The sequence below is a fragment of the Haliotis cracherodii genome, unplaced genomic scaffold (assembly GCF_022045235.1).
Source record: "Haliotis cracherodii isolate W230 unplaced genomic scaffold, xgHalCrac1.p SCAF_3, whole genome shotgun sequence".
In the NCBI taxonomy this organism is placed as follows: Eukaryota; Metazoa; Mollusca; class Gastropoda; order Lepetellida; family Haliotidae; genus Haliotis; species Haliotis cracherodii.
The window spans coordinates 50114124-50602883 of record NW_027266286.1 but is presented as its reverse complement, the minus strand read 5'-3'; the positions used below and the strand labels follow the sequence as shown (position 1 = coordinate 50602883).

Below are 488760 nucleotides of genomic sequence, written 5' to 3'. Positions count from 1 at the left end.
CTTGAATCTGTCCTTTAGTGCCAATAATATTACACGATATTCACTTAAACTGAAAATTTAAGTTTGTACTGAGAGATAGAACCTTCATTTTGTATTTTAATGATAATATTCCATTGTAATAGTCACTATTTTTATATGTCTTGCTAATCTTCTTTCATTTTTCTCTCTCCTCATTATCAATGATCACAGGAAACATATCATTGTACTTCAATTTAGTTATTATGACCAGTATCTAAGATCTTCAAGGTCACTGAGGAAGTATTTTCAGATACAGTATTCATACACCATGGTTGCAGTGGGTCCGCTTCTCAAAGTCAAACCTGGTGACGGCATGATGGCGGTGCTAGAGTTTTGTCTTGGTCTTAGTAGCTTTATACATCCCTTGCTTCCATCCAGGTACCCGGTACCAGTCAAACTCACAATACCACACAGATGCTTGTCTGACAGCATATAGAACAGGTGTATTGAGGTAATGGTAGCACGTACCTGCTGCTCCTCTGAGTTTGTTTTAGGAATCTTATTTCAGAAAACCCTGAAAATATGTGTGCTTCATTTTGGAATATTGGCCAAGATAATCTTAAGAAGGAATGTCAACTGGTCTGTTGTGATAAAATATGTTTTTGAGAGGATGATAATCAGTTAATTGAAATCAAGGTCAACTGAGTGTATGATCTGAATGTTTAATGGATGAATTGCTGCTATGACACACATATATATATATATATGTGCTGGATGTGTATGGAGTTTATGTAAATGAATAATGGATGTGACGTTGTCCCTGATTATTATTCCTCTTTGCTAATCAACAAGGCAAAGTTTGGATACTGTATTCGACATAATAAGCATTCAGGGCGCTCTCAAAATTAGAAATAGGGGGCTCTTTTTAGTATATTATTTTGGTGAAAAACAACAGTTGAAAGATCTTCGCTGACAGCTTGAAATGTCTACATACGACAGATATATTTTTCCAGTATTTAATTTTCCATAATAGAGAATGTATATAACACACGTATTATACACGAATAAATAAGTCTTGTGGACATTGATCAATCGGAAGGGGTGCTTATTGGGATTGTTCACTAGCCAATATATTGGCAAGTATCGCCGTGGGCACTTATTACCTCGAATACGGTAATAGGATCAGGTTGTTTGTGCCAACAGTAGTCTGCTGTATGCTAAGCTTAGGAAGTAGTAGTAGTGGTAGTATTTGTCATAGTTCTACCAGTAATGATTGTTTGATCATATGGTTTTGTCATATGGTTTTGCCATTTTTATTACAAAAACAGGATTTGCATGTACATTGTTTAGTTAGGTCATATCAATATTGATCTTTTTTGACTCATCATTAAGTTTGAACTGTTGCACAAAGTTTATTATATTCTATTTAGGATGACATTTTCTCTTAAGATACATTCAGTAAAAAGGAATGTCTCACATGACAATATTTAATTTACTTAATGCCATGTTCTGATAAGCTTATATTCTGTTGTCAGTTTGATGTGGCTTTAGCATGTCTCATGATATCTCATTTGTGCTGAGCAGCAGGACTAATTGGTACCTAACAACAAAACTTAAAGTGGTATTTTGAAATTGATCAAATAAACACACATTTGACATTTTGGAACAATCATGACAATGAGCTGCTAATGGGAACGTTTGTATGTCCGCTTTAGTCAAAACAAGTGACACCTGAATCGAGGGAACATTGCTTTGAACAGTAGTGTAACTATGCCTATTCCTCCATGTTACCATAGTGCTGTGACTTTTGTATGTCATTTTGACACAACCTTGGAATAGTCCTAGGACTTCAGGAAGGACCCGAGGGGCGGTCAGGTAGCCTAGTGGTTAAAGCGTTTGTTCGTCACGCCGAAGACCCGGGTTCGATTCCCAACATTGGTAAAGTGTGAAGCCCATTTCTGGTGTCCCCCACCGTGATATTGCTGGAATATTGCTAAAAGTGGCTTAACAAACCATACTCACTCAGGAAGGAAGGAAGGAAGGAAGGACCCCTATAGTGGCTCCGAAAGTGTCTAACATTAAATGTTTAGCATAAACTAACCGGAATTCAGGGTTATTATTTTCCAGAATAAGACTGCCATTTCTCCATTATCGTAACGCTAATATAATAATAATAATTGTTGTTTCTGTATTAGCAGGTTCTAATATGCTTTGACAAACATGTCAGTAGTTTAGTGTTAGTGTGTGATCTTCTACAGCACATAAGCGGCGCCATTGCCTGCATGTTGTGCCATGACTAAGTTAATGAAATGTCAGATCTAGCATGACTTGAAGTGTGTAGACTGGACAACCGATGGACATAGTGTCCAGATATAGGCCCAGTCCCTCAATGTGCGCAGACCCACGACTATTATAATGCCTATGCTTTAATATAGACCTGTGGTAGTTGTATCCATGCAACTGTTGAAACTTGTATATTTTAATATGAATTCCTTTTCTTAATATAGATTGTGATAGTCGTGTGGCTGACTTGGGTTGTGGAACAGGGCCCACATGTTTTCACCAGATTGTAGCAGTGACTGTAAGATAAAGCTTTATTTATTTACATTTTCACCTGTTGACTGTACCAAGTACATGTACATTATTGAAGTTATTAACAATAAATTGAATCGACATATTGACACTTCTCTGTTTTGCTGTTAGTTATTCCCCTGAATGGTCTGTGAAGTGGATTTTGAGACAGAACATGGCCACCTTGCCCTCATCATGTTGCAGCAATCTGCATAATCTATCTTCAAAAGATGCAGGGGCGGTCGGGTGGCCTAGTGGTTAAAGCGTTCGCTCGTCACGCCGAAGACCCGGGTTCGATTCCCTACATGGGTACAGTGTGTGAAGCCCATTTGTGGTGTACCCCGCCGTGATATTGCTGGGATATTGCTAAAAGCGGTGTAAAACTAAACTCACTCACTCACTCAAAAGATGCAACAAAACATTGATATAAAAATATGAAAGACGTCAACACATTTTCTTACATCTTCTAATATTTGAAATATATCTTTTGATGCCTTTGTTACAAGAACAGCATACACACAAATGGCTACCATTTCCTGGAAACGTTTTGTCGCAATATTTCTAAATACTATTTAAGATGAGAGATAGACACCACGTTTGCCGTAAATGAAAGCCGCTACCTCGCACAGTGATGTTATTCAAGGTAGCAGAAATTTAGAGGGATACAAATATTTAAACACATTCCCATTTCATACAAAATATGTTGCTTCAAGTTTTGGATTATTGCATATTCGTTCTGCACGTCATATGGATGGATCATCTGCCACATATCTGTGATCTAGAAAATATCTATGAATAAATACATTAATAATATTACTCTACAGTTAGCTGGTTATCATACAACACTTAAAGCTTCATTTCATTCCAATGTGTATGGTAGATGTTAATTGAAAGAACATATTATTAACACTTAACAGTGATGGACATCGTTTGGAAGGTACTAAAACATGGTGGAAAGATGTTACCGTTCACTCAGCTGTAGTATTTGAGATTGTTACGGTTCACTAGCCAGTGAATGCAACTAAATCATATTGAGCAGGTATAATTCTTATACTTCAGACATCATAGTAAGTTCATGCATAACACGACGCATCAAACTGAAGGCGTTATAATACTGTCATTTTTTATTCACGAACTACTTTTCTTCAGATATCCAAGAAATCCGTAGATATTATAGATAAAATATTTTTTTTCGATAAAAGGTTCTTTCAAAATTACCGCGTCAGGACTTGATACCAATGCTTTGAAAAAGTGATGCAGTTTACAGTATTTGGTAACCCTTTTACAAATGTCTCATGAGTCCTATAGAGCTGATGGTGTTTTCTTCCACAACAGAGTTTAGGATAGCCTAAGAATATCGTGTTGAAATTATACTGAAATAAATGTATCCCTTGAATGAATAGAATTATCGCAATATACTAATAAAATTCAGGTGTGATTGTCGTAGATTAAAGTATAATAAAGGTAATAAGTATACATTCTTGCAGGATGAAAAATAGACAGTATTTACGTGTATAAGTATATTCCATACATCTATTGACTAAGACAGGGAGCACCCTGATCTTGGGTATTGCCTATAGTTCTTGTTAAATTATTGTTAAATCCAATTTCGGGGTAATTTCGAATATCTACCGAAACAGATTCCATTGGGCAAAAGTTTTGACAAAAGGTTTACAAGGTTGGTTCGACATTGCCAAAGGTGATTGTCAGACGTAAAAACACAGACACGTCAATGCAAGAGAATAACCTGTCTTGATTATCAACCGAAACAGATTCCATTTGGCGTAAAAGGCAAAACAGCTGTGAAAATTACATAAGTGGACCACTGAAAATCAGTGACAACTGTGTTTGGAAAAAAGATGATCACGCGATCAATGGACCTGAAAATCCAGTGTTGTTACGACAGTGCATTTACTGACTTGTACCTTGTACTTTGTATAGATCACTGCACAGTTGACACTGATACGCACCTGCCCCAGCGACAGAACACTCGGGGATTGTATTCTATTTTTCTACTGTTTCACATAACGTTTTAGTTAGATTTAGTAATTTATTTCCCCCTGTTCCACTTCTGATCGTATGTTTAAGGTACGTGAGTGCATTACAGTTGAAGCAGTCTTAACCCTTGTATTGTCACTTGTCAAATACAGTATATGTGGGGTACGCTCTTCCATACTAACTTCAGTACACACGGGGCTGCATATCACCCAGTTGCAAGCTAAAAGACTACAACTACAACTACAACTACAACTAAAACTACAACTACAACTTGCAATCCAATGAAATCCACAATCGTCTTCCCCGTCGACACATGAATATATAACAAAAACATGCCAAGTTTATCAATACAGTATACTGACAGTGGATGTGAATTTCAAGAAACGTTTGCATACAAATATGTTAATAGTTTGCACATGCGATCATTTGAATCATGTGATAGACTCTCCTGTGCTATTTTCGCTTTGCTTTTCAAGAAGACCTAGTTTAATGACTTCCATGAAGAAGAAAAAAGAAATCTTGAAAATGAGTCATGGGTTTGGAGACACACTTGAAAGAATGAAATCTTCTTGACAAACCGCTTCAAATGGATACGTGCTGAGCAGCAACAGAAAGGAGCATACTATTTTGTGCCCTTCTCGTGGCCTCCAGATGTTACTTTGGGGCTTCTAGATATTGGTTCGTGTCATCCAGATATTACTTCATGACCTCCAGATATTACCTCTTGACCTCCAGATATTACCTCTTGGACTCCAGATATTACCCCCATGTGGCCTCTATATATTTCCCCTTGACCTCCAGATATTGCCTCGTGCGCGCTAAATATTTCCGTGTAACCGCCCAGACCTTTTCTTTTGGCCTCAGGATAGTACTCCATTGCCTCTAGATGTTACTGTATGGGATATAGATATTGCCAATGGCCTTCAGATATACCCGATGACCACCAGAAAGTATTGTTTGCTCTCCCGATTTTACCACTCGACCTCCAGATATTACCTTGAGGGCTGCACGAAATACCCAGTGGCTTCAAAACTGAGAAAAAGTCAGGTGAATTCTACAAACTTAATGAGTACCAGCGGACAGAAGGTTCGTAAACAGAGCTTTTACTATCCGGCCTCGAAGATTGCACGCGTCGAGACGGCAGTATTGCAGCAGGTGACCTATAACAATGTTCACTATTCAAAGCAATTAGACAACCCTGTGACGAGAAGAAGAAATCATGCAGGTAAACGTATTTATACTTTTCAGGGCTCTATATTTCCTATAATACTCAACAACAAAAGTTCTTATCACACCAATATTTTAGTGTATTTTTCAAACAAGTTTGGTTTTCAATAATGTAGTACATGTATGGAATCAAGTAAAAAAAATCAACTGCTACAGAAAAGTATGCATTCCATGCAAAAGTTGACTTTTATGCAAGCCCCATGCATTTCACTACCCAAGAATGGGTATAAAAACATGTACGTTAACGGGATTTCATATGCATTGTTTAGCATCGTGCTGACAACAACCACTCAGAAAAACAACATAATTACGCAATTATTCAACATTACGAAATGCCACACCTGTCCGAAAATGAGCGTCTGCGAGCCATTGGTATGCTTGAAGCAGGATCGAGTCAACGTGATGTTGCAAGATAATTTAACGTCCACAGAAACACCATTTGGTGTGTATGGCAACGTTGGCAACAGACGAATGCAGCCAGAGACCATCCTCGGAGTGGCAGGCCACGCGTAACCAATAATCGACAAGACAACTGGATTCGAACAACACACCTACGAAATCGATTCCAGCCAGCAACAGTGACTGCAAGAAGCATTCCTGGCCTTCGAAAGAATATCTTCACAAACCGTACGTCGCCGCCTCAGATGTGCAGGGATTGTCACCAGAAGACCTACCAGACGTCCCATTTTGACAGGAAACCAGCGTCAAGCACGTCTACGGTGGTTCAGACAGAGTCTACGCTGGACGGCCATGCAGTGGGAACAAGTTCTATTCACTGACGAGTCTCGTTTTCACCTCAGCCACAGCGATGGACGGATTCGAGTGTACCGACGTCGAGGTGAACGTTACGTCAATTATTGTGTCATGGAAGAAGATCGGTTCGGGGGCGGCAGCGTTATGGTATGGGATGGGATTACAGCAAGACAGAGGACCGATGTAATAGTGTTAGGGGGAAATCTCAATGGACAGCGCTACCGCGACGAGATCATCGGCCCTGTTGTTCCACCGTTTTTGCGTCGTCATGGCCCAGGCATTACCTTTCGACATGACAACGCCCGGCCTCATATTGCTCGACTTGTTCAGGATTCCCTACAACAAAAGAACGTGAATGTCATCCCCTGGCCGGCTCGCTCCCCTGATCTCTCACCAATCCAGCACATGTGGGATGAGATGGATCGGCGCCTTCGACGTCAACCACGTGTTCTACAGACACTCCAGGAACTTCGAAACATGCTCCAGCAGATATGGACAGATATCCCACAGGACTTTGTGCGACGCCTGGTCCATTCCATGAGACGAAGATGTGTTGCTTGCATCGCAACCAGAGGTGGACACACACGCTATTGATTTGTAAATTGACATTTTGGCATGTTCATGGATTTTTTTAATGAAATCACGCATTTTCTGAAGTCAGTATGGGAAATTAAACCATTTGAACACTTACAGGAGACTTTTATCTGTTGCAAACCGAAATTGTTTCAGATTTGGTAAAAAACATAAATTTGCATTAAATCTTATTCAATGTCACAGGAACTTTTGTTGTCAAGTATTTTAAAATCGAGACGGGCTACGCTACCGACGCTGTGACTGAGACTCAACCATGGACGATATCTGCGAGTAATCAACACCATGCGATACCACCATATCCTGACGGCGGTCTATAAATAATCGAGTCTGGACCAGACAATATAGTGATTGACATCATGAGCATCGTCAATCGACGCAAATGGGATCCGATGACATGCATCAACGAAGTCAGCGAGCCTCATCCCGTTTGTCGCCTCTAACGACAAGCATAGTCGCCTTTTACGGGAAGCAGGGGTTGCTGAAGGCCTATTCTTACCCGGATCTTCACGGGTGGGTGACTTGGTTGACGTCTTCCACGATTTGTTCGTCTTCCTAGATTTCTTGGAAGACGATGATAGCAGCAACATCTTCCAATGATGATCGTAGAATGATGAAAGAAATCTGAGACATCGCTGCATTCTGTGCGACGACATGTGATATTGCAGATCTCTGCTTGACAGAGAATGCACGAGAATGTGTCTTCAGAAATTTAGAAATTAACTTCTGTATTGATTGAAACAAAAAACAACAACGTATATTCAGGTGATGTAGCTTGCACACAGAGGACAAGAGTGACGAAGGCATTGCACGAGGTACGGTTTACCCAACAACTGGTTGGAATGGCTGACAGTGAAGTGGGCTTTGTTAGTGTGATATTGGCCATATTGCAGAAATTATGGTTCTGATGTAATAAAGTTGGGGTATTATTATTGGGGTATTAAGGAACTATGGACTTCACACTATGTAACCATGTTGCATTGTGCATGTAATTTGATAGATACTATAACTGCGACGAGAATCTGATGGCACACATGTTCAGTAGCGTGTATGGCCACCATGTGCGTTGACCACTGCCACACAACGCCTCCGCATGGACCTTGTGATGCTTGTGAACACATGATTGGGAAGGCGACGCCATTGTTGCTGCAAAATGGTGCCAAGATCTTGCAAATTCTGTGGTTTGTTCTGGAGAGTTCGCAGACTTCTGCCAAGAGCATCCCAGACGTGTTCGATGGGATTGAGGTCGGGAGACCTTGACGGCCAGTCCATGACGTTGACTCCCGCATTCTGAGGGAAATTCCTTGTCAAAATTGCTGTGTGGGGTCTTGCATTGTCGTGTTGGAAGATCAAACCGGGTCAATGTGCTGCCATAAAAGGTAGAAGTTCTGGTGCCAGTACCTGGTCGCGGTAAGCAGCAGCGTTGAGGTTGCCACGGATGACAAGAAGCCTGGAACGTGCATTGCCACAGAAAGCACCCCACACCATGACACTTCCGCCTCGAAATCTGTCAACTTCCTGTACACAACGCCGAAGACGACTTGATTCCAATTCCTCTGAGTCCATCGTAAGTGTCGCTGTGCCAAACATTGACGTTGACGTCTGTGTAATTGAGTCAGAATCGGCCCGCAGTATGGCCGTCGTGCTTGAAGGTGAGCAGTTCTCAGACGGTTTCGAACAGTTTGCGCACTCAATCTACCCCTAAACAGTTCATTTCTGGTTGATGTAGCCGTCACAAATCGGTTACGGATAGACTAGGAGGTGACGTAAGACAATCTGACGATCCTCTGCATGTGACGTCACACGTGGTCGATCTGGCCGAGGGCGATCAGCGGTGGTACCCGTTTGCTGTAGACGCGTCTGTAACTCATAAACAGTCCGTCGACTACAACCCATCGTCCTTGCGACTTCAGCTACGGACGTTCCCGTCTGCAACATGCCAATGGCATGTTTACGTTGCACATTTGAAAGGCGTGGCATGACAAATGGCCGTAAAGACTTTTGTTTTCTTGTGTTTTTCTTTTTTTGTTAATGACTGCTAACAAGTATGCCTGAAAACAAACGCGGTATTATGGCCACGTGACCAGTTGCACGTGAAAAAACACTTTTGCCACTATAGTGCTGTGCACATGATTTTGATCGATTCCCCTGCACAAAAACGGGTGTTATCTGAAGACAATACGTGGCCATTACTGTTTAAATACACAATAAGGGCCCACAATGATAACTGGTCAAAATGTTAAAATTTTAGGATTGTGAAGTTTTTAATTTGGTTCAGTATACTGTATACTGTGTTAGTTGATCATTGATGCTGTATTAGGGGTTGTATGTGAATTCGTAAATAAACCAATTCGTAGCCACTACATCCATCTGTACACAAAAAGTTCACTTTGAACTGTCATTTATTTGTCTAACACCTTTTTATTCCACCCATTGAAGATATATTATGTCAGTTTGTATTTATCATTCAACCACAGACCTGTGCTTTGAATAGCTTCTTTTTGTTGTCAGTAATTTCCCATAAATAGGGAGCACATGTTTGTATCACGGAGATATAACTAGGAAATGGTTTAATAACTTATTATGAAACTTTGCATTTGTATCAGGGACAAAGCTGGTGCCCCTCTGATGTTTTTTTTTCTCTAAAAACATATTTTGTGTGTTTTCTTGTTTTACTTAGTGCACAGCCTCTGCAATGGGGACAAGCTTTCTCAAAAACTATTTTAGCTACATGAATGGAACTTTGACAGATTGTCTAGGAGATACTTATCAAGACTAAGTTCTAAAGTTGATGCCATAAATATGCTTTTCAGCATTAACTTTATATTACTCACTACTATATGATCAAACAATATTCTAATGTGGCCTATGGCGGGGGATAGTGATAACGCGGTTTTCTTCAATAGCAGAGTGAGGGTGAATTCGTAACTAAACTAAACCAATTCGTAGCCACTACCAACTCGTAGACACAATTCACGATGAGTTCAGACAATAACAATACGGTAATCCATCCTACTCACAAATTGTCCTCGGTTTGGATATACTTACCTTATTATTTCTTTATAATTACAAAATTACAAAGAATCCTGCAAATCTTATTAAAACAAAATGATTAAATAGTAATCCACTCCACCCATCACTTTCCGAATGGATCTCTTTTCCATCTCAGCATGGATATACTTACCGAATTAGGTATTTATACTACACACAAAAATTATGGGAACACCCCTAAATCTCATAGCCAGGTATAAAACTTACCGTGGCTTGGTCATTTATGAACTTCAGTAAATGCAACTTTTTTGTGTGCACTGAGGGCACTTTAAATGACGTGTTGAGTTTTTGAAAGTGCTTCATTTTTTGAAGAATTTGGTCAAATTGATTAAATGCTAAAACAGGAAAAGACTCCCTTGCTATGTCAGATTCAAACGCCAAAACACAACAACCTAGTGCACGTGAAAGTCAAAATTCCCATGCAGTTGGTGGCAACTTTTCTTTATAAAGAAGCTTCAGACGCTGTGAAGTTACACATTTCCTTAAACTTGCCCCAGCGAAGACCGTTAAGCATTCACGACAAGAGTAGGGCCATAGCGTGGCTACAAGATGGTGCATCCATAAGGAATGTCGCCCGTCGTCTTCAAGTGTCACCGTCTGTCATTCACAGACTGAGGGAACGGTATCAGACAACAGGGAGGGTGCAGGACAGACCGCGTTCTGGTAGACCCAGAGTAACATCTTGGGCAGATGACCGATACGTTGTGCTGCTAGCCCTTCGGAACCGGTTCACAACAGCCAGTGCTTTGAGACTGCAACTCCGACAAGCAACACAGAGCAACGTAAGCGTACCGACCATCAGGAACCGCCTCAGAGCTGCTCATTTAAGGTCACGTCGTCCAGCTGTACGTCCTCATCTTCGTCCTCATCACCGAGCTGCAAGACTTGCCTGGGACAGGGAACATTTGAGATGGGATAATCAGCAATGGTTCAGAGTTCTCTTCAATGACGAGTCCCGTTTCTGTCTTGAGCATAATGATGGAAGGGTAAGGGTTATGAGACGTCCTGGAGAACGTTATTATGATGCCACTGTACGAGAAAGAAACAGGTTTGGTGGTGGATCTGTGATGGAGGGGGAGGCTTCAGTTTGCATCACCGAACACCTCTCTATCTTGTCCAAGGCAATTTGAATGGAGTGAGGTATCGTGACGAGATTGTGCGCCCACTTGCCCTACCACAGTTGAACAATATTGGTCCAGGAGCAATCCTTCAAGATGACAATGCCATACCACATCGGGCTAGAGTCGTTGGAGACTTCCTGCAACAGAACAATGTGACTGTGATGCAGTGGCCAGCATATTCTCCGGATTTGGCTCCAATTGAGCATCTTTGGGATGTTCTGGGACGACGTATCAGGCACAATCATAGAGTTGCACCAGCTCTTCAGGTTCTGGTTCAGTGGCTCCAAATGGAATGGCAGGCGATTCCACAGGCTTCCCTTCGCACCCTTGCAAGATCCATGAGGCGAAGATGCACCGAATGCATCAATCAACGTGGAGGACACACTCGCTATTGACATTGTGATTTCCATTTTTGACCCCCCAATTTCTTATTCGACTTGTTCGTGTGTGCTTTTCAATGACAGCTACCTGTAAATGTTGTTTTTTTGAAGCTTGATAATCTGCTAATGCACATTTGTAATGATACGATCACATGTCATTAAATGTTTCTTTTTATAACAGAATATTTTGGTGTTCCCATAATTTTGTGTGTAGTATATAATAATAGATGCTGCAAAAGAAATACTAATACTAACCTTATTTTTTATGTAATACCTTATTCACAAAAGTGCCTGCCAAAGAATTATCTTTCAATTTCAATATAAAAATGTGTCTACGAATTCACTTCAGGTCTTTCTACGACTTCACCGTAAATTGTGTCTACGAGTTGGGAGTTGCTACGAATTCACCGTTTCGCGTATTATGTACATGGAAGTCTGTAACAGGTTGTTGTGGCTGTCAAGACCATCAATCACCATACACAGCATTCTCAAGATTACTTCGATTAGGATTGTACATCAGCCCTGTACTTTGATTTCCGAGAAGTGCTCTAACAAGCCCTGTCCTTACTGATTTAGAAATGATGTTCTACTGTGCGTTTGGAACATATTTAACAACTGTCAGCTTGACGACAGAAAGAAAGTACTGCATTCCCAAATATGGTCGTTAGGACGTGACAATATAAGCAATTGAAAACAAATTGGACATCATGTTTCGTACCTGCAATTCTAAAAAAATACAACTATACATGTACATCATCTCCTAACTTACCCACCTTCACTGAAGGAACGCTTTTGTTTGTTGTTAAATAAGTGCGATACCCCTAGAAAATAACCATGTTTAAGGTTGTAACATTTACTAATTATAAACATAATACATGTTACGTTTTTTTCAGTGCATCTAATATGCTAAACACTTGGTGAATATGTAAAGAATAATAGACATGTGGTATGGTATGTTCAATGTGGTGGTCGTTGTGAATGGTCTGTTATTTGAGTCATCAGTTTTTACAAATTCACGTAATTTAATGTCAGTGTTAATTTTGTTGACTATTCAAAATGAAATCGGCTTTCAGCCGTTAGTAACAGAGAGAAGATTACACGTGTGGACAGTTACATCTATCTTTGGACCAAGTACAAAAGCTTCACATAAATGTATGTACATAATTTCTCAAATGACTGGTTAAAATGGAGAGTCTGATTTATGTATGTTTTGGCAGATTTTAGCTTAGATAAAAATTAATATTTAATATGATCATCACAATTACTGAATAGTCAATATGTTTGTTTTCTTTCATAAATACTTACAAGCTTTCTATTCATCTTAGACCTGTTATTATTTTGACACTGTAGACGATAGTGTGAATATTTTATCCTTTTTTTTGTTTGTGTAGACTTATATACATTCGGACTATATATATTCGGACATGTGTTTAATTCAAGAATGTCTGGGCGAGAAGAGCCTCTCATACTAATACAGAGGTGTATTCCATGATTATCCTTTCATTCAAGAAACATCAGAAACTTGGTGTACATACCAATACTGAATATTAAAATTCGGCCTATTTCTACAGAAGAAAATAGCGCTTAAACGTTGTTTTCAATGATTTCATTACAGTTTATGTTCCCTTACTCTATTTATAATCGAAAGATAAATGAAATGTAAGATGTTTTCATTGTTTAGACACATATAACACCAAGCATACTGAAAGCTTAAACAAGCTTCATCTGAGGTGAATCTGATTATATGAAAGGTTGAAGAGGGAGTCACTTTGAAAAACACTAACTCTCAATCTAGTTTGTCTAATTACTGTTTTATCAGTATCAATGAGAAAGAAATTTGTCTGTGTAGTTGTGACATGTTACAAGGAATCACAAAGTGTTCTGAAAAAATGTTCTGTAAAAAATAACTCACTGCAAACCTGATGAAAATTCTATGGTGTAAGATTTTAGTAAAAAATTGCTTGTCTATCACATATCTCAAATTTTATATCACTGAATTAAGGGGAGTTACTTTTTTTCACAGTCAGTACCTTTACAGTTTCAAATAATGCTTGGTACTCCACTACTTAGTATGTGAAAATGTTTCCTGCAGATGTACAAATGCAATTAGACACTTTTTTCATAACCATGTAAAGAAATAAAACAAGTGATGCCCTTTCATTGTTGTTTTGCTCACTTTGCTCGATTAAAGAACTAACCTCCTGCATCAAAAGCACACGAGTGATAAGCTAGAACTTTACATGGACAACCAATCAATGATCCATTAGTTCATTCAAGAGTGTTCTCTTCATCACCATTCCAAGTAACATCTGGTTCTCATGGAAACCATACTTAAATATCTCAATTCACATTGTTGCACCACGGACTTGTATATATAGGTCCGTGGTTGCACCATTAATGAAATCTTCTGTGCGACTTGCATGGTATTGGAATCTTGTCTATACCTTTTGATTTTTTAACTTCATTTTTACAATCTTTTGACATTTACTGTCTTTTACAAATTGAAGAATGAGTGGTAACTTGGATGAACTACTACTGGTGAGCTTCATATAGAAACCATGCTCATTCTCATAAGAGGCTTAGTTTTGACATACTTATTTGTTTGATCAGCTGCAAAAGGTTATAGATTGTTATCCTTCAGAATTTGTAAGAATGAAAAAGAATCACACTGTTGAAATCCTTGAAATCTTGTTGAAATCCTTGTCATCGTATTGACGAAAACCAAGTCAGAAGTAACATGGAAGAGTTTATTAACATTTGTTTCTTACATATGGCCACTAAGATAACAATCCTTCACAAGTTTATTGTTCAAGTATATAAATAATAGAAAAGACAATTATCGATCTGCTGTGAACAAACTGGAAAACATCAATGTGTTAAAACTCTTCTCTGTACAGGCTACAAGGTGAAGGTCATTACAGTGTTATATACATTGTGCTATGTTCAGGCACACTGCTCCCCTATATAACATCGGTGCATAGAGAAATGTAGTTTCAGTATACACATACAAGGAGACTGGGTAAATTACTGTCATTGTAAATCAGTATTAACTGCAATGATTAACAAGTGCATGCATCAAATTATTTGTCAAATTATCAATAAGTTATTGTGGTGAAGTTGGAATAATCAAATATACATAAAATGTATAAATGTGATCAACAGTCAAAGTCTTAAATGTTTAATTACACTATATTTACTTCAATGACCACAAATCAGTAACACAACCATGTTATGGTCAAATTCATTTAAGTGAGGAGCCTTTCAAAGCATATACAGCATGGATCAATTTGTACAATTTAAGTGAATACAAGAGTTATCCCCCTTTGTACATGGAGGAATTGTCATTATTTTCAAAAATATTCAGATAGATGTGAATTCTATCAAATATACAGATCTGGACTTTGATAAATATAGCATATGAAAGACTAGCATAGGTGCATACATTATCCCATATCAATGATTATCTACATCACAGCTAGATCTGTTTATATGTCATAGAATAGATAGGTGTTGATTCTGCTTTATTTTCAAGTAAAATACATCTATTTGAAATCAACATCATTGACCTTGTTATCTGGGTATTGTTTACCTGTTTTGATAATATGACAAAAACAATATCATATTAGTAATTACTAACATTAAGAAGTAATAATCTCATGTTTATGTGTAATCCATGATAAGATCACAAAGTGACAGTGTAAGAGCAAAGAGACTGGCAATTAAATACAATAAAATACACCCATTGGTATACACACAAAGATATTAGGAATATAGAAGTCACTACCAACTGATATCAATGTGCATATGTTAACTGTGTGAAGCATAAAGTAGAATTGACAGTTTGGATTCCACAGATTGAAACTGGCATGCATCTTAAATTGATGACAACGTGGCTATTAAGGATTAAGTGTAACAAGAAGTTATGCAGCAACAAGAAGTTGTGTTGGTCCTGTATTAGGTTACCATTTACTGTTGGGTTACTGGCACCTCTCTGACTACAAGCCTGTAGCTGCCAGTATCTAAATCTAAACTTCTTGGAACAAATTTATGTAGGCATGGATCCAGGATTGATCCAAAATTCCTATATCAAAAGTTAACTTGAATTCCCCACACACTTTTTTCCTATCATTATACTATCATCACAAAATTCACTGCTTTAGGTTTCTGCCAAAATCTTCACAACCAGCAATCAGAAATGGAGTTACCTTTAATGATATGGAAACTCTGGGGTCATGCTTCTTATTAGTTTTTTGTGCAAAACACACATTTCCCGAACAGTTATTATATAGATAGATATTAACAGATATTTTGCCTATGCTGGTCCTGACAACAGACACTTGAGAGACAATAACATTGGCCAGCTTCCTTTCAAAGACATCAAAGTGCCAGAAAATATTACAAGTCAAACCAGATTCTAAAGCATTTTCAACTTAGAACTTAGCCTGACAAACAAAACAACAAAAAAGTAAACGCAATGTTGATCCAAGTGAAGAACTGGGCAATGCTAGCTTGACAATCCCGACACCGTCTGGCAAAAGCAGGCAGGTGATAGACAGTCCACACAGACAGGAAGTTCACAGGCAGACAGACAATGAGTATATTGCATGAGAACATTGGGAGTATAAACAACGGTCGGGTTAGGTGTGTAAACACAATGTGACTAGGGCACTGATAATATCTTATGATATGTACACTGGATGCAGTTTTTCCATGGTATGCGGGTGATATCCTTTAACTGCATCAAAAGGGTCATCCAATCAATAGTTCCATGAATGTATAAGACATACCGCTCACATGAACAGTCACACCACACAGTATAAATGTACTATTAGCATGTAATGCCTGTTACACTTTCAGTATGAAAGACTTGAGCACTATCCACTTCACTGTTTCCATAACAACATGTCTGTATCATAGTTTCACAAAATTCACAAGTATTTCCATGTCTGAATAACAATATTTTCAGTCAAACACAATCACAGTGCTGTCTTCCTCATAGCTACTTTTTTGATTGATCGCTCCAGGTTCATTCTATGTCCAACCTGAACAACACCAAGTTCAATGTAGTCATTTCTACCCAGACCCAGTAGCTTGGGTCCATCAATGCAGTTCTTAGCAAAACTCGACCTATACTGGCTCATACTGACACTGTCAAGCCAATCCATGACATCAGTACACAGCCAGGATTCTACAGCCTTTGTCTGGAATGGTCGGATAGGTTTTGGCTTGCCACCTTCTGAGTTACCGAACTGTGGCGGAGGGGGGATACATTCATCCCCTTGTATTTCATCGTACATCTGTTCCCCTGAATCATCAAATCCTGGCGGTGGTGGAGGGATCATGTCATCATACTGCTGAGCATGCTTTGCTGGTGGAGACCCCGCTTCACCATGTTCACTGGATAAAGTGCTGAGAGTGGAGACTGATGACACCAGGCTTGCTGCATCATCATGACCAAATGCTGACCCAAACTGTTCATTGGCATGACCACTCTCGTCTGTACTACTCTCATTGGCGAAAATTGGAGGCGGTGGGATGATATCAATTTGAATGACACCATGGGCATTGGTTGGTGGTTTGTTCCCACCATCCTCAAATTCAGTTGGTGGGGCTACATAGCCGTAATTAGATCCATTCTGAAGACCTTTCTCCTTCTTATTCCGACTGAGAGTCAGACCAGCTTCAGTGTGAGAGTGATCTTCAGTGACTCCACCCAACTCAACATTTCCCCCAGATTTCACAGCTCCATTCAAATTGAGATTGGCTTTCTCAAGTTTAGCAATCCTATCACGGATGGACACTTTAGAATCTTTCTCAACAGATGAGCCTTTCAGCGGAATCACTTCAATTTTGTTTGTGTTAGAGTCTGTGGATGTAGGATTTTGTGTTGTGGTATTCTTTTTGAGGGTTCCTGTATCTGTGCCATTTGATTTCTTCTGCAGCCACTCCTGCCTACGTTTCTCAGCCAGGGCCAGGAAATCACTAGGCTGGGGTGATTCAGAGTCTGATTTAGTTAGAATAGGTACACTGACTGGAGTTTCCTTTGCTGCAACAGATTTGCTAGGCACCTCTTTTGGCTGCTGTGTGGCCTTAGCATTTACCTCTGCAGTTGGTTTCATAACTGGAGGAGGTGGTGCAGCAACTGTCTTTTTACTTTTCAATGTATTGGTGCTCCCAACTGGTACTTTAGATGGATTCACAGAATGTTTCTCCTCAGCAATTTCTGGTGATATTGCTTTCACATCTTTCCTATTAATGGTGTCACTAGAGAAGAAATACTTGGCTGACTGTAGTTTCTTTGTTTTCTGCAATCTGGACTCAATCGTATCCACCACAGCAGAATCATCAACTTTGGCCAACAAATTTTTACGCTTGGCTACTGCAGCCTTCAGTGCTTCATGATTCAGTTCAAGTTTTGACTTAGGAGCTGCAGCTGCAGGGGCTGGCCTATCTGGTGCCATCAGTGGTCCATCTGACTGCATCCTGGCTTGTCTCTTAGCAACAGCAGCCATGATGTCATCTGTTGGCACTAGAGGTGGACCTTGAGGAACAGGTTTTGGAGCTGTTGGTCGTAGCTGAGGAGGTGTGGAGGATGGAAGAGGGGGTGGGTTAGAAGCAGGAGGTGGCGGTGGGGGAGGTGGAGGAGGTGGTGTTGCAGCTACTGGTGGAGGAGGAGGAGGTGGTGGGGGAGCTGTTTGTGGGGGTGGAGTAGTGTGGGAAGTGATGGTTGTTACTGGCTGACTTGATTGGACCATAATAGAGGTTATTGGTGGTGGTGGTGGTGGCATAATATTGATTCTATCTGAGGAAGTATCCCGATCTCCACTCATATTAGATTGGACTGATGAGCGACGAGAACTACTGGTACTGGAAGGCACTGAGGGTGGCAAGGGCGCTGGCTGCTGAGGGCGAGGAGGAATCACGAGTTTGGTTGTTCCACTGGATGGATCATTTGAGAAAGGAGCAGTAGAAGATGGTATGTCTGAATGAATAGTGTAGCGTTTGTTCTGAGGAGAATTTTTCTGTGATCCCTCTCCTCCTACTGAAATCACAGTTTTATTCTCACCAGCATTTCTGGATCCTGTAGATTTATGAGAAGATGCACTAGACTGTCGACTGAATGTCCCATGAACTTTAGTGCTAGAGCTGGAGGACACTGACTCAGCTTTTTCCTCATCACTCTCAACATCATAGTCAGGTTCAGGTTCTGCCTCATAGATGTTCTTTTCCTTCTTCTGCCCTTTGTGCACATCTGCAGTCACAAGCAAAGTAGCATTAGGATGTTTTTCCATGAAACTTGCTGCACTTTCATACACCTTATCTTCAGCAAAAGACACACCAGGTTTGTCTGTCTCATTCTCTGCATCTGGTGGTACAGCAATATTCCCAGCACTGGCACTTCTCTGGTGAGCCTTCAGTTTGGCCTGTTCTAGGGAAGCTGTTGTTACCTGGGGATGTTTTGTCAGCCTTGCCAAAGTGCCAGGTCGAAAACTAGATTCATATGGAGAATCCCGATTCTTCTTTTTCTGGATGTCCTCTGAGACATTAGCATATGTAGTACTGATTGAGACAACTTCTGCCTTCACTGGAGGAGGAGGTGGAGCAGGGCGTTTTGGCGTTGGCTGACGACTTGGAATCTGAGGAACTGAGTATGGAGGCTCATCCTGACTAAGATGTAACTTGGATGCACTTCCGCTACTGACTGCAGCTTGGAGTACTTTTGGATCAATGTAGGTAACTGGCCTCTTTACAGATGGAGTCATGTATATTGGTCCCCTCAGACTTGAGGGTTCAGGGGTTTTCACTGCTACAGGAGACACATGAGACTTGCTCCAAGTTGCTCCTGGGCCAGGTCTTTCTTGCCCAACTGCTCCAGAGCCAACTGCAACACCTGACCTGGCATAGATGGCTTCTGGCTTAGTTAAGACCATCTCACCAGGAAGATCTGGTGTACTCTTGGATCTTTCCATGTTGCTGACGGTTCCATTCTGTTTCTTGTGATACTTCATGATCCGCAGTTCTGATGGACTTACATAGTCCTTGTTCTTTGTCTTGCCATGTTCTGTCTTCTCACTGACCAGAATGGTGTCCAAATCCACTACAGACATCCTCTTGGCTGAATGAGCTGCACGCACTGATGCTGTCTTAGGTTCAGATCCGCCATCATTGGGCATTGAAGACCGCCGAGCATACTGATTGCCATCATATTCTGCTAAAGTCTGGTCAAGTTTTTCTGAAAGAAAATTCACAGATATATATAATTAGTCAACAGAGTTCATAAACACATTATAATTAACTTGAAATGTACATGTGAAATCATTAACATTAGCATTTATTCACAACCAAATAAAAGCTTGAAAGGCTAAGCTTTGTACATCACATTTACTATGATTCATCAAAAAAGGACACCACTGAATCTAAAATAAAACCACATAAAGCATGATTTACCTATTTCTGCAAGTCCCTCTGCCATTGACTTAGATGTAGCTTTACTGTAAGACAAAGATGTTTGTGGATCTCGGCGAGGAGGAGCAGGAGCTGCAACAAAATAACACAGGTGCATATCTTGCAGGACAACAATAATACATAGAGAAGCAATGCTACATAAAACACATTAATTGTATCAAATTCATATACATTCCTTATGCAATTCCAACACTTCAGATTGTAATGTGACTACCTTGTCTCTTGCGATTTGGAAGCGTCATGACACCATCTTGGTGTACAAACCAATCACTGTTGTGGTCAAGAGGGCGGACTGTCACCACTGTCATAGCCAGGGTGGAGCGTGCTGTGCGAATCAACTGTACAACTCGTTCATGTGATGCCCGAACGACATTCTCTCCATTGATCTGTGGACAGGAGGAAGACAGTTTATAGGACAATAACAGGAAACCCTTGCCTTTCATTAAGTTATACACAGATTGTAATTTCATGTTCAAAACAGGCTGGGATGCTATCACAATAAACATGCAAAACAAGTTTCTTACAAAAGAGACATATGAACTACTTTTTTATTTCAATGAGTGGTAAACAAATGCATTTGAACTGAGTGTGAAAGATGACAATACAATATGAATAAAAGGTTCACTTCTCAATAAAACAAATCATATAAACACTTTCAAAGTATTTCAATTTTGACAGGTTTTATTTTTAATTGTATAAACTTTTCTATTACTTCTTTCAAAACTGATGTGGCAAACTCTCATCCAATGCATATTCTTATAAAATCCTACACATAGCATATTAAAGAGATGATTCACATCATACATTGTTAATAAGTGGCACCACAATTGCAGATAAGTCCAAATCAATCAAGCATGATCATACAATGTATATGTGCTAATCCACAGGCAACAAGGTCAGTATCATCCATTGTATCATACACAGTAAACTGCATTCAGTAAGATTTCATCTGGATTTAGCAACTGTTATCTAAATGTGCATTGATGAGCAGAAATGGGACTTCCCTACCACTCAAGTGAGATGAAAACAACTGTACCTCAATTATGTGTCTGTATTGAACACTCAGGCATAGCAATCAATTATCGAGTTAAGTGTACTCACTCAACTCAGCTTAATATTTAATGTGGGATGGGACTATGTTCACAGATGACAGAGCACAATAAATATGTGCAGCCAATATGCAATCAACCACCATAAATTGTAGTAATTAAAATAAACATTTCCGAAATGGGGATATAGACCAAGTCACAAGTCCTTCAATAATGTTTCCCAAGGGAATGGCATGACTGGTCACTTAGGATTGCATGAGTTATGGCATGGGGGCATACAGAGTGAGATGTGTTACCCAACATTGCACACATCCTGCGTTATGATGAAATCTGACAGTACGGATGTCAACAGACAAGCATAAGGCTGTTCTTGATGGTAGGGCTGCATATGGGTGATGACCACAGGCAATATTAGATCAAACATGGCGGTGGGCGTATAGAGTGTGACCTCAAATGGCCACTGGTATGGTCGGGGAATGTCAATCTCAATGCTGTAGCTGTGTGTATTGACTTTAGGCTTGAAAACAGGAAGGTCTGCTTAACACCGAGTGACCAAAACATGTCATCTTAAAACACTTCTTTATGCTTGGATGAATGCAAAGGAGTTCACAACTTAACATACCAACCCATGAATATCTGTATGATGAGGAGTCAGCAAAGACAGATGACTATGTAAGAACACAATCATTTTTATAGTGACATTCTGGTATGTGAGAGAACATTTCCATGAAATCAAAGCCAACACATTTGTTTTCTAGTTACATAGTGGATAACAAAACAAAAAGAAAAAGATCATGTTGATCTTTAACATTCAAGTTATCATAATCTGAAAGTAAGCTAGAAGCACTAAAATCCATGTAACACGCAACATTGCCATTGAGAGGTGAACATTCTTTTGGAAGAGTGCCATGACAAAGTCAATATTTGTCTGGCCAACCATCTTATCCCTGCTACCTCATGATAGATCAATGGTTGCCACCTTTGTATACCTCCTACATGGGAAGAGCTATACTTATCAAGGCTTAAGCAGGCATGCTACAAAAGTACAGGTTTATCTAAAACTAATACCCTGACTACTACCCCTAAAAGACTGCTGATATGGAAAGACTTGAACAACCAAATGATGTGATTGCACTCATGTTAAGTTTCCACATAGCCATTACAAATGTGTTTGTTCTAGGTGGTTTGTCAAGGGAATTGATATTGTTGGAGAGCAAACAGTAATAGCCAGTCTACATTAAAAATTTGAGACACCATTCAGCTGTGCCAAGTCACATGTTCCCAATCTGTTGAAGCAAATGACACAGTGTCTATTTAACAGCCAAATTCTTTAACAACAAGTCAGAAAGCTATAATGTGAGCGTAATGAGTCAGCTAGAAGATTTCACCTGTCCTGAAGTTTCATGTACCATAAAATTACAATGACTCACAGTTGAAAGAACAATCTATCACTCGGGTCACCTGGGGTAGACACCATTGGTCATATCTTACTTGTCCGCAGCTCATTTCGAACCAGTGGCTTATGTAAATTAACCAGATATGGGGAGAAACCAACTAGTCCCTCTGAACTTTTACAAGTCACAAACTAACAGACTACCCATTGGACGGGGCTATCCATGAGTTTCTTGAACCCTGAACACAAATGCAACCAAGAAACAGTTTTCTTAAGTGAAATAATACAAGACATAAAGTCAAAACAAATGCTTGCCTTTAAATTACTCAACAACTGCTAATTTTCATGATCAAACTATAATCTGACTTGTGTTTTGTAAGCAAAGATTTTTCAGTTGATGACAAAACAATAAATATTGAAATTTTACTTTTGTCAAAAATGGAATACATGTAATTGCATTTTCAGAAATCATTCCTTTTCATTCAAGTTTTACTTTATCTCTAATTCCATACTGCATCATTATTTGTTTCAGCATCCACATAAAGCTAGGCTAGCAGATCTTCTGTCTGTTCAGTGTTGATATCTCATCAACAAAGCCAACACAGTAAACCTATTCCAAGACGTTGCCAAAATCATGCTAAATTCTTCCTCCGAGTGTTACATGCAGCAGAGAGAGCCAATAGTCATTCAATCAAGGTTTTCACTCAGCCAAAAAGCTAGTTTCAAAACAGGATCACCTGACCTCCTCAAACCCTAAAAAACGCATCACAGTGGATGCAGAGATTGTGTGGAGTTTGACAGCCAGTATTCTAACGGGAGTAGTCAGACATCGTCTCTGTAACTGTCAGGAGTATTTCGTCATTTGCAGGGAACTATCATGAGGATATATATATTATGATACAATCAGTCATATGATAATACTATTAAGAAAGTCAATATTGCAGATGAATAATAGATATATCAAAATAATGATACATGCATGATTTGGTTTTGTTCTTAAGGAGTCATTATCAGTATCATTGTGTTCATTTTTCCCTAACCCAAAACAACCACGTAAGACTTATAGTCAAGCTGAATTTTTGCCCAAATAAAAAACATTTGAAACTAAACCCTATCTACCCTGAGTTACATAAGATATGAAATAAGTGTGTGTGTGAGATACTCAAGTCTCATTGATAGCTGATGAATAATGGTGTTGAAAATGACTTTGCCATGTCTTTTCTATCTGCCTTACAATCTCAGACAGCCCAAAATGTGCGTAGCTCTTAATTTGCTTGCATGCAGAACAGCATTATAAGTTGTTCCCAGCAAGAGAATAGAGACAGTACTAATTATTGACAGAAATCATGATACACAAGCAGGGGAAGCAAGTCAGTCATTGTCCATAAATCTTTGCCCCTTCATCCTGATTGATGACAATGTTGATGTTGAGGCAGATGTTGAAGTCAGGGTGACACAGAGCACCGGAACAGTTCATACAAAATAAGAGCAGCAACTTGGGATTGTTATGATTTGTGCCAGTTTACCTGGTGATTGATAACTTTATGATCGAACTTGATCCCCCATGAGGTCTTAACACAAAGGTCAAAAGTGTATTGAGATTGTGGTGGACAGTGACGCACTACAGTCTATCTCCTCACATCAAAGAGTAATGAGTGACAGAGCAAAACAGCTTACCCTCAGATCAATAACCATGTGACTATCACTTGTCATGTGGAAAATAGGGGTAGAGGTTCACGATGACATAGTCATAGAAGTGAATGGTCTGGAATGTTTCTAAGATTTGTTTGTGTCAAATGGTCAGTCTTCAACCCTGAATACTCTCGCTAACTGTCAGAATTAGGTGTAATCAGCTTATAAGTTTCTGCAGGTCGGGCAAACAGAGCTGCTCTCCACATGGCAACCCCGGATGAAACCAAGTGACAAGTAGGTGCAAGGATTGAGTGTTTCCATACAACTAGGGATGGCTAATAGTGAAGTATAGGGTTACACACTTTAGGCTTAACCTATGCAGTAACCAGCAGAAAGTCTACTAGTAAAATGCCTGAAACGGATTCCATGGGCAAAATTGGTTCCCAGTACTTTGTGTGACTAAAATAGGGATTTGGAAGTTGAGCTAGCCGATTGTTTGTCATTGTACAAAATCAGCAGGGGTCGTTGTTCCTGATATCAACCACTGGTTCACTTGACTCATTACTGACAACATTGATAGAACTGTATGATTGCATTCACTCACTCATTCTCCAAAATGGTTCTCCAGCATTGGAATAGTCATAAAACAGTGTACATTATAATTCAAGAACCCGCAAGAAACTAATTGATGACACTCACAGCATCTGATAACAGGAAAAGTAATATTATTCCAGGTAAACGAATAATGGCCTTTGGAAATTTTTTTTGTGCCCATAATGTGACAAGCAAAATGTCTTTGTATTGTGGAAGAAAGCTATGACAAGAAACCAATGGTAGCCATCAACTGTGAATGTGTGTCTGACATGATACCGCTGCACACTGGCTGTCAACCACCACAATAACCCTGACAGTCCACACCAACACACAGAAAACACCTGATATTTTCCAGGAAGTAATCACTTCCTAAAACCTGACAATCAGAACAATAGCATGCCTTTGTGTCATTACAGGATATTGGCAATAACAGAGAAATCATTAGTCAAAATGAAACTTTTCACCCTGACAACTCCGTCTGACATGAAAACTTGTTGACAGTGTTGAAATTCATTTGAAGTAAATATAATGTGGCAGAAATGAAGAAAGTTGTTGACAACACATGCTTTTCTAGGTTTTCCCTACTCTACAAATAGGTGAAAGCATATTTCATTTATGTACAAAGGAGCTGCTCCCAGGATTAAGGACAGCTTAAACAATGTCACTTGACAGCCTAAAGTAAATCTAAGTACAAAAAGATTGGGCTGTGGTTACAAAATTGTTGACTTTTGGTCACAGGTTTTTCATAATACCAGGCTTTAGACAAACTAAGCAGTATGTACACAGACTGCCAATGTTCCACTGGAAATGTAAGCTTTCCAAAGTTTCACAGTGGACCAGACATGCTGTTTGACAGTCAGGTTTATACAACAAATTATGTGACACCAAGTTCCTTTGAAACAGTCACATTCATATCTTAAACAAGCATCTTCTTACAGTTGACCTGGATTATATGTTCCATTCAGATCAGCAGTGAGGTATATTTCTAATATACAGACCTAATTAGTCTCTCCCCAAACTGTTTGAGTCTACTTGCCCAGACTTGTCACTTGACATCATTTCCAGTAGATTTTAGAGTTAATATATTGATTAATATAATAGTAAGCTCAGGTTACTAGACTAAAACAAAGAATTTGCTACAATATTTTGTGCTGAAACATTTCCTTCAAAAGAAATCATGGGATCCTAAGAATTCCATGGAACATGAATATTGCTGTACACTGGTTATGACAACAAAGGTTTGCGAATGTAAGGGATACACTGGAGTAACTACATAACTATCCATGCTATCTGCTGTTTGTGTCTTGGACATTTAAACTTGAGTGTCAGACAGACCTTACATGGCACTCCATTGTCAAATAGGATAGATGAAATATCAGCACATAAAGTCCCACAAAATATGCTTTGTAACAGGTCCTGGATCATTCCATAAATCAACAGAAGTTACAAGAGTTCAAAGCCACCCTAAAGACTGTCCACAACTGTTCAAATGTACATGTTGAGTGTGGCAGACAAAACAACTCAGGCACATGTACGACACAATTAAAACATGATGCCATAAAAACACATGGACCTTCTGTGTTTGATGACAATGTTTAAAGGAAAGACATGTTGACATATATGCATTAGAAGCTCAATAAAGCAAACAAATGCCAAATATTACACATGCCTTTAACAAACTTCTATTATTTAGGAAGCCCCAGAAAGGTGTGAAATAAACCTATGAATGGATGTCCTTCAGTCTGGGATTCTACATGACACACTTAAAGAAGGTGATGATCAAATTTTCTCCAGGTTAAGTAAATTGTGCAGCTTCAGTCAATATTTGGTGTATATTAAATGTAAAAGTCTCACCTCCAATAAGAAATCCGCAGCTTTGAGGCCCACTCTGTCTGCTTGGCTACCTTGATCCACACTGTCCAGGTACTGCAGAGCAGGAAATTCGGGAGTAGGCTGGAAGTCCAATGTCCCGGACTGGGTCTGGGCTGAAACAATAAACAACATTATTGATTACCTCATGGGAAATGTAAAGAAATGTATTTAAGTTGTCCTCTAAATGCTGGACATTTGTTTACTACCTATAAGAAGACAATTTGTGTTTACTGACAACACGGACATCACAGTATCTTAATTACTGTACGCAACTGTCAAATCACACAACATAACAGAGGCATCGGTTCAGTGATGTGCTTCAGAACTTCAGCAAACAGGACATAATTAAGAGATCATTTAAGTCTGGTACAACATGGTTCAGCAATAATGTGTGATACAAATGTATTTCTGTTTGGTCAGGTCAACCTGTTGACTAGTTGGATACAGCCACTGTATTTCAAAGCGACTTTTGATAGTGATGTTTTGTAATGAAATAAGTCCATTGTATACTGACATAGTAATGGGTGAGTCGGGTAAAGTGACCTATTAATTTATAGTAGCTAATACACAATGGGAGACACAAAACAACCTTAACCTATATGTACCTCTAGAAACCAGATTTCATACCTCCTTCACCAATTAAGCTATCATAATTGATAGAAAATAGAATGAAACATTTTGACCATTACACTATAGTAACTCTAAGTTCAGCATGCTGAGTGAACACACTAACTGCTAGACTCACCGATGCACAATCATGAGGCTGAAGCTTATGAACACTGTATATAAAATGCTTTGTTCATAAAAGCATGTGTATAGCATATGACAAATAACAAAAAGGCCTTCATTGGACATTGATTCTATGGAGACTATGGAGACAGACTGATATATTCCTGCAAAAAAATCCTTTCTGAACATGGCCTGGTGCCACACAATGATGTCCTTGGATTCCATATATACAATCAACACCATTTAAACAATTTTTTCACATCAGGATGCCAAATGTCTGGTAATAACAGCTTCCCGGCTCACTGGTACATGGTAATTCTACATTGAGCCTATTCTTAACCCTTCCACCGGATCAATGTTTGGCTTATTCACTTCTTGGTGGAAGCCTTTCTTTGAAAAACATGGAATACCTATGACTAATTAGGAGGATTTCCCAAACATGCCACCAGCACAGTTCTGATAATAGGACTTATGAAAGGAGGTATTTGTTTTAGTTTTCAACAATTTGTTTGCTTGTAATTAGCTCTTGATGTGAAATATGGCACTCAAACAATGAAAGTGGCTTGTCTAAAATATCTGAACTATCTTGGGGTTAACATTTGTTTGATAGACATTCATTGAAAATGAACTTAATGCAATGGGGTTTTTTTCAGTTCACTCTGTGAATCTGAACTGACAAGACAGTGACATTTTGTAGCTCAACTCAATTTCTGGATACTTACAACATTTTAGAACCAAATTATTGTCAAAATGTCCACAAAAACATATATTACAACACAATAAAAACAACGAACCCAGACAAAATTACAAAATAATCCCTGAACAATTAATGACAAAGAAGGAGACCAAAATGTAATGTTCAAATAGGTGATGACAGCTGGAAGCAAATCATAGAAACTATTGCTGGAATTCTACACTCAATGTTTCAGCCTAATAACTCCAGAAGTTTCAGAAGAGATATCAATAATGCAGTGAATATTGATGTATGGTCATACATGAAGGTAATCGTTACAGGAGTTGACAATAATCAGAAACAAAGCATTAAATACTTCATATCACATACACAAACCTACAGGGTATCACATATCAGAGTCTCATGCTGCTGGGCCATGTCGCTTATGTTAATAACTACCAGATATTTCATCTTGTGATAGTCTGAAGCAACAATCATCGGTATTTCTAAAGCAAGAAATAAACCAACAATATCTTGCAGGATTTCACATAAGGGTCGGGGCGGTCGGGTAGCCTAGTGGTTAAAGCGTTCGCTCGTCACGCCGAAGACCAGGGTTCGATTCCCGACATGGGTACAATGTGTGAAGCCCATTTCTGGTGTCCCCCGCCGTGATATTGCTGGAACATTGCTAAAAGTGGCGTAAAACCATACTCACTCACTCACTCACTCACTCACTCACATAAGGGTCAATAACATCTGTACAATATTAGTTTCAATAATTCATGCATACATGCTTGAAAATACTTATTATTTGAATAATATTAAATGAAAAAGACAAAATAAAACACTGGTGTATACATTGTCGGAGGAGCCTGCGTCCACTATTAGAAATAGCAGACCTACAAACCTCCCTTCAGACATCAGCTTTAACAACAAAGGAAGAACTTAGCTGGACTGAAAAATCCTTTATGTTGTGCTCATGTTATGGACAAATGTTCATCTGGGACTCCACAACGTCAACATGACAGAGAGGACAGCCAGATTCGCAAGTCCTTAATCTTCTCAAATATTCACAGCAGATGGAATTTGGAAGGCAAAATGTTTTGAATGATGTGGTCAATCTGACATGTTCTTTTATCATTCCAACAAATTACTAGCAACTTAAAAAATCATACTGCACAGTACTGCATGAACAGAAATAGATACTGCAGTACATTATACATAATAAAAATTGACATAAAACCAAAACAAATATTATATACAATGTCCAATTTTTGAATACTATATATATTGCAATATACAATGGAATCCTAAATGAAACAGTTTATGGGCCTTATGATTTTTCTACTTGAGTCTTTGTCAAGGCTAAGGCAGGTCTGAGAAGGAATGAGTGGTCTTCAAATTGATAAGGGTCTTACATACAATTTCATTTTATCAAATACACATATGGTCCAGGTTTTGTTCAACTGAAGAAAACACCCTCTTCCTGAGTCCACCATCATCCCTGTTAAATCTGAAGCATTTTCAAAATCTCCTTGTTTTTCTTTGTCTTCTTTCACTAGTCTACTGCTATCATAAGCCCAAAATTTCCCTTTTCAAGGTTCAAGCTTTAAAGTCTAACCACACTTGAGGCATAGCTACAGACTATGGTAAGTCACTTAAAAACACAAGTCCTATGAATTATGGTTATGCTTGATAGGGTCATCGAACTGCAATATTATAATATGGCTTAATTTTATGCCATTACCAGAAGCTAAAATTGCAATCGGAAAAAATATTTTCTAAAATGAACAGCTGAGACCTAAACAACCACAATTTAAAGGCCATATGCACAGATCTGTTGCACTGTAAAAGAATCTGCTGAATGCTGAGCCAGTCCTTTATGGGAATTATTGAAGGCATGAAATGGGATCATAAAGATTTTCAAATGTTTATAGAAAGTATCACTACTTCATGAGGTGCACTTTGCCTCTGGTTTGCATGGTCAATGAATCGTACAATTACTTCATGCCTCAGTGAACACTTTCACCTTGTTGAGTTCAAGGCCATTGGGGGTGGGGTGGGGTGGGGTGTGGGTGTGGGTGTGGGGGTGGTGGGGGTTGGGGGTGGGGTGTGTGTGTGTGTGTGTGTGTGTGTGTGTGTGTGTGTGTGTGTGTGTGTGTGTGTGTGTGTGGAGAAAAGATATGATACCTTAACTGTCTGGTCAAAGTCATTCATGTCCTGCTATGTTTATGTTGTGGGAAAGTTGGAGGAGCAAAGGGGTTTAGGTATTAATCTTTCATATATTCATTCATGTTCAACCTCTGTAAAGAAACAGGAAACTGGTACAGTCTTCAACCTTTAGAAACACAACCAATGTTTTAGAACGGACCCCTTTTCCACAAATAGCAGTGAAACTACCATTATTTTGTAGGAACGTGTAAGCTGTTCTTGTGGTGAAAAGAGTTTCAGTATTGATATACAATTCTTATGAATATGTACATAGCTTTCCAAAGTCAATAACAATATAGTCACAAAGCAATATCACATATCAATAATGTATTTTAATCAGAAACGGGTTAAAAAAGTGCTCATTTACTTGCTTTCAGTAAGGTTGAATGAAAATGATACCTCTTTGAATGTAAAATAATAGGCAAGACTGCAGACTAGTATGGGAAAAATTGGTCTACATTAGCAGTATTCATTTATTGATGATACCACGCAATAACGCCCACATACTTCTATTACTATGACGACCAATAAATCCTCTGGGAACCAGTGCTATCAAAGAATGAAAAGATGATAAAGGTTACTTAAACAGAGTAGTCTTAATTATCCCTATAATATATGCACCAAGATTTTTCATTTATATTGTCAAACTAATTATCAACCTCAGCATTTAGCATCCGAGACATAATGGGTTTTGTGCAAAAAATACAAAGTATCTGTAACTACCTCCACTGCTCTGATATCAAACCATTACAGTCTATGAATTTCATTATTACAGCTTGATACTAGGATACTCATGAAAACAAAACCATACGGAATACTTACTTCCCAGTAGTGAAAAAATAGGTTTGAAAGTTAACTTGGCTTTGATATTTTTTCCTCATTGTTTGACTTTCATCAAGGACATTTTGAAAGGAAATAACATCAAAAGTGCAATAAATTAATGATCCGCCTAGATTGATGTAAAAAGGAACAAATTTTGCTATGCAATGTAGGCCTTGGATGTTGCTCTATTCACAGGTTCCTGTGGAGTGTCCGTCCTGCTTTAAACTAAATGATGTAACAATGAGCTTTATTGTTGTTTGTTGTGTGACAACCTGTGTTGTTTGTGTGCAACACAGACGGTATTCCGCAGCCAACATTCCCTTGAACAGCCCCACAGTAGGAGCACCTCATGCTCCCTGTATCTCAATCTCGCCTCTGTCAACACAATTACAGCAGGTGCTTGCTTCCATCCAAAGTATTCAAATTATTTATACTAAAAAAGGATGTGATCAGATCAGATTCATACACTCAACATTATGAGCTATAAATACTAACCATATTAGCCTATTGTACAAAATCAAAACATTTTCCCATTCCGGTCCAAAAATGGTCATTTTAAGATTTATTGGATATCAGGTTTGCACAAACAAATTCTGCTCACAATTTATGCATGTCAATTTGCATTACAAACAAGTTTAGACCATTTTCATGTGGTCAACATTTGAAAATACAAACGATTTTGTTGATATGTTGGAACCATCATTTGAGATATTCATTAAAAACACAGAAAAAGAAATATTTATGAACAACGTTTCCAAGAAATGATTGCTGGCTATTTCTCTGTTTGCAGACCAATCACCAAAGACCTTGACAGACCCTTCATGTTCTAGGTTCTCTCTACAGGCAAATATTAACATAGAATCACCCCCAAATATCAAGTGTCAAATTTCTACCTTGTGGCCACATGACCAGCATGTTTTAACACTGTCACCAAGTACAAAGCCAACTTGGTTACTTCTCTCAACCCATATAAGTATGCTTGTCTACATTACTGTAGCAGTACTAAGAAGACACTACAGGTCAATAACATTCCTGCTGCATCCAGTTGGAGCAGTATGCGTGTGTAATAGGGCTGTGGTGAGTTAACAAAGGGAGGACAAATACGCTAAACTGATGGACAAATACAGCTAAACAAAACTTCAAACACTGCCAAGACCACATCTGTAACAGCATCCCGCTCCATACATGACACACACACACAGATGTGGACATCAGCGGGCCAGGAAAACATAGCCTGCATTATATATCATGAGCACACCAAGGCACCGATTCAATTTTCAATTGGTTTATTTGAAATTGGATGAACTGGGATGTTTTGAATGTTCATAGCTTTTGTTTTGCCTTGAAGAAGATCTGATAGACCTGTGTTCAGTTAACATTAAGTGGTGTATCAGAGAAAATGTCTCTTAGAATGTGTATTTGAAATAGTTTGAAATATTTTACAACATACATATCAGAAGAAATTTTAAACAAAATATTTTGGATGCTTAAAAATATCAATGAAAACAAGAAAACAAAAAATGTTTCAGCAACATCATAAGTCCTCATAGACCTCTAAGCAAAAGATATTTTAAACCTGTGGTTGACAGTACTAAGCAATGACCCTCAATTTCAGTTGGCTCTAAATACAAACAAGACAAAAAGTGAGCAGGGCTCACTAATCAGCCCTGGCTTTGACTCCAACATATTTCTAAGTTTAAAACATAAGAAAAGCAATATTTGCTCAGAAAACCCACGTATCCAAATAAAACTTTGCACTTCACTTCTCCTATTGGTAAAGTAACTTACCCCCAATTGGGAAAGAATGAATGAAGCAGTTTTTTAAAGTTCGTCCAAATGTTGATGTAAAAAATATTCTAAGTTCAAAACATAAAATAATATCATATTGTTTTTAGAAAATACACACATAAAACTAAAATTTTGCAGTGCATCTCTTCTATTAGTATGGAAACTGTTCCCTAAATTTGAAAAGTATTCATGAAGCAGTTTGACAACAAGTCACACAAATGTTTCAGTAAAATAATTCAAAGTTAAACAATGAAGAATAGCTGTATATTTTTCTTCAGAAAATCCAAATATTGAAATCAAACTTTGCACTGCACCTCTCCTGTAGGTATAAAGAGTGTTCACCAAGTTTGAAAAGAATCCATGAAGTACTTTTCAAGTTATAAGTCACACAATAAAATGTCCTCGGAAGGACGGACAGATGGAAGGAAGGTAGTCCTTGGTATAACTATGTACCCCCACCCTGATAGGTGGGGGTATAACAAGCAGTATATAACATAGTCTGCCCTACAATCACTATGGGGAAGTCAACGTTGGAAAAAGTTTATAAAAACAAGATAATTAATCCTATTAATTTCTTAAAATCAGCCAGGCACAAGAAATACTTCCAAAGTTTTTCAGATAATTGTGTGCCTCTCAACACAATTCCATCACAGTTCTAAACAGAAAACTATGGGTTCTGTGAGTTCGACAAACACTCACATTTACAAACATGACCCCAGCAACCTACTTGTTAGGTAATGCCACTATTACAAACAAAAAACATTATTCTTTTCCAGAAACAAACAATATTCAGCTAAGAAGTCGATACATCCTGTGTATACAATTCAAGTGAACCATTGCTGTAGTCCCATTATATACTTGTACAGCACAGCCTCAATAAAAGACAGGGGTAGGGATCAGCTCTCTTTTGGCACACTATCTGCATTCAGGTCTACCTTCACTGTAATTAATGGTCTGAACTCCATTGTGAAATATTTACTCATTAAGATTAAAATTAGATAGATACTTAGGGAAAGCTCTGACATGGATGTGTTAATAGTTTCAACTTAATTCCTTGGTCTGATTTACATTAAATTGGTATTTCCATTTTATAAGTTAAGCACTTTCAATATTGTGATATGGAAGTAATGCTTCTGTCTAATTACTAACAGTGCTATTGAATGGTCATGCTATCAGTGTTTTGATACCACATGTTTATGACACTGTGTGTTAGAGTACTAATATGTACATGGTTGTGATACTGCATGATGTGGTACTACATGGTGTGATACTGCATGATATAGTACCACATGGTGTGATACTGCATGATGTGGAACTACATGGTGTGATACTGCATGATATAGTACCACATGGTGTGATACTGCATGATGTGGTACTACATGGTGTGATACTGCATGATGTGGTACTACATGGTGTGATACTGCATGATGTGGTACTACATGATGTGATACTGCATGATATAGTACCACATGGTGTGATACTGCATGTGGTACTACATGGTGTTATACTGCATGATGTGGTACTACATGGTGTGATACTGCATGATGTGGTACCACATGGTGTGATACTGCATGATGTGGTACTACATGGTGTGATACTGCATGATATAGTACCACATGGTGTGATACTGCATGATATAGTACCACATTGTGTGATACTGCATGATGTGGTACCACGTGGTGTGATACTGCATGATGTGGTACATGGTTTGATACTGCATGATATAGTACCACATGGTGTGATATTGCATGATGTGGTACTACATGGTGTGATACTGCATGATATAGTACCACATGGTGTGATACTGCATGATGTGGTACTACATGGTGTGATACTACATGAAGTGATACTACATGGGGTGATACTGCATGATGTGGTACCACATGGTGTGATACTGCATGATATAGTACCACATGGTTGTGACACAGTGTAATATGGTACTACATGGTTGTGACACAGTGTAATATGGTACCACATGGTTGTGACACAGTGTAATATGGTACTACATGGTTGTGACACTGTATAATATGGTACTACATGGTTGTGACACTGTGTGATATGGTACTACATGGTTGTGACACTGGGATATGGTACTACATGGTTGTGACACTGGGATATGGTACTACATGGTTGTGACACAGTGTAATATGGTACTACATGGTTGTGACACTGTATAATATGGTACTACATGGTTGTGACACTGTGTGATATGGTACTACATGGTTGTGACACTGGGATATGGTACTACATGGTTGTGACACTGTGTTATGGTACTACATGGTTGTGACACTGTGTAATATGGTACTACATGGTTGTGACACTGTGTTATGGTACCACATGGTTGTGACACTGTGTTATGGTACTACATGGTTGTGACACTGTGTAATATGGTACTACATGGTTGTGACACTGGGATATGGTACTACATGGTTGTGACACTGTGTTATGGTACTACATGGTTGTGACACTGTGTAATATGGTACTACATGGTTGTGACACTGTGTGATATGGTACTACATGGTTGTGACACTGTGTAATGTGGTACTACATGGTTGTGACACTGGGATATGGTACTACATGGTTGTGACACTGTGTTATGGTACTACATGGTTGTGACACTGTGTAATATGGTACTACATGGTTGTGACACTGTGTTATGGTACTACATGGTTGTGACACTGTGTTATGGTACTACATGGTTGTGACACTGTGTTATGGTACTACATGGTTGTGACACTGTATAATATGGTACTACATGGTTGTGACACTGTGTGATATGGTACTACATGGTTGTGACACTGTGTAATATGGTACTACATGGTTGTGACACTGGGATATGGTACTACATGGTTGTGACACTGTGTTATGGTACTACATGGTTGTGACACTGTGTTATGGTACTACATGGTTGTGACACTGTGTAATATGGTACTACATGGTTGTGACACTGGGATATGGTACCACATGGTTGTGACACTGTGTTATGGTACTACATGGTTGTGACACTGTGTAATATGGTACTACATGGTTGTGACACTGTGTTATGGTACTACATGGTTGTGACACTGTGTTATGGTACTACATGGTTGTGACACTGTGTTATGGTACTACATGGTTGTGACACTGTATAATATGGTACTACATGGTTGTGACACTGTGTAATATGGTACTACATGGTTGTGACACTGTGTAATATGGTACTACATGGTTGTGACACTGGGATATGGTACTACATGGTTGTGACACTGTGTTATGGTACTACATGGTCGTGACACTGTGTAATATGGTACTACATGGTTGTGACACTGTGTTATGGTACTACATGGTTGTGACACTGTGTAATATGGTACTACATGGTTGTGACACTGGGATATGGTACTACATGGTTGTGACACTGTGTTATGGTACTACATGGTTGTGACACTGTGTAATATGGTACTACATGGTTGTGACACTGTGTTATGGTACTACATGGTTGTGACACTGTGTTATGGTACTACATGGTTGTGACACAGTGTAATATGGTACCACATGGTTGTGACACAGTGTAATATGGTACTACATGGTTGTGACACTGTATAATATGGTACTACATGGTTGTGACACTGTGTGATATGGTACTACATGGTTGTGACACTGTGTAATATGGTACTACATGGTTGTGACACTGGGATATGGTACTACATGGTTGTGACACTGTGTTATGGTACTACATGGTTGTGACACTGTATAATATGGTACTACATGGTTGTGACACTGTGTAATATGGTACTACATGGTTGTGACACTGTGTAATATGGTACTACATGGTTGTGACACTGGGATATGGTACTACATGGTTGTGACACTGTGTTATGGTACTACATGGTTGTGACACTGTGTAATATGGTACTACATGGTTGTGACACTGTGTTATGGTACTACATGGTTGTGACACTGTGTAATATGGTACTACATGGTTGTGACACTGGGATATGGTACTACATGGTTGTGACACTGTGTTATGGTACTACATGGTTGTGACACTGTGTAATATGGTACTACATGGTTGTGACACTGTGTTATGGTACTACATGGTTGTGACACTGTGTTATGGAACTACATAGTTGTGACACTGGGATATGGTACTACATGGTTGTGACACTGTGTTATGGTACTACATGGTTGTGACACTGTGTTATGGAACTACATGGTTGTGACACTGTGATATAGTACTACATGGTTGTGACACTGACATATGGTACTACATAGTTGTGACACTGTCATATGGTACTACATAGTTGTGACACTGTCATATGGTACTACATAGTTGTGACACTGTGTTATGGAACTACATAGTTGTGACACTGTCATATGGTACTACATGGTTGTGACACTGACATATGGTACTACATAGTTGTGACACTGTCATATGGTACTACATAGTTGTGACACTGTCATATGGTACTACATGGTTGTGACACTGACATATGGTACTACATGGTTGTGATACTGTCATATGGTACTACATGGTTGTGACACTGTAATATGGTACCACATGGGTGTGACACTGTGTTATGGAACTACATGGTTGTGATACTGTCATATGCTACTACATGGTTGTGACACTGTAATATGGTACCACATGGTTGCGACACTGTGATATGGTACTACATAGTTGTGACACTGTGAAATGGTACCACATGGGTGTGACACTGTGATATGGTACCACATGGGTGTGACACTGTGTTATGGAACTTTATGGTTGTGACACTGTGTTATGGTATTCATAATTGTGATACGGTGATATGGTCCTATATGGTTGTGAAACTGTAATATGGTACTACATGGTTGTGACACTGTGTTATGGAACTATATGGTTGTGACACTGTGTTATGGTACTACATGGTTGTGACACTGTGTTATGGTACTACATGGTTGTGACACTGTGTAATATGGTACCACATGGTTGTGACACTGTGTTATGGTACTACATGGTTGTGACACTGTGTTATGGAACTATATGGTTGTGACACTGTGTTATGGAACTATATGGTTGTGACACTGTGATATGGTACTACATGGTTGTGACACTGTGATATGGTACCACATGGGTGTGACACTGTGTTATGGAACTTTATGGTTGTGACACTGTGTGCTACTGCATGCACATGATACACTCAGATAGGACAAGATAACAGTGGAGTTAGAAAGAACAGGAAGCATATCATACTTACACCTCGCACCTCGCAGCACAAAGCCAAACCCTTCAGGGCCTTTGTGTAGCACCACTCTCCTGGGAGCATATTCACTGAAACAAAGAATATCATACATCACAGGCGTGTTCACCTTATCACATATCATCACTGAAACATCAGTCAGCTTGATTTTATCCTTGCATTTAATGCTTTGAAAAGGCTTGTAAACAAGAGGACGGCTTTCATCATACCATAGTTTCATTAATACACTTTGTATGGTCACATTAGAAGTGTATGTGAAGTTGTTATCAACAATCACAGGATGTAACAGATCTGGGAGTGAGAACTACAACAGTATCCATTTCTGCAAGAAGTTGTTCAACATATTTTGCCTTTACTCTCAGCCATAATCAGGCACAAAAATAGAGTGAATGAGTGAGTGAGTTTGGTTTTACATCGCTTTTTAGCAATATTCCAGCAATATCATGGCAGGGGACACCAGAAATGGGCTTCACACATTGTACCCATGTCGGGAATCGAACCCAGGTCTTCAGCGTGACTAACAAACGCTTTAACCACTAGGCTACCCGACCGCCCGTCACAAAAATAGATGACATCACAGTATTGGATAGCTTGTAATCATTAAATGATGTGTTCAGGTAAATGAACAATACTACATCACAAAGATTGTCTATCAAACAAGAACAATTTCACAAGGGTATTACACTGGGCGTTGTCTCAATTTGAAAACTGATCATATGTCACTTGATGATGATCATGTTACAGCAATAAGGATGTCTCATGGATGTTGAGATAAGATATGAATATATATTTGGTTGACAATTCTGTAAGACTGGCTAGGAGGTCAACACAAAACCAAACCACTACCAAACAGGTCTTAGTGGCTATAGGCGCTGTCAGATGATTTCATTACGTCTCATTAATATTTGAACATTTGTGTCATTTATGAAACCTGTGAACATGTGCGTAGGTTGACTGACATGAGAAAACTCTGCATCATTAGCCTAATCATTGTTTATAAGCACTCCCATCAAATGTCAGGTTATTCCCAGTACACATCTTGACCTACAAACAACAATCATCGAGTGACTCCTGAGACAGCATAATTAGTTTTATGTTTTGTCATGTATGTTGACCGAAGCAAACAAGAGGGGAGTGCTCCTTGGCATGTCTGGGTGATGATGCTTGTATCACCAAACTGCGTCATCCCATTATACTTATCTATCTACCACACTCAAAGTTCAAGTGTTCATTAATTAAACAATGGCGTTCTCCATACACAGTAAATCTGAAGATTGAATCAATCCTGTTGCTGATGTTGTGATTTAAATTGGGATAGGGACGGGTATTTGAATTAAGGTGGATGGCATGAGATTGCAGGTTATTTTTACATGTGCTTTTTCTGTCATTTTACTTGACTATTGAATTACCAAGCTGTGAATACGCTTTCACCACTGCCCCACACCTACACATATCTCTGCTTAATCTCCCCTTCTCACAGCTACCTATGACATGTCAGCAGATTCTTGTGTTGAGAGAAGATATAAGTGTTAGTAAATACTATTTATAGATATAGGACCATATAAAGCAATCCTTTGTTTAATCCCTACAGTTTAACTTAAGTGACCAGGTCTTGTGACATAAAGAATCAATATACTTCTGATATCCAAAACACTTTGATGATGCCCCCACTGGGTGCTAGATCTGAAGGTATGAAATGTGGCACTAACCTCCCACAGTAAGTATGAGGGCAGCACTACCTCCTGCTGGGGTTCAAGAAAACATTTGTCTGGGTATCTTACTGACAAACATAATCATGTGAGAGAAGAATTTTTTTGAATATTTATGAAATTGGACATAAGCATATTACAGATACATCTATTTCTTGATGGACTACTTTGTATGTGAATGAACATGCTTCAAAACCCTACACTCTAGCTGGCAATGAAAGAAGAAGCTCAACAGTCTACATTGTCACAGCCAAAGGACAGAGTGTGGGTAGAATTATTCATCACTGCAAAACAATTGTCATATCTAATCAAACAAGAAACAATTTACCATACTATCTAGCTAGGGAACTACAACGAACTTCACAGACTTAGTATACAGGACTAGATATGGGCACTACTCCAACAGCCTGAGACTGTAGAAAATTTGGAAGAACTAGTTGTTTTGCATAAAGTATGGTTATGTAGCAAAATCCACTACCTCAATATGTGAACTACATGTAGTATGATTTAATTCATGGTGTCTAGCCCTGGAATAAGTGTCAGTACACTGATTATTCTGATAATAATCTATCACTGATTGAACAGTGATAACTGTCTGTCACCCTTACATACACCTAATACAATTGTCATATTAACAAATAAATATGTACACATCCCATCTCTAGTCATGGATAATTCATTAGCTAAACAACAATGCACAAACAGCAATATCTGATCCGGCAAACAAGCAACCGGCCATTTGTAGGCCATGTACAAGTACACCAAGTTAGAAGCCTACTTTGAGGATGAAGACAGCGGCTTGTAGGTAGTGAGGGTTGTCTGCAAATTGAACCCATCTCTCCTTGGGGACCTCTGAAATACTGAGCCAGTGTTGCCCATAATGGCTAAGCGTGGTCACACATGGAGATCTTCTGGACTAGACTTATGCTTTTGTGATATATACCTGACTAGCTTATCTTTCATATCTGGTCAACTGGGACATATGACTATTGTAGGCGGTGGCACCGGGAAAAACAGTTTGTCTCAGATTACAGTCCAGAATGAGTAATGCTCTTATCTTTGAGTGAATAATATAATATTCTTAATAGAATACAAATAGATGTGTTAACTTTGTCTGAAATTAATATCATCACTGGTAAATTTGATTGTAGCAGAATGTAAATAACTAATGACATGTATTGCAAATATTTTTGAAATCATTCAGCCACCAACACAAGGTGGGTTATTTTTGTAAGATGCATATGCCATGATATATTTTATCTTATAAGTGATATGAAGCGAAAAACCACTGAAGGGTTCAACAAAGCTGCACTATTGCAATTGTGTTCCCATGTGCTCTATTTGCTGTTCCACATGAAGCAGATTTCCTTGATAAAAAGCATTTCCACAGAATGTTCAATTACCATGAACAAAGCATGGCATTTAAACAGTGATGACAACAAAAGAAAATTGAACCAACCAACAGACCGTGTTGGATCATCAGAAATATTAAAGAGTATATGATGGTCATAATGATTAGATTGGTCATTAACACAGACACAGTGTGAATTATTTAATCAATGCTCTCTGAAACTAGGATATTCATTTCTGGCTATTGGAAGTATATGTGTTTCCAACTGAAGGTGACTGATCATGTGACAAGACATGGATGTGTGATTGGTGGAGCTGCCAGAACAGACAGACAAGCTGAGAGATGTCTACGCAGTGTAAACACTGAAGTGGACAACAGGACAGAGGTCAACTGATCAAGGTAGCCCAAGCACCTGGACATTATACAGTTGGCAAGCAATCACTGACAAATGGTTCAACAGCTGTGCATATTATTTTGATTGAAGAATAATAATTCCAGATTTAAAAAGCAAACATTGATAAATACTTCAGTTCACATAAAAGCAACAACATATTATAGATACATTTTACCATACAAATCTACACAGCATATAAACATGTCATGCTATAATACTTTAGATCACTTTAAGCTATTTGACCATCTACAAACAAACCAAAAACTATCCATAAATATGAAGTACATGAATCACTATCAAATAGTGCAACATATATTTGACAATTCAGTACTATCAGAAACAGAAAATATTAGATTAGATACTACACTAATCATCAATCACTGTCAATAAAGCAACACAAATGTAGTCTAATTGAACATAACTGATGTGAGAAATGAAACACATACATGACCCCCAAACAGACATCTTGACTGGTGTCCATTTACAGAGAGACAATGTAGTGTATAAATCCTGCTCCAAGATATAAGTAATCAACACAACATCCCACAACTAGAAGCGAAATCCATATGACATCTACCTCGGGGCAAAACAAACTTTAAATGTTTCGAAAATGAAATTCTTTGGCCAGTAGCTACTAAAATGTCTGATCGATCATCCTGTCAGCCAAACTGGCCTGACTTGAGTACGGTATCCCCTCCCAGCTTAACTCACACCATGTACACCATGATATGAGACACATTCTAATATTAACAACAGACATATTTATTAAAAGATAACGCTTAAGGAATGTGTGCAGAAGAGTTCGATTCCATACATAGTAAAGAAATTTACAACAGCTGGTGTCAATAATTTAACTTAATATTCTTTAGTTGTGTGGGTGGCTTCATTTGTACTGTCAATTCTTAAAATGATTAAAGACTGAAAATCAAGTTCTTGGAGTTCTTGTGAAATGACTGTGTCCATACACAACTTGTCATGGGAGATGGGTTTGATGATACAGGGGAAGATAATCAGTGTTTTACAAGAGATAAGTCCTATCAGGTAGCATGCATGGACAGAGATGTTTTTACTACAGGGAATGGTTGCAGACTTCAGTGATTTGTCTTATCTACACTCTAGTTCTATGTACAGCCTGGACTATTCATTAGGCAATAATCTTGAGAACAGTTGTTCTTTTTTATTCTCATTCAATTTCAGCCATGTCTTGCCATGAGGGTAATCTTCTTCATTTTGCTATCTCTTAAGTTTGGGTCCATGATATATAAGTGTTTGTTTTTAAGTTAGTTAGTTAGTTATATATATAACTTGATTGTTCAGGTAGGATAGAATTGTGTTTGGTTTCATTTAAAAAGTTCATTAAATAATCACTGCATTATATCTAGTTTGACAATTTGGTTGGGGAATTTTCACTTCTTTTTTTTTCACCTGGACCTGATTAATTTTCCGATATATCCTGATAACTGATGATAGTGTCCCTTTAAGATTGCTGGTAAAAGTCTTATACATCATAATCTATATTCTGAACTGTCAACTGGGGTATCATTAATCAAATCTGATCACTCAGGCAAGCAAGTTGGCAAAGAAGGAAGGCTTCCTTGATATCCAGTGTAAATAGGGCCTCTTATAATTATATCCAGGTAAAGATTGATTTTCTCAAACAGTTGATATCAATACTTCCCAGAATGACAGAGTTCCTTTTCCTGTTTGTTGGTGACAAAACATTTGCTTGACTCCGGAAATTATTCAGATGACATTAATCAGAAAAATTGACAAAATTCATTTACGTCTGCCTTATCAAGTGTTTGGGGTCTTGTCAGAATATTGATGAAGCCAAATTACTTTTGGTTGATAAAAAACCCATTCAATTTCTTGTTTTACAGAAAGAAATGAGACAGCAATGAAACAACTAACAAATACTAATTTTTGGATGTAGGGTAACATGAAGGTAAAAGAGACAAAACTGTGATGACATATACACTGTATCTTTGTATTAGAAAATTGCTCAGGAAAATTGAATTATCCTGCTCACCTCAACAGTGCTGTAAACTTAGGCAAGCTGGCTTCAGGGCTTGCACAATAAGGTTATTTTATTCCTTGCTCAAGGGTACATGTATTTATCATCATTACATTAAAAGTTTCATAACAAATTTCAACAAATCTGCCACTTTGAGAAATTATAAGATTTACTATCAATTAAAACTCATCAAACTTATGTCAATAACATCCCTAACGATTTCTTACATCAGAACCAGCAAGGTAACTGACATACCATGTAATTTATGCAATTATGATGTCAATGTAAACCCCCTAACGTGACTACATTATATGCCCTCGCAGCATTTTCTATCAGATCACCTTGATTTACTGGCCAGTACGCTTAAATGCCACATTATACAAGTGATTTCCACATAATTTAACACCAGCTGACTTTAATCACAGTTTGCCCTGTCAGAATCATTCAGCCAGTTTATTCTCAATGACCCAGTCTGTTGTACTGTTTGCTTAAGGAACAGGTACCACATGGGTTTACAATCCACCTATATTATGCATGCCATCATAAAGTATTTATTGACCTATCCATCAAACACAGCTTTCTACTCAACATCTAAGTATGTAGTTTGGCCAAATTCCAACCTATTGACCCTTTAGACTTCCCATGTAGGTATACCCTTGGGCCCTCCAACTCAGTGCATGGGGAGACGTAGGTAGACTCTCAAATTGTCCTTGTAGTCCACACACCCTGCCTACAGCTATAAGGGTGGATTTACTTTAATAGACCCTACATGCTTACTTCCAGACACAGCCTGGAGGTTTAAACTGATCCTATGATTTTGTCAATGTTGAAGCACAGTACCCTGCATTAACCTTAGAAATATGATAATTGTAGGAGTTAAGTACATATTTTGTACATCTGTGGGTGTATCGCTACAGCCCCCCAAGTTGGGAGGACACCTGGTGTACAGAACATTTGTCCTTCAACTCTGTAGTTGGGGTAACACCAATATTGGTCAAGTGGGTGCATGGGGTGGCCAGGTCATCATCTGGACACTACTTTCTTGGCTTTTTTTTGTAAGGGGTAGTTCTGATATCCCAAGCTGTCCTGATAGTTATAATGTATTTAACTAATAACTTTCCTTTCCTATACACCTTCTTATGAAATAGATAAAATAATTTCAACCAGCATTCTTACATTGCAGAGATGTATGAATGAAACAACCATTTGACTTAAGTGTCCCCTTCCTATCATGCCAAGTCACATTGTCATATATCCCAGTAGATCCACTGGCCACATGTCACAGCACCAGGTAGGCTGCCCCACACAGCGGACCGGAGAGAAACAAAGGTCTGATCACGACTAACTCAAGCGTATTCACAGACTACACATTTCATGAGGGATCAGTGGGTGGAAATGCACTCAGTGACACTTCTGCTGCCTCATATATTACTTTGACTAATCACACCTAGATGCTATCATGGTGGCCACCTATAGGTTCTAGCTGACAGTTGGGTTTTGTTAAACCACTTCTGATTAAACTGATAGCTTTATACATATAAAAACATAAAGATTGCCATCTACATATCCAATCATATTGTTTGGAGCAGTTTAGTCAATGAGAATTAAATTTCAGTAACTCAGCATACAGTCTATCAATATTTCAATAGAAATATTTACATTTCATAACCATGAGTAGTACTTAGGGGAGCCTGCAAGGATGCAGAGACCACAATACAAGATGTGGTTGTCTTAAATATCTGTTTACAGAGCCTCTAATCATGGTGGCCAGAATCACATCCTTGTACAACGTATCATATACTCACACAATGTAAGACATAATGAAAATCTGGAAGAGTAACTTAACATAAGTTTAAGTACAATCAATATACTTTGTTAACACTGTGCATCAATTTCCTATCTAAAAAACTTCCTTAACATGCTAGTGTAACCAATTAATATTATAGGTGAATCCTTTGACCGGTTATAATGACATATCTTACTATGTTTACTTGTAATTACATACTTGTCCAACCCCATAAATCACATCTAAGGTTTTATTCATAATTTCACAACCATGTCTAATTAATTAAATATATTACATATGAAAAATTATTTGATTAATCTTCAATTTCACAACAAATTATTTTAAAAATCAGTACACTAAAACGATATAAATATATAAGATTATATAACTAAACAGAAATATTTTCAATACATCCAATAATAATCCAAAATATTAGAACTCAAACAATATCAATACTAAACTTATCAGACAGATAATATCAGCAAAACTTTCTTGACCTCACAGATGATATATCATATCAGCTTAACCCCATTGTGTTAGTTGTGCAATTATTCATAATAGTATCCAATACAACATCAGTCGACCTCAGTACTCACATTACACCTCACACAATAGATGCTTGTAATACCTACCAAGGAGCCTGTTAACACATACTAACAACTCTGTGATACGACTGAAACAATAGCTAAACTGATCACAACCATCATATATAAACTGTCACATATATTATTTATGATGATCTCATTAAACGTTAAAGAGACACTCAATCAAGCATTACTATATTTACAAACAAGAATGCAATCATTGTAGACAATAATATCAACTTCTTATGATGAGTACAGTGTAGGTGTCATTCAAAAAAATTACGTTAATGATATACAGAAAAAATGTCTTGAAATGTAAGTATTCTGGCATGATTCCCAAGAACTATATTTTTAACACATGTCCTTTTAGTAATATAACACTTACATTATTAATAAATTATGTATGTGGAATATGAAAATTTCAGTCATATTATAGAAAAGCACCAATGTACAATTCTGTGCTGGAGAATACATGAAATTAATCAAAAATGAAAACATACTCTTTAACATCCCAATATTCAACAATACTCTCAAATTATTATAACATTCATGATCAATTGTAGGTTCAGACATGAAAAAGAACAGATACCATACCTTCTTTTCAACATAAACATGTTGTCTACGTAATGATGATACAATCTCATGGTGGCAATATTGGTGATTAGAATATGATGTTTATCTTGGTTTCACAAAGAAGGAAGTAAACATGGTACACAGATGAACTTTTGACTTGATGACAACAAGGAAACACTTTAAAGATAACAGACTGACTTGAGATACCAAGTGCACTTCTTTATATCCTTAAAAATACATTTAACACAAGGTATAATAAAATAACTTTGAAAAAGTTGTTCATCATTTCACTTACCGGAAGTATTTTATTGAGAGAGAATTTTTAAAAATTCGCCTTCTGTAAAGTTTGTAAGTTATTTTCAGTCATAACACTTCATGTAGAGGTAAGTAATTCATTAAGAACCAAGTGAAGTGAAACATATGCCGTAACATGAAATCCTGGGGACCATCAGATATATGTTGAGTTATCAGTGTTTCAAGATTGAGTGTTGATACAGATTCCAAAAGGCCCCATAAAATTACATCATCTAAATGATAAGCGTTTGACATAATGAAAAGTAACTACTCGTCTAGAGGCTTTAGCTTGTGTGGAGATCTATGTAATTTATTCTTTAAAACAATACATACTACAGCCAACATAATTTGGACTTACTAATGGATTAGCATGACTGAATGAAAACAATTTCAGTTATTTACAACCAAATGAAATCATCTACATAATGAATCAAACCCAACCCTGGGGCAAGACTGTGACAAGAGACTGCTCTGTGCCCCTAGACAGTTGGGGTAGCTGGCTTAGAGCCTGGGGACCTTCACTCTACACAAGACACTTGACCATGCAGGCTTTGTTCTCTCAATTGCAGCTCAATCATATGAGGGATAACCAGCAGATGAAAGAGTCTGCTAACATTCATGAAATTATAGCCCTTATGTCAACTGCTGCTGAGTGTGTGGTTTGCCTCAGGCAATGCCAAATTTGATGGGTTTACATTAACACCATGTAAAACATTAAACTACAGTGCCGTCTGATTCTTAAAGGGGACAGATACAAATCTGCATTGTTTTCATATACTAACTTCTTTCTCGTATTTATCTTATTTCACTCAGGAAGCAATTCTCTATATGTCACCAGTGTAACTGGCTCAAATAACTCTGCATTTTACCCTATAGGACTAAGTTTGAAACTTAGTCATTTTGTGTTGTCTGGTTTCTAATTAGTACATTGACAAAAAGACACTGTTTTCAGAATCTCATTTATCTCATTTACCTAAACTAGGTATGATATTCTGAGTAATAAGTTGATTCAAACATTCCAATTCAATATCAATATTGAACAAATGTATTCTGTCAATAGAAAATATTCCAACAAAGGTTAATTGTTCCCACATATAAGTATACAGTTCAAACCCAGAGACCTGTAATTATTAGTCTCTCCAGATGAAAGGCCTCCTAGCAATATTAAACATAATGGTATGTGACATTTAAATTATTGTTATTGTCAATTGTTGATATTTGACCTACATCTGAAGTGCTATCACTTCTTATTCACATTAGGTGTATTTCATGAATGTCTTTCTGCTTCACTGAGCTTCATAGCATCTAGGCTACAACAATCTCAATCATTATTCCAATACAGACTTCACCCTCAAGCAAAATATTTGTGCCTTTGAAACATCAAGAACCACACTTCAGTAGAAGGCTTATTTTCAACCAGTATCAAGATCGAATAAACTCCTATAATGCACTTAAAGAATTTATGATTTCATTCAGGTGGAAATACCAAATAGCTCTTGTTTTTATGTCATACAATTTTAGTACACATAAGACAGGAGCTAAAAACCAATATCATATAAATGTATTTATTTCACTGACTGTATGTAATCCTGAACAATGATTGCTTTGGATAAAAGTAATACTTGCTCTCCAAACCAATCAAACGTATCTAAAACAACAGATATATATTTTTTGTAACATGGAGAGTCAGAAAAACAAGAATCTTAATGATATCCTACATCCAACAGCAGCAACACATTGAGAAAATGACTGAAGTTTTCATATAAATATTTGTCAAGCAGATTCCTACCCAAATCTGCCCAGTTTTGGAAGGTAACGAGGTCTGTTGTGTATGGGCTGTCTGGAGAATCTGTCTGGAAGCATGTTAAGTCTCCTCCACCACCAGCACTGTGATCAGCACCTGGGCACACACACCGAGCCTGCTAACCTTATCCGTCTCTACACTACAGTGTGGCATATACACAGAAGGTCTCGGGTATACCACATCTCCCGTACATACACTGCAGTGACATTTCAGACTAGACTTTTTGTTCTGAATAAAGCACTACCCCATACCTGCACACTCTTGTTGTCAAACTTTGAAGAACAGAAAAGTATTCACATAAACTCTAAACTTCAACCAAATTCAGAAAATGAAATACCTTTAACTAACTGTTTGAATTTTTCTTTCAGTCATTTATCAAAATGATAAAGTTAAAATATATTATATTGATGCAGCATATTTCAGACAGCTATATCTGTTAGCCGAAAATGATCAATGCCCCGTCATTCTTCAAGTAGTGGTTCATAATACATTGTAAACATGAATAGCAGATATAAAAAATTAGTTATTATATAGAAGTTATCATAACAGACACACAATTCTAAAACTGTATCATTTCGTTGATTTTGGCAAGACTCTGCATTATCCATCACTGAAGATACTATTTAGCTAACATAAATAAATCCAATTTCAAAAGAATCTTTGAATAAGTTTCCATCAATTGGAAGAAATCAATACAATATATACTTGCAGCATGTTTATGAATATGTAAGTAGGTATTTGTATATGACAAGCCAGTGAATGTGTGAAGGTGAGAACATATGTTATTGATGTATAGTACTGTTACTACACGCAGGGAATAAATCCCCATCTGTTGCCTCATAATATGTGATAGCTGCAGGCTGTTCCACGTACACTCTGTGGGCTGACAATACTCACATACTGACACAATAAAGTACAGGTCATACTGTCAATATAAAGTCAAAACAATATTGGATAAAGGTTTACTGACTTGACTTCAGTCAGTTTGTATCTGACAACATTCATCTCCCAATATCAAGGTGATGACCGGAGGTAAAAACAGTGAAACTGTTTATTGACAGCATAAAGAGTGCTAACAACTTATTGATTATGTGACCATGAATTATTAACTTCTGACAAAACCACAAGAAAAATACAATAGTACAATACTTTGGATGAGCTTGTAAATTCCAATTCAAGTCTTTGTTATTTCCATGGTGACCCATAATTCCCCAAACACAAAGATCAGTTGAGTATATCTATATTTCAAACTGATCAAACCCAATGATGTTAGAAGCCATCAACGACAATCAATACTACAAAGAGAAACACAATCTACTACGGTACTGACATATCAACAATCTACAAATCATGTTATGCCTCGCTGATCATGTGGCCAATTCATTTAGAATGCCAATCATGTATTATCTGTAAATTGAAAATCACTGTTATGGTGAAATATAGTGACATGGAACAGTTTATACCAACATACAACAATAATGTATAGCTGACAAATTATCCCTACAAAATATACCTCACACAATCTCTCCCTCCACACAATCCCCAATCCCTCCCTAACTGACTAGCTAATCTCCACACCAACAAGTCCACATAATCCACAGTTGTATAGTACCCTAATGTAGTGGGTATATTGAAATGGAATAAACAGAGTTTATCATGGAGTACTGAGCTAGCCTTCACTGACTAATCTCCTGAGATGGAGATATAGTGTATATAACTGTGACTCACTGAAGTAAACATCACAATACCCAGCCCATGTTATTGTCAGAAACCACAGGAATGTAGGTGGGTTACCAAAGAGTGAATCTGATGAATTGCTGAATAACATTCATGTCCAAAAATGACACACGTTTTGAGGTAAACAATCAAAGATTATGGAGAGTGAGCCATATCATGAATAATGTTTAGGGTTTTTTGGTGATGAAAAAAGGTTATGTTTGAGTGAAATAAACCTCTGTATATAATGTAAGCATGATTAAGTTTATATGAAAACATTATTGTAATTAATGACAATTAATATAAATGAAGAATGAATGTTCAGGGAAAATAGGTTGATAATTTTCTATCAATGCACCAGGACCCACCTTTGTTGATAAACTGGCTTAGCAGTTGCATATATCTTTTTTTCCCTTGATAAAGATCCATATACTTGTTCTAACCGCAGCAAATCAGGTGCACTGGAATGTAAATATTTCCTCCGTAGTCCAATGTTTGGGGGTGGGGGAGGCGGAACTGTTGGGGGTCGGCTCGAGGGACCATCCTCAAAATCTATAGGTACTGCCCTCAGTCGAAGCTTAGGTCTCATATACACATCCTCAATAGGTTTTTGCACATAATTCCAATTCCGAGGCATCATGTTTGGGTTCACAGTAGCATATTTCTTTTCCATTTTTCTCCGCCTTTTTTCTTCCTTTTTGAATCGTTTTTCTTCCTCTTTTATTCTTTTCTTTTCTCTTTTCATGGCCTTTTTATCCAAGTCCCTCGAACCGAACAATGATGGCATACTTGAGAATTTAGCTTTGGACTTCAACAGGTTTGAAGTCCGATTCTGTGTCCCATATAACTCCTGAGGGTCGTAGTAATTCCCCATCATGATAATATCACTGTTAGTTTCAGAAGTCACAAAAGTACCAGTATCCTTGGTATTCCGAATATGGGAATGTGAGTGTCCTGATCCACTGTTTAGTTTAGTCCTTACAGGGAGACTGTTATAAAGTGTGGCCGGAATGAGTGCGGCAGAGGCCACCTCACGACCTGTTTCACCTGCTGCTGGAATCCTCTCTATGCCAGAACTCCTTACAGGCCAAACCACTGCCCCTCTTGAGGTGATGTTTGTCTGTGTGGAGTCATAAACAGCGTGTGGAGATAGCCGGCCATGTACACTGTTGTGTATGACTGTGTGACTCTGGACTGGGGAGTGCTGACCAGGTACAACTCCGTTCACTGATTTATCAGTTCTTTGAAACACCTGAGGGGGCGTGGACTGTGCCCGCTTTTGATAAAGTCGACCGAGTGAGCCCCCTTCAGACCAGGCTTCTGTGGGCACACTAAGGCGGGTTGAGGATGCCCCAACCCTTGCTCCTGCTATAGATGCTGGTGTATTTACCCTGTGTCTGTGGCGACCTGGTCTGTGAAGGCTGTCAGCCTCTGTGTTGTCCCGTGGACTTGGCGTAATATACACTGCAGCCCTAGGGTTGGGATGCAGATCATTCACTGACTTGTGTGCCCCGTCCACCACACCATTCTCCAGTGAGTGTATAGCTTTAACTGGCTGGAGGCCGGTCTGGCTCTGATGCCTGTACCTGTGTCGTGGTAGAGTGGCCAGGTGAAATGAGGTGTCACCACTGCCTGGGGCTCCCACCTCGTGTTTCACTCCATCGGGCAAAGCCATATACTTGCTGACTGGAAACAGACCATTTGATTTGTTGCTGTCCTGAGACAAACTCACTTGTTTCTCCTCACCCATTGTGTGCAGCTTCTTAATTGCCCGTTGGGTCATAGTAGGTGATAAGCCTGTGCCATTAATCCCACAAAGCAGGTTGCTATAATCTCCACACAAAACAGAAGGTTTAAGCAGTACCTTAAACACAACTCTCTTTGTTCTTCGTCTCAGTAGTCCATCTAAATGTGACAATGTCTGTCTCCCACAACACAGTTTCTCCAGCAGCAGAATTCCTGATTAATCAATACACTAGTTTCCCTATGACACCAATAACTAGCAAGCAGTTGCCAGCAGATGTTACTTCTACCCAGGTAAATCCCGCTGTCCTCAACAAAACACACACGTATGGGTTAACGACTTGTATTATAATGAGAGATTCTCCCTGAATTTCCTGCATATATTTTATTTGGGGAATGCTGAAAAGCTTACATTGTGTGGGACGTTTGATCGTGATATTGACATTACTCATCAAGGGACACACATGGCTGGGACGGGCTTCCACAATGAGAGCGTTGCTAGTCGGTGACACAGTCGGATTCATTCTCAACAAAACACTTCATGATCACGCCTAAATCCAGGTCGCCTTCATTTCAGGATATTACACAAGACTCTTTATATATTTTTATGAACACCTGCTGACACAGCATTTAATCCTTTTTACTATTCATAATAGCTTGACATTCTGAAGGATAAATTAATACCTGTTCTTTCAAACGTAGAAAACTGTTAATTTAATTATTCCCAAATACATTCATCAGAATGGTTGATATGTGACATTTAGATGAATCAGAACAAAATGTACTTGATGTGCAAAGTTCAAAATGGGAAAATATTATATCATATGATAATAATTTACATACACCTGTGATCACCTTGAAAGGCAGTGCAAGGTATGTGTACTGGGTAATCTGCAGAAATTCACTCCTATTCATGGTCATGAAGGTAGAAACAGATTGTGGCATTTTTTTCATTCAAGGATTATAGACAAAGAGAAAACGTATTCCTGAACATGGTCAAGGTGTAAGAATTGTATCAATTTGCACTTTAATTGTCTGTGATGTTGAGTTGGACTGCCATGGTAAACACACAACACACCTCTTTCCAGCCAGTAAGTATGTCAAGCATGCTCACTGATAGCTTATGATCATGCACGGTGATTCACTCAACTATTTATAGTAACATATAAAGGTATTCCTTGGCTGGGGCTAGCCCAAATCAATATTAAGACACAAGAACGCCAACAACACAGACGTGAAGCAACATAGGGCCTGGGTTTGGTTGAATTTATCCCATGATACATCAGTTCACTATCATGATTCAAGTAAAATGTGACTCTTTTCAATTGTCACAAAGTTTAAAGAACGAAATGACCTCATGAAGGTGGATCAATGGGATCTCCACGTAAACATATACAATGTGAATCATTACCTTACCATGTTGTTTATTATTGATAAAATGGCTGTATCCATTGCAACAATTATCTCACAAACGATTGTGTAAGGCTAATATTTACTACTCTCCACATACATTATTTATCAATAACTTCAAACAGTATATGGTTACAAGAAAATACTGAATTATTTATAATATTTCTCACTATTCAATATTTCTAATCATTCAATAAAGCATCTGATAGTGCTTCCCCATACAGGATACAATAAAATCTGAACTTCAAAATAACCTATTTTTCCCAAGACAGAAACTGAATATGTAAATACAGCCAAATGATAGATGAGATGGGTAACTTATTCTGTCAGTTAATAGATTTACAAAACTGATATCTTCTGAAATATCATCTGTAATCTGTTTATCCAAATTGTTCAACTTTTTCCATAAGGTCAGCTCATGCCTGACTTTACTTGTGTACTTATGGTCTTTATTGTTTCAAACATGTTATTCCTCATAATCTTGATATGACATTTTCAGATATCATCACCAAGTAAATGATCATTGTAATCTACAACATATATAGTGAATGTAGAATTTAATGTCACTTTTAAAACCTTTGCTGTCATGCCAGGGAAGAAGGCACATGAACGAGTTGTGTGTAACATGAGTGAGTGAGTGAGTGACATTCCAGCAATATCAAGGCAAGGGACACCAGAAAATGGGCTTCACACATTGCACCCATGTGGGTAATTGAACCCGGCTCGCTTTAACCACTAGCCTACCCCAGAGCTGTGTACATGAGTGAAACCACCACCCATTAAACATGCTCACAACTACACTGTTACATCATACATGCGTCTTCAACATGGAAACAAGCCAATTCAAGAGGAAGAAGACATTGCAATACCTCATGCTTGTAAGAGGTGACTAAAATGGGATGGCTACAAAATGCATCCTGTAATACTGTATGATACACAACATCAACCACTTGGGCAAGTTCAGGTCAAGATTTGTTTATTAACAGGATTTAACTGTAATAAAGACTGTTGGCTAGGCACCGGCTTGCTCATGTACAGGATTTACCATCAATACTGACATAGTCTAAAACAACATATATTGCTTAAAAAAATGCTTAAGTTCTGACAATCTTGTCTCTGTGGATAAAGTCCAAAGCCTAAATCGAATGGACATGTCGTTCAATGCCTAACACACCATACTAAATAGACGTTCATTAGGGGATAAATGTAAGTAATCAATAGCACAGCCATGTCAGTAATGTATACGGATGAGTGACAACGTCGTGGACAGTGCATGGCACTGGTTGAGTAATACAAGAAAAAATTGCTTGCTTAGTGCTTACATTCCAACGCTGTACCATCAATATCAACACTCGGCTGATCACAGTCTGGACCAGCACCATACATGCTGTATTGACCAGTGTGGACAAATAATCAACACAATCATCGCAGAAGTATGACAGGAAATGAAGGGAAATTGAACTAATGTTGAGAGGGAAGGGAATGAATTTGTTAAACTGGGTGGATTAACTTGATGTTTGTATCATTTTTGTTAGTGACATGAGTTTGATAAAAAAAATGTTCAAAAAAGGTATTTTTATCATGAATTGTTATTATCATTATCATTTGTTGTTAATGTGACTGCTATTGTTATCCATATATACTTATCACTGTTCTTACAGTTTATGAGAATGGTAAGACTGACATTTGACATATCCCAACTGGTGGCAATGACCTACCACAAGTACCAAGTTTTCAACAGCCCAGTCCAGGGCAGCTTGTGTCAGCAGACTGGTCAAGAGGGTTACAGTGTGCTGCTGCAGTGTTTGGGACAACATCACTGTTTGGTGGTGGTATGGTCAGTTTGCTTACGGTCTGGGGGATCTACAAACCCTAACAACACTCACTCCCACCACCTGTTATAATGAGGTGATGGGCACTGATCAACAGAACAATTTCAGCATTGCACCTGATGTACCTCATGTCCATCAGTAAGGCATACGCTTTTGAGAAAATTATGAAAATACTGAAAATTGCCAAATCACAAAATACACTTTTTCCACACTTCACACCAGACAAGGCAAGGTTATTTATTTATATATTCATTCATGAGTAAGTGAGTCTGGGTTTCAGGCAGCTTTGATCAGTATTGTGATCATTGTGACATCACTTTTTATGAGTTTCATCACAAACACAGACAGATGCTGGCCAACAGCTTGGGACAGCACTCAACGGAAATTGGGTTGGAGATGGCCAAAGTCAGTTTTATTCAGGTGAGGTAAGGAGGTTGGGCCAAAAACAACTGGAAGACAAAGGGCATGGATGAAGCTGGATAAGAAACACTGTCTGGAAATTTGAACTGACCCTTTAAATGCTGCTGTGTTTCATTAGTTTGGAATTAACTAACATGTTTGATAATGTGTACAGATTTAACAATGCTGGATATGCAATGAGGAAGAACATATACGACTGAAAACATTGGGCGATTGGTCACAGAAGGTTATCAGAGTCACTTATGACACCATTTCAAACATTTAGAAATTTCTACTGCTGCTGTTGAATATTCATTTGGTTCAGACTTTCCAGCCAGGAAGACAATTAATTGATAGGACTCTATTACAGAAAGTATTGTACTTATTCAATTTATGTAAACAACAGGGTCAGCAACCACATGTAGGTGTTAAGTGTATAAAAAAAAACTGAATTAAGTTTGAACTTATCTTAAAATTTATTATATCTGGTACTGTTGATTTTTCTGACATTCTTGAATAAAAGACCACTGAACTAATATTTATTTAAAATTAATCAGGCTACAGCCAACAAACAGGTTTGATCTCTGACAGAAGTCCTGAACTCTACCACAATGTTTCCAGCTGACATTTATACTGTAAGGAGGTTGAGGAGGATGGCCCACCCAGCTACAAGGAGTAGATAGATACTGGACATAGCATGGCGCCAAATTAACGCAGATCCTCCACAAACACCAGAAATCAGGCAGCACAGAGAAGGCTCTTGTCAAATACACCTCGTCAACATGAAGTGACCTTCTTTTGATGTTACTCTCTGGTTGGTTGTCGGGGTTAGCATGATGCGTGACACCCACAATCTCCCACAAATTGGGCTGGTTCCACTCACTGTTTATTAAAAGTAGGTACTAACTCATTTAACAGCCCAATTAGGTGTGTTGCTACTGAAGCGGTGGTGTAGATAAACACTTGTTGTGCAGGGACTAGTGCTCAACTCAGGATAAAACATCTGTGATGACAGAACATTTTCACAGACACTCATGAGTCATATGTTTTAATGAACAGCTTGCCGAACATATGAGCTCATGCCTTTATGACATCAGGGGATATTGAATCTGAACCAAACTGGTCTTGTGAAATAATATCATAAGGCATGATTATAGAAGATGAAAGGACATTGTGAACAACTCATGCCTTGGGACTGCGATACAGACTGGGCAGACAATTTGTAGGGGTCTGAGTTTGTAGTGTCTGCAAAAATTACATTCAAATTTCATAAGTTTAAAAACAAAATTTATGAAATAGATAAGTGGACAAGAGACAGTAATTTGTTGAATGAAAAGTATATAGGTGTATACAGTGATACAGCAGCACTTTCCACACAGCCCACTAACCTAAGTCCAAGGTGTTTGTGTAAATCTCAACATACAAGCATCTTGAGTGGACTGTTGTATAAAATGTATTTGTTGGTATAGACTCTCAAGATATAATTGCACTGCATGTGACCCAAATGACAAACACCTATTGGATCAAAGCCTTTTAACTGTGCTCTAACTATGATGAAGAGTGAAGTGAGATAATGATGTGAGGTGAAGTTCCCAGGCAAGTGGAAATCACAAATCCTAACTCATATTCATCAACATTCACCTTAAGCATCTAAGAAACTTCATGAGAATCACAGGCTACAAAAGTCATAACTGGAAACTAATTCAGAGCTTTATAAATTTTTGAGATGAGAGTAAGTACCTGGTTATCACCAAGGAGATAAATGGTTTGTATAATATTGAGAACTAGGAACAACAGGTCCTCTTCATGTAGTCACAGCAGTCAGGTTCATCACAATGCTGGAGACATTTCTCACAATATTAGCATTGATATATTCTGGTCACAGCAGGGAGTTATGAGGTATATACGTGACCGACCTTCTCTCTTCCTGCCCTCACGCTTCAACTCTATATCAACAAAAACCTAATCGCAACTACACCCAAATCCAATCATTGTTACAAATATTGAATCTCCATTCTCCATACAGCATTCTTCAATAACATTATTTTATCATGTTTGACAAAGATCCCTTCTTTTCTCAGATTATCACTACAAGTTGCCATGGCAACAAGTCCTCAAATCAAAAGCATTCCAATCATAGTGACAGGTGAACAACTTGACTTGATTGCAGAGAGACCTGACCCCCCACGTCCCCCTCCCCCTATGCTTGGTACACACTACATGGACTATGCTATTTACCTGCTAGCACACCATCCTTCTCTAGACAAACACCAGTGCTACACAGGCGTGCTGCAGCATAAAGAAAGGATACTTTCACATTGTTTTCAAAATTAATTATTTTGGACAAAAGTTCAATTGGTATCATTTAATTTGTGATTTGATAGATACAAATTTGGTCATGATGCACTTAACAGCTGTCAAAAAGGATGCATTGCAACATTCATTTCATGGATATGAACCTGTTGATACCACTTGATATATCCTATTGTCATATATTCATTCTGTCATTCCTTATTGATCTCATTTCTCCATATATTTCATATGTTTCATTTTCCCATTTTATAAATTTCACTCTCCCATTTTATAAATTTCACTTCCCGATGTTAATAAGCTTCACATTCCCATTTTACATTTTTTATCCTCATACTCCATTCCATCCATCTCATGTCATCTTATCCATCCACCTCAATAAATTTTATCCATCTATGTAATTCACTAGTTCTATTCAAAACTTGTTCCAGCTTTCCCATTTACTCCATTCGACTACTTGAATCAAGCTACATAAAACACAATACTCAGTACATCCACATCAGCATGACAATCCATCCATACCATTCTCACTCCACTTACAAAACAATCTATGTCAATATGCAGGTACAATACACAACTGGTATATTTGTTTTCCTTTAGATGGTATGAGGTCATGTAAATGAATGCTAGTGTCCTGCAGTATGTAAACTAGACATCCATTACAGACAGCTGCGTCAGCCAAACAAGATGTTGTCTCTCTAGTAAACATACAGCAAACCCAGGACTCAAGAATGGAGCATAATCTGGTATTTATAACTGAACCCAAATATTCATATCCATACTTTCACAAATCTCTTTACATTTTCTTCCCAATCATAAGCAAATGTTTGACTACTTTCACCTGTCAGCCTAGCAAATTCAGTAGGTGTTATACTTTGCACAAGAACTTTCATAAACTTCCAATTATGAATAACTGTATTGTTAATCATTTACTGACAGGAATGTCATGTGGTGCAACAAACAATAAGGAGATTTATTGAAAGATGTAAAGTGTTCTTCTAATGTTTAGATGCTCAGAATGTATAATGCACATACCATGATCCAAACACAATATACAAGGTTATAGTTTTCCACACCTGTGTTCACATATCTCCAGGAGAAGATATAAACAGGGTTGGGAGGTGAAGTGAACACACAAAGTTCAACATCACATTTGACAGTCCTTCAGGAAACTGTTAAAGCTATCCAATTAAGTAGTGTACTGCCATTATATTATGAGGGATGGAAACAGCTTTTCCCCCAATAACCGGTATACGCATGAGAACTATTGAGCAGTATACAAGGACTCCCAGAGATGATTGCAACCTTTATGCTTCCCAAAGCCCTCATACCTGATAAAGAAAGCAATAGTGCTACAATGTTTGTGAGTCAGTATAGTCAGAATGGACTGGACTGTCTATGACCCAAATCATAAAATAAGACAAATGTATCAAGCATCAAGAAGCATAAAAAGCCTTTTAATGGTGCCTGAGTATGATGTTTTTAGGTAGAGATGGGACACCCAAGATGTTTCTCATCTATCACAGCCATGTACACAGAGCTGGCACAGTCTGTCCGCCTGTACTGGGCAGGTGTCCCTGTGTTGCAATCACTCTGTGTCAAGTGGACACTTGACCAACCTTATTTCTTTTACACAGTCCATAACCTACATATACAATGTACTAGTGAGGGTAATATTATTCTTTCATACTCAAGGGAGTTTCAACAATCTATAGTGTATAAGAAATGAGCACACGTCTTTCATTCCTTCTGTATAACTGAAAATCTTAAGTTTGACATATTTCTATAAAGCTGGCACTATTAACACATGTACAGCATGGAGATTTGTTGTCTTCTCAATGGTAACAGGGTAATATGACCAATGTATTTGGGGAACACAATGTCAGATTTTCACCTATTCTCATTAAAATGGTTTTGGATTTAAACGTTATATGTCCTTCCTCTCATCCCCCAATTTAATTGAAGTCTAACAGTTGAAGTATTGACTCCTGCTAAACAGGTTCAGAATTTCTGACCAAACTAAGATTGATAACTATCGCCTAGTCCCATATGCATCATCTGAGATCCCAAACATATGTACATGGTCCTCCCAAAGTTCCATGTGGTCTGACCAGTGGTGTGACCCTCTGACCAGGTGAAGTGTGACAGTTGATATATGAGTCTTCCATCTTGTGTCTACCTCCTGGACACAGCAGCACATGTAGCACTACATCACTTGAGTCTGTATCCAAGTGAATCAACTGAAATTTACACTGCTTCAGTCATTTTGAATTTCAATCATGCTAAAAGGCGTATCAATGAGTAAATAATGGTTTCATGCTACCTTTCAGTAGGGACACCAAGCATGGGTTTCAAACACTGTACTCATGTATCAAACCTTTGACAAGCAAACACAATTAGTCTAATCCACCACACCAAGATTAGGTTTCAAGAATTGTACCACTGTATAGACTGAATGCTATTTTCCTTTTAAAATTGCTTTGGTTAAGGTTAAGAGTACATTCATGGGCATGCATTAGCGTGTTAATGTGTCAGAAATGTGTCAAACAGTTACTACCCTATCATCCTACAATATTCATTAAAGGTGACAGCATAAAATACTAACCCAAACCATTTCTACATTATGTCTAATTGATAAATAAGGCCATGTTATTAGGCCAAAATCTTTCCATGTATGGCAGCATAGTAATTTAATCTAGCCTGTCTCCACCCTCCAGTGTTATCAGGTACAGCCCAGCATCTCCAGTCATCACCTCTATCCTCCTCTCAATGATACACACATACCTCCCTCCTTACACGAACCACAGAGGTAGCTGGCCACACACTTACTCATAGTGTTTGCAATACAGATACAGTAAATACATGTATTCAACATTTCTAGGGTGTCAGTCTGACAGTTGATCCCTCTACTTATCTAAATGCTGCTTCTTTCTGTAGCTATTAAACTCATACGCATATATTCCCACACCTTCCTTTCAGGTCTAGTATCTCAAATATCTGTTATTTATACAATGTATAAGACATAAATAACATGTTAAGAGTGTGTGTGTTTGTAGTTAAATTCCACACTCACCAATATTCCAACTAAATGATGGCTGCCTATTAATAATAAAGTCTGGGCCAGACAATCCAGTGACTGATATTAAAAGCACAGATCCAAACGGTCGGATTATGAAGAGATGGATCAACCAAGTCACTAAGCCTGATTATCGATCTACTTATTCACTTCTTCACCAACATAGGTTCACAGGAACTAATTCTCACCCAGAATGCCCACAGGGGCACAGAAAAAAACTAAATATATGGTGGTACATGTATTATTGCTCGAACAAAAGTTGGTAAGGTATCTATATATCTAGTAGATATTTAAACATTTTGAAGGTTTCCCGATATACATCGATATAATAAGGACAAATGATATCAATCAGTTTTTTAATGTTACTTATTACTTTGAACATTGTTGTGATTGTGTTATTACTAGACATGTCCAATTGATGAACATCAAGTAATTTATGATTTTAACACTTGTAGTTTTGGGGCTTACACCAGCAAGAGGTACATAGGTATGATAAAATTGTGTGAAAAAAGGCCAATGTTAGGTGTTTCAGGATGTAGTTCTTATTATTAAAATGAATTGGAGAAATAACTGACAAAAGTGTATTTGTCAGTAGCAGCATGTAAAGTACGTAGGTCATAAACTTGCACATATATATACTTGGCATTTCACAAGACTGAAAATGCCCTTTGCCCATCTTTCCAAAACTTAACATAACTTCCATAGCACTTTATCAAGTTGCTCCAAAAATGAAATTCTGCAATCCTAGTAAACCAATGAGCCACAACCTGCGTGGTCCTTCACCTTAAAATACCTGCTCTGCATGTCAACTTGTGCTTACATTATATAACCAATATGGCAGTTATCTAGGTGTGATAGATGTTACATAAGTTCTTCAGCACTCCTACTGAGAACAGGAAACAGGGAACCTACTAATCCTTCATATCAACATTACCATCACTGTTCATATCTGTTGTTTTCATGCATGCTAGTAATAATTATCAGAGAAGACTATAGCAACCAGAAGAGCATACCACAACTATAATACAAGCAGTGTTGATTACAGTGTTAATGATTAGAGGTCACAACACGTTGACCCACAAACAAATCTACACACACAAGTCAACTGAAGACAGATTATTACACATTCCACAAATTGTTGCCCAGTGGTGTGGCACTTCAACTTCAACAGGGAGTTGGGGTAGGGATTGATATCACTGTCAGGGAGATAAGAAGAGAAAGGATGGTAGGGTAGAACTGTCATCTTGAAGGTAAACCAAGTTGCACTAAGCAGCTGTTCTAAACCTTCAAAAATAAATATCATTTGCTTTCAATAGATCAGAGGTAAGGTGAGGTGAAATGGGGTTTAATGTCACGCTCAAGATTATTGCATTTGTACAGTGACTCAATAGATCAGAACCTCATAGTCAATTTCTTCAACAACTGTTTACAAAGTATCATGTTTCAATGCATGTAGAAGCAACAGAGTTCTTCTTGTATTATTCAACGTCCTGCAACCTGTTGCACCCCCAAGTTGTTTATTTCTAATGCAAAAAATTCTATTCAGTACTTCTGTAAATTCACATAAATAAAGAAACAAAAAAAATCCTCAAGATTAAATGACTATTGTGAGGTCCAAGAATCTGAAATCTTATCTTCACTGCTTCAGAGAGTGTACAGGACCCAGCATGTTAGTCACGACTGTGAACTACTGCAGGTTGACATGTACTGTCATATCTTGTTTGACAGTACACTGAAGTGTCTGCAGGCATGTAACTATGGCAACTGATCAGCCCCAATTTCAAAACAATTCAAAATAAACATTGCAGAAGTTCTGCATCAACAGGAATAAATGTACACCAGATTGAATATTCTAAACAACCATAACCTGCAGTGTTGTAATTAAATGAAACAATATACCTGATATACTCATGAGGTGTGTTATCAAACTGTTGGTTGGCAATCTTAAACAGTAGACAGTACATTAAGTATATGTTCTACCTGACTGTATTCTTATCAGTCTTTTGGGGACATGTAGATTGTTGAGACATTCACTGATTGATATCATTAATGTCTTCCATTGCCTTGACCTTGGCTCATATCTCATGATCTGGCATCAACGAGGCATTAACACAATTTCAAAACATCTCCAGAAGATCACATGAGGCTAAGCTTAACCCACTAAAAAGCAAAATCATCCATCAGCCTTCTGGCAAGTAACTGATAGAAAGAATAATCAGAATACTTGATGATCAGGAAAGTGTAAAAGCTTGAGTTGCTCACAGTGAGTTCTCACCCAAGGCGCACACAACATAGCCAGGTTAAGTGACCCTCAGAGCGACATACAGGTCAACCATGGTTATACTTCCCAGGGGACAAAATGAACACTTTTAATACAGCAGACACACTTTAAACACCAATTGTGTTATAAAGTTCATATCTGCACAAATGTGAGTACTGAAAAATTGCTGTTTTTCAATCTGTTGTTTTCAAACATAAGACATTAAAAAGACATTGTTTACTCAAGTACTTTCATAAATTCGACTCTGGACAGTACCCAAACTATAAGTGAAGGAAATGATAAGTATTACCATATTTTCTTACTAGATGCATAGTTTTATTGTTTGTCTTGAGATCTCATGAATTCATTCCTGCAATTCACAAATGAACATGTGTTTGTGTGCTTGAACAAGCCTGCCAAGATTTTGAATAAGGAAAAAGGCAATTCTGTGTTTGAATCATCAGCATTCAGAAAAAGGCATCATTGTTGAATGAGAACAATACAAAAAACATAAATACAACTAGTTTTAAACATGACTAGTCACTGAAAGATGATTCAAGAGAGATTACTATGTACTTACGGATCATCTGCGTTGATGAGGGCCGCCAGTGTGTTTCTGTTGAGAGTAACGGTATCACCACCAAGTAGGTCACCCATTGAACCAGCTGCAAGTTTATATATAAGTGGTTTTGACAAACATGTACCATGTACTTGAAAACATATTGAATCCAAACTTTGAAAATGATTTCTCATAAAAAATGTGAAACACTTCTACTCTTTCTTTTATTAATATTTTGTGAAACTAATGTCAGCTTCTTTACAATTTTAGCTCAGTTTAAATAGGCACTAATTGCAACATAGACCTAGATTGGAAATTATCACTGGACCATTGAGTATAATGAGAGTCAAAACATATTTTGCATCAATGAGATTTTACATTACTTCCTTCACCTGCATCTCATTCAAGCAGTTGGTCATAAAAATGTCACAAGTAATGTGATATAAGGCAAAACTAAAAGGTGGCATATTTAGATCATGAATGGAGTAAATGATACGATAAAGTGCACATTGTATAAGGTGTATAGCTTTACATGTAGATGTCTGAAGATGAACCTAGCTCTGTGTAATAAGCTATGTTGGTAATAACACACTCTACAACTGTACAGACATCTGACCTTGTTTCACAAAGTGATCGAAGGACTACACCTCATAAAGTCTGTGTTATGGCTAAAACAAATAATTGTCTTGGTTCTCAAGCACCCCCTGCATCATCATCAAGTTCACGTTTCATTGTTATTTCCATTTTATACCCCCCAAAAAGACACAAAAAAGTCCAACAGTAGTCCTATACTGTATTCCAGTATTTTACTCATACTAAAGGAATAGACTTATGTAGCGAGGCCCTTTCCCAGGTTGATTGTACACAATTGTTTATTTGTTACATACTAGTTTGAACATCCCCCACCCACCCAAAAAAAAATACATCGCCCGCACTATATTTTCAAAAACCATTGCCTGAGAACCAATTTTATTTTTTTAAGCCTAATGTATAGAAACTACGATAGCCAAAGTGCCATGATCGGTTTGTGGGAAACAGGGCCTTGATTTACAATTTGGCAATAACTGGCCACATCTCTAGACATTATTAATATGAAGCTTGAAATCTAGCATGTGAACTTAAGGTTATTATTCAAAAACATATTGTATCATACCTCTACGTAAAGTGATGTCCTTCACATTGGTCCCCGGGAACCATCCCTCTCTTCCCCCATCAGTTCGGCCTTCATAATATCCCTGATCCCCAACACTTAACACTGAAACATAAAGCTCATCATTATCAACCACATTCATGCTTAGCTACAGTACATTTACACTGATATGCATCAATGATATTATGCTAATATTAACTTGTAATGTATTATCTTAATTTTAGTTTGAATAGTGTTAGAAAATGAAACTAACTGCTGCATGTGGAATGTAATCAACGAAATATGATAAGTTGTATATTGTTGTGACCATGACATACCACATCTATTATAATGGCTTTAGTCATGAACTGCTTTCTCAATGGGTTCACTAAGTTCAGGATTTTTTACAAATTACCCAAAACAAAAGCATTAAATGGTAGGTGTTGTAACAATTAAGAAATAAAAGGCCCATAACAATGTTAATGACATCATGCCCACCAATTAAGAAACATAGGGGTAGAAAGAAAACCAAAAATATCAGCTGAAGTTTTATTTTCATTTTAATAAAGCTTGTGGTGTTAAAAATCTTGAAAAGTGAACCCAACTTTACAAACTTTAGTCCGAAGGGATATAATGTTTCCTGTCTTTCTCCTTTTCAACATACAAACCTTCAACAATGCCATGGATACGAAACTAAATAAACTCAAATAATCAAACTCAATATAACATAAAATACAAAGTGTAAACATGAGTTATATCATTTATCATGGTGATGTTAATCTCAGATTAGTTTAGGTCAGTCTACATGTAGATTACACTGCTGTCATGCAAGCAGGATGGAGAGGAAATGTTTACTGTAATCTCTCAGGCAGTAAGCAGCTTCAGAACAAAGATGATGATTCCAGTCCAAAACATCAAAAGGGAGGCAACTCCACTGTAAATGATCCTAAATTGGAATTCAATCAGTAGACTAGTTCTATATCTAACCAATAAGCCAGATTCCAGTTATTTTTTCGTTGGACGAGTAAACTAGTGATAGTCCATACATATACAAAGAATAAACTCTTTCACTAATGAAGTTTAAGATTATTTATTATAGGGTAAACTGAAAGATATTTGACAGAGCTGCTACATGACAGCCAAATGTAATTGATCCTACAGCATAATACTACTGCTTACAAGTATTGCTGTTCAATTTTTAAACAAACATCTTTTGATACCATATGGCTACTGCATGAGAGATTATAGCAAGTAAATATTATCAAAAGAGATCTGAAAAAGAGATAGATATTACAGACTACTAACATCTGAAAGGGAAGATCATATTCCTTATCATTGTAACATCATGATTAACACAGGCTCCTCATTGAATTAATCTTGCAAACATAGTACAGCCTCTGGTTGTTTAAGTAAGCATCTAAGGATACACAAAATGTCTGTCTTTATAACAAATGGTCTCTACAATAATCTGGCATATAAAACAAAAGATAAAGAACGACTTAAATGAGATAAATGAGGAGGAATGTGTGTATTGCAAGGAAGGTCCTTTTAACTGAACACATTGAACATGGACTTGGAACATGGAACAAACATCTCTGTTAGTTTTGATCAGGTCAGTGAGTTTCCAAAGAACACATGTAAGAGGATTATGAATTTTTTATAAATTCAAATTCAATTGCTCAATCTAAAAGTACCTCTTTAAATAAATAATAATAGCATAGGAAAAGAGATTACATTCAGCACTAATTCTAGGATGAGCTGTGGTGAAGTCAATTTGCCACACACACTATGAAAACTAATGACTGAATCTGATAGTACTTTTGAATGGCTTGCTAGAAGAGCAATTAGAACATGGCATTAGTTTCATTAGAAAGGCAATATTACTAAACAGTGCCACATCATGTTTTTCACATGGTGTTACACAGCCAGTGGGCCCATGAGAGTGCAGACCTAGAATTATTGCTTCAGTTTACAGTGACCTCAAAAAGGTCAGGAAGAGTTTGAACAGATGAAATCGAATAAGACCATAATCCTCTCTGAGTGAATATTTCTTTAACTGCAAATGTTAGTTATGTACATGCTCTAACTTGAAAAAGATTAGGGTAATGTGAATTAGAGAATCAAGAAAGTAAGAAGGTGCATAAAATGTTGATCATGCATAAAACAAAGCCCTGATAGACCTTGTATAATATCTCCCCTCCTAAGCTTCAGCTCTGCTGTGTGTATTGGTTGGTATTTTTTTACACAGACGACAAAGCGACTTGGGATAGCCGGATAGAGACGTGTTCTTTCGTATTCATACTGAGATGATGGTATGACACCTGCAGAAGGAGGTGGTTGAAGCTACATAAAATCTATAAAGCTGAATCAACAGAGCAAACTCCAAAACTATAGACAAGCTTAAAGCAATGAAAATGACTTGCTAGTTTTTCATCCATGCATTAGACTGACTGATTGAATTCATCACAATAAAACAAACAAAACAGACATTTCTTTAAACCTTTTTTGGTGCTTTACAGAACAAACTATTCATATTAAGAGATAAATGATAATATATTTGGAAACACACTTAATTCAGACAAATGCTGAATGAAATTTCAGCTGACTAGATTAATGGGCTCCACAAAGGCTCTGACGATAAGAGCCAGCTACATATCTTCTGAATTCTTTAATCATTTAGCAATATCACAAATTAGAAAATAAGGTTAATATTTATCAGTTGTGGTATTGACATCAATACTAAAAATGAGTCAGGATGAAAATCTGGCAGTATTATACATATGGTTATAATGAGTATTAGATTTCTAGTAACATGATTTGATATGAAGACATGACTGATTATCAATGAAGGATAATATCACGTAGGTGATCGTCACAAAACTACAGTTTTGAACAAGACATAATGGTTGAATGGTTGAATGGTTGTGCTCTTGTTATTTTCTAAGCACAACAATAACAGCTATCCTTTAATAACTCAAAGTCAACACATTCTAAGCTATGTGATCCTCTAATGTTGTTAACCTGTGAGACTGCCATGGAACAATAGATCCCCAGCACCCCATGGTTGTCATAACATACAACTAATGAGGATCAAACATATACAGTGTGTGACCTGGCTGATTGCTTTTCATTGTACCCATACATTATGCTTAGTTGCTCATGCTGTCAACCACTGGTTTGCCTTGCCCAGAATAAATTAATTACATTCTGCCATCTTATAGCTGGAATATTGCTGACAACACATTCACTTACTCTAGATAGATACTGACATATTGTCATTAGCGTTACAGCACAGACTTCTTAATCAAGCAGTAGATTCTGAAGTTGTGAGACGATCAGTAAGTATGACTGAGTATATAATTTTGTCAGTATGGTATAAATGCCTGTGGCAGTGTCTGGTACCTGTTAAAGCAGGAAAGGCTGACACATAGACTACCAAGGAGAGAAGAGGATAACTTCAAGACTTAACTTGAGATTAAACAAATATCATAAAGTTAACAAAGCTCTACCACTGCACAAAAATCTTTCAAAGGTCACAATAGTGCATAGAGAATTTTTCTAAAACTGTCTTATGCAAATTTGATAAGACCAAAACTAACCTTTTCCAAGATATGGCTAGCCTTCCAGTTTAACATTTAAGTTCAAAATTTTGACAAGATATCTTTATTATTTTGATCAAAGATATGCATTGGCATTGGACTGCCATTCTTAAATTTATGGCGTTTGCAGTTATTACAACCAGTGTAAAAGTCTGCGTAAAATATAATTTTCATTAGAATCCTCTGAAAGTGACAAGCAAGTAAAATACCTTCCACAAAACAGACACCAAACACATACCACCAACATCCCTACAAGCCCATGTAAACCTAGCCATGTTGCAGTACACAATACGAAAGAACTTCCTAATCATAACCTTAATCAAACTCCACCAGGGTATACACATCTCTAAGACTACATGAGTACATCTTACCAGAATACTTGTAAAATCTCAGCTGTTTCTTCCTATGCCAAGCTAGAGTGGGATAAGGCATATTTGTTCAAAGCTAGCACAAAGTAAGGCTTGGAAGCATGGTAACTGCACAACTAACAATATCAAATGTCATCAGTGGAGGCCACGGTATACCATAGCTAATATACAGAAAAGCTTAATGAAATTGGATTCCCTTCAGCTTGACTGTGGTACATAGTATTACTGGCTGACTGGGATACTGAGGGGCATTGATCTTTCACAGGGTTATTGTATAGAGGCTGAGACTGACATCAAGTGTTGTTTATTGTTGGTGGGTATATGGTATTGTTATTGCTTGAACTTTATCAGGTATGATTTGTGAATTTTTCTGTGGTACTTAGATATTTAATGATATGCACAAAACTCCTTACTTAGTTAACATGTTACATTCTGTATAATTAACAGTAAAGGATTGCTAGGATCATTTTAAGTGTTCTTAACCTATTTACCATAAGGTGAAGCCATTTTGGACAGAGTAATTCAATTAATACAAAAAGCACAGCCAACAGCTACATGATCAATTAGCATAGCTCTCACTATAGCCTAAACATGAACATGTATTTAGTTGTCATCTTCATCAATTGCATCTGATGTATTGGAATGAACTTATTATTTATGAATGTTTTGACCATTTTACTCATAATCTTCAGTTTACTTTGCAAGTTCATGCACAAACCAAAAAGAGCAAACTATTCTGCAGTGGCATGACACACAACACTCAACACAAAGAGACATCAAAGTGGAAGGACGAAGCTGGAGCAACACACTTCTAGAAAACTGTCTACTAAGAGGCTGGTACCCACCTGGCCCTGAACCAGTGCTGGAGACGCTGAGAGATCGTGGCGAGTCCGAGTTGTATTCCCGAGACGGAGGGTATGAGCCGTTGGAGTAGGTGTCTGTCATATGTGTCAAGCTGTGATTGGACATTCCCTGTCTCATCATTTGTTCTTCAATGACACTGATGTTGAGACGTGGGTCACTCCGACTTCGATGTATGGCTCGCATACTTGGGGTCATGGTGGAGCCTTTCCTCCTATCACTGTATTTGGGCACTTCACGAAATGGTACTGCAAACAGTAATGTTGATGAGGCAATTTTGAATGGCAGCAATAACATCAAGCTGTTACTAAGATTCATAGAAACTTCTGAATTGAAAGACAAACTATTCATGTTATAAGGATGTTTGATGGTCAGTACAAGGTGTATTTAACCATTTCTGAAAAAGGTATTCTTTTCTACAATATGATTTAATCTAACTTTCCAATAGAAAAAAGAAGTGGGTCAATGTGCATTTTATTACACCAGCTGCAATTGTAAACAACTACTGCTATAAATTCATACTTCCCTATGGAGGCACATAGGGAAAACACTCATCGTGTTAACACTTTTCCAAAAAGTAGGATCAATAGTATATATTTCATTATGATATTTTAACTACATATTGATAAAAATACATCCAAAGGAAAAAATGTTATAGGTTTAGGGGCTAATTTGCAGGGAAAGGGGTAAAAAGTTTTGAATCTATGTATTTTCCTCAATTTCTAACATGTAGTAACATTCCATTTTTTACATCACGCAATGAGGTCACAAAGCAGTGACACCATAGCTTAACAACCAATGTGGTGCTTCTCCCATTCACATTTGCAATATGCATTACACAACAATAATTTACTTTTTATTTGATATATCATGGCATATCTGTCCAAATTTGACTTTAGTCTATGATTCTCAGCTTCATTGGTTTATCTCAGAATAGATTGATGTCAAAATGTTATCAAGTATGTCATTAAAGGAACACATAACAGTTCAAGTTATGCAGTGAACACAAAATCATATCAGATGACAAAGCAGCCTTTAAAAAAAGACAAAAAATAAAGCCTTGCTTTCATGCATGTAGCATTGTCTTGAATAAAGATACATGATGCTGTAATACATATACATAGAGCGTAAGGGCAGTGTGATTAGTTATTTGGGCAATAAACAACATGATCTTAAGGGGGAGTCAAATAATGTTTGGTACAAAACACACCAGCATCCTCTGGTTTATTATTCTTGATGATCTCGGCAAGGTCAATGTTGTTGGCAATGATGGCAATCTGGAATGCTGTCTGGTTGTTGTAGTTGAGGATCTCCTTGCTGCAGCCCCGGAACAGCAACACCCGTGCACACGATTCCTGCAACAATGGAGGTTTATTATCAGACACTAGACAGTGTATTTGTCTGGGAAACCATCACCAACTGTGAGAAGTCACACAAGAAACACACAATAGTTACAACCTCATCTACACCTGATCACAGGTGGCCCAGCATGCTTGTCGTTAGAGACGGCTTGTGGGATCAGGTGGTCAGGCTCACTGACTTTGTGATGCATGTCATCGTATCCCAATTGTGTTTATTGATGCTCCTGATGTCAATACCTTGATTGTCTGGCCCAGACTTGACTACTTTTACAGACTGCCATCATATAGCTGGAATAAGTGTTGCGTTAAATAACAAAGAAACAAACAAACAGGTGTCCCCGGGGTTTAAGCGGTGCAGAGTTTTGGCAAATACCACTTGGCCAATACAACCTCCCTCTACCAAATTCTGCTGTTTGAGGCTTCATATGATCAGTAGGCACCATACTCATGCTCAGGGCTTTCACCAAGGTAGGAACTCTCAAAGTAAGTTGCACTGGGTGTTTCTTCCACATAAAGTCGACATACTGTGATTTACTGGAATATCGTTGAAAGTGGCATAAAATCCCAACCCACTCACTCACTGTAAATGAGCCTCCCATTATGACAGGCAGGACATGATGATTTGGAACACAAATAACTCATCAACATTTGTTCAGTTCCTTGATATTAAGAAATCATACAAATTCTATGTCTGAATAAATAATACTTCGATGTAGAAGTGTTTAAAAACATAACGCCACTGAATGTGAAGCACTCATAAAATCCACCTTCACTGCCACTGAGCAGCCTTCTGCATATCATACGCCAGCTGCAGCTGGCTAGTCCTCCCACATTCATTGGGGGGATAGAATGTCTGCATAACATCAGATTGATATATATCATTAGTTCTAATAAAGATGAGAATTCCTAGTATTTCTTACCTGGTTGAAGACTGCACACACATGTAAAGGAGTGTTCCCGCTGGCATTCTGAACATCCATGTCTGCCCCATAGTACAGCAGGTGTTCCAGGTGTTGCACATGGCCATACTTACAGGCCTGGAACATAGCAGCATGGCATACAGCATGGAATAACACATATCATACACTATAACAAATTCAATATTCAATTTTCAACCTTTTCCAACCCCACTATCATATATTATAGACTATAACAAATTCAATATTCAATTTTCAACCTTTTCCAACCCCACTATCATATATTATAGACTATAACAAATTCAATATTCAATTTTCAACCTTTTCCAACCCCACTATCATATATTATACACTATAACAAATTCAATATTCAATTTTCAACCTTTTCCAACCCCACTATCATATATTATACACTATAACAAATTCAATATTCAATTTTCAACCTTTTCCAACCCCACTATCATATATTATACACTATAACAAATTCAATATTCAATTTTCAACCTTTTCCAACCCCACTATCATATATTATACACTATAACAAATTCAATATTCAATTTTCAACCTTTTCCAACCCCACTATCATATATTATACACTATAACAAATTCAATATTCAATTTTCAACCTTTTCCAACCCCACTATCATATATTATACACTATAACAAATTCAATATTCAATTTTCAACCTTTTCCAACCCCACTATCATATATTATACACTATAACAAATTCAATATTCAATTTTCAACCTTTTCCAACCCTACTATCATATATTATACACTATAACAAATTCAATATTCAATTTTCAACCTTTTCCAACCCCACTATCATATATTTTACACTATAACAAATTCATTATTCAATTTTCAACCTTTTCCAACCCCACTATCATATATTATACACTATAACAAATTCATTATTCAACCTTTTCCAACCCCACTAACATATATTATACACTATAACAAATTCATCATTCAATTTTCAACCTTTTCCAACCCTACTATCATATATAATACACTATCACAAATTCATTATTAAATTTTCAACCTTTTCCGACCCTACTATCATATATTATACACTAAAACAAATTCAATATTCAATTTCTGACCGTTTCCATCCCACTATCATATATCATAGTAAAAGGAAGTTAATGCACTTATCAAAACATAAGCAGGAAGAAACAAAATATGTTTGTATTCATATCATTGCTTACATATTTATAGTTCTGGCTGACAAATGAAAACACTGACTTTTCAGAAATTAAGTACTGTAAGGTTCAATATGCAGCATCCTGTTATCTACAAGCATAACTATCAGAGTTGACTGAGGGGAATGACATATGGAAATTCTGACAGTACTCACAGTCAGAGAAACACTCTACGAAGAAGACTGATCCCTAATAACATACAAGAAGTCATCAACATTTCATCTGGAACTTTTATTATCCAGAGAGTTCATTTGAAAGGTTTCAAAACAATAGCACAATGTGTTCTATAATTAATCAGCTGTCCATGTAAATGAGAGGAAGGTAAAATCATGCAGTTCGTATGTGACATGGGGTCTGACAGTGCTGTACTTGTTGGGCTTAACACTGGAGTCCCACCTGATGTATCTCAAACCAGCCCTGCTCATCTTGCAGTCCAATGAAAGCTCTCTCATGCAGAAGCATCTCTGTACACAGAGGGTTGGTTTCATTACACACAGCATAGTAGAGAGGTGTGAGCCCCCGCAGATCCTTGTAGTTAGGTGAGGCCCCCAGGTCCAGGAGAGTCTGACAGTATTACAACAATGCACCATTACATTACCATGCATATCAGGTATGGTTTTTGTTACTTGATTTACACATCCGCAGACCAACCATTACACAAATTTAGCAAGGAATAAAATTTTAATCTTCCCATCATGTTTGCTCAATGTCAGTCACCAAAAATGTCAAAGTAGAAGGGAAGTAATTCTTGGATTTCTCTTTCAAAGGAATATTCAAAGCAGCACCTTTCTTTCATCTCCTTTTTTAAAACAATGAACCTCTTACATGATCACTGTAAAACAATTTTTGTTTACTTTGATGATCTACAACAGGTCATTCAAACTGCTTAGCAGCAAGTGATAGGTCTCAAATCATGTGATCTGGTAGCTTACGAAGCAACCATGCTACATCACATTGTAATCTTCAGTCCAGTACTGGTTTCTCTACATCTGTTCCAGAAGTGAATTAACAGAATTACAGTAACCTGTGCTTCATAAAGTCTCTAACTTCATCAAATGATTACCTAATTAACTGTCAAGCTGGATGTGATACATATATTTATATAAATAATAATCATTTGTAACAAATGAACTCTAGCAAGTACCTTAACATTCTCCAGGATACCCAGTCCAGCAGCCTTGTGTAGGGGAGTGAGACCCTGCTTGTTACGGAAGTCAAGATGTGCTCCACCCGACACCAGTATTATCATCATCTCACGGGACTTCTCCCTACTCAGAGCTATGGATAGGGTCAAGGGGGTTTCTGTAAAAACACAACATGCATCAGCACATGTAGTATAGCAGCAGCTTGAAAACTCTTAGTTTGCACAAAGCATAGGGCTATGAATACTGTACCTCCCATACTTTAACATAGGCCTACAATAGTCAGAACGCTAAGATCACTTTGTGCAAGTGGGCCCTGGTAATTACACCTGTCCAGACTATCCACACTGACCGGCCATTGTGGCCATCTGATGCTATAAGTCAGCGCGGGGTTGTTGTCAGGAACTTTCAGTGGCTATGTATCACAAATTGTTCGACAATAGTAACTGTTTACTTTGTCATAGTCATAGCACTAGGATTGCTATGTTGAATGAGTCTGGAAGAAGAGGTGTGAGCAGGTGATGCAACAGTATCAGAAATGGCAGGTGGCTTATTTGGTAGAGGAACAGGGTCAGATTTTGCATTTGTTTTCTATAGACTTACCACAAAGTAAGTTTAATTACAAATATCACAATCACATTCTCATTCTCATTTTCACATTGGCTGGAACCCAATTCTTACACAGGCATCAAGTTCAATATTAAATGGTCTATTCTGATGAATATATTATAAGCCAATGGCCATCACTTGTAAATGATCAGAACATAGATAGGGGTAGATAGAGGTTATCACGCGAGTGTGTTTGGGGATGGTAAATATCCTGCATTAGGAATAAACATTGTATTTAGCGAGCCTTGGCGAGCTAAATACATAGTGTTTATTCCTAATACAAACACACAAGCGTGATAACCTCTTTATCATATAATGTCATTCTTTAATTCTGTGCTTCAAAATCGCTTTCCCTCACTCACAAACATTACCGAAACATTGCGAGTTTTCCTGGAACGCAAAAAAAACAATTGTTTTTAATTGCCTTTCGCGGCAATCCATCTGTCTGTCCGCTAGAGTAACTGCCCTTTGTCAAAGGGAAGCTACTCTAACCCTAGTCTATGAGACATCACGGCAGTCGGTCTGTCCTGTCATAACGATAAGAAGTGTAGTCAGATGTACACACAGCGACAAAACGAAACAAGGTAACAATTCAAACATATTTCTGCCAAATCCAACTATTTTAATTTGTGGAGGAGGTTTCAAGCCGCAGAGGTCACAAGCACAGATATGGCTACTGATGCCCTCGCCAAATTGTTTCAAAATTTATATCTCCAAAGTTGCCAAAACTTATAAAATGCCTTAGCTACGTCACAGTTAGACACAGATTTTCAGTATATTCGACTGTTCTTTTGATAATGATAGCAATTATCCCTGTAGTTTATCCAGATTCCCGACTCGAATGTCGAATGACAAGGGCGACGCCATGTTTGTTTATAAACAGTGAAAGTAGTCCCTACTTGACCTTTGATATTTGCATCTCTATCCGCATATGACCCCAACGGATATCGTTTTTATCCGTTGGCTTTATCCTGTCGAGAAACCTACCCATAATATGATAAAAGATATGACCAGAAAAATAAATTGCATTGGCCTATTGGTATTTACCAAAACTTTTCAATACATCTGAGTTGCACAGAGAAATGTTGCAGTCAATTCCTGTTTAATGGGTTGTAAGAATGACAACCCACACTTGTGCAATCCCCAACTCACCTCCAGTCTCATGGTCGTGGAAGTTGGGGTCAAGGCCCTTACTGGTCAGTTTATTGATCTTATCCAAGTCTCCCTTCTTCACCAGCTCGATAAAATGCTTTAGATTACTCTGAAACACAGCAAGAGGAAATGAGTTTAACTTGTTGAAGTGCTAAGCATCTGTGTAACCATGTGAATCTTGAATCACCAGGGAAACTACTCTGACACCACATCATGAAACCATCCAGCCACAGATCCCTCCTGCACTCATGTCTCACTCCACATTCCTTCATAGACTTCATAAGGCTGTACAGGATCCTTGGAGTCTGTCATGCTGAATTTACTTTCACAAATAACCTTAATAAATATAACAATTAGGGTTGATTCAATGTTAATGTCTTTTCAATACAATGAACATTAAAAATGTAGAACTTATATCCTTTTGGAACCAAAAAAACTTTGAAAGGTTTGTCATAAAATTTGTATTCTGATTGTCCACAAGTAGTCAAATGCTGCATCACATAAGGTCCATCTTAAATACAACACCACATGGTAATGAAAAATATGAACAAATAACCTTCTGTACATAGTACTTTGTAGTTCTGATAATTTATCAAGTCTAAAGAAGAATCCATTGACATTAGAGAGATGAAGTCAATTTTCTATTTTCTAACCACAGCCTATTCTCAGAAGGCACTAACCCCAGCTAAACACCCTCAGAGCAACAGATAAGCAGCGTATTTGCGTAAAATACCCCCCCAAAATATTCAAAACCAAATTACTTTCAATTAACTTGCATACAGAAACGCATGCATTAAATGAAAAACTCAAATGTGTAAAAACAGCAATGAAGCTTTTTCAGCATGCGTACAAATGAGGTTATTCCCGAAACACAATTATGAGGTAATTTACTTTCCAAGTCAAACCCCGGTATATATTTAGAACAGTTATATAGATTTAAAACATTATTTCATTTTTTTAAATCTTGAAATGTTCACTTATTTTAAGAAAAACCCAATACAGTGATGAATAGATGAGTGAAAAAATATTGGTTACCCAATGAAAAATGTAATAACCCAATTAAAATTGAAACATTAGAGTAAAAACTCAATAGGTTATCTGGAGCTCTGCACCCTACACCCCTGTTTGCTTCTATTACTGTCAACCCACAAGAACTATTCAAAAGGCAAACTTGGCCATACTCACTAACCTGTCACAAAATGGACCCATATGGTGACTGCAAGGCCTGCATGGCCCCATCTCTTACAAAATATGTGTTACATTGACAGAACATTCCCATTTCAGGACATGCTAGAAAAATCCTTCCTCCAAGAGAAGCACTTAACAGATTTCATGGATCTTCCTACTTTTTATCACCCCCAAGTTAAACTGTGACGAGGTCGTATAGATCACAACTACACCTTGGACAACACCTGGAGTACACAGGTTAATATTAACACCAGTGACTCCTCATTGCAACACTATAGAACAACAATGGATTTATGATGGACATTTACCCTTGACTCTTACTTTTTAAGGAAAAGTAGTAAAATCTAAATAATTTTTTACATTTGTATACTTATCCTGCATTACTCATTAATGCATTTGCTGCTTACTTTCGATAGAAAATGAAGCTGCGGGGGTCCAGCTGAGAAAGAAGTTGTTTTAATGAAGTGAAACAGTAAAAGCGGTAAATGTTTTAAGGAGTAATGCAGGATGAGTAAAAAATAATGTATTTACTGATCCTTGTTCATCTGATCATGTAGGATAAAGATGGTTTTAAGAACCATGCATGCAGCCGTAAGAACTAAAATTCTGACTTTTCCAGATAAAAAAAACAGTACAATAGGTACAGATGCTCAACTTAATCACCATGATTTGACAAGTGGGTGAACGAGTGAATCCATGTTAATGTCAGAGTCAGCAGTATTCCAACATATTGCATTGTCCTGCCATTAATTGACTCAAGATTAGGAGCAGGCAACTAATGCCTGACAACATCAGTGACGATCAACACAATATGAATACAATGACATACAATCAGCCAGGTCACACACATAGAGTAACCACCAGATACTCATAGTTGTTGGCTGTTACATTAAGCATGTACTGGGTACTGGGGACGTTTTCTGCTTCAGGTATTGAACAACTGAGACATAAATCAATAACTGTTTAGCCTTACACCATTGTTCACATGTTTAGACACTGTAAATGCTGTTAAAGTAAAACAAGTGGGTTTTACACCATTCTGTTTCAGTGCATGTCAGCTTCATATGGAAGGAAAGCATGATAAGATGCAGGTAAAACGTTTACCCGTATCACCTTTGTTTGTGAAGCCCACAATCATTGGTACGGTGATGATAAACAAGAAACATCACAAGAGGAAGTTTAATGATTACTTAATGCAAAAACTTCAATGATATTCATGAAAGTTCTACAAGAATCTCCACTGATGGTACTTAGGAATTGTAAGTGATAATTCGTCATCAAAATTTACCAAATAATAAATGAAGTGAAACAAACAGTCCTAATAAGATTAACAGCAGATGTGATAAAGTGATCTCAAATGACCTTACTCTAGGCATAAGTCAGGTGCAATTTAATCACTTGTTTGTTTTCATTTTCAAGTTATTCCAATGAAATACATCAAAATCAAATCTATTTGTTGTGGCTTAAATTTGAATATTCAAAGCAATTGCAACCTTCAAATTGACATGTAAGAGAAATGAGATATTGTTTACACAATTAAATAAAGTGTATGATAAATTTAATCCAAATATAAAACTCAATCAGAAAAAGCTTTGTGATATGACAGAAAACATGAAAATGTGATCTCAAAATTACATTCGGCACTTCATATCAACAACTGATTATTTTACACATCAAAACAAAGCCAAAAGTGCACTGAAAACAGTGTTTATGACAGGTCATTACTTATATCCATGTGGCCATTGCCAGAATAATGTAAGTTTATGTCCTCTGCCCTACTCCACTCCAACCACATGCATGTAATCTGGGCAAAGTTGGGTAAACAAATGTCCCTCTTTCTGCAATATCTACATCGTATCAAAAACACTGCACTTGTACCTCAAGTGTTTGCAGTGCCAAGGTGTTATTATGATGGTTAATCCCTTCACCTGTTGCTCCCACTCAATCATTTGCTTGTAATCGCAGCAAAATAGGTACATATACATGTCAATTATCTTACAGGATCTACCGCCCCTCAATAACAGTACAGCTCTACACAGAGTGTTTACAGAACAAACACAGAGTGGGAAAAGCATGACCTACGTGCTCACTATGATACCTACACATCCCACACACAATAAGATCTCCGGCTCAGATCACTCACCCTTATTTACTCACCAAACATGTTCTAACTCTTTTTTGAGGTTATGAAAAAGAGCCTACAAACAACACCAACTATAACATGAAACAAATACATTATTGCTGCTACAAAACATGTAAGTCATGCTTTTCTCACTGTTCTTTTTCCCCTGATACATCCTATACATTATCACCTCATCTAGGTAACTTTACTATTGAGCTGCATAATTTGCATCTTAGATCAACCAATTTGTAAGAAGTAAAGTAAGTGAGTCAGTGAGTGAGTTTGGTTTTACGCCGCTTTTAGCAATATTCCTGCAATATCATGGCGGGGGACACAAGAAATGGGCTTCACACATCGTACCCATGTCGGGATTCGACTTTAACCACTAGGCTACCCGACCGCCCCAAGTAAAGTAAGTATCAAAACGTAAAATAAACATATACAGATAGGGCCTGAAAAATTAACACTGCTGATTTCTGTAAACAGATCTATATCAAGAGAACATTCATATTTATTGTATACTTTTTGTGCAGTAACCGGAAATGAAATACTTCATTACAAATGTTAAACCTTGAAACATAAATACCTCCTACCTAACACAAAGGGACGTTTCACCACTCCTTGTAATTACGACTTAAAAAGTAGTTCCGTGTTTGCAAATCTTAAAAAATATAAACTAATGTAAAATATTTGAGATCAATAAAATTCGTAAGGAAGAGAATTTGTGGATGTCAACTTCTTTATTATGAGGAACACAACGTTATGGAGTATATACTTACTCCTTCATGAGGAAAATATACTAACTCCTTCATTTCACCTGATGAAGGAGTAAGTACATACTCTGAAACTTTGTGTTCCTCATAGTAAAGAAGTTAACATCCACAAATTCTCTTCCTTATGTGTATCACTTCTAAATGCCTTTCAAAGAATAAATAGAGAATACTACACTAATTCTCGTTAGATACCATTTTTACGACACGAGTGGACTTTCTATGGTATCTGACCGAGCGAAAGCGAGGTCAGATACCATAGAAAGTTCACGAGTTTCGTAAAAATGGTATCTAACGAGAATGAGTGTGGTATTTTATTTATTACCCACGTTAAATATATATTTAAGTGTAAATACATAACAACTTTCGTTCGTTGACAGACCAAACTGAAACCGGTTGCAAAATCTGGTTGCGGTTGAATATTGATATATGACCAAATATGGGCATTGTTGACATGTTTATGGATACGCATTAACAACATGCGCCTGCTGTTCTGTTTGCAAACAAACCAGCACCGACGCGCAAGATCCTTTTGGAAGAAAGTCTTCAACTTATGGTAATTCAAGCGCCATGTTGTTAGTACGCAGGACACCAATAAGAAAATTTGAAATGTCACATTAGCGCCGCGCTTTGAATGTCGGACCAACAGTCACACGCATCACACTGCTGGGGTCCCGTCTGTGCAATCAAAATGGTTCGGTTTCCTTGATCTATCAGCTGAATTTATATCATGTCCGTACCATTTTGGAGGAGGGAAATCAGACTGTTCGCCAAAGACATTCATGTTAACTGTACCACTCTATACTGAAGACGTGAAAATCAACAAACTCAAATCTGCTTGCATGTCAGTGACAACTTCGAACGATCGAAGGGCAAGGTCGGAATAAGAAAAGACAACCGCGATCCACTCACAGCGTTTTACGCTAGAGATAGGGAATGTTACTGTTCACATTTGGGATGTTTGGGGCCACAAAATCAGAAGTCAAGCACACTTCCACGGAGTTTTCGAATGATTTGTATCGGAACTGTGAACTTCAAGTGATCTGGTCGTTCTGTCGTGTTCGTAAATTCATGAACAACACCTCCCGAAACAGCGCCATAAAATACGCTTCAAAGGGGACACCGATGGCACAACCGTATCATCCCAAGTAAGTTAAGATATCTGTCCAGATAGTTTAAACAGACTTCATTTCACCACGCTTATCCGTTTACGTTAAATCAAATTGAAAGTTGCGAAAATGGTCGGGTGCGTCACGCTCAAGGGACGCGCTCGATCGGCAGTCGTACATTGTAAATCGATTTATAGATCTAGCTCGATTATATGTCTGTAGGAGCTCAATGCATAACGTATATAGAATGCAAACCGAATTTGATGCGTGTGACTATCTTGTTTGGTTTAATAAAGTGTTTGTAAATATCTCTCGTTCTCATGAATTTCTTCAGTTCTGCCTTGTAATCGCAAAATGAATGACGTCTCGCGATTTTTTATGAATGAAAAAAGTAGTCCCGGTGTGACAGAGGTCACGGTTATCCAATCAAAAAGAATAAAACAAGGTCAACCTTGTACGACACACGTGTGACGTACGGATTTAGTATCTTACCACCTGTATCTTCACCACGTGGGTAATAAAATGCTTTATCATACATTTGGATATGATAATATGTAAAATCAACTTCAACAAAAAATATTCTTGAAATCTATGAGACCACTGATGGAAGCAAAAGAATACACCCTGGTCAAGTATCAAAAATGGCCCTTTGCAAAACTAACAGTCTCAATTGACAAGTTAAATGAGATATTTACAGTTTAAAACAAAACATTTTCAATAGAGTAACAAAAGGTTAGAAGTGATATTAACACCATAAATGACCATCTGTCATAATTTGGCCTTGTCAATGTGGAACTAAAGTAAATTGAAGTCAACAGTTTGTGTACAGGCTAGACACTTATGATATTAAGGGGAGACACTTTGCGGGGAGATAACTCTTGTACTACAATAGGTCAGTGAAAGTGCTATGTTCACTGCAATGAATATATCACTTTTCTCAACTTCAGCAAACTCAGTCTTTCACACTGAAGTAGATAATAATCTATATTATGCAACAGTTCAATCCCTAACTAAGTAGGTACATTATACACCTATGCCACAATCAAAGAAGAACATTCTGTATTTCAGTGTTCACAGGAAACAAAAGAATGCAGCATATTACCAGTGTTTTCTTAAAATGTCCTATCTTGAAATTGTTCAGGTCACCTGTTCTCAGATAATATTTCTGTGCTAAAAGACTGACCAAGTAATTATAGTGTACATCTTTATTCAATACTTTACATTATATAGAATTACACAATAGGGATATCTGTAGGTCAAGATGTTCAACTGATACTCAGTTGATACTATTGGACACTCAAGACAATGGCAGACATTAGATATGATGATTTTCTACAAAATGTTGGATTGTTCAATATGATTATGGGTATTAACAAATAAGGCAATAGCAGTAGCATGCCATTTCTTGTCTGTTAATGGCGCTGTCTCCACACAAGACACAGACAGCAAGAAGCAAGAGCTGGTAGTAACATATGTACTCTGCCCTGTTTACCTCCTGCTCTCCGCTACAGTTGAAGTCAGTGCCTGATCCCTGGAAATGCCTGTGATTAACTCCTTTGGCAACAGAATAATGTGAACAGTCACATGAGACAGCCAAGATAGATTCACTTACCTACAGATCAATCTGCAGATACAGTGCATGACATATGCACACCCTTGAGGAATTCCTATACACTGTCTGTGCCAAAAACATACTGACACAGTCTGATACATGGTCTGTTGCATGGTATGACAGCTCCCGCTAAATAATATTGTATTATCTGAAAACTTTTTGAAATTCTTAAAGCATAACAACTAACTCGACAAAATGAATGAATTAGTTGTCTTCTTTTTTGATACCTTCTCAGCTGAATGTTCCTATAAATACTTTAGAGAAGAAATAACCTGACTCTAAAATAGCACCAACAAGGAAGAACATGTTACAATGAATTATTCTTCAGATGTATACAGCAGCCAATGTTTACCTAGAAAACACCCCAGCTAAATCACATCTGTCATCAGTTTAATCAGAGAAAGACTTCTTGTTCTTTATTGGACCACAACCCATAGGGATTCCAGGGCAGAAGAGGAGCCCAGATACTACACCATGCTTATCATGTGTGACCTGGCTGACTGCATGTCATCGTACTCCATCAGCAGCGACTGTGACTAATATGCTAAACTGTTGGTTTGTTTGGTATGGAATTGAACATATACAAGCCACTTAATGTGAAATACATGCTATACAAATACCCAAAGAAGAAATGGTTCACTCAAAATTGGGATATGTCAACAGAAAGATTGTTTCATGAATAGAAGTTTCACATACAACCATCATCCATTCACTTCATGGTCAGTCTAGTATAATTCATAATTTTCACATTCTCTTATGATTTAACAAAAGAAGTTACCTTTGTATGCAGCTGCTTGAGCTTGCGAGGGTTAATCTGCATCACCTTGTAAACTCTCCGTTTGTACTTGAACTGAAAAGCAACAAAAACTGTCAGCATCTTCAAATACATATGCACAATAACAATTGTTGGAAAATTTGGGTTTTGGTAATGTTGTTTCGTGATGATTAAATTTCTTGAGGAGAAAATATTTCAACTCATTGAATTTATGTCCATAGCATTCACCAAAAGAATTTAATTGTTTGAATTATCAGTACCTATTGAAATACAAGGCTTGAACTGACACTGTTCAATGATTTGGGACAGATAATCTGTAATCCCTCAAAGCTGATTATCTAATTATTTTCATGTAAATACAAGTTGGTACCATCATATTGTATAGTTGTTCTGCTTGTCTAAACAAACAGAAGTAGACCAGTTTTGTTTTTTTCCCAGTGCTTTAAAGTTAACAACCTTTTTATATTTCATGCTGATCTATACCGGTTCTTCAATGATTTGTGTGGGACATGTACACTATGTTAAATATCTAACTTTGCCTCTTTTGTATTCTGTACAGTAATGGAATGGCATCTGCATATAATGACTGCACATTCTACATGATGTTAGTACTGACAGTCAGTAACATACCTCAACAAGCATGTGATGCACATGTTAACTCTTCATCTCCCAGAACATACAGTAACGGTACATTTAATAAAACAATCATCCCCATTCTGTTACCATCCCCCTCTCAGCTCTAGAAGCCTATACTCATCCCCTTTTCAGCTCTATAAAATCAATAAAGATACTTGAGGGTTCCTTTAAAAATACTCATGGTTCTGTTGTACCATGGTTTTTATTCAACTTTATAGTTAAATATATTTCAGAGACTATGCATTATAGACACACATAATTAAATGTCACTGATGACAACACCTGAAATCCTTTGGCCATTAATGAAAAATATTTTCCCACAATATGCCCTTTGTGGAGGACACTAATAGTGTTGGTTATTGTGTCTGTAATATCATGGTGCAAATGCTATATCTATATTGAAAATGAACAGAACTGTAGTAGTAGTAGTAGTAGTAGTAGTAGTAGTAGTAGTAGTAGTAGTAGTAGTAGTAGTAGTAGTAGTTTGTTTGTTGTTTTTATGCAGCACTCATAAAAAATAATCAAGTAAATCAGTCAATCTAATGACAATGTTCCACACCATCGGGGTACAATTACGTGCAATCAACTAAGTCACCGAGTCTGTCCATTGATCTATTTGGTCACTTCTGATGACCAGCATAGGTTGTTGGGGACCTATTCTAACCCAGAATCCACACAGCTGAATGTTAAACTTATTTCTGGCAGACTGCACTGCAGGGCACTGCACATGCGGAAAGAGTAGTTGACACCTCAGATCACAAAACATGTCACACTGCCAAAAACAAAACAACTAGCTTGCGGCAAATGCAATAGATCTTGTGTACACACAAACCTGTCTAAGTCATTTCGACACAAAAATGTTTCATTCAAAAGCTTTATGTAAGTCAGGTTTGACTTTACTTCAAGTGATTTGGAGGGCACAGCTCTGGCATTGTGTAACATTGTGATAAATATAACTCCACAAATATCCATCTCAGTTCAACAGGATATACCTCTGTCAGTGCATTCCGAAATACTCCAGTGTTTATACTGTTAAGGCAGAAACTCTACAGCAACATTTGCAGACCACATTCTGCTTACACTGTTCTGCCCTCCTCAGTACAACAGTATGTTATTCCTATACTGTAACTTCAAAACTGTTCCTTTTAATAATACTTTTCAATTTCTAAATCAGCAAAACAAAATAAACTATAAAAGGTACCGTCCATTTTTTGTATCAAATGTCATTGTTTGAAATAAAAAATATAAAATTACATAATAATTTGAAGTCATTTCATTGTGTTTCATTACCAGAGAAATAATTATTTCAGCAAAATCCAAAAATATTTAAAGTTTTAAAATATATATAAAAACAATAAACTAAACATCCAAATAATATCAGACCAATTTCTTGAATAACATTTAAACACATTTACCAATAACAAAACATCGCCAACTCCAAATCAAAATACATTTGAGAGAGAGCACGAATCAAAGTAAACACGAAGAATGTGGATAAGACAAGTAATTCCTGTCCAGGCCCAATCTCACACACAGCATCAAACAAGTTGTTTTGCCCTGTGATTCTTTCAGCCTGAAGGTTTGGGTAACCTTCACCACAAATCCATGGGTCAACACCTGCAGTCCTGCTTAGCACCAGTAATTTGGATCAATGGCCGCCATCTCCCCCAGCATTCATAGGTCCAATAAACATGGGCTACTGGTCCACTGCTCACACTTGTTCTCCAGTCAACAAGTCAAGATTGTTGCATCTAAGCCCTGCACAGGATGTAACTCAACATTTTCACTCTTTTTATGAAGCAGTTCTTAGGAAGGCTTTGTTGGTGCTGAGGATAACATGGGTGGCGATATTGTTGACAACTTGTGTAATCCGGATGTTATAGATTCAGATTATCTTTACCACATTTAGCAACAATGTGATGAAATTGAATAGTAAACATGTTTGGTATTACTGAAATTGTGCAAAACTGGCTAACTTGCTGGTGACTTGACAGCCATGTTTCCCCCCCTCTCCTCAACACCATCCTCAATGATTCTGACACGATAAGCTTGTAACAACCGATGCAAAATTGATACTGTCCATGACCAATTAAAAAAAAAACTACAGTGTGAAAATTGCAGCAAATATTGAAACTCAAAGGACATACCTTCGATATTTGTGTCAGTTTTGTAAGGTTGTGGCTGTGTGTAATTAACCAGGCAAAAGAAACTGATATAAATAAAACATGCATGTGCAGTATTTATGCATTGTTATAATCCATGCTGCTGTATCTCTGTAAGGAGTTCTCTTAAGAATTGACTTTCACTTTGTGTGAGTAGAGTGATGGCCAAACTGTATGAACGTCGGAGCTTGCAACAACGTTCATACAATGTTTGGCCCTTACTTTATGTAGGTTCATACTCCAATAAACTCACACAAAGATTTTTTTATCACGATTTCTTTCCTCAAAGGATGTAGATATAGGCCTGGATCTCTAATTTTATTTAGTATGTGTGACTTCATGTCTTGCTCTTCAGAAACATCTTACACAACACATGTCTTCAAATAACATCAACATTAGACGAAAAAAGGTCTGTTACGAACTACTTCTGTAAGTCAATCACAATGACAGCACGTCGTAATACATTTACATGAAGTACAAGACGTCAAAATGGCCGACACGATAAATGTGACGGGAGGGATTTTGGAAGTTGTTTTTGAACCTATGGCGGTTACATGTTTTAGTCATCATTGATCAACTGGCCGATCATTGAAAGGTGATTACAGATGTGCCATATAGACAATAAGGTAAAATCATAGATTGCTGTAGACTATCACTGTCAGCCTAGACACGGATCAAGTCGATACTACTACGATAGTTTGGTTGTGCATTTCTTCATTTTGTTCACTTGTATGGGTCGTAGTGAGGATATTCGTGAAAGATCATGCAGTCAAAACCTCTGACGTTTCTCAATGCATACATAAACGCTGAGTTCAACATTAAAGGGTATAAATGATCAGAAAGAACGCCTCTGTATGTATTCGTGCTAGGGAATTCCCAGGGGTTTCCCCAGGAATGTGGAAGTAGTCCGTCAGTGTTTACGTCATTTCAAGAACACGGCCTCATGAAAAACGTATGAACGTCAAATTGTGTCGTTCATACAGTTATGAACATCAATTTCGTATTTTTTAATAACTTTAAAACAAGCAAACTTAAACAGGGTTTTTCTAAATGTTGGTTTCCTGCAAAAGACAAGATGAAGTTATTCTTTCTATCTTTTATTCAAGACAATTTTAACATGGGAACAAAGAGTACACAGACTGTCCAATATCACCTTAGAGTATTAATATAGTTTGTGGACATGTGAAGTCTTGGGGGACCATATGAAAATGTAAGAAAACAAAAACAGTTAGTGTGTTGACAGATAATTAAACAATAATCATAAACGTGATCAGGTGAGCAAATAAACATAGATATTATGACTTCACACATTTGAAGACACATAGAAAGTTTGTCATCCTCATTAAAATCAGATCTCATTTCTCGCTACCACAAAACATAGATCTGAAGACATCCTATTATGGGTCATGTCAGAACGACCTTTCATCCAACAAATCAGAGCGTCACTTACCAGATCGAAAAGTGACAGTCGGAAAGTGTTTTCTCATCATTCAACCTCGAAAAAGTTAATACAGGGTATTCAGAACGACAGTTACGGGTTGTACGACTGATTCCGTCAAAATCATCATCTATCTCTTGCTTAAATGGGAAAACATTTGAATTGATGAGACTGAATAGCCAAAGGGAAGTACTGCCATACAATCCCTGCCATCTATTAGACAGTCTAGACTGTTCTTTTGTTCAGTTTCAATTTGGTCAAATAAATAGGATATGAACATAGTTGAATTGTTTTCATTTTGATATATTAGTCCAGTAGAAATTGCATTGGACCCGGACATTTCTGATAACAGGCCAAATTTGTGTTTAAACTCACCAGAAGGGTGTTATTGGTCACCATAAAAAACCCAAAGAAAATCAAGGTTGGGGAAATATGTTTTATTTGGATGGTTCTGGGGGTGGGGTCTGTTGTTTTTTTCACACAAATATCAGCAGGAATGCATTTGTCATGGTTACATAGACCATTTAAAAATATTGTTTGTGGTCTTCATTCTAGTCTGTATTGTCATTTCTTAGGAATCCTACTTGGATCAGATACAAAATATTTGTATTTATTTATCGTATAGTCAATGTCGGCCATCTTGAATTCAAGATGGCCACCATCTTGAATTCAAGATGGTTGCCTTAAATTGACTCTACTACATATAATGCTGTTATGAAACTCAAAAGTTTATGATTGCAGTTATTATCTTATGCATTTCATTAACTTACTCTTAACATTGCACAAGTTCAATGAATAATAGTTTTTAATACTTAACATTATCATCAGTTTCTTGTAATCTTTGAGAGAGTTTTTGTTTTATACTTTATTTGGATTCAGTTGCCTGAATTATGCTACTGGCAGTCTCATGTAACTCAAAAATAATTTTTGGACTTGAGGTGGAAAATATCCACAAAAGGCACTGCTCATTTAACCCCAAATAGATTGTTATAACATCACATAAGTTTTTTATTAAAAGGTGATGAAAACAAATAAAATTACTGACTATGTGGCTATTTTTTACACAATTCTTTTTACATTTTCTCAAAAATTAGGGTCGGCGGGTCTGTAATCAGAAAAATATAAAACGCCTGGCCTTACATTAGTGCAGTTCAAAGTACAACTCATGGGGATCTAATTCATAATATACATACCCTGTTAATGTCCCCAAATCATTCCACATACATAACAAACCACTTTTTCATAGCACTCAGTACTTCTTCAGCCGTCAATACACACATATTGCTATAAGTCACCAACAATTGAAGACAATCAGAGACGAAGAAATATATTGCAATGTTAAATTTAGGAAGTAGCAAAGCGTTCCTTAGTCCACATTAATCTTCATCAATAACCTCATCAGAAAACACAGGTGTTGGGTTTAAGCAGTAGCCCTTGCACTTGCAATGAATGCCACATGGGATTCTCTTCTTTGAACAACTGCAGTTGGAACATAGTCTTGAAGTTGCTGAGCAAGTACAATTAATTTCCTTGATAAGATTATCAGGGGCAGCACGTTTGTCTGTGATTGTAGGAATGATGGTCCCATCCACAGTTTGGAATCCATATTCATGCATGTCCAACACAGTTTTGAGGTGAATCCATGTGGAAACCTGGTGATGAACACGAAGAGAATGGAAGTAACATGCTCTGCTTGTCGGTGGCATTCTCTCTACAGGTACAAACTTAGTGGAGACAGCAAACAAATACCTCAGTTCATCAAGGCAGCGTCCTTCATCAACTGTGTTGTACAGAGCACTGACAAATCTTTCACCTGCTGAAGTGACCATGTCTTTCGAAGCTGACACGACTCCAAAAACTGATGCTGAATCATGAAGTGTGTCTGTTGACTGCAGCAGCTTGAAGTGCTTCACTTTTCCAAGGCTGAACAAGGCAGAAGTGGTATCGCAACCCGACATGGCATGCACAAAAGGCAGAAATTTACACATGTCTACCCAAGACCTTGTTTACACTGATTGATAGAAATGAGTTGTACCTTTGACTTCATGAAGAGATTGGTTCCAGGTTTGCTGTGATGGATCAGTAACACCAAAATATCTGTGTCATCTGCATAAACAACCACTTCATCTGTGCTCTCTACCATCATGATAGCTTGACTTACAACCACAACATCAGCATCGCCCTCTTCGGCTGCATGTTCAAAATGTATTCCTTCTGCTGCTAGATGTTTTGCAAGTAGGTAGATTAAAGCCTGCTTGTTCTGCTTGTTTGACATAAATCTTGCTTTATCCTGAGGGACTGGTGTTGAGTTCTTCACTATTATGTCTGGTGCAGATACTTTCATAATCTTTCTTCTCTTCTGTTCAAGCTCCTTGGTGGTCGTGGCTTCATAAGTGTCAAACACTACACAACATGGCTGATGTTGTGTTGTCCGATGGATTACACTTTCAACATAGATCTTGCAGATGTCTTCAATCGTACCGATCTTTGGCCAGGGTATCTGCTGAAGAAGTGCGCATCCATCAATGACTATGCCTGGCGTTGTGGTGTGTGCTTCTTCTTTGTGGTAATGTGTAAGCAGATATTTGGCCAGGACAGACTTTTGGCATTTTCTCATAGATCCGTCATCATGGAAGAGAGCTGGTGACACTGCTGCAAGTTCAAACGAGAACACATCATGAGATGGGGGACCATTCACTAGAGTCATTGCTAATAATCTTTGATAAAGCTCCATTGATGACATTCTCAGCTGTGCTCCATCTGATAGGCGGATAGACTTCTTCATGGTGGCAAACGTGACAACTTGCGATGATTTCTTCAAAACAACATCTCCAAACTTCATTCCTGTCATATTTAACTGAATCCTTGTTCCAATCTCAAATGCTTCATCAACATTCACTTTGTCAACTGCAACAACTTCACTGGCAATATTTCTCAGTTGATGTTCTGGAGCTGCCATGAAAGGGTTGTGACTCCTAAGAAATGAAAGGAACGTCTGCAAATCAGCATAATCTTGTTTTATCCGGCCTGGATTCATATCTCTGTGGTGATCAACAATCTCTGAGGAGGTGTTGGTCATCAGTCGTAGAGCATCTGTGTACTGAGCCACGATATGGGCAGAGAGCAGCCATTTTGTTCTTGCTGAATCCTTGTGAGTGATGTTGATCAAACCTCCTTGAGTTTTTCCTGCTCTCATAAGACATTGCTCTATGATCATGTCACTCCAAGTGCCACTCCAAAATTGCTTTGAGTTCCTTCGGATTGTAAACAGACCCGCTTCCATTGGTACTTTCAGACAAGAGCATAGACAAAGACAATCCTGAAGATACAATCTGCAAAACTTGGCATAGTTGTTGTGACCAGATGCTGCAAACAGGGGCAACATGCTTTCAGTTGCCTTCAGATGTAACTGCCAGTTACCTGTGCGCTCTGCCCTAACAAACATCCTTACAATGGAAACAAAGTCCATGAACATCAGCCACAGCTTACTTGTCCTTGATAGTGATCTTTTCTGTTCTTGCAGTTCAACCAGTTGCACATGGAGCTGATTCAGTGTTTCATCTGTGTCAAAGGTGTCATGATCTCCCTTAAACATTTCTTGCTGAAGCCTATTCAGTTGATCTGCTGTGTCCTTGGAAATAATAGACACTTCTTCAGGCACGGACACTTCATCATCGTCATCAAAGTCATTAGCACTTGTAAGTTTGTCAGATTCCAGTAGTGTTACATGGAGTGCTGCATCAGTCAAAAGGCATGCCCTCAGGATCTTTGAATAGGACTTGCCATCAAACATCTTTGGGAGACTCTTCCTTGCATACACAGTTGCCCAAAGTTCATCCAGGCCACTGTCTTCCATACATTTGCAACCAGCACCTAGGTAAGACATAAGTTGATGAAATCCTCCAAGCCTCAGCTGAACGTGAGAAAACTCATTGGGGTTGTCGGTCTTGATTTTGTACCCTTTGGCATAAAGGGGCTGGTCAAATGTCAGTTGAGCACAACATTGTCCAAGCTTTATTCTCTGAGAATCAACAAACCTCATGGTGCTGTACACTGCCTCATTTGTTTGAGGATTCAACGGTATCATTGGGTTGTAGGTGACTGATGTGCAGATGCACTGACCACTTGCAATCTCGGACATAAAGCCTTGCCAGTTAGGTGATGAACGGCTGTAAAGACTTGACAAGAGCCACATTGAATCCAGTTGAAGGAATTTACTGACTGAAATGTTTATTTGAGGTAATTCCAAAAAATTCACATCAAACATACCATTCTTTGCCGGTTGCTTGTATGGATGCACCATATTTCCAAAGTTTCCAGCCAAAAGTAAATCAGATGAAGACATCTTTCTTCTTTGTATCTGTACTGGACTTTGATGAGCTGGAGTTTGACATGTAACAATTCCCATAACATGAGTTGATTGATGCCCATTCAATGTGTCTTCATTATAGTCGAAATTGTCAGCAATCCACTGACAAAATCCTGATGAGACGTCTCCTTGTGAGGCTTGAGGCATATCATCACTTTGTTGAGAAAGTACTGCAGCTTTTTCAAAATCTAAGACCTGGTCATAGGAGACACTCATTCCAAGGGTAGACAGAAGATTCAAGGCAACACGGGATCGTGTTGTTTGATGAATGAATAGTCCAGTAGACAAGAGCAGTGGAGATACAAATGACTGGTGAGAAGCTTGCATGAGTATGTGACATACAGAAACTATAAAGATCCTTTGTCTGAGGCAGGCGGATGGACTTCGTGGTTTATCAAAAATATTCTGCATCAACATGAGAAGTAGTGGTGGAACTTGTTTTTCAAGAAGCTCAATATCAATTTCACCTGGTTGTGGATACACATCTGTGTTTGGTGCCATGTCCTTTAAGTGATTTTTGACTGTCTGTCCAATGGATTTTGCTGCTTTGAGGTCTTCATTGGCTGTATTATCAACTTGTGATTCATGATATGATTCATGAAGTATAGAGCATGCCTCATCTGTCACAACATTTGGTCTTCCATCTACTTCTGCAATGGTGATCCTTGATTCGAAATACTGAAGGAGGCGGCGTTTAAAATGCTTCAGGCTATAGGGTGGAATCCCAGAAGGCAGAACACCAGCATACTGATGCAACAGCTCTTGTACAGTGTACAACTTTCCATTCTGCATTCTCTCAGGCAGTAGGTCACACCAGGTAGTGAAAGCAGTGTTCTGAATATTTCTGGCTGAAGCGTCAGAGTTTTCACTGGTTGTCCTGTCATGCTCATACATAAAACACTGCATACAGTGTCTGTGGTATATTGCCTGAACTGCACGAATGTCACCAGCAACAATAATGCGAGCTTTAACATCTGCTGCCTTGTCATCAGATCTTCTCTCACAGAGGCCAAGGAGGGTTTCCTGCAGAATACTTCTTTTCCCACTGCTGACAATTTCGACACTGCTGATTGCTGAATTCCTATTCGGATGTTTTTGCAGATCTTCAAAATCAATCTCAGTTGCACATATGAGACAGTGAGTCCTATAGTTAAAAGAATTATCTCCCGATCTTACAACACATGGCTGGATATTTTCATGGTTTTCTGTTTTCTGAGCTTTCAGTATATTTGATGATGCTGTGTAGGACTTTCTGCATTTTTCATGAACAAAGTTAATTTCATTTGATTTTAGAGTTGATTGCAGTGAATCTTTGCGATGAACTGAAACTTTGAGTAAAGTGTTGACACCCTTGTCTCTTAGTTTGACTTCTCCAGAACCATTGTGACAAATAACACAAGTCATAATGGGGATCCAAACATATCTGTAAGAAAAGGATGAATAAATGAAATTTGTAATTTAAGCATATTTTAACATGGCAGATATTTAGTTTTATAAAAGTGAATATTAAGAGAAAAGTATGTATTTTTAATAACAGTTAAACTGACATAATCATTGTTTAGTTTAAAGTGTAAATATTGGATTATAAATTTTAAAATTTTAATGCTGGTTGTTATGTCTTGTATTAATCAAGTGTGTAAGATAGATAGAAACATCTACATCAATTCACCCGGCTAATTGACACTACCATTCTTATTTTCAAATCTGTTGCACTGCTTTGACAAATAGAACATGTAATATTTTTCTTATATATCTATAAAAAAATATGAATTAAATAAAACAAAAATAAAACAAAAAATATTTCATATTAAGCATATTTTGACATGGCAAAATAAAAGCCAATTTTCTGAGAAATGTATATATTAATTATCCATGAATTGAAGACAAATTTGTATTATTCACTTTAATTCAATTACAGTCACATTGAAATTATCATGTTTAATTTAAAATTTTGATATAAGATTAAATTAAAGATAGAGCAAGCTTACACATAAACTATCTCAAAGTATCCACATTGATATACCTGGTTCATGGAAAATTCCCAATTCTTACACGTCAAAGATATATATTAGGCCCTAAAGTAGAGAAATATCCCCTTATAATTATTACATTCAATAATTAGAAAGTTCCATTACCATTAATAATGAAATCAGTCACTTTGCAGTTAATATTTTACCTATAACAATATATTTTCATCCAAAAGTTTTTGACATACACATATTCATAATATGTTGTCAAGAAAACATTATCTGATTTGTATGACCTTGACCTGGCACTAATACAAGCCTTTTTTTAAAATTATTTTTATTTGATCACTAATGTTGTCCAAATTTGAATACATAATTGGTATCAAAATTTAAATAAGTGCTATACATCTTGGGGTTAGGTTCTAACCTCATACAAACAAATTATTATGAAAAATAAACATAGATGACTGGAGTCTATTTATAGTAACATCATGAAAAAGATCTAGATTTCTTCAGTATTGCTATATTGAGTGCAAAAACCGACCCAGTGTTGACTTGACAGTATGAATCTATCATTTATATTTGCATGCAACTGTAACTGTCATTTAAAATCTTATTTTGAGAAAAAGAACACTGGGAGTTTGATGCTGTCATCTTTTCTGCTTAGTGATTGCAAAGTCATGTTCTGCTTGTTTATTTAAAATATTTATATCACTTAATGTGTGGAAATGGTGTCTAAGGTATATTTAGCTGTATTTGGCAACTGACTATGTTCCAGTTTATTCATACATACCTAGTTTTGGTCCATTCTGACTGAAGCTTGACAGTTGACAGCTGTTTGTTTACTTGGCAACGGTACTATCTTCCCACAACTGCTTTCATATAGTTTGCTGAAAACAAAGCCTAGGGCCCTTTTTTGGAAACCCTCAAAAACTGATTTCCCCAAGCTTGATTTTTCTTGGGTTTTGTATACACAACCAGGACACATTGAAGATTGACTTTGTGCAATAATTGGGTTGTTATCACAAATGTCCGGGTTAATTAATTATGACGTCAATTTCTACTGGACTATATATGTTGTTGGTTTGACATCTCTAAATGTTATTTAGAACTGAGATGTAATATCTTGAGGTTTCAAATGAGAAAATGCCTACTGATCAGGACTGGGAAAGTAGTGTTCCTTATAGATATTTCTTTCCATTATCATTCAGCAGAGTTTGAGTTAGTGATTGGAAACCTCTGACAATTCAGACTTGATCATTTTCCAAAGTGATTGTAGAATGGTAAATAAGGAAGAATTCTGTCAGAACACGAAAGTTTAAACGGTTTCCTATTTGACTGATATGAACCTTCTGAATATCTATTGGGAAAGTCCCAATACAATACGAAGGAATGCGCGAATAATTCAGTGTTACATTTAAAGTAGTCAGCACCATGTATCCTCTATTCTAAGGGAGTGAAAGTTATGTGACACGTCTTTATGAATCAAGTTAAAGCAGCACTTATTTCATTATTCACCACACAAAAAGGCAGAGATAATATGATAAAACAAACAAAAGCATTAAACAATGCAACAACCAAAGGAAAACAATCCCAACAACGTGGCTGTAGCAATGAGTCTTCCTCTATTATCACTAACACGGCTTTTGGCTTACAGCCTGGGTAATGAAACCTAATGAAGAACAATGCCCTTCAAGCCCTTCATCAGACATTTAGTGCTAGCACAAGGTAACAGAGTACTCGCAGCTTTACTACAATCAGATGGACAGATTAAACCTACAACTGGTGAGCACAGATTGAGTTATTGGAGTGTTAGAATCAATGTGTAGTTGAAGTTGTGGGTGGGTGTTATGGCAAGTCTGATATGGGGGGTAGGGCCAGAATGTAGGACAATGCTGTGATGCTGACGACAACGCCACAGTGACAGAACTAAAGCTGGGATGATAAGGAGAGAGGTCGGGACAAATATGGCGCGCCTTCTGAGTACACATCCAGCCACGTTCCCTGACAAATACTTGTAGATGGAAGTGGTTGTACCGCTGATTGTGCATGGATGGCCTGCAGATTTATGTTTGATAATGCTTGTTCCTTGAGGCATTATAAGACATTTGTAATGTTGTGTCTGGATCTTTGTCCTGTGAGGTATCAAACTGTGTGTTTCTTCAGGTATGCAAAGACAATGAATTTAGATTTGAAACAACTGCAGGACTGGTGTTTGTGTTTGAGACACAGAACAGAGATCAGATTGTCTGAATGAAGGACAATCTAACACACATTAGCTGCTTCAAAACACTCACATGCTAACGAACTTTACAGTTCTCCTGAACAATCAAAACCTTTTTATACCAATCAAATATTTTATCTCAAGTTGTTAAAAATTCTGTCACAAGCAGGTGCCAATTTAGTCATAAGACAAAGAAAAAATTATCCATCACGTTGACATAAAAAAATGCAGTGTTACAAACCTTTAAAGCAACCAGAAATAGAAATGTTCTAGTTGTCCAGATTCTGAAACATTACATGTAACACAACTGCAAATACAGTGTGGTTATTTTGTGCAAGCTTCACATAATGTAAGAAAGAAAGGGCATCCCATTTTTTTAAAAAGTAATTCAAGTATGCCTGTGGATCAAGGTTTCGCTTAGTTTTTTGATGGTGTGAAGCAAGGTTTCTCATGAGTGTTTCGATAGATGCTGAAGAATCAAACAGTGAGTAACAACTGCTGACGACTCTCAGATTTCCCCTTGACATCAGGTTGACGATGCCCTTAGTGCATTTTCATTTTATTATTGTAAACTCAACTTATTTTGACAGTGTGTAATAATCAAATACTTGAATATTGCAGATTTTGCTTGTCCATGATTGAAACAATCCTAACTTTATTGAATGACAAAACAGCTCTATGGTGAAAAACTTGGACAACCAAATACAACAGAGCATACACATTAGATGTCCTTTAAAATGATTACAATATTGTGATATTACGCATATAGAAAGTCATGAACAAGCTACAACCAAATATTGGTATTATTGCCACTACAAACATTTCCATGTTTACACATTTGACAAATCTTAGTTTTTAAATTCTTCCTTGAACAAAACGATAACGCAAATGCCAATATATAAGATGACAGAAGTTAATTGACACAGGAATCAAACAAAGTAGCCTGGAATTGTTTTGGCTTTTGTTGAACAAAGGATGTTGCCGTCTGTGTTTTCATTCAGGTACACCCGACACCAAGTGCTATTTGGACATGTTACCTGATCTCTCACAAGTTAATTACTTTACTATTTACCTCCATTTGTCATGAATTATGTTCACCTGTGTAATACGAAAGAAAAGGATAAAGAGATTGGAGGAAATCGTTTCAATAGTTGCTCAAATTACCTTACTTACACAGTTATTTGAATTCTTCAGTGGACAACTCAAGACGTAATTGCTTTATGTTGACTCTGGACATTCCAAGGGGGTCAGACACAGAAGGCCATGTGCAGAGGTACAGGGCTTACAACAGGGGGTAAGGACAAAGGAGGTGGGTACAAGGGGAGTGTATGAAGAAGTGATGGAGAGAATGAAAGAAGAAATGAGAACCAGTAAAAAGTCTTAAACTTTATTAAAAGTGTGTCCATTGATGTGTTAATGAGTTTGGATGCAGGTAAAGCATTGTCCTAAGCATCAGATAAGTCAATCATGGAGTACAATGTGACAGTAACACAACCAGGTCAAATTGAGGGCATTGTGTCCTGATGTCACCTTTATACAAGCAGGAATTCAAACTGACTCCACCCACAATACCTAAAGGAACTAAAAGTGTGAGTACACTGAAAGGAGAATAGATACTGAAAACACATATAATGAGTCAGGGTTGGTGAATAGGATGGCACAGTTGTGACTGTGTTTGGAGAACAGTACTCCAAAGAACAGAATATAAAACAGGTCACTTTGGTGAAACCATGAGGGTGTGTGTAAAGTGGTGACTAAGATTCATTTTCAGGGACTGAAACCACAACCATATCCTTGCATGGCTAAGGGATGTAATTCTGCACAGAAAATTGGCATCTTGAGATCATTTGGCTGTCCTTGCCCCAAAGATATCCCTGGTTGCATATGTAATATAGGATAGCATGTTTTATGAATATGATCATGAAACCATGCATATTGGTATACATGGTATACAACATCAATGCTTGAAGGGAGAAGGAGTCTTATATTCTTCCTACAAGGGTTGATTGATAAGTTCTGACTGCCACATAGAAAGATTTAACCAATAGACATTAATAAAAAAAACATTTCAACATAATCCCCTTCTACAATGATACACTTTTGTTGTAGGGATTTTATCCCAGTTTCAGATAGGTACTGCTCTTGGCTGTCAAAAAAAGTCGCTTCAGATACTATGATGTCATCATTTGAGTCAAAAGCTAAAGCTTCCTTCATGTTTTGGAACAGATGGAATGATCAGAAGAATAAGGAGGGTGCTGAAGTTCAAAGCCACATTCCTGGAAAGTATCCATGGCAATGACTGATTTGTGTGCTGGTGCACTGTCCTAAAGGAAGTGCCCACTTTTTCTCAGCTTTCCACGTCTCTTAGTCTTAATTTCGTCCTTACGTCAGGTCAGGCCCATACTGACTCTACATCACTGCCAACAAGTCTGCAGTGGGCCCAACAGCATCTCCGTTGGTGACGTCAACAGTGGCAACAAGTTGTCTTCTCAGACAAATCAAAGTTCCACCTTTTTCACACGGATGGCCGCATCAGAGTGTGTAATGAGTGTTAAGCTTACTGCTGTGTCTTACAGGCTAACCGATGGGTCGGAAGAAGCATCATGGTATGGGGAGGCTTCAGTTATCATCACAGGACCCCTCTACACGTGTTCCACGAGCAATGCTCGTCCCCTTATAAACCTGTCAACATATTACCCTATATTTCATTAGGTTCTCTTCCAAACCTGGGTTTAGAAATAGATCACTTCAAAACCTGCTTTGAGGTTTTACATTTCAATTGTAATACCTAGGTTTTACAAAAAAATCGGTTTATAATCTTGCCTCTTGATGTGAACAGAATTCTGTTTGGTGATTAGTTAAAAGTCACAAAATTCAAGGACATGAATCAAGCCTGCAACCTCCCATATTGCATTAATTTTCGTTACCCACTGTTTTCCCCCAGAGCTACCGAGGCAGGTGATGAGCAGTTGTTAAATTTATGTTGTCGTGACTCCAGCTAGTCCATGCTGAACATGTTTTTTCTTTTGCACGCTTTGAGCGAATTCCTTTTATGCCATGATACACTGTATTGTTTCACTATGAGGTATTTTCTTATTATTTAGATAATAAGTTGGATAAAACACGCCTCCTTGGTTTGGGTTGAAAAGAGTAAAACATTGAGCTCTGGGAAAAGCCCTCGGGCCTTCGGACATTGAGATTAGGAGACGCCTTCAGGCTGCAATGCTGCCACATACACTTCAGGAACTGGAAGTCATTTTGGTGCAGGAATGGAACGGGATTCCTCAAACCTTCTTTCAAAGACTTGTCGACTCAATGAGACGGTGATGTGTGGAGGCCTGTATCACATGTAAGGGAGGCCCCACATGCTATTGATGGACACGACGGACACTTGTCATTTTTCTGTTTGGGGAGTACTCTGTTTTTGGAGGAATCAAATGTTTTCTCTGTTATCATTTCTTAATATTATCTACATATCTTTTATAGTCTGACTGTTATCCACATTTTATGTACAACTTGGGTTTCTTTTGCAGTTGAGTATATGACACAACCAAACTAATTACAATGATGGGCCTTAACAGGAAGAAATATTCACTGGACTCAGTCATGAACTGTGCAACATCATGTCAATTGACTATGACACTCCTGCACTGCAGCACACTGAACTACACCACACACTTATTGTTCCGTGAGGTTAAAGCCTTGCCCAAGCTCAGTTGTTTACATTTGACAATTCTCAATTATCACATCTGTGTTATACCATGGCTGGAAGCCTCTAACCAGGTGTGCAGGAGAGGAGTGGACATCAGCATTATATAACCATTAGTCACAAATGCAGGAAATTCAGACTGGTTTATTCCAGTATTTGCCAAGTAATGATAGCAGATAGACAAACTATCAACAACAAAAATAAGCCAAGGCATGCATAGTCCTCTGTGTGACTCCTATCAAGCACAGAATAAACTACATTGATGATTTTAACCCAAAAAGTCTAGTATAAAAAAAAGAAAAAAAAGTGAAAATATGGTTCCTAAGCATATATTCTTGCAAAAAACAGTACTATAAAGGAACTATTACCAAAATTTTTGTTTGTCCAAAATAATAATCCTGGTCTGCTAGCTTCTAGTATCTCAATAGTTTGTCCTTTTTTCTAATGTTTTAAAAATATCATTCCATCATAGGAGACTGTCAGAATTATGATTTTAAACCCAATGACAGAAGTCAACAATTGTGTTGAACGTTTGCTCCATTGATCCCTGCTAAGACTGTTGAACTAAAAAAAAAATGCAAATAGGTCAGGAAGTTAACTTAATTTGTCAAAGCCTTTATCAACAACAATGGGGGGGCAATATTGATTCTGGTTTTTGTCACCTCTCGTAGGTTTTTCTTCCCAAATTTTCAATTGATGAATATAGCTAAAATTACCATTTGTCTAATGTTCAGGTGAAATTATATAATCCATTCTATAGAACCAGGCAACAAGAGAAATTCTCCAAACCTACACTGATACACTGTAGTGATAAGAACTTACATGGTTGTTTCTTAATAGAATACCAAACAATCATGAACAATGTACACTGCCAAGGCTTAGCAGGCCAAAGATGGAGTAGTCAAATATTGCTGAGTGGGTCAAATGGAACAGATTTGTTCAGTTTTATTCTGCCATCAGCTATGTACAGCTGGAAAGATGATCACCTGATCATGCTCATCAAATATGTATATCCCAAATGTCATATTTCAATTTACCAGAGATATTACATAAGTATTCATACCTTTTTTAGTAGTCCTACACTTTTAGTGCAAGTAATGTCTTATACATTCAATATTCAAAATGTTTTACCGCGTTAATTTTTTTGGGTCAAGTTTGCATTTTTTGCCTCTTATTTAGACATGAATCTTAAAAATGATTATGAACATTTTATATACAATTCATATTCCTTTGCAAAAATGTAAATATTCTATACAGAAAGACTTTTAGGTTATGCCTAATAACTTAATAAGGCAGACCATTTGTGAACAAGAAGCTTCAAGTTGATAAATGGCACTTCAAAACATAATTGTCTGAAAATTTAGCATGCAATAAATCTGAGTATATATATACTATAAAAAAGTATATACATGTGAGAATGCAATTTTTAGTAATGACAAAACATGCCATACCTCAAGGAATCCAATGGGTCCCTGCAGTGGGTACTCCTGCAGTAGTCTCTCCTCATCCAGAAACTTCCCTGCACGGCCATTGGTGGGGGGCAGGTACAGCCCATAGTTGATGGAGTCTCGCAGATCCTGTATGCAGTCACCATGATAAATCAAAAGGTACATCACCATCTAACAATCCCCTCACAACCCTGCATGTAGTTGTCTCAACTTCACAAACCCGACTACAGTTCTCTCAGCTTAAACTATTCCCACTACAGTATGTTTTCTCAGCATAACAGTTCTCAGTTAAAATGATCTGAACCTCACATCCACTACTTCAGTACTGTTGTCTCAGCCTACACTGTCCCCACTACAATTGTCTTAGCTTAATATGCAACCACTAATTCTTTCTCAGATTCCTAATAGCCCCACTACAGCTGTCTCAGCTACTGTCCCCACTACAGTTGTCTCAGCCTCTGCCCCCACAACAGTTGTCTCAGCCTCTGCCCTCACAACAGTTGTCTAAGTCTCTGTCCCCAATTCAGTTGTCTCAGCTTCTGTCTTTAGAAGACATTCTGAAAATATCCCTCATACTGATATAACAGCTGTTTCTGTACTGATTAATCCTCAGTACTTGAGTGAGTGAGTGAGTGAGTATGGTTTTACGCCGCTAAATATATTACAGCAATATCACAGCGGGGGACATCAGAAATGGGCTTCACACATTGTACCAATGTCGGGAATCAATTCCAGGTCTTCCGCGTGACGAGCTAACACATTAACCACTAGGCTACCCGACCACCCCCTCAGTACTTGACCTGGATCTTGGCCTTATAGGTCCTCAGGTAGAAACAATGTGACTGACTGAATTATATCCTTCTTGACTTGAATAATTTGTCTGGTCATGATTTGATTACCTACATTTAACCATGAGACGTCATACAGCTGTCTACAGCATAAAACAACATTCACTCCTTTCGTCTCCTTATATGACCTTCACACTAACACACCTGACCTACTTGACCTTATTATCATCAGTCATTGAGGATGTTAATGTAGATGCATGATATCACTTTTCATGTCCTCTCAATACAACTTATCTTATCAGTTACACAGGCGTCAGCAGCCACCCTGATATGACTCCGTTTCTGGTGAAACCACAAGTTTCACCTCCTTTATCACAGTGCTATCTATACATATATCAATCTGCCTTCCTAGAAATACAGGCCTGCAGCCAATTAACTCTCTGCATGCATTATAATGGTTTCTATAACTCAATGGATAATCTGTGTAGTTGTTGAGATGATTATGTCAGAAACACATGATGCCAAATGATTTCATATTTTTGTCTCTGCTTTTACTAGTCCAGATTAATGCCAGTTTTATTGTGCTATACCATTGAGATACCATTCCACAGTTTAACATGGATACCTAACTCAGTCACAGTATACTGAATCCGAGCTGACCAGTCCTTGTTTTAGCCTCTTAATGCTGAGCGCCAGGCAGGGTAACAACAAGGACCATTTTTTAACAGCTATTTGTATGATGCAGCCAGAGGATCAAACCACCGACCTTCTGCTCTCAGTACAGAACTGTCTAATAATTGTGTGAATGCCAACCTTGGAAAAGGCTGCTAGAATCCTCTGTTTGGCTTGATACACAGAATCATCCAGCTGGAACTGTAGGCATTTCTGTAAAAGCAAACATGGATGTCAGTATTTTCTGTAAAAGCAAACATTGGTATCAGTACTGTCAAAGACCTGTAAAGATCCGGGTTAGAATAGGTCTTCAGCAACTCATGCTTGCCGTAAAAGGCGACTATGCTTGTCGTAAGAGGCGATTAATGGGATCGGGTGGTCTGGGTGTTCCATACTGAGTGAGTGCATGTTTAGGTTTTATATTACAATCAGTCTTATAACAACTATTCCACAGTGGCTTTGAAAAGCCCTCAATTATAACCCTTAATAGGCTGTCATGCACAATCCTACTTAAAAATATCCTGATTAATTAGTCTGAAACTCTGACAATTCATAAACTAAAAGAGTCTAGAGATCTACTTTGAAATTAGTTCACTGCAATGGCTATTGGTAAACCTACCTGAATTTTGAGTTCCGGTATGGCTATCCTGATGTAGACAGTACCCGTCTGACTCTCTGGGGTGAAGGAGTTGTCCTCACAGTGGGAGTATGTGGAGTAGTTGGAGTATTCTCCCATTATGCCGTCACTGTCACTGCTGTCAATGTTGTCACAGTCACCGCCACGTGTCGCTTCCGACTGGTATCCTCACATTCTGACATCTTCAGCACACACGGTAACACAGGTATCCAGTCTTTATTACATGTTTACATCTGAAACAAATAAAACCAACAATAAACAAACAAATTAAACCAAAGTCCAACTTGTGGTATGTATTGACACTTCTGAATCCGTTAAGTCCCACTAATAGTTTCAAGTCCCACTATTAATTTCAATGTAGAATGTTGAATGCTCCTGGAAATGCATGAAAAATAATTACTCAAAATAAAACAATGACTCACTTTTGTCATATCAATACATAAATACAATCTGGCAAATGTCCAACTCTGTGATGTTGAAGGCAATATTGTACATAGAAATACCAATAAAGTGATATGTTTGGTGACATCTGTCTATGAAATGATATACACAAACATTTTTCACAGGCAAATAGTTCTATCACAGAAATGCTCCAATATAGCAATACCCATGGAACATTATCATTTCATACAAAAATGTCTGTCATTAACAGCAGCATATCTGTCATTTACAGATAAGAGTCAACAGTACTCAGAATGAAGGGGGTCCTGGGGTCGTTGAAGTTTGTTCCTATAGTATTTTTGAATCGAGGGAACCAAACAATTTCTTCAACTTAGGGTTATAACAAGGACCCCTGAAAAGTTTTGGACAATGCTCAATGTATTTTGGTAACAGAGATGTATTAAGTGTTATTATACACCCTGCCAAAGCTTCTTCATTCAGACATCATATCTGACTCTGACATCCACTATGACACAGACACAAACCATGACACAACTAGCCATGTCACAATTCCCAACAAGAAGCACACACCAACTCCATTAAACAAGACTTCATCAAATGCAGGTAGATGACAGATTCAACTGTACCTGAAGGTAACAGTGTACGTGGATGGCTAATTGGCTGCAGTAAGTTGTGCTAACAGTGACATGGAAGTGTTGTTGATCACAAGTGAGCAAGGCCACAGAAACAGTCACCGTAACCTGCTCTCCTCACTGGCAGATGCCATACAGCATACATGTACTCCCAAAGGTCAGGCTGTCTCCTCTACTACTAGCTAGCCTGGATGAATTGATGCTAATCAATAAGTATAATAGGCATATCAAACTCACTTCTAAAATTTACTAAAATTAGTCAAAAATGATAAAAGTGATTATGTAGAGTTTACAAAACTGAGCTTCATGTACCCATGGTGTGAACAAGTCCAGCATGGGAGTGAAATGTAAACACACAACCTACTGAGCTACCCAAGTATCGTATACTTGGAAGAAAGGAGGAGTATTATAATACCTGGTCTCTAGCATGCTATTATATTCACTCACCCGCCCACTCATTTTCCCATTGGTTCAAATTCACAATGTTAGCAATAGTCATCATGAGTGACAGAATTTCTGCCAGAAGTTAATTTGGTAACCTGTGACATCACTTGCCATAAAGGTGAATGAATAAATCATTTCAATATCTACTAAACATATATAATGCACTGTGAAAAAAATATCAAAATCTGAACTTATTTCCTTGTGACTATTCTTTTTCAAGAAAACAAAAACATGGGCAGTGTCAATTATACTATTGTTAGTCAATATATTAGTTGTTTAAGATTCATGATGGCTTTAATTGATAATTTGTGATAATCTGATAACAGATAGTACTGGTGTAAGTGTAAGGTAAACCACAAAACTGAGAGAATAGGAAAAAATCACCATTTGTCTTGCATTAGAACAATACACTTATAAGCACCTTAAAGATAAAGAATATCCCCATATACTAAAATCTCACCTTTGATTAGACACACATGTAAATACTTATGCTTTTAACAGTATTCTTACCACATCTTAAATTTACAATTATATCATTAGATCAAGTAAAAAACAACATAGCAAAAACTAAATAATATCCAAAATAAACATTTAAAGTGTTACCTCTTCCAAGTGTTCTGACAACCTTCTGAATAGAAAGCACGACACATGGCCAGGGTGACCATTACCTAATTCTCAACTCTTCACACAAAGTGAATGAGTGATGTATGTATGATTGTCCCCTGTACATAACATGAACTAAGGCTGGGCAGTTTTCTGACACTGATGTGTGTGACCAGTGATCTGGAGGTACACACAAGCAACAGCCTGTTTGAACACACCACATACCTCCTACGTTATACCTACATCACAGGGCTGAGACTGCTGATGGAGGTCGGGACTGCGTGGTAAGAAGGCTTATGTCACAGGTATGCATGTACACAGGAGTGGTCAGCATACATGTCTCATTGTAACTGTATGACTAATATGTCATCTCAAAGGGGATATGGATGCTACCATATTGCTGCTGTGTAACCCATTACCAGATTCAATTTCCCCCTACTATATTTGCAAAATTTCAAATTTCCTTGTCTTTTAGTGACATTTTAGAAGCTGTAGTAGTACTGTACTAATGAAGAAAGGGCTGACTTATGGATTTAACTTCCTTTGCAGTTTCAATGTGTAGGGTTCTGTACAGATGCTATTACCTTTAACAAGCAAGAGATGAACCATGTTCTCCCTAGTTGTTGATCACTTGCCTAAAGTACTAGCATCTGTACCAAAACATCACACTAAAACAAAATGTCACTTCAGGATAACATTTCACATCTGGAAATAAAAAAGGGGAAATTTTGTCAACTCTTATTTTGCAGTGAAATGTTCATCACCTGAAAATGTATATTTGTTACCAAAGATTGAATGGAAAAGCAATTAAACATGGTTGGTAAGCCTGAGATAAACTAAGGTGTTCTTATTAACACAAACTAAAAATCTAAAACTTCCAGTGTATGGTAAACATTGTACAGGAAGCAAACTTGTTAAAGGACTACCAAAAGAGGCCTCCCTCTACCATATTGCTTCAGTACCTTTGCCAACTGCTAATTGTAAACATGTCAACATCATAAGACCATGTCAAAACACGTAATCTGTTTATCTGGGTTCATTACGGGAAAGAGAAAACTTGGCTGTTCAGCTTGTGTTGTTTTCCTTCATCTTTCTTGTAACAGCTCACTTGCTTTGAATGTTCATGATGTATGAGGACCATGTACCAGTGTCAATGTTGTCGGTGCAGACCAACATCATGTTGCCTGATTCCTACCTCTTACACAGGGATAATCCTCACTAAATGTGAGCTCAAATGGGTTTTAACAACATGTTCAAGATTATTTTACTGGCATAGCAACATATACGTATGTGTGTGTCAGTGTGCTTGTGCATGTGCATGCATGTGCATGTGTATGTGTGTGTATGTGTATGTGGTGCGTGCATGCTCATACGCATCTGTCTGTGTGGCTCTTTGTACTCGTCCACTCTTATGCAAGTTTTATAGTGTTGGCCAACTGAGATGCTGCACTTTATCAAAGATATCCCACTCAGACATATCATATTGACTCCAAGCCAGCTAAACCTTGTCTTATCTCCTTAATGCCAAGCACCAGACAGTGTAACAAAAAGTACCATCTTTTAACATGTTTGGTATGACACGGCCAGGGGATCAAACCACCGACCTTACGCTCTCTTGGCAGATGCTGTATCTACACCAAAGGGGGTGGTCTTAATCCTCACTTAAACAGGATGTCCTAATGAGTGAGTGAGAGAGTGAGTTGGGTTTAACACTGTTGTGAACAGCATTCCAGTTATTTCACACCAGGTCAGCTTAATATTGGAAGAAAAACTAAAGGTATGCAGGTCTCAGACATTTAGCGCTTTGGTGAAACCCATGAGCACAGGTATGGTGTTGACAAACCTAGAGGCATAATTGTGGCAAACCGGGATTCAAACCCTCATCCCAGCATTAGAAATTGGCACTAGTCCTGTAGTCCTTGCAACAAAAGTGCCCAATAGTTAAGGTATCATAAGGACGAGTAGAAATTTGCCATTTATAAGGGTTTTGCTATATGTTATCATTATAAGGACTAGTGGACTAAAAATATTTCTACCCCTGTCATCCATAGGTTTCTGGCCTGCTTAAGGGATGTAACTCTGCAAGGCGACTTGCAGCACCTTAGACGACTGGGCCACCCATGCCCCCAATGTCCTAATAAAGGACTTTCACATAAAGCATTAAGGAATCTTAATACAAATGAATTTATATCAACATATTGACAAAAATATCACATATGTGCATAAGATTCACATCACAAAGGTCACCCTACCTATAAATGGGATATATTATTTCACTTGAGTCTTCATAAATTTATGAATGCCACCTTAACCTACAACACAAAATAATAGCTGTTTGTCATATAACAGCATAGAAATACTAAAACACTGATTGCCCATAACAAAGTATTGTAAAACACACACTTCCAACAACATATTAAAGGCAGTGTTGAAGAAAACAACTTTCAAATTATTAATTGTAGACCCTAAATCAAGTTACAAGATTACAATCATGCTGTAATATTCCTTACAAAATACAAAAGACACTAGCTCAAATGTAGGACCACACAGAGGAGAAAATACTATCTCACCTCAATTAATTATTACATTTCAGATTCAAGCTATACAACTGTCAAAGATCGGGGCAATGAATCAGATCATGGTGAAACTCATGTTGTTACAGCTGATGTCTATATAACTGCTGTTGGCCTGTAGCAATCATACTAGTTACTTGTGTGGAAATATTCCACAAAGGCATAATTGGCTAGATAGAAAATTTATATTTTTCTAACCCATATAGTTAATAACCATTATCATGATCTTAATATTGCAACGTTCAAGAATAACATATTGGCATGAGTTTAAAGTCAATCATTTCCAAAACTTCATAAATATTGCACCAATAATGTGTGCTACATACTAAGCGAACAAAACCTAAATTGTCATAAAGACTCCTCTTGACTATTTAAAGTCAATTGTTCTTATTCAAACTTGTATGTATAACTGTTGTAAGTATTAAAGTCTACATGATTATTCCATGAGTTAAAGGAACTACCAAAATCATAGCAGCCAACAAAATCATTAAACCACTTGAAGCAAAAGACAGAAAAGGACATAGAATCATACATGGTTTAAACACAACTGACAAACTGGGATTCTACATCAGAAAGAGGCAGTTCCCCAACTTGAAGAAATCATTGGTCCACTTGAAACATGCAGCAATGGATGTCTTGACAAACAAAACAATAACATTACTTCTGCTCACAAGACCAGTCTACCTTCATGTTAACATAGTCGTATAGCCCATGAGAAGTGACTTAACTTTTGTAGCTGGTCAGTGATGGCAGGTCACCTGTAGCTTTCAGCATGGTCTCACACAAGCCTGATTAATGTCACATATCAAAGGTAATGGATTCACTAAGTTATTTAAGAGATGCACGCAACATGTAGCAGTGCTGAGGCAAGTCAGAACAACCTTTCCAACAAATGTGGAACAATAGTTGCTCCACATCCACAATAGACATTACCTTAGAGCAGGAAGAAACTACAATGGAGTTTCAGAAGTAAAAGGCAAGTCTGCTGATGGAAGAGTTTGCTCAGACAGAACTGAAAGAATATGTTTCCAATTTCTGTGGATCATAATTCACTAATGAGAGTGGCACATGGATTTTGACAGCAAATTACCTGTAGACCCATCTCATTTGCACTTGACAGCTGTCATCATACATCTTATACAGCAGGTACCAATATAATGACATGTGTACTATTGACACTAGAGGCGTAACAATACAGTGGGGTCGCGATATGATACATATCCTGATGCTATAATCTTCCCGAGGCAAATGACTATAAAAGACCAGTTTCCATCCTTGCCGAACTAGGCTGGAATTTCCAGGCTCAATAAAAAAAGTGCCACCAGTGGCTATAACGAGTTATGTCCCTTCTCTGTCCCTCCTATTAACCAATTGGATTCCATCTCTCATATCACTTGCATTGCTTTAAACAGGCACCCAGTTAAGACGATCTGATCACTAATCAAAATATATGTTGTAATAAAACGGATCTTACCCTGCAAACTGCAATCACTTGAGCACCTTGATTAAAAACAGGAAAAGATTTGCAAAATATCTGTCGACGCCCAGTTGGCTGTACACATGCTTTGCAAATCCTGTAGTTGACCGGAATCTGCACACTGAAATCCATGTTGTTTACTTGATTTTGATTGGACTATGCATAGACTAATTAGTCCAGTCGAAATGTAACTCCAGAATTGATTTATTGTATCATGGACCTCGTATGATGATACAATACTGTATTGCAATATCTTTACAACACTAATTAAAACTGTAATCTAACCCACGTCATATATGACACGTGTTAGAATCAGGGATGGTTGGGTCTGTCAGCACCAAACCCGTAGTCATGGCTTGAACCAAAGTGGTTTTCCCCTAATTAGGGCTTTCCAGTCACAGTAACCTGAAATGCTGTGACATAACTGAGTTACAGTACTGTTCAACATGTACATGTACTGTACATCATGGCCAAGCCAAACTCATCTACTGGAATCCAAAGTCGTTGTTCATGTTTTCAACCATTTGCTTGCTTAGCCCAGACTTATGGCTAATGTCATATAGCTGGAGTATTGCTGACTACACCGTAAAACAACAATAACTCACTCACCCACCCAAGTCAAGCCAAGCCAATACACAACACCACATGTCTTAAGCTCCAACAAGAAAACTTATTTTGAAAATACAAGTATGTAAACCATTACAACTCACCCCGCAGCCATATTTCTTGTTAATGGAAGAAACAAGGGACCTTCACAGAAAAGTATATTACTAGAGTCAATGACATTGTCAAAGAGATACCAGCATTTATGTTCTAAACAATTTAGGAAGTTGTTTTGTCATCTAATCAGAGGTGTGTTCTGCTATCATCTTAGATATGGCTATCACACGTCCTTACGTCTAGTTCCTGCACACTGGGTGTTGACTGAAATACATAAGCTGAACTTAACAATCAAAAGCTCTCAGATGTTAGTTACCTTTAATATGGTAACCATAACAACACCATGCTCTTTAGTTGTTTGTCAGTTATGTAATATTAATGTCATGCTCTTTATCTGTCTATGTCAGTTATATATTTTGTTGGCACTTAACAATATTAAGTACTTTCTCAACATGTCAGATATGATATTGTTACCATACCAATGTCCTGTTGTGATCTACTTTAAAACATATATTCTCAGAATCATAGTTATCTGTGACAAAATAGGGCAAATTAGATTGTTACTTTAACCAAGGACATAGAAACACATTACATACCAGGTATTCATATAGGATCAACATTGATCTCCCAATCTTCAGATAAAATTCTTCCCATAGTTCCAACGACCAACCGATTGTGAGTTCAAATAAAGGTCCAATTATGTACAATTGTTTATGGTATCTCCTCTCTCCTTCTTCACTGACAACACTGCTACAAGCACTCAGCTATGTCCTGAATAACTGTGCTACAGTATATATATGTACAGGGCTGTTATCTACCGTATCTACACATGAACAGGGCAGTCAGGTATATATGTTCACTTGTCATGGGTTTTACATCAGCAATAATTGTTTCAAATATAATACAGTTCATTCGGTATAAAGTATATTTCGAAACGTCAACAACCTGATATTACAACAGCTATGTGGCCAAGAAGTGGTTTTCATTAAATAATCGCCACCTCCCTTCAGGTTATGACTACACTGCAGAGTATGGCAATGACTGCAAAAATTCACAGCTGCCCAAGATAAGTCTGAGTAATATATGTGTCCTGATAAGATTCAGGTAAGCTTAGGTAAACATAATCATGATAATGTAAATTATGAGATAACTGAATAGAAATGTCAGTGCCTTAGGGTATTCATATCTGTCAAGATGGATTAAGGAATAGTAAATAAAAAAAAAAGAGAAAGAATTTCCAGAACTTATAATCACAAATTACTGTAACATTACAGTGGTGACACTAGGAGTTGGTAAAACATCTGAGCATGTGTCTAGTTGATATCCTAACAATCTATGATCATTTTCATTGACCAATTTTATTAAATAGTTTATGTTTTATTAGGTAACACTGCAACCATATCAGGGCAGAATTAGCTTCAAACATATGAGGCACTATTCCCATGTTTACATGCAACATGTGAGGGCACTAATGAGGAAGCTATAAATTCATATATATATATGCACACTCAAGAAAGCGTCATCAGTTTATCATCAGGAAACAGATGCTTTTCTCCAGAATATTAAAATTAGAGCTTTCACTTTTCAGAAACATGTCATGAACATGAAACTGTTTTCAAGAAGCATGTTCTATGAAAAGAGAGGCTGTATTGTTAGAACTCAGAATGCTAAAGATGAATCAGGTCTGAATCAAGCACACCACCAGGCATGTTTTTTCCAGTGTAACTCCTTAACCTTTGTGTACAGTCCTGCAGAAGTGGCAAATCTCTCACAACACATCCTCTACTTAAACAACAGTGTGAGGAAAAAAGAAAATCATTTTTACAACTTCGACCACATCAACTCCACATGATGCTTCAGTCAATGGTATGACAGTGCTTGCTCTCTGAGTTGACCTTGACCCTAATTGAGCTGACAAGGGGCTTAAGGTCGTCTGTGGCAAACAAAGGTGGGTATTTTGTCAGCTTAAACAAGGGGATGACACAACCAGTATCCTCAGGGGGAAAACGACAGTCTGTGGCAGTCTTTGTTAGCAGGTTTAAGAGATGTACACGTGACCTTTGCAGTCAAAACTTCCTCATATTTGTCAATATAATACATATGATAATATCCTGTGTCCCATCCATGTGTGATTCTGTGAGGGAAACAGTGATTGATGTACACCTCAGTGATGTCGCTTAGAAGTGACTGATTGGTACCAAATTAAACCTGATTTTAGTTTCATGGCAAAATGTTGGACTTCAATTGTTATACTTTCAGTATTACTAATCTTCTTCTTAAAGCTGATAACACTTGACAGTTATCTACTGCAGATAGTTTATTTCTTTTGCTGATTTTACATTCTGTTGAATTGAATAAGTGCAACCCATGTGAAACCTCCATCAAACATGCATCAAATGCTTATATATATATATATATATATAGATATATATACAGTCAAGTCCCGTTAATCCGACATTGTTGGTTGCATATGTTTATGTCTGATTAACGAAATTAGGTGGTATCAACGTTTGTGATCGAAAATTGGACAACTACACGACAGATAATGATACGAACACGTAATAAAAAAAGGAAAAATATTCATATTGTAGTGTTACATTGTTAGCAGAATATGTTTTCTAATCATGCAACCTCTAAAGTTTAACACAAAACTACTGTTACGGATTGTATGACTGATTCAAAATACTTTTTTTAAGGCATAGTCTGGAATGGAAGTCGTTAATTTGAAACTAGTGCCGCAATGCTTAAGAAAGCTGCTTTTTTAGTGGCTAATGTCAACTTTCTGTTAGTAAAGTCATTGGTCGGTCAAAGTTCACGAAAGGTTGTCCTCAGCGGTAGCGAGTACTTGTATCCGATTTTAATGAGATTGAGGCAATCTAGGCATGTGATTAATCCTGTTTTGTTTATTTAAAGCAGTAATTGTTTATTGTTAAGCAAGTTTATCTCTGCGCCGACTCATCTTGCATCAAAACACGGGACTGTGTAGTCGCGAGCAGATGACCACGGAGTACGCTGATCACCGTGTCGGATTAACGAGACTGATTAATGAGTGATTTCAGCAATTCGTTGCAAATTAGATATGTCGAAGTTGGAGTGCGAGACTTTCTGATTAACGGGTCTAAATAGCACTGATTAAATCGGTTCCCATCATTTGTGTCGGATAAAGCCGATTGTCGGATAAACGAGTGTTGGATTAACGAGACTTGACTGTATATCACCTGTACCAACAAAATGAAACTAAAGTACCGGTACTTTTACATTTGATACATTGAAAATCAAATAAAGATGTCTAACAACATGAATACATTGTCTATCACAGTTAGAAAATGGTAAGATATAATGATTGTTGTTTAAACTTCAATGATTCTTGGGATCCACGTTTTCCTGTTTTCTTTATAAATGTTAGGACATTATTGAATATGATCATATTTACAAGAAATATGCCTTGTTAAGATATCAGTGTCAAGATTATTTGGGCCAAAGATTCTGGTGATCAAATATTTTCTTGTTTTCTTGATAAATGCTACACAGTGTCATCAAGACAATACTGACTAGGACCATGGTTGCAAGTGTCAACTTCTTTCCAGTTTATTTGTCTCAGAAATATTGGCAAAATACTTGACATGCAAGATGCATAAATGTCATTTACTGATTAGCAAACATGTAAACTCAACTACAACTCATAAAGGATCTGATAACACAAGTGAAAAAAAAAGCCAACTGGTTCAAATTCTATGAATTATGCTTTCCATGAAAACACAAAAGAATAGAACTTGCTTCTCGTCATTGCCAATGGACACTATGCACTTCTACAATGACACATCTAATATTGCCATTAATCCTTTTGAAAATAACTTTTTCCTAATAACGCCTGAAAAAATATTTCCTATGAGATAGCAATGCGATTTGTCACATTTTTTTTCACAGGTGAATCCATCAGGACGTGATTATGCTATCAGTGCTATGTTTACCATGTTATAAATAGACTGTATTTCATGGGTTGATTCATAACTTGCATGTTATGAACTCAGAGACTTGAGCAGAAGCACTAAATACCTGTGAGAATACATCTGATGTCCCCACACCTGTGGCAAGAGTGAGAGCAAACACTGAATTGTACAGCAGTACTGAGCAATCATAACTGAAATATTGCCCAGGTAAAGGCCACAGCCAAACATTTGTCAATATTGTTCACTCACAAAATCAAGCATAATAATGGCACAAATTTCCACTGCATAAACACAAGTCAGCATGCACACTTGAGCAGGTTGAGCCAATGTTGTAACATTATGGGTGTCAATAGGATGATGTTTTCCTGTATCTTGAGACCATAACAACAGGGACAAATGTACAATAAGACACAGGAGCATGCTTTACATGGATGAACTGAGACCAACATGTCGGAGATGGCTACCACATGTTTGGGAAGTCAATCTATGGTCATCTTGCAATAAAACGTTGGGAATTTTTACTGACATTTGCTGCAGACTTGTGGCTGAAGATCATCCTCTGGGCAGATCTAGATAAATTCCTACATACACCATGCAATAACATGTCTTTCCATTACTGAAGAATATGTCTCCAAAGATCTTTGTTCTTGATGGTAGAGAGAATTTTATGCTTGTAGTGCAAACTAAGTATAATAACCTACTTAATTCCCTGGTCAATGACACAAGTTTTTCTCTCATGATTAACAAACATTCCAGACATACTGACAAGCTGTCTATTTCACAAAATATTATTTGGGAACAATTTCAAATATGGTCATGTTCAATCCCAATATTTTGACATTAGAGTCTTAGCGTCTGTTGTCAATCGGACATTGTTTTGTGTCTTTGGTTGACCAGCAAGCATGATAAAATGAAGAAAAAACTGGTACACACACACCACATTTAGCCTTAAAGCTTGGTATTTAGCTGTGCATGAACCGTGTGTTAGTAGTTGGTAGGGGTGGTCAGTCTCCGTCAGGGGCAGTGTCAAGATCTCACCAGAACAGAATTCTCTCACACCTGGTCAATGGTAAAATCCACTTGAGACACGTTACGCCAACATGTGACATTCTAAACAGGGATTTGTTTTACATACTGTGGATAACTTCTCGCTCCTTTCAGCAACATGACAATTAACTCGATCTTCGTTATGAAACACAGAACAAACTGTATGTACTAAAGGTTTTAAAACAAAAAACTATATGCTTGTTTTTGTGAAACATTGTGATGAACATGTAAATGACAAACAATGCCAAATAGGAACACAAAGCTGTGAAATGAAAGTTGTGTTTTTGCATATTTTATATTTACCTTTTGACAATGAAGACAAAGCAATATGACAAAGATGCTACTGTTAATTATTGGATCAAGGCTCACCTTGAAGTAGATAATGAAGTTCATATACATGGACAATCTATAAGCAGTCTTTTTTATACAATCATACACAATGTTAAACACTAAGCCTTACATACTCGTATGTTCCATGACATTGGACTATTGTTAAAGATAACAAAAGATCTAAAAGAAATTAGTAACTTTTTTCACGTCTTATGTCGAAGGTGACGGATGTCTGTCACTGGGTATAAACAAAATGTTTCAACTTCTGACACAAGAAACTATGTTTGTATTCCTCAGTGACAGTACTTGTGGATTCACAGCTTACAAAACACCATTTACCATTTGTGGATCGTAATGCTTACAAAGTGAAAACAAAGTACATGTATACACTGTACACACATTCCAGACTAAGCATATCCTACCTGGGACCTACACGGACTTACAGTAGCATTATATCTACCTACCTAAATCTCCCAGCAACTGCAGTCTCTAAAACTATTTTCACCCCAGATTCAACTTTCCTCCATAAATAATTGCACCTTGTTTCATCCCTTGAGGACCCTGATGTCTGTAAGTCATATATGATGAAGTACAAGGACACCAAAAGCTAAATGCACTATGTTTGTACTGGCCTTAGCTTAGACAATATCAAAAATCCTAAATCTTACAGCTAACTTATAGTGCTTATCTCCCAAACTAGCACACTAAAATTTCATTAAAGCCATGGTCTACCCAAAAGCTAATTTTTTAAGTTTACAATTTACATTGTGTAAAGGAATGCCGTAATCATTATATCCATGGTACAGACAAGAGCTTAATTCTGAAGGTTTGCAGTAGTGTCTATCTCTCAACCCTGTGTACTTCATTAACCAGACAATATCTAATTCATGACCTCTGGTTCCATAAATTGGATTGCAAGTGCCTGGGTTGTTGTGACACTGCCTTCATGTATGTTCACAATCTTTACATTTGTAAGCAAAGCTGGAAATGTTGTTTAAGAAACCAGCTCTAGAAAAGTCCAATGGAGCTTCAAAATCCAATGATGATGATGAAGTTTGTATGGTACTCTGGCAGTGTTCAACATGGCTCTGTCCATGCAGGCCATGCAGTCAGACTATTGTCTCAGCAAAGCTTACATGTATGTATATTATGACAAATACAACTACAGCTACTAGAATTCATACACTAGATTTATTAAAAGACCTAGCAAGCTCAGAGACAGCGCTATGATAGTCAACTTCCATTTTCATATACTGTACATTTTCATCAGGTATATATTATCTCACAAGATTTCCGATCAATTTCTATTCTAGGACATTGTCATTTCAGTTTGGTAGCAGCATGGTAGAATGTCCTGTCACTATTTGCCTAAATTATGAAAATGTCCGTATGACATCTGTCTTCTACAAAGCACTGAACTTTTACATGAAATTACAGAATAAAATTGCTTGTAACTACCAAGTAAACACTTACCTCTGAGGTCTATATCATAACATCCACCTTTGTCTATTCACCTAACACAGTCATATATGTGTAGGAGAAACCATGTCTCTGAGGGATTACTAGAGATTGTAAACCCTCACATGAGGGACGTTCCCGAATGTGAGGGTTTACAATCTCTAGTAATCTCGAGGAGACATGGTTTGTCCAACTTATAAACTGACTCATCTCTTTTAGACAACGTTTTTAATTAAATAACTGTAATAAAAACTCTCAAATGTTCAATTAAACCGGTGACCTCGCAACGGTGCGAAATCTGCATGTGCATCTCGCAATGGCACGAAATCTGCACGTGCGTCTCGTAGGCTGTTCGTAGTTTTTGTTCTACCAAGCTTTACAATGATTGTAAGCCCTCCTGCGAGGTGTTACAATCGTTGTAATACTTCCTACAAGGTGCTACCACAACTTCAAAAACTCCATATCGAGTTACACAAACAGCCAGTAGGTTTAAAAAGATCAAATAAATAAAAGAGTAACATATGCCTACCCTGGCACTCACGTTTATCCACGTCTGTATCTGACCACTCTCATAACAAGGGCCAAGCTTTACATCAAGGTTATCCTAACTGAACAGACCATGTTAATGGCAGGACATAATCATAATGTAATGAAAGTAAACAGTCTTCACACAACAACAGAGAAAGTCTGTGTATACAGACAAGTTAACTGCAGCTTTGTGTAGCAATAACTCTGTTCATGCCTTCATGGTATATCAAATTAAGATATCACTCACACTAAACACACGCAAACTGACATTCATGAATTCACCACCATAATCTTACACAGGTGTTGTCTCACGGTCAAACTTCACCAAGGTTTTTGTTTTTCAAACCAGATAATAATAACACAATAATGTCAGACTTGTAACAATACACAATACAATTTTAAGCCTTGTGATACGATGTGTAGCCAATTACACCATGATTCAAGATATTCTTTCTTTATAATGTCACCAAAGAACTTTTTATAACATACAACATAACTAAAAAAATATTAACTAGCTTGTTGGCCACAATGTTTTGTGAACCTTGGCACATAATCTGAGATTCACATTTTCATTTTCTTTACAAATTGATAGGATAGTGTAGACCAATACAGCCCATGCAATTGGATGTGTGACATCGACTGCCTTTACACCATGATGCAATCAAGTTTTGTTTGTTTGTTTGTTTGTTGTTAACGTCACACTTAGCAAATATTCCAGATATATGACGGCAGTCTGTATAAATAATCAAGTCTGGACCAGATGATCCAGTAATGAGCATCTATCCACATAATTGGGATACAATGACATGCATCAACCAAGTCAGCGAGCCTGACCACCTATATGACAAGCATAGTCACCTTTTACGGCAAGCATGGGTTGCTGAAGTCCTATTCTACTCCGGATCTTCATGGGTCTGATGCAGTAAAGTAGATCATATTGTTACACCACCAATGTTGGTACACTATGATGTCCATCAGTCTGTTCAAATGACTCCTTGTCTCTGATACTGATTTGTGGCATTATTAATCGATTATAATCTGAACAAATGAAATTTTCTCAGCTATGAAAGCTTACTTGACCTTAATAAGACTAAATAAGCTTGGGCTTCCAACTAGTGGCACAAAGGACAGACCGCTATAAGAAATGAGTAACTGCTACAAGCACAACCAATACAAATAATCTATGGATGATTTCCGTTCCTCCTCACGGCTATCATTTTCATTGAGGTGTTATGTGTCCAATATTCAATGAAATGTGTCATTATATTGGATTCCTCTCACCAAACAGCCAAGTGATACCACAGTAGGAAAGAAAACATTCGTTCATATCAACTATTGATGAACTTATAGAGCAAGAGGTACTAATGTTAAACTGGTACCTAATGCAACATACAGAAGGTACATATAGATAAACCACTTTGGACAACTGTTCGTCACATGGGTAAATTGTGACAGGATGGTAGCACTGATATTTACAAGACCATAGTGATCAGGGTGACTATCACATATCATATCATGAACGTATCAAATATCTGTGTTCACATCACAAAGAGGATGCGGCATAAACATTTAACAATAGCAACTGACATGCAACTAGAACTGTGTGTGGCTGCATGGCTGAGGTGGCACATTCCTAAACAGAGTTGAGGGTCAATGTAAGGGACGCATGTTATTATTGTCAAATCAGGGGAAGCCTGATGATCACATTATTTAAACCTCCACACAAGCCTGGTTCCATTGCTAACATGTGCACATTTGTGAAAGAACTTAAATTTAAGGGCCGACCATTTGATATTGGGATGGGGGAGGGGGCGCTCGGACACTGTATCAAGATAAGATAATTTTTCAGCTACAGCTTGAAAACCAGATATTTTGTTGATTTAAAACTATGCGCCTGAATTTATTTTTATTTTTTTTGACAGTCAGAAGCATAATTATTTGTTTCAAGAATTTTTCGGGAACTATTTATTTTTTTTGTTAAAATCACAATACTGTATATAGTGTAACATACAGATGTGAGTATTTTTCACTGATTTTGTACATGGTGTAACCCACCAAGATGAGTACTTTACAAAGATTTTGTAAACACAGTGTAACCCACAGAGTTCAGAATTTTACAATGATTTTGTACACGGTGTAACCACAGCGGTCAGAATTTTACTATGATTTTGTACACGGTGTAACCCACAAAAGCAAGACACATTTATTTTACACTTATTTTGTACACTGTGTAACACACAAGGGTGAGTATTTTACACTGATTTTGTACATGGTGTAACCTACAAAGGTGAGTATTTTACTCTTATATTGTACACAATGTAATGCACAGAGCTGAGCATTCGACACTTATTTGAACATGATGTAACCAACAGATATAGAGGTGAAGACACCATTATTTTATACTGATTTTGTACATGGTGTAACCCACAGGTTGGTATTTTATACTGATTTTGTACATAGTGTAACCCACAGGTTGGTATTTTACACTGATTTTGTACATAGTGTAACCCACAGGTTGGTATTTTACACTGATTTTGTACATAGTGTAACCCACAGGTTGGTATTTTACACTGATTTTGTACATAGTGTAACCCACAGAGGTGAAGACACCAATTTAATTGATTTTGTACACAGTGTAACCCACAGATTAGAGCCCACACAACACACAACATGAAACTGAACACAGCCTGTGTGTAGTACATGTATATAATACCCCTTGATAACGTTAACTGATCGACTGCACAAAAATGAACTCATGTCAAGGTCACATTGGGACATTTAACTCATGTCAGTGCACTATTGCAGATTAAGATCAAAACAAGACATTTTGTATTTTTTATGCATCAAAATAGGACATCTAAGATTAAATGACACACATTTGTCATTGAAAAGGTTAGTGTTACCACATAATTAAGCTAATTACATGTATCATGATAATTCATGGCGAATAAATTTATGACATGTTATCACCTGAGTTGTGACCTACTTTTAATAAGGAAAACATTTTACATCACTGCAGCATAATCAAACTCAAATTACAATTACAGGTTACCTTTCCTTATAAACATAGACCGCTTTTCATAAATCATATAACCTCTTAGTTATGTTAAATAAAAAAACACATAAGTTTTGGGGTTTTTTAGGCAAAAGATAGTAACAATAAATACATCATGAACTGAAGCCTAGGTCTCTAACCCATCTGAACTTGAAATTTCAAACAGTCAGCTCAATATTCATCAAATGCTAAATAAACAGCAAAAACTAGGCATGAAAAGTTGATACACTGTTATATATCCGAACTGTAGGCACAACATCTGTGAGCAGATACCATAACAAACTACAAAACAAAAGTAACATACCTTGAAACGGTAATATCCAAACATTCAGACATTTGTGGACCAAACAGCAGTAAATCCACCATCATGATCAAAGTTTGCGACAGCAAACCATCACATCCCTTACAAAGGCTAATTAATTAATGATGAGGCGATTACAGCCTAGGGCACCTGCCCAATCCAGGGAACAATTGATTGATAGAGACCTGCCAGTAAAGTACCTGCCTTGGCAATGTTGTGGTCCAACTGTAGTTTGCCACAGTCTAGTCGTCCCACTACGGTAAACATGCTGCTGTGCCTAGCCAGCTATGCATGGAATGAGTCTGCTGCCCAACACTATCTCTGTGTACAGGGTTAAACATTGAGGCAAATAAGGTCTGCAAGTCTGAGAAAATATACACATCAGATTAGTAGAGACTAGTTAATGCTGCATCCAACTATTAAACTACTTAATCAAACAAGGATACCAAAGAGTATCATGAAACTAAGTAACGCCCTCATCAGACTAGAAGACTTATAGAGACATCATCAATACTTCAGATTAGTATACTAGTAGATACTCAACATAGTAAATATTTCATCAGACAAGTATAGCTACTAGTATACTAATACAACCTTTGTCAAACTAGTATGTCTTCTGTATACATGATACACTCATGATATCTTCATGTCACCTTATCAGTGAAAACTATTACTGCGGTTACAGTCTGTGGCAAAACATTTTGACCCAAGAAGACAATCGGACTATTGAAAACATGGCCACTAGCCCGGACTTTGGTTTACAGTCCCAAAAAGGTACATTATTTAGGGACCTGTATGCATATATATATATATATCAATCATGAGTTATGCAAATGTTATATAAAACATTAATGCCAAAGAATAACCAGTCTTCATCATCCGACAAAACAGATTCCATTGGACGTAAAAGAAAAACACCTGAGTGGTCAAAATTATATGAATGGATCACTGAAAATCAGTGATGACACAATGTGTTCACGAAGAAGGCAAGCATGCCCCACCCCACCAGCAGCACCCACCACCCACACAGTTTGCATAAGAAAGTATGTGCCTGTTGCCCGACATCCCTGGGTCTAAAAATGACTCCTCAACATCAACCCTGATGAAGATGCACATGTAAACCTGTTCGCCTACCAAAGGCTTATCTTGTTGTCTACTACTTTACCATATTTCCAGTGAGCTTGTGTATGCATTAATGTAGCATAAAGTTGTAGGATTAAAGCTGATTCATCAATACTGGGTGTGTTCAAATAAGGAATTCACTGACAGAAATAGCATTATGAAAGGAGATTTATATTGAAGCTGATGGCTGTTAAACATAAACACAGAAAATAATAATAGATGTATTATTCTTGGCTTGCAGTTGTCCTGCTTATGAGGAAAAGTGTTGCTATGAATGTGAATAAAGGAAGATAAATCAATTTGTTTAACCATTCATTACTTAAGCAATGTTAAGGTGAATGATAGAAATTACTGGTTGAGAGGAAATAGAACTTCACACTTTGTGTCATGAAATACAATAAAAAATAATGTCTCTTATCCTGAGCAAATATCTGAAATGCTATGATGCCAGATTTCTATGAATTATGTCATTTAAGCACACATACTCCTTCTGACTGATGAGAGCTAATTAGAAACATTAACATTCCTAAATACATGGTGTAAGATAAGATATGTAAATATTTGCAATAACATGTTCTGATGGATTGAGATTATTTACCACAAATACTTTCCTTAGCAAAACAAACTATAAATGTTTGCAAATATCACTCCCCTTTGGAGAATCAAGCTACTAAGATAAGTGTTGATGATCATGTGATAACAAGAATAGATTTCTTAACACATGTTTCTATTACCCTACCTTGAATTCACCTTGGATAAATCAAATCATACTGACCTCACTCTGACTAGCTGAAATATCCATCTCAGGGATTGAGTCCGGAACTACAAAACTCCAACAAACCACAGTGTTTCCGACATAATCCGGTATCAAAGGGTCAATAATGTGCGCCTTAGAGCAGATAACATAAGCATGATTAATTAATTAAGGCTTGGTCACCCATGGCTAGCTGTGTAGCATGAGAGGCGTCAACAAACATTAACGCAATGTCTCGACTAGCCTTGGGATAGAGGGAAAGTTGGGTTCCAATTACCTGACTGTGTCTACGTTATCAAGCCAATGCTATCACTCTTCTTAGCCTCATCAAATACAAGTTACATACAAAAGTTGTCCTGTAGTTCTGTGGGGTTTTGTTTAAACTAATACATGTTATGAAAAAAGGTCTACCTACCAACAATGTGCTCAAAATCCATGCAATCATAGCTGTAATATTTAATTACCAAGTTATTATAATCAGTGACCTCTGGGAACACAGTATTACACTTCTGGTGTTAGTTGTTCACCTCTTCATCTTGACAAAGGAAATACAAAGAAGACAACAGCAAAAGGAGTCATAATGACAGTACCACAGTGGTATAGCCATACAACAGCTATAACACCTTGATAAGGACATGTTACAGAGTTTGAGGCAGGAAATGCATATGCATTCAATCCACACATTTTCTAACAGCTTAATAGCATAGGCAACCAAATTTTCAATAGACTCTGGCGTAAGAATTTCTATGCTATCTTAAAACATGTTCACATTTCTCTTTAGGTCACAGAAGTTGCATAAATAACTGTTCGTCTCAAATAAACATGTAACAAATATCAGTGTGGAGTTTGAACTGACTCCCTGTACATGGCAAGCGTCCAAATAGGCCTATCTTTTCTCTTTATGTCAGGTCAGGGAGAATGCCTCTGAATAATTGACACACACTGGATATTTTTCACAGTGTTTGTTCAAATACTCTTGTATGTTTGGAAAGTCCCAAAACAATATGTTATAACACACATTATACACTGCCCAAACTGTACATCTGACATGACCCTGAACACTAAATCGTCTGTACACATGATACAATTTGTACCTACCTAATTCAGATCTTTACATAAACTAACACCCATCTTAGGTTGTGATTTTCTAAAATAGTTTTTTTCTTCATCATGTTAAATATCAAATACTTGTACTTCATGAATGCTATTTTAGCACTGGATGCAATGCCAGAAGCTCAATATTAAAAAATTATATGCAACAATTTTATCAAACTATTTTTAAGAAACAAAAACCTTCCTAAAAATGTTAAATTCAAAATACAGCATTAATCGAAAGACCATAATTGACAAGTACAAGGATCAATGTATTGATGGGGGATTATATCCTGAAGTAGATACACAGACAAATTAAAGAGTTGCTAATTATCCTGACAATTGCAGGAAGAGTAGGCATAACACATGATATGTCGCAGTAAATCCATACTTGTCCTCCTGAGCAGACATGTAGATTAAATCGTTTGGTAAATAGTTCCAATTCAAAAGAGATAGCATTTCAAAGGAGCTCCATGTGTTTTCTTATTGTATTCAATAATTGCCACACATAGTGAGCATCTGCCTATACACCAGAAGGCCATTGGTTCAATCCCCTGGCTGCATCACACCAAAAGACATTTAAAGTTTGTACTTGTTGTTACCTTGCCTGGAATAAAACAAGGATGGTTGGCTGGCAGTCACTAAATTGTGTCTGAGTGGGGTGAAAATGTTAAAACTGAGATATGGTATATCAGTTGGCTAGGTAATAGTGCAATAACCTTGAATGTGATGATAAATCATACTTCAACAAAAAAATGAGTGAATGAATGGGTATGGTTTTATGCCACATACTTTTTCAATGTTCCAGCAAGCCATATCCCAGCTTGGGGAGGGGTGATGATGGACACACCAATAGGCTTCACTCATTGCTCCCAATCTATCTTTCTTTATGTGATAAGTCACAAGAATTATATGCCATGAGAACATACTGCCAAAAAACTTGACTTTCAGAGTGTGTGAGTGAGTTAGGTTTAACACCACTTTGAACAGTATTCTAGTTATATCATGGCGTGCCAGCTTAATGTGGGAGGAAAACCTGAAGTGATGTAGGTCTCAGACCTTTACCAATTTGGTGAAACCCACGAGCATGGGTATGGTACTGACAAACCTAGAAACATAATGGGGGTGAATTGGGATTCAAACCTATTGCTCAAGGGATGCAACTCTGCATAGCGAATAGAAGACTGGGGCCCCCCTTGAATTTTAGAAAACATCTTGTCATGTCAAGTGTATATAACTGTATACCATACCATAACACTGCTCTGAATTTACAAGACAACTTGTGCATGAAGTGAAATCATGCATTACAAAACAGATCACATATCAGAAAATTGGAACTGCAATTTCTTATTCCAGCTAAATAATTATGGCATAGAGCATGTTATGGGTGCAGTTTTGACATTCTGGCAACACAGAAGGAGGACAAACACCTCATGTGAGCACTCTGTTCAGCATTTTAAGTGTTCCAGAAAATACAAAAATAACATACAAACCATGTTCACTATAAATAAAACTTGAACTTGAAACACAGCAGATTAGTTTCTCATCTTGCTCTAGAGCTGGATAATTTGAACTTGACCATTCAAACAGCTGCCATCACTTCACCGTGTGAACTTGACGAAGATATCCAGGCCAACGACTTCACAAACACACAAGAAGATGTCTCAATACACAAAACTTCCTCACCACAGTTACCACCATACAATCCACTTCCCAACACAACTCCTACATTCAATGTATGGTACTACGTATCAGCACTTTTCTCCAGCAACGTCTACACACAGGGTGCTAGACACAGCATCAACACCGACAACTCTCAGCACAACACTCCCTCTGTGGTCAACTAAGTCCTCCGTACCTACACGTAATCCTTCTTCTCAGTAGCTGCACACAACCAGGAATGGAAGGCTGGCCTTAGCAAGCAAACAGTGTGTGGAGATGGGAGTCTGAAGAGCCCACAATGACCACACCGTCATCCTGTTGTCCAGCTGTGTCACTGACCCATCTACAGACATCAATCATTCATGTACATTCTTGTCTACATTATCTAATAAATCTCCAACCATACCCACCTAACAGCACTTTATTAATATGGCTCCAGTATTGCAACCGAGTGATATTCTCATCTTGCATTACTTAATTGATAAACCCATTACCTTGATAAATATTTCAATTCTCTAAGTCATAATGAAATATTTCAGGGGAGTATATCATTCATATCATCAGTCAACATTTTCATGGTAATCACATTGATTATGTACAATAAACTTCCACCACAATTGCACTTTGAAATCAATAATTCACTAAGAGTGCTTCAACACACAAAGGTAGCAGTTGATGAATGAGATGCCAATCTATTGACAAAAATTACAGATGAATCATCTCAGAGAATTAATTCAAAGTTGTAATCTACTTCACTTCAGCCCAGAAATTAAGTAATAAATATGCTGAGCGAATTCTACGAATGCAAATCTACCTTCTTCACTTCCAGTCCTGATTTACCTTCAGCACAGATAAGTTACGAGTGAGCAAATGGATATTGCTTAACAATGAATCAACCATTTCTCAGCTTTTCAAGAATCACTGATTTTATCTGGCAATATAATAAACAATGAAATTTTTACATTTTTCTAAGGATTTAACTAAGTGCACATAACAAAATTGTTCAATGCTTACATTATTGGTTAATTGGTGTATTGTTTTAACTATTATACCATGAAGTGGGCAGCAGTGCAAATGCCACAAATGGTATTTACCAGAAGGACATTTTGATATTTATAACCAAACTGTAAGCCAGAAGAAAATTACATTCAAAGCCTGCCATATTTTGTAAAATTAACCTTTGCATCATAAAGCAAACAGACATTTAAATCATCAGCTCTCAAGTGACGTTTCTTTCTGACTTGATACCATTTGACAAAATAGTAAGATAAGCAACACACTCAACATATCTGACCTCATGCTGTATCTTTCATACCATGACTCACATGACCTACCAGTACTTATAAACATTGCTACAATCACTGACAGAGCATTCATTCAACAACAACACATTCTTACTGAATGTGTGAATGCAGTTTTAGCCATGTACATCAAAGTTATATCATTGCAGCCTGCAAAACACACAACAAACAGTTGATAGAGTTTATCCACATCACATGGTTGCAATGACAACCTCCATAACCAAGTTCACACAGCTTGTCGTAAGAGGTGACTAACATGATCGGGTGGTCAGGCTCACTGAGTTGGCTGATGCATGTCATTGAATCCCAATGGCATGGATCGATACTCATGATGTCAATCACTGGATTGTCTAGACCAGACTTGATTATTGACAGACCGTCGTCATATAGCTGGAATATTGCTGAGTGCAGAGTTTAAAAACATGAAACAGTTGACACAGAAACAGGTTTACTTTCCATTTAAATGAATTATGAATTACCTATATTCATGCATGACAGTTACTATGTTCCCACCATATTTTTGTTCTTGAAATGGCTAAGAACTGTCAGAAAGAAAGTGGCTGTTCATTTCATGTGTTAATAGTGTCTTGGTTTATTATCTTTGTTTGATAGCCAAATGTTTCAATCAAGTAAAGGTCTAGATGAAGATAATTCATTTAAATGCAGAGTAAACCTGTTTCAGTGTCAACTGTTTCATGTTTCAGTTTCATGTTGTTTTACGCCGCACTCAGAAATATTCCAGCTACCGGTATATGACGGTGGTCTGTAAATAATCAAGTCTGCACCAGACAATCCAGTGATTGCCATCATGAGTATCGATGTACACAATTGGGGTACGATGATATGCATCAACCCCGTTAGTCACCTCTTACGACAAGCATGGGTTGCTGAAGACCTATTCTTACCCAGATCTTCACAGGTTTTACTCACTCTAGGATGGCAACTTTCATTAGGTACATCAAAGATGGGAAAATGTCAAAAAAGATCTGAAATGAATTCAATTTGTGAACAAGGTATTGGTTGAGCAGTGATATCTTCATGGTGGATACTATGCAATAGCCATCAAACCTATAAACCTAAATCCCCAGCATGACGAGAGGACACTTTAACCAGCAGACTACCCGAATGTACATCCACGATAAACACACCATATAGGTACGCAATATACTGTGACAAACTCTCAAACGCTTATCTATATACTTAACTTAACTGGGATTACCAAACATGCTTAACACACACCTGTAAAATCTGAAGTTTCTTCCTCCCTGATGTGAATCAAAATGGTTGTAGCTTGAGGTAGAGAGCAAAGTGTGGCCAGTAATCTATCAGAACATATCCTCTGCCAAATGGCCCTCAACTCACAATCATTTATTATCACCAACAGATAGCAGGGTGATCAAACACCAGCCTTTACTGATAAAGTCTGCTGAAAGATCTCAAATATCAATAAATCTCTGCACTAGAGAAATCACTTGTGATATTTACACAGTAGACATGAAGGGTCTAACATGTATCTGCAGACACAAAACTTCATAAACTATTTCAAAATTCATGGATAAGACGTTTGGATACAAATATTTATTTTAAATACAAGTGGTGCTGAGTGGAAATTCAACTGGTAAATATATTGATATAAAAAGTAATCAATTATTCAACAGATAATTATTTTGAGGGTCATTGAGACAAAATGTCATAATTTATTTATGTTTCAAAAATCAATTTAGAGTTGACAAGCTGTAGCCCATCGATTCGTGCCCCCGAACATTGACACCCTTCATCAATTAGGCTACCTACATGAAGTAATTACATGGCAAAGTATTCATTGTTAAAATCTTTTTACATACATTATGTAACATCTAGACTAGCTTTCATATTAACAAGCATCTCCTCTGACATAATAGTAAATAACTACATTAGGTATAGTATCTGATTATGCTTTTTTTCTGTTGTTGTCACAGCAACACTGAACTCTTCAGTAAATGTATATACATATGTAGTGGGGGAACCGAATATACTCATCTGAAATAAAAAAAACCTCTTCAAGTCAATGTCCAACACAAATAATAAACAAGTATTTGTCACAAAGTGACGAAATGTCCCCCGCCGCCGTATGCGATATGTGTTTTTTTCCAAATATTTTATTCCTTTTGAATGATATTATTTTCTGTATTAGATACCTCCATGGAACTATTTGTCGTACTCCAAAAGCCAGTATCATCAAACATGAAGGAATCAAGAAATTAGTTCTTGAGATATAGCAGCAACACTGTTTTCCATCTCGAATAACAGATTTCCCTGCTGTTATCTAGAAAATTAAGTTAAGGTCACCAAAATCGACTGCGGAGTCTGTATATACACCATAGTACCAAATATGAAGACAATCCAGCGATTAGTTCTTGAGATATCGCGGCAACACCGTTTTCCGACTCCAAAAGCAGATTTACCTGCTGTGACCTTGAAAAATGGGTCAAGGTCACCAAAACCGACTGGTGTCTGCGGAGTCTGTATATACACCATAGTTCCAAATATGAAGACAATCCAGTGTTTAGTTCTTGAGATATCGCGGCAACACCGTTTTCCAATACCAAAAGCAGATTTGCCTGCTGTGACCTTGAAAATGGGGTCAAGGTCACCAAAACCGATTGGTGTCTGCAGAGTCTGTTTATACACCATAGTTCCAAATATGAAGACAATCCAGTGTTTAGTTCTTGAGATATCGCGGCAACAAACAGGTGGGACGTACGGACGGTCGTGAATACTATGTCCCCCCGCTTCGCGCTTTCGCGCGGCGGGGGACAATAAGAAACACATATATCTTGATAATATTAATATCTGTTGAAATCAACCTATAAATAAAAGCGACAACAAACATTTCCATTATTGGAAGAAAAGTCCATTGTACAATTCCAACTGCATTATGAGCACATGTTAGTAAATCACTATGATATAGTGATGATACCAGGTGTTCACAAAGAGGTGAGCATATCCTGCACTACCCGTGGCACCCGTGGCACCCGTCACAGACTAATGCAAAGAGCAGAGAAGCCACTTGTTCCTGATTTTAAACTGCAATTCTTATTTTAAAAAGTCTGATGTAATCCCAGACACAAGAATTGCCAATATTCTAGCTGGAGATCATAAACCAAAAGGGGCCACTCTGATCATGTTACACTGAACAGACCATGCAGTGGCATAAAGTTATATTGGATCCAATACAGTAAACTAAGGTTATAGTGAACTTTAAGGGACCACTAATTTTAGTTTGTTATAAGCATGTCTACAGCATAAAAATAACAAATGATTGGGACCAAAAAATATGTTCATAATACCCGTCAGTTCTTTATAAGCATGTTCGTCATAACTATAATATACTGTACATCAAAAAATAAAACAAAGTGAAGATGACCCTCATGGGGTGTGTTGTCACATAAACCTAAATGTCACACTGCTAACTTCTCAGCATTCGACATTAAACGTGAAAGTCAAGGGTGGTTATGACAAGGTCCTTGTCAACACCACCATTTTGTTAGAAGCAGAATATTTAGTGAATAAAACCCATCTTGTGATAAAGGTGTTATCAAATCACATGTCCAAATCAGTGATGTCACAATTACATTGTCTGTTGGACGACTGATCACACCAATTATGATAATGCACAGCATACCGGACCCTTGTTACACATTGATTAAATATTTCTCATAAACATGAAACATATATTGAATAATAATAAAGTGACATGTTTATGAGTTTTAGATATATTTCTAAAGCTAACCTACATTGAAACAGATGAGAGTATCACTGACTAGGGCTGGCTAAAAAGATCGATAATTGTAATTATCCTAAAGGAATATCACCGATTATTGATATGAAAATTGTGTCATCAATAATATCTTACATGAACAATTGTGATGAAATAAAGTCTAAATTTACCCAAACAGACTTGTTATTGCCAAAAATGAAAAGAAGCTGTTTCGTTCTACAACTTAACTGTCCACAGTAATACCTGCATAAATGTGTCACCACTCACTAGTGACATGAAGCATGGTGATTTCTTTTTTGCATATCTGTTCAAAGTTACTTCTCTGATATTTATCGATAATTGATGGATATTTATTTGATGATTATCAATCTGTATGATCTGTATCGATAGCCAGCCCTATTACTGACTGTTATTGCATAGCCGGTAAACTCTGGAACAACAACAGCTAGAAAGATTACCAAAAGGGCCAAAGTGGCCAAAGCTGTGTGATTGTGTACTTTCAAAAACCTATATTTGATTGAAAAAACAAGTTCTAACCTAAGACTCTTTCAAACATTCATAAATCAAATACAGCGTATAAAATTAAGCGTGACAGTCAATGGTCCTTGTCATAACCCTATTGAAAGAAGTTAGATAGTTAGTATGTACCTCAAATAATATACAGGATCACACCTCCAAGATCCCAGGAGCCCACTAAACTTTCAACAATGCTTCCGTGCAGACAGTTCAGAATGTATGCCTTACATGGTTATGGTTGATGTAAGGGGTCAGGAGATTGAACACCTGAATGAACTGGGTCAGCACTATCTGACTGATGGCTGTGATGTAGCTGTGATGCAGCATCAAAGTAGAGCACAAGAAAGGCCTATAGTGTCAGTGTACCAGCATGGTAATCCACTTCACATGCCATGTGTCAGTTTACATCACCTACATGCTCCATCATGCTTGTAATGTGAACACATGCGATTGCTTCAACAGGATTAAGTCAAATATAGTTTCTTAAGTTATCCACAAAAGATATCTTAACATGAAAAGGAAAAAACATAATAGAAATAAGTTCTCTTCTCTGCTCAATTATATCAAAATCTCAAAAACCTGAAAATATATAAGGCGTCAATAGTTTATTTTACTACCTGTTTAGATATCATATCTAATAGAAGAAATCAACAATGCTTGCTGTGAATATTTCCTACAGAACATAACATAATTTATCTATATCACAGTGTAACATAATGCTCTAGTTTACTACCCATGCTAAACAGTATCAGCAGTATGTGAACATTGCACATTATTTTTGTGTGTTTGTTTGTTATTTAGCACCGCACTCAGCGATATTCCAGCTTTATGATGGCAATCTGTAAATAATAGAGTCTGGACCAGATTATCCAGTGATTGGCATCATAAGCATCGATGACATGGATTAACCAAGTAAGTGCGCTTGACCACCCGAAACCGTCAGTCACCTCTAACGACAAGCATAGTCACCTTTTACAGCAAGCAGGGGGTGCTGAAATGTCACTATATATGCAGACATATACCAGAAGTTGTTATCCATGAAGTTGTACATTTTATCACAGGTGGAACATTGCATGTGTAAAAAATATTGGGATTGTTGCACCCACTTTTTGCAAATGCATCTCTGTGCATCTTCACAGCAGTAGCATTAAACTTGCACAGTGGCATGATGTGTCATCATTAGCATTGTGACAGGGGCATGTCTCTGTGACAATGACATATAACCATGCTGGTAATTACTTCAACTAATTGCAATAAAGATATCAGTGACATGCATGAGGGGTCACAATCCAGGTTGAAGGAGTAATTAAGTTACATAATATTCAATGTTACCATTGTCAGCCATACCGACTAAAAAGATATTAAATGATTGATTACAAGCCAATGTAAAGTAGACTGCAACACACATCTCTCCATACAATGCCATATCAATTGTTCAATGCCCATTAAAAAATACCTCCATGTAATCTGACATGAACTATTTCATATCGACATAAACTTAATCAACATAAACAATTAATAATCAGTCCATATTTTAAATTGTGAAAAGTGAATCTTCAACAACATGCCAAAAACATGCCAAAAAATATACCAGGCTTGTTCTTCTCAAAACAAACACCACATTGTCATCTAAGGTTCCCTGAGAAATATGTTCTTCATCTGTAGCAATACATATCAATCTAGTAGGGTCAGAGGCAGTGACTGCATACCCTAATTAACAACAACAACAGTGAGTCAATTCCAAACATGACACAAATGAATCGGTCTTGACAAATCACCTGACCATATGATCATCTGGACTGGTGGGCAGAGTTTTCAATATGACGTCTCATTTTCTAACACTCAAAATCACTTTATCAATAAAAATGTTAGCAATGTTACAACTGAAATGATCTAGTTACCTATGAATGTATGATCCATCAGTCTGTCACCTTGGCAGCTACCAAATGAGACGGTCCTATCCCCATCAAGTGCCCTGTCACTAAGATGTTTCTGGGCAGGTGTCATGATCATTCAGTGTCAAACATAATTAGTCATCAATGATGTTCACTACCCTAGCTCTGTTCATCTCATCTCATCTTATTCTATCTGGTCAAATTGTAAGGATTTGTAAAAAGATTTTGACACAGTAAGTCTAGCCATATTGACAACAACCATTTATTCATAATCTTCAAAATATACTGTGAAACCTTGTGTTAAACACAATTTATGACACATAAACTCAGCAATGATAAGTATCTAAATCAAACATTATCCTTTCCAGTATGTCATCAGTCACAAAGAAGGGGCAAATGATGATGGATAAAGGAGAAATCAACCAGTAATTTGAAATGACATTGTCATGTTTTTCATAGATACATGTATCTCACAAACCTGGACTAGAATCAAACCCCCTTCTCAAAAATATCACCAGTCAATATGGCCAGCTTAGTATTAGATTAATATTATGAAGGACATCTGTTTGTCTTCATTCAAAGTATTTAACTTTTAATGTATGTATGTCAAAAATCCAAATACTTCATCTAACTTTCCAATTTGAAAAAGAAGGGGGTTAGAGTACATTCTATTGCACTAGGTGCTCTAAACGGCCAGATCAAATTCACTTTACTATACAGGCATATATGGTAATCACTCACCACTTTAACAGTTTCTCATGGAAGGTTTATAAACAGTATATAATGTTTTTAGATGATTTAACCATGATTTAACCATTGATGTTTCCTTTTATCACACAGCACAAGCACAGGACATGTAAAGTGATTATTACATTAGAATGTCTCATAATAATTTTGCAAAACAAATGTCAGTGAGGGAGATATACAAATCTGACAGAAGAGTTGTAAAACTAGCAGGTTGCTGTGAATGTAGAAAAATCAAAAATAATGAAATGTAGCTGTGGTGAAAAAGTTACATCTTTTATATTGAAAACCGTGTCCACAAGCTTGATCAACATCATGTCAACAAAGATGCACAGTGACTCCATATCTATCATGACATCATTTAACATTCCCAAAACAATGATGTCTGTTTTAAGTCAACAGTGATCTTTGCAATACATCAGCAATGCCATAGATCATGTGGTATCCTTATTACACAAATGCATTATGAGAATATATAATAAATTGTCTATATTGAACAATATAACTTGTTACCGTTTTGGGTCACTGTTATTTGTATCCATGTTATATGTAATCAATTAATTAATATATAATTATAAATATACAGTGCCAGTTTGTAACATGTAAGCTCCATCTGCAGCAATGTACCTATTTTTCTTAATGGTATACTTCTGGAAACTCTCATATCTTTTATGCTAGTAGTTTATGAATGTTATTCTAAGTGCAACATATTAAATGCTAAAAAAGGTATTAACTTTTGTAATAATTAAATTTCAAGACTAAATAGGAAGCAAAACATGACTTACTGATCTTACAGGTATCATTTATTTGTCTTGTTTAGTAAGATGTATGTTTGGAAACCAAGTTACTCACCTATAATGTGTTCAGTGATCCAGCAGAAAGTTTTGAACATCAAAACTCACACAAGATAGTTTTAGGTGTATCTTTTTTTAGTGTTAAAAATATTATCAAATGTGACATTAAATGAATAATAGCCTACCACTCAAAATTGCAAATAATGCCAGGCCTTGCACCAGTGGCAACATTAAGAGTTAAAGCACTTAGTAGCTGCATATACTCTTCATTTGTCACTACATATGAAATAGCATATTCGAAAAATGAAAGTCGATCAGTTCTAATAACTGTCACAAGTTATTACAGACATCATTGAGATACTGCGTTATTCATCACTATTAACCTGGTCATGACCTTTCAGTCACTGGAAGCTAACACTGTCTGACCATCTTCCCTTCAATTTCCATGGTACCAAATTATTAGCAATAGCTGGTAACAATGTACACCATGTTGCATTTTCTACACCACTGATTATATCATAGTCATAAACAGAGTTTGAAATTAGGGAGGTCCTGGTGTCCTTAAGGTCTCCTCCCATAGTACATGTACATGAATAAAGGGCCCCCCACCCCTCAATTACAAACTTTTAACTTTAGGGTTGAGGGTTATGATGAGGACACTGTATAGATCTTAAGTAAGAGAAAACTACCCAGAATGTTTCTAGGGCCACCTGTATGGTGACCTCGAACCTCCAGCACTTAGCATGTATCCAGCTCTGTTGGAATCACTCACCAGTTTCATGACCACCTGGTGCCAACAATGTTTCAAATGATTCATGAGACTTTGTTTTTTTCAATTATCACTTCCACCTTGTTTAGTTTTCCAATTCCTTTTTGCAAGTACTGATGTCCTTAATGTAGCACTATTGGTATTTGAATTGAGATGGTGTCATTAAGCCTGTAAAGTGATACAACTAACATATGATATGCTTGCATAGAAACTATATCATTCCCACAACTCATACATTCTGCATGCACGCAGCTCAATGCAGAAAATGCTCACATCAGGACCACCATCATTCAAGTTACATAACTGTACTCATTGACATCTTGTGTATATTTATATTGACACTTAATCATGACAGCAAGGCTGGCAAGAGACACTGTATAATAAATACACCATGCATAGAAAACAGTCATAGCATTCTATCATGAGGCAGTTGATACATGAATCTGCTCCAACATTATTCATTACAATTCACTGCATCATTCAACAATAAATTGAATATTTCCTGAGAGCAGAACCTGGACACAAAACCTTGTTGGTCTTTTCCTGTACATGCTACATATCAAATACACTCTAAATACAATGAATATGATGGATAACTCCACATCCCTTAGCTAAGACCACAACAACAATACTATTACCACAAAACACAACACACCTTTGAAGCTGGAAGTCCCAGCATGGTATCAGAATCTATCCCCACTGGTTAGCCTCCATGCCAAACAGTAACAGAGTAAAGCAGCATAGGCAATATCTAATAAATGCCTGGTACAGCCTGGCAGACTATTAAGTCCCTGCTATCTAGTGATCTCATCACATCTCTGTGTAGGTCACCTGCTATTGGTCACATCTGTCACTCTGTCATCAGTTATTCATGTTTGTTCCACTTGCAAACATCAGATCTGTTACACTTCATAAAACATATTCTATCATTATGTCCCAAATACATTAAATTTTCAGTATCAGTGTATCACAAAAGTATTACAATAAGCAAGTTAGTGTAATTGTATACAAACTCAAAACTAGACCATGGCAAAGTATAAGAAAATATTAAACATGTAAAATAAGATGATATATCACTTGAAAAGGGATATTTACACTGTCTTTCATCTATTGCAAAATGATTCTATCATTATCATGATTACTTTGGATCTACAGGTATAATTCCTGTAAACATAAAGAATGATAAATTATTTTATAAGCCCAACCCAATATTTTATTCAAGCAAAATATAAGATCATAAGAAGCTTTTGGTCTATTTTCAATCATGTTTTCATCTTGAAAAATTGCCCTAGAAAAACCTCGGTTAACTTAACTTGTCAAGCTGATCTGAGGTAAAATTCCTGTTGCCCTACTTGTTTCTTCTCCAAAGAAAACATAACATGCCCTATTGTCAGAAAACTACATAAAATAATCATCAAGAAGTCTGCAAAAGAATATAACGGAAATCAATCTTATCACTGAAAATTAGAACACAAGTGATAGACTGGGAGTGACCATGTTATCCATTTGATGTGTCAATCTTTAATGAGAAGTAATCTTACATTGGCAATAGTCCAGCATTCTTGTGTTGAGCTTGTTTGAGATTCTTAGTGTCTGAAAACACCATCATGTCTGTGAACCATCTGTCAAGACACATGATTATCCAACTTAGGCCACCATTCAATTCGCACAACACTTACCTGCTGCAAAGTATACTCCAGTATCTGTAATACAGATGGAGATTCTTCCTAATCCTGTGAAGTGTAAAATCTGTAAACACCTTATTTCATCATCATCAGTATCCTTTCTAAGCTGGAAAAGCAAAGTTTGCGCTAAGTTGTGCTCTGATTCTTAATAGCGAGATCCCAAGGGTATATATTTGTCTTGAGAACTGCACTTGAGACAGGTCTTCCTATCATCAGGCAAGGGCTCCCTCTGCTGGAACAACCACAAACTCAACAGGACGAGAGCTTAACACAAAACCAGCAGTTCAAACATTTGGAAATTCCTACCGTCTGCCAGGTACACGAAGATCCCTTCGATCACATGACCCTTGCGGCAACTCATCGCATCACGTCCATGGTGCATGGAGATCTTGACTCTGTGTTCGCGACAACTGCATCAGAACCCTGTGAAGCATGTGGCATGCTCCTCCACCATTGTGCAGGCCTCATGCCCATACTCAGGCTTGATGCAAGGTCAAGTTTGAGAAAGGATTTCACAACCTCAACCAACACTCTGTGTTCAGGTCGAAATAAACTTTGGGAGACAACACCCATACAGACAGCTGCATCATAGAATTTTGTTTTCTGTTCTGATTTTTTTCAGGCATCCCACACAAAGAGTTGTCCAGGCATTTTAACAGGAACCTTTCAAGTGACACAGAAACTCGAGGAAAATGTCTGCTACATGTCAGTCAGTGTTTGTACTTGCAGATGATACATAATAGAGAGGTATATCACATAGAAAACTTGTAAGGACAATGGAGATGGTATTGCTACAAAGGATAACTCTCAAAGTTCACTACACAACTTACAGAAATGCAATTCATCTCACAGGCTTACATTCTTTTTCCTAGATTCATAAATTGTGTTCAGGACACAATGCAAATTGTATTATGGCTGACAATTAAACATCAACTTCAACAAGTGCTTTAAAGACTGTGTAAATCAAGTAATATGCAGACTGATTGACACAGATGTTTGTGTAATCGATCAAACCGGATGCCAGGTTCTTGGTTACCTGTATATTGAGTAAAATATACCGGTATGAAAAGGTCAGTTTCTATATCTTTCCCTATTTGTGTGATTCAAAGCTCAAAGCATGTTGCCTCCCCAGTTAGCACCTTACCATCACTGGATCTATCTCAACTTCAGATGTGTAGATATTCAGTACAAATAGAGGAGATTGGTCTCAGCACATTCAGGAAAATTGGTCATAGTTCTCCTTCAGATCAACTATATCTGAAGCAGGGATGGTAAAAGACCAACATTTACAAAGGGTGAGCCCTGTTATCTTGCAGTTCAAATATAATAACATGACAATAATAACTTATTTACAGAATATTGACACATCTGCTCCAATTGCTGACCTTGATTAATAATTGTAAATACAATTATAAAGATGGATATTACCAAATTATTTGACTAAAGAAAGGAAGAACAAGCTATCTGACATTAACAAAACCTATCCGTTTTTTGAGCAATGCAAAATGTATTTTAATTTTTGCAAGAGCAATCATTTGTGTCCTCTAATCATCACTGAACCCGAACATTGTTTTCTGTGGCTATAATTAGTAAAATGTAATATGATGTAAGAATGAAATAGTTTATCCATATCATTCCAATAAAAAGATGTCAGTAAGAATTTAGTCACTATTGGGCACATCTATGAAAATGATAAAGGTCTTGCCTGATTCTTGTTGTGAGTAGCCAACAGTTTCAGCACTGTGTATCCTATTACTATTAGAACAATACCATCACTGATGACTGATAGCATGAGCATCTGTACACAGATGGGTCAGTTAAAATCAGCCATGTCACAGTTGGACATGGTCTTTCTTTGCGATCACCTGTCCAAATATTATCCTAACCAATAGCCACTAATTCAAATTTGCATCTTTTATCACATGAGTTCAATGAATAGATTTTAGATGGGTTTTCCAATATGTAACCTTACACAATGTGACCTTAAAAAAGTACTGATCCTTTCAATATGATCAGTCCAGTTTTATCAATGCTCATGTCACCTAGCTATGATATCTTCCTTAGAAATGAATTCAACCAAGTCAACTCAATCAAATTTAATCAAAATCTGCATTTCATGTTGTAGGCTCTCTATCTGTCATGTCAAAAAGTGTTATGACATATGATCCACTTTTTACAATTCACATATATACAACCAGATATGACTATGATTGATAAGGTGGCTATGTTTTAAACTGCAAGGGGTTTAGAAAAGCTGTTTTCAATGACATCAATAAACACCCTCACAATGTTTGTCAAGGGGCTATTTTAGAGTTCAATGGTCATTACATGGTCACATATTACATCTTGCATGGCCATGCCATATAGGTTTATGTTCATAAAGCAAATGTTCTTAATACATTTCAAATTACAAATCAATGCCTGCACAAACATTCCAGAAATGACTTCAGTGGCATGCACAATATGGCTTCCATTTAATAGAAAATCAGATCTGAATTCTGTCATCGGTATTTAATGACATTTCTTAGATCTATTTTTTTTAATCCTTTCTTGAAACTAATATATTTCCTTCAACCTGAACTGTCCCTCTTGACTAGTACACACAAGAGCAAATGGCACAATATATTGATCACACTTATAATGCCAATGCAATGTGATCACCCTATCTAACAAAATAACTTTATTGAAAGAAATATAAAACAAAAATCACAATTAGGAGGAAATACCAACATGAGAACCAAGCTACAACTAAGGAATGAAGTTCATCTCCTGATCTTGAAAAGATCAACATGTCATAGGTCTGAACTCAAATTGTTAAATTGTTCACAATGAGCAGCTACCCTTGATCTGATCTGATCTGTTTTTAACAAAAATCAAGAAAAAATAAAATATTAACATGCCTAACTCTGAAAATATTTAAAAAAAACGGTCTTCATATGTATGACCATTTTACTGACATACTATCCCCTTGTAAAGCAATTCAAGCTTACTGTCCAACACATACAGTTTGTCTTACATATACTAATGTAACTATTCCTTGTTAAACTTCTCAACTCAGATAAAATCAACAATATACAAGACACCTAGTCTACTGACAAAGTAATCTCCTCTTGGCAAATGGCACCATATCCATGGATTAACAGGTTCAAAATGATTATGTCTGTCAATAAATATGACCTACTTTTTGAGATTAACAAACTGAAGTTGTGGAAACAAGCATTAGCATGTTACAAGGTTTCATAAAAAAACTGCTAAGTTCGTTAACATGCCATAAATTTCATCGAGAGTCCACAACACACAATGGCTTGAGCTGAACGTGTGTTCCATGAGTTTAAGAAAAACTTGGAATTATGAACTACAGATGTAAATATTATATGTATCATAAAATAGCAGTCAAACCCTTATGGGTCTAGTAGAACTTGGCCATTGTCATTATTACCTTTAGACTGTCATACATGAGGCTTACCAGACCAAAAGATATTTTACTAGACTTTGGCTTCAAATTAGTGGCTAATATTGTAGCATGAAACAGTAAGAGAAAATCCACACAAGAAAAGTGTGCCCATAGAACACTGTCATCATGTTTGAGGATATCTCTCTTGTTACCCATGCAGGGACAGTATAACACGGATATAGCGGTGACGGATCAACCTTTTAAACTTAAATGAATGTTATGAAATGTTATCAATTGAATGCTATGAAGTGATCACTGCTGATACACGTCAATGCTGCAATTACGTGTATTGTGTTTTGTTTTACGCAAGATGGCGGACATTTCCCAGCAAAAACGTATATAACGAAGAACGGATATTACAAACTGATTTCTCTGGTCCCTTGTAGTTCATTATATCCATGTTCTACTGTACATCCAAAATCAGTCTGACAGCTGCCTCCAATTCCTTTGTATGTTCTCTGTTCAGAACAGTGAACTGTCTGTTTATAACAATATTTTATACAAACAGCATTAAGTCAATTATGAACTTGTGTTCATCTTTTTCTGACTATTGATCACAGCATGGAATTTGGTTCAAAGAATACTTGAGTTGACGAAGAAAAACATCAGAATGCAGCAAGTTATTTATAAATGTTCAGTCAAAAAGAAAAGTATCAATTTCTCTGCACTGAAAACATAAACACACAGTGATATCCTCATCGAATTCACCTGGTTAAAAAAAATTGATGACATAAAAGTTGAAATTCTCCTGATCTTGAATCTAGTGTTCATTGACACAAATATCCATGTTCCAGTCATGATGATGCCCTGGGCCCCGTTCTACAAAGCGATAGTGCTACGATCATCATAAGTCTGTGTAAAAGTATGGGAGTTAATATCATCTTAGCGCTAAGATCGCTTTGTGGAACGTGGCCCTGATGTGGATGAATACAAACATACAATCACATATAGAAAATAAATATGAGGAGGTTTGAGGACCAGTGTTTGTGATAAACATACTAAACCTGTGGTTATTTACACTCACTGAAAGGACAACAGCAAACCCCTGCCTCATTGATTTGTGAAGCATTCATACAACAAATGACCAACTGATCTTAGAGGTCACATCAATGATACCATATAAATCAAATATACCATAAGAACAGCTCATTAAACTGTCTCTAACCATTAACCATCTAACATGTTTTAAGGGCATATGGTTTTATATTAATAAATATAAGATCCTTGCAGAATGACCATTTGCATTTGGGTGTCCACACAGACTATCAGATTATGAAACTGGATCACTTTGATGGCAATTGGTGCAAGTTGATTGGCATCCAGTAATGTTCTGCCTTAATACTGAGTACTGGAAGGTTTGATTAAAATAGGTGACTATGTCTTTAGACTGTTTTGAGCAAAATTCCAGGAATGGCAACATCATACCATAATGGTCTTTTCATATTTTGCCAAGGGAGTCAAACCTGGTTCTTTGGTGATGGGAACAAACAGTTTAACTACTTGGCTACCTCAGAGCCCTGTTTGTTAAGACATGTTACAAGCATGGTTCTATCTAAGCCTTGGTAAAGTGACACATTTCTAAGTAACAAGAGGTTTATTCTTGTGGGACTCCTTGGCAACACATTCTTAAGGTATTTACAGCATTAAGATGCTAAGTACTTTCCACATAAAAGCAAGGAGAAAAGTAACTGAAGTTGTGTGTTTCAGATTCCTGATGCCATGTTTTGATTGTATAAATATATCACTTTTTGGCTTTGGGCTTAGGGAAAATGTAACATTACCCTCAATTTCTGAATCTTTCTTTCATAGCCATAAAACATTGAGGACCTATATTGCTGTAATTTTGTTATTTGGGAGCTTAAATAAAATATTGATGTGGTATATTACACTTACAGTTACCACAGAAAAAATGTTTGTTAGCACAGCTGTTTCTGATGCCCAAATAGATTACATGTTGTTTACAAACGATCACAGTTAATTGTTTTAAAAATTATATGTTCATTTTCTTTGCTAGTATACATGGTATTTAATGTATGAATGTATGGGACATCTTAGTATTATCATATTATTGACTTCCAGACACCAAGCTGCAAGCATTGATTGGGATAAACTCTACCATAATAAACTTCTGTGAGCAAACTTAAATCCCTGTCAACATCATCAAAGTTTCTTAACATCATATTGAACACTTTTAATATTACAGTATATCACCATTTACAAGATCTCCATAGCTACTGAACAAGTAATCTTAACATGTACTCTTGAACCACCATTTGTGGTTGTTCACGGAGAAATGAAGAGTAATAAATTACAATTAACATAAAATACAAATGGATATAAAACAAAAAAACATCAACTTGTACTAAAACTAGTATCTTGTAGAGGACAAAATTAACCTTCAAATGATCAAATCATTCATGTTCTTCTCACCTTAGCTGATTTTCTTCTAAAATTTCATATTCTGTAAAATGTAATAGTTCATATTCAACTGTATTCATTCTTCAACATTTTTCAAGTCATTTTGGAAAACAAATTATTTGGTCATAACTGAAGTTAACTTGCAAAAATATCGCCAAACATTCCTAAACAAGAACTGTCAAAAGAATAAAGCCTTAACTTCTTCCTTCCACAATCATTACAATCATCCTTATTGCTTTACTAAATCTCCAAAAATGATGACCATGCTAAGTATCTTGTGACAGGTACAAGTAAAAGCAAACAGAGTTTGATAAGATTAGTCTGAAGTTGTTTTCAATCCCTGTTACTTGTGTGTAAAGTGAGTCAGACAGGAACACTGGTCATTGTTCACGATAAGAATTGTAATGAGTCCCAGCACCTACGTCATTCCATCCTCCCTCCCTTCCTCCACCTCTGCTCATCCCTGTTGCAGCCTGGGACACCTCCTCACAACAGGTGCTCCAAGGAGTGGTGGCAGGATTGAGCCATCATCTTTCTTGGCCTCTTACTTATATACATTATATATTCTTGGACAAAAGTTTTCAAAAAGTTTTATTTTCTTTTGAAATTTGCTAGCAGAGGCATAAATAGCATTTAGGTAAGAAAATGGTTATATATAATAATTAAGATTACATTTCTTGTAAAATAATTCAAATAACAAATACATTTTTGAGCAGATATTGTTTCAAGAACACTTTGTTACAAATTCAACTACATTTATCTAAATTCATCTTTCACAGATGACTAAAACAACATCTGTCTTCTGATAAGTTTTCCCTGAAAGGTACAGCTCAGCATTTTTGCATGATCCCACCTACCTCATGGTCTTTGGTAACAACGTCCAGTATATAATGTTATAAGTTGGTGCTAAATCAGCCAAAAAGAGTCACAAATATCAAATCCAGGAACACAAATCTTCAAAAAAGTTAAAACATTCCAATTTTCGATGAAATTGAGGGTAAATCCAGCACAACTTGAAGAGCGTCTGCCCGATGTCTGGGTCAGACAGCTGTATGTCTGCTTCTAACCAGCAAACCCATGATGCACTTCTCTCAGTCTCCCAGCCTCCCAAGCACAATCAGGCTAACTTTGCAGTGGCTGTTGCGCACTAGTCAGGTCCACACAATATAGATTCCTCCTCATCCACACACACCACTGTTTACATCCAAGTTTCTACAGAGCCTTTCACTGATCAAAGCAGAAACTATGCTGTTGATACACTCTATTTGTTCATGACAAATTACTGCCAATCTTCTCATTTCTCAGCAAACAAACCTTCGACTGAAAATTCGGCTTAACTGCCATTTTGGGTGTGGGGCTTATATTTACTTTCTTGCAAGGAGCAGATAGTTTGAGATAGGGGAGACAACTGTGGGGGTCTGTAGGTCAGAGCCATAAAGGAACAGGGGTCTGAGGGGTCAGTTTATCCAACTGAAATGGGCAGAGAGTTACCATGTTCTGAACTGGTTAATACAGACACCAGTACTCCTTAGTAATTCTGATTCAAGAATTGTTACCTGAAAACATAATGCTGTATGTATGTTTCATGATCTTGAATATAAACTGAAATTAGCTCATCATTCCTATTTGAACATCAATAATCCTAAGTTCACATATATACTATTTATCATAATAGTTATTTTGCCAAATAAAAAATTTCAATGCCAGAGAATAATCAGTCTCAAATATATGCTGAAACATTCCATTGGGCGTAAAGGCAAAATAGAGGTGAAAAGTATATGAATGGATCACTGAACACTGCTGAAACAATCCAGGTAAAAAATCCTACCCAGTTGATTTCAGGATTTATAGGTGAGGTGAGGTGAAATGGGCTTTAACAATGCGTCCAAGATTATTGCACTTACATACAAATGTGCATGCACATGTGTGTGTGTGTGTGTGTTTGTGTGTGTGTTTGTGTGTGTGTGGCTGCTTGTACTAGTCCGGACTGATGCCGATTTATAGTGCTAGCTCACTGAGATACCATGCCACATGAATACCCCACTCAGACACAGTATACTGACTCCAAGACAACTAGTCCTTGTTTAAGCCCCTTAATGCCGAGCACCAGACAGGGTAACAACAAGTACTATCTTTTAACGTCTTTTGGTATGACTCAGCCGGGGATCGAACCCCGGACCTTCCGCTCTCCGGGTGGACTCTCTATCACCAGACCAACGAGGCTGTCTCAGGATTTATAACATAATGGATTCATGTAATCCTTGAACATGTAAAGCCTTTTAAAGTAATCAAACATGATACCTTCATAAAAGCACTAGTGATGGTCTTTACTGTAAACAGGACTTTAAGTCATACACAAGTATTCTTTTCAATCAGTCAGTGTGTCTTCACATAATTATCAGTTATTTCTAAAAGAACAGTAAATGTGGGCCAATGTAATCAGTTTGTTACATCTAACATTGACCAGTAGTGTTCCTAATTATAATTTGTGATGGCCGATATTCCACTATATATCAGACTCAAAATAAAAGGATCTCTTTCCACCATAAGGTTGTGCATGTCAACATGAATATGTATTATACTGTGGGACCTGAAAAAATAAATCTGATCGCAATCTTTAACTTCCATTTGAGATATTCCTTGAAATAACCAATAACCTGTTAAAAAATACTATTAATCAACTCTGAAGGCACAATTTCCACAAGACTTATATATTTTGTATCATAGGAAGACCAATGCAATCAGACCACAGTAAGCCAAAGATTCCAACTACAAAGTCCAGTGTAAGACTTGCCAGTTCAGTGTACTGGTATTCAGTCTGCATTCTGTGTGTCAACACACGATAACAATAGTGCATCTCTCCATCAATGGAGTTATTTCACAAGAGCCTGTGAGTGTTTGTCTTGGCTACAGTGAAGTACACCTTCTGAATAACAACAAGTTCAGAACTCAACAGCCTGACTACATTGCCTATGCAATCATTAAGATTCTTGTAGAATAAATAATACTGTCTACCAATAGAAATTACAGTATCAAATAGCACAAATATTCCTCATTTCTGCAGAAATCCTGCTGCCTGAACTTCCAAAACTTATATGGTATATTGTGAAATAAAACCACAATACCATAGTCATTATAAAGAATACCTTGTCTATGACTGCCTTCCCAGCCCTCTTCCAATTGATCATGTACCTCTTGGCTAAATATATGTCAATCTAATTTCTTGTCCTTCCTGAGAGGAGTGAAGGAATAAAAGCCCTAATCCTTCAATAATAAAAAATGTCTGATTCAGATGCAACAAGGGAGGTAACCTGAGAGGGTAGTAGTAAGTCAATTCTTCTGTTTAATGCCTCACCTTTCAATACAACAGTAAATTATTACCACAGCTTCCACCCCACATGAGAGCTATATATAACTCTCAAAGACTGTTCCAAACTAAACATCAAGAGAGTGACTTCCAAATATATATTCAACCTATGGACCCAATATATTCTTTTTGATCAATAGCAGTGTAAAAATAAAGGTGCGTCCTGGGGTCCTTGAGGCTTGTTTCTATAGTATTTGAATCTGGGGACAAAATCGATCTTGAACATTTAACATTTGGATTATGACAAGGACCCCTTGACTTTCATGCTTAATTTTGAACGCTGATTAGGATAATAAAATAACCCCTTCATTCTCATCCTTAATTTGGACCGTAATGACTCTAGACATAGGCTACATAATATGTACCTACATGCACAACATCATCCATGTGTTTGAAAAGGACAGAAAAAGATTCTCAACAAACATCGTCAGTTCCAGTCTACAAATATGCCAATGATTTGTGAAAACAAATTTGAATTTTTATACTTCACTACACATGTCAGCCTGTCAGTTTCACTAAGAGACCAAAGTTTTAAACTCAGTCCACAAAAATATTTCACATCTGAATTCAATTACTCAAAGCATCTACTTTTCAAAACAGGAATGTTTATTTTGTTCAACTTGTATTTATTTACACTGAACTTGCTTGATGATAAAAATACAGCTCAGTACATGTGGAAGGATTAATTATACAAGGAAATAAGGCAAGCTGTGGTAATTGTAATGCACAATGCATGGAGAATGTTAAGCTTTCCTCCCTGTAATACCCACACAGGAACAACCAGCACATACAAAGTGGTCTGTGTAGGAAATACAGCAGCTTCACAAAGCATAAGGTCAGACAGAAACCTGGAGGCAGGAAGACAAGCAGATGATAATACACTTGTGTGTTCTTACTGTAACACATCATAAGTGCACAGGCTCATGATCCAAAGTATTAAATGTTTAGAGTAACTTTTCAATATCTTTGAAATGTTAGTTGAACAAAATTAAAAGTTGTGGAAAATGATTGTGAACTATCTGATATAATGGCTTCTCCTTTCCACAAGCCACAATTACAGCTCTGTGGTAAATAAAATAATTAATCCATAACAATTATCATCAAAATGACCAATCGTTTCTTTCTGGGCATTAAGAATTCTATTATTTTGAATAGAAAAAGTTCATATCAGGATAACTAGTACTCGGACTAACCATCAGATACCAGGTCCTCACGCTCCAAACTTCACATATACTATATGAAAAATACAGCCAACTGAATGAAGGATGATAATGGTCACCTCCATAGAGAATACTACACTCCGTCTCTTCAGATACCCTTTTTATGAAACAAGTGGACTTTCTATGGTCCCACCATAAACTTGGCTCCTTCATTGGTTACAGACAGGGAAACTTCACCACGGCCATAAAGGACAAGTAACAGTTTGTTTTCAGGATATAAAAGGAACATGAATACACATACACACACACAAACATTGTTATAAAGGTACAGTTGGGTGAGGTGAATCCTAAGCCACATTGTTCTCGCAACTGTTCCTTAAATTATCTGTCTTATATAGCACAACTAAATACTCAACATCCATGACGAGCATATGCATATGGTGTATATAGTGAACACTTCACTCAGTTGGCACTTTCCACTCTGATCCACAGCCCAGCGACGGATATTTTTAGAAACATCACGCATCATCAAGGTATACTGACATGCAATCAAACAAGAGACCGTCCCTTACCACCCAATCCATTTAGTCGCTTCTTATTAGAAGCATAACTTGCTGGGGACCTTTTCTAACACGGAATCCCTATTGGGCTGTATACTGGCTTGCCTTGATCAGTTATAAGTAAACAGAACACCTTTGAATTTGTCTAGTATTCAATTACAGATTATAGACAAGATTCTACTTGAATTTATTTGTTCATGATAATTGTGATAATAAACTGTGACATAAAAGGATATAGTTTTTCACACGCAAAAAAAAGTCTCAGACGCTCTATTAGCATGAAGCTGAATTATATGAGATAGTGATAAAACATAAATCTTTCAAGCACCTTAAATTAAATCAACTTCACGTTACTTCACAAAATGAATGTCAGCTGTCACTTAATAAAAGTGTGGTGATAAAATGGGATGAGCTATAAAGTAAAAAGCTTTTAAAAATGTTAAACATTTATGATAATCAACATTACATAACTAAATAAAATGATTGTCAGCTGTCACTAAATAAACGTGTAATTAAAAAATTAATTTCACCTGTGTAACTAAATCTTACCAACTGGTATCTTGATTGGCACATACTTGATGAAATGTTGAATTATTGTATGTATTCATGGAATTTATCAATCATTCATAGAGGATGTGCCATAATGGCAGGACAGTTAATATTTTGTGTTCATGAACACAGTGGCACCCTATGGAGTCAATGATGCATGAGAACATACCATCAATGCACAATGTGCATAAAGCTTCATTACAATTACCTGGCATAGATTATTCATCAAGCTTGTCCATCTAAGCAGCAAACTAGCATTGTGTTAGTATTGCTGATGGAAGACATTAATTGACATATATTGTAACCCAAATGCAGTTTTCAAATAAATGACCTTACAGATATTATAGTCCTTTTTTTCCATTTAAACAGCAAATCGATAATGTAAAGTAGGTTTAAAAATATGCATCTATATGCCTTAAATGAGTCAGTTTCATTCTGTCACAAACACTGCACTGTTAAATAGATTCTAATGTCAATTTTCCATATAAACTACATCATAGAAAGCAATATATCACTTGGCTCTAAACCATTGTCAGATTTATGTAGCTCTAAAGACAAAGGCAGGTGAGATTGATGTGATATTTCAACTGTAACCTCAGGTAGTTATCAGGACTTTAAGCTTCACCCTACTGCACAGGTCACATCTTCACTGCCCTACACAAGTTCCTCTCTTGCTTGAAAGTAAGGAAAGGTAAAAGGTCACCCTGTTCCAATATGACAATAGGCGATGGACCATGGCGATAGGCTATCATCAACACAGCTCCCATTTACAACCTACCAGCATGCTGAATCCAGATATTGGCAGATTCATTAAGTCAGCAGTTATCATTGAAGTGGAAGCAACATCACTACTGAAAGCCATACCAACAGTGGTATTTACCAAACACTACAGGTTGATAAAGACATTCCAGCACTTACAATGTCAATATTGTCTTGGCATCATGTTCCAAATTTGATATCAAATTTTATTTTTCTTCTGCACTGATGGAAGATTACAGTCATTTAAATTTAAATTTATAATACAAAAACAACATACACTGTGTATATGTAAAGAGTGTGATCAAATTAGTAGCTAGTGAGAAAAAAACATCAAAGTAAATAGCAGCTGATTTAAAAAAACATTGATACAATATTCCAGAATGGCTATCTATGAAATATAGTTTCATAAAATTAATTTATTCAACACGTTCATACTGTCAAATATGCCCCAAAATGACATACATAACTGTCCCTTAACTGAACACTTATCAATGTTAACAAACAGATCCCATCTTAAGCATGATAGTATGAGGAGATATTAAGAAAAGACCCATGTTGTGATCAAGGTGCTACCAAATCACATGTCCATATCAGTGATGTCACAAGTACCATTGTCTGTTGCACGACTGATCACAACAATCATGATAATGCACAGCATACAGGACCCTTGTTACACATTGATTAAATATTTCTCATAAACATGAAACATATATTGAATACCAATAAAATGGCACGTTTATGAGTCCTCTATATATTTCTAAAGCTAACCTACATTGAAACAGATAAGAGTAACACTGACTGTAATTTCGAAGCAAGTAAACCCAGGAACAACAACAGCTGATTTAAAAGAAGTGATTACCGAAAGGGCCAAAGCAGCCAAAGCCGTGTGATTGTGTACTTTCAAAAACCTATATTTCATGTAAAACAAGGAGAATTAGGATGTCTTCAAATGCTACAAGAGCAAACCTCAAGGACCCCCAAAACCCTCTTAATTTGAACAAATTATAAACAAAAAATAACCAAACTACACTGCAGTGACAGTATCAGAGTTAATCAAACCTGTGCACTTCACTTCTGCATCCTCTGACCTGACAATATCAATAGTCCTTTCCTTATGCAGGAATAATGCTTGATTGAAATTCAATATTTGACACAACGCTCCTCCCTGCTATTGTCCCAGCATCCATGCAGTATATTGTACAGAGGAGGGATGAAACAGTGACCCTGTGACCTGCAGCAAGATATGCATGGGATAAATGACTTGTGACATCAGGTAATCTGGCATTACAGCCCCGACTGACTCCGGATCAGGTTGCAGGGGAGACAGACAGGTCATGAACCTCCATACTAATGTACTATCTTGGAGACAACTTTATAACATGGACAGGACGTCCCTTTCCCAGGCCTGTCAGGACAATTAATGAGTTACAGAGATTTACTAGAATGACAGGCACTGGAGAATTAGTGTCAGTATCATTTACTATTTTGGTAAACAAAGGTTGTACCTGAACAAGTTGATGGTTATATAATTAATATAGGTGAATTATTCACACAATATTTGTTGTTTGACTTCAGTTTTATTTTCAGTTTTTCATTCTTTAATATCATAAAATATATTATCAGTTATCAGTTTTGTGTTGATACATCAGTTTTACTGAATTTGTCTTTACATGTTTTACAAAGACTTGAAACAGTGTAAAACAATGCTAACTTGTAACCTGAACGTCGTTGTAGTCATCCCTTTTGTTAAATGACTTTCAACTCAAAATCAGTCTTCATCGCTGTGGTTCAACTATAAATATTTGGCAAAACATAAAATGAAATATGTATTACTATTATTTCACTTGGGTTACTGAAGGCAACTGTACCAGTCTAGCTAAACTCCCAACAATAAAAAGTAGTGACATGTTTCAGTAACAATCATCTTGTCAAGTATACAATATACAAATAATTACTTTTGACTGCAGCCTCAGTCCAATCAGACCTGGTCATGGGTCGGGTCCTCGGGTCCTTGTTTTCGCATATTGACCTCATCAAGAGTAATCTTTTGTTTTGGTTATACCGAAAGTCCCTTTAAAGTTTATATAGCCTTTAAACCATCCTCTGTTTCATTACAACAAAAACGTATATATCAATGTATGTCTTTGATAACAGTAACTTAGCTGCAAACCGTGAAATGTTAGTACCAAATGCCATTTTGTTTTCAATATTCATCATGTGACAGGTCAATACTGATCTTGAGAAGAGTCAATATTCGAGGTCAGTGTCAATCACCTGATCTGGGGGTCTATATTGAAATGTATAGTCTTGTCACATGGTAAGATTCTTAATAGAGGTATAACAATATACAAATAATTACTCTTGATGAGGTCAATATGCAAAAACAAGGACCCAACCCATGGTGGTCGGGTCCTAGGGTCCTTGTTTTGGCATTTTACCTTGTCAAGGGTAATTATTCGTTTATTATACCGAAATTCACTTGTGCTGTGGACGCCATCAGATCATTTACAGACAAACCAGTTGTCACGTATACAAGCACTGATCCATGTGTGTACTATGTCAGACCAATACATTTTCAATCTTCTTCCATTACTGACCACCATTTAAAAACCCCATTAAATACCATAATGTAATAAGGTCATGTGACATGGCACCATGTGGAGAGATCAGCTGGCAGCTGGCCAGTCTTCACACCTACTGTTCTGGCTTTTCAGTATGACAATAAAGTGACTAACACCTCCAACTCACATCCAACATTAACCTACACCATAGAAACAATAAGCTTCAGTTAGTGAACCATGAGACATATTGTCTTGTAATGTTTTGGGTGGAATGTCAACACACAAATCAACAACTGAAATCACCTGTCAAAGATAAAACTCTGGTGAGTGCCCGAGTCTTCTACTGTTGGTATTGTGGAACATTAGGTTTTTAATTACAGTACAAGATCACAATAATGACTCAACACCACACGAATCCTTTAGAAATAGTTTGAGTATTAAGATAACCAAGCATGTTCATCAAGGAATTTGTATGTTTGATGTTGTTTAATACTACGTACAGTATCAGCTTTATCAGTGTTCATGACCAGGAGCATGATTATGGATAACAACTTCTTTATTACACAGACACAATGTTTCAGGGCTACTTCTTGCTTCTTCATCAGGTGATGGAGAGTCAAGACGTAGCCCTGAGACATTGTGTATGTATAATAAAGAATTGTTATGCATATTAATACTCCTTGTCATGTTCACATCCAACTTCTATATTTAGAACATAAACAATGGGTGGCAGTTGTTTATCATACAATAAAACACTGCAGGGAGAATAAACCATGAAGGTATGAGATATCAACATTATGCACAGCCTCTGCATAGCCCAGCTACATCTATGGGGAAAAATTAACATTATCCCGCAGCTATCTTATATATGCATATGCCTATAGATATAAGATAGCTACGCAAAAAAATACAAAGAACAATGAAGAACGAAGTGTGGTATATTTCACGATAAAACACTGTTCTGTCATGCTGTCATTTCTGGAGATTCGAACATGCGCTCGCAACTTGATGACATCGGATATTGGACAACGTTATTTCTTAGAGGGGAGTGTCTTGTGAGTTCTTGCTCATATATGAAGCTTGGCAACACAGATAAACGGGATGGTCGAACAATCACATCCAAAGAGAGATATGACAATCAGTACTGGGAAAAAAGGTACAGGTAATCGACGTGAAGATTGTGAGAATAAGCAGAAAATACCCACCTGTTCGTAAAATGGACTCGTCCAACATTTCCTAGGTCAGATTCTATTCAGGGAGTCATCATTTTTAAATTTTGGGTAAATACTTTTAAAGCTCTTACATTTTATCATCATCCTTAAAGAGGCCATACATAATGTTGATATCTCATATAAGAAATAAATGACTCAAGGTTGTTGTTTATCAGTCAATAAACAACTCAAACTCGAAGTCTATTTCTTAAATATAGACTTTTATCAGTGTTCCTAATCTTGTTCTAAGGGGGGGGGGGGGGGGGGGATATTTGGAAATATGACATGTGAGGAACAGAAGCAGAAGGTTATAGACAGGTATGAACATGACTGAATTTGCCATTATTTGAAAACTATCTCTATCTACCTAAATCCATTTATTACCCGCTCTTAAAATTGCTCACTAACAACCACAATTTACCAGTGGATGTACATATATTATATTATATTTATTTCTGTACTGTACAGTCGGTGGTCTATGGAGAAATAAAGAATCTGAATCTGAATCTGAAAAAGCTCATGCCCAGATATGAAGAAAGCTGTAGAGGTCTCTCATGAGTATACACACCAAAGGTTTACTCAGAAATATGGTTTAAAACATAAAAATTCTCATGATAAACATTTTCATACACACATACTTCCTACACAAAACAAGTGACAAAATGTGCATTGATTACTTTTTCTGACCCACATATCCTACATCTGTTCCAAACTTTCCATGATATTTAAAAATACTCCTGCTGAGTGCAGTTTGTAAACATAAAACTAACCTCTTAGCAGCAAGGCCAGTGAATATCCTGTGTGCAGAGACCATGCTTAGCATTCAATTCCTAATACAAAAGCACTCATTATTACGCACACTCAAATCTGCAAACACAACAGCAAACAAAACCAAAGAGGTAAACAAGTCGCAATCTCTACATCTGCAAATGAGAAATCCTATTGCATGAAAAGTCTGTAACACAGAGATAACATATATTTTCTTTAACAACACTACCGACATTTTACTTTAAGAATTTACTTCAGTAACCCTCTGAAACTACACTCATCTTTACCTTATACTAATACACAGCTGAAAACAATATTATCAGTTTGTTAGGGTAAAGAGACATCCATGACACAAGCTAGACATGATCAATCCTATTATGTTGTGCCGGAAACAATCTAACACTGACCACTTGAAGAACTCACCACTAGAGCTGACAAATGCCATACGCGAGATCCAAAGATTTGTGTTAGTCCTTCCAATAGAAGGTCCACCAAGCTCTCAGTCGCTACACATCAAGATAATAATCCAACAATCAACTCCATCACTGGACTTCCATGTTTTTCTCTGATACTCCACATCTCTGTTACCTAAGTGGCCCAAACAGCTGGTTACCATGGCAACACAAATAATACACCTGAGACAATAATGAGGTAAATCAGCATTTCAACTTTCATAAAGATGAGCAGCAACAACAACAGGCATGACTAAGCCTGCAACACTGAAACTGTAACAGATGTTGCAGTAGGTAATACACGCTGTATTTAATGTATTACATTTTTATATGAGCCTAGAGTATGTCATAACATTGGCTGTGCAGGGGTCCTCCCTCCCTCTTCTCAATAGGGTGTGACCTTGTAGGGGATACAGTATGTAAGAAGGTTTTAATGATGCAGCAATTATCTAATCAGTTGATCAATTGGAACCAGCTACCGCCAAGACAAGGACACTGCTGGGTAAATCGTGGTATCATGTCATTGTAAGAATATCAATCAGTACTAGAACACGAGGACAGATCTAGGTTTTGTTTAGTGGACCCACCTACAGTTTGCAAGAGTGGTTATTTTTTTAAAATGCGGTTTGATTTAACATACAATTCGATTAATATATTTCTGTTAATATTATTTTGTTAAAGAAATGCTTCAATCATAAGTGTGTTTTTTTATTAAATTATTAATTTTATTTTCCCTCCTGCCTCTATTAAACAAATCAGAAAGTCTATAAAAACAAGAAAACAAATTTGGTTTCGCCTAATTAGTTACATTTTCTCTAGGAATCAGTGTTTGAAACTGAGGTGTGGGTCCTTGGGTCCTTGTGTTCTTTTCCTATGGTAGTTTATAATCAAGAAGCTGAATCCCCAACTAAGCAACATGGCCCATGCTGACTGCATGCAAGATTTGCTATAGATTACATTTACAGATTTCCTTCACTCATTACTATGGTTCAAGCCTTACAGAAATTGTACAAATTTCTTCAAATGTCACTTATTTTTTGGACCTCCTGTCTGGCATCATTCTTGAGAACAAAACAAGTTTGAGAATGATTGCAATATCTTCCACTCAAGTAATTTGTTATATAATTTGTAATGTTATGACAGTTAATATATTACTTATTATCCATACAATTGTTTGTACAGTTTCTAAAATGTTCTTAAATTCAGAAAAAGTCTTGCTCTCCTTATGTAGGTCATGAATCAAACCACACAGCTACAGATAAAAAACAGTGGAAACACTCATTTTTTATTGTAATATTTCATTGTGTTTAGTCATGGTTTGGTGGACAGCAATAACTTCAGACAGCTTCACAATGTCAGTATTTGATTAAATTTATAAATAATGGCAAGAATATGTAGAAATATATTTCAGATCAATAAAACAGTATATTTATTATTCAAGAAAATTTATTCAACTGAATACATGTAGCATAATAACAGAATAACTTATGTTAATGGATGCTTTCCAGTAGAAGACATTTGCATAAGACATGATTCTAATCCAAAATTCTCACCTTTTTTTATATGAAATTAAAAGAAGATATGGATCACCACTAGTCATTAACACAATACATAAAAGTGAAGACACTTACTTTGTTTATACATGTAATAGGAAACTAATAGTATTATCACCATATCTAAGCTTGCAAACACAACCTACATGAAAAAAGACAAATTTGTCACAGTTAAAAACAGAAGTAACATGGCAGTACATAAACAGTTTTTATTTGCAGAGGTCAGACATTGTATTTGTCTACAAGCAAACTGAACATCAACATGTCTATTAATCAATGAATGGCCTTACATATCCCCCATGCCACTAATTACCTTGATCTACTCCTGGCTCACCTGTCACTAGTTGCCATGCCCACCTGTATTTCACGGAGTCAAGTCACACCTACCTCTGCAGTCTCACAATCAATATCAGTAATCGGCTGATGAGTCGCCTGCCACAAGGAATCACTCAATCACAGGCACACACTCATTGAGCTTACCACTTGGGAATTAATAATATACTCACTATACATTATATATTGTTTTGGTCTGAAAAAATACCTGTTGCTACTGTCATTTTCAGAAAATAGAAACCAGAAGCACTATTAGCTTTGAAAAATCTATTTCCTGTTTATTTATGTTTCAGTCTTAATCATTGTTACTGATTAACATATTCCAATATATATCATATTTTATGCAAATACATTCTTGTAACACTTGTACATATTCAATCAATTTCCAACACCAGAGACTGTGACTGTTCAATGTATAGTGTTCAAAATATGTGCATATAAATGACAGCAGTGAGCTTAACATGCATCTGTGTACTCGCCATTTACATGGCTAAAAGGTGAGTGTATCCTGCCCCACCAGTGGTGCCCATCACAAAAAAGGCAAGTCAATTGTTCACATTGCATCAGACATCATTTTTGTCACTGATGCTCTAAACTTCGAAATGTCCTCCACATGACTACAATAAAACTTCTTGAAAGCACTATTGAGGCATTGAATGTTATAAACTTGATCCAATAACTGCTGAGCAAGAGTTGCATGATACTATTTGAAATCTTGGAACAAAGAGCATGCTCGATTGTACCTCATAAGTTATGAAATGTAGACACCAAGAGCTGTAGTGGAGCTGCAGGAATATTGCTCTACATAAAGGGGAAGTTGACTATTGGAAATTTGAAGTCATCCCTCTTGTCATACAGTCTTGTGGAGTGTGTTTTGTCACTCTGAATCTTTATGCACAGATCTAAATATTATGCAGATGAAGCAGTCTCACTGGTCTCCTTTATTTCTAGTTCAGGGAAGTAAACGGTGGAAGGGAATTGCCTATTTGATGGTTATTGAAGAATATCCGAAGCAGAAGTTCTGATTCATATGTATAAAATAACAGATCAGCAAGAAGGGGAGCACAATTGGTGCCCATGGGGATGCCTGCTTCTAGCCTAAATGCCTTACCCACAAATCTTACATAGAGGTTGTCAATGAGGAAGTCAAGCATTTCAAAAATTGTATTCTCTGTAAACTTCAGATGGCATTTGCTTTCATTTTTGACAAATTGTCCTGAACCTCTGAAGATAGATATATAACTATACTACTAGTATATCTATCATCACCACATTTTGTAACAAAAGCACCACAGATCAAGGTATGAAGTGTTTTCTGAAGTTTGTCATGTGGGATGGTGGAGTACAAAGTTGAAAAAACAAATGTTTTGACATAATTTAACTTTGTTCTTTTCTGAGATTGTAAAAAGTCAAGCAAATCCTTTGAACTTTTGAGAATCCACATGGTATCAATTCCACTTTTCTCAAATACATTCTGTGTATATAATGAACGTCTTTCCTTGATTGTATTAAGGAATATAAGATAGCTACACGATAAATCGCAAAGAACAATGAAGAACAAGGCGTGGTTTCTTTCGTGATAAAAGACTGTTCTATCATGAGGTCATTTTTGGAGATTCGAACATGTGCTGACGTCATAAATTGGACTTGATTTTTTTTAGAAGTGTCTAGTGAGTTGTTTCCCATAGATGTAGCTGGACATGGCAGATAAACACAATGGCCGAACGATCGCCACCAAAAGTGGGAGAGATATGACAACCAGTATTGGGAGAAAAGATAATTGACGTGAAAATTGTGAGAATACCAAACTTAACCCCACTTTATCTAAAATGGAGTTGTCTGACATAACCGATTTTGGATTGTAGTCAGGGAATCATCATTATTTAAATACAGGGAAATATTTTTTTAAGATTGTACAATTTATTGACATTCTAAAAAGGCTATACAAAATGTTGATTTCTCATATAAGAAATAAACAACTTGTGGTCATTGTTTATCATGCAGTAGACACGTGAAGATCCGGGGTAGAATAGGTCTTCAGTAACCCATGCTTGCAGTAAAAGGCAACAATGCTTGTCGTAAAAGGCGACTAACAGGATCGGGTGGTCGGGCTCGCTGACTTGGTTGATGCATGTCATCGATCCCTATTGTGTGGATCGATGCTCATGATATTAATCACTGGACTGTCTGGTCCAGACTAGATTATTTACAGACCGCCGTCCTATAGCTGGAATATTGCTGGGTGCGGCGTTAAACAACAAACCAACCAACCAAATCATACAATAAAACACTGCAGGGAGAATAAACAACTCAGGACTGCAACCCTCATGGTTTATTCTCCCTGCAATGGTTTATTGTATGATAAACAGCTTCCACTCGTCGTTTATTTCCTAATTATGATTTATCTTTGAGACAAGGATTTGGTGGTAATTTGCTGGACCCAGATATATATCTCTCTTTGTATGGATTTTTATGGAGCTTTGGAATACAGTACAAAAGAGGAATAGACATGTCTTCAGATTTTAGAGTTAACAGATAACATACTGGCCTTATATGTGGCATTATTTTATATGTCACTTATACCAAGTTCTTTCATCAAACAATTAATGAAGAGATGTTTACATATATATTGGTTTAGTCATTTGAGGCCTTGTCAGTTGGAACAACTACAAACTATCTTTGCAGGGCAGCCAGACTTTGGGTGACAGCTGGTGGGGACAGAATGGGTTTGTTCCATTTCTGTTTCCTCTTTTTCAATCTGTGCATTCTACCAATGACAACATCACGCACTGACGTAACACACTCTGAAAGATACTAAACATGTTCATCTTCTCTTTTGGCCCATTTATTGATATATGCTTTGACAGCATCCATAATGATTTTAAAGTAGTGATTCCAATTGGTAGGAGGCTGCTCACGGTATTTTGGTCCATATTTGAATAACTGACGAAGATTGTTCTTGTCAATAATAGAGAAGTCACCTGTGATTATATGACCTACAGGTTGGTAGCAATATGAAGAGTCTTGGCAGCCACAAGCTGTCATGAGCTGCCAAGTCCATGTTCTGCAACACGTTCCTATAATTGAACAACCTGGATGAAATGGTGATCGTAAAGGAAAATGAACTCATGGCACATAAATTAGCCCAACCACATATAGTTTGACCAGAAATTATGGAGAATGTTTCATACCATTTTGGCCATCAATATTTACCATATCAAAGGTGAATGTTGAATGTATTCCGACTTTGATTCAAGGGAGACAACTCCATGTAATGTGTCATATTTGTAGTGTATAGTTGGCTTCCTTAGAAAACAAGCTAGCAGACAACAAACCTGGCCACTGTGGAAATGGTATTTCTGAATTATACAATCAAGTAAAGATCAGCAGAGGTCATTAAAGAGAGAACAGACATTCCACTATCAATGTTTTGAAAAATATTGAGAGTGTAGATGAAATTGAGCACAAAAAGGGAGCATATAGGCCAAAGAAATTGACTGTCAGTGACAGAAGGCGACTTGGTATATTGGAGTCCAAAAACAGATGAAGGACATTGGAACAATGTTATGTTCTCAGATGATAGTTCAGTATGGCGATATTTCAACTGCATAAAAATGTGAACCAATTTAGGTACAGAAACAAACATTTACCAGCGCCCGGGCGCTGATTTGTGTGCCAGACCATTACCGTATTCGACGTAATAAGCGCTCAGGCGCTCTCAAAATTAGAAATAGGGGGCTCTTAATAGAATATAATTATGGTGAGACAAAAAACAGAGTGGAAAGATTGTAAATTTTGTAGTTTATGCTGACAGCCTGAAAGGACAAAAAAGAAAAGTATGTGCGTATTATACACGACAGATATATTTTCCAGAATTTAATTGCCCATAATTAAGGGTGCATATAACACATGAGTGCATTTTAAACACGAACAAATTAGTCTTTTGTACATTGATCAATCGGAAGGGGTGCTAATTGGGATTGTTCATTAGCCAATATTAGAAAATATTGCCGTGGGCAGGGAGCTTATTACGTCGATTACGGTATGTGTATTTGAAGGTAGCATGACCAGTGCAGTGTATACTGATATTCTACTGGGACAAGTCCTTCCAGCAGCACAAGAGTTGTGTGGTTACGGGCAGGTATTCCAGCAAGAAAATAATCCAAAACATAGAGCAAAGTATCCTCTGAAATGATTTAACAAGCACACTCCTGGAATGACTTAGTAACAGCCCGGACCTAAACCCAATTGAAAATATTTGGGGAATCATCAAGGACAATATCAATAAAATAAATCTCAAAAAAAGATGTGATATGAAAGCAGAGGTGGTGAGATATTGGGACAGTAAGACTCATGATTTTCTTGATAGGCAGAATGCATCGCGGCTTTGAAGCATGTATTAGGAAGAGGTAGTCTGTCAAAATATTGAACAGTTTGCTGTTTTGTAGCTTTAGGTAAGCAGTGTTTGTTGGACAAACGTATCTGTTGGTCTATGACTTAATAAAATATATCTACAATTTACAATGTTCTCATTATAATAATTTCTGGTCAAACTATAATAGGACTAATAGAATTTTTTTTACTGAAGTACACATTTCTCAAATTCTTATCCCGCCTATCTCTCAAGACTGTAAGATCCCTTGTGCAAAAACCCTTTTCGTGAATGTTCAACAGCCTGATATTGAACCAAATCATAGAGCATATGGTCACAAGGCAAGAAGAATATAGATATTTCTAAATAAAGTAATGGAAAAGATTGGAAACAAGGGATTTTCCTTGGTTGGTATTACTGCTACCTTTTGTCCTTTTGTCAAATAACTATTTCAATATATAAGATTTATACTCATCATTCTATATCAGCACACATGCAGCTATCTTCATTAATCATGGCGATATTTTGTGATTCTATTTCAAGTGGCAAGGACTACAGGCTGAAGGTTGCATGACTAAAATTGACCTGGAACTCATATCATGCAATGATTTCAACATATATTGATGAATCTAATCCAAATTCAACTTGTAAACATGTCTGGTTCAAGTTCCACATGTTCCATAATGGCCAAATTGCTCTGTTATAATGAAACCATGTCACATATAAGTTAATGACAAAAGATGGATGGGGACTGATTTCTGATGGATGCAAAACATGAGTAGTCTAGATAGCACAGAGACAGGTCAAATGTGATAGCTAGATACATTGATCAGCATTATCTTCATCGGCACCCAAGCACAAACACACAGTAAACGAATTGACCAGTGTTAAGATTTCTGAATATTTACGAGTATCTACATGAGAAGTATTTTCAAATACACAAATATAGGGGTCTCCTGGCTAGTTAACTTTGGGCACAATACTCACTTGACTATGTTGTGTGTCAATGTCATCAGTGCCAGAGAAGTCTTACATCACTGTCATTAGTCAAAACAGAGACCATATAATCTATCTATTATATGGTCTCTGGTCAAAAGCCTTTCTCTTTTCTACAGTTTTCTTCTTGGTTTGGGAGAGAGATAAAGTGTTATGTAGTGAACACATTCAATCATTCAAATTACGACACAGCACCGCTGTATTGCCTGTTGCATAATCAAAAGCACTTTTGTGACAGCGTTCCTCTCAAACTTCTTGCAATGTTGACATTATGTCGTCACTTCCGGAGAGTCCGTGCCGCTTCCCATTGGCCCCGACCCAGTTGCGTTTTGAGGCTACAACCACAGGAATGTTCCCTTTCCGTCACTGCACAATGGACAATGTTATAGTGTACGTAATCTGATACTGGTTCAATATTACAACATGGACAATTTTCGGTGCATCTCCCTGTACTGTAACTAATAACATCGTAACACACAATCTGAGACGTTTAGACCAAGGGGCTTATAACACCGTAGCATTGTAAGAATATATTCACAACTAAGGTCCATATATTCGTCGGATCACACGTTTTCGGACGTCATACGTTTTCGGACGACCATGCTTATCGCGATTACTCGCGCACGGGTTGTGTAGCATCACACAGACATTGTATATCCTCAGATGATGGCTTGTTTTTAAGAGAACGTTGTCTTTTAAAAGTGAACGAGATGTTTTACAGTTGTTGATGTGAATAGAGTGAAAACTACGAATTATATTTTTAAATCGCCCGAAAACCCATAACACTGGTATATATATATATATATATATATATATATATATATATATATATATATATATATATATATATATGCTTGTCGTAAGAGGGAGGCGTCTAAATGGATCGGTTATTCAGGCTCGGTGACTTGGTTGACTGGTTAACTTCATGTCATCGCATCCCAATTGCGACAGATCGATGCTTGTGATTTCAATCAAAGCGTAGTCTGACCCAATCTCGACCATTTACAGACCGCCGTAGTATATAGCAGGAATATACTGCTGAGTGTGGCGTTTCAATAAACAAACGGAACCTTATATCCACTTGGGGCGGTCGGGTAGCCTAGTGGTTAAAGCGTTCGCTTGTCACGGCGAAGACCCAGGTTTGATTCCCGACATGGGTACATTGTGTGAAGACCATTTCTGGTGTCCTCCGCCGTGATATTGCTGGATTATTGCTAAAAGCGGCGAAGAAACCATACTTACACGATCACTCACTATAACCACTGACCCGTGAAGATCCGGGATAGAATAAGGTCCTCAGCAACCCATGCTTGCCGTAAAAGGCGACTATGCTTGATCGGGTGGTCGGGTTCGCTGACTTTGCTGATGCATGACATTGTATCCCAATTGCGTAGATTGATGCTCATGATATCAATTACTGGATTGTCTGGTCCAGACTCGATTATTTACAGACCGCCGTCATATACCTGGAATATTGCTAAGTGTGGCGTTAAACAACAAACCAACAAACAAACAAACAGTACATACTTACACTACTCGTCGCTACTCATGCCCTCGGATCCCAAATAAAGATTTGTTGCATGCAGCCCTCCTTGTACGTACACAGAAGAACATCAGTCTTCATGGAGTCATATAGAACCTGAAGTATATATTCATTTACCTGAGCATCATTCTGGAAACTTTCAAATGGTCTTGTGCAAATTGGATTGGGATTTCATATCACAATTTGCAAATAATACATGTGTAACATGCAATGACCGAATATGTCGTCTGCTATGCGTTTCGCATGGGCCAGGTTTGACTTCGTATGCGATATCATATGATTGTATCACCGAAATATTACACAACGTTAGGTTAGGATTAACAAAAGTGTTCCTAGGTTGATACTTACCACAGATACCCCTTAGATGATAATAAATAAAGAGGCAAAACCCTTACCATAACCAATAGAAATCTCTGCATAAAGAGTCGATTGTACGATTCCGACTATATCATAAGAATGTGTTTATGAATCGCTATCAAATAGTAATGACACCAGGTGTTCACGAAAAGGTGAGCGTGCCCTGCCCCACCTGTGGCACCCGTCACAAACACATCCATAGTCAAGTCAATTGTTCACCTGAAAAAACACGGGGACACATGGTACAAGTCAAAATAGGGAATTGCATCGGACATCATGTTTGTCACTGATGCGTCAAGTTTGGAAATGTCCTCCACATTTTTACAATAAAACATTTTGAAAGCTTTACTGAGGCCTTGAATGTTGTAACCTTGATCAAACAATTTCTGATCAGGAGGCGTATGACGCTCTTTGAAATCTTGGTAGAAAGAGCATGCTCAATTGTATCTCATAAGTTGTGAAATGTAAACACCAAAGGCTGGAGCTGCTGGAATATTGCTCGACATGAAGGGAAACTAGACTAATGAAAAGTTGAAGTCATCCCTCTTGTCATACAGTCTTGTGGAGAGTGTTTTGTTACTCTGAATCTTTGTGCATATATCTAAATATGAAACAGATGAGACTTTCTCACTGGTCTCCTTTATTTCTAGTTCAGGTGGATAAATCAGTGGAAGGGAATTGGCTGGTTGATGGTTATTGAACGATATCAGATCAGCGATATACCTGAAGCTTAAATAATAGTATCGTAATTGTAATTGTAGCGCCAAATATATGCGACGTCATGCCAGTTTTCTCACATAACAGATGTGGTTCACAGGGCACCGGCATCTTTGAACGCTAGTTAGAAAAACGAAACGCCAATGTTCTGCATCCCCCCGAGGCAAGAGAGTTTACTGGCTATAAAAGTCCAGTTTCCACCCTTGCCGAACTGGGCCGGAATTCCTGGGGTCGATCGAAGTGCCACCAGTGGCTGTTACGAGATATGTCCCTTCTATGCCTCTCATATGGACCAATCAGATTCCACCTCTCGTATCACTTGCATTTGCTTCATAATAAATGGCGGCGCCCAGTCAAGACGATCTTATCGACAATATTGTGATAAAACGGGTCTTACATCGCGAAGTGCATCAAATCACATGAGCACCTTGATTAAAAACTTGAAAAGATTTTGAAAATATCTGTTGACAAGGAGCTGGCGGCGCAGACGCTGTGCATATCCTGCAATCGACCGAACTCTGCATGACTGTTTATGAACCGGATTTCGATTTCGGTGCGCGATTTTGATTGGACTATGCATAGACTCGTTAGTCCAGCCAAAATCTAACTTCTTAATACCAGCCTAGTTCGGCAAGGGTGGAAACTTAGTCAGTTAACTCTCTCGACTCGGGAAGATGATGTTCTGTTAATGGGACTGCTTATCATGTTATATCCATTGTAGAACACAGCAGAACACATGCGTTCTGGGAGAGAACGCATGTGTTCAGCAAGTAGTCCATCTATGTTCCATAGCATGATTAAATACCCAAGGTAAAATTAGCCAACAAGAATGCCAGTTTTCTGATGCATGTAATTGTCCCGTAATGCAGGCAAGTTATTTCCATGTATTACAAATGAGCTGTATTTCAGGAATGATTATTTATATTATTTAAGCAGGCTACATGTGAGTTATTAAAACAAAGTATGCCGGGTTTATAAACTATTTATTATTCGTCAAACTCAATATATCACTCTTCTTATACACATTTTCTGTTTGATTTACCAAACTATCAGCCTCGAGATCTTTTCTTTAAAAAATGAATATTCCGAAAACACAAATATATTGTCGAATTTAAATTTATCTATCAGTATTCATTAAATTATCTCTGCTAATGTGCATGGACTCCCAGGAAAGAACACGCGGGTTCTACAACAGATCACAGACGTTCAGCAATAGAACACGTGCTGCCCGAATTAGAACATTCGTATTCTGTGGCAGAACGTGTGGATGCGTCCAATGTTCAGTATTAGAACACATGGATTTAGATTGTTTGAAGAAATAACACAGCGGTGTGATATAAAATATGTGTATTGTGGGGCTTTATATATCTAATACATGTTGTCATCATCTGAAAGTCATTATCAGATCGTATCTTCTGATTTTCTATTCGTTGTGGCGTCAGATGTCCACCATGTTCTGTAATATGCCACCGCCACCACTTCTGAACCCAATTTAAACGCTGCATGCCTGTGTATGGCATGAATGTCCCTGGCATATATGCATCCTTGCAACCAAAATGGACCATATGGTGACAAAAAGCTGACAAATTCGCCATCAACTGTGACGACTGTCGACAACGATTCCATGTTCTTTACGTCTATTGGTATAAAAAGCCTCAGATTAAGTCGTGTGGAGGTAATAATGTCAATGTCTGGGCGTTCACGATGTGGTGTAAACGTATCATGATTTTAATCTGAACATCTTATATCTACAGATATGACGTGGACTACATACATCCATATACGGGAAATGTTGTTCGTTGCATATTCATATTCACATTGAAGTGGGAGGTGCTTTCTTCCATTTTTTTGGTAGTGTTTGCATTGGATATGCATCTTGGTAAGATGCGAGGGTTGATTCATAATTTTTGAGCCTCACACAGAAGGAATTGCGTAAACGTGAAATCCTTTGTTGTGGACACTACATGGTGTCATAGAGGTATATCTACAAAAAAATAATTAATTGAGCAAATTGTTTCGCTGTTTTAAATCAGCAAATAAACAGGTGTCTGTGGCCTTTGGAAAATGGACACACTTGAGGAATGTGCAGTGATTAAGTTGTTTCGATTCAGGTTCGAAGTGAGTCCAGGCTTCACCTATAGTCACAAATCGTTGCAAGGACATTTTGGGGTCAGCTCCAAACAGCACTAGATATCACGAGACAGGTTGTGCCTGTGCGTTTTTGATCAGATCTCAGGAGCTTTGGAACCCAATGATGAGATACTTTCTTCATTGCCAACGTTTTTGTGATACTGGAATGTTGTCATACTGGGAAGTGCCTACTGAACGAGCAATATGACGCAATCATTCGCCAACCGGTCATCGCCATATCTTGGATTCACAGGATCATTTCCGGTGTGGCTGACGTGACAGGCCTTCCAGATCGTCTTCAAGGTTCCGCCTTCCCCGCCTTAAACTCGACCTCGTTATGATGGCATATTCAAAGTGGCATCCCTCCCTAGTGTTGTACTCATATCTTGATGGATTGCTTTTGGTGTTCAGCCCTTGATCAGCTTGATCACTGCACGTTCCTCAAGTTTGTCCGTTTTCCAAAGGTCACTGCTTATTTTACTGACTTGTCACAGCAACATAATTTGTTCAATGGATTCAAGGCTGTGTGGATATACCTGCATGACATGTTATATCCACAACAAAAGATTTCACTATTACGCAATTCCTTCTATATGTGTGAGGCTCAGAACTTATCAATCGACCGTCGTTTCATACTCATTATTATGTATAGTAAGTATATTAAAGAATCCGGTGTTCTTTAACCTATTTTGCGCAGTATATATATATATATATATATATATATATATATATATATATATATATATATAGGATCAATTGGACATACCTGCATTTATGCCTGTCAATTAGCCGTTGTAACTCAGAAAGAACTTATTTGAAAGGAAGATGAAGTTTCCAATGGGAACCAGAGGTTAGATATTATACAAACATGAGTGTCTTAATCGTCAGCGTTTTACAAAACACACATAACTTGGGGTAATAGATAAACTCGTTCTTTAGTAGGCATATCACCACTAACAAGTAGTTGATCCATGATAGCGCCTTCCTGTAGTTCTTGTCGAAAAGCCAAACGTCGATAGTGTATAGTAGTATGTGTGTGTGATACATCGTCTCATGTACAAACAAAACAGGTTATTGCAGTTTCCCAGATGGTGATAGAGCACTTGAAGATGGGCGTCTCAGTTTTATCCATGCAACTTGGTAGATCAGAGAACCGCCATGTATTGGTTCTTGCACATATATTCTATATGCCTCTAGTTCTAAAATGGCTAATTTGAATGACAGATCGAAGTCGTGTCGTTTCGATGACAATTTCTCTGCAACAGCTTGGTGGGGACATCACTAGAACGTTCATCGTCGGTTTAACGAACTGTGGGCAATCGGTTTTCGGTTCAGCGATGGAGACTATAATTGTGATGTTACGGCAATGTAAAGGCCAACAAAGATAGCTTACTGGTTGGACGACCACAAACACCAAGTGCGCATATCAGTATAATGAATTTTTACGGTATGGGCCAAAGTATTTTCTCGACATATAATCATATTCAGTAATGGTTCATGTCACTCATACACGATTGTCGCCTACGTTCTCTAACATCTGCCATTGGAACGACAGCTTCACTCGTCACGAAGTCTCGGGATCGATTCAGCAAGTATATTGGTACATGATTTGTCAAATGTATTTTGTTTCGGTAATTTTATCAAAGCCCAGGGCATTCATGTCTGGCGCCCAACTGAGATCAGTGATTGGTCTGGGTTTTTTATTTTATTGCAGGCCATAATTGCATGATGCTAATTACGATTTGTTTCAAACGACACACAGCTTTATCATATATCATAATTATAAGATTAAATTGAGAACACGAAATTAATCTTAATAAAAGAAAATAATCTTGGGAGTTACACTGTCAAACTGTGTCACATGAAACGTATGTAAACACACCGGAAGTGCCATCATCTACATGTTCTCTAAGGAGGCTTACTGAGACGTGTTCCATGTTCATTCGGTCGTATCTGGAATGTGTGAAGCTTGGTGTGCCATCAAATGGAGCGAACAAGCAGAACGGTTACAAGCAGACGCGTGAAGACCCGGGGTAGAACAGGTCTTCAGCAACCTATGCTTGCCCTAAAAGCCGACTATGCTTGTAGTAAGAGGCGACTGACGGGATCGGGTGGTCAGGCTCGCTGACTTGGTTGATGCATGTCATCGATCCCAATTGCGTGGATCGATGCTCATGGTGCCAATTACTGGGTTGTTTGGTCCAGACTCTATTATTTACAGACCGCCGTCATATAGTTGGAATATTCCTGAGTGCAGCGTTAAACCACAAACAAAGTTACAAGCAGCAAGACTAGTTGCTGGCCTTCCATAGCACTTCACTTGAACTTTTATATCATGAGAAAGGATGGAGACTGTAAGAAAGCAAGACAACAAGGAAACGTTGCTTAAATTGAAATAACTGAAAATCAAAATCCAATTCGTGCCATATTATTAATGGTTTCTCATACTATAATAAATAATGGGTTTGCACCACCTCCATCCGGTTACAGGCCGCTGCAATATACCTGGAATAATGCTGACTGTGGTACTCATTCACACCAATAACCATGAACTAATTGATCTCTTTGCTGATATTTCTGATAAACGTACCCTGGACAAGAGAGGGTTATATATGGGGAAAGACAACATGATGGAGGTAGACTGCATGAATGTCTTTATTATTATCAACACTATAGTGCATACCAGTGTTTACAACTGCAACAGGCAACCAAAAACCACTGGCTGCATTTAAAACAATAATGATATTGCACTTACAACACATATTAACAGACAGGTATGCATATGGCAAGTAGCAACTGAAAGATACTGGCCACCACACAACAGTACCAGATATACATGTGATACACACACTTGTGGATATGGATATACATGTAATATAGAGAGAGCTGTGGGTATTGATACATGTGTGATATATTGAGGTTTGTGTTTGGTAGAATGCAAATTCTTTACAGTTGAAATCCAATACATTTAGCGATAAAGAATAGTCTTGTTTCCAAATAACTACACAGAAAACCATTAAACAATGCAATCAGAATACCACAGCACACATACTGCACTGTTTTGTCACTGGGATAACGTAATATTTTATTTAATCCGAAAGAACAATGAACTTCCTCGTAAATCAACACAAACAAAATATTGTAGTTTTTATTGAGGCTGATCATGTGCTTAACACAGTCACCTGGTTGTGAAAAATCAAAGTGTCTCATTAATCTTGGACATGTTTCGTATCCTTGCCACCTCTGTTATACTGGTATGTCATGGTGTAAACTCAACGTCACAATTCCATGATGAAAGCAGGGAAATGAACTTTAACTTGGTAAAAATGTTTCTCTATTTTTTATTTGTCACATTAAGCTCAGGTGTCGCTGCTTCCTGGGACAGCAACAGATTTTCATTTCTTCAATAAGCTGCACCAATATAGAAATAATGTCACAAATAATATTGTTATACAAGTTATTCAGGTGAGGTTTGGAAAAAAAAATGTAGTCACAAAACACTAGATTTGTGGGGTGGGGTGGGGTGGGGTGGGGTGTGGTGTGGTGAGGTGGGGTGGGGTGGGGTGTGGTGAGGTGGGGTGTCATGCTTCACTGTCTGGTGTCCTTCAGTCCAGATCTAAACATAATTAGTGCAGTGTAAGAGATCGAAACATTGTCTCTGTGTAATTAGTGACATTAACTGCTAGATTGATCTTCATCATGAAGTTCAAGGACAAAATGGTGTGTGAGAGAACTGTGTGAAATCTGAGACACTGTCAGTGGGAAAATCATTAACTACCTGGTTGACATATATCATATGCTTAAATTTGCAGACAAAGGGGGCTTAGAATGAATTGAGGCAATCTTGCAAGGATTGTCTCTTGACCCTAGTTCTTCCTTAAGTAAATTACTCACTGAATTGACCGAGTTTTGAAGGACAATTTCAAATCAATAATGTAAATAAAAAACAAAACAATAAATCATCAAAAACTAATAAAACCATTGTACTGCAAGAACTGAGTATCATTCAACAAAGATCTTCTAGCCATAGCACAAGTCATTTTCACTGGCATCTACATTTGATTGTTTTAGGTGATTAACCAATCAAACTATTCTACAAGAAGCATCCCAAACTAAGGTAGAAACACCTATTGTCTTCTTGCCTCCGATATGTCAACTTGTTCAAAGCTCCACAAAGAAGTGTTGTTGTTCAATAAAAGTAAAATGGTAAAACTCAACAACATTAAGCTCTGCTAAAATGCATCCATCAGCCATACATGTACATAAATGTACAATAAAAATGGAAATATTAACCTTCACCAGGAATCTGGTCTAAATACATCCAAGTACTTATTTGAAGATATGAAATTATTTTGATTTAACAAAATAACAAAATCCTTGAAACAAGAGGTACAATCCATAACCACTTAGACATGTAATTAATATTAATGTTCACCTATATATGTTACAATACCTACATATGTAATCGATATTAGTGTTCATCTTTACAATACATACATATGCAATCAGTATTAGTGTTCACCTTTACAATACATACATATGCAATTGATATTAGTGTTCACCTTTGCAATACATACATATGCAATCGATATTAGTGTTCACCTTTACAATGCATACATATGTAATCGATATTAGTGTTCACCTTCACAATACATACATATGCAATTGATATTAGTGTTCACCTTTACAATACATATATATGTAATTGATATTAGTGTTCACCTTTAAAATACATACATATGCAGTCAATATTAGTGTTCACCTTTACAATACATACATATGCATCTGATATTAGTGTTCACCTTTACAATACATACATATGCAATAGATATTAGTGTTCACCTTTACAATACATACATATGCAATAGATATTAGTGTCCACCTTTGCAATACATACATATTCAGACAAGCCAGGAGATAACAAAACGCCAATGCCATGGAATTTAACTATACTATGCTTTGGTCATAAAGAATTTATACAACAAAAGCAACAACATATCAACATCTGAAAATCATATATACAGAATGATAATTGATGTCATGGTGCATGTATTTAATCCAATAATTTGTTTCAGCTATTATAATAAATATATATCTTTTAACAATTGATGTTAATACATTATTCCATATTTCCAAACACTGGGAAAAAATGTTGTTTTAGTTCATAATCTTAAATTGGTTATCATGGTTACTAAATATTTGCTCAACATTTTCACAGCTAGGTGAAACATGGCAAGTGTGTGATACGTGAAACATAAATGAGTGATTCACATAATATGCTGAACTTGGTTCTAATGATATAATCTGCAAGATATCAGTCAAAACCGATATGTAACTTATCGACCCTGATTCATTAACATCATACATGATTATTATCATGTCATATATAATAGAGGTGAAATGCTTCATTAATTCATTGCCATTAAGTTCGTGATTCAATCTACAATATCAATGTGATTCTACCAATTCATAATAAAATCAGACTGCAGTATACAGGATACCATCCGCCATTTTGGAAACAAAGGGGCCATTCTTTTCGGCTGCCACTTTCACTTGACTCATAATTATTCAAGGAGGGTGGGGGGGTGTATTTAATAAATTCCTTATTTGTACTGTTTTTCAGCTTTGTCCCTCTGTTGTGTGTAAATATTAAACAAATATGTCAGACAAGTATCTTGCAGTGTACCAAGGAATCACAATCCAACCTCGCAGTAACAGCACTGTAGCATAATAAAATACAGATATCGTATACATTCATCAAAACGCAAACTTTGAAATTTGATTTATGAAATTGAATGCAAATATGTAATTACACCTAACTAACCAGAGACTTGCAATGAAGTAGCAATGAAGTAGCACTCAAATTTACATGTATCCTTTACTAAAGTGTCCATGCAGAACGATCACATTGTTTATTGGACATTGTGCAACACTGGAATATTGTGAGCCTCATCACACTATGACAGCATCACACCACTACAATCATGCCCACTTAGATATGGTACAGAAAACATACAAATCTGTCAAATCATACAAAATGTTGAATAGACATACACCGTATCAAATTACGTGCCTACCAACACTCAGCCTGCACATACCACAACAAGCATCATATACACGCACAGTAATTTTGGCATGTGAAATATTTGGTTACATATATGTAGTGATAGTGAAAACCAATCAACATAAAGGCGCTGATTTCCATTCCTCTTCACCAGTGTTTTACTACATGTAATTTCACCCAACGGTTTGTTTACCATTGGCAGGCCACACTACACGTCACACACAGATATCATCAACACACCGCCTAACACACTCCAGCAATCATGTCTGAGTACAACTCTGGGGTATTGTTTGAGTCAGACAGTACAGCCAACTGTAACAGTTACAACACCTAATATAATAATTAGCCACATCTACACATTGTTGCAATATGTCAACAGTCTTTCTCACATGTTGAATACTTGAAGCATTTTTAATCTGGCAGGCTTGGTTATGTTATTTCTTGAAGCATAAATCATTCTTGTTTCCAAAGATTGCAAAGAAGCATAAGTACACTTATGCTAATGTATACAAAAAAACATGCACCGATTTACTAAATTTGCATAAGACATTGTCACACATTGTCCTTCCATAGTTAAAGAAACTCTTTCAGCTGTATTTGCCTACATTTACATGCTTAAGCCGTTTCTTGATATTCAGATGAGGAAAAGCCTAAAGTGTAAATCATGACGTACTGACCTGATCTTAGAGTGAGTGAGTATGGTTTTACGCCGCTTTTAGCATTATTCCAGCAATATCACGGTGGGGAACACCAGAAATGGGCTTCACACGGGAATCGAACCCGGGTCGTCGGCATGACGAGCGAATGCTTTAACCACTAGGCTATCTGACCGCCCCCTGATCTTAGAACCGCCATAACCCTCAGTGATTTTTTCTGTTAACCCTTACAAAAAAGAAAGCTTACAGCAACATGTGTACACTGAAAAAGTGAAAGATAATGAAAGCAAATCCAATCAAACATTTGCTCAATATGAAACAAAATCAACTCGCATGCTCCTGAAACAAGCTTACTGAAGTAATACTGACACAAGCATCCATGTCTTGCACCTCTTACTGCATGCACAAAAAAAAAATGAGTTACAGCCGGGACTGTAGAGGGAGCTGTTCCGAGACAACATACATGTAATACATTGTGAACATGTAACTCACCTAAAAACCTCCATTGAACACTACGAGCTGTGTAAATGTTTGATTGGCATTTAGAAGTTCTAGAACACGACCAAAACATTTTCATGGATAAGAACTTATAGTCCTTCATTGCCCTGCCCTGCATACTTGGACAGGATAAACTTAATGCCAATTTGTTCAAAGCAGGAGAATGTGTGTTGAAATAATATTTCAGGTAGTAAAGTAATAAATGATGCAAACTGCTAAAATCTAGATGATTGCATTTCTGGGACTCTCGTTTCCATCCTGTCATCCCTATGTGAGGGAGTATGGTCTTACGCCGCTTTGAGCAATATCCCAGCAATATCCAGGTGGAGCTTCACACATTGTAACCAGTGGGGAATTGAACCTGGGTCTTCGGCGTGAAGAGCAAACACTTTAACCACAAGGCTACCCCCACAACTTCATCAGACTGTCTTCACTAGGAAACGTCATTTTATTTGAAGTAAATGCAAGTGATATGAGAGATGATCGGATCGATCAATAGGAAGGATATAGAAGAGATATAATTGCATAATAGCCACTGGTGGGGCTACGACCAAGCCCAGAAACTTAAGCCTAGTTTGGAAAGGGGGGAAACTTGACTCTTACAGTCAGTTAACTCCCTTGCCTCGGGAAGAGATTATGTGACCTATCTATCTAAAAATATTTTGGATATGGTACCTTTCAGGAATTAGCTTTATCAGTTTTTAATTAACATACAGCAACCTAGAAAACAACAATCAAGAACAATTAAATGAGTTATTACTCAGACCTTGAAATTTGTAGAAATAAAGATGTCATTTAGATCTTTGATGAACACAGTGGAAGACAATGCATCATGTGGGATCAAGATTTCAAGTTTGTTCTATTAAAGAAGTCATGCTAGGTGAGCTACAGATCCACAGTAACCATGGTAACAGACAACACATATGAAGTGATAATATACAGCCCATACACAAGACTTGCACATACTCCTTATCTGCCATCATCACAAGCTATTCATCGTCATCATCATCATCATCATCATCATCATCATCATCATCACACATACACCCTCCATCAAACACTGCAAAGCCTGGTCACTATCAAACTCTGCATCAAATTGTATCCTTGCAGTCATACCAAGCTCCACCGCTGCAACCAGCTACAAAAATCTTGGAGAAAATGGCGAATAGCACACACATTCATAAAGAACAAAAGTCTTACATGATACAAGGCTGAGAAGAAAGATGAAGGTAGTGTTCCTGTAAATATTCTTGTCTATATTGTGGAGTCAGAGGCCCAACATGAAGGGGAGTTCAGATACATGGAAATGAACAGTTTTTGTGAGTTCATATCAACACAATAAATATATATATCCAGTACCTGCAGTCAAGAAGGAGGACACATTTGTCATGGGTCCATCTCAAGAAACTGTTATATCCTTCTGTCAAATTTAATTGACTAATGTCTTTTTGAAAACTGGTCAATAATGATGGAGAATGTTGGTTCTGTTTTGTAATTTGAAGCCATGAACAGTTCGTGATTGACAATAGGAAATAGTCTGAAGCTACAAAACCCACAAGATCATACCAGTTTTGAGAACAAGCATGGAGTATGCGGGATAAAAATGCACACAGATGACCCACAAATGTAATATGGCAATTAGAGGAGAGCTAAGAGTAGCTGTGTTGTAATGTGAACCCACAAGCAAGGGTCTGGTGCGGACAGACCAAGGATCATAATCAGGGCAAATCTGGGATTCAAACCCACTATCAGCTGATCCTGGCATCTGCAGCACATAAACTGCATTGCATTGCCCACTGGCCCGCCCCTGCTGCCAGTCACAGCATGCTGAAACGAAGCAACGTGATTGAGATCATGTCAGAATCATGTTCTTGTCTGTTCATACCTAAAACAATAGGCCTACCTCATCAACCAACTGAACAAACAGGTACATAGGATTGTGCTATCTAATTACAATGGGGTGGGTTTATACACGTGACAATATAGCAATCAAGTTTTAGAATATCCGACTTCGAAACTGTAAAGTAGCAAACATCATTAACTGAAAATCTATTCATGTTCTCCATAATGTGCATTTTATCATCTTGCTTGGAAATTTGATGGTGCCTCTCTTCAAAGAAGCTATCTAGTATTTTAATGTCAGCAGTAGCTTACCAACTGGATGTCTAAAGCTAATCATGCTACTACACATAGCAATGATCAGGTCATTAGCTACTTCAAAAATAAAGATATTATCTTTGGTAAGAAACTTGGGAAAACTTTCACCAAAATAAAACTGTTAGGATAGGAAACCAACTTCTGTACGGTTCTCAAGAAGAGTGTGTGAACCACAGCAGTCAGCAGGTTAGGATACAAAAATAATGAATTCTTAAAATTTGAAATCTCTTTTGTTTTGTTTTGATTATGAAAAAATAATATTAACCACGTTGCATTTATGAGTCTAAAACCAACATGTCCTGTTCTAACATACCATGTAAAATTAAGCGGTGGGTTAAAACTGTCCATACGTTTCTTAAAATGAAAAAGGAATTTGAAAAGCAAACATGAACTAACCAGCAAAACCTAAACATCATTCCTGTGAATTGATCAAAACAAGAAGTTGATCTACATTCCACCGGCCAACTATATGATTGTCATTTTCTACTGCAACCTTCAGATTACTGCATTTCCAAAACACTGTGTCACTCTTTTTGTCTTATATTGCAAACTGACTTTCAAAGTTGTAGATTCGTTGCTGTTGAATTCTTCAATCTTAAATACAAAATACTAAAAATATAAGATTGTGGAGACATTACAGAATCCTGTTCTCTAGGGTGCTATACGTGATTACATGTTTCACAAGCTTGTTAGACACCTTGAAATTCAATAGAGCAGATCAAAAACGCTCAAAGTATTAAGCAAAACAAAAAATAATAAAGATTCTACAATTATTAGCTTGAAATGCGTTAATGCCAATTTTCTAACAAGTTCCAATATTTCAAATGAGCATGTTAAAATCATCATGATCCATGGTTAATGTTCTAATCAGGCCATTTCAACAGGAAGTTTCATCTAAACAAAGTTTAAAAAGCAGGGCCAGATACCATTGGTCATATTCAACTAGTCCAACCCTTATTTCAGACTAGTGCTTTATGTGAAGTAACATTATTTTGTGAGAAAACAACTAGATTCTTTTCTAGCCTCAGACTAAGTCTCTTGGCCATGTCTATCCCAAAAAGTTGCTATGGAAACCTCTCCACATTAGCTAGTTGACTAGATAATAAAGAGTGAAGCTGAAACACCAGGTGAATTGTTAGTGTGATTGAACACAACCAGACACATGGAACAGCTGGACGTAATTAACGTCAACAAACCAGTCAGGCATGGTAAATAAGTGTTTCAAAATTCTGAATGACACACATTTTCTGATTATATTGATAGAACACTTTTGTAACACAGACAGTAATATAGTCCAAGTGGTACTATAGGTGGGATAGCATGGTGATGAGAAAGACATATAGGTCTCCCATTTCGTCATCATTTGTCTCCATATCATCACCACGTACACGTGCAAGGCTTCATAACAATTACCATATAACACATTATACCTATCAGTGTCTATGACATTTCATATTTTAACTTTATTTCCTCAGGGATCTGAAAGATTCTACTGATCATATACATTTGGATCTTTGGGTTCATTGGTCAGTGTGAAAGGGAGGTAACTCTAAACCACTGTATCACACCTGTGTTGCCCCACCTGATTCTGAGAGATCTAACATCTGTGATGTACAGATTGGAAGACAATGCATACTAAATTGAATTACTTAAAACACCAAATAATCCTTTTCCAATAAGGCTAAAAAATTAATAGCCTTGGTTCTCAGACACCACCCGCTTCATCCGTCTGTAGCATGTTTTCTTTTTATTTCCATTTTCAAACAAAATCAAATAAAAAAAATCCTAATACTTAAAAAGCAATGCGATCTCGTGTTATCGTCATGGTGGCAATAGGAGTGTGCATGCTTGTTTATGTAGGGAGGCCCTTTCCCAGGTTGATTGTACACAAATGGTTTGGTTACATACGAGTTTGAACAAGCAAAAAAAAACAACCACCACCCGTCTGCAATATATTTTCTGAATTCATTGCCTGAGAACCAATTCTTTTATTTTTTTAACAACAAATTTGAGCAGATAGAAGGCGAGACTTGTACTTCTATGCTTCATATGATGAGAACACATTCATAAATGTAGAAACCCACCGACAACCACACCAACTTTTTTCTTCATCACAAAATGCCAAACTCGATTAAAATTAGAATCCTTAACAGTCTTAAATAATATATGTATCCTTATGTCATGTCAGGAGTTTGATGATGATAAGGATTTGCATGTTATACAGAGACAGTTACAGATCTATAGCATAAGGTCCTTACAAATCCAATAGTAAGTACATCAAATACAATGAAGACTATTTTACATTACTTAAATCCCTTTGGTGCCTTTAGAAGAAACATGAGTCACATATCATATAAGTAACAACACCTATAGTTGAAACACCAAGGTACAATTGACTGGATAGCAATATGTAGCACTTCTGCTGATGGTAGTGTACTATTACAATATCTATAGTGGGTCCAAGTCTAAACAAGCCATTGCACATAAATTGATGGAAAGACTTAAGGGAGGTAACTCCATCAACAACATCCACCACCCTCAGGATCGCCTTCAAGAAGATGCAGATTATCTTTCGGCCGAGAAAATCCAGGCTTCACCCCATCCCACCCTTCCTCCAGTTTAATATGGCCATCCTCCAATTGCTGATATATGTCCCGTGCAAGCAACGCAAAGGATTCTTCAATATTTTTGCCAGATTTTGCTGAGGTTTCCAAAAACTTGTGTCCATGAATTTCAGCAAAACGTCTCCCTTCCCGTGCTGTGACCTGGCGTTGTTCTTCCATGTCGGACTTGTGGCCCAGCACAAGGTAAACAGCCTTCTGTGGCTCTATGTGCATCTTAGATTCCTCATACCAGTCCTTTATGTTCTCAAACGTGCTACGTTTCGTTATATCATAGATGATCATCACGCCAACTGAATTGCGGTAGTAGGACCGTGTGATGGACCTGAAGAAACAAATGCATCCATTTTAAAAGAGAAACATATTTTGGAGCAAGTGAATGAGCATGTTTTAACCCATGGACATCAACAATGAGCTTCAAAACCAAATATGGCATTCATGTTTGGAATTAAAGAACGAATGCCAATTGACAGTCCAAGGTTTGATTCAGGTCTTTCAACATCATCAACACCACTTATAACTAACATTTTATTATGTATATTAGTCAAGCAATGAATTATTGCACTAATTACACAGAGACAATGTATCAGTTTCACACATGCCTCTACACAACTCATGACTAGACTGCAAACACATCTTCAAACTGTAACATCTGTCATGTCTGTTCTGGTGTTACAATCAATCACTTTACTTACCCTTGAATCTATTCTGTTTCTCAACATTGATCAATGGATCTTCTATTAATAGTAATATCAGTCATGGATATCACTGTCAGTGTCTATAAGATTATACATGTATTTAGGCATGACACATGACATGACACTTCTCAAGTGTACCTAACTTATGTCCTATCAAGATCATGTGCACTAAACCATTGCCTAACCAGTGATATCATTTATCGCGTTCTAGTCCTGAACTACTACTAACACCCGTGAAGATCTGGGGTAGAACAGCTCTTCATGCTTGCTGTAAAAGGCGACAATGCTTGTCGTAAGAGGTGACTAACAAGGTCGGATGGTCAGGCTCGCTGACAGGGTTGATGCATGTTATTGTATCCCAATTGCGTGGATCGATGCTCATGATGTAAATGACTTGATTGTCTGGTCCAGACTCAATTATTTACAGACCGCTGTCATAGAGCTGGAATATTGCAGATGCGGCTTTAAAAAAACGAACAAACATGTATCTTGTTTCACAGGAATTGCACAAAAGGGGCATGACATGTAGTACAAACAACTTGATCAAAGCATTGCAATGATCTAAAACTGAACATGCTTGTATGGCTGTGATAACATAGTGTATTGATTGGGCCATTGGTACCAGGTTTTTACTGTATATATACATATGAAGACTTTGTGATAGCCTCTCTAAAATTGACTTCAGGTGAATTTGTCCCATGCAAAGTCTGGTGTTCAGAATCAAAGAACAGGACCTTTTTCCAATTCGCTTTTCTACCCTATGCCCCACCCACTGCCATATGTCCCCTAAATCTGTGTTAACACTCCTGTCATTGCTTTTTTCCCATACTTTACAAACATACAGAACTGTTATCTGTCAACCTATTCAGGGAGTTCCTAGTTCTATTTATTATACACTTGCATAGATCCATAATAGTTAATCTGACCTTGCATCTTCCCAATGCAAGTGAGTTAACTGACTATGAAAGTCCAGTTTCAACCCTTGCCGAACTAGGCAATCACTATAGCGCAACGAAATCGAAATCCGGTTCGTAAACTGTCATGCAGATGTCGGTCGATTGCAGGATTTGCTAATCATTTGCACCTCGAAATCATTGTCAACAGATATTTTCCAAATATTTTCATGTTCTTAATCAAGGTGCTCAAGTGATTTGATGCACTTCGCGATGTAAGACCCATTTTATCACAATATAGATCATGACCATTGACCAGATCGTCTTGACTGGGCGCCGCCATTTTTTTTTGAAGCAAATACAAGTGATACTAGAGGTGGAATCTGATTGGTCCGTAGGAGAGGCATAGATGGGCAATAACTCGTAACAGCCACTGGTGGCGCTATGATCGAGCCCAGGAATTCCAGCCTAGTTTGGCAAAGGTGAAAACTGGTCTTTTGAAGTCAGTTAACTCCCTTGCCTCTGGGAGAAGATGACCTTGCTGACTGGCTTACTTATTGTGGCATGTTTGTTTGCTGCTCAGATTCACAGAAATCATGCTGCAAACAGTATGTGCATTAACTACTTGGTGTTGAAAATCTATACTCAGCATATAACAGTGAAAACAATTATTACTTAAATATATGGACATTATAAAAACCAAGCTACTAGGGCTCAGACGAGTCCAAATTTACTACATGGATACCAAACCCACAATTACCAGACCCAACCTGGGTACCCGCTACAGCTCTCAAGAGTTTGGTACAAAATGTCCAGTTGGAAATAGTTTGAGCGTAGCCCTGGTAAAATGTAATTAAATATATGTATAAAACGATCTTGTCATGCATACACTGAACATGCTGAAGTTGACCTAAGTGTTATTCTTATTTAAACCAATAAAGGTCAAAGCAATGGTGCTTAGTCAGAAAGAAATGCGAACATTAGTGACTTGTACTGTAACCATAGAGTTCTAGATATTTTTAATCATTAAACAATATATCACATGACTAACCACTGGTCTGGGTAGTCCTGTGGGTACCCGGGTCCTACTCAGTACACACCCGAAGCTACAAATACAATAAAACGACCAGTTATCTTTTTTTTAACTTGCTTTAAAAACTCTATGTGTACAAAATTTGAAATACACTGAACAGCATGACAGTTTTAATAGTATAGGGGGTGTAAAGAACACCATGCATACGCTAACCAACATTGGATAACCATTATCTTGGTGTATGACTATCAAAAATCAGTTTCAGTGAAAGTTTGGTACAACTAGAATGCTGTAAGTGTAGACAGGTTCAGCTATCTGACTCTATTTTTTACTAAATGCCATAAGTTTACAATAAACTTAAAGAGAGTCTCTGCTCCACAGTCTTGTACCCATTGAAACATTGAAATTACTGTGAGGTATAAAACTTGGGACATTGTCTCTGTGTACTAACTTGTCTGACTCATCTACATCATTAAACTGAACTAGCGGACAAACAAAGGTGTTTGATGCTTTGAGCATGTTGATCTCAGTGAGGGTCCATTTGCACATTAAAACCCACTAAAACATGCTAAAAATACTTGAACTGAAGGAACTTGCTGACTGAGATATCAAGAGACTGACTGTCCAATCCCATTTGAAACACCAAACAAATCATCAGTTGCCATGATTATCAGGGCAAACTGGGGAGCAGTGCACTTTACTGGTGCACTTATTCAGATTTCAATTGGCGCTGCTTGGAGGACTGATCTCACATTGCTAGCTTGAAGCTAAGCAAAGCTAATGAGTATATCTAATTTGCCAACAACACTTTATAAAAGGGAACATGGGCGCTACAAAAAAACCTAGTGTTCATTTACCAAATGATCAGCACCTTATTGTTTACCTTTAACAGTTTGTGTGCATGTGCAGTAGTCATTTTCTTCGTGAAACTTGATAAAAAATTACGATTTTCGTCAAATTATTTTGGATTAAACTGTTATATAAGATAGAAAACCCATACCCTACTTCATATCTACCCGGTAACCATGCTAACCCTAAGGATCGTACATGTGTGTTTGGTTGGCAAGTGGTCCCCAGCCCTGAAAATCAGACCCGTGAAGATCCGGATCAAGATTAATTTCTACCACTGCCAGTTCACAACTATGCTGGTGACCCGTGAAGATCCGGGGTAGAATAGGTTTTCAGCAACCCATGCTTGTCGTAAAAGGCGACTATGCTTGTCGTAAAAGGCGACTATGCTTGTCGTAAAAGGCGACTAACGGGATCTGGTAGTCAGGCTCGCTGACTTGGTTGATGCATGTCATCAATCCCAATTGCGTGGATCGATGTTCATGATGTAAATCACTGGATTGTCTGGTCCAGACGATTATTTACAGACCGCCGTCATACAGCTGGAATATTGCTGAGTGCGTCATAAAACAACAAACCAAACCCTTAGGATCATAAAGGGGTGTCTGACCAGAAGAGGATACCTTGCCCTAATGATCGTAAATGGGGTGCTTGATCTGAAAGGGGATCCAAGGGCTAAGGATAAGAGTTTGAGGTAACCTACCCTAACCCTACTAATCCCAAGGATCAAAGAGGCATGACACATGTGAAGCGAGAGCCACAGTTGGCAGTCTGAGCCAATTAATGCTATGTAAGCTGTGCCTGGTAAACTGCATTGTTGCCCTGTATAGTAGAACTACACTAACATCTAGTCTCTGAAATGAATATATTTTACAGAAAAAAAACAGTTGTTAAATTATAGATATGAAATGGAATAAAAAGGAGCCCAGAGACTTTCTTCATTATCTGACACTGCAGTAATGCAAAACATTATTAAATTGCATGGGGGGTATTGGATATATGTCTCAGGGTCTGTATGACACACTATAGTAGTACACCTGAGAGACGTTTTGCAGTGTAATTTACTAGCTACACTTTCAATTTTTAAACCCTTTACTGTACAAAGCATATAATGGATTATTGACAGCCTTTTCTTCATATAATCAGTAGTGTTTCGCAGGGTTTTTGTTACCACTGTCTCAGTGGGAACTTGGTAGGAAATTGGCAGCCCATCAGTGGTAGAAACTAACATGTTTAGCCCACTAGTCCTCATAATAGCCAACATATTGCAAAACCCTTAAACATGGCAAATGTATAGATACCTTAACTATTGGGCAGTTTGGCAAGGACTACAGAATCAGTGCCAATTTCTAATGCAGCCCATGCTGCATAGGTACTAAGACACATTCATTGTCCATTCTCAAATATTAAGCAATTTCTGTGTAATAATTATGTTTCAGCTCATATTTGACAGTGGCAGTTCACATACATCAAAGGCAACACTCTTTTATAGATAAAGATATCAAATAATCCCATGTTCAAATTCGATACTGGTGCCAACAATTATCTACCTCCTTGTTCATGAGAGATGCTTGATGCAACATCACGCCACTGTATTATCAATGAAGAAGCCATATTGAATAAATTATTTTGGTTCCACATGGAAGTTAATCTTTATAAAAGACAATTCACCTAAATCGTTCCTGACCCGCTGTGTCCCACAGTTGGAGTTTCACCCGAATTCCAGGTTTCACCTCGATAAGACGAGCATAGAAGTCTACCCCAACCGTGGGATCGCACTGCTCTTCAAACTTTCCGTCCGTGAAATACCTCAGGATAGACGACTTGCCTACAGTGCTGTCTCCGATCAAAATCAGTCTGAACTGATATTGGAAGATTGGTTCAACCATTATATATGAGATAATTTGTAACCACTGTCACTTTAGTTCATTACGGGTATGAAAAACGTCACACGAATCTGAAAGGGGTTTCCCAACCTTTGAGATTCACCAACTTCCTGTCTCGTTTGTTTGATCACGTGGGTGGAATAAGTGCCAGAACTGTAAGCGGTTCACCGATTGGATTGTCTTGTACCTCCCTTGAATATCTTGTCCAATGAACCAACGTTTAAGGAAATCGGAAAACAATAATTGCACGTGACTGGACGGAGAGGGCACTTGTAAACACGTCTTTAGTGACTTGGCTTTATCTCAAATATGTCATAACAGTCTGTGGGAAGAAAGGAGGTCAGTAAATAAGCTTTGAAATGTCGTTTTACGGCGTTTATTTTCAAAATCCAAGTTACGCGGAAGCTGTAATATAAGTTGCAACAAGAACTGATCAAGTGCTGGCACCAACAGTTAGTATCGGATCTGACAGTTCACGCATGACATTTAACAGCTGATTTGGCGATGCCTATATTGGTTTATCCTACACTAGTTTATACTGTACTGGAAATCGATCGACAATGTTTATTATCAATATTGAAAGCCTGGAAATTGATATCATGTAATTGTCGTATTCAAGATATATTTATCCGTTGATTTAGGAACAACGCTTTAAACATGGCTTAAATGGGGCACTGATCTAAAGCAATTCCCCGGGACTGGTTGTTGCCTTTGTTATTGTTTTTTCCCCGTGAGTACCCGGATGATACGCAACGCCACTGAGCGTGACAAGAGACTGGGCTACCGTCTGCAAGGACAGCTAAATGAATTTAGAGGCAAAATTTATTTTACTCATTTTTGAACACTGATTGGTTAACCGTGATCTATATAGATTTCGACAAAGGGTGCAATTTAATTAATTTCTTTAGCCTAAGTGGAAATACCCCTGATTGTTATAGTATAATAATAAAAAAAAGGAACCACGCAGTAAAAGCATTTTCAGATGTCGGATTGCGTCGACAATACGATTACTACTCCCTTGTTGTCATCCACGTTTTCTGGTATAATCCTACACTTGTGTATTTGTCGTCATTCACTTGATGCTCACTTAATGATTTTATTACAGGTATAATTAGTGGTAGCACCACTCAGAATACCTGACAAAGGTTCCCATTTGGCATTTATTGTGTCTGGGGTAATTATTCAATCTAAATCCAGATTTGAAGTGAGGTAAAATGTGTGCTATGTAATATGCATGTGGCAGCCCAGCAAGAGATGAATGATCAGTTGATTTACTTTTTTGTAAATCAACAGATCGTTCCTAGTCATCAAGGGATTAACAGGAAATACATTGATTGATTAATCACTGTTATCTTGCACAGTGGATATGTCAAAAGTGAGTGTTCACATGTCTAGGTTTACTAAAACAAAGGGAATACGCTCATATCATGGCGTGAAGTGCCAATGTAAAAACAACATACTTTGTTCAAAGGGTTAACCGATAATACGTTGATTGATTGCTCATTGTTATCTAACTCAATGGAGTTTTTTAGGAACCGTGGATGTATGAAAATAGTTGTCACGTGGGCTTTCTCAACCGACCTTTGAGACTTGACACCTATGTGAAACACCTGAAACAATCTAAGCGATCAGTTGAGAAACGAACATGGGTTATAATATCCCGAAACGATATATATATATATTTTATAATAGTTGATTGTAACAGAGACACGTGACATTGAATATGTTTATTTGTACAGCTGCAGACGTGTGGGATATTGTTCCTTTGTGTGGATATTTACGGATACATTCCTCGAACAAGGAAGCTGCTTAAAATTATACACATAAATTTGGTAGGTTGTTATTATGATATTGCATTTTGTTTTCCTTCATTTGCTGTGGCATTGGACAGATTCATTCTTGTTCCTTTATGTCTTGGTCGGGAAATTCTTCGATGCGCGATAGACGTTATTTTCACAAGTCTTTTCCTTTGTAAGCGTGTGTATATTACAGACAATTTGTAAAATGTGATTCTCTTAGGCAATTTATAAAATGTGTGTATATTTCCTTCATTTTGACTGCAAAATCTGTCCATTTCTTTAACAGATGGACTATAAATTGATTAAGACGATGAAAAGGGTCTAAAAACATCATAATAGATTTTTATGTAGGATAAGAAGCCAAACAATATAGAAATGTACTTTTCATCATAACATTTTCAGTCTTGGTGATGATATTAAACATAAACATGTTTTGTTGAATGAATTCGTTGTCATAATAATACAGATGGACATATTTTTTTCAGTCAATTTGTAAAATAACTGACTATTCAGGCGTTTAATAATTTCCTAAGTGAAAATTTTGCACATTTTGACTGTAAAAATATAAACACGATAAAATAAGCAATGCTCAGGAGAAATATTTACTTTGTGTTGCAAGTCAAAATAGTGTAAACGAAAATCGCACAATAACCAACGCCAGTAAGGTTTGACGGACACTCTTAGGCCACTGACGATTGGGACACAAGATGGAGAGGCTTTTCGGTTGCAAGCAAGTGACTTATCAAAACTTCATCACCATTACTGATGCTACTCACAAAGATACCAACATTTCCTTATTATTTCAAAAACTGTATTTTATTTTGTTGATCAATGTGACCATACGCCTTTATACTATCAATAAAAGTGACAAATGCGCTTACGAATTGCGCAGCACAGGTCGCGATCTAGTCTAGGTTTCTGCTAGATCATCCGGGTACTCACAGGAAAAAACAATAACAAAGGCAACAACCAGTCCCGGGGAATTGCTTTAGATCAGTGCCCCTTTAAATTATTTCGTATTTATGAGAAGGCCACAGGCATATGGCACCGTAGAGAGCGGTACATAGTACCACAAGGCAAGAAACAACCTTTACTAGTGTTTTCTCTCTTGTAAATATACAGTGTAGATATGGATGAGGAGAAGCGTGAGCTGGTGTCCAGTGTTGAAGGCACTGAGGAATACCAGTACCACCAGTTGCCTGGCACTCACACACCAGACATGTCCATCAACCTGGACGAGCACATGACTGTCAAACAGAGGTGTCGGGACCTACTCACAAAGCTCTGTTCCAGGTAGGTGTGACTGAGTGAGTGTGTGTATGGTTATACCATTAAATATTCCAGCCATATCACAACGGAGGACACAAAGAATAGATGGTACACATTGGACAAGGGTCTTGTGTTATTGGTAAAAATTAGTTAAAAACTATTCAAGTGCAAAGTGACTAGTAGAGGTGACTAGTATGATGATAAGTGTCAGTAACACGTACCAGTGATGTGGACAAGAGTACCCCTTTTAAATGCTTATCTAATGGTGAAAAGTAGTATTCCATCAGTAAGATAGTATCTTTTTTGGTACTTGCGATCACTGATGACAAAAACTTCCTGACATGTTAGATTTATTTGGACACTGATTTTGCAGACATGTGTTGAAGCTGATCGCCCTGGGGCAGCTGCTGTCTCTGTTGATCTGTGGGACGGGCGTGACCAGTGGACTTCTCCAGGAGCAGGGGGTACAGACACCAACCGGTATGGAACTAGGACAGCCACATTTACGTCCAGATTGATGTAGCACTGACTGAATACCCAAATGTCTCAATTTTACACAGGTCACTTATTACAATTCTAAACCTGCAATACTAATTGGCACCAGTGCATTTTGTCCTTAATGGCTACTTTAGTGTGAATTTGAACCCAGAAAGAGTTGGTGATGTGACTGAAATGGTGAAGAAAAATAGCTTTGTGTTTAACTTTGCAGGAAACATCCAAATGTACCAATATGTTAAGTGATGTTATTTCTGTCCAATAGATAATGAACCAGTATTTGGTTGTGTTCCAAAACATGTTTAAAAACTTTATCAACATAGGGGTTTGACAAGTGAAAAAATTATTAATTTGTTTACCACTGTGATATTTCTGCAATATTGCCACAAATTAGTCATTAGTCAAGTATGTCTTCTATCCATCTGTCTGTTTCATTAAACATGTTAGATATAATTAGTAAGCTAATGCCGGAACATCTGTTTTTATTATCTGTGAAAAGTGATCTGTCTGCACATTTGTTTTCTGCTACAAAACCCTGTCCATTTGTCTGTCTTCAGCTCAGTCGTTCCTCAACTATGTGCTGCTGTGTTTGGTGTTCACGGTCGTCCTCGCTTGTCGACAAGAGGAGCGCAATCTGGTGTTCCTGCTCAAGTCCTACTGGTGGAAGTACCTCATCCTAGCCATCATTGACGTGGAGGCCAACTATCTGGTGGTAAAGGCCTTCAAGTTCACCACTGTAACCAGTGTTCAGGTCGGTCAATGTGCAGGTCACACATCTATCCCCACTGTAATCAGAGTACAGTTCAAACATGTATCCCAACTGTAACCAGAGTACAGGTCAAACATGTATCCCAACTGTAACCAGAGTACAGGTCAAACATGTATCCCAACTGTAACCAGAGTACAGGTCAAATATCTATCCCCACTGTAACCAGAGTGCAGATCACACATATATCCCAAATGTAACCAGTGTGCAGGTCACACATCTATCCCCACTGTAATCAGAGTACAGGTCAAACATGTATCCCAACTGTAACCAGAGTACAGGTCAAACATATATCCCAAATGTAACCAGTGTGCAGGTCACACATCTATCCCCACTGTAACCAGAGTGCTGGTCACACATGTATCCCCGCTGTAACCAGAGTGCAGGCCACACATATATCCCCACTGTAACCAGAGTGCTGGTCACACATGTATCCCCACTGTAACCAGAGTGCAGGTCACACATCTATCCCCACTGTAACCAGAGTGCAGGTCACACATCTATCCCCACTGTAAACAGTGTGCTGGTCACACATGTATCCCCACTGTAACCAGAGTGCAGGTCATACATCTATCCCCACTGTAACCAGAGTGCTGGTCAAACATGTATCCCCACTGTAACCAGTGTGCTGATCAAACATGTATGACCACTGTAACCAGTGTGCTGGTCAAACATGTATCCCCACTGTAACCAGAGTGCTGGTCAAACATGTATCCCCACTGTAACCAGTGTGCTGGTCACACATGTATCCCCACTGTAACCAGAGTGCAGGTCATACATCTATCCCCACTGTAACCAGAGTGCTGGTCAAACATGTATCCCCACTGTAACCAGTGTGCTGATCAAACATGTATGACCACTGTAACCAGTGTGCTGGTCAAACATGTATCCCCACTGTAACCAGAGTGCTGATCAAACATGTATCCCCACTGTAACCAGAGTGCTGGTCAAACATGTATCCCCACTGTAACCAGTCTGCTGGACAAACATATATCCCCACTGTAACCAGTGTGCTGGTCAAACATGTATGACCACTGTAACCAGTGTGCTGGTCAAACATGTATGACCACTGTAACCAGAGTGCAGGTCACACATGTATCCCTGCTGTAACCGGAGTGCTGGTCAAACATGTATGACCACTGTAACCAGTGTGCTGGTCAAACATGTATGACCACGGTAACCAATGTGCTGGTCAAACATGTATCCCCACGGTAACCAGTGTGCTGGTCAAACATGCATAACCATGGTAACCAGTGTGCTGGTCAAACATGTATCCCCACTGTAACCAGTGTGCTGGTCAAACATGTATGGCCACTGTAACCAAAGTGCTGGTGAAACATGTATCTCCACAAAAACCAGTGTGCTGGTCAAACATGTATGACCACTGTCATCAGTGTGCTGGTCAGGCTAAATGCCTGTCTACAATCAGGGCCTGAAAATAATATTTTTCATGTTGATGCAGTTGTCATCTCAGCTGTTGGTTATAGTTGAAAGAATCCTCGTATTAACCAGTCAGAATCGAGTATTTTTTCAAATTCATTGCAGAAACTCTGTTTATCTCTTATTTCAAATCTGACTGGCTAAGAATATCTGTTTGTCACTTCATTCAAACTATACCCCTGAATAATGACAAACAGTTGTCCATACTTGACAGAGAAGACATGTATGAATAAAAAATTACCTCAGGGCCATTTCTGAGGCAAACACGTTTATTAACAGTAATCCTTCAACAATATCACACAGTATTCAAATGTAAGGCTCAAAGAAATAAAAGAATTTGTTCTCAGGCAATGACCTTTGAAAATATAGTGGGGGCCGGTGGTGTTTTTTTGTTGAAGATGTTATGTTTTTGAAAATGGAAATAAAAACAAAATGTGTAGCAGACTTTATGATCATGCGGGCTTTGCCTGAGACTATTATCTTTTTTAGCCTTACCATGTGTAGGATACAGTAAATGTGCAGTGGTTGAGAGACACCATGGCAAGCTGTAGGCATTTTGAGTTACAATGCGCTATTCTCCATAGCACCTGTGGATCTTCCCACCTTACAAAAGGGAGTATTGTGTAGGGGGGAAATAATGATTACTTTTATTTGTCCAAATGCAGACATCATAGTCCAAGATGATGGTATCCATTGATGATTATGTGACCCCCATTATACAGCGATCAGCATGTTTAGGAGCAGAACTAGTGGTGAAATGGTGGTGAAATGGTGCCATTTTATGATTTGGGATATTGATAAATACTGGAGGTATCCAATGACAATGAACCAATAGTGGGGTATAAGTAGTCAAACTCCTTTTCCGAATTGCACCAGATTGGTTTTTTTTGTCATCTCCTGATGACTTGTTACTTTGTTTAATAGATTGATAATCGAATGGCACTTGCTTTATATTGGTGTCTGTCGGCAGCTGCTGGACTGCTTCAGTATCCCCACTGTGATGATTCTGTCCTACTTTGTGCTGAGAGTCCGGTATCATCTGCTACATCTGGTGGGTGTCGTCTGCTGTCTTGTAGGACTCGGTGGGCTGGTGGCGGCCGACGTCATTGCTGGCAGGAACGATGAAGGAGGAACCACAGGAGGTAAACACTGCTTTATGTAGATTTATGTGTTATCAGTAAAACTTTATTTGTTGACATTTGTTTAAGATATTAGTGTTTGTGTTGTTCTTGATAACATGGAGTCAGCAATGATTCCATTGCTTTAATTGGAACGATGTGTGTCCTATATTTGAATCATTAATATGACCCTTGTATCATGCAAAGTTTGTGCATGTGAAAGGCTTGCACTGAGTGAGTTACAACTACTTTATTACATATCTTGTTTACATAATTAGTTTTACAGTAAACTACGTTTATAACGAACACGCTTATATCAAACTGACCAATATAACAAACTTATTCTTTAGTCCCGACCATATGTTGTATAAATCCTGTATATATGCTTATAACGAACTACAGTTATTACAAACTATAATTGGTGGTCCCTTCAAGGTTGTTATAACTGTAGTTTACTGTATTTCAATGAAACAACAATCCTGTGTACATTCTATCTCTCATATTAAATACCTTCTTCTGAATGACAGCCAGTAACAAGCCTCTGGGAGACTTCCTGGTGATTGCCGGCGCTGCCCTGTACGGAGTGTCCAATGTAGGAGAGGAATATGTTGTCAAACATTTTGCCCGCACAGAGTTCCTAGGCATGCTGGGATTGTTTGGCAGTTTCATCAGTGGGATACAATTGTGAGTAAAGCTCTGACTATGGCTGGGGTTGATTTTCTTGTGTGTTTTCAAGTCTGGAAATCTGCCAACAGTTTTTGTGTGTATTGGTTTCATAGCTTAGTCTAGTCTGTTGAAGGATTGAACATCTTTAACATCTTTCATTGAGACCAGAATGGGTGGCCCAGTTGTCTAAGGTCTTAATATTTGCTGTGCATAGCGCTGTCTGTTGCTTACTCTCCATTCAGATTTATGGTAAGCTGTAACAGTCAAGTGGAAGTAACATTGTGATGATTTACTCAAGGTCATGGAATCAAATTTCAGAGTTACTGTTTCAAGTTAAAGAACCATAGTCAATAATGAAAGGAAATGATTAGAGACCCAAACATGAAATGTTATAAATTTGACCCAAGTAAGCTAACAAGTGATAACTTCAGAAATCATGTACACAAATGTTATTCTGGAAATAAATCATGGTGCACTAACACTTTGTTGAATCATAATAGCCCAAGATTTGAAAATTAATTATTTTCCTGTTGTTTGTATCACATATGGGCAATCTCATGATCATATCTTTTACTCCAATATAATACCTTTACCTGAATAAATGGTCTGATCTTAATGAGGTTGATATATTGACAATTGAACTTTGCCTTTAAGCGTCATCCTGGAGAGACACGAAGTTGCTAACCTTGACTTTACCAGATATGAAATAGGTATGGTACTGTTTACACATATAACTTTTGGTTAGTGGTGCCCTGCATGTGGCCATTTCCTACATTCCATAGCATTAAAGGTATTGTAATTATTATATCCCTCATTATTTCTAAATAAACATCACCAGGTTCCATTGCCTGTATGTTGTGAAACACATCATGATGGTGCCTGCTGTGTGTGTAGTCTGTGTATGTTTCAACAGCATTTAAAGTTCATGTCAAAGGAACAGTAGATAATCTTTTATGAAGAAGTGACTAAACTGTGTTCTTATTTCCATCCAATCCAATCAGAACAGGCATGACTTGAGTGTACGTAGTACACATGGATATAGTTCAGGGACTGCACCTTACACCTTGATACTGGATGTTGTCCTCTTCAATCCATTGTGATTGGTTGGTTGGTTTGTTGTTTTATGCCGCACTCAGCAATATTCCAGCTATATGATGGCAGTCTGTAAATAATCAAGTCTGGACCAAACAATCCAGTAATTGGCACCATGAGCATCGATCCACGCAATTGGGATTGATGACATGCATCAACCAAGTCAGCGAGCCTGACCACCCGATCCTGTTAGTCACCTTTTACGACAAGCATAGTCGCCTTTTACGGCAAGCATGGGTTGCTGAAGACCTATTCTACCCCGGATCTTCACGCGTCTGCTTGTAACCGTGGGTCTCATCCATTGTGAAACACCAGGGTTAATATCAATCATCTGTGCAGGATGACAATCTCTTTGCTGTTCTTGGGCTACCTGATCAGTCTGTTGTCTGTAGGTGGCTATGAGGGTTGATTTACTAAGCCTCACATAGAAGGAATTGCGTAACAGTGAAATCTTTTGTTGTGGGTATTATGTGATGTCATAGAGGTATATCCACAAACACATTGGTCAGTTGAACAAATTGTTTCATTGTGATAAGTCAGTAAAATAAGCAGGTATCTATGACCTTTGTAAATTGGACCAACTTGAGGAAGACTTTAGTTAGACATGCGAGGGAAGTTTTTTATGTCCTGCAATGTAAGAAGTAGTGTTGTTTCCACAGCAGCATATGTTTCAATGTATTAATGACATGGATTACCTCCCTTCTTTGTTTCAGTGTTTCCATGGCTGGGCTTTGTGTTGTGCCAGTTTCTGATATATACTTGTATGACAATCGTCATCCAGTACACCAGTGCCACCTCAGTCAACCTCTCCATCCTGTCAGCAGACTTCTACTCCCTGCTGTTTGGATTGTTCCTGTTTCATTATGAAGTAAGTTTGTAAATCCTGTCACTCCATCCTGTCAGGAGACTTCTACTCCTGCTGTTCGGATTGTTCCTGTTTCATTATGAAGTAAGTTTGTAAATCCTGTCACTCCATCCTGTCAGCAGACATCTACTCCCTGCTGTTTGGATTGTTCCTGTTTCATTATGAAGTAAGTGTGTAAATCCTGTCACTCCATCCTGTCAGCAGACTTCTACTCCTGCTTTTCGGATTGTTCTTGTTTCATTATGAAGTAAGTGTGTAAATCCTGTCACTCCATCCTGTCAGCAAACATCTACTCCCTGCTGTTTGGATTGTTCCTGTTTCATTATGAAGTAAGTGTGTAAATCCTGTCACTCCATCCTGTCAGCAGACATCTACTCCCTGCTGTTTGGATTGTTCCTGTTTCATTATGAAGTAAGTTTGTAAATCCTGTCACTCCATCCTGTCAGGAGACTTCTACTCCCTGCTGTTCGGATTGTACTTGTTTCATTATGAAGTAAGTGTGTAAATCCTGTCACTCCATCCTGTCAGCAAACATCTACTCCCTGCTGTTTGGATTGTTCCTGTTTCATTATGAAGTAAGTGTGTAAATCCTGTCACTCCATCCTGTCAGCAGACTTCTACTCCTGCTGTTCGGATTGTTCCTGTTTCATTATGAAGTTTGTAAATCCTGTCACAGTGAGTGAATGGATCTTTACAGGACACTTTGATCAAGCGGGAATATTGCTCGCCCAACATCCCCCACTCAACACTATCTCCAACTACTGACCACTGATTTGTCTGGTCCAGAGTTGATTATTTACACTCTGATGTGATATAGCTGGAATATTGCTGACTGTGGCATTATTAAACAACACCCCCAACTCAACACTATCTCCAACTACTGACCACTGATTTGTCTGGTCCAGAGTTGATTATTTACACTCTGATGTGATATAGCTGGAATATTGCTGACTGTGGCATTATTAAACAACACCCCCACTCAACACTATCTCCAACTACTGACCACTGATTTGTCTGGTCCAGAGTTGATTATTTACACTCTGATGTGATATAGCTGGAATATTGCTGACTGTGGCATTATTAAACAACACCCCCACTCAACACTATCTCCAACTACTGACCACTGATTTGTCTGGTCCAGAGTTGATTATTTACACTCTGATGTGATATACATGTAGCTGGAATACTGCTGACTGTGGCATTAAACAAAATAAATAATAATATTTTCAATAAAATGTCTTAATGTATTTAAAGATAAAGAATGGTTTGGGAAGAAGTGAGTATTAAAATGTTCATGATATTATGTCATTTGCACTAGCTATGTATTAGCGACCAGTGGATGTCGGATAGTAAAAGGCAGCGGAGCAGAGCACAGACATGATTTCACTGCTGTGGTGGTGGTAGTATATTCACCCTTGTTTTTCATCAGTTCCATGTGCTGTACTTCCTGGCGTTCGTGCTGATCATTGCGGGGATCTCCGTCTACTCCGTCAAGGAAACAGACACCAGATAGACGAAGTACAATATTGTCATCATTTTTAGCTTAAGCCACACTTTATTGACTTTGTGATATATACTTTCTGTTACCAATCAAGTGTGGTTGGTTGAAATAAAAATACATCATGTAGGTCAATATTTCTATATTTGACCAGTTTAAAATGGTGTAGCTCAATATTTCTTTATTTGAATGGCTAGAAATCAATTAGATCAATATTTATTTATTTGTCTGGCTTAAAATGTGTTTGGGTTGGTTGGTTTTATGGGAAATATAAAAGCTAATTTCGTTAATAATTGTTTTAGGTGAGGGATGTTTAGTATTTTACATTAAAGTGAACCTGTATTGACTTTGATCTTGATTATATATCGGGTGATTGTTATGACCAGAGACTCCACACAAAGCATTTGCTCAACTATTATTTAAAAGGTTAACAGTTACTTTGTTTGTAGTTAATCTTTTTGTATTTTTTATTATCCACCTAAGCAACTTGTCGGGCAAAAGAAATAAATCCAAACTTTTTAGTTTCTGATTGTTTTTGGGTCATGGTTGACCAAGGTCAAATTATCTGAGTAGAAACTTTTGATGTTTTTACACACTCCCGTATTTCAGACATACCATGATGGATATTCTCCTACTGTATTTTGAGGTATGAACATGTGTTAAGAGTGACTGATGACGTGGCTGTATGTAGAATGTTTTGACCATATGTGTATGACATGTTGCAAGGAATGTATTTCTTCATACTGTATGTCACATGCATATTTTGTAGAAAAATGTTTACACATTTCTACAGGAATTTGGGTAAACTTGCAAGGTGTTTCTTATGGGAGACGCAGAAACAAGACTGAAAAATTGTTGTTCAAGCTTTTAAGACAGAGGAAATATATGAAGAAAATACTATGTTAGTAATATAGCTAACTGTATCCAGCTCCATCATTGTACATACTATATATTTGTAGACAGAAGTTTTTTGCAGGGTTATCATGGTTAAGCTGCGAGGTATTGGTGGTGGGGCAGACACCTAAGGTAGTGAGTGAGTGAGTGAGTGAGTGAGTGAGTGAGTGAGTATGGTTTTACGAAGCTTTTAGCAATATTCCAACAATATCACGGCGGGGGAGACCAGAAATGGGCTTCACACATTGTACCCATTTCGGGAATCTAACCTGGGTCTTTGGCGTGACGAGTGAACGCTTTAACCACTAGGCTACCCGACCGCCCCCACTTAGGGTAGACATGCTTATACTGTTCTTGTCTTTCTTATTCTTCCCATGACATACTCAGTTACTTACGTTCCAGGTAGGAAAGGATGAAATGAAATAAAAATTGGAAATACTCTGAAATGGATTTCCAACAATTTGAGACAATCATCCTGAAATATCTTTTGGAGATATTGCAAGATTTAGGACAGTTTGGTATCAGATAATGTATATAGAACTTGCGTTATCTAAGGTGAAGGTCACTTGCAACAAAGAGGTCAGGAGGTACAGAGGGATCCTCATGATCATGTGTTCAGGTGGCCTTGAACTTATGTAGAACTTTTTTTTAGAACAGATGATAATCTCAGATCACAGCTTTTAAGACATATATCTTCCATAACATTGTATTGTAGTTTTTATATGATTTTATGTAAATGTACATCATTTTTAAATTATTTCTTATATAATTTCATGTTTGTTTGTTGTTTAATGCAGCACTAGGCAATATTCCAGCTGTGTGATGGTGGTTATCTGTGTATCATGGTGTATACCATGGTTTACTCTTCATAGAAATGTGTGTAGTACTTCCTGTTTTATGGCATAATGTGTATTTTTAACAAGGAAGAATGATTGTTTGTGATTCTATCTGTTTTGGTGTTGAATATTATTTAGGTTGTACTGTTTATTTTATTGAAATCGTGAATTTTATACTTTACATTTCTCAACATTTGCTTACAATTTTGACTGAAAAACAGTATCTCTGCTTATCAGCACTGAACAGTGTTCATGTGTTTGGTAAAGGTGAACTTCACAGACAGACTTCCTTGTTGTTCATGTACTTTATCATAATCAATATGGTTCTGATGTATGAATCACGACATACACATGAATGTCTACAAATGACTCAGTGTATAAACCAGTACATGGATAACATAAGTTGTAAGTGAAGAGAACTTTATTTATGTCACAACATATTATTTATTTTTTCTTTAATGGTTGTTATTACTGTCTTTAGTTCAAACTTTAATAATTGTTAATTTGAGTGAACTAAACAAGAGAAAGGTATCAAAATGTCAAATCATACTGTACATTGGCTTGAACCGTAATGAGACAAAAACAGAATAGTGGCAAGGAATATTGCTGCAGGCAGACATATTTAACTTTTAACATATTCATATATGCAAATTAACAAGTCTCAAGGCTTTAGATGATTTAAATGAACACTCAAATATAATTATGATGCAGACTTTGTTTGGTTTTCCAGAAAGATCAGTCTTCAATCTGTTCACACAACATACTACTTCTCAAAACCAGAGTAGCGTAATGTAGCATCAGGGTTAAAGAGTCGCCCCCCGATTTTTCTTTCCCTTTGAAAGATATCTTATGTGGGTAATGAAATAGTTAGATATTTCACCGTAACCTGTGTAAATAGCACAATTTTTTATTTTGAAATATAAGTTGTTGAAATATTAATTTGTAATACTTTCAACTCATTAGAAGCTCATGGAGGTTCATCAAAGATCCAGCCCAATTTAACACCCGTACACTATACATTTTCAAAGCATGAGAAAGGAGTGGGTCATGTATTTATTAAAAATTCCAGTATGAAAAAAGGTAAGCACCGCTTATGCTATATTTCTAAATCATATACAGCGTTAATATTCAGACAAAACATTTGTTTTGGTACATAAAGTGACGTTTATATTGAAATATAGAAGCTGAATGTGATTATCTAATACATCTTGTAACTGTTTCATGGCATTGATTTCTCTGCTCCTATGCATCGTATGATGTGACCAGTACTTGAGATAAGGTGAAATTAGGTTTAATGGTGTTCAAATTCTTGCACTTGCATTGCAACATGCATGCACATGTGGTTGGACTACTGCCAGTTTTAAAGTGCCATCCCACTGAAGTATTGTGCAGCAGTTTAATGTGGATACCCCTCTGAGACACAGTATGACTTCGAGGCAATCAGTGCTTATGTTATCCACTTGATACCATCTTTTAACGTTATTTGGTATGACAGGGTAGACACTCTCACTATCCAAAAGACCACAGAGGCAGTCATTTGGAGAAAAAAACTGTTCTTATACCATATTTTCAGCAGGCATGGGGGATTATGTTAAATATTTATCAAATGAGTGAGTGAGTGAGATTGGTTTTAACAGTATTCCAGTTATATCACAGCTTGTCAGCTTAATGTGGGAGGAAAGTGATGCAGGTCTCACATTTACCACTTTGGGGAAACACACGAGCATGGGTATGGTCCGACAAACCTAGAAACATAATTGGGGTGAACCGGGATTCAAACCCACAATCATGGTTTTCTGTCGTGAATTGTGGCGCCTTACACGACTGGGCCACCCATGTCCCTTTTTTCAAATGAAATGTCATATACAGATACGTATAAAAGATTCACAGGAATAAGAAATATATGAAACTAAAAAAGCGGTGGTGCTTGGCCTTCTTGATGTATGTTAGAATATGATCTCAATTATTTTCCAATTTGAGTATGTCATGTCTTCACCATTTTGTCTGGCGATTTTGTCCAAGGCTCTCGAAGATTTTTCTCTTACATTTGAAGATTACAGGGTCATGATAGCAATTGCATACCGGGTAATACTTTGTATATTGTTACTACAGGTCTATTAAGTGCCAATAAACATGACAAGGCAGTTTCAAAAGTACTCATAGAAGATTTATAATTTTGGAGCAATAAGTATGTATGTCAGATGAGTTGATTTTCAACATGTTCCTGAAAACATCACCTGAGGAGCATAGCCTGGGTGAGATTTTTAACCAGGCGTCTCCACCTGCAGCCTAAGCATTGGGGGACAGTGGACATGTTTGTTGAGATCGTTATTGATATTTATCTTCACAGACTAGGATAATTTTGTAATAAAACACTCTTGCAGCCTTTTGCCTTCAACAATTTACGTGTCATTTTTTAGCTTACATTGACATCAACAATTTGGGCTGATGTTTGTTGGTTTGGTAAAACTGATCATATACTGATCATATTCACATAGAATATGTTCCTGGCTACAACAAAGAGTGAGTGAGTATGGTTTTACGCCGCTATTAGCAATATTCCATCAGGGGACACCAGAAACGGGCTTCACACATTGTCCCCGTGTCGGAAATCGAACCTGGGTCTTCGGCTCTATGAGTGAACGCTTTAACCATTAGGCTACCCGACCGCCCCACAACAAAGATGATTCAGTATTCCAAATACACCACACCAGCATATTGTAGAAAACACAAAACCAATGGACAGGTTTTCAGATGTTGATGTCTTATCAAGAAAGAAAATGGCTTCTGTTGCTGTCATATAGTGTGTGTGAAGTTGACACTCCAATAACAAAGCTGTGAGTTCCCTTTGGTACATGATTTGCTCTCACAACTTGAGTAATATGGATACATTCCTATAGAACCATTCATCACCACACGCCTCTTTCCGTAACCTGCAAGAAGACTCGTACCCCTATCAATGAATGTCATGTGCGAAAATACGACAAACCAATCAGAATGCACGTATGATTACAAGTTCTTCGTCAAAGAATCCCTCGGAAATAATATTTGATTTTACATGTCTTGCATCTACAAATATACCCAAGGCACGGTTAAATGTGTTCAGTCATACTGTATAATTCCGCATGTCCAGATGTGCTTTAAATTGCATCTGAAATATGTATAATATATGGGGAAATATATGTTAACCATAACGTGACGAGGTGACAATTATTTTAGGTATGCCTGTTTGCGCTAAGACTGAACCCGGTCACAAAAATGGCCATGAGAGGGGCATGAGTCGCTATTCGGCTTGTCCTGGAATAACACGAGTTGGTCACGAATGGAACTTAGCATATTTTGAGCAAATATTTAGCAAACTAGGCATACATGGAACTCTCAGACAAGTTGAGTGTATAGAGCATTGGGCTTGTGAAAGGTTAAGGTTACCAGACCATATACAAACGATAGAAAACTCAAGTGTTGTAATCTTGTTTTGGTGGATGAGGCATTCTGCGTGTGCAATGGAAGAACCCATTGAACAGTGGACTCCGGTGGAGTGTGAAGCAGTGCACATGGAGTTCATGCTCTTCACGTATACATTAATGCACGTCAACTGGCTAAAGAGCAAACGTTAAACCTTTTTTTTCAACTGCCCAGTTTTTGTCAGGTCATGTGTTTAGATGAAAATAATAATTAATGAGGTGTGGTGTGAGTGTGTGTGTGTGAGAGAAAGAGAGATAGAGCGAGAGATGCTGTTTGTCTGCATAAGCACAAGGAATACCGGTAGGTGTCAACTGTCAAGCCAATATTTGAGTACCATGATCATAATTTACTGGACCATGCAACCAGTGGTTGATAGCATGAGCATCACTATGTTGTAAGGTCATACATTGTAACCATCTGATCCTCACTTTAGTGACAACCTATTCTGTCACACAATTCCTAAAGGTTCCCTAGGATATGGTTTCCCTACTTTTGTCACTCAACACTAGGAAATGTTTCAAAGAGATCATTGTAATCCTATTGTCAAACTTTTCAAATGGTGGGGGTACACTAAAAATGTAATTCACACATCATACCCTTGTGGGAATCAAAGCCAGGTCATCAGTGTGAAGCGTGAACATGTTAATTAAATCAACACACCCGCAACTATAGGGTTTTATTTTTGCAATATGGTGGCCTCTTTTAAGTTGGTTGGTTGGTTGGTTTGTTGTTTAACGCCGCACTCAGCAATATTCCAGCTATATGATGGCAGTCTGTAAATAATCCAGTCTGGACCAGACAATCCAGTGATTGATATCATGAGCATCAATCCACGCAATTGGGATACGATGACATGCATCAACCAAGTCAACGAGCCTGACCACCCGATCCCTTTAGTCGCCTATTAAGAATACAATGTCTATCCCTCCACCTCTGACTCACCTCAAATATGATGAAACTGTGAACAAAAAACATGAAACCCCAACATCCTTTTAATGACTTTATTGTACCAGTGATACAAGGCATCACTGAACAAATAATCAGCCTTGCAATAGAAACGTTACAACTATTCCAAGACCTTTCAACCAAGAAGAGTGTGAAATGTTGATTAAAAACGAAAGTAAACCTCTAAAATACTTCAAAAAGCACAGTATTGCAGAACACAATACATTAAAACCCTTGCAGACATTCCATCCCACACAAGAAAACAAAGGAATAATTTTGCATTTCAACTTAAAATAATGGTGCACTCACATGAGTTCTGTTGCTTTTCCACGAAGTTACTATTTACAGAATAATACCCTTCCTGACAAACATCTTAGCACCTTGCAGATGAGAATCACAGGGGACAATTTCTTCCGTTTCATTTGTTTGTCAAAAGCACACGATACATTCTGACAAAGTGGGAATAAAGTGGGCAGGACTACAATATACACTTTAAGTTAACCTTCAAAAATGACAATTAGTTACTTCTCGCAATTTCTACCCTGTATCTCAAAGAGTAACATCCAAATGTTAAAGACAGTGTTAGACAAAAACCCATCATCATAATGATAATTCAGTATTGAGGTGTAAATGTACACAACTAATAATTTATTCATTTTTTAAGTACAGGTAAGTGTCAAACGTAATTCTAGAAAAGATAATTTACAATCTGATTTACTTAAGTGGTAATATTGTTGTAAATGGCCAGTCACAAAAAAGACATATTTCCCACAATTTCACACACAATTCCTCTAGCCACACCAACTGCAGCACATGATTTGTGAAAATGTAAGAAAATAATCTCAAGACATAAGCTAGTAGATGAACAAGAAATGTTTCCTGTGATGTGTTCTCAGCAGCATGGCTACAGTCATTATTGCTCCATAATTGTGTATAAACGTGTCTCTACCCCGTAGGACTCCACAGAACACAGTCATGCTATCACAAACCTTGATTTCTCTAACAGGATGCAAGTCAATATGCATCCTGGACATAACTTTCAAGGAATGGAATCATGATCATTAGAGCTTTGATAAATATACTGAGATTGTACACAACCAAAAATACTCTGATACAGAGGGATTTCTCGTGTCAGTGATCTACAAATAGGTTTGGGCACGGATGCAAAAAGTTTTTCTTAAGAGTTTAAGGAATGGATTCATAAATCACTGATACAAGAAAATCAGGAATTTACAGTTAAGATATTTAAAACAAGCCATAACAGTTTCAATCAGCAAATAACCCCCATCATCTCCAAACATGACACCATCATTCATAGCTAGACAAATGGAATTTTGGCAATGCACTGGGAAAATAATGGCAATCAATTGGACTGTATTTAAAGCTAGTCTGCACAGTTACATCTATATTATGACTGAGTCCCAAGGAGTAACCACAGAATGTCCACTGTGTGGGATGTGAACATGGAACAACAGCTAACTGGATTCAGGGTGATGGTGATGGTGATGTTAGACATCCTTCCCCTCCATCACAGCGCCAACTTTCATCTTCATGGACATGAGAGCCTTCTCTCGCAGCTTCTTCTCTAGCTCCTCCAGCGACTCTCCCTCGCCGCTTTCTGAACCCTGCGCACAAAAAACAATGTCAAAGCGACATGTTCAGCCAAAGTGTTCTCAGGTTTGATATGTGTATAGTAGTTGTTTTTTCTCCATCTGAAAGATCAGTTAGTATCAGTTAGTATCAGTTGTAATTGAATGTTGGAAAATGCATAAAATAACCACTCTGAGACGTATTTAAATAACAAAAGACACCACCTCACTACTGCACTGATGTTTAAGGTGAGGTGAAATGGGGTTTAAGGTCATGTTCTTTCAATGTTTACATCGGAACTTGGACAAGCACATGGAACAGAGACAGGATGTCTGTGTGAAATAGCATGTTCAGTGGTCTAGTTCTCACCTCGGCAGCATCTTTGGCCTCCTTCTTATGCTTGTGTTTCTTATGTTTCTTGTGCTTTTTGTGCTTCTTGTCCTTCTTCTTTTTCTTCTTCTTGGCTGCCTGGTCACCCTCCGAGCTCTGCAACATAGCCATTGCTCTCTTTTGATATAGCTAAGATATCGCAACTCAAAACTGAAGTTAGGCAAGAACATAAAATAATAATCCATACACCATCCATATATTCCCTTTCTCATGGACAAAAAGCCTGATATTCTCTGATTCATGTGCCATGTATCACCCCTGGTTAAACCATACACATAATCACTTAAACTGCCATTAAATATGAGAGAGAGAGAGAGAGAGAGAGAGAGAGAGAGAGAGAGAGAGAGAGAGAGAGAGAGAGAGAGAGAGAGAGAGAGAGAGAGAGAGAGAGAGAGAGAGAGAGAGAGAGAGATATATGAGTGTGGCATAACAACAAACAAACAAACTATATTCTACATACATGGAACATGTTACCCTAACACCTTAAATCGCCTACAAAATGGGTATGGAATATTTCCATTACAATGTTAGCAGGACTCTGAATAGTATTTTCCAACTATCAAACAATAAATCTGTGAATGCTGCTCAATTCCATGCCCTATTCTCTCAATTCCGACAGGAAAAAATAACAGTGAGAACAATAAATACTGAATAATTGCAAATCTTTAGACGGGGATTTACACACACATAAACATGTCGGTTCAACACACCTCTGAACCACTCTGTGATGCTGCTGCTTTCTCCATCTTAGCCTTCTTCTTGGGCGTTTCCCCATTGGCCCGAGCTGGACTTGAACTAGGTTCCCTCCTCCGAGGAGCATCACCAGCCTCAGGCTTGTCCTTCTTGATAGTGATCACCCTCCTGAATGTGTCCTCACCTGCTGGGGCCTCCTCATCCGAGTCCACCCGTGGGGGTGTCTGTCCTGGAACTGGTGGTTCTGGGGAAAATGACGGAGGTCTCTTTGCCTTCCTTGCTCTTGGCTCTGGGCTACCAGACTTTCTCCTCGGAGGCCGATCATCCAACACTTTGTCTCCTCGTACCTTGGCTGGCTGTTTACGACTCTCTTTGGCTACTCTCTGTGGTGAAGGTGATGCTGAGGAGTTGCTGTCACGCCTTGTCCTTTTCTGTGATACCATAATCTGTCTTCGTGGTGGTGGACTGTCTGAGGTGTCCCTCTGTCTTCTCCGCGGAGATGATGTTGAATTTTGTCGGCGTCTGGGTGGAGGTGGTGGAGGTGATGGTGATGACTGTGATATCTGTCGTCTTCTCACCGGTGATTCCCTCGTATTGCGTCTCTGAACAGGAGATTTAGAAACAGGGGCTTTAATCTTTCTCTTGGGTGACGGGTCGGTCGATTCATCTCTATGTCTAGGTGCTGGTGATGAGGAACCCGATGATGAAGAAGATGGTGCCCTCTTTTTCGGTGCGGGTGAGGGTTTGCGCCTGCGTGCTGGAGGTGATGACTGTCTCTTCACAGGATGAGGTGACGAATCAGAGTCTGATGACGATGATGATGGTGGTCTTCTTCTTTGCATAACTCTCTGTCTGGCAGGTGAGGGAGACCGGGATATAGGGCGTCGTCTTGGAGATCCTCTCCTCATCTGTGGAGGGGGTGATGGGCTAGGTCGGCCTCGACGTAGGACGGGGGAAGATGAGCTACGTCTTCGTCTCATTGGAGGGGGTGATCGAGACCGTGAACGTGACTTAAACCTACTGTCATACCCTCCTGCTCTGCCCCTGGGACTGATCCTGTGTCTGGGTGGGCTTCTGAAAGAGACAACAATGTTGAGTTCAACTGTTCCTGTTCTTTCATAAAATAATATGCATGTTTCAGAGAGATGATACACAAGATGAAGCAGAAGTCATTATTTGTAGATCATGTGCACAATTCACTGTCATAATAATTGTGATCCAATCGACAGAGACAAATCACATTCAAGTGATGTCAATATTTCAATTTTCAATGACTGGATATGTTCCTTCTTTAAAAGCAAACTGAATTTTTAATCATCCAATGACATTCAAGCAGCTACCTCCTACAGTTTACAACATGTTTTACAAATCTTCATTCTAAAAATGTTTGGAGGGAGTCCCAGAACTGTTATAAAACCTTATTTAACAAAACATAGAGGCGCTCTTATCCGACATATTTTGGCTTGATCACATTGACCTACTTATTACTGATTCATTACATTCACATAGAAACTGTTCTCATGTATTCTTCAGTCATATGTACATTCTTATGAAGCATCTTGTCTGCTTATCCCTATTGTAGTGTACTGTGAATGGCATACTGTCTTGCAATGAATATGTTGTTTAGCCTAGCAAACTACATATGTAACTACAACCTACCTCCTTGGTGGTGAGCGGTATCTGGGAGGCGATGGTCTGTAATAGAAAACAATACAGTCAGAGTAACTATACATGTTATACAATACATACATATAAGATACAACATAAAACATATACAATACAAAAAACATACACTGTGAACACAGACACACGCACACAGACACACGCACGCATACACACGAACGCACGCACAGACAGACACTCAATTCTTATTAATTAGCAAATTAAAGGAGACTAATGCAAAGTGTCTACTAGGAAACAAGGAAACATGTTAAGGCAGAATGTGGAATCACATTGACACACATGTACTGTACATACGCCATACACATGTACTGTACATACACCATACACATGTACTGTACATACGCCATACACATGTACTGTACATACACCATACACATGTACTGTACATACACCATACACATGTACTGTACATACGCCATACACATGTACTGTACATACACCATACACATGTACTGTACATACACCATACACATGTACTGTACATACACCATGCCTAGCTGATACTCAGTATTTGTAGAGACGAAAGACCCAGTCTAACAACCAGCTACCTACCTCTATCAGATTCAGTCGCTATCACTTCCAGTAACTAGAGTTCTCGCCCTTAGACTGTAAACACCTGCCGCTAACATTCCTCCCCTCTCAAACCATCAGTATATCAGTTTAGGACAAAGTCTATATGAACAGCAACTGTTTGCAAATCTATTTGAACTGCTCAACTTCTATATAACCCCGATACAGGTAAATCAAATTAATGTTCCTAATCATGTTGCCTAGCTCGAGTCTGTCTGCATCTCACTGTTTACATTTGTTCCGGATACTAGAGTTGTCTCATTTAGACCTGCTGCCAAAGCAGTCACAACTTCCTACCAACACTACAGAAACACTGGTAACACACACATACTAGGACATAGAAACACACATCCGTGACATAGAAACACACACATACAATGACATAGGACCACACACATACTATTACATAGGAGTGAGGGAGTTGGGTTTAACGCCGCTTTTAACAGTATTCCAGTTATATCACGGCGTGTCAGCTTGATGTGGGAGGAAAGCCCGAAGTGATGCAGGTCTCAGACGTTTACCACTTAGGTGAAACCCACGCGCATAGGAACACACACATACGACATAGGAACACACACATACTATGACATAGGCACACACACATACAATGACATAGGAACACACACATACTATGACAGGAACACACAGATTGAGGAATTAATACATATTTGCAAGTACATGTACAAATAAAAAATAACATCAAAATATAAAGGCAATTCTAAATGGGAAATTCAAGTGACAGAAAGGCTGCCAAAACAAGAAGCAGTGCAAGATCAAGTGCTTCTACGCATACTTTGGGGGACACCTACTCCATGAAGCCCTCAACAGTTCGATAAGGGTTTGTGGGCTTGTTATTTTCAAAGCCATTCAGTCAGAACAGACAAAATCAAGGAAACGAAAACTCCAAAAGCACAAACTAGTTAAATATTTGTAGAAAGCATTCCCATCCTCTCACACCTACACTACAGAGGCACTACTCCATCTCTCTGGCCTAAACATGTTCAGTTCTCAGCTCCATGTTCTCACAAGGTGGGGCGCCAGGTTTCCAGTGAGTACATCAGACAGATGAGGTGTGTGTAGCATCAGGGATGCAACTTGCCCTTTGTCTGAGTCAGCATGGTCAGTTCATCTAATGTTAAAGGATCAGCAGAATTTCAAGCATTCTAGGGGGTGTCCTTACGGTATCATTTTTCAAGCTAGTACAGGCTTCAGGGAAAGTTGCATCCACGGTATGATGGTGAGTGAGTGAATGAGGGAGATACAGCGTAGATGCCTTAATGTGTGTAGCAATAGTGCAATAATATCATGGCAGGGGGAACCAAGAATGGGTGTGACAGATGTCAAGGACACCAGTGACGCTCATATACACACCCTGTAGGATTAATGCACAGTGCATGCACTTCAACATCACACATTGTCATCAGTCACAACCATCCATTCAAATGGTATGAAAAGTAAATAAAAGAAAACTGTAATTCTTCTACTGGTACTGAATATTAGCTATATACAACCACTGTGCCAAGATTGCTATATATTGTAAGCTCAATGTGGATCAAGTTTTCTGAGACAATATGTAGCCAACATTAGCACAGCTTGATATCAAATATCACCTTCTGAAGTGAGGAGGTGGAGGTCTGAAATATAAAGGGTGCCATAATTAGAGATGGCTGATCAGGTCTCAGTAATAGTGTCATCTCATTATTAGTGCTGGAGTGACTGATCAAATAATTTGTCAGTAATTCCCTCCCAGTCATCCAAACAAAATAAGTAGAATTGGAACATACAGGATGTAATCATATAATGACAATAATTTGACAGCAACAGCTGCTACTAATATTTTCTTTGATGCATATATCATTTCCGGGGAGAACTAAAACGACTACCATCAATTAATGATCAATGTGACAGCTACTAATATTCACTATGATAACCAACACTACTAAGGGACCAATCAATTCATCTTTGGGACACTCTTTTCATGACAAGGATCAACATAACTAACTGTTCTCATCAACAAATCATTAAGAATCCCCAACTTTATCTGCCAATTTGCTGACATTATCAAAATGTGGAGCAAATGATTATATTACAAGCAGATTCTCTACTTATTATGTTGTTTTGTGTGATAGACATATAACAATTTCAATGTGAGGAGGCCAAATCAACTGCTTTCCAGTTTCAAAATGGTGGTATGTCCAAATCAGCAGAAAACAATTACTCACATACATCCAAGACAAAAATGGGGTGTGTGATACTGGCTGATGATTAATCTGATTTGGTCCACACACACTTACAATAAGGTTTTACCTATTTATCAATATTCAGCAGAGGTCAAACCTGACATTGGCTCCACACATTATGTCCACGTGGGGAATTGAACAAGGGCTTATTGGCCTGAAGACCTAACACTTTAACCACTCTGCCACCTCAGTAGGACGGAAAGTCTACAAGGCTGAACAATGTGACTTCAAAAACTGATATTTCACTTGAACACAAATAAATAGATGTGTATTCTAAAACACATTCAAATCTTGCAGATTAATGAAAAAGAAATCTTTTTATGATCCCATGTAACATACTCCCTATCAACATTAGAAGAAACTTCTTTTTACCTTCGTCTCAATACAGGCGACATCCTGTTTCTGCCTCCAAATCTCCGTGGTGATGGTGATCGTCTGAAGGGAGGGGAACGCCGCCGAGCTCTTGGGGAGTTGGATCTTCTCACATTCCGCTTCTGTCTCCCTTTATCTGAGAATATGGATTGGCCAGGGTTAGAACAAGTACACCTTAGATATTTAACTTCCGATACATAACACATTTGACATCAAAGACCTAAGGAGAAAATCAATCTTAGCCTTGGAAGATTGCTATTTCACAACAGGGCAGGGTATCTTGTAAATAAATGCATGAACACCTTTGATTCATACCACCTAGACACAACCAATCAGGTCACACCTGGGAACCAACTGATCATTATCTAAGTCAGCCTTTATGACAAGCTTCATTTTCCCGATTACAAACGTTGATACTACTTATTTCCTTTAAATGACATACTCATTAATCCGACTAATCAATTGCAACCAACCATGTCGGATAAGGGAACTTGACTGTAAAGTATTTGGGCGAGTTCCTTGAAAAGTTTGACCCACTTTGAAACATTTGTCTTAGTTAAAAAAAATTGATTTCAGCACATGTTCAACAGGTGATGGCAGTGGCCAAAGCATTTTATCATGTTTTCAGAACACAGACATTGATTTTGTAAAACATTCTCTATTTCAACTATCGATATGTGCTGTAGTCCATATATATTTTAGCACAGAAAAGTAGTCATGAATGGCAGGTGTGGAAACTAGACTTTGATATGGGCTGGTGGACAAGCTTGCCTCAGGAATATGAACAACTGTGCATAATCTAATGTGAATTTCCCACGGTGAGATAATCAATACAAGTACATAATTCTACACACACTTTCTGAGAAACTTTCTAATTTGAAATGTTATTACAGACTAGATGAAAAAAGTGGTTACCTCTTTCATCCTCTGATGATGAAGATGAAGAGTCGGAGTCAGAGTTCTCTTCTGTGTCATGTTTGCGGTAGTGGCGGCGCTGTTGTACGCCCACCTTCCCACCAGAATCATTGCCATCGTCGTCACTGCCCTGAACAAGAGATTCAACTTGTGCACATGCAATGCAAAGCATACCATGAGACCGCATCATGCAATTTAATCAATCTTCTCAATTTCTAAACATATCAGTGTCCAATACTAGCGATTACATTCGTTATTGGCTTTGATTCACGATGTCACTTGTTGACAGCTTCCAGACATTATCATGAAAGTTTCATTTCATTACCACACTGTTAAATACCCTGAACATAAACTAGCTCCTGCTGTATCTTTTAGGTTTACGACTTTACCCGAGACAATTACTCATTACCAGCTGCTTGAAAAACAAAACAAATCAGTCCAGGAATTCTTTAAAGTATTCAAAAGTCTTCTTCAGAGACAGCTTCTTCGACTAGCCATCATGGCTTGTGGCCACCTAGATACTCATTAGTCCTTTGAAACCTTTGGTAGCCTTGGAATAAAAGGCTAGCTTTATTGGGATCTACATGGTCTAAAGACAATTTGTAAATGTTGGCCAAAAAATTACAAAGTTGACATATCAAGGTGTATTTGAGGAATGCAGTATCACCTTTCCTGCCTTAGACTTCTGCTTGGACCTGGTTCGTGAGTCTGAGCTTCCTGAGCTGTCAGAGTCTGAGCTGTCAGAGGGGCTGCGCCTAGTTCATGGAATACATGCAGTTTTAATATCAAGTTTACATCATTTCTCAAAAGAACTACATGTCTAAATGAGCCAATATTCACTTCAATATAGTTGAGTGGGAGGAAGTTAATGTTGTTCAATGACCTTGTCAAACTGAGCCATACAATGATGGCTTGTGAAGTGAGTAGGCCTGGACAAGATTAACAAGTAGTAATCCAAAGGTAAACCAAAATTAGAGGCTTTTTCAACAAACCAGTTTTTAGGCTGAACAATGTTTAAAGAGTAGCTTAATATGAATCAAATAACTGTTTACAAAGGACATAAGATATTATCATATCCTATGAAAACAGATTGCAAAGCCACCAGTTTCTTAAGAGATTGCAAATAGTTCAATCTTTGTGACCTGTTCCAGAAATATTCAGGGCATTCCTTCTATTTGAGATGCTTTTGTTAAATCAAATGCAAAATTCATTTCAAGGCATTTTCACATTTAAAGCATGATAAAGACAAGATCCCAACCCGAGTCTGTCTTTGTATTTACATTTGCATAAGGACGGACACAAAATTAACAAGGTCACAGGTGAAACCTGATTTTTCCTTGACAACAAACTAAGAACCAGCCTTACTGGTTACTTAAGCTATCGGACTGTCAGCTTATTGTCCGTTTTTAAAAAAAAGCAATCAGGTACTAGAGAGATAGTCTCTTCATTGAGTTGGGCTTAACATGGTTTTGAACAGTATTATAGTTATATCACGGCTTGTCGGAGGAAAGCCTGAAGTGATAGACGTCTCAGACATGAAGCACTTTCAGGAAACCAACAAGCAGAGGCATGAGGCTGACAAACCTAGAAAAATAATCTGGGCCAACCGGGATTCAAACCCATGATCATAGATTTTTTATGTGCCCAAGGGATGCAACTGTGAATAGTGAACTTGTGGCACCTCAAACAACTGGGCCATCTGTGCTCCCTGCTACTTTCTTTAATCTCCACAGGAATACATGCTTGAGACACAGCTAATGACCACAAACAGTTTGTTGTATACCTTCTCCTTGGGGCCTGCCTCTTGGTGACGGGACTCTTGGACCTCCGATGACGAGGAGAGCGATCCCTTCTCCGGGGAGAACCGTGTCTATGTCGAGATCGGGACCTAGATCTGGATCGCCTTCGACGAGGGGAGCGCCTGGGGGAACGTCGGGGAGATCGTCGAGGTGAATAGCGCCGAGGTGAGCGCCTTCTACGAGGAGAACGCGATCTATCACAAGAAAAAGGAAACATAAGGCAAGAGGACTAACCAAAGGTCCAAAGGCTTGCATAATCATCATAAACACAAATGACACATCACAAATCCGCAAACAATGAACCTATACCTGGATCTACTCCTCTTCCTTTTCCTTTCTGGTGTTCTACTGCGATGTCTCTTCTTTCTATCAGGGCTGCGAGATTTTGACCGAGATTTGTCACGACTCTTTTTGTCCGTCTTAGTGCTAGGTGATGCTGCCTTTTCAGGTTGATTTTCTTTGTTGTCATCCCTAAAGAAACCATTTCAATACACACAGACAGTAATAAACTGGAAACCTAAGTATCATGCTGAGGTTTGGTGACTTATGGACAGAATGTAAACACAGGACATAGCTTTTAGATTCTAAGAATAGTGTAGCAAAGTTTTTCAACACTGCTTTGAAAAAGGCGCATGTATTTCAATCATATTGCAGTGTGCAGGGGGAAAGTCTCAAGTTTTGCACTTAACTGATGCCAACTAACATGGTCTAGTGCTGAAAGATCAAGGGTCATAAAAAGGGCGAGTATTTACAAACCCGTGATCCTCAGATCCTAGCAGGTAAGGGACATAACTCCACATACCAAACTGCAAAGACCACTCAGCCACCAATGCACAATCCACTTATCCTGTTTGAGATGACAGAACAGTAGTGTTTCACAAAAGAGTTTGAGAGTGAAAGTTCAGTTTAGTGCCTCCTTGTAAACTACATCCCAGTATGACAGCTTATACATAGTCAAAGGAAACCTCAAACATTTGTATGTATAAATATGTGTATCACAAGACAGATCAATGATTATAACCACGGACACTTTAGACCAATGACAAACAGATCCTGGTACAGGTCAGGGATGCAGTGAATTGCAGTGAAATAAAGGAAGTACAGAATGGATTCTCTGTTTAATCTTTTTTTTCATCATTCCTTATGGGCAGCATAATACACTCACTTCTTCTCTTCATCTTTCTTTACAGTGGTTCCATTTTCAGTTTTGACATCAGTTTTACTGCTGTCAGGATCCTCTTTCTTTGGTGATGGAGATCGTTTTGAGGAGGGAGATTCTTTTCTTGGTGTCTCTGACCTTGATTTATGTTTCCTGTCTGAAGGTGACCGTGACCTCCGCTTCTTTTCAGGTGATCTAGATTTACGTTTCCTGTCACTGGGCGTTCTGGACTTGGATCGTGTTCGTCTGGAAGAAAAAAAACAAAAAAACATAATACATCTATGGCGGTAACCTTCACCACATTCATGAACTCATGATTACCTATTCAGTCCTAACTAATGAAACTTACATTGAATGCATCATTGCATAAATCTTCTGACAGTCCTGTCTTCAAAGTCAATTACCCCAATCTTGTCAATGTATATTATTTCCAGTAGATCTTAGTGTTAAGTTATGGACTTTTATTTTTATTTTATAATTTTACAAAATTGAAAGACATTTACTGGACCCAGGATTCAGACTAGTGGCTGAAGCCTCATTCTGCTACGTCAGACATATCACAATTCCACATACTCTCTTTGGCAACAACATTCTTCCTATTCCCCTGAATAACACTCAAACAATAGGACAATGCCAATCCCTATATTTGGACATGCTCCCATCAAAGAGTTTTTTGTTTAGTGTTACTAAGGTCCCCAATAATCAAGCCACATCATGGTGGCCTGTATCTTGCCCCGATAAACCAGTGGTTCTTATTATCAGCAATGTCCCATGCCATATGGAGCACACGCAATCAACCAAGTAGCTGAGTCAATCCACCTGCTCCAAGAAACTGGGACATATTTTAACCTGGGTCTCCACACAGCCTACCAAGTGCATGAACCCTGTAGTCACAAGTATTTCAGATGTTTCAAACCTTGAATAATGGACAGACGCTGTGATTAACCAGTGGTTGATAACATGAGAAACAATCCACATTTTCAGGGTTACAATAACAGCATTATCACTATCCTCTGCCATGGGTCACATTAAAATTAAGTTTGTTCATACAGTACTGAATCCAAACTCGTTTCCAGAGACACCTGTCTCCGTTACAGATAAGTCCAACTTGTTTCCATGGAAAGAGGGGAAAATCAAATTTTGAAAAATTCCTTAATAGCAAAAGGTACCACTTCAGCCCTTGGTGAATACATGTACCAGGTTTGGATGTAAAGTATCACAGTTTTCATGTTGTTCTCCAGAACCCAACCGCTTAAGACTAAGACTGAATTGCTTCCATGGAAATCGAGAAAAATAAAAATGCCAAACATGCTCAAATAGCAAAAGGCACCACTTTAGGATCTGTTTGATATATCTGCCAATTCTTGTTGAAAAATATTGAATGTTTTTATAGTTATGCTCCAGAAGTGAAGTGAAATGACTGACTGACTGACTGACTGACTGACTGACTGACTGACTGACTGACTGACTGACTGACTGACTGACTGACTGACTGACTGACTGACTGACTGACTGACTGACAGACAGACAGCCGAGACATCGACTATATCCCCTCGCATTATATGCCATTATATGAATTTAAGATACCAATTTTCAAACTCAATTAAAATCATGACCAGTAATATCAGTGTGTAAATTTCATTTCTCTAACTTCCAATAGTTTTTGAGAAAATGTGTCCCCTTTGGGAAGTGGACAGATAAACTGTGTTCCAATATCCCCACTGCCCCACAGCATGGCAGAGGATAATAATGGTGGTCATGCATCCTCCTTTGGTAGACTATCATGCATCATGACAGATCCTCACTGGCCTGAATGCCCATGGGGAATCTTCTTGCTTTCAGACTAGCCTTGCTTGACCTACCTGCTGTCTCTGTCCTTCTTTTCACTCTTCTCTCTCTCCTTGGCCAGGGCCTCCTTGATCTGCTCCTCATGCTTCTTCAGACTTGTCTGGATTCGCTCCTGCTCAGCCTGAGGTAACAACACAATAACCATCAACAGTAAAGTCTATATTTGGTTAGTCACTTAACAGTGACAGAAGGAACTTTGAACAGTAAGTTGATACACACTGCTCTAAGCTCCTATCAGTCAATGGGAACAAAAGATGTCATTGCTTTGTGTCTTAATAATATGTTGCCATATGCATATCCAACAAGTGGAATAAAGTAAAGGACAAATTGACAAAATGTTATATCCACTTTGTAAAAACATTCACCCTGGTTTTGAGAGCCAGTGAGTTGGCCTAACTGTATTACAGTTTTATCATGGCTTGTTAGTATGGGAGGAAAGCAAGAGTTTAGCACCTTTGTACTGACAGACCAAAGATCAGAAGGGATTCAAGACCATGAACTGAACACCATAGCAGCTCGGGCTCTTACTTTCCACAGCTATCTGTGGCAAAGACAACTGAGCCTTCATTCACAATCCAATGAGACACGAGACAACTTACACACAGGGACAGCATTAATATGTCAACGTGAGACACAATGTAATATACACACAGAGGCAGCATTAATATGTCAACATGAGACACAAGGCAACTTACACACAGAGGCAGCATTAACATGTCAACATGAGACACAAGACATCTGATACACAAGGACAGCATTAACATGTCAACATGAGACACAAGGCAACTTACACACAGAGACAGCATTAACATGTCAACATGAGACACAAGGCAACTTACACACAGAGTCAGCATTAACATGTCAACATGAGACACAAGGCAACTGATACACAAGGACAGCATTAACATGTCAACATGAGACACAAGGCAACTGATACACAAGGACAGCATTAACATGTCAACATGAGACACAAGGCAACTGATACACAAGGACAGCATTAACATGTCAACATGAGACACAAGGCAACTTACACACAGAGGCAGCACTAACATGTCAACATGAGAACATACACACAGAGGCAGCATTAACATGTCAACTTGAGAAACAAGACAACTGATACACAAGGACAGCATTAACATGTCAACATGAGACACAAGGCAACTTACACACAGAGGCAGCACTACCATGTCAACATGAGACATGAGAACATACACACAGAGGCAGCATTAACATGTCAACATGAGACATGAGAACATACACACAGAGGCAGCATTAACATGTCAACATGAGACATGAGAACATACACACAAGAGGCAGCATTAACATGTCAACATGAGACACAAGGCAACTTACACACAGAGGCAGCATTAACATGTCAACATGAGACACAAGGCAACTTACACACAGAGGCAGCACTAACATGTCAACATGAGACATGAGAACATACACACAGAGGCAGCATTAACATGTCAACTTGAGAAACAAGACAACTGATACACAAGGACAGCATTAACATGTCAACATGAGACACAAGGCAACTTACACACAGAGGCAGCACTAACATGTCAATATGAGACATGAGAACATACACACAGAGGCAGCATTAACATGTCAATATGAGACATGAGAACATACACACAGAGGCAGCATTAACATGTCAATATGAGACATGAGAACATACACACAGAGGCAGCATTAACATGTCAACATGAGACATGAGAACATACACACAAGAGGCAGCATTAACATGTCAACATGAGACATGAGAACATACACACAAGAGGCAGCATTAACATGTCAACATGAGACATGAGAACATACACACAAGAGGCAGCATTAACATGTCAACATGAGAACATACACACAGAGGCAGCATTAACATGTCAACATGAGACATGAGAACATACACACAAGAGGCAGCATTAACATGTCAACATGAGACATAAGAACATACACACAGAGGCAGCATTAACATGTCAACATGAGACATGAGAACATACACACAGAGGCAGCATTAACATGTCAACATGAGACATGAGAACATACACACAAGAGGCAGCATTAACATGTCAACATGAGACATGAGAACATACACACAGAGGCAGCATTAACATGTCAACATCAGACACAAGACAACTGATACACAAGGACAGCATTAACATGTCAACATGAGACACAAGGCAACTTACACACAGAGGCAGCATTAACATGTCAACATGAGACATGAGAACATACACACAGAGGCAGCATTACCTGTCTTCTCTTGATTTCTTCTTTCTTTTGTTCAAGGAATGCAGTGGGAATGCCACCAACATTCTCTTGTGCGCTACAGAGCAGGTCCCAAAGTTCTGACATGAAGATGCGAGCATTCTTGGGGTTGAGGAAGCCAGTGAGGTTAATCTGCATCTCCCTAGGGTCTGGCATCTGCAGATACATGGTGGGAAGAACACTTGCATAAATAACTGTCCAGCCATTACCCTACCTCCAGCATACAGGGATGTGTTGTGTACTGACACTACGTAAGCAATAGGTATTGTGTATGCCAGAGTTAAATGCTTATATCTAAAACCCATACTCATTCCTGGGAAGAATGTGGCTACATGGTTTCTTTTATAAACCTTCTGAAAAACTTTACCTCTGTATATCATGCAAATAAAACACATTAAACGATTACATAGTGAAGGTTATATTCCAGTATTTTGTACATCCCAACTACCACTACAATCAAACATGTTGAAATAACAGTACTCCTACTTGCATGACCACTCAGTCATCATGGAAACAGTTCATTATCTGAGGAAATATTTGAAGTTAAAGACCACAATGGAACTTTATGCTAATTATTTTGCCAACATCATCTGTTCTACCAGAACCTTATTTAACCAAAACTATGTCAAACATCTTGACAGTCGCAGTAGATGAATAAGGTTCTAGTATTTTACATCCTTAAGACAACAAATTTCTTATTCTACTATCAGATTTCAAAAAATTTTGGTCCTAAATGAGATGGGTTTGAGATACTGTCCACCTTGCTAAGAGAGATTTCTTTGCTTCCTAGATCATATAGATTATAAATTTATTGTCATGCATTACTAACAAGCAACCACACAACATCTTCCACTTTCCAAACGATGGTATTGTGACACTATTGGCTTTCCCAGTACAATACTTGACAATGTTAAATTTTAAGTTGGCTGTCAACAGTAGCAGATCCGAATGTGCTGATCCGCGCTCCAAGATGGCTGCCTAGAAGAAATCAACATGAAAACAGTTCTTACATGCCTGAATAAATACTCATGGAATACAATTTATTTTGAAATTGGATTTACTGAGGACATGTTACATGATATTTACGATAAGCTGAGATTTGAACATATTTGTCAAACTTCCATGAATTCAGATGACTTTGTAAACTTGACTACCTTCCAATGTGTATAGGGAAGCTCAAAGGCAAGGGATTACAGAGACAAACATGTGTACATGTAGAAAGACTTTTGAAAACTTTGACAGAAATAAAATACAAACCCTGTTGTGCAAGAGCCACCTTTGCGATGGAGCATCATCGCGAGGATCAAGGGTATTTTGGTTGGTCCTGATAACTATGTAAAGCTATGGAATAACTGTACCCTGCAAGATCATCTCTTGGCTTGTCACTGATAGCTCGCAGACGAGAAATTATGATCTTCTCTAATAGCGGAAGGAAACAGTCAAGAGTAAGTAAATCGCACAACTCTTTCGTCTACACAACTAAGCACAACAACACATACATTTTGTACAACTGTTTTTTTGTTTAGCTTGGATAAAATAATAAAATACAATCTATTCACAAGTTCAAAACTGTTGGAAATTTGACAAAGAAATGTGGAAAGCGTCACTAGGCATTGTGTGCCCTGATTATGATAACTATATGGGTTGTGGTTAGATATGAATTATCACTGATTTAAGTCTGATCACATATATTCATGTTCAAAGTATTCCTAGACAAAGAAGAAAATGCTCATGCAGTAAATAGCATGTTGGATGGGATGAAAATTACCATAACAAAAACACCTCTCACCCTTTCTTCTAACTGATTATATACAAATTCAACGATAACGTCATCTTCTAGGCCTAGAAGCTCGGTGATTCGTTTAGCTATCCATGGCTTCAGTGTGTCCACATTCACCTTCGTCATGTCCACCTATAGAATGAAAGTTGAACCAAATGTTAGTAATGTTAGTAGTTATACATTTACAAACACAAGGAACATGTAAATACCAACATGGCCGTAAAGACAAAAGGAGACATTAATTGTTAAATGCAATGACACAATGAATCAAAATGGAAAAAGAGATTTGCCTCATTTTCCAATTGCAGTAACAAGCCTCATATCAACTGATATAATTCGTCATTTTTCTTTATGATCCAAGAAGCTGTATGTAATCATGAAACTTAATCATATGTTCAACATTAATCTCCTTTCTTTATTTCGTTACTCACCTTTTTCTCCAAAGATTCTGCAAATTTCATGGATTTCATCAATTTTTTCTTTTTGTCTGCAAAACGGTTGTCCTGCTCGGCACTGGTGCCCTGAAATATATTAAAACAAATGATTAAATAGAAAACTAGGTCATGTAATTCTCAACCAGTCAGCCAACTTACTAAATACAAAGAAATGTTACCAGTGTTGGGTTTCAGACTTGAGGCTGGAGTAGATGTTTCAAGATTAGTATCTAGTATGTAATAACCAAGAAAATTATGGGTAACTTAACAAAATATTTTCAGCATTAGATAAGTGGTTTTTTTAAATCAACCATGTTATTGTTAAGCACTCAATATGTATCAGCAATATCTGTGTGTGAGTATCAGCAAGCCAAATGAAGATTTCATCATGGGTATAAGTAAGCAAATGAATAAATATACTTGATTACAGTTGTCTACAGTTCAGCCAATATTTTTTTTAATCAATCAAGAAAATGATGTAAATGGGAAAATGAATTTATTTTGTAAAAGAGCCTGTTTGTACGGGTTGACTATAACCTATAGAAAATTAAGCTCTAAATGGTCCTTGTGATATTTGACAGTGTGGCCTTTAACGACCTTCATCGCTATATAATTTCCAACAATATCCAACGGTGCTTGAAAGCAGAAGACATATGGACATACTGCAGAGAGTTAATCCAATTAACCAAAACTTATCACAGGTCCAATCACAAATAGTTAGTGCTTGTTTACTTAGTGATCACCACCCTATTGATTATGTTCATGTGCATGCACATGCAAGGTTGTAACTGTTCCAGCAAAATTTAATAAAAATGAATTTAGAGGAGGTTAGAAAGATACCCCTAACTCACAACTGACCATATGGTCGTAAATGGTACTTAACCCTAAGGAATGTTTGATTGGCATGGGCCAGGTACCATACAAGGACCATGAAGGAGTGTTTAATGATCATTCTACCATGAATTTGGAATTTACCCGATTCTGAATGGTCAATCAGAGGCTATTAAATCACAATAAACCCCCTCTGATTGAAACAGCTGGTTTGACGGCCACATCACCGCGTAAGCTAATAATCATAGAATAGTGCTATTTTCAGTCATTGTCGGTAGGCATATTTAAATAACTATATCTACAATTACAGGTTACAAAATGCACAGATGCGGTTACTACAATATTCAAAGGATGTGTGGCAATACATTTCGTGCAGAAAAACACGACAAACCAACAAAGGGAATGTATTTACGTTTTAGAGACAACAGAGAGCTTGAAATGTTGGTGCTTTTCCATATACGACTGTGACGCCATATCTATTGCGTCACAATGAGCGATATGACGTCATAATGGTGACGTGCGATGTAGAGCGAAAGCCTTGCAAAGCTTGCTTTGTTTTCTTTAGGAATGCCCACCTCATGTTAGCTAACCAAGTTGCCTTGCTTATATGCTTTCAACGCCTGTCATATGTTCGAGTGAAGTATTACGGTGTAAACAAACTGCATTAGTATATTCAGCACCATATTTAGTTCGTTGATTCCGTAATTCAGATCGATAACCCACTCAAAACACTGAACTCAACCCATGCCGCTTCACTCAGTATATTTGCTGACACCGAAGAGTTCGCGTTTTATTTAGTCATGGTAGAATGGAGATAAACATACTGTGTTTTCAATGTAGAGCTAGGTTACCTGTAGATTTAACCACGCTAAATTTAACATTTGAAAGCTTACGCTGCCTTTTCGGTTCCAAATTCAATTTAGCAGGGTTAAGTCTACAGGTAACCTAGCTTTACATTGAAAACACAGTATGTTTATCTCCCAATTAACAGGTCTACCAAAGAAAAAAACTAATGTGTGTTCAAACACAAAAATGTGTATGCTCTAAATGTGTATGCTATTTGTCTATTTTGCAAACTAAAATATAGACTATTCAGAAAACAATGAGTAAGCAGCAGCGGGATTGCACTCGTCATAATCTGAACCAATTGTTGTTGAATCGTCCTCAACCCAGCGAACGGTTTTACCTAGTGTGCAAAATCTACTCATATTTCTGCCAGTTGATATTTTAGTGTGTAAAATAGACATATAGCATCCACATTTCTATGTTTTTCTGTATTCAGGTGTCTGTATTGCTATACCTATCAGGATATATTGGGGAGTTATAATATTTGACAATGATTTACACTGAAATTCCATGCAGACCCTATTTTCCACATCCTATTTTAAAAGTAAATATTACGATGTCAAGTCTGCATGGTCAGTCGCTATATCCGTGAAAAAAAAAATCACTCCTGCAAATGCACCAAATGTCAATCATTTGTGAGTTAATTTCTGTGGAGTATTGAGGTTAAACGATACAAATAAAGAAATTAGTCATATATCTTTTACCCAACATACTAGAGCGCAGAAAACAAATTGCAATGTACATCATTTTAGAAGTTAATTGCAGCATGTCTATAACACTGTGCAGTCCTAGTTATCGTATGGCATTTTGCAGCTGGTTTTAGTGGTCCAAATAGAATTATAATGGATTCGGGCTTTGGACTTGTGGCTTATGTCGCAGTGACATTAGTTCTTTAGGAGGCTTGATAAAGGGGATTCAGGGAATAAGGGTAGCGATGGGATAATCTACTCTAAAACAACTAATCCTATCTTTAGGATCAAAGAGGTACATGAGATCAGTTATCGAGAGCTACATCCGCAAAAGGAGACAATTAGCTCTTTCAGCAGCACCCAGCCAACTGTGGACCTGCTTAGTCTTTTACACCAATGTGTGATTGCATTTGTATTTGAAAATTGTTTTTAGTTTTTACATTCTTCAGCAATTACAGAACCTGTGAATGATACAAAATTGCTACATTAACCTACATATCAAATGTGCAAATGACCTTAATAAGCAAGCAAGCATACAGTTCCCGTGAAACTCTTTGGTAACATCAAGTATCTGCAATTCTCCAACGAGATTGGTCAAATCACAGCAATTACTGAATACTCTTGGCTAAAGGGAGATGGAGGTCGTCATCATTACGTGTTCACCCCGAACAGAAAGCTAAAACTGCAACATTCCGGAATCCTCGCCTGCATATGGGACACATTTACTGTTCCAAATGCGCAAATCAACAAAAATGGACCCAACTTGTCCCAAATATTTACTCTATGATGATAAAAAGGACACGATTGAAGTAATTTTATTGTGATTTACTCAGCTGCATTCTAAATAACGCTTATTTTCTACCTTGAAAAACCCTGCATCCGACATGGTGGCTTCTACTTCTCGCAAGTTATCGGACAGCACGTGAGCGGAAAAGGAAATAGGTGTCCGGAAACGGAAGCGGGAAATTCAAAATGGCGAAGAGCGTCTGCACCATTTTCGAGATTAGCACCTGTCTTGTTCTCATGGCTTATTTCATGTGGCCATTGTACTCTGCTTGGACAAATGGCTTACTCACGACCAGTTTTGTGCTTTGGAATCATTGTTCTTTTATGTCAAACTCTTGCGGCGTCGGATAACATACCAGATGACAAAAAGCTAGCAGACGACACTTTTGTTGAGGATGAGCTTGAGGTGATACATCTTGCAACACAACAAAAACAGCCATATGTTTTAATCAAATTTTAGTGTGGTAAACCTGATTTAAGTTCATCTGCATATCACGCCAATCCAAATCTTGTGATTTGCTCAAAAGATTTAGACTAAATGATAATGGCATGGGGCAGAAGTTTAATTTTTAAAAAGTGCCTTTCTCGGGAAATAAATATTACCACAGGCAGTTCAGTGGGCACGAAACACGTTGTCCACTTCTTTATCAGTCAGACTTGTGGTGGATAGGTTCCGTGCATTGGTCTTCAATGTACTTGTTGAGAATAATGCTTTATTCTGACAACAATCAGCTGATTCCAGCCTCATTTTGTTTGCTACTCTATTTCTTTTTGGAGTGAGTGAGTGAGTTTGATTTTACGCTGCTTTTAGCAGTATTCCAGCAATATCACGGCAGGGGACACCAGAAATGGGCTTCACACATTGTACCCATGTCGGGAATCGAACCAGGGTCTTCTGCGTGACAAGCGAACGCTTTAACCACTAGGCTACCCGACAGCCCTTAGAGCCTGTAGTGAATCAATGATCATGTGGACAGCGGTTATGATTGATGGATGAAATAACAGACACCCATAATTGCTCTTCGACGCTATAGGTACAATTTTATAAGCTATAGGTACAAAGAATATTAAATATTGTGCGTCCCTCATGATGCAGTATATTCTTTTTCTGCGTCCTTTCTCTACATTTGTGCATACCGGACACAAATTTGTGCGTCTCGTATGATCCTGGGGTAGTATGCCTTTTGGAGCACATTGTCTTTGGATTTGTTAAACACAAAGATTATGAGATAAGTCAAACTTTTACTCAGGTCTCTGTGAGCTTGACACATCAGTTTTCAATGATATTCCCTGTCTTTTAAGTGTTACAATCTATAAGAAAGTAACTTTGAGTTTGTTGAATGAATCAGTAGCTGTCCCTGGGTAGATAAGGAGAGTAAGATAAGTCCTATTTTAAGTGATAGGAACTCTCTAGTAGATTACAGAGTATATGTGCACGTATTTGTGTCTCATATTAATTTGGATATTTTTCTTTAGGAAATATTCTCCATATATGAAATGATTGTGTAGGTATATGAAGAATAAATTTGCCATATTTGTCCAGTCAAATGATTCCGATTGATGTGAATACTTATTAGTCAAGTGAACCGCTACCTGCAAAAATGATAGGTATAAGGTACCCATATCAATGTTGAAATAAAAGGGTTTGGGGGTTCCTTGAGTTTGTCTGGTGTAGTATGTAATTTTCGGGACCTCCTAATTTATTAACCTTCATTAGGATTATGACAAGGACCTCTTGGCTTTTGTACTTAATTTTGAACACTGCATATTGCTTAGAAATAGAGGATCATTTGATTTTGCAGGGGTAAATGACATAGAACCCCTATCAGTCTGAATCACAGTATTCACATACATGATAATATTTGAAAATAGTTCAGCAATGATTGGAACATGACGGTACACAACTTTATCCTCTAGTTTGAAGAGTAAGTCAAGTAACAACTAATAATTCTTTAGGTCTCAAATGTACACCTCATCAGGGTTAGAAACTAACAGTTTTTGTCCACTAGTCCTTATAATGATAACATAGCAAAACCCTTAAAAAGGGCTAATTTGTGACAATTTCTAATGCTGCTCATAATAATCCATATGTTGAGACTATATCTTGTGTAAAAGTTTTCGGACTTAATCAGACCGAACTGTTTGAAATAAATAGGTAAGAGGCAGTGCACTGAACCATTAGTTTGTTGTTTTAAGCTCTAGAAGGTTTGGTAAGTAGATGTTTTGAGAGGATACCACTACAAAAAGAAGATAGAATTAGGATGTTAGCCTCAGTCTATTTTGGCATAGACTGACATGAATACATACTTCACAAACTTATACTTGGTAGGGACAAGTATTGCCAGTGCAAAATGTAATAAACTATGATACATAGTGACTTTTATATTGTTATATACTTCATACTGAAACACAAGCATGTGTCAACTGTCAAGTCAGTTTCTTTCCGCCAAACCAGCAGGGTAGGATTGTATCATGGATAATATCTTAATGGACACAATTTTTCAAGTAGCTGATGGCTAAATATGTTGGTGTGTCACTAACACATGATTCTGCAATTACACAGGCACCAAGTGGAGAGGATGACGAAATATTGCCAGACTTGGATGAAATTGAAGGGGACAATGATTGGAATCCTAATGGAGTGCTTCTGACAGACAACCCAGCTGATTGGCCAGGTCATCTGAAAAGCTTTGGTTCTGAGGGCAGATATCGCAATGTTGGCATCTACAAGAACTTTCCCAAGCCAGAACTGTTTTTCAGTGACAATGTTGCTCCATACATACCTTTAGTTATGCGCAATGCTTCAATTACAAATGATGCTTTTGGACTTTGGAAAAATGACAGCTACTTTCTTGGTCTGCCTCAAGCGATCACATACAAAATGCCTCTTACCCCTACAGCTAACATAAGTTTTAAGGAGTTCATCCAGAGGTACAGAAAAGAGAAGCTGGTATTTAATGATGAAGTGCCTTTTTTCCTTGGGTTAGTATTATTATCGTATCACTGCCTAATTTTGATGTATTCAATCATATATACTTCATTTCATTAAAATTGCAATTTGATAATAAATATCCCATTTAGAGAAGAATTGTGAAAACATTATTTTATGTTTTAGGGACAACGTTCTAATGCCATTACCTTTGTTGTGTGAATCTGTGATCAGCAACCTTTCAAATCATGTGAGTAAAACCATATACGTATTTAAACTTACAAAGGCCATATTTATCAATAACAAACATTACCATGATTACAGTACCCAAAACCTTTCTTTTGTATTGTTTTTCATGTTAATGAAGAAAATATTACATAATCTAATATTAATGAAACAGAAATTAGTTCTCTGAACAGGTTTTCAACATTTTTGTACACCTAATGAGGACAAGGCTGTATTTTTGTTCATTTAACACCAAACAGAAAAAAACCAATGCTAAGTACAGGTATATGCCATTGTCTTGTACACAGGTTTTGTTCATTGCTGGTGAAGATCAGCAGACCCCTATTGTACAGAGAAGTGTGGACACTATGCGTTGTGTGTATGATGGAAAACAGGACATCACTTTAGTCAGTCAGCTGGACTTTGGTAACAAGGTTAGTTGAAGTTATCATTTCTTTCTAGCCTGGGTTCATGATTGTCTGTTTTCTACATACCTGGAAATAGGAAATTAGCCTGATTTGTAAAAGAGATTACATCACTGTTGTACAGATGCCCACTGAGTATGGATCAGTAGACGTGAGTGAGGTAGACTATGTCAAGTACCCAACCCTCAGAGAGCTGGAGTATCACAAGGCATCCCTCACTGCTGGAGACTGTATCTTCATCCCAACCAAGTGGTGAGAATGCTGTTCATGATATCTGACTTAATCAAAGCAACTTTCATAAGAATTGTCTCTGGGGTGGCTGATATTACCCATGCCCAGAATATAAACAGGGTGGACCCCATTACTGTGTATGTTGCACCATGGAAGGACCTTCATGGCATAGAAATAGACATAATTATGCAATAAACTCTGGTTGTAGATTGATTCTGTGTATTATGCCACTCATGTGTTTTGGTTTTTGTATTCCCTGAAAAGGCTAGATAAGGGAAGGGGCCCTGTTTGACAAAGCAGCCTTAGGGCTACAACTATTGTAATTCTTAACAAACAATTGCACAATAAAAGAAAAGTTTGGACAAACAAGTTATATGTGATCATTCATATAATTACCATATCATATGCAAATAATAATTACACAGCCATTGAAGAAATTTATTTTCTGTTTCAAGATAAAAAGGAAATTCAAAAGCATCAATAATTTACCAGTTTGTGTGTAGCATGGTGCTTACACTATTCTGGTGTTGATGACTGATTTTGGTCCCCATAACACTCTCACTGCTATTCATGTGATGGTGAACAGTTGTTGTAGCACAGCGCTAAAGCTAGGGATTGTATTGGATGTTTAAAGTCTATCACAATATTTTACAATGCACAAGGCTGTATTGCAATACATATCACGATATATTGTATAATTCTAAGTGTTGAATTCAGAAGCAATTTGAAACATCAATGCATGAATTGTTTTTCATTAATGGAAAAAACAAGATGCTGCTACAACATTATGTTTATTCATTCAATAAATACACATGGATGCACGCTCTGGGACAGTGATGACTTGGCATTACACCACTGCCATAGACAAACTCTAGAATGCGAACTTGCATTACGGATACATTTCAAAGGTACTGTATTTGGCAAGTGTATAACATTAAACAGATTAATGATAAAAATCACTATTTCAAATCACCCCATGTACCGAGCATTAAAAAATGATATCGTGATACGTATTGTGGAAAGAATGAACCTCAATTTACCGATATACCAGTAACACCCTACACACTTTGCTTTCACTATTATAGTGTAGTGTTGGCACCCTCCCTGCTATTCATGTAATGGTGAAGTGTTTTTGTATTCTTGTGTAGTTTTGTGAAGGTGTTGTTTGTGTGCAGGTACTGGCAGGTGAACTCGCAGGATAGCAGCAAGTCTGTGGACATCCTTTGGTACCACAAGGTGAAGCACGTGGAGACAACAGAGTGTATGGCTCTTGCACTGGAACCCAGCATAGCCAAAGTTCACTTTGCAGATCAGACATCATGGACTGCTGCTAGAAAGGATATAGCACTGTAAGATTAAATTCTGAAACGTTAAAAAAATCAGTGCTGCATATTATCAGGACCATGACCATTGACCCCGGAAAACTACATGGGAACCTTCATTATTAAGCACTGTAGGTTCCATAAAATTTTTTTGGAAACCTGTGTCTGTGTGGACCTGGTTTAGAGTAAGTTCGCAACACCACATTGGCGATCACAAAACATGATGACTAAATTGGATTGCTTTTTCAGGCTCTGTGAAATATTAAGTTTTGTACCCAGATAGAATGGGTCTTTGTTCTTAATTTCAGTCATGAGTGTGACTGGTCAAGATTCCATTTTTGACAGGCCACATTGCAGAATGTCAAATACCATTCACATCATTTCAACCCAATGACACTACTACTCACAAGTATTCAAATGTATCTGAAGATCTGCAGTTGGACGTTTTATTCACTGGTGAAGAAGGTGACATTAGAGATAAGAGTTACATATGTACACAAAGGGAAATAATGTTGTGATGTTTATATGTCTTTAAATCTTATTTTCTCAGAGTAGCATATAGCATGTGTCTAGAGATGTTTTTAAGGAAATACATCCTGCAGGTTTTAGAGCAATGTTCATGTCAAGGTGAACAGTGCCTTGTAAACAGCTTATGTCTGTTGCAGTCACTATTTCTCCTCCTATCTGGTGATCAACAGCAGCCTCACATATGGGTCATTTGCAGCAGCAGTAATCAAAGATAGGAAACTTTTCAAGGACATGACAAATTGGACTGATGAATATGATGAAATAACACATCAGGTGAGCCAACTGCAAATGTATATTGACCAACTTGATCAGCACATTTGATTTACAGTTGAACTTGTAATGATCTTGGATGTGTCGAATTCCTGCTTGTCTCAAACTAATTTTGGAGTCCCAAGTTTCCAAATTAGCTTAAATTACCCTAATGTCTTGAACCCCGGATAAGTCGAACTTTTTTCCAGGTCCCCATGAGTTCAACACAACTAGCTTCGACTGTATATTCAACAAATCAATGCAGCACTTCTGAGTTTTATATATTTTGAGACCAGTAAGAACGGGTGCTGATTTGGGGGAATTTTTTCATCTTCTCAATAATATTCCTTCATAGTTATTTGAGTCTTCTTTGCTGGTTTGTATATGCCAGTTTGTGTCATAGAGCCTGTACACACCATTACCAAGTGTTTTTACCTGCTGATATCATATAAAGGCTTAACAGTTTTGTCCTAAGTTACCTTTGCTTTGTCAAGTTGTATGTCTCATTTGTAAGTCACCCCTTTCATGTGTTAATTCTTGTGTCCAGGGATGGTTGTGGTTTTAAGCATCACAATACACTGCAGAATTGCCTGCATCCCTTAGTAGTGCCAATAGTTACTGTGTAAATGTCAGATTCCCGTGATTAAGATCCTTGGCCCCATGCTCATGGTTGTCATCAAAGTGAAAAACCTCTTTGACTTGCTTTTCTTTGGGATTTCCTCTCACATTAAGGTCACACTAACATAGATATGCTGTTCGATGTGGTGTCACACAGTGTTCTGCTACTATGGTTAGGGCAGTAGTGCATGTTATTGTCATACCCTTTCATCATTTTATACCTGCTAGTTTTAAAAAAATATGTGATTTTGTACCATGGTCATGTTAACTTTTTGCAGCTGTTTCATCTGCTGGACATCAACAAGGACAAGAAATTTAGTCTCGATGATTTGGAGACATTAACACCTAAGGTTAGCAATTGTTCATTTTAATCGTGTGATGATTAGATTCTTGAAAGATGATGTATTGCTTTAAAGGGAAACAACACTCCAAGTTTGAAGTCTTGAAATATGGATGGGTATTTTCTTTGCCGGAAATAGCAATCACCTGTACACACATTTTCTACCAATCTATCAGTGATTCGTTTAAAAAATACACTATGAATATACCTTCAAAGAATTTTGATTTAATGATTGGATGAATAGTATCTGAGACTATTATTTTATCAGATATCAAATATTCCGACATCAAGCATATATGTGTGAAATAATAATAATGATAAACGCAGCACTTTGGAACAACACATTGCTATTATGGGATGACACCATTTGATGAGTCTGTAGAGGCCTCCTGTGTTCTTGCTTCAGCAAATGAATGAAAACAAAATGCCAATATTGTAATTACAACCAACAAAAGATATATGTATAATATGACGCAGTTACTTTGTTCAAGGAATGTATCTGCAGATAGCCACATGAAGGAACAAATACCCATATATCTGAAGCTGTACAAAGAATTTGTCTGATGTCATGTGTCTATGTAACAATCTAATATTTTAAAATATATTTAGCGTTTCGTGATATTTTGACCCATGTTTATTAATCAACTGACCATGTAAGTTTGTTTCAGGTGTTTCACATAGGTGTCAAGTCTCATTGGTCAGCTGAGATAGCACACATGACAACTATGTTCATGAAGTCCATGGTTATTTAAAAAAATCCATAGTTTGATAACAATGAACAATCAACATATTATCGCCTAATCCTTTGAACAAAGTATGATGTTTCTACATCGACACTTTACTCCCAGATATGGGGGTATTCCGTCTGCTTTAGTAAACCTACATATTTAAACACTTACTTTTGACAAATCCACTGTGCAAGATAACAGCGATTAATGAATCAACATATTATAGGTAAATCCTTTGATCAATGTTTTTTGCAACTCTACTGTCCACTCCTCTCTTGCTGTGCTGCATATTACATAACATGTAGTACATCACCACATCAGATCTGGATACATGTATATAACCCAATCGTAGGTTAAAAAATTACCCCAGACACTATGTGAACCACTGAGTGCTTTATTACCTTGACACCTTCAGAGGCAGCGTTGAATGTTATGGCGATATTTTGCAGTCTTTGTCAGGTAATCTGAGTGCTTTTATCACTATTTATACCTGTAATAAAGTCATTAACTGAGCATCAAGTGAATGACAACAAATACACAGGTGGAGTGTTATACCATGAAACATGGATGACAAGAAGGGGGTAGTAATTATTGTATTTGATGCAATTTGCCTGAAAAATATCAGTCGTTGCTGTTGAGCATATGAACTGAATTTCATTGTAAGGAAAATAACTCATACACATATTTTCTGAATACCAAACTACATAATAATTGTACATACACGTTTACACACACAGATGCATTTGCAAAGTGAAAGGTTAAAGTTAGCATCATCCACTCAAATGCCAGGATTCAAGAGGATTAACCCTTGCTGTCAACGAGGTTTTCAGTTGGCAACTTGCTGGTCAGAAGCCCAGTTTGTTGGGTTGCTGGTATAATGGCTTCTGGCTAATTAAAATGGTGCCTGCTAGAGGACTGAAAGTTGGAGTGTTGTTTCCCTGTAAACATTGGCAATTGATAACAAAACATTTTGATGTATTGATCTTTCAAATATCAATTTGTTTGGGTTTGGTCTAAAAGTTTTCAAAACATTGCAGATTTACATGTTGTTTTACATTTGACATTGCTTTATTTAGAAATTCAGATTATTCCAAAATGTGAATAAAAAGCAAGGTATCTGGATCGGCCAATAGTAACCATGCACCAAAGTTATGTATTTTCAGTAATGAGGAATAGAATAACTGCCAGTACTTGTTATTTGACAATATACAACATTCTTGTCATGAAACGTGTGAATGATGTGGGTTTTCAGCATATGGATGATTTGCGTGGTCACCTGGAGGATCAGATAGCAGACTACGAGGATGTAATGAAGGACCAGCAGCTGGAGCTTCAGGAAGACCAGGCTGCAGCAACACAGGCTGCCAAAGACCAAATCACAGCACCACTGTCCCCAGATAGTGTACCAATTGTGAGTTCTATGTGTTCAGGGACTGTTGAATAATAATGTAACAGTACAGAGACTGTTGACTGCAGTGTACCCTATGGGGATAGTGTGTCAACACTGGCATTGTGGATTGTTGCTTATAATATCAATCTGTAGATTGTCTGGCCTAGACTCAATTATTTACAGGCCGCAATGATATAGCTGGAATATTGCTGAGGCAGCGTAAGACAAGAAACAATGAATTATAATGTAGATGTGATTACATGGTATTTTTTATGATAATTCATTTGCTTAGGTTAATTTGTATCATTGGTTTGGGGCTTTATTGCAAGGGGATAAAGCTCATGACATTGCATGCACTGAAAGGCTTTACGGATGTTTGCATGGTTTCATAATCATTGTGGGACTCAAACTGTATGGGAGTGTTAGAGTGACATAATGTAATCCATCACTGATATGAAGAGTAAAGCCAAGAGTCACAGATACCTTGTTATCTATCAAACAAGGAGCAGCTAATTCCCATTTTACCTGATTGATGATCGCAAATGTGAATGGGAGAAATTCTGCAAAGTTCTTTAAACTATGATGTCACTTTAATATAAGTGAGATGTTTGAAAATCTTAGAAACATTTATTAAGGAAGGAGCTAGTACACATCTGGTAGCTGGTAAAATGACATGGATCGATAACATGGATTATTGCTCATAATTTCAGTCACTAGTTTCCCTGTGCCTGGTATTAACTGGGACGTAGCTGGAATATTGCTGACTGTGACATTAAAACACTCACTCATTTCTGTGGGCAGGTCCATAAATAGGCTACATGTCTGATTTGTTTCGAAGATAAAGCCCGGGCAGGACCCAAAAGAGGCAGTGGAGAACTACATCAACAACTACCTGAAGGTGCTGGAGGAAGTCATCCAGGAAAGTATGTCCGAGCTGTCTGTCACAGGCAAAGTCCCCGACTTCAAGAAGAAGTTAGAGACTCGACAGGCAGAAATAGGTATGCAAGGCTCGTTAGGCCTTCAGCTGTTCTGGCCGCAGTGTTGAAGTATAACTTTAGATATGTGAAGTCCACAATGTTGGGACAAGGAGTGCGACCTCCACAGGGAGTTATCTTGGACTCCAAATTATTTGCCCTTGGCCGGCAAACTGGGAAAATATTTAAAGGTTATTTTAGGTTCTTATTTTCTCATTTGCAGAGCATTTTAACATTGTATTTTAGAATTTCATTCAATGTAATAATGAAAAATTAAGCATTAAAGTGTTGTCCTCTTTACATGCCATCACATTAGTTGTAACTATATGAACATGAATTAGGAATTTTTTTATTCCCGTTTGAGAGTTTTAACTAATATTTGTCACAGACTTGGGACCAAATATCTGCCGCTGAACAGGTCTAGATAAATCCCTTAGGATCATTAAAATGTAATATTTTGGGACTTTGATTAAACATATCTGAATCTGATTTTAAGCATCCAGTGACATTTGGATTCAGAATGTGTGATTCATTTTCAGATGGATCTCAACCATTTGTCCCCAAAGAGAGCATGCCCACCCAAGATGATCACAAGACAGCTCGAGAAGAAGCTAAGGCAAAAATAAAAGCACAACAGGAAAAGAGTGAGGGATTTTAAGACAAAAGATCTTTGTTGAATGACTATCTCAAACCACGTAATAATCTCACATGCTATTGTTGACGAAAAGCAGTGGCCAGGTTCTTCTTGAGTTCAATGACAATTCATGTAGTTCTTGTTTTAATTAATTTTTAGTAGCTTGCAATTCTTACTGACATAGACACATGTATACATGCTTTCTAAATACCAGGTTGTGTTGATGAATATGATGTTATGTGGTTACAGAAAAATCTTCTGATGGAGAAGATGGAGCTTCTGAATTTTCTGACACAGAGACCTACCCTGTGGTGGATGACTCAGTTGTTGAGGAGATACAGGCAGATGATGATGAGGAAGTCCAGGAGAAACCCAAGCCTGATTCTAAACCAAAGCCAGGAAAACCAAGTGCAGAAAGACAATCTAAATCTCAGGATGGTAAATCGGAAAAGGACAAGAAGAGCACTGATTCAAAAAAGACCAAGACTAAAGAAGGAAAGAAGGATAAGGCTAGAAAGAAGGAAAAGAAAGATGAGCTTTAAAGGAATGTCAAACTTTTAGGTAGAGAAGGGTATCATTTACATCTCGTAGATGGGTAGTACCATGTATGGTTTGACTGATTTTCATGGTTTGATTATGAAGCAAAAACTAAAAAGCTAATCATCTTCACACATATAATATTTAACTTCAGTATCTTCCTTCTCCTTTAGATGCATGTCTTTCTTTGTTTGAAGTTGTATGATATGTGAGAGGAAATAATTACAATGTTATGATTGTTTTTTTAGTAGTATTTTGTTCCTGCAAGAGGGAAATGAAATTCTGAAAAAGAAACTGAACCTTATAAAAGCTAACAGTTCATTGTTGTGTTGGAACTGCTCTTTTTCACTGCATATATATGATTTTGACAAAACATATTACTGCTGTGTTAATTTAAATGAGTCTAGGCTCTGGAAATTGGCAGTCACAGCAGCCTTGATTCAAGTCGTTCCAACGCCACTTTGGTTATCTGCTAACACCAGTGTCATAATGTATGTCAAACAAGCAGTTAATTAGTATCTCTTTTACACAGAGATAACATCTAAGATTCACACAAGACACTTGTTACAATGTCTAGGCCTAGATGGGGCTACTAAGCTTGGGATAGTTGTTAGTCCTAGCAAGTTTGATTGAAGTGTTTCTGACAACTGCTATGTATGCCGTGTTAGTTTTGTATATAGATCAATATGACTGTAAACTTTACTGTAATTGCACTAAGACATGTCTGATGTAGCACAAACTACTTCAAAACCTAGAAAGGAAATAGGCACCAGAGTACGGAGCATAGTCTACCATTGAAGTCGTCATTATTGGTGCATTGTAATTTCCCAAGTTCCAATAGTCTCATTTATCTAATGTGCATATAATCAAGAACTTCATGCAGGATTATCCTGCACTATCGCTCATCATACACTTGTTTAATCATACACCAGGAATCAGTGCAATGAAGTTATATTTGGTCCTAAATAAAAAGTTTCAAATATATTCTTGTGAGTCATTAAGAAGCATTTGCTGTATTCATTAGGAATGTAGATTGTAAATGTTATGTCACTGTTATTTCTAAATGCCTTGTTTATAAGTTCTTTGGATTTTGGCAGTTCCTTTTAAACAAAACACTAAAACCATCTTGTGTTTCATGCATGCAGAAGTGTGTAATCCTCATACGTTTCACCATAATGAATACTAAACACTTAATAACTATCAATCATTGTAATGGATCCATCACTGAGTTGAGTATATTAAGTGATGAAAACTACTGTAGGTGACTTGACCTGTGTCCATATGTAAATAGTACGGTATGCTAAATACAGAATACAACAAGCAGAGACAATTACAGATTTATTTCCGATGCATGAAGAACATGGAGAAAGTAGCATTTAATTGTTAATGGAAAGTCTTATCCATGACAATGTTGAGATGTCAAGGTAGCACATAATACAGATATCATTGTGAAACTTACCAAACATTCAGCAACACAGAAGGTCCCTTCAACAAGAATATTGAAGCATACACCAAACTTACATTCATATACTCATGTATTTATATAGATTAACCCACATGGAAGTTTGCATTTTAATCCACTGGTCCAAAGCCAGAGTTTTGTAATTTTTTGTTATCTAGTGGACTCAGCTAATAATAGTCCATTTTATCCATATGGATCCAGTAAAGTCCACTGAAATTGATGCAAAGAGCCAAATTAGGGCAAAGTCACAAATGTCTTTGGCATAGAATGGTTGCAAACTATAGATACCTTATTAATCTACTGTAAAACATGTTTGAATACCTACATCTCTAAGAAGTCAATTTTCACACCATGCCTCAATACTACATATTTCAAATTAAATAAAAATTGTCTTGTCCTTATTTACAAATATTCATGGAACATTGCTGTGGGTGGTATCACCTACAACACTATAACAATGTTTAAGCAAAGAATTGGAAAAGATTGCTCTTAAATGCTAGATTCATAAGAGGTGTTAATGTTCAATGTTTCCACAAACACACAACAGACACTATTCATCTACACCTCCTACCTGCACCAATCAGAAATACACTTATGAAGGTTAATAAGAAGGGTTGTGTTTCTCTTTATATTAGTGGCATAGATTAACCTGAAACTATCACTTGCCTGAATGGCAGAACCTATAATGACACCCCAAACATACATGATGCACTACTGTCCCACAGGATACCTTCCTGAAGAAAGAAGGTAGGGATGTGCCAAATAAATAAAACACATATGTAAATGAATGAAATACACTGTGTCTCATTAATACTACATTAGACTTCTTTTTTACATTTTTTATACATATGAAATGATAAACAATATCAGCATTAGAAATTGACACTGTAGTCCTTACCAAAATGCCCAATAGTAAAGGTATCCTAAGGAGTAAGGACTAGTAGAAATTGGCCCGTTTTAAGGGTTTTGCTATATGTTATCATTATAAGGACTAGTGGACAAAAACTGTTAGTTTCTAACCCTGCAATATGTTCTTTATTGTTGTAATGACCTTATTTGTGATTAAGTTAAATCTTTTCAGTCAGAAACAAATGATGGCAGTTGTGATTAAGTCAGAGTGGTGCATATTCATGGCAGTGAAATGTGGAGAGGGGATTGTTGAATCGATGTATAGTCATTGTTACACTGGACATGTAGTAACAGTCACTAGCATAAGAAATCTACTAAGTCAATCTTGCTTTCACCAAAAGAAAAATAACATGAATTATGAAGAAATCTTCTGAAGGCCCTTGGACATAAATGAAAAACTGCTGCAACATTAGACAGATGATGATATATTGCAAAGTGGGCAACAGAGGTATAACATTGTAAGACCACTGTCTCAACTCTATCACAAACAGAATGAATAATGCAGGGATGACAAAGTTTAGAAACAAGTATTTTAACTCCATACTAATGTGCACAACAATCATGAAGGACATATGACACTCGGAAGACAAAGATCACTCACACCAAGCAGGAAGTAGTCACACAAGATATAACCTAGTCCTGAACCAATAACCCCAGAATAAAAATAAATTACATTTGCTCAAGCAAACATCTTTAATATCAATTCAACAGCATTAGAACATGTACAATGATTGTCATATTAAACCGGCTCTAGATTATGCCTAAAAAGTCATGAAATGTGTAAGAAAAAACATCTTTCACCTCATGTTGCAGAGACTTGCAAAAAGGCAATACATCCAAGACAGATACATGCAGTGGACTGAGACTGCAGTAAGCACTGCAAGAACCCTTGTACACCAGGGCTGCAATGGTACAAAGTTACAATATGCTTTCACAACATCTTACCACACAGCACTGGTCTTGGTAGCCTTAGAAGCATCCCTGGTAATTAATGAAAGCTTACAATGAGCCTGGCCGCAAGAAGTCACATGGAGTGTTAACTAAGGGGACCCTTTAGGTCGTTTCGTATTATATAGTATATGAATCTTGGGACCCCCTAATCTTTGAAATGTTATCATAAGAGAAATGACATCCTATGCTTAATTTTCATTCTGCATGCAGCTGTTTTATAGGTCAAGTTTTACGTCAATATGTGACTGAGTCAAATAGAAGGTAAGGAATGTGACAGTAATGTTAAAATATCAATATATCAGCCATATCTATATCTTTCAAATAACAACAACCAACACCTACATGTACTTCAAAACCAACTGGCAATGAACCATATCAATGAGTGGATATTGCTTTGTGCCACATCAACAATTTGAAAGCTAAATACATAATAGTATTATAATATTATGATCATGATAATTTATAAATTTTATCAACATCTCATTACAGAAATTCTGCAGCCTGATGACATAATAATTGAAAACGTACTCATATTAAATATAGATTAGCTGTAATGAAGTACTATGATTGCAAACATGACATAACAAGGAAAAAGGTAACAAATATACACAGCGTATGAATCTCTGAAATCATACATTTGTCTTATATGTACATAACCAATAATAACTTTTCTGTAATCAATATATCACAATCTCAGTAAATAATTAAACAGTAAAATTAAACAGTAAAATCAAACATGGATGGAACCAGGAGAATCACAGATAATAGCCAACAAGTACAGCTGAGGACACATTTCTCTCCTGGAAATAGCATTACCAATGCCTCTTTCCAAACTAAGCATATTGCATCAGCTGATCGTTGTTAAGATTGACCTTGACCTGCACTATACTTGCATGCTTAAAATGGGTCATCTAATTCACTCGAAACACATGAGCTGTATATGTGATCACATTGTGACCGTTTACAGACTTTTGACCATGTAGACAGAAATAACTCTCATTAATCTGACACCTTGGACATGTATTATGATTATATGTACATCACTGTTAAAAAAGTCAAGGTCCCTATGGGTGTAAGAAACTATTATGCATAAGAAGATAAGTCATTTCAAAAGTCACAATCATAGATATAACATGTCTGAGATGACACTTCAATTTGCAACGAAGGGTTAAACAGTTATTTTCATGATTTGCATAAAATCAACATTTACAAAATTGGTAATCAAATTTGATAACATGCACAACAATGTTCAATGGGTAAAAATTGTAACTTGCATTCAACTCAAGGCAACTTCCTAATGGCTGAATGTATCACATGATTGGTTGTCAAGCAGGCCATCACACAGAAAGCAGTTATTCTATCTGTCATTTACAGGAGTCAATGTAACAAATGGCATTGTGTGTTCAGAAGGAGACAATTTCAATGAAATATCCATAGTCATACGTAACAAAAATATTCAAAATATGAAAGTAAAGCTCTAAGTGCGGGGAATGTAATTGCAATGTATATTTAGTTTAACACAGCATCAAGAGTTATATAGGAAGATGTACAATATTTAACTTGTAAATGAGATATTTTATGAAATATTTTCCAATCAAACCAAGACACTATTGCACTCGTAGAACGGATCAAAACTACAATTTACTGAAGATCTATGCTGGTACAAGAGGCATCTATGGTACTGAATATATAATGCTCCATTATTTTACTGGCGATAAATGTTGCTCTGACTACATGATGTATGTTTTTCTAATAATAAGTATATTCAATTCTGACATAATTGCATTATTCTGTCAAATATACACCTGGGTAATAAGTATCTGCCTAAAATTATGGTTGCAAAAACATAACATATTTAAAGATTGTCAAAATATAACACCTATATAAATGGTTTACAGCATTTGTTAATATACATGTATATGCACATCTTCCCGAGGCAAGAGGTTAACTGACTATAAAAGTCCAGTTTCCACCCTTGCTGAACTAGACTGGTATTATGGAGTTACATTTTGGCTGTGCTAATAAGTCTATGCATAGTCAAATCAAAATCGCGCAACAAAATCGAAATCCGGTTCGTAAACTGTCGTGCTGATTTCGGTCGATTGCAGAATCTGCAAAGCATGTGCACTGCCAACTCGTTGTCAACAGATATTTTCCAAATATTTTCATGATTTTAATCAAAGTGCTCACGTGATTTGATGCATTTTGCGACGTAAGACCCGTTTTATCACAATATAGATCTTGATTTTTTATCAGATCGCCTTGTCTCGGCACTGCCATTTTGTTTGAATCAAATGCAAGTGATACCAGAGGTGGAATCTGATTGGTCCATAGGAGAGGTTTAGAAAGGACATAACTCGTAATAACCAATGGTGGCGCTACGATCCAGCCAAGGAATTCCAGCCTAGTTCGGCAAGGGTGGAAACTGGACTTTTAAAGACAGTTAACTCTCTTGCCTCGGGAAGATGATATATTCAAAATCAGGAATAAACTTGCTGGATCCACTAAAATATATATGTTACGGGAGTATTTCTCCTTCTTTCTTAATGTATCCAGTGAGTAACAACCATAATCATAATTATAATAATGTGTTTGCATTATTACACCGAGGAATACATCTGTGTGCATCAAATGCATTCTCAGCTCCCTGGGCCTAATACAACCCAAACTGTGTGTTACACAAACAGATGAAGAGAAATGTTCATTGACATATGAGATGAGTAGCACATAAGTTCTATTTCCCAATCAAACAAGGCCAGAGACTGCAATCTGGGTCCACTTGCACAAAGTGATCTTAGCTACAATCATTGCAAATCCTTAAGATCGCAATCTTAGGCTTCGGGTACAATCGCCATCCACTTGCTCTAGGAGATTGTAGGCTAAGATCATTGTAAGCTACAATCGAAACTTACAATTGGTCCGGACCAATATTAAGTCTTTACAATCGTCTAAGATGGCGTCTACGGTGCTATTTTGCGAAGAATATGACAGTTTTAATAGGAGAGAACAGGTTTTAAGGGATAGAACCATGCAACACGAAATTCTAAGTGACGACGAGCTGTATGTGCGATACAGAATGCCTCGTTCGTCCCTGCTCCAGTCATGAAAACTACTGCACAAAGAACTGTAGAAATACGATCTAGCTATTTAATGTTATACATAAATGTTTCAGTTTCCATTAGTATATATAGGGTATTTCAAATTGGTACAATGTTCTTACTCTGCGGCGATGTTTTCCCATAGGTACGCCTTTCGTTTATTCGTCACGATCGGGGAAAATCGGGCGAACAAGACATCATTATTGGCTGACACTTCGTCTGTGAGCACAGTTAGCTCTTGCTCGAAAAAAAAGGGTTCTTCTTGTTCTCTTTTCTGTTGACATTCTGACTGACAGGTTTACAATATGCAACAATATATCGTCTGCCTGCTGCTGCAAGGGAGATAACTCTACACCGTAGCCAATGATGCGTGACTAAGTTTTTTTTACCTCCATCGCTGAAGAGTTCGATCTTAGTTAAGCTCGCGATCTTAAATCCAAGCCCTCTTACAATCGCGCTAAGATCGGTTTGTGCAAGTGGAATAGGACAATTGCATGGTGATTGTAAAGTTGATTGTAGCCGCCTAAGATCGATTGTAACTAAGATTGTATGTGCAAGTGGGCCCTGGTCTTCAATGTTCAGTAGTGTAACCAGGTATATATATAATTATATCAACCATATTGGTCTTGTCAAACACTACATTCTCAGCTATCAAACCAACAGGCTTTGAATACCATCCTGAAGATAACAAAACAAAAATAAATTGCAAAATTTTTCAAGTCTGTAAATACATTTACCAGATGATCACAGTTGATAACAAGCAAGGAGGGAAATCCACTGAAAGAAGTGGCCATTATAGGTGTACATGATTACATATCACAGAGAGAAGAGAGTGCAAACAAAATAAATTGTATATAACAACATTAACAAATGATGTATTCAGTTGCAAACACATTTCCATAAAATATATATCAACAGTAACAATGTTAATAATCAACAATTTCAGAATATACATACGATGAAGGCTGTATGCTTGTCTATTAACCCTTATGCTGCTGTGCATATTCAAGCCTCAATACCCTCTTCTGCTGACTTAATTTGAAGAGCATCATGAAGTGCAGTACAACAATTACTTTTAATGAGTTTTATGTTAAGTTTTATAGTTCTGAAATTCCTCATTTGTGAGATGCTCCTGTGTACACCTGTATAATTGTAATGTTTGTAAAACCTATCTCAACTTTACAAATTTGTAAGAGGCGACTAACGGGATTGGGTGATCATCCTCGCTGACTTGGTTGATGCATGTCATCGATCCCAAAAGCGTGGATCAATCCTCATGATATCAATCACTGGATTGTCTGGTCCAGACTCGATTATTTACAGACTGACGTCATGTAGCTGGAATATTGCCAAGTACGAGTTAAACAACAAACCAAACCTAAAACTTTTAAAACAAATTACAGAATGTCCATGGTTAGTTTTCTTAAAAAGTACACATTTTTAATATGCATTTATCTATTCCATAAACAAATATAAGTACGACTGGAATTATAAATCCAAAAATATTGTGTTTATCGGGCTTTGTCTTTTGCACAAGAGATCTTCAAAAATACCAGAAAACTGACAAAACGATGTGTCAATTAAAAACAAAAATATGCATCAAATGAACCTTATTGTATCTATAACAAAAATGTATCAAAATATACTGGATTAACTTTTTCTAAGATAGATTAAATAACATAGATTTTAGAAACCCTAACTCTCCAAATATAGAAATGAGGCACCCTTGTTATCTTCCATACTAAGTCCACACTGTACTATAGAGATATGTAGGGACACTCAAAGCCTTAACAGTTTTTGATAAAAGTATAATTATTAGTAGTCAACTGTTAATTTTAACCGCACATTGACAAAACATTAATACACATTTACATATTTCCCTCAATTTCTAACATGCAGCAACATTCCATTGATGACATCATGCAACAAGGTTACAATGCTGTTACACTTGCCGATGCAACTTAATTCCTCTTTTGCTATGGCATATTACTCAGTTTCATTGCTTCACATAGGCAATAGAATGAATGATATGTTTTAAAGGACTCCCGATACATAACAGTTTATTTTGCGCAGTGAACACAAAACAGTAGACAACCGACCTGGGGAGGTTGGTGGTCAGAGTTGACTATGCAATATCCACACTATGATTGTAATTACTTTCAGACACAGTCTTACACTGTCATATGTAGTAATGAAGTATCGCATCACATCACATCCGCAATAATATGGTATGAAAATGAACTGTAATATTCTACTATTTACTGTTGCATCATTGTTAGTCAACAGAGTCAAAATACTGAATATGTTTTGATTCAGCTTGTACAGTCATTCCTTTTTATGGTAGCTAGTATATGACAAGTGTTGTCATGAAACAGACTAGACGTACAGCTTCCTTGTATCTAAACATAAGCAAAATATCATGACAGATCATTTGTTTCCTAACAGACTCCAGAAGGAATTATGAGTATGTGTATAAAAATATTTCATAAACCAAACAGACAGGTATGTTATTATGCATCTATGAGATCATATTTCTAGTAATCAATCTTTTTGTCTTTCACATAACCTGCAATACATTTTTATATCTTTCATATTACCTGCAATCCATTTTATATCTTTCATATTACCTGCAATCCATTTTTGTATCTTTCATATTACCTGCAATACATCTAATATCTTTCATATTACCTGCAATACATCTTATATCTTTCATATTACCTGCAATCCATTTTTGTATCTTTCATATTACCTGCAATACATCTAATATCTTTCATATTACCTGCAATACATTTTTGTAACTTTCATATTACCTGCAATACATCTAATATCTTTCATATTACCTGCAATACATCTTATATTGTTCATATTACCTGGAATACATCTAATATCTATCAAGATAACCCTTGTGTATAATGTTCTGCACCAATGGAGATCACTGTGAACGAGGCAGCTGTTAATATGAACCAATATTCGGTGGGATCAGATTTGACTTAATGCTGTGGAGATTGTATGTGTACCATCATCATGATATGGTTCCAAATTTGGCAAACCATTTCAGGAAATATAAATCTCCTCCAAAATCAGACATCAATATAAATGTGGTTTGTAAATGTTCTGTAAACAAAATGAATTATAAAGGGCAGTTTGCCCACATACTCAACTAATACTTCAGATCAAAGATTATATAATTCAGATCTTCAGTAGGACAGTCATGAAACAATCATGTTTCACATATACATTGCATATAAAATATATCATTATCAAATCAAGAGATATGCAAAGATTCCCCAATAGAGAAAGTTAAACATACATGTATATCTATGAAATCGTAACACAGAGAGAGGTTTCATATCAGAGTAAAAGGTCTGATTTTAATGAGATAGATTGTAAAGTATTTGGCCTAAAATTAATTACAGACATCAAAAGTCTGTTACAGTATGTGGTGAAGATAAGATTTGTGGCCTCAATTGGAAATCATCAACTTGATGAGAAGACCCAATCAGGATCTGCAGACACAACACAACATAGAGGACCAAGTCGAAGTTGAAAGATCAGTTCAGGTCTCAAAAAAGTGACCAGTATCTTGAATCAACAAGGTCCAAATATACAGCCAGGTATTACAGTAAGTTGAAACAACAGTCACACATTATAACAACAGTCCCTGAAGAGGTCAGATAAAGCTTTGACACAGATCGACTAAGGAATATAACATCCACGAGAACAATGTGAGCCATTTTGTATTGCATATAAATAACATTGCAAGAAATGTGTCTCTATTTCATAATGCTTAATGGCCAGTCAGAAACGACTGCCATTTACTTTTCAGTGTATCATGGGAAAATTATTTCTAATACATTAAACATAATAAAGATTCTTTGTTTTCATAGCTGTTTAGCTGCTCAAAAACATTTTTATTTTGTACATGTAAATAATTTGCACAGCTGTCTTTGTAAACTTTGGAAGATACTATCTCCTTCAACTGTATTCAGCAATCCTCTGACAGTTGTGATCTATTGAAGAACTTCGAGCCGTGGCTTTACACTGCATTGTAAATTAACTGGCAATTAATTCCTCAATTATAGAAGCATGAACAAGACAAGGGACTTCCTTGGTATTCACACTGGAATGTTTTCTGAAGACAGGAATGAATGTATGACCATTAAATATTGCGTCTAAGATACATAGACATGATCATACACCTTCCAACAAGAGGCAGCAGTAGAATCACATTACAGAAGCCATAGTTACCTGAAAATACCACACTCTTCAACACCTACAGAAACATACAGTTGGCACAACTTAGAACAGACATGACAAACCTGATCACAAGATTGTACAACTCTTGGATTTTGCCTCATCCCCATTTCGTGACCGTTTTGAATTTCTTCGTTTGACCTTTTCCCTCACGTTTCCCTGTGTGATGATAGGATCAAAGCCTCTTTCTTGTGGTGCCGGGAGAAAATTGGGGGGAGGCGGAGCTTGATTTGAAACTGAAGCAGGCTGAACGACTGGAGTTTTCTCCTCCTTCCCTGGCTCTACATACTTCTCAGTGGGCATGTCCTCTGGGATGTCGGGGAGAGGTTTGAACAGTTGGTCTTTGATGTCAAGGTCATCCAGGTCCCCACCGTCTGCTTGGACTGAGTTTTCAAGGTCAATCAGTTGCTTGGCCTCCTTGACAAGAATGTCAACTGCCTGCTTTGTGAAAGGGTGTGACTGGATGATGGAGGCGGAAAAGTCAAGCTGAACATGATTTACTGAAATGAAAGTCAAGACATAGTCAATCTTAAATCTCACAGCAGGCGTCTGAGGATTGACGCTTGAAAGCCAGACCAATTAAACTATGGTACTCATGTGATGAATTTTGGGCATGTTTCATGATTATTTCGTGTCTAGATACTGGGGGATAAAATGCACATGGCAACTGATTCACTGCATCTCAGTAATCCCTGACATGCTAGCTAGTTCCATTACTCTTTTCAAAATGTTCCCCAGTATTCTTTTTGAGATGTCATTTCAAGGTGAGGTGAGGTGAAATTGGGTTTAACGTCGCGTCCAAGAATTATTGCTGCTTGCTGCTTGCACTAGTCCGGACTGATGCCGATTTATAGTGCTAGCACACTGAGATACCATACCACAGTTTAACATGAATACCCCACTCAGACACAGTATACTGACTCTGAGCCAACCAGTCCTTGTTTTAGCACCTTAAAGGGGCACTGATCTAACGCAATTCCCCGGGACTGGTTGTTGCCTTTGTTATTGTTTTTTCCCAGTGAGTACCCGGATGTATAGCAGAAATCTAGACTAGTTCGCGACCTCTGCTGCGCCTTTCGTAAGCGCATTAGTCACGTTTATGGATACCGGTAGTAATAAGGGCGTATGGTCACATTGATCAACAAAATGAAATACAGTTTTCGAGATAATAAGGAAATGTAGGTATCTTTGGGGGTAGCATCGGTAATGGTGACGAAGTTTTGATAAGTCACTTGCTTGGTAATTTTGCGATTTTCGTTTACACTATTTTTACTTGCAACACGAAGTAAATATTTCACCTAAGCATTGCTTTTTTATAGTGTGTATATTTTTTTACTGTCAAAATGTGTAACATATTTATTAAACGTCTAAATATTTTACAAAGTGACTGAAAAACATTTCGTTGAAAAGTACATGTCTATGTTGTTTGGCTTCTAATCCTACATAATAATCTGTTGTGATTTTTGTAGGCCCTTTTGTTCGTCTTAATCAATCTGGACAGATTTCTTAGTCAAAACGGCTGAAATTTTTACACATTTCATAAATTGCCTGAGAGAATCAAATTTTACAAATTGACGGTAATATATACACGCTTACAAAGGAAAAGACCGGAGAAAACAACGTCTATCGCGCATTGAAGAATTTCCCAACCAAGACATAGAGAAACAAGAACGAATCGGTTCAAATGAAGGAAAACAAAATGCAAATACCATAATTACAACCCACCAAATTTATGTGTATAAATTTTAGGCAGCTTCCTTGTTCGAGGAATGTATCCGTGAATATCCACACAAAGGAACAATATCCCACTCGTCTGCAGCTGTACAAAGAAACTTATTCGATGTCACGTGTCTCTGTAACAATCAACTATTTTAAAAAATATATATTGTTTCGGGATATTATAACCCGTGTTCGTTTCTCAACTGATCACTTGGATTGTTTCAGGTGTTTCACATAGGTGTCAAGTCTTCAAGGGTCGGCTGAGAAAGCCCACGTGACAACTATTTTCATAACGTCCACGGTTCCATTGAGTGACAGATAACAATGATCAATCAATCAACGTATTATCAGTTATCCCTTTGAACAAAGTATGTTGTCTTAACATCGGCACTTCACGCCATGATATGAGTGTATTCCCTTTGTTTTACTAAACCTAGACATGTAAACACTCACTTTTGACATATCCACTGTGCAAGATAACAGTGATTAATCAATCAACATATTTTCTGTTAATCCTTTGATGGCCAGGAACGATCCGTTGATATACAAAAAAAGTAAATGAACTGATCATTCATCTCTTGCTTGGCTGCCACGTGCATATTACATAACACACATTTCACCTCACTTCCAACCTGGATTTAGATTGAATAATTACCCCAGACACAATAAATGCCAAATGGGAACCTTTGTCAGGTAATCTAAGTGGTGCTACCACTAATTGTACCTGTAATAAATTCATTAACTGAGCATCAAGGGAATGACCACAAATACACAAGTGTAGGGTTAGACGAGAAAACGTGGATGACAAGGGGGTAGTAATCGTATGATCGACGCAATCCAAAACCCGAAAATTCTTTCACTGCATGGATACTCTTTTTAGTATTAAACTAAATGCGTAAAACAAATATTGCCTCCAGCCTTCAAGTTCATTTAGCTGTCCTTGCAGACGGTAGCCCAGTCTCTGGTCACGCTCAGTTGCGTTGCGTATCATCCGGGTACTCACGGGGAAAAAAACAATAACAAAGGCAGCAACCAGTCCGGGGAATTGCGTTAGATCAGTGCCCCTTTAACGCCGAGCCCCAGACAGGGTAACAACAAGTACCATCTTTTAACGTCTTTTTGTATGACGCGGCTGGAGACTGAACCTCGACCCTTCCTCTCTCCGGGTGGACGCTCTACCATTAGAGGCGGAGGCGGTCTGTCATTTCAAGAAATCACAATGCAAACACATAGTTCCTGTACATGTTCTATTCATAGTCTGTAGGACATGAATTGACTTCCCTTTACGTGTGCATCACTTTACAGCATAACTCATGTTCATGGCAGCAATAGAAATTTGTGTTCTTGTTTGGCCGTTTGTAAATTTGGTCAATGAAAACAATAAATTTATGATAAAGCATCACTAGACATGATGATTTACAAATTCAATGGTATTTGTGTACTGTATGCCGGAGTTTCATACGTAGAGATTAAGATTACATGTGTATTTGTCTCATAAAACAAGCTGGAAATAGGAATCAGTTCTTCACACATTTTCTCCCCAATCTATGGGTGATTTAGTTAAAGAAATACTTTATGTCATAGCCGTTATCATAACTGAAGAGAAATTTCAATACAGTGATAGGAAGACAGTATCTCTAACGACTAATATTTGTTTCCAGGTGAGTTGATGTTATTTGCCAATCAGTTCAAACATGATTTCGCCATAATTATTGTAAACAAAATTGAATTAAATCTTGGATAAAAGTGGATTACAAACATAAGTCCAGGTACACAATGAACACTTTTATAGTCAGATAGTGTAATAACAGGACTAACTTGCATACTTCAGTACAGATTTGTTGACATCCTTCTTCCAGTGTTGTGTGCTCACGATAACGTCTTCACATTGTGAAATATAATCAAACCTCATTGTATGTGTGTATTATGCACACACTGGTTGTCCAACGGTAGTCAAATGCTGTATTCCAGTATTTTACTGAAGAAATACATTTATGTAGGGAGGCCCTTATCCAGGCTGATTGACCACAACTGTTTCTATGGTTATGTACTAGTTTGAACTACCCCCCTTCCCGAAAAAGGCTGCACCCCTGCACCACATTTCCAAAAGCCATTGCCTGAGAACCAATTATTATATTTCTATAAGCTTGAAAATTACTGACCACCAGGGGGCAGGATGACCAGGGGATAGAAGCCCCCTGGGGGCTGGTAGATGACACGGGTCAGGACCATGTTCCTGTTGACGGTCAAGTAGCAGATGACCAGTTGCTCCTCATGATCCTCCAGAGTATTGTCCAGATACAACAGTCCCCAGCCCACCAAGTCCCCCTTCTGTACCACGTCCCTGGCTGGAATGCAACATGATACTGCATTAATACAACAGTCCCAAGCCCATCAGGTTCCCCTTCTGTACCATGTCCCTGGCTGGAATACAACATGATACTGCATTAATACAACAGTCCCCAGCCCACTAAGTCCCCCTTCTGTACCACATCCCTGGCTGGAATACAACATGATACTGCATCAATACCTCAGTCCACACCAAGTCCCCCTTCTGTACCACGTCCCTGGCTGGAATACAACATGATACTGTATCAATACCTCAGTCCACACCAAGTCCCCCTTCTGTACCACGTCCCTGGCTGGAATACAACATGATACTGCATCAATACAACATGATACTGCATCAATACCACAGTCCCCAGCCCACCAGGTCCCCCTTCTGTACCACGTCCCTGGCTGGAATACAACATGATACTGCATCAATACAACATGATACTGCATAAATAGAACAGTCCCGAGCCCACCAGGTCCCCCTTCTGTACCACATCCCTGGCTGGAATACAACATGATACTGCATCAATACAACATGATACTGCATAAATAGAACAGTCCCGAGCCCACCAGGTGCCTCTTCTGTACCACATCCCTGGCTGGAATACAACATGATACTGCATTAATACAACAGTTCCCAGCCCACTAAGTCCCCCTTCTGTACCACATCCCTGGCTGGAATACAACATGATACTGCATCAATACCTCAGTCCACACCAAGTCCCCCTTCTGTACCACGTCCCTGGCTGGAATACAACATGATACTGTATCAATACCTCAGTCCACACCAAGTCCCCCTTCTGTACCACGTCCCTGGCTGGAATACAACATGATACTGCATCAATACAACATGATACTGCATCAATACCACAGTCCCCAGCCCACCAGGTCCCCCTTCTGTACCACGTCCCTGGCTGGAATACAACATGATACTGTATCAATACAACAGTCCCCACCAAGTCCCCCTTCTGTACCACGTCCCTGGCTGGAATACAACATGATACTGTATCAATACAACATGATACTGTATTAATACAACAGTCCCCAGCCAACCAGGTCCCCCTTCTGTACCACGTCCCTGGCTGGAATACAACATGAAACTGTATTAATACAACAGTCCCCAGCCAACCAGGTCCCCCTTCTGTACCACGTCCCTGGCTAGAATACAACATGATACTGTATTAATACAACAGTCCCCAGCCAAACCAGGTCCCCCTTCTGTACCACGTCCCTGGCTGGAATACAACATGATACTGCATCAATACAACATGATACTGCATTAATTCAACAGTCCCAAGTCCACCAGGTCCCCCTTCTGTACCACTTCCCTGGCTGGAATACAACATGATACTGTATTAATACCACAGTCCCCAGCCCACCAGGTCCCCCTTCTGTACCACGTCCCTGGCTGGAATACAACATGATACTGCATCAATACAACATGATACTGCATTAATACAACATGATACTGCATTAATACAACAGTCCAAGCCCACCAGGTCCCCCTTCTGTACCACGTCCCTGGCTGGAATACAACATGATACTGCATTAATACAACAGTCCCCAGCCCACCAGGTCCCCCTTCTGTACCACGTCCCTGGCTGGAATACAACATGATACTGCATCAATACCTCAGTCCACACCAGGTCCCCCTTCTGTACCACGTCCCTGGCTGGAATACAACATGATACTGTATCAATACAACAGTCCCCATCCAACAAAGGTCGCCTTCTGTACCCTTTCTGTCTGGAATACAACATGATATTATATTAACACATCCTTGTCTGGAATACAACATCATACTGTATCAATACATCCTTGGCTGGAATACAACATCATACTGTATCAATACATCCTTGGCTGGAATACAACATCATACTGTATCAATACAAGAGCCATACCTTCTCCTGTGGCCCAGAAGCGGAGGAAGTCCTGCTTGAAGTTGGACTGTGGCGGGGGATCGAAGGGACTCGCTGTCGACAAGGCCAGAGCTGGAGGAGGGGAGTCGTCGTCAAATTTGTCAATAATCTTGATTTCAAAATGATTGTACCCTGCAATAAATGGATAGTAGAGCTGTGTGATCATCTACACATAGGTCTGTTGTCATGCATATCATAATTGATGCATCATTGATTTCTCTTTTAAGAATATTGTAACAAAACAGCTTGTGTTCCATCTCACACTTGTAAACAAACTTGTGCAAACAGATCCATCAAAGGCTTACACATTTCCACGTTTCACAAATCTACCTCACAACGACAACTGTCGGAACTCCTAGTCCATAGTGTTGTTGCTAAACATGACAAAACTGTTTTGTAAAACTTGGCTCACATCCATTCTACAAGCAAACAATATCTGTATGTCACTTCTCCACCCTACCTCTATTGAGACTGTATGGAGCTTGGAGCGCAACCGGAGATATGTGATCCCGGACGTTCACCCGACAGGTAGCCTGGTCCACTTTGGAGCCGCTCGGCAAACACCAGTGGTCAGCATTGGTCTGGAACAAAATGAGACGGATGATGGTCTTCAACACCAGGACAACTGCATGGCCTATTGTCTAACAAATCAGCTGAAAACACTAAAAACACTGACATGCAGATTCATGTATGCTCACACTGAGAGAGTTACGTCACTTGACTGCCACCTTACACATTAGAGGAAGACTAAGCAACAAGTCTCTGTAGCCTACCTCTGAAATACTCAGAGAGCTCTCATAATACTAACAAGTATATGCCACAAACAGGTTAAGGAGTGCATCTGCATCATTCAGCTTCAGCCACTGGTCCAAAGCCAGAGTCTTAGTAAAACTATGTTTGGTTTAGTAAGCTCAGTTAACAATAGTCCATTTGACAACACTAACTCTACTGAAAAAGATGCTTAGAACTAGGGCTAGGACGGGTAACTTGGGTACTCGGGTCGGATGGGTACTGAGTAGGACCCGGGTACCCACAGGACTACCCAAACCCGTGGTTAGTCACATGATATATTGTTTAATGACAAAAATTATCTAATACTCTATGGTTACACTACAAGTCACTAATGTTCCCATTTCTCTCTGTCTATGCACCCATTCCTTCTGACTTGTATATGTTTGAATTAAGATAAAACTTCATGCAGTAAACGTCAGTGTATGCATGACCAGATCGTTTTATACATGCATCTAAATACATTTTGCGAGAGCAAACTTTTCCCAATCGGACCGTTTGTTCCCATCTCTTGAGACCTCCAGCGGGTACCCGGGTAGGGTCAGGTAATAGTGGGGTGGGTACCCGGGTAGGGTTGGGTAATAGTGGGGTGGGAACCCGGGTAGGGTCGGGTAATAGTGGGGTGGGTACCCGGGTAGGGTTGGGTAATAGTGGGGTGGGAACCCGGGTAGGGTCGGGTAATAGTGGGGTGGGTACCCGGGTAGGGTTGGGTAATAGTGGGGTGGGAACCCGGGTAGGGTCGGGTAATAGTGGGGTGGGTACCCGGGTAGGGTTGGGTAATAGTGGGGTGGGTACCTGGTGGGGTCAGGTAATAGTGGGGTGGGAACCCGGGTAGGGTCGGGTAATAGTGGGGTGGGTACCCGGGTAGGGTTGGGTAAATGTGGGGTGGGTACCCGGGTAGGGTTGGGTAAATGTGGGGTGGGTACCCGGGTAGGGTCGGGTAATAGTGGGGTGTGTACCCGGGTAGGGTTGGGTAAATGTGGGGTGGGAACCCGGGTAGGGTCGGGTAATAGTGGGGTGGGTACCCGGGTAGGGTTGGGTAAATGTGGGGTGGGTACCCGGGTAGGGTCGGGTAATAGTGGGGTGTGTACCCGGGTAGGGTCGGGTAATAGTGGGGTGGGACCCAGGTAGGGTCGGGTAATAGTGGGGTCGGTACCCGGGTAGGGTCGGGTAATAGTGGGGTGGGTACCTGGTGGGGTCGGGTAATAGTGGGGTGGGTACCCGGGTAGGGTCGGGTAATAGTGGGGTGTGTACCCGGGTAGGGTCGGGTAATAGTGGGGTGGGAACCCAGGTAGGGTCGGGTAATAGTGGGGTGGGTACCAGTGTAGGGTCGGGTAATAGTGGGGTGGGTACCCGGGTAGGGTCGGGTAATAGTGGGGTGGGTACCCGGGTAGGGTCAGGTAATAGGGGTGTGGGTACCCGGGTAAGGTCGTGTTACAGTGGGGTGGGAACCCGGGTAGGGTCGGGTAATAGTGGGGTCGGTACCCGGGTAGGGTCGGGTAATAGTGGGGTAGGTACCCGGGTAGGGTCGGGTAATAGGGGGGTGGGTACCTGGGTAGTAAATTTTTACAAACCTGTAGAGGTTATGAATTCTCTGATGAAATCCTCCTTGGGGCACTTATTGCATTTTCCTTGCTCAAGAAAATCTACATGACATAGTTGTAACCATTTTCCTTAATAAAAAATGTTACCACACAAAAAACTTCGTTTTTGTATGATATACGACCACCCTTACGGGGCCTCACCCCCAACGGCGCCTCACGCCAGGGGGAGCAACTCTCACCCAAATCACTTTCCATATGTCAAATGCTGACGGAATGTGGGGAGGTGGGTGGCCGTGCCCCAAGGAGGATTTCATCAGAGAATTCATAACCTCTACAGGTTTGTAAAATTCTCTTTCTGATTAAATCCTCCTTGGGGCACTTATTGCATCAAGACAGACTCCCAAAGATAATCTAGGAAGTGGCATCCGTCAGCAACAGGCGTAAATAAATGCATCGTATTTGATTATTCAACAGAATAAAATATTGAGTTCAATAAATGGAACCAACCTTATCGTGAGGCACCACCGTCGAAAGGCGGGGGCTAGAGACAGGGCGTGGTCGACCATATATTATGATAAAGCCTGTTTTTGCGGCTTGTCATAAGTTGAGAACTCGAAACACCTCCCACCCCCCCAACCCACTTTTTTTGAACAAGTGATATAGGGGCGTAGATCACGAGAGACCATAACCAGCGCTGAGCTAGGCCAGAGGGTACCTGAGGATCGAAGGAGCGCATGCGCAAAATACGAGTATTATCGAGTAGTAAGGACTGATATTTATCGACCGCAGAAGATAAAATCCGGACCATTACTGAGCAGTATAACCGGAGGACTGTCTAAAATCTCGAATGCTCAATCGGCTAGAGATTAGAACTTTGCCCCGTTCGGAGAACTGACTGACCAAACCGAGTACGCTCGCTAGAGTGTTTGTCGAGTTGGTAAGGTTTGATGAATCGTGCTCGGCTGGCTCCAAATAGCCGCAGAGCAGATCTGCTCAATGTGCAGAGCCGCAGCGTACGCTTTTGACGCAGCCACTGCTCTAACCTAATGAGCCTTCAACCTGGTAGGGGGGTCCCTGCCTGTAAGCGTATACGCTGTACAAATGGTTGAAACTACCGGGTATCCACCTCGAGATAAATTGTTTACTCGTAGGTGAGCCAACCTTCCTACCGCCGTAACAGCAAAATAGTTGGTTATCCTTACGGACACCAATATTTCTGCTGATATAGGCCTTGAGAGTCGTGTGGACATCCAAGACATGAGCATGTCTTGCAGTGGTCCCCGACGAGGAAGGCTGTGAAAGAGCAGGTAGCTCAATAGGAGCCGTTCACGTGGGAGCGTGTGCGACCCTTTGACGGTAAGAGTCCGGTAGTCGAAAACTGACTCTGTCCCGGTGATATTTATCGACCGCATGGAAGACAGTTATTTCGGGATCGGCTGACATAACACGAATGTCACCTACCCGTCTGCCGGACGTTACCACCACAAAGAACGCCGTCTCCCAGCTCAACAGCTGAAGAGAGAGAGACAACAGATCCCGAAAGGAAGGACCGGACAGCCAATCGAGAATGATTGACAAGTCCCAAGGGGGACTGATCCGCCGGACTGGCGGTCGGATCCTGTCCACACCTGCTAAAAAGCGCTGCACTAATGGGTGTGCACCCAGAAGTGCCCCGTCGACAGTGACGTGAAAAGCTGCGATAGCTGTAGAGTACCCCCGGACTGTTGATGCTGCCAGGCCGTCATCTAGTCGCGACTGGAGAAACTCAAGCACGGATACGAGATCTGCAGAAAAAAAGATCTGCAATCCCTCTATCGACACACCAGGGCGCATAGCAGGCCTATCTATCGTACTGAACGTTTGTCGAATCCCTCCGCGAAGCCAGTATTGTGTCTGCAACTCGTGCAGGAATACCGCTCTTCTGGAGGCGATTCCTGACAGTGGCCAAGCCACCCATTGAATCCTGGGATTCGGGTGGAGGGCCCCGTTCTGGGATAGGAGGTCCGGTCATAAAGGTAATATAACAGGAGGCTGAGCCAGAAACTTGAAACCCACTCTGCGCCGACTAAAGAGGTGCCCGCAGGCTGAGTGCTTAGCTGAGACAGGACCTCGGAAATCAGAGGTACTGGGGGGAATGCCCACAGAATTCTGTCCGTCCAATCTAGCTGGAAGGCGTCCGGTGCCACCGACCTCGGGTCGTGGACTCGGGAGCAGAACGTTGGTGTCTGGTGATTCATCCCAGACGCAAACAGATCCACCTGTAACGGCCTGTATAACAGGGAGAAAATCCCGAATATCCCCGGGTCGAGCCTCCACTCGTGAGGAGCGAGGATCTGGCGAGACAGAGCGTCCGTACGGACGTTGTCCACCCCCGGGAGATAAACAGGTAGCACCCTGATATCGTGAGAGTCGCACTATGGTAGGAATTGCCACGTCTTTCGTCGAAGCGACGGAGACGCCGTTCCCCCCTGCTTCCGGATGTAAGTCATCGCCGTTTGGTTGTCCATCTCTAGACGAACCACTTGGCCACGAAGCAGACCCGGGAAGCGTTGGAACACCAACCTGACCGCTCTCAGTTCTAGCACATTGATATGCAGTTTGATCTCCTGCTGGGACCATAGTCCCGAGGCAGTGTGATCATTCAGAACGCCTCCCCAGCCGGAGAGTGACGCGTCTGTTTGAACTGTGAGAGACGGAACGGGAGTGTCGAGGGGGATAGATTCCCGACCTCGGTCCACCACTGGAGGTGATCTTCCACCACTGGAGCACAGTCTCGAGATCTTCCGAGTTCGCCCAAAGTCGACAGAGTGCTTGTTGAATGGGACTCATTCTCAAGCGCCCCGCCAGACCAAATCCACTGTCGCCGCCATGTTGTCCAGTAACTGGAGCTATGTACGAGCAGTGTGACTTGCGCTTAAGGGATTTGATATCTTGTGACAGAGCTACACGTCCTCTCACCGTGTTGAAATTAGCCACTAGGAAGACTAGATTCTGAGTGGGGCTCAGATCTGACTTCTTGAGATTGACCATCCACCCTAGAGTGATCAGAATATCTATCACTTGTTGTGTAGCTATCTGACTCAGGGATTGCGATAGAGCTCTTAGTAACCAGTCGTCGAGGTACGGATGGCAGAACCGACCTTTTGACCTGGCCACTTGGGCGGGAATCAACATCAGCTTAATGAACACCCTCGGGGCCGTGGAGATTCCCGAATGGTAGAACCCTGAACTGATAACACCTCACGTCGAAAGAAAACCTCAGGTATTTCTTGAACTCGGGGTGTATTGGTATGTGGAGATAGGCGTATTTAAGTCTATTGACGTTAGCCATTCTCCTGTCTCGACAGGTGAGATCACTGTTTGGTGACTAGGAAACAAGTCGAGTAGAAGCCCTCGCTTTCCTGTCCCTCATAAGAAGTGCGTCGACCTCGGCACGGAGGAATTCCGCCTTCTCTCGGGTAGCAGGCACCGGAGTGTGCTTTATCCCGGAGAAGGGGAGGGGCGGATGATGTTTCCACCGAGGCAAATGGCCATCCCTTGAAATGGAAGGGGTCCGGGGATTGTGATGTAACTGTCTCCGATTCCTTCAGGAATAGAGCCAGTCGGCCGCCTACGGGGACATCCGGCTGTCGGCAGTGGACCCCGGCTGTCGGCAGTTCGATAACTTGCGACTGTGGGTTCACCCGGGGCTCTTCGGGCGCTAATGGGAACCCATTGTTCCGCGAAAAAGCTGTTGGCCTCGACCAGCTGCCTTGCCCCGGCCCGTGCCTCTCTTGCTCCTCCCGGCGCCCTTATACCTGAAGGAAGCGGCGGCTTCCAAGCAGGTGTGGACGTCTGACCCGTGCATTAGCGTAGGAGGGGACATTTGGAGAGGCCCGCTTACGAGGTTTTAACGCTTGGTACCTCCAACAAGGCCTTATGAGTCTTTGATGGAAGTATACAATTGAGCGGCCTCTCGGACCACCTGCTGAGCCCCAGGGAAGAGGGTGGCACCCTCTTATACGGCAAAGCAAGTAGGTCTTGGCGTGTGTAAGTCGAGTATTTAGATACCGACATCCACCGCCTGCGCATGCCCATAACAGCGCATATCATCTGCGAGGCACAGCTACGAATAGCGTCCCGCGTAAGATAACTGAACTTCCGTTAGTTGCGCCGCCAACTCCGAAGAGTCGGCCGGCCCCTCTCCCGCTAACTCCCTCTGTACAGCCGACAGATACGCGGAGTGTACGGACACACGGAGCTGTTGGCATGCATTATGATATTGCTCCTCGAAGCATATGTAAGCAGCCTTCAACTCTGCACCGCACGCGGGAAAGGGGGGGCAACCACCTGCCCTGCTTGACCTTAGTCAAGTTGGGTGTCTCCGACTCTGACATGGGCGCAGCCACCTGAGGCAGTACCTGGACAATCTTGTCCCGCACGTGCCTCTGCACCCGGCCCGAGGCCGAGTGCCAGTGCCGAGGTGCCGGAAGTTCAAGGGAACCCACCTGGCACCGGGCTAGGTATCCACTAGTGGAAGCCTTGGCCTCGGAAGAGGCGTCTGGCTCCGCTAGGGAAAATTGTGAGTCGGTAGTGCACGGGCCGGCGCCCGCCATCACTACGCTGGGGAGCGACCTCGAGCCAGAGCCGAAGCTCGGTCTCGGATCGTCCCTGAGACAAAGGGAACCAACCTGGCTCCGGGGTAGGTATCCACTAGTGGAAGCCTCGGCCTCGGAAGAGGCGTCTGGCTCCGCTAGGGAAAATTGTGCATCGGTTGTGCACGGGCCGGCGCCCGCCACCACTACGCTGGGGAGCGACCTCGAGCCGGAGCCGAAGCTTGGTCTCGGATCGTCCCCGAGACCAAGGGAACCCCCCTGGCTCCGGGCTACGAATCCACTAGTGAAAGCCTCGATCTCGGAAGAGGCGTCTGGCTCCGCTAGGGAAAATTGTGCGTCGGTAGTGCACGGGCCGGCGCCCGCCACCCCTCTGCTGGGGAGCGACCTCGAGCCAGAGCCGAAGCCCGGTCTAGGATCGTCCCCGAGATCAAGTGGCCTGCCTCGGCCAACGCCGGGCATAACACAGATCTCGAAGCCGCGTCCGGCGCCGACAACGGGGAAGGCTCAGCCCGTAGCTCCTGCCGGAGCCGAGACTTCACCTCCTCCATCATCGACGCCATCGGCGACTTAAGTAACGCAGAACAGTCTGCCAAAGACAGTGCAGGAGAGGGTGCAGTGCTTACTACGGGGACCCTCGAGCCTTCTCCCCCGGCCCCCGGAGAGGGAGCGGGGGAGACAATCTCGGCAGCTTTTTTACCCTTTTTAGATGCGGAGGGGGGATGTCTTAGTAGATCTGATATCTACCCCCGCCTTTAATAGACCTTTTTAAAGTGGAACAAGTCAACTTGTCTCTTTTTGGGGGTAAAGGCAATGTCCTCCGCCAGACATATTAGGTCTTAGAACAACCCGTACACAGTTTGAAGATCTTTGTAAACAAGACCGTAATTTCTGAAGTGGGCGGGAAGGGTATTAACGTGTATCAGTGCGATATAAAGATCGGAAAGATACGTGCATAAATTGTGAAACTAGAAGCAAAGGCGTAATGTAGAATGCGATTTGTAACGCGATACTAATGGCCAATGTCGTAGTATAATTATAACACCAAAGGGGCGTGTTACGCGCTAGGGTGTAAAACCCGTAAAAAAGGTAAGTGTAGTTTATAAATTAACACACCACCTTGGGTTTTGTAAAGGAAAAAATTGTAGACCAATGCTGTATGATATAACAAAACCCCAAGCCGTTTCTTAATGGCCTTGGTGTTACATGTATCAGCCCGTGGAACTACAATATGGACGCCATTACGGCCATTTGAATTCAAAGGTACCGTGCACGTGGCGTTAATTACAACTCTATAACTTCACAATGCGAGGTATTACGCCTTTGCAATGAAAGAAATGTACCATACATACAGTTTGGTCAGCCATGGTTCTTGTCGAACGATAGATTTCTCTTATTTTGTCTGGTGTGAAAAATCAACACGTCTGTCTCTTACAGATGACATAAGGAAAGTGATTTGGGTGAGAGTTGCTCCCCCTGGTGTGAGGCGCCGTTGGGGGTGAGGCCCCGTAAGGGTGGTCGTATATCATACAAAAACGAAGTTTTTTGTGTGGTAACATTTTTTATTAAGGAAAATGGTTACAACTATGTCATGTAGATTTTCTTGAGCAAGGAAAATGCAATAAGTGCCCCAAGGAGGATTTAATCAGAAAGAGAATTGGGGTCGTCCCAGCCCTACTTAGAACCATGTTTGGGCTAGTGCACTCAAACATGTTTGGCACAGACTGTATATACTTACTCACAGTCATAAGATAGCTATACATCTTCTGAGTAATTCACAATATTAAAAACAATTGATTAGAGACCTCACAGAAAGGATTAGAATTGACACATACAATTAGAATGATTACATACCACACCGAAGCTGGTGTTGGACAGGATCTGTGTCTGCCAGTAGACATGTATCTCCACGTCATAGCCGTTGCCGCACACAGCGATGGTGGGAAGGTGCTCCGACATCTCCCCCTCCGTGTAGTAGCGGGTGCCGATGGCACGTGAATTCTTACTGAACAGACACACAGACATCTCCTTGGCAAAAGATGATATTTCCATTGAAACAGTGTCTCCTGAAATAAAACAGTGTGAATCACATGCTAAAACTTGGCTGCAAATGTCTAAAAAAGCAACACATAATTTTTTCTGAAACTGAAATTTATCAGCAGAACATTGCAATTATTATGATGGGAGCCAACATGGCAGACTATCAAACATAAGATAATGTTAACACATAAACAAAATTGGGCTTCCAACATTACGGAAGACTTTATCTTGGGGAATGTTTAACAGATCAGCCTTACCACCTACCTTCACAGAACCTCTCCCCCGGCATGTTGCCCTGGTTCTTCTCATTTGCATACAGTCGTCCATCCCGCGACACCCAGCCCACAGATTCCGCACACTTCCCAGGCAGTTTCTTCAGAGGGAAACTAGACCCCGCCACACCGAAGGATACAACTGAGTCCTCATCTGAAAACAGTCAGCTCACCCTCAAACTAAAGAATAAGTGTCCTCTTTCTCAATATCTCATTCTCAATCCATCCACAAAAATAGTTGCTGATAAAATCAGACACAGACAAGACTTACTGAGTCTACTGTTAATATACAACTATATGGCAGAGATATGTTGGCGTCTCCTAATTTCCAACTCCTGTTGACTGTATTGAGACAGATGTACATTTATATATATCAGACTAGACTTATTGAGTCTCCATGTTGACCATGTTGAGACAGGCATACATCTAGATATGAGAGACTAGACTTACTGAGTCTCCTAATCTCCAGCACGAAGCTCCTGTTGACAGTGTTGAGATAGACATACATCTAGATATAAGAGACTAGACTAACTGAGTCTCCTAATCTCCAGCACGAAGCTCCTGTTGACAGTGTTGAGATAGACATACATCTAGATATAAGAGACTAGACTAACTGAGTCTCCTAATCACCAGCACGTAGCTCCTGTTGACGGTGTTGAGACAGACATACATCTAGAAATAAGAGACTAGACTTACTGAGTCTCCTAATCTCCAGCACGTAGCTCCTGTTGACGGTGTTGAGACAGACATACATCTAGAAATAAGAGACTAGACTTACTGAGTCTCCTAATCTCCAGAACATAGCTCCTGTTGACGGTGTTGAAGGGTTTCTGCAGCTGTATGACGTGGATGCCCTTCTCCTCAGCTGGCAGACGCAGCTGACTGTACTTCTCCATGTTCAAAACCTGGAGAGCATCCGACTTACGAAACATGGACAAGATGATCTCTGAAAACATATTTAAGATAACAACTTATGTGCTGAAAGTGAGTTGGTTTGGTTTATTGTCATTTCAACAGCATGTTAGCAATTTCACGGCAGCTTAGTGTGGTAAAAGAGCCCAAACTGACATCAGGCCATAGGTCACACACACAACCTACTTTGTGAAATCCACGAGCAAGGCTATTAATCATGGAGATTATGGAATTCAAGCAATGGATCTGGAAAGAGGAATTCAAAACCCTAAGATGGAATATTTATCAGTGCCCGTATGGACAAAGAGAACTTAGTGCTAACAACTGATTGTAAGTCTATGCTCACGTTCAATCACTTTGTGTAAATGGGCCACATCAGTATATGCCTTTGATCACAGGTTCATGGTCTGTGAAGGATCTTAAAGACATCCATGTATTGTGACTACTATTTTGTGAAATAGTTGGTGTGTAGACCAGAGATGCAGAGTCACGGTCACCTGATAACCCATACCCTTTCAGGTGTCACTATAGGTTGTGTCATAACTGACTCACCTGAACTGATTGCAGCGGATGCCAGGGTCCGCTTGGCTTCTTCCATGAGTCGGAGAAATGCTTCATCCAACTTGTCATTTACAGACGGCATGGGGTTGGACTCCACATCCACTGTAACTTTAGATGCTGGAACACGGAAGATACTGTAAATCTTGAAATCAATGTGTCTCCATATTAGTATGACTGCTGACCCCTTGCCAGAAATGTGACTCAGAATCAATGAGACTCCCCCACCCCATCCCCAGTGGAATGATACGTATCCTTACCTTATCAAACAGAAAATAGTGCCGCTTATTAGCACTGAGTAGACCACTTCCGTAATAACAATAAACAGTGTTTTCTAAAAAACAACTCACAGTTTATATGTTTATTCTGTTGACTGGCATTAAGGAAGTTCAAAGGCAATAAAATAATTGAACCAACAACAGTTCACTGATTGGAGTGGTGAATGATGCTTTGTTTGACACAAGTGGGTAAAACTCTTGACCCCAGCAGTGATAAGTCACTGGATGTCTATAGTGTAACTCCTTTTCTTTAAATGACATTGTTATGTACTTGTTACAACTGCTGCTCAATAAACTGTATTTGTGTATATATTCAAGTTGGTATTTCCGCTATCCAAAGTGTGCAGTGAAGCCGTCTTATTGTTGATAGTTATTTTGGAGACATAAGCGGAAGTTTCATTAATGCGAACAAAGACTACTTGCAGTTTTTGCATTTAATTCAGACTCGCGATAATTTCAAGATTTACTGTATGTTATCACACAACTTGTAGTATCAAGTAACTGGAGGTGTCTCTAAGTTTCAAAGCTACAGATTTTCTTGGCGGAAATAAATCAACAGAAGAATAAAAGGGGAGGGATTTGAAGGGTGTTACAATTCACGAATCATGTGCTTACAAACTAGGAAATTAGACCCGTGAAGATCTGGGTTAGAACAGGTCTTCAGCAACCCATGCTTGCCCTAAAAGGTGATTACCGGTATGCTTGTCGAAAGAGGCAACTAACTGAATCGGGTCGTCAGGGTCGCTGACATGGTATCCTACCCCAATTGTGTGAATCGATGCTCATGATATTAATCACTGGATTGTCTGGTCCAGACTCGATTATTTACAGACCGTCATATAGCTGGAATATTGCTAAGTGCGGCGTTAAATAAAAAACAAACAAACAAGGACATCAAGTCAGTGATGGGAACCATATGGATTGGATGTAAAATAGTTTGTTTTGGATTGATACTGTGGCTGATTAGCTATGTGTCTCGCAGTAATAGATCAAAGCTTAAAAAAAAATGTGTTCAGCAAGTAGGCGGCTGTTGTCTATAAAATTACTGCTGGCATTCCTAAAGTTCAAATGACACCCCAGAATATGAGTTTGTAAGGGTCTGAACATGATAGTAGCGACTGAGGTCAGGGACTGGTTCAGTATACATAATTTACATATATATATCTATTGTGTTAGTAAGGGCATATATCTATGTGTGATGTTCAGGCAACTACCGTTGTGAGGCTCAAATGTCAGTATTTGATGAGGCATTTGATGGATGGTTGAGTATGGTAATAAATCACATCAACTGTCTATTCTACATGAAAGTAACAATTGTTTAGGTCATACATAATGAAACCAGATTCATTCCCAAAAAATACAAACTGTCAGAAGTCTTTGCTTGTATAGAATACCCATGTTGAAGCAAGTTACCTTCTCTATACAGGACAACAACAGGGTAGAACCCGCCCGCAGGCTGCAACATCATCTGGTAATGACCGATCCTGGTATCCATGGAGACATAGCACAACACTAGCTGTTCTGCCCTGCAGTCAAAGCCAGGCAGGTCTCGTGTGAGGGGGTTGTAGTGAACGCCCCATCCGATGTGCTGTCCCACCATCACCTTACAGTCTGGGGTGGATACAGGGAAAACAACATTCATCAGGTTCTGTAGCTTACCGAACTTCAGCATACTTAAAAAAGATAATGAAAAATCAAACGATGGACAAAAGTTTAAAGTTTCCAATATCGTCATCACTTTAGGTGATCTCAACTGTTGACATCTATGAAGTGAATTAAATACAGTAGTCGTTGCCAAATTTAAGGCTTTTCAAGAGATTTTATTGAATAATTTTCAAGCCTATGCATATTTGGAATCTCTAAGGTCTTGGTGAGAGTTGGCATTCCCTGGTGGTCCCCCATCCAAGTGCTCTCCATTTCAGGTGAAATGGTGTTAAAGTCGCGTTCAAGATTATTGTACTAATACAGCGACATGCATTTGCATGTGCATGTATGCGCGTGTTCGTGTGTGAGAGTGGCTGCTTGTACTAGTCCAGACTGATGCCGATTTTATAGTGCTAGCCTACCCAGATACCATGCTGCAGTTTAACATGAATACTGCACTCAGACACAGTATACTGACTCCAAGCCGATAAGTCCTTGTTTTAGCCCCTTTAAGCCGAGCGCCAGGCAAGGTAACAACAAGATCCATCTTTTAACGTCTAACGGTATGTAAGGATAAGAATTTATGGATGAACAACTTCTTTATTACAATTAAGAGCGACGTTTCGGTGTAGGTTCTAACACCGTTATCAAGCAAGTAACGGTGATAACGGTGTTAGAACCTACACCGAAATGTCGCTCTTAATTGTAATAAAGAAGTTGTTCATCCATAAATTCTTATCCTTACTTAGTACTCCAACTTCTAAATGCCTATCAAAGAAGTCTAATGGTATGACACAGCGTGGGATCAAATCCCTTACCTCCTGCTCAACCACAGAGGTGGGTCTATTCTGCATATCGGCAGCTATTGGGACTACAAAGTAATCAAACCTAGTTTCCCAAGAGAACAACCTATGACCTGTGGTAACTCTTCACCTGAACAGACAGCCACATGTACTCACTTTTGCCGTTAGCCTGCCACATGAGGAAGTCAGACGAGAGGGAGCAGATGGGGGTGGGTTTCAGGGGGCTACACGTGGCCAGCGTGATCCCCGGCCCCCGCCCCTCACGGGTCGTCTCCTGGACAATCACCTCAAAATGCTGTTGACCTGACAACAAATGATATCATTGACAAATTACCAAATTGTTACATTTTTCAAATGCAATCTAACAACGATAACTAATCTCTCATCAGACACCTTTTCATTCATGATTGCCACTGCAATGTTAGCCACCAATATCAGCCTGACAGTACTTTTATCATGCCTTTATCTACTAGTCTCTCAAATATTGACATGACAATAACAAGGATACTGAGAGTTCACTGACAGATAATAAGACATACAGGGATGTCTTCCAGTACAGGATGTAACAAGGGTCATGGAGCTCATGTTTGGCAAAAGAGTTACCGGTACTGCAGACACTGATAGATCGTCATTCATTTCCAGCGTGGACTTCGTAGTATTTTATTAATTTTTGTTGTTGTTTAATGCCGCACTCAGCAATATTCCAGCTATATGACGGCGGTCTGTAAAATAATCGTGTCTGGACCAGACAATCCAGTGATTGACATCATGAGCATCGATCCACGCAATTTAGATCGATGACATGTATCAACCAAGTCAGCGAGCCTGACCCCCTGATCCCGTTAGTCGCCTTTTACGACAAGCATAGTCGCCTTTTACGGCAAGTATGGGCTGCTGAAGACCTATTCTACCCCGGAATCTTCATGGGTCGGACATCGTAGTAAGAACAGTAACGCAGGGTAAGTTAAACATAAACATGTTATTGGACAAGAAATATCCTCCATATCATTATGTGACACCAAACCCCCAGCCTACCTGTTCTTAGTGGTCGTGGACTCTGGATGATGTTTGGCTCTCCAGCATCCTTGCCAACAACAAACATGTTGTTTACAATGCTGTACTGAACAATGCTCGGTCGGATCCAGTGAAGCATGTTGGTCTGAAAACATTGTTAACATTTTGTACCCATGAGACATGTACCATCTCACACTAGTGAAGGAATTCATCTCAGTATATAAAGTGCACAAAGTGATCTTAGAGCTACGACTATTGTAAGCCTATGCTAAAATATGGCAGTTACAATCATCTTAGCGCTAAGATCGCTTTGTGCAAGTGGGCCCTGTAATATCACATTGGTCATAACAAGGTTATTTCAAGCACGATGTCTATGGGAATAACTAGCTTCTGAGATAGCATATATCTTGGGTCCATTAATTTTTTTTTTTATATGAACTGTATAACTGAATTACCAGCACAATAATTATTTGCATTGAAAAATAGAGACTGAATTGTAAATTTTCAGTCATTAGAGGGGCGCTTGTAAAGATTACGTACAGATTGTTCTAGAAGTTGGTTTGGGGCACTTACTAGGGGCGCTTAATATGTACGGTAATACAACAAAAGGTGTTTCCATTGTTACACGATGTTAACTGTGAATACAAAACACCTGCACTTTCTAGGGTTCAAGTTTACAGCATGGAGCACAGGTAAGTTGAGAACAGCTGTATCACCTCCGTGAACTCTGGAACACCCACAACAGTCTCCGGCCACATGAGACCCAGGTCTATTGGTCCGTTCTCTAGTGCAATGGTGGGCAAGAAGTGACTGTGATTAGTCTCAAACAAATACCTGTTGAATGTAAAAGTTGATGAAAAAACCCACATTAACTAAAACATTTTAAATTTTACATCACATTGAATATTTATAAACTTATCCTAACACTATGCATTCTTCCTTCTTTTTTCGATCCCATGTTTGGAAACGTGCCTGAACAAGGTTTCCAGCTTCTAAAAAGTAATCACCCGAAACACATCCTAGTATCACCATGGTCACCATCCAGGCAAATGAGTCATGCACTGTAATCCCTGCCACATCACTCTCTTCGTCAGAGCAAACAGGCTAGAGGAGCTGTGATGTGGTGATGGTCATAAAGCAAGTTAGATAGGATAAGTATATAAATATACAATTTAATGTAAAATTTACAATTTCTTAAACTTATCCTATATCATGCATTTATCCCATGGTTGGATGGTGGGGTGCAGATGGCCGAGTGTAGAAAACTACAACTGTGAGACAGACATGAGGAAGCTGATACTAAACAGGAAGATACAGGTAAATACAATAATCTATAACACTGGCTAGTGTCATATAGACAAGAATACGTGAGCAGGAACACGCCATGAAGGGTTATATGACCCCAATACATTAGTCTGACGTACCAGCATGAAATCAGGTATAACATGAGGTACATGTTTTACATCATTACATGCATGACCTCATAGCTGTAAAGAACATGCAATCATGCAGCATACAACTCAAAATTGATCACGAAGGGGTCTCCAGCGAAACGATTCTACAAGACAGACCACACCACTTTCTCCCACAGACAAAAGTGTTAGCCAGCTTGGCTTCTTTTTAAACACTTCATCAAAACTATCAATTACTCCCGCGGCAATGAAGCATGCAGAGACGAGAAGAGGAACAATCGACAATATCCACAAGAGGATCCAAATATCATAATACAATAAGATGGACGTCGACTTGGTGGAGCCTACTTGTCGTGGGTAGCGTCCATGCGAGACCGATTTGTAAAACTTTCTTGAGAAGGTTGATACCGTCAGAAGCAAGTGTCGTTGATGCTTGTTAGCGGTAGATGACAAACTTGTACGATCGATCAGGGGCGAGGTTTGAGTAATAACTGTCGATTTGGGAGCGACTGTGTCCTAGGATGAAGTGGTGGGTTTGATGATGACTGTAACAACATGTGAAAGTGCAGAGGACAAGGAATCATTGGCAGTTGACAATCAGGAGGCTCTAGGAATGTCAACGGCAGGTGGGAATGTCGTCAGTGAGGAAGCTGTCGGATACCCAGTTTTTGGAGCTGAGTGCCGTCAAGTTCTTGTCTTGCACTTGGCAAATAAATCCACACACCTCCTTCACTTGACAAAACAGAGAGAACTGTATAGCAGACGAACAAAATGGCATCCCAAGTTCCAAAGAGATAAGTTGTCAAAAGGCGAGAAACAGATCATGCTCCCTCCTTCATCGATAGCGAGTGACGTCAATGACATCACCTTGAAAAAAGATGAGGGAGGTACAGTAACAATGGTGAGCCTGTCGCTATGGTTTCTAGTTCGATGATAGTGGAGAATTCATCAATGAAGCCTTGAAATGCTGATCCACCGAACGACAATAGCGAAGACTGGTTAGAAATCCAGGTGGAGAAATGTACTGTTTACTGACGAGTCCCGTTTCCTACTCACACGTGCTGATGGGTGCGCACGTGTCTACAGACGTCGGGGTGAACGTTACGCCCCCAACTGTGTGCAGCAGGTTGTCCGATTTGGCATCTGTGGGACGAGTTGGATCGACGCGTTCGCAGAAGGAATCCACTGCCCCAAACACTTCTGGCGCTTCTTGATGCACTTCAGCATGAATGGCAGCACATCCAACTGCGTGTTACTGACAACTTGATTGCATCTATGGGTCGTTGGTGTCAAGCGGTGATTGATGCACGTGGTGGGCTCAACTGATACGGACATTTTCTGTACCCCTGTGACATCAACTGTATCATGTACTTGTGTCTGTCTAGGTGACACGATTAATGTTTTGAACATTGTGTACATTGATCTTCAAACAGTGTTTCAATTATGGTTTCTGTGTCCTATTTTGAAACAATCACATTATATTACATTTTGAAAGTCAGTGTCAAGTTTCTTTTTTTGAAGAATATATTTATTAAAAAAACATGTCTACACAGCATGGCAATGAAAAAGAGAATGTTGTGGCAGGGGTAGTCATGTGATCTCGTCGTGTAGGTCGGTATGCACAGGACTACTGTGCATGACCCATTTGCTTGGGTGGTGACCATGGTGATGCTGGTATGTGTTAAGAAGATAGAAAACTTGTACAAGCACGATGCCATCTAGGATCAAAAGAAGAAGGGAGATATGCAAAGTGTGAGATAGGATAAGTTTAAAATTGTACATTTATCACATTATACGTATCAATAAACTACTAAAATGACATATACATTCTCAGATTATATACTACAGGTTCAACAACACAGGGTTCAATGTATTAAGACATCATATCATATGAGCTAGAAAATTATATGTATCATGATACACAATGTATCATGAAACCTTTTTTGACACTACAGTCGTGCCTCATTTATACGGACACTTGCGTCATTTCACAATTCGTCCGTATAAACGAATTTCCGTATAACTTAAACCAGCTTCTTACTGGAAGAGTTACTTCCTTTCAACTCATGACAGATGACAGAACAAACAGATACATCCACTCAACCTTTATTCATTCACGTTTCAAAAAGTCTGTCATGGAAGTTTGAACTTGACCACATTTTGAGGTTTGAATTTTAAACAATAATTCCAAATTGTCCAGATCGCCTGTGTTCTCGTAATAGGTAGTCAAGGTCTCTATACAAGCACGAACTTCCTTGTGGTGTTTTGCTACACGGGATCGTGATAAGTCATTTGAATTTTCCGGGAGATTTAGCCACTTCTGTTTGTCTTTTAAAATGTCACCAATTGTCAATTTTCCTATGGTATGCCCAAATTCAGTGCCATAATGCTTACTGATGGTTTCTTAACTTGCTGACGGGTGTTTTTCCTTAAACAGACAAATTTCCCTTTTTTCGCGTGCTGTAACTGCGTGTCGCTTACGTTTCGCAGGTTGACAGGCCATACTTACACAACTTTGACCTCTGACCTCCACAGACGCCATATTTATCGAAGGGGATTACATGTACAATAAACAAGCTCGTCTCAAACGTAACTCAGTGTCACTTGGTTAATTGACTTCTCACGAATCAAAGGATTACCATCAGCGGAAGGATTACCACCAGCGGAAGTGTATTGTCCGGATAAGTGAGACAATTTTGTGTGCATTTCAGTGTTTTGTGTATGAAAATGACCGTCCGGTTCTGGAAACTGAATTTCCGTATATACGAGTAAATTTATATAGTAATTATTTCGTTTTGAATGAAATTGTCTGGGAACCGAGGTTTCCGGATATCTGAAGTCCGTATAAGCGGGGCAAGACTGTATTTACAAAACAACATCCTGCTCGTTCTTAGTCTTATATGGAAACATTATAAATGCGGTAAGAGCTTCTGCGAACCATCATATATATATAAATTTTCTTGACTTTGATGCTGAACATTGCTTACCGTGTGGCAACTGGTTGTCCATTCTTTAGAAACGTTACTGTTGACATGGTTGAGCCAAAGTACGTCACCAGCACTCCAAACTCATCACCTAGACACAGAACATACATCATATACACTGTAAACATTGCTTTCATTTTTCTTTAATGTATCATTTTATACCAACCTTACGAGGACATGTACTGCAAAATGAATATAACTTTTTTCTCAATGTTTTTCTTTGGATTTAATGAAACTGTTTTAGAATTTGTTTCTCACCAATGCCAAACTTTTCTCCATCTGTGTTAGCCGTGCCATTATGGGATGTATAGCACTTTCCTGTGTCGCTATGGTAACCCACAGAGTTGTTCCAGTTGCCCGGATGAGCATCATCCTCGATGTCTGGACCAGCAATGCCCAGGGTGATCTTGCTGTTCTGAGCTGAAATATGAGTTGGGGAAGATTAGAAATGTAGAAAGTCTACCAGTGTACGATGTGTCAAGATCCTGTACAAGACTCAAGCTTCAGACTAGTGGCTAAAGTCATTGACTGAAGATCAATTGCACAAAATGGATGATAACTTCATCTCTATTAGAAATGTAACTAAAAATGATCAATTCAACACATCCATGAAACATATCAGTTGTTTCTGTCATTTTGATAATTTTTTTATGGTTTCTATCATGTAGATCCCCAGCGAGGCGAACTTACCGATGCCTCTGATTTGTGCAAAGAAGCATGGCTGCTGTGGTGTGAGGGGTTTCAGGTACTGAAGAAAGTTGCATGTCTCCGAGTACTGCTTCAACTGCACGCTACTGATGCTGCCTGGCCTGGGTGCAGTGTGGTCAAACACAACATCACCCGCGCAGCGGAACAACGACGTCATTGAGGACACTTATCCTGGAAAAGATCATCATCACACTCTCACATATTCAGTCTATAAATTTATATAAAAATGAATAATAAAACACTTTTTTCTTCCTTAACCTACTGGCTAGCGACCAGTTATCACCGAGAACCAACCCCTTCTCATAGCATGCACACAATAACATCTCACAAAATACACAAAAGTGACACATATAAAAAAACACACTATGTAAGCTCAAATACAACTTCAGAAAAGACATGTGAATAGTGTCACGTGATTTCTCAGAATAAACAGAATTTCAACGACACGAAGATGCACATTTAGTTCTGTCATTGCTTACCATCTGTCGGTCATTTCTTCCCCAAAACACAATTCTAAAACCTAATTTTGCTATATATATATCACGAAATCCATAGTATATAGTGTATGGATAAGCACGTGTAGATCGAATATGGGGGATATTGGTTTACGTCAGTGCCAGACAACAAATTAATTATAATAAATAAAATAATTTGAGTGTGACACCAGAGATAACAATAAATACATAACTAAATATACAATGTTTAACTGAAGTGGTGCGTGTGATCACGTGGCACATGCTGTTTAAACGATTGCGATAACTGGTACAGTTAGTCAACGGTAAAGTTCTATTTCAACTGTTTTGATTCCCTCTCGTCGCATTATAACAGAAATCTCCTCAAACAATTTTCCCTGACAAAAAGAAGGGTATTTGCTCATACATAACTAAATATACAATGTTTAACTGAAGTGGTGCGTGTGATCACGTGGCACATGCTGTTTAAACGATTGCGATAACTGGTACAGTTAGTCAACGGTAAAGTTCTATTTCAACTGTTTTGATTCCCTCTCGTCGCATTATAACAGAAATCTCCTCAAACAATTTTCCCTGACAAAAAGAAGGGTATTTGCTCATACATAACTAAATATACAATGTTTAACTGAAGTGGTGCGTGTGATCACGTGGCACATGCTGTTTAAACGATTGCGATAACTGGTACAGTTAGTCAACGGTAAAGTTCTATTTCAACTGTTTTGATTCCCTCTCGTCGCATTATAACAGAAATCTCCTCAAACAATTTTCCCTGACAAAAAGAAGGGTATTTGCTCATACATAACTAAATATACAATGTTTAACTGAAGTGGTGCGTGTGATCACGTGGCACATGCTGTTTAAACGATTGCGATAACTGGTACAGTTAGTCAACGGTAAAGTTCTATTTCAACTGTTTTGATTCCCTCTCGTCGCATTATAACAGAAATCTCCTCAAACAATTTTCCCTGACAAAAAGAAGGGTATTTGCTCATACATAACTAAATATACAATGTATACCTGAAGTGGTGCGTGTGATCACGTGGCACATGCTGTTTAAACGATTGCGATAACTGGTACAGTTAGTCAACGGTAAAGTTCTATTTCAACTGTTTTGATTCCCTCTCGTCGCATTATAACAGAAATCTCCTCAAACAATTTTCCCTGACAAAAAGAAGGGTATTTGCTCATACATAACTAAATATACAATGTTTAACTGAAGTGGTGCGTGTGATCACGTGGCACATGCTGTTTAAACGATTGCGATAACTGGTACAGTTAGTCAACGGTAAAGTTCTATTTCAACTGTTTTGATTCCCTCTCGTCGCATTATAACAGAAATCTCCTCAAACAATTTTCCCTGACAAAAAGAAGGGTATTTGCTCATACATAACTAAATATACAATGTTTAACTGAAGTGGTGCGTGTGATCACGTGGCACATGCTGTTTAAACGATTGCGATAACTGGTACAGTTAGTCAACGGTAAAGTTCTATTTCAACTGTTTTGATTCCCTCTCGTCGCATTATAACAGAAATCTCCTCAAACAATTTTCCCTGACAAAAAGAAGGGTATTTGCTCATACATAACTAAATATACAATGTTTAACTGAAGTGGTGCGTGTGATCACGTGGCACATGCTGTTTAAACGATTGCGATAACTGGTACAGTTAGTCAACGGTAAAGTTCTATTTCAACTGTTTTGATTCCCTCTCGTCGCATTATAACAGAAATCTCCTCAAACAATTTTCCCTGACAAAAAGAAGGGTATTTGCTCATAGTTTCACAAAAATCAAAGTTCTTGGTACAGTGCACTTTATACATGGAATATATGTCAGAAATAACACGAAATCAATGGCGATAACTGGTCACTAGCCAGTATAATTAGTGCCCACACATAATACCACAAGTATATAGTACCCCAAATTACACAGACATTATATATTCTAGTTGCAATTGCATTCACTAGCAGACACGTATTGACATATCCCTCTATACATTCTATCATACAGATACCTACCGCTGTATATAAATATTTATACCGACAATACTGGCAGTATGATCCCAAACAAGGTTTAACTCTGAAGACGGTTTTCCAGTGTTTGATTTTTTTTCACACTGGGACCATTATTCACCAACAAATGATTCGATGACAAATGTCCCAACATATTGAAATTGTGCACATTTCTCCTTCCATGTAGTCTTGTAATGTCACTGTCAGTAAACATAAACGAACACGATACTTACCTCCCCTGCTCCAGCCTCCTTATCAGTAAATAATATACTGCTTCATTTTTTATCATTTCTTAAAACTAGCTACTCACAATTCTACTAACACTGGCAATCCCCTGTCATCGCTAAACCTTGTTTTGTGTGTAATATGTATGTTTGAAGAGCAACACAACGTAGAATTTATTCGTCATAGGGGGTTGTTTCGTTGCTACAACAAGTGCACGCGAGAGCTGTTCAAAGGGAAGTAATCCTGGGTTTAGGCGTTCGTTATCAATTTTCATATGAAGTCATCGGATGCGGTTCAAGTCGCGATATAATATCTCCATTTTATTTGTCAATTTACCTTTGAAACGCACATTCCAGCGACATGTACTGTGATTTTTAAACATATCTATATTAAAAATTTCACTTCCTTTCTTAAATGCACCACACATACACAACCATTACCTAAATTCGTGGATCGCAGTAATTATCGTGCTATCTCGTAAATTAAGTCTCGTATGACGTCACTAGCGGTACTTTTGATGAACACACACTGCCACGCCTTTCTGACAAAAATGTATCGAATCGCTGCATTACACGTGAGTACAGAAAAATCAAATGTCCAACACTGAGATAAATGGCCCCAGACAACTAATACCAACTTTTATATTTACAAAACATCAAATAAAGTATACACCGTGAGCACCGCCCTTCTCACATCTCGTCGTCTGCTTGTCTTGATGTCAATAAAGATCACGTGACTAATGGTTCCTTAGAAGTAAAAAACAATGAAGTTGCAGTTCATAAATCCGCATTAAACTTCTCAGAGAAACACTAAAAGGCAAGATCGATGTTGACACTGTCAAGACAGGTGCGACTCCATTTTTTTAATGCGGAGCAAGAAACTAGACTTGTTGACCATGTGACATACATGACATCCATCAGATACGGATATATACCAGGAAAGAGGTTATCCAATTAGGGTCCAACTTTGCTTGTCAGTTGGGAAAACGTGACCTGGCCCATCCATTATCTGTGAAGTGGGTATATGGTCTGTTGGAGCGCCGGCCATAGTTGAAAGTTAGGAGCAGCGAATGATAGTTTTCAATCGAACTTTCATCAGCCAAAACTACATCATAGAAATTAAGTTCTACAGGATTGGTGTTTTCGTTTGCTGAATGGCTTTTACAGTTCAAATGCAGGGCTAGTCGCATTAATTTCATGATCTATTTTATAGGCAATCGGTCTACAGTTACCTTAATTTGGTGACTAATTTCATGATTTACAGTATTCATGAAGAACATTTAATGAAGGATCAACCACATGCTGGAGTGGAGGGAATTGGGAGCAGAGAGATGCTAAATACCTTATAATATAATTTATCAATTAAGAGGACATAAAACTGAATAATATTTGCTGTTTACATATCAAAGTTTGCTAAATTGTTAAAAAATATTTCAAGCCACAGCAAGGCTACTCATGCTCAAACATGCTAGGCAAAATAGTGTTGAGGCAGAAGACGACATCTTCAACATTTAAAGCAGCAGCAGCAGCAGCATACTCGTCGAGAGAGTCCCGAACATAGTTCGTATGCCGCGTTGGTTCCCCACGCAAGGTCAAAGACCTCAGTCACTGTCGAGGGTAACCCTGTTTTTTTTTTAAATAGTGAGACTCGGGTCGTGGCAATTTATACCTAAGATATATTTAATACCCGTTGTGTATTTAGATCGGATCTGTTGTATGTTAAAACTAATTAGTTTATTAATCATTGTAGCTAACTTGCTTGTATTTGCCTGCTAGACGTATGTCACGCTATGGGAGTTCAATGTGTAATACTTACCTAAAGCCATAAAGTTTTTGCTGGGTTATTTCCGTCTAGTGTAATAAATATAAATCCTTAAACTTGAATGCAACCGGCCTGTCTATTAATTCATACCAGAGACCATATAATAATTTTATTATATGGTCTCTGTTCATATATCGACTTTCACTTGTGTATTTATGTTCGCTTGTAACCCTTTGGACAATAACGCGCCTCGAGGGGTGAGGCGTACTCTAGCATAGGCGACGTAATCTTAGCTAACCACCACGACACCATCTGCTATGATGACTTCTGAATTTTGTCATCAAAGTCAAGTGGACAGTCTCCCAAATCTGGACATTTTCCAAAACTACTAAATTTTATCTTGAAATTAAAAAAAAACATCTGAAAATCAGACGGGGAATTGTTTACATCTTAAATGTGCCTATATTACGTATACACAGTTTCTTCCTTGAGTGACACTCTAACGTTGAACTCCATATACTAACTTTGAATTAGGCTAACTATAATCATATGCAGTATATGTAGTATATTTCACAGTACACAATAAATGTTACATGTGAATCGCCTCTCCTCGTAACTAGTGCGTACATGCCCAACGTAGAAGAAACCTACGAAGGTCAGATTGTGACAACACAAATGCAAGCTATCACCTCCTTGTTCACAAGATAACACTACATTCAAACTGTTTCGATCTAAACAACTGTGTTCAATGTGTCGTGCAAGGTAATTTTCTTTTTTAAAAATCAGGCCCACAGGTTTTTAAAATAAAAAGCTGGTCTCTGCTCCATGTCACTGACGGTTTGGAGGCACAGGAATACGGTCTACACACGTCCTGGAACATCAGGTCAAGTCCTTAATGGGGAAGGCTCGATGATTATTTTGGGGTGTATCTCCCACAATTGCAACCTGAACCAAGTCACCACACAAGGCAACATCACAGGTAATCAGTTCATCCAAGATGTCTTGGAACCAGTTGTTGTACCCCATTTCGACAACCACCCACTTGAGGCAAGACCAATGTTATGGATTATAACGCCAGACCCATCGTTCCCGGGAAGTGACAGCCGACCTTCATAACAATAATGTGACGGCTTTGCCTTGGCCCGCCATGAGTCCAGATCTGAACCCGCTGGAGCATATTTGGGACATATACTACTCAAAAGAAGTTAAGGATCACCTGATTCTTTCATATTACAATAGTTAATCTATTATGCCATGACAGATTAACATTACCAATATGAAAGAATCGGGTGATCCTTAACTTCTTTTGAGTAGTATATTTGGGCGTCGTATACAGGCACTGGATCCTTCTGTACAGAATCTGTGTGACTTGGAGTCAGTTTGGCATCAGCACTGGCTGCAGTTGACCCTTGTGACGTGTGACTGGAGGGGTGAGATGCAGGATGTAGGTCGTCATACGGTCACGTGGTGGTGGTTGTGCTACAATATCGAAATTGAAATGTAACCTCTGCTGACAATGTCGGTGTTTTTGTATTGTCATATGTTTGTTCTTACAGATCGCATTCGTTTTTCCGAGCCTATGTTGTCAGTAATTAAACGCCAGTACTTGTTTCATTAGTCATTGAAAGATTTCTTTGGAGGCTTATCAGTGTCTTTCCCAGTTCTACCTTGGTGGAACATAGGAAGATAATTCTCTATTAATGACAACAGTCTTGTATGTTTTCCATCACTGAAGCTGCAATGATTGACAAGAGTCCTTTCTCTGTGACACTGACCTCACCACCAGGTTGTCAGGATGAAGCAGTTGACAGGGATACCTGGGACTACACATTATTATATCAATTACATATACTCAACCGCAAAAGAAACGCAAGTTGTACATAAAATGCGGATAACGTTAATGCCATCAAATATATTTAGATACTATTAACAAATGATGATAGAGAAAACATTTGATAACAAATGGGCGTTGATTGTTTGATGACAACCATAGGTGTTTTTTTAAACATCCTTCCAGTTCCTAAGGTGTATATGGCTGCCTTGCTCCCGAAGACGTCTCCCAATCTCGTCCAAGACATGCTAGGTTGGCGCTATGTTCGGTGACAAAGACGACAAGACATTACAGGAATGTTATTCACTCTGAGGAAGTCCATAGAGGCACGTGCTGTATGGGGACGAGCGTTGTCCTGATGAAAGACCTGGAGTTGAGGTTACAAGAACAAAGAAAATCATCCCTGTACACGACATTAGTCACACGCTGACGGAACACGTATGGAGGGGTCCTGTGATGGTAACTGAAGCCTCCCCACACCATGATGCCTCCTCCCCACCGGTTGGCCTGAAAAAGACACAGCAGTTAGTGTAACGATCATTACGTCATTTCCACACTCCGATGCGGCCATCGGCGTGAGAAAGGTTTAACCTTGATTCGTCTGAGAAGACAACTGTTTTGCTGGTTGACGCCGCCCGACGTAAGGACGACGACATCTGATTCCCGCCGCTCTCAGACGACGAACTGTGCCAAGGCCGGTCTCGGTCCTGGACACTTCCTGTCTGTTTATGCCTTCGACCAATCTTGTGATGGTATAGACCCATGACATCCAAAGTGCCTCGCCACTGCAGTTGACGTTGATCCGGCCTGTAGCATCCCAATGGCAACGCCTCTCTGGGGTTCATTTAATTGAACCATGATTCCTGTCCACCTCCAGTGTCGAGTGTGAAATGCTTGGTGGTTTCTTTTGTATATGGTGGCTTATAAAGGATGGACAAGGGGGGAAATGCACGCATTTATCATGTGATTTGTACTGCACGTGCCAAAAGAACGTCAAACGAGACGAAACGACTGCGTCTCTTTACGTTTGTATATAGTTCTTTACACAAATTATTATTTTGTTCATTTCACAAACAAAAAACTTTCTTTTGCGGTTGAGTATGTATTATAACAGTAACTGTTTTCACTTAATGGAGAAAATATGGGGGAAAACACTAAACCAGAAATATATAATAATTAAAGCGGCCACGTTATAAGGTTAAGGAGATTATGACGCACAAAAAGACCTGTTACTTAGTAAAACATTGGAAGAAGATATTTGTACTATCTTAATGTTGTATGAAAACAGATGAACAGGCATATCAACTTTACTTTCTTTTATGAAAAGACTAACTTTGCACAATGAACACTTTACAGACAACATCTGTTATTCAACAGACGCCTTCGCCTTTGAAATTAACAGTAGGTGAATAGTATCTCTCGTATTCGGCTCGAAATGGAATTTCTTCCGATTTTTCACCGAGATTACTGCATTCTTCAACTATAGGTAAACGCTTACAGTATCTCGAGTCAACCAATCATTAGTATACTGAGTCAAATTAAAACTTCACATTTTTAAAAGTAATCCCATATATGATATACAACGGACAAATGTATCAGAGAAGGTAATTTTTAATCATTAATGTCAAAAGAAGGATTGTAATTAACGGTGGTAACCATAATTTGTTCCAAGTACCTACGGTATTCGGTAATAACATCAACAGTTGAAATCATAAGTCCCAAGCACGAGAATCTGATGGCACACAAGTTCAGTAGCGTGTATGGCCACCATGTGCGTTGACAACTGCCACACAACGCCTCCGCATGGACCCTGTGATGCTTGTGAACACATGATTGGGAAGACGACGCCATTGTTGCTGCAAAATGGTGCCAAGATCTTGCAAATTCTGTGGTTGGTTCTGTAGAGTGCGCAGACTTCTGCCAAGAGCATCCCAGACGTGTTCGATGGGATTGAGGTCGTGAGACCTTGACGGCCAGTCCATGACGTTGACTCCCGCATTCTGAAGGAAATTCATTGTTAAAATTGCTGTGTGGGGTCTGGCATTGTCGTGTTGGAAGATCAAACCGGGTCCATGTGCTGCCATAAAAGGCAGAAGTTCTGGTGCCAGTACCTGGTCGCGGTAAGCAGCAGCGTTGAGGTTGCCACGGATGACAAGAAGCCTGGAACGTGTATTGCCACAGAAAGCACCCCACACCATGACACTTCCGCCTCGAAACACTGGGCGTAACGTTCATGACGGCGCCTCCACACCCTCTCCCTACAGAGAGCAAATCGAAGATTAAATCGGGATTCATCACTGAAGACGTCTGTGTAATTGAGTCAGAATCGTGCTTGAAGGTGAGCAGTTCTCAGACGGTTTCGAACAGTTTGCGCACTCAGTCTACCCCTAAACAGTTCATTTCTGGTTGATGTAGCCGTCAAAAATCGGTTACGGAGGTGACGTAAGACAATCTGACGATCCTCTGCATGTGACGTCACACGTGGTCGACCTGGCCGAGGGCGATCAGCGGTGGTACCCGTTTGCTGCATGTAGACGCGTCTGTAAATCATAAACAGTCCGTCGACTTCAACCCATCGTCCTTGCGACTTCAGCTACGGACTTTTTTTTTCTTGTGTTTTTCTTTTTTAGTTAATGATTGCTAACAAGTATTGCTGAAAACACGTGCGGTATTATGGCCACGTGACCAGTTGCACGCGAAAAACCACTTTTGCCACTATAGTGCTGTGCACATGATTTTGATCGATTCACCTGCACAAAAAGGGGTGTTATCTGAAGACAATACGTGGCCATTACTGTTTGAATACACAATAAGGGCCCACAATGATAACTGGTCAAAATGTTAAAATTTTAGGATTGTGAAGTTTTTAATTTGGTTGGCCGCAAGGAACTTTTGGAAGAGTTGATGTGGGCGCTGCCACATTGGTACAATGAACTGGTTCCACTTTTCAGCGACGATATGGTACTGTCCGAACATGTCGTCATGAAAGAACTTTAACAGACAAGACTTCGGACGAAATTTACATTATTTCTCCGTGACTGATTTTGTCTGCTTATTTTCCCTCGGTACTCTTTGGGACGAATAGTTAGATTGAGACATTAATATGGTTGTTAGTGTAAATGTCTGGTTGAATATATTTTCCCGTTTTTTTCTACTGACTTATCAATATAATGGTGTCTGCATTAATATTAATGTCAATAATGCCGTAGAGCACATGGAATTATTACGTATTACATGTGCTTCGTATGTAATCAGCTGGTATAATGTGCAACATCCCACCCTCACTTAGTGCTATTGGATGGGCGGACGGTGTAAACATAACTTATGTATCTTCATATGGTGTATATAAAAGTATTATTGCCAACAACTGTACGTTTTTCATATGTGACTCCCTTTCCTGTAACAGAAAATAGAAACCGAAAATAGGCTTTCCTGAGATTGCTCGGCCATACACACGTCACATTCGCGGAACTGTAAAACGAAACCGAAAATAGGGTTATCCAGGAAAGAACGTTTAGGGAGCATACGTCAAAGTATTGTACTTGCTATCAATAGGTGGCAGGTGAACTACAGATAGGATTGTCAAGCGATGGTATGATGACTGGACATCGTGAACCAACATAGACGTTTGACTTTGAGGTGAGGGCATTTTATCAATATATACTGAACGAGAAAAAGCAGTCTTTCATGGCGATATCCGGAGATTTATAAATAGGCCCCAATCTGGAAGAACATGGGCGTAATGGCGGATCCATCATGGAAACGCAACAACCCCAGGTCCGAGTCTATGATTATGTCCTTTCCTGTCAATGGGTTCCTGTGTGTGTATGTTTGTCTGTCCGTGTGTGGTTGAAAGGGCAGAAAGAGATATCAACACCAGTAATTAGTTGTGGAGAAAATGTCCCCTTGAAGAAATGGCCACAGACAATTTAGAAAAAATGGTCACATATCTTAGTGATAAAAAATAAACACAAATCCGCAATTAATATAATTAATACATGGTACCCTTTTTTTCCCATCAGACATTATTGATTGTTATTTTGTTTGTTTTTCATATATAGTAGTAACCATTGTCACATAAAACGCCAGAGAGGCCAAAGACTATGGCACATACTGGGGAAGTGAGGACTGCTTTGTTTGAGGTTTTCTTGCAATTTCACCACCATGCCATTTAATTGGCACACAGGTCAAATGTCAAATTATAGAAAGAGAAAGACCTGGCTAAAATGTTTGTGGTTTCACTTTCTTCAGAAAGTATTAATGGTTATAATGCCCTGGATGGGACCCTTATTAAACATGGTCAGATCATTGTTTGTAGAGGCAGACTTGAAACTTGATATCTACATGTATCTTAACTCATTCTACAAAACCCAAAGTCACAAGTTTTCCCCAGTGTGTGACACTTTCGTTACACTTTGGTAACATCACTGCCATTGATTTCTGTGGAGGAGTTTGCCAAAGTCAGTGGCAAAAGGTCAAGGTCATCTTTGTGATCATTATGAGAAAATGGTTGCTGTTCATTGCCAGTTAGGGGCGGTCGGGTAGCCCAGTGGTTAAAGCGTTCGCTCGACACGCCCCCCGAAGACCCAGGTTCGATTCCCGACGTGGGTACAATGTGTGAAGCCCATTTCTGGTGTCCCCCGCTGTGATATTGCTGGAATATTGCTAAAAGCGGCATAAAACCATACTCACTCATTCATTGCCAGTTACTGTTTTTTGCCTTCCTTTATGGTCATCCCAGTATTGGTTCGTTCTATTTGTCTCATAGAAGTTGTACCATGCTTGCCGTAAAAGGCAACTATGCTTGTCGTAAGAGGCGACTAACAGGATCGGGTGGTCAGGCTCGCTGACTCCGTTGATGCATGCATCTATCCCAATTGCGTGGATCGATGCTCATGATATTAATCACTGGATTGACTGGTCCAGTCTCAATTATTTACAGACCGCCGTCATATAGCTAGAATATTGCTGAGTGCGGCTTTAAACAACAAACCAACCAACCATAGAAGTTGTGATTTAAGTCCGCTTGGAAGTGGATGGTTGTGATTTTGTTGTGGTTTTGGCATCTTTGAGGGAATGGCAGTGAAGACCTTACAATTTACAGTAGTTGTAAAACATCTCAAGTTTTCAGAATGAATGCTGCAATGTTCAGCGACATCTTGTTCAAATTAGCACAAATGCAGCACAGCAAAACTTAAGGTACTGGCATTGGTGGCACAAATATCAGTGTATTATACTGTAAGTAGTAAAGATTTTATTGTTCTAACTACTACTGTTGAATATTTGTTGCCTCCAATTTCATGAACATTAACACATGACCACCTAGTGGATAGAGAGCCTGCCCAGAGAGAGGAAGGTTTGTTGCTCTGGCCATGGGAAACCAAAAAGAGGTTAAAAGGTGGTACTTGTTACTCTGGCTGGTGAATAGCATAAGCATGTTACAGGGCTTAAACAAGGACTGGTCAGATTGGTATCATGTGTCTTATTAGGGTATTCATGTCATGCTGCGGCTAGGTATCTCAGTGGGCTAGACATTTAGTCCCAGAAATAAAGTTATCTTTCATCTACAAAATCAAAATTAAATCCAAATGGAGCCCAGAACAATCTTTTATTTCAGTCTGAGGCAATATGGTCTTGCCAAATCATTTGACAGTTTAACATCTTTTAATTTTTTTCTCTAGGGTATGTAAACAAAACACAAACAATTAAATTCATTTTAGTGATCTTAAGCCAAAGAAAGGAAATATTTAAGTAGGGCTTGGACGAGTTCAAATTTACTACCCAGTTACCCACCCTCCTATAACTCGACCCTACCTGGGTACCCCTGTAGGTCTCAAGAGTTGGGTTTGACCGGAGCCCTGGTAAAAACTATTTACATACACATATAAAAAGATTTTGTTTATTTGTTTGTTGTTTAATGCTGCACTCAGCAATATTCCAGCTATATGACGGCGGTGTGTAAATAATCAAGTCTGGAACAGACAATCCACTGATTGACTTCATGAGCATCAATAAACGCAATTGGGATATGATGACATGCAGTGTGCCTGACCATCCGATCCCGTTAGTTGACTCTTACAACAAGCATTGTCGCCTTTTACAGCAAGCTTGGGTTGCTGAAGACCTATTCTACCCCATACATACACTGAAGTTTACTGAAGTTATATCTTTATTCAAACATATAAATGTCAGAAGGAATGGGTGCATAGTCCAAAAGAAATGCAAACATCAGTGACTTGTAGTGTATTGAATTCTTTTCGAATTCTTTATTCAGTACAGTACAGGCCACAGGCCCTTTGTACAAAATGTATGGCATATTTATGGCAACAGTCACAATGATAAAATATGTGTTCTCTCTTCTTTACTGTGATACAGATATTAAGCGATATTTATAATCAGCTTTGTGTTGGTTGTAGATAAAAGAATATTAAACTTATGGACATTTGGGTGTAAATAATATTTTGAAGGAATATAGAGATGGCGTAGGTGAGTATATGCAGGGCACACTAGCAGGAAATGAAACTCTTTTTCTATTAGGCCAACTTGACATAGTTTGCAAAATCTTTATTCGCGAGGGATATTTAGTTTTCTACCAGTTTCTATTTCCAGCCAGTGTGCACTGCATCTAAACCTTGACATACATGACTGGAATTTACTCACGGTTACACAATACAAATATTCTTCACACTTCAACGTTAATTTAAAATGGAGCTATAACATAAACTTCTATGCCATATTTGTTGAAAATTATCTTTCAAACGTTGAAATAACATGGAAGTAAATACCTGTACGTTACCAGGTGATTGTGATAACCAAACATGACCGAATCCGAGTGAAAATAACGTTGTTCTAATATCAGTAACCCAATTCTTCTTTCCTTGACTATCGTATAAATAATTTCATAACACTTTTTAGGTAAGTGGGTACCCGGCATACACATTAAACGTAGCCAATATTTAAAAGCTCTCATCATTGCATTGATATGTAAAGGGAATCTGCCACATTCACCCAATACAGCGCTACTTGATGTACATTGTTTAACATTCAATAACCATTTACACTCATATAAATGAACTTTCTCAACTTCTTCCATTTTATGGAATGCCCATATTTCTGACCCATACAGTAACATAGGTGATATCTTGGAGTCAAACAATCTGAAAAGAAATTTTGGAGAAAAAGGTTGTAAACAATTAATGCAATTTAATAGGTTGATTAGTACCATTTTAGCTTGAACTGCTATGTTGCTTAAAGCTTGTGTCCATGAAAGCCTGCTGCTAAAAAACAAACCTAAATATTTATACCCTTGTGTGACTTCCACAAGTTGTTCATTCAGATACCATTTTTCACTTTTTTTCAGCCGCCCACCTTTCTGAGAAACTACAATTTTAGTTTTTTCAATGTTAACTGACATACTCCAGTCCACACAATATTTATCTAAGATAGATAGTTCCTTCTGTAGTCCCCCAATAGTGTCTGAAATTAAAATCAAATCATCTGCAAAGAGCAATAATAAAACTTGTATAATATCAGGATGTAACTGTACTCCATATAACTGCCCCGTTCGATGGTGTGTACAATTTCATTTATGAATAATTGAAATAAGAAGGGGCTTAAAACGCAACCTTGTCTTACACCAAAATTACATTGAAATTGGTTTGACAACAGGTTGTTACTTTTGACACATGACTTGACATTACCATAAAGTGACTTTAACATTTTTGACATCTTCGTGCTGACACCGTGCTTTCCAAATACTTTCCACAAATATGAACGACGAACAGAGTCAAACGCCTTTGAGAAGTCTATAAAGGCTACATATAACTTAAGACCAGACATACCGATATCTTTGAATAGTAGCATTTAAAATAAATAGATTGTCAATTGTTGAGTGTCCTCGTCTAAAGCCAGATTGACATTCTGATATTTTGTCATACATATCTGCCCAAAAAACTAACCTATTATTTAATATACTTGTGAACACTTTAGACAAAATACTCAATAAACTAATAGCTCTATAGTTATCTTTGATTAATCTTGAGCCTTTTTTATGTAATGGGATAATAACACCTGTATCCCAATCTTTTGGAAAAATACCACTATCAAAGATACAATTGAAAATTATCTCAACATGAGGGACAATATTAGGTAGTGCAAACTTCAGGTATTCTTCGAGAATATTGTCCATACCCGGTGATTTAGAGTTTTTGAGAGAATTAATACAGTCAATAATTTCATCTATGGTGAATGGTCCATCCAGGATGTCGCGGGAGATTTCCTCGCTTTCTATTATTGGTGGTTCGGCTTCATTGTTTAAGAAATCACTATCTTCTTCAATGGTAGATTGATTAAATAAATGTTCAAAGTATTCCATCCATTCTTTTGAATCTATGGAATTATAGTTAATTTTTGTATTCTGCAAGTACTTGATATTCTTCCAGAATGTCTTTGAATCAGTAGTTTGCTCCAGTGTGGTACGTTCACTGTTCATGTAATCCCCTTGGTTTTTTTCTACAAATAGTCTTATATTCATTCCTAATTTGATGGTAGTTCAGCAAATCTTCATTGTCTTTAGTTTTTCTAAATTTGTTAAGTGCAAGACAGCATTTGTGTTTCATTAACAGACAGTCATCATCATGCCACGGGTTTCTTGTTTTACAAATATGTTGATGATTGTTATTATTTTTTTTTAACATACATGCTGCTGAATTGCCCCTGTAAACGTTGATACACTTTTGTCTATGTCAGTAAGAGCTTCTAAACTCGCTTTTTCCTGATTTGTTGCAATTTCGGGCGATTCCATATTATGTATGAACTGTTCCTGCTTGTTATCCACCCAGGTGTATCGAACACGACGGTCTGTTGATTGCGTTTCCGAGACTGAAGTACCCGAGTTACCAGTCCCAGCCCTTATTTAAAGTAGTGGGGCTGGGGTGAGAAGCGAGAAAAACCTTTATATCCGGTGTAGTCTGTTGCCCCCAATACAGATCATGCCCACTGTCAGACTGCTTTTTCCTGACTGGCTGATAATAGAGTGGGCAGGGGTTTGTGTTGGATTTACGCTGAATGAAGTCACTGATTTTGTATGATACACAGTTATGTATTGTTGTTTATTTTATTTTTTTCAGGCTTAGATGTGTAAAAATGAAGTGTTCTGGAAAGAAGAAAGATGGTTCTCAGTGCACATATGAATCGGACCAAAATTTTTACTTTTGTCCGGAATGTGGTTCAGGTTGCCCTGGAGACCCTTCAACAGCAAAGATATTCATCAAGTGTCCAGGCAAGAAGGGGCCTTGTGGCACAGATCTTGCTTCAGATTCTGATGCCAGTTTTTGCACTAAATGTGGCTGGGAGATTGACAAGTCCCTCTTCGTGACACCCAAAACGTGCCCAGGTAAACTGAAGGGTGCCCCATGTGGAGCTGAGGTGATCGAAGGAATCAACTTCTGTTCCAAATGTGGCTTTGAATTTCTCCTGGGAGATACAGCAGAAGGTAGGTCAAGTAGCCCATGAACTGTATTTTCCATGTCAAGGAAAACTTACTTGTCCATAAGAAAAGTCTTTGTTTAAAACTGTTTTGCAAATGATCAACATAAACAAGTATCACAACAAGTATTTCTGCATGTATTGTTTTAAAATTTGATATAAACTAAGATTGTGGGAAGCAAGATTTTAGTGTACAACCAAGGCAGCATGTGCCATTCAAGCAGATGACAAACACAGTTTCGATCTCGGCAGAAAGGCCAGTGTTTTTACTCAGCAAGCACCTGCGCGCATGAAATGCGTTGCATAAAAGGAGCAGTCGTTACTTCAAATTATGATTATGCATATAACATGCATTACATCAATACACTACAAAGTTTGTTGTAGTCGGAATAACATGTATTACTGTTTTGGCATATTTTGATGAGCCTGTGCAGCAATAACCTTTGACGTTCATATACCGTCTCTTATTTATTTAAAAGATAGAGGACGAATGATGGCATATAAACATATATTTGTGAGAACAAAGGGCGAGACAAAGCCAATTCATTGTTCTCATAACTGTTACTTTTTATCCCATGAATTGATACCCATGAATAACACACACAAATAGCAGCATACATGTGTATACAGTGAACAGTTAGTGTGAATAGAATTTTCACTTTCAACTTGACTGTAAATCTTGAAGTTAATGCAGCTTGAGCACAAAATTTTCTCAGTGTTTTTTCATGATAGCTTCTCTCGGGCTACATAGGTCTGCAGTGTAGTGACCTCACTGCAGATAGTCAGTCATGATTGACCCCTCACTGTCCCAGACAAGCAAAGTCATGATCAATGGGATATCAATGGTCATCCTGTGTTGCAATTTTGCATGAAAACTTTGTCAGGATTCTGCTGATAACTGTCCAGTGGTTTGTGAATACGTTCTCAACACTCTAGGTACCCATCCTGCAGTCAGTTAAGATGGACTGTACTGACCCAAAACTGATCCCAATAGTATCAGCAACATGCTGAATTGTAACACGCCAGTCAGCCAACACCATTTCAGATGTGGCGTCTTTAGGGTGACCAGACCTAGAGACAATTTCTGTGCTACTGATCACTTCCAGTATAGTGTCGAGTGAGGACTGACGTCAATAATTTGCCTCCCAGCTCAATATATAAGAATGTAAGCCATCATGTCAACAAACCCCAGAAAAAACAAAATACAAAGAGCAAATACTTCCAAAGGATCAGACTCTTCGACTATTGAACATTACATGGAGGATAAAGGGACTACTGGGTCAGGTTTAAAAGATCAGCAGTCAAGCAAATAAACAATGGCCATCGTCAACCATGAGGTCAACGCTCATGGACCATGTGACCAGGAAAACAGACACAAGCAATGAACGTGCTCCTTACATCTCGGCTCTCCCAATCATGGCTTCCGCCTAGCCGAGCATGCAAGGATCATGCCATTGTCACATCTTCCCAGTCACTACACCTGAGCCAACCACATAAGAATTTTAAAAAATCCCACTTCATGTTAATGTAGTCCAACTAATGTTATTGCTTTGTAGAGATATCACTAATAACAGGACCAATAAAGAAGAGGCTTAAATTACCCGAGAACTTAAAACAAAAAATATTTTCAAACCAAATTATGATTTTTTCCCCTAATTTGCCTGCCAAGGGCACTTAGCTCTAGCTTAGCTTAGAATCCTGGATAAATCTAAATAACTTTCTTACAACTCCCTCCAACGATACAGACCCTTTCAACCTGGTTTCATCTATCGATTGCGATTTACGCCTACCGTTTTTCAACATAACGCTGACTCAAGGCCCAGTGGGAGGGCGCCTTCTGTCATACACCAAGAATTGGAAGCAGGTTACGCCCGACCTCTGGATTCTAGAGGTTGTGGCTCATGGCTACAAGCTACACTTCAGGAAACATCCGAGCCTGAACATACACGCCATGGGTCGAAGATTTCACCTGACCGGTGCCAAGTTAGGAGCTGCTAAATTGTCCATCATGAAGCTAAAAGAAGCAAGCCATTCGGGAACTAAAGGAGTCCAACAACACCAAAGGTTTTCACTCCTCAGTCTTTATAGTCCCGAAGAAGAACACAACCGAGATGAAGATGATAATAGATCTAAAGACCCTCAACAAGAGATATCTGGGGCCGCCTCCAAAATTCAAGATGGAGTCCATACGGAAGTTGCGGTCGATGTTGAAGAAGGGAGACTGGCTTATCAGCCCAGATCTTACATATGCATATTTTCATGTCCCAATACACCCATCTCGGAAATATCTACACTTCTCAATCAATGGCCGACGCTACGAATTCCAAGTCCTACCACTTGGGATAGCAATAACACCTTGGCTATTGACCAGGATTACAGCGCCAGTCATCAAGTTCGCCCATCTCCAGCTAGTTCGAATCCATGGTTATCTGGATGACTTCTTAGCGGCAGACCAAGGGCAAAATCAGCTACATCAGATACATGATATTATTGGTCCAGCTTATGACTTACCTACGTTTCATTGTCAACCCAGCCAAGTCAGAGATCACTCTGGTCCAAGACAATATATACATCAGAGCAAGATTCCAGCTAGACAGGGGATATCTATGTCCAAAAGAGGATCGATTAGACAAGACTATAAAGATGATACAATCAATCTCAAGTCACGTCCCTGAGGTGGTGGATGTCTCTGCTAGACAACTTGACATCTCTACAGGATATGACCTTCAGAGGAAGGCTGAGGCTACGTCCTCTACAGACATGGGTCAACTCTGGACAATCGAAGGGCGTAGAATTCCAGTCTCAGTTACCTCCCACTTTGATACAAGACCTCCATTGGTGACCTCCATCCCCCTGACTTATCCAACGCCAGAACATCATCTATTCACAGACAAGTCAGATTTGGGATGGACGATCTCACAGTACAGGGATCATGGAGCGCAGGGAAATGTAGGCCGGGAAACTGAACATACTGGCCGACAGCCTCTCACGTCGGGGGCGAATAGTGGCAACAGAATGGACATTACATCCACACATCTTCAGCTGGATAACCAAGATATGGGACATACCACACATAGATCTATTCACCACCTACCAGAACAACCAACTTCCAGTTTATGTCAGTCCAGTTCCCAACCCAAGAGCTCATCAGATCGATGCACTTTCCATGGGTTGGACGAATCTATTTGGCTACACTTTCGCACCTTGTTCTCTCCTAGACAAAGTCATCCACAAGGTGGAGGAGACGAATTGTGTAATAATACTGATAGCTCCAATATGGAGATCTGCTACGACAGCCCAGGTCCAGCATATTCCACGAAAATCTACTCAGCCTACATCTAACCACCTTGAAGTTATCGCACAGAAGATACTCTGAGCTTGCCTCGGAAGCTGTGGCAAGATCATGGAGACCTTCATCCTCCCTTTTATATGACAACAGATGGGACAAGTATGTCCAGTGGAAAAGACGACTAGGCATTATTGATTGTGCTGTATCAATCCCTATGATAGCAGACTTCCTTCTTCATCTACGTCAAGACAATAAATTCAGACACGGGGCGATAGAAGGTTACAGCCCTTCATTCTGTACTTCAACATGATGGATTATCTATCGGAAACCATCCCATCCTCAACAGATTAATGAAATCCTTTCTACAACAAGTGGAATCTATCGGGGTTTTATCGGCACTGTTAACGGAACCTTATGAACCCATGGCGAAGGCTACCCTTCTTCAAAAAGCCAGGAAAACATTGGACTTCTATAACTTTAAGATCGCTGCCAGACTTTGTAGCCTAGAACCAAACTACCACAATGGGACCGTTGGGTCATAGACACTATACAATCCCGGCATTGGGACCAACAGTGGATCAACCAGACAGACTCTTATGTCCCATCAGAGCTCTTAAGTTGTATCGCTCGGCTACAGACCCACATAGACGCCATTGAAGGAGACACTTTCTATCCTGTGAAACCAACTCGAACAAGGATATCACAAAGGCTACTTTAGCAGGATGGATAATGGCAACAGTTGCACAAAGCTATACACAGGCTCAGATCATCTCACAAAATAAGAGCCCTCGCCACGAATCTCGCGTCATGGACTACAGTCTCAGTAGAACAAGTAGTTTCCAGCTGTCAGTTGGCCTCACAAAACATCTTCACCAGCTTTACGTAACGTGCAGCCAGACCTACAGGGCATGTATTCCCTTGGTCCGGTGGTCACGGCGCAAACTATCGTCTGACAATAGTTTCACCCTTTTTTTAGAAAAATACCGGAAAATAGCTGAACAAAGCCCTTCTCACCAGGAAATGACATCTTTGGGGTAGATATAGACCTAAAGAGACGTCATTACCAAAAAGAGGAAGTGACATACCGGAAGTGACGTCAGAACCAGAAGTGACGTATTCGCCGGTATTATAGGTCCCTAATCCAAGTTTATTATGGTCAAAATTGGCAAATAGAATGGCAAATCTAGTGATAATATTACATATTTGATGGATTATTGACACAGTTTTTTTATTTGTATGTCCTCAAGGAGAATTCAATAGGAAATTATCTCATTATAATGAGAATCAGTACATTATGGTTTCCAGATAAGGATTGCTGTCATTTACACAGCAAGTTACTAGAGGCAGATCCCACCGGGTCCCTCTGGTATATTCTGGCAGATATATAATAGAGGGAGAAGTTTCGTAAGAATTATCGAACAATAGTTATCATTGTTAATAATTCTAAAAATACTACCTCTATTGCATCTGAAGTATTCCCTCCCGCCTCCCCAATTCATCTACCTCTACAGTCCGTTTGACTCCAGAAAAGTGTATGAAACATCAATACGGTACTTGACCATGAATACCATGTACCCAACAAAATCTGAATTTTGTTTATTTTAAGACCCATGACGGATGAAGTTCTTTAAGAAACTATCATGTAATTTTGTTTAGAAATGTGTACATGACACGTAGGGGGGACAAACCGTGGAAGGCACAGCGCAAGCACGCATGCACTGCACGTTCTGTGGTAGGGGAAATGACAGAGCATTAGAGGGGCCGTCTCATGATAATTTCAGTTGCAATCTGACTCGCTCATGCCATAGATCTCGTCGTCGGAACTGCTAGTGCCTGAACCGACTGCCACTATTATAGGTTGGACTGTTGCTGGCCGTGACCAATAACGTGGCTCTATCTTGTCAACGACTGTGGCCACACAACGCCTCCATGTTTCTACTGTTACCCGACCAAGGGATTCCTTTACGAGTTGTTCAACGTCTCGTAATTTGAACGTTGTGTTCGATCATCCAACGTCACCCTTGACGATGCCCCATACCAACTCGATTGGATTCAGGTCGCAGTGATAAGGTGGCAGTCGTAAGACAACGTGACCCTGACCCTTGATGTAACTGTCAACTTTATACACGGGTCAGGTTTCATAGTTTTGATGATTTCATAGATCTGTGGTTTCGTCGCCTTTTGGTATTGTTCCTCCGTTGCAGCCAAGTAACCATGCCCCCTTACGGTTATTAGGGGTTGGAGTCTTGCTTCCTGGATCCTGCACACTATGATACGGTGCATTGTCCATGACAATGAGAGACTTGGTAGGCAAAGCAGGGACTAATTTATCTTTCACCCACTCCAGAAATACATTGCCGTTCCTCTCTGTGTGGTAGTCCCTGTTGTCTTTGGCCTTGGCTCTAAAGACGAGGTCACAGTCTGGGAGAAAACCCTGACTAGCAGAACCAGCATGGAGAAATATGAGTCTTTCACCCTTTCCCATTGGTAACTTTCTACCAGACTCCTTACAGTCACCACTGGGTACCCACTGACTGCTGGCTGTGTGTGACGCATTTACCCATGTCTCATCTAAGAAGACGGGTTCATATCCTTCTTCACGTTTCTGCTTGATGGTACGAAGGTAATGATTTCGGAGACGAACAATGTCAGACCGTTCACACAACACAGCCCTATTTTCTCCAGTTATCTTTTTGTATTTGTAACCAAATGTATCCAACAGCTCCATAGTTTGTACTTTGTAACACGTAAATCATGGTCAGTTTCAAGGTGTTTCTTCAAAATTCTTAGGGACAGGTACTTTTATGAGTGCAGTTTAACAATTGCACATCTGACTTGATCCCTCTGAAAACTGTCTAATTTATCAACCTTGCGTGGTTTTAATTTGACATGTTCCCTACCTCCTTGGCCTGACTATTTGTATCTCGTTGACTAACAACATTTTTAAGTTTCTGAGGGGACATACCAAGAGCTTTTGAAGCTCGTTTCAAGAATTTATTAATTGCATAAAAAGGCTTTGCTCTTTCTGCTTCACTTCTAAAGAAAGCATACAACATCAACTGTTTAACATCTGCTGAGTAGCGCATCTTGTCATTGAATGAACACGGTCACTGTGTAGCACGTGCAGACCGTGCTTGCGCTGTTCCTTCCACGGTTTGTCCCCCCTACGTGTTATGTACACATTTCTAAACAAAATTACATGATAGTAAAGAACTTCATCCGTCATGGGTCTTAAAATAAACAAAATTCAGACTTTGTTGGGTACATAGTATTCATGGTCAAGTACCGTATTGATGTTTCATACACTTTTCTGGATTTCGAGTTATTTTGCAATTCATCGTTCTCATTTGGAGTCAAACGGACTGTAGTAGGAGATGAAGGAAAAAAGTGATAGGGATATGGCCGCCATTGTGACGTCACGGTGAGGGTAGTTACGAGACTACTTGGCGGCAACTAAGTGTGTGTAATTGACAGTGATGAGGACGTCTGTTGAAAACCTGAACATTTTAATTAGTGTGATTGAAGCCAAAATAGAGATTTATGGCAGATATGTAATAGAGGTATTCTTAGAATTATTAACAATGATAATTATTGTTCAATATCATTATATAAATTATATCTACTATCTTGAGGCATTTGGATGGAAGGGTTTCTTTCTTAGCAGCACACGTTCAGCACTGTTTACATTAGCATACCATATTGATCAGTTTTGAGTTGTCATTTGTTCAACACGATCATTTAAGGATTAAACCACTCTATAGTCATGAAGTGTTAAAGTTTCACCATTTGAACAGTACAAATATATACAACTAAGACTTTTTGGGCCCCAATACGTAACATATTGCTCTTTGTATGGCGATATATTGCAATATGATTTACATGTAAAACCCAACACTGGATCAGTAAGTAGAATAAAAATTTGATTGTACTGCAGATCAGTCTGTGTTGATGTTATTTAAACAAAATTTGATTTGTATGTTTTATGTGTTGGAAAAAAACAACTCCAAGGTCTTTTATGAGATTTAAGATTTGGGGATGAGGGTTTTAAATTTCATAAAGACCCGAGGGGAAGTGTTTTATCTTTGCCATTTCATTGATTTCGTTTCTGTTTTCGTTTTGTCACAGATCGCTTTTTTTTGGTAAAAACCCTTCCTTCCGGTTTGGGCATTGTAGTTTGTTGTGCATTAAACTTGTGTCACGAGAGACTGGATTTGTCCACATTTGCGTGGTGGCATCGCTTTGAACCTACGCTAATACCGATTTTAGCACACAGAAACCATAATACGAATCCAGTTACCCTCAGACATTCAACATAAGTGTGTAAACTACGAGCTGAAACTTCCGAAACACACGTCGGACATTTGCACGGGGGGCGCGTAAATTGGGAAGCAGACGTAAAATATGGCCAACGCAAGAGCTCCGAAGCAGTGGCAGTTGACGATGAAGGAGACAATTAATTCTTTCGATAACTGGAGGCACAAATTTAGTATACATTCAATGCCTAGACAATAATTTCGCCCCGTTCCTGGCAGATGGTAGCACCTGGTTAAAGAAGACTGCTGTAAATCCACTCAGAGGGTTACAGAATGATGGTGAGGATGTTCGTGAAAATCAGCAGAAAACAGCTGAGCAGAAAAACATACATCTTATGCCAGATCGCCAACTACTGTACTGTCATCAGCAGGAATTCAATTATCCGTAATTCTACTTCTGTTCAAGATATTTGGCAAAAGATCCTGCTCCATTATGGATTCCAATCTACAGGTGCGTATTACCTTTGTCTCGTTGATATTAAGATGCAGCCAAATGAGCGTTATGAGGACCTCTACCAACGTTTGATGGCTTTCATCGAGGACAATTTGCTTACTACTTGTGCTGGCATCACCCATCATGGTATTGATATTGATCATGATGAAGATCTCACACCAACACTTGAGAACATTGTCGTGTTATTATGGCTTCAACTTATTCATCCTTAGCTCCCTCAGCTTGTTAAACAAAAATACGGAGCCGAGTTGAGAAATCAGACATTAGCATCTTTAAAACCAGAGATCTCACAAGCTCTCTCCTCACTGATGGATGAATTACACACGATTGAAAACACAAAGGCTTTAAGAAAGCTTCCTTTTCAAAAGACAAACCACGACAAAATTACATCAAACCAGCTAGACAAATGAAAATGTGTGTTCTGTGTAAATCAGCAGGAAGACCTGCGTGCAATACTCACTATCTGAAAGACTGTATATATATTCCTGAATCTGGTAGGCGACAGGCCGTTCCCGTCTTGTTGGTGGAGTTGATGATACTGTACGAGAAGATAATCCGTATGTAGAAGAGTCAGCTTAGATTGTGACAATGATCAGGATCCTAACCCTCTCCTTGACCAGCCAGTGATCAGTCGTGGTGAACACTTTTTACCAGCAACACCCAGTAACTTTTGACACTGGTGCGATGACAAATATGGTTAGGTCTTCCTTTGCTCAGGCAAAAAGGCTTACGATAACCGCTGCCTCTCAAATGGCACGACAAGCTGATGGGATAACCCCATTGGATGTGATTGGGGAAGTGCTTTGTCAGTTGACCAGAGATGATGACACATTCCAATAAGATGCGTTAGTTGTTCAACTTGATGTTGATGTGCTAGCAGGGAACCCTTTCCTGGTTTGCAATGATGTAGCAACTCGCCCTGCTGAGAAGCAGATTGTGATCAGAGGTAGAAATGTAATCTATGCTCAACAACAAAAGTTCCTGTGACACCAATATTTTTGTGTATTTTTCAATATTGTAGTACATGTATGGAATCAAGTCACAAAAACGCAACTGCTACAGAAAAGCATGCATTCCATGCAAAAGTTGACTTTTATGCAAGCCCGAAACATTTCACTACCCAAAAATGGGTATAAAAACATGTGCGTTAACGGAATTCGATCCATATGCATTGTTTAGCATCGTGCTGACAACCACTCAGACAAACGACAAAATTACGCAATTATTCAACATGACGAAATGCCACGCCTGTCCGAAAATGAGTGTCTGCGAGCCATTGGTATGCTTGAAGCAGGATCGAGTCAAAGTGATGTTGCAAGACAATTTAATGCCACAGAAACAACATTTGGTGTTTATGGCAACGTTGGCAACAGACAAATGCAGTCGGAGACCATCCTCGGAGTGGCAGGTCGCGCGTAACCAATAATCGACAAGACAACTGGATTCGAATAACACACCTACAAAATCGATTCCAGCCAGCAACAGTGACTTCAAGAGGCACCCCTGGCCTTTGACGAATATCTTCACAAACTGTACGTCGTCACCTCAGATGTGCAGGGATTGTCGCCAAAAGACCCGCCAGACGTCCTATATTGACAGGAAACCACTGTCAAGCACATCTACAGTGGTGCAGACGGCGTCTACGCTGGACGGCCATGCAGTGGAGACAAGTTCTATTCACTGACGAGTCTTGTTTTCACCTCAGCCACAGCGATGGACAGATTCGAGTGTACCGACGTCGAGGTGAACGTTCAACAATCATTGTTGAAGAACAATGTCATGGAAGAAGATCAGTTCGGGGGCGGCAGAGTTATGGTATGGGATGGGATTACAGGAAGACAGAGGACCCGTTTGATAGTGGTAGAGGGAAATCTCAATGGACAGCGCTACAGTGACAAGATCATCGGCCCAGTTGTTCTACCGTTTTTGTGTCGTCATGGCCCAGGCATTACCTTTGACTTGTTCAGGATTATCTTCAACAAAACAACGTAAATGTCATCCCCTGTCATCCCTCGCTCCCCTGATCTCTCACCAATCGAGCACATGTGGGATGAGATGGATCTGCGTCTTTGACATCAACCACGTGTTCCACAGACACTCCAGGAACTTCAAAACATGCTCCAGCAGATATGGACAGATATCCCACAGGGCTTTGTGCGACGCCTGGTCCATTCTATGAGATGAAGATGTGTTGCTTGCATCGCAACCAGAGGTGGACACACACACTATTGATTTGTAAATTGACATTTTGGCATGTGTCATGTTTTTTTTAAATCACGCCTTTTCTGAAGTCAGCAGGCAAATTAAACAATTTGAACACTTACAGGAGTCTTTTATCTGTTGCAAACTGAACTTGTTTCAGATTTGGTAAAAAACATAACTTTGCATTAAATCTTATTCAATGTCACAGGAACTTTTGTTGTTCAGTATATTATGGACAACAGCCATGCAGAGGTGCTACAGTGAGACGTGCTCAAGCATTCGTTCTACGCAGTCCATCACAACAGACAGTAGTTTTGCCAGGGAGCTTTGTTGAATTTTTAACACAAGCCTCCCTTCCACTTGACTCATCTTCAGTGGGAAATATTATCAGGGTTGCAATGCCACTGATGAACCTATATTGCTGAAGTGAAATGAGCATATCTGCCAGATCAGAAACATATCATCCATGGAGCAACCTGCTGCAAGTGCAGAGCTAATTTGAATCGGGCGAAGGGAACCCCAAGCAAATCAGCTAAACCTCTCAACTCTGCTACAGTTGTGATCGATCCTGACAACATATTGACGCCTGGTTTCAATGATAATCTCCGAGCACTCAATAAGGAATTTGATAAGGTTTTCAGCCCAATTGTGTCCAAATACAATGGATTCAGTGGCCCATAAAAAGCTGTTGTCAACATGGGTCCTACATCACCCCCCCAGAGAAAAGGCTGCTTACCCCTGTACAATAAGGAGATGCTTACTGAACTTCAAACCAAGTTTGATGAACTCGACGAAATGGGTGTATTTGCTACCCCAGAACAAATGAATGTTACTGTTGAATATCTGAACCTCTCATTCTTTGTTCGCAAACGAGGTTATCGTTTGATGACATCATTTGGAGAAGTAGGTCAATATAGCAAGCCTCAACCGTCTCTTATGCCAAATGTAGACAATGTACTGAGAAGAAAAAGAAGTCTTTATTTGTACCAAGGCCACTGGCCCATATACAATACATACATTTGAAATAGTGTGGTACATGAAAAAAGGTAATGTCAGGTACAAATTTACAGGTTTACAGGCTTTTCATAATTACGTCTTCTTTCATAGCTGTAATACAGGTATTTACATAGTTTTCCAAGTAATTGTTTACACGAAGATGACAGTAGCGTTTTAAATTTATGCATATTTGGATTATTGCAAAATGTTGTTGGTAAATACAGATGTCTAATATCGTTGTAATATTCACATTCTAAAGTAAAATGATATTCATTCTCTATACTTGTTTCACATATGGGGCAGAGTCGTAAACGTAAGTCAATATCAGCCCATCTACCTTCGTTTACCTTAAGTCTTAGTAGCCCGGCTCTAAGCCTTATCAAAACATTTGGATATTTTATTTCAGTAATAATGGAAAGGTATTTTTCTGGTTCCAGGAGACTTTTAAATTCTTTATACAGAATGTACCTAGAACTAGCCTTGATAGTACTATTCCATGATTGGTAGAACATATTTATCAAAACGTTTTTAAAACTATTCATGAACAGCTTGAATGAGCCAAACTACTCCGAATCCGTGAGAAAATAATATGGAACGAATAGAAGAAGCATAGTTATGACGACCACACTTGTCGTTATATACAAGCATATTATAAGATTTTCTTGGTATCCTATCTTCGTCCATTTCAATCAGTTTTAGCCAATACTTTACAGAACGACACATAGCATTTACATGTAGTGGGTACCGACCGCATTCCCCATACACAATAGCATTTGGGGTTTGCAAACCAACGTTAAGAAACTTCTTACAAGCCATAATATGCACTTGTTCTATTTTTTCAAATCTGTCTACACCCCATATTTCCGCACCATATAAAAGAATAGGTTGAATCTGAGTATCAAATATTTTAAAGAAAACTGAAGTGTCAACAAAACCAATCTTCCGTAGATTGCGAAATATTTCCATTAAAGCTCGTTTAGCCCTTGATGCTAGATCTGAAACACATTGGTTCATCTTTGATGTATATGAGAATACAAACCCTTTATAGAACCATTTCTCATGAACAGATAACCGCCCTCCTCGTCTAAATACAACAACACTCGTTTTATCTAAATTAACCGTTAATCCATGTGAATCTGCAAAGTTATCAAGAATATTAAGTTGGTTTCCTTAAACCAGTTACTGTGTCAGAGACAAGAATAACATCGTCGGCAAACAATAATAATAATATTTCAAACAAGTCAGGAAATAATTGTACGCCGTGTTTCCCATGTGATGAAACATCATTTGACAGTTCATTGATGAAAAAGGAAAATAATAGAGGGCAATCAAAATATTCTGTATAAATGTTATCATTACATCTCACACACGCTTTCACGGAGGCATAGATTCCCTTAAGTGCTCTCATCATCTTTCCACCCAAGCCTGCATCGTGCAGACACTCCCATAGTTTAAGATGATTTACTGAATCAAAGTTTTTTTTAAAATCCACAAAAGCAACGTATAATTTCCCTTTTCTTTTCGATAAACATTTGTTAACAATTGCATTCAACGTGAATATGTGGTCAGCAGGAGAATATCCCTGTCTAAAGCCTGCTTGTGTCTCGGGTAATTTACTTCTTATATTAGCCCAGTTTGTAAGTCTAGAGTTTAAGACACTTGTGTAAACCTTACTAATTGTACACAATAGAGATATCCCTCTAAAGTTATCTGGATTATTTTTTTACCTTTCTTATGTAGTGGAAGGATAATAGCTTTCGTCCAGTTCTGAGGGAATAATCCAGAATCAAATAACTTATTGAACAAATTTCGTAGGAAAGGAGTTATTACATTTTCACAACATTTTAACATTTCAATGACCACGTCATCAACACCAGGGGATTTGCCATTCTTTAAACGATTTATAGCCTTGTGGATTTCTGAGTTGGTAATCGGCGACTCCAAAATACACTGGTCAATCTCATCAAGTATAAAATCTTCATCACATTGACATTCGACTTCAGCATGTAATACATCTGTACACTGAAAAACGTTTGTAAAATGATCAAACCCGCACTCTTTACTTATGTTATTCTTTGTTTCCCTATGACCTGATATACTCCGTAACTCTTTCCTAAATGTGGTTGAATCAGATAGAGTTAGCTTTAGTTTTGTTCGTGTCATAAATTGATAGTTTGATTTTGCTGTTCTGCAAACATGTTTATACTTGTTTCTCATTTTACAAAAGATTAACTTATTTTCGTTAGATTTCTTCTCTTTGAATTTCCTCATGTATCGCCTCGCTTCCCGTTTTGCTCGTCTGCATTCACTATTATAAAAACCCGTATTTTGGGGTGAACTTTTAACACAAGGTACCTTCATACAGTCAGCGGCACAAAGAACAACATTAACAAATTTTTCGAGGGACAAGATTGAAATCAAAAGTTAAAAGATCGATGAGCTCGTTGAAGGATGGACATAGATTTGTTATACTTCCTATAAACACATCACGCTTACGAGGGTTCCATTTATATTTGTGTGTTTTGGTGGAAAGATAATCATCACATGTAGATACTTTAGGGAGAAATATGTCCAAATGTAGACATACAGGCATATGTTTTGACTCAACTCTTGTATCCACAAACATGGATTGACAACAATTGTGAACATTAACTGAACCTATAAAATAATCAATTACGCTACATCTTTGATCTGCTATGTAAGTGAAACTGCCGTTGAAGATATATAGATCATGAGTGAAACACAGTTCCAGTAGCTTACGACCAAAAGCGTTTACAAAACTATCACATGACTGTCTCTTTTCTACTGGAACGGGTGGTTCATCGGGGAATGCTGCATTGTTGAGGCCAGGTGTAATTAGTGTCTCTGGTGGGTTGTTTCCCCCGCCTACACGGGCATTCAGGTCCCCACAGATGATGACCTCACAGTCCAAGTCACTATGCTCAATCAACCACTGGTCAACCAATTCAATGGCGGTTGCCTTTTCAGCTGCAACGTAGAATGTTGAGCCAGTGGGTGGAACATACATTCCAAATAATAACAGGTTTTTGCCAAGAGTTGAGAAATTATCAAATTTAATGCATACGACATTGTGTATATCTAATTCAATCTGTTGGCAGTGCAGGTCTATACGGGTCTTAACCAACAACGTTACACCGCCTGACAGTCTACCAGCCTTAGCTAGCCTATGAGCTTTTGCAATATATGTGTCATAAGCTGACAGCTGAGGTATGGATAATACATAGTCAATAAATGTTTCAACTAGACATATAATTTTGAAGCCTTTTATATAATCTAAAAAGTCTAGATCGTCTATTTTGGAAAGAAAACCTTCAATATTCCATGTAACTATTTTGAGGTTTGATATGGAAATGGAATGTTCTGCACCTGATAATTCAGAAGTGATGGTAGGGGCCGGGCCGTATCCCTAGCTACTGTCCACGGTAGCACTGTGCTCGGAATTGCTGTTCGGGGCGGAGTGGACAGCTCTTAGAGGTTGGGCATTCCGGGAAACAGGAACAGTAGTGGTTGGTTTAGCATGTACATATCTCCGTGTCGATTCGTGTCTGGATGTGTTGTCATGGGTACCAGGTTTTGTGACCAATCTACCATTTTTGTAGTACGCATCTAGGCCTTTGTCCCTCAGATCAGCTAGAGTCTGTCTCTGGTGCTTGGTTAGGTAGTTAGTAACGCCTATAGCAACACTCCTCAAGGTATGTCTGTGCTTCAGTACTATAATCTTCTCCTCTGTCAGAGAAACATGGCCGACATGCATGACTTGTCACAGGGATAAACATAGTGACGTCACATACACTTTCGTATTCATGTGGTAAATAACGATGAAGATTCTCAACGGCGTAAGAGAGAACTTGTTTGTTAGTTTGAGAGATATTGGCAACTGGAAGTACATTATCAAAACAGATTTATTAAAATCCTTCTACCAAATTCCGTTATCCCAGGATTGTATGAAGTATTGTGGGGTGGTGACACCTTACAAAGGATCAGAGTTTACACTCGATGTGCCATGGGGATGCCTGGTTCGGAGACCTACCTTGAGGAACTCATGTGTAGAGTTTGTGACACTCTCTTACAGGAAGGATGTGTTGCTAAGTTGGCTGATGATCTTTTTTGTGGTGGAAACACTCATGATGAGGTCATGTCCAGTTGGCTTCGTGTCTTGTGTGCCCTGAAAGCAAACAATCTGAGGCTCTCAGACCCTAAAACGGTGATATGCTCAAAGTCTACAACCATACTCAGTTGGATTTGGTCAAGTGGCACATTATCAGCTAGCCCACATCGAATAGCAGCACTGTCTGCTGTGTCACCGCCTGTGACTGTACAGGGTCTGCGATTTGTAGGTGCGTTCTTCAGCCGTGTTCTTCATGGGTATGCCAATCTCCTCCAACCATTGGATAAGGCCACTGCAGGAAGACAATCTAAAGAAAAGATCTCCTGGACTGATGACCTGACAAATGCATTCAATGAGGCCAAGTCTGCCTTATCAGATAACAAGACAATCACTATTTCAAGACGTAGCGAGTGTTTGTGCATTGTCAAAAGCTCATGGCTTGGCTGGTACAATGTATAAATGCCGCAAAGGAAAATCCTTATTAGCTGGCTTTTTTAATGCGAAATTGAAGACACACCAGATTACCTGGCTTCCTTGTGAGTTGGAGGTGCTTGCAATCAGATCTGCGGTAAAATATTTTGCTCCATTTATTACAGCATCAACTCAGAAAACCCAAATACTCACTGACAGTCGTCCTTGTGTGCTAGCTTACAATAAGGGAGAATTTTCTGCAAGTTCAAGGGTCACTACTTTCTTATCGACTGTCAGTCGCTACCACGTTACTCTGAGCCACATATTTGGTGTAGCAAATGTTCCAACTGACTATTGTAGTCGACACCCAAGCCAGTGAATTTGTTCAAGACGATGCAGAATCTGCTGTCCGAAACTTGTGTGTCAAAGACGTTGTGGATGGTACTGCTCGAGTGCCTTTCACCAGCCGTGCAGCTTGGCAGGCTACACAACTTGATTGTTCAGATCTTAGAAGGACTCATTCTCACCTCTCTCAAGGAACCCCTCCATCCAAGAAACACACAGATATCTCAGATGTCAAGAGATACCTGAAGGAAGTCTCTATTGTGTCGGATGGTTTGCTCATTGTACGTGTCAGTCAACCATTTCATCCTGTACGTGAATGTATTGTTGTTCCAAGGACTGTTCTAAATGGTCTCCTTTCTGCCTTACACATCAGGTTCAATCACCCTCCCATTTATCAGACTAAAAAACTGTTCAACAGGTACTTTTTTGCCTTGGATTTAGACAAATCTCTTCAAGCTGTGGATTCATCATGTCACCACTGTGTGTCTTTGAAATCCTTGCCTGCTCAATTCTATCCACAGTCAAGCAGTTCTCCGCCTGCATCTATTGGTGTCAACTATCACGAAACGCTATGGTCAACTTGTGTTTGTTCTTCGGGAAACTGTGTCTTCCTTCACAATGACATGCCTGATTGAGAGTGAGAAATGTGACGATCTACGCAACGCCATCCTATTGCTTTGTGTCAACATGAGACATCTTGGTGATAGTGGCACCACTATCAGGGTTGACCCTGCACTAGGGTTTATGTCCCTCAACAAGGACCCACTACTGAAGTATGGTATTGAACTTGAGATTGGTTTGCCAAAGAATGTTAACAAAAACCCAGTGGCAGAACAAGCCATTGAAGAACTTGGCACAGAATGCTTACATCTATTCCCTGAGGGTGGCCTGTTGTCTCGGGTTAACCTGGCAATTGCCACAGCCAATACGAATTCAAGACTCTGTAAAGGTGGTCTGTCTGCCCATGAAGTATTTACCCAACATGATCAATTAACTGGAGAACAACTACCTATCACAGACAGGCAACTCATTCTTGGACAAAATATCTTCAGAACATTCAACCATCAACATAGCAGCAAATCTAAAGCTCATGGTAATACTAGGTGATCTTGTATTTCTCAAAAGAGAGAAAGAAAAGACACGTGTAAGGGACAAGTATATGGTTACTGGAGGATCAGTGTCAGCTTAGAAAATTCCCCAAATCACAGTTTTGTTCCAAGTTATACATTGTTCGAACTTCAGATTGTTACCATGTAAAACCTACCATGCTTACCATGTCATCCTCAGGACCAATTAGAGGTATTGATACAAATATCCCAGTCGTGAAGATATTCAGCCTTTACCTAGCCAAGCTGGTGAATCTATGATAGAACCCGGTAGTAACTCAACTGACAATAACCAGCAATTTCAAAATGATGGACATGGAACTGTGGTTGATGATAATGGACCACAACATGTTGAACATGAACCTACAGTGCAATGTGATGATACCTCGCCTGTCACTGAAGTTCCTCTGAGGATGTCATCCTGACCTCACAGAACACCTACTTGGCAGACATCTGGATATTGGATTTTGGACTGACTGGGTTCACAAGACTCACCCATACCATTGGTGCCTTTAATGTCTAATGTGCATCTTTAACAAAACTCATAAGTCATTATTTGTATCTCCTCAAAATATGAGAAGATGGTTGCGCCATTTCATTGATTTTGTTTCTGTTTTCATTATGTCACAGATCGCTTTTTTTGTAAAAACCCTTCCTTCCAGTTCAGGCATTGTAGTTTGTTGTGCATTAAACTTGTGTCACGAGAGACTGGATTTGTCCACATTGGCACACCATACCTGTGCTCGTGGGTTTCACTGAAGTGGTAAACATCTGAGACCTGCATCACTTCGGGCTTTCCTCCCACACTAAGCTAACACGCCATAATATAACTGGAATACTGTTAAAAGCGGCGTAAAATCCAACTCACTCACTCATTCTAGTGAGAGACATTCACATGTTACAATATCAACAGAAGTTGTATAAGTAAAATTACAGGGATATTATATAAAATCCCTGTATTTGAGATTTAACACGATTGGAGAACAATAAGATGACATCACTGGAGGTTAAGAAGTATCAACACATGTAGAGATCATGGTTTACCTTTACTATGGGGCAGTATATCGCCACATACATAAGTTTTTGATAACTAGAATCAAGAGGTTCAGATGTGTGGTCATATTAATGACAAATTCAAGTTGTCATAATTTTTTCTGGCTGTCCAGGTCCTAAAATATTGACAGCCTGTGACAGCAACTACTAATACTAATTAGATCAAAGCAAAAGATCGTTTTTTCCATTTGATATCCATGATCAAAATAATTTACAGTTCAATTTAATATTTGCCGCACCTCAATCTCTGAGTGATATTTAACTAGAGATCAGCTTATGACAAGGTTAAAAGATCTATGTTGTCAGTAGTGCAATAGCAATAGCAATAATTTATTGTTGATCTTCATAGTTCAGAGCATAGAAAGATACATTTTACTTCAATAATATGCAATAAGTTTCTTTGAAAAGATTTGTCTGACCCAAATCAAAGGCAGTTATCCAAGGAGAGCAACGGAACAGATTTAAAGCTATTTGTTAGATTATTTTAACTTCGAACAATTTTCATGTATGTTCATTAAGTAAGACTTTACTGTAATAAGAAGCTAAATCAACATATTTTGTATCAAACTGAACTTTTCTGTATTTTCTACATTGAAACAAAATGAAATGAAAGTTACCAAACATGACTTCTAACACCAACCACCCCACTTCTCACTCTTATACCCATCCATGTGATCTAACTGGTGACAGTCAATTGCCTTTGTTTTTACAGCCATTAGCATGTGTTTGCTTGTTGGATAAGCATGTTTAGATTTGAGCAGAGTAAATTAAACAGTTAATATTGAAAGTAATTTCCAGAAACTGAATGGTATTGACTGGAGGTTATTAGGGGTCATAGTGTATTTGTTGTTTTATATATGGAAATATTTGGTATGTCTTAATGATAGCTTCTAAGTGTATCTCTATTCTTTCAGGCCTGGAAACTGAACAGGCACGGCTTGATACAAATGCACCATGCCAAGATGCAAATGATAATGCAAAGACTACAAATGTTAAGGAGGATGACGTGAAGAAAAAGCATAAGAAAAAGAAAAAGAAAAAAAAGAGTAGAGGTAAAACTGGAACTCACAAAAAAGCTAACACAGTATTTGAAAGTAGTGACAGTACAGATGAAAGTGATAAAGGAACTACTGATCCTGAAAACTTGCCTAGAATGTTGGATTCATCTAATGCATCAACCATTAAAGAAAGTAGTCCACTTTTGAACACAGGTATGGAAACTGGCCCAATCCAAACTGATCCCCTTGCAATCCCATTACCTGAACATGAAAATGAACGACCAAGAGATCATTTGCAAAATAAAACGACAGCTGATGACCAAGCTACTAAGACAAATAACCTTTCCACCAATCAAGATGGTCAAGCCATACAACAAAGAATGGAGGGTGGCAACCTTCCTTCAGGGGCAGCAGGCAAGTCTTGTGTGGGAGACTCCCAAAGTTTTCCACCAGGTGACACCACCTCACAGATGACACCACCTCCAAGAGAAGAAACTAATCCTGGGGTTACCACTCGTCAGATGGCCCGAACCAAAGAAGACAGTAATCATGGCAATCCAGATGGAAACAAAATATCCTATTCTGATGCTACTAAACAAAAAGGGGTTTGTATACAATGTATTTGCATTTTATTGATCCCTGAATAATTTTTAAAACAGTCCATATGCCCCATGTTCAGAACCACTAGGCCAATGTATGGTCCCAGGTTACAACAGGTCCTGATCTTGATGGATCAGCCATGGAGACTTGGTTAATTGCATGTAAAATGCATGACATTCATCGCTGGAATATAGCTGGAATATTGCTGACTGTGGTGTTTAACATTTAGTCAGTCATGTGTAGTTTGATCTAGAATTGTTTCTGTACACTCCAGCATACAGCATATTACATTTCCAGAACTTCCTACTTTCAATGTGAGAAAAATTAGTATGATTTCAAACATTGATATCAATTAATTCTAAAATTCTGTTTTGTTTCATATCAGAAAAATGTGATTTTTGTGTGTACACTTCCCCTTTACATGTTTTAGCCTAAGTTATTTTTAGTTAAACTGACTTAAAGTCAGGTGAGCTGGTGTCTCTGGTCCCAATTTGTTCAAAATATGTTATTTTTTTCTTTATGGCAGCCATGACAGATTTATGTGATAAACCTATTTCTAGCCATAACTCAGCCTTTTTGTTCAAACTGTAATGAAATTTGGTATATGTTCATGTAGTAGTAGGATTCCACTCATTGTCATTAGTTCCATATTTTCATGATAGCTTAAAGTTTGACCTTGTTTTGACTTTGCCTCGCAAATGCATATTTGCCTGACTGAAAAAGTTGAACATTGGCATGTATATTTCTCCTTAAGATGACATCATATTTTCTTCAAATTATTTGAGTTTGATATTTATGCAAAACCCATAGTATTTTATTACCAGGGTATCATTGCTGACAGGCACTTGTGTGAAGTTACTGTCTTTGTTGACATTTTAAGTGTTGACTACATATCCAGGTGAGCTGCAGTGGCACTATTCTTAAAATTTATTTTTCATCCATTTACTGTAGTATTGAAGGTGAATGACCTCTGGGCAAGTCAGACAACCTTATCTTTACAAGCACCCTTTTTCTTTGATCATATAACAAATTTGCTTGACATTCCATTTCAGTCCCTAAATTATTCATAAATTGTATGGTCCCCAGAAAACAGATGTGGCCATGCTGTGTTATGTTACCCCGTTTAAGCACTGCTCAACATGAAAAACCAGTCTGTAAAATGCATGAAATTATGTAAATATTCTTCAAGATACTAATATATAAACATTGAAAAATGAAAATGAAATTGAAACTAATTGACTTTCACGTTATGTGAGTTCATTGGACTATGAGGGTCAAACATTGCATGAATGTCTATGAACATGAAGATGGTTCATACTCCAATAAACACAAAGTACCGGTACAAGTTAATTCTTCAATGAAATTCAGATTTTATTAATTTATTTCAGAAAGCAGACCAAGGTGGTAAAGAAAACACAAGGCAAGTGCATTTTTCAAGATGTATGACTTCATTCACTTTGGTTTAAGGTACTAATTGATTCAAAAAGCATTTTTAGCTTAAGGTAACTTATGTCATGGCCTGTTTGGTCAGCGTCCAGAGTACCATATACATCTTCTAAGAAACCACTGGATGAATGAAGGTGAAACTTCATCATGGTTGTTTAGGTAGTAGTGGACATAAAAACATGTTCCTTTGTTTTGGAGATATTTTAGAGCCTGCCATAAATTTGACCTTTGCATTTTCACTATGCTCTTAATTGTCTTTCAAAATGCACTTTAGCTCCTGAAAACATTGTCTCCTCAGAGACCATTGGACAAATGAAGCTGAAGCTTCACATACTTGTTGAATTTGTTCACATGCAGCTATATTGAAAATCCTGTCCACTTCTCAGAATGCAGAATATCAAAATGCACATTTGGCTCTGTCAACATCTTTTCTGCAATTGCCAGACTCAGGAAGCTGATAATTGCCATGTATGTTTCTCCTTATGAAGACGTCATATCTTTGGTAATTTTAATGGGTTAATGAGACAATTGGAAAATTTGTGTGGCATTAAACATATTCTTCTTCTTAGAAGTTCCGTATATAAGCCTAAGGGTTGAAACTAAGAGTGTAAAGTAAATTTAACTTTGAGTATTGCAATACTGTTATACATTCATCCTTGCAGAGTTAGATATACAGTAAACTGACAGCACAGTGCATTGCTAAATGCTTCCCTAAAGGTGTTTTCAGTCCTCAATCGGGGAAGTATTATCTGACAAAAACATCGTGCCCTTGCCTAAATTGTGTGACATGTGGTCTGAAGGTGAAACAGCGACTGATATCCCACACAATGTGATAGGTGACAGCAATAGACAACCCTCATGAACTCTGATCCCAGACCCAAAACTGCACCATCGCCCATCAGCAACACCATACCTGACCAAGGCCCTGGCACTTATCAGATTTCCCACCTCATCCAGAACAAAGCAAACATAGATGTCACCATTTCTAGCGGCAAGTCCATCAAGACCCATCTACAAGCCAATGGCAGAGGCACCAGTCAGGCCACAACCCAGGAGGATGTATATACCAGATCCCCTGCAGCTGTGGCCACCAATACTTTGGAGAAACCCTCAGACCCCTCGATCAACACCAGACTCAAAGAACATGAGACATCTGTCAAAAAACTAGACCTGAAATCTGCTATATCCAAACACATCCTCAAGGACCAAGACCATAACATCATGTTGTAAGACCTTTCTATCAACAACAACTGGCGACAAAGAAAAATACAAGGGCCATTGACATCAGGGAGACCAGCCAGCCATGAAATGTGACTAGGGAACCTATCTGCCCAGTTCTTTGGATTTATTGCTTTGATTATTGTTTATTATGCAGCTGGCTTCCATTTGTCCTTTGCTATTATATCCCTATCAGTGCTAATTACCCCCTTGCATTCTGTTTGCCCATTGTCCAATGCCAATTACCAATTAGTGATTATTTAAGTCCTCCAGTTGTTGCTATCACCTATCAGCACCAATTAACTATTTCCTGGTTAAGTTTCAACCTTTTGCTATCTTATTACTTTTGTTGTTCTTACAGGTACATACATATATATATACATGTTCTCTGCTTCATAGCATTTATTCACCTGAACATCATGCAATAAACGTGAACCACAAGCTGAGCTCATGTTCTTAATTAGTACTAATTAAATTTGAGGCGACACTGTCAACTCACATGTTGAAAATGTACACACACAGTGTGTTGGCTGGCATTCCCTTTTGATTCGGATCAAATAGCCGTACCAAACCAATAATTAATTTGGCTTCACATAAATTCCTGTATTTTAGGGCAATTTATCATGTCGTGTTCATTCCAATTTCAACATGAGGAAAGCATACACTGTGGTAGAAAAGTTAGATGTAGTAAAGAAAGAGTTGTAGACCGGCAGCCCAGAGCACTTTGGTCAAACGAACAAGGTACCAATATCTGAACACAGGAACATTTACTGTGTAACCCAACATATTCATATATGGATGTCTGCCAGGGAGCCCCTGCTGCGTGTGGCCCCTGGCCCCCCAAAAGAAGGGGCTAATCAAGGGCTGGATCAAACATTGGAGGTACCACACGAAAGTAAGTGTCAATGAACTGGTACGTCTCACAGAGTACAGAATGAGCCACGCCAGACAAATCTTCCTCTGCAAAAGGCCTGCCATACACCCCCAAAGAGGGTTCCAAAATTTGAGCTGGGTTAAACATTGGAGGTACCACATGAAATCAACATAAAATGAACTATTTCACTCTACTAAGAATAAAAAACCCATTGCCAGACAAATCGTCTGCTGCATAAGGCCCGCCAGACACCCCCAAATGTTGACCCTTAATGCACTCAGTGAACACTCTGGTAAAATTTGACTAGAGTATACATTCAAAGTACCAGATGAAAGTAAGTTTAGATGAACAGGTACATGTTACTGAGTACAACACGGCCCATACCTGACAAATTGTCCTCTGCATAAGGTCCGCCAGACCCCCCACAGAGGGTCCCAAAATTTTGGCTGGGTTAAACATTGGCGGTACCACATGAAACCAACATAAAATGAACAATTGCACTCTACTTATTGCACAATACCCATTGCCAGACAAATCATCCTCTGCATAAGGCCCGCCAGACATCCACAAAAAGTTGACCCTTCAGGTATACACGGGTAAAATTGGTCTGAAATATATATCGATTGTACCACATTAAGGTATGTTTGAATGAACAGGTTCATATCACGGAGTACAGAATGGGCCACACCAGACAAATCTTCCTCTGCATAAGGCTTAAACATTGGAGGTATCACATGGAACCAACATAAAATGAACTAATACACTCTACTTATTATAAAATACCCATTGCCAGACAAATCCTCTTGTGCATAAGGCCCGCTAGACAGACCCTCACCCCACCCAAAACAGTTGACCCTCTGTAATCCCAGTGTGCATAATGAAACATTGGACATCAGCTCTGAGAGTCAACAGATGGTCAAATTTATGTTTTGTTCTTAAAGATGGAAGGATTTTATTGAGATTAAAATCACGTTTTTATAAAATCAGGTCTCTGAATACTAGTATTGATATCATTGATTAGGCCTTTCGTTGAAATGTAATAAAAAAGGCATAAATCTGATTCTTGTGAATATATATATGATCAGCTATGAAGTCCTCAAAGCCTGCTATAGCCTGATAGCTTGGCTATGGATTCCTACAAACCCAAACATGCTTAGGTAGTCCTCAAAGCCTGCTATAAGAATGGTAAATGACAGTCCCTAATACCATTTGGAAATCTTTTGGTGATAATTGTGTTTAAAAACCTATGATCTCCGTTTATTTAGCAAGTTTTATCATCTAAAAAGCTGAATGTAAAATTGATAAATATGGAGATATATTTGGCCTGAATTCAGATTTTTAGATGATAAAACTTGCCAAATACATGGAGATCATAGGTTATTAAACACAATCATCACCCCGAATTCCCAGATTATCATCCTAAAACATTTCCAAGTGGCATTAGGGGCTATCATTATCCATTCAGCAACACTCAACAACAAAAGTGTATAGTGTATTTTTCAAACAAGTAAAGTTTGGTTTTCATTATTGTAGTACATGTATGGAATCCAGTCACAAAAACGCAAATGCTACAGAAAAGCATGCATTCCGTGCAAAAGTTTACTTTTATGCAAGCCCCATGCATTTCGTGTGCGTTAACGGGATTCCATATGCATTGTTTAGCATCGTGCTGACAACAACCATTCAGAAAAACAACAAAATTACGCAATTATTCAACATTATGAAATGCCACGCTTGTCCGAAAACGAGCGTCTGCGAGCCATTGGTGTGCTTGAAGAAGGTAGAGTCAACGTGATGTTGCAAGACAATTTAACGTCCACAGAAACACCATTTGGTGTTTATGGCAACGTTGGCAACAGACGAATGCAGTCAGAGACCATCCTCGGAGTGGCAAGCCACGCGTAACCAATAATCGACAAGACAACTGGATTCGAACAACACACCTACGAAATCGATTCTATCCAGCAACTGTGACTGCAAGAAGCATCCCTGCCCTTCGACGATTATCATCACAAACCGTACGTCTCCGCCTCAGATGTGCAGGGATTGTCTTCATTGTGTCATGGAAGAAGATCGGTTCTGGGGCGGCAGCGTTTTGGTATAGGGTGGGATTACAGCAAGACAGAGGACCCGTTTGATAGTGGTAGAGGTAAATCTCAATGGACAGCGCTACTGCGAGGTGATCATCGGACCTGTTGTTCTACCGTTTTTGAGTCGTCATGGCCCAGGCATTACCTTTCAACATGACAACGCCCGGCCTCATATTGCTCGACTTGTTCAGGATCTCTTCAACAAAAACAACGTGAATGTCATCCCCTGGCCGGCTCACTCCCCTGATCTCTCACCAATCGAGCACATGTGGAATGAGATGGATCGGCGCCTTCGACGTCAACCTCGTGTTCCACAGACACTCCAGAAAACTTCGAAACATGCTCCAGCAGATATGGACAGATATCCCACAGAACTTTGTGCGACGCCTGGTCCATTCCATGAGACGAAGATGTGTTTTTGCATCGCAACCAGAGGCGGACACACACGCTATTGATTTGTAAATTGATATTTCATTTTTTTAAAATGAAATCACGCATTTTTCGAAGTCAGTATGACAAATTAAAACCATTTGAACACTTACAGGAGTCTTTTATCTGTTGCAAGCTGAAATTGTTTCAGATTTGGTTAAAACATAACTTTGCGTTAAGTCTTATTTAATGTCACAGGAACTTTTGTTGTTCAGTATATAAAAATCATGGCACATAGCATCATATGCCTATCTGGCTTGTAGAAATCCATAGCCAAGCTATCAGGCTGTAGCAGGCTTTGAGGACTTCATAGCTGATCATATACATATTCACCATATGAATAGTATTCAGAGACCTGATTTTATAAATACGTGATTTTAATCTCAATAAAATCCTTCCATCTTTAAGAACAAAACATAAATTTGACTATCTGTTGACTCTCAGAGCTGATGTCCAATGTTTTGTTATGCACACTGGGGTTACAGAGGGTCAACTGTGTGGGGTGGGGTGAGGGTGTGTCTGGCGGGCCTTATGCACAAGAGGATTTGTCTGGCAATGGGTATTGTGCAATAAGTAGAGTGCAATTGTTCATTTTATGTTGGTTTCATGTGGTACCTCCAATGTTTAACCCAGCGAAAAATTTGGGACCTTCTCTGGGGGGTCTGGCGGACCTTATGCAGAGGACAATTTGTCAGGTATGGGCCGTGTTGTACTCAGTAACATGTACCTGTTCATCTAAACTTACTTTCATCTGGTACTTTGAATGTATACTCTAGTCAAATTTTACCAGAGTGTTCACTGAGTGCATTAAGGGTCAACATTTGGGGGTGTCTGGCGGGCCTTATGCAGCAGACGATTTGTCTGGCAATGGGTTTTTTATTCTTAGTAGAGTGAAATAGTTCATTTTATGTTGATTTCATGTGGTACCTCCAATGTTTAACCCAGCTCAAATTTTGGAACCCTCTTTGGGGGTGTATGGCAGGCCTTTTGCAGAGGAAGATTTGTCTGGCGTGGCTCATTCTGTACTCTGTGAGACGTACCAGTTCATTTACACTTACTTTCGTGTGGTACCTCCAATGTTTGATCCAGCCCTTGATTAGCCCCTTCTTTTGGGGGGCCAGGGGCCACACGCAGCAGGGGCTCCCTGGCAGACATCCATATATGAATATGTTGGGTTACACAGTAAATGTTCCTGTGTTCGGATATTGGTACCTTGTTCGTTTGACCAAAGTGCTCTGGGCTGCCGCTCTGTTGGTGCTTCACAGGACAGTGTGAGCCACGAGTATGGCATTCCAGCAGGGACCATAAGGGCCTATATATCTATTCATAAAAATGGCTGACGATCGATCACCCCCATATGTATTGTAAAACGTATCTATATTTCCTCTATTACTCGCTGGGTCTCAAATACAAGCCAGGTCTCTAATACACGCCAAGTCAAGGGCTCTCGCAAAATGAATTGATGGCCAAGCTTCTAATAGAAGAAATTTGATATCGGATGTTTTTGGTGTTCAAGGTGACAACCCTGACTGCTACGTTGATGACATTGCAAGAGATTTAACAAAAGCATATCTTTTCCATACAAATGAGATGTTTATGTTACTGTTAGGGACATTTAATGATGGCAAGAATGGGAAGAGGCTATTTACTCATTGAAACAACCGATAATGACAGTAAAATAAAACATTATTAAACTTGTTTGAAGACACTTTATTCATGACAACATATTGTTTACAAACCTTTTTGTGATATTCATTGCCATCTCTGTCCACCACTATGGTAAGGATTTGGCAGGAGAGGATTTAAAAGGCCATCAGAAAACACTCCTATATTCTCTAGCTCCCTTCGAAAGGCAAAACATTGTCCCGACATCACTGAAGTCAAAGCTAACTTGATCATAGCAACTTATCAAACTTGATGAGATTCATTTCAGAATACACAAAATTAAGAAAACATATTTCTGAGCACAATAATTTTCTTTCACACGCTTGCGTTGATTTGGTGAAAACTTCAAATTGACAGGTCAAATCATGCAGATTCCTCTTTGTCAAAATAGCTGGCTTGCCTGCAGCCTAAAAATCGGCTGTTCAGTCATACTCCAGTTCCATTGGTAATCACATTGTACCAGTATGCTCATTCCCAGTGAATCTACAGGTTAATGTTGAACCACATCATAGATGGGGGTTGTCATCTTGCTTCGTAACCTGTCTACTGAAGCATAGAAAATGTAAAGATTTGGACAGTTTTGAAGTGTGAGTAACTGTGATGTAGGTCAAGTTCAGGGTGGAGAGGCGTTTTCTTTAATTTGTATTATTTACTGTGGGTAATTGCAAACTAACTAATAAAACTTGCACATGCAAAATATATAGTAGAAAAACGCTTGGTTCCAAATTAAAATAAGAGGTATCTACTCTACAGTAGGACTACATCCAATTTCAAAACACAGTAGGTTTATCTCCTAATTATCCAACTTCTGCAATCTGCTAGACTCTGCCATGTCTCCAACCGTTATGTGTGACGACGTCATCAAGTTGCAAGCGCATGTTCAAATTTTAAAAAATGATGTCATGATAAAACAATTTTTTATTGTGAAATAAACAACACTTTGTTGGTTGCGATTTATCAGTTAGATATCTTATTTTGTACAATAAATAACGACCATGAGTCGTATATTTCTTATATGAGATATCAACATTTTGTACAGCATCTTTAAGGATGTTAAAATATAATTTACAAGCTTTACAAATATTTACCCATATCCAAATAATGATGACTGCCTGAATACAATCTGACCACGGCAATGTTGGACAAGTGTGTTTTATGAACAGGGGTGTTAAGTTTGGTACTTCCCGGATATTCTCACAATTTTCATGTCCGTTATCTATACCTTTTCTTCCCAAACCAATTGTCTTATCTCTCCCACGCTTCATTCTTCATTGTTCTTTGCGATTTATCATGTAGCTATCTTATATAGAATACTAAGCGAGCTCCAGTGTAATACCAATGTTGTGAAACAAGTGAATAGTTCTTGTATCTGACGAGCGAAAGTGAGTCAGATACCAGAGCTATTCACTTGTTTCACAACATTGGTATTACACAGGAGCTCGCTTAGTATTCTATATTCATTATTTGTAAAATTTTGTTGCAAGACACAATGCCATGTGCCGAAACAAACAATGCCATGAAACTTCACATACTTGTTCCCAGCAATGATGAATTTGTTCAAATGGTTTGAATACGATTTGCAAAATGGATGCCATGGCAGCCTTATTGAAAAACCCATTGATATTCTAAAACTCATCAATGGCCATTTCGTTTTTCAAAATGTAATGGTTTTTTGTGTGTGTATTTGGCAGTGGGGCTTATCATGTACTTAAAAGAAGTTTCAAAAGTCCTTCTCGCTTCTGTAAACATCTTATCCAGTGACTCTGCTGTGCTAATGAAGCTGAAATTTTAATATCATTTATAATGATGACATTATATAATTTGTTCGTATAATTTACACCCCTCTACTGGTTGTATTTTTAAAAAATAAAGTGCATATAATACACAAGAAAATAAATCACACTGTGATTGTATGGTTTGGTTATGTTGCAAGTTTTGGTGCATTTTTTGGCTGCCCCCTTTTTAGTTCACCACGACCAAGTGAGCTTGAATATATGGCATGGAGCGTTGTCCATACACTCTCAATCTGTCATCCTGAAGAATGTTCTCTTCAGTATAAGCCTATACAGGAAGCTGAAATTTAGGATGGTATTTAGTGTTGGACCATAGTGTTATTTGGACAAATTCAAAGCATTAATCAACTAATCTGTTTCATATTTTGATCTATGCATAACGATTCTGAATGAAAAAGATCTATCCACAAGGCTGTATGACAAGGGGATGACTTCAACTTTCCAATAGTCAAATTTCCCTTCATGTTGAGCAATATTCCAGCAGCTACAGCCTTTGGTGTCTACATTTCACAACTTTGAGTACAATCGAGCATGCTCTTTCACTAAAGATTTCAAAGAGCATCGTGCGAGTCTTGCTCAAAAGTTGTTTGATTAGGGTTCCAACATTCAATTTTATAGTTAATCTTTCAAGAGGTTTTTTGATAGAAACGTGGAGGACATTTCCAAATTTGACAAATCAGTGATGAAAATGATGTCCGATGCAATTCCCTATTTTGATTTGTATCATATGTTCCCGTTTTTATTAAATAAATATATGTGTCAAGGGGGTCTTGTCATAAACTTGATGTTTCATAGAACCCTACATTTAAATATTGTGGCAGAAAAAAACTCATAAACCATTGTTAGGTTTTTTTTCAAAGGTCTGAAGCATACAGGTAATTACTGGTATCTCATCATTGACATTGATTGAATTCAGAGATTGACCTCACTTAATGATGATCAAGTATGATGTCCCTTGAAGATTGGCTTTTTGTTTGTATTTTCAATGCTGTATCATTTCTGTTTTGTAGGTTAGGCCAGGGTGAACCCAAAGTGGATGTTGTATTCCATGTTCTTGTATCTGGAGAAATGAACAAGCAACTTGACGCTGACACTGTTACTATCAGATTTGGATCAGATCCTCTTGGAGGATGGCAAAGTGACAAATGGAAAATGACACATGCGAGGTAAGGTATGATGTGACTTTCATAATTAAGGTTTCCAGTGGTAAGGAGCTTCAGACGCATAATAATGAGAAGAAAGCATAAAACACTTGCTTCATATTGAAGAAAACCTAAGCAAAGAAAGACAAATTTGTCTTCTTTTTGTTTCAAGCCACAGCTAAATGCAGTGATATCGCTGGTTTTGCCCTTGCATATGGCTTTGTCCTGACTGCATAGATACAAGGGTAAATTAAAAATAGTTCATGGCCTCATGGATATTCCTTTGTGTAATGAGGAATATCATCTCTTGGAAGACTCATTACACTGAGCTACAGACTGACAACTTCAATTTGACAGGTGTGAGAGAAAATGCAAAAATTGAGAAAACTGAGAAACAGGCTGTATTGAAGTATCTGCTTTAAAAGGGTATATCACCAAAGTAAATACACAAAGATATAAAAAGCATGCTTGGTGATGCATTATGCATGGTTATGGCTGACTGATGTGTTCCAATTCAGCATATCACGGACATTATTGGGATTAGTTTTGGGTCAGTAAAGTCCTTCTGAACTGACACAAGATGGGTGCCCAGAATGTTGCCATCAGATCAGGAGCTGACTCAACTGAACATATTGAGGGACCTTTTCGACCAGTTACCAGCAGAATCCTGATAAATTTTGGATGCAATTTGTAACCCAGGAAGAGACTTGGATCCATCAATTTGATCCAGAGTAAAATAACTGCAAACAGTGGAAACATTTGGCCCCAGTTGGCAAAGTCATGGCTTTGATTTTTTTGACAGTCATTTGATCTCTTATTTCCAAGAAATTAACAGCATGAAATGCCAAATAACTCATATTCAAATAGACAAGACATGTCAACTGACAATGACTCTGTAGGTTCCAGGGCTGCTGGAAATATTGCTTGACACAAAGGGAAGAGTGTTTTGTCACTCTGAATCTTAATGAGTCCGTTGAGTAGAGCACACCTTGACACAATTCAAATTGACTCTGAATATCCAGGTCATGAAAGATGATTTTCCCACCACTGACAAAAAGGGGTGATTTTTGTCATTACATTTAATGTGTATGGAGAAAAGTGCATTGTCTTTAACTGGTAACTGCCTGCAAAGAAGATCTCTTCCTTTGTGAGATGTGCAGCTGCTTAGGCCTTGCTTCCTGCAGTTCTGATTCCAGGCACCTTGATTGAAACTATGGAGAGTACTCCTGAGGTACCTGGATGTGCTCAATAAGTGACTACATTGCGATCAAATTGGGTTGATTATGATGTGTGTTTCCCAGTTAGCATTTGTCATTGTGAAGAGAGCCTTGGACCAAAATCATCTAGATGGATGGCTCCATCACCTGAACCAGCATGTCCTGCAATGTCATCCCAACGGCGGGTTCCCATTTTGCTGGACGCTATTGTTGTGGGGCGTGATAATCCCTTAACAATGGGGGATTAAATAGTCTGTTTCCTAGTATGTTCACTTTTGATCTAACATAGAAACAAAATGGGTAAATTGCATTGTATGCTTTATTGCATAAATTATAGCTAAATTATTGCATCAATAAGGAATCATACATATCAATCATTATAGTACATTGTACATTAATTGTTACTTTTTTATTTGTATGACTGTATCAGTTACCTGGGTCACCAACCAGGTCAGTAACTTTATCATGGTACTGTTCAGGGAAAGAATTGTTCACCCATTCTCACAAAGAATGTACAATTGCAGTTTGGAAACTTAAAAAATAAAAGTCCAAGCTTTCACAATGAAATGATGTTTTATTCATAAAACAAACATTGAAAAAAAGGTATATGATGTTTTGGCACTCAAGCTTTACACATAACAAAATTATGAACTATTTATGCCACTAACCCATAAAGCGGGATCGAATCCACGTGACGGCCATATATCTATAAAATAATGTAAATGTGAAGTTATTGCAATTCTGTTGTCCTGTTTATCATTATGTCTTTGTAGTTGACCTTCATGTAATTAATTGTTCACAATTAAAGTATGCCAGTCTTGTTTAACAATAATGTAGCTGACCTTTAAACATAAAAGTGATTTTTAGATGTGTTTTTTTCAACAAAACCTGTTAATGTTTTCTACATGCCTAAATATTCAGGAAAACAAAGACAATATATAATTGTATCTATCTATATTTTCATCAACAAAGAATAACATGTTAGAAAATCTAGATGACAAATACTTATTCAGTCACGTAGATTACATAATATTTTTCAAACAAATTTACGATGGAGCTTCCAGACTTGTAGCAATGACTCAATTATGTAATCATTTCTAATTGTTACTGTCTTCATAAGAAAAATACTGAAGTTTCAAAGTGAAAACCTTTTAAAAATAACAAAATCTAACAATATCAAGGAAACTCTTCCTGATTTTTAACTTGAATTAAGAATATTCAATAAAATCAAACTACATCGTGGTGTTTAAATGACATGGATGAAATAATTTGTTCATACATTCAGCAAATATTTTGTACCTCGATAGTTAAACTAACACTAACAGTTGAAATGATAAATTGTAATCTACGTTACCTTCATGAATCTTGTGATTTCAGCAAGACTTACAAGGATAGACTAAGTATTACTCTTCAAAGTAAACTGTCATCATTACATTTGCCACCTAGGATTTGTAAATGTCCACCAACAAACACATAATTACACAGATTACGTCAAAAATCTGATTTTCACAGAAAATATGTAAGCTATATTACCACTAGTAACAAGCATCAAACATTCTGAAAACTGTATATACTGAATAACTATTGGGAAATTATTTATCTGGAGAGAAAACTTGATCAACAAATCCATTGATTCCTTTTAAATCATGTGAATTTTGGTGTCAATGGCCTTCAAAACATTAGTATTGTTTATTCAAACATATCATCACTGCCATGCATGCACCATGACACTAAAATCCTTAAAAAAGCAAGTGATTTATATTTCAGAAATGCTAGATTTTGTGTAAATTCTACCTATTAAATCTTCCAAAAGAAAAATATAAACATATTTTCACCTTTTTCATACAGAAATTCAGTAAAAACGTGCACTGTTTTGTCCTGTCTGGAATAAAACCTGTTTTGACTGGAAACAAGTGGTAAACAAGGGGAACAACTGCTTATTGGTAGAAATTATCCAGCTGATGCCTTCTCTTGTGTTGGCATGAGCTGTAACTTAATTTTCCTCCCTTTTTGATTTCAAGATGTCACATAGCTTACATCACGTAGCTTACATCACGATCTATAAAACACCCTCAACACATGCGCGATACACTTACAATCTTGTTTCCCACTTTGACAAGCAGACAGCCCTTAGGCAACATGAACATAATCCCTGTACCATCATCAGGAGACCAGTTTTTATGTATCGGCAGTAACGTAGCTTACAAGCTTAACTCAACTCTTAAAAATGGTACTATTTTCATGATATTAAGTGCTCATACATATTACAAGATGCCTGTTACCAACCACCACTTTTGCTCACCAAAGTGTGTATTCGTGATGTCTTATGAACAATTATTTTGTTTTTACATCTCAAAATGATAGTTGCTGTTTAAAACAGAAATCAAGTAACATACATTACCTGAAAACTGGCGACACGTTATTATCAAGCATAAATTTGTTATTAAATAAGATAGCTCTGTGAAATTTGGCACTATAGTGCATGATATATCAGATATACTGAAAAACCAAGAATAATGATTGATATTAAAGGCAACAATCACATTATACTAAAATGTTGCTATTATGACCAATGCTACAAAAATATGGTTTGGAAAGCAGCCAAAATGTCAGTGTAATATCTTGCCCAATACCATTCCTAACATTTACCTTCTCTGTCACGTTTATTCAATGCAAAATATACGGCGAGCGGCTAAGCAATAGGTTAAATGTGAAATTGTACATTCTTCGTGAGAACGGGTGGTTACTGAGAGGGTTGGCTTTAAGCACAGCTAGTCGATCTTCAAGGGCTCTGTACCTCCTCTTTCTGGGTCACTTGGCACTACCTGCCTGGAGTTTGGAAATGGTTATTTCTATGGTTCATTGTTCTTTCTTGATGATGTCTATGAAGGTAAAAATGTTCGGATGGCTTGCTGAATAAGAGCCTCTCATCAACTGAAATTCATTGGAGCCCTCTTTGACACCGATCTGGGAAGTTTAAGCATGTTTTAATTTTCCAGAACTCACCAAGATAATATAAACGAGTATACATGTTGCATTCCTATGACGAAAAGTCAACGGAACGGGGGATTTATGTACAAATATGTTGTACAAGGACGTTCCAAAAAGGATGGTTCACCTTTTGAGTATTGGGAAACTGTACACTACCTGAAGAGACTTCACTTGGCACACACGGACCCAAATCGTGCATTCCATTATCCAATGGAACTGGGGATTTATGTACGTTCCAAAATGGATGGTTCACCTTTTGAGTATTGTGAAACGGTACACTACTTGAAGAGACTTCACTTGGCAAAAACGGACATTCTTATCCAATCTTACCATGATCCGAAGAAAATCCAATTTTGGATTCATATGTTTACAAAACAAATGAATAAACAAACTTCATTAAAGATGAAAACGAATACATCTTGGGCGCAGGACCCACTCGATCTTGTCGTGACCTGCAGTCCGTTTGACTCCAAATGAGAACGATGAAATACAATATTAATCGAAATCCAGAAAAGTGTATGAAACATCAATACGGTACTTGACCATTAATACCCTGTACCCAACAAAATCTGAATTTTGTTTATTTTAAGACCCATGACGGATGAAGTTCTTTAAGAAACTATCATGTAATTTTGTATAGAAATGTGTACATGACACGTAGGGGGGGACAAACCATGGAAGGCACAGTGCAAGCACGCATGCACTGCACGTTCTGTGGTAGGGGAAATGACAGAGCGTTAGAGGGGCCGTCTCATGATAATTTCAGTCGCAATCTGACTCGCTCATGCCATAGATCTCGTCGTCGGAACTGATGGTGCCTGAACCGACTGCAACTATTATAAGTTGGACTGTTGCTGGCCGTAGTCCATCTCGTGACCAATAACGTGGCTCTATCTCGTCAACGACTGTGGCTCCTTACAGTCACCAACGACTGTGACTCCTTACAGTCACCACTGGGTACCCACTGACTGCTGGCTGTGTGTGACGCATTTACCCATGTCTCATTTAAGAAGACGGGCTCATATCCTTCTTCACGTTTCTGCTTGATGGTACGAAGGTAATGATTTCGGAGACGAACAACAACACAGCCCTATTTTCTCCAGTTATCTTTTTGTATTTATAACCAAATGTATGCAACAGCTGCCAAAATTTGTACTTTGTAACATGTAAATCATGGTCAGTTTCAAGGTGTTTCTTCAAAATTCTTAGGGACACATACTTATTTTCTGAGTGCAGTTTAACAATTGCACGTCTGACTTGATCCCTCTGAAAACTGTCTAATTTATCAACCTTGCGTGGTTTTGACATGTTCCCTACCTCCTTGGCCTGACTATTTGTATCTCGTCGACTAACAACATTTTTAAGTTTCTGAATGGACATACCAAGAGCTTTTGAAGCTCATTTCAAGAATTTATTAATTGCATAAAAAGGCTTTGCTCTTTCTGCTTCACTTCTAAAGAAATCATACACATTCAACATCAACTGTTTAACATCTGCTGAGTAGCACAACTTGTCAATGAATGAACACGGTCACTGTGTCCCACAGGCAGACCGTGCTTGCGCTGTTCCTTCCACGGTTTGTCCCCCTACGTGTCATGTACACATTTCTATACAAAATTACATGATAGTTTCTTAAAGAACTTCATCCGTCATGGGTCTTAGAATAAACAAAATTCAGATTTTGTCGGGTACAGGGTATTAATGGTCAAGTACCGTATTGATGTTTCATACACTTTTCTGGATTTCGAGTTATTTTGCAATTCATCGTTCTCATTTGGAGTCAAACGGACTGTACTTAGTCTGAAACTATGAGTTTCAGCTGATCATACATATCATGCTCATGTCACAGACAGATATTTATCATCAATCCCAAGGGCTTTCCACGGAGAGTTAATGTTCTTTCTTTACTCAAGGATCACATTGATGCCGTTCTCAAAGATTCTGGTCTGCACTTTACATTCTGTGCGGAGAGTGTACACCTTTGCCACCAACCTGCCTCTGTATTTTTTCAGAACAACAGGGAGATCTCGTTACTTTTCTATCCCTCAACATTGCCGAGTTTGAGTAACTAGCTTGCCACACATCCTGTCTGTTTGCCATATGTACAAATTTCACAACTATAGGTTTAGGACAGTTTTTTGTACGGCCATTTGTAGTGTAGCGTGATAGCTGGTGATTGTTTACAACATCCAAGGCGGAAGTAAACCCCATGTTCGAGAAAAGTTTCTGACATGCTACATCTTGCTGTTCACTGACATAGACATGCAAGTTTTGTTTTCGGGAATACATTTCTGGTATAAGTAGTTTATTTTCCATTTCTTTTCTGACATCAGCGAACTCCTGTCTCATATTTTCAATTTCATTTCTGTTACATGCGATATGCTCAGTGTTCATCTCGACATTTTGTACTAAGTTATCAGCCACATCATGAAGTTTCACTATTTCCTCATTTATTTCTTCGGTTTTCAGTATGAAGAGTTCTTATGTTTGCATTCTTAAAGCTTCTTTTATGAAAGTTTTCATGTCATTTTTTTTTCGCATACCCAGTATCTTGTTTTCTGTGTTGTCGTTTTCTGCTACATATATCGTATTTTCATTTGTTTTTTGTAGGTATTCCTCCATTCTGCCTGCTGATGCTGTTTCAGATGTATCTGTTTTACTTTTTCCGGTTACTTTTCGTGTTGCTGGCATTGTATTTTGTTAGGATTGTGGCAGATTGAGGGAGCTGGTAAAATGTAGCTTCCTGTTGCACTACCAGTTCAAATGGAAGTCTTTTTTCTTTTTTTCTTTTTTAGTGTCCTCATAGCAAATAATAGGTGAAGTAATGAAGCTTAAGCATGTTTTTACTTTCCAGAACTCACCAAGATGATATCAACGAGTATACATGTTGCATTCCTATGACGAAAGGTCAACGGAACGGGGGATTTATGTACAAATATGTTGTACAAGGACGTTCCAAAAAGGATGGTTCACCTTTTGAGTATTGGGAAACTGTACACTACCTGAAGAGACTTCACTTGGCACACACGGACCCAAATCGTGCATTCCATTATCCAACACTGAAAAGAAAAGATCTGTGTAAGTAAATAATTATTATTTTGCTGTGGTAATGATATATTGTTTTGCAACTTAGGCAAACTGTTATGATTTTGAACTTGAATTATTAATTATTTATCCTTTGTCCACCAATGTTTCTGAAAATCACACAGCAAATGTTTTCACTGTTTCCTTTAGAGATGTTTACATTGTTACAAAAGAATGTAAATGTGCATTTTTTATGAATGGAAGTATTTGCCAGACAAAATATTCATGTCAGAACTGCTGTCATTCGTGTAAAATTGTAACCCTTGTAAATGAAACCAAGTTAGGTGTATGATGAAAATAATATACAAAACATTGTTGAAATGTCTGTTATGAAATAGGAATATTTCTACAGAAATAAGTCAAATAAAAGCTGGAGATTACATATAATTTAATCCATTTCTACTATGACATTAAAGAATGCTTGATTCTGATTGGTAAAAATGAGGTATCAGATTTCCATTTGATACCTCTAAATGAATTAAGCCCTTACACACACAAAATGTGCATATGAATACATCTATAGCCTTCCTATCCATCCATAAGAAAATGATTTCTGATAATCCATAAGATGTTTATATGTTCAATATTGAAACATTGGTGGATGTTTTTGGCCATGATAACTTCTTAGACCCTGACTGGATTGATGTTGAGATGACAACATGTAATGAAGCCATATGTTTCAACACAAGCGATTATGTTTATAAAACTTTTAGGGATATATTCCATAATTTTCTCATTGAAACAAATGATAATACAATATCATTAGAAAAGTGTGTAAAAAATACTGTATTCATGACATTCATCCAAAATTTGAGCATACATTCAACAAGTGGCAGGACCAAGAGTTTGTTCGTGCAAACAATATCTTTCTGGGGATGTTTAGAAAATAAAATTAAAATGGGGTTGGACGCAGTGACTAAATCAAACAGTTGAAAGTTAATGTGACCTCACCCGCAATTCTTTCTGTCTCAAGGTCATGACTCAAACGAAAATGGACCCGTGAAGATCCGGGGTAGAATAGGTCTTCAGCAACCCATTCTTGTTGTAAAGGGCGACTATGCTTGTCATAAGAGGCGACAAGCGGGATCGGGTGGTCAGGCTGGCTGATTTGATTGATGCATGTCATCGTATCCCAATTGTGTGGATTGATGCTCATGATGTCTATCACGGGATTGATTCTCTGGTTTTTTATTCAGGGTTCAGGATACATTGTACACGATATAATGCATATTAATACATTAACTGTTTGCACATCCTTTGTAATGTGAGATTGATATTACTAGTGATAATAAATGATTTAATACATAATATATATGTATCACATGATGGAATCCCCTTTTTTTATCATAAAAACAACAGCCATTCACACTTCTCATACAAACACCATTTACATGCTTTCACACAGGGACGCCACAAGCACTGTCATACACACACACACATCATATTCTCAAAGAGAGATCTCAAATCTCAAATCAGGGGTTTCAATTGAATGATACGGAAATGTAGACACTAACACATGGGCATACCATAATATAGGCATGAACACATACATATATATACACACACATACATACACATGAACACATACATATACATATCCTAAAATTCAAAAAGGTTATGGTACATCATCCAGTCTTTGTTAAATTCCAAACCTCTGTTTGTGGACAAACAAAATCTTTTCTCTATCTTATAGCGATGTTTGAGTTCATTCTTTAAGAACTGTATATTCAGTAGTATATTTTGAACTCTACATCTGTAGATAAAGTATTTTGTGAACAGGATGATAAAATCAAACACTTTATCAGTAATAAGATTTTTTTAAAGCCAAAAATAACAATTCTGCTGAAAGATTTAGATTATGAATGTGTCCACATTTGTCATTTATCCAGCTCATAAACTGTTTCCAAAAATTCTGTACAATATCACACTCCCACAAGAGATGGACGATCGTCTCTCTATCATCACTGCAAAAAGTACATCGATCACTGTCCACATTCTTGATATAAAATAGAAATGAGTTGGTTGTAAGTATCCTATGAGTTATCCTGAACTGAAACCACCGAAGCTTTGTATCTTTGGTTATTTTGAAAGGTTTTATAAAAATGGATTTCCAGTTTAATTCACCAAAAATGGCTTCATGCAATTTATCAATAGCATAGAGACTGTCAACAACTAAATTAAGGAAGAGATTTTATGGATGTCAACATCTTTATTTTGACGAAACACAACGTTTTGGAGTATATGCTTACTCCTTCATCAGGTGAATGAATGCTATGAGGCAGAGAGCATATATATGTACAGCTATTGTAATTTGACTATTGTGTGTCAATATGTTGTTTTCTGAAAAGTATATATGCCTTCATGATGCAAGTTGAACAAAATATTCTGACACAAACTGAGCATGAAGGAACCTGACCAAAAACCAAAATTCATAGTTATAAGTGGTAATGCATTATCATGTCACTGCTTGACCTAGCCTTGACATAAAATTTAGAACCATAGTCACAGTCATTGTGTTACCGGTAGTTACTCACTCACAGTGATGCCATTATTGAGATGGCAGTGGAAGTACATGTGACTGCCCTAAAGTGTAGCATACCATAGCACATCTTAAAAATTCATCCCCGAAAAAAATAGATATATATATAAAATGTGTAGTACACCTTAGAAATTGCCAGAAACTTTGAGTTTTTTCAGAAAAGGTTACACGCCTACAAGGTTTTGGTTGAAAATGTCAACATGAGGGTTGAGGGAAGAGACCGTTGGCCAACCCAACCCATAAAATGACTCATCGTAGCAGGGGAAGTTATATGAGAAAGTTTTCCTAACAAAATCAAGGATTGAGGTTGAGGGGATCAAGATCTTTTTGTGGAACATTAATGGGAAAACTGCAGACAGCTACCTTTGTAATATTATAAACAAACATGATATGATTCTAATATCTGAAACATGGTCAAATGAACATACAGATATTGATATTGATGATTATGTAGCGGCCATAAAATTTCTGAGTTCCCAGATTCAAACCACAGACTTTCTGATCTGAGGTCGGACGCCTTGTCCTTGATCAAAGAGGTTAACCCCATCAGCAAGCTGACAAGGTAAAGATGTCATCTGTGTAATGACTCCATGCCCTGCTACAGTTACGTAACATTTCCTGTTCATTGGAAATATAAAAGTGGAAGCGAAAAGGGATTCCAGGAGTTTACTTGCAGACTTTGCAGAATCTGTGTCACACGGTGTGACCTGCATTGCATATGATCTTTCCTTTAGATAAGTTAGCATTTAATTTGAAAAGAGATTTCTTATTGATTGTTTATATTGTGCCATCTAATGTGAATAGATGTTCTGAGATGTGAATACTGGACTATTGTTTGATTATACCGCTCAATACAAAGAACTTTATTTTTGCTATTGTGACTAAAACTATTGAAATTCCAAGAAATCAGATTACATTCAAAATGAGACCTACACAGATGATGAACAGTTGCCTGTTCCTGATAATTATCTGTTTGACGACATTGACTCTGTAAATGAGTCCATGGCCTATCATTGACATTCCTTTAAGAGGACATCAAAAGACACTGTTGTTATTGAAAATGTAAGATTTTCCAGGTGAGAATAATAAATGGACAGGTTGGTTTAGTTGAGGGGATTGATGAATTCACATTTTGTGGTAGGAATGGTCAGCATCAAATTGACTATGCCATTACAACTGTTGATGTTGATATATAAACTGTGTTGTGATTGGGGACTACGCTTTCTGGTACAAGTTAGATATGTCAGGGATCAGTTCAACATTTCTCAGTTTATTCTGTAATATGTATTCAGATGTAAAGTCATGTATCTGACTTGCTGATAATAGTTTTACAGACTTTTTAACTAACAGGGTTGGTTAAGGCAAAAATTTGTCCCCACTTCTTTCTGCTTAATTTTTATATCCCAGTTTACGAAGTAAATCAGGGGTATATAGCGTTCCGTCCGTCCGAGCTTTTGTATGGCTCATAACTTTGTAACCATGTACCCTAGCTTCACCAAACTTGCTACACACATTTACCACAATGAGTACTTGTGCCTTTTGCTAGTTTGAAGATTCTGAACTTTTTAATTTTTGTCGTTTCCATGGAAAAGTTAAGAAACTTAGACTTTTAGGGTAGGTGTTTTGTACGGCCTATATCTTTTTAACTATGCACCCTAGCTTCACCAAACTTTCTAGACACATTAACCACTATAAGTACTTGTGCCTTTTGCTAGTTTGAAGATTCTGAATTTTTAAAATTTTTGCCGTTTCCATGGTAACATTAGAAATTTAAACTTTCTTTGTATGGCCCATATCTTTTTAACTATGCACCCTAGCTTCTCCAAACGTGCTACACCCATTTACCACAATGAGTACTTGTGCCTTTTGCTAGTTTAAACATTCTGAATTTTTTCATTTTTGCTGTTTCCATGGACACGTTAAGAAACATCAAGAATGTATGTTGTGCTAAGCATTGATTATCCTACACTACATTGAAATATATTTGCAAAAACATGTGTTCATTTCATACAGAATGAATGCATCCTCATGGGGTTACAAAATGCAGTTAATATACAAAATATATAAATATTCAAACAACTCAATTAGTACTAATTGGGCCTTGGCACAAATACAGCGTATCAAAGGTTTTTATGTCTTTTTACACGTAAAAGTGTGTAAAAATATGAACAAAACAGACTATTGTGAAACTGAGCATAACCAGGTGTTAGTAGATCAAGGTGAATGTCCAAGACCTATGACACCTTGACGACAGGTGAAAACAGGTGCTTGAAACCCACGTGCATGTAATTTGTCAGTGGTTAGTGATTTGTGAGTGGCATTGTGGGATAGTGAATCATCGTCAAAAATATCAGAACGTAAAAGTAACATATTCCCTTCTCAAACAACAACTTACATGTCATTATTATTATGTACATAAACATAGCCGTTATTTTTATTGTTGTTTTGATAACTATTTTCCAGGCTAATTTGCATAATGCCTATAGCCTGTTTCTGCCATGTCAATTTGGACTTAGTTTTATTTTTGAATGTTGAAAGTGCCTTCCAATTATCTCCTGTAAAGCACATGTTGTATTGAGCACTGAGATAAAACAAGCAAATCCAGACTAGTACTTTTCCAGTTGTTTTGTTATTTCGTATTTACATCTACGTAATGCTTTGTGTCGATTATTAAATCCAGCAAAACAGTGTTTTTTTCATTTCCATGAGTACTTTAGGGAGATGATGGCAGGGTTAGAGAATGGACTTGATCTGCTGTACTGCTATTTTTTCAACTAGACATAATCAAGCATGTGATTGGTTGAAATTGAAGGTCAGGGTAATTAAACAAGTGCATATAATTATTTTCTTATCAAGTTAGCATGAGACTTTGTTTTAGAGATGACTTGCATTATACAGGAGAAGTGATGTCACTGCAAGCGGACGTGCTTATAACTTTGTTATAATGGTAGCTATTACCACAGGTCTTTCTGTTTAAAAGATCTTTTGCATTGGGCATATTGTTATGTGTCGATTACCAAATTGAAACAACAAATTAACCCCAAAATCTGTACGTGAAAGAATGTAGTGTGAAACCAACACACTCAGTAAATTGTATACAATTAACAATTGTATAACAAAATGACTAGGTTTACCAATCAATACAATCTACTGCACAGTAATTACAATAACAGTACACAATGGAATGGCAATACAAGTACAATGAAGATACAATATATATAAGGACAGTGGTGATAGCAAGAGTGAGCGATGAAATGTTAACCTAGCAGCAAATTAGCAGTGGTCAAGTTCTGAGGGAGGCCTGGACTGAATTCAGGGTGAAAAGTGATCTTCACACAAAGTTGGTCTTGATGTAATGTCAGATGAAATGTGTTTGTCATGTGTTTGCCTCCTTGCATAGTCCAAACTCTGATGTTCCATTGGCTACAGGAAGTTTTGTTTCAAAGTTGTACTGCAATGGGCATGTGTTTTCTCTTTATAAAATGGAAGTGCATATAACTTTGTTATAAAAGTAGCTAGAGGCATCTAAGCACCATCTGTTTCGAAGTGGCATTGCATTGGACATACACTACTACCCAGAATTTTTTTCCTGTTACATGCGTTGCAAACACATTGTACATGCATGTGATATTGGTGCTCCACTACTTGCACACTGGTTGAGCACGGTTTGAGCATTTGTATGCAACTTGTGGCAAATGACTGTGTCATGTGTGTTACATGGCTCCAGGTGGTTTAAAGCAACCATTCCTATCTGGCCCAGCAAAACCTATTTTGTACCCAAACTAAGAAAATCCACTAGCCTTCTTTCAACCTGTGTACCTCAGCATCAAACAAGTCTAAAGATAATGCCCTTAAATAGTTTCAGACCTACTCCCCTAAATCACCTTGTTATACCCCCGACAAAATGGCGGAGGGTATATTGTTATACCAAGGTTCCGTCCGTCGGAAAACTTTGTCCGCGCGATTTCTCTTAAACTATTCGGGGGATTCATCTCAAACTTAGTAATATAATCTGTGTCATATGGAGGGGTGCAGTCAAAAGAAAAAAAATGGGTTTTTTTTATTTTCCATTTTTTTATGAATTTTTCAAACTCTAATGTCTGTCTGAAAACTTTGTCCGCTTGATTTCTCTTAACTATTCAGTGGATTCATCTCAAACTTAGTACATATAATCTGTGTCATATGGAGGGGTGCAGTCAAAAGAACAAAGTTGTTTTAATTAATTTTCCATTTTTTTATGAGTTTTCAAACCCTAACCCTATCCTAGCTTTTTAATTTGTAACTACTGACACACTAGGCGGGTCGGGGGTATTAGTGAGCCATGCTCACTTTTGCACATGTTGTTAAACTATATTGCGTTTGCACATTTGTCTTGACTGAAAAGTTCTGCTTCTTTGTGTACCAACTGCCTATATTTTCACATATTGTTATCAAGTTATTGATCAGCCCAACCTACGGTGTCACCTCTACGAAGACGACATGCAGCTCATGAATATCTGTGAGCCAAAACTTTCTCATGCAGAGACAGCTACCATAAATACCAGTATGTGCTGCATAGAGATAAATAGCTGGATGTTGCACAACAAACTACAGCTAAATGAGTGAATTCCCTGCAAGATGGTCGCAGCCTGGACTTCATTCTCTACAAATTTGAAATTCTCTGATTGGCTTATTGTCTTCTGGAAAGGATTTAGGTGTGGTATGTCCTCTGATGACAGCAACACAGAACCTGTTAATGTCCCCCCTGTATGTTGTAAGTGAACTGAACTCGCCAAGGAATTGAATTTTCACCCCAATACCACTCAACTTTGTTGTTGCTTTTTCCAACTTTGGAACAATGTTCAGTTCTTGTACTTTACTCATTGATCACTGTAATATGGGCACCATTGTCAATCTTCAGAAAAACAGGGATGTCTTGAATCTTTGCTTTTGCCTACCATGGTTCCTCTGAATCATCAGTCCTCAGCTCCAAGGAACAAATAAGTATCAGTCTGTGCTTGCTCTGGGACAGTGCCAACCTCATATACAAACTTACTATTGCAAGTGGTCTCAAATGTCCTATTTTCTTACTCTTATTGCATTTTCCCCCTGACAAATCAACATCTGCTACCAGTGTGGTGACGAGCACAACATCCACATTGTTTGCCATTGGTAGGTTGCATCAATGAATAGCCGTTAAAATGGTAACCACTCTTGCCACCAAATCCAGGATTGCTGTGGAAATCCGAATTATTCCTTCCATGAGTGGCCAATAATGTTGGCTTAGAGCAACTTCTTTGTTCCTCCAAATCTTTCCCACTGATTTTCTGGTCCTTAATCTATAATTCGATCAATTCAAGCTGTCTAGCTGTTTGTTTTGCATCTTCAAGTGTGAGTTTAGGTTTAAGCTGCATTTTCTCTGACACTTCCTTATCGAGAATGACAATAACTAGTTCATATAGCTTTCTTATAAAATACTCCACAGATTCACATTGTTTCTGCAAGAAACAGGAATGTTCGTGATTGATATTCCGCTTTGAATGGAATGTGCATCAAACTTTTTGCCAAGAATATCATCTGGTTAAGTCTGGTTCTCATCAGCTTCCCATGTAAAAAGGTCAGAACAGTGTCTGCTTCCTTATCCATGGTATATATTCATGATGAGGTCTGTTCATCCTAGGACTCTTTGTTGAGTTTAGTGGCGATATGAAATTGCGAAAACCGCTGTTAGCTTTCAGGCCATTCTGGCAGCTTTGTGAAATAAACATACTCTGTTGGGTGAAATACTTATTGTTGACAGTCCACTTCTGACACCATGTCATATAACGAGGCCGTTCTCTCCATTCAACCAACTTTATTCTTGAAAAAATTGCATGGCTTGACATTCATTTAGTGGTCATGCCCACATGCTAAACCCCCACATCCCATTATTGTAGGCAGGGAGTGTAATGTTAGTTGTTTGTCTCACAATTCATGTTTCATGATTGATAACAACAGAATTGAAGTAATTTTAATATTCAATGATACCACATGCATCATAGTATTCATACATGTAGGGCACCATGTTATTATAACCAAAATGAGGCTCCTTGCTATTTGTCATGTGATGAGCTAAATATGGGATGGATTAAAATCATTACCGGTGGCATAACTCCTGAATGGAAATAAATTTGCCAATACACGACACATCCTTCCCTAAATGACTGGTCCCTCAGCATATCTTTATCCCTGACATAAATTAATGCTATTTAATATCTAATATTTAAGTGATCAAGTAAGTTGACACTGGAAATGCTTTGTGGTATGTATTTAATTTCTTGAGACTCCTAGAAAAAGTAGTGAGGACACTGCTTATGTTATTTCAAGTACTTACTATCACTTTTCTAGTTGTCATCCAAAGTGTTCTCACAAAGAATGTCCCATGAAATGTTCCTAAAATCATGACACTATACAATGCCATTTTGTCACTAGGATAGTCATCATATAGCTGGAAGGTGTCTAGCCGGGAGAGCCACATTTCAGAAATGGCTATTGCCGGTAAAGCCACATTTTCAGCTGAGTGCATTTCGCCTATTCTAGCGGGTAATTAATTAATCCGACTACCGATACCTTTATATGAGTGTCCCACATTTAAATTACTAAGCGCGGTACTCCCAGACTGAGGGAGGCGACCAGTTCCTACACCGTGTTAGTGACGACATCATCATCTTCACTACAGACAAGAACATTGAACATTTGTGTACTGCAGACATTGTATTTTGTGATGGTACATTTTATGCCTGTCCCAAGTTGTTTGATCAGATTTATTGTTTACATGCTGAGGTGTTTGGCCATATGTTTCCATTAGTTTACTGTTTGTTGTCCATTCGAACAAAAGTTATGTCAACATGTTTCAGTACCTATGCGATTTTGCTAGTAGGGGAGGTCTAGAGTTTGCCCCACTTACAATTCAGTTGGACTTTGAACGTGCAGCTCACAATGCCGTGACTGAGGTATTTCCTGGGACATTAGTTAGAGGGTGTTTCTTTCACTTCACCCAGTGTATCTGGAGGAGGGTGCAGAAAGAAGGTCTGGCGTTGGACTATAAGGAAGATGAGGAGGTGAAGAAGCTGGTGACAAGAGTTGCTGCCCTCCCTCTAGTACCTCGTGACAAAGTGGATGATGTGTGGCTTGATGCCATTGCTGACTCTCCTGTTGGCCCTAAAGTGACTGCCTTCATGGACTACGTGACAACCTGTTGGGTTCAAGGACGGGCCTTCATGCCAGAGATTTGGAACCATTTCGAAAACCAAGGCCACCGTACCAACAATCACCTGGAAGGGTTGCACAACAAGATAAAGAAACTTGCCAAGAAGTGCCACCCAAACATCTACGAAGTAGTGAAGCTATTTCAGCGAGAGCAGTCACTCAAAGAGGTTGCAGTCCTGAGACTCTCACACCACTGATCAGAACCTTCACGAAGAAAGAAGTACAAGGCAATCGATGCACGTATTGCGTCCCTCAAGATCCAGCTCCTGAACCCACACCTGAGTGAGATGGAATATGCTGACCACGTGGGCGACCTCCTTCATCTGCATTATGATATTCATATGCTATTGATATTCATCAATGTTAAGTCTTGATGAATATGTTATCCTTGTTGAATAGAAAATGAGAAAAAAAGATTTGTTTTGTTATATACGGTAACCTGTTAGAATCACAAAGCATGTTTTGACAGCATAGCCGCAAGAGCCACATTATACAATCACGCAACCATAACCATTGCCGCGAGAGCCACATCAATTTGGGCTATCTATTTTCGAAATGTGGCTTTGCCGGCCTGTAACCAGCTGGAAGATTGGTGAGTGGAGCGTTAAACAACAAACAAACAAACAAAACAGAAGCTTCTGTGTCTCTGGTATTCAGGATCAAGTAAAGGGCCCTGATCCCATGTACAGGAAATTAATTTCACTGAAGAACTCTTCATATAGACATCTGTATCTGATCCTAGAAACAAGCAAATACAAATAACTTTCATAGTTGTTTCTTCTTTATAGCACCATGGCATCAGTATGATGGATTTGTATATCCAAAGATGTCAGAAGGTTTCTGGAAGCGGTGGGTGTCAAAAGCAATTGGTGGCGGTTTACAAGACAGAATACGTCAAGATGTTGTCAAAGCAGGAGAGTTATTTCTGCCTTCAGCTGGAGAAATTATATCACAATTGAGACAGATGAAGCCAGGAGAGTCCAGTTTTGTTGAAACATACTTAGATAGGATCAGCATGGTGTTATCAGGACTATCCATTCAAATGGTAGACAAGGACATGCAGCTATTAGACAGAGGTCTACCCATGCAGGTAGGTCTGTCACATTTACAGTTTTATTTAAGATATTATCAATGGACTGAAATAATCTGCTTCGCAATAACTTAAATCATCACGAGGGCCGAAGGTTTCCAGGCAACAGGAATGCCATGGTGTCTGTTGTCTGTTCCAGGTGTATGTTTAGCACCATAATGACTCCCATTTCTTCATAGCATTATTATGAAATGTGTTTTTAGATTATTTTTTTTATATCATTAAGTACACTGAGTTGATACTTGGGGAGGATATGCATCCCTACAAAAAGGTTAAAATTTAATCTTGACATTTAAATTAAGAATTTAGTTGCTATACCATATTTTTGAAAAAAATGGGGGTATATAGTTATCAGCATGTCTGTCGGTCCTCCATCTGTTTTCCATTTCTAGAGCAGAACTCCAAAACCGTTGAATATTTCTTGTTGAAACTTGCTATACAGATCAGTCTAGTGATGAACTGGTGCCTTTTGATGATTTGGGTTATTGAAAAATACTGAACAGCATTATTGTTTTTTTTTCACTGAACTGAAGGTACACAATGAAAAAGAATAAAACGTGGGGTATAAGTAGCCCAATTCAATTTGCGAATTGCACCAATTTGGGGGATATGCCATCTCCTGATGACTCTTGTTTGTGTTAAATATGCACTTATATATAATATGAGGGTAAAAATGTATATGTATCTTCATGCTGGGGCACAGAAAATAATGTGGATAATGTCAAAAATCACTTTGTTTTGATTAAGGATTTGGAAACATATGAGAACTGATTGTATGATATGAATGTCTTCTCTACACAGTTGTAAAAAAAATTAAAAGCCAATTGTACTTTATACACAAGAAAGTATGGTAAAAACACTAAGAATGAAATGCAATCAGAAAATAGTATTTAACTATTTTAATTAGAACTTCTGATTCCTGTTATAGAACAGATTATACAGACCCATGTAAATGAGGATGCTTAAAAATATCAGAATTTGTTTTGAAACCATAATTTTTAAATTTAAAATAGCAACGGTCCAACCTGCTACCTCCTTTTATGTTCCTGACTCAATGTGAGCTGTGACAACTTGTGACAAGTTGAGAAGGATCGAGCTGTTTACAACTGAACACCCGAAACTAGCACATGATTGTAGTGATTGTTAGTTTAGAATATCAACATTTGTTCAGTCTGCAACACAAATGTGAATTGACACGATGGAATGTTATGGTTTAACACTATAAAAAACGTTTTCATTCCTTCATGTCAGAATGATGAGATCTAATTGGTCCATGTGATCTTGATAAAATACTGTGTTTCTCATCTTTGATGGGAATTATTTTCTCAGCGTGGAAATAAATCTCTCATACCCTGCAAGACAGGCTGCATGTGGATTTCTGAGAGGTAGAATAAATCCCTTATACCCGCTTCAGAGCAAAGAGCTGCATGCTTTTCCGAGTCAATGGAAGTCATGTGACATAGCGCAAGCTAAACTCAACTCAGTCAAACAGCAGTTTTCTGTCAATTTTGAATTTGTTTGAATTATTTTACAATGTCATTTTAAAACATGTCGGTAAGATACATTCATTGTAGCAGGATCACTCAAGGTACATGGGGTTTTATGTGTCCCTCGTAGATTATATACTATGAGCCAAATGCATAAAACCCATGTAACCCCCGTGATCCTGCTACAACTTAAAGTATATTGTTTGGGCCTTTCTACATGAAAAACCAATTGGAATCTTTCTGTCTGGGGTAACATCCTACCAATGAAATAGTGCAAACTCATTTATTTATTAGCCTTTGTGTTATTCCCCACAAGTCCTTAACTATTGCAGCATTCAGATGTTATAGTTTTCATACTGCCATGGACGTCAACATGTCGTCTGTGTAGTAATTAATTTGGGAGATATGTCTGCAGCACATTGACATCCTTTGACAGGTCTTACCAGGGATATATAATTATTATACATTCGTTCATACAAATAAATGAAGAAATAACATACAGAAAGAATAGACTATCATAATTGTTCCTTTCATATCCTTAATTGAAATATACATACATGTCATAGTTTGAAATAAGAGATCTATCCTCATTATTCTATCCCTAATAAAATGTGTCCATCATTTAGAAGTATGTGTTATCACAAGTATCAATTTATTGAATTTTCTTAACAACATTCTGATACTCATGCCCTGAAAATTGTAGTAAATTACCAAGATTTGTCCCAGCAAATAAGAAATCATTCTGGCTTCCCCAGAAGATGTGTTTGATGGATAAATAGATATGTTTGATATTTGTATCTTCTTGTTTGTAACATGTTGACTTGTTAGTTCCTCACAACCCATGCAGTATCCTGCTACACTGATTTTCACTTCACAATACTTTAAGGCAATTATTGTATTAATTGTTGTTCATTGATGATTGAGCAAATTTGATTTTCAGAAGTGTATATATTTTCTGTCATGACAAACATGCAAATGCATGACAATAGGATTACATGTACATGTTGCAAAATGCTATAATTTTTACGATTACAGAACCTTGAGTGTGTGCCTAATACTGATTTGATACGATATTGATTTATCTTATAGTATATTGATCAAATCATATATTGATTTTTTGGTGAATATTAGAACATGCTTTCATCAGTGACAAAACATTTCCCTTTTTTTCTGTTGTTACTTTGATGGAACATGTGATTACATTTTAAACACATATCTCATAATCAATAATATGTTTTTATTTTTTATTGTTCTCCATTTAAGATGTTCCAGAATATCATGGAATCCTTGATACACCATCTACAGAAGATTAAAGAGACACATGATGTTTCGCTTGTCCTGGGAATGTTTATTCTGTGTGCATTCAGTGAAAACAACATTCCTATCAAACCTGAAGGTTTGAACAAAACCTTTTTCGGCACACTGATGGTGAGGTCAGATAAACAAAGTTTGGAATCTTTGAAGACACACTTCCCAAAGAGATTTTCTCAGTATGTATTTATACTTATTCAAGTTGTATTTTAGGTGACTTTTGTGTTAATTTTTAGCTCAGCTTGTCTTCAAAGTGTGATAATGTCATGTTGGCCTTTATTTGTCAAGGAAGCTAGGATCTTCAACAGTCTCTAGCTCATACAGACCCTACAATATTCAAAATTCCCATGCAAGTTTGTCCAGTGTTGAATACTTTTTTGAAAATAAGTCAATTTGACACCCCATTTTTTTTATTTTAGAGACTATAAATGTTACACTAAGTCTCCACTCAATTAGAATTGGTTGAATAAAATCATCAGACATAAATGTATACAATAGAATTTGGACTAGTCAGTTCCTGGTTAAAGGGGGATAGCTGGGGACATCAAGCACACAACATCCGCATAAGATAATTTTGTTTAAAACACTGAAAATATTGATAACCGGTGGTTATGAAAATTAGATACAGCTTTCCAGAATAGTTTTCATAGTATTGTAGTGTATTTTGGAAATAATTATGCTTAAGTGAGCACTGTGATATCAGGGTAAAATGATGAATTCCTTAAGTTTGAAACGGATATACAGTTGTCCAAAAAAGGGAGCAAGATGATTTGATAAATTGGCAATGCCAACAAATTTCATTTGAATCAAACACTGTTTTCTTTGTCTGTTGTCTGAAGCACATGTAGCACATTATTGCCTAAGATTCTATGATGTACATCAATCTAACATATAGCACTGAACCTGTCTGTTTCAATGTCAGGTCCTAAACTGAAAATATTAAACAAACTGAAGCATAGCACCTCTTAAATGGGAATTGTGCTCCATGATATGGTGACCATTTTCAATCTAAGTCTAGACAATGTAATCTTAACATGTTTGCTCAAATTTGAGCTCTGTTGCCGCCGAAATTGATTTTCTCAACCACAGTTGTTAAAGATATCATACCTGATAAACCTCCTTTCATTGACTGGATGACATTGAAGTTCAAAGTCACTCCGTATGAACAAGGCCTAAAAAAAGTATCTTGTGTACACAATAACTTTAGTATTTATGTAGTTATGATTGGAATGATGTCCTACATTTCTTACATTTCCATGGAAATGGCCATACCTAGATAAGTATTGAAATATTCAGATAAGCAGTTGTGAGCTTCAATACTAATGTCTATTTTCTTTTTATAGGATACTTGCTGCAGCCGTTCTTAAACTAATTGGAGAAAACAGCTTAGTGAGGAGTGTTCAGAGTTCTACATATAGTGGATATACATATAGCAAGTCTTTGGCAGATTCATCATGGCTGTATTTTGTTTCTTTGTTGCATTTTCTGAGAGAAGATTCAAAACTTATCAGAAAATATTCAATAGAACACAACAATGATTTGTGGTGGGGTCTAAAAGACATTACAGAAGCCAAAGACAGACTGAAATTGAGTGATGAATGGACTGTGTAAGTATAATGTATAATTATTTGCACAATTCATGAGAAAAACATTTTATCAGGGAATAAAGTGACTATAAACATCTTCAGCAATAGCTATCATATATGGAGGTTGCCAGGGTCACTGTCAAAGATGTGTTCATTGTGTTTGTTCTTTGATTCAGAAAGTATCAACAGTGCATATACAGAGATTTCATATTTGTCTGTGACTAGAAATATATGTTTTCATATTATTTGCGAACATTGAAGGTCAAAGCAAATTGCTGTTTAGAATTAAGCACCTAGAAGGCTTTTTGACCCAGACAACTTAAGTATTAAAGCAGACTCATGTCAATAGAATGAGTTTGACTGTCCCTGCACTTCATTTTTATCCCCCGCAACATATTTTGCAGGGGATGTTAAAATGGACATTGTTCTCAGCAATCTCCTCAGAAATCACTGGACCAAAGAAGCTGAAACTCCCATGTCCTTGTTCCCCTCCACAACTGCAATGTTGGAAAATCTATTTATTGCCATTACTCAGTTGTTTACACTCCAAATGAAAAATATATTTTGTATGTGTGTAGCTGGTGATGGGGCTCAAGATATACAGTCAAACCCTGTTATCTTGAACCTAGTAGGACCATGTTATAACTTTGATATATCCAGACATTCAAGATAGCAAGGCATGGAAATCCAGATCAATAGCAATACAAATGTCATTAAATGTACATTTAGAATTCACAAAAAGTGTATGTGTAACTTTTTTGACATATCAGCACATCTGACATATTGCAAAAGTGTGATAATGCCATGTCCAAAGTTCATTTTAATTTAGTCTATCAACTTGAGTGTCTCTCTCATCTCAGGCTGATCTCAGAGATGCAAATTCGCACTTCTCAAATCTGTTAATCTGGCAAGTGCCAACATCGATATAGAGGTACAAAATTCTATAGTAAAGTTGCAGTTAGGACTGAGTCTGAGATAGCGCAATGTCTCCTTATCTCTGGTTTAAGATAGTGGGACAAATTCATATACATTTATATACTGAGGCGATTTGGACTGGAGATTAGGTTCGATATATATTGGCACATTCAAGATAACAGTATTCGTTTGATGTTCTGTTTTGGGGAAATTTAAAAATTTGACCTTGATTTCACCTTTGCACTTTGACCATACTGAAAGCAGAAACTTTTAATGCCCATTGCTCAGGTGATTTTTTTCGAAATGTAATGAAATTTGGTATATGCGTAGTTAGAAAGAGGGGTCAACACATATGTTCTGTCTTTGGTGATATTATCTTTAAATTTGACCATGCTCTACAAATTCATTTGCTCAGAAACCACTTGACCAATTGAAGTTGAAACTTGACATGATTGTTCCCACCAATGCTGACGCCTGAAATTGTTTAAGATGTTCAAATCCTATTTTCAATATGGCCACCACAACAGCTATATTGAAAAACATATTTATTGCCGCAGTGCAGCCATTTCTGCTAAAAATGTGGTGTAATGCTCTTTAATGCTCTAAAGTCATTTTTGGCTCTGTAAAGATCTTTTTCTCCAAAGTTGCTAGACTGAGGAAGCCAAACTGTTGACTACATTTCCAGTTGCCATGGGACTATTTTCTTAAGGTCTTATGCATGTAGAGGTTATATATTATTGAATATCTGTGGTTGACAAATGATGTCAGTCTCAGGATATCAGTGGAAGGTCCATGTGACCTACATTCAATGGGTAGCATTTTATACATTGAACTTCCCAAAGACATCATATTTCAGTAATATGCTTGATAGTGCTTGCAAACATTCTTGAAATACTTGCCACTGATATTAAAGGTCAAATTTATATTTATATAAATAGGATGAATTATTTGGTTCATTTTTAGGGTGTAGCTTTGAAGTGTAAAGGTTTTGAGTGATCTAGTACCCTTGTATACCATTAACTAGAAATAATAAAGCATGTGATAGACTGAATTTCAAGTTAAAGGACACCGAAATAGGGGCATGGGACCTTCTTGTTTATTGTTGCACTACATATGATATATGAGGTTGGTAGAACTTTCTTATCAATGTAACAAGAGGAATAAGACTTTCTGGTTCAAAATTGTATAGCATAGGGCATGTGCATTCCTATCCAGAATTGATGTCATTAGGCTTGATGGGATGGCTTTACAGTAGAAATGCATTTGGGTTCATTGTTATGTTAGCGTGGGACAAGGTTCTTTAATCAGGTATGAGGTTGTAGTAGACATGTATTTCACCAAACTGAAGGTAATGGTACCTCATAGGAAATGTGTGGTGGTATGTAATGAGTTTGGCGGTGAAGGGTCGACTAGGTTTTTGTGATAAGTTGCTAACACTTTCCTAGATTTTGATCAAACTTCACACAAACTCTTATTGCATGGGGCCTCCATTTGAGTATTATTTGGTTGACATCCATTCAAGGTCACAAACATCTTTCATTTATAAAGATACAGTTTTGTTATTAAATTATATATTAAATGTTGTACACTGATCAATCACATTAAAATCAGACCTTTATACAATGTAGTTCTTGCTACCGCTAAACAAAGATCTCAAGACATCCCATGACAGGTCATTTCAGAACAACCTTTTGTGAACTTCGACCAACCAATGAAATGATTAACAGTAGGTCTACATTAGCCAGTCAAAAAGCAGCCTTCATGAGAAATGTGACATGAGGTTCAAACTGACTTCCATTCCAGACAACACTTTGGAAAATATTTTGCCATGGTGGGATTATTTGAGGTCACAATGGGAAATGTTCAGGGGAAATGTAAGATGTTTCCGTAAAATACATTATTTTATGTCAATGTTAATTCCTGTTGTTAAGACTGGTATTCAATATATATATTTTAATTAGAATCGTTAAACCAAATGTGTTTATGTTTAAAATATGATGTAAATGTATAAATCAATATTGTTTGGTCTAGTGTCCATAAATATAGATTCCAACTGACAACAATATATATTTCTTAAAATATCACTGAATTTCTGTATTTGTGAAATGTTGAATTTTAGATTACTTTTCAGTGTTGAAACAGTATCAGTTTTAAACATTTTTCCAATACCGAAAGGCCAATTTTGAATCAATGTTGAAAACAATGTCTGATTTCAACATATTTTCAAATATCGAAAGGTAAATGTTGGAAACAATGTCACATTTCAACATTTAATCAAATATTGAAACGCCAATGTTGAAACAATGTCACATTTCAACATTTCTTCAAATATTGAAAGGCCAATGTTTAAACAATGTTGATACAATCTTTTTCAACAAAGCAACCTCAGATCAAGCAATTTCAACATTTAAACAATGCCATGTGCCTGCTGGGTTGTTAACAACAGTCAGTGTCTCTTTCTGGAATTCTTTGTCCTTTTGTCATGGTGTAATGTGTATGAAATGCAATGGGTTTTTTTTACAAAAACACCTTGAATTAAAGAAACTACAGGGTTAAATTCAAACTCTTTCTGTTATGGTTGCCTGATTTCTCTGTTGGAAATTCCAGGTGTTGACTGAAGTTTATATCAGCTTTTTCTCTATGGAGCTCTGCCCACCAGTTTGTACAAGGATGTTTGATGTCACTTTTCCAGGAACTGGAACAGGGAAATAGGGCTAATTTTTAAACTTGTACTATCTCACACTATGCATGTCTTCCTTCTTCTTTCAATCCTTGTGTGGAAACATTCTAAAACAAAGTTTCCAGCCTCCAAAACCCATTTCACCCGAACACTCCTTGCATGTCTATGTTCCTCCGTCAAGTCTAACGTCAAGCCGCTGTTGACACCTACCATCACGCCCCTGACAGTTGAGGATGATGTTGTCTCGGACAGTTTTCTTTACTTTACTGTCAACTGGTTCAAGTGCAGAACTTTCTAAGTCAAAGTCCCTGGCACTTACATCGGGCAGGCCCACTGTTTTGGCAGTAAACAACACAGACCTGTCCACAGTACCAGCTGAATGTCTTCCATCATCTCCTTCATGCCAATATCAACTCTATGAACCCTGAGTCACCTACAGGAGACAGGAAGAGTAGAGAATGGCAGATGAAGATCAGCCTCGACGTCCAGCAGATCGATGGGAAGAATCGCCGGTCCCAGGAGCAACGTTACATTCTATGGATCGTCAGATTGAAGTGACACAAGGGTCGAATTTGCAGGATCCACATTCCATGAGTTGACATTCTACATGTCAACCATTGCGGGGTTGACCTGAGGATCAACTATCTGCAGATCGCATTCATACCAAAAAGAAGTTATAAGGGGATCGACGTCGCACCGATGATGACCATTCTGGCTCTTTTGAATATTATCACTCTATGGATCGATCCTATGCCTACGAGTATGGTCGCTCAAGCTCTACCTCTACCCTCTCCCTCACTGCCATATCAACGCATGCGCTACTAACCTTTTGCTTCACCTGGTCATTACTGGGATCATCGATACCAGCCTTACCTGGACTAAAGATCAACATCATGATCGCCATTGACATTGGGATCGAAGTAAACCTGCGGCTCGTACTATGTTTCTGTGTCTCCTGTGGACCTGAGTTGGATCATCAATCACTTAGTAGATTGCCTTCCCCGTCACCTGCTCAGCGCTGTGACCTCCCACCATGGAAGCTGATGATAGTTAGACCTACAAGATGTCTACCTGCATATACCCATCCGTCAGGAGCACTGCCATTACCTCTGGTTTATTTCCCGAGGTCTGCATTACTAATGGAGGGTGCTCCAGTTTGGAATTTCTTTGGCCCCATGGCTTTTTACCTGTATTCCCAAGCCAATCGCGAAGGTTCCTGCATGTTTGAGGGACTGTCTTTGAGTTGTAGAGCATCACAACTTCTTGCAGAGATTACTTCATCAACCTGGATGACTTGTCTACACAGAGAAATTACCTACCTATCTACAGGACGACAAGCCGGACCCCCATTTGTCCAATGTCACTGCACCATCATCTGGAGTGGTGGCTGTTCAACAAGGGGTCTCTTTGAAGCCATTCATCCTGATGCTTGTCGTAAGAGACGACTAACGGGATCAGGTGGTCAGACTTGCTGACTTGGTTGATGCATGTCATCAATCCAAATTGAGTGGATCGATGCTCATGATATCAATCACTGGATTGTCTGGTCCATACTCGATTATTTACAGACCGCCGGCTGGAATATTGCTGAGTGCAGCGTTAAACAACAAACCAACCAACCAACCATTCATCCCAACGCAACATCTGTTCGTGGATGCATCACTGATGGGTTAGGGAGCTCACCTAAAGAATCTTCAAGTGGCAGTGTGCTTGTCCACAGTCGAAATGACCCTCCATATCAACAACCTCTAGTTCAACGTGGTCATTCTGGCAGCTTTTTATTGGACAGAAGTTGTCTGGACATCACATCTCATGATCCAGTAAGACATTTCAGTCGTTTGGTATGTCAACATATTGACTCCACCAAGTCAGCATCCTTCTGTCTATGGCAGTGGAATTCTTCCAGTTGGTCTACTCTCTGGGAATTCAAATCTGAGTAAGACACATTCTGGGGATCAACAACGTTATACAGACTCCACATCTCGTTAGGATCAACCATCCCTGGCAGAAGATGTCAACCTCTTCGGTTTGTCTCCCCCATCCCAGATCTAAAGGCTTGGGAGCATAACACTTGGGCCACATCGTAGGAGAATCGCCTATGCATTTCCCTCGACAATCCTTCTTTCTCAGCTACTTCAAAAGATTGTAGCCAGGACACATCTGCTTTTGGTCTCACCAAAGTCCAGCTTGCAGCTGGTTCACCACTCCGGTAAACCTCACAAGCTGAAGACACCATCTGCTTCCAATGTGAAGGAACCTTCTACTTCAGCCTTACTCCATCCTGCTGCACCCGTTTGCGGAAACCCTCCATCTATGCGTCTGGTTCATTTCCAGAAGTCCCTAGTGACCACTCGACGTTAAACCCAATTTCACCTCAATTTGGTCTAGGAATATTTGAGAAGGGTGGCTAAGACCATCACTGAAGCTCATCGTACCTCAACTGTGGCTCTGTTCGGTCATAAATGGAAGGCCTTTGAAGGATATTGTAGCGGCCAGGACATTACCTCACTTACCAGTGCTTCACTGCAACAAGTTGCTGAATACCTTCATCATCTCTGATCTACCAGGAAGGTGAAGGTATCTAGTGGCTAAAAACTCAGTCATTGCTACCATGACTTGGTAGTCCCTAATGGCTCTTACAAGCTTGCTGACCAATTGTCCAGATTTCACCCACCTACCTAGGACCTGAATGTCTTTCTCAGCCACTTCACGTCAGCAGACTTTGAGCCTTTGGTTGAAAAGGATTTAGAACACATCACCCTGGAGACAGTCTTCCTCCTGGCTCTAGCAACAGCTGCTTCAGCTTCCAAGTCAACCAGATTGATTGTTCAATATCCCATCACTCTCTTCGATCCTAAACCCAGGGCACTCCGCATCTACTTTCAGGCTTCATCTACTCTCCACTGAGGCTCTTCTTTCCTTTGTCTTCATCGGTCAACTCTGGGATCTCCTGTACCATGGTCTCCTTCTAGTTATGTTCGACGATCCTCTGTGCCTACTCCTTTGCCAGCTTGCCTCCTCTCAGACATCTGACCTTCATGAGACGAGAGCTGTAGCCTCAACGATGGCACTGCACAGTAACTGCACCCTCAACACCATCATGGAGAGATGTTTTGGAAGACAGATACAGTCTTCGATTCCCATTATCTACGTGACATTTCCATTACCAATGTCCAAGGCATCCACCTCTGGGCCTGGCACAACAACTAACGATGCCTCATCAAAGCAGTTAGTAGATACCACAGATTCATACTTTGTATCTTTTACATCCTAAATAAATGGTTGAAAGCCACTCTTTCATTTATTATTAGTACACTTTGGGTTCCCAGATTGAGTACTCGTTGGAGAGTGTCTACACTCGTCTGTAGAGACTTTGGTCTTCAACATTGATGTCACCATAAGGCGCAGCCATTTTGGCGGTGTCCCAAACCCTTCGCTGCTAACCTCTGCCTTGTAATTCAGGATTAGTTTGATGATCCTCTTATTGATGTTGTCAATTGTTCCCTCTTCTCATCTTAGTATGCCCGTGGGCATGATTGATAGCTTCAACGAAGCATGAAAAGAGATGCCAAGCGGATCACCCTTATGTCTTAGAGTGTTGGTCTGGTTGGACTCCTTCTGATTTGGCAATGCCGTAGTGAAAAAAGGTTCCCTAATTAAAGCCAAGCTGTCATTCTTGAAACAATGTCCTATGCAAAAGCACACAATGAAAGTTATACCCGATTCCTGATGTTGTGTCCTAGTAGTGTAAAGGGGTCTTCACACTTATAAAGTGTTCAACCTACTCACAAGTCCATGTCTTTCCAACACTATAGGGCGTCTATAATTTTATTTAAGCATGCTTAGCACCAGTTTCCTTATGTATATCTCACGGATGTTGGGGGCACATATTTCTTGAATTCACTTCCACATGTTGTCAAATAAGCTAGTACATCATTAAACAAATAATCCCTCACATCCATCTTTCTTAATTTCATATTGTCTCTCAGTGCCACATCTCATCAAGTTGCTTACAATAAACTGAGCAATCCAGACATATGCTTGTCAGTCTATACTGTTAGATAAACATGTTACTCCAACCTCCTTTATCAACAACAACAACACATGCATCTGTAGTTTACAAAAGCACTGAGTATCATTTCATCATGCCGCTTCCTACTGGCATAGGGTGTCAGACGATCAAATCTCCTGGGTCACGGTACACTGATTTAGTGGGTGACCTATTTGTTGTGGTGATGACGATCGGTGTTACAAGGAGTGTTCGGGCAAAATGGATTTTAGAGGCTGGAAACTTTGTTTGAAACATTTCCACTCAAGGATGGAAGAGAGAAGGAAGAAATGCATAGTGTGACATAGGATAAGTATATAAAAATAAAATTTAATGGAAAATTCCATATATAATTGTATAACATCTGCTTGTTGATATGTTCATCACATCATGTCTCCAGTATGGAATGTTGTAAGGGACAAGCTTGCGATCTTGGCCTTTGAAAATGAGCTAAATATGCCAAAAGTGCAAGGTCCCTAGATTTGCCCAAAATCTTCTGTACACGCATTCTTGCGTGTTTTGTACATTGCACATTTTCTCAAAAGTTGACAACACAAGAATGCAACATTTGAACATGACGACAATCCTGCAATAGTGCCATCTTGACTTGTCAAATCAGGCCACAAAAACTTAGATGCTGTCCTTGCACATGCATAATATCATAAGGTCAAGGCACATGCTGACCTTACTAGTCATATGGTCATGCTGCTTTCATGCTCTTCATTTTCCAAGTAACATTTAGCAAGATTATGTCTTAGCTTGAAAATGCTATGTGTAATTTACACCCAAAGTCTAATTTAATGTAAACAAGTCCTCTCCCATTGTTACAGTTTTGTACACATTTTAAATTAAAACCCAAATAAGAAGTCTATGAATAATGGTGTATAGCCACGAAAAGCTCCAATACTGCTGATGCGGCTTTAAGCAATATTTACTCATTCACTGATGGTGATGGTGATATTTTTTTTTCAAACTTCCAGACACTTTGATGTTTTCATTATCTTTGGACATTTATGTACACAATATCTTTTGCCAAAGTATGTTGAGCCTGTTGAGGGTTTTAGTTTAAAGTACATGTGTACATAGAAAACTTAACAATGGGAGAGGACTTACATACACTACATAGGACTTTGTGAATGTAAGTTACATAGCATTTTCAAACCAGAGACCATAAAATAAATATTATCATAATTTTATGGTCTGTGGTCAAGCTAAGTCATAATTTTGCTAAATGCTACTTGAAAGAAGCATGACTACAGGACTAATAAGGTGTGCATGCACCTTGACCTTATGATTTTACTCATGTCTCCAGACAGCGTCTTATACACAAGAAAATGAAATGTTGCATTGTCACATTGTCACATTCTCACGATTTTGTGTATTTGTGGCCTGATTTGACATGTTGAGATAGCGATATTGCAAGATTTTACAGTATCCCATAATTCACTGTATATTCTAGACTGGAGTAACGTCTATTTCAATTATAATGCAAGAAATTTCACCTATGTGTGGCAGTAGTGCGTATGATTTCCAATTAAAGAATTCTCATATTGTATGTAACATGCTCTTTTCTCATTAACATTCACTATATCAACATATCAACATGCTATAACTTTGTTGAGTAACAGTCAATCAGGATTCTGATTGTTAATGAACTGAACAGCAAGTTGATGAACAAACTAATACATTGCCTCTGACTGACATTTGTTCTTGGAAAAGTGGTTATTTTTTATTCCTTGGCATCTTTTGAAAATGAAAAAACTTTTTTGTCTTGGGCAGGAGAAAAGAATCCTATTTTTATGTGACAAGAATGAACACTGTGGTAACGTATTGTAACACTTCAGGCTACTAATATGTTGTGACGTGCAAATGCCATACTTAAAGTGAACTATCTGAGCTGCAATACAGTACATAATTCTTGTTTGATGAAAAGATATATTTTTACCATTTAGATTGTGCCATACTTTTGATAAGGTAAATTTAATCCTAAAATTTGCCACAGACTGGATAAGATCAAACTAAACAGGTGTTTGATTGCAGCATTTTCAGTTTGATTCACTGATGAAGACATATGACACTATATTTATGTCTTAAAAAGTCTTACAAAAACTTACAAAATACATACAACTTTGAATTTTAAATTTAGTTGTATGTGTTCATGCTTGCAGAGTATAATTAGAAGACCATTTGTTTTTCAGACCTGTTGAAGAGGTATTCCGTGCTTTGTCTCCCTGCTTTGATGCAGACTTCCTCCTCCCAAGGACACTCATGGCTTGTGTATCTCAATGGAATCTGAGAAAGGTTTTAGACCTGCAAATAGTTGCACCTGAGATATGCACTGCAACTCTTTACTTCTACATTCAATCTAGTGGCCGTTTTTTGAGTCATGAAGCAAAGCAGGTAATTTTTTCACTTCATATCTATTGTAAGCTCAGTTTTATGTTGTCATTGTCTTGCAGATAAATAATTTCTTGGACATGCACTTTGAAAAAGTGTCCCAGATTTTCCCATATGACCGTGTATGTTTATATGCTAGAAATCACAAATATGTACAAAAAAATTCTCCAGTGATCTTCAGTTAAAAAATGTCCAGTAAAACATATAAGAGAAGAACTTGAATGCAGAGATCGAACAAAATTATATCTGAAACTATTATTGTACAAGGAATGATACATTGAATATCTTATTATATAATTTCTGCTTTTATTATATATATTTAAAATATAAATAATCATATAAGTAATGGTTAATTTTTAAACTTATCCTATCTCACAACATCCATTTCTTCTTTCTTCTTTGATCGTATGTGGAAATGTGCTTGAACAGAGTTTTCAGATTCTAAAGAACATTTCCCCCCAAAATATCCCAGCATCACCATGGTCAACACCCAAGCAAATGAGTCATGCAACAAATCCTGTGCATAGGAACCTACTCGACCTGATCACTTGCCTCCTGTATCTGTCATTTCATTCCCTTTCTTATACCACACAGTTGTGACATGTTTGTCAATAGTGAATATATATTTTTTTCAATGGATTTCCTATCTTAGTGTAACCGTTTTTATACCATTCTAAGGGGAATAGGAAAGAAGAAGGAAAAAGCAACAGATATTCTGCACCAAGCACGTTTGAAATGTAGACATACCTATAGTCTGGAAGGTAATTTAAGGTACCGATGTTTACTACAATATCTGAAAAACTATTGGACCTACTCCAGTCAAAGTTGGTATGAGATTATCAAACAGTCATACATAACATGAAGTAAGACGAGTTCTATGGATGAACAACTTCTTTATTACTATTAGTGCGACGTTTCGGTGTAGATCCTAACACCTATCAAGCAAAGGTGTTAGGATCTACACCGAAACGTCGCACTAATTGTAATAAAGAAGTTGTTCATCCATAGAACTCGTCTTACTTCATCACACCAACTTCTAAATGCCACTCAAAGAAGTTATGCATAACATGATATTAGATTTAAAGACAATCGGGGCATGAATAAAAAATCTGTCTATTTAGCTATCACTATATTTCATCAACAACCAGACCTGTTTGTCACGGATGGAACGAGCATTCATTGAAACAGCCATCTTCATAATGCTACCCCTGCGTCACAGGGCCATATGACACAGTTGAACCAATCAACTCAACTCAAAAGGGTGCACGGGAATCACGCACGTATAGACGCCAAACGCTAACACCGTATTCGTGCGTGCATGATTCCCGTGCACCCTGATGTTTTTTTAAACAGAAAATATTGCAGATCAGCGTGGGTCATTGTCTATCACAATGGTGCTGGTAACCTCACATACCCGGATGGTCCTTGCCACCGCTCCCTCTGATGCCAGTTTATCTATGACGTTTTTGGCATGACATTTGGACGATCGCTGTAACTCCTCTACAGCCATTCGTGATCCTCCCCCGATGACGTTGACCATTGGCTCCACTCCTTCCATACCCCAAGGCTTACTGTCTCCCTCCTCACCTATGGCTTACAGTCCTCAAGCAGGGCAATCAACTACTTTCCACTCTCCTTGGGATCGTGGTTCCAAGGTTCAACAAATGGACTCCTCCACCTACGAGGGGTGTTCATTAAAGATTTCCCCTAAACCACTTAGGGTTATCATATTTGGTTGAAATTGTAATGATACATATATCTATGGGTTATGTCTGAATTTGCAGCACCGAACTATTAGTCTTACCACTTTTTCAGGTGTTATGATCGAGTAGGGTGTGACAATGGAGCCAGTAGAATACCCAGCAGTGATTAGGTTTAAATATTTGAAAGGTCGCACACCAAAAGAAACTTTTGATGAAATGAAAGCAACTTATGGGGAAGAGGCCCCATCATATGAAGTTGTTAAACACTGGCATTGCCAGTTCAAGTGTGGTCGGACATCTTTGGAAACAGCTGCCATTCCTGGTCACCCCCATTCAGCCATTGATGAGGACACTATCCATCAAGTGGAATTCGCCATTTTGGCAGACCGACGTATAACTGTTCGCCAGTTAGCACAAAATGTCAAGATCAGTGTAGGGTCTGTGGAAAAAATCATCCATGACAATTTGAACATACATAAGGTGTCTGCACGATGGATTCCCAGGTTGCTCACACATTTCCAAAAGCAGGAACGAGTCAATTGCTCAAAGGATCTTTTGGACATGTGCCCCAAAAAACAGGCAAACGTTTTTGACAGACTTATCACACAGGATGAAACATGGGTCCATCACTATGATCCTGAGACTGAAGTTCAGTCGATGCAATGGAAGCATGTGGAGTCACCCCCCCCCCCAAAGAAGGCACGTGTCCAACCCTCTGCAGGCAAGGTCATGCTCACGGTGTTTTGGGACCAGCCCGGAGTAGTGATGATGGATTTCTTGGCAGAGGGTACCACAATTACAGGAGCTTATTATGCTTCACTGCTGCGGAAATTGCGGGACGCTATCATGCTTAAGAGGCGTGGCATGCTGACCAAGGGTGTCCGTCTCCTGCAAGACAATGCTCCAGTACACAACTCTCATGTTGCCCAGACAGAAGCGCAGTCCTGTGGCTATGAAATCCTTCCACATCCTCTTTACTCTCCTGACCTTGCACTATCTGACTTCCACCTCTTTCCAACCATGAAGTCATTTTTGAAGGGAAAACGTTTCACAGATGATGAAACACTGATTTCTGAAGTCAAGTCCTGGTTTGAGACGCAAAATGAGGACTTTAACAAGCGAGGTCTCCATAGTTGCATAAAACAATGGGAGAAGTGTGTAACTCTTGGTGGTTCCTATGTGGAGAAAGACTAATACCTATGCCAAGTTTCATTCCACTAGGTCCATCGGAAGTGGGTCAAGGAAAATCTTTAATCAACACCCCTCGTATTTTCAAGATCGACACTCTTCCGGTCACCGCTCTAAGGCTCTGTACTCCCATGATTGACATTCAGGTTTGAATGGCTGGGATCGACGCTCTCACTCTGACGGTCGATATTCAGGATGGGTTGACTGCTCCCGGGTTAAGCGCTCCCAAAATCAACTTTCCAAGGATCGGTGATCCCACATTGATGTTACCCAGTCGTCTTGTTCTGCCTCTACTCATCATGGAGATAGCTATTCAGACTGGGTTGACCGCTCCTCTGGTACCTTCTTTTAGCTACACAGAATCCTACCATAACATCATTCGTCATGACTCTTAGGGGCCCTTATTCAGACCACCCCTGGGGATGGGAAGGTTTTCACACTCACATTGACCCTTATCCTTCCTGGCAAGGATATCCATACGCATCGTCTTATCCAGACTTCCACACTTATACTGGATACAGTTGCTCACTGGCTCGTGATCCCCAGCTCATGATCCCCAGATTACTTGACTTCGCCGAGAATGCCGCTGCCAATCTTCTATCAAAAATGGGGATTAACAATTAGGATTAGCATCTTATAAATAACAGCAATTAAATGTTTCAAGGCATATAGATGTCATGGCTCCAGGGTAATGAGCCTTTGCAATTAAATGTTCTTCAGACAATGGGTGTCGTAAATCAGTCGCCATGACACTTCCCCAGCTGATCATCATTCGTCTCCGACTCTACCTAGGCGGGATTGTTGTTCACATAGTTGATCCTGTACTCCTTCCAAGTCCAAAGGACACCGGTGAATCGGCCCGAGGGGACGACTCAAACAGCAAGTTACTTGCCTCTACTCAAGGACGACTGGGAACTTCTGCCTCCAATAAAGACCCTAATCGACATAGGTGGAAGGCTTGGTCAGTTTGCAGACAATTGGGCTCTTCTAGACGACCCCTTCATCACACAGCTGCTCTAGACCGGATATCAATTACCCCTTACCACCACACCACTGACGACAACTTCCATGGGTGTATGCTCCTGATCCTCTGAGACAGTATAGATATGTTACTGGGGAAACATGCTATAGAATGCTGGTTTGGCTCATTTTCAACATGAAGACCTTGATAATCATTAGTGTGTATTTCGCAGGAATCTTGTGATGACACTATGAAATCGGCTGTGTGTATTACATTGTTGAAATAATTGACCAGGAAGATTGTTGAGGCATTGACATTATGACAGATGCTGATCATGGATTGAGAAAACATGCATCAGAGAGCGACATTGTTGCTTTGAGTGTGAGACCAAAAAATGTGTTCATGCAGAGGATGATCCCTGTTGCCAGCAACCTGAATAATCTTGATGAAAATAATGTTGAAATACATGCACATGACAGACTTAGTTTGAACAAATATATTTATCTGAACAAAGTCTGTGAGGGTGTCCATGTTTTATCTTCATTCCAATGTGAAATAATACAAGGTTTTCGTGTCTCAATTTTTCCTGCCGCTCAGGAAAATTATCCGCTGATGTACAAATTCTACTAGATCTAGATCTACCAAATTGCCCTGTCCTAAAAAAAACAGGTCAACTTTATTTTTCTTAAGTTGTTTATTGAAAATTAGTTTCAGAAGCAAAACGACTGGATCTACTTCATAAATTAATTTATAGTCTAGATTCCAGTACCAAGTGTTATAAACCTTTTTTTTAGAATGTCACAAACTAGCTTACACAATTATTTTTATTTTGTCTACCTGCTCTGTAGTTAGTTGAGGTTTGAGGTTGGAAACACACACAAAACATATGGATGGTCTTATGCAACTGACACTTGGTGTGCCATATCAACAGGAAATCTGGGTCACTGGGTCACCAGGACCCTCAAAGTTTCACAGATCAAGTGACTTCAGCTTGAGGAACTTTAGGACAAGTGTGACTTTGCCAAAACACGTTCCTACTGGGCAGTGAAAACATGTGACAGAAATGACAAAAAACTACTTTCATCACTTGAAAATATCTTTGACCACTACCATGGTTTTTACGATCGTTTTAGATTCCAGAATCCAGATGAACGGAAGATGAACAAAAACAAAAACTGTTGAAATCCCCGATTGCCATGTGTATTGTGAGAAATGTTATGCATTAACTTCAACTATACCATACCCCAAAGGATTACGTTTGGTGCCTTATTACATATTGTGGTGTTTTATTCATAAACACTGCTCTTTTTCATCAAGACAAACATATTTGGTTCTCGTCCAGAGAATAGTGCAGAACTAATTTGTGTGTTGGACTGGAATATAAACATAAATCATGGACATTCCACAGTAATACATTTTAAGAAGATGTAGAGACAACATGGCAGGTGGGATTTGAAACCAAAAACTAAAAATGTTTGTTGAAAAGTCTTGGAATCGTTTAATAGATATTTATTACCATGAAAACTTATATCCTTGTTGTCAAACGGCCAATGTGGGTAGGTGTTTTCTTGTCATCACCCATTTATGCATTAACCAGTGAAATTTGTGTGTTTTTAATTTGAAGTTTTCACAATATATTGCTTTTCCACTTGTCAAGGGAGACACATGATGTTCACAGGGAAAGGGAAAGTCAGTTCTTAAGTACACACATTTTCTCTCGGATCTACAAGTGACTGTTAAAAAATACCAATAATATAACTTGAAGGTGTTTCGATGCAATGATAGGAAGAAATTGTATCTGAAACTATTATTTTTCCAGCAATGATATACAATGTATTCCAATATCGGGTTACTTTAGTTGCAGCCTTGTAAATTTATGATATGAATTATTAATAATAACCATAAGCGTAGTACTTTGATATACAGCCAGAATTGTTTTACGTATGTAACAGTTTGGCGGGTCACTGTTAGATCCTACCTGCGATTCGCATAATTCTCTGTCAACTAATATTAGTTTCTAAATGCCAATAGCTGTAATCTGACCATCGTTGCTGTAAATAACAGCGAGTTATAACGATCTGCCGATCAGTTAACGCACAACTTCGCCAAAATTAATGTAAACAGTAATGAATGAAGTTTTAAATAAAATTAATAAAATAGATAACAAATGTAAGTCCAGGTAGACAATGAACACTCTTTATAACAAGATAGTGTAATAACAGTATTAACATGCATACTAGTCAAATGCCTCCTGCCTCACTTTTTCACAATAGTTCGATGAGTGAGTGAGTTAAGCAATATTCCAGCAATATCACGGCTGGGCCTTCACACATTGTACCCATGTGGAAAGTTGGATGAGAATCTGGTTATGAATTAATTGTGGCCTCATGTAGGACAACAAAGAAGTAATAGAAACAGGGGAAAAAAATCATCATTATTTAACGACAAATATATTTTGGTCAAGTTGTTAAAAAATTATTTTTGCATTTAAACCAAAAATTAATTTTGTTATTTGATATCTGAATAAGTTCTTATTAAAAAATTGTTTTGATTATTTTGAAAATGAGTAAATTATTTCATCAAATTTATCTGTCGTTCAGCAGAGAAAGTAGTCCAAACATTACATCTTTAAAATGTAAATTTCAGCAATCACCATCTCAAGACAATTATCACTTGAAATATTCAATGTGTTTTCTAATATTCGCAAAAAAATCAGAAAGAAAACTTTAAAAACATTTCTTTTATATCAAGGCTGCATGCACAAAATATTGTTGAAATGTTAAAATCTATTTTTAGTTACTTATAACGATGTTTAACCGAGATACATGTACTGTTAGATGTAGAATAATGAAGTGTGGTCAACAAAAAGTAACAAGGTTATAATTTTTGCGATACTTTCTGATGAATGTCCTACACAAAACACCCAAATAAATAATGAAAACAATTATGCCACTACAAAGAAATGTAATATATCTTCTGATGGACTCCAGAAACTATGTTTCATATTAAATGGAATAATTGATACTGGAAAATGGATAAATTGTGAATTTCTGGAGGCTGCCCTTTTCTTTTTGTACGATAGAACAATGTGATGTGGTATGATGTTTCTTTTCGTTGATTCGCAAGAATGTCAACATATACATATAGTTACTTATATGTTATAAATGCTCTTTGACAAATCAAGAGAATCAACATACATCCACATTTATGAATAGGTTAATAACTGATTAGTCAATTCACGAAAACCTCGAATCTTGCAGTCTCGCGTGAAAATGCTGCTTGGTCTTGCGCAGAAGTGACCGGTCTCCAACTAGGCCCAAGGCTCGTCCATCGATGTATGGTTTCTTTAACCTTTATGTCAATGAATGATTGGTTGGTAAAGTGTTAATAAAAATCAAAAGGCAGGTAATTTGTGATCGCAAGAACCATGTGATTGGATCCAGGAGTAAGTGTAGGTTTACTGAAATGTTGATGATGTCACAAAGTAGGGTTTTGGATGCCATATATACTAGCCACATAAAGAAACTGTGCACGGAGAAAATATATTCTGGATTGAAATACAACACAGCAAGAACAAAATGATGCAGACGCTGTAGCAGCTAAATGATCGGACCATAAGAAAATGTCAACGGGACCTGAACAACATCTGTTACGATGACGTCAGAAGATCAAAATGGAGTAGGGGGTTAAACGACAAAGTCACAAAGTCAATAATGGGTATGACCACCCTGTGCGTGAATCACAGCAGTGCATCGGCGACGCATGGAGTCCACCAAATGGGCATGGCCTGGGGGATGGCCTGCCATATCCCTCCTCAAATCCTGTGCCAAGTCACGGACGTCGTCTGGAGGATGTGGAAGACGACGCAGATGGCGCTCCATTTCATCCAACACATGCTCTATTGGGGAGAGATCTGGAGAAATTGCAGGCCATGGCAGTAACATGACATTGTTATGGTGAAGGAAATCCATTGCTACCCTAGCCGTGTGAGGATGAGCGTTGTCCTGTTGAAATGTCAATCCCGGGCCATGACGCATTGCAGGAAAGGAATGACCACAGGCCTCAGAATCTGATCTCTGTAGCCAACACCGGTGAGATTGCCCTGAACAACCACCAAAGGGGTTCGGTGCCGTGCTGTTATCCCAACCCCAAGTCATCACAGAGCCACCTCCAAAACGATTCCTCTCCACAATACAGTTGCATGCATAACGATCTCCCAAACGCCGGTAGACACGTTGGCGCCCGTCACTGTGGGAAATGTTGAACCTCGATTCATCTGTAACGACAACATTTCTCCACCATATTCGAGGTTGGTGAACATGATTTCGACACCATCTTAGACGGTTGACTCAATGACGGTGTGTCAGGATGGGACGTATGGCAGGGCGTCGTGGTCGAATCCCGTACTGACGTAAACGATTCCTGACAGTGTTGGGATGGATACGGCGCAGTCCAGGAATTGTCTGGGACGTCGTTACTAAAGTTTGGAACCTGTGTCGGAGAATCCATCTTTCCTGTCTTGGCGTAGTTACTCGGGGACGTCCTGAACGTGGGTGGTGGGTGTTCTGATAATGCCTCACCAATGCCGATATCGTGTTACGATGGCATTGGAAATGTGTTGCCTCCTGTTTTTGCCTCATTCCCGCTCGGATCATTCCAATGGCTTCATGATGCTGTGCAGCTGTCAATCTTGGCGTGATTTGCTTGTGATATGCTTGTGTCTGCGCCTGAGAAGTTTTGAATTTTTGAATGACCACAGATCATGCTTTCCAAAGTGACAGCAAAATTTTGAGTTGCACATGCTGTGTACAGCTGCACAGGATGCACGTGCAGTAACACATTGCACGTCCATAGGCCCCCATCAATGACGTCATATCGCATGGCACGTGCATGAGCGTTTGAATGTCTCCAATAATTGCTATGTTCAAACCTATATTTCATATATGGACAGTGTGCCCTTATATCTATATTTTCTCCGTGCACAGTTTCTTTAAGTGGCTAGTATATATAACGGTAGTTCTATTGAATATTAACACATATTTGCAAATGTCCTTTTAAATATTCTGAAAATCAGGTCTTTTAAGGAGATTTCAGAATGATGTACACCTAATATTGGTCAAAACAACTAGAATGGTGTTGTTTGGAACCTTTAGGTACCCCAAAAGTTCTGAGTCAGAAGAAAAAGATGTAACCACAGAGGTTTAGGTCATGTTTTCTCTTTAAATTCAGTAGACTACCTCCGTGGTTGAGTAAATAGAGTGTCTGCCCAGAAAGTGTAAGGTCGTGGGTTCAGTCCCTGGCCACGTCATACGAAAAGATGTTAAAAGATAGTACTTGTCACCACCTATTGCTCAACATTAAGGGGCTAAAACAAGGACTGGTCGGCTCAGAGTCAGTATACTGTGTCTTAGTGAAGTAATCATGTTAAACTGCTGCATGGTATCTCTGTGGGCTGGCACTATATAATCGACATCAGTCCCAACTAGTACTTACAGCCACACATACATGTGCAATAATCTTGAACGCAACGTTAATCCCCATTTCACCTCACCTTAAATTCAGTAAACTGTTAACTATCCAGGGTATTAATAGATCTCAGAACCCCCAATCAGGTATCTTCTGGCAGTAATGTAATAATGGTTTTGTATTTGTAGGAATTATAAAAAAATAGCTGTCTTTGTTAATAATTTTAAGGATGACCATGAAGAGGATTTCTGTTGAAAATCTTGAGATATTTACAGTGTGATGACAACCATAATACAGGATTATCGCAATGATGTAATGGAGAAAGTATTCTTAGAATTATTAACAATGATACTTGTTTTCGTTCTGTTTAATAACTTTAACTAATAATGATCCATACTAAAATCTATGATGCAAAGAGTGAATGAAATGTGTATCATCATAAGGTTTGCTTACATCGATGCATTTCTGATTTCAGTACCTGGCTGATTGCTTGATGGAAGTGTCAACAAAATTCAAAGAAGTATTTGGAGGAAGGTGCAAGAAGAATTTCACCCACAGGTTAAATAATATTATTTATTTATTTAATGGTATTTAGGCAAGAGAAACCCTGTGCAAGTATTCCTTCAGCTTTTGACCTGCTTTTACGAATGATCCTAGCTGTACATTATGATATAAACTCATAGGTTAAATCAGTTATGATAAGTTTAAGCTCTGTACATAAAGACAGGCCAGGTTTGATATCCATGCAGCCAGATTAGTCAGCTGTCAAAGTCATTTTGGCTTGAGTTAACAGAGTTGCAAATCAAAACACCTTCAAATTGAGCTCATCATCATGAGGTTATATACTTCTCTCCCTTGACCCCACCACCACCACACAATCTCTGGTGAATATATAATGCCACTTTGTGATGATGTTTCTATTTTTAAGCAGCTGACTACACTATAGCCTGGTTCCAGTGAGAGTGAAACCAGCAAGTGCACAGACCAATTACATTGGCTTAAGCCTTGTGGCCTCTTCACTACACATTGTTTCAATATCAGGTTGTGAAAGGTTTTGGACAAAATTCATGCACGGTTCATTTATACATGGCCTCATTTCATTAACTGACTAATAATATAGATGCATCACTATTACACCATAAAGTGTCTGTATGTGTTCCCATGTGATCCATGACACAATACAACAATCGTGATGCATACAATACTTTACATAACAAGTTAGACTGGTGTAAAAACATGTGAATAATAACAGATTTTAAAATGCTAAACCAAACTGTTCCACAACCAGCTTACACAGATTCTCTTGTGTTTCCTGGTTGGCTATAAATTGCATAACATCCACAGTGCCCTCTAGCCTATATGTTTCTGTCTGAGGACATCTTCTATCACTGAGATTAATTAACCTATGATTCAGGTTTGTAATTCACCTGCAAAAATAAGAAATATCAACTATAAAATAAGAGTACTGTATTGGGATTTGAATCGTGTGGCACCCATATTTTTGGGATATGCATTGTATCGCAACCTTACTGTATCATTACACCTCTACCTGTGAAGTATTGATGACAGGAGCCTTGATTTCATTGACTGTCAGTTCACAATCACAATCTAAAACTCCAATCCAAGGTTCCTTGTTTTCTATTTTTGGTTCCTTTTTTACAGAGAAGCACTTCTGGACTGCACAGAACACAGATATATGTGTATGAAAATAGCAGCAGACCTTCTCAATGTTTGTTTGGCCGATAACTATCAGTCAACCCGATTACTCGTTGCAGCTGTTGATGTATTTGCATCAAGTATCTGTGTCTGTGAGGGTCACAATGACGAACAGAACAGTAGCCAAAGATCTCAGGTGGAAGAAAAGAAAAATAGCATGAATATTTTGCTTGAAGATATGCTGAAAGAGATTATTGCATGGATGAAAAACTATTCAAGGATGCTTACCTCAAATGTCAGCTACTATGTTAAGGTGAGTAATGTGTTTGTTTGGTGTTTAGTATGTTAAATTTTTATTGAGGAACAAATGACTGTGACACATGTAAATGGGGATGCTGTAAGATTTTGTCAGAAATGACAACCACTACCCACATACTTTCTTTTTTAGATATGTTGTAGTGGAATTCTATTTCTGGACATAGCACCAGGTTTATAATTACTAGTTAGGACTAATGTGTATAAAAGCCTAAAAATAGCCTTCCTGCGAATCCTCTACCTCTATTACATCATAGCCATAAATCCTGTATTTTGGCTGCAGACACACTATAACAAAATCTTCAAATTTTCAACAGAGGTCCTCTTCACTGTCAACTACACACAACTAGTTGTTCCCCTAATAGCACATCTAGCTCACCAGCTCTTCTGTACGTAAAGGTGGGAAAAACGTCACTTCTTTCCTGTGTGTGCTAGAGACAACACCTGTTTTTTGTTTTTGCTCTAGCACTTGGTATATGTAGTAACAATGATAAGCTAATTTCTTCAGAAATACCATATCATATGGTATGATCTGGGTGGATACGTAAATATACTGGGGTTGTTTTTTATGGGTGTTTTCACCAGGGGTCCGGAAAATTTATGATCCCAATCGGTCATTTGCATTTAGGCATATTTTTGAACGACTTTTCACCAACATTATAAGTTGTTACATACAGTGTTCCGTCGTTATTGTGTAAGAGGAGTGGCAGATTCTTCAAGTTACCAGGCCAGTTAGTGCTTCAGCTAATCCTACCAGAATCATGAACCCCATTTGACGATGAGACTCTCTGATATAAACCCATGGACCCATCGGCACTGGTGTCTGATGACGGAGAGGTCCCTGATCAACCGGCCACATCACCTCCACGGGAATATGGGCCAGCGCTATCATTCATGGACATGATAGACGCCATCTACCATTTCATGCCGACTACACAGCCACGAATGGAAAAGCCACCTCCTCCGGAAATGCCTGAATATGCTGGATGCCATGCTCATATTCACTATACTCTACCGTGGCCAAGTTATACCACCAGGATCCTTGACCAGATGAACGAGACGATGCAGATGCTCAGTCATGATGACCGCCTCCCCCTCCCGACTATGAGGAAGAAGCTATACCAGACTGATTCGTCATCTGGAAACACAACCATTGGATGATGAGTTTATCAAATTGGTGAAGATGCCTAACGACAAACTCTCTCTCCTGGCTCGCCGAGTCAAAGACCTATCTACCGTCAACAAGTACTCTATGGACATTGGCACTTACCTGAATTGGTTCATCACCGGAATTCGTCACGTAATCCCACCTCTACCAACGTTTATTGATGATGTCCCAGGAGAAACCCAGACGTCCATCCGAACGGACCAAGTGGGACTTATCTACAGCTTGCTGGATGCGATTGTCTGCATGCAAGAGGACATGTTATTCACACAAGTCTGGACTGCATCCCAGCTTCTATGACTTCAGCGACAACAACTCCTGTCTCAAGTCAGATCTCGGGCCGTCTCCAAGCATGTTAAACAGACAGTTATGTCACAGTGAGTTACTTCATCGACGCTGTTTAACAACAAATTGGACACGATCTTGGATGAAGTCCGACAAGACATGACAGAGAGATTCCAGGTCTCTACAATCAACTACTAAACGATCACGGGATCTGGCCAGGGATTCCTCCTTCCATGAACTGCCTCGTAAGAAGTACATCCCATCAAGAAAGGAATCCTACCAAGCATCCTGCCATCGACAGACTCTTTTCAGAACTCAGACCCCAAATGCAAAGTCCAGAGGTCGCAGGGATAGAAGATGACTTGTTTCTTCCCTCTCCAAGCATTGCACATCCTATTGACTGGCTTTGTCTATGGATTACAATACACAACTTCCGCCATTAAACATAATGCTGTCTTTCGTTATATGCCAAAAACTGGATGCACATTACGACCGACCACTGGATGGAAGCGAGACATATTCCAGGCAAACTGAACATACTAGTGGACAGCTTATCCCAGCGAGCGAGGATCATACCCACGGAGTTGACTCTTCAACCAGATGTCTTTACCCGGATAATCTCTGTTGGGGACCCCCCATCTGGACCTCTTTGAGACCTGTCTCAACCATCAACTTCCGGTCTACGTCAGTCCGGTTTCAGATCCGAGAGCTCTCCAGGTAGATGCACTATCCATGGATTGGACAGGCCTGTTCGCCTACTCGTTCCCGCCATGATCTGTCCTAGTGAAGGTCATACAGAAGTTGGAAGGGACCAATTGCATGGTCATCTTCATTGCTCCCAAACTGGCCAAGCAGGACATAGTTTCCCAGACTACTATTGCTCCTGACGGATGAGCCGCTTCCTATTCCACATTGAAAAGATCTCCTGCGTCAGCCAAGGTTGAGGCTATTTTACACCGATCTTCCCAGCCTCCATCTCACCGCCTGGAAAGTATCTTGCAGAGAATGCAGGTCTCCGGGTTCTCCCAAGTTGCCTCTTCTGCTGTTGCAAGATCATGTAGATCATCATCCGCTCACCTTTACGACAACAGATGGGAAAAATTCATCCAGTGGAGAGACAGATGTGGTCTAACAAATGTCACAGTTGACATTGCCATGGTAGCGGATTTCCTTTTACACCTACGACAGCCTAGAGGAAACGCTACTCTCCTCCAAAAATCCTGTAAAAGCAGTATATTTACTCGCCATGGCTACCACAGCTAGAGTATCTGAACTCCACACTCACGACTATCAACTATATATGTCTTTAGATTTATTTATAATTATGAATGTTTTGGCTGGAAGTATATAATATCTTAGATCTTATGTAAGATTTAAACTCACTGTGTCATATCCAGGTTTGTCATCTGGTTGTTGTACTTGCAAATGCTTTGCTTGTTATTACTTGATTTTATTCATGAAAGATGCAAAATAAATTTGTTTCCATTATTGCATGCAAACATATTAATATTTAAAGGATGGCCAGAGCTCCAGATAATTTTTTGAGCAAGTGAGTTTTTACTCTAGGGCTTCTATTTTAATTGGTTTATTACATTACATTTGTGTAACCAATTTTTTTTTCATATATAGGCTTGACTCCGAAAGTAAATTAGCTTGTTGTTGTATTTTGGAAATTAGCTCCTTTGTATGCATGCTCATAAATCCTTATTGGTTATATGCACGTGCTGTTTTTATACATTTGAGTTTTTCATTTAGTGCATGCGTTTCTGTATGCAAGTTAACTGAAAGTAATTGGGTTTTGAAATTTTTTGGGGTATTTTACGCAAATATGCTGCTTATTATTAAGCTCACCTGACATAATATGTTGTTGGCATCATCTGTAATCATCAGAAGCCACCAGACTAATAAAGGGAAAATTTCCATGCATGTTCCCACCAATGATGTTTTTTCATAGCCATTAATTAATTGGCCATTTGTTATCAAAATTGTAAACATAATTAACTACATATCCAGGTGAGCTTGATCACTGTTGCACTATTCTTATGATCTGTAAAGTAACCCTTGATCATGCTGAAATTAAACAAACCATCTGTATATGTTTTAGCTGTGGGATAAGCTGATTCAATTGCAAGTTCACTCACCAGCGCTGTCTGAGGAATGGAAATCGACACTCCTTGATGCTTTTGAGAAAGTGTTATCTGAGGTATACAGAAAGTAATAAGTGTTAAAATTAACAACATTCATTACAGTCATGAAGATGCCAGACTTCAGGACCCACTTGCACAAAGTGATCTTAGCGCTAAGATCACAAAGTGATCTTGGCGTTAAGATGATTGTAACTCCCATACTTTAACATAGGCTTAAAATAGAGCAGAAGTGCTCGCAGAAGAGGCCCTAGTGAAAGTTTCTATTCACAACTGTTTCTTATTCCCCTTCCCTGAAGAGCTTGGGACGCTGAAGAAATTAAATAGGGACTTTGGGGACCCCTTGAAACATTACCATTTTCCTTAAGGTTTATGCCTTGATTTTCATGCTTCATTTGGAACACTGTATTTCATACTGATTCATATGTGTTTGTTCCCAGTTAAAGCCAGAGCAGTGTCTACAACTTCATCGGGAGCAAATCCATGACCCAGTTAACAGCCTTCTTCAAGAAAGGATGACAACTGCTGCATTCAAATCATTTGATATGCTAATGAAGGTAAGGATTTATTTGAATAGAAATCAAGTGTTAATCAAGTTCTTTATGCACATGGATACCTATCACTCAGATATCACTAAAATATATGTTTATGCTTTTGATTTTTAATTTCACCATTGGACCTTATACCCCAAGAAACTTGAGATTCAATGATGGGATATTCACCTGAATTACATCCTAAACATGGCCTGTGTTTGACTTTATGAAAGGTCAAGAGTTATATCAAAGCAAGCTACTAAATGATATGATACTAAAATAGAAGAACATCTCTGAATAACTTCCTTTATGAAAGTATTGTATAGAAACTCAAATCATGATGATTTTGAATGATTGATGTAGTTTGCTTGACTAAATGGGTTTTTTTTATCAACAATTAGATGGTCCTTCCTTAAAAACAAATCAAGCTTGTTAACCAGTTACAAATTGGTCTATGATAAGTATGTTGGAGGTCATGCAACTATGATGAAAACTGGTCATGGATTCGTCTCCAGATGATTAATGGGAGAGTTTGAGATCATATTTGATAATTATATAGTACCTTATCCAAGAGAAGTCACATTTGATAACCGGCTCAATAATCACATAACTTTTAAGTCAGTCAGTGATAAATGAAAATTTGTATTTTAGTTTGTGCTCAATAACAATGCCATGTTTCCTATTCCTTCATGTTTATCTTGTACATGCCGTATGTAAACACAGTTGTGCTTCTGCGCATGCATAGCCTTCTACGTTACAACACACATATAAACCATGTCATGAACTGCATCTGCCTCCTTTGTCTTCGTCCAGTCAGCAATTAAATTCTGAAGCAGTCATACTCGTAATCCTGCAACATCGGTTAAATCCTATTATTGTCCATTCACATTTTGTGAATGAGTTTTTCGATGACTCCACCATGTCTTCGAGACAATCCTCCAGACAAGGCTCCAAACGGTGTACAACCTGCATCACTAGGGTGACCATTCCACTTCCACAAGTTCCGGAGACAAATCAATTCAACCATTCTGGACGAAACAAGTTCAACAAACCAGACCAACTGCGACAACGATGCCTACCTTACGTTCGCCGAGTTGCGCAAACGACTAACTGATGGGTTTTTGTGTTCCTGTAGCATAGACAAGGAAGACTTTGCTGCAGTTGTATACTGTAAACTGTGCTATAGAGAGCCATCGTCTGAGAAGTGCAAGATCAACATGGTGAGTGTCATCGAGTTGCGATTTCAATACAGAAGAGGGCAACAATGTTGCTCCAGCATTTAGAAGTTCATCAGACACTCAAAGCAAACCACTCGCATCTCTAACACTTATCACGACACATCATCATCTACCATGCTATGCATGCGAACCCTCTTCCAGTATACAGGACTACACTGCGGTGATACGGAGAGAGCTCCAAGAATTGAAAGACCTTGTCTACTCCATGGCTAGGGATTGCACAGTAACAGCGCAGGGCACACAAGGTCTACAACTGCCTTCCAATGCATGGTCAGATACTTTCCCTCACGGTGTGCCCCTGGTGTACCTCATATCGACACTGTATCGCCAGTACTTACTAAGAAGATACAAGAAGGTAAATACATTAACCTAGCCGTGTTATTAGACCACGCCCCTGGGATAGATTCTAGTGAAATACAGACAGCTGAGTCTAATGGACAGACTCTTCGAATCGAAGATGATACAAAATTGAACCGCTCCTTATCACTTCATGAATTCCTAGATGTCTGCGATATCTACATGAGAGTTTACTCCCAATGCGACCCACACAAAATGATGCTACTGGTACCCCACCAAACATGCTTCCAACTAGCAAGGGAGTATGGAGGCACCAGCCACTGCGATTACCAAAACTGTTTGCTGCTAGAGTGGCGGCTTACGCCCACTCATCTACTCCTATTAACTGGGGTCATAGAGACACGAACTTATACAGTTTGTGACCGCTGTCAAGAAAGCCAAATCTTGCCATTTCTGCGGCAGTGTGACGCACATGACAGACATATGCCCTTACCCAATCACAGACTATTTCAGGAAACGAAAGGCAGACACGAAAGGCAGAAACAGGGTTATGTACAGCAACAAAGAAATTTGTAATGATTTCAATGACCGGAGATGCCATTGAGCATATTGTAACTACGCACATGTCTGCATCACTGGCAAAGATCAGGGACATGGACAATCACAGTGTATGGCAAATTAACAGAAAGGTTACAAGCCCAGGAAGGAGACCTTTTCATACATTCACAGTTAGCCCACTCGGGTTAGCTATCAGGAAATACAGCAAGAAAAAACGCTCTTATCCTTGATTTGTCAGTTCCACAAAACTCAGCCAGCGTGCCCAATATCAACAACTTGATTGACAAAAATTCCTGTACTTTATCCTATGTGACAATTGACAATGCCATATCCAAATTGAAAGCATTGTGCAAGGGGGCTTTGATGTGCAAAGCAGATATCACAACAAGCGCCCCTTCATCCAGTCATATGGCCCTTCTTTGGTTTCAAGTCAAAGGATAAGTATTATTTCTACACTAGACTTGCTTTTGGTTGTTGTTCAAGTCCAGGGATATTCGATGCTCTTCCTCAAGCCTTGTGCTGGATTCTGGAGAACAATTACCAACTTAACTTTGTCTTACACCTACTAGATGATTTCCTGACTCTAGACAGGCACGACTGTAATGCGCAAGAGACCATGTACACCATTCAGGAAGTGTTCCACAAACTAAACATCCCCCTAGCACAGCACAAGACCATTGGTCCAGCCACTGAACTGCAGTACCTGGGGATCATACTTGACTCTAATACCATGACAACTTACCTCCCCCCAGACAGGTGTTGCATTCCTTCCTGGGCAGGAAAAAATGTATGAAGACAAAGCTACTCTCCTTACTGGGACATTTAAACTTTGCTGATCATACCAGATAGATCGTTCATATCCTACCTCATTCAAATGTCCAGGACCATGAAAGAATTGCATCATTGAGTGACGATTTCAAAAGCATGCAGAACTGACATCACCATGTGGGATATGTTTCTATAACAATGGAATGGTATCTCATTCTTCCACAAAGATAGCCTCACCGCACCTCCAGACATTCAACTTTTCACCGATGCTGCAGCAAGTGTGGGCATGGGTGCATGCAATGATGCTTGGTTTTCACAGCGCTGGTCGGAAGTTGAAAAACTGCCTTAGAAACCCACGGTAGCATTCCTGGAGTTGTACCCAAATGTTGTAGCAGCCATTCTGTGGGGGAGACATTGGTCTACTAAACGTGTTATGTTCCTTTGTGATAATCAGTCAACCGTGCATGCTATTAACAGGGGTCGTTCTAAATGTCCTTCAATCATGTTTTTCATGCGCACTGTCACATGGAACGCAGCAAAATGGAATGGGAAACTAAATAGCATTGCTGATTCACTCTTCCGTTTACAGATGACACGGTTCAGAGCCTTGAATACCCGTGAAGATCCGGGGTAGAATAGGTCTTCAGCAACCCATGCTTGCTGTAAAAGGCGACTAACGGGATTGGGTGGTCAGACTCGCTGACGTGGTTTATGCATGTCATCAATCCCAACTGCATGGATCGATGTTCATTATGTCAATCACTGGATTGTCTGGTCCAGACTCGATTATATACAGACCGCCGTCATATAGCTGGAATATTGCTGAGTGCGGCGTAAAACTACAAACCAACCAGAGCCTTGGCCCCATTAGCAGACCCTTTACCAACCCAGTGCCCAGTCAGCTCAGAAGTAATGTGGCTCTAAACATCCACATACACAAGTTATGGAGTGCTGCCATCAGTCCCCGGACATGCACAACATATGCTACAGGTTTTCAATGCTACCTGAATTTCCTAAAAACATTCAACGTCTTCAATACCGTCACATACTGTCAAAAATTGCCTCCGGTCAACAACAGCATCTTACAATTTTTCATAGCATCCTGTTATGGCAACCTACGAGTCAGGGGCAAACAAAAGTGTTACACCAAGTAGATTCGTACCCCAGAGGCTGTGATCAAGCAGGCCCAGACATCTCTGTGTGCCGTAGGTAGCAGAATTTTAGCCCATAGATATTTGTGACTACCACTTACATGCAGTTACGGGATCCATAAACTATTATGACATCAAGTGTTAGATGTATTATATACTACTCAAAATTTGATAAGGATCGTAGATATTTTTCTTAATAAAAAAACAAAATAACTGCATAACTGGCAATATTGTGTTCAAGTGAAATCAAAAACGTCTCCAACACACTTGCATGTGCATTTCATGCCATGGGAAATGCGTTTCACATCACAGTTCATGCTTTTACTACCATTGCACGATTTCCAATCAGGCAACGGTGTCTGATTCATTCTGAAACTTAAAACTCAATTGAGTGTTTACACTACGTTTATCTACGCAATGCCCCCTCAACGTGTAAGGCGTCGCCTGACGACAGAACAACTGGGCAGATGTATTGGAATGCTTGATGCTGGCTATTCACAACGTGACGTTGCCAATGCACTAAACGTCAGCCAGAGCGTTGTAAGCAGGGCCTGGTCCCGACAGCAAAATTTTGGTACAGCAGCACACCGACATGGGGGTGGTCGTCAGAGGTCGACAACCCAACGCCAAGATCATTTTGTGGCTCTTCAGGCACGACATCATCCCTTCTGGACAGCAACCAGCCTATGTAACGAACGCCTCGGGGGTGAATGTGTCCACTCGGACGATACGGAATCGTCTTCACAATGCAGGTCTCTACTCGAGAAGGGCATGTGTCCGAATCCCCCTGACTGTTCGACACCGGCGGGAGCGATTGGAATGGGCTGAAGATCATGTCACTTGGACACGGAACGATTGGGTTCCAGTTCTGTTCACCGATGAGTCCAGGTATTGTTTGGACTTTACAGACAGGAGGCAGCGGGTGTGGCGACGACAACGTGAACGTTTCCAAGATGCCAACATCAGTGAACATGACCGTTATGGTGGTGGTTCCAACATGGTCTGGGGTGGAATCAACAGAGATGGAAGGACAGATCTTCATGTCCTGGAGAGAGGAACAATGACGGGGGTGAGGTACCGGGATGAGATCCTCGATGTGTACGTCAGATCCTACGCTGGTGCTGTTGGCCCTGAGTTCATCCTGATGGATGATAACGCCCGTCCTCATCGCGCCAGGGTGGTTGAGCAGTACCTTGAGCAGGAGACAATTGTCCGCATGGATTGGCCAGCGCGCTCGCCGGACTTGAACCCGATTGAGCATGTCTGGAACATGCTGCAGGTTGCCCTTTCACGCCGTAGAGCACAACCCACGACTTTGGCAGAGCTCGGACATGCCCTCGTGGAAGAGTGGAACAACCTTCCCATTGGGAACATCCGGGTGCTCATTGACAGCATATCTCGACGTTGTCAGGCCGTCATTGATGCAAGGGGAGGTCATACTCGATATTGACACTTCATCGACTAAGTGTAATGATGGACTATCCCTCATAACTGTGTAATTCTTTCTCTTGTTTGCTGTTAACATTTTTTAATGAAATGCCTTTTGGTGTTTGCAGATTTCAAACATTCCATATTGATACAAGTTCATGCCGTTCATGAATTTTCATTCATAACATGATTAAACACGTTTCTGAGTCAGAGTCATGTCTTTTGTTATGTTTGTGGTAACTTACACACATATCACCTAGTGATCCTTATCAAATTTTGAGTAGTATAGCTAGACCAGGGTACTTCCAGATATATCGTGACATACACTGAGGAATATCTTTGCCTGTTTAACTTTATTTCCATGCCCATGCCAAAAAGCCAGGCGGTACACCTTTCCCAGAGCTGTGTACTCCAGTTCCAGGTGTCTACCTTAGTACTATTCACATCCTTAATTTACTCATCTTTACTTTACTTATTTCATGTATTTACGCCACTTTCTTACCACAACATTACCTTTCATTGGGGGGCTCTTGGTTGCACCTCATTTTGGGTTTTTTTACCCCCCAATTCATTAAGTCCACACATCAACCCCAGGGCAATACCGGCAGCATGGTCCGGGTCATCACGACCCCAGGACAGTACATCCCATCTCATCCGGGTCATACAACCCCACGACAGTACATCTCATCTCGTCCGGGTCATACGACCCCAGGACAGTACATCCCATCACGTCCTGTCATATGACCCCAGGACAATACATCCCATCTCGTCTGGGTCATACGACCCCAAGACAGTACATCACATCTCGTCCGGGTCATACGACCCCAGGACAGTACATCCAATCTCGTCCGGTCATACGACCCCAGGACAGTACATCCCATCTCGTCCGGGTCATACGACACCCAGGACAGTACATCCCATCTCGTCTGGGTCATCACGACCCCAGGACAGTACATCCCATCTTGTCCGGGTCATACGACCCCAGGACATAACTTTCATCTACATCTGGGTCTACAACCCCAGGATATTGCAGATACCTCATCCGAGTCATGGACTACCCCAAGACATAAATATTCCTCCCGGTTCGCATTGGCCCCAGGGTTTTTATGTAATAAATGATCAATTTCATATTTCTAGGTTATGTTGTTGATGCGCAAACAAGGGACTGGTGATTTTATTATATGGGAAGGGTGACATCAGTGAGATTGGTCACATTTTGCAGACCCCCCCCCTCATTTCATGTAACATTTTTTTTTTGCCTCCCCTCCGAATACATTTAACACTTTTTCGTGACCCCCTCCCCCTATAATAAATGACAAGTTCCAAAATGATGTTAAAATTTATATTTTTTTTATTTGAAAAAATAGAACTGTGTCATTTATTAATGCCTTTCCTTTCAAATCTGTCTTTCAAATTTCAGAGGGATGACAAATTTGCATGGGATACCAAGATGGACAAAGCATTCTGTGAAATGGTGTCAAAACATCTCAAGATGTACTGGCCAAAAGAAGAAAATGAAGAAAAGTTGATCTGTCACATCATTACTTGGAAGCCTCTGATCAGTTACTTTGTTCGCTTTGGTAAGTCATTAAACCTTTTCGTTCTCACTAATTTAAGGATTCTACATTTTACAATGTCCGAGTTGTACTCATTACAAGAAATCACCCTGGCTGTCTTCTTGCCTTATTGAAAAACATATATTTTTTACTTATCCTGCAATACATATTGCACATTGCTCTTACTGATGAAGTCCTAACTGGAAATGAAATGATCTAATAGCGTCTTCAGTAACTGTTTTGCCCAACATTTCCTCCCTGACATCTGATGTTGAAAGACATCCCCCTATATGTTATTATTGTCTTCTTCACTGAGATGATATCTTATCTGAGTTTTTGAAGAATCTATCCTTTTGTGATCGTGTTGGCAACCATTTTTCTTTGTTGGGGGAGGCACATATTTATTTCTTTACAGTGTGATCCAGTTAGTCTAAGTGTGTTTCTTGCATTTGTATTCATATTTTTGAGTCATGAAACTTATTTGCTGTATGATTGTAGATTTTTCAAGTGATATCACATCACAGTACAAATAACTAGTCTTGTACAGGTTTTTATGTTGTAATGGGGTTACCTTGTACTCCCATGTTGCAGATGTTTGCTGCCAAGTGCACTTTTTGTAGAGGCAAGATGTTTTGCTTCTTCTTAAGATGACATCATATTAAGTTCAAATCATTAGACTTTGGCACTAGTTATTTGTATTTATGCAGAATGTAAATGTTGAGGGCAACTCTTGTGACTACATATCCAAGTGAGCTACACTGATGCAATGGCAATATTATTTGTAAGTTCTTGCAAAAACATGTTTGCATCACTACTTAGAAAATAATTGATAATAGTCATGTTTCATTTGATTCAGATATTTTATTATTTTATCTGGAGTTAAACTACATTACTTTTCTTACCCTTTTTTGTTGTCCATTTGGGGATGTAGCTGGTAATCCCAAGGCTTATGAGTTATTGGATGAGGACTGCTCACAGCATCTCATGGAAGCTGCTTCTCTATTGGACAAAATAGCTGCATTTTTGTCAAAGGGAGATATCTCAGTGTGGCTGTTGAAACTGCTTCTTTCCAATAAGAAAAATTTCAAAGAGCTTTGGGCAGCATCAAGGCATGAAAATGAAGACCACAAAAGGGTAGAAGAGATCCTTCAAGTCCGTGAGATAGAACTCCAAGCATGCCGAGTTTATCTGAGTAGAGCTCAAGTACTCCTAAATAAATGTGTTGACATTAAAGGAGGTGAGTAACATCATTTACTACACATAGAAATAACTGAGTTCATAAAAATTGTATGTGCACTGTTTCAAATATCGCTTCATATGTCCCATGTCACACTACACACAACACCATAGCTGAAGATTGTCGACATCATTCGACAATAGAGGGCTGTCAATATCAGTGCATTTTTCTAAAAGGGAGCTCAAAATGTTTAAGAAATAATAGTAATAAAGAAATTATTACACTTGCATATGTGTCAGACTGATTTTACAAATCTTGTGTAAGAATTCCTGTATCTCGCTCTTGCTCTGGAAACTCATTTTGTAAAATCAGTATGACACACATGCTTGTGTAATAATCTTTATATTTTTTTATGTTATATGTTTGTAAGTGTGTCCTTGGTACTGTTATCCTCTCTGAACACATTAATCCTCTTTCCAACTCACCAAAGTGACATATTAGATTTTGTCAAGTATGAGTTTATGTTAGTGGTTTGTTTGTTTGATGTTTTATGTCGCACTCAGCAATATTCCAGCTATAAGAGGCGGTCTGTCCATAATCCAGTCTGGACCAGACAATCCAGTGATTGACTTCACAAGCAACGATCTATGCAACTGGGAAACGATGACATGCATCAACCAAGTCAGCGAGACTGACCACCCATAGTTCTGTACTACTGACTAAAAATAAGGGAACTAATGATTTGAATGTAGCAGTTATTGAGGTGTACATTTACAGTACCATGGTGTTGCATCTGAATGCAACATCTAATCACAATGAAGTTTCACATCATGCATTAACAGCACATTATGCATGCAATGCATTTTCACACAGAAGCCAAAGTGTGTGCATGTATAGATGAACTCACACTCACTAATGCAATAGACCAATCCAGCCTTGTAGTCAGTAGAAAGGTGTTTGAGGTGGTACAAGGCGTGTGGATCAGTTAAATGTTGCCATCCTCCTCCTCGAGACCTTTGTCTTCTCTAAGGTAATATTCAATACGAGTAAATGACAACAAGTATCAAGTTAAGATTTTGCAATTGTTACAAACAAGGATGATGCTTGTAACTACAAAATCATTTTGGATTTGTTTTTTGCAACTATCGGGCATTTGCTGAAATGAGACATGCGAGATAGCCATGACATACTGTAAACAACTACGACAGTTGGCCAATGCAGATCAAAATCATACCATTATGTACATCAGAGAACAATCTGGTAGACTTTGCTGTCCGCTTTCTAACATATTATTAATTTTGTCACAGATTTTAAGATATGTTTTTATTTTCAAAAACAAACAAACAACACATTCAGCCTAAAATATTGTCAATTACTCGAGCGGCAATGATTTTTTAAGCATAGAAATATGTTTTTTTGTCAGTGGTTTACGTTCATGCAAAATCTTTTCAAAATTGAATATTTCAGCATTTCTATGAATTCCCTGGTCCTATTCCTGTGAATGGAAGCACCCCCTGGTGCTCACAGTTTGAAAGATGAGGACAATTACTTGAAAAGAATAGTGAATGGCTGGAATATTTTGACAGATTGAAATATAAGTGTATTTCTCAGTTATGAGAAAATTATTTCTTGTGAATTGTTTACAACATAAGTTATTCACTGGTTGTGGAGGCTTATTCATATATATTTTAGTGAAATAATATAACTGTTAAAATAAATATTGGTGAATTTAATTCATTTACTGGAAATGATAGCAAGTTGTAAATTTACATTTCTACTAAAAGTTTGCTAAGTTTTGGTGATATAAAAAAATCATCCAACAAATATAGATTGAAATTACCCGGGACAATATGATTGGGTAACCCAAATCAATTTTGTGATGAACGAACAGAGGCATGCAGTCATATGCACGATGTACACCATGTGCTTGAAAACCTGTATTTGGATGTATCGTGATAGTAATGTTTCACACCATCAGAGAGCACGACAACATTTGCTTAGAAGGATTGCAACAACTGAATGCCCTCAACATCATAGATATCATTTGACGACCGAAAATTTAAGGAGATGCACAGGCATGCTTGAAACTGGGTCAACACAATGTCATGTTGCAAATGTCTTTGGTGTCAGCCACAGTGTGATCAACAGGGCATGGAATCTACACCAGACGTTTGGATCATCTACCCAGCGACATGCAGGTGGTTGACAGCATTCCAACACACAGAGGGAATACAGGTTTCTCCTGATTGCAAGATGTCATCCCTTGGTGACTGCCACCACACTCAGAAATGGCGTGCATGATGTCAGTGTCATAAAGAGATTTCTACTCAGACATGCGTAACCGTCTCCATGAGGCTGGTCTCTGGTCACTGAGGGCATGCATTCGCCTCCCACTGACCTGACATCACAGGCAGGAACATTTGGATTTGGTTGAAGACGTCAATTGGACAGATCAGGACTCGGCTCCCATATTTTTCACTGATGAATCGAGATACAGCTTAGACTTCACAGATTGTCGTGCTCGAGTGTGGCGTATATAAGGAGAAAGATTCCAGGATTCCAACATATCCGAACATGACCACTATGTAGGGGGCTCAATCATGATTTGGGGTGGGATCAGTTGAACTGGAAAAACTGATCTCCATGTCTTACAGTGGGGCATGATGACAGGTGTGCACAACAGGGATGACATTCTGGATGTGTACATGAGATCGTATTCTGGTGCAATCGGACCTAACTTCATCATCATGGATGATAACGCACGACCTCATCATGCAAGGGTCATTGATGAGTACATACAGCAGGAAACCTTGGTATACATGGAGTGGCTAGCTCAGTCCCCAGACCTCAACACTATCAAACATGTGTGGAATGACCTGCAGATCACATTGTCAAGTTGCCTTCTCCTTCTGGCAACTCTGCAGGAACTCGGCAATGCGCTTAGTGAAGAGTGGAAAAATCTTGCCTTGGCAACCATCCAGACACTTATTGGGAGCATGAGGTGATGGTGGCAGGCTGTGATCACATCAAATGGATCACATATGCACTCCTGATAGTTTTCTTTTCAGACTATGAATTTGTTTTCGTGACTTTTCAACGTTTAAGTTTTGGTGAGATGACTGATAATTGGTGACATGTTGTTTGCTGGCATTGTGTGGCACATGACAACAGACTTTTGTTCATTACACATGTCTTCACGCAATAATGTCTTTGGCTATTTCAACAGATGCACCCAATTTCAAGTTGGTCATCCTTAACAAACTTTGAGTAGCATACTTCTCCTATCTCAAATTATGCATTTCTTTTTTGTTCTTTCGCCCCTTGTGTGGAAACGTCATTAAACAAAGTTTCCAGCTTCTAAAACCATATCTCCCGAACACCCTTCGCATCACAATAGTCACCACTAAAACAAATGGGTCACACACTACAATCACCGTGACTTAAGCGGTTTGATCACCTGATACACTCATCATTTTCTTTCTTGGAGCTGAAACTGTGATGTGGGGCTGGTTGGGTGGGCATATAACGTGTGAGATAGGATCTGTATAAATATAAATATACACTTTAATGTAAAATTTTCAGGTTTTTAAACCTATCACACACTATGCATTTTATCCCACGGTTGGACAGTGGGTCACAGATATACTCTTGCCTGTAGTGGACTACAACCGTGAGATATACACGAGGAAGCTGGTGCTGAACATGCTTCAACCATAAGATTGTTGCACATTAGTGTCTGAAAGAAATGGGCTCTTGAGTTGATAGAACAGTGTAATAAATGAGATACCCCCTTTATGTTACTAGGACACAACATAACGAAATTGAGTATAACATACATTATGTGTCCACACGTAGTACATTCTTTCCAGAACGATTGCATAGCTTTGAAGCAGGAAACCTATTCAACCATGACTTATAATGGTTTTGGAAGGGGTCTCCAGTCAATTAGTTCTACAAGACAAACAACCACATACACTCTAAGACTTAGGGCTGATCAGCTTGGCATCTCTTTTAGCGCTTCATAGAAGCTATCCTTCCTACCACAGGATTGGAGCATGCAAAGACAAGGAGAGGTAATGATCAGCAACATCCATAAGAGGATCTTCAAACCAATACTGAGACATCACAAGACAGAGGTGAGCAAGTGAGTTTTTGGGACACTACCGAAACAGCCACGCCTTGCTGCAACTTCATCGTTGAAGACCAATGTCTCTACAGATGAATGTCGACATTCTCCGACATGAGTACTTGATCTGGGAACCCGAACTTACAAATAATAAACAAAGGAGTGGCCCTCAATCACTTATTCACTGTGTACAATATACGAAATATGAGTCCATGGTAGCAGGTATGTGTATCAGGTATGTGGACCAGCGGACCAAATTGGTGGAGGCCTTGTACATCAGTATTGGCAATATCATGTAGTAGAAGTTAAGACCGTATTTGACTTCCAAAAATATCCCTCCATGATGGCGTTGAGGGTGCAGTTACTGTGCAGTGCCCACTCTCTTCTCATGAGTGTTTGACGTCTGAGGCGGAGGCAAGTCGGCAAAGGTGTAGGCGTGGAGGATCGTTGAACACAATAGAAAGGAGACTGTTGTACGGGAGACCTCTGAATTGGCCACTGAGGAAAGAGGGATAAAGAGACTCTTTGGAGATCGGCGAAGTGTAGACGAAGCCTGATGGTAGATGCGTAAAGCTCTGTCTGGACATAACGAGATGTCCTCATGATCCTTGGGGTGTAAGACTGAGGCCAGGGACTGGATTGTGAATAATCCGCTGGGCTGACCTGGATGCTTTTTTTTTTGTGATGAAGTCTCAGCAGAAACCAAGATGCACCTTGCCATGACTGCGCCTCTCAAAACAAATTCTGTTCACATCCAAGGCATGTGTATCTCGCTGACTGTAGCAGTAGTAGCCAGGGCCAGGAGGTAGACTGTCTTCAGAATGACATGTTCGAAGCTCTTTCATCCAAAGGCTCATAATCTGCCGATGTCAAGTGTCTCAAGAAGGTGGACAAAATCTTCATGACTGGTCAGCAAGTTTGTTGGAATGGATGAAAGCCTTGAGTTCAGCTACCATAGACATTTTTTGCCCATTGTGGTAGCGAGTTTAGGGTTTGCCAACATTGATCACTTGAGCAAACTTTCAGTATTCCGCAACTTGTTGTGGTGAAGCAGTAGTTGGTGAGGTGAAGACCGAAGTCGAAAGGTCGAAATGATTCCACAAAGTCGGCAAGCTCTCTGTTGCATCTACAGCTCTGAGAAGAGAGTCAATGTGAGCAGCGTTGAGTGTCAAAGTCAGATAATTGCGATCAGTCAGGATGACGATGATGGTCGGTAGAACTGGAGCAACCATGTACGGGTAGGATCAATCTGTAGATCCTCAGATGGTCAAACCCTTGGCGATCAATCAGTAGAAAGTCGGTTCTCAGAATATCAATCCTTGGAATGTTGATCCTTGAAACAAATTCTTCAGGTGGAACTGTGCTATCCCATGAAGTCAATGATAAACGACTTTCTGCTGAACCAACTGCATCTGTTTTCAGAGGTAGTACTGTAGATGGGTTGGTAGAATTCACTACAATCCGAAGTAGTTGACAGAGAATCAGTCGGAAAATGGTGGAGTGCTGGAATTAGCCGATGAGGATGTTTGGGCGGGAATCTCGTCATGAAGTAAGCTGTCCGAGACCGCATCTTCCTTAACTGATAGGGAATGATGGTAGGAGTCGGTGGATTTGACAGTTGAATGGGTAATAGCTTTAGTAGTGACAAACTTTGTGGCTTCTTGGTAGCAGATGGCCCATGTTCAACATCCCGCGATTTGGATATCTGATTAATGTTATGCTTCTCGCAGGTAACTAATAAAGGCCTCGTCTGATAGGTGAGAACATTCAGAACATCGGATACCAGGTTGACAAACACCACAACAGTCACAGCATAACTCATGTGGATCTCAGGGTGAAAATATGAGAACACTTCTTGCAAGCCGGATGTTTTATCTGGTCTTTCCCCATAAATTTAGAGAGAAGTATAAGTGAACTGACTATCAGAAGTAATAATTAAGAAACAATTTTGTATTCTCGACATAATAACACGTCTCCACACGGATGAGGCATAGGGTGTCAGGGGATCAAACTGGTTACATCACGATGTACGGGATTGTAGTGCGTGACCCTTTTGTTTAAGTGGTGACAATGGTGATGTGAGGGGTGTTCGGGATATGGTTTTAGAAGCTGGAAATTTTGTTTTGGGACGTTTCCACTCAAGGATTGAAAGAAGTAGGAAGAAATGCATAGTGTCAGATAGGATATGTATACTACTCAAAGTTTGTTAAGGATCACCACCTTGAAATTGGGTACATCTGTTGAAATAGCCAAAGACGTTATTGCGTGTTTGTTTTGGGACGTTTCCACTCAAGGATTGAAAGAAGAAGGAAGAAAAGCATAGTATGAGATAGGATACGTTTTAAAATGTAATTTTTAAGAACTCAGATTCCTCAAATAAACATGGTAAAGTAATGATATATATTATCTAACCTAGTGTTTAATAATTATTCCAATTAATTATTATTGGTCATATCAGATTAATATGATTCAATACAGAACTAGGCAAATAAACACTAAATGATACATGGTACAATATCCTTACACTGGGTTTAAAACTTAGCTTGTTGGCTCTTGCTATGATACATATATTTTTTTTTAAATGATATATTTATTTAAGATCATGTTGAAAGTGATTTTCAGTATCGTTAACAAATAAAATGTATTTCAAGACACAAAGAATTTGTAAAAACAAAGGCAGTGTCTCATTGTCACACCGGCCTGGTCAGGCATTATCTAGAGTGCCTGATCAATTCTGTAACAGAATAAATTATTTGTTTCTCAAGTAATATGATATGTAACTGTAATAAATATTGAAACTTCACATTCAAATTTTTTTTCTTTGATTTGTAAAATAAAACATTATTTTGTGTTATGGTTATTGTACTACAGAACCTATGTTCAGATAATTTTGCGATCACAAGTTTCCTTTTTCTGGATGATGGATCTGATTGTTTAGCCACAGGTGCTGACTTTGTCTTGGTTCTTTCAGTGTTTTCCAATGTTGTCACATACATATACCAATATTTGGCAGTTCATTAAGTTCAATATTCCGGAAGTGTGACCAGGGATTTGTATCTAATTTGAGGATTTCAAACTAAAGTGCCCTTTGCAAACAAATTTGAAAAAATGATTTGTCCAAAATTTGGGGAAAGTTTTAACTTGAAATTCCTTAAATTCTGAGTTATTCTGGATGGCATACAAATGTAAGAAGTTTTGAAGAAATAGCAGGAAATACTAAGGGGAACCATATTTGAGTTAATCAACAGTATGCTATCAAGGTGTCATGCATGTATTGCCCAACACGGTGGACACATCAGCTATAGATTTACACGCCTGAAATTTACAGACATGTGTCATCATTACACCTTCACTATTATTTCATCAGTTCCTTATTTTTTGTCGGTAGTATACATGTCACCAGCTACAATAAAGTAAACATTTCATTTTGTATCATTCAAAATGGCCACCACAGCTACTTATTTAATTTAAAATACAGACCTTGGACCATCACCATTCTTTACAATTAAGTAAGATTTAAAGTTTTATGATTACAAAATGTTGCCTTAGCTCTTTTTAGAAAAAAGGGTATTTGTAAAAGTTGGATATCTAATTTAATATTTATTGCATTTAGCGGTGTATCAATGTTTATTCTTACAGTTTGATTACGGGGTAAGACTATGCATCAAAATGTTGCTAAATGAAATAAACCAGAAGTTATCATCCATATAAAGTTGTATGTTTTCTTATAGCTTATGCTTTATTTACTATTTGTACCACAATCTGATGATAACACCTTGGATAAACTCTGATCATGTGAAAGGCTGATGAGGCAGTTACGTTGAAAACAGAATCTCTTTATCCAGTTTGTCAAATTACTATCAGTGTCTAGTATCTGCATCAGTGATAAGAGAAAGTATTATTTATTGGGTATTATATCTTTCATCACATCCTCACCCATAAAGGTGACATCACAGAATACAGATGAGCTTTTTGAACTCTAGTACTCTTTATGAAGTCATTTGACAGTCATCAGTAAGCGTTCATATTTGTTAGACTGCTGGATCCCGTTCCACAAAGCGATCTTAGTGCTAAGTTGGTCGTAACTCCTATACTTTATCATAGGCTTACGATCAACATAGCACTAAGATCCCTTTGTGGAACAGGACCCTGGTATGGTGTTGTGATTAGAGCATCTGCCCAGTGAGAGGAAGGTCAGTGGTTTGATGCTCTGGCATTCAACATTAAGAGTATTAAACCAGGACTGGTCAACTCAGAGTCAGTATAATGTGTCAAAGTTGAGTGTCCATGTTTAAAACTGCTGCATGGTACCTCATTGCACTAGTACTATAATACTTGCCTAAGTCTGGACTAGTACAAGCAGCCACACACATGTGCATGCACCTTACTATGTAAGTGAAATCTTACATATGATGTTAAGCAACATTTATGGCATCAGTCTATCAAATGCTCACTGTACTTCCAGCAGTTTCAATATTTGAAAAAGAAATTTCTTTTAGTGATCTTTCTACCATATATCTTTTTAAATTTTGATGGTCAGTATCAACTGAACTGTGATATAACTCTTCCTTAAATATATGAAAGTTTTACTCGTTTGCAGTGAATACAGTTGAATTATCAAACAGAGTAAGAGAAATGGAAGAAAAGATTGATACTGAGGTGTTGTGTGCTCTATGCCATCCTCTGCCAGAAGGTGAAGCTGTGCATGGCATCCTAGATTCCTATCAACCAAGGATATTTATCTCAGAAATTCCAGAGCAAATCATGGAAATTGTTCCTCAGCTGGAGAAGTGGAATGGAAGCTTGATCTTTAGGGAAATATGGAGATATGAAGGGGCAGCTATTGCCCCTGGAACAAAGTTTGAGGAAGCTGTCTTGAAGGTGTGGCAGAAGTCCAGGCAGAGATGGCGTAGTCTCAGCAAGAAGGTGCAGGATGGAACAGAGACATTCTGCAACATACAGGAACTTGTGAGAATATTTCAGGGTGATGCAGATCAAATCACAGCAGAGTTTCAGCTTATGAGTGATGGCTCTTCTGACTGGATTTCCAGGAGAATTGAGCAACTCCAGAGCTATGAGACTCTGCAGGGTTGTCAGAGGGCTGCTGAAATCATCATGAATATCAAGGAAATATACTCTATTGAAGGAAACTTCGCCCCAGTTGAAGCTGTTAAACAAATGGTAAGTTATGGAGTTGTGAAATCTAAAGATAAAGGGAAAGACACTTATAATGTTGATTAGGGTATTCATTTGAATTTAATCCTTTACAGTTTTATTACTTGACTATATCTTACTGGTACACATGTTAGACCTAGTTTTGTAACTTGTGGTCAAACTTATTACTTTTCCTAGTGAGATTTCCATTTAGCTCTTAGTGTCTTACTGCAGACATCACTACCCTTTTTCTCTCTTTAGGAATACTAATTTGGTGTACAACTTATACCAATAAGATAATGATATCATTGAAACCATTATCATCAGATCATTTGCTTCAGAGACTTACTTTTATTTTTTACCTGTATTAACTTCTTTTGCAAAACAATTATTCATAAATTGTTATGGTATTTTCTCAGAATTGATATACTGTGAGTTGAAAACAGTTGTTCTGTAGTTTTTTTTGTAGTTAATGCTATTTTAAAAAAGAAAGAAAAAAGATCTGCATTAATCAAATTGTTCGTTTTATTTTTAAGGGAAGCAACAAAGACCATCCGATCAACACAATGGATGACTCTGTGTTAGGGACATGTTCCATTCTCCATGATATGAATGATCCAAAAAAGCAAAAGTGCATCGAAGCCTTTGAGAATAGCATTCGCCTGGTGGAATGGCTCAGAGTTTCCATGAAAGGTAAAACTTATTTTGTTATTTAATATATTTTTGACAATATGACAAACAGGGTATGTAAATGGGTATGCTTTAAGGTTTTGTCCGTACTGTCGTCATACCTGAACTTTGTTTTGCTTGGACATCACAGCAATATCATATCATGTATGTTATAGTTAAAACACTCCTCAATTTTGGTTGAGAATGTAAACAAATGACAAATTTTAGAGACTTTTTACCCGATTATACCTCCTCTATACCTCTGTATGTCTTTTTCTGACATATGATTGATGGCACTAAAGTACAATTAGAAATGTCCTCACTTGTGATTGGCAAAGATTGCTGGTGAAGGTCACACAATGTGAAGTAGACATGGAAGAAAACTTGTGTACACAACATCATGAGCATGAAGGATTTGAACTCAAGGAACTCTAACAGACAAGTTGTTTTAGAGCAGATTCTCTGACTAATGAAGTTCAAGGTCATTGTTAGAACTGAATACTTGATGTTACAAATTTGTGATGATACAAAACATTTTTATATGATTAATAATACATAAGCACTGACCTCTGCATTGAATAACTGTATTTACGGTTTGCTACAGCGACTTTACATTGTAACACCAGATATGCTTTCAGTATGAAATTTGCTGGCAGCTAAGGCAGCGGTTGAAGGTCAATGATTAGAAAGGCATATCACTTTGTTATTGGTTCTAAGAAATTGCTGGAGGCATGTTCCCATGGTGTTGTCACAATAGGCAACAAAATGAATTGGTGGTCAGGATCAGTGACTTCATTGATCTACCCAGCTAAGTCATTAAGGTGGAAGTGCCTATTGCATCCTTATTGTGGTAGATAGATTTCTGGTTTAAGCATATACTGAAATGGGCATGTGCTTTCACAAACAATGTCATAATATTAGAAGTGATGTTATTTGACCGGAACTGCAAAACAAAGGGAGAGAGACTTTCAGGGTTTATATGTGTTTTGTTTTGTCATACCACAAAATGTATTTAGGATCCTATGCTAGCTGGAGGTATGGTATTTCAATCTAGTGTTGTGTTTCCATACACAGGTGTGGTGTTTTTACCAGGATTTGGATGATGGCTATGTGATGTTTTATGGGGGCCTTCTTTGCATTGCTGAGAATTAAGGCTCCAATTCTGTTTTTGCCATTGAATGCATCCCTCTTTTCTAGTTTAATTCATTGTTTGCATAAAGTATGAATAGGAATAATTCAAAGGAATAGTAAAATTGTGATGGAGATGCTAATGACTTCTGACAATGTATTCAGCATAGTATGTTAGGTACATGTTTCACATGAAATGGTGAGCCTCTCCATTATTGTGGTGTACCTTGTGCAGGAACAAGTTCCAAACATATTCTGGAGTAATCACTAGGGTGCCATGGATGTGTTTTGAAAGTGATTTTACATTTTGGTGTTTGCATGTCAGATGGCGTGAAGGAACTGAAGGTGTTTGTGGACCTGGCTTTCATCTCAGCTGGAGAGGAAGCGATGGAGATACACAAAGTCAACTGTTTTCACTCAGCAACCACTGGATATGCTCCACTGATCTTCAACACACCACAGAATACAGACTATGCCACATTCCTCAAGAACTGTGAACTTGTCTGGCAGGAGCTTAAGTCTGATGAGAATCTTCCAGACAAACTGGTAACTCTTAATAATGCTGTTATTTTTAGTTTTTAGTTTCAACTATTTGGACAAAAAGTTGATGAAAAGTGTGAATGGTAGTTGCTGTAAGTAAATTGATAATGATAAAAAGTGTTTAAAATTAAGCGGGGTTTAGCAAGTGCTTCAGGGTTTTGTTGGAAGTGGATTGTTAACATTAGAGTTAGTATTCCATGGACTCCTTCCGATTGGTCCTGGGGAAATCTCACCCAAACGTTTGTGCTTACACTTTCTCAAAAAATATTAATGATGTATCATTAAACTTTTGGTATATACCTTCTCTAGGATAGAGCCCTCCCTGAAAAAGTTTTGGTAAAAGTCCAAGGTCTACATTCAGGTTTTTGTAAAACATGGTCACATCATTGTAAGCAATAGTTACTTCTGCAACCATGAAACTTAATATTTGAATGTATCCTTACAAATCCTACTACAGTTAATGTAAGTAGCATATCTATCAAATGTCAAGGTAACTGTTATTGTGAAGGATGGTTATATCCTTACAAAATCACTTTTACTTTCCTGAGACATGTAATTGTATGATCTTAAAAATGTTGCCTTGATCAAGGCCAAGGACTGGAATTATCGGTAATTCCTTTCGTATTTGGAAGTACATGTTGGTATTTTATGACTTCAGCTGGTTCTTTAAAAAGATTGATTGAGTTAGAATCCAATGTGCAAGATTTCTGTTATTAATCAATCAATGTTTAATCGGTTAATCCTTGATCAATGTTTTTTGGAAACTCAACTGACAGTTCCTCTCTTGCTGTGCTGACAGGTGCATATATAGAGGTTATCACGCGAGTGTGTTTGGGGATGGTAAATATCCTGCATTAGGAATAAACATTGTATTTAGCGAGCCTTGGTGAGCTAAATACATAGTGTTTATTCCTAATACAGGATATTTACCATCCCTAAACACACAAGCGTGATAACCTCTTTATCATATAATGTCATTCTTCAATTCTGTGCTTGAAAATCGCTTCCCCTCTCTCACAAACATTACCTAAACATTGCGAGTTTTCCTGGAATGCGCGCATTAATATTTATTACGTCACAGGGTAGGTGATGTGTCAGTCGGACAGTGACAGTAGCCAATATAGTTCAAACTGAAATCTGTTTCTTATACAATGGCGAAGCAACATATACGCAAAACAACAAATGTTTTTAATTACCTTTCGCGACAATCCATCGGTCTGTCCGCTAGAGTAACTGCCCTTTGTCAAAGGGAAGCTACTCTAACCCTAGTCTATGAGACATCATGGCCAGTGATTGTTCACAGTCGGCCTGTTCTGTCATAACGTTAAGAAGTGTAGTCAGATGTATACCCAGCGCCAAAACGAAACAAGGTAACAATTCATACTTATTTCGCCTAAACCCAACTATTTTTATTTGTGGAAAAGGTTTCAAGCCGCAGAGGTCTACAAGCACAGATATGGCTTCTGATCCCGCTTGGCTAGGCCTAGTGCTCTCGCAAAATTGTTTCGAAATTTATATCTCCAAAGTTGCCCAAACTACTAAAAAGCCTTAGTTACGTCGCATTTCGACACTGACTTTCAGTATATAAGACTGTTTTTTAATAATTGTATCAATTATCCCTGTAGTTTATCCAGATTCACGATGGTTAATTCTGACTCGATAGCCGAATGACAAGTGCGACGCCATGTTTGTTTATATACACTGAAAGTAGTCCCTACTTGACCTTTGATATTTGCATCTCTATCCGCATATGACCCCAACGGATATCGTTTTTATCCGTTGGCTTTATCCTGCCGAGAAACCTACCCATTATATGATAATACATAATATTCACCACATCGGACTTGGATTTAGCCCTATCTGAGATTGAATAATTACCTCAGACATGAGAAATACCAACTGCGAACCACTGATTGCTATATGTCCTTGACACCCTCAGAGGCAGGGGTGAACGTTATTGTGTTATTTTCCATAGTCTTTGTTGGGTGATCTGAGTGGTTCCAGCACTCATTGTCCCCCGCCGCACGAAAGCGCGAAGCGGGGGATATAGTATTCACGACCGTACGTCCGTACGTCCGACCTGTTTGTTGCCGCGATATCTCAAGAACTAAACACTGGATTGTCTTCATATTTGGAACTATGGTGTATATACAGACTCCGCAGACACCAGTCGGTTTTGGTGACCTTGACCCCATTTTCAAGGTCACAGCAGGCAAATCTGCTTTTGGAGTTGGAAAACGGTGTTGCTGCGATATTTCAAGAACTAATCTCTGGATTGTCTTCATATTTGGAATTATGGTGTATATACACACTCCGCAGACACCAGTGGGTTTTGGTGACCTTGACTTCATTTTCAAGGTCACAACAGGCAAATCTGCTTTTGGAGTTAGAAAACGGTGTTGCTGCGATATCTCAAGAACTAATGTCTGGATTGTCTTCATATTTGGAACCATAGTGTATATACAGACACCGCATACACCAGTCGGTTTTGGTGACCTTGACCCCATTTTCAAGGTCACAGCAGGCAAATCTGCTTTTGGAGTTGGAAAACGGTGTTGCCGCGATATTTCAAGAACTAATCTCTGGATTGTCTTCATATTTGGAATTATGGTGTATATACACACTCCGCAGACACCAGTGGGTTTTGGTGACCTTGACTTCATTTTCAAGGTCACAACAGGCAAATCTGCTTTTGGAGTTGGAAAAGGGTGTTGCTGCGATATCTCAAGAACTAATCTCTGGATTGTCTTCATATTTGGAACCATAGTGTATATACAGACACCGCATACACCAGTCGGTTTTGGTGACCTTGACCCCATTTTCAAGGTCACAGCAGGCAAATCTGCTTTTGGAGTTGGAAAACGGTGTTGCCGCGATATCTCAAGAACTAATCTCTGGATTGACTTCATATTTGGAATTATAGTGCATATACAGACTCCGCATACACCAGTCGGTTTTGGTGACCTTGACCTCATTTTCAAGGTCACAGCAGTCAAATCTGCTTTTGGAGTTGGGAAACGGTGTTGCCGCGATATCTCAAGAACTAAACACTGGATTGTTTTCATATTTGGAACTATGGTGTATATACAGACACCGCAGACACCGGTCGGTTTTGTAGACCTTGACCCCATATTCAAGGTCACAGCAGGCAAATCTGCTTTTGGAGTTAGAAAACGGTGTTGCTGCGATATCTCAAGAACTAATCTCTGGATTGTCTTCATATTTGGAACCATAGTGTATATACAGACGCCGCATACACCAGTCAGTTTTGGTGACCTTGACCCCATTTTCAAGGTCACAGCAGGTAAATCTGCTTTTGGAGTTGGAAAACGGTGTTGCCGCGATATCTCAAGAACTAATCTCTGGATTGTCTTCATATTTGGTACTATGGTGTATATACAGGCGGGGGACATTTCGTCACTTTGTGACAAATACTTGCTATACTTGTGATGAAGTCATTAACTGAGCATCAAATGAATGACGACAAATTTCACAGGTGTAGGGTTTATGCCATGAAACATGCATGACAAGAAAGGAGTAGTTATTGATGTATAATGTGCAGTTTTGCCTGAAAAATAAGGGTTGTTGTTGTTGTTTTGAGTATATGACCTGAACTTTGTTGTTGCAAGAATAATACATACACATATTTGCTCTTTACTAAACTACATAAAACCTGATTAACACTTTATGAATGGCATTCAGCTATTGTAGACAATGGGGCAAAAGCCTTTTGTATTTAATATTGCTCAGAAACCACTGACCAAAATTTGAGGATTTGTTTGTCACCACAATGGGATTACATGTTATTGAATAGATGAAACTTATAAATTTAGCTTTTGAATTTGAACATTTTGTAGGATATCCTGATCAAATACTGAAGTCACAAACATTTGAACTCCTTACGAAGGGCCCATTACAGATACCATGACCTATTATGCAAAGTAGCGGGACGAAAAGCACAACCTTTTTATCATGCCCACTTTTGCCAGATTGCAGAGTCCATTTTGATAATAATCTTAAGAATAGAAATCAAACTGAAATCAGATCAAATTCAGAAGGTTTGACACGGTATTGCCTTTGATATTGTTTGTGACATTAATATAACTTTTAACAATATTTGCAAATATTGTGAACTTTCTTTGCTGTACAGCCAATACTTAGCAAATATGATATGATCTGAAAACAGTTTGCAATTTATTTCCTGATTTTGATCATTAGGATCCATTTGCTGTATTTTAATGCAGATTATACTGAAGAATGGTAGTGTGTGATGTGAACTAAATTTCACTTCCTGTCTTTTGGTAAGTAGTCAAATAACAGCAACAAATCTGCACCACAACCCTTAAGTTTATTATTAACACATTTCCCACGAAGCAACATGTCTCTATTCATGAAACATCCGATGACTCTAAATGAATTCAGGGTTCATCAAATGTAATTGTCAGGTAGGTCACTGCAAAACGTCCATTTTGAATAATATTAAGTTTTCACAACTGTATGTCATCACTATTCTGCCAGGTTCTGTCCTTGACAGTAAATAACATGCTTTTATATTTGATAAAGCAGGTCCTAATTGATGTTTGCTCGTATTTGTCTTGTGGATTAGCATATATGATTAACTATGAATATAGATCTGATGGCTTGCAATATTTATTTATGTTTGTGGTAGACTGAATCCAGTCGACTTTTGAACTGGCTGAAGGAAGTTAAGAAGTCACATGGATCTGTTGAAGTAACCTCCTTGACACAGGCAGGTCAGATAAACAACAGGGGCCTGTACAGAATTGGAAACTTTGATGACATAGAGAACTGTTCACTTCTGGTAAGATATCACTCCCTTCTAGGTCAGGGCTACATTTATGTTTTTGTGGTGTTTGCAATGCTTTATCCATAAACATTTTAACTGCTTCTTTGACATGGAAATTAACAATTGAGTTGAAGCTTTTTTGATCATCCTGTCATTGCTACCATTTTTATTTGCTGATAGAATTAATCATATTAGTTTATAATGTTATTTTGGACCATGTTTTGTGTTTGAAGCTGAAAGGTGTTGACCTATCTGTGGGATATCATGTTAAGAATATTGCCTTATTTGGACCAAGTTAATGTTTATGATGCAGTAAGGGAGCATCCATTTCATTTCTAAAGAGGGGGTGAGTGGGAGGATTTCTTAAATGAATTGTTTGTTTCGGAAATATGCACAAAATGAATAGTTTGTTGGCAGTGTTGAAGAAAATTTATAGTTTATTTTGTTGAAAATACCCAAATGTAAAAAATGTGTTAATAGTTAAGAGTAATAAATTTTATAATGGTGCTCAGTAGTTTGTTGGATACAACTGGGGAAAAAATTAGATTGTTCTCAACCACCACCTTGCTCACAATTGTCTTGAGACTAGAGAACGAGCAGCAAAAGTCGAACGCTGAAAGTAGGTGTGCAAGTTTGTGTATCATACCTTTCTCTGCTAGTGGCTTTTTTATGGGGTGTGAGCAGTGGTGATATATCACATTTGATATTGTTTTATGACACCAAAATCACAGTCTTATTTAACTGTACATGCCTTTGCTCTTAGAAGAACTTAGCTTTGGAACAAGTCATATGAGCTTCTACCATGATACCGCGAAACCAATGAAACTGAAACTGCACATGCTTGTTCAAAATGTAATGAAATTTGGTATATGTTTATTAGAGGTGGGATTTAACACATACTGTATGTTCCATTTATCATTATGTTAAAGATTCTCTAGATATGTATTTCGTCCAACTGAAATCCTCAGAAATGCCTCTATCCACCAATGATGTCACCTGAATTTGTAGAAAGAGTTTTGAATCAAATTTTTAACATGGCAGCTCAGGCACCATTCAGATTTGTAATTATGACCTCTCTTTGGCTTATAGGCCTTGAAGAATGTAATCAGCCTGCATGTTACACAAGACAAAGAGGAAAATGGATCCCGGAAATACAGCTACAGCCAGTTGGTGGATCTTCAGAGCAGGCTAATGCTGGTAGCAGGACAGGCAGAAAAGGGAAAAGATGATGTTGACCACTTTATTATGGTGAGATTATTTAAGAATTATTTTTGTGAAAGTTATTGCAAGTGTCAATACAGCTGAGAACTGGGGTTTGTCAATTAGGTTTTGCCAAGTGGTCCAGATAAGCTTGAACACCTGATCGTTGTTGATGATATCGTCAGTGAATTTTGGATGTTTTTACCACACATTTTCAATAATATTTAGGTTTGTGCTGGTCATTCCATGAATACTAGTTTCTGTTTGGTTAAGGAGCGGTTTATTATTTTCCATGATGCCCGCTCACGTAGCTAGCCCAGAAATCAATCAGAACACACCTTTGGTAACTTGCTTATCTTGCAGAAGTATCGTTGAGCTGAAATGAACTGATGTTTATGGGAAGAAACTCTGTTCATTTGCATTGCCTACTAGCTGTCAAAATGGCTGAATCAAAGTGTTTTACTCTGTGAAACTTCAGACATATAATCTTGGTCCATGTGAATGAATATTGGTGATATTATGTACCACTCGCCTGATGGCTTGGGGAACATAGGCTCACACACAGGGTACATCAGACCATATACCCCTCAAGATCAGTTGGCAACTTATAGTATCCTGTACATAGGTTTTCAATGCATTTTCATAGTGAACAGATTGCGTTTTCATTTGTCTGGTCGAAAGTTCTCATTGCCTTTCCTACAAATATAACTGTTATTTATTTCAATTATGACATGAGACTCTCAAGAAATTTTCAGCCTTCTTATGAATCTTTCAACACCACTGCACACAGTATCAGTAAGTTATGATAAGTGGCTGTCTTTGTTTACATTTTTAATTGATGATGATGCACTTAATATCAAGGTGAGCTACATTGCCATGGCACTCTTTTTATGAGTATAGATAGCAAAATAAAAAGTCATCCAAAGAAATGTTCACAGAATTGCAATATAAACTCATTGCAGCCATGTTGTTTTGTATGATTGAAAACATTCTATTTTAGCTTGATTCTCATGACCTCTCAAGTATAACATCACTAAATAATGGTGAACATCTTTACACTGGTTATAAAATATGTTTAAATATCATTGTCAGTTTCTAAGACAGGGTTACCTTTAAAGGTATAAGTTTTGATATTTACATCAGTGTGTCAAATGTCCAACAAATAAACTGTCAGTAATATGTCAGAGATCAGGTTGTCAGTTAGTTAATAGGAGATGTATTTGTATTAATCATTGCCAGTTACTGATGAGTTTGTGTAATTGAACTTACGTAAGTTACCCTCATGGGGGATTCGAGGTTAGAATAAGTGCCCAGCAAATTATCCTGGTCAAAAGAGGTGACTAATGAAATGAATCGGGCAGCAGACTCGGTGATTTGGTTGATTGTGGATCCACGATCGTAAACCAAAGGAGTGGATCATTGCTCACCAATATCGATCAATGGATTGTCTGAATCAGACTTTTTTATTGACAGGCTGCCCTAATATAGCTGAAAAATTGCTGAGTGCATTGTACAGCAAAAAACCCAAGAAAAATCATGTGTGGATATGTTATGAGTTCTGGTTAATGCTATACAAGGCAGTGATACGTTTTTGTGTCTGTGTAAGGCATACACTTTCTTGTTTCTAAAATGTTTTTTTCAGAAACAGCTAATTGCTTTTTCTGATGTTATGTAGTTGTTTTTCACCATTATTGGGTTTAGTGTTGTGAAACAGTTAGAATTAATTCAAGTGAATTGATTTGAGCTCAGTGTGAAGGAAACTTATGCAATGTAGCAATGTTTAACCAGTGTTATAACAATATATCTTACATTCATTGTTTCAAATTCATTAACATACTTGATTCATATGTGATTTAGGTAAAACAATACAATGATATTGTTCAAAATGTATTGTGGATTACAGACTAAACAGAGTGAGATTGGCTAAAACCGAAAATGAAATTTTAAAATTTGCTATTTCTAGTGGGAAAAAAGATGAAGCCCTTATCTTAACTTTGATGCTTTATGGATCAACGAGGTATTTACCTCTTTTCAGGTATTTATCACCATAAGAGGATTCAAGATTGTTTATGTTTTGTATTACAGGTTTTAGATGGCATAGTGCGTCTGGCCAAAACATACATCAGACTGTGTACAGATGGATGCGTCTTGTTCAATTGTTGGAAGGGGAAGTTTTTTTGTGGAGATGAGAGAAAAGCATGCACAATTTTGGAATTTGGTGAAGGAGATAATCTTGAAACTTTGAAGGGACATCGAGGGAAGGAAGGTGTTGAGGTCTTCATCCATGCTCTTGCCAATGAGTTTGAAGACTTCCATGATGAATGGATGAACTATGTCAGTAACAGAAGAGATGAGTACTTGGAGCTGAACTTCTACACCATTGACCAGCTGGTCTTCCTTCAGAGAGAACTTATCAAACTAGGCACAGAGGAGGAACCTTCTGTTCGTGTGTACTCAATGTTGTCTCTGATCAAGCCTGACTGTACAGAGTCTGATCTCAGCCTTGCAATGAAGAGTGCCAGAGAAGTTGTATTTGCAAAGAAAGACAGAACTGAGACAGAGACCGAAGAAACTGAACAAGAGACGACAAATCAAGATATTGACACTAAACAAGCTTTCATTGATGCTATGAAAAACAGTGACTTCTCAGAAAAACTTGCTAGACATGCCTTGGTAGAAGTGAACCCTGAAAATATTGATTTGGGTAGGTAATATATATTACATGTGTATGAGTTGTATTGCATGAAAAGTTATGCTAGTTAGCTAGTGTAAGATGTATGAGGGAGTGATAGAGATTACTGTGTATGCTAGGGCTGAATGTTCATGAAGATCAGTCTGAGATTTTTTTTAATATTGAAAAAAATGTTGCATCATTATACTCTCAGAAACATAAGAAATATCTATCACTAAAGTGGAATTTGGATGCAGTCATGGCATTTATCTTAACATCTTAAAATTTACAGGACTGCTTCATTTTGATTTTTATAAAAGATACTACACAAATATCATTCACATTAGAGATTTTTCTTCCAGGGCCCTGGAAAATTCTTTCAGCACATGTTATGAAAATACTCACAAAAAGTTTCTGGTTACAGTTTCCCAAAACCTATCAATGGAATCATCATTAATCTTAGTATATACCTGCTTAGAGGAGTTTAGTCAAGACTAGCAGAAGGTCAACATTATCATTCAGCTTTTTGTAGAACATGGTTATAGTATTACCAGTTTCTGAGGCATGGAACTCTATGTTTACATACTTTAAAAGTTATTTGAAGGTCAAGGTAACCTTTGGGGACATTTTTAAACGCTAGTTGAATAATATTTTTGTGTGAATATTGGGCAAAGATTACTTCCTTTGAGGATATCTAACAACTGTCTCATTCCACATGGAGTTTGAGAAATATTTTATATGCAGTGCAGAGGTCAAGGTCACAAAATTAAAAAATAGCACTCAATAGTTTCTAGAGGGTAAATCAGTGGAAGGGATTTGGCCATTTGATGGTTATTGAATGATATCTGATCATTGATGTACCTGATGCTTACGTTGACTTTGCCAATCCAAGGAGAAACTCCCACTCATATGTATAAAGAAACAGATCAAAAGAAGGGGAGCACAATTGGTGCCCATGGGGATACCTACTTCTTGCCTTAGTGGCTTTCCCCAAAATTTTACATCAGTGTTATCAATTAGGATGTCCAGTATTTCATATATATTGTTTCCTCAGTAAGCTTCAGATGGCATTAACTTTCATTTTTGACAAATTGCCCTGAACCTCTGAATATAGATGTGTACCTCTGTCTATGGTCACCTTGTTTTTTAGCATAAGCCCTGTGGATCAAGGAATGAAGTTTTTTATGGGATAATGGTGAACAAAGTTGAAAAACCATATTTTGATGGAATGGAACTTTGTTCTTTTCTGAGATTGTAAAAAGTCAAGCAAATCCTTTTGGGTTGAGTGTGAGAGAATTCACATGGTATTAATTCTATTTGTCTCAAATACTTTCTGTGAATATAAAGTAAGTCCTTCCTTGATTGTATTAAGGATTATGGTAAATCTTTGAAACACGGATTTGGTGGTAATTTGCTGGACCCAGATATATATCTCTCTCTCTATGGATTTTTATGGAGCTTTGGAATTCAGTACAAAAGAGGAATGGACATGTCTTCAGGTTTTACATGGGGATATAGTAATCAGTGTGTCTGTTTGTCCTTAATATTTTTTTATACCATACTCGCTCACTCTTTCATGAAACTTTGCACACACAGAGATCAGATGGTCAGCTGGTGCCTTTTGCTATTTAGGGAATTTGTGAATTTTTATGTTTTCCGTTTCCATGGGAAAAAGATTGACTGCATTCCATATGATGTGTTTTTTTTCAGAGTATATCACCCAAACTACCAGTTTTCTTCAGTACTCATACACAATGAAAACATTTTAACTGGTGCTATTAATTCTTGATAGAAATTACATTATTTATGTTGTCATAATTTTGTATCACATTATCATGATTACTGCATTCATGTTTATATTCATGCAACTGTAACAGATAACAGCATATTGTACCAACTGTGTGACATCCACTGACTCATATCCCTGCAAAAAAAGTCCTGACATACAAATACAAAGTTCTGTTGCACTATTACATGTGCAATTCAGAGTCTTTGTAATTGTTGGATCTTATGTAGTTGTCTTGATTGAGATCAATCTGGACGTAATGTTTTGTGACTGATAGTACATGGTGGTACATAAGGCTGGACTTTTAAATGTTGAGTAAATTGCGTGGACAGGTACTTGCAAACACCTCTAGTCGACAATGATGTGACAGTAAAATATCTCAGAAACTGCTTTACCAAATGCAATAATACTTTTCATGAATGTTTGTTAGCAAATCAATGAAATGACATTACATTGCTATCAAACAGTCCTCTCACATCAAACAGACCACATTACACAGCCACCTGGTGCACCTGGTGGGCATCAGTGCTTTAAACAAAATAATTATACCAGAAGAAAGGAGACAGCCAATTATGTCTTTTATGCCATTGATTATCTTCAGGTATTGTTTGGTGTATGGAACATCAAGATGACTTCCCAGATGAGGAGGAAGACGTGGAGTCTTCGGTTGATCCATTGTTCATGGGCTGGCAGGTGGGAGGAGAGTCGGTGTCATCCATTGCAAGGTCCTGGGTCAAAAACATCTCAGGTCATAACAAGTGAGTCCAAATGCATGGGCTGAGAAAGTCTGAAAAAATGTACCAGACCTTTCACTTGCCCACCATTACAATTGACTAGTCAAGCGACCATAAGGTACAGATTTTGCTGGGTTGTGCGTAGTCTAGCTATTGGAAGTTATCATCTGCTTACATGATGTAAATTAACATATACCATAGACATTTTACAAAATCCATTAAGTTCATATTAAAATGAACTTTATGAATTAGGCACATATTTTACTTTTATAAAATTATAAGGATTGTCCCCTACTTTCTTTGAAAACCATACATTGGCATGATTTAGAATTCATAGATTATTGGACCAAGTAACAGTAACTCACCTGACCTGTACATATCAACATGAACATGGGGCAATGATGATTTTAAATCTCTGAATTGGCTTTGTAGATAGTTTGAAGAAATGACAAGGACAGAATTCCAGTGTAGTTGTTGTCTTTCATATTTTCACTTTATTTTGCAGCTCGCATGTGTTCAACAGTTTGCCTTTGATTTTCCATGTATGTGTTTTATTTGTTAAACAGGAATATTACAACTGTACAGGCTTTGACCTCCAACTTGAGGTCAGTGTGGAACACATTCCTGGAAGCTGTGTCATCCAGTGTAGCAGATTATCTCAGTCTGGAACATCTGGGCATCATCCTCAGACAGCTGGCACAAACAGGTACCTTGAGCTTGATGTAGATTTACACAAGTAATGGGCAGGATAGGCACTTGCTGACTTTAGTAACCCAACTGTAGAGACTTGACTTCGTAGGCTTAAACATCTGGGCATCATCCTCAGACAGCAGGCTCAATCAGGTACCTTTAGCTTGAGCTTACAGCACATATATGGATATGGATTTACACAGGAAACAGCTATTGTATGTCTTAGTGTCTGTAAGATAGATTGCAACTGCAAAAAATGAGTGAAAAGAGAAATGGGAGAGAATATGGAGGTATGAAAAAATGTCTTCCAAAATTATCAGTGCAGTTTCCATGGCCAGTTAAATTTGGCATGATCCACAGACTAGTGGCTCTACAAGTTGTGTATTGTACACAAACATGATACATATAAACATACATATCCTAACCATGACACTTTAGTTTCTGATAACCCCCAGACTGTGCATAATAGCTTGATTGTCCACCGGACATTTCTCTTCATATTCCAAGCTATGAGACTTAATATGCTCTGTTCCAATCACCATGCAGGCACTGAGATTACAAAACAAAAGTCAATATGATTTAGTCAAAATTTAAATAGTTCTCTTGGCAAAAACGTCAACTAGAAGCATAAAAAATGTATCTTTGCCCATTTGCCTCATCATGCCAGTAGATGGAATATGCTAGAAATAAATCATACAGGTAGTTTCTAAGCATGAAACTCAAGCTACCAACATCAGAATTATTTTTCAAGCAGTGAAATTTACTTTATACAACTAATTAGCACCTGTCTTGTATTGTCGTCATGGCAAATGGCAAAGTTACATTAAAAAGGCATTTCTCCTTATATTACTAGTCAAAATATACTGGCAGTATGGTGAAGATTAAGGGTCAAATTGGGTGATCAATAACTTTGAATGAATAAATATTCTGCCTTAATATATTTTTTCCAGACGAGCGGCCATTTAACAGGACTATACCACCGCCACTGAAACCAGGAATTTCTAACTTGGTTGTCTGCCCTCAAGGTGAGATATATGAGGATGAGAAGACAAATTACATTGTCAAATCATGAAGTGTTGCAGTGCCACAGAAGGTTGAGAATATATATTCTTTAAATATATGTAAATATGCTTGGTGCTGCCATCCAAGTCACGAAGAATAGACAAATTGAAAGTCTTTGCTGATTTTGCCATATTTTTTGTTTTGTAGCTGACATGTTGAACACTGTTCTGTACATGTACAAACATTCAGAAGATGAGCCCCTTCCTCAACCAGATGAGGTCCTTTTGTGCACTCCACAAACTACCTTTGACCAGGTAAATCTATACTTTTTACTAAAATTCAATGGGGATTATTAATTATGTTGTGCTCTCTTTGTCTTGCATCATCCTTTGTGTGTCGTCCATCATAAACATCTTCTACTGCCATCTACCAAAACTGCCAAAGCAACAGATTTTCAAAAAGGGAACTAATAGTATAAAAAGTGTATTCAGCAACAGATTTCCATGTATATTGTCATGGTTTTCTCCAGACAAAACAGTAAATGTCAGAAAAGGCAGTGCAGGCCAAAAAAAAGGGGCAGTGCGCAAAATAAAAGGGCAGGGGAAACACTACATGCTCGTTCCCACCAATGATGACACCTTGTGCAAGTGGTTCCTCTTTGTTCTTACTCTCAACACATCTTCTCTGAAATTGCCAAACTGAAGAAGCTGAACTTTGGCATGCATGTTTCCTTCTCCTGACAACATATTGTTTTCAAATAATTATGGCTTCACTGGGTTTCTTGTATGAAACAATTTGAAAAAAATGTATGGCATCAGATAAATTATCTCCTTAGAAGGTTCTGTGTTGAAACTTTAAGTAAAGTTTATTTAACACTATTCCTCAGTATGTATGTAAAAATAAATGAGTAGCAATTCTGACAGCAAATTTGTTTAAGTGGCTGTCTCTGTTGACACGTTGCACTGTTGACTACATATCCAGGTGAGCAACAGTAACATGACGCTCTTTCCTATTTCTGTGTTTCTTGAATTAAGTCCTTATCACTGACAATAATGTCGGGTCAGAATATTTAATAGGTATGTATTTATCCATTTATGAATAGATGTTAAGAGTTCCGAGACTACATAAAAGTTTACATTTTTTAGGTTTCATTTGTGAAACATTAACTGTTAATTTAACTCATAACTTTTGTGTAAAGACATATATATGTGTAAAATAGATAAATCTGAAATAATATGTTCTTAATAAATAGAAATACCAGATCTTGAGCAATGTTTTTAGGTTGACATCTTCCTGCGACGAGCCTTCTTCAGCAACCCTGGCAAGTTGTATACAATGGCCAATGCTGATCTGCTGCAGTATGAGATAGAGGAGAGGGCAGAGAAGAAGCTAAAGGAGTATTCAAGCAGGGACAAAGGTATACAAGTGTGAAGTATAGTTATGTAAATACATGTATCAACAAAGTCTTCCCATTCTCATGAAATACCTCTTTCTATTTTAGCTGCTTAATATGTTGGCTTAAATTGGACTGCTGCAATTGATTTACTCATCTACACATTTTACAGTGAAATCTGGTTGAACTGGATTTGTCTGGAAAAGTTTAATCAGGTTTAGATGGTAGATTAGTGAGATTCTAGTAGGAGCTTCATCCCTTGCTGTCACAATATGAACGCTCAAGACATTCATGAACAAATTATACAAGAGTAAGTTTGCTGCATCTATGATGTTATCAAATTAATCGAAAGAAGTATCCTTACAACCCTTTAAGAAAATACATTTTTTAAACACATTTTTTGTGTAAGATATAGCTTAATTTTGAGAAAGTGTCTTCGGTGTAAACACAATGAAATCTGGATTATACATTGCATTACTTGCATGATAAATTGGTCCCTTGTCACACAATTCAACACAGTATCGATAAACCAGGTTGTAAATTCTCACCATGAATGAAGGTCTTGTATTGAGATAGATCTGGATAAGGCACAGTCTTTTTTTTCACAGATTCCATTGTAAAATGTTCAAGACTTCTTAGCTGATATATACAGATACAGCTAGGGAGTTCTAGGTGACATTGGAAGTCAAGGTTACCTGTTGTATAGGCATCATGAAAGGTTTTATTTACACTATCGTTTGAGTATTTATCATTGGAATTTGATGAAACTTAATTATGTGTCATATGTGTTCTAGATCTCAATTGATATTTCTTAATCTTTGTCGAAGGTCAAGGTCACCAGAGGTCACATGAAACAGCTCTCAAAACTTCACTCATGAAATGACTTGTCAACAGTATGGAATAGAGAACTTCATACATGTATTAGCACAACTAGAAATGTTCTCACATGTAATTGGTCATCAGAATCTATGAGTCTTTTAATAAGTATTTGACTATGCTTGTCATTCATGTGTGGTCACAAGGGAGAGAGTTGATAAGGTTTTTGTGAATACCTGGTTGAATTCATGAGAAAACAAAAACATATTTTCAATTGTTCATAATATGTTATACAAACTTTTTGAATACCTTCCATGTATGCAGGTGAAGTATATAATTAAACCTTAAGTACATATAACTTTCTTATTACCCAAGTAAACATCAGATTTCATATAGCCCTAGACAAACTCATGAACAGGAAATGACATGGCATTAACCCAGAAGTACATTGCATATTCTATTGGGCACGTTTATTCACAAACCTGGAATTGATCTCTCTCGTTCAGAAGGGCATATAAAATTCTTAGAAGTGAAAGGCATCAGAATTTCTTGTTTTTATGTTTTTTTACTGAATTAGAGTACATTAGGGACCAATGTTGAATGAAGATACTTGTATACTTACATATACATAGTAGATGTGTCTAATGATAAATTGTGGGGATGTTCAGAGCAATGTTTTGCTTAGTATTCCTTTATATACTTTCCATAAAACAATAACAGTCAGCAACTTCAGCTAGTAGTCCTAAGGTTGAGTCTTGCACAATTCCTTTCATCCCTTTTGGTAATTTCAGATAATAAGTATCTATATGTCAATACTACAATCAACTGAAATGTTTGTATAATTGTCATTTCTATCAGAATTCACATATTTGTATACGAGTATGTGAATTTTCAGATTTTGACTGTCAACTTGTGGTACTTTGTTCCACGGAAAATGAATTCAAGGCAAGAATTGTGGCAGCTCTAGAAAGACAAAGATGTCCACCTCCTGCACTGCAAAACTTGCATGAAGTGAAAAAATATCTGCTATTAAAATTTTCTCAGAAATTGGAATGTCAGCAAGACTACAATACTGCTTCAGATTTGGATTTCAGCAGGTAAGAGTATCGATACTTATTTTTCAGATTTCTTCTATCAAAACACAAAGATCATGCAGTGGCCTGACAGTAAAAAAACAATGTCACTGCTCCAGAGAATGTTAAGGCACTTGAAACCCTGTTTTCATTTCAAAGTTTCGCTGAATGTCCATATGTCATGGTGCTTTGTCAGTTGTCTGACCATTTAGCATCTTCTTCTTTGAACTTCCTGAGGGATCAGCCTATGAGTGAGTGAGTGAGCGAGTGAGTGTGTTTGGTTAAACGCTACTTTGTGCAACCGTATCTCCAGCTCCACCTACTCTCCAACCAACAGTTAGGAGGATATATAGCTCCATAGAAGTAAAGGTGAGGTGAAATGTGGTTGAACATTGTGTTATTTCCAAATCTACACGAATCTTCATGAACCAAAAAAGTGTGTCCTTAGTAATATGCTTCTGAGAAATAGGTTTGTTAGGATTATGGATAAAGATGACTTAATTTAATTTTTTAGTGGAGTGCTGTCATCAGAGTATAAATTTTTGTCTGAAGTTCCACAGTGCGAGTGATCAAGTCCAAGAGAGCTGGTGTGGGGAAGACCTTGTACAAGAAGCGCCAGGTGGAGGCACTGCAGCGTCTGAACCCTAGAGTCCCTGCTACATCAGTGTCCATACATCTGTATGAGAAAAGTGTGTCCACAATGGCTGTGGCAGAGAAACTGCTGGATCATACACCGCAGCCTGGACAAGTCCTACCAAGAATATTCCACCTGGACATCTCATATGAGGTGAGCTACACTCACCTTTTCAGTGTCTCGTATCCTTGAATAAGTTCTAAACTAGAAGGCCTAAGTATATCTGCATTGAATGAAATGAGCAGGTAAAGATCACCAGTTAAACAATGTCACCATGGTTGTTGCAGGTTCAGGAAGGTGTTGACTATCTACTCTTCAACCTGCTGGTTCTGGGCTGTATCAGCAACAACATGGGACATGTCTGGCTCAAGTCGCCCCTGGACTTGTATCTGGTGGAGACCATCCCCATCACAGATGTCAGACAGGACAAGGTATGTATCTGTCCATATCTGGAGAGTGAAAGGCTGTATGTAATACTGTGTATCTGGTGGAGACTATTCCCATCACAGGTGTCAGACAGGACAGGGTATGTATATCTGTCAATATCTGGAGAGTGATAGACTGTATGCAATAATGTGTATCTGGTAGAGAATATCTCAATCGCATATGTCAGACAGGCCAGGTTGTCCATCTGTCAATATCGAGAGTGAAAGGCTGTATGTAATACTGTGTATCTGGTGGAGACCATCACAGATGTCAGACAGGACAGGGTATGTATCTGTCCATATCTGGAGAGTGAAAGGCTGTATGTAATACTGAGTATCTGGTGGAGACCATCACAGATGTCAGACAGGACAGGGTATGTATCTGTCAATATCTGGAGAGTGAAAGGCTGTATGTAATACTGTGTATCTGATGGAGACCATCACAGATGTCAGACAGGACAGGGTATGTGTCTGTCCATATCTAGAGAGTGAAAGGCTGTATGTAATACTGTGTATCTGGTGGAGACCATCCCCATCACTGATGTCAGACAGGACAGGGTATGTATCTGTCCATATCTAGAGAGTGAAAGGCTGTATGTAATACTGTGTATCTGGTAGAGACCATCACAGGTGTCAGACAGGACAGGGTATATATCTGTCAGTATCTGGAGAGTGAAAGGCTTTATGTATTACTGTGTATCTGGTAGAGACCATCACAGGTGTCAGACAGGACACGGTATGTATCTGTCAATATCTGGAGAGTGAAAGGTTGTATGTAATACTGTGTATCTGGTGGAGACCATCCCCATCACAGATGTCAGATAGGACAAGGTATGTATCTGTCAATATCTTGAGAGTGAAAGGTTGTATGTAATACTGTGTATCTGGTGGAGACCATCCCCATCACAGGTGTCAGACAGGACAGGGTATGTATCTGTCCATATCTGGAGAGTGAAAGGCTGTATGTAATACTGTGTATCTGGTGGAGACCATCCCCATCACAGATGTCAGATAGGACAAGGTATGTATCTGTCAATATCTTGAGAGTGAAAGGTTGTATGTAATACTGTGTATCTGGTGGAGACCATCACAGATGTCAGACAGGACAGGGTATGTATCTGTCAATATCTGGAGAGTGAAAGGTTGTATGTAATACTGTGTATCTAGTGGAGACCATCACAGATGTCAGACAGGACAGGGTATGTATCTGTCCATATCTGGAGAGTGAAAGGCTGTATGTAATACTGTGTATCTAGTAGAGACCATCACAGATGTCAGACAGGACAGGTTATGTATCTGTCAATATCTTGAGAGTGAAAGGCTGTATGTAATACTGTGTATCTGGTGGAGACCATCACAGATGTCAGACAGGACAGGGTATGTATCTGTCAATATCTGGAGAGTGAAAGGTTGTATGTAATACTGTGTATCTAGTGGAGACCATCCCCATCACAGATGTCAGATAGGACAGGGTATGTATCTGTCAATACTGGAGTGTGAAAGGCTGTATGTAATACTGTGTATCTGGTGGAGACCATCCCCATCACAGATGTCAGACAGGACAAGGTATGTATCTGTCAATATCTGGAGAGTGAAAGGCTGTATGTAATACTGTGTATATGATTGAGACTATCCCTCACACAGATGTCAGACAGGACAGGGTATGTATCTGTCAATATCTGGAGAGTGAATGGCTGTATGTAATACTGTGTATCTGGTGGAGACCATCCCTATCACAGGTGTCAGACAGGACAGGGTATGTATCTGTCAATATCTGGAGAGTAAAAGGCTGTATGTAATACTGTGTATCTGGTGGAGACCATCCCCATCACAGGTGTCAGACAGGACAGGGTATGTATCTGTCAATATCTGGAGAGTGAAAGGCTGTATGTAATACTGTGTATCTGGTGGAGACCCTCCCCATCACAGATGTCAGACAGGACAGGATATGTATCTGTCAAGATCTGGAGAGTGAAAGGTTGTATGTAATACTGTGTATCTGGTGGAGACCATCACAGATGTCAGACAGGACAGGGTATATATCTGTCCATATCTGGAGAGTGAAAGGCTGTATGTAATACTGTGTATCTGGTGGAGACCATCGCCATCACAGATGTCAGATAGGACAGGGTATGTATCTGTCAATATCTGGAGAGTGAAAGGCTGTATGTAATACCGTGTATCTGGTGGAGACCATGACAGATGTCAGACAGGACAGGGTATGTATCTGTCCATATCTGGAGAGTGAAAGGCTTTATGTAATACTGTGTATCTGGAAGAGACCATCACAGATGTCAGACAGGACAAGGTATATATCTGTCAATATCTGGAATGTGAAGGGCTGTATGTTATACTGTGTATCTGGTGGAGACCATCCCCATCACAGGTGTCAGACAGGACAGGGTATTCATCTGTCAATATCTGGAGTGTGAAGGGCTGCATGTTATACTGTGTATCTGGTGGAGACCCTCCCCATCACAGATGTCAGACAGGACAGGGTATGTATCTGTCAATATCTGGAGAGTGAAAGGTTGTATGTAATACTGTGTATCTAGTGGAGACCATCCCCATCACAGATGTCAGACAGGACAGGGTATGTATCTGTTAATATCTGGAGAGTGAAAGGTTGTATGTAATACTGTGTATCTGGTGGAGACCATCACAGATGTCAGACAGGACAGGGTATGTATCTGTCAATATCTGGAGACTGAAAGGTTGTATGTAATACTGTGTATCTGGTGCAGACCATCACAGATGTCAGACAGGACAGGGTATGTATCTGTCAATATCTGGAGAGTGAAAGGCTGTATGTAATACTGTGTATCTGGTGCAGACCAGCCCCATCACAGATGTCAGACAGGACAGGGTATGTATCTGTCAATATCTGGAGAGTGAAAGGTTGTATGTAATACTGTGTATATGGTGGAGACCAGCACAGATGTCAGACAGGACAAGGTATGTATCTGTCAATATCTGGAGTGTGAAAGGCAGTTTGTTATACTGTCTACCCAATAAAGACATATACCATCTCAGATGTCCCATTCCTTCATAACCTTCATGTTATTTACTAATAAAACAATTTTTTTAGATATATAAAATAAGCACTTATTATATAACATTAATCAGTGCACTGCACTATTTGGTATGTTTACATCAGCATATTTCACATTACAGACCAAGCTCATATAACAATGTGTGACACATTCTGTAAGTCTTTATATCCTGCGCAGGGAAATATATATTGCTTGGTAACAAATTGTTATTGACAAGAGTGAACAGGGAGTAATTTATGTTTTATGTAGTATTTGGTATATTATCAAAACGGACAGACAGGATGGGTTATAATTTAGTTAGAGTAAAGAACATTTCTCTACACCAATATATGTTTGTGTTGTTGATACTATTCAGAGAGTCAATCAGCGTCTTATTCACACCTTGCTGGAGGTTCTACCTGATGTCTACTGCTGGTCTCCTCAAGACAGTTTACAGATGCTTAACACTGGCATAAAACCAGAAGGTACTTCTTAAATGGGAACCAGACTTAGACAAATTGCCAGTCCTAGCAAGTTTGAGAAAAATCTTAAGACATTGCCTTTGTAGTCTGTTTACTCACTTTTTATAATATTTATCAACCCGACTGACAATTTACACAAACACAATTTATCAGTTACATGCAAGCCACAAGTGATACAGCATCTAGTCCTGTGCTGAAAACAAACACTCTGTGTAACATATTCCCACTGTGAATTTGAAATTGTAATCAGATTACCCAGCAATGCATATATAGCAAAAGTAAGTTTTAGTTCTTTCACACTAAAATCTATCAGTTCAAGATCATTTCAAACTACACTCTAGTTCAATGTTAATTTAGCGAACATCTTTCCTTGCAGAGTATGGTGATAATGACAGACTTTTTGATGACTCTGAGTTTCAAGGAGAAATTTACCAGCGACCATTTCAATACCTCAAGCGGTTGAACAACAAAGTCAATCTAACTAACATCAACCCAAGAGCACATGAAGGAACACATCAAGAATGTCTGACAGTTCTTCTGCAGTCAGTACTTTAGTAAAGTCATACCAGTATTTGTCAAACTTAATATGATAAGGAGTTGTCATTCTTTCATACTTTATGTTACTGTATTTTTAGTGAAGTTATGTTGTGGCTTATTTGACCATTATCTGGTCAGAAATGAAATCCAAAAAAAGTTAACTATTTTTGGATCGGCTGAAATATTAAATGTGTTTTATTTTGGGCTTTTCTGAGATATTTTTGTTAAAAAATGTATTGAAATTTAGTATCTGTTTACTTAGTACAGCATTTATTGCCATATTTCCAAGTTTGACCTTGTTTTGACTGAGTCTTTTGACAATGCTCTTAAAATGTTTCTTCCATGAAATTGCCGTGTTGAGGAAGCTGAACTTTGGCATGTATGTTTCTTCTTTGATGACATTGTATTTTGTTTATATTAATAGAATTAAGAGTTATCTTTGAGTAAGTTTTTACATGCTGGATCCCACAAATGATGATGCCGTAATTTGTTTTAGAGGCTTGATTCTAATTTTTAATATAGCCACCTATGCAGCCATTTTGAAAAACCTATTTATGGCAATATCTAAGCCATTTTGGTTAAACATGCATAAGAATTTGGTATATATTTAGTTAGTAGTGGGGCTCAACACATTGGTTCTGTCTTTTTCAGGTATTTTAGATGTTGATCATGATTTAACCTTTAGTTGGGAACATGCTTAATTTCTCTCAAAATGCATTTCTATGCACTAGAAACATCATTCCATGCGAAAGCAATGTCAATGCTGACAGCAACTTTGTTAAGTATGTGTTATTGACATATTCAACTGGTGTCTACTGGTATATATTCACCAGGTGAGCTACATTGCCATGGCAATATATCTCTGAAAGCACTATGTTTGTGAAATGACAGCCATATTTTATATGCAAATAGTATGTCGTATGCCTAAAGATAGGTTCTTCATTGACGTTCACTTACATGTCTGCGTTTTTTTGTTTACTCTCGTCTAATGACCTTTATGATATAATGCTGAAAATATCCAGAAAATTGCAGGTTAGCTACATAGCTTCATGCTCGATGTTCATGTTTATTTCAGACATTGTGGTGTGTGGGACCCATCGTGGTCTGAACTCCACAACTTTGTGTGGTTTCTCAACACCCAGCTGGTTGACTTTGAGAAATCTGATTTTTGTTCCGATGCTGTTCTTGAGGATTTGCCAGGTTTCCCAGTGTTTGTTCTGAAGTTCCTTATCCAGATGTCAAGGGTGAGTCAAACAGATTACCTACTCACAAACATACCCCTACTCATCTTACCGAGGCAAGAGAGTTAACTGACTATAAAAGTCCAGTTTCCACCCTTGCCGACCTAGGCTAGTATTATGGAGTATTTTGGCTGGACTAACGAGTCTATGCATAGTCCAATCAAAATCGTGCACCGAAATCGAAATCCGGTTCATACACTGTCATACAGATTTCTGTTGATTGCAGGATTTGCAAAGCATGTTCACCACCAACTCGTTGTCAGCAGATATTTTCCAAATGTTTTCATGTTTTTAATCAAGGTGCGCTCGTGATTTGATGCATTTCGCGATGTAAGACCCGTTTTATCACAATATAGATCTTGATTGTCAATCAGATCTAACTGACCGGGCGCCACCATTTTGTGTAAAGCAAACGCAAGTGATACGAGAGATGGAATTCCGATTGGTCCAGAAGAGAGGCTTAGAAGGGACATGACTGGTAATAGCCACTGGTGGCGCTACGATCGAGCCCAGTAATTCCAGCCTAGTTCGGCAAGGGTGGAAACTGGACTTTTAAAGTCAGTTAACTCTCTTGCCTCGGGAAGATGACCCTACTGTATTTCCTACCATGTAGAGTCATCCTCTTTTCTTCACTGAGACATATGAGACAGGTACAAGATCAATTGAATCAGTATAAAATGAGTAGCAATTGATCAGTATTCAATTTTACTCTCTGCATTCATATGTGTCAATGAGAACATCCACGGCTATTATTTCTTATTAACTATTTTAATAGAATGTATGTGCTGTCTGTTTTATAGATGGGTTGGGGAAAAACATACATGTAGCTTACTTGTAATATCAGTGATTTATGTTGGCACCAGAGAGTTATAAAGGAAGGTCTAAGGCATATGTCAGGGAAAAAAGTCTTGCATTTCAAGGGAGAACAAGGCCTTTATAGCTAAATACCCTTAAATATAAGAAAATATGGACTTATTTAGGAAAAAGTACAAGGTTGTTTTTATTGAATGTGACTGCCATAGATGCTAAGTTGAAAATCCCAGAGAAATCCTTGAATAAAAATTGTAACACGTTTCAATACAAATAATTCTTATATATTGTACATACTGTACTTTCATAAAAACAACAACCATGTACTATGATGCTTTGGTGCACTCAGAATTCATTTCATTGGCTTTCATATTCACAGGACTTTGCCACTAGATCTTTGGTAATGAGTGAGCAGACGCCGCTGGACCAACTGAATGTCCAAGAAACTTCAGATCTAGCGCAGTTTCAGATGAAGAGGAGATGGGAAAGCAGGTGTGGATTCACCTGTGGCATATATCTAGATTAGAAATCGTGTATGTCTGTACAGTTAGCTTGCAAAACAATGAACCATAAACCTAAACAAACAACTACACAATTAATCAGATTCGTGAAAGTAGGTATATTTGAGTGCAATTGATGTATAGTATTGATCCTTTTCTTCAGCCCCCATCCCTACATTTTCTTCAACCCTGATGGGAACAGCATGACTTTCCTTGGCTTCAACATCGACCGCCAGACTGGGAACATGGTGGACCAGCAGACACAGAAGGTGCTAGAGAAAGGTCTTGTGCCAAGAAAACTGCAGGATGCACTAATCAGAAACAGGGTCAACATCAATGAGAACATTGAACAGATGAAGAGGTTACACAATTTTCTATTTATATATAGTTAATATTACATAAATATTTAAACATATCCAATATACTAACCTTTATTCAACTGCTCATAGGCTAGTCAGGTCAAAGAGATGTTTTTGAAAGTAGATACTTGAAAATTTCATATGTTGGTTTCAAATCTAAATAGAAGTGATACCACCCTTTCAATATTCAAAAAGCAGAGTCGGTTGTTCGATTCTGACGTACCTATCATGAGCATGAGATGATACCAGGTGTTCGCTTAAAGGTGAGCTTATCCTGCCCTACCTGTGGCACCCATCACAAACATGAACAAAGGCAAGTCACATGTTCACCTGAAAAAACACGGGAACATAACGCCAAATGCTGGAGCTGTAGGAATATTGCTAGACATACAGGGAAAATTGACTATTGAAAAGTTGAAGTCATCCCTCTTGTAATATAGTTTTGTGGAGAGTGTTTAGTCACTGTGAACATTTATGCATAGATTTAATTACGAAACAGACGAAGTGGTGTAAATGGTCTCCTTTATTTCTAGTTCAGGTTGGTACATCAGTGGAAGGGAATTGGTTATTTGATGGTTATTGAATGATTTCAGAGAATTTGTTCATGAACGATTCTAAAATGTCATGGTAGAATAGATTTAGTAAGTATGAACAAAAAGTCTTAGAAATTGTATCATCTTATCAGACATGTTTAATGTCAAACTTGTATTTATAAATTCTTAAGTGATCAAGTGCATTATATGGTGTCTCTTGCCACAGCAATCTTCTTGTAAGAAAACTAGGCCTTCTCTGAGGTAAACACCTGTTATGTGTTGAAATTATATAGGGAACCCACGATGCAATAATCTGTACAGTTATTTCATTTACATTAACAGATCCAACTGACAATAAGATACAGACTGACATTATCGGATCAGCCCGGCGTAACATGCCCTCTCTCTTGCAACCGTTACCCCAAAACTAACCACAATCTCATTGAATATGTATACATACACAACATAGAATGTAAGGAATCTAAGGATACAAACAAACCTTGAACATCAAAAGAAACTGGAAGTAATAGCATGTGGAAAACAAAGTGAGAATACTCATAATTGTACATGTATAACGTGAAGGCCACTAGAAAATAATGTCATAAATATGACCTACACATGTTACTGTCTATATGCTAAACATCCTGCACTCTAAACAGTTCAAGGATTTATCTTTCCGCACAAAAATGACAACCCCCCAAAATAAAACCTAAAAAACATATTGATATACACTAATTTACAAATATTTGTATTGTTATTAAACCAAGCTTGGATAACAAAATCCTGAAACCATAGTTTTGCAGATTCCATTTTATTGTGACCGTCATAAGATTCAAATTACAAAATCATTTCTGGTGAGTTACAGAATCTTGTTGCTCTATTTTCACATTGGCGACTTTAGGATTGTATTTTGTAATTTCCAGATATGATCGATTGTCTAAGCTGTGCAGTGTGATGCCAGGTGTCGACTTTGTACATGACCCTGATGACACATATGAGCTGACAACGGACAATGTCAAGAAGATTCTGGCAATTTACATGAGATTTAGGTAAGTGTTTGCCAGATAAGTTTCAGTGACAAACTCAAATGTCTACAGTTAATTATCCCACGATACACCAAAAGGAAGCCACAGGCTACCACACAGGTTCGCTGTGCAGAGTTGCGTCCCTTGGGCATGCCAGAAACCTATGATTGTGGGTTCAAATCCCGGCTTGCCCTGATTATGTTGCCAGGTTTGTCTGCACCATACTCATGCTCGTAGGTTTCACCGATGTGTTAAATGTCGAAGACCTGCATCACTTCTGGCTTTCCTCCCAGATTAAGCAGACACATTGTGATATGACTGGAATACTGTTAAAAGCGGCGTTAAACCCAGCTCACTCACTCACTCACAATTAGCATACAGATTGAATACATGTAATTAATTCATTTAGTAGCTAGTGCTTCATGTAAATATATTACAAATCTACATACATGTATTTTTCTTCTGAAGTGGTAAATTCCTTAAAATGCTATGTGTTTTACTCTACAGATGTGGAATCCCAGTGATAATCATGGGAGAGACAGGATGTGGGAAGACAAGACTGGTCAAGTTCATGTGTGATCTGCAGTGCATGCCAGGATCTGATATACAGAACATGGTCATTGTGAAGGTGACAGTGTAATGTAATGTTATGTTATGTCATAGTCATTAGATCACTGTCACTAAATATTAAGGTCATTGGTCTCTCTTCTGATTGTGAAATTTAGCTCTCTTTGACAGAGTCAATGTGAGCTTGTGTCATAAGTCTTTATCTGTTGTCACCGCCTCAGTGGTCTAGTGGTAGAATGTCGCCTGGAAAGCAGAAGGTCCAGGGTTCGATCCCCAGCCTCGTCATACCAAAAGACATTAAAAGATGGTACTTGTTGCTACCCTGTCTGGTGCTGGGCATAAATTGGATAAAACAATGACTAGTGGTCTCGGAGTCAGTATACTGTGTCTGAGTGGGGTATTTATGTTAAAACTGCGGCAGGGTATCTCAGTTTGCTAGCACTATAAAATCTGCATAAGTTCAGACTAGTACAAGCAGCCACACACACACACACACATCTGCATGCATGTCGCCATATAAGTGCAATAATCTTGGATGCGACGTTATCACCTCACCTCACCTTTCATGCCTGCGGTGCCATTTGTATCTATTTATTGAAATGACTTGATTGTTTTAGCGGGAACTTTGTGTGGATCTTTGTTACAATAAGGGGATTCAAGTTTGTTCAAGGCTTCAATTTTGCTTTTCAATACAGCAACCAGGTAGTCAGTCATCTTTGATATGAACAAAACAACTTAAAAAGTCTTCTTTCTCCAAAACTTGAAGTGACAGAAGCTGTAAGATGGGTGAGATTATCACTACATGTAATTCCAAGTTTCAACAAATATGACTGCAAGCGACCATGTTGGCAAAGTTGAAATGTGTGTCTTCTATCAAAAACATCTCTTTCGTGATCCACTGCACCAATAAATCTGAAACTGAAGGTGTTCTTCCCACCAATCATGACATCTGAATTTCTTCATAATGTTTGAATCTGATTTTCAGACATTGTTTTAACATTGTTTTGATGATGCTTATAAATTACATTTTTCTCAAAATTCATTCTTTTGTGTGAATATGCCAGATGGAGAAAGATCAACTTTGGCATGTATGTGTCTTCTTTTGATGACATACATTTTTTTCAAATCACCAGGATTTTTGAGCTGTCCTTAGTATTTATGCAGAAAATATTTAAATATCAATGCTGATGGCAACTGTTAAATGGTTGTCTTTGATGACATTTGTAACTGTTGTCTGTGTATACAGGTGAGCTACAGTGCCTTGGCACTAATGTGTTATATAAGTTTGCCACCTTACACATTTTATGCCTCACTGTCTTGGAAATTTAGGAATACATTTAGGTAAATTGCATAATTATCTATGTCTTCTTGTTATCCCCCGCCCAACGAAGTTGGCGGGGGATATAGAAACGGGTTCTGTCCGTCACGTTTCGTTTCGGGAGCATAACTCATAAACCGTTCAATATTTTTTCATCAAACTTTGCAGGTCTGTGAGGTACATGCTGAACTGGTGCCTTTTGGCTATTGATAAATTATAGAAAGTTTTATTTTTTACGTTTCCATGGCAACAAGATGTTCGTTTCCGGAGCATAGCTCATAAACCGATCAATATTTTTTCATCAAACTTTGCAGGTCTGTCAGGTACATGCTGAACTGGTGCCTTTTGATATTTAGAAATTTTAGAAATATTTATTTTTTACGTTTCCATGGCAACAAGATGGACTTAGGTTCGAAACTCATCTTTTTTTTACAATTTCCATGACAAGTTCCACCTCGGTTAAAAAAGGTTAGGGTTTGTTTCGATTTAATTATGTCATAAATTCTGCAACAGGGGCGGGGGATGCAGCCACGTTAGTGGCAAACTCTTGTTTTTATTCTTTGAAGACAGTTATTCCATTAAGTTCCTAATAATGGTCAAAAGAATTGTTATGTATGAGAGATAGATGTATTTAGGTGACAACAGGAGTACAAAAGAAACCATCACTATCGTTATGGTTGGGAATTAAAGATGTAAGGTTTTTAGTGACCTTCATTGAAGGGCAAGGTCACCATATAAGTCTGCTACTTAGTGTACTGAACCAACCCCTTTTGTATCACATATTTGCTAAAAGAAATAATCAATCATGTAACCTACTGAAATTGAGGGTCAAGGTCAATAAACTGGAAGTGCAATTAACTTTCTCTCAATGTAGATGAAGACTGTTTGAAAGTTCTCTAGCATTACATTTTCCCAAAATTTGAAGTGATGTAATTAAACTGGAAGAGCCTGTAACTTGTTTTGGATAGTTGTAGGCATAAGACTTAACACAACATTTGGGATGAAAGATGACTAAAGATAGATGTTGGTAAGATCATCATATATATATAGTGAGAGCAATGATACTTCAGCTTTGAAACCATGTGTGTTCCTCAGGCCAGAAATGTATGTGTTTATGCTTGAAAGGTTCATGGTGGCACAACCTCTGATGACATCATCAAGAAGGTCAAGCATGCAGAACAACTTGCCATTGATAACAAGGCTAAGAACCAACACATGTACACTGTGCTGTTCTTTGATGAAGCAAACACAACAGAAGCCATTGGACTCATCAAGGAAATAATGTGTGATGGCTGTATGGATGGCCAGCCACTGAAACTGTCAGAAAACCTCAAGATTGTGGCTGCCTGCAATCCTTACAGAAAGTATGTTGAAGAACATAAGTGTTTTGGTTTTAGGTAATCTTAGGGAAGATATGTGCATTTGACCTTCTATATGGACTAAATACTTCCTATATAGCCTGAGCCATAGCGATTTAACCATATATTCATAGTTATGTGTTCCTGACAATTGTAAATAGTTATTGTAATAGCAATCACTTAAGTTTGTCGCTCTATATGTCAGACATGGGTATCTTGCATCATTATACTTGACATGCATGACAGGCTTTTTTTCTAAGCAAACGTTATGTGGTCTCCCCTCTATATATCAAAGGTAAATCATAGCCTTGCAAAATTCAATTCTAGACTGCATATTACCATTATGACATGAAAATATGCTACAGAATTTGTGATACAATAAATTATCATTGTCCAAGATAAGGAATTGGTTATTTCAAAACTTGCTCATGTCCATAGACTTTGTGATATACTCTCTGAGTTCACTTTCATAATTTTTTCTACTCAAAATGTATTGTACCTACATAATGCTTGTCATTATTTTAAATTCCTTTTCATATTAAATTCAACAGTGAAGTGGTCATCAAGTCAGCTGTGATTTGAAACCTATGATTGACCAAGTATTTTCCAAAATCATGATAGAGGTGTTGTACATCGCAACAGTACTCCAGACAATTTTGCATTGCAATTTCACACAAATGAAAATATTCAAAGATCTTTGTTTACCTTCCATTTGATAACTACAGTTAACACTGAGCTTTGTTACAAATTAATGTTCATAAACAGGCATTCAGATGAATTTATCCAGAGACTTGAAAGAGCAGGACTTGGCTATCATGTTGAGGCTGACAAGACAACAGATAAGTTGGGTGAGTGCATGATTACATCATCAATACTCTGAGTGAGATCACTTTATTATGAACCTTCTAGGTAAAAGGGTAACACTGAAACGTACATGTTAGTAGTCCAACATTGTTTATGGAATTGGTAGAATAATACCTTAACAAATGGATGTCAAACTGTGCTGTTCATCTCATATAAATTGTGCATGATATTATTAATATGATAACTGATGAATATAGTAGTATGGATAACAAACCATGGATATGATTGTGTTGATGATCAACCCTGAAATGCGGTCAGCACTTTCAGATTTTACAGTTTGAACAAAGGAATATGTTTTGGTGGAATGTATTTCTATGCACATAAGTCAGTATGTTTCGTTATTTTGATATGGTTGGTTGGGCCGTTTCTTAAATAACATCTTTCACCTTTTTCACGTAAGCTGTGAAGAATCCGTTACCATGATGTAAGTCATCTAGATTTAATTTCATCAATATAGGGGAATGGTCTGACTTAAAACTTGGTTCTGTTACTGTTTGACTTATTGAGGTGGATATTATGGGATACAAGAAAAAAGTCGATGTAGTTTACCTCCTGTCATTGCTGTGAGATTGTCTCCATTGGTCTATAAAATCAAGTTCATCTTTAAATGCTTTCTCTCACTTTTGGATTGTTCAAATATTTATGATTATTGAAGTTCTGAACGACATTCCAGTCAGCACAAACCACAACATGTTACTCTCCAAAGGTCAAACTATAGTACATGTATTGTATCTAGTTCTTCATAGAATAATAGTTTGTTTGGGCCATACAGATTTAAATCTTTTTTAACAGTTACTGAACCTGCCTAATTAAAGCATAAAGAGTAGCCACATTTGTACAATTAATTAGATTTACTGTGTATGTTGCAAAGGTTCTGACATTTTTGTGTTTTGGGTGTTCAATCAGCTAGATTTTTTTCTTTGTCCAGGCCATGTTCCTATGAGGAGACTTGTGTACCGGGTTCAGCCTCTGCCACAGAGCATGCTGCCTCTTGTTTGGGACTTTGGCCAACTCAACATACAAGTGGAAGAACTCTACATCAGACAGATGGTCAACAGATATGTAGGATGATTTTACTCTTTTATAGACAAAAAATGTGTACTGCAATCAACTCTAGATCTTAAAATTTTGCTTTTGAAAAAATATTTAAGGATGCCTGCTACCCAACCGCCCCATTCAAAAAGAACACATCATAGTTTTGGTATGTTAGTGTGTTTCCCTTTTGAGCTAGTGAATAAATACTTATGCATTTACATGTTTCCGACCATTTGAATTACAATTAATTACACCATACAGTGCTGTGGCATCACACAACAAAGTTACAATGCGGTGATGTCATGATTTGAAGATATGTTTTTACAATCACTACTCTTTTTCCCTTTTGATGTTTAAGCAATACATGGCCTGTTCTAAAATAGGAATTATCATCTTTTTGTTTGACATAAAAAAATATAACACTTTATTTGATGATAGGCATTTTGTTCTATGATTCTCTACCTTACCACTTCAAATCCTTTGTAAAGGATACAAATTCTCAGCAGTTTGAGCACTGATGTAATAGAGGTAGTATTCTTTGAATTATTAAAAATGATAAGTATTGTTTCATATCTGATGATATAAAGTGAAAAATGTCTATGTATGGCCTTCCTATGCAGCTTTTTACCATAATAATATATGTTTATCAATTGCAGGTTCGAGAGGGTCAGATACCTGCCCTTCATGGTATTGTGACAGTTGTCAGTAAGATCCTCATAGCCTCTCAGTCTTTCATGAGGAGTCAGCAGGTATGTTTGCTTCAATTCAATATAGCAGTGTAATCTTTAACTGTATAACCATGTTAAAGATTCTATAAATTCAAAATGTGTGAATGAATGCTCTACTATGACATACAATGTATGTATTATTATTTTTATCCTGCTGCACATTCTGATTGGTGGGCAAGGCTTTTCAAATGTACGAGGGGTGGCTGAAAAGTTATGAGCCTAACTAAGAAGGATGTATGGTACACACTTAACGGTTTGCCTGCATTAAGTGCAATAATTCCATGCATAAAGGCTGCATGTGAACCAAATGCACAACCAGGCAGTATATTTCTGCAGGCATCAAAGTGACTAGATATTCTCTGTTGATGAAAATGGACAAAATTGATGATGTCATTTCTGCTGTGGAGGACTTTTCACACCACCAGCTATGCTCCAACATGATTGGCAGAAGTATGTGGACATCACGGGATTATGTTGAAAGTTCATCACTGCAGTCCATCATTGTGAGGCTCAGAACTCTTTAGCCATCCCTTGTATTTTCGGCCATGACAAATGTGTGACTGCATCCAAAGCAATGAATACCATATAAGTACTTGTATGGCCTTTGTTTAGAAACAAGCAGCATCAATTATGGCTTTATCCTCCCACTAGAACCCTTTGATCTTCTTGTATTTGTTGATTATTATGTCTCCCCCAGAATGGAGGGAGACATATTGTTTTTGGCACGGTTCCCGTCGGCGTCGGCGTCGGCGTCGGCGTTGGCGTTGGCGTCGGCGTTCCCACCGTTTCCGGACCATAACTCAGAAACCGTTTAATATTTTTTCGCGAAACTTTGTATACACATTAACCCAGCACTGAAGTGGTGCCTTTTGCTATTTAGAGATTTTTGACATTTTTTATTTGTTCTCGTTTCCATGGAGATAACTTGAACATAGACTCTGAATGGGTGTAAGCTTGGTTTCCGGACCATAACTCGGAAACCGTTTAATATTTTTTCGCGAAACTTTGTATACACATTAACCCAGCACTGAAGTGGTGCCTTTTGCTATTAAGAGATTTTTGACATTTTTATTTGTTCTCATTTCCATGGAGATAATTTGAACATAGACTCTGAATGGGGGTAAGCTTGGTTTCCGGACCATAACTCGGAAACCGTTTAATATTTTTTCACGAAACTTTGTATACACATTAACCCAGCACTGAAGTGGTGCCTTTTGCTATTTAGAGATTTTTGACATTTTTATTTGTTCTCGTTTCCATGGAGATAACTTGAACATAAACTCTGAATGGGGGTAAGCTTTGTTTCCGGACCATAACTCGGAAACCGTTTAATATTTGTTCGCAAAACTTTGTATACACATTAACCCAGCACTGAAGTGGTGCCTTTTGCTATTTAGAGATTTTTGACGTTTTTATTTTTTCTCGTTTCCATGGAGATAAGTTGAACATAGACTCTGAATGGGGGCAAGCTTTGTTTCCGGACCATAACTCAGAAACCGTTTAATATTTTTTCGCGAAACTTTGTATACACATTAACCCAGCACTGAAGTGGTGCCTTTTGCTATTTAGAGATTTTTGACATTTTTATTTGTTCTCATTTCCATGGAGATAAGTTGAACATAGACTCTGAATGGGGGTAAGCTTTGTTTCCTGACCATAACTCAGAAACCGTTTAATATTTTTTCGCGAAACTTTGTATACACATTAACCCAGCACTGAAGTGGTGCCTTTTGCTATTTAGAGATTTTTGACATTTTTATTTGTTCTCGTTTCCATGGAGATAAGTTGAACATAGGCTCTGAATGGGGGTAAGCTTTGTTTCCTGACCATAACTCGGAAACCGTTTAATATTTGTTCGCGAAACTTTGTATACACATTAACCCAGCACTGAAGTGGTGCCTTTTGCTATTTAGAGATTTTTGACATTTTTATTTGTTCTCGTTTCCATGGAGATAAGTTGAACATAGACTCTGAATGGGGGTAAGCTTTGTTTCCGGACCATAACTCGGAAACCGTTTAATATTTTTTCGCGAAACTTTGTATACACATTAACCCAGCACTGAAGTGGTGCCTTTTGCTATTTAGAGATTTTTGACATTTTTATTTGTTCTCGTTTCCATGGAGATAAGTTGAACATAGACTCTGAATGGGGGTAAGCTTTGTTTCCGGACCATAACTCGGAAACCGTTTAATATTTTTTCGCGAAACTTTGTATACACATTAACCCAGCACTGAAGTGGTGCCTTTTGCTATTTAGAGATTTTTGACATTTTTATTTGTTCTCGTTTCCATGGAGATAAGTTGAACATAGACTCTGAATGGGGGTAAGCTTTGTTTCCTGACCATAACTCAGAAACCGTTTAATATTTTTTCGCGAAACTTTGTATACACATTAACCCAGCACTGAAGTGGTGCCTTTTGCTATTTAGAGATTTTTGACATTTTTATTTTTTGTCGTTTCCATGGAGATAAGTTGAACATAGACTCTGAATGGGGGTAAGCTTGTTTCCGGACCATAACTCGGAAACCGTTTAATATCTTTTCGCGAAACTTTGTATACACATTAACCCAGCACTGAAGTGGTGCCTTTTGCTATTTAGAGATTTTTGACATTTTTATTTGTTCTCATTTCCATGGAGATAAGTTGAACATAGGCTCTGAATGGGGGTAAGCTTTGTTTCCTGACCATAACTCAGAAACCGTTTAATATTTTTTCGCGAAACTTTGTATACACATTAACCCAGCACTGAAGTGGTGCCTTTTGCTATTTAGAGATTTTTGACATTTTTATTTTTTGTCGTTTCCATGGAGATAAGTTGAACATAGACTCTGAATGGGGGTAAGCTTTGTTTCCTGACCATAACTCAGAAACCGTTTAATATTTGTTTGCAAAACTTTGTATACGCATTAACCCAGCACTGAAGTGGTGCCCATTAGTTGTTTGGGAGTTGTAGGAGTTCTATTTTTGTCTCTGTTATTCAGTTATGGAGGGTGGGAATGAAGAGATGGGGTTTAACGTGAAGTAAACGAATGAATGGGGGTTAGGGGAGTGGGGGGAGACATATGTTTTTACGAGTAAAAACACTTTCTAGTTTTATTATGTATGACAGTGGTCAAAATAAAGCATGAAAGTCAAGGGGCCCTGTCATAACCCTTCTGGTAAAAGTTAAAGATTTAATGGTACCTCAGAGGGCATGGGTGGCCCAGTCATCTAAGGCGCCACGATTCGCTGTGCAGAGTTGCGTCTCTTGGGCACGCCAGAAACCTATGATTGTGGGTTCGAATCCCGGTCCTCCCCGATTATGTTTCTAGGTTTGTCAGCACCATACCCGTGCTCATGGGTTTCACCAAAGTGGTAAACGTCTGAGACCTGCATCGCTTCGGGCTTTCATCCTACATTAAGCTAACATGCCGTGATATGACTGTAATACTGTTAAAAGCGACGTTAAACCAAACTCACTCACTCACTAATGGTCCCTCAATTGAAATACCATAGGAGAAGACCTCAAGGACCCCATGAACCACCTAAATTTCAATCACTACATGATATGTTTAATGAATGTCACAGTCAAAATGACCTGACTCTAATTCAGCAATAATTTTTTGTTACTGAAATTAAGTAGTTATCATTCTAATCATTAAATCATTGTAGTTAACAGAGTTATGAGCATTACCGATGGGGAAGGACATGCACAGGACACATACAAAATACACACACTTGTAAATGATACTTGAAAAATGCTGGCTGCTAATTTTCTGTTTAACTTCCTAGAAGCATTATCCAAACAACAATCTCTTCTTGCCAATGCATGCATGATAAAACAATCTTAAACAGTGAACATGGACACCTTTGAAATGACTTTTGTCAAACATATCACGCTCACGCAAGGCAATTTTGAACCTACATATACAATGTATTTGATAACATACTTTGAACTGATTACAAGTTGTTGATGAATTATTTACAGGACGAGTGCAGCTTTGTGAGTCTTCGTGACGTTGATCGAACCCTGAGTGTCATGTCCTGGTTCTACCAGCAGTCCCAGGAGAATGGAACACTGTTCGGAACTATAGATAAGCTGTTGTCTCCTCAGCAACATTTGGAAGATGTTGAAGAAAGTCATCCTGTCATTCGAGTGAATCTACTGGTATTATTATATAAATTGAAAAGTTAGGCTTTTAGGTTTAGCTCACCTGAACTGAAAATGTGATTTGTCAGTTGTCCGTCAGTCTGTAATATACTTTGTCATTTTAAGCATCTATACTGAAACCTTAAGGTGTATGAATGAATAATCTCAGCAATGGTGTCTCTAAATATGTCTGATATCTGATTGAATAAAAAGTCTTTTTCATATTAATTGATTCCGAAATGTTCAGTCCAGGTTTATGTGACACGACTTCCTATGGACAACCTTTGTAATATTCATGAATAGTTCAGGTGAGCTCTCTTTTTGTCAATATGTACAACCTCTTGCCTTTCTATCTCTATTTAAGCATCTATTATTGTAGTGATTGACACACCAGTTTTCTTACTTAAAGTGTCGAAAGTGTTTTGACTGGTGTTAAGTACATTTCACCTCCCTCTCTTGCAAAGTCTTTATTTGGATTTTTGTATAAACTGAAAGTCATCCTACAGTCCCAGGTTCGTCTTGTGCACATGTTCTGTAATTGAGAACTGTCATCAGCACAAAGGTGCGTTTTTATATGTCAGCATAAAGTAATCTGTATTAAGGTAATAAGGTCATGTTTACAGCCTGATGATGTGACCAAAGCCCTGATCCTGGCACTAAGCGTGTGTTACCGAGCATCGCTTACAAGTCGAGAGGAATATGATTGTCATATCTGCCAGCATTTTCAGAATCCATGTGTGATTCCTGGTGGATTTGACCAAATGGTTCAAGTCATAAACAGGTAAGGAAAATTTATAATAATTCTTGCGAATACCATACTTCTATTACATAATTGCCATAATCCTGTACTTGGGCTTTAATCATAATCATACTATAACTAAATCATCCGATTTTCACCAGAAGTCCTCTCCACTGTCAACTATACATGATTAGTTGTACCTGTAATGGCACAAAGCAACTTACAACACTTACATTACTTCTTTCCAATTTCTGCCGACAAGATGCAGATGACAGGGGATGCGGGAGGGAGTCTTCCGTTGTTTGTTTGTTTGTTGTTTAACACCGCACTCAGCAATTATTGAGTCCTGACCAGACAATCCAGTGATTGATATCATGAGCATTGATCCATGCATTTTGGATACGATGACATGCATCAACCAAGTCAGCCAGCCTGACCTGACCATCCGATCCCATTAGTTGCCTCTTACAAAAAGCATAGGTTGCTGAAGACCAATTCTGACCTGAATCTACACGGGTCTATTTCTGATGTAATTGAGATTGTATTCTCAGAATTATTAACAATGATAACTATTGTTTTGATACCTAGCACAAAACATATTATCTGCCTGATGGGTCAATGCAAACTGACTCTTGCCATGGTACATGTTTGTCCATGCATCGGTTGTAAACATCATCTCCTCAGAAACCACTAGACCAATGAAACTTCACACACGTGTTCTGCCAATGATGAAAATGAATTTGTTCAAGTGCAGTCAAATCCGATTTTCAATGTGGCAGCCAAGGGAGCCATCTTGAAAAATGTAATATCTACCCCTTTTTTATGATATTTTAAATTTATACCTTGATTTGACCTTTGTACTGAAAGCTGAAACCTCTTATGGCCATTTCTCAGTCAATTTGGGTTAAACTCTACCGAAATTTGGTCTAGATGCAGTTAGTAGTGGGAATCAGCACATTAATCATGTTTTTTTTCCAATGTTATAAATGTTGACCTATATTTGATTTTAATCAAAATTTAATTTTCTCTCACTGTAAAAATCTAAGCAACCACTGGACCAATGAAGCTGAAATTTCATGTACTTATTCCCACAGTGATGACACTTCAGTATGTCAAAGAGATTCATATCTGATTTCCATTATGGCCACCACGGCAGCCATATTGAATCAGTTTATTGCCATCACTGTCATTTTTGTTAATTATGTAATTAAATATAGTACATGTCTATTTAGTAGTGCTGCATTTATATATATATTTGCTGTTTGTTTGCAGCATCTTATATTTTGGCCTTGTTTGACCATGCTCTTAAATCCTCTCCATGTAACACATCTTCTCCACTGAAATTGCCTGACTGAGTGAACTGAACTTTGACATGTAGTTCTTCTTATGAAAACAATATATTTTATCCTGTTGGTTAGGTTTCAGTGTTTTAGTGAATATTTAATTGAATGGTTACAGAACTTTTGTTTTTAAAACTATCGACTTCATGAGCTACACAGCTGGTACAGTAGACTATAAATGTCATTTAGCTGAAATTTTGTGTAGGTGATAACGATTTGAGGATTTTGGGCACCGTTATCTGCACTAAACATTGGTCACTGATATGGATGTTGTGATTGTCAAGATAAACATAATCCAGACAAGGAATATCAAATATCTCTACAAATCTTGATTTTAGTTGCCAGGATGCCTTTGTTGAAAAAGTTCAGCTTGAAGATAACATTGCAAAGAACCAGGCCCTGAAGGAGAACCTGTTCATGATGGTTGTCTGTATTGAACTGAGGATCCCCCTTTTCCTGGTGGGAAAACCAGGCAGCTCAAAGTCCCTTGCCAAGACCATTGTTGCAGATGCTATGCAGGGCACCTCAGCAAGATCAGACCTGTTCAAACAACTGAAACAGGTTTGTCTGTTATATGTAATATTGTCAGTTGATGATGAATGAGTCAGTACTTTGAAAAAGCTTTTTACGCTTTCATGTTTTGCTCAAATGTAATGAATTGCTTTTGGTCCTTGAATAAATAGTTTTCTGTCTCTTATTTTATGCCATTTTGCTGTCATGTTCAAATGTATACTCGGACCCCATGGTACTGCAGCATTCATCGTATCACGGCATTTGTGATTTCCGGTAGTTCACACGGGACACGCCTCCTAGCAGCTGTCTATTAATGCTAATCAGTAACCAGGAAGTGCTCACTTCATAAACAGTTTCAATTTCCTCGGAATGTTCCGTCTGCTGTAAGTAAGGAGTTAGTAATGCGTTGATACATATTTCTGTCATCTATCAATGGCCAACGATATAACCCGCAGTTCCCCAAGTAAACTTTCTCTATCGACCTGAACGAGATCATCTGCATATTTATGATGACTAATAAGGTAACGGAAGTTACGTAGTCTGTACATTTTTTCCAGCTCTGTGTCCAGAATCTATTGGGAGATCATAAGGGCCATAATGCCAAACTTAGAAATACGTTCTTCACTGGTAGCCAAACAATAAATACATACTTTGGGCATACTAGGAGTGTTTTTTATATATTTATTGTTAACGTTTAACATTTTTCCATTATGTGACATATTATTGTCATCCAATTTTTTTTTATAAACGATTGTAGAATATCATTTCTTATATTTTGTTTTTGATTTTTAAAATATTTTTCTCTTACATTTCTGTAAACATGCATTGAATACCTATTACAGATAACACATTTAGAATTTTACTTGTGCTGTCTTTGCACTTGTCTGGACAAATCAATGACATCTGGCATGATCATACTAAGTGTTTGGTAGAATTATGTCCTCTTTTTGTCCAATTCGGACCTCCATACACAACTTTTCTCTGTACCGCGATACGATGGAGTTCCCTCCCTTGTCAAACTGAGCAAGAGGCCGGCTTTTACTCGGAGCTACTAATGTAAATAATGAACTTTTATCAGTAAAATATGCATTGTTAGATCAAATAAATGACATCTGATATAGAGAACATGAATAATCATAACGGTTAGTGAGTGCATTTTGTTCCGTTCAGCATACATGACAAGTACCGCGATACCCCGAGGTTGCTGGCTATTATGAAAATGTTCTTCATGTGCTGTTGCAAGCAACCTGAAATGAATGAAATGAAAATGTGTTCTGTATTGAGCAATGATTGAGGATCATGTTGAGGATTGATGTTAAGGGGTGAGCTTTTTCTGTCATGATTTTCACACACATTATTCATGTCATCAAACCACTCACTCAATGAAGCTTTATCTTCTTGTGAATTGTTCCACCAGTGGCAGCAATAGCGAAGGCTGTACATTTGGTTTAATACTCAATTTGAATTCATAAACATATTTCATTTCCATGTTTAAGTTCAATTTACCATTCTATTGATACATATTGCATTTGCACTACCATGTGACAGTAATAATTTCTTTTTCCTCTTGCAGGCCCAGATGGTGTCATTCCAGTGCAGTCCTCTGGCCACTGCTGAAGGTATTGTCGGTACCTTCCGTCAGTGTGCTCGCTACCAACAGAACAAGGACTTGGACAGGTTTGTCTCCATCGTAGTTCTGGATGAAGTTGGTCTGGCAGAAGACTCACCAAGGATGCCTCTCAAGGTAATTTCTTTCCAGAGACTTCATCCTGAGAAACTTTCATGTGTCATGTTGCCAAATCTTCTACCGTTTCAGGGTCATGGGTGTCTGCGATGTATAGTTAGTTAAGGATACTTAAGCAAATTATTTGACTGTGTGATGTTGCTATTAATGAATTGTTATTACTTTAACTTCTCTATCATATGATTTTCAGGATGACCAACCAAATATTCACAAATTTTCAGCTGACCTTCAGTTGTGAAAGATTATCAGCAGACATATATAGGGTGACCTTTGCATTCACAAAAAGATTTTCGTAAACTTGCTCAGTGTTTGTTTTCATCATATTGCATCATGTTGAACCAAAAAGTTACGAATCAGACACTCATGGATTACAAGGATTGTCAACATTCAGCCAAACCATATGAAGTTGGGATAGGTGAATATTTATCAATCCTGCAAAGACACGCAAGTATAAATCTTTCCATTGACATGATGACATTAAAAATTAAGATTTTATTCTATCCAGCATTTAAAAATAATATTTTCCTGAAATGGAGCATAATTTACATCACACTGTTGTTTGTCAATGAGAAAATATGAATTTAAACACAGTTAAGGTCAGATTATGGAAACCAGAATTAACAATTTACACAAGTTTCTTCCATGAAATGTATTTCTCAATTACATAATTCAGGTAAATAAAGACTTACTGTACCATGGTGCTGGAGAAAGCTTGATTATGATTAGTCAAACTAAGATAAACATCACGTTACTAGTTTCATTTGATACCTCAAAATTAACCTGCGTTTTCACACAAAGACCAAGATCTATCAATAGCCTGAACATCATGCATATACCAATGGCTGCAAAAACCCATTAAAATTGTATACATACAATATCAAACATGATGAAATCTATTTCAGTACACATTCGATTAAGTAAAACACACACTAACTGCTGTGTCATGGCCACACATTCATCAGGCACAAGAAGGAGCAGAGACTCAGACTCACACATACAATGCTAACTGCAGCTAAAAAGGATGGTATTCAACCTTACTTCAGGGTGGTTCTGTTGGGAATAAGGTTGTACCAGCAGGTTCATTTCCACCAGTAAATCATCATGTTAATAGTGAACATAATTTCTGATCAGGATCCAGTTGTTCTTTGGATTCATGCAATTTGTAAATAGCACTGTCACTATGAACAACTTTGGCAACTTCAAAATATCTAAATACCATGATGTAACAAGTTATTTGAGAAATAAGTTAGTTCAACGTTTCTTGTCACTATTTCTATAGCATGTCAATTTTACAATGGAAGATGTCATGTTGATTTCCAAGCAATGACTTTGTTGAGTCGAAGCAGTGCAAATATGCAACAGGTTGTGATGAAATTAAATATATATCTATGTCACAGTATTTCATCAATTCTTTTTAAAAAAATATGTATTTTGTAAACATTAATTTGAACTAGTCAAGAATTGAGAAGTTAATCTTGAACTTGTGATATATTGTTCATGTTTGTCACTACCTGTGACCCCATTTCACCATGTTCTAAGATAGCTGGCCATTTTTCCCATGTGTATGTGCGCCTTAAAAACGCTCTTGTCTTGAAATGAACTGTGTTTTGAAATTTGAGGTTGTCTAAATGTAGATAAACTACAAGACTTGATTAATAAGTTCTGAGCCTCATAAGAAGGCGTTGCGTAATAGTGAAATCATTTGCGGACATTACGTGATGTCATAGATGTATATCCACAAAAACTTAAGTGACTTAAGTCAGCAAAAAATGCAGGGAACTATTACCTTAGGAAAATGGACAAACTTGAGGATCATGCACTAATCAAGTACCATTTTTCTCTTGCCTTGTATTCTCTCAAAATTCATATTTTTTCTCTGTAAACCTCTTCCCTGAAAATGAAGAGCCAAACTCTAGCATGTATGTTTCTCCTTATCATAAGATAATATTGTCCAAATAATTTTAGTGTAGCCTTTTATTTGTGAAGATTTAAAAAAAAATATTAATAATCTCTTTATCTCTTTCGACAGACACTTCACCCACTCCTAGAAGATGGTTGTCAGGGAGATGAAAAACCAGAACCATTCAAGAAGGTAAGGCAAATATTTCATATCATATACCTGGTAAATAATTTATACTGTTCAGTTCCCTTGTCTTGTTGAGTGAGTGAGTATGGCTTTACGCCACTTTTAGCAATATTCCAGCAATATCACGGCTTGGACACCAGAAATGGGCTTCACACATTGTACCCATGTCGGGAATCGAACCCGGGTCTTCGGCGTGATGAGCGAACGCTTTAACCACTAGGCTCCCCAACCGCCCCTGTCTTGTTGAAGATGATACATGTAATGGTAAACTTTTGTTACAAGGATCCATAGAATGTTCCTCTTTCTTTAGGTTGCCTTCATTGGTATCTCCAACTGGGCCCTGGACCCCGCCAAGATGAACCGAGGTATCCTGGTGCAGAGAGAAGTTCCGGATGATGGGGAGCTGGTGAAGAGTGCACAGTTAGTAGACATAGAAACATTATAGTATTTACTTGCATGTGTGTTTTATACGCACTTAAGCTCAATGCATCCTAATAGAAATCTGCAGTGCTATATATATATTCCACATGTCATGACAGTTAAGATTTAGTATATACACTACAAGTAAGTTCTATGATTTTTTTCTTCAATGAACATCAATGAAATAAATGTATTTTTTCAGAGGTATTTGTTCAAGTAGTGAGATAGTACTCCGAAGAATCAACCCTTTGCTGCAAGAGCTAGCTAATGCCTACAAGACAATATTCAACAGAGCACAGAAGACAAAAAGAGAATTTTTTGGACTAAGAGACTTCTACAGGTATGTGATTCTTATTGTGTGACTGATATGAGGTGACACTTTATGTTTTTCAATTTAAGGATTGGACTGACCATAGCCAAAAAGAAAAACAAAATAGGAATAGTTTATTTTTATTTCTCTTACATATTGATTGATTAGAAAAGTAAAAATAAAGATGCAAATACAACATTTGAACAAGAAGTAAATGAAAATTTGTCAAATGCATTGTATATACAAACTTCTGGTAGAGCAAAGGCTGTGTGTATTGAACATTATAGTGGGTGTACTATTTCAGAGTATAAGATTTGGTTTGAAGCCCCCACCAGCACCAAACATCACTGTGCCTTATATTAGTTTATGGTTATTCAAACATAAATAAGAGAAGAATATGTTGGGTTCAAGGTTATAGGCTATTATTACTAATTCCCTCTGAAGAGCAAGGACATGATAACTTTGATGATGGTTTACGACTAAACAAAGCATTTACATTTGCAGCCCACAAGAAAGATGGTCAGTTATACAAATATTTTAAATGAAAGAGGTTTTATATATACCTCTAAGGCATTTTATATATATGCAGCATTTGCCCTGTAAAAAGCACAGGTACAGCAAATGAATGTGCAGGCTTGTGGTAGGGTCTGTGGAAATCAGAAGAGTACAGATATAATGAGTGAAATGGATAGAGAAATTGTGAGCGATAAGTAATGGATGATGGTGACGAAGAGAGGTAAAGAATGATGACGTAGTGGTGGGAGACTGAAAAAAGCAAAGAAATGCATTATGATTTCAATAAATCTTGTGAAGCACTAACTTATAATAAATGTGTAACTCATTTGGGGTAGCCATATGCCAATAAAATGTCAAATTATTTATTGGGGCGGTCGGGTAGCCCAGTGGTTTAAGCGTTCGCTCATCACGCTGAAGACCCAGGTTCGATTCCCGACATGGGTACAATGTGTGAAGCCCATTTCTGGTGTCCCGTGCCATGATATTTCTGGAATATTGCTAAAAGCGGCGTAAAACTATACTCACTCTCTATTGTAAAATTGCACTGCTTCTATCTGAAGAAACAGCTCCCTATCATAACCTTAACCCTAGCTAATGGTAGTTGGACTTTTGAGTATGATTACCTACTTGAAGCTATCAGTGTGCATTAATGACAAAGCCAGAGTGAGTACTGGATTTAGCAGGAATTGTAAATGGAGAAACAATAATACAGGAAGTGATTGCTAAATGCTTCCTGTTGACAACATATCAATGATTTCATTTTAGTGGTATGACATACTTTTAACATCATTACCGGTATATCATGCTGCAATATAAAAAAAAGTGTAAAGATACATGCTATTGTATTATTTATTTGGGGTATCTGCACAGAAACCTATTCATCTTTTAGGAATGCAGTTGGTGAGGTACCGATTATGCCAAGTGTTGTTTCAAGAGTTAGCACAATCCTTTGAACAGAAATGAGCAGTGTCATGTAGTCACCATGACATCATTTCTCGACTATTAGAATAATTAGAACAAAGACGCTGTCAAGGCATGGTTGGTGACTGTCATAAATGCTTGATCAACTTGTCATTGATTCCAGCAGTAAACCTGGCTTGACAATAAACTCAGATATGTCCAGACAATGATGTGTCACTTTTTTAATGCAAAAGGGACACACACATTTTTCATTTTAATTTCATACTCCCTTGAAATGGGACTGCTTCAAGGTTTTGTTAGAATTTTACAGCCGCCTCAAACCGGTGATTTTTCTAAGGTCTACAACACAAAGATTAATGGCTTTGAATAGAGATTATTCTTCGCCAGACTTCCCCGGAAAAGGTGTAGGTCAACAAATATTGGTGCATGTAGGTGTTAGGCCCTTTTTACAAAGGTTAAGATGATTCAAAGGTCAAGGTCAGCATTCAGGTTTTTGGCTAATCATTGTCATTTTCTGATGTATGCTTGCATCTACCTACATGGAACTTTACATTTACAGGTTTATTTACAATCGTATTCAATTGTCAATTGTATTTATGTGAAAGGTCAAAGTCCCCTTTAACATAGTTTTCAAAATAGGTCAAAGGTCAGATTTTGTAAAACGTTCAGCATTGCTACCTCTTCAGCTATGAATATTCGTATTGGCATGCATCTTTACAAAATCCTTCCACATCTAATGACATATTGCTATGTCTATCAAAAGTCAAGGTCATCTTTAAGTTTGTTCTGAAATATGGTTGTATGATTCATTGCCAAGACCGTTACAGTTTTACTTTTACAATCTTGATACTTGGCAATTATTGGAGTTTAAGAAGTTGTCTTGATTGAAGTAAAGGTCTGGAAATACATGGTATGGTCAGATTTGGGGAACTTTGAGGTAATGGTGGTAAAGGGACTGCTTCTATTTTAGCAAGTACATGCAATCTTTGATCCAAAGTTAGCAAGCTTTTGTCTTTGAAAGTTGTAATTTATCCTTGGCGGTGTTGTCGTCTGTGAACTATTGTTCATTACCATTAGGAGGTTTAAGTGTATATCGCCATCAGGTAGCCATCTTTGATTTAAAAGAAATATTTTTATAATCTTCTGCAAACCTTAAGGAGCCAGAAGCCTGAAACTTGGTGAGTGAGGTGGTCACTTCGTGTACTTCCAAGTTTGTTCAAGGCATCTTTATCAGAAATTGGATATTTGCAGCAATATTGGAAAATTTGAAAACCCCGATGAAGCTGAAACTTCATATACTTGTTTCCACCAATGATAACACCCAAATTTCTAAAAGAGGTTTAGTTTGTATTTTCAATATTGCCACCACCTCAGCCCTTTTCTAAAAAAAATTATTAATGGCCATAAATATATTTTTGGCTCTGTGAATAAATTCTCTGAATTTTTGGCATGTATATTTCTACTTATGATGTCATAATATTTATTCAAATCATTAAGATTTAGAATTTTCAGTATTTGAGTACCAAATATTTGGATGTGAATGCTGACAGCAAATTTTGTCAAATGTCAGTCTTTGTTGACATTTTTAACAATTGACTACTCATCCAGGTGAGCTACAATACTGTGTTATTCTTTTTTCACATCTCACAAATGATGAGTAATGTTGTGAAATAATGTTATGAATTTCACCTGGTTGATCTAGTATGGGGCAAATGTGAGAAAAGTGTTATCATCAGATACAGAGCATCATGCTTATCAGAAGTGTTTCGTCTGTACATAATATAGCTGACTGACAATTGGATGTGTTTCAGCCTTGTGAAGATGGTTTATGCCTTTGCTGATAAACATGATCGAGACATTTGCTGGCATCAGTTGGAGCATGCTATAAGAAGAAACTTTAGTGGCCTTGACAACCTGGACCCTGTTGTTGTGTTCAGGGACAGCATTTTGACAGTTCCAAAGCAGGAAGAGGTAAAATATTGCAATTATTGGTACTTTTCAATAGACAAAACTTTATCTTCAGAAGTGGTTGAGAGTAAAATAAACCACTAACAATTGTAAGAAAATGCCTGGAATGATGAAGGATGGGTGATACCTCATGTGCATGCTAAGTTTCATGGAGACAATCTAAATACCCTAATTTGAACTTGGCACTTTTTCATACATGATGGTTCTGGTAAAGTTGATTGACAGTTTGAAACTTTCTGTTTTTCAAACAGAAACACAAGGATGATCCTGACTCAAATACCATTCATCTGATAGAAGCTGGTCTCTCGACTGATATTGCAAGCAGGTCAGCATTGAAATATCTCATTATATAACATGCAACTCATGCAACTGACTCTGACATGAAATTCTCTTAGAAAAACACATCAATATTGAATATTTATCTGTTGTGAAACATTTGGAAAATAATAACTGAAATATTGTTGTAGATTAAGAAACACTGTTGAGATGTAGTTATGTGTTTAATATTTTTCTCTTAATCCCTAATATTTTTGTGAAAAATATTTGAAAATTGATGATCACTAGGGCTGTCACGATTCAATCGCTTATTCAGTGAATCGAACCGTATCCATTCATGACTTGAATTCGTTATACGTGGCCACTAGAATCGAATATTAATGAATATGCAAGCATGTGCATTTACATAAAAATATCCATAAGAACATATTATATGCATAGATTTCTTCAAAAGACAACACTCTTATACTACTTAATTTGACAGTATTGTGGTCACTGGTCATTGTCGCATTTGAGCAGATACTAGTACGTGGATAAGTGCAGTATATAAATATATAATATATTAATAATTAACAAACCATGTCCAATAATTTATGTTGTTATTGCTTCACTGAATATAACAAAAAATACATCAGCTGCTGACTTGTCATTGTATTTGTGAATTAATATTCATAATCGTTAACCTATATTTGTAATACGAATTGTATTCACACCATAGTGTATTCGTTGCAGCCCTAATGATCACAGCAACTTACAGTAAGTGTCTGTCTTTGTTGACATGTTAAGCTGTTGACTGTATATCCAGGTGAGCTACAGTATCATAACACTTATGTTTGGCTACATACAAGACACTTTCGTCATATTTGAGAACTTTCTGTTGTTGATCAAAATGTTTTTCACTTCCCAGTGAGAGCCGTTACTTGCTGTTGCTGACAGAGAACTACGGAGCTCTGAGCATCCTACAGCAAGAGATTTTAGCCAGACACAAAGTCATTATAATCTTTGGCTCAAGTTTTCCCAAAGACCAGGAATATACTCAGGTGAGTTGACTTCTCACCTTTGTAGTGGAAACTTGTTGTCACTGTTACTCAACTCATTTCCATTTTCCTTATTTAGAACCACCTGATTGAGATTTGTTGTTAGTATTTCTGACCGAAAGGATATTCAGGTTTATGAAAGAAATGAAAATGACAGAAGTTTTAAAAAAAGACATTTTACCTGCAATAGCTGTGACGAACGGCAGGATATATATTTGTGGCAAGTTCGCAGAGATAGCAGAAAATAGAAGGGCCTGTAGTTGTCGTGAGAGAAGAATGTGGCAAAATATTTGGGTTTGCAGGTTCATTGTCTTTGCAACTTGTGAAATTGCATAATTTCATTGCTGTGGATATTAAATTTTGTAAGTTGAAATGGAAAACAAGGAAATTTTCAATGGTCAAGACTCAATTTCATGAAAATGGGTCAAAACACATAATTCACCAACTACAGAGAATACTGTTTGCTCTGTCATTAAACTTTACAGAAAGAGAGAAGAAAGAGAAATAGAAGAGCAAGATGTTCAGGGCAGTGGGATAGTCTAGTGCATCACCTATCAAGATGAACACCCAGATTTGATTCCCCCGGATAGACAATGTGTGAAGCACATTTCTGGTGTTTCCCAGTTGGAATATTTCTAAAAGCAGTGTAAAATTTTACTTTATATATACTTTTAAAGAGAAATATGGTGATCATGTTATGATACAGTCAATACAGTCCAATACAAGTTTATTTTTGTTTGTTATATTTTTTAGTAATATTTGTTTTATTTTCATCATGTGTTGGTGGTACAAGTATGGCATTGATGGAGAGTACAGATAACACATACCAGAACAGTTGTCTCATTTATAACAAGTTGTCAGTAACAGTATGTTCGGTTTCTATTTGTTTTTTTATATATATTCCTGTTTGGTCATCTGTATGGTTTAGATCATAAAAGGTTCACTGACACATAAATCAAACTTGGTGTGTATTACTTAAGGCTCTTTGTCCAAAGTATGTCTCCTAACTTACATTGCATTATATTTAAGGTGTGTCGAAACATCAACAGAATCAAGGTGTGCATGGAGACTGGCAGCACAGTGATCCTGTTGAACCTGGAGAATCTGTATGAGAGTCTTTATGATGCACTCAACCAGGTCAGTTGTCAACACTCTCTACTATATCAGAGTGGCAGAATCTGTTTCTAACATTTATTCATTGTGTCTGTGAAGCTTCATAATACACATGGAAACTGTGCGTATCCCTTAAGCCCTGAAGTTTGAAGAGGATCCATACATATCACCTGTTAAAATTTTATGATTACAGTACTATGCCCGACTTGGAGGTGAACGTTTTGTTGACCTCGGACTTGGAACACACAGAGTAAAGTGCAGAGTTCATCAGAAATTCAAGTAAGTGCTTCTGCTATAAGTACAAGCAGGACGGTAACTTGGAGTATCTCTTGCAGCCTTGTTTTCTGATTGAGGGTATTGTGGTCAACACTGTTTTGAACAGTATTTCAGATAATCCATTTTAATGTGAGGGGAATTAGGCCTAAAGTAACACAGATCATATTGGGTTTACCACTCCAGTGAAACTAATAAACACCAGTATGGTGCTGACAGACCAATTGCAAGGATCATTATCAGGGTGGGATTTGAACCCATGACCAGCAGATCCTGATATGGCTAAGGGATACTCCATTGCACAGCATATTTGTTTGAATTGTTACCAATGTAATTAATGATGGAGTTGAGGTTAATCAAAGCAGGCAGATGGTACAGAGTTGTGATATATCACACATGCTTCTTTCGGTTTGTGACCATGAAATATCAATGATAATACTGGTGCTTCATGTAATATTGCATGATCACGTTCTGATATGGGTTCATGGGCAAATGCAGATAAATGAACAATCTTGACAGTGAACATCATTTTCTACTATAACCTGCTACAGAAAATTACTGCATTTCATTCTCAGGCTGATTGTAGTAGCAGAGAAACAGAAGGTGTATGATGAGTTTCCGATACCGCTGATCAACCGCCTGGAGAAACACTTCCTTGATCTTAACAACATGATGACACCAGAGCAGAAACAACAGTCAGAGAAACTGAGCCAGTGGGCAGTGGACTTTGTAACTCCCAGAACATTCACTTCTGGAAGGTGAGGCACGACTTTTTGCTTTTTCATATCATTAACTGCATAGGCACTTGGTGTAGGTTCTGTTTACAGCCACTGTACATATTAACTTGCATGGGCAATACACAAATATTCATGCAATATCTTTGTTTTGTTATATATACTGAACAGCATTGGAAACGCACCAGTCATAAAAGTTCTGACGTTTGAAAATATATGCCAGCAGGCAATGAAGGTTTCTTAAATATCGATAGAAGGATAAACAACCAAGACCATAAACAAACTGGAATCCACAGTCTTCGAACAGGTTTAATTTATCTGTGTATGAAAGACACATGGGGTCGAAATGAAAAGTCAGTTACGTGTATGACCACCATTTGCAGCAACACAAGCCATGCAACGCCTTCGCATTGACCCGATCAGCCTTCGAATAATGTTCTGGGGGATCACATTCCATTCCTGTTGCAGAGCGTTTTCCAGTTCTCTCAGGTTGTTAATCTGTGGGCGACGTGAAATGCGTTGACCGAGATAATCCCACAGATGCTCGATGGGAGACAAATCTGGGGACAGTGCTGGCCATGAAAGTAGTGGTATGTTGTTGCTGGGAAGATACTGCGTTGAGGCACAAGCTGTGTGAGGCCTGGCGTTGTCTTGCTGGAACGTGTGCAGATCCTGATGCATAGGGAAGACGGGCATGGCGTGATTCTGCAAGATGTTGTCACAGTAATAAAGGGCATTAACTCTTCCACGGCAGACATGCAGATCGGCCCTGTGATGATAACTGATGCCAACCCACACCATGACACTGCCTCCACCCCATCGATCAGTCTGTACAACACAGTCTGGATGATAACGTTCTCCACGTCTACGCCATACTCTCAACCGACCATCAGCATTAAAAACGAAAACGAGAAAACGAGACTCATCGGAGAACAAGACACCATGCCATCGCTGTAATCTCCAATGATGATGACGTTCAGCCCAAGCTGCCGTTCATTTCGATGTCTATCAGTCAGGATGGGTCAGACGTAAGGACGTCGAGCACACAACCCAGCAGCACGAAGACGACGTCGCACAGTGTCTGCACTGATGACCCCTCGTCGACCGTGGACAGTTGCTGCAGTCCTGTCACGAAGATGTCTGCGAACAATATGGCGATCTTGACGTGGCGCCGTGACACGTCGTTGGCCAGGACGTGGATGATCCCTGGTGATTCCTGTTTGCTGATGACTTCTCTGCAGTCGAACGATTGTCGAATGGTGGCATCCAAATTGTTGCGCGATAACTCTACTGGAAATACTGACTTGAATCATGCCCAAGGCACGTTCATGTTCCTCAGCTGTCAACCTTGGCATAACGTTTTAACGTTCTTCTTTGTGTATTCAGTGTAAATGAAAGTGGCTTCGTTCAAAACATCTCTTATACTGTCTGTCAGCATGATTTGAGCATGGAAATTGAGCTTTTCAAACAATGCATGCAGTTTGTTGCGTTTAGGTGATGTGTCCAGTGGTGCGTTCTGGCAATCTGTTTTTGGTCGCTTTAACATTAGTATGCATGATCTGCAATGTTGTCAGCATGATATTCCATGTTATTTTCCATCTACAGATAACGCCATTGAAATTTTCACATTTTCTACTGGTGCGTTTCCAATGCTGTTCAGTATATAATTATAATGCGTCACTTACAGTTGAAAGGTATCTTGTTTTTTGGCCTTCTTTGTGTTTGTCCAGCATATGCTTCATAAAGAAATTACTATACTAACACTTTGTCAACCCAGTCATGAGTGTTTTCGTATTTGAATCTCTGTTCAATTCTTCTAGCAGTGTAACTTTGAACCAATTGTCAGCTTTAACCATGCTATGATGTACAGGAAAACAATGCTTTTATAGACACTACTACTCTGAAACAATACATTTGTACACTAGGCCTGTGGCCTCTTCAGTGCAGAAACAAAGGTGAAGAAAAAGATAGGTCACAGTTGTCAGAAATAGGGGATGTGGAAAGCTTTTTGAATATCAAATTTTATTCACTACATGCTCACTTTACAAAGAGTTTGCATCCTAAGCCCTGATATCACATTTCAAGGGGATTTGGCACATCCATTGACTGACTTTAAGAGTCAAGGTCACTACGTAGGATAAAACTCCCAGGTTATGCTTGCGATTTTAAAACCCAATGGAAGAGAGGTGAGGGAAAGTAAGACTTGAGGTTCTCTCCTCAAGGGTTTACATCACAAGTATAACTAACCGACAAATCATGGAGAAACATATCAGAATAATTTTTTATAATATATAATCCTTCAGAAGCGTTTTCACCTTTTTTAATTTATTATCAGTTTTCAGTTACATAAAAACATTGTATTTCATGCTCAAAATAATTATTCTAAAATTTCAAAAGCATTTCCTTTTATATGTAAGGCCTCAGTGGCTAAATTGGTTGCATAGTCGGACTCAATAACAAAATGCCCTGCAGTTTAAATTTCATGATTGCAAACTATTTTCTGAATAGTTTAAAACGATTTTTGTAATGTTTGTAAAGACTTACTTAAGTGGTAGTACAGGTTGTTTTAAAGTTTGTAAAAAAATACTTGAGAGGTGAGGAGCATAGTTCAACACCCAATAAGCATCCTTGCAGGTCATTATATGAATATAAGAAACTTCACAAAACTATGGAAGACATCACAGGAGGTTTGTAATAATGAAATAAGTGTAAAACAGCTTTTGACCTGAATATCTTGTCATTTTGTGTCAGAGACAAACATACTGTGTTTTTTATGTAAGGAGTGAGTCAAAATTCAAAGTAGGAATCACTTGTGCTGTGTATGAACATACCATTCTTATGGGCAATTGCTTTATTCTAATACTTTATTTGGATTTATTCCACAGGTATTGATAATTTAAATTACAAACAAGTATTGTCTTGAAACACATGAAAACATATTTTATCATGATTGCTAAAACTTCAAAAGGTTAAAGAGTACTATGGTTTTAAGATAAATTGGCTGGTTTAGCACAACCTCACCACACAAGGTTTTTATCACTGAAGGTGAACCTCTGTACCTCTAGTACAATTATCAGAGGAAATATCAAAACACAGATTGTTAAATTCTAGTAGAGGACATAAGAAAACTTTACTTAAATACTACAGCTTCCATAGAAGTACTTTACAAAGTAAGTTATCATCCTTGCGGTTAAATGACACCAAGCCATTTAGGAAAATATTATGTAAAGGTAGTAAAGATTCATGACTACTATGTTTGAATCACTTTTTCAAATATTTAAAAAGACCGAGCATGTTGATGAGTTCCCTGATGATATTTCTGAATTCCCTATTGATATAACTAATTGCAGTGCATTAAACAAAGACTTAACCCCACAAGAAATACAAATTGCTATTAATAAAATTAAAATGGGGAAGCATGTGGCACTGAAAAAATCATAAATAAATACATAAAAAAATACCTTGGAAATTATGCCAGTAAACATGAAATTGTTCAATTTGATTTTATGTACATTAATTATATTGAAACTTATCTCATTGAACATTATTGCATTGGTTTATAATTGGACTTATCCTCTCTTGATGTTATGAATAATCTTTCTCAATCTTGTTTGTACTGTTAACTGCAGATGACACAGCCCTTCTAGCTCTTTCAAAAAAATATTTACAAAATTCTCTTGATTGTTTTGATTTATATTGTAAAAGATGAAAATTTATCATAATTACTGATAAAACAAAAGTATTTTTTGGGGAGGTAATGCTTCTGACAAAAGAAAACATATAAGTTTAAATGGAACTTATCTTGAACTTGTTCACTGTTGTGAAATGAAAGATGTTGGTGATGAATACAATAATTTTTTTAAATGTAAACATTTGAACAATGCTCATAAATTGTATATCCAATGTAAATATAGGAATCAACCAAATATACTAAAGTACATAGAATTGTTTAACTCTTCAAAAATCTACTGTCCAGAAGATTTTTTTTTAATATATACTGATATGAAAACTGTGAATCCAGTGAATCCTCTTTCCACATCACTATGTTTTACATGTTTGTACCTCATATGCCAAGGTCCTTGGCCTGAGTGTAAGAAAGTTCTGTTCTTGTACTCTGGTTTTGTTGTTAACCTTACCTAGGAGACAAAGAGAGAACCTTCCTGAAGATGCCTTCATGGGCTACCATGCAGACACACCAGCAGCCATTGTGATACAAGTTATGGGCAGGGATCGTATTGTGGACTTGGATGATCATGTGAGTGGGACATTTTTTATGCATTATGTGTACAGTGACATTAGTTATAAGAGGTGGTTCACTGTCATTATTTAATTTTTCTTATATTTATATTCATGCCACTATACTTATCTCAACTCTTGCAAAAATAGCTAAACCTTCAAGATACGTTGTAGATTTTGCTTTTCCAAAGCAAAAAGTTTGACTAAGGATTACATGTGGGTAGATATTATTTCCGGAGTTTAATGCATGAACAGTTTCTCATTTCTTTGTGAAACTCTTTTTATACAAGCAAATGCGGAACTGCTGACTCATGCTATTCAAATTTTATATATTATTTTACAGGGAATAAAAAGTTGGACAAAGGTTCAAATGAGAGTTTCATTTTGTGGAGCATAACTCATTGACCAATAAATATTTCTTTATGAATTTTATAAGCACATCAGATATATCATACAATCCTATAGGTCCCCAGTAACCTACCGTGTATCACTGTGCATAAGGAGAGTTTTTTGTACCTGGAATTGGGGGCTTTCAAGGGGGGGCATATTATACACAGGGTTGAAGAGTTTTAATGTGTTTTTCCCCAACACTGTGGGCATGTAACATCGGAAATACCACTGTCTGGTTATAAAAAGTGTTCATTGTATATATGGACTTATGTTTGTCATATGTTTTGTTAATTTTATTGAAAATTTCATTCAATATTATTAACATTAATTTCCGCGAAATCATGTGTGAATTCAGGAATTATTTTGATTTTAGATTTAGAGTTTTAAAAATGCATGTAACATTGCTATCTATTGCTCTTTCTATTTCAAAATAACATTTTTAATTCACATCCTTGGACGGTATTGAAAGCATTTTGTGAATAGAGGGAATCATTTGGTTTAGTCATCAATCATAATGTCAGTTGTACTCACAAGCTATAGGATTAACTAAGGTAATTGAGGCATATGGCATACTTTTTGTCATTTTATGCACATATTTGAAAGGGTGTGTGATATTGATGACTTTTTGTTTTGTGATATTTTGTTTTGGTATCACATTGCTATTGGTCAGTCCTCAAGGAGCTTCTCGCTTTGGCTGTTGAAGCTTTCAATGCAGTCTTCTCGGTCCTGTTCAAGCAATATCAGATTCAGTTCCACAAGTTTTCGCATGCTGATGTTTAACTGTCCTACCATCCTGCCTTGCTGTTCATTATTTTGGAACACTAATACAGGAGGTCTTGGTGAATGGCGTTTTAGAGATCATAAGCAATCTAGCCACAGGTAGAGTTTCCAGACCGCATGTGCAAACCTTCAGCAACACTGTGAATCAATCATAAGTGTTTGGGTACTTTCAAGCAACATTGTTTTGTAGTTGAATGCCATGTTTTTTCCAGACAGTCACTGTCATCAGTCTTTGGTTCCTTTTAGCAATTGTGTTTTTATTTCAATTGGTTTTTTTAAATTAACTGTCATTAACAAAGCTAGCAATACAAAACCTTCAGCTAAATGTTTGTTGGCCAAAAAGGACCATAGTGTTTTTTTTATCAGAATGTCCTCTTGCACAATATCAAAGGCTTGAAGTGGACAAAGTCACGCTCTCACAATGGAACAGTACTGACACTGCTGTGGCACAACCATCAGTAGGTTTCATCCAAGTTTTGGGTACTGCTTCTTCCTAGGACTATATCATGAGCTCTAGATATTATTATTAGATGATGAACCAAGGTAAATTACTTTAAACTGTTACAGAACAGGGTGTATGTCATCCTACCTTATCTATATGCATATGCTACATCCATGAAGCCAATGTTAACATTTAGCCTACTGTGATTTTTGTGTTTTTTATTCAAACACATGTAGTAATAGACCATCTTTATGTTATGTATTTTCTTGGCACAGATTTTCAAGGAATGTCAACAGACATTGTTGTGGTGTGCTACTCCTGCCTCAGTAGAGAGGCTGGCGGATCAGAAACTCCACCTTGAAGCAGACAATATCCACAGAACTTACTGGCAGTACCAGCAACATGATGACATCTACCAGTATCTTAAGTCAAAAATCTTGCAGGAGGAATGCCTCACATTGCAAGCACAGGTAGGATAGTATTGAAACTAATGATTGTCTCTCACAAACAATAACATTGTGCAAAGTGACGTTTTGAAAATAGCTGAGAAAAAATAAAACATCCCAAAATTGTATGTCATTTGTGTTACTGTTAACATTTGAATAATTGAGAATTAAGAAAGTAAGAAAAAAATTTCCTGTGACAAGCCATGCATTTATGAAAATGATATGCACTTCTCCTGTTCAGTGAGTTACGAATGCAAAGAATTGTGGCCTTGTTAGCCAGTCATTTTATTATTACATTACACAGTAAGTCTTATGTATTTGATAATGTCAGTGAATACTGTGTTTTCAAGAGTTATTTCATGATCATAAAAGAAGCTACTTCAAGTTTTAGCAAAGGGGACAGATAAAAGAAGTGTTTAGTGAAAATTCTGTGGAAATTAAAGAATATGTATGTACTTTATATGGAGTGCAGTGATTATTGGTTTAGGCTGCTTTAGGCAATATTCCAGCCAATTATCGGATTCACTTTGGACTCAGGTCTTTGATATGGCCTGCCAGTGCTTTTACTTTTACCACCCACACACACACCCACTCTGTCTCTCTCTGTCTCTCTATGTAGTGCGTCGATAATTATCTTGTAAAACCTATTTATCAGCATCTACTGGTTATTATCAGACAATAATGCATCTAGTATAAGGGGCCAGGCAGAATCTTAACATAATTTGTAAGAGATATGAATACTGATACTATCACCCTATATTAGGAAAGAGCACTGTGTATTCTTTATATAAGATATTTACCGGTACCATCCAAAATCATACTAGTGTGATAACCTCTTTGTATTTAAATAAAAGCGACAAAACCCTTTCCATATCTTTAATAACTTGATTGCACAATTCCGATTATATCATGAGCATGTGTTTATAATTCACTATAAAATAGTAATGACAACAGATGTTTAAATAATTTTAATGAAGTTTTAGTTACTTGATACAAATCAGTTTGAATTACTGATATGCTGATTGATTAATAGACAGGATTAGTATATTGGTACCATTTAGTGCAAATTGTTATGATATAAAGCTAGCACATACAAACTTTAGATGAAGTGATTATGTGTCTTTGAAAGGCTGATAAAACAGCACTTTCAAGACCTGTATAACCCACAATGCTTCTGTCCCCTTACTTTATGTATTTATGATTACCAGTGTGATGACTGTTCTTTTGATAGCTTTGCATATTTACTCAAATTTGTCTTGATTGTCTTCTTCCACACAGGTGACAACTCACTCCAAGCTGCTGACAGACCAGGAGAAGGAGGACCTGAGCAGACATCTGAGTCTGCCTCCCAACAACATCATCCTGCTCACACTGCAGTCCTTTGACACAGAGCAGCAGTTTGCACAGCAGATCAAGTAGGTGTCTCATGTCTTTGAGTACTTCATTTCATTCATCTGTTGCCAGCAAACCAAAGTTTGTCACAAAATAGAATGCATGGCCAAACCATTCAAGATCAATCCACATACTCGCATTCTGTGAATTTCCTGTTTTTCCAAGCCAGATTTATATGAATATATACAACTATAAGAGTTGACTGCATTACCAATGTAAGACAAGGATTGTGCTTGTTTGTGTTGTTTTTCTGAAAAGGATTGCTGTTTGAATACTCCTTGTTTCCAATGACAGAAACTTTGTGCAGCGGAGTGTGGAGGGTCAGAAACTGCTGCTAGTTCAGTGTGGATCTGGAGACAGGAACCAGTCTCTCATCAGGAGTGCCCAGTACTGTGTTCTGGATGAGCTGCATGATGCAAGACAGTTTGCTGTAGTCTTCATCATACAACTGCCTAATATTGCTGGAGGATGCTTCTCTGGCTTTCAGGTATGCACCAGATGTAATCGTCATATGTGTAATTAACACATGTTTTAACCCACCTGACAAGTCAAGTGAGCTTTTGTTGTGGTCTGTTTGTCCTGCGTCCATCATGGTGAGTCCAGCTTAAACATTTTCCCCTCTGAAACGACTGGACCTATGATGCTGGCACTTCGCATACTCATTTCCACCAATGATGACACCCAAATTTGTTGTAGAGGTTTCAGTCCATTTTTTCAGTATGGCAGCCATACTCCTTTTTGCCAATGACTCAGACATTTCTGTTCAAAATGGAATGAAATTTTGTACATGTGTATTTAGTAGTGGGGCTCCACATAGATGTTCCATTTATTACAATATTTAAAATTTTGATTTGACTTTTGCACTTGACAATAATGAAAGCAATAACTTCTTATGGCCATTTCTTTTGGGTAGTTTGGCTCAATACATATGTTCAATTTCTAGCAAAATTATATATGTTTTGACCTTTACATTTTGACCCTACTCTTAAATTCACTCAAGATGCATTTTCAACAGTGTAAACATCTCTTTAGAAACCACTGGACCAATGGAGCTGAACCTTCACATGCCTTTTCCCACCAATGATGACAACTGAATTTTAGTTTAATATTTAATATATACTAGCCACATAAAGAAACTGTGCACGGAGAAAATATATTCTGGCTTGAAATACAACACAGCAAGAACAAAATGATGCAGACGCTGTAGCAGCTGAATGATCGGACCATAAGAAAATGTCAACGGGACCTGAACAACATCTGTTACGATGAAGTCAGAAGATCAAAATGGAGTAGGGGGTCAAACGACAAAGTCACAAAGTCAATAACGGATATGACCACCCTGTGCGTGAATCACAGCAGTGCATCGGCGATGCATAGAGTCCACCAAATGGGCATGGAAGGCCTGGGGAATGGCCTGCCATATCCCTCCTCAAATCCTGTGCCAAGTCACGGACGTTATCTGGAGGATGTTAAAGACGACGCAGACGGCGCTCCATTTCATCCCACACATGCTCTATTGTGGAGAGATCTGGAGAATTTGCAGGCCATGGCAGTAACATGACATTGTTATGGTGAAGGAAATCCATTGCGACCCTAGCCGTGTGAGGACGAGCGTTGTCCTGTTAAAATGTCAATCCCGGGCCATGACGTTGCAGGAAAGGAATGACCACAGGCCTCGGAATCTGATCTCTGTAGCCAACACCGGTGAGATTGCCCTGAACAACCACCAAAGGGGTTCGGTGCCGTGTTATCCCACCCCAAATCATCACAGAGCCACCTCCAAAACGATTCCTCTACACAATACAGTTGCGTGCATAACGTTCTCCCTAACGCCGGTAGACACGTTGGCGCCCGTCACTGTGGGAAATGTTGAACCTCTGTTGATTCATCTGTAAAGACATCATTTCTCCACCATATTCGAGGTTGGCGAACATGATTGCGACACCATCTTAGACAGTTGACTCGATGACGGTGTGTCAGGATGGTACTTATGGCAGGGCGTCATGGTCGAATCCCGTACTGACGTAAACGATTCCTGACAGTGTTGGGATGGATACGGCGCAGTCCAGGAATTTTCTGGGACGACGTTACTGCCAGTTTGGAACCTGTGTCGGAGATGTGTAACTCGAATCCATCTGTCCTGTCTTGGTGTAGTTACTCGGGGACGTCCTGAACGTGGGTGGTCGGCAACGTCATTTGTGTTCTGATAACGCCTCACCAATGCCGATATTGTGTTACGATGGCATTGGAAATGTGTTGCCACCTGTTTATGCCTCATTCCGGCTCGGATCATTTCAATGGCTTCATGACGCTGTGCAGCTGTCAATATTGGCATGATTGACTTGTGATATGCTTGTGTCTGCGCCTGACAAGTGTAGATTTTTGAATGACCACAGATCATGCTTTCCAAAGTGACAGCGAATTTTGAGTTGCACATGCTGTGTACAGCTGCACAGGATGCACGTGCAGTAACACATTGCACGTCCATAGGCCCCCATCAATGACGTCATATCGCATGGCACGTGCATGAGCGTTTGAATGTCTCCAATAATTGCTGTGTTCAAACCTACCGTATTCGACGTAATAAGCGCCCAGGGCGCTCTCAAAATTAGAAAGAGGGGGCTCTTCTTAGAATATTATTTTGGTGAAAAGAAAACAGAGTTGAAAGATAAATTTCCTGGTTTATGCTGTCAGCCTGAAATGTTTATGTACGACACATATTTTTCCAGAATTTAATTGCCCATAATTGAGGGTGCATATAACACACGAGTGCGTATTATAAGCGAAAAAATAAGTCTGGCCAATATTATAGCAACTTTCGCCGTGGGCGCTTATTAGAGCGGGGCGCTTATTACGTCGAATACGGTATATTTCATATATGGACGGTGTACCCTTATGTCTATATTTTCTCCGTGCACAGTTTCTTTATGTGGCTAGTATAGTTGCCACAGCAGTTATTTTGAAAAACATTATTATGGCCACTGCTCGGACATTCCTACTTAACATGTATTGTAATAATGCCCTTTTATTATTCGTTTGTTTCCGGAGCATAACTCAGAAACTGATATGTTATATCAGACTTTGCATGTGTATCAATCACATGCTGAACTGAAAATATTTTTGGCTTTTTCTTTTTTGGGTTGTAGTGTTCATTTCTGGATCATATATTCATAATCTTTTTCACATATTATCCATGAAACTTTATAACCATATTAACAGTACTTAAATGCTATTTTTGATTTTCTACAAAAAGATCTATGCAGGGTAGTCTGAGAACTGTTACCATAATTACCTAATCGAGATGTATAACACTTGACAAAGGAACTTATACAAGATATATGCTGAATTGTGAAAAAAAAACACAAACCACGATTTACAAGTTGCACCTAAACCAGCCTTTATGTGGGTTTAATAATTTTTTTAGTGCTTGCAATTAGACCATTCACAAAAGGTTCTGGTGAACTTGTCAAGACTGGCTCCTGTCATGTCATGTTGTTCTGGATCTACCCTCCCTTTCTCCATTATATTCACTACTATGTGAACAAACAAAATTCTGATGTTCCCCATGGTGAGGGATAATGATAACACTGTTTTCTTGTTTGTTTCTTAACATGCTAAACAGGATATTCTAGGATTTATGTACATTTTATATTCTTACATTGACTTACATCTAATGTTGGACATCATACAACTATTGTTCCAATTAGTCAGTTTCATTGATGCATGTTTTGGTTTAGTTTCAAATCAAGCAAATGATCATTTATATTTTATTGTCCACCGCCGCGAGAAAGCGCGAAGCGGGGGATATAGTATTCACGACCGTCCGTTTGACGTCCGTCCGTACGTCCCACCTGTTTGTTGCCACGATATCTCAAGAACTAAACACTGGATTGTCTTCATATTTGGAACGATGGTGTATATACAGACTCCGCAGACACCAGTCGGTTTTGGTGACCTTGACCCCATTTTCAAGGTCACAGCAGGCAAATCTGCTTATGGAGTTGGAAAATGGTGTTGCCACGATATCTCAAGAACTTATCTCTGGATTGTCTTCATATTTGGAACTATGGTGTATATACAGACTCTGCAGACACCAGTCGGTTTTGGTGACCCTGACCCCATTTTCAAGGTCACAGCAGGCAAATCTGCTTTTGGAGTTGGAAAACGGTGTTGCCGCAATATCTCAAGAACTAAACACTGGATTGTCTTCATATTTGGAACTATGGTGTATATACAGACTCCGCAGACACCAGTCGGTTTTGGTGACCCTGACCTCATTTTCAAGGTCACAGCAGGCAAATCTGCTTTTGGAGTTGGAAAACGGTGTTGCCGCGATATCTCAAGAACTAAACACTGGATTGTTTTCATATTTGGAACTATGGTGTATATAGTATATACAGACTCCGCAGACGCCAGTCGGTTTTGGTGACCTTGACCCCATTTTCAAGGTCACAGCAGGCAAATCTGCTTTTGGAGTTGGAAAACGGTGTTGCCGCGATATCTCAAGAACTAAACACTGGATTGTTTTCATATTTGGAACTATGGTGTATATAGTATATACAGACTCCGCAGACGCCAGTCGGTTTTGGTGACCTTTACCCCATTTTCAAGGTCACAGCAGGCAAATCTGCTTTTGGAGTTGGAAAATGGTGTTGCCACGATATCTCAAGAACTAAACACTGGATTGTTTTCATATTTGGAAATATGGTGTATATACAGACTCTGCAGACACCAGTCGTTTTTGGTGACCTTGACCCCATTTTCAAGGTCACAGCAGGCAAATCTGCTTTTGGAGTTGGAAAACGGTGTTGCCGCGATATCTCAAGAACTAATCACTGGATTGTCTTCATATTTGGTACTATGGTGTATATACAGGCGGGGGACATTTCGTCACTTTGTGACAAATACTTGTTGTAAATATTCTTTTATGGTATGTTCCAATTATATTTTAACTTCTTTGAGAGGCATTTAGACCAATTATATCACTTCATATAAAAATAATTTGTCAAGGGTAATAAAATTTAGTAGCTATTTCAAGTTTTCCTTGTAGCCGTGTTTGTGTTGCAGAGTATAGTAAAATAATATTATACACATTTTGCATATTATTCATTAGTCTTTGCAAGAAGGTTACAGACAAAGAATGCTCAATTCCATATGTTTGGTTCTCATTCATTTACCGGTAACTGATATTTGATCACTTTTTCAAATCTATAACAATGTTCAAATTTTATACAAATCCCAACACTATATCATACCTGATCACCTCATTTATCCCCTGTGAAGACCTGGATTAGAATCGGTCTTCAGCTACCCATGCTTGTCATAAGAGGCGGCTAATGGGATTGGGATTTCTTGCTGAATGCCATTGTAACCCAATTTCATAGACTGATGCTCATATGTCAATCACTGGATTGTCTAGTCCAGACCTAATTATTTACAGACAGGCATAATATGGCTGAAATATTGCTGAATGCAACAAACAAACCTCATTTATGCCCCTTTGGAATTTTTCTGACATGACTGGGGGTGACATTGAAGATCACTCAGTATAAACTAGGTACCACACATCTAAATATGACACCTGGATGACAAAAACAGAGCATTTTTCAATCAATGAAGATCAATTGACTCCTGTCATGTCATGGCTGCATCAGGTGTGAAATTCACTGTGAAAAAAAAATCCTACACTCATCACACTATTTGTAAACAATTTCAATTTGAAAGTATTTGCAGTATGGTAAGGAGACTTCATATTTGTTACACTACAGAAATTGGGAACTGGAAAGGTTTTAGCTACAGTGCCAAAGTATTATTTTACTTCTCTATTACAGGCTATTGAAGCATGCAAGATTTCTACTTAACTATTCATATTGTGATTAAACTGTACTTTAGGTGTTCCAGAACAGTATTGTCAGTTACACATATATCTGTAGTACAGGCAAGTGGCCCAAATACTTGAATAAACTTGATTAATTACAGGCTGGGAAGTGGCAGTCATTACATCTAGATGAACTACGACAATCAACACAAGACATGCCTTCAATAAATGAATTACATCAATTCTCACCAGCATCCATTTTTGAGGGACTGAGTAGCAATATGCCACCCACGAGTGTTCAGCCATCGGAGCAGAGAATTCCGCCCATGGACCTGCTGTGGGATGAACCTCAACCAGATGCAGAAAATTTGAATATTCAGGCGGTCAGCCAGGAACATCAAGAAGTAAAGTCAATGTCATTGGAGCATAAAAATAGTCTGTACCAAGGACAAGAGGCTGAGGGAACTCATGGAGACTTGTTAGGATTTGATTCATTGCAGAATGTCAGGAATCAGAGACTTGAAATGTCAGATATAGATCAGCTGGAAGTAGGTGAAAACCAGAGACGTGATACAGTTGGAATTGAAGACATTGCACTGGAAATAGATGAAAGGAAAATTGCCGTTGCTCCCTACTTCCAAAAACTGCTCTTGCCCTGCATCCAGTCTGCTGCTGCTCTCATCAGGGATGAAGAACTGGACACCAAACGCTCCACCAAGAGGATTGAGATACTCCTGAAGCTATTGGACAACACAGATGATGAAGGTCAGCTTTTCATATTTAGAGTCAGTGTTAGATAATGACATTCACTTTTCTTTTTCCGTTATTGAATTTTTTGTTTGTTGTTTAATGCCGCACTCAGCCTGTTATTGAAATGTTCTCCTATTTACAGTCCTGCAATTAAGATATATCCTATTTATCGTGTCTTAAAAGTGATGTTGATAGAAGGAAATCAGGAATAATTAGTCCAGAGATGTATGAAATAAACATACATGTTTGATTTTCAGGCATTATTCACTGAGGAGATAAGTTACAGTATTTTTAATTTAGAAGGTTAGAACATAGGTTCGATACATGAAAATTTCATTTGAAATACAAAATATTTTTTTACAGGTTTCAAATCTTCATTTAAAACCTCTGATTTCAATACATAGTACATCTATCTCCATACCAAAGTGATCTATCATAAGCGGGAATGATGAATGATGTGACTTTGCTTGAATCTGATATCTTCAATGGGTTGAATGGTCAAATTCAAGGATCAATCATGATTTTTTTTCCGATTATGTTTGCTTTTTATGTACTTCAACCATGATGTTCCACATAATACCTAACATATGCATGATACAAATTTGAAACTGGGATGTTAATGACCCTGGTTACATACTCATTTGTTGTTCCATGTTTTCTTTATGAAATGTATGGTTACTCATACTTAAAATACTCTGGAATCCATGACACAGTTTTTTGTATTTTCAATTTTGTTATGTTTTTGTTTTTATTTGGTATAGGTCTAAAGTTTGTCATGTTGCCTCAGACTAATACAACCTGCACGACACCAGTATATTGGACGAAGGACCTTTACCAAGGCCAATAAGAAACAACCATACAATAATTTTTTTATTAATCAACACCCCTACCCTGAAGAAGTTGGAGTTTGATATTCTTTTTAACAATAAAGTAATATAGAACAGTGATCTGTCACACTGTTATGATGACAAAGAATGTCAACTTGCTCAAATGCCATAGTGGCCGCCCACCAATCCTGTATAGGCTTTCTAGCCTACGGCATGGTGCAGGTCAATCTTGGCATATTTCATGGACAGTTGATAAATAATAGAGAAATATTTCCTGCAGACATTATGCTCCTGTTTTCAGATGCCAGATTGTTCATGACTGGGTTGTCGAAACTTATCATCAGCCTTTTGAAGGAAAAAGAAACATTCCACAGCAGGTTTTTACCCTCCAACTGGCTTTCTAAAGGAGCAGCGAAACAAGAACATGTCAGACAAGCAGGTACTTTCAGGTATGTTTTCAAAAATGGCACCTCTGTAATAAAAGAACAATTATCCAGTTATTGTCTTTCAAAATATAACATCACTTGGTATAGTTGTGGTTAGTTTTGGGGCTCAATACAAATGCTCCATTTTCAGCAATATTTAATATTTTTGCTTTGTTGTGACCTTTGCATTTTGACCATGCTCCTGAATTCTCTTAATGCATTTCCTTGCACTGTAAACATGACCTCCTCAGAAACTGGTGCCTCTTGATGATTTTGGATTTTAATTTGTTATATTTGTTTATGTTTTCATGATGATAAGTTGACTTAACTGAAAATGAGGGAAGTGCTCATTTCTGGTGCAGAACTCCAAACCGTTGAGTATTTCTGGATGAAACTTACTATACAGATCAGTCTGTTGGTGAACTGGTGCCATTTGATGATTTAGGATTTTGAAAAATACTGAAACAGCACGATTTTTTCCTTCAGGGAACTGAAGGTATCCCATGGCAATGAACCAAAAGTGGGATATAATTAGCCAAACTCTATTTCCGAATTGAACCAGAACGGGGGAATATGTCATCTCTTAAATTTTACAATGTTACATATCCAGGGGGGTACAGTGCCCATTACTTCAAAATGTACTGAAATTTGGTTAGAGACACAACACATTTTTAGATTTGACACCATCAGTCTGTCTGTTCATCCTAACAAGATGTTGTTTCCAGAGCAGATCTTGAAAACTGTACAATATTTCTTCACCAAACTTGGCATACACATAGGTCTAGCGGTGAACTGGTGCCTTTTGATAGTTTGGGACTTTGGAAAAAAATTATTTTTGAGTTTCCATGGAGACAATATATATATATATATATGATTATATGTATAAGTATATATACATTATATGACTAGATGAAGTATTTACAAGTATATGCTATTGCGGGGGATATTGATGACTTTGTCCTCTTGTTCTGTTTTGTTAATTTAAACAATTCTAAGTGAGTGCTTTGACTTTTTCTGTTATCAGACGTGCTGCAATGCAGTACCTGGAAAATCAGATCATACCAATTTTGGCGGGAGTTGTGGCATTCCTGGACACCAATAGAAACCTTGACTTGTGTGTATCAGAGGTAGCTCCATGGAAGAAAAGACTTTGGCTTGCTTTGCTTGACAATACCAAAGTATGTCATTACCAGTGTAAAGACATCATTGCCCCAGAGAACCAACACCACCAGGGTGAGGTTGTGCCCCATCATTTAGGAGTCAGCAAACAGGTTTTCACTGTGCAGATGCCATTTTTCTGGCTTCTCTTTCAAGACATAAGAAATGCCATTGCAGAGACAGAGGATACAGGGAGATCAATGGATGAAGGTAGATCAATCTTTCGTTTCGGGAAAGTAATATTGGTCATATTTTTACGTGACTTAATTTACATTTTTCATGGTAGCCTGATTTGCACTTAACTCAAAGTAGGTGACAGACATGTCCTTTAGTGAAATGTTTGCCTAGACTAATGGATATGCTTCAAAGAGATAGCTTAAACATATGTGTCGTACATGACCCTTTTCCACATGTATGACAAATTTTGCAGAAACATGTAAGTTGAAATAATTCTAATTTCTCTTGTTATTTTAGATTCAACTGAGATATTGATCTGCGTAGATGACATCATAAGCAAAACTGCTTTTGGGGAAGTGCTGTCATCAGTTATTGGAGAAGAGGACAAAACTTCTGTGTTCAAAGCTTATCTCGGAGATTTTGTACATACAATCTACTCTGGGAGAATGGATGTGTCGGAGGTAGGGATGTTCATTGTGTTCATTAGCATCATTGTTTATTTTCTGCCATACCTGTTTCCTGATAAACTGGCCTCTATTAATTATGAGATAAATATTCTGTGTTTGCAATGTAAAAGCTATTTAACCTGTAGATATAACTGCACAAATTTAAAATTGTACACACAGCTTATTGTGACATGAAATATGTCAGATCACAGTTGGATATAGTAAAGCGCCCAATTCGAAGATCTTTTTTGTTCCCAAACTTGAAAAAAAATTTCAGTCAAATTCTATCGTATATTCTGTCCAACATCCATTGCCAGAATATAATTTGAATATTCTGGTAACCGCAACTGTCTGTCCAATTATTTCAAACTGACAATGATTGAGAAAGAAGTTTTTTTCTATAAACACATGTCTATTAGCTATTGAAGTGATACAGACATCAAATCAGCTGTTTCAACTAGAGATGGTAAATGTGATTTGAAACCTCTAATTGACCAATCAGAATCTAAAATTGTCTAAATTCATTGTAGAATGCTATATCATCAAACCACAAATTTGGTTCATATTAGGACAAAATCTTTAATCATCACGTTATCGTGTCTGGTGCTTTTCCCTTTTGTGAGAATCCAATAACTTCAAAATGTATTGCAGAGAACCTAAATCAACATTTACACATGTAAAAATGAAGCTAATAACAGTTTTGAAGCTTTTAAAATTGTTGGCATTGAATGTAAAATGATATTACCAGTTGAGCTTCAGTTTCATGGGTGTTGGTCTATGCATGTATTATTCAAGCATATTTATTATTCCTAGATACTCTGTAGTGCCCTAGAGAATGCAGCAAGGCAGACAGACAGAGACTTGTGCAACCTAGGTGTGATACAGGCTATTATCTACATCCACGTTATCCACTCCGCTGCCAAAGAGAGGCTTCAGCTCTTCCTGGAGGTGGTCCAGATCTGGCCGGAAGTTGTGACAGCTGTCACTGACTTGAAGGAGAGAGTAGGAGGAAACCCACTGCTCACAGACAACGAGATGGTAGGAGTTTATTTGTTGATTGTTTAATGCTTTTTATTCCTGCTATATATCATGGTGGGCTGTAAATAAATATGTCTGGACCATATACACAAGTTATATTGATATTATGAGCAATGTACCATGCTGTTTGGATACATGCATTAACATACAATCAATCAAGTCACTGACTAGCCAATCCAGTTGGTCACTTCTTTCGACAGGCATAGATTTCTGGACACCAATTCTACACCAGAATGTTTAAGGAGCTGTAAATGCTAAAACAGATAGTCAACTTGTATTTGCGTTTTGTGTGAAAAACTGAAAAGGTTTATAACTCATAGACATACATCATTTTCAATTTTGATGACAGTACTTACTTCAAATGCCAGTACAATAGAGTTATTCATTTTGAAGAGCTTAACCTGAGTCAAAATGTCAGTTCTGTTGAGTTATTCATTTTTGCATGTGCATCTCTGTAACACAAATGGAAGGCAATAAATTCATGAAAACCTACCTTTGAAACATTGCAAAATTATAATAACAACACCAAGGGTTTTTGTAAAATCAGTTTAGTATGTATAACTATCTATCATGTATAAAGTTAATGAGGGGCAAATGTCATAATAAATACATTCCTTGCAGAGAAAATTGATAGCATCAAGACAATAACATGCACATAGCTTAATAATGAACTTATTTATAAGCATTCATGGTCTGAAAAGGTTTCTCTTCACTTAAATTTACCACTCAAACTGTACACATGTATTTCTGTGATGTTTCTGTGAAGTTCTGCTGGTTGAATTTAACTGAATCTTGGCATTCAGCTGGTATTCCTGATCTATGAAGATTCAAGTGGGATCAATGTGTAGCCCAAACCAGTTTGGCATCTCTGTTGTTATTCCCTCCTTTTCTTAGCCCTTGGTTTAAAACTGCTTACTTAGTCTGCAGGTGATATTAATCCATGGGCAACAGTGGTCTTTTAATCTGGTTCTTGGCTGTAGATGTAGGCCAACAAGAATACTGGGATGAAGTTCTTCAAGCTAGAGTCAGTAGATGTCATTAGGACATTATTTGATAAGGTTGGTTTGTCAATTTTGATCACACCAATGAGATTAATCACACAAAAGGTTACAGTTACAAGGGATATAATTAAATTTTGACCTGCTTCCTGAATCAATCATGTTGTTAATTCAAAAGTGGTTCTTTTATCATCACATTAAGCAATATTACAGCTATAATATGGCAATGGCATATAAATAATAGAGTTTAGGCTAGACGATCCAGTGATTGATATTGTGAGCAACAATCCACACTGTTGGGTCATGATGACATGCAACCGACCAGTCACTAAGCTTGACCAATCAGTCCATTTGGTCTTCTTATGACCACCACAGGTTGCTCAGGACCTATGCTTGTCTTTTCTCATATTTTGGACAAAAGTGGTATTCAGAGTGGTTCCTTTATCCTGCCTTGTCCATGAAGTTGTACATAATGTAAGAAGTTAAGTGCATATGGGAAAAGATATTTTGTTTCGTACACATTGTTGGCAAAGGGAATGATGCACTATGCATCTCCAAATAGATGGCTAAGGAGATGTGTGACACCTTGGTGAATCTGAGAAGATGACATCACAATTCATGTATTTCAAGTCTTTAAATTTCCTAATGGTTGATGTCACCATGTAAATGATGATACTGTAAGGTTTTGTCAGAATTTGATTGCTGTCACTGCTGTCATATAAAATTGTACAGGTGGAGGGGTGTGAAAAGTTGTTACGTAAAATGGGGGGCGTCAGCAAAATATAATACAGTCTCGGCCCCACTCCTACCCCCAATCCCCCAACACCACATACACATGCACCAGTCCCAAAGCATGATCCTTGGACCCGGGTATCGTCATTGTTGTCCTATTCACTGAACAATATTGGCAGCTACATTGTCAGTTTGGTCATTTAAGGCTCCCTTGTCTCATGCTGCTTGTAGACATTGTTATTGGTAATGTCATTTTTTCTGTTCTTCAGACTTTGGATGTTCTGAGTATTGTCCTTCTCATGGAGCAGCTTGAACCAAAGAAGGAGGAACTAAACACTGATGCAGGTCGAGCTGCCTGGATGGATCGTGTCAAAACATATCTGCCTGTGATAGCGAGAATCCTCAACACTACTAACACAGAGCTTGCACATGGCAATGTGTGTCTCAGAGCAATGGATCAAGTCAGGTATTATTGCCAAAATGGATATATTTCTTTTAGATTACTGCAATAGCACTATGTTCACTGCCATAGCTATGTTTAGGTTTCATCATTGGTCCTTATTTTGGATGTGTTTAAAAATTATTTAACTTTGTAATGCTGTTTGGTTTGGAAGTCAGAAAGTTTTATGAGACAGCCTTTTTAGTTAAAGGTGTGTCATCTGTAAAATGTGATCTGCACAATGTTCACACCTGTACCCTATCTTCTTTATACTATAAAAAGCAATAACATAAATTTGAGTTATATTTATTTTACCTATAACTGAAAAATGTGTTTGTTTCCTTTAGGGGGGATATCTAGCACGATAATACCACTAAGATGTGATCATAACATTAAAATATACTTTTTGTTTGGCTTTTTTTGTAAGAGAAAAAACAAACAAATTATGTACAATTTTTATTTTCTACTACTCAGGGATTAATACACAGCCATTTAATATGAAAAAATCTTGTAGCAGTATGTCTGAAGGTCTTCTGCCATATTGCTTTTAGATCGCTCAATGGTACATTTATCTACTTGGAATACAATTCTTTAGTGCAACATTGTGTTGTTTCAGATGTGGATGGATGCGGGTAATGGCCATCAAAATGTTTTTGGAGAGTTTCTCAAGCAACAAGAAAGTTCACCTGGAAACGCGATGCATGCCCCTCTGGACAGTAAGACATGTCCCTCACTTCATATGAGCATGAGATTTATTTAAATTCTCTCATTAAGCATTTCAGTTACAGTTATAGAAAGTTTTTCACAAAACAAACAATGATCCTTCCTCCTATCAGGGGGACCATCTACCAACTGTTAACAAATTTACGCAGCCCTGTGTCTTGAAAACAGTCTTTGAAACAGTAAACAAAAAGGATGCAATTAACAAAATTGAAGATTTTCTCCCAGGTAATTAGTCTACCTGTTTTCAGACTAAACTGTGATAACATTGTTCATTTCAGATGCTCACTGAAAATACTGACTTCAAGAAAATTGAATCACTAAAAAAGATTGAGCTGTTCCTGAGAAGTGTTAACAAAAATGTTGTCAAAAAACTATCTGGGTAAGTACTTTAAAGTCATCAATGCTTTTATTGCATTTTGAAGAAGAACTTTTTAAAATAAAATTAATATTTTATTATATTTTCTAGCTACGTTATTTTGTCTACATTCCACTGATGCTTTCATAAGGCCCAGCTTTAGCAATCCTTGTCATAAAACGTGTAGGTTCTTAAACAATTTTGACCACAAAATCAGACATGATTGAAAAATTGAGATCAATTCAAATCTGAAAGAATGTCTTGTTAAAACATTTTTCAAGTCGGGTAGAGAAATTTAACATCTTTATTCCTTTAAGGTAATAAAGTGTTACACAATTTTCAGAAAGTGTTTACACATTCAGTTAATTAATGTTTTCAGAAAAATAGGTTCTTGCAGTCATTGTGAAACAGAGTTTGAAGCACCACCAGTAGAGCTTCCCTGCAAGGACAACATCTGCCTCCGATGCTACAATGAAACCCAAATTACAAGAGATCTGAGGTGTCCTAAATGTCATAATGCTTTCCTGGAAACCTTCACGCCAGGCAGTGGACCTTCACAACAGGTGTAAGTGACTTTTCCTGATAATTCAAATGCCAAAGTTATAATGACATATTATGTTAAGGAGACCATACAAGAAACTGTCGGTTTGTGAATGAAAATTGCTAAATTGCATGTATGTTAAATATCTTAAAACACATCCCTCCTTTAGACTTAGACAAGACATTCTTTTGTGGAAAATAAACCAGTAATCTTTGTAGTCTGTATTTATACAGTGTAAGCTGCAGTTGCATGATGCCTGTGAAATGCAGTGATGATCATGATGTATGTGTGACAAGCTCTGTCGTGTGTTGAACTTTACAATGCATGGTACAGTGCCTTGACTACATGTATTTAATAAAGTCCTTAAACTAGCGTGTACGTTTCTTGTACATGCTGATGAGGGTAAAAGTAAATATACAGCCCTGAACAAGGATATATATGTTTCTCTTTTTATAGTTTTTCTCATCAAAGGGTTATCTAATTACATTAAAATGAACGTTGTTATAGGTAATATAATGTAAGACAACATTTATACATATTATTTTCTAAGCTTTTAAGGATTATACAAATATTTCAAAATAGTTCATTTCACAATGTTCTGTATTGTGTTGCACTAGCAAGGTTGACTATTTAATGTCCTCAATATACTCAAGCTTTACGAGAGAAAAAAAGGAAATTGTTCAGTATAGCATCAAATTAAAAAAAAAAAAATTCTGTCAATTTCAAGTGTACATAAAATGAAATGTGGGTTCAAGGTACATGTAATGTATAAATTGTATCACTACATTGCTATTTTGCAGGGAAATGTTCAAAGAATATCAAGAGTACCTGAAGTGCTGCAACAGCTTCCTCATGTCTGTGGTGTCCAAGCTGTGTTTTGGTGGAACAGAGCCTCCAGAGAGTGCTGTCATAGAGAGGATCTTCAGCTACATCACTCGCAGATATGGTCAGACTGGAAGGTTGCACACTAAAGAGATGTCTGTATTTGAAGACATGATTGATCCCACACCTGTGGTCAGATCCTTTCTTCTAAAACTTCTGATACACAAAAGGTAGGGTTATCAGATCACCTAAATAAATTACCATTTTTTCAAATTAGTATCTTCATCTCATCTATTCAACAGAGTTGGAAATCATAGAAACAACTGAGAATGTCATATCTTGATCTAGGCATAGAAAATAATGATGATGGCAACCATCTTCTCCAAGCTGTATGATAAGAGGGATGATTTTGATTTTCCCATTGTGAAATTTCCCTTTCATGTTGAGCAATGTACTACCAGGTCCATCTTGTGGCATCTACATTTCCCAGTCGCTTGGGTATTTAAGAGCATGTACATGATATTCAAATTTCATGCTAAAGACACATTTTGCTTACACTGCTAAAGTTTTCAATTAAGGTTTCATCATCAAATGCCTGGTAAACTAATTCAAGAAATTTATGGTAGACTTTACTAAATATGACACGTTGCTTGTCAACATGATGCATGATGCTATCCCACAGTATGACCCTTGCAGGGAGTTTTCACACTCACTGGCACTTACTTTATTTGTTAGGGTGGTCATGCTTCGTGACTTGGTTGACAATGTGGCGTCGTACCCCAATGACGGGATCATTGCTTATAATACTGATCACTGGATTATCTGGGCCAGACTCAATTGTTTACAGGATGGCATCGTATTGCTTGCCCCGGCATTAGGCAACAAACAAACTCTTTCATATTTATGAAAGTTTTGTGAGTGGCGGGTGCTACCTATAAAGCAGGACTTGCTTACCCTTTTCACAAACTCCTTATGTCATCACTGATTTCAGTGGATCATTCATGTAACTTTTATCACTGTTTGACTTTTATGCCTATGGAATCAGTTTTGGCAGATAGATGAGAATGATTGTTCTCTGGTATTGATGTTTGGAATATGACAAGGATGAAACAGTTACCAGCCTTTGTCATCCAGGAGCAGATTTAAAGCAATGCTTATTGTCTTTGTCTTCAGTGAGGTGATGGTACACAACTATCTCCAGAACTTCTTTCATGATGCCAAAGCCATATGTCAACAAGGAAATGAAGAGATGTCCATGGAGACATTAGAGGAGATTGTACAGTTCAGCCTTCTTGTTATACACTGCTTTGAGGTAATCTTTGACAGAATGCTCAAATTTGGCTTAAGGGAGCCTGGATGGTACAAATCAGCATATGACATGACATGGTGGTGTCTTTTCTCTTATTGTTGTCTGTTCTATTCCAGTCTGGCCTCCCATAATGTTGAGAGCTGACTAGTAAGGTCATGATCAAACCAAATATGTTAATGTATGACTAGCACATTTGATACAGTTAAGCATTCTTTCATCACGGACATGTTGGTGACTAGGGATGTATGATTAGCTATGTGAGGTCATGTAAATAATAACAAACTTACTCTACATTATATATAGGCCTCAAATATAGTACATGGAGTATAAGCTAAAAATTGAAGACAGAACATGTGATGGGATGTACTATACATGTATGTATTTCTATTTTCACAAGTGACACAAACATTCTTTTCTTGTTAACAAAGGAATTGCAGGTTAACATGTTAGTTTCTTGGTGGAAATATTTGTTAATGGACTGGTTACAGAATACTAATTTTATCCGCCAGGCATATAAATACGTGGGGATATAGTCAACACCTTGTCCGTCCACCCGTCCTTCCATCCATAACTTTTTCGTTTCTAGAGTATAAATTGAAAACCGTTTAATATTTTTCAACCAAAATTGGCAGGTCCTGAAGTGGTGTCTTTTGCTATTTATTGATGTTTGGCATTTTTATTTTTCTAAATATTTTCTTGGAACAGTTTGGACTTAGTCTTTGAAGGTGGTGTGGATTTCATTTCTGGAGCACAACTAAAAAAACGTTCAATATCTTTCAGCAAAACTTGGAAGGTATATCAAACAGATCCTGAAGTGGTACATTTTGCTATTTAGGGATTTTTGGCATTTTTATTTTTCTTGATTTCCATGGAAACAAATTGGACTTAGTCTCAAAAGGGTGGGTTAGGTGCCATTTCTGGAGCACAACTTGAAAGCTGATACTGCTTATGACTTTTACTCAGCCATTTTGATTCAAAACATAATGAAATTTCATATATCTATAGTAATGCATACTCAAGACATATGTTCTGTTTTTTATGATGCATATTAAGTGTGGACCTTAATTTGACCTTTACACTTTGACAGTGCTACTAATTTCTCTCAAAATGCATTTCCTCACACTGTAAACATCCTCTTTTCAAGAACCACTTGTCTAATGGAGCTAAAGCTTTTTATGCCTCTTCCTACTTTTCATTTTTACAAAATATAATGAACCGGCAGCTATATTGAAAAAGTTATGTGTGGCCACTGTTAAGAAATTTCTGCTCAAAATGTACTGTTATGCTCTTAAATTGGCTCAAATGCATTTTAGGGTGAGAAATTAATTGAAATGAATTAAGTGATAAATAAGTAATATATGATCTGTCCTTTGGTTGATTATTTAAGTCAAAGAATAAGAAAGTAATCATGTTGTAATGAAATCAAGATGTGATTTTGTAAAGAAGGAATTCAATGTACGTCTGTCTTTTGATTCATTACAGGACTTATATCATGAGCATGGATCTCAGTCAAGGACCTCATCAGAAGAAATGCAAGCTACAGGCCACAAACTGTCAGATGGGCGACGATTTATCTTATATATGGATTTGGACTTGAGAAAGATGTACACCATTGCTATGTGTAGATATGGTCTTTCAGTAACAGCCAAATACCTGCATGGTGTGTTTATTGCTGGGACCGAGAAAATGTCAACTGACTATTTCAGAGAACTCTTGAATCACACTGAAGGCATCGTAACAGTTAAAAATGCTGAATGGCCAAAGTAAGAAATTTTCTGTGCTTTGGAATAATATAATGTAATGACAATAAATTACCTATAGAACTGAATCAAATTTTCAACTGAGAGATATGAAATATACCGGTAATAACAATCAATAGTATGGATGAGAACTTATATTTTTCAACTTCATATGGCATCCATATTGTTGATTTTTAATGCTCAACTATGCTCATAACTTTTGGGGTTTATAGAAAAGAAGTATTTCATGGTTGAAATGCTTCTCATATACCCCTATGAATGTTTTTTTACATGTGATTGGATAACATTAAAATCATATAACTAGGACAGATTATACTTCAAATTATGTAAGTTATGATATATGCTGGTATGTATTCATTCTCAGGCAACTAAGGTTTGCTTTGAATTGGTTTGTGTAAATAAGTGTAATTATCGCAATGTATCCCAATCAGCTCACACACAATTTTGCCAAGATGTACACAAAATTGAAGGAAAATTTGAATAAAATAAATTAAGTAGATAAAACAATTTCAGTCATCAATCTAGAAAATAGTCTGAAAGGTTCGAATCTGATTTTCAATATGGCCATTATGGCAGCCATGATGAAAAATCCATCTCTGGTAAATACACAGTCATTTTTTGTTTCAAAATATTTTGAAATTTGGTATATGTGTAGTTTGTACAGTTGACCAAAATATCAACATATATTTTACAATTTTGTTATATTGTGAATATTGACCTTGATTTGACCTTTGCTCTTTGATCACCGATGCCCTCACAGTGTCTGGGATCTGTGAACAACTCCTCTAATTTACACTTCCTCTAAAACATTTTGAACCAAACTTGACTGAAACTGTTATGTAAAGGTTTTGGTCCAGATTGGTCAATGTTCAATTACACCATTCAGTCAGTTAATCAGGCAGATGTGAAACTGTGTTATTACAAGTCCTACAAAATCAGATATCGATAGAATGCCTGTCAAATAATTGTATCATTGATGATCAGTTACTTTTTTAAATGCTGTGAATGATCCTTATACTTTGTACTTTCTAATAAGTAAGGTGAAGGTCATAGTCAGTGTCACTAGGTCAGAGTAATTAAATTGTTTATGTAGGGCTTTTGCATTCAATATCCATATGATTTGGATATTGTCATACCAATATTTGGTAATTTTATTAGTATCTTAACACATACAGTTGCAGATGTTTCTGAAGACAAGAAGTGAAGCTGCAAGATTGTGAGAGTGTAAAACATTATATACACATGTGGCAATATTTCTTAACCTTTTCACAGCTGTATCACAAGGACAAAAGTGTGCATTATACTTGTGCATATGGTATGGTACAGTACACACTATAATACTGTTTAATATATACTTTTTTCACATCTTTCAAGAATCCTTCAATATGAATGCAGCAAAATACATTTTACACATGTTGAAATGTTGTCAATATATCCAGGTGAGTTAGTGTGATGTAATAGTTCAAATGATTGTATTTTGTTCAGGAAGTTCTTGGTGAAGCAGATATGTCGGGAGTTTGGGACTGACAGCTACCATGCTATCTGTGAAACTGGCAAGGTGCCATGGCTGGCACTGGATGTTACAAATCAGGTGACTACTTAAGTTGTCTGTCCCAACTTGTATTTATGCATTATTTTCTGTTTATTTAGTATTAGTAGAAGAAATGTTGTTTGACTGAGGCTTTGGAAGAGTAGCTAGAATAGCAGACTGCTAGCCTTTGGCTTTCCTTCTGAAAATATAGCAACAAAACCTGAGAAATCTCTGCTAAAAGTCAGATGTTAGATTCCGACTACATGTATATCATAAGAATATGTTTATGAATCACTATCATATAGTGATGACACCTGGCGTTTGTGAAAAGATGGTGTATCCTGCCCCACCAGTGGCACCTGTCACAAACACATGCAAAGGCTAGTCAATTGTTCACCTGATAAAACACAGGGACATATGGTACTAGTCAAAATAGGGACTGATGAAACCAATGGACAGATGAACCTGAAACGTGTACCCACCAATGATCATTTGCTTGTTTTTCCGACAGGAAATCATCATTTTTGCAAAATATTAAGACCACTTATTTTCTAATAATTACATACTTGAAACATAAGTCAATTTTCTTTTGTTCCCGTAAGCTTTGCAAAATGAGAGTCCACCAATTAACATGTACTGAAATGATATGAAGTGACATGTTCGAGACAGCAGACTTAAAACTTTTTGGCACAAAGTGCTTGTATTCTAATCTCAGAATTCTTTTCATTAGGTCAGTGAGTGCCCAGATCGATATGTTGTCTGCTTTGAGTACCAGGAAGTAAGAGAAACTTTGGCTAAGACTCTCCTGGGTGAAGACATCAAGCACCTGAAACCATTGGTCAAGGTAAGAGCATCCAGTGATGAATGTGTTAGCTCAAGCTAGAAATGTAAAACATAAATAATCAATATCAAGATAAATTTGTCAATTAAATGTGAATATATTTAGTGAAAAGTGTAATTCCAGATTGATATGTTTGGATCAGCATTACAATCAGTGATACATGGCCACTGCCAGGATACATTGATTAGTGGTACACACTTTATTTTTAAACATGTTTTACCACTACTCCCCACAATGTGTTGATGTAATATGTGTATTTGCATATAGTTATAATAATTATTGTTAATTAATTTCAGAAAAATGAGATGCTGTTTCTCCTAGCTGTACACAGAGAAGTGACCATGTCCAATATCAAACCACAAACTGAAAGGGATCGACAGATCTTGGTACGTCACAGATTTGTAACTATTGTACTTTGAACAGTTAACTTCTTTGAGAGGCATTTTGAAAGCACTTAAACAGGTATACATTTTTCATTATTTGTAGTGAACACAAGTTTCATTCATGACTATATATTTCTTTTGAAAACTGAAAAAAATTGGGTTTAGATAAATGATGCCATTGATGCTTGAACATGTATATAACTTATTCTTAGGACTGTTCAAAGAGTTTTGTTCACTAGTGATACATTGACATTTATCCTTGTTTTCCTTTTCAGAAAACATCTCTTCTAATGGTCACACAATTTGTTGAGAAAACAAAGAAAGTTAAGCAAAAAGTAAGTTCATACCCAACCTCACATGTATGGATTGTACATGTTTATGTCACAAATTATTTTTATTATGACACATACCAACTATAATATATGTATCTTAGCTGTTATCAGTGGAATATGTGTCACATAATGTCATACATCATACATGGAATGAGACCAGTAACTATGTGACTGTTACTTTATTGTTTGCCGATTTGCATCAAGCTATTAAGTAAATTATATTATGACTTTGTATAGTGCACTTTCCAATATATACCTGCTCAAATGTGCTTAGACGGCATTAATTATACATATGTATAATTATTACCCTAGACAATGGATTGATGTGCACTCGATTTTCATTCTCCGCTGACAAGCTAAGCTGCCTGTGAGGCACTAGAAGATTAACAGTAATATTACCATCTCATCCTACCTATGACCCATTAGCCCTTTTTTCATTATACATGTTTTGAAATATTTGGGTATTTCATCTCTTCTCAACAACAATATCTTATGTTATGTTTTGTTACTGTTAGAAAATTCCTTTTTGCAATCACCTCGCATCATCACTATTTTATAGTAATTCATAAACACATGCTTATGATATGGCAGTAGCAATCCTAAAATGGACTCTGTGCCTAGCAGAGATTTCTTATGATTATGAAAAGGCTTTTGTCGCTTATATTAACATGCAGGAGTAGATGTGGCAAATGAATTTTATTTCTTGCTGGTGTTTTCCTGCTTTGAACAAGTACATTATTGATATAGCCTATAAGATATTCTTTAGTTCAATATGTGCTTCTGACTTCTACAAATGGAGACTGCACACTCATTTTATCTAAATTATCCACTACAATAATGGAATTAGATCATTGTAAGTATTTATGTAAACCATCTCCAGCCATGCTGTATGCTCACTCTTTAAATTTTGTACAAAGGAAAAATTACTGTTGCGACATAAACTATTAACTTACTAACATGTAGCTCACTGTGCACCGATTTAACTGGAACTGACTGACTGAGTTTACACTATTACTGACAATTCAGTGTTCCAAATTATGGTGCCAGCATGAAACACACGAGAGCTACCAATCTCATTAAAATCAGATCTTAGTTCTCGCAATCGCTTAACAAAAGTCTGAGGACATCCCATTATGGGTCACGTCAGAACGACCTTTTATCCGACCAATCAAAGTGTCGCTTACCAGATCATGAAAGTGACTGTCAGAATGCGTTTTCTAATCATGCAACCTCGAAAAGGTTTACACGGGGTATTCTGAACGACAGTTATGGCCCGTACGACTGATTCCGTCAAAAGTATCATCTGTCTCTCGCTTTAGTGGGATAAACATTTGAACTGAGGAGGTGTACGTTGCACAGTACATGGGAAGCACTGCCATACAATGGCAACCATATATTAGACATTCCGGAATGTTCGTTCGTCAGGTTTCAAAATTTTAATCGAGAACCATGTCAACATATTTTTCAAGTGTAGTCTGAAATGGAAGTTCCCAGGTTGAAACGAGTGCCATAAAGCTCGAGAAAGCCGCTTTCTAATTGGCTGATGTCGACTTCTTGTTAGTCATTTCAGTGGTCGGTCAAAGTTCACGAAAGGTTGTCCTGACGTGACCCTGATGGGATGTCCTCAGATCTTAGTTTAGCGGCAGCGAGAACTTAGATTTGATTTTAATGAGATTGGAGAGCTACAGAACAGCTGTAATTTTCTTGATATCTGTTCAATATCTTGTCATTGTCACCATTCCAATTTTTAAGTCTATAGTGTGATTTTTTCCCATACCTCTTAGGAGCTTGCCCAGAGTCTGCTCCAGAATGAGTTTGGTAGGCCTGGCTCTCCCCTTAACATCACAGAAGGACAGAGTGTCCGAGACCAGAGTCTGGCTTGTCTGCTGCTGCACACATACCTCGTCCTAACACACTTCAACAACATGCCAGGCTTCCTTAAACCTCTCGCTGACCTCATACTGCATCCAGAGGACATGAGGGTTAGTCAAAATGTATATGTTGGCACTTGAAGCTTGCAGTGTTAAAAACAAGCCGAGGATTTTTCAGAAAAGAGTAATCGATAAATATATGATTAGTATGTAAAAATATCAATCATTTTAAATAGTTATTGAAATGCCTATCTTGGTATATTTAGCTCACCTTAAAATTGGTGAGCTTTGTCTGTTGCACTGTTCTATATCAACACAATACTGACAAATGTTATACATATCTTTTGTTCGTAGAATTATCAGTCAGCGAAAATTTAAAATGGCTTATGCATATACGCAGCAGCACATTTAAGACCCTATATTAGGCCTACATCTTCAACTCAGAAGCAGTTTGAAATATTGATTCAAGTGTTTGATGTTCATAAGCTCCATCTGTTCAGTAAAGTAGGGTTTTCATTTAGAAAAATCAAAGTAGCAACCATGGCATTTATCAACATAGGGCATCACTCAATGGAATCTGTTTCTTTTCATAATCAAGAATGTTTGTTCTCTGGTGTTGACATTTTGTATATATCTGGTTATGTTTGTAATAGGGTCACCACAAATATAAATGGTGATCATCATAGATAATGTTTGCAACATGAGTAAACTTTTTATGCTTGAGTATTACTGTGTAAGACTGTAAATTAACTGGATTTTGCGGACCAGAAAAAGATTCTGAAGAAGGAGGTGGGCCTACGTAAAGGTTACATTTTCATGAATCAATTTTTCAGTTGTTCATATTGCACACTTTGGTATAATTGCTATTTTGTGTATTGTGCCCAGTAAAAACATACATCGTATCGATTCAGTTGAACAAACAATATAAAACAAACTTTGTCACTGAAAATGTGAAATTTGCTAGTAAACATCACTAGACAAGTTGATTTACCATTTCAATTGTATTTCTGATTATGTTAGGCATTGTTTTATGTGCAAGGATTAAGATTACCATGTGTTTTTGCCACGAAAACTAAGGCCGGAAATAGCAATCAGCTGTACACACATTTCTCCTAATCTACTGGTAATTATGTTAAAATATACCCTTAATAATACAGAAATATTTTTGACACAGAGATAAGTCATGTCAAGGTCACCCTTAAGGCCATTGTCTGAAGAAAGTTTTGTTTATACAAAGGACTTATGATGCATTTAGTGAACTTCAATGAAACTTGATATGTCATCCTTGTGGAAAGGCGGGTGAGTGAGCTATGTATAAGATCAAGGGTGCAGTGAAAGTAATTTATGGAGTACTTTAATCTTGTAGCATTTATTTCCCCAAATCAAAGGAAATGATAATCATTAAAGCCTGGAAATGATTTCAGATAGGAAATATGTAGTGTTATGGTCTGTAATGATTTATCAGGCCTTTTAGACATAGCAGTGCTGCTTTTACTTTTACAAGCACATTTCTTGTTATACAAGGAATTGTATATATAAACCCCTGCCACCATCCCAATCTGTTACTTGGCTCCATGGCTGCCAGTTAGTTCATAATACTGTATTACCGGTATAACTTTCCCCTCCTCTTTAAGATGACCATTAAAAATACTTAAAATCTGACCATTAACATCATGATTTTAACATTCAAAAGGAATATTTACCGGTAGTTATCAGATAATCATTAATTTTTGGGAGTATAGATAACAAAATAAGAGTACATTTGAAGGAAAAAATGTATCTCATACGTGTCAAATGACTAGAAAAATATCAATACAAATTAATATACTCTTTTGATAAAAGTGTGAGTAGAAATCTTTTTTAGATTAATAAAATGATAGTATACAATTTAATCTTGTAGATACTGGAATCTATCTCTAGTCTCTCTTGTAGGACATGCTACTCCCAACAATGCCTCAGGATGATGTAGATTCCATTAGGCAGGCAATGCTGAATTCCATGAAAGCGAAAGGAGATACCAGTGAAGTCGTCTTTTTTTGTAAGTATTTTTACGAGGGGTGACTGATAAGTTCTGAGCCTCACTTCGAAGGAATCACATAATAGTTTAAAAACAACATCATTATGGACATTACATGATGTCATGGAGGTATATCCACAAAAACATGAGTAAATTGAGCAAATTGTTTTGCTGTCACAGGTCTGTAAAATAAACAAGGGTATGGAATCTTTAAAAAAATGGACAAACTTGAAAGTGCAGGAATTATTTGCAGAAAGAGGATCTAACCCCAAAATCCATTCTTGAAGATATGACTACTACACTAGGGAAGGACGCCCCTTCCAATTCCACCATTAAGAGGTGACAGATGAAGCATCACGGGAAGAAAAAATACCCTGTCCTGGAAGGCCTGTCACACCAGAAAATATCCAGAGAATACAGGATATGATGATGACTGACATGCTTATGACTTGAGCGTCATATTGCTGGTTAAGTGGGCATTTCCAAGGAGAGAGTACACTACATTATCACAGAAACTTTGTCAATGAAGGTATCAGCTTGCTGGGGTTCCAAAGCTTCTGACACCTGATAAAATATGCACCAGACACAATATGTCTTGTGAGAATAAAGCTCTGTTTGAAGCTGATCCAGAAAGGTTCTTGCAATGTTTTTTGACTATGGATGAAACCTGGGAACCAGTCCAAGCAACAATCAAAACAGTTATAACAGAAAGGTTATGACTTCTGTGTCATGATATTGGACTACCTTCCAAAAGAACAGACAAGAGCTTTTTATGCAATTATGGCTTAAATTAGGACTAGGTGACATGGGAAGCTGAGAATAGGTGTGCTTTTCATCAGGACAAGGCACCATCACACAAATCAGTCCTTGCCTTGGCTACAATCCACAAGTGTAGCTTTGAACTCCTTAAGCACCCACCATATTATTCTGATCCTTCTCCATCACACTTCCATCTGTTTTCAATCATGAAGAAGACTCTACCTGGAACCTATTTGAACTCGAATGATGACGTCATAGCATCTGTGGAGGACTTTTTGGACAGCCAGGAGAAGGTCTTCTATGAAACTGGGATAAAATTCTTCCAACATCTTGGCAAAAGTGTATCAACGTAAAAGGAGATCATATTGAAACATAAATCATTTTAATGTCTGTAGGTAGAATTTTTCAGTACATATCAATCAACACTTTTATGTTATATTTTTACAATTTATATATCATTATTAATGACTCAGGCTATAGATCTGATACACTTTATGACACATATGAGATGGATTCAATTTACCTACTGTTACTGTCTGCATAGAAATGTAATGGTGGGTGAGTCCATGTTGTTTAAACCACAGTGAGAAATATTAAACATATATAAGCAACGTTTTTGTACAATATTTTGTCAAGCACCCAATTTAGTTATAACAAGATTTGGGAATAGGGGACTGGTATATTCTGATCTGGAATCCCCAATAAGTTCAATGAGTGGGTAACAACTGGATGTCACAAATAAGATATGAGCTTTACAGGATATACAAGTACATAATTCCTTTGAATACCTACCCTCTTTTACATCATATCCAATATTCTTGCAATTTGGTTAACACTAAAAATAGCTTTAGATGTCACGTCCTCTTCATTGTCAGCCATCCTACCTAACCAGTTGTTAGGAGTGGTCTCTATACTTTCCCAAGTTTTCAAGTGAATAACAATGACTTGGGACGATCACATCTCGACTTGTCGCGACATGTCTTAACAGAGAGCTTCCAATCTATGTCTGTCCAGTACCAGACCCGCAGACTCTACATCTAGATACCCTGCCACTTAATTGGGGAGATATGTTTGCATACACATTTTCCCTTTGGCGAAGATGCAGGTTTGTTGTTTCTCTAATTCTGCCTCCAATGCAAGTTTGGACAGTGGTGGAGAAGACTAGACTTCTCCTCCCTCAAATACATAGTGGATTGAGTCAATACTCCATCTCTGCCATAGGCAGCAATGTGGACCATCCAGACCAGTTCAGCACTGAAATATTATCTCACAGCTGCACAGGAACATCGACGACACAAAAAATGACTTTTCGTCTCATGCAAGCCTACTATTGATAAAGACATCGTCAAGGCTAAAGTTGCAGGCTGGTTGAAAACCACCATCTTTGAAAGCTACAGGCATGCAGAGCTCTCCCCACCAGTTTGTAGTGACTGCAAAGCTCATGAGTTTCACGACTTATCAACATCCTTAGTGTTGTGGGAGGTCGTTTAAAGAGAAGAAGTTGTCGCTAGCTGTCAGTGGAGGTCCCACAATGCATTTACAATTTCTATCTACATCAGATATATCCAGATTGTCAGCCTCCGGGACTCAGTTGCATGTTATTGTGTTGTGGGGTGTTGCTTATAATATTATCAGTCACTAGTTTCATCATTTATAGACGTCCATGATAAAACTGGAACATTGCTGGTTGTGAACAACAAAAAAATGTTGTAGAGGTTTTGTCAATTTGGCAAGTATCTGTATACTTTTTGTTCTTTGGTTTCTTTCAGATTGTCCTGATGGCCATCCATACGCCATCACTGAGGTAATAAATGCACCATATTTACAATTACATACTTCCATTATTTACTGATGATTTATGTTCTACAATTATGGTCATAAAACTACATTGTCTCACAGCATGTCAATCACTAGTTAACACACAATAACACACAATAAGACTATTTATAGATTTTTTTAGTATCAGTACAGTAGATCAAAGGTCACAAAGTTATTTGGTGATGCAATCAGTCAATATTCCATGGCCAGCTATATCTTACCAGCCTTCATATGATCAAGTATTGTTGACTGCTTGATATCATAAGCAATGGTCCAAGCTGATGGGGTACAATGCTCCATCATTAACCAGGTCACACAATGTGACCACCCAACCCTCATTAAGTCATCACTTATGACAAGTGTCATTAAGACTGGTCTGATCAGGCATAGCTGAAGTATCCTTGCACTAGCCAGTAGAATTAAGTAATGGAATTAAATTAAGGCTTGCATGAATGTTTCCGCCATTGGCCTTGTTTCCAAATGACCTTGAAAATATTTTGTAAGGATAATCATATGATGTGTTATTTAGTGCATATGTGTACCATTTAAGATTTTTTGATATCATGTTCTTTGCTATCACGAAATACCCATTTGATGCCCATGCACACAGAAGGCAAAGTGTGTGCGCCTATAGGGGAAGTCAGTGTCTCACTGACAAAATGGCAAATTGTAGGATGCCCAAATGTTTGGTGAATCAAAAAGTGTAATTTCTTGACTGTGGGACAAGTAATGTCTAACAGGTGACGTTGCAATGAGGCCTTGGCATGGCAGGCCTAAAGAACGATTCCTAGAGAATTCCGTAAAATAACAAGAAGGCGAATAACTACCATTACAAACTTGCTCTATGCTACCCGCCCGCCCGAAAGCAAGATGTCCTCTTAAGGTTGTAACCCTAACAGCTTACCATAGGTGCCAAAGATTTGGGTGTAGTTGGCAACACCAGGGATGGTTGTGTGCCAATGGTGTTTCACCATCTTTACAGACTAATCAAGGTTTTGTCTCCCAATTCACTGATGGCTGGATAACACTGTTGGCAATATGGCTGTAAACAGTATGCCAGGGCAACAATTCTTACCATCATCAGTATGAGGGCAATAGTGTCATGGTATGTGGCAGTATCACAAATGACTGGTGAACAGGCATGCGATAAGTTGATGTTGACTGGCCCGCTGACATGTCCCCAAAAGAGCATCTGTGGGATGTTCACAGGAGGACAGTGTACACCAGAGACCAAGCACATGTCAAAGTGGCCCAGCTTGAGGTATCTCTTCAGGTGGAATGGTAGGCCATGTATCGCCCAAAACTGTGGACATACACACCTAAAATTAAGTTACACACATCAATTCATTAGTTCCCTTATTTTTTGTCACTAGTATATGTGATCCTGTGTCTCATACTTTGTAATTGTGGACATGAATCTCCTCAAACAAGAATACAATGAACTGTTGACTAACACAAATAATTATAATGCAATCATTATCTATCATCAGTGTGGTCGACCTTATACAGAAGGCAAATGCAACCAATGTGGTAAGAAGATTGGAGGAAGACTACATGAGGCATTTGAAGGAAATAAGCGCCATGCAGGGCAAGTTCCTACCTATTTTCAATAGTATATCATTCAATTACCCCTGAATAATAAGCCTTGATGTATTTACCCCGTAACAAAAACTATAAAATACCTGAACCATAATGCAAAGTCAACTTTACTGCAGCACCTCTGTCATGTGTGAAAGCTAGGGACATAATAATGTTCACAGTATTTCTGCTCACTGGATTTATTAGTAATGGAAATGGACCAAGTTGTTCTGCTATGTGAAAAGACTTATGTAGAGAGTCAGTTTGTCCATTTTGTAGTGGATTGCTTTGGGAAGAAGCTGTTCTATTAATTTGAAGAAAACTTGAAATTTCGTTTATTTTGGCACAGTTCTAGTTTTTTACATACAAAATTAATGTGATGTCAGTACTAGTATCTGTTTTTTCAGTTCAATAATTTGTCTTCAGATTGGGATTTGACTACTTTTCAGAGTATTTTCATCTGACTTTTCAAAGCGGCCAATTATATATTCAGTCTTGGTTTTGCGTTTAATTAGCTCCTTGCTTCCGAAAATATAAATGCTTCAGAACTGTAACTGGTAGGCTTTTTCTCGGAGTATTAATGTATGTTTTATAGACATTTATACATCGCGTCTGTATGAAAATACAGCACCACAGCATCTGCATATCACTTCTCTAGCTTTAACACAACATCAACATTTAACATTAAAGCTGCTTACATGTTTCCCATTACCCTAATACCAATTTGTTTTCATTTGAACATATATCATAATTACTTTAAGATGAAGTCATGATCTTTTACTCTGAGCAGAGAGGACCAGACTCGGCCAGGTCATGTCTTAGGTAGACCTGCTGACAGAACCAATACCTATGCTGGTGAACGACAACTTGGGGGAGCTGCTTGTGCAGTCCTGCGTTTCTTCACTCATGCTGCATTACTGTTGGGAACAAGGACTGACCCACAGGTGAGATTGTGATTTATGATCTGTTTCCCTTTCCTTATACACTGCCTCATTTGTATACTGTACGCCCTGCTGCAGTGTGCCTTCCATCCATCCATCATTCCATCCATCCACTCAGTAAGTACTCTTAAGAGATGTTTTCTGAAATTGTGTAGGAGATCGTATTCTATGAACTAAAGCACATTACTGTAAGCAACAAAGGTTATAGTAGTCCAACAATCACGTTTGTCCCATTGCAGCAAACTGTTATTGGTTATTTCTCTCTCAGCTGTTTTCTGTGCAAGTGGAGATTGGATGGACATTTATCATCCAAAACTGGCTCTCACAAGAGATATCGCTTGGGTGAGATCAAGCGATATCTACACTGTAGATATCGCTGCATTGAAATTGGTTACCATGATGTCACAATCAAATGACATCACTAATGGCTCTGCTACTGAAGCTGTTAGCAGTACTTTTTACACTTAAGACACTGCTTATTACTGTCTACAAACTGAAAAAGTTGGAAGAATGATGTTGGATGATAAATAAAATCTCACCCGAGTGTCTTTTGATATCAAATATATTAACACTCGATGATAAAAGTGGAAAAAATCCTCGGCAAACCTTGGAGTTTTCCCACTTTTATCAACTTGTGTTGATATATTTGATATCAAAAGACACTCGGGTGAGATTCTCTATATCACACACTTTGATGTAGTAAACGTTTCAGTGCTCAGTCAATGAGATACAGAAACACGACAAGATAACCATCGATTTCTTGATTTACACTATTAAGAGGTCATATAACCATGGATTTCTAGATCTGCTACCATTGATACATCATATAATAATGGATTTATAAATATGACACTATTCTGAAGATCTGCCATAGTTTTGTGCTCTACCTATATTTGCATACATATGCTTGCCACAGGCTGTTGCAAATCTTACTACACCACAACTACAGCCAGATTGTGGTCAGTTTTTCTGGGAGCACCTCCAGAAGGACCTTCAGATCATCCATCTGGCCACAGGGAAGAGTGTGGATGATGTCTTCCTCCTCCTACACTTCATCTGTCATCAAATGACACAGTTGGGTAAGGGGCAAGCATGGAAAAAATATGTGGCACTTTTTCATTCAAAGTAATTTATTGTTGAATAACATAAGAGTCAAGACCGGCTTATCCGACATGGTTGGTTGCATATGATTATGTCGGATTAAGGAGTATGTACAAGGAGTTTAAATGAAATTAAGTAGTATCAACGTTCATGATCGAAAATCGGACAACTACACGATAGATAAGGATACAAACACGTAATAATAAATGAAAAATGTAATATTCACATTGTTATGTTACATTGTTAGCGGAATATGTTTTCTAATCATGCAAACTCTAAAGCTTAACACAAAACAACTGTTACGGACTGTACGATTTATTCAAAATACTTAAAAAAGCATAGTCTGGAATGTAAGTCGCAAGTTTGAAACTGGTACCGCAAAGCTTAATAAAGCTGCTTTCTAAGTAGATAATGTTGACTTCCTATTAGTCATTTCATTGGTCGGTCATAGTTGGCGAAAGGCTGTTCTGACGTGCCATACCTGTACCATAATAGTAATAAAACAAAACAAATTATACTTGTACTGGACTGTATTGACTGTATCATCACATGATCACCATATTTCTCTTTAAAGGTGTATATAAAGTAAGATTTTACACTGCTTTTAGAAATATTCCAACTGTCACAGTGGGAAACACCAGAAATGTGCTCCACACATTTTCAATGCAGGGGAATCAAATATAGGTGTTCAGCTAGACAGGTGAATGCTTAATCACTAGACTATCCCACTGCCCTGAACATCTTGCTTTTCTATTTCTCTTTATTTTCTCTTTGTGTTATTTTTTGTTACTGATTTATCTGCATTTTATGTCATTTTCAGTAACACACAGAACCACAGAGCCACAAGCATTAAGCAGCAAGAGAGCTAGGGAGGTTTGGGAGGAACAGTTTGCAAAGGTTTTCATTCTCCCACTTTTACAGGTATAGACTGTTTATAACCTCTTTGGTATAATTACTCAAATGAAGAAACAGCAACCAAGAGTACTACTTGTACTGAAAGTTGTCAAAAATGTCAAGAATGCTTGAAATTGAAATGGTAATTGAAATCTATAACAACATTAAAATTGGAAACAATCAAGTATGAAACTTTGTAGTGATACTAATTATGCAGCCACATAAAATAGGGATGCCTTAAACTTTTGTCAGAATTTGACCACCGCCAACATGACACTGTTTCAATTTTAAACAACGGGGTCCTGGACATCTCAGGGATATCACATCATGTATATCTCCTTTATTAAACAGTCACATCAAGGGTTGAGGTCATCCTCTATGTCATAGCCTGAATTTATTTTGCTTAAAGTTTGTTTACTGGCATGTAGTGTAGGTCATCATTAGGTTGATCAGAAATGGTCATATTGGACACAATCTAGTGTGAACTTGTCAAGGTCACAATGAAGTCTTATGCATGTAGTGTTTATAGGATTTGAAGGTTTGTGTTTGACAAGCAATGACAATCTGATGGTAACAGTAGTAGGGCACGGTATCCAACTTTCAATGAGTATCACATATTTCAGTTGAATTCCACCCAGGGTCATTATTTTAGGTTTATGTGCTGTATTTCCTTTGTGCATGTTCTTGAAATATTTGTCACTGATACCTCCAGGTCATACATTCAAAAATGTGTTTTGTCCATGATAACTGAAGTTGTGTATTCAGATTTGGTACATTATTTCCTGCCATGATGTGGGATGGGAGATATAGTTTGGGACTCTTACGGTCTGAATTTAACGGTAATTATTTGGGCGGAAAATCACTTTGGATACAAGGATGACATTTTGCATATATTGTTAGAGGATAAATATGTTGATTGTCTTTGAAACCATCATGGGAAACTATTTTACAGAGTTATGGCCCTTGCCTAATGCTTTTAGACATGGTGTACTGTACCCGCAAATGGGACAGATTTTCTCAGAAACTACAACTGATACGAGGATGATATATAAAGAGAGAAATATGTTGATCAAGTTTGAAATTCATCGTCGAATATTCATATTTTACAGAGTTATGGCCCTTGTTTGGTCTTTGTAAATATATTAGGCTAGTCTTGACTGGTGCTTATTGCTGTCACAGAAATCAAAACTATTTATTCATAATTGTAAGCAAGCAAGGATGGCGGGGAATATTGATGACTGAAAACACTGAATCAACCGTTTGTGTTGGTATGACATGTTTATAAGCTAGAAGAAGCACCCATGTTTCCAACTAGATCAAATCAAGCTAATGATTTGTGGTAATGACAGATGTTGTAAACATGCAAATCTATAAACAAAAAAAATGTTTTTCTACATTTTTAAATACAAAGGGTAATGTCATCGTCCAGAAATGATAGGCCTGTACATTCCTAGAACTAGAGAAGTTATTTTAATCTGGAAACTGACATGATAGCTGACATGTATATTCTGAAAATGGTGGTAAAGGGGCTGTTTGGGTTTGTCAAGAATTTTTAAACATTTTCCAAGTTTGAACATTTAATCAATAAATTGCAGTTATTACTGGACATTATGTAACTACTTAAAAATGTGTTTATGGTGTTGTGTGTAGTGAAGGTGATTCATTTAATAGATTTCTAAAAAACAAGAGCTCACGTCCATGTAAATAACTTTTTGATATCATTACATAATCTCAGTCATTGGTATTGATGCCTTTTGGATATTTTAGAATAGGGACTTGGGTATTACATATATGAGAACTGTTACTGGTCTTGGACCTCTTGCAGAGGCATAGCCGGGATTTTGCAATAGGAGGGTAATGCTCATGCACTCAGCAATATTCCAGCTGTATAACAGTGATCTGTACACCAGACACCAGTGAATAACATCATGAGCATTGATCCATGCAATTGGGATATGATGACATGCAATGAACCAAGTCACCAGACCATACCACTTTATCCATTTAGTTGCCTCTTACGACTAGGACAGGTTGCTGGGGATCTATTCTAACCCCAAATCCCCAAGGTCATTTTGTTTGGACACCATTCATTACTTTTTTGGGCAAATGCTATGTAGCATGATATTAATAAAATCGCAATAATGGCCATGAGACAAGGCCACAGTTAACCACCAATCTGAAAGGATTTGAGGTAAAAAACTTGGCTTCAGTTTATATTGATTACCAAATTTTATGAATAATCGAGTAATAGCTGTCTTTTAATTTCTTTTACAGAATCTTGACAACTGTCTCATACCATGCAATGAGAGGATTTTGGAGGACAAGAGAATAGGTATTTGTGTGATATATTTCTTTTTAAACATGGATTTATCCTCTGGTTCATGTAATTATGCAGAGATTTGGCATGCCTGCTCCCACCATGGATGAAACCTACATATGTTTAAGAGGATATACCCAGTAGATCAGATTTTCAATATGGCTACCACAGCAGTCATATTTAAACCCCAATATAAAGAGGGGCGGTCGGGTAGCCTAGTGGTTAAAGCGTTCGCTCGTCACGTTGAAGACCCGGGTTCGATTCCCGACATGGGTACAATGTGTGAAGCCCATTTCTGGTGTCCCCCACCGTGATATTGCTGGAATATATGCTAAAAGTGGCGTGAAACCATACTCACTCACTCACCCCAATATAAAGAAGGATTTTATTATATATATCCCATGCCCATCCATTGTCCGTTTTAGATATGGCCACCATGACAGCAATACTGAAATTATGGTCCAATGCTCATCTTTCCTGCATAAAAAATATCTTTCAAACTTGAAACCTGAGCTCTGGCATATTTTATGTTTTGTTCTACCCGGGGGTAATTAGAAATTCATTATGACAAGTCAAATTGCAAACATTCGAATCTTTTATTAATTAATTTTTTGTATGCAATTTCAATTTTTTATTTATTTTTTAGCTATGGTCAATCCAACTTAAAATGAAAAAATACAAAAGAAAGCAAATCAATCTTCAGCTCATCATACATTTATATAGCTGGTGTGATATCTAAATAACCTTCAGTGTGGTTTGTTTTGCTTTACTGAGTACTGGTTGATTGTGCAGATGTGACATTTGAATTTTTAAATGTGCACCAACATTTAACATACCAGTACAAAGCCACCATTGCTCTTTATGATGCCATCTAAACTACACCATTCAAAATAGCGTCATTATTTTTTAAATCTCTTGCTCTTGTTCTCATTGTGAAGTTATTTCAGTGAACAAGGTTTAATTTTGTTTTGTATGACCAAATTGATGGTATATAGAAATGTTGAAAGTTTCAGTTCTGATACTTTCCTAGGTCAGGACAAGTTGATGTCTCTCCTTTATGAGGTAGACAAATCCATTCCACAAGACGTTGACTATCTCCATGAGTTCCCAGCTGTCTGGAGGTACCGGTCACGTATTACCCTGGAACATTTCCTGCGAGAGTTTCATCTAAAAGTAGAGACCAACAAGGGCAAGAAATCCAAGATGGAGGTTTTCAGCCTTTTCAGTCAAGAGGTATGATGTGAGGACTTTGTTGTCCTATCTAATAACTCAATAAATGTAAATGGGAATGTTTAATGGTCAGAATTTGGTCAGAATTTAAATGCTATCACCACCATATTTTGTTTTTGAAAACACAAGACAGGGTTTATGATCAGTTCATTTTCTTGGACATTGACTGATTGTCATCCAAAATGTCATGAATTATGTTTTTTTAAATTTGGTAATTATGTATATGTAAATCATCAAAAAGAAATAAAATAATGAAAATGTCTTTACATCTCAAGGTGATGATATCAATTGTATCTCCTTTATTACCCTGGGAATGTTTTTGAGACATTAATCGTTTATGTGAAGGTTGCAATGAAAAAAATATTTTACTATCAGACAACCTCAGAAGCCTTTTCTGTAGGTGAAGGAAAAGTGTTCCAAAGTGATCTCTGTAAAAGGTCAATGGCACTGTTATAGTAATTAAGCAGTCCCCAGTAAGGGGCGATTCTTAATGTGTTTGCTCAAATTTGAGCTCAGCTGCAATTGGTTTTCTCAACCATATGACATCAGAGACTTCGAACCCGACATTCCTTCTGTATCCCTGGAAATATTTCAAAAATGTTTGTGTACATGATACCTGGAGTATATGTGATTGGTATGTGAGGAAACTTGGTGTACATAAATGCTAGGATGAGGTCTTGGTTGCATCAATGTTTGTGTTCCCTCAATATAAGGCCAAGGTCACATGTAGCAAAAACTTCCCGAAATATGAAAACACTTCCAGTCGCATATGATTAGATGACACTGAAGGTCAAACGTCACTAAGTGTGAAGATGATGTCCTGAAAAGCATGTGTACACAATACCACGGGTATTTATTGTTGGATTTGACAAAACTTACTCGACATCTCTTGGCGGGGTTTTTATTTTTATTACCTCGAAAGGTTAACATCACCAGAAACATTAAGTATTATCAGAATATCAATGATTAATAATACATTAGCACTTTCTACTATACCTGCCATGTGTCATGGTCATCTAAAATGTCAAGGTCATTCACACAATGAAAGACTTGCAAACAGTTTTATTCAAACTGTATTAACAGAAAATTAACTTTACATTTGTAACATTTGGTTTTGATAAAAACAATTCTTGCAGCTCTTGGATATGCTGTCATATAGATGGAATATTGCTGAGTGAAGCGTAAAACAACAATCCAAACCAAAAATAACCAAAAAGGTCAAGGTCATTGGACAGAAAGTGCTTTTGGAAGTTATAGGATTTTCTTTTTCAAAGTTTTACTGCAAAGAGCATGTTTTCCACATGGTCATTTAATGGCATTAAACTGAGGGGGTTTAAACTTTGTTGGTAGTAACAAGCTCTCTTTATTTGAAAGTTGTATTAGACATGTATTTTCCCAAACTGGAAAAGATGTTATCAAACTGGATATGGTTATAAGTCTGTTATTAAGGTAGCTAGAGGCAAGGAGGTCAAATGTCTCATGAAGTGGTAAATTTAAAATTGATCATGATGTGTTTCTGATGAGAAAGTTTGGAAAAGGTGGAGATGGGTCTGCTTCTGTTTCTGCATGTAATGCAAACACGTTTCTAATTTGTCTTACTGTTGGTAATCATATGTGTAGTACTCACTTGCCTATACCATTTTTAGTTGCAGAAATTCTGCATGTGATGCTTCTATGTACTTTTTCAACTGACAGTTAGTTACTCTAGCAATCCATTTCATGTTGACCTAACACACCTCAGTGTGAATCTGGGGGAATTATGTTTCACATAATCTCACCTGGACATGGTTGTCAGTACTGGCATCACATGTTTCTATCACCTAACTGAAGGTATATGTTGTCTCCATTTATGTACTTATACCTATAAATCACATCCCTGTGTTTACAACAGATACCTACTTGTGTTTCTCAACAAAGTTTACATATTTTTGTTTCAGCATCCATACTTGCAGGCATTACGTCACATCCCAAATATCCTTCAACTTCAACAATTCCTGATGGCAAAGTATAGACGCCGTTTGGATCGAATTAAAGCCCAGAAAATCACAATAGCTGAAATTGCAAAAGATGGTAATTAATAGTTATGATTGATGTTGTGTTTATTAATCATTATTAATTTAACTGTTTCATGACTGTCAACCAATCCATTGCCAACATTTCATTCTTGTCTTGGTACCATGTTGACGAGTTAGCTCCCTTACAACCCATTTAGTATCCTTCTATCCCGTCTTTCCCTTCACAGCAGCATGAGACCTTCATATTTTGAGTACTGTCACCTAGCTGCTGTACTGATAATACAGCATGCATATGCATATGTATACAACTAAAATAGATTTCATGTCTAAAAGTATCCAATTCAAATATCAAGTAGCACTTTAAATACCGACTGCAAAATGTCAGCAAAGCTGATCCCACTGCCACGCTTCGGACAGTCATCAAGTGGTTTACAATTACATTATATGCAGATGTGGTCTTCAATGATGTTTTGCTGGATCATGGTACATAAATTTCAGGACATGATAATAGATATATCATTGTTTAGATGGAAATATAGACTGCACATACACCAGGATGATTGTTAATGATAAGGTGGAGGCTGTTGTGGTTAACCTAGCTATACTTGTTGTACCTGCAGTTTAAGGCCATGAGGGTCAGCACCCTGGCAGGTTAGTGAAGAAAAGATAACTTGAAAAATATCACCCAGTTATCATATTTGATTTCGTGAACATTTTCACGACTTAATCTTGCTTTCTGTCCTACACTCCAAATGAGTCTTTGTCACAAACAAGGGCAAATGGCCATTTGTTCATTGCTTATCAGTGCAATATTGATAAAAAGAGAATTTATTTCCAGCCATGTGTTTTTAAATACAATGTTCCTCTATTTCATATGAATGCTTATATATCCTTAAAGCATATGTACCTTGGCTAATAGACATTCTTATTTTTCAATCTCTGGCCATCAATTCCATGTATTTGGTTCGTACGACAAGTTTAACTAGGTTTCTGAGGACTTATTCTTACCTGCAATCCCAATGAGGTATTTGAGTTTTACATTATGTTCTCTGTCTGTCATGTTCTACCCTTTGAAGATTATGTATTATATTGTTCTGAAAATATCCATTGGTATTTGTTTGTGAATCCTTTCAGGAAACAATTCAGTTGATGTCCTGAAGATTCTTCCAGATTTCATCGCTGCTTGGGATTGTGTGAAGGAAGGATTGCACAGTCATGGTGAGATGCAATTAGCATGGTTGACATTTATTGAACTTGTCCTTTTATGACAGTTGATAATTCTCTGATAATACAACCTAAACCATAAACATGATGTCCTCTGAAACTGATAGATCAATTATGCATTAAGCAAATAACACATGCTACTTCTTGCCATGTTTTGGAATATTCAACAGACTTACCTAAGTACAGTTGGTAATGCAAAAGATTACAGCTTGAGCCATGTACCAATTGTGTGAAGTCTACTAACTCATATATTTGTGAAAATTGACCGGACATACAAATAAAGTTCTGAATCCGAATTTCAGGGCATTGTTCTGATAGCTCAATAACTACTCATGTATACAGACAGACAGACAGATGAGATAGGAATACTACCATCCATTTGGACATGTCACCCTTGTACAACTTGCTGTAACTATCTTGCTATAATTTGTTCTTTCGAATGTGTCGGGGCCGGAGGAGATTTGTCATCAACACTTGTTGACACTTGTTTTAGTATGTTTTTCTTTACCCTTGTGGGACCTTACCTGATCAAATGTAATATTCCACAAAAATGCAGGTGAGCTACAGAGCCATGTGGCTCTATGTTTTACCTTCTTTTAAAGTTTTCACTTTTATTCTCTGAAGTAAATCCTTACGCACAATGAAACTTGACCCTGATTGAATGGTTTCAATAATTTCTAGTGTCTCTTCCATCCAAATATTGTTTTGGTTTCAATGACAACAACATATAAAACACTTCTGGGGCTTCTGAATTATTAACAATATCAACCTTCATTTCAGGATGTTGGACAGTCCATGATGGTCTAATACACCTGCCTGATGCCTACAAGAACATGAGGATAGACGAGAACTCCCCGCTAGCCGTCCTTCTGCCGTCCACTCAGGGACCCGGTATCTGCTCCTACATGATGCTGGAGTTCCTCTTCAGGAAGCACAATGAATTCATGGAAAAATACTGTGAAAAGATCAACTCCAGGTAGCTTATGATTTCTGGTTTGGAAATGCTACATTAGTATGCTACCACCCTTAATGTATAATTTAATTTGAATGTTGTATTATTGCAGCTATGAGCGCCTGCCTGAGGTCAGCATGAGGAAACTTCACAGTAACCACCTGGTCAGCTACCACCCTGACCGTGACCTGCTGCCCCTTGTCCTGGCCAACTGTAACTACTCCTTTGAGCCTGGGAAAGGCACCACCATTGAGTATGACTTTGAAGGATTTGAGTATCAGCTCAAAGAAGTCATTCTTCAAGCCAAGTCAAGAGTGGAGAAGAAGTCATATGTCATACCTGTGAGTAGAATTCAAACTGAACTTACAGTAAAGATATTTTTTAGGAAGATTAAAGTGTCTTAGTAATGCCTTGGCTGGTCAAAGCAAAACCAGACATTGGTTTTGGTCTTCAAAGAGGGGTCTCTTTCTTGTTACTCAACATGTGACCCCCAGTAACCCGACACTGACCTTTGCACCTTTACCATGCTTTTAAGTTTTCCCCTGATACTGCTTGAGTGATGAAGCTGAAATTTGGCATGCAGGTTCCTTCTTATGAAACATCATATCTTGTTCCAACAAGGTTTTAGATCTTGTTTTTGAGAACCTCTGCCACAGGGCTTTGAAGTTGTTGGAATGTAATGACCATTAGTTTGCAGGAGTCATCACTATTTGCACTCAACATCGTTGTCCTAAATGATGTTGCAGAATTAAATTTGATTCTTTATGCATAGATATTAGTAAGTTTGAAGCATCATAAGATTATGACTTCAGTTAGCTTTTTTTGTGACCATATGTTTGTGTTCCAGATTGACACAATGGTGTACAGAGCTGACACAACCAATGCTATTGTGTTCAAGACACTGAGAGAAAAAATACCACAGGTAGATATAGATATTTTGGTGTTTCAATATATAGGTGTTCACTCGTGTCTATTCATACTTATCAGTACTTGTACCTTTAACTCATATCTGATATCTGATCTGATCCGGTACTTTAAAAATTGGTAGCTTGATCTGGTTGGCTCACTTTAGTATATGGTACGTTTCATGGAGAACCATTTAGAAACAGACACATCATACAACATAGAACAAAGCTGTTATTACAAAATAAAGAAATGACAGTGATAATTATTTGCAGCACCACTAATGTTGATTATTTTGAATAAATTTGATAAGACTTTGTAAAAATGATAAAACCCGTTTAAGTGAATGCTAACTATTTTAGCTATATACAGTATCTGTGTCCAAAATTTGCATTATTTTTTCATTTACCCACTTTTCTTTTGTTTTATGCTTATTATTATTTTGAAATATTCAGTCAACAACATATTTGTTACCATACATTTTTATGCTTTATACCATCCATGGTGCATAGCTCTGTTCATGATGTCACTCTTTAATGTGTTTATCTCCTGTCATGATAACTTGTTTCAATGATTGGCTTCTTACATAAAAATGGTTCCTGGCAATATTTGATCAACATCATTATTATCATCATCGGTTTGTAAATCTATGGACCCACTTGTGATTTTCTTCTTTTATTTTATGCTTATTATATTCACACTGGGGTTTGTTTTCAATGAAGTGGCAAATACTATTTTTTACAAAACTTTAACATACAATTTTGTAGCTTTCAATATCATATCAAGCAAGTTAAAACCTCTTCTGGTTTTCTCTGTATAACTATTCATACAAACTTCATACCAGATACATATCCAAAATACCTTAGAGAGAGTGGAGGGGGTGGTATATCAACTGTAGAAGGATATGGTATCTCAGTTTACTGTTTGCACTCTTTCTAATCACCAAAATGACTTGACATCTATCTTGTAATAAAAACCACACAATATTACTGCATACACACATTAACCTCTTGTGTATTTGCCAGCAATGAAGCTACAAATGATTGGTCCTGTACTTTCAATGTTGCCATTTGATGTAGGGCTTTAATTTATGCAATCTTGGTATACTCTGGACACTGGCATCAGACTATGGAGACAAAAGCAATAATAATAATAATATTAATGAATAATAATTTTGGTGTCAATCAAGCGAAGTCTCATATCAAATCGGCCCAGACAACTGCATTATTTATGAAATCATTTATATCATTGAATTTACTGTCCCTTTTGACACTAATGAGTTTGACAAGATTCAGGAAAACATGGCAAATATTCGGACCTCGCTTTCGAAATGTCATGCTTGCATTCCAAGTACCAAGTTGTTTGACCCTCCAATTGTTCTTGGTGCCTTCGGTTTGGTGCTTCCGAATCTGTTGACTGTCATTGGGAGAGTATCTGGGTTTGCTGCCAGGAATACAGCCCTTCTGACAATCTGGGTAATGCAGAAGGCTGCAGTGTTGGAGAGTCTTCACATTCTCCGAAAAGTTCTTGCTGGATTTGACTGGGCAGCACCTCCTGGGAGAAGTCCCATTTGCTGTCTGGGCCATGGTCACCCATGCTGCATTTTTTATTTTAATCTGTACATAATAATAAAAACGACAAAACCCTTTCCATAACCATAAGAAATCTGTGTAGTCCAATCTCTCTTAAGTCCACTGTATTATTCGAAGGAACTCCTATGATCAAGAAATGAAGTTCTTCCTAAAGTTTGTCATGTGGAATTCGGTAGATCTAGTGGACATATATCTGGGTTTTTTTCAGGAGTCGCTCTCTCCAGCAGTGAAGGTACAAATTGTGTCTGAACTCAAGTCCAGCCTGCCAGACATCTGTGACTCTATCAACAACCTGGACATCACCACCAGCTTCCTCAAGTCTCTGGGAGGAGATCCAGACAAGTCACTGCAGACTTTCATGACAGATGTGCTCAAGATGAAACAGACAATAACTAGTCAGAAGGTACATGTATATATAATATGTCTCAAGCCCACAATACAATTGCCCTGTGCCACCATTGATTAATTGTAAATGATATTCTTATGGTGTTAGTGTTTATTATCATAATTGTTGATTCAATTTCGGAAATCAGTGATACTGTTTATTGTCATATATATATATATATATGCCATTCATGGTATCCATTTGAAGTGAAATGTCTAGAAAATGAATATTTTCTACAGGAAGCAACATATCTTTTCTTCCTTTCAGGCCAGGCAGTTCTGTAGATTCAAGCATGTACAATCATTGTGGTTGCTGCTAAGTTTCAAGAAGTCACTTGTTCTAGCCCAAAATGCAGAGGTAATTATACACAGAATTATTTTACATACAGATTTTCAGTGATCCATACATGTAAATGTTACCACTATTTTGTCTTCAATGCTTGTTGGAATTGGCTTCGGCAGATTATCGAGATTGGTTATTCCCTGACGTTGATGTTTTATATTTAATAAGTTTTGCCTGGACCAGAAATGGATGCCAGTTAATAGAGAGTACTACAGAACTCAGATGCTGGTTTTAACTGACTTTTCTGAATTTGGTGCTGAAATTGATTTTCTGAATATGTGAATTTATAATAGGAACACTCTATATTTTCAAGGTTAAAGTTAACAGCCAGTAATCATTTCAAACATAGAAACAGGTGTGAATGACTTCATTTAATGTCAAATCAGTTTGTGCTATGATTATTCTTTTTGTCGGGGGTATATAGTATATAGTAGATAGTATATAGTTATACCAAGATTCCGTCCGTCCGTCTGTGAATCCATCCGGAAACTTTGTCCCCTCGATTTCTCTTAAAATCTTCAATGGATTCATCTCAAACTTAGTACATATTATCTGTGTCATAGGGAGGGGTGCAGTCCAAAGAAAAAAATTGTATTAATTAATTTTCCAATTTTTTTATGAATTTTTCAAACCCTAACGTCCGTCCGAAAACTTTGTCCACGCGATTTCTCTTAAACTATTTAGTGGATTCATCTCAAACTTAGTACATATAATCTGTGTCATTTGGAGGGGTGCAGTCAAAAGAAAAAAATTGTTTTTAATAATTTCCCATTTTTTTATGAATTTTTCAAACCCTAACGTCCGTCCGAAAACTTTGTCCACGTGATTTCTCTTAAACTATTCTGTGGATTCATCTCAAACATAGTACATATAATCTGTGTCATATGGAGGGGTGCAGTCAAAAGAAAAAAAATGTTTTTATTAATTTTCCATTTTTTTTTGAATTTTTCAAACCCTAACCCTATCCTAGCTATTTAATTTGTAACTACTGACACATTAGGGAGGTCGGGGGTATTAGTGAGCCACGCTCACTTTTGCACTTGTTCAATTTGTCTCTTTTTTGCTTTCAGGATGCGTTTGCATACTTAGACAGTGAACTAAAGACAGACCTTCCTGAAGAAGCTAGGGCTGAACTGAAGCGTTTTTGTCAGAAAAAGAGCCCAGAAAAGGTGGAATGCCTGTTGCAGACAATGTTTGACTGCCTTTTGCTCAGGGTAGCGCAACCAATCGACCCATATGATGAAGATGCCGTTGACCCGAAAACCATGAGGTAAGCAAGGTGTAAGACAAGAATATGCTTTACAATTTTAATGTACAAATTGGAATTGACCAAATACTAAAGAGGGAAAAACCTATTCCTTTGAACTTTTTATTTAAGACTTTTAGGGTAATTTTGCCATAATTACTTTGAACTATATCAAAAAGGATTGATATGAAATGAAAGTTAGGTCTTAATTTATGTAACAGTACATTTATCTGCAAATTTCCTCAGCCTGGAAGGCATCCTGCAAGGTGACCGAGATGCTCCGCTGTACTGTAAGGAACCTGATGAGACACTGACCGAGGAAGACATCCTCACATTTCCAGCAGACATTTTGGGAAAGCACATTCCCGACACCTGGCTGTCTGTCCTCCGGGAACTCACACAACGCAGAAAGGAGTTTCAATAGTGCCTCAACTTCGGTCAATAGTGGATTGTCATACTTATGTTGTGTAAATGTTGAATCTAACAGAAATTATGAATTGTGGCAGTCCTCAGGTAACTCACACAACGCAGAAAGGAGTTTCAATAGTGCCTTCAATGTAGGTCAATAGTGGATTGTCATACTTATGTTGTGTAAATGTTGAATCTAACAGAAATTATGAATTATGGCAGTCCTCCGGGAACTCGAACAACGCAGGAAGGGGTTTCAATCGTACCTCAACTTCGGTCAATAGTCGTTTGTCATACTTATGTTGTGTAAAAGTATAATCTAACAGAATTAATGAACGTGGCAGTCCTCTTGGAACTCACTCAACGCAGAAGGAGATTCAACTCAACGTCAGCTAATAATTGATTATCATACTTGCTTATGTTGAATCTTACAGAATTAATTTAGGTGATCTACAGACAGCTATATGCATAACATAATGGACTAAAAATACTTGTTGGCCACTTTCGGTGGTTCATAATAGGTGTGCTTTTTTCAGTTTCTTCATGGTTGTTATTTTTTAGGTTGTAGCTTTTCCTTCTTGATGATTTGTATATAGTTGATGGGTTATAGTCAAATTTTGTAGATCATATTTAACATTAACGTTCCTTGAGATTTCCTAAGATTGGAAAAAATAAGCAACAAATCTGTATGTATGATTTGGTTATTTTCATGTAGTTTTCTGGTATTATTATTCACACACATGTAGTTTGTACTTACTGATATAGTAAGGAAGTATGTTAAGACCAAAAAGGATTTAGTGAAACATGTTACTCTTTATTTCCATTGAGTGTTTTGTTTGTGTTTTTCTCATTTAAAACTTCCTCCAGTTTCCTTTGATTATTTCTTGCTTGAGATGGAGTTAACCTTTGTATAATAGGTTAAAGATGAGGAGGATCACTTTTAAATAATTTTGTTAGTAAACTGCATAATATAAACTTTAAAACTGCATGTATTTCTAATTTACGATAATACTGTCTTTGTTATAGATAATGGTTTGTTTATGTTCATGATGTATGCTCTCTCTCCTCAAAACAGTTCGCTATATCCGTCAGTTCGGTACAAATGTGTTTGTTATAAACATAGTTTACTGTGTATATATATGTGTGTACTCCATGAGAAAGGTACTGTTTTGTTATAGTGACAAAATTATCATTAAATGTGGACAGTGGAAATAATCACATTCTTTAATATGTCCTCTACAATATATGACATATTACCCAAGAATTCACACACACAATAATGGTATATGAAGAAAAAACATGTTGTCTTAATTATTTTCCTATGGTGTAGCAGTGTTTTGAATGTGTCTTATATATGACAGGATATTCCATTCATAAAGTGAATGCAAATTTAAACTGGTAAAGGACTGAATTGATAATGAATGTCATGATTAGTATCAGATATACAGCTGTATATATCGTGTACAAAATTGTCCCATAAAAGCATCTATAATCACGACTAAGTACCAGTAACTTGCTTGCATTCCTATCACACAATTATTAGACTGAGACTTGCCTCATTCATTTCTAGTTTGTACATAGTCACACAATGATATATTTCTTATCAAGATCAAATTCAAATTTATTATCATGCAATCTTGCACTGGATCTATTTACAGTTTATGAAGACTGCAGAGCAACTGTAATGACTTGTATTTACCTAGCAATGGTTAGTTATGTTTTTTTCTTGATGTGAATAACACATTTCAGGCATAATAACCTCATCCAATGTTTTTTTTAATTTTTATCAGGACTTGACTATATCCTTTGTCATGCTTCATGTAATTTAAATTCTTACATCTATCCATGTTGTTATCATGCTTTGTTATTAGACATTTATCTATACAAGCATCACATGCTTATGCATGCCATACAAACTAAACTGACAGAAAACATTCAAGAATAGCATGTATTTTTAACAACTCCATTGATAGATATGCACTTCTACTTCATGTAATGTCCTATCAATTGCATGTATTAGTGTGCTTCAGTCACATGCATTTATTCATAATAAGGCTTGATAACATGATAATAGACAATTTTGTAAAACTTCCAGAATAATTATTTAAAAATCATGCTTCTTAAATGTCAGATTGTATGAATTCATACCTACTTTCAATTAAATGTCATCGTAAATGATGGAATGATAATGGAATTATTATGATTGTAAAAAACCTATAGAACCGATATGAAATGATCACTTGAACATCCTTTTCAGTTTCATTTCCTTTTTTAGCTTAGGCATGTATGTTTCTCCATATGTAGACATCATATTTTGTTCAATTCTTGGGATTTTAGTATTACGTATTTGTATCTATGCAGAAAATATTTGAATATCAATGGTGGCAGCAACCTTTGTTCAGTGGCTGTCTTTTTTTTTAAAACTACATATCCATGTAAGCTCAATGGCATCACACTATTTCTGATGATCAGCATTATCTGGGTAGTGGCATTTTAGATGCAGATAAATGCAGAGTATGAAAGGATGATAATTGCTGTTGATCTTGAATATCACTTCATATCAATGTATCAGCTGACATTTGCTGTAGTGAGGTTTTACTGTTTACCTGACTTTGTTGTTAATAAGAAGGGAGAGTGGGATAGTCTTGTGGTTATACATTGGCTCATCATGCTCATGCGCCAGGCTTAATTCCATGGGCAAATGTTTGAAGTGTCCCTTGCTTTGATATTGCTGAAATGTTGCTGAGGGATCATAAAACCCTCCCCAAGCACTCTTTGTAAATATTTCTTCATGATTCCA

The 488760-nt window shown here is 38.1% G+C and overlaps 7 protein-coding genes across 15 annotated transcripts; 3 read left to right on the top strand and 4 right to left on the bottom strand.

Annotated features, from left to right (window-relative positions):
- Positions 1 to 15359: 15359 nt before the first annotated feature.
- Positions 15360 to 144369, bottom strand: LOC139473545 (SH3 and multiple ankyrin repeat domains protein 3-like). 4 transcript variants are annotated; one of them, XM_071256184.1, is made up of 20 exons: positions 144166 to 144369; positions 103865 to 104115; positions 103387 to 103458; positions 101789 to 101914; positions 83836 to 83907; positions 76257 to 76365; positions 74498 to 74655; positions 73750 to 73917; positions 72151 to 72267; positions 71080 to 71224; positions 69854 to 70117; positions 69012 to 69053; positions 67222 to 67362; positions 65066 to 65167; positions 63934 to 64018; positions 38096 to 38169; positions 26639 to 26769; positions 20331 to 20502; positions 20099 to 20188; positions 15360 to 19883 (listed from the first exon to the last, which is right to left on the bottom strand). In XM_071256184.1, the coding sequence occupies exons 2-20, from the start codon at positions 103979 to 103981 to the stop codon at positions 16627 to 16629; spliced, it is 5442 nt and encodes a 1813-aa protein (XP_071112285.1). In that variant the 5' UTR covers positions 103982 to 104115; positions 144166 to 144369; the 3' UTR covers positions 15360 to 16626. The 4 variants fall into 4 exon arrangements, with proteins under 4 accessions (XP_071112285.1, XP_071112286.1, XP_071112287.1 ...); XM_071256185.1 differs by lacking the exon at positions 67222 to 67362; XM_071256186.1 differs by lacking the exons at positions 67222 to 67362; positions 69012 to 69053.
- A 25561-nt stretch (positions 144370 to 169930) lies between these two features.
- On the bottom strand, positions 169931 to 184166 carry LOC139473552 (ras-related protein Rab-39B-like). Its single transcript, XM_071256201.1, has 2 exons — positions 183837 to 184166; positions 169931 to 179017 (listed from the first exon to the last, which is right to left on the bottom strand). The coding sequence occupies exons 1-2, from the start codon at positions 184052 to 184054 to the stop codon at positions 178591 to 178593; spliced, it is 645 nt and encodes a 214-aa protein (XP_071112302.1). The 5' UTR covers positions 184055 to 184166; the 3' UTR covers positions 169931 to 178590.
- Positions 184167 to 184310: 144 nt separating this feature from the next.
- LOC139474544 (solute carrier family 35 member F1-like) lies at positions 184311 to 199167 on the top strand. Its single transcript, XM_071257601.1, has 9 exons — positions 184311 to 184390; positions 186973 to 187143; positions 187493 to 187599; positions 188172 to 188365; positions 190791 to 190962; positions 191466 to 191622; positions 192259 to 192314; positions 193410 to 193564; positions 194991 to 199167. Exons 2-9 carry the CDS (start codon positions 186980 to 186982, stop codon positions 195072 to 195074), a joined length of 1089 nt encoding a protein of 362 aa, XP_071113702.1. The 5' UTR covers positions 184311 to 184390; positions 186973 to 186979; the 3' UTR covers positions 195075 to 199167.
- Positions 199168 to 201241: 2074 nt separating this feature from the next.
- LOC139475956 (serine/arginine repetitive matrix protein 1-like) lies at positions 201242 to 222222 on the bottom strand. 6 transcript variants are annotated; one of them, XM_071259166.1, is made up of 16 exons: positions 222169 to 222222; positions 218938 to 219027; positions 218516 to 218638; positions 216712 to 216882; positions 214473 to 214579; positions 212617 to 212856; positions 211761 to 211922; positions 211436 to 211645; positions 210320 to 210407; positions 209653 to 209782; positions 208738 to 208873; positions 207736 to 207759; positions 205532 to 205567; positions 203890 to 204946; positions 203159 to 203275; positions 201242 to 202824 (listed from the first exon to the last, which is right to left on the bottom strand). In XM_071259166.1, the coding sequence occupies exons 1-16, from the start codon at positions 222190 to 222192 to the stop codon at positions 202708 to 202710; spliced, it is 2832 nt and encodes a 943-aa protein (XP_071115267.1). In that variant the 5' UTR covers positions 222193 to 222222; the 3' UTR covers positions 201242 to 202707. The 6 variants fall into 6 exon arrangements, with proteins under 6 accessions (XP_071115267.1, XP_071115268.1, XP_071115269.1 ...); XM_071259167.1 differs by lacking the exon at positions 207736 to 207759; XM_071259168.1 differs by lacking the exon at positions 211761 to 211922.
- A 111-nt stretch (positions 222223 to 222333) lies between these two features.
- Positions 222334 to 235041, top strand: LOC139474843 (uncharacterized). The gene is made up of 12 exons (XM_071257991.1): positions 222334 to 222498; positions 224656 to 225074; positions 225208 to 225271; positions 225555 to 225680; positions 225796 to 225923; positions 227078 to 227251; positions 227890 to 228025; positions 228898 to 228969; positions 230940 to 231098; positions 231916 to 232075; positions 232591 to 232695; positions 232935 to 235041. The coding sequence occupies exons 1-12, from the start codon at positions 222370 to 222372 to the stop codon at positions 233225 to 233227; spliced, it is 1965 nt and encodes a 654-aa protein (XP_071114092.1). The 5' UTR covers positions 222334 to 222369; the 3' UTR covers positions 233228 to 235041.
- Positions 235042 to 243890: 8849 nt separating this feature from the next.
- Positions 243891 to 272271, bottom strand: LOC139474719 (uncharacterized). The gene is made up of 16 exons (XM_071257823.1): positions 272213 to 272271; positions 269401 to 269589; positions 268969 to 269130; positions 268714 to 268801; positions 265031 to 265148; positions 264336 to 264459; positions 263457 to 263603; positions 262267 to 262464; positions 260570 to 260695; positions 259884 to 260051; positions 259098 to 259259; positions 258648 to 258859; positions 250329 to 250449; positions 249851 to 250000; positions 247778 to 247963; positions 243891 to 244396 (listed from the first exon to the last, which is right to left on the bottom strand). Exons 2-16 carry the CDS (start codon positions 269573 to 269575, stop codon positions 243966 to 243968), a joined length of 2568 nt encoding a protein of 855 aa, XP_071113924.1. The 5' UTR covers positions 269576 to 269589; positions 272213 to 272271; the 3' UTR covers positions 243891 to 243965.
- A 6962-nt stretch (positions 272272 to 279233) lies between these two features.
- LOC139473601 (E3 ubiquitin-protein ligase rnf213-alpha-like) lies at positions 279234 to 487809 on the top strand. Its single transcript, XM_071256274.1, has 92 exons — positions 279234 to 279358; positions 284848 to 285212; positions 304418 to 305106; positions 306490 to 306521; positions 315627 to 315782; positions 322821 to 323044; positions 333605 to 333906; positions 336657 to 336883; positions 338048 to 338311; positions 348132 to 348333; positions 358124 to 358206; positions 359311 to 359617; positions 363174 to 363272; positions 363654 to 363770; positions 370607 to 370766; positions 371674 to 371979; positions 380646 to 381226; positions 381736 to 381892; positions 383322 to 383542; positions 388206 to 388358; positions 389433 to 389591; positions 391629 to 392247; positions 394602 to 394758; positions 395301 to 395440; positions 396375 to 396449; positions 396634 to 396740; positions 397708 to 397843; positions 399531 to 399732; positions 400261 to 400495; positions 400630 to 400773; positions 404176 to 404284; positions 404658 to 404823; positions 405894 to 406062; positions 407249 to 407361; positions 407533 to 407730; positions 409185 to 409310; positions 409794 to 409914; positions 412297 to 412535; positions 413295 to 413377; positions 414322 to 414455; positions 415085 to 415177; positions 419125 to 419304; positions 419910 to 420067; positions 421704 to 421926; positions 423452 to 423622; positions 425652 to 425714; positions 426019 to 426128; positions 426331 to 426468; positions 429687 to 429846; positions 430095 to 430168; positions 431027 to 431159; positions 432186 to 432293; positions 432463 to 432548; positions 433118 to 433300; positions 437417 to 437531; positions 439400 to 439594; positions 440849 to 440985; positions 441257 to 441449; positions 446942 to 447545; positions 448659 to 448806; positions 449807 to 450150; positions 450415 to 450578; positions 451377 to 451601; positions 453601 to 453797; positions 454387 to 454486; positions 454772 to 454872; positions 455228 to 455413; positions 456190 to 456441; positions 457385 to 457523; positions 459003 to 459283; positions 460766 to 460871; positions 461542 to 461655; positions 461949 to 462038; positions 462311 to 462370; positions 464152 to 464349; positions 466171 to 466276; positions 468784 to 468818; positions 470323 to 470420; positions 471201 to 471354; positions 472268 to 472430; positions 473273 to 473373; positions 475621 to 475678; positions 476694 to 476896; positions 478831 to 478963; positions 480043 to 480126; positions 480913 to 481108; positions 481197 to 481425; positions 481932 to 482006; positions 483788 to 483982; positions 484232 to 484321; positions 485377 to 485576; positions 485799 to 487809. Exons 2-92 carry the CDS (start codon positions 284864 to 284866, stop codon positions 485974 to 485976), a joined length of 16188 nt encoding a protein of 5395 aa, XP_071112375.1. The 5' UTR covers positions 279234 to 279358; positions 284848 to 284863; the 3' UTR covers positions 485977 to 487809.
- The last annotated feature ends 951 nt before the right edge of the window (positions 487810 to 488760 follow it).

Excerpts from the sequence above, each read along its gene's own strand:
- LOC139473552 (XM_071256201.1), bottom strand. The coding sequence starts at position 184,054 with ATGGTTGAACCAATCTTCCAATATCAGTTCAGACTGATTTTGATCGGA. Across the intron at positions 179,018-183,836 it reads GCGGGTCAGGAACGATTTAG|GTCCATCACACGGTCCTACT; the intron begins GTGAATTGTCTT and ends TTGTTTCTTCAG.
- LOC139474544 (XM_071257601.1), top strand. The coding sequence starts at position 186,980 with ATGGATGAGGAGAAGCGTGAGCTGGTGTCCAGTGTTGAAGGCACTGAG. Across the intron at positions 187,600-188,171 it reads GGGGGTACAGACACCAACCG|CTCAGTCGTTCCTCAACTAT; the intron begins GTATGGAACTAG and ends GTCTGTCTTCAG. Across the intron at positions 188,366-190,790 it reads CCACTGTAACCAGTGTTCAG|CTGCTGGACTGCTTCAGTAT; the intron begins GTCGGTCAATGT and ends GTCTGTCGGCAG.
- LOC139475956 (XM_071259166.1), bottom strand. The coding sequence starts at position 222,192 with ATGTCGGATGCAGGGTTTTTCAAG. Across the intron at positions 210,408-211,435 it reads AGGCAGGCCCCAAGGAGAAG|GCGCAGCCCCTCTGACAGCT; the intron begins GTATACAACAAA and ends TCCATGAACTAG. Across the intron at positions 205,568-207,735 it reads CCACCTCCTCACTTCAGAAG|ACCATCGCCTCCCAGATACC; the intron begins GTGATATTTGAT and ends TTTCTATTACAG.
- LOC139473545 (XM_071256184.1), bottom strand. The coding sequence starts at position 103,981 with ATGGGAGAATACTCCAACTACTCCACATACTCCCACTGTGAGGACAAC. Across the intron at positions 67,363-69,011 it reads GAGATTTTACAAGTATTCTG|GTGTCATACCATCATCTCAG; the intron begins GTAAGATGTACT and ends CTCCTTCTGCAG. Across the intron at positions 65,168-67,221 it reads GAGGGGAGATATTATACAAG|TGTTAAGTGTTGGGGATCAG; the intron begins GTCTATCAGGGC and ends TTTATGTTTCAG.
- LOC139474843 (XM_071257991.1), top strand. The coding sequence starts at position 222,370 with ATGGCTTACTCACGACCAGTTTTGTGCTTTGGAATCATTGTTCTTTTA. Across the intron at positions 225,924-227,077 it reads ATCTTCATCCCAACCAAGTG|GTACTGGCAGGTGAACTCGC; the intron begins GTGAGAATGCTG and ends GTTTGTGTGCAG. Across the intron at positions 227,252-227,889 it reads GCTAGAAAGGATATAGCACT|TCACTATTTCTCCTCCTATC; the intron begins GTAAGATTAAAT and ends TGTCTGTTGCAG.
- LOC139473601 (XM_071256274.1), top strand. The coding sequence starts at position 284,864 with ATGAAGTGTTCTGGAAAGAAGAAAGATGGTTCTCAGTGCACATATGAA. Across the intron at positions 371,980-380,645 it reads ATGTGTTGACATTAAAGGAG|TGAATACAGTTGAATTATCA; the intron begins GTGAGTAACATC and ends ACTCGTTTGCAG. Across the intron at positions 481,109-481,196 it reads TGTGAAAAGATCAACTCCAG|CTATGAGCGCCTGCCTGAGG; the intron begins GTAGCTTATGAT and ends GTATTATTGCAG.
- LOC139474719 (XM_071257823.1), bottom strand. The coding sequence starts at position 269,575 with ATGACGTCGTTGTTCCGCTGCGCGGGTGATGTTGTGTTTGACCACACT. Across the intron at positions 263,604-264,335 it reads TCCACGACCACTAAGAACAG|GTCAACAGCATTTTGAGGTG; the intron begins GTAGGCTGGGGG and ends ATTTGTTGTCAG. Across the intron at positions 250,450-258,647 it reads CCAACACCAGCTTCGGTGTG|ACCAATGCTGACCACTGGTG; the intron begins GTATGTAATCAT and ends ATTTTGTTCCAG.